We start from the raw sequence: 518645 nt of genomic DNA on the forward strand, positions 1-518645 counted from the left end.
ATAATTTTTGTTGATATCATAGAAATTTATTTGGTCTTTCACAAAGATAGCAGAGCCATCATGTTTGGTGAGCTCTCAGCTAAAATAAGTTGCTAATGTATGTTGTTAGACTGAGGCAAACTTTACTTCATCATTTTGTAGCCAATGTTGAGTAATCCATATTATGTTTACATTTAGTTTATAGTCGAGCAATGCAGTTTTATTCATGAGTGCCTGGACCTTATGGTGTACTACAGCAAAATCTGAGCATTCAGAAACTTTAGATGAGATGGTTTCTAGTTGCTTATCTAACGACATTTATAATATAGCACTTACAATAAAAAAATTTCTTTGTCTTTCTTGTGTGTGGCTTCTGCTTGCTGGTCACAATCAATAGGTGAGATGCCTTCTGGAGATTGTACAACTTGTTTCATTCACCTCTGTCCTCTTCAGTTCAAATCATTTCGTAATTTGCTTTTAACTGACGACTTGATTATTTCCTTCTGGCCCCTTCAGTTTAAATTGTTTGGTAATTTGTGTTTGGTCGATGACATTATTGTTTCCAACTCATCTAAAATACTTTGCAATCGCCATTTGTTTGCCACTTGTCCTTTTTCCTGCATTTTTCCTCGAAATGCGAATGCATATATTTTGGCTAGTAATTGCATTCCTGACACATACAAATGAAGTCTGTCAAGTAACCTTTCACAGAGCTCAAAGAAATTCTCGTTGTATGTAAAGGCTTTTAGTGGCACCAATGTTAGTGGCCAGTCCCTAATGAATGAGACAGGAACTAAAATTAAGGATAGCAAACAAAATCTGAAATGTTTAACTCCATTTTCAAATGTCTCTTTACAAAGGAAAACATGGAAGAATTACCACTGAAAAGCGAATGAAGTAAGTATTACTGCCAGTGGTGTTGAGAAACAGCTAAAATCGATAAAATTGAACAAAGCTCCAGATCCTGATGAAATCCCTATCAGATTCTAAACTGAATTTGTGGATGAGTTACACCGTCTTTAGTAATAATTTGTCATAGGTCCCTCAAACAAAAATCTGTGCCCAATTGTTGGAAAAAGGCACAGGTCGCTACCGTCTGCAAGATCGGTAGTAGAAATGATCCACAAAACTGCTGTCCAATATCTTTGACAACGATTTGTTGTAGAATCTTAGAACACATTCTGAGCTCAAACACAATGAGACATCTTGAAAAGAATGACCTCAATGTCAACCAGCATGGATTTCGAAAACGTCGATCATCTGACATCCAACTCGCACTTTTCTCACATGACATACTGAAAGCTTTGGATCATTGCAATCACGTAAATGATGTATTTCTTGATTTCCAAAAAGCATTTGACTCTATATGACATCTACCCTTATTGTCAATAGTACGATCATATGGAGTAACAAGTGAAATTTGTGGCTGGATTGAGGACTTTTTGGTAGGGAGAACACAGCATGTTATCTTCAATAGAGAGTCATCGTCAGAAGTAGAAGTAACTTTGGGTGTGCCCCAGGGAAGTGTCTTGGGATCTGCCCTGTCCATGTTGTATGTTAATGACCTTACAGACAATATTAATAATAAAATCAGGCTTTCTGAAGATGCTGCAGTTTTCTATAATGAAGTACTAACTGAAAGAAGCTGCATAAATATTCACTAAGATTTTGATAAGATTTCAATCTGGTGCAGAGGTTGGCAACTTCCTTTACGAATGTAAAATTTTTAAATTCACAAAACGAAACAATGTGATAGCCTTTGACTGTAACTTCAATTGGTCTCTGCTGGAATCGGTCAACTCATACAAATACCTGGGTGTAACACTTCGTAGCAATATGAAATGGAATGATCACATAGGTTCAATTTTGAGTAAACAAGGTACTAGACTGCTGTTTGTTGGTAGGCTTCTGGGGAAGTGCCATCTATCTACAAAGGAGATTGCTTATAAACCACTCTTGCGACCAGTTCTAGAATATTGCTCAAGTGTGTGGGACCCATACTAGATAGGACTAACAGGGATATTGAACATATACAGCGAAGGGCAGCCTGAATGGTCTCAGGTTTGTTTGGTCCAAGGAAGAGTGTCACAGAAATATTGAAGGAACTTAACTGGAAGACACTTGAAGATAGATGTAAACTATTCTGAGAAAGACGGTTAACAAAGTTTCAAAAGGCTTTAAATTAATACTCCAGGAATATACTACAGTCCCCTACATATCGCTCATATCGGTATCGTGAAGATCGATTAGAATAATTACTGTATGCACAGAGTCGTTCAGACATCTTCCCTCACTCCATGGTGAGAATGGAACAGGAAGAATCCCTAAGTAACTGGTACAATGGGACGTATCATCTGCCATGCTCCTCACGGTGGTTGGCAGACTGCAGATGCAGATGTAGACTGTATGGAACGTTCGCTCCAAGCTGCTTATGTATAAAATATCGACATTCAGTAATATATTTGTCTGCAGCACTTATTTCGCGGTTCACACATGATCACTATGTTAAATCATGACGATGTGGGATAGTCACAATGAGTAAGCTTACAAATACAAAATATGAATGTTTCATTCCACTGTTGAACATATTTACATGCAATTGATGTCGTCAGTCTTAACACAATAATAATAATGATAATAATAATATAAACTTCTACATGACAAATGTTATTAACTACAATATAATTATCCAAGATGGATACAATACATATTTGTCCAAATGTCAATAACAACAAGAAGTTCCCTAACAGATTAATTACAAGATAAATGAACTAAATGAAACAGTAATAAACTAGTTGCACAGTGTGGCATATGTATAGTTTGCGGTTAATTTATAGTTCATTCTCATAAGGAAAGTGGGTCATTTGTCACATACTCAAGGAAGTCTTGAGTAGAGTAAATTACTTTACTTTTCATCCATCTCGACAGACTAGTTTTAAATTTATTTACTAGCACTGTGTAGCCATTTTCAGGTCATTTGTTGATGTAGACAGGACCAAGATATTTGTAACTGTTATGTGTCTTTGCAAGCCTAGCATTTGGCATATTAATTGTGTGTCCACTTCTTACATTATGGTCATGAACTGCTCTTCTTAAGTCAAATTTACTCAGGTTCTCTTTAACAAAGACAAGGCGGTTGTAAATATACAGGCCAGGCACTGTCATTATATTTAGTTTCTTAAAATAATCTCGAAATGATTCATACGGGCTAACTCCTGCTATGCACCTTATGACTTTTTTTGCCATTTAAACATTAAATTTGGGCTTATGGAATTGCCACATAATAGTATTCCACAACTAAGGTGCAAATGGAAAGATGCAAAATATGCATACAACAGAAGTTCTTTACTGACACTGTTCCTCAGCCTGTAAAGCAGATATATGACACATTCTAATTTGCCACATGACTTCTCTGTCTGGGTATCCCAGCTGAGCTTTCGATCTATATGAAATCCTAATAATTTTACTGTTTTGGTATCATGATTGGGACATTCAGATTGAAAACAATAGCTTCAGTTTTAGTATCATTCGTCTGCAGTACATTTTCACCTCTCCATTGCCACTTCCATGCTGTGTTGCAAATTTTCAAGACTGGTATCACATGTGATGAGTGTTGTGTCATCAGCATATAGAACAGCATCACATGATACAACTGCAGGTATATCATTTATATAAATAATGGAAAGAAAAGGTCCAAGAACATATCCTTTACAACTGAGCGACATTCTGACATTTGATTATTTACCTTAACTAACTGTTTTCTATTGTCGAAGCTCGACTGCATTAGGTTTAGGGCATTCTCTCTCACTCCACAGTGGTAGAGCTTTTTATGAGAATATTGTGGGAGACCATATCAAAAGCTTTCCTGAGGTCCAGCAGTGTTGCACAGATAATATCTTTATCTTCAAAACAATTGTATATTTTTGCTACCATACTCTCACCTGCTTTGACTATAGAGAGGCTGGATCTGAAGCCATATTGTGAGGAGGTGAGTTTATCATAATGTTCAAAATATTGACTCATCTGTTTATGGATGCAGTATTCCATTATTTTTGATATTATAGTTCTAAGTGATATTGGTCGATAGTCATCTGGAGATGCTATATCTCCTTTCTTATGGGCTGGTTTAACTACAGATATTTTTAAGCACTCTGGGTAATTTCCTTCATTTAAAATATTGTTGATTATTTTAGTCAGTGGAGTTACTATTTGAGTTCTGATATATTTAATAACATAATTTGAGAGCCATAGTAATCCTCAGTTCTTGAATTACTGAGCTTAGCGATTGATTCATTGACCATCTTCTCAGTTACAAAAGTCCAGTGATAGCTGTCTGTCTACTTATTGTTCATTTCTGGCACCAGTGCCTCTGCCTTACTCACATTCTCCATTATTGCTGCCACCTGACTGAGGGCTGACAAAATGTGCATTTAGAATATCAGGTGGAATTGGTGTCTGATATACTTTATCATCTCAGCTAGTTTCTGTTTTAATAATTTCTCATGCAGCTTTGCATTTACTCGGCGAGTTCAGTATTATATATCATTTGCTTTCCACTTAGCTGCCTTGATTTTAGACCTGTAAATCTTTCTCACTTTCATGTACATTCGCTTGTCAGCATTATTGTTCTTGGACCTATCATGATAGAGTAGCATTATGATTCTTATTCTACTTAGATGTGGGGTGTGCCACTTTTTAGATTTTGTAGTTTCGTGTAACGATTTTGCTGTGATATTTTCTTGCAGCATTTAGGACAACATGCTTCAAAATTTTCAGTTAACAGTTATAGAAATTTGTTGGTAGATTCATTTGCACCTGCAGTGTTCTGTTATCTTTGTATTTAGTATCAGTTTCTCCAGAAGCTCCACAAACATGTCTTTATTGTGTTTTGGGGGGTGGGGGGGGGGGGCAGTATACTGAAGCTATTATAATTTCCTGTTTTGGCAACATTAGGGCTGCAGCTTTAAATTTTGTTTCTATGCACACCCTATTTACATCTATAACTTCATAGATTTGGTTCACAACTTTTATATCATATACAGATACACCACCATATTTAGTACTTGTTCTACAGTAGCTGATTGGCAATTCATATCCAAATGGTACACTTAATTTTATTTCCTCATTGCTAAGCCAGTGTTCAATTACTGATATCACAATGCAGTTATGTTTTCCAGCGAATATTGAAGTTCATTAAGTGTGTTCTTAAAAGACTGCACATTAATATGTAAGAACATTACACTTGTACTTATCTTACTCTGGTTTTCAGCAAAAAATCATTGAGATGGGATGGAATTGCTGCTTTCCTCTTCCTCAGTGTACGACTATTTGATGAGTTTTCCAATATTGACTGCTCCTTCAAATGGCATGTTGGTGAAGTTCTTGTCTTGTTAAGAAGATGAGTGCTCCTATCACTTCTGCCAGTGTTGACATTGCATTATCCATTATTGGTGTTAATTCTTTTCGTGTTGCCTGTGCTTCTGATGATAATTATTCTGGCGATGGTACTGTCACTGGTGACTGTGGCCCTGCTGCTGTTGCCAATGGTGGTTGTAGATCTGCTGTTGTCTGGTATGATGATGATGACGTTGCTTTTGTGGTTGTTGCTGCTGCTGCATCTGATAGCAGTTTTGATTTTGTTGATGCCGATTTAGCTGGTGGTGGTGTTGGTTCTGCTGAAGTAGCAGTAGCTGCTGTGCTATTTTTGAGGTTGGCATCCTAGTGTTGGTGCTATTACTTTAGACACACCATTTATTGTTTTGCTAGCTGTAGTCAACATTTCCAGAGTTTTAGAGTTGAGAAGTCTCTAAGCCTTTCCATTTATGTGCATTCCATGCTTTGTGAAACAGTCTCTCTGCAGGTAGTCAAGAGATAGCAACTGAGAGTTTTGATACATTTTGCAGATCTCCTCAAACGGTTTGTTGGCCTTAATAATTTCTCTATTTACAGGAGTCTTTTATCTGGTAGTATCTATGTGGTATTCCAATGACGATCATATTTTTGCTCTTATTAGAGTCCAGTACTACCTTCAGATTTTGGACAGAACTATAAATATCGTTGGCACCCCACACTATACATTCGTTTGCATTTGGTGGGGTCCCACCTATTATGTTTTTTGTGATTTCCTGGTTTCACATATCTATGAGCATTTATACCATAGTCCACACCCGTGACTATCAGTGTGTATGTTTACAAATGGTTTATGTCCTATCTTTCCTGTCATATATGTATATTTAGGACTACTTGTATTTGTAATTTCGTTTTCACACATTTCCTCTGCACTTGTGCCTATCTCTAGGACACTAAAACGGTTTTTTCATGGTATTTGGAACACATATTCGCTGCATTTTCCGCGGGTGACCTTTTTAGACCTAATAAACTCGCCGTAACTTATGTTTAGCGTAATTTGCGATGTATTTGCACTGTTATATGACTGTAGATGCTTCAAATCCTTTTGAAGCTTGATTATTTCTTCTCAAAGCATGTTAATAATTTTTTCTTCTGTTGCTATTTCACAAAATATTTCGTTTTATTTTGATGCAAAGATCTATGTTTTAGGAGCTGATCACTGTAGCTTGTACTTACATGTGGATCTACTCGTACTTTTCTTCCGATGTTTTTTATTACAATATGACATGCCGCGCACATATTATCATACACCGCATTGTATTTCTCGCAAAAGAACAGTTACACACACGTTTTCTTTCATTATATACGGAGTTCACAACTTGTAGATCTTCTACAGCCACCATCTTTTTCATGTATGAATTAATTTCTTTACGATTTCCTCATTTTTGTAGTAACTTTGTACGACTTGTATCCATCGCTGTTTGATCCTTTTAACACGATAAAATCTTTTTTATTCAAACTAGCTACATCCGGTAATTTACTTAGGTTCGTTATTTCACTCAGTGGAGCCCCGACTTTACGAAACCAGATGCCTTGAATTTACCTGTTCCCATAAACAATGCAGAGATTTCACTACCATGACTAGCTCCTAACACACAGTATGGGGATTCAAGGTTCTTCTTCTGCTCTGACCAATGTTGTTTTTTTGTTGCATGTGTACCAGATATACTTAAGTTTGCTAATTCGCAGTTTCCGTTACTGAATTCATATCTAAGTCATTATTGGTGTGCGCGCATGTTTTCAAATTTTTGAGCATCTTTCCTGGTGCAGTATTTTCACTGCCTGACTTAGATTCAACGAGCAACGGTTTGTTTACTTTGTGCGATTCATTTTCCAACTTCTCAGCTTTTTCCGACGTGTTCTCTGAACCCACGGCAGGAAGCACTCCAAAAGAGTTTTCATACACTAAAATTTCACTGTTTTTCTGTCTTTTGGTTTTAAAATTTAATACTGTTCTCATAGACCTGATCGCATAATCCTTTGTACATATAGATGAAAATTTAGACTGGAAATCCCATATCCTGTATCTCTCGCATAAGTTAAGCTCTGCTTGCTTTGCTTTGCGCGTTATTAGCTTTGTATGTAGTAGGGAATGTAGCAGAGCTGTTTACTTTGCTTATATACATTCTGCTATTACATATGGCCTCATCTTCTGGGGTCATAGTAAGAAAAATCTCAAAACCATCTTCACTCTACAAAAACGAGCTGTTAGTATAATTACAAACAGTTCATGTCTAACTCCTTCAAAGCAATTATTTAAACAGCTGAATATTCCACCCCTACCGTGCCTCTATATACATAAAAGCGTAATTAATGTAAAACGAAATATTAACAATTTCCAATCCAACTCGGATCTACATACTTACAACACAAGAAAGTGCAATGACATTCATATAAAAAGAGTTAACAAGGCTTTGGCGCAGAAACAAACAAACATACAAGGAAGCAGATTGTATAACAAACTACCGGTAGAGATAAAAGAAATAAAAAAATTGTCATCATTTAAAGAAGCAGTATTCAAATTTTTAATGACCAACTGCTATTATAGTGTAAAAGAATACCTGGAATAGCTTCATACTAAACAATTATATTTATGTACTCTGTGCCAATAGTAATTTTTATCTGACTGTTGCTATGATCTAAATAAATAATATGTACAAAAGTGCTAGAATTGTATGTGTTATATCTAAATATCAACTGTGTATTCCATGTAAAAAGTATTTCTCATACATCAATGTAAATAATCAAAGTTGTACATGCTATTTCAATGTGGTCTGATGTTATGTAGTCTACTATGCACATCTGTATTTTGTATAGTATTGTTCACCCTATATGAGTGTGTATATATATATATACACTATGTATTTTTTGACGAAATCCATGCAATGTAAATTGTCTCTGGATGAATAAACTACTACTACTACATAGGCGAATGGACCTGATTGTTGTCTACAGCAGCATGGTCTAGCAAACCGGACATCGTTATCCTCTTCTCTTCCGCCGAGCTTAACGCAACCTTCATTTCTTCCACGCTTCCTCCGCACGGAAATTTCTTCTTACATGGCACGGAGTACAGTCGAGAGGCCGGTGCCCATGCCGTGGTTGAAGATGCATGTGCAAGTTTCCTTTCCATGTGGAGAAGGACTTCAAGAAGTTCTAACAGCACTAGTAACTTCGCAATGTTGGACACCCTGTTCCCGCTGTGACAGAAGAAAGATATGTAGTCAGGAAGCGCAGTTGGAAAGGAAGTGCTATGTGATAATGACAAGCAACGAATCAGATATGATACGTGATACAGAGGAGTGCGAACCTAGAGTGACAGTCGACGCAGGGCATCCACGTTTTGTTACTCGAGCTCCGCAGGATTTTTCTAACTTTTGTCCGCAATGTAACGCAACATTAGGTCGGTCGGTTGATTCTGTACGTCAACACTTCAGAAATCAGCCACACTCAAAATTTGATTCTTGTGTATATTGTGGTACGGCAGTTTTCATGTACTTAAGTGATGGGAAACGTACTATTTTCCATGAATGTCGGTCATGTGCGAGCCCAAATTGTCAACAAATTCAGAACCAAAACTGCGATCAAAATCGTTAACCGGCAATCTGTTACAAGCGGCGGGAAGGGGGGTTGTACAATGATTCTAATCTATTAAAGACTGGACTGCAGTGGTATTAGCGCATTAATAATGTTGCGCTTCATTTGTCTGTAATGGATTTTTGTCAACGATTCCGGTGGGTACCATCACAGGTAAATTTCGAAATGATGCAGATGCCCAGAACTGAGTCAGTATCTTAAAAATAATTTTTATGTGAAGTTATATAGGTACCGTATGATTTAACTGCGTACATTTATAAAGTTTGGTTGACAGAAATTCATAGTCATTTGAAATGAAAGTACATCACTGTTTTTCGTCTTCTTCTATGAAAGTCAAAGTATTCTCTCTGTCTCGTTTTTTGTAACATGGTTTTAAATGCTGTGGTCCAGTTTAAATATATTGGAGCAATTAGCTGTGTGAAACCTGTGAAAGAACTATGTATGGAAGCCAACAAGAAAATTTTTTTTTTTTTTTTTTTTTTTTTTTTTTTTTTTTTAAAGAAATATTGTGGCATTGATTAATTTTTGTATCTTGTGCCAAATACAATTTGCGATTTTGGCCCAAAAGTTTGATTAATTATACCACCTGCTAGGATGAGGTGAACTACGTGCAGTACATATTAGCCCAGTTGCAGATGAAATCCAAACGAAATTTAGTTTGACATACATATACAATCTTCTTCAGCATGTAATCAAACATTATTCAGCATAGGCCTATACTTCATATTGTGAAGCTGAACATGAATCACATCATCCTACCATAGTGGCAAAGATAGGCAACACAGCTAGAAACAAAGGCCATAAAACAGTGAATGGAACGCCCGTATGCACTTGGCCCTGTTGCCATCCATTCTTTTGACTACACTCTGTTCCATACAGAGCAGTATACACAATACACCATGTAAGTACCAACATACAGGGACACTATATTCCTTCTTTATCTTTCTCCATGAATAACAGCAGTACTATGAAGTGCGACTTCACTCTGTTGTCAGGCATATACTCAAACATACTCCAATCTAGTGAGATATAATATTTTAAAGTACTGTAAAGTTTAGATTTTGTGTTGAGTATTACGATAACATGCATTTTCTTCCTAATATATATGCTTTTGTGGATAGGAAGATGACAATATTGTGTGGGGATATTTATAAATGTGAGAGTCACAGATACTTATTCATACAGTGGGAGATAGGAGCAGGGTCACCATACCAAAAGAAAGAAATCTATCAGTCTATGTGACCATTTTGAATAGAACAAACCAAATATACGCAACACCCAAATCCAGTATTGTGTCACTAGCATAAAGAGTAGAGGCATGGAAGCTTGCTAGGTAATACCAGCACTATTTCATAAAAATGTTGTTTGTACCAATGAGGTAGTCTCAATTTGTTTAAATTTATTATCTATTTGCTCATCTTACTTCTGTTCTGTATACCGCCTGCTTCCATCATTGATTTGCATTTTCACTTTTTCTGCCAGTACGTTTCTCCCAGTATTATTGTGATTTGCTCATTTGTCTCCATTATTGCTTCTCTCTTTTTCCATTTTATGTCTGTATTCTCGAATTTCTTAAAGTGTAACTCTCATATATGCTGATTGCCAATTATTAGCACCCAAGAACTGGAATCGTGGCTTTTGTAGCCCTTATTTACTTCTACCTCTGTCTTTGCAAATTCGGTTTTCTCCCCTGCAGTAACTGTTTGTTGTACTTTAAGTTTTTTCTAAATTTCTTTTCTGCCTACTCCTTCATGAGAAGAAAAATCTTAAAAGTTTCCGGAATCATATGTTCAATAGGCCTATCAGTTTTATTTATTTGGTTGTTTTCTAGTGCTGCTCCACAGGTTTCCATGCTCCCACTGCTGCGGTTTCGAAGTAGGTAATTCTCTTGTTAGGGAAAGACTTAATCTAGTACTTCCCCCTCTCCTTGCAATTTCATACGTTACTTAATGAACTGTAAATAATATGCAACAATACTCACCACAGACATGCACAACTATTATGAATTTACCCTACAGCTTATTTGTAACAAAAAGTGTTACAATATGGAATGAATGTAGACCTCAGACTATGCTACAGTTCGGTTTGTTACCACAAACATTTTTTTCTTCTTCAGCTTTGTTGTTTGGCATCTCAGAGCTTGTCACCTTCCGTCCTATCCTAGACTTCAGGCTATGCTACAGATTAGTCTGTCACTAAAACAAAGGATTAGGAGGAGGGACAAAATCACACTTGAACCTTATTTAGCATTTATTATTAATTTTTAGTTTAATATTTTGGTACTGGTGGTATTTATACTGTGATATTGTGGCACTGTCTAAATGTGCACATCTGAATTCCCACATTACTGTAATATTTTATGGTTTTTCATAATTCTGCTGTCTGTGATATTCTTTCTGATGTAATATCTTGAATTCATGGAACACTCCACCAAAATTTTATCTTTTGTGCTTTAAACAAACTTGATTGGACATAGATCATTATAAATGTTAAATGTTTGCCTATGTTATACTTGCATTTGCAATACTAGTTTGGATATTTTATGTGGCTGTTTAAATTTATAAACTATATGCTTATCTTTTGGGAATGAATTATCCCAGAAAGTGTGTTTTTACGTACGGTATCTAGAAAGAACATGTATTAATTAAAGCTGCTGAGTATGGTTATTGATAAGAAACATCAATTGTGGTTCTGTGAAACTACAGAATTTTTAAAATAGTTTTGTGATTGACAACAGGGAATGGGAAATCATGGTAACATGCAGTATTTCAATGCTGCTCCATGCCGATTATTGTGTACACATCTAAGAAGAGCACAAACTATGCGACAGAGTGATTCTATTTGCTCAACTGTCAGTTATTTTCTTGTTAAAGGACTGTAACTAGAGGAATGCTGACATAATATTGCTTTTCCAATTCTCATTTAATGTAAAGTACTCTTACCTCTTGTTCGTTTGTATCTGTGTAAATGTGTCTGTAATATACTCTGGAAAAGTGTCATTTCACACAGTAGGACTTATAAAAACTATGGTCTTCAGTATTATGTCAAGTTCTGCCTTTGATTATTATAAAGATTTGTGTACTTAAGTTCTGTGTTGTGCTGGCTCTGTTCAGTTGACAAATATGTGTGAACTGTGTATGATTTCTCTAATGGAAATACTTCATTGACTGACTACATCAGTATGAAATTTAAGATCTAATTTATGCATCTAAATTGAAACTTTTGTGAAATATTTTTCTCAAAAAATAATAATAAAATAAAATAATTAGGTTTCATGCAGTAAGAGTCAAGACCATTTAAAATTGAGAAGTAGACTATGTGAACTATGAAAATATTGTTGGACAGTAAAATGTTGTTGATGGATTTTTTTTCAATCTTACCACCCATTTCAGATCATTTTCATCATGTGGCTGTGTGACAGCTTCAGTTGCATCATGTGAGGGCAATTGAAAGTATGATATTATGTAATGAAAACTGTTGACCATGCAACCTTCCAACCAAACTTGACCCAGATAGTACTATAGATCAATCTGTCACAATAGTTTATACTCCAAAAAATTATTTGTAGAATTTGTAATTTCTCCCTTGTCTCAGTAATTATTTATTTACAGTACTGTGTACAGACTATTTTTGGATGTCTCTTCAGCATTTTTAAGACATGTTTTCTGAAAGTATGTATAAAACTGTAAATTAGCTTGTTTTACAGTAAGTGTGTATTTATATTGCCAAAAAACCATTGTATTTACATTTGGTATTAATGATAGACAAACTTGCAATTAAAAAAGAAAACATTCATTCGATAATCAAAAAGGTGCATGTTTATGCCAAGAAAACTGTCGAAGGAAGATACATGAACCGAGTTGTGGTTTTGTCTCCTGTATCAGAAGTTAGACTGGTTTGTTTGTACTCATGTTGTACTAATTTATTTTTGTATCTATTTATTTATTTATGTTAAGTTTCAAATCAAACACCAAATAGTTTCCTAGTCCTAACAACAGACAGAGCTTTCTACGTCTATGTGTTGTTTGACATTGTTTGTGTTTGATCTGTTAGTGCCAGCAGTCAGTTGGTGACATGGTCATTGTTAGAGAATCTATTTATTGTTGCTTTTTGTGTATAAAGAACTAAACTGTTTATAAATAGTTGTGATTTTTAGTTATGAATTTTGAATTCTATATATTGTAATAAATGTGCCAAGCTGAATAATGTGATATTGTTTCTAAAAGCATTCTTTTTTCTTACAACACGTTTTAAATCATTCCTTCTCCATGCCTTTATCCTGTTCTTAACAATTGGAAGTTAGTGTACTAAGTGCCTTAGTAATTAGCTTTATAATTTGTAGCTTTCATAGTTTCTCAGCCAACACCAAAGTTGATTGAGTTTTTCTTGCAAGAAATAATGTTTTTGATCCAGCAGATCATTTTACATATGTCACTCAGAAATCTTTAAAAAAAATTGATTACTTAATCTTTCCATAAACCTTGTACCCCAGCCAATAAACTATGCCTCACTGATAGTACTGTAGTCAGACTTTTTTCTTTATTCTATGGAAGAGAAAAAGAGTGGGAACAGATGTAATTAGTAAATTCATTCAATATGTTAGCTCTAGGGAGGGAAAACAAAAGAGGACAAGACAGAAATCAATGATCAGAAAATCTTCTCCCAATGTATTTCCAGTTGGCGTCCCCCCCCCCCTCCCCCCCTCCCCCTTTTGTGCACAGTTGCTTAGGCTATTGTCTGAAGAGATGGCATGAAATCATCTATCTTTTGATATATGAACGAACCTTTATTCTGAATGACAGTTATCCTTGTAGCTGACTGTATGTTCTAGTCTGTCTGCCTGGTACATTGAAAAATTTATTATCAGTATCTGATTTCCATCATTCAACAAGTTTTATACAGCTCAGGAAAGTGTGGTTTCTCTGTCGCTCATTCCACACTCTAAAGAATTTTCTCTCTAAAATATGGGAATATACCTCTTCGGGGTGGAAGTATGCATGAGAGTGAGTAAAATAGGGGTATATATACACAGACAGAGTAACTGTGAGTTCTTTATTTGTTAGTGCTTGATTAATATTTACAAACGTGTACTGTTAGTTAAAGAAAAACAGTTATACATTGCAAGAAGAGAGAGTGATTTACAGTGAACTTGGTACTTGATGTACGGTACTGTAAAAGTCTGTATGTGCGTGGTCTGATGAATTTTTACAAGTAGCGGCCTAGAGAAAAATTTTAAAAAAAAATTATGTATTATCCACTTCTTGTACAAATTACCCAGAATTAAGGATAATAAATGTGTGTTTGTAAAATAACGAAGAAAAATTTTAATTGTAAAAGCACTTCTTTCCTCGCAGCATGTAAGTACCTATTGTTCATAGTCTCTTATCAGTTTCACCAACTTTAATACTAATCAAGAAAGCAGTAGCTCATATTTTTGTAACAGAAAGTGGTAACTTTCCTTTGCAAGTGTAAGTAAAATATAGCTGTATAATGATTGATAATTATTAATGCTACCTACAAATTTCATTTCTGACAGTTATTTCCTTCTGTTTGTTTATTCATCATCATGTTCTGTAAATCCCCTCCAAAACAACCACTTTCAGCAGTGTGGAATGAGTAAGGTCTGTATTAATGAAAGAAAAGCAACACTCAGAAACTTAATGCACACTGCATTAAAACTAGGTAAACTATCAGTATACTGCATAATACTATTTCCACTTACCTCATATCAATTTAACTTAGTAAATTATAGGGAAAGCTGCTACTTCCTCACTTATTTTAAACAGCTGCTCTGTATCATCTGTTGGTAATGTAATATTTACTTGCATACATGATATTTTCTTAGAAAATAGTGATGTATATCCATAACAACAGAGGCAATTTGCAGAATTCTACATTTGATTTTACAGTGATTATATGATATTGGGCTATCTGTATGTATGTATGTATGTACTGTCTACAGTGTGTGTGCATGCAAAGAAACAAATACTCTAACACTAATTTTCTATCAGTGCCTGTTTATTTTATGCACATATGAATTGGCTGTGTGGTGTCAGCTAAAGGCCAGTGAATTAAATTTATTATTTTCTTAAAAACACTTTTCAATTCTTGAATCTAGATATTCATATAGCACTGTTCAACAAATTTTAAGTTTTTTAATGTTAAAATTAGTATACTTACTGACTTTTTTGTGCTGATTTCAAATCTTTTTACAGATTTTTTCCCTTCACCCACAGTTTGTGAGTCATCACAGTTTTAACATTTTTGGTAATTATACATTTGAGTAAATGTAAAATGTTAGCTAGAATACATTTTATTTACTTGAAATCTATGTGAAGTAGGTTTTTGATTATACTTAACTCCGATAAAAATCTTTGGAGTCCATTTTTGCTACTATTCTTCCATTTCAGCAATGTCCTGGTGGAAATATTTGCCATGTTCATTGCTGGCAACACCGAGGTTCTTAAAGAAGTAATCACCTGTAGTTTCCTAGAAGGTTTATGAAAATCCAAGTGATCCATTCAACCAATATTTGCCAACAAGTATTTGCTCTTATCGTTTTACTTTACTGATCCTCGGGAACTTGTTTTTTTAGGAAGAGAAGTGCACTTCTGTCATGATCTATTGAGTTCACAAAATTGTTAATGAACCATAGTTTGATATGTATTGGTGGCAATAAGATTTTGTCAGCACTTGCAATTGGTATATAACGACATTTGTGTGTCCTTGATTGAATGACTTCCTCTTTGGCCAGCTTTTATTAATATAATGATTATTTCTATCCCTGCAATTCCACATGCACAAGAAGCAGCAAAATCTTTTGATAGCTAATTGTAATTCAAATAGAATAACTATCACTTTAAAATCTGGCAAGGGTAGTCATCATATTGGATACAGAATAACAAGAAATGCATGTTCACATAACTTTCCTTCATACCAACTGTGCGAGCTATAGGAATTGATCGAAACTTATTTCTATTCTATAACAAGACCCCTTTCAAGCTGGTGTTTGAGGAGTCAGGTTTATGTCCAACATTTAATGACTCTATCAAATAATCAACATTATTAGAGAAAACTAGGTTCTCCCATTAAGAAAATAAATGTTCAAATTCATTTTGGCATTAGTGGATTTGGTTCCATCCTGTAAAACGTGCCAGCCTTTCAGTCTTGAAGCAAGTAACTCTGCTTTACTTTTAGGTAACCAGAGATTATGAACCAAGTCATTTAGATTCTGAGGTTCATTTGTAGTAACTAATTTCACAAAATCTGTATCACTATTGTAATTCACCAACACTTTCAAAATCTCTAGTCACTTTTATGTCATCTGGCCAATTTGGTATAGGAAGGTCTGGCCCATGAGGCAGTGGTTGAATGGCTGATTCTAAAGACAGATATTTAACAGTCTGTTTGGATCTTGAAGTAATTCCAGATATATTTGTAAAGCAGTAGTAGTCTTTTACATGATCTTTAGATAGGAACTGCAAAAGACAAATGACGGGCATTTAACATGACAGATTTATGGAGCTGGTCTATTTCATTGTTAAGCTGTTCTAATTTGAGGAATCAAATTTTATCTCTGTGCTTTTAAAGTGAATTTTCTACAAACATAACAAAATTTGTATTTATTTTTTATACAGCCGCTTACAAACTTCCAGTGGAAACATGCTTCCTGTGGTGTCTCACAACCTTTTCCAGATTTTACATCTTGCCTCTGTGTTCACACTGGTCACAAACATTTTTTTTTAGTGTATTTGCATCATCTGCAAGCCTTTTTGTCATATCGTTTTCTTATTGTCAGTTACACTATGTCGAGAGATGAGGAAACTGTAATATTTGACGCTGCATTACTAATATGTGAAGTTTCATGCAGATAAAATGAAAGGCATCGTCATCGGTGGTGAACGAAAACATACTATACAAGAACTGGCAGGAATAACTTGCTACAGTGCTGAATATGGAAGATGGCTCTGGTTTCCATAATTTCACTCAGATGTCATATACCAATTTTGAATCTCCAGCAAGACATAAATTGTAGAAAAGCGATTATAGTGAACCAAACACATGGTGTTACTTTTTTTTTTTGTCAGTGCCAGAAGTAGCAGGAATCCTCTGCAGAGAGTCTTGTTTTTTATTGCTGTTCTTGTACTGCTTGCTCTGTATATTCCACAAGCAGCCCTGAACAAGTTAGTCGTCTGCTTCTTCGTCCATTCTCCTGCCCCTCCTTAATACAGCTAGAAAAAACGCAATATTTAACAACTCTTTACAATAGACAACACAGCATGAAACATAAATATATCCTAGCATTGTGCATCTGTGGTTTCTGACCTGAAACATCATTTCCTTTGATCTGTATTGACACTGCTATGGATAGCTGTTTCCGTGTTTTGAAATGTGGTTCCAAACAGTATCCATACATAGTATCCAGAAATAGGTTCTGAGAACACATTTCAGTTTCAGTATGTACGCAGATTAAAACACAGTGCTTAACAAAACACACAGTTTGCTGACTCTACACTTGTCAGTTCACAGGTGGAGAACAGACAGGATTAGCTTATTTCAGTAAATAAAGCTTCTACTCCTCTGTCAACTCAGCAGAACACTCTATCTGTAACAGATGTTCTTCTGTACCTGCTGTTGGAGAAAACCTTGGCCTGGGGGAGAAGCCATTATTCTAAGGAAAAGTTCATTGTTAAACATGGTTGTAATTCTTGAAGTCGCAGACAACAGTCACCTAAAGCAAATGTCAATTCTTGACCCAATTAAATAAAATTATATTCTTTGAAATACATACACGAAAGCAGTTTTTTTTAAATATACAGTAATATAAAAGTTGGCGGGTAATGAAATAATTGTGACTTCATTTTTTGAGTTGACAGATGCAAATACTAAGAATCAGCATGAATTTTTTATTTAACATTTTCATTGTTGACCAGTGTAACATCTAGGTATGTGTTTCTTTTTGTTTTAAATTGGTAGGGATTCTCAATTTCTTCCTTTATACAGGGTGATTCAAAAAGAATACCACAACTTTAGGAATTTAAAACTCTGCAACGACAAAAGGCAGAGCTAAGCACTATCTGTCGGCGAATTATGGGAGCTATAAAGTTTCCTTTAGTTGTACATTTGTTCGCTTGAGGTGCTGTTGACTAGGCGTCAGCGTCAGTTGATTGCTAAGATGGCGACCGCTCAACAGAAAGCTTTTTGTGTTATTGAGTATGGCACAAATGAATCGACAACAGTTGTTCAGCGTGCATTTCGAACGAAGTATGGTGTTAAACCTCCTGATAGGTGGTGTATTAAACGTTGGTATAAACAGTTTACAGAGAATGGGTGTTTGTGCAAAGGGAAAAGTTCTGGACGGCCGAGAACGAGTGATGAAAATGTAGCACACATCCAGCAAGCATTTGTTCGCAGCCCAGGAAAATCGACTCGCAGAGCTAGCAGAGAGCTGCAAATTCCACAATCAACTGTATGGAGAGTCCTACGAAAAAGGTTAGTTATGAAACCTTATCGTCTGAAATTGGTTCGAGCACTGTCTGCAGCTGATAAGATTAAAAGAATCGATTTCTGTGATTTTTATCCTTGCTCAAATGGAAACAGATGAATCTTTCGTTTCAAAGATTGTGTTTATTGATGAAGCAACTTTCCACACAAACGGGAAAGTCAACCGTCACAATGTCTGTATATGGGGCACTGAGAATCCGCGGGAAACAACTCAGTATGAACGTGACTCGCCTAAGGTGAACGGTTTCTGTGCCATTTCAGCCAATAAAGTTTTTGGTCCCTTTTTCTTCGAAGGTGCTACTGTAACTGGACTACAGTATCTGGAGATGTTAGAGAATTGGCACTTATCTGTCCGTAACTACCTGAATGTCAACTACCCGAGGCGATGGATCGGCCGCCAGGCAGCCCGTGACAGAGCACTTCATCACTGGCCTCCAAGAAGCCCTGATCTTACCCCCTGTGATTTTTTCTTATGGGGGTATGTTAAGGATATGGTGTTTCGGCCACCTCTCCCAGCCACCATTGATGATTTGAAACGAGAAATAACAGCAGCTATCCAAACTGTTACGCCTGATATGCTACAGAGAGTGTGGAACGAGTTGGAGTATCGGGTTGATATTGCTCGTGTGTCTGGAGGGGGCCATATTGAACATCTCTGAACTTGTTTTTGAGTGAAAAAAAACCTTTTTAAATACTCTTTGTAATGATGTATAACAGAAGGTTATATTATGTTTCTTTCATTAAATACACATTTTTAAAGTTGAGGTATTCTTTTTGAATCACCCTGTATTACTTCGTGAATATCTCTGCACCAGAGATCTTAACTCCAGACGAGGTGGTAAAGTCTACATGAATATTATTTTGATTCTGTTTTGTGATTAGGCAAATCGTGAAACCGGTTTTTATTATCAGCAAGAAAAACCTCTATCAATTCATTCATTCACGTGTTTTGTTTTGTAATTTTCATCATAGAGGGCCTCCAGGCATATGGCAAGCTTCAACACTGTCTGATTTTTTTATATTGCCTGTTTGACTTTTGGCCAGGCAAATACAGGGTTATAAATACAAAATCAAATAGGGGTAATGCAGGAGTAGGTTTAATAATTAATAAAAAAATAGGAATGCCTTACTACAAACAGTATAGTTAACGCATTTTGTGGCCAAGATAGACACGAAACCCACGCCTACTACAGTAGTACAAGTTTATATGCCAACTAGCTCTGCAGATGATGAAGAAATTGAAGAAATGTATGATGAAATAAAAGAAATTATTCAGATAGTGAAGGGAGATGAAAAATTAATAGTCATGGGTGACTGGAATTCGGTAGTAGGAAAAGGGAGAGAAGGAAACGTAGTAGGTGAATATGGATTGGGGGAGAGAAATGAATGAGGAAGCCGCCTGGTAGAATTTTGCACAGAGCATAACTTAATCATAGCTAACACTTGGTTCAAGAATCATAAAAGAAGGTTGTATACAAGGAAGAAGCCTGGAGATACTGACAGGTTTCAGATAGATTATATAATGGCAAGACAGAGATTTAGGAACCAGGCTTTAAATTGTAAGACATTTCCAGGGGCAGATGTGGACTCTGACCACAATCTATTGGTTATGAACTGTAGATTAAAACTGAAGAAACTGCAAAAAGGTGGGAATTTAAGGAGATGGGACCTCGATAAACTGAAAGAACCAGAGGTTGTACAGAGTTTCAGGGAGAGCATAAGGGAACAATTGACAAGAATGGGGGAAAGAATTACAGTAGATGAAGAATGGGTAACTTTGAGGGATGAAGTAGTGAAGGCAGCAGAGAATCAAGTAGGTAAAAAGACGAGGGCTAGTAGAAATCCTTGGATAACAGAAGATATATTGAATTTAATTGATGAAATGAGAAAATATAAAAATGCAGTAAATGAAGCAGGCAAAAAGGAATACAAACGTCTCAAAAATGAGATCAACAGGAAGTGCAAAATGGATAAGCAGGGATGCCTAGAGGACAAATGTAAGGATGTAGAGGCTTATCTCACTAGGGGTAAGATAGATACTGCCTACAGGAAAATTAAAAGAGACCTTTGGAGAAAAGAGAACCACTTGCATGAATATCAAGAGCTCAGATGGAAACCCAGTTCTAAGCAAAGAAGGGAAAGCAGAAATATGGAAGGAGTATATAGAGGGTCTATACAAGGATGATGTTCTTGAGGACAATATTGTAGAAATGGAAGAGAATGTAGGTGAAGACGAAATGGGAGATACGGTACTACGTGAAGAGTTTGACAGAGCACTGAAAGACCTGAGTCGAAACAAGGCCCCAGGAGTAGACAACATTCCATTAGTACTACTGACAGCCTTGGGAGAGCCAGTCCTGACAAACATCTACCGCGTTACTTGAAACCCGTCTTGAGTGCAAATTTTTTTATTCATATGACCGGTTTTGGTTCATTCAGAACCATCTTCAGATCTGTAAAAATAATGATACTAATTTACTATTTCACAGAAGCAAATCTTTATCATCCTATCTAATCAACATCAAATGTACCAGAACGTACCTGATATTTCAGTTACAGGAGTAACCCGTCCAAATCCAGCAACTTTCACATGCTACGTCACATAAAATTGGTTGGCAGAGTGCACGTCATTTATATTAATTATAGCACTATTACCGACAGGTGGCGTCTGCTACATTTGTTACATTTCATTTGCACATACTGTATTCAGTAGATCTTTTTTTATATTAAAAATATTTAATTACTATATGTAGATGTCAAGGTTAAAATCTGTACTTGTCAAAATTAAAAAACAGTAAAATTATCATTTTTATATGATCTAAAAAGCATAGGGCGATTTATATATCTATGGTGATGGTGTGAACTTGTTTTCCTCTACGGTCTGCTTCCGTGGTTCCCGCCATTTTGGTGTTGTGCCGCGGTCCGCTCAGTCGTCTGATGTCCATCGCCGCGGGCAAGAGGGCCCCGTCAACGACGCCAGGCGCTGCACGCGTCTTCCGGCTTCTCCACCGCGCACCATCTCTCATCGCTCGGCTTGGAACTCCACACGCAACAGTTGTCATCTTAGTAGGTCGTCATATATAAGATCAAATGTAAGGACTGCTGTAAACAATATATAGGGCACTCTGGAAGGAACTTTGAAACCAGATTCAGGGAGCACACCTATTCTCAAAACAAAACAGCTTTTGGGGCGCATATGGCTGCGACAAAGCACTCAGTCATGAACATTGAACACAATTTAGACATCCTGCATAGAGCTCATAAGGGACGGTTTCTTAACATTTTGGAAGAGATTGAAATATACACCCACAAAAATAAAGATCCGGATTTAACCCTCAACGAGCAAAGCAAATTCAATCATAACGCCTATTTTAGCATTTATGACGACCTACTAAGATGACAACTGTTGTGTGTGGAGATCCAGGCTGAGCGATGAGAGATGGTGCACGGTGGAGAAGCCGAAGACACGTGCAGCGCCTGGCGTCGTTGACGGGGCCCTCCTGTGCGGCCCTCTTGCCCGCGGCGATGGACATCAGACGACTGAGCGGACCGCGGCACAACACCAAAATGGCGGGAACCACGGAAGCAGACCGTAGAGGAAAACAAGTTCACACCATCACCATAGATATATAAATCGCCCTATGCTTTTTAGATCGTATAAAAATGATAATTTTACTGTTTTTTAATTTTGACAAGTACAGATTTTAACCTTGACATCTACATATTTTAATTAAGTATTTTTAATATAAAAAAGGTCTACTGAATACAGTATGTGCAAATGGAATGTAACAAATGTACCAGACGCCACCTGTCGGTTATAGTGTTATAATTAATATAAATGACGTGCACTCTGCCAACCAATTTTATGTGACGTAGCATGTGAAAGTTGCTGGATTTGGATGGGTTACTCCTGTAACTGAAATATCAGGTACGTTTTGGTACATTTGATGTTGATTAGATAGGATGATAAAGGTTTGCTTCTGTGAAATAGTAAATTAGTATCATTATTTTTACAGATCTGAAGATGGTTTTGAATGAACCGAAACCGGTCATACGAATAAAAAAATTTGCAATCAAGACGGATTTCAAGTAACATTATAAAATCACTGATTGCTGTTATCCCATAAGACATTATGTCTGATTTTGCAGACCTCTAGCATCTGGTGAGCAAGATGTATGAGACGGGCAAAATACCCTCAGACTTCAAGAAGAATATAATAATTCCTATCCCAAAGAAAGCAGGTGTTGACAGATGTGAAAATTACCGAACCATCAGTTTAATAAGTCACGGCTGCAAAATACTAACGTGAATTCTTTACAGACGAATGGAAAAACTAGTAGAAGCTGACCTCGGGGAAGATCAGTTTGGATTCCGTAGAAATATTGGAACATGTGAGGCAATACTGACCCTACAACTTATCTTAGAATCTAGATTAAGCAAAGGCAAACCTACGTTTCTAGCATTTGTAGACTTAGAGAAAGCTTTTGACAATGTTGACTGGAATACTCTCGTCCAAATTCTGAAGGTGGCAGGGGTAAAATACAGGGAGCGAAAGGCTATTTACAATTTGTACAGAAACCAGATGGCAGTTATAAGAGTCGAGGGGCACGAAAGGGAAGCAGTGGTTGGGAAGGGAGTGAGACAGGGTTGTAGCGTCTCCCCGATGTTATTCAATCTGTATATTGAGCAAGCCGTGAAGGAAACAAAAGAAAAATTTGGAGTAGGTATTAAAATCCATGGACAAGAAATAAAAACTTTGAGGTTCACCGATGACATTGTAATTCTATCAGAGACAGCAAAGGACCTGGAAGAGCAGTTGAACGGAATGGAAAGTGTCTTGAAAGGAGGATGTAAGTTGAACATCAACAAAAGCAAAACGAGGATAATGGAATGTAGTCGAATTAAATCGGATGAAGCTGAGGGAATTAGATTAGGAAATGAGACACTTTGAGTAGTAAATGAGTATTGCTATTTGGGGAGCAAAATAACTGATGGTGGTCGAAGTAGAGAGGATATAAAATGTAGACTGGCAATGGCAAGGAAAGCGTTTCTGAAGAAGATAAATTTGTTAACATTGAGTATAGATTTAAGTATCAGGAAGTTGTTTCTGAAAGTATTTGTATGGAGTGTAGCCATGTATGGAAGTGAAACATGGACGATAAATAGTTTGGACAGGAAGAGAATAGAAGCTTTCGAAATGTGGTGCTACAGAAGAATGCTGAAGATTAGATGGGTAGATGACATAACTAATGAGGAAGTATTGAATAGGATTGGGGAGAAGAGAAGTTTGTGGCACAACTTGACTAGAAGAAGGGATCGGTTGGTAGGACATGTTCTGAGACATCAAGGGATCACCAATTTAGTATTGGAGGGCAGTGTGGAGTGTAAAAATTGTAGAGGGAGACCAAGAGATAAATACACTAAACAGATTCAGAAGGATGTAGGTTGCAGTAGGTACTGGGAGATGGAGAATCTTGTACAGGATAGAGTAGCATGGAGAGCTGCATCAAACCAGTCTCAGGACTGAAGACCATAACAACTACTATCCGACAGATAAAGAAATTTATTTGAGAAAAAAATAAATGCATGGCAGCTTATGGAGAATTTTTTCACCAATAATGGAAGGAATAAATGTAACAACTCGTTATATAATTTAGGCAGTGAGTGTTCTGTAGGCACAGTAACAAGACTGAAAATGTTGCTAAGATGTCCTTCATAACCAAGTGTTGCAGCTTGAGTGAGTGGGGTGTTCTGTTGGGCAGAGCTGTTAAGAGAAGAAAGAAGGGGTGGGGGGTAAGGTGGTTGATGGCTGCAATGAAGTGTGAACAGTGGGATGGGATAGGCATGGGCATAGATACTTGTGTATGGACTGTGTTGAAGTCTTGCAGAATTTTCAGTTTTATTTGTGTGTTTATCAACCACTTAGTGGCTCATCTGTATGGTGACTTATTACTTTTAGCTCCTGTAATTAATTGTATTTCACCCATACCTTTCTAGAACCATATTAAAACTTTTTAACCTGTGAGACATACTGTTTCTGATTCCAATATGTATGCTGCTTTTACAGAAAGATGAGAAAACTGACATCATTTCTCATTGACAATTAATCAGCTGGAGAATCTGTGACTAAATACAGTTATATGTGTATACAGGGTTATTCCATCATTTTAATGAAATTTAGAATATGAAAATGTTAGATGTTAGAGGGAGATTTTATACATGGAGATCCAAAATGTAGACCAAGACACTACCCTCACTTCTCCACTGCCTCAACACTTCCTTTCCAATCTGCTACCCCTGGTCCTCCTCCAGCCTCTTGGATGTTGATCTCCACCTCTGTGATGTCTCCATAAAATACTCTGTCCATATCAAGCTCACTAATCATGAAGCAGTCATATCATATAGCAACTCTGCTAAAACTTCTCCACCAACTTTTATGTAGACAAGACCACCAACCAGCTGTCCATCCAAATGAATGGCCACCACCAAACTATGGCAAAAAGCAAAACTGGTGACACAGTGATGGAAAACGCTGCTGAACACAATATACTCAACTTCAGTGGTCGCATCGGAAACTTGTGCCATCTGAATCCTCACCCTCACCTCAAATCAACTTCTCTGAATTACGTAGATGGGATATGTCATTTCAACACTCTTTGACCCCATAATCATGACCTTAACCTCGGCCAGTCCGTGCCCCACATGCACAAGTCCACCCTGCCCCAGGATGCTAACATAAGTCATCCTACACCCACACCCTCCTCTCCACAGTCCTCCTCTACCTCTGTTCCATCTCTTTCTCCCAATCCGGTCAAGTGCTTTATCAATTCCTGGTGCTCGTTTAACTGTTGTTGCCAAAGCTTGAGATCTATGGTAGCACTTGGTGAACAAAAACCATGAACTCCTCATCGCCAATGTTATAATCCTCAGTTAAGGCCAACAGTGTTTATAGATGACAATTAACTTTTGTAACAACAAATTAAAATTGTTTATTATTTCACGAACCTAGCAGTAATAGTTCTCGGTTGTACTCATATATTCATGTGAGTGACAACAGAAATTAATACAAGAGTGCATCTATTAAGTTGAATAAAGTCCACCCAGGAGCAGCATTGCAACTTAATTACCTTACCAAGGAATTTCCACCACAATGGGCAATAAAAAGTGAAAACTAAAGTTACCAACAATAAATGGGTATCTTCTACATCTGTGTTTACACTCTGCGAACCAGCTTGAGCTGCATGGCAGAAGGTATGTCCCACTGTACAAGTTATTAGGGTTTCTTCCGGTTCTACACATATGGAGCCCAGGTGGAATGATTATTTGAATGCCTCTGTGCATGAGGTAATTATTCTTATCTTATCCTAATGACCCCTATGTGATCGATACATAAAGGATTGTAGAATATTCCTAGAGTAATCATTTAAAGCCTGTTGTTAAAACTTTGTTGATAAACTTTCTTGGGATACTTTACGTCTGTCTTCAAGAGTCTTCCAGTTGAGTTCCTTCAGTATCTCTGTGACGCTCTGTCGTAGATCAAATAAACCTGTGACCATTCGTACTTCCCTTCAAGTTCCCTGTATACATTCAACATCCCCTATTAGTCATATCTGCTATGAGTTCCACACACCTGAGCAATATTGTAGAACCAATCACATGAGTGATTTGTGAGCAATCTCCTTTGTAGGCTGATTGCACCTCCCCGGTATTCTATCAATAAACCGAAGTCTACCATCTGCCTTACCCATGACTGAACCTATGTGATCATTCTATCTCATAGCCCTACAAAATACCCCAGTATTCTTATGAGCCGGCTGATTCCAACAGTGACTCATTGATATTATAGTCAGAGGATACTTACTACGTTGTTTCATTTTGGGAATTGTAAAATTTTACATTTCTGAACATTTAGAACAAATTGACAATTTCTGCACCAGTTAGAAGTCTTACCAAGATCTGACTGAATGTTTATGCAGCTTTCTTCTGGTAGTAGATAATTACAGATAACTGCAGCATCTGCAAAAAAACCTGAGTTTACTATTAATACTGTGTGCAATGTCATTAATACACAGGATGAACAGCAAGGGTCCCAACACACTTCTCTGGGTCACACCCAAAGTAACAGTCATCTGACAAGGACTCTCCACCCAAGATAACATGCTGTGTCCTCGCTACCAAAAAGCCCTCAGTCCAATCACAAATTTCACGTGATCCCCATATGATTGCACTTTTGACAATAAGCATAGAAATGGTACTGAATCAAATGCTTTTCGTAAATCAAGAAATACTGCATTTGCCTTATTGCCTTGATCCAAAGCTTTCAGTATGTCGTATGAGAGAAGTACACGTTGGGTTTCATGTGATAAATATTATTGAAATCTATGCTGGTTGGCACTGAGAAGGTCATTCTGTTCAACCTACTTCAATATGTTTGAGCTCAAAATATGTTCTAGGATTCTACAGCAAATTGATATCAAGGGTATTGGATGGTAGTTTTATGGATCACTTCTGTAACCTTATTGTAAATGGGAGTGACCTGTGCATTTTTCCAGTAACTGGGCATGGTTTTTTGCTTGAGGAATCTACTATACATTATAGTTAGAAGATGGGTTAACTCAACTGCAAATTTGGAATAGAATCTGATAGGGATTCCATCGGGGTCTGGAGCTTTGTTCAGTTTTAATAATTTAAGCTGCTTCTCAATACCAGTGCTACTAATATTTATTTCATTCATCTTTCCTGTGGTATGAGAATTAAACTGGGGCAATTCACTTGGGTTTTCCTTTGTATAGGAACATTTGGAAATGGAGTTAAGCATTTCAGCTTTTGCTTTGCTATCCTCAATTTCAGTATCTGTCTCATTCACTAGGGACTGGACACTAACTTTGGAGCCACTAGCAGCCTTTACATACAACTATGATTTCTTTGGGCTCTGTGAAAGGTCACTTGACAACATTTTGCTACAGTAGTCATTGAAGGCCTCAGGCATAGCTCTCTTGACAGCCAAACATGTTTCATTCAGCATATCTGTATCTGTAGCCCTATGCTTCATTTTACACCTATTATGTGGTAATATCTGTTTCTTTAGAAGTTTCTTTACAGTGACTGTATACCATGGAGGTTCCCTCCCATTATGAACTGTTCTACTGGGTACACATCTATCAAAAGTGCATGGTCAACTATCCTTTTAAGCTTGAGCCAGAGTTCCTCTGCGTGCTCCTGGCCTGTGCCGAAAGTTTCAAGTTCCTTCTTGAAATATGCCACTACTGATTTTTTTAATCTAGTTTACTGAACATATATATCTTTTTTCTTGTTATAGTTGTCCTTTTTACTTTTTTAATCATTGTTACCACAACCACACCATGGTCACTGATACCAGTTTCGATGTGGACATCCTCAGAGAGGTCACGTCTGTTTATTGCCATTACTTCCAATTTATTTCCATCATGAGTGAGGTTTCTAACAATCTGTTGTAGGTATTCTTCAGAGAAGGCATTTAGTTAAGTTTCACAGGGCGTCTTATAATACCCACCACTAACAAAAGTGCAATTTTCCCAATTAATTGTTGGATGATTTAAGTCTCCACTGATGATTAAAGTATTAGTGGGGAACTTATGTACAAGTAAACTCTGATTTTATCTGAAGTTTTTGGTTACATCTGGAGATGAGTCTGGTAGGTGATCGAAGGATCCAATTATCATTTTATGCTCACCCCTGATACTGAGTTTTACCTGAATAATCTGATATGCAGCTTCAATTTCTATCTCAGTGGATTTGAGTTTCTTGTCTACTGGGACAAACACACCACCTTCATTTCCCATTTGCCTATCCTTTTGATATACACTTAAATTTTCCCCAAAAATCTCACCACTGTCAGTTTCAGGTTTCAACCAGCTTTCTGTACCTAGTATTATGTGAGCTTTACTGCTTTTTATGTGAGCTTCAAACTCTTGCACTTCGTTGTGAATGCTTCTGCAGTTTACCATTAGGATTTTCGTACTCTTGCCTGTGGGAGGCAGTTCTTGTGATCTTACACTGATACTTCTGAGTTTCCTACAGCTATCATTACCTGGATTGAATGTGGAGTCACCTAATCTAATAAAGCCCTTGTGTGCACCCCACACACAGTTAGCTACCTGAGTAGCAGCCTCTGATGTAGTGCAGACCTGACCCACTTAGGAGGACCCTACAGTTCTCAACCCTGTGGTGCAAGTCCAGGAAGTCACAGCCTAGTTTGTCACAGAACCTTTGAAGTCTCTGGCTCAGTCCTTCCACTCAACTCAGAACCAAAGGGCCACAATCAGTTCTGGAGACAATGTTGCAAATTGTGAGCTTTTTTTTTTTTTTTAATTCCACAGGCAAGGCTGGTCCTCTCAATCTTTTCTGCCAGTTGCTGGAATGATCCAAGAAAGATATCAGAGCCCAGACAATAGGCATCATTTGATGCAACATGTGCCACACTCTGCAGTTGGAACCTGTTACCTGGTGTCCTTTCGTGTCCCTTGCTGCCATTTCCCTAAGGGGTACCATCATAAGTTTGAACTGCCGATGATTAATAGGCCCCTATCCTTTTGCTTTTGCCGCCTCCTGACTCTGGACAAAACAGTTTTCCCCAAAACAGCTGAAGTGAGTTCCACTAGTTCAGTTTCAGTGAAAGACGGTACCTCAAACTTGTTGGTTAGGGGACTCGGTACAAAATTCCAGTTCCTATCCATCCTGCACAGGACACCTAGATCTACCATTGACACACCAATTGCAGTCAAGTGGACAAATAATGACAGATCCAGTATTTTCTGCAGAGGAGAAGGGATCCTCAGGAGAGGATAGTATTTGGGGTACCTCTGGTACAGGTACACGACTCTCAGGAGCTCTTCCGACACAATGATTCGCAACAGCTGCCAATTGTTTGACAGTAGTCGGAACGATTTCCAGCTGCTTATAAATGCCAACCAACTCATCCCATGTTCGAGAACAATATTCGCAGTGGGGCTGCATTTTGGCTGGTACAATGTATTGCAAGGCAGTGAGCAAATAACTTTAAATTAAGCCCGCTGATTATCTTTTAATCTGTTGAGCTAAAAAATTGCTAATTCCTTATAAGAACTGAAGCAAATATACAAAACATGATTTTTATTAAGGCAACACAATAACCTGTGGTAAAAATTATTAGTTTCCTAAAATGCTTTGCCATTCATTACAGTTGTTAGCTAACTCAAAAATAGAGTTAATTTACAAGAAATGCATATAATATATAGGGCTACACCTCTTTAAAGGAAAACTGGATGTAACCAAATATGTCAGTTAGAAAATCTGCTACAGTAACTAAATCACAAATTGTTCATAGATTATGCAAAGGACAAATTCTCAAAAACGTTCATTTATTTGCGTTGATAAAAAATGAAATTCAGGGGTGATATACTCTGGCTGAACTGTGAACCACAAACGCTGATTTGATAAGAAATAAATTGTGTGTCCCAAACACTCCTACTGGCAACATGTGAAAATATAGTTTTGTAATTTTCAAAATAACTTATTTCTTATGTAATTGTACAATAAAATTAGAGAACAGCTGTTTTGAACAAGGATAGGCTTACTGTTATCAAAAACTTCAAACGAGCAATTGATAAAAGAGTATGAGGTTATTGTGGCACTTAAGAATATTCAAAATTTCACAGTATATCACAATACAAATGGGTATAGATACAGTCAATGAAAGATTATGTAGAAGCACCCATGAACAGTAAAATATGTGGACCTAGAACTTTAGATCGGCAGACTGTCATGTGCACTTGGTTTCTCACAAAGGAAAATTCTGAAGTCTTACATATAAATAAAAGTGTGTATTGCATGGATTTTTCATTTAGCTGATTCTGTCCACACTTCTACACTGGTGTGCCGAAGAAGAACACTGCAGCATGAGTTTATCTTGATCTAAATTGCAAAAATATTAACATGAACAGCTGTCTGATGATGAACCTGTCAGTTCAAAACAATTAATGGCATTATTAATGTGAATAAATAGCATTAATGAAAGTTGTTGGTTGCTCTTTTCTTCTCTGCAAGAGTCAACCTTGAATTTCAAACACTGATTTTTGTTTAGTGTGTGACCACTGGTCTGTACTTCTGGTATCTGTTTGTCATTTTCATTTGTTTTAAATTACAGTATATAACTTTAAGATTAAGATTTATCCTATATGCTGTGAATCAGTTGCAAGACTGTTCTGCTATTCTCCTCATTTGTCTGGTACCGGCATCAATGTGTTTGAGGCCTTTATTGTTTTGTCTTTTTTTATCACCTGCACATTTCTGAGTTTTTGAAGAGATCTGCAACATATTTGGTAAATCCTTTATGTAGGTCACAAGCATGAGGGGATGAAGCACCAAACCTTGTGAGACACAATTTTTAGTATGTACCTCAAAATTTAGTTATATTTATTTAGTAGCATTTGTTAATGTGATCCTTTGTTTGCTGTTGTTTATATGTGACTCTACCCATGTGAGGGTAATATAAACTTAATTTTCCTAGTATGAATTTATGATCTACACAGTCCAAAACCTGAGTTAGGTCACAAAAAATGCCAGCAAGATAATTTTTCATGTTTAGTTTTACAAAAATTATATTTGTTTGATCCCTTATTGTTTTCTCTGTAGAGAATTCCATATGTAAGCCAAACTGAGCTTTTGTTAAAAGGATCTTATCAGAAAAGTTGTTTAATATTCTATTATAAAACACTTTCTTAAACATTTTTAAGAACATAGGACATAGGGGAATATGTCTGTAATTAGAGGTTTGCTTATATGCACTTTTATAAATGATTTTGATCGATTGATTGTTTGAGGGTTAAGGGACTAAACAACGAAGTCATCAGTCCATTGATCCAGGGATGGTTTGCGATACTGCTGAGTTTTCTGCTGAGTAATACCTCTCTTATCAACATCCCATATTAGTAGGCCAGTTGAGACTTTACCTGATGATGCTCATACTTTAGGTACTGGGGCTGTGCATGAATCTGTTTAACAAGAATACCTCAATGTAGTCATAGGGTCAAGCCACATACATCTGCTTTCATGCCCCACAGCTAATTTGTTACAAATAATAACCTGTAGCTGTGCTCCCATGCATTGGGTAAAATTGCAAATTGATAAAATACATAGAAATAAAAGATAAATGAATCATTTAATAAAAAGGATTCCAATCTAATGTCTGTAATTGATGTGGACGGCAGAGAATTACGTTGAATAACATTTATTCAAGAAAGTGCACCTCAAGTAAATGGAAAGTGGCCATACAATTTCCAGTTAAAATATAGGCAGAAAAATAACCTTATCAAATGCAGTAAAGGTGTGTTGAGAGTGTGACGAGAATGGTAGCAAAATCCCGAAGCTAAATAGTTATCCAAGGTGCACTAAAACTAAGTCTATTTCATAATCATGAGACATGAAATATTCACCAGCTCAAAATAGTTCAGAGTTCAACATGATGATTCACAAATTAACACACATGAGCTAATGAGTAGAAATACACACTCTGTCTATTTTCAGTTCAATTCTGTAATGCAGTCAGAAAAAGTTTGAGTATTGTAGCAGCTGTTCACCACTCAGAATCAATCACCTACATGGTCAAATACCACACGATACCATAGGCAGGTTGGCCTTCTTCAGGAACTCAACACAAAACATCTAGAATCACATCCTTGAGTGCACCCCAGAAAAAAGTCTGTCCACTTCACTCCAGTAGTATTCCACCACTGCCTGCTTCTCCATTGGCCTTCAGCCCGTCTCCACAAAAAATACATCATTCTTAAGTTGTAAGGACATTATCTGACTCCGCTTGACAACTTCGCACACTAAACTAATATGTTACAGCCATATTTAAATAAGGAAATGTTGTAAACATTTGGTCACAATGTGATAGATCTTATTTTATTTTAAGATTGTATTATACTGCATTCTTTACCATGGAGATGAACAGTGCACCCTTTTCTTCAAGAAATAACAGGTAAATATCACTCCTTTCAAAGGAGAGTTAATATATTAATCAATTTAGATTTTTACAGTGGTAATTGTATCGAGGGATTGTGGAGATGCGACTTGGATGCCTGATGCTGGTGAATTGGATGCTGGTGAATGTATCCACCAGCCACATACCTCAAAATAATCAACATTACTCACACCTCCTTATGACGCCAGTACCTAAATACCGGTATAACAGCCAGACAATTCACAATAACTACTAATAAAGGTTTGTTCATAAATAAATAAGGTAGTATTCTTGTCAAGTGTGCTCATGTAAAATGACAACAAATTGTCATTAAATATTGTTTAAACAATTATTTACATCTACTTGATTGAAACATCTTTTAGTCTCTTTTCAATAGCTGTGTCAGCTAACACACATGACTGGTCACTTCTTAAATTACTGTGATTGTGTATTAGCAACTGTAATCAATAGTTAAATAAATACCTGGCAAAATAGTAACATATTCATCAAATAAATACACACACACTAACACAGCTCACACATACACACACACGACCACAGTCTCTGGCAGCTGAAGCCAGACTGTGTAAATACTGTGTATGACAAGATATGAGATACTGATACCACATTCATTTCCTGTGTTGTTATGGAGATTATGATGTAACAAACATTTACATAATGAAAAAACAAAACAAACGTAATAAATCAAGAACTAAAACAGATGCAGACAAGTAGCTTTCAGGGATGATAGCCATAGTGCAATGCTATCATCTGGGATATTGTTTGCTGAAACCACATGAATTTTTAAAAGTTGTTAATTCAGAGGTTCAGCATGAAAATGTTTAGTCACTTAACTTCTATAGTCACTTAACTTCTGTAGTTTAAAAGATATTGAAAGTATTATTGTCTCATTGGGTATGCCGCATTTTTTTGAGATTGCAGATATATTCAGATTTGTTTTGTTATTTGACTGTAATTTATCGTTAACATTTGTAAGTACTGTAAGAAGCCATCTTTCCACTTGTATCATATTGTGCCATTGCTGGCACATCATCTCTTCTTCTAGGCAACCAAAAGCTGCTCATTTCCTGTGAAGGTTTTGTACTCAGGCTCACCAGCAATGGTTGCCTCTGCTGGGATGACTGTGACACTCTCCTCAGCACTGGGGCTGTCTGCCAGTGCCCAGTCTCACAAACAAGTTCACTTCACCTCATACTAATTACAGGTGGCCAAATAACTCACTTATATGTGGATTATATTACGTGTCCATCTGGAATTAATGATGTCCTTGAAGTATCTCTTCTGATGATGAAAGTATCAGAGAGCAGTAACACCAAGACACTGAAGGCAGTACTGATGCCAGAATTGAGAAAGAATTTGTGGAGAAGTGTATGGATCAGGCAGGTATGTAGGTTAGAGCAGTTGAAGGGTCTCTCAGGGCTCATCCAGTGGTGAGGAAAGCACTGTAATATGGCGTCCGGCATTGAAGTGTGTATAAATAGTTCAGGGAAAACTAATTTCTTGGTGTCTGTAAAGTGTACATTATGTCATAAAATTGTTCATAAAGGAATCCAAATTTATTCTACATTACAAAAATGGTACCATACAGAGTGTTTTGGTGATATTAAATTAAATTACTGAAACTGTGAGTGTGACATGTTCTGATCATCAGTCCGCAGCTGAAATGTTCGCCAGTGGACAAACGGAAAGTATATTGACTTCTCTACAGTCTGATGTGGAAATGTGTGAACAGTATTCTAAAATGCTTAAAAAAATGATGCATAGCCTTTGTAGCAATCTAGACAGTATTACTAATGACAACAGTTGTGAACATGTTAGGCCAATGAAGCAAGTGCATCGCAGACAAAGTGAAAACATGTGCCTTCCATCAGAAAACAGTGAGACTATGACGCAAAGCCTTCTAGGGCATCGCAAACTGTGAGAAAACGTGTCATTCAGCAGTTAACGGTCATGGAACTGAGACAGAAATGGGTGTAGGGAAATATGAAGTACATACTAAACACAGCTGGCCTCCATACAGTCATGGTTAAAAATGCAGTGTTCAGTACAAATACAGAACTACCTCCAGGTACAGCAAACTTTACAAACAAACATGTGCAGATAAACACAAATTTTGATTTCCAGATTTAAAGTAATATTTTCTAATAGCCATGGATGTGGCCTTACTGGAATCTTACGTGTTGATTTTCATGTAAATTCATTGTAAAACCTGTGGCACCTTTGGATGAGATCAAAAGAAACATAAATGCTGAAAATCTCTCCAGTTTGTTAAAATGTACAATAATTATTTGGGGCACTAATGATGTGTACAAAAATGAATTATTCAAAGAAATAAATGCTGAACTCTACTAGGAGAACACCTGTAATGGTCATAGGGATTCCTCATAGACACAATGCTATAACCACTTCTATTGTGAATGATGAAATCATCAAGGCCAGAAGATTTGCAAAGCATTCCACAACTCACATTGCTTATCTGTAGAGTTCCTTGAGAGAAAGCACATTACACAACATGGTCTAGATCTAAATATTAAGGATAAGACACTACTATGATACATAGCTTCTTTATATATATGATCAAAGGCGTATAGATATAAGTCAGAGTAAAATTTAAAAATGTTTCATCATGTGTAAACTTATGTGAGTTGTTCTTTCACAGTGGTGTAGTTCATTTGCCGTGTCAGAATTTCTCCCATTTCCTCTGTATATCTTCACAAGTATAACAAAACTGTTGTATCCACACCTAAAGTACTTCACATTTCCTTAAATTGTTTGTCACTGGAATTAGTGAGGGTGGGCAAGAACTAATAAGGGGAAAACATTCACAATGTCCTGGATACATACAGATGTGATGATTACTCATCTGCAGAATGATATACTTCATTTCAAGATTGACATATAATGAGCTTAACAATCAGTAGTAACATAAGTATTTGTATGACTGTATGATAATATAGTCAGTTGTGTTTCTAGGTGATGTACTAGCAAGTGTATAAAGAAAATTCATATAGGTACTTGTTTTGACTTTCTAATGTGTATGACTTCACATTCCTCCTTCACTCAGTGTAAATACATCTCGTATAAATTGCAAACCAATAAGGTAGTATTGTATTTCCATAGTGAATCATTGGTATAGCAGTTTCAAAGTACATAATATTTATAACATGAGTAATAACTGTGATCACAATCAAAATATTCATGTAATGTGTTTCATGATTTCATATGAGCATATAAATTTCTGTGTTCCATCCATGTGCAACTTGTGTAGGTGTACGATTATAAGCATCAAACTGTTAACTGTTACTTACAAAATGAGATTGTAAGTTATAAAGACATTAATTGAATATGTGTCTAATTTATTTCTGAGATCTTTTCGTGTATGAACTGCACAAGGATAGTGTGTATGAAGCATTCCATTATGTTTGTCAATAACCGTATCAGTGTTCATTAATCCATCAGTATATATAAAATAAGCTGAAACCTGTTGATTGTAGACAGCTAAATATCACGCTTTGGTGCTAACTGGAATAAATCCTAAGATTCAAGGGTGCTTCATAATGAGCAAAAACTTCAAATCTATGCATGTATCTGATGTACGGTAAAGTGTATCTACAAGAGCATGACAAAAAGGTTAAACCTATACTTTGTTGAATTACCTTCTCAGACAAAGTTAACAAATCAAATTTCATCTGTTATTTACATGACTTATAACTAAGTCACAAAAACTTAAAGTATAATCCTATAACATGTTTCTTGTAGTGGCCATTCTCCTGTGGCCATAATCCTATAGCAGTTCCAAATTCTCATTATGGAAATGTTCTTCTAGACAGTAGTTTTTTATTGACCATAAAACATTTTCAGAAAATTACTACAGGGCAACAAAACTGTTTAGCATGCTATCAGATGGTGCAATGCCCCCACATCTTTTCTACATTGGTAATACTTTTCTGGTTATATTACAGATTGAACAACTCCCCAGTTCCTCCATAAGCTTTACAGGTAGTTTCATGTAACAGCAGCACACGATGACAACTGCCTAGCACCCTCAGATGAATGGTCTTATCGAACATTTTAATGAGAACTTGGCATATGTGCTCTCGATGTACATTGATGTCAACCAGAGATACAATACTGCCTGCTGTCATATTCTTGTGAAACAAGATACTACAAGTTTCACACTGTTCTTTCTGCTCCACAGTCATGAGGCCAAAATGACAATGAGAACACTGTTCCTACTTCAAACCAGATGACACTAAGAAGACTATGTGAAACACTTCATCACCATGACTGTGAAAGCAAAACAGCTGGACCCTAGGCAATGAGTAGAGAGCCCGAGAATGCTATAACACCAAGCACTGGCCAGTGAGATACTGTCAGGGAGATTTGGAGTGGATTTTTATACTCATAGGGAAAATCAGAAAAGTTACTAAAGTGCTACTTTTGGGCCTATTGTATCCTTTGTCGCTTGTTATACATCACATTCAAAGTCAATGATATTACCCCTCATCAAGAAGGCAGTACCACATAGTCATTGTCCATGTTCTCTGTGTGCAGCCCTACTACAGTCCTGAGGCACAGATCAACAAGAGGGCTTCTCATCAAGGAAATTAAGACCCACTCAACAATAGTGAAACTAAAGGTGGGAGAGGCTACATCCAATGCTCATCGTAGTGAAAAAAATGAAACAACATGAGCAGAACATCAGGATCCACCAGCAGCCTTGTGATACAGGAGATCACTGACAAGATCTAGACTCAGGGTGCTGTAGTGACTGATGTGAGAACTTCTGAAACAGCAATCTCTGTTTCTGCAGAAGAGGGCTGCAAGTTGTGGTGCATACACAGTGTGGCATACTGGTCAGCATCACTGGCTAGGATGCTGCAGGTCACCAGTTCAACCCAACCACCACCAATTAATCATTATCTAGTGTTTCTGGAAGTTTCTCAAAATTTTCCGTGTTTGTAATGTTTGTATATTACAGAATTTGATGTCTCTATAAACAGTAGCACTCTCCATCCAAGAGTACAGTTCTGTTGTGGCTGTATGTTGGTGTCCATAATAAACATGCTTTCATTGCTGAGTTTTGTACCAGTACTTCATTGGATGCCCTGCTTTTTGGATTTGGACTTGAATATTGTTACAATTTAGGATTTGGACTTGAGTGTGGTTACAGTGTGACAGTATTGTAGGATTATGTGGTGGTAGGGCTGGGGTAGGAGGTTGTAGTGTGTGCATGGGGAAGGTCTTATAGATAAAAGCATGGGTAGGAACCTCGTGGTAGGGTTAATACTTTGGGAGTATTCTAAGGTTTGGCTAGGATATTACAGAGCTTAGAAGGGCAATAGGAGGTGACAGCAGGTGGTGTGGGAATGATCTCTGGAAGAACAAAGTAAATACAGCAGTAAGAGAAGAATGTTGAGAATCTCAAAGAAGAGGCGTGATATTGCTACACGGTGATGCTAACCCCCTCACACTGCTCAGATGACTCAAGTAACTGCTGAAAAAATGAGCTGGGAGATACTACCTTATCCTCCCTACAATTCAGATTTAGTACCCTCAGATTTTCATTTTTTTAGTCCACTCATGGAGGCAATACAGGGAAAAAAAGTTCACAAACAATGAGGAGGTCAAAGAATTTGTAGTAACATGACTAAATCAACAACACAAAGTCTTCTTTGCATCAGGGATAAAGAAACTATTCCATCACTGAGAGAAGAGTATTAATATTGGTGGGGATTATATTGAGAAGTAGTAAAAGTCCCATTTTGAAAAAATACAGTTCCTTTTCTACATCTATTTGTCTCTCTAATTACTGAATGTCCTTCGCACATACATACACTGCAGTGACAAAAGTCGTGTGATACCTCTTAACATCATGTCTGACCTCCTTTTGTCCAGTGTAGTGCAGCAACTAGACATAACTAGTTGCTGGAAGTACTCTGCAGAAATATTGAGCCATGCTGCCTCTATAGCCACCCATAACTGCAAAAGTGTTGCCAGTGCAAGATTTTGGACATGAACTGATCTCTCAGGTAAGCTCTATAATTGTCCAATTGCAGCCATGTCTGGCAATCTGGGAGGCCAAATCACTCATCTGAATTGTCCTGAACGCTCTTCAAACCAGTCAAGAACAACTGTTGATCAGGTTGATCAGTGATGTGGCACATTGTCAGCCATAAAAATTCCATCATTGTTTGAGAACGTGAACTCCATGAATGGCTGCAAATGATCTCCTAGTTGCTGATTGTAATCATTTCCAGTCAATGATCGGTTCAGTTGGACCCGAGGACCTAGTCCATTCCACGTAAACACAGCCCATACCATTATGGAGCCACCGCAGCTTGCACAGTGCCTTGTTGATAACTTGGGTCCATGGCTTCGTGGGATCTATGCCACACTCAGATCCTACCATCAGCTCTTACCAACTGAAATTGGAACTCATCTGACCAAGTCAGTTTTCCAGTTGTCTATGGTCTAAATGATATTGTCACAAGCCCAGGGGAGGCACTGCAGGCAATGCAACGCAGTTAGCAAAGGCTTTTGTGTTGGTCATCTGCTGCCATAGCTCATTAACACCAAATTTCCCTGCACTGTCCTAACAGATGCATTCGTCACACATCCAACATTGATTTCTGTGTGTCATTCTGCAATGTTGCTGATCTGTTAGTACTGACAACTAAAAAAAAAATGCAAACACCATGGCTCTCGGTTGTTTTGCGAAGGCTGTCAGCCTCTGTGTTGTCCTTGTGAGACACAATGCCTCATATTTGGTATTCTCAGCACATTCTTGACACTGTGGATCACGGAATATTGAGTTCTGTAACAATTTCTGAAATGTGTCTAGCTCCGACTACCATTCCGCATTCAAACTCTTAATTTCCATCGTGTGACCATACATCAGAAACCTTTTACATGAATTACTGTATTACAAAAGACAGTTCCACCAAATGCATTACCCTTTTATACCTTGTGTCATGACACTACCACCATCTCTATGTGCAAATATCACTATCTCATGACTTTTGTCACATCAGTGTACATACACACATACATACATACAGACATACACATATACCTTCTTGGATACATTTGCTACATTATGCCAGTGGTGTGGTAGAGGGGGGGAAGGAGGTGAGCACGAGGGATAGTTGGCGAGAAGGCTGACAGCTAGAAGGGCATAGCAGCAAACACATGGGGATAAGAATTTGGCACCTGTGACCTCATTCGGGCACATAGTGACATGGAGGAGTGGATTGGGAGGAGATAGAATAGAGGGAGAGGAAGACTGTGGAGTGGGACATGTAAGATGAATGAAATTAGGAGTGGAGGTTAGTGTGGGACAGGAGCAGCAGAGATTGAGGCCAAGAGGATTGCAGAATGAAAGGTGTGTTGTAATGACAGTTTATTTATGTAACTCACCCATACATCTGACTACATATATAAAAATATATGAATGTACACATATGTTTAATTAGGAGAGAACAGACAGGACAGACGGTCAGCCATGGTCTTGTTGAACAAACCATCTCTGTGTCTTCCTGAAGTGATTTGTAAAAATCATGGAAAACCTGAATCAGGAAGGCTGGACAGTGCATGATGTTCCATCCTTCCTAAATCTGAGATACTTTTGTATAAAGCAAACAATGAAAAATCCACGATGGAATGTAACAATACCAGAAAAGGAAATTTGCTACTCACCATATAGCTGAGACGCTGAGTCACAATAGGCACAGCAAAAATATTTATACAATTATACTTTCGGCCATTAAAGCCTTTGTCAGCGCACACACACACACACACACACACACACACACACACACACACACACACACACACACAGGCAAACGCAACTAGCACACACGTCTGCAATCTCAGAGAGCTGGAAACACGCAGCGAGCAGCAGCACCAGTGCATGATGTGAATGGCAACTGGGTGGGGATAAGGAGGAGGCTGGGGCGGGGAGAGGAAGGGATAGTATGGTGGGAGTGGTGGACAGTGAAGTGTTGCAGTTTAGACGGTGGGCAGGAGAGAAGGTGCAGAGGGGGGAGGGGTTAAGTAGCGGAAAGGAGAGAAATAAAAGGAAGAGAAACAAAAAGAAGAAATTAAAAGACTGGGTGTGGCGGTGAAATGACGGCTGTGTAGTGCTGGAATGGGAACAGGGAGGGGGCTGGATGGATGAGGACAGTGACTAACGAAGGTTGAGGCCAGGAAGGAGGGTTACAGGAACGTAGGATGTATTGCAGCGTTCCCACCTGTGCAATTCAGAAAAGCTGGTGTTGGTGGGAAAGATCCATGTGGCACAGGCTGTGAAACAGTCATTGAGATAAGGGATATCACGTTCGGCAGCATGTTCAGCCACGGGGTGGTCCACGTGTTTTTTGGCCACAGTTTGTCGGTGGCCGTTCATGTGAGGAGATAGCTTGTTGGTTGACATGCCTACATAGAATGCAGCACAGTGGTTGCAGCTTATCTTGTAAATCACTTGACTGGTTTCACAGTTAGCCCTGCCTTTGATGGGATAGGTGATGTTAGTAGTTGGACTGGATTAGGTGGTGGCAGGAGGATGTACGGGACAGGTCTTGCATCTTGGTCTATTACAGGGGTATGAGCCATGAGGTAAGGGATTGGAAGCAGGGGTTGTGTGAGGATGGACAAATATATTGTGTAGGTTCAGTGGATGGCGGAATACCACAGTAGGAGGGGTGGAAAGGATAGTGGGTAGGACATTTCTCATTTCAGGGCACGACGAGAGGTAATTGAAACCCTGGCGGAGAAAGTAAATCAGTTGCCCCAGTCCCAGATGGTACTGAGTTATGAGGGGAATGCTCCTCTGTGGCCAGACTGTAGGACTTTGGGAGGTGGTGGGAGACTGGAAAGATAAGGTGTGGGATATTTGTTTTTGTACAAGCATAGGAGGATAATTATGGTCAGTGAAGGCTTCAGTGAGACTCTCAGTATATTTAGAGAGGGACTGCTTGTCACTGCATATGCGACGACCGTGGGTGGCTAGGCTGTATGGAAGGAACTTCTTGGTGTGGAATGGGTGGCAGCTGTCGAAGTGGAGGTATTGCTGGTGGTTAGTAGGTCTGATATGGATGGAGGTACTGATGTAGCCATCTCTGAGGTGGAGGTCAACATCTAGGAAGGTGGCTTGTTGGGTTGACTAGGACCAGGTGAAGCAAATGGGGGAGAAGTTGTTGAGGTTATGTTTTTTGTTATCTCTTTCATTTCCTTAAGTAAATGAAGGGCTCGGAGAGATATAGTCATAAGCCACAACTTTCACAAAATTGAGTTTTTCATGTTGCGGCCTTCTTAACAATGTCTTTTTCACAATGTGCTGAAAAAGTTCCATGTTACTGCAACAGATGGCAGGCTATGACGGAGTGCAGTTTTATGCTGTGCCATCTGGTGGTAGTTTCAGAAGATACATAGTCACAAGCCACGGCAAAATGACAGGTGGATCAGGAATGTCTGAAGCGTCTTCGGGTCTTCAACGCATATTTGACACAGACAGTAGTGGAAGTGAAGAGCCTTACCCTTTGGATCCTGACAGTGATGAATCATGGCATACATCAACCAGCAGTTCCAGCTCAGATGATGTTTTGGTAAGTGTATGAAATGATTTATTTCTGGTGATTAATTTGCTGTGGCTTGTGACTTCGTTTCTCTCAACATTGCCAGCGCATTTGACAGCCATCCTGTGTGTTAATGATGAAACTTGATGGGCACATTTATATTACTGCTTAATGGTGCAATCATGTAGTTGCAAAGGCAAAAGATGTGTAAAAAATATTTTCTCATTAATGTGATTTTAGCGAAATTTAATGTTTTGTGTGGCTTATGACTATATCTCACGCAAATTCTTATACTATTTTGCTCTTCATATTATAGTTTGAAATAAGTAGAATAAATGAAGAATCACCCAAAAAACCAAAGCCTTCATGGAAAAGAAAGCGAAATATTGATCAGTGGAAGAAAAATAAAGCAAAACGTCGACAAAATGTTGGTCAGCAGTATAAGTCTTTTAAAAACCCACAAGACTCTTCAGGCTGCTACTATAGGAAGTCCCTGTACTTGTTTAAATAAATGCTTCACAAAACTGCTTGGAGAGGAAGAAAACATTTTTCATTTATTTTGGGACATAGGAAACTTTAATGCCCAGAATGCTTACCTGATGAGCCGTATGAAAACGGAACCGAAAAAGCGGAGGTTTGTTCACTATTTAAATACAAATCGTTTAATATTTTGTATATTTATTTCATTTTGTTATATATTTCAAAGCTATCCAAAAAAGACTTCCAAGAAAATATCATCCAGGGATGTTACATTTTCTTATAATGTGAGGGTATGCGGAATAGAAGTTATGATCTGCAAGGAAGCTTTCCTAAGGGTTCATGGCTTCCAGATACATGCATGAAGAGTGAGGAATTTGCAACATCAAATGAAGCAGGGATTTGCAGTGCCAAAAGAAGATGGAAGAGGTTTGTATGTTGCTCTGTGCTATATGTTAGAGATGTACTCAAACTGAGTAATATACAAATATTTCTATTAGGAAGAGGATATAAGCTCATCTTTTTTTTATTTCAGGAAAAAGTGGAAACTACCCACATAAATTTCAAGGTGAAGCTGTACAAAGTGTTAGAGAATTTCTCAACGCCATACCAAAATATAACAATCATTACAGTAGGCAACAGAATCCCAATAAAGTGTATTTGGATTGTGATCTCACAATTGCTTCCTTATTTCGAGATAAATACTCAGAATACTGCAAGGAAAAACAGGTTCCTGCAGTATCTGAAAGTAAATTCAGAGAAATTTTCGTATCTGAATTTAACATAGGCTTCAAACTACCAAAAAGTGACACTTGTTCAAAATGTGATGGATTTCTAATTGCAATAAATAACCCAGAATTATGTGCAGAAGAAGGCACAGAAAAGAAACAACAATATGAACTGCATCTCAAAAAGGCTGACAGAGGACAAAATATGATTGTGTCTTTAACTGCTCTGGCTAAAGAAAATTCGAAAGAGCATCATGTGATAGCAATGGACATGCAGCAAACGTTCCCCACACCTAAACTAACAGTTGTTCCAGCATTTTACAAGAGGAAAATATGGACATACAACTATGGTATCCACGACTGTGGATCGAATAAGGGTTATATGTTTCTGTGGAGTGAGAAAGATGGAGGACAGGGTTCAGATGAGGTTGGGATCTGTTTATTGAAGTACTTGGAGATAACTAATCCTGAGATAAAACATCTCCACATAATCACAGACAACTGCAAGGGTCAGGCAAAGAATTGGACTATTATTTCTTTGGAAAGGTCCCTTGTTGCTACTAAAAGATTTGATTCTGTCCAGCATTACTTCCCTGTGGTAGGTCACACCATGCTACCTTGCGATCGTGATTATGGTCGCATTGAATGGTATACAAGAAACAGACGTCCAATAGTGTACACTCCAGATGAATGGGCAGAAGTAATAAAATCTACGAGTCCAAAACGTTTCATTGTAACTAAAATGGAAAGAGAAGATTCAGAAGTTTGGAAAGCCTGAAGACACTGATCTCAAAACCTACAGAATCCATGTCTGGAGATCCCCACCATTTCAGTGAAGCTACTCAATTTAAGTTAGAGTCTGAAGATCCCTTCAAGCTAAGTGTAAAGCACTCTTATTTAGACATAGGAGCTTTCATGTCAGTGGATATTTGTGTCAAAAAGAAAGGAAGGCTAGTTGAACCAAATCCGTATCAGCTGCCAATAAAGTACAGAAAGCCAATACCAATTAACCAGAAAAATATTGATGTTGTACTGTCTCTTATGCCATACATACCTGCAGTAAATCAAGATTTCTTTTGGTCATGTACTGGAAATGACGTGTACAATGATGAGGTAGAGGAACTTCCTTGATGTAACTGTATCAATGAAAAAGTAATTTATACATCTCAGATACCTGATATGTATATATTAATGTGTAAAAAAAAAATATTATTCTGCTTGCTGTGTAAGAGTAGTTAAAATAAATCCTTACAAATTCATACTTTATGTTTTAAACAATTTTTTGGGAGATATAGTCATAAGTCACCATTGACTAAATCTTAATTAGAATCATTCTAAAATTAATATTTTATAGCATGCAGAGGGTTGACTATTTAACAACGTGCTTCACAAGTATTAAACAAGTGTTTGCAGTAGAAATAAGGTTTCTATTTTGTATTAAACATTTTCAGACCTCCGTGGAACTTTAAACTTGCTGTATCTCAAAACTAGTTCGATGTGGCTTATGACTATATCTCTCCGACCCCTTCAAATGATTATACATTTTTAATCAATGACAGAAAATGCTGTTTAGAGTTTTATGTCCCCCCCCCCCCCCCCTCCTTGATGAATGAAGTACAAACCAATCATTCTAGTTAATACCATGTAAAGATTAATTTTCTGCAAGTTGCTTCTCTTTTAGTGAGGTATAACTTGACTTGTTCTACATTCTTGAATTCTTGAAGTTTCTCCTTTTAGACTAGATCAATAGCAGGGCTGGTTTAAGACCCAAGAAGCACAAGCAGCCACTTGGATTGCAAAGCTGAGAGGTATCGAAGTGCAAAATTTTTGTACAGTGTTTATCATAGTTAGTAGCAAAAACTGACACAGGTAGAAGTACATAACAGAAACAAAAAGTTTCTGTAAACTTGGATCCACAAAGAGACGTGTGGTTATGAGCTGCTACTGACTCCAGTATTGAATATTGTCCTCATTATTCTATTAAGAATTGTGCTCTCACGTGCAAAACAGCTTCAAACATCTGATTATTTTACAAATGAGTTACGTGTTAAATATTTGACATAAAGGATTTACGCAAGAAAAAGTTTAGAAAAGGATTGTAATTTTAAAGAAAGTTTGTTGGAAGTCACTAAGTGTTCTCAGTATGAAACATTGGATGAATATAATCAGGATAATTTGCACTTCATTTAAACAAAAGCTAGTTTTTCATGCATCTCAATGTTTATGACATCATATCTCCTGAACTATGTGTTGTAAAATCATACGGTTTTGCAGACACATTCAGAGATATATGTAGATACTGTCTGCAAACTGTACTGTGGATAGAGTTGGTAGTAAAGAAGTAATAAATTAACATGACATGCCTGATGTTAAAGTTTTCCTGCATGGCATTTTAAGCAAAAGCTAGTTTTTCATGCATTTAAATGTTTATGATGTAATACCCCCTGAACTACGTGTTGTATACTAATACAATTTTACAGGTACATGCAGTGATATATTTGGATACAGTTTGCTAACTATGTTGCAGATCGAGTTGGTAATAAAGAAGCAATAAATTAAAACCTCATGCCTAATGCTGAAGTCTGAGTGTGTAACACACAAGTTATGCAGTTAGAGTTTGTCATGTCTATCATTTCAGGTTTTTATTTTTATTTTTTTTTTATTTTTTTTTCTGTCTCCCTTTTTTCAGTAAAAACTGAAGTAATTTGTAAATTATACAATTAAAAACTTCCATTATTAAACTTAAAAACAACAGAAAGCTTACATTTTCATTCTTTCCACTCAGTTTGATAGGTAGCACATTTTTATTGGAGTCAGAACAAAACAATCAGTCTAGTTCTTTTTGCTTCCACTAAAAGCTTTTAAAGATCTCAGGAATGATCTTAAATGGAAACAAATTGTTTCTTCCTGTAGTACTGTTACAGAGGAATGTTCTATGTAACATTCATTTAAGAGAGAAAACAAACAATTTCCACATTTGGCACAATTAGAGTTACTTTTAAAGGTCTTAACAAGAGCCTAGGAAATACCTGTGGGAAGGAAGCAGGGGGGAAGACACACAAATGACATATTGCTTGTCAGGAAACTTTCTTAAAATGATGCTGATCAATAGATATGATGAACGAAAATCAGGTGCAGTGCCTCTTTAGAAAAGCCTGCTGAGTTACTGAACGAAATATTACTTGATCCATTAGAACATAGTTGTACAGCACTCATAACAGTAAATACAGTAAGGAAAATAATCCATTCTTTAGAAAGTACAATATCAATATGTATAGTCATTATTTATTAGAGTACTATGCTAAAAGCATATTAGACAGACAGAGAGAGAGAGAGAGAGAAAGAGAGAGAGAGCTGCTGCGGATGTTACAAATTATTGTTCTATCTCCATTTTGGCAGCATTGTCTACACTTGTTGAAAAATTGGTATATTTCAGGACTGTAAAACATCTTGTCAAATCCAACATTATTAATAAAAACTAATTTGGATTTCGAAAATATATTTCTACAATCAAAGCCATATTTTCATTCACAGCTGATGTTTTGGAAAGGGTAGACAAGAAGACATCAATGGTTAGTAAATTTTGTGAACTTTCAAAAGCTTCCAAGTGAATTCCCTATAAGGTATTAAATTGTTCAGTTTTCTGAGCTTCTGCTTGAAAATGGCTTTTCATTTTCTTGATGTATTTTCTACCAGAGATATAGACTAATTCACACATATTTTTGTTTGCTGTTCCTGTGATAATTGTATGTGCTCTATATCAGACATGTTGTTTATGTTGTACAATACATATTACAAGGTGAATCTTTATATGATCTCGTAACAACATTTTATTATTCATTATTAGGTCCCTTTTATAGCATTTTATGTAATTATAAATGATATACATGTAAATTAATGTAATATAAATGATATATATGTAAATTAATGTACATAAATGACATTCATCTAGCAAAATACATGTTTTGAATTGTTATGTATCATTGAATCTACACATACCAATTAATCTATGAAATTTCTCTCTGAAATAAAAATAAATCCATGTTTCATTCTTTGGTGCTGCTTAGTGTGAGTCATTTGTGTCAGTGGGTACTTTGCCTACTTCTGAGTTGCCCTACTGCTTTAACAATGTCCCTTCATACAGTGAGTGACTTTTCTTCTTTCAAAAGGTTTAAATGTTATCCCTGCAGCCACAACTTTGTCTCTTCAGCAGTTTTATTCTATCCATCTATGAACACCACACTGTCTCTCCGATCATGTTTTTTAAATAGGATTTTCTCAGTCATCCCCTCATTTTCTTCCTTATGGTCTTGCCTTTGAAAGTGTTTTATAAAAGAATATCATGTCCGATTTTGTGTTCGGTGAGTTTTACCTTCCACTGATCTCTAACTCTCATCAATTCTTTCTTCTTTCCTATTTCTTATAGAGCTATCTCACTTGTTTTTCTGTCAGTCCAGCTGTTGATTGTAATTCTCCTCCAGAACCACATTTTCACAGTTTCAAGATGAGCTTTCTCCTGCTTTATTAATAGCCAAGTTTCACATCTAACTGTCAGGAGATGCCATACAAAGGTCTTTATAAATCTTTTCTTTAGTCTAGAATTGATATTTTTCTCAGCAGAAGGTTCTTCTCATTGTGAAAGGCACTCTTGGCCAGTGTTATTCTTCTCTTGACTTTCTTGAGACACCTACTGTTTTCTTCCTTGTTGCTACTGAGGTAGTGAAATTCTATTACTTCATCAATTTGCTCACTGCCTATTCTTATGTCAGTCTTACCTCCACCTCATTCCTTGGCTATAACGATGACTTTTGTTTTCTTGGTATTTATTTTTGGTTTTGTTATCTCCTGATTAAAGCCCATAAGCATTTTATTCAGTTCCTTCTCTGAGTCAGTCACTGCTGCAATGTCATTGGGAAATCTTATGCAGTGAATATGAATACCATCTGGTCACTAAGATGGTGACTCATATAGATGTGGTAGTAAATCGGTCCATAAATTGCGAGTATTTAGCGTCAATAAGGTGCAAGTTATGCGACAAAATCATATCAAGTGGCATTAGAATTTGTTCAGTGTTGCATATTTGGTATCATTCGCAGTGCTTCGCGAAAATAAATCAAGAAAACATTTCGTGTACGTGTGGAACAAAGTGTAACGGACGTCTGTTAGCGAGTGAAATGTGCTGCGCAAATCGTGAAATCATAGTACTCGAATCACTGCAGAAAGAACTGAAACCCACAAGAGAACATGCTCTGTTGTTGGAAAACATTATTAAAAGTCTATCTGACCCATCACTTAAAGAACTCAGTCAACTTCAGGAGTACAGTGAACCAAAGAAATGTGCAAAACCTAAATTTGTTTCCAGTGAGTTAAAATTTCCATTAAGAAATCGATTTCAACGTCTTATTACGGATTGTAAAATTAAAAATGTTGAAACAAGCAACTCGCACCAAGACTACGAATCGGAATCGGTGCACAGGAAATTTACAAAGCATAATAAGCCAGTAAAACGTAACTGTCTCAATGTTGCAAACAAAGTCACTCCTAAAAACTTTAGTAGGCCTACAGTTTTGCTTGCTGACAGCCAAGGAAAAGGAATTGCAGGAATTCTTCATTTCCAGCAGGATCTCAATGTTACAAGTTACAAGCTGTAAGTCACCGTACAGATGAGCCACTAAGTGGTTGATAAACACACAAATAAAACTGAAAATTCTGCAAAACTTCAACACAGTCCATACACAAGTATCTATGCCCATGCCTATCCCATCCCACTGTTCACACTTCATTGCAGCCATCAACCACCTTACCCCCCACCCCTTCTTTCTTCTCTTAACAGCTCTGCCCAACAGAACACCCCACTCACTCAAGCTGCAACACTTGGTTATGAAGGACATCTTAACAACATTTTCAGTCTTGTTACTGTGCCTACAGAACACTCACTGCCTAAATTATATACCGAGTTGTTACATTTATTCCTTCCATTATTGGTGAAAAAATTCTCCATAAGCTGCCATGCATTTATTTTTTTCTCAAATAAATTTCATTATCTGTCGGATAGTAGTTGTTATGGTCTTCAGTCCTGAGACTGGTTTGATGCAGCTCTCCATGCTACTCTATCCTGTACAAGATTCTTCATCTCCCAGTACCTACTGCAACCTACATCCTTCTGAATCTGCTTAGTGTATTCATCTCTTGGTCTCCCTCTACAATTTTTACGCTCCACGCTGCCCTCCAATACTAAATTGGTGATCCCTCGATGCCTCAGAACTTGTCCTACCAACTGATCCCTTCTTCTAGTCAAGTTGTGCCACAAACTTCTCTTCTCCCCAATCCTATTCAATACTTCCTCATTAGTTATGTCATCTACCCATCTAATCTTCAGCATTCTTCTGTAGCACCACATTTCAAAAACTTCTATTCTCTTCTTGTCCAAACTATTTATCGTCTATGTTTCACTTCCATACATGGCTACACTCCATACAAATACTTTCAAAAAGGACTTCCTGACACTTAAATCTATACTCGATGTTAACAAATCTCTCTTCTTCAGAAATGCTTTCCTTGCCATTGCCAGTCTACATTTTATATCCACTCTACTCCGACCATCATCAGTTATTTTGCTCTCCAAATAGCAAAACTCCTTTACTACTTTAAGTGTCTCATTTCCTAATCTAATTCCCTCAGCATCACCCGACTTAATTCGACTACATTCCATTATCATCGTTTTGCTTTTGTTGATGTTCATCTTATATCCTCCTTTCAAGACACTATACATTCCGTTCAACTGCTCTTCCAAGTCCTTTGCTGTCTCTGACAGAATTACAATGTCATCAGCAAACCTCAAAGTTTTTATTTCTTCTCCATGGATTTTAATACCTACTCCAAATTTTTCTTTTGTTTCCTTCACTGCTTGCTCAATATACAGATTGAATAATATCGGGGAGAGACTACAACCCTGTCTCACTCCCTTCCCAACCACTGCTTCCCTTTCATGTCCCTCGACTCTCATAACTGCCATCTGGTTTCTGTACAAATTGTAAATAGCCTTTCACTCTCTGTATTTTACCCCTGCCCCACCTTCAGAATTTGAAAGAGACTATTCCAGTCAACATTCTCAAAAGCTTTCTCTAAGTCTACAAATGCTAGAAACGTAGGTTTGCCCTTCCTTAATCTAGCTTCTAAGATAAGTCGTAGGGTCAGTATTGCCTCACGTGTTCCAACATTTCTACGGAATCCAAACTGATCTTCCCTGAGGTCGGATTCTACTAGTTTTTCCATTCGTCTGTAAAGAATTCGTGTTAGTATTTTGCAGCTGTGACCTATTAAACTGATAGTTCGGTAATTTTCACATCTGTCAACACCTGCTTTCTTTGGGATTGGAATTATTATATTCTTCTTGAAGTCTGAAGGTATTTCGCCTGTTTCATACATCTTGCTCACCAGATGGTAGAGTTTTGTCAGGACTGGCTCTCCCAAGGCCGTCAGTAGTTCTAATGTTGTCTACTCCGGGGGCCTTGTTTCGACTCAGGTCTTTCAATGCTCTGTCAAACTCTTCATGCAGTATCGTATCTCCCATTTCATCTTCATCCTCTTCCATTTCCATAATATTGTCCTCAAGTACATCGCCCTTGTATAGACCCTCTATATACTCCTTCCACCTTTCTGCCTTCCCTTCTTTGCTTAGAACTGGGTTTCCATCTGAGCTCTTGATGTTCATGCAAGTGGTTCTCTTGTCTCCAAAGGTCTCTTTAATTTTCCTGTAGGCAGTATCTATCTTACCCCTAGTGATACTCGCTTCTACATCCTTACATTTGTCCTCTAGCCATCCCTGCTTAGCAATTTTGCACTTCCTGTCGATCTCATTTTTGAGACATTTGTATTCCTTTTTGCCTGCTTCACTTACTGCATTTTTATATTTTCTCCTTTCATCAATTAAATTAAATATTTCTTCTGTTACCCAAGGATTTCTACTAGCCCTCGTCTTTTTACCTACTTGATCCTCTGCTGCCTTCACTACTTCATCCCTCAGAGCTACCCATTCTTCTTCTACTGTATTTCTTTCCCCCAGTCCTGTCAATTGTTCCCTTATGCTCTCCCTGAAACTCTGTACAACCTCTGGTTTAGTCAGTTTATCCAGGTCCCATCTCCTTAAATTCCCACCTTTTTGCAGTTTCTTCAGTTTTAATCTACAGATCATAACCAATAGATTGTGGTCAGAGTCCACATCTGCTCCTGGAAATGTCTTACAATTTAAAACCTGGTTCCTAAATCTCTGTCTTACCATTATATAATCTATCTGATACCTTTTAGTATCTCCAGGATTCTTCCATGAATACAACCTTCTTTTATGATTCTTGAACCAAGTGTTAGCTATGATTAAGTTATGCTCTGTGCAAAATTCTACCAGGCGGCTTCCTCTTTCATTTCTTAGCCCCAATCCATATTCACCTACTACATTTCCTTCTCTTCCTTTTCCTACTACTGAATTCTAGTCATCCGTGACTATTAAATTTTCGTCACCCTTCACTATCTGAATAATTTCTTTTATTTCATCATACATTTCTTCAATTTCTTCATCATCTGCAGAGCTAGTTGGCATATAAACTTGTACTACTGTAGTAGGCGTGGGCTTCGTATCTATCTTTGCCACAATAATGCGTTCACTATGCTGTTTGTAGTAGCTTATTTTCCTATTCATTATTAAACCTACTCCTGCATTACCCCTATTTGATTTTGTGTTTATAACCCTGTAGTCACCTGACCAGAAGTCTCGTTCCTCCTGCCACCGAACTTCACTAATTCCCACTATATCTAACTTTAACCTATCCATTTCCCTTTTTAAATTTTCTAACCTACCTGCCTGATTAAGGGATCTGACATTCCACAATCCGATCCGTAGAATGCCAGTTTTCTTTCTCCTGATAACGACATCCTCTTGAGTTGTCACCGCCCGGAGATCCGAATGGGGGACTATTTTACCTCCGGAATATTTTACCCAAGAGGACGCCATCATCATTTAACCATACAGTAAAGCTGCATGCCCTCGGGAAAAATTACGGCTGTAGTTTCCCCTTGCTTTCAGCCGTTCACAGTACCAGCACAGCAAGGCCGTTTTTGTTAGTGTTACTAGGCCAGATCAGTCAATCATCCAGACTGTTGCCCTTGCAACTACTGAAAAGGCTGCTGCCCCTCTTCAGGAACCACACGTTTGTCTGGCCTCTCAACAGATACCCCTCTGTTGTGGTTGCACCTACGGTATGGCTATCTGTATCGCTGAGGCACACAAGCCTCCCCACCAATGGCAAGGTCCATGGTTCATGGGGGGGTTTGAAATTTGAAAGACTATAAAAACAATAATCACGTGACACAAAGTGAATGCATTGTAATATTGGGCGGCGCAAACGATGTATATAAGAATGAACTAATAGTAGCAAACAGAGTGCTAAGAGATGCGCTATGTGCAACAGAGGATCAAAAAGTTATTGTTGTAGGCATACGACACAGACATGACCTTACTGAATCTTCTTGTGTGAACAGAGAAATCCAAAAAGCAAACAGGGTGTATAAAAAGATCTGTAAGACCACTCCAAATGCTTTTTTCCTCAGTATTGACGATCTTGAAAGACAGCACTTCACAACACATGGTATGCATTTAAATAAATGGGGCAAATCGCTGCTCAGTCAAAAGATCAAAATGGTAGTGGATAGTGTTTCTCCTAGATGTAAGAAAAGTGATCCTATTCCACTACCACTGGTAAAGGACACCTGCAAAGTATCTTCCCTACCATGTACTCCAGTTGCAGCAGTAACACAACATCAGGTATCACTGATTACAAAAGAATGTACTGGGAGAGAAGAAGCTGTAACTACAGTTACAACAGGTAGAACACCTCATTCAGGAACTAAGATAACAGAAACAGCAAAAGTTGCAGCATATTCAGCAACAAGTGTACCAACAGGTGATCCAGCTGTCCATTCTGCAGCAACATTTGAACTACCTACAGTGGGAACCCAGCCACTTAGATCATGCCATGAACAAGAAGAAGCAAAGAGACCTCCAAGAGTAGAAGCAGTATCAAGTGTAGCTGGCAAATGGAAAACTGTACCTCCATTACGTCTAAATGATTTTTTAGTAGAAGGTAGCAAGGGGAAGAAGCCCATAAGATAAATAGTGCCAGAGATTTAATAGCCTCTCAGCAAAATAGTGCATCTGTAAAGAAAGACAGGTTTGATTTTATAATCTGTTATCTTAACATTGAAGGAGTAAGGGATAAAGAATTTATTGTCAATGACTTTGGATTAGAAGATAAGTTTGATATCTTTTGTTTAAGTGAACACTGGGCTAGTGACAGTGAACTTACATTTATTAAATTTGATAATTATAATCTAGCCAGTAGCTACTGCAGAAAATTGCATTTAAGAGGTGGTGTGACAATATATGTTAACAAGTCACTTAGTGGTACAGTCAATAGATTAGATCTAGATTTTCTGTGTGATGAACAGAACTTTGAAGCTGCTGGTATAGTAATAGACAGTTTTAAGTTAGTTGTAATTTCCCTGTACAGGTCACCTAAGGGTATAACCAGTGTATTTTTAGAAAAACTGGACCTGCTGTTACATGTACTTACAGATACTAGATGGATACATTATGATATTGTGATAGGTGGAGATGTGAATGCTGAATTTGATGTCACAACACAAAAACGTACTGTCACTGAACTCCAAAACCTACTAAGACAGTGCAACTTACATTCAGTCAATAACAAGCCTACAAGAGAACATGCATGTCTTGACAATATTTTTGTAAATTTTAAAACAACAGAAGAATCATGTTTTGTGACAGTATTTCCATATTCTGATCATGATTCAGTATCTTTAAATTATACAAGCAGGTTCCCTCTTGATAAGAGTAATGTAAATAAACTTGTCCCAGAAGTTGTGGTCACTAGACCAGTCACAGATGAGAAAATTGACAGATTTTGTACGTCCCTTTCTAGCAGAGATTGGTTTGGCCTGTGTGATGATGAGACACATTATACTCTAAGCAATTATCTGCCAGCAAAGGTACTATTTGATAGGTTTCTCAAAGCATTTTTGGGACACTTTAATGACTGCATACCAATAAAGAAATGCAAAGTAACTGACAAAGTCCTAAAAGCAAAAGTTCCAAATAGACAAAATACATGGTATACAAAACAGCTGTCTACTATGAAAAATCAAGTTATGTTGTTGTACAATATTTATAAAAATCTGAAAACCAACCAAGCTAAATTAGCCTATGTTAGATCTAGGAATGAGTACAAAAAAGCAATTGTGGAAGCCAAACAATCACACAATCTCAGAAGTATTGAGAGATCCACCAATAAGTGCAAAGCAGCATGGACTCTAATAAATAGTGTCGCCAAAGATAAAAGAAGTGAGAAAATTAGTATCTCTCCCCAGGAATTTAATGACTTTTTTATTAAATCAGTTGAGAAGTAGAAAGTGCTATAATTAAACCTGAAATCAGCTCATCACAGTTACTGTCAAAAAATATTGCTAGGTCATCAACAAACACAAGTACCTTCAATTTTTCTGAGGTCTCACCTGGTTTTGTGTTAAGAATAGTGAAGCAGTTAAAATCATCAGACAGTGTAGACATATATGACCTGTCTTGTAACATGCTGAAGAAAGTAAGAGACTGTATAGTGTACCCCCTAACATATTGTATAAACGAGTGTATACTGGAGGGTTTTTTCCCTGATGAGCTTAAACTGTCTAGGGTAGTTCCAGTACATAAAAAAGGAAATAAAAATTCTGTCTCAAGTTACAGGCCAATATCCATAGTCCCAGTTTTTTCAAAAGTTCTTGAATGCATAATTTACCAACAATTATCTGTTTACTTTGATAACATAGGATTAATAAGTGGATCACAGTATGGCTTTAGGAAAAACCTGTCAACCACTGATGCCATAGACAATGCTGTTAAATACATCCACCAAGTATTTGAAGATAAATGCTTTGCTCAAGTGACTTTTTGTGACCTAAGCAAAGCCTTTGACTGTGTTGAACATACACTAATACTCGAAAAAATGGACTTTTATGGTGTTAAAGGTAACAGCCTTAAGCTATTAAGATCATATTTACAAAACCGTAAGCAACCCGTCCGTGTTGGGAAAGAAATGTCCAGTATAGAACAAGTTAAGGTAGGTGTTCCACAGGGATCCGTGCTGGGCCCTTTCCTTTTTCTAATAATGATAAATGACCTGCCATCATTTATTAAATCCAGAACAGTACTCTATGCTGATGATACAACGTTTCTGAACAGCAGTAATGATCTTAATATCCTTAAAACATGTGTTACAGAGACAATTCAGCAAGCTTCACTCTGGTTTAAAGCAAATGGGTTCTTGCTTAATGAAAGCAAAACCCAGCAGATGGTATTTAGTTTAAAAGACAAGTTTCCATCAGATGATCCTAGTTGTGTTAAATTTTTGGGGGTAGGGTCGTGGCCCCAGTTATGGCCACATTAAGGGCAATTCGAGATACATCACATTTTTAGTATAGTAAGAAAGTATACAAATTACTTCAAAAAATCGTATCTATTGCTTCAAAGTCTACACATTACAACCATGTAAAAAGAAATATTCTAAGTTGTATAACAAAAGCAGAAAAAAATATTGAAAAATAAATGGCGCATTTCCCCAGTTTTGGCCATGTTAACCCTACCTACGGCCAGTTGTTTCCCCACTTATGGCCACTTCATATTATAATAAAACTATGGCTAAAATAATTGTCGGTCCATGTGCCAGAAAGTAATTTGTGCTTTCTACAAGTATATAAGACAACAAACATACATCAAGTAGGTAAAAGGTACAGAAATTGAATGAACAGAGAAAAAAAAATCATTAGGTAAAGTATTGTCCCAGTAATTATTAAATCAACTTCCAGACAAGTTTATTTCTCACAAGTATCAACGGAACCAGGGAACTTTGTTTTTAATGAATGTCCTTCTTGCATCAAGACTGGCCCTGGCAGTTTCCCTATAATATCTTCACCCGTTATAGTCGAAACATCATTTTCAATGTATTCGAAACAAGTTTTCTGAACATTAGAACTTTTTAGGCACTGAATTTCATATTCAGAGTCAGAAAGCACTTTCAAAATTACAGATACATACTTAAAAATTGCAGGTCCTGTTCTTCTATTTCCTGTTAAACTAAATTTTACCAAAATAAAGTCCCCTACTTTCAAATTCTCACTCGAAGATAGTTTCTCCTTCTGCGTAGTCATCTAAACTGCTTCCACTGTCCGTCCATTCTTCTTCCTCGGAAGAACTTGTTGGCCTATAACTTAACTCTTGCCTGTTTCTTGTTTTCCCCTTTTTTTACATTGGAATGCCAAGTGCTGCTCTTTGGACTTTAACTCCTTCATAGCTTTTCTCTTCCTTTTTTCCTGCTCCTTCTCCTGCTTCTCTTTTTCCTTCAGTTCATGATATTCCACCCACTTGTCACTAGTCACAGCAGTGGGTGTATGTTCTTTCTTTCTCTTTGTGCCTCGTTGTTTGGGTTCTGGCCAAGTGATGACACTTTCAAAAACTGTCCTCTAATGATTTTGGTGGTGTCACTTGGATACGCACTGAAGATGGACTGTGGTTGGATGTTGGAGTACCTGAACTATGTGAAATACTGTTGGGGGTTGTTGATATATCTGCAGGAATAAGACTGTTGGTGGGTGTTGAAGGAATATCTGAATTCTGTAAAATGCTGCTACATGTTGAAGATATGTCAATATTATAAACATTTTGAATGGATGAAGGATTAAGTCTGTCTGTGTTTTGTGAAACATTCTCTGTTTGATTATCTTCAGAGGGAGGCGCTATGCTATCTGTCAGAATGTCATCAGTGTTACCACTAGCACCATGCATTTCAACCTCATCAGCTATTTTTCTCCAGAACTTGAAAAGTAATAATGCTTCTTGATTTCCTTCCCACTCATTATTCCTTCTCTTGGTTGCTCTGAACTCATCTAGAAGGACGGGATCAATCTGCTTTTCTATATATGAGAAATGTCTCTGAAGTTCCTCACTTGTCTGAACTGTGGTTGATGCTGGTGTACTACGAACAACTATCTTGCTGTAATCTACATTGTTCACATTAAATGGAAACAGACCAGTTGCCCTGAAACCAGCACGAATATTTGCCACCATTTTAGGTTCTGTAATAATAATTTGTGACAGAACAGAAGGTACATCAGATTTTGAAATTTCAGTGCCATTATTTTCAAAACTCCATTTCTGAACAATCTTCTTCCACATTTTTTTCATAGGTCCAAAGACAGCTACATCTATTGGTTGCAAGATGTGTGTAGAATTGGGATGGAGAGCAACTAGAATGATCTGATTTTCCCTACAATATCTGCTCAAATGAAGTGTCAAATGAGAGCAGTGCCCATCTAAAAATATTACTACAGGTTGGGGAATTTCAGCTTCTTTCAAGAACGGATCAAATACATTTGTTATATACTCAAAAAAACTTTCACCTGTCATCCACCCATTTTCTGTTTTTCCAATGCCCCAGTTTGGAGGAGCTGCTTTCACCAATGATGCTGGAATCCTTGCATATTTGAACAGTGTTAAGGGAGGAGCAAATTTTCCAGCAGCATTCACTGCAAACAATGTAGTAACATTATCTTTGTCAGAGTTACATGACTCATCATAAACATGATGGCCCTTTAGGAACCAGAAAAAAGAAGTTTATCCACATTAAAAATTCTGTTTGGGTCATTTAACACATCCATATCATTTAAAGTGATGGATACTTCGTGAAACCAGTTTCTTATTTTCTCTTCTGTAACAGAACCTCTAGCCCTATTGACATATTCTGCATGTTTTTGTGACAGAACCTTGTGTCTCTTAAGAAATCCATAATACCACTTTTTTCCAGGTCGATTGTTAGTAAATGTAGCCTTACGACTTTCCATATCTGCACTCTCAATAAGTTTTTGCACAAATGCACAGAGATTTTCTTTAGTAACTGGAAATCCCATGCTAGAACAGTCCAAAACCCAGTCGACCAATTTTTTTTCCATTTGTTCACCTAAGACAGAATGTGGACCACAGTGCCCTGTAGATTCTTTTGGAGGTACACCAGAAATTTTGTTTCTTAATGTTGTCCTTTGAACTTTGTACAACTTGCTTGCAGTAGCAACCTTCATTCCCTCATCAATAGCCTTTAGAGCATCTTTAACTTTGCTGGGAGAATACTGAAACTTCTTATTCTTTGGTTGATTCATTTTTCCTATAAATAATGCACAAAGTTGGAGTTAAAGAATGTTGCATATTTGAATAGTGCCTATTGCATATTTTGTATCTTACAAGCATAGGTAACTTAGTATGATATGCCAAGACAATACTAACAATGAGGTATATATTGATATAAAAATACCAAAAATATTTTAATGAGCCTATTTAAATAAAATTAGCCTAGTGTAATGTAGGACAGAACACTAATATTGATGTTTCTGTATCAGTTTTTAGAAGTGGCCAAAACAGAATACATATATGTCTCCACTTACGGCCACATGCATGGCCATAACACGGAACCAGGGCTAAATACGGATCTGTTAATGGCCACATACTTTTGATAGCATGTTTTTAGGCTGAGTGATATAAAACTTAAAAGAAATGAAAATATAATGTCTTATCTTACCTCTGAACAGATTAAGTTTCTTATGATGTTTTATTTAAACATGTAAAATAAAAAATAAAAAAAAAAACATGTGTGGCTTAAAGAAAACTTCTGCAAAACCCAGCTTTTGCAACACTGGTCATTTCACAAAATAGTGTCTCCAAACAAAAACAGACAAAAGATTGATTATGTAGACAAATGAATAGAGCCTTTCACAAAGTTTATAATAATCTATAGTAGAACTGTCTGGTATTCCAGAGAAGCTTAAAAATTAACCTTTGACATCAAGGTGGCCGTAAGTGGGGTAGTGGGCAAAACTAGAGCCTTCACCTTATATTTGGATGATAAACTTTCTTGGAATCCACATATTAAGTATATTAGTGGTAAATTGTCTAGGGTAATCTATTTTTTAAGGCGATTAATGCACTGTGTACCTAAAAATTATGTTATCTTACTACTCATTTTTCCAAAGCATCATATCCTATGGCATTATTTTACGGGGAAACTCCACTTGCGTGCATGATATACTATTGCTGCAAAAGAAAGCTATTAGGATAATTACAGGCTCACCATACAAGGCTCATTGTAAACCTTTGTTTACTCAACAAAAAATCATGACAGTAATAAACCTATATATTTATTATGTTTTAATCTGCACAAAAAAGAACTTACCTAAAGTAAAACGCAGGGCAAATATACATTGTTACAGCACTAGGTCAAACAGCTCTATCTATACGCCCTACCACAGACTCTCAAAATCAGTTAACAGTTATGAACTTATGGGCCACAAATTATTTAACAAACTTCCACAAGCTATACAAAATTTACCAGAGCAACAATACAAACAAACACTTTATGACTGGTTAGTTGTAAACCCATTCTACAATATAAAGGATTTCATGACCTATCATATTAAACTGTAAAGTTCTTAACAATTCTGTTATTCTATAGCATGTACTGTACTGTATTGTATTATGTGTATGACTTTGTCTATTGCTGTAATGGCTTAAAGACAATAAAATTATTATTATTATCACCACATTTGATTCCAGCTATGCTATTTTTATTGTGGCTATTACCTCCACAGTCCTTTCTTGCGACCAACAATATTTAGTTCCATAGTTTGGCTTTTTGTGTAGACTCAAAATTAGTCACCTATCCTTCCAGTCAAGTCCTACTTTGGCACATTGCTTTAAATAGAAGTTTCCAATCAACCATACCAAATGTCTGCTCTAGGTCAATAAATGCTATACTATATGTTTTTCTATTTGCTTCTAATCTTCTTTCCAAAATTTAATGTAGTGCCCATATTGCTTTTCTCATTGCTGTCCCTGATCTGAAATGAAATTGATCATAGGCTGAGTTCCAAAGAATTTACTTTTTAGTTCTCTCTTTGACAATTGACAGTAACATTTTTGACGCTTGCGATAGAAAGGCTAATGTTCTATAATTTCTTCAGTCCTTTGCATTTGCCCTCTTGGGTAATGCAATAGTTCTAGTTTTTGTGAAGTCAGGTTGTATGATACACTCTTCATAACATTTAGATACCACAGTAGTCAGTTTACTCTGGATGTTGTCATCACTGTTTTGTAGAAACTCTCCAGAGACATCATCTATACTCAGTGCTTTATTTGATTTTAACCTGCTGTCTTGCAGGAGGTACACAGCAGAAAAAATTCTTATTTTGTTATCAATGGTCCCTTATTGTTTTCAACAATTAGTTTTCTTCTTCAATATAGTCATCTGAACTCTCAGTTTCAACACCATTCAGGATACTCTTTCTATTTGTCACCTACATCTGTGCCGAACAGCAGCTTCCTATTTTTGTCTGTCACTAAAGTACTCTTGTTTGTCTGTCTGTACTGCAATAGTTTAATCATGGAGTAAGCTTTGTCCTGTTTCCCATATTTAAATTCATTTTCTGTTTCTTTGCTAATGTTTCCCATCCACTTTTCTTGTTCTAAGTGGCACTTCATTATTATCTTGTTTTCCATTGATTTGCATTAATCAAAGATCTCTGTTCATTTTGTCAACGAGTCACAATAGTTCTATGGTCATCCAAGGTTTCCTACACTCCAGTTCTCTTATTCCTAATACTCGTACATCTGTGGCTGCATTGGTGGCATCTCAACTGCTTGCTTCCCTGTCTGATTCCATTGCTGTATGCTTTAATTCTTGCAAACCCTATGCATCCTTCAGTTTACATATTGCCTATTTCTTTGGATATTTCAGCTGGTGCTTCTTAAATCTGACATTTCTCTTTGCCACAACAAGTGTGTGGTTACTATAGAGGGAGAATCACCTGAAACTTGCATTGCAAATGTTGCGGAAATGGAAAGTGCTATTGGTGTGTGGTTTTCACAGGATGGGTTGGTAGTCATGGGCTCTTATTGTTTGCCAATCAACAGACTGTAATAATACTTGGAAAGTGTATTTTTTGTGCAAACATAAACTTTTTTAGTGAAACAATGCCTATTGACATTAACAAACTAGAAGTAGGGCAAGTCAGAATGTCAGTGGTGTTTGTTACAGGATTCTAGTGCAAGTCATTTATAAGATATTGTATTTTGAAAAGCTCCCACACCAACACTTGTATTATACCTGTGGTAGCACACATTATGAACAACACAACTGCACATGCTGGTTATGTGAATTCTGACCGGTAACAAGACAATGACCATAACAAATTGTGTTAAAAATGAGCACCAGCAGCAGCAAAAATACACCCTTCCAGTCTGATATGGAAAAACTGCTGCACATGTGCAAGCATTTCAGTGTAGATGTATGAGCATGCTGCAGTAATATGTGATTGTATATCATCTGGCGTAGTCTATACGTCCCTGTGGACAGCGTCTTTCAGCTTTCCCCACAGAAAAAAGTCTACAGACATCAAATACGAGGCAGGCCCAGCCAAGGTACAGGTCCTCTGCTTCCACTCCAATGATTTGGAAACAATATGTGAAGACATGCTGTAGTACTTAGTGCACTATGGGCTGGACACCCATCATGTTGGTACCAGAGGTTCCTCCTAGTCTGCAGGGGAATTTCTTCTAGCATCTATGGAAGATAGTCTGTTAGAAGGCTGGGATACTTGTGCACATTCATTGTTTCATCTAAAAAAAAATGGGCCTACGAGCTGATGGTTCACTATCCCACACCACTAGTTTAGACTCCATGTACACAGGTGTTCAACCTGACAAAGCCAACGGGGATTGTCAACTGACCAATAGTGCATGTTTCAACAGTTTACCTGGCCATAATTGGTAAATGTGGCTTCACCACTAAACAAGATACATGATACACCTGGAGTTTCTGATCTTAATGCCCATGTAAAGAGGTTAGTACAATACTCATAATTGTTTTCATACAGTTCTTGATAGAGGGAGATGTGATAGGGACAGAACCTGTGTCGATGGAGAATGTGTAGGACTTGCCAGTCTCAAGACACTTCCTCGTGTGATTGCACTGGAACTAACATTTGGATCAACTGCAACAGCAGCAAGAATAATAAGTCCCCCTCTTCTGTTATCATTTGTTTCCTTCTTTTACATTGTCTAGGTGCTACACTACCACTTTCACATAACTGTTTGAAGCAGTTGATAAATAACTGTCAAGATGGTTGACATCTATTGGAATATCTTGCCACATACACCATACAAGAATGAATAGCCTTCTTCCTACACTCTCCATATACCAAGAGCATGTCGACTTTTTCTGCATAGGTAACTCACATCATCAGCTCTCAACCTACTGTGCTTGGACTGCCGCACTCTAACTGTCTCGCAAGTCGCAATGTACTCAAGTAATACACAAGCACACTTTAAGAAAACATAACAACATTGTACCTAGCAATTATGCAGGTTGAATTGCACAAACAAGTGTTGGTGTGGAAACCTTACACAGTACCACATCTTGTAAATGGCTCACACTAGATTCCTGCAACAGACACTAATGACACTCTAATTTAGCCTACTTTTAGTCTGTTAATGTCAACAGGCATGTTCCATTTAAAAAAGTGTATGTTTGCACAAAAAATACACTTTTTAAGTATTATTACAATCTGGTTACTGGTTTACAATATATGCCTCTGACTACCAACGAGTTCTGTGAAAACCGCACATCAACAGCATTTTCCATTTCCACAAAATTTGCAGTGCAAATTTTAGGTGATTCATCTTGTACATATTAGCACCAGGGTAACTGTGATTAGGTTTTACTTGGTTCTCATACATCTAATTTACTATTATATTAACAACCATATACCTCCCACTATCACCAGGTGTCTTGCAAGTGTAGTATCTTATCTTTGGAGCTTTATAATGTATTTGCTGTAACCACGTTATGTGGTTTGTGGAATTCTATTAATTTCTCACCTCTTGAATTCACCTGTCCTAATCTGAACTTACCAGTACACTTATTGTTCTCCTGTATGTCTACCGACACATTTGTCTCCCATGAGAATAACATTGTCATTGGTGTTTACCATTTCCCTTAACTCTTGAGTGAAGTTGTAAATGTTTTCTATTTTTTCATTGTTACTATTCGTCACTAGTAAATATGCTTAAATTATTAGTAAGTCAATTGCGCTAGCTTTTAACTGTATCATTAATATCTTACCTTTCACTTGATAACTGTTCATTACATTATGCAACCATTACTTTGTTCATATACTAGCTACTCCATTCTTCCATAATGAATTATGCTGAAATCTTCTGATTTAAATTAACTATTTCCAATCCATATTGTCTCACATAGTTCTACAATATACAACTGACACTTTGTCATATTATTTTTGACTTCATCCAATTAGCCAAGATTTAACATGCGGCAATGTTACATTTATCTCTTCCTTCTTTTTTTGGTCTTTCTGCTCCTCGTGAGGATTTCACAAAACAATAACCTGAGAAATCTCGCACTCCCCATGCCAAACCTTGGGATCCAAAACCCATGATCAGTAAGTATACACACAGTTTTAGCTTCTGCCATGGTTGCTACACATGGGATATCCAAATGGATACTTAATGTGATATTTTCCCATTGCATTCGATGTCTCCATACCATCCCTTTGGTCTTGGTGGCTCACTCCTATTGAGTGACAACAATTATAGAGTACCTGTATCAATACGATGCAGTACATTGAAAGAACATCCTTCAACATATTTTATAAAAGCTTATCATTATGCAAGGTAAGGTAGAGTTATGAGACTGACTTTTTTATGATACTATCTGCTTTTCGTATGGTACTGAAAAGAGCATTTCAAGAAGACTTCAATGACATAACATGTGTGGAACATTGTCTAATGGTAACAACTTAACAGCACTGTAAATCAGTGTCCCACCATCAGGTGAAAAGGTACCATAAACATCTGCCCCACATTACCGAATCAACAAAATATGGAAAAGGATAGACTGTTACACACAATAAAGATGGCATGTCGAGCTGCAGATAGGCGTAATGAAAAGACTGTTGCACATTAAGCTTTTAGCCAAAGCAATCTTCAGAAAAGGAAACACACACAAACACACATTCATTCGCACAAGCAAGCACACTTCACATGACATGACTGCCATCTCCAGCAGCTCAGACCGGAATTCCAAATATTAGCAAACACACCAGTCAGGTTTGTTTCATATCTATATTATTATGACCGTCATACCGAGTCCTCAGAATGTTCATGCTGAACAGTGTCACATGCTATAAAGTGATTATGGACGGCCAATACCACATGTTTCATCTGGATTTATTGCAGCATGTGCCAACTACAACCCCCTAGCTATACATTCTTCCCACACTCCAAATGTGAATGGAATGGAAAGAAGCTATAATAACTGATACAATGGGATGTATTCTCTACTAGTCTTCACATGGGTTTGCAGAACATGTGGATATATTTGGGATAGCCTGTCTAAGCTGCCTCACCCTGTATAATGTATGCTTTACATCTGTTTTCTTAAGTGATTATTATACTATCTGATCAAATTTTCTGGACACTCCTCCCATATGTAATGTGGAATTGACCATGAATGTCCTGAGAAGCAGACCTGCAAGTATAAAAGAAGGTGGATAGTAATGTGTTGTCAGTAGAAAAGCAGTCAGGAGTGCTCAGTGTCTTCAAATGTGGACTAGTCATCTGAAGTCACCTGAGTAACAAATCCATCAGGGAAGTTTCAGCCATTGTAAAGCTGCATAAGTCAATTATTAGTAATCTGACTGTGAAGTGGATCTGCAAAACAACAACCACAGCTGAATCGAGACCAGGAAGAGTGACGGACAGAGACCGTCAGGCACTTTGGATGATGGTTGTAAAAAGTCACATTAAATCAGCAGAAGGAATGATTCGTGAGTTCCAAAGTGCTACTAGCAGACCAGCTAGCACAATGCCTGCTTATAGTGAGTCATGAAGAATAGATTACAATGGCCGAGCAGCTCCTCATATGCTGCACCTTTCTGTAGAGAATGCTAAATTAGGCTTGAAGCTGTGTAAAGGACACCGTGTGGATGCTGAATGACTGGAAATAAGTGATGTGTGGTCCTCTTAATGTGTGTAAGAAATTGTAAATTGTGGAAGGATATGGACACATTTTACAGCATTATGCACTGTGTATGTTAGAGAATCAGTTCAGAAACAATTATACGGGTTTGTGTCAGCATGACAATGCATCCTGTCATAAAGCCAGCCCCAATCTATGACATTTCCGAACTGAGGCAAAAACTTGATAGTGGAATTCAAACATGTATATTTTGTAATGGAAGCCATCAAACCTATATTCCGGACAGTGGAAATCAAGATGTCTTGTGATGCCTCTCCTTCTCCCAGTCAGCCTGTTTAATATACTACCTCCCACCCCCATTTAAAATAACACAATTAATTCTGAGTGAGATTATTTGTGAAGAATAAGAACTCTTCAGAAAATTTGTGCTCTTTAGTGCCTATTAACTAGTAACTTTCTTTTTTGTATGACATAAAACATAAAACCAGTGAAGACAAGAGACAAGTAAGACAGTGCATACTTCTCGAGACCTTAGGGCTCAGCATTTTTTCTCTCTAATCTTGCTACCACTTTAAATGGCATGCTTTCCTTTCTGCAAAAGAGTCTGTTAACTTATCAGGTAGTCAAACATTTTGCTACATGAAAAATTAAAATGTTGTTATCTAATATTTAAAATGGTGTTAATACGAATAGTACCCAAGACTTGTGTGGTTTCTTGATTTGATTACATCTATTTTTTCACTGTCTGCTAAATAAAATGAAATAGCCCTGTGGGGACACGAGCTCTATGGACCTCCGTCCCCAAGAATATCGCTGCAAAAACAGTATCTCTGGATCTTGGACAGTGTGTTTTGAGACACCAAATGTTTAAGTTGTATCATCCATACAATATGTATAAATAAATATTGTGTATGTGAATTGATAATGTTGACAGTCATTACACATCATGAACATTGTGTTCATTACCCAATTCCTATATTCGTGACCGTGAGTTTTCTTGACAACTGCACTGCGATATGTTAGTGTGACACGTTGCTCAACCTCCACCTGATGTGAGAATCCAACACCTTGCCAATGTGGATCCTGCACACACTGACAGTCAGCTAGCTACAGTCAATGACAGCAAGTGTTGCAAGTGTTTATCTAATGACTTTTCACCACTACAAGATGGAAATTGTAATACTTTTGTGTTTAATATTCGCACAACAATGCAACCATTGTCACATCAGTGCACACATAAGGACTAGGATATTGGACTTCCATCGACCACATCACCTTTAATGAACACTGAAAAGAGTGCTATGAGTGCTTATGTGGACACTAACCTTATCAGACTACATAATGAAGGGACAACAACAAACGGTGGTAATGAGCAATGGTGCTATCCTGCCACCCCCACCATTCTCAAGTGCAATATTCCAATGGATATACATTCAGCTAGTGATAATGCTGCTTGCAAGTCTCCCTATCAACTAAATGACTCAACCATTATTGAGATGTCAGGCATTGATAGGCTAATTACGGACACCAACCACAATGACGTAACAAACACTGAATAATCATTGACAACAAACCGGTCAATGTATTTGGTGGTCTCCAGGTCAGATAGTGCCAGTCAACAGTGATTTTGAACAGAATGGCATATTTTCACAAACAGCTTTCATTCTAAAAGTCACGTGGATGACGTCACGGCAGCTGCACTGCATACTACTGTACAACTCAGGTGTGATGCATCACTCAACAGCTACCAGGATGCCACAACAGATGCATCAACAGCACTATGACCACAAGATGGATATCAGAATTGCAACGTGACCGCTACACCACCCGCACTTAAATGAAGAGCATAAGATTCGAGCCAGACATCTCTGCCATGCCTACAGTGAACCCCATACCACGTGGGCAGACAATTTACCACAAATTTATCCAGCTGACAATGATTACACGACACGATGCCAATCCTATGGGCTCTCCTCACGGATGCTCACTGCACAGACCCCCCACAGCGCGATGGCCTCTGACCAACTGTGACTTCACCCCACCAACCACGACACACATTACGACTGAGGGGTGTGATGCCATTAACACAGACTTACATGCTACACCACCTGCACTGTGTGCTACATCTCATTACACTGAAGCCACCACAGCAACCGCGATGGCTGCAACGTGACTAACGGAACAGTCTGCACAGTGGACACACGGACAGCCTTGCTCCTGTTCGTCGGCCACCTAGTTGATGCAACAGGCATACACTCCACACAGGATAAAATTGAGCAGATTACTAATTGATCCCCTCCCACAAATTACCAAGAACTATATAAATTTCTCAGCGTCGTCAATTTCTATCAATGACACCTAACCCATGCAGCTGAAACTCTACTTCCCATCACAGAAGCTCTACAGGGGAAAAATACATTGGGGAAGAGGAAGCTAACATGGACAGCCAAGATGCAAACTGCATTCGACAACATTAAAGCTCAACTACCCCACACCGTCACACTCTCACTACCTTCACAGGATGCTCATCTTATTAATACATCAGACACGAGTGACCGAGCGATAGGCACTGTATTATAGCAGTTAGTGCCAGGTATACAACCTCTCCACTTTTTCTCAAGGAAACTGGCAGACTCTCAAAGGAAGTGGTCGACCTTTGACCGTGAACTACTGGCCATGCACGAAGCGGTGCATTACTTTCATAACAATATTGAAGGGAGACCACTTACTATCTATACCAACCATCGACCATTAGCTGATGCAGTAAAGAATCCGTCTGCAAGCACCACACCACGCAAGTTTAGGCACTTGGCCCACATCTCACAGTTCACAACAGATGGTCGCCATGTGTGCAGAGCAGACAATATAGTTGCGAACTACCTGTCCCGCTTAGTGGCTGTGACCACTCAACTGGATTTTGATAACCTCATGGACGCACAGGCAACAGATACAGACCTGGAATGTTTCTTGTCAGGTGGTTACATGGGATTATAACTACAAGAATGCCAGGCCCCGGAACCAACAAGCTAGTTTGGTGTGACGCATCAGCAGGGAGGCAATGACCTTTCGTCCCTGCCAACTATTGCCAAACAATATTTGACTTGTTCCATAACTTAGCTCACCCCAGAGAGTGGCCCAAGACAAAACTACTGTTGGAATATTATGTGTGGCCAAATATGAAGAGGGATGTGCCACTTGGATACAAGTGTGCATTCCTTGCCAGAGGGCAATGACGGGATGACACAACCAGTTGCCATTAAGGAGGTTCCCTGTCCTGAAGGGCCGTTTTGGCCATCTACATATAGTTTTAGAGAGGCCACTACCTGAATCTAATGGATTTCCTTATATCTTATAGGTCATCGACCGACCGACACAGTGGATGGAGGCCACTCCGCTCAGGGACATACCAGTGGAGATGAGCAAGATCTTTCATCAACCTATGGATAGCAAGATTTGGCTGCCCTGAGTCGCTAACAACTTATCAAGGCAGACAATTCAAATCAATCCTGTTAATGGAACTGTGCCACCTCTGTGGCTGCCACTGATTTCATACCACAGCTTACCATCCAGAGTCAAATGGTTTAGTGCAATTGTGGCACCGCATGCTGACAACAGCACTGGTGTTCCCTGATAACGAATGGTCAGAGGCCCTGCCCTGGGTGCTGCTGGGTATCAGAATGGCCCACAAAGAGGACCTCGAAGCCTTTCTAATGGAGATCCTCTACAATGAAGCGATTAGCCTTCTGGTGGAATTTGTCACACAGACAATGCATGAAGGCAATGATGACCTCCCAGACCTCATACAATGGGTCAGAGAAAGGATACACAGCGTCAAAATCCCACTGCCGTTGCACCACACAATACCCACTCTATTTGTGCACAGAATCCTACAGACTTGCAGACGTCATCAAGCCAGCACTGCACCCAGCATACAGTGGAACATATGAAATACTGAGATGGGGATCCAACATATTTGGAATCACCCTAGCAGGCAAACCCACCACTGTGTCTATCAGTAGACTGAAGCCAGCATGGACTTTGGCAGAGACGTCGGGGAACAATACTGCCCCTTTGACCTCATGCCATGACACAACCCCCTTTTCCGTCACAGTCGATTTCAAGCACTACTTTCTCTACATGACACAACGATTGTGGTATTTGCTGCATATGAAAACAGACAGTTCAGCAACAGCATGGCGTCGCAATCATTGTGCTACTCCTCACCGATACCACAGTCAATCGATACAGCTACACTGTAGTAGTAGTAATATAGTAGTAGTAGTAGTAGTAGTAGCTTTATTCATCTGTAGATCACATTTTACAAGGATATAGGACATGTCAGTATTTACAAATTTAGATCAATTTAAAATAAGCGAATTCGTATACACATATATTTACAGACTTCTAGTTAGAGACAATCATTAGATTTATTCCTGGTATACAATACTTTTTTTACAAATAACTTATTAAATAATGTAATGCCACATTGTTCACTCATATCTCACTATCAGTCACTGCACACACTATATACACATTGTTTCATAACACTTCACTCACTACTCTCTCTCTCTCTCTCTCTCTCTCACTCTCTCTCTGTCTCTGTCTCTGTCTCTGTCTCTCTCTCTCTCTCTCGCTCTCTCTCTCTCTCTCTCTCTCTCTCTCTCTCTCTCTCTCTCTCTCACACACACACACACACACACACACACACACACACTGGTGATCTCTGGGCCATTTTCTGTACCGCAACTTCCCATTTGCTATCCTGAAAAACTGAGTCAGCATCCCTCCATAATGAGTGAGATGTTGAGCTCAGAAAGAGGAAGAGGTGTTAGTATTGTGCTATGCATAGCTTCGGGGTAATATTTCTAGAAGGGAAAAAAAGAAGGAAAAAAACATAAAGTGAAGGTGTTATGTGGAATGTTGGATATTTTATAATCATAATTATTATTATTTATTTGTATAACATTTTTTATCAAACCTGTACTCTGTTATAGCTAAGTAATCCTTTGTGGCGCTGATGAAATCGACACCAACATTGATATGAATTCATCTTTGGTCTCTAAGCATTATCTTTGGCTGTTCCACCATGTTCAGTTCAGTTCTTTATGATCCTTGTATGTGTTAAGGTTGACAAACGAAATATTGCTAAATGGGTGTGATTATTGGTGCAACAAACCCGGTAATCCTCCTCACTGGTGACCCAGAGTTGTAACGTCTTCCGTTTTCGCTGTTTTACTGTGTCCGTGACCTCCGTGTCGGTTATTTTCACATGTATTACATCAACACAGCATTCGAACAATGACTTCAGCCCAGCGCCTAACGCCGGATTTTGTGATCGACATGCATCGTGTTGTGGTCGATGTACACCCGCCAGGACTGCAACACGATGCCTCTCACTTAATGATTCCACCGATTTCGCCGGATGTTTTTGAGCCTGCAACAGTAAGTGAGGTTAGGAGTGCAGATGACTCTGGCTATCAAACGCCTTTGTTCCCGCCACATGTGCCCTCCCTCATCGACTGTGCAGTTACCTCTTACGAATCTCCGTGCAGTGCAGGACCAATGCCGATTTCTGCTAATGCTTCGTTGGACAACCTACTACCGCCAGGACAACGATTTCCCATGCTTGCAATCCATGCAGTACCACGCGGATACCTGCTACGTGGCCAGAACTGCTTCATTCACAGGTCTACCTCCTCAGCTTCCGTCCACACCTGCGCCTGCCTCGGTTCAGCATCAGCACATGCCTTCCTACTTCAATACCTTGGCCTGCAACACGACCAATAACTTGTTATCTGTGCCTGACCTCCACCTCCGTCCCACCGCTACACCTCAGTGTTTTGTGCCATGACATTCACCTTATCCACACACCGTTTTGAGTGGAGTGACTATGAACAGTGAACATTCACACATTCCGTCCCATGTTCGACATCATTTCCCACACTGTGCTTCTGGACAGACCACACCTCCGCAGCCTCCCTGCAACACAGGTGACCCCGGCTCTGATCATACATCGAGCTTTCTGTGGACTAACACGTGTTCTCAAACTTTGAACTTTTTCTCACCTGTCGCCCCTGCGCCGGCTCCAGCCGAGCTTCTGCTACTGTTCTCGGCACATCTCGGTACCTCATCTGCGTCGGTCTTCCGCAACGCATCAATCCGAACACACCCGCAACGTGTTGAGCTTCCGCAATCACAATCGACACATTATGGTGTCTCACCCACATCGGCCTTCCACGCCGCGACGGATTGCGCTCAACCACATCATGTCACCTTCACGCTGCCACCCGAACAGTCGTCGTTGCCACATCCCCTGGAGGCACACTCTCCTGGAATACTACAGCAACAACAGCTCGATTCAAGCAGTGCCCCAACGAACTCAACTCAACCTGTTCTTCCGAACAGTCTACAATACTTACCAACGCTGCCGCCGTTTAATCCCGACAGAGCATCAACCTGGTTCAAAATTGTGGACGAAGTGTTCGACCATTACAAACTCGACGAGTCAACCAGGTTTCTGTGCCTCATCACCCACCTGCACGACCAGGAGGACTTGATTGCTGACCTGGTCGACGCCCGAACTCATCTACCAGGTACACTCTAGCCAAAAAGACAGTTCTACGTCGACTTGCACACTCAACTGAGGCAGCGATATGGCAAGTGCTCCACGTCGAGCAACTTGGCAACGACAAACATTCCCAGCTCTGGAGACGGCTATGTGCCCTGGTCAGTGCTGATCTATTCTCTGACACAGCTCTCCTTGTCATCTGGTCAGATAAACTATCTCCTCACATACGCTGTGCTCTGGGACGGTTAATTATTATCACCAACATCTACCTCGGGCTGCGGAGATTCAGGCTCCACTGACGGCCGCCTTGGCAGGCACCAACACTTCTGGATCTCGGCCCGTTCCATGGACCCCTGCTATGACTGACTCTCTCTCTGCCCTCAAAAATCATCTTGCCGAGGCTTGCACCATCGCGCATCCTCATCCCAATGCAAAGCTTTTCATCACCACAGACATGAGCGATACTGCCATCGGCGCTGTCCTTAGCCAGACAATTGACGGCCAAACTTCGCCTCTGCAGTTCTTCTCGCGCAAGCTCACCAATGCACAATGGAAATATTCCATGTTTGACAGGGAGTTTCTCGCGGTCTACGAAGCGATTAAGCATTTTAAGACTGATGTTGAGGGACGCCCTTTCTATGTTTTAACAGACCACAAACCCCTGGCTGCGGTCATTACAAACCCGCCAGCTGACCCGCCTCCTCGCCGCTTCAGATACATGGACTTCATATCTCAGCTCACCACCGATGTCAGACACATAAAGGGTGCTGACAATATAGTTGCTGATTTCCTTTCACGAGTCGACGCCATCCATTCGCTGTTAGACCTCTCTGAACTGCCTAATCTCCAACCCGCCGATGAGGAAACACAAAACCTGATTTCAGACTCTACTTCTTCACTACACTTTGTCCGCACCACCTTCTCTGACATTTCTGGTTGGATCTGGTGCGATGACAGTACGGGCACCTTATGCCCCCTCATCCCAACCACGCTCTGTCGAGCTGTCTTCAACGCATTGCATAATTTAGCCCATCCCAGTGTTTGTGCGTCCACCCGCCTTGTAGCTTTGTGTAGAGAAATGTCAACAAGGACTTCTAGCAATGGGCACGCTGCTGCATTGCGTGCCAACGCTGCAAAGTACACAAGCACACTTCACCCCCTCCCCCACCTCGGTGCCTATTCGATCCCTCCAGGGTGTTTTCAGTATATTCATATTAACATTGTCGGCCCTCTCTCCCCCTCTAATGGCTTTCGTTATGTTCTCTTGTCTATCATGCTTCAGATGTCCAGCTATCATCATGACTGACCAGGGCAGGCAAGGCAACTTGAGTCGTCCCTGTTCAACGGGATTTGTAACATTTGCGGCATCCAGCACATCCCTACCACATTATATCACCCGTAAAGTAACGGGCTAGTCGAGCGCTGGCACCGCACTTTCAAGGTGGCTCTTCAATGCCACGACTCTCTATGGACGGGGGCCCTTCCCCTTGTGCTACTCGGCATTCGTGTGATCTATAAGGAAGACCTCAAAGGCACAATAGCCGAGTTCATATACGGCCAGAACATTGTTCTCCCTGGTGAACTTGTGAGCCCTTCCACTTCTCCCCCTCAGTGTGACTTACCTTCCTTCGTGGACCACATCAGACGCCACTTCATCAACCTCCATATCCCTCTGCCCACCAGCCCTAAGGTTCACGTCCTGAAATCACTGGACAATTGCAAGTATGTCATGCTCCGAGATGACACTGTCCGTGCTCCCCTCCAACCTCCATATACCAGCCCGTACTGAGTTCTCCGGTGTTCAGCCAACACCTATGACATCCAGATGAAAGATTCAGCTGTTACAGTATCTCTCAACAGACTTAAGCCTGCTCATGTCGAGTCTTCTTCTACCCCCCTTCAGGCCACGACCACGCCACTCACTGTAGTGGTTCACGACATTCCGACCACTTCCTCCGCGTTGGACTTACACACTCGGTCGAGTGACTTCCAGCTCCAATTGTCGAGCTCTCCTCCGACCTTGCCCTCTACTCCGGTCTCAAGCACTTCGTCATCTTGAACGTGCCCTCGCTCAAGGTGTTTGTGCCTGTCCCACCGGATATAATCCATGACTTCTCAATAATACTGCACGATTATCCTCTGTTCACCGTGTGTTGTTCATGACACAACCTCCGCCATTCCCTGCCACCTGGTGAAATGTGTTCCCTCCCGCCCGACGTCGACCTGGACATACTTCGTGTGTGTTCGCCACGCCCACCGGAGATATCATTGTCGTTGCTCCGTTCCACCCGCATACCACCGGCCTACATGTCACCGCACGACCAGCACGCCCAGTATGACGCTCGGCTTGCTTCAACAACTTCCAGATTTGGTGGCCGAAACTTCCTTCACGACATCTACCCACACAGCTTCCCGACGACACTGTAGAGCTGACCATGGTCCGGCTCCCGCAGACCACCCCTGCCAACGCCGTAGTTACCCCCCCCCCCCCCCTCCGGCCACTCAAGAGTACTTCGTACTGCAGGGGGGGAGGGGGGTCTATGTGGCATCGATGAAATCAACACCGACATCGATATGCATTCATCTTTGGACTCTAAGCATTATCTTTGGCTGTTCCACCATGTTCAGTTCAGTCCTTTGTGATCCTTGTATGTGTTAAGGTTAATAAATGGACTATTCCTAAATGGGTGTGATTATTGGTGTAACCAGCCTGGTAATCCTCCTCGCCTTAAATGTATAAAATTTATTTCATATTAGGTACTTTTAGCTGCCTTTTTAATTAAGTTTATTTTGGCAATTTCTTTAATCTCTTTCGGCAATTTATTGTACAGTTTTCTTCCTTGGTAGAAAATGCTGTTTTGAGTTTTATGTTTATTTTTTCTTCTTAAATGTAAGTTGACTCTATCTCTTGTTGCATGGTCATGGACAGAGCTGTTTGTACAGTAATTACCAATGCTATTTTTGATGTGTTCAACTGATTGGTAAATGTATTCACATGGAGCAGTTCAAATTCCCAGTGTTTTGAACAGATCTTGACAATGTGCTCGACTAGTATTTTTGGTTATTATTCTTATGGCTCTTTTCTGTAGTTTGAAAATTGTGTTCATATTTTGTGCATTTGTTCCCCAAAAAAGAATTCCATAGCTAAGAATTGAGTGTACATATGAATAATATGTAACTAAAAGACACTGCATGTTACACACTGATGATAGGATTCTAAGGGCATAACATGCTGATGACATTCTGTTTGCAAGTACCTTTGTGTGTTCACACCACTTCAACTGAGAATCAATATTCATTTCTAGAAATTTTGCATTTGTTACACAGTCTATAGATGTACCATCTACATTTAATTTAACATTGTCATTTTTCCTCTTCGAACTGGCATTAGTTTTCTTTATGTTCAAATTCAAGGAGTTCTTTTGTTTTCTCAGTGACTATAATATTGCTGTCATCAGCAAAGAGGATTTTTTCACCATGAGGAACACTACTGAGAAACTCATTGATATATATCAGGAACAGTATTGGTCCTAATATGCTACCTTGCGGAACCCCTATATTAATGTATTTTGGTTCTGATAAGTGTTTTACTAAATGTTTAGATCTACTCGAAGTATGTGTTATCTCTACTCTTTGTACCCTATCTGTTAGGTATGATCGAAACCAGTTGTTAGCTACCCCTCTTATTCCTAATGCTTCTAATTTATCTGATAGAATCTTGTGGTCAACTGTATCAGACGCCTTAGAAAGATCCAAAAATATGCCTGTGACACACTCATCTTTATCAAGATCATCAAGTACAACTTTTGTGAACTCTACTATGGCTGACTCCATATTTTTGACACTTCGGAAACCAAACTGTGATTCGCTTAAATGACTGTATTTATTCAGGTAATTCATTATCTGTCTTTCATAATTGCTTCTATTATTTTTGAGAATGCTGACAGCTGGGAAATGGGCCGGTATTTTTCTGTCTTCTGCATTGCCTTTCTTAAGCAAAGGTACAACTCTTGCCTGTTTTAACTGCTTTGGAAATGTCCTTGATGTGAAGGATTCATTTATTATATTTGTTAAGGGGCCTTGTATAATCCCTATGCATTGTTTCAGTACACAAATTGGTGCTTCATCTAAACCTACTGACTTTTTATTTTTTAGTTTTTGAATTGTTTTACTGACTTCATTCTCTGTAGTTGGCAGTAACACCATTGTATTTAGTGCAACATTATTTACAGGTGTTATATTTGTTTGGGGGAATTTTGCTGTAACTTCTCTGCAATACTTGAAAAATGCTCGTTTACATAGTTTGCTAAGTGCTGTGGATCATTTATTACTTTATCCCCCTCCCTTAGCAGTATGTTATTCTGCATTTGTTTGCCTCTCCCCATTTCCTCTGCTTTTATTCTCTGCATCATATATTACTTTCTCATTAAATGACTTTTTTGCAGCAGTCAGCACCTTCCTACAAATCTTTTTGTATCTGTAATAGAAATTTAAGAATTCTGGATCATTGCAAATCTTTTTCATGGAACTGAGGTGTTTAAGTGTTTGGGAGGACTTCTTGATGCCTGCTGTTATCCATCTGTTTTTGTGAGATGTTGATATAGGCATGCATACTTTTGGAAATGGCTTTTCAAAGTTCAATTTAAACAATGTGGAGAATTTAGAGAATTTTATATTCACATTGGTTTTCGTATACACTCCATCCCAGCTTCGTTTTTCTAGTTCTTTTGAAAAATCTTTTATTTTGATTTCTGATAGATTTCATTTGTAGTCTCGTAGTTTAGCGAATGATTCGATGCCTGACTTTACTGTTGTTATTTGACAGAGATGGTCTGATAGTCTGAGATCTTTTATAGCTACATCACATTTTTCCATGTTCATATTTGTGGACACATGGTCAATTACTGATGAAGTCATTGTGGTAACCCTTGTTGCGCTATTGACCAATAGGGACAAGCCAAAACTTTTAAGGATGTTTATGAAGGTGCTGCTGGATTCATTTATGATGTTAGTGTTGATGTTAATGTCCCCACACAGAATTATATCGACCTTTGTACTTGAGACATTATCTAGAACTTTTGTTAACTTATTGAAAAAATTGTCCACACTACCACTGGGGGAGCTATACTCACACAAAATGATTAATTTCTTGGTGATATCAAGCCCTGTTAATTCAATAGCTGATATTTCAAAGTGTTTCTCTTCACTTACGGTACTGAGGTCATGTCTTGATTTGAACTGTGTTCCTTTTCTGATATGAATGCATGATCCTCCACCCCTTGAAGTAGTTCTGCAGTAAGAGTTTGCCTTTTCATACAATGATAATACTACATGTTGGATTTCTGTGTCTCTACACCAGTGCTCAGTAATACAAACTACTGTGCAGTTCAAAGATTGGAGCTCAACTTCTAATAGTTGTATTTTATTTTTTATTGGTTGCATGTTTTGATGGAGGATTGTTAAGTCTGTGAAATGCCCCATGTTACTCTTTCCGATGGTTTGTTTTTCTTTGTGACATCTGGTATATCTGATGTTTGAGATGTTAAAATCTGTCTTGTAAGTGATTGTTTCAGTATTTTTTAAAGTGCTGGAAATACTCTTTAGGCAGGGGAACCTGTTGTCTGGATTTATCCTAAAAAATACCTACTTTTCCTACCTATGACAACTGGTATTTGACCATGTTTGATGTTTGTTTGTATTTGTTTGACTATTCAAGGTTTATTTTTGGAGAGTTGGTTGTCGTAGTTACCATGCTTCAAAGTTCATGGAAAGACGTTTGTACAATTTTCTACGTTTGTAACAATTTTCTTTGTAGGACAGGAAAGAAAAGTATCTTGCTGTTTTCTGCATCTGGTATATTTGATGTTTGAGGGGTTAAAATCTGTCTTGTGAGTGAGTGTTTTTTAAAATGCTGGAAATACTCTTTAGGCAGGGCAACCTGTTGTCTGGATTTATCCTAAAAAAGACCTACTTTTCCTACCTATGACAACAGGTATTTGACGATGTATGGCCCAAGATCCACCCCCTATACTTTCATGAAACAGTTGTACCAATCTTCCCTTCCCAGTCCTGTTTAGATGTAGGCCATGCCTAGTGAAACCCCATCTGTTGATAGTCCTGACGGGCACCAATGAAACATGAGCAAAGTTGGTTGTCCTCAGAGCCATCCCTAACCCCACTGTTATCTACGCTATCCAGGGACGGCATCCTACATGTGTCAGCCCCAGACCACAGCACAGAAAACCAGACAAAGGATCAGCCTACACCCCCACCACAGGTTCATGTACAGCCACCAGCGGATGACCTAATGGTGGCACTCCCAGAACCACCTACTCAGCCAGTACCGACGTCATGAACAGGCAGACCGCTGCGCCGAGCAAGACACCTAGACGAGTATGAGCTAGACAGCATCTCCAGAGACGACCTGCATCACTCTGCAACAAAACGTCAGCACTCCGTGCCTCTGGGGGGGAGGGGAGGGGGCAGCCCTGTGTGGACACCAGCTCTATGGACTTCCATCCCCAAGGATATCGCTGCAAAACAGTGTCTCTGGACCTTGGGCAGTGTGCTCTGAGACACCAAGTGTTTAAGTTGTATCTGTCTGTATAAATAAATATTGTGTGTGTGAATTGATAATGTTCAGTCATTACACATTATGAACATCATGCTTGTTACCCATTTCCAACAGGCCTTTCTAATTTTGCAGCAGTTGTAACGTATGCCAAATAAGTGATGCTGTTTTGGCACAAATGGTCATTTTTATGTACCTCATTTTCATGAATAACATGACAGAATATAATTCATGAAGTCCAATATCAAATGCCTACTTGGCCTACTACAAACAACAAGTTTTACGTAAGGAAATAGTTTCACATTTCATTCATATGCTCCAGTTTCTCAACCATGAGATCGAAAACTATAAGTACGAAATTTTTTTACCAATTTGGAATCGTTATATTCTTCCATATAATTAGTATGATGTCACCGTTTCTTCCCCTTCCTCATTCTAACAAACAATCTTGTCATCACTAATTCTGTAACTATTCCTGTCATTGTCGAAACTTATTCTCACTTCACTAACCCTGCCAGAATAACTGGTTCAGTTATCCTGCGTTTATTCTCCGGTTAGGTGTTATTACGTGTTCGTACAACGCGTTTTCCACGTTATTCGGAGAATAGGACTTCAATCGGCTGCTAACCGGGAACTGTACTACTGGTTCTTAGTAGTGTAGCGATCTGGCGAAAATTTTCTGTCAAAATTTCGTTTTCTTGGGTACACCAAGAAGTTAATATGTAATCTTTCTTATCTTTTATTGCTATTAGCCGTTTATTTCCACTTTGGTAGTCTGAATCTATGTATTTCACTAATAATTATAACAACGCTGATCATTCGTACACCCGATCAACCATATAAACAAACAGCGATTAACACTCACCCCCTCGGGCTTACTCTGCTCAGCACTTAGCCCCGTTTCCTGCTAGTCTACGGGAAAGTTTTTTTATATCTAGATGCGACGGGGATTCCCCTGGCAGAGACATCACGTACACTATGCGCAACTTTAGAGTGTATTCAAAAAGCAACTGGGGTGCATCTCAAGATCATATGAATAATCGATAGACCAACGTGCGCTGGATGCTAGGCACTTTGTGAAACAAGGTTTTTTACTTAAAAAATATGAATTTTCCGCCCCCTGAATTTGCCGTCCGGGGCAGATACCCCGGCCTCCCCCCCTCCCTAGATCCTGGCCTGCATAAAACATTGTCTATGAGGGTATGGTTTTTGGACAAAAGCGTTCCTGAAATGTACTGGCCTGCTCAGATTCTCTACTTGAACCCAACCGAACAGCTTCGGGGACAGTTAGAATTTCAAATTTGCTCCATGCCCCAGAGTCCAGCATCACTGCGTTCTTCAGTTTCGGCACTTGGGGAAGAATGGGCTACCATTCCTCCACATACATTCAGACGCCTCACTGAAAGTGTCTCCAGTAGAGTTCAAGTCGCCATAAAGACGAAGGGTGAACTCTCCCCATATTAATATCATCAGACAGATGACCAGATACTTCCCAGACAGCACAGTAAGCCGGTTTCAAACTTGTTTCCAGCTGTAAAGTTCAAGTATATAAGCTTGATCAAAGCTGGAATATTCAGGCCTGTTAGCTGGATTCAAGCTTGAAACAAACATCAAAGTTGGCAGAGTTCAAGCTATATTTCAAGCTTGACTTATCAAGCTTGGCTCCAGCTGTATCTACACATATGGAATACAGCCTGGTATTTACAGCTTGTTTTAAGCTATATAAATATTAATCTGAATTTATTGAACCTAATTAATTAAATAAATATCAGAATGGAAATGGTGTGAAAAAATTATGAAGAAGTTTTAATTTATTTGTGCCACGTATTAGAGAGTTAGTTTAAAATTACCTCTATTTGCACAACAACTTGTAATATGTATTCTTAGCTGGTAATCCATTTCACTTTTATCCAGGCTCAATTTTTCTACGTAAAAGAATATGGTATTCCTTTACGTTACGTAATATTTAACATTTGTAACATTAACGTACCGAACTGTTTTCTAGTATAAAACAAACTTGTCAACAAACCACAACCATTAACGCGCGTGACAAAGGTAAAATGGCCGTAAACGTAACTTTACGTTACGTAATATTTAACATTTTTAACATTAACGTACCGAACTGTTTTCTAGTATAAAACAAACTTGTCAACAAACCACAACCATTAACGCGCGTCACAAAGGTAAAATGGCCGTAAACATAGCAAGGCTCAGAAAAGTAAATAAAATAAGTTAAAACAGAACTGGAGACAGCCACCCTAAAACCAAACTCTGCGCCGTCATGACGTCATAACATTTGTAACATTAACGTACCGAACTGTTTTCTAGTATAAAACAAACTTGTCAACAAACCACAACCATTAACGCGCGTCACAAAGGTAAAATGGCCGTAAACGTAACTTTACGTTACGTAATATTTAACATTTTTAACATTAACGTACCGAACTGTTTTCTAGTATAAAACAAACTTGTCAACAAACCACAACCATTAAAGCGCGTCACAAAGGTAAAATGGCCGTAAACATAGCAAGGCTCAGAAAAGTAAATAAAATAAGATAAAACAGAACTGGAGACAGCCACCCTAAAACCAAACTCCGCGCCGTCATGACGTCACACACGACAACACCCTTACGTCACGGCTTATAAACGCTTGTGGCGCTTCCCGTGGACGTCTATGGAAGCTATGCTGCGCGCGCATCTGCTGTACAGCCTTCCAGGGAAATTACAGTTTATTTCAAGCTTGGGAAAATTATTTTAATTCAAGCTAAATTTTTACAGCTTGATGTAAACTGTGTAACAGGTTGATTTTTCAATCTTGAATTTTCAACTGAACCTAAACTCAATACCCACCTTGAAACAAGCTGTGTAACAGGTTGATTTTTCAATCTTGAATTTTCAACTGAACCTAAACTCAATATCCACCTTGAAATAAGCTTGAGTGCTAGCTGGGTTTCGATCAGGTAGTGTATCAGTATGTTGTATTTTGGATGTGGTGTCCATATTAATTACGCCCTGATGCGAGAGTTTTCTGTTTACTTCATCAGCTGTTTTCGAATCTGCATAGGATTAATGTCATATCCAAATCTTTAGAGGGAACGAAATGCTCTATTTGTGCTGTAATTTTGTTCCATTGCGCGCCTTAACAGACCTCGACTGTTCCCCTTGCTAGTCCATTAAGGCTGTAGTAAATCGCAGAGCCTTCCATTACATACACTGGGTTCCACTACATAAAGGGATAAACTAAAGGGCAGCCTCCTGCTCTTCCCTCGCACTTTGCGCTGGCTCCCATTACAACGGAAGCCTTCAACAGAGCATCACTGTTCACATTTCCGCACGCCCGTCACGGCCACAGAAAGGCGCCACTGTGCCTTGCGGAATGTGATGACGTCAGGTTTGTGCAGCACGCATGCGCAACGCGAGTTCTGTCTGCGAACTCGTTGGCGGGCCGCGCACTGCCGCAGTTCCAGTGCGACATTCTGCAGAAGTGTACAGTACGTGCATCTAACCCCACACAGCAAAATGTTTGGCGGATTCGGTGGTGAGTACCGAATACTGCGCAGTTAACAGTTTCATCTGTATGCATGTATATACTACACCTGCCAGCAGTTTCACTTCTCGATCGAATCAATGTTACTACTGCTGCAACAAACGTTTTAAAATATCCGTTGTTTGTCACGTTAGATGAAATATGAAAACCATGACAAAAATAGCAGTTACAGTTATTGTGAATTAACTGATGAACTTTTAGAAAATTATTTGCACCGAGATCGATAGTACATTTAGCTCAATATCAACAATGTCTCTGCGTACTACCAAAAAAGCGGCAACAAAATCGAGAGTAGTTTTTCGCTGTTGTCAGGGCAACAGCGAATAAAAAACAAAATGTGATGGCAATATGAAATAGGTATACCCAAACGCCATCCACAAAAGGAACATCTAGCTCAAAAAGTGCGTGCAGAGTGGAGAGGGAGAATGAATCTTATGGAGAAACAAAAGTACGTTGTTACTAGGGAAACAAAATATTTATTCCTAGATAGCCCTACTACCTCTATTTGCTGAGTGTGGTGTGTGTCACTGTTAAGTTTCGTAAAATGTTAGTTACCGATTAGATGCAAACAAGACTGCAGTCTTTCGAATTTGTAACGACGTACAAAAGCTCACAAATTGTTTTGTTTAACGTCTTGCAATTTTCAGCAGTGCACCTAACGCAAATTTAGGATGCTATACGGATCGTATCATTGTCAGTTTACTGATCTATCTTTTTATTTGGGTACCATTCCGAGGAGACTAATAGCTGATAACAAGAGCAGCAGAAAGCGTTCTCAGTATATGTGCCACTTCATTAGAATGTGATGGTAACTGTAGAAAAGATCACAGAGAAAGAATGCAGGTATGAAGCGAAATCTACAATTCCAGAGCGTTTGTCATTGCCACATTGATGCTGATTTATGAGATGTGAACTGTTGTATTCTGTTGTCTGCAGGGAAGCACGATCGCTGGTTGACCATAACGTTATCCACGATGATTTAAACAATGCGTACAAATCGAATAACAAACTGGAACTCGTTTTAAAAGAGGAAAAAACGAAAAATGACTTAATTTTCGATTACAGTATTAGCACTTCGGGGGCTCGTTCGATCAAGGCGAAACTGCCTTTCGAAGTTGTCAGTTGCAGAGTCCATACACGAAAATTTAATCTGACAAACGTAAGAGAAGTGCTCCAGTCTTTGAAATCTAATAACGTTTGCCTGAAGATGAAGAATCCAATTGAACTAGAAACATGTAAGGGTTACATCCGATCGGTTTACCCACGATGTTTGACAGACACATGATGAATTGCGCAACTGAATTAAATTCTCAGAGATGAAACGTATAGAATCGGTGTGTAACGATTTGTCAGGCACAACATTATGACATTATTGCGAAGACAGCTATGACATTTTTTTTCTATTTTTGTGTTTACTCAACCAACGAAATTACACCATAATTGCGGTGCATTAGCGGTCTTGGTCGTCATACTATATTCAGATCATATTACTGCCGTGGCAGTATACGTATTAGCAAACTATTTGTGCACATTTGTCTTTGAAAAGGCAATAATTTGTTAGTATACGGTTATTGCAGTAATAAGATCTGATGCTGAAAACGAAACCAGTAATGTATTTTAACAATGGTGTGATTTATTGGCTGAATACATTTAGAAAAATGCAGTCACATGAAACTGTGTCGGTGAAATCCTTTCAGAACTGCCGAATCTGCATTGTAATGAATGTATCAGACTGGGACCCAAACATAGACCTTGTGCTTTTGGCGATTTGTCGCCTAACAGTGTGGCACATTTTCAAGATTTAACTCAAAATTTCAGTTTTACTACCTGTTTCCGCTCCTTTTGTTGCCTGTTCGGAAAAAATGGAGGAAAACGTAAGGGACACTGAATGTTGGGTCGATTATAAAGCAGCGCTCAAATTGTCTACATGGTTGAAATTCGCAATTAGTCGGAAATTCGGTTTCATGTCCGTTTCTGACACCTAATTTTCATTTTTCACGACGTATTCACTATATTACGAATTACATTTAGGTCGAATCCTCGTTCAATTCTAGGATTTTTATCTCTCACTTATCGCTTCTTTCATCTCTGGAAAAGTTTATTAATGTGACAAATGCCGAGTTGCACCGCGGTTCGGAGTCCACATTAAACTGTACATGTCCCTATAACTAGACATTTCAAAGCTCGGAGGAAGGGAAGGGATGGACATACAACCTCTAAAAGGACGATGCCTAGCAAAGCACGAAATGTCCGAACTAACCTTGTGGTTTGATAACAGCTTTATTTATTATCGGTACTTTACTGGACTACTTTGCTTGTTTTTTTTAATGTTATTTATAGTACATATTGTAACTATAAACTATGTTTTTAAAAATGAGTATTGAGAAAACTGATGCTTTCATATATCTACGTGTTAATGGAACAAAGATTAAAAGTTTTCCATCGGGAAGTTTAATAGATTTCAACCAGATCGAGAACAGACTACACAGTCAGATTCCTCTTGTCACAGTACTTGTTCTCGGCACCAAAAAGTCATGCATTATTTGAACAGTTGAGATATGATGTTAGGGTACTGTACTAGTAAGAGAAAACTGTAAAATTTGGACTACATGAAAAAGATTGAGACTAAATGCCATGGCATGCAATTGGGCGATATTGATTGCACTCAACTATAAAACGAGCTTCGGCTTCGATACTATGGAAGCAAAATGTGGTGGAAGCGATAGTTGGTATCAAAGTCGTGACCTAAATTATGGAACACAACAATGAAAATGAAGTACCGTACCACTTTGTCTGTGATTCATAGATTTTGTGGAAGCTTTGCCTCAGTTTGAACAAAATCTCTGCTAACAGCCCTTGAGAAACAAGGCGATCATTTCAAACTATATAACTGTAGTGCATATCACATGACGATACGTCAAGAAATTAAAAATTGCAAGAGGAGCCAGGCAAGGACATTCCATGGCACTAGAACTACTCACTAGTGCAAACGAATTTCGACAACGAGTGGAATTACTTAATAAATAAAGCTTTAGTGCGAATCAGTTATAATAAGACTAAAATAATAACCGAACTAGAATAAAAAAAGAGTAAAAACGGCTTGCGTGCCTTCCATAAACTAATAGAGTTTGTAAATCATGCTACCGACGTGTCACAGCGGTAAGTATAAATACACTGCGTATGACAAGTTTTGGCTTATGGGAGTGAAACATGGAATTTTTGATGCGATAAACATTCAAAAACTGAAGATTGCTCCCTAAAGGAAAAGATGGACGTTGAGAGGGGAGGCTGGAAAACAAACGGGCGACGGAAGACGTAAATCTTTACTGTAATGGAAACAGATGTGGCCGGCGATTCCGCGAGATACGAGAAGACTCAACGACGTCCTTCCTAAGCTCAATTAGGATGAATGAGACCGAACATATCGCGTCACTTTCACACGCTTTGTTTTCATCGTCTATTTCCTTGTCTCGGTGCCCTCATGAACCCACCTCTCATATCATCATCCCATGTCCGCCCCAATAGTTGAGTGATGCCGGCACGGTAGCTCAGCGTGTTCGGTCAGAGGGTTTAGCTACCCTCTGTAATAAAAAAAACTGAGTAAACGGATCAACGAGCAACCTGAACGAGTGTCATCTGACATCCGCCACGAACAAATTCAACGAACAATGTAGAACAAAATGAGATAAAAACAAGTGGTCAGCGTGATGGACTGCCGCCCTAAGGGGCCTGGGTTCGATTCCCGGCTGGGTCGAGGATTTTCTCCGCTCAGGGACTTGGTGTTGTGTTGTCTTCATCATCATTTCATCCCCATGCGGCGCGTAGGTCGCCCAATGTGGCGTCGAATGTAATAAGACCTGCACCAAGGCGGCCGGACCTGCCCCGTAAGGGGCCTCCCGGCCAATGGCGCCAAACGCTCATTTCATTTCCATCTGCAGTGCAAGATCTTCTACGTCCAGCACCTTGGATGTACTTACGAATAGCGCTAAATATTTCTCCATCTCCTCCATTTTAGTCGTACAGCTCTGGGGCAATAACTTGCGTCTTGTCCAAAAGCAATCTGCATTCAAGAAAAGATTAAAGCCTTTCCTGTTATCGTGGGTGTATCTGTATTATTTCCATTCAACAACTAACCGTCATCTCGGGCACAATGTCGGCACTAACAAAGTTTTCCACACCCATGTCTATTTCTATTTTTTGTTGTGTCTTCCATTTCATCTGCTAATCTTACCCTATTATTTCTCGTTCTCCACTATCACTAGTTAACTTCTCCAGATATGATTCCTTCTTGGTGCCATAATACATTTCTGTTGGTAAAAGTCATTATTGGCATTCGATAAAACGTTATGAGAAAATTGCAAACTCAGTGTCAGAAACACTGACATTACTGTAGTGCAATTAACCAGTTACTATCTCTATTATTATTATTTATAGCTCGTGTGCTCCTCACTAGGGATTTCTGGTTAGATGTAAAAGAGAGGGCCTGAAGGCCCACATCTTGTTAGATGAAATAAATAATGGAAGGTTGTCCGATGATATTAGAAAATATCCAAATGAAGAACGAAATGCGTGGAAAAATATAGAGCAGCAGTGGATGTCAACTGGTTAGAATTAACCGTCAATATTTGTGTGCGTTACATCTGCAACATCCATGTGATTCATACGCCAGTTAGGATGGTTGCGTGGTCACCATGCGTTACGTCTGCTTCATGGGCTCCTCAGTGGATGTAGAACTTAGTACCTCGCATCAGAGATCAAGTACTTGTCATCTCATCATAATTGAAACGCAAGATCTCACCTAGTATCCTAGCTATGCCCAAACACAAAACATTGGCGAACTCCTGCTGTGCCACCTACGGAACAAGCTGCCGTGCACTTAGCGCACAATCCAATACCCTGCTGCGTTTGAAGTGAAGCATTTTCATCTGTCAACCTTATAACTATTCTGTCGATCGGTAGCGGAAATGCTCCTATATTCTCGAAGTTACGCTTCTCTCTCTGTTCATTCCTCAGAGCATCACTCCACTTCCTTTTCCCTCTTCTTCTTTACTTGTAATTTATCACGTTCCTCGCTCTATCTATCTCTCTCTCTTCCACCCATTCTCTTGTGTCTATGTAGTAGTAGTGACAAACGAACATGAACCGTTTTATTCTGCCCTGCTTATGTCGTAGTAATTTTTAAATGTCGGATTAGATGTAACTTACATGTTCATAGTACTGAATTTGCATAAATATGTTGAACACCTGCTGTTATATAAGAGAGGGCATGATGGCCATAATCTTCCCAGGTTAAGTAATAAAATAGAAATGGCAGCTGGTGCTGATGATGATGATCAATAGTGATGCCTTATTTGCCGAGGCGACATATGGGCGGTAGGTATGTAACATCGGGAAGAAAATTCGTGACAGCATCGGGAGAACGGGGAAGTGACATCTGATGCGGACTTTCGGCTATGAGTGCCAAACGTGTGCTGGTGCGATGGTTGTATCATACCCAGCCCGAGATTTGCTGGCCACAGCATCCGAGAACAGCGATACGTGAATCACGGGAGGTTGGGACACTGTTGTGGCTGGGGAAGTGTTAGTCGCCACTTCCTACACAGCGGAGAACGGCAGAGGAGCTCGGCCTATTTCTGGTAAGCCGGCCGCACCCGCTCTCTCAGCGTCTGACGTCACCGCAACTGCCGCAGGTTCCGGCGAAAAGCCCCAGACTCAACGCGCCAGCCTTTGCGCCTCTAGCTCCTTCCAAGTGGGCGTCTATTTTTGTCTGGATCGACTGCTTGCGTACTCTGTTCATCGTAAGTTTAATAAGGAAGTAAACTTTACGCTGTGTTTTCCTCCACGGCTGTTGTTAACCTCACTGGAGCCTTCCCACGGAATATAAATCACTCTCTGTCGTATACAGTAGGTTATCGTTATGGTAGGCTTGTTTTGCAGCCTCGTAGTTTGCACATTGCCTTCTGGCGCATTTAACCAGCATCTGCGCCGCCCTGGGATCCGCAGCATGCTCCAGCGCTAAGCTAACCTAACAACCCAACAACAAAACGTCAGATTCCTTACATATGCAATTCTCAAAAACAGCGAACACCGAGCGGGCAGTATAACTTCAAATTAATGTAGTGCAATTTGTAAAGACAATGAAGACAGTCGGTAAAAGTAAGTTATACACTACTCAAGGGTCAAGAGGAAAGCGACAGATACGAGAAGGAACGAGCAGAAGAGCAACCTATCGGAAACATAGGATATTCCCTGCGTCAAGTACGTGTAACGTAAAAGCGTGTAGTCGAGATCTCAAGAGGAGACAGATGTCTTTATTTCTTTTTTTCAGGACTCCTTACACAGATAGAACAGAAACTCCGGAAAACTCAGGTATTAGCTCTGAAATCCGTCTTACTTGTGTGGATAGCGAATGGTTTTTCTCCAAAATCATCTCGAAGACATCAAGCACAATCTATTTCTCGCTGCTTCTCTGCACCTGTGTTTTCACTCAAACAACACGAAATAACTTCCGTTCTATGACATTTGAAACAAAAACTACACGAGTTAAAAATTGTACGTCAGATAGACGAATGGGCAGGAAAGGGATAGGGTGTGTGGTAGACTAATGACTTCCAGTCGCACAGGGCGTTGTGGGTTGCAATGGCGAAAGTTGAAAATTTGTGCCGGTTCGAGAATAGAGCCCGAATTTATCGCTTACCTTGAGCGGTTGCCTTAAACGCTTCGGCCATCCGGACACGGTCTCTCACCGATTCAATTTTCCAACTTATCGCACGCTGCAATGCAGCGTCCCTCGTTCGTTGGCCCTCTACTCACAAATTATTGATTCCTGTCGGAGTTCAGACGATGTTAGTGCATCCGCACTAAAGCAAATGCCATGGGGGCGTCATTCTGTACAAAAATGTATACGAGTAAAACATTTACCGCGATGACTGAAAAAAACAGTTAGACATTCGGTACTGTAGCATACCAGCGTGTCTCATTGTGTCATTCACGCCCAAGCGTGATTCAAGTTTCTGGTTGGTGTGGTCACAGTTTGTGCCTCTCTCTTCTTCTTCTTCTCCTCCTCTCTCTCTCTCTCTCTCTCTCTCTCTCTCTCTCTCTCTCTCTCTCTCTCTGTCTGTCTCTCTCCCCCCCCTCCCTCCCTCCCCCTCCCACTATTACTTGTATTTACGATCACCCATACTTTTAACGCACCACAGATGAAAATGATTTTAATTCTTGTGATTCTGGTAAAGGAGAGAAACACATTTGGGGGGAGGGAAGGGGAAATCAGGACCTACTTGACGCCCCCTTCGATCCGTGGCGTAAATAGGACAGATTTCCAGTGGCGCCAAAACATCTGTCGTTGTAGCACTTCGCTCTAAGGCAAATCGCTGAACGGGCGTTTGTTTACATTAAGGTTGAACGACGAGCAATGTACATCCGGACATATTTTTTCCACTCAGATTTAGCACCTTAAATGCATGGTACTGGAAAGATCCATCACCTTCTTGAGCCGATAAAAATAGCTCTAAACGCATTTTTATTTGGCAAGGAAAGAAAAAGAAGTGATTCGGCATTTTTGAATTTTCCATCGCAAAGTAATCAATTGTTTGATGCGCTGTGTGACAACTGACATTGTCATGATGAAGATGATTCGATTTCTGTATTTCCTCATTCGTCGATGGCTTGTGTAACATTCAGCATTAACTGTCTTCGATCTTCTGAAGCAGAAGCAGTGGTCTCGACAAGTCCACTGAAACCAAATAAATAAGCGATCTTTTTTTTAATGTTTCTCCAATGACTCACTTTTGATTTAGAGTCATTGTGGAATACCTAAACGTTTGATCCTGCGTAGTTTCCGACTCGTACGAATACACTACCCGATCTAATGCGGAATTGGCCAGTAGATGTCACAAGAACCGCCCCAGCTGTGTAAAAGGAGGCAGGGAGTACTGTGTTTGTATCCGAACACAGATATCTAATGCGGAATTGGCCAGTAGATGTCACAAGAACTGCCCCCCCGCCTGTATAAAAGGAGGCGGAGAGTATTGTGTTGTTGTCAATAGATATTCGAACGATGACCAGTCATTGGATGTAACCTTACTAACAAATCGTATCAGGATATAAAAACCGTTCTAAAGGTGCTCAAGTGGACTGTTCGTAATCTAACTGTATAGTGGAAACGCAGAGCAACAATCACAGCAAAACTAAGATCTGACAGACATCATGTATTGACGGAGAGGGTCCGTTAAGCATTGTGGGGAGTGGTTATAAAACACCGCATGAAATCAGAGGAAGAGGTAGAGCAATGATTATGTGTAGGAAGTTAAAAAGAATGGGATACGATGGCCAAGCAGCTCCTCATACCCACATATACTGAAGAGCCAGAGAAACTGGTATGCCTGCCTAATATCGTGTAGGGCCCTGGCGAGCGTGCAGAAGTGCCGCAACACGACGTGACATGGACTCGACTAATTTCTGAAGTAGTGCTGGAGGGAAATGACACCATGAATCCGTCAGGGCCGTCCATAAATCTGTAAGAGTACAATGTGATGAAGATCTCTTCTGAACAGCACGTTGCAAGGAATCTCAGATATGCTCAATAATTTTTATGTCTGGGGAATTTGATGGCCATCGCAAGTGTTTAAACGCAGAAAAGTGTTCCTGGAGCCACTCTGTAGCAATTCTGGACATGTGGGGTGTCGCGCTGCCCTGCTGGAATTGCCCAAGTCCGTCGGAATGCACATTGGACATGAATGGATGCAAGTGATCAGACAAGATGCTTACGTACGTGTCACCTGTCAGAGTCGTATCTAGACATATCAGGGCTTCCATATCACTCCAACTGCACACACCACACACCATTACAGAGCCTCCACCAGCCTGAACAGTCCCCTGCGTACATGCAGGGTCCATGGCTTCATGAGGCTGTCTCCGAAACGTACACGTCCAGCCGCTCGATACTATTTACAACGAGACTCGTCCGAGGCAACATGTTTCCAGTCATCAATAGACCGATGTCGGTGCTGACGGGCCCAGGCGAGGCGTAAAGCTTTGTGTCGTGCTGTCATCAAGGGTACAAGGGTGGGCCTTTGGCTCCGAAAGCCATATCGATGATGTTTCGTTGAATGCTTCGCACGCTGACACTTGTTGATGACCAAACACTGAAATCAGCAGCAATTTGCGCAAGGGTTGCACTTCTGTTACGTTGAAGGGTTCTCTTCAGCCGTCGTTGGTCCTGTTCTCGCAGGATCATTTTCCGCCCGCTGCGCTATCGGAGATTTGATATTTTACAGGATTCCTGATTTTCACGGTACACTCGTGAAATGGTCGTACGGGAAGACCTGCACTTCGTAGCTACCTCGGGATGCTGTGTCCCATCGTTTGTGCGCCGACTATAATACCGCGTTCAAACTCCCTTAAATCTTGATAACCTGCCGTTGTAGCAGCATTAACCGATCCAACAACTGCGCCAGACACTTGTTGTCGTATATAGGCGTTGCCGACCACAGCGCCGTATTCTGCCTGTTTACATATCTTTGTATTTGAAATCGCATGCCTGTCTATACCAGTTTCTCTGGCGCTTCAGTGTGTTTGTGTAGTCAGTGCTAAGCGATGCTTGCGATTGTACAAAGAGGGACGCCACTAAACGGTGAATGACTGGAAGCAAGTGATTTGGAGTGATGAAGCACGCTGAACCCTGTGGCAATCCGATGGAAGACTTTGGGTTTGGTGAATTCTAGAGAATGTTATCTGTCATTATTTGTAGTGCCAACAGTGAGTACAGAGGAGATTGTGCTACTGACGGGGTTTCTTTCGTGTTAAGAAACGTCTAAATGCGGAAGGCTATGAACACATATTACAGGATTGTGGACTGGTTACAGTAGAGAAAAAGTGAAAAAGTCCCGGGACGATGATTGATTGTATCAACGTGACAGTGCACCCTGTCATAAAGCAGCATGTGGGAGGCAATGGGTTTTGGACAAATACGTTCCTGAAATGGTCTGGCGAGCTAAGATGCCCGACTTGAACCCAATAGAGTAACTTTGGGAAGAGTTAGAATGTCGACTTCCTTTCAGAGCCCAGCGTCAAACATCTCGATGTTCTCTGGTTTCAGCTCTTGAGGAAGAATGGGCTACCATTCCTGCACAGACATCCTCATTGAAAATGTCCTTAGGAGAGTTCAAACCGCCATAAAAGCACACACCCCATATTAAAGTCTACGAGTAGTTGCCTGGATACTTTTGATTACATAATATACATGTGGACCTGCATGTTCTCTTTATATTAAAGAATGCGTAACCCCTCCCCCCCCCCCTGTCAGCCCACCCTCTTTTTTTCACTGCGAGAACATACGAAAGTCCCATGCGTTCCGGAATATAGGTGATTCAGTTATATCGATGACGAGCTGCTGCAGAAATCTCAGCTTTCCGCGGCGCTGAGACTGTGAGCCAAGTGGCACACGTGCCCATGGCGGTCACTGCCAAGAATAGGGGATTATGAACCCGGCCTCACGTGCGGCGTGACCATTTCTGTGAAGTCATGATGTGGAATAGCTTATTGGTTACGGACCATTTCACAGCGCGAACAGCAGATCGGAGCAAAACGGTTTTTCTTAACGTGCTGCTGCGCACCGTAAACTATTGCGACGCAACATCGCTTTATACGTCATGGGCCGAACCACTCAGGCACCAATTGGAATACAGGTTTCTGAAACGTAAGTGCCGCATTTGGTGGTTTTCGTATTAGAACTTTGTGTGGTACGGATCTACCCAGTATCAACCGGTACCTGTAAGACATATGAAAAACGCACAGTCTTTACAAGCGCCTATGGTGAGCAGTGCGGTCGCAGATCGCGTTTGTATCTAAGGGTTGGCCCACGTATTTAAGGCACCCCCTCGCCCTTTTCTTCTCTCATTTAAAGGGTCACTCATTCGTATCTCTTACTCCCAAAAAGAAAGTAAAAATATGTTATTTTCATGGATAACACAATACACTACTGGCCATTAAAATTGCTACACCAAGAAGAAATGCAGATGATAAACGGGTATTCATTGGACAAATATATTATAATAAAACTGACATGTGATTACATTTTCACTCAATTTCGGTGCATAGATCCTGAGAAATCAATACCCAGAACAACCACCTCTGGCCGTAATAACGGCCTTGATGCGCCTGGGCATTGAGTCAAACAGAGCTTGGATGGCGTGTACAGGTACAGCTGCCCACCCAGCTTCAACTCGATACCACAGTTCATCAAGAGTAGTGACTGGCGTATTGTGACGAGCCAGTTGCTCGGCCACCATTGACCAGACCTTTTCGGTTGGTGAGAGATCTGGAGAATGTGCTGGCCAGAGCAGCAGTCGAACATTTTCAGTATCCAGAAAGGCCTGTACAGGACCTGCAACATGCGGTCGTGCATTATCCTGCTGAAATGTAGGGTTTCGCAGGGATCGAATGAAGGGTAGAGCCACGGGTCGTAACACGTCTGAAATGTAACGTCCACTGTTCAAAGTGTCGTCAATGCGAACAAGAGGTGACCGAGACGTGTAACCAATGGCACCCCATACCATCACGCCGGATGATACGCCAGTATGGCGATGACGAATACACGCTTCCAATGTGCTTTCACCACGATGTTGCCAAACACGGATGCGACCATCATGATGCTGTAAACAGAACCTGGATTCATCCGAAAAAATGACGTTTTGTCATTCATGCACCCGGGTTCGTCGTTGAGTACACCATCGCAGGCGCTCCTGTCTGTGATGCAGCGTCAAGGGTAACAGCAGCCGTGGTCTCCGAGCTGATAGTCTATGCTGCTGCAAACGTCGTCAAACTGTTCGTGCAGATGGTTGTTGTCTTGCACACGTCCCCATCTGTTGACTCAGGGATCGAAACGTGGCTGCACGATCCGTTACAGCCATGCGAATAAGATGCCTGTCATCTCGACTGGTAGTGATACGAGGCCGTTGGGATCCAGCACGGCGTTCCGTATTACCCTCCTGAACCCACCGATTCCATATTCTGCTAACAGTCATTGGATCTCGACCAACGCGAGCAGCAGTGTCTCGATACGATAAACCGCAATCGCGATAGGCTACAATCTGACCTTTATCAAAGTCGGAGACGTGATGGTAGGCATTTCTCCTCCTTACACGAGGCATCACAACTACGTTTCACCAGGCAACGCCGGTCAACTTCTGTCTGTGTACGAGAAATCGGTTGGAAGTTTCCTCATGTCAGCACGTTGTAGGTGTCGCCACCGGCGCCAACCTTGTGTGAATGCTCTGAAAAGCTAATCATTTGCTTATCACAGCATCTTCTTCCTGTCGGTTAAATTTCGCATCTGTAGCACGTCATCTTCGTGGTGTAGCAATTTTAAGGGCCAGTACTGTAATTACAATGCACCAGAAGTTAATAAAATAACGATTGGAGATTTTATTTTAACAGAGGTGTTACATCACAGGAGCAAATTAACAAAGTGTCGTAATTTTGAGGGGTCAAGCAATAATAATAATATATTTATATTTTATATAATAATTATTATTTTTATTTTTATTATATTGTCTGTTTAACATGAAAAGTAGTTCTCGATGTTGTGTGGCTCTTAGACTGGAAATAAGAGTCGAAGGATAAATGAAAGAGGCATTATATACTACCTTCTAAATAATGATTGACGTGTTTGTAAGTATATATTTTCTCGAGCAGATAAATTTAGATGTTTTGAAATGTTTGGACCACGTTCTTCCTATCCTTTCATTTCTCAGCAGTGTGGAGAACATACCGTACTAATTTTGTCAAAAATATTCACTGTCAGTTTTGTTGGTCGTTAATAAACTCATTTTACAATTGGTTGTCTCTGCATTCTGTTGCCGGCCGGAGTGGCCGAGCGGTTCTAGGCGCTACAGTCTGGAACCGCGCGACCGCTACGGTCGCAGGTTCGAATCCTGCCTCGGGCATAGATGTGTGTGATGTCCTTAGGTTAGTTAGGTTTAAGTAGTTCTAAGTTCTAGGGGACTGATGACCTCAGACGTTAAGTCCCATAGTACTTAGAGCCATTTGAACCTTTTTTTGCATTCTGTTATTATATTTCACTCCTTTCGTGAAAAGGATAGCCTCTCAAACCTCAATTTCACCATTCATGTGCAGAATCGCGTACCAGACTGTTCTCCTAATACACGCAGTTTTGGCACCGACGTGAAAACCAAAAAGACCATTCGTAAGTCCCAGAACAGGAGTAAAACAACAGGGGCGCTAAAGTAACTTGCAACTATTAGTCGATTGAGATAAAAGAGTGGCTCGCGTGAAAGGGCTTTATAATGGAAGGTGATTTTACACTGCCTTCCACCGCCCTGTGATAGTGAAAGGTGATTTCACTTCCTTCCACCGTCATGTCATGAAAAGTGAAGTGTGAATCTGCGATGTGTGCATGATTGTCATGTGAGCTTGTACAGGATGATGTTAGTTTTTTGTTATGGATGAAAACAAGTGAGAAGGTGAAACTTGGAGCCAGCACACACGAAACCGCATTAAGAGGGCAGTGGGCTCAACATCCCCGTTCAACGGGCGGATCCTCATCAACACGTGTCACACGCCCTCATTACATGAAACACTGCGCAGAGGTTTGAAATTTAAGTGAGGGCTTTTAAAGCCTTTTACCCATCAACTTCATGCCTCTATATCTACGTCTACAACATCTACAACAATACTCCATAAGCGACCTGTCGGTGTGAGGCGGTGAGTACTTCTGGTACCACTAACTGATCCCCCTTTCCTTGTTCCACTCGCGAATGGCGCGTGGGAAGAATTTCTCGAACTTTTTTCGTCGTGGTTATCCCTTGACGAAACACACCGCTCTTCGTCGGATCTTCTCTATCTCTTCTATCAGTCTTACCTTGTAAGGATCCCATATTGATTAAGAATACTCAAAAATCGCCTTGTAAGCCACTTCTTTCGTGGATGAGTTACATTTCCTTAGACCTGCTCCACGGCAGACCCGCCAGGGTAGCCGAGAGTGCTAACGCGCTGCTCCCTGGACTCGGGTAGGCGCATCGGCCCCGGATCGAATCCGCCCGGAGGATTAACGACGAGGGCCGGTGTGCCGGTCAGCCTGGATGTGGTTTTTAGGCGGTTTTCCACATCCCGCTAGGTGAATACCGGGCTGGTCCCCACGTTCTGCCTCTGTTACACGCGTCGCAGACATTTGAAACACGTCCGCACTATTCCACGCCCTACACTAGACGCAAACAGTTGGGGTACACTGATTCCGTCCAGGAGCGTATGGGGTGGCGGTAGGAAGGGCATCCGGTCATCCCTAAAACTAACATTGCCAAATCCGTTGTAACCACGCCGATCCTGCGATCGCTGCGGGACTATGGCGATAGCGAAAGAAAGAAAGACCTGCTCCATGGCAGTCACAGTTTGTGCTTGTGTGGGCTACACAGGAGCACGTGCTACGGCTAGGAGCTGCGGACCACGTGTTGCGGTGGCGTCGAAGAAGTGTGTCAGTGGCGCAGCCGTCTATTGATCCATCCGCAGCTGCGGCGCGAGGGGGCGTGGCCGACAGCCTGGCGTCGCCTTAGTGACCGGGAAGGTCGAGGGTCTTCCAAGGGGCTCGAGCCGGTCGATGGAGCCCGTTGCCGACATAAGATGGGACGGGGTGCGGGCTTTTTCGGATATTTTACTGTAAAGTATACGAGTGCAGGCTATATCACAAAGGGTTTTACAACGTTTGGGGGCGTATTCCATAATCGAAGATCAGTAAAAGCATACAAGGTGCAGAAAAAAGTGCTGATAAGGTCGTAGGGTCTCTTAAATCACGCCAGATAACGACACGTCGGAAATGCACCGCTGCGGAGCTACTGTTGCACTCGAAATTCATGGGATATCTTACTAATATCGTGTCGGACCTCCTTTTGCCATGGGTAGTGCAGCAACTCGACGTGGCATGGACTCGAAAAGACATAGAAATCCCCTACAGAAATACTGAGCCATGCTGCGTCTATACCCGTCCATAATTGCGAAAGCGTTGGCGATGCGGGAGTTCGTGCACGAACTGGCCCTTCGATTATGTCCCATAAATGTTCGATGGGTGGCCACATCATTCGCTCATATTGTCCTGAATGTTAGTCAAACCAATTGGTCCGGTGACATGGCGTATTGTCATACATAAAAATTCCATCGTTGTTTGCGAACATGAAATCCTAGAATGACTGCAAATGATCTGCATGTAGGCGAATATAACCATTTCCAGTCAGTGAGGGTTTAGTTGGACCATGGGATCTAGTCCATTCCATGCAGACACAGCCCACACCATTATTGAGCCACCATCAGCTTGCACAACGCCTTGTTCACAACTTGGGTCCAGGACTTCGTCTGCGCCGTACTCGACCCCTACCATCAGCTCTTACCAACTGAAATGGCAACTCATAACGCCACGGTTTTTCAGGCGCCTGAGGTCCAACCGACGTGATCACGACCCTAGGAAAGGCACTGCAGGTGATGTGCTGTTAACAAAGGCACTCGCGTCGGTCGTCTGTTGCCACAGCCGATTAACAGCAAATTTCGTCGCACTGTCCTAAAGGATACGTTCGTCGTACGTCCCACATTGATTTCTGCGGTTATTTCACACATTGTTGTTTGACTGTTAGCACTGACAACCATCCCAAACGCCGCTGCTCTCGCTCGTTTTCAGTGATTGTAGGTAACACCTGATATTTCGCATTCTCGGTACACTCTTGACACTGTGAATCTCAGAAGTTTTAAGTCCCTAACGATTTACGAAATAGAATGTCCCATGCATCTAGCTCCAACTACCACTACGCGTTCAGAGTCTGTTCATTCCCCTCGTGCGGCCTTAATCACGTCGGAAACCTTTTCAGATGAATCACCTGAGTACAAATGATGGCTCCACTAACACATTGCTCTTCTATATATGTGTTCGCGATAATACCACCATCTGTATATATGCACATTGCTATCCCAAGACTTTTGTCATCTCAGTGTATAAGATGGTGGCCTATCAGTAAGGAGCGAGCCGAGTTCAGCGCCCGTCAAGAGCAGCCCACCGCATACATTCTACATCTACATTTACATATATACTCCGCTAGCAACCAAGCGGTGTGTGGCGGAGGACACAATTCGCGCCAGTCATGTTCCCTCCCCCCCCCCCCCCCCCCCTGTTCCACTCGCGGGTCGCGCGAGGGAAAAATGACTGTCTGAACGCCTCAGTACGATCTCTAATTTCCCTTATCTTTGAATGATGATCATTGCGCGATTTGAAAGTTGGTGGTAATAATATATGCTCTACATTCTCGGCGAAGATCGGATTTCGGAATTTAGTGAGCAGCCCCTTCCGCCTAGCGCGCCGTCTATCTGCAAGTGTGTCCCACTTCAAACTTTCTATGAGATTTGTAACGCTCTCGCGATGGCTAAATGTACCAGTCACGAATCTTGCCGCTCTTCTTTGGACGTTCTTATTGTAAGCTATTTCCTTTGTTGAAGGACTGCATCGCTTTAGGATTCTACCAATGAACCGCAATCTAGAGTTCGCCTTACCCTTTACTTATGTAACCTGATCATTCCATTTGAGATCATTTCGAATAGTCACACCCATATACTTGACGGACACTACCGCTTCCAAAGACTGGACATTTATTTTGTACTTGTACATTAATGGGGATTTTCGCCTTGTTATGCGCAGTAGGTTACACTTACTAATGGTGAGAGATAACTGCCAGTCATTACACTACGCATTTATTTTCTGCAAATCCACATTGATTTGTTCACAGCTTTCGTGTGATACTACTTTCCTGTAGACTACAGCATCATCGGCAAACAGTCTAAGGCCGCTGTCAATACCATCAACCAGATCGTGTATGTAAATTGTAAAAAGCAAAGGACCTATTACGCTGCCCTGGGGAACACCTGAAGTTACGCTTGTTTCTGTTGAAGTCACCCCGTTCTGCACTAGGTGCTCCAGTCATTTCGTAAACGATGTCAACTTTTTAGCAATGTTGGAGGCAGAAAGTTGAAGCGTTTACTCTAAATAAAATGATCAGGGAATGAATGTGCTTAAATATGTTTCAGTGATGACTATCTCTTTTAGTCCAGAATATGCTGTAGCGACAGACGCCTTTTGGGATTGTAGGAAGCCTTTGCTATTGTTCTAAACATTGCCTCACAACCCTGGGCTGTCACCGTCATATCAGTTTTACAACTGCGACTTAACGAGATTTTTACTGCACATCGGCATGGTGCTCTGATAAGGACGTGGAGCTGCCGCCAAGGCGGGCGGCTGCTATCTTGAGAGGGCAACCACGAATGCCTTGCGACTGGCGGGCTACTTAGCGAATAATTAGCTGTACATAGCTGTTTGACGCCTCCGTTCTAAAATCAAGAGCAACACGAGGCATGTCATGTTGGGTCCAACAAATGCCGGCGGCCTTATGACGGATAGCTGCTGGACAAATAATACCGTCACCTGCGTGATGACAGCACTCACAGGAAATCTGTTGTATCTGCTGCGGGCTAGACTGTACAAACTTATTCAGTAGCTCTACAGCCCTTGGTCAGCCTTGGCTTCTTCAACAATCTTCCTCCACACTTCTCGGTTATTTGCTGCTCTTTTCCACCCCCGGACTCCCACATTGCTGATATCCATTATTACCTCATCGATCCATCTTCTTCTAGGTCTCCTTTTTCGCCGAACTGAATGGATCATACCTTTCATCATTTTCTTTGGATTTCTGTCCTCTGCCATTCTCTCCAAGTGTCCTAGCCATCGTATTCGCTGTGATTTCACAAATGTTACTACGTCCCTGCCTAGTATTAACTCTTGTAATTTGGCATTGTAGCGTATTCTCCAGCCTTCTTCGTCCTTTATTGGCCCATAGATTTTGCGTAGTATTTTCCGCTCAATGCTTCTTAGAGCATTTTTATCGTGTCCTGTCAACGTCCATACCTCTGAGCCGTATGTGATAACTGGGCGGACTAGGGAATTATGTATTGGCAGTTTAGTTTTTCTTGTAACAAGGGCCGGCCGCTGTGTCTGAGCGGTTCTAGGCGCTTCAGTCCGGAACCGCGCGACCTCTACGGTCGCAGGTTCGAATCCTGCCTCGGGCATGGATGTGTGTGGTGTCCTTAGGTTAGTTAGGTTTAAGTAGTTCTAAGTTCTAGGGGACTGATGACCTCAGATGTTAAGTCTCATAGTGCTCAGAGCCATTTGAACCATTTTCTTTTGTAACAAGGCTATTTTTGAAAAGCTGCATATTTGCAAATTAAGCTCTGTTTCCTGCTTGCATTCTTTCCCTTATAGCCTTTCCAATACTGTTTTCATTTGTTATTAGGGCTCCCAAGTAGTTAAAAGAGGACACTCCATTGAATCATTTCCCATTGATGTTTAGGTTTTTAGGGGTCCTTCTGGCCTCAGATTGTGACATTACCATATATTTTGTTTTGTTTTCATTTACTATGAGGCCAATTTTTAAGGCTTCTGTTTCCATTGCCCGGTATGTTTCTAGGAGTGTATTGGTATTTCTTCCTACCATAGCAATGTCATCAGCATATGCACATATCTGGCTAGTTTTCATAAATATGGTGCCTCTTTTGTTGATTTTATTTACTGCACTATGTTGAATAGGACAGTGGAGAGACTATCCCCTTGCTTCACACCTTTATTAAAGTCAAAGATTTCACTTGTTCTGCTAAGGACCTTTACTTTTGCTCTTGTCTCTGTCATTGTCATTCTGATTAGTCTTATTAATTTAGCACATATACCAACTTCTTTCAGTACTCTGTATAGTTCTTGCCGATTTATGCCGACAAAGGCTTGTTTGAAATCGACGAATGGACTGTACAAACATCAGTGTACTAGAAGCTGTGATAGTGGCTGGTCGAATGTGACACATTTCCAGGGTAGTATTTTTTCCATCGATTTGACAGTCATCCAGCCATCTCAGATATTATTCAGTTATCACTGCTCTATACAGCGTATTTTTGTTGTTTTTTGTGGATGCAACTCTGCATGTTAGTCTCTCCTCTACAACGCTCTTCATCACTTCATAATTGGGCTTGATGATCTAGTGGGTTAAGCGCGTGACTGTAAACTGAAAGGTGGGACCGAATCCTGATCGGACTACGGAATATTTCAGTCTCTTTGCAGCGAGGTGACAAGTCGTGCGATAGCGATATGCAGATATACAGATGGCGATGCTATCGCGTACACAGGGTATAAAAGGGCAGTGCATTGGCGGAGCTGACATTTGTACTCGAGTGATTCATGTAAAAAGGTTACCTACGTGATTATGGCCGTACGACGGCAATTAAGACTTTGAACGCGGAACGGTAGTTGGAGTTAGACGCATGGGACATTCCATTTCGAAAGTCTTTAGGGAATTCAATATTCTGAGATCCACAGTGTCAAGAGTGTACCGAGAATACCAAATTTCAGTATTACCTCACCACGGACAACGCACTGGTCGATGGCCTTCACTTAACGAACGAGAGCAGCGGCGTTTGCGTAGAGTTGTCAGTGCCGACAGACAAGTAACACTTGGTGAAACAACGACAGAAATCAATCTGAGATGTATGACAACCGTATCTGTCAGGACAGTGCGGTGAAATTTGGCTTTAACATATATGAAGATGGTATTTGTTCTTTCGAACATGTCCGTTTTGAAATGTTTGTACGACACTCGTTGTCAAAAATATTAACTATGAATTTTGCTGTTGTTGTTAACGAACTCGACTGTCTTTGTTTCTTTGTTACTCCATTCAGAGATTTTGGAAGAACCCCACTGCACGGCGCAGCCAGCTCTCACTACAGACGCAGTTTTGACGCTGGCGTGTAAACGAATACGAGCACTCGTGAGCTCTCAGTATGGTAATAATGCAGTTAATTTTCTACGAGTAGCCGATCGAGACGAGAAGGTCTCTAGTGCAGCCCTTCGAGTGTACAGCGAAGCGCCTTGCGTGTGAGATCAGTCATAAAACTTATGGAAGAAAATATTATCGTTCTGTACAACTTTATTTCCAATATGTATCACTGGATTCTTAAATTGCGATTATCTGTGATTCCACTCATAAAGAATGCAGTGTCTTTCATTCCGTCAACAAATTATGCTTTCTTGTGACATTTGGAAATTAAGAATCTGTCCAGAGAAGATATTCTGAAATCGTTATTGCCTTCACAACACTCTTCTAATCATTGCACAATACTCATCTGCGGTCTGTAGTAGGATTGCTGATATTTTTATAATTATCGGGAATCCGATATATCAGTGGTTAAAAAAAATATCATTATCAGTTCGCTATATATCGAAAAAAGTATCGATATATGGATGGAAAAACTATCAACGTACCTGTCTATAAAAATATCGGCTGGACGCTGTAAATATACTGCAGGGGTTAGAGCTGTATATTTAAGTATTGATGAATCATTAGATATTCTGTACATCAAGCTAACACTCTGTCTCACAATGTAAGGAAAATTATGTCCTAATATAGTTTCAAAAGAACTACCTCAAATATTTACCGAAAATTGTGAAAAAATATAATATAAAATAAAAATATCAGCACTCGATTGCCTTTTGACATCGATATATAGGAGGAGAAATATCGCCGATATATATCGATATCTTTTTATCAACAGCCGTAGTTCAGAGTAGATACTCTGAAATCGTTATTGTCTTCACAACACTTCTGAAAAACTCTTCTAATCATTACACAGTATCCATCTGTGGTCTGTAACTGCCTGGAGTATGAACTAGCACTGCGAGGAGTAGTCACAAAATTTTAATGCATGAGCGTGTCTTCTGTTACCGATCTGTAACAAAAGCAATCCAGTATTAGCATGCTGTAGGGATGGCCATCAAGTGAACTGGGCAACTAAATGTTGTGCCAAGGCACTGTTAACACTGAGACTATACGATATGTGCTAAGACAAGTTGCGATAAAGTTCACTATACCCGACGCTTAGCGGTGCGAACTCGTGTTCCCGTTGGGATAATACGATTTGCGATACGATACTCGATGCGACTCGCCATCCGGCAAGCAACGAGACAGCCCGAATCAGGTTTCTGTTTCAGTTGCAATCGTGAGCTCTTCTGAAAAGGACGTTATTGTGGCTTATCATTATTTAAAACTCAAGAAACTGAAAAAGGAAAGAAAGTACTGCGTGCACACGTACAATGCTATTGATACATAGTTGAGTTGTTTCTCGTGAGCTCTCTCAAAACGAACACAAATTCCACGGAATAAACCCAGACAGTTTTCACTACTCTGACAAAGCAGGACACAAATTTTCGACTTGCTTTTTCTCCTCCTGAGAAGCTACTCATTACAAAAGGTAAGTTGACGCAAGCGTTTGAGCGATGTTAAAAATTATTTTTAGTAAGACCACAAAGTACTGTACTTTATTCAGTGAGGTACATATATGGATAATGGTTACAACTTAATGAAATGAAATGTCGTATGGCTAGGGCCTCCCGTCGGGTAGACCGTTCGCCTGGTGCAGGTCTTTCAAGTTGACTGGGATAGTATTTCTACGACTGTTCGATTTCGCAAAGCAGTATATGATTCAGCTTGGAGAATATTAAGAAAAAACGTTGCAGAATCTGAAGAGAGATCAGTCACCATCGATTGTGTAGCAGTGAATGGTGAAACCTTGGTGTAGGCAATGCCGTTGAAGAAATTGAAGAAGTCCATAATGATAAGGAGAATCCCGACGTGTCCTTTTCGGCTTAGTTCAGCCGCTCAGTTAGAAGGAACAAGAGTTTGGCTTTCAGATCTCTTTTACGCCTGTCACAAAATTTCCTGCAGTCAGACAGCATGGACTGTAGAAATATTCAGTCAGCGTTATCAGCTGGTGAGTTCCGGTGTCTTTTCATTTCAATAAGTTTTTTTATTTTATTTTATTTTTTTCATTTCGAGCTTCGGCTTGTACCGGCAGCATACGTAAAAGAGAAACAAGGTGCAGCAAGCTAAAGCAGGCGGAAGAGCCTCGCTTGTTTCGCCTAGCTGCCTCGTCGCAATCACCGATGTATTTCACGTATTTTCTCGAGAATGGAAAGAGGTATCGCTCTCCGTCCACCGTTAAAAACAATTCCGACGTGCTAGCTATATTTTGTTGCAGCAATGTACGTCATAAAATACACAATACATGAACTGCCCTACGACTACATTTTTCACTGAATAATCATACATACATTTTCACTGAAAACTTTTCAACATAAGCTCCGTGTTTAACTTTACTTCGCAGAATCACAACGAAATGAAAACCAGTTCACCATCAGGCTGTGATGTCGGACTATAAAATGCGGAAAAATTAATTTTTTGCCGAAAAATTTCCCAACACCGAATGAGAAAATCTGCATAGCAGAGAACACATGAGACTCCCAAAACAGTGGTTATCAATTTTTTAAGCGAAAAGTAAAAATTTTGCTGAGAAACTAACTGCAGAAATGGATGTAGCTTTTCTTCATCTGCATAAAACAGATATTTTTTGGCACATCGGATGGCCTATAATTTCCTTCCATGTGTATCGTACGACACAAGTTGCGCGGAGCAATCAGCACTCCGTGTTGTGTTGGGTGATACGACAGAGATACGTATGGGTATATTTCGTCCCAGTGACAACTAGTTTAGTCGCTTCCACTGTGTTTCTATGCGCTCCGCCGATGCTGGTTGCTTCTCCGACGTGTCGCGAGTCGCACCATCGTATCTTCTCAGTGTCAACCGCGTAGCAGACTCCCTGTAACGAGCCTCCACCGTTTAGTCCGGAGACTGTTTTGGTATCCTGAGAGCAGCGGCGGTTCAGGCGAAACCTTGCCCTCGGGCGACCGCAGTGCCACCTCTGAGCGGCTGCCAAAAGTTCCGGGTCGGCACTCGCCCTGCCAACTTTGTAGCCGGATTCCTTCGACTTGTGCCAAGCTGCGGGGGACTTTAAGGGGAGCGTTGCCAGCCGAAAGAGAATCTTGTTTTCATCGTTCCGCCCAACACTGGCACGACGTCTGCTCTCACAACCTCTATACGAGGTATGATTAGAAAAAAATAAAAATAAAAAAAAATAAAAATAAAAAAAGGAAATTTTTTAATTTCGCGGCTTTATTCATCCGATTTTCAATTTTTTTTCTCTTGTTGGTGCACATGTTCTTGATGTATGTTTGCATTTTTGAGCTGTTTTGAATTTTTAGTTTATTGTTAACAGACAAAAAGCTTGTACGTGTTTTACAGTGCTCGGCGAATTTTTACTTTCGAAAAAGATGGATCGAAGAATCTGCATTAAATTTTGCTTTTTACATGTTCACTATGGCTTTTGGCGAATCTACTATGCGCAAAACAAGAGTTTACGAGTGGCGTAAACGTTTCAAAAAGAATCGAGAAGACGTTGAAGACGACGTCCGCCATGGATCCCTAGCTGACTGATGACAATGTGGAAGAAGTGAAGCAAATAGTTCTGGAAAATCACCGAATCACCATCAAAGGGATTGCTGATGATGTCGCCATATCCCTAGCCTCATGCCAAGCAATTTTTTCGGGTGCTTAGGGCCTGAAAGTGTAGCAGTAAAATTAATTCCGAAATTTCTACCAAAAACGACGTCGCGTATCAGGTACTTCTGAATGAAGTCGACAGAGAAAGAAGGTTATAACTTCTAAAGAAGGTTATAACAGATGACGAAACATGAGTATACGGATACGAGTCAAAACCAAAGCCCAATCGCCCCAATGGAAACTGCTTGAAGAGCGAAGACCGAAAAAAATTCGACAAGTTCGATCACACGTGAAAGTTCTCACTGCTTTCTTTGAGTACAATGGGAGAGTTCGCCAGGAGTTCCTGTCTTATGGTCTTACGGTCTGTTAGGAATATTGCCCGGATTTTATGCGCCGTTTGCGTTAAGCAATCCGAAGAAAACCACCAGACTTGCGGCAAAACCACTCAAAATTTCATCACGGTTATGCTCCCGTTGACACCTCAACGCTTGTTCGTGATGTTTTGACAAAATGCAAAACTTTTATGTTGACTCACCCACCATATCCGCTAGATAAGGCCCCCTGCGACTTCTTTCTATTCCCGAGGCTGAACAGAACCATGAAAGGACGTCGTTTTGCCACCATTGATAAGGTAAGAACAGAATCGCAAAGAAGCTGAACACCTTAACGAAAAGTGAGTTCCAGAAATGCTTCCAAGATTGGAAAAAGCTCCGGCATAAATGTGTTATAGCTGAAGGGGATTGCTTTGAAGAGGACAAATTTGACGCTGATGAATAAATATAGATTCTTTAAGAAAAAAAAAATTCTTGACGTTTTGATCACACATCGCATAGGGAGAGGAAAAAGTAATAACCATTCACAACGCATGGTTTCCATCTTTGTACTAGGGTTGGAACATTAATAGTGACAACTAAATACTCAACACTGATAGAAAGTAGTTACACATTCTAAAGTATTACTGTCCCAGAAAGTAATCACTAGCGCTGGGTACAATCTGTTGCCAGTGATGTGGAAGTCGAACACCTTTAACAGCGCCAGTTCTGTTGATATTTCGACTAGAGCGCTCTGTTGGCCTGCGAAGACCTGTAATAGTTCTGAAGCGAATCCTACAAAGTGTCAAGTCGAAGCCACAAGGCCTTAAGTCCGGGGACTATGATGGATCGTACAACACTTCCTAGCCCCTTTGATCGAACAATTCAGCCACCCCTTGTGCTGTATGTGTGTAGCTTCTTCTTTCTCAAAACTAGTAGCTGTTTGTGTTCAAAAAAGGCATGAGTGATTCAGCTCATTGATTGCCGCCTTTGGGGTAAGGGATGCATTGGCTTAAGGGCATCACAGCCGTACACGAGGATCACAATAACATCCACACTGCTAGGACCCTGACGAAGTTTCTATAGTTCTAGTAATGGAAATGAGCGTTTGGCGTCATTGGCCGGGAGGCCCCTTGCGATGCAGGTCTCACTACATTCGACGCCACGACACCATTCATTTGAATGGCATTCTAGGTGTGGCTCGTACGTTTTTTCTCAGTCTCACTCAGCAAGGCGTAAGGAAACCTCTACAGGGGCTGTCCAGAAAGTAAGTTCCGATTGATCGCGAAATGAAAACCAAAGTGAAAGTCACCAATGTCTTATTTGTAACAGTTAGCTACACCTTCCAGCTACTTCTCTACGTAGTCGCCGTTTGACTTAGACATTTGTCGTAACGTTGTACCAACTTTCCAATACCCTCATCATAGAAGACAGCCGCCAGTGCTTTCCGCCAATTTCTCTACTGTGGCCTACAGCTCGTTTTCTGTGCCAAAATGTCTTCATAGACAGCGGTTCATGTGAGCGGAGATGAAACTCAGAGGGAGTCAATTACGGGCCGTATTGTGGGTAATCAAACATTTCCAATTGTAAACGATGCAGGAGCATCTTCATTGCCCCTGCGGAATTCGGCTGAGAATTGTCTGACGAAGAAACTGCATGACAGTATCGTAATGTTTGCTGCATAGCTTCAGGCGAAATTTCTCACCAGGTCCTCGTACTTGGCGGGAGACACTATTTTCTAGACATCTTTACGCGCTCACTGTGAGCTCAGAAATGAGAAGAGCGACGTGATGCCATCTAGGTTCGTACTAGAGACACTCCCGAACACATCTGTGCAAAGCTTTATCGGATTATCATAGTCGTTTCCATTTCGCGACCGATCGGAACTTTCTTTCTGGACACGCCTCGTAGAATTCGAACTAGGTACGAGCAATGTCTACTGAAGCCATCGACACACAGTTCTGCTCTTTCCGCGTCAGTGCCTACGACTTCAGAATGTGAAGCACAATCGTATTAATTAACCCAGTCCGTCTAGCGAGCTCACGAATCGTTTGACGTTGATCACTGTCCAATACTCAGTAAGAGCAGACACTTTTTCACGACACGGGAACGACCTGACCGACGTATGTCTGCCATGTTTTGGCATCCCTCGTTGAGAATATTTGCTCGCCTTGCAGGTTCCCCACAAGCCTCGTGAAGACGCTGACGACACTGTAACGCTATTCGTCCTCTGGTACATTCAGTTTTTATCCAGCTGCATCGTTCTTGTTTCGAAAACATCATGACAGCGGTATATGAGTGTGCGTTGCATGAATCTCTGTTCTTGTAACTGCGAATGCGTGTGATTTGGGACGGGAGAGGCCATTTGTGCTGAGGTAAGGTGTATAAAGCCGGGTTCGCACAGGCAACAAAAATATCGCCGCTGCTAATGGCGAACTGCAGTTGCTTTGTAGTTCCATGTGTGAACTCCTAGTTTTCGGTGGGGCCATTTAAGAAGCGCAACTTTTGTCACGCCACAAAAAGTTGAACTTGGTTCTACTTTGTTGCGCCATTTTGCCTTCTCCACAATCGAATAACGTCATTCGATTGCTACCTCGCGGCTGGATTCAAACCTTTCTAGTGCGTATTCGTTCGCAAATATTGCTTTTGTTTGTGCGTTTGCTATTATGTCGAAAAAGTGGTCAACAGCGACAATTATGAGATTCTTGGATGGCTCTGAGCACTATGGGACTTAACATCGATGGTCATCAGTCCCCTAGAACTTAGAACTACTTAAACCTAACTAACCTAAGGACATCACACAACACCCAGCCATCACGAGGCAGAGAAAATCCCTGACCCCGCCGGGAATCGAACGAGATTCTTGGAGGTGTATCAAGAACGAGAATGCCTTTGGAACCACAAAAGCGAATCATACAAAGACAGAAATTTGAGAGATGCTGCATTAATTGAAATAGTAAACAGTATGCGTGAATATGTACCTGGAATAGATGTAGCTACAACAAAATTAAAAATTCGAAGCATTCGAAATGCTTACATGAATGAACATAAAAAAGTACTGAAATCACTTAAGAGTGGTGCGTCTACAGACGCTATTTATAAACCCAGCCTTGCTTGGTTTGAAGCTGCAGACCGGTTCTTAAAACATTTAGTCGAGACAAGAGAGACGAGGAACACTTTGGTAAGTAAAATTTTACATTTATTATGTTTCCAAAACATCTTATTTAGTAAGTACAGCCGTTTAATCAGCTGAGACAGGTGACGCCATTTTGCAAACTGCGCAATTACGAAGAATTTGTGGCGTCCTGTGTGAACGGTAGCTCACAGCGCCACTTCAGAATGACTTGACTTGTGGCGATACTTTCGTTGCGTGTGTGAACCCGGCTTAAGGTACGGTGCAAGCGACACTATTTAATCTGTTGCGTTGCTTCTATACGGCAGTGTTCCTACTATTAATGTACCAACCCTCGTAGCTAGAGCAATGAGTCGTCGACCTGTGTTACACTGCAGAGTTCTCTGACAAATTTTTAATGAAAGCCAGATCCAAGCTTTGACTTTTATAAAAGGTGTAATAAAAATACCCGCGCTTACCATGGAATATTTTATAAAACGTCTTTTATAAAATATATTTGACAAAGACATTTAACAAATACAGGCCTTACTGCCAGAGCCTGGCCATACAGAGGGGGTAGCTAGATTGCCCTCGCGGGGAGGGGGGGGGGGCTGACACATAAAAGGCGCAAAAACTTAACAGAAAACAGGAAATAAAGAAAGAAAAACGGTTTAAGCCCCGTGTTTCCATCTTCTGCCTACGGGAAGTGATTCCCTCTGCCTACTACTGTAAATGCACATTGTTGTCATAGTGTCACTTTTACAGTCTCATTTTGTCCAGGCAGTATCTTAGAAACGACCGTACCACGACCAGAATAATGTACTGACTGGCAGCTAGTTGTTTCCGGAACAGCTCCCATGGCAACAACCAATCATAGCACTAGTTTGTTCGCATCTTAACGTGCTGTGCGCAGCTGTGAAATTGCTCTCCGGTTTTGGCAGTTCTGCCCTCGACACGGCTCAGTCGGCAGGGCCCGATTTCCGTCCCTAGGATTGCCAAAGGGTTAACTTTTATGAGCTGCCTCTTGCTACGTATAAATTCTCATCTCTAGATGATGTGCTCACTGCGGAACAGACTGGCGTAATCACGGTATGGCAGCTGGGGAGCAGTTTCCATGGGGGCGCATTTTCGTGAGATGTGGAAAGAGGGAAGGCAAGAGAAAATGTGACGGGTAATGTAAGAGGCGAAGAAGAAGAAGCCACTTGACTGAAACTAGTTGTACGGAAATAAATAATCATTACATCAACTCTTTGTGATTCCATGAACAAAGTTGTCCCATACTCAGGAATGAGCATAGGAGGGGAGCAGATGCAGGAATCCTGCATTGCCGTTCTGGGTAGGGTCCTAGTGAAGGGGATTTGCCGTTGCCTTCCTTCGACCTGTTGAAGTGTCATGTGTGTATCTGAGTCGTGTGCGTAACTGATGAGTGCTTCTACAGTGTAGCGTTGGATTTGTGTTGTTGTGGATGAAGAGGAGGGAGAGGGTGTTACCCGGAGCCGGCTTATAGCCTGCTGTTCTCGAACACCATCAGGTGGGCCGCCCAGCTTAACATCATCTTCCAATGGACCCATCACCTTCACTTCATTACACTCTATTGGTGAGGTTTTCGAATTTAATCCAGGACTCTGACGCAAAGACTCATGATCAGGAACATAACGTCACCATTGCTCCTCTCCTTGCTAATAAATATTGGAAGTGAATATTTACCATCACCAGGAATCGAACCGGCGTACCTCCGAGTCGAGCGCCATCGCACAGGAGTGCATTAACACCTTCGACTACAGAGACGGGTGATTCCATGATGTCGTCCTTTAATTATATCCAACATTGTAGCCGGCCGGAGTGGCCGAGCGGTTCTAGGCGCTACAGTCTGGAACCGCACGACCGCTACGGTCGCAGGTTCGAATCCTGCCTCGGGCATGGATGTGTGTGATGTCCTTAGGTTGGTTAGGTTTAAGTAGTTCTAAGTTCTAGGGGACTGATGACCTCAGCTGTTAAGTCCCATAGTGCTCAGAGCCATTTGAACCAACATTGTAGCCAAATATACAGTCAAATTAAATGTAGGAAAAAAGCTATACGGGGTGGTGAGAAAGAACTTTACAAGTTTAGAATAATACAGAAATTTATTGAGATAAGATACAGAATCGGGAGACGTGTCATTTTGCAGCAAACAACCTAAGATTTCACGTAAAAGTGTCAAATGTCATTTTGGTCCGTTGTGAATATCATTTGTGATGCGGCAAACAGCCCACCGGTAATCAGTTCCTTCCCACGCTGGTTGCAGCAGATTGGACGTAACGTGTGCAACGGCAGCGTAGGTTCAATTTTTCAGAACGCCTAAATTGTTTGGTAGGGGAGGAACGTGCACACGGCCTTTAATGAAACCCCAGAGATAGAAATCCAGTGGTGTCTAGTCTGGATAGCGAAGTGGCTATGCGATTGGTCTCTTACGGCTAATCCACCGACCTGGAAATCGATTATCGATGAATCCTCGAGCTTCGGCGAGGAAATGAAATGGTGCAATGTCTTGTTGTAGTAAATCATCTCATCTCGGTCATCTTCATCGATCTGTGGAATTAAAAACGTTTCCAAGCATATCCAGATACACAATAACAAAACACACGGCGAGCACGCTCCGCATTAGTGAAAGTAGCCATTTTAACTGTGCAATTTGCCAGCACTCCTGGCGGCGTAAGGGGTGTTGATGCACTATATGAATCAGACTTGAAATTATTTGCTTCAAAATGACACGTCATCCTTTTCTGCTACAAAATGACACATCTACCGATTCTGTAAGTTATCTCAATACATTACCATATCATTCCAAAGTTGTAAAGTCCTTTTTGACTCGTCCTGTAATTTTAATCCACTACACACGGCAAAGGAACCTATCATTACATATCTACAACATTTTAAAGGGAAAAACCAGAAAGGTCCAACCATTTAACTATAAATTGTTTAAATGAGATCCGACTAATCGTAAATTGAGTATTGAAGCTGTAAACGGAATACATGTTAACTCTAAGGCAGAAATTGGTCAATTATTGTGCCCCAGAGCTAATTAATATACTGCTGTTTAGGTACGCGTGTCCAGGGAAATGTAACATTCGGACAGGTTTCGAGTCCTTGAGCTTCCTTGTGATAAAATTACTTTCCGATCAGTCTCCAGTTTGAGCAGGCTTGATAATGGTCCAGACATTACGGGAGAACAGTGTATAACTGATTAGTATTTTTGTGCTTTCTTCCTGCCCCACTATGATAGCTGTAGCCTTCGTCTCTATGACATCACAATTATTCGTGAGAAATAACCTTGTGCTCAGGGCCTTACAGTTTTATGTATGTGGACCGTAGCGGCGTTGTCGGAAGAGCCGTGGCAAGTGCAGGAGGCCACGTGACGTCACCGCGATGACGCCATCCCAGCGTCGTTACGGCGATGCTGGCGCCACGATGGCGTAGTGGCCGCCTTGACCTGCCGCCTCTTCCGGCATAATTTGCGTGTGTGGAACCGCCATTTTAGGGACCGTGCTTCATACGTTACGCGATTTCCGCAGTTTCAGGGTTACTAATTACGTCTTATCATTTCGGTGACAGTAACGACGAACTAGGCTTTGCGTTAGAGAACACGGAAAGACGTTCCCATTTACATTCTCTGACGCTCACTAATATGTTCTTTGAAACTTTTAGTTACGGTGAAGAAAAAAAACTTCCATTATCTCCATTTCTGTGTTTTTATATCCCCCTTTTCTCGCCCTTTTATGGATGAGTTCCCCCTTTTTATATCTTTGTAAAACCACTTGGCTGAAGAGCGGCGGTCTGTGCCGCTGCCTGCCCTCCCCTGGCCACATGAGGCAGGAGCATGAAATTACAATAAAGGAGAAAAAAGTAGCTATGGTACAATCGAATATGTCTTCAAGAAAAGAAATAGCGAAATTAATATAAAATAGATGGGACACAATTATACAGCATTCATCTATTAAGAAAAGGGAGGTATAAAAACGGTCTAAGAACCATAATAAGCAATCACAATTTCGCTCGGTTGTAATGTAAAGGCATTTCAAGGTTCAGTTCCACGAAGCGATATAATCGATCCAAACGAAGAAAAATGTCGGATGTAAACGTAAGTTCGAGAGTACACCAAGGGAGTGTTACACAAGTCACGGGTTAGCGGTGTGCACATATACAGATGGCGGTCGTATCGCTTACATAAGGTATAAAAATGCTGTACATTGACGGAGTTGGCATTTGCACTGAGGTGGCCATTGGAGCTAGATGCATGGGACATTTCACTTCGGAAGTCGTTAGGGAATTCAATATTCTGAGGTCCACAGTGTCAAGAGTGTGCCGAGAATATAAATTTCAGCTCTCACCACAGACAACGCAGGGGCCGACGGCCTTCATTTAACGATCGAGAGCAGTGGTGTTTGCGTAGGTTTGTCATCGCCAACAGATAAACAGCACTGCGTGAAATAACCGCTTAAATCAGTGTGGGACGTAATGACGAACATATCCGTTAGGACAGTGCAGCAGAGTTTGGCGTTAATGTGCTATGGCAGCAGATGAATGACACGAGTGCTTTTGCTAACAGCACGACGTCGCCTGCAGCGCCTCTCCTGTGTTGGCGAAGGTATCGTTTGGAATGGAGACGAACAGAAAACTGTGGCCTGGTCAGACGAGTGCCGATTTCATTTGTTAAGGGCTGATGTTAGGTCTCGAGTGCGGCGCAAACCCCACGAAACCACGGATCCAATGTGCCATGTCACTGAGCCACAATTGTTCTCTGAGTGGTTTGAAGAACATTCTGGAGCGTTCAAGCGAACGATTTGGCCACCTATATCGCTTGGCATGAATCCCATCGAATATTTATAGGGCACAGTCGGGAGATCAGTTCATGCTCAACATCCTGCAGCGGCAGTACTTTCGCAATTATGGACGGCTGTAGAGCAGCATGGCTCAGTATTTCAGCAGGGGATTTCCAACGACTTGTTGACTCCGTGCCACGTCGAGTTGCTGCACTGCGCCGGGAGAGAAAGGAGGTTCGATGCGATATTAGAAGGTTTTTATCACCTCAGTGAATGGCTGTAACTGTTCACTTTACGTATAAATAAAGCTTTATGAGTGTTCTCGCGGACGATGTTGTGTGTATATAGGAAAACTGCAAAGCCAAAAAGGATGATCTGCTGAGGATAAATGCTTGTTGCAAAAACTGCCACTTTATCTTTAACGAAAATAAAAGTAACTTATTGCGCATAAATATTATTCGTTAATACTATTACCGACAAATGTTTTGAAACAGTCACTGGAAATAGGAACAGTCTTAAAATACAGGGCGATTCAGTTGCCCTACAGATGTCATTTTATGCACGCCGCAACGTTGTACACAGAGGTGAAAAAGTCATGGGATACCTCCTAATATCGTGTCGGCCCTCCTTTTGGGCAGCAAAGTGCAGCAACTCGATGTGACGTTGATTTAACATGTCGTTGGAAGTCCCCTGCAGAAATATTGAGTCTTGTTGTCTCTATAGCCGTCCACAAGTGCGGAAGTGTTGGCCGTGCGGGATTTTGCGCACGAACTGACCTGTCGATTATGCCCTCTAAACGTTCGGTGGGATTCATGTCGGGCGATCTGCGTGGCCAAATCATTCGCTCGAATTGTCCAGAACGTTCTCAAACGAATCGCGAGCAATTGTTGCCAGGTGACATGGCGCATTGTCATCCATAAAAATTCCATCGTTTTTTGTGGACATGAAAAATGGCCTCCAAGTATCCGAACATAGCCATGTACAGTCAATGATTGTTTCGGTTGGACCAGAGAACCCAGTCCAATTCATGTAAACACAGTCACACGATTATGGAACCACCGCCATCTTGCACAGTGCCTTGTTGACAACTTACGTCCATGGCTTCGTGGGGTCTGCGCCATACTCGAACCCTTCCGTCAGCTCTTACCAACTGAAATCTGGACTAATCTGACCACGCCACCGTTTTCCAGTCGTCTAGGGTCTATCCAATATGATCACGATCCCAGGAAAGGCGCTGTAGGCGATATCCTGCTGTTAGCAAACGCACTCGCGTCAGTCGTTTGCTGCCATCGCCCATTAACGCCAGATTTCACCACACTGCCTTAGCGGATACGGTCGTCGTACGTCGCACATTGACGTCAGCGGTTATTATTCGCTCTGTTGCTTGTCTGTTAGCACAGGCATCTGTACGAAAACGTCACTGCTTTCGTCGGCCACTGCGTTGTCTGTGGTGAGAGGTAATCCCTGTACATCTCGGAATTGTGAATTCCATAACGATTTTCAAAACGCAATGTGCCATGCGCCTAGCTCCAACTACCATTCCGGGTTCAAAGTCTGTTGATTCCCGTCGTGCGTCTATAGTGACGTCCGAAACCTTTTCACACTAAACAACCTGAGTAAAAATTACAGCTGCGCCAATGCATTGCCCTTTCCTACCTTGTGTGCGCGCTACTACCGCCACCTGTATATTAGCATGTCGCTATTCAATGACTTTTGTCACTTCAGTGTATCTTACTTTCAAAAACAACGCGCGAGATTTTCGTATTCTGTCGCTTGCTACTCGTAAACTATTAGTCCTGGAAATAAATGAACATGACCTTTTTTAGGAAATTTAATGTGGTTTTGTACGAGATATACTTTCGCTTGGGGCCACGTTTTTCGAGCTATTCGAGAAAAACGCACAAATGTGACCTTCAAACGCAGTCATTATGTCTAGTATGTTGCTCGTGTCACACCCTCCTTCCACTGTACAAAAACTTCCGACTACGTGAACTATTCCCGATATTCTACCTTTTTTGGTGTCTAGTGGCTGGTTTATTACGCCTCCAGCATAGTCGGCTATTTTGTTAATATGATTAATTTGAAGATGCCAGTAAGGATAATGAAAGAAAAACGTGTGTAAACGTTGCACTAAGAAAAATTACGTTGACTGTTCGATCCAAACTTAAGAAATCCTGACCGGTAAGGCTGAGTATGGAGCATACCCATGCAAATTATTTCGCCTCTAAGACTGTGCACACTACACGTAGGTTGTACAGTGGTTAGTTTGAAGGTCATACGTACACATGAATGATGCGATACACACAAACGAATAGAAAATTAACGTTTGTTATTCATCGTTGTTCTTGTTATCGTCTCCACCGTTTACATTAAGGAATGAATCTACTTCCTGACAAGTAAATAGAAGAACTTTTCCCAGACATTATGGATGCGCAAGACGAATGTGGCGTAACGTGTGCATGGGAAAATGTATAACTATACGTTGCTAACTGCATGAACTGATGACAAAACAAGTTGTGCAGGTCTACTCGCAGCACAATAAACCGCAGCTGAAGCCCTATAAACCTGTTCGCCTCTTGTAACCTGATCACAGCAGCTTTAGCCGTCGTGCAACCCTTAAGTCAGGTCAGTGAACGAAACGTGTACACTAGACGCCCCGGCGATGCGTGCAGTCTCCTGCGCAAGTTCGGTTCAGGTGTCCGGAAAGACAAAGGGTGTATTGTTACGTAACACACCTAGCGAGACGGCAGGTGTGTCGCGCGGGCTGCCGACCTTCCAAGCTGCAGGCGTGGCGTACACAGCAAGCGACCAGCGCCTGCAGCCAAAAGCGTTTTGTATACGCTCATCCAATTGGACGCTGAACTTACCTCACTTAATTTCCGAAAGGTCCTTTCTCGATTTTAAATCGTTTACCATAGGCTGCGACATGGTCGCGAATGGAACAGTGACCCGAAAATGTAGATTTTTGTTTTGTTTTTTGTTTATTTCACGTTTATGGTCACAAACTAGTAGGTCCTCAAGACTACCTGTTTCGGTCAGCAATGACCATCTTCAGATCTGCAGCAAAATGTGGGAGAAAACCAGAAATACAGGTAGTGGATTGTCTACAGCGTAAAACAATAAAATAAGCCAGGACGAAAAGTATTACGATTACAGTAGCGACATCTGACGATCTCGCCATTTTGTGTTCTGTATGGCAGTTTGTTTTAAACAGTAGCGCTGCTGACAAGGTGAATAATATTTATATAATATAATTTATATATGTTTGACGATGCTGGCGCTGATTTTGTGTTTACCATTTGACGTTGCCACTATGGCTACATTATATTAGAACACCCCCCTTTTTTTTTTTAATAGATATGAGGGGCAGATGTGGACTCTGACCACAATATATTGGTTATGACCTGTAGATTAAAACTGAAGAAACTGCAAAAAGGTGGGAATTTAAGGAGATGGGACCTGGATAAACTAAAAGAACCAGAGGTTGTACAGAGATTCAGGGAGAGCATAAGGGAGCAATTGACAGGAATGGGGGAAAGAAATACAGTAGAAGAAGAATGGGTAGCTTTGAGGGATGAAGTAGTGAAGGCAGCAGAGGATAAAGTAGGTAAAAAGACGAGGGCTAGTAGAAATCCTTGTGTAACAGAAGAAATATTGAATTTAATTGATGAAAGGAGAAAATATAAAAATGCAGTAAGTGAAGCAGGCAAAAAGGAATACAAACGTCTCAAAAATGAGATCGACAGGAAGTGCAAAATGGCTAAGCAGGGATGGCTAGAGGACAAATGTAAGGATGTAGAGGCCTATCTCACTAGGGGTAAGATAGATACCGCCTACAGGAAAATTAAAGAGACCTTTGGAGATAAGAGAACGACTTGTATGAATATCAAGAGCTCAGATGGAAACCCAGTTCTAAGCAAAGAAGGGAAAGCAGAAAGGTGGAAGGAGTATATAGAGGGTCTATACAAGGGCGATGTACTTGAGGACAATATTATGGAAATGGAAGAGGATGTAGGTGAAGATGAAATGGGAGATATGATACTGCGTGAAGAGTTTGACAGAGCACTGAAAGACCTGAGTCGAAACAAGGCCCCCGGAGTAGACAATATTCCATTGGAACTACTGACGGCCGTGGGAGAGCCAGTCCTGACAAAACTCTACCATCTGCTGAGCAAGATGTATGAAACAGGCGAAATACCCTCAGACTTCAAGAAGAATATAATAATTCCAATCCCAAAGAAAGCAGGTGTTGACAGATGTGAAAATTACCGAACTATCAGCTTAATAAGTCACAGCTGCAAAATACTAACACGAATTCTTTACAGACGAATGGAAAAACTAGTAGAAGCCAACCTCGGGGAAGATCAGTTTGGATTCCGTAGAAACACTGGAACACGTGAGGCAATACTGACCTTACGACTTATCTTAGAAGAAAGATTAAGGAAAGGCAAACCTACGTTTCTAGCATTTGTAGACTTAGAGAAAGCTTTTGACACTGTTGACTGGAATACTCTCTTTCAAATTCTAAAGGTGGCAGGGATAAAATACAGGGAGCGAAAGGCTATTTACAATTTGTACAGAAGCCAGATGGCAGTTATAAGAGTCGAGGGACATGAAAGGGAAGCAGTGGTTGGGAAGGGAGTAAGACAGGGTTGTAGCCTCTCCCCGATGTTGTTCAATCTGTATATTGAGCAAGCAGTAAAGGAAACAAAAGAAAAATTCGGAGTAGGTATTAAAATTCATGGAGAAGAAATAAAAACTTTGAGGTTCGCCGATGACATTGTAATTCTGTCAGAGACAGCAAAGGACTTGGAAGAGCAGTTGAATGGAATGGACAGTGTCTTGAAAGGAGGATATAAGATGAACATCAACAAAAGCAAAACAAGGATAATGGAATGTAGTCTAATTAAGTCGAGTGATCCTGAGGGAATTAGATTAGGAAATGAGGCACTTAAAGTAGTAAAGGAGTTTTGCTATTTGGGGAGCAAAATAACTGATGATGGTCGAAGTAGAGAGGATATAAAATGTAGGCTGGCAATGGCAAGGAAAGCGTTTCTGAAGAAGAGAAATTTGTTAACATCCAGTATTGATTTAAGTGTCAGGAAGTCATTTCTGAAAGTATTCGTATGGAGTGTAGCCATGTATGGAAGTGAAACATGGACGATAAATAGTTTGGACAAGAAGAGAATAGAAGCTTTCGAAATGTGGTGCTACAGAAGAATGCTGAAGATTAGATGGGTAGATCACATAACTAATGAGGAAGTATTGAATAGAATTGGGGAGAAGAGAAGTTTGTGGCACAACTTGACCAGAAGAAGGGATCGGTTGGTAGGACATGTTCTGAGGCATCAAGGGATCACCAATTTAGTATTGGAGGGCAGCGCGGAGGGTAAAAATCGTAGGGGGAGACCAAGAGATGAATACACTAAGCAGATTCAGAAGGATGTAGGTTGCAGTAGGTACTGGGAGATGAAAAAGCTTGCACAGGATAGAGTAGCATGGAGAGCTGCATCAAACCAGTCTCAGGACTGAAGACCACAACAACAACAACAACATGCCTCATCATATTTTAAGCGCACAATTTTCACATTTATGTCAGTAACTCTTTTCATCATGGTCTATTTTATTTTTTTAAGCTGTAGGCAATCCTCTAGTCGTATTTTTGTTTTTTTCCCATATTTTGTTGCAGATCTGAAGATGGTCATTGCTGACCGAAACCGGTAGGCCGAGGACCAACAAGTTAGCGACCATAGACGTGAAATACAAGAAATTTATTAAATCTATTACGTCCAAAATTGTCTCCAAGCGTTACACAACATCGTAATTTGGAATCATGGTGTATGCCACTTTCGTTCAAATCTACACATGGACATCAAATATTTCGAGAAGAAAGAGACAAAACCGTTGCCAATAAATGATGTGATATTTTGATCTTGATATAGCCTTCAGTCGATTCCTTGATACTTCAGTGTTCTAACAATCTGCCGCTCATTTTAGTCACGTTGTGCCACGAATTTGTGTTCTCCTCGATTCGATTCGATACCTCCTCATTACTAGCCGATAAACCCATGTAGTCTTCACCATTCTTTTGTAGCGCGAAATTTCAAAAGGTGTCCGACTTCACGGAAGATGTGGCGTTCAGTCCCTGATCACCAGTCTTTTCGCCATTAAATTTCAGTGTCTCCAGAAGTGAGGACATGCGACACTCTTGGTGGTGATCCGTCCGTCCGATATGGACATTAAACTCGGCGACCCCCTTTGTGCTATTCGAGTGGAGTAAGCCATGTGTCAGCAACGGGTTTCACCCTGCCCCTTCTCTCATCATCCTCTAACTCATACCTTACGACACACTACCTACACACCCATTACTGTCACCTACGCTTTACACTTACACTTCAGTAACACACAACGCTCACACTTAGCGAAGGTGCCTGAAGCTGCCCTTCCGGGGTCTCCAGGTGTTCTTATCTGAATTGTTTATCCTCCACTTTTATCTTCTGTAGATTACTGCACTTACTACAAATACCCTCAGAAAATACTTTCTAATAGTTTAATTTACATTCTATGTTTAAAAAAATTTCTTTTTTAGAAAAGCTTTTAATGCTGTAACAAGTCTGCATTTTATATAGCCTTTACTTTTACTGTTGTCAGTTTTACTTTGCTGCCAAAATAGCATACTCAGCGACTACTTTCACTGTCTTATTTCCAAATCTAATTCCTTCAGCATCACCTGGTTTAATACCACTACATTTCATTATCGTTGTTTTACTTTTGTTAATTTTATCTTATTGTCGTGTATATCAGTTTAAATGCACAAGTAACTGTTACCAGTCACTTTTATGGGCCTTTTTACACTGCATTTTGGAAAATCATACCTATGTCATCAAGTTTGCACATAAGATTTTGTGGGCACCTTTCTATAAATTAAAAAAAAACGGAAGTACAAATTGTTTATCTTACGAAGATTTAAATTAATTCACTTGATGATCGGTATTTGATCCTCTTAAACGCAAAGCTGAAACAGCAATAAAAGTGGCTCCTTACAGTTATTTGTATTTCAGTTATGCAGATAATTTTTTTAAAGTTCTGATCGTGTCTGAATACGGTAGACGAGTCATGCTATTGGACCAGTAAAGCAAGTGACGATAGCAGAAGTAATGCGGACATAGAATGTAGACTGGCAACCGCAAACAGCACTTTCGTAAATACGAGAAATAAGTGAACTTCGAATACAAATTTCTTAAACGTTTGGAATTCTTATCCTAAGGTGTTTGTCTGGAGTCTAGCCTTTTACGCAAGTGAAATATGGATGACAAACATTTCAGACAAGAAGTGAACAGAAACTCTTGAAATATGGTATTACAGAAGAATGCCGAAGGTTGGATAGGTATATCGGTGGCCTACTGAAGAGAAGCTAGTTCGAATTGGGGAAAAAAATGTGCTTAGGCCCAACTTGACTGAACAAAGGCATCAAGCTATCATCAATATGGAAACAAAGGGAAGTTTGGAGGGGGGGGGGGGGGTAAAAATTGTAGAGGGATACTAAGGGATGATTGCAGTAAACTGTTTCAAATGGATATTGATTGCTGTAGTTATGCTGAGATGAACATGGTTGTACAAAATAGACTATCGTGGAGAGCTGTCTTTGGACCGAAAACAAAAACAACAAAACAACATTTATTCCATTCGGTCAGTCGCCGTGTGGAGCTGCGTGAATCGGACGCCTAGGATATATGCAACCTTCAGTGTTGTTGGCCTTCCTTCCTGTAGGTGTAGGCAGAAAGCGCACAATGGGTTCAACTTGCAGGCGGGTCAGGTCCCCCTCCCCCCCCCCCCCCCCCACCCAATCCACCCCGTCAGGTCCCACCACCCCGGCCATAATTGGTAGTCCCAGCACCGAGATCCGAGGCCGCGCCGCCATGTTGGCGTATATCGGCGGTAACTGCGCAGATTCGCCACAGCGGAAAATACTCGCAGACCGTGGTCGACTGCAGAAATTAAGCCAACACAGGGCAAGTTTCTAAAACTGCCTTTATCCGTGTAGCGGACTGGATCAGTTTGAAGAAGCGCCGTGCTCCAAGAACTATTATTGAAGATAAACGAAACTTATTATTATCTCAAAAGAGTGATAACTGTCCACTCAGTATTGTTTTGAAGGGACATTACTTTGATGATGCGCAGGTAAGCGTATTATTTTAGTGCATACAAAGTACATCTTTCTGTGTTGGCAATACAGTTACAGATACCATCTTCGTTAAATTAAAGGTTCTGAATTACAAATGTGTATAGTGATAATATGGTCATACAATGCGAGCTTTCGTGGGCGATGTTTGCGTCCTCGGGCGAACGGAGACTTACAGACTCACGAGGGGACGCCACGACGTTGGAATCACATAGATTTACTTCAAACTTTTAAACATGTTGTAGGCCATTAAAACAACATAACGTCCAAGTAGTAAGGTGCACTAATCTGGCAATTCCGAGTAAATCGCGAGAGAAGTTTTATGCGACTATTATGTGGCAATATACCTGTGAGTAGGTACCGGACGTTAGAGTTCATGGTCGAGCTTCGTAAGGCGAACGTGTATGAGACGACGGTTCGACTCCGGCTCAAACTTAATTCGTAATATAAACTATCGGTTAGAGAGAGAAAATTTTTTTAAAATATCAACGAGATATGTTTTCTCGTAGAAACTCTCAGCATTCCGTGTAAATGCGGGAAAACTGCTTCAATTTATGTTTCCCATGCCTGTATGGCAAATATATTACTGAATAACGGAATAACGTCATTCGCATAAGTATATATCGAGGTTTGACTTGGGCTTTTCAGACCTGTCCCTCGTCCTTCAAAATATAAATAAAATAGTAAATAAATAACATATGAAATTCACTACAAATGTATGCCTTTTTTTTTCATTGGCATATAAATTAAATAATGTGACCAGTGATGAAAAAAAGCAGGATTTTAACCGTCGCCTCATCCATGAATCTCTTTCCATTGCGCATTCGCTAACCATAATAACTTCCTAAAAAAAAAAAAAAAAAAAAAAAAAAAAAAAAAAAAAAAAAAAAAGTGTGTGAAATCCTGTGGGACTTAACTGCTAGGGTCACAATCCCTAAGCTTTCACACTACTTACCCTAAATTATCCTAAGGACAAACACACACACCCATGCCCGAGGGAGGACTCGAACCTCCGCCGGGACCAGCCGCACAGTCCGTGACTGCAGCGCCTCAGACCGCTCGGCTAATCCCGCGCGGCCTAACTTCCTACAGCTCGCACCTTCGCACAGATATATCAGTTACATAATAGGCGCGTAAAATTTATCTTGCAATATTCTCGGAATTGCCAGAGCAGTGACCCTTTCTAATTGGACATATGTTGTTTTAATGGCCGGCCGGTGTGGCCGTGCGGTTCTAAGCGCTTCAGTTTGGAACCGCGTGACCGCTACGGTCGCAGGTTCGAATCTTGCCTCGGGCATGGATGTGTGTGATGTCCTGAGGTTAGTTAGGTTTAAGTAGTTCTAAGTTATAGGGGACTGATGACCTCAGACGTTAAGTCCCATAGTGCTCAGAGCCATTTGAACCATTTTTTTGTTTTTTTTTTTTTGTTTTAATGGCGTACTAAAGGTATACAAAGTTTGAAGTAAATCCGTGATCTCAACGTCGTGTCCTTCCCTTGTCAGGTAGCAGTAGCAAACTTGAACAAGCTGAGCATTAGTAGGCCAAACGTTATTCACAGAAATATGCCCGGAACCACGATCTAATGTATTTTTTACATACAGGGCTTGGACAAGACTATGGAAACGACACGAGAAAAGCATGCTTGAACATTAACGCATATGCTAAGCCTGCAGGTGGTGTTATTGTATTCGACCACGAACGACATCCGTGCAATGCCCTCAATATGTTGCAATCGTCAGTCGTGGTCTGAACAGTGTTCTGTGTAGTTGTGATTGCATTATTTTGGAGTAAAATGAATTTTGACGTTGGTACTCATATGCTTGGTGCTTCCCTAACCAAGGTAGCCAAAGTGTTGATGTTTCAAGAGGTACTGTATCGAAGATTTATACCGCAAACAAGGAAACCCGAAGAACATCATCCGCTAAGTCACAACTTGGATGAAAGTGAGTGATCATGACAGACGGTCTGTGAAGAGGATCGTGACGAAAAACAAGGGGATGACAGCTGCAAAGCCGCTGCAGAGTTGAATGTCACACTCTCGAACCTTGTCAGCACCAAAACAACACAGAGGGAGCTCCATAACTTGAGAATTGCAGGGCGCGTTGAAATTTCAAAACAACACATCAGTGCTGCAAACGCCCATTAGCAGGAAAACGTGGTGCCGAAGCCACAAAACCTAGACTATGGAGCAATAGAAGATAGTCATTTTGTCGAGTTGTCTTGTTTGACACTGTTTCCATCTCCTGTCCGTGTTTGCATCTGGTGTACGACTTCCCAAGACTATGACGCCAAGAGTGAAACATAGGGTGGTTTGGTAATGGTTTGGAGCCCTATCGTGGTATTCTATGAGCTCCATGGTTAGAAGTTCGAATTACTGGCAAGGATTATTTGAGCACTTTGGCTGATGAGGTCCATCCCATGGCACGATATTTTTTTCCCAATTGTGATGCTGTTTTATCGTCGAGGACTGGTATTGTGAGCTCGAGGATGAACTGTTGTATCTCCCCTGGACACCAAAGTACCCAGATATCAATGTTACTGAGCCACTGTTGTCTATTTTGGAGAGAAGGATGTGTGATCACAATACATTTGCATCATCCTTACCTGAACTTGCCACTATTTTTCCGGAAGAATGGTATAAAATTCGCTTGAAAACGATATAGGACCTGTATTTATCTACTCCCAGATAAATGGAGGTTGTTTTGGCCTGCGGTCTCCGGTGGTTCCTTATAGAATAATATTGTACACTGGCTGACAAAAAAGTGAAGCACCCAGAAGACACAGCTGGATTTCAGTGTAACTTCGCACACATACAGACGGTCTGTGAAGAGGATTGTGACGAAAAACAAGGGGACGACAGCTGCAAAGACGCTGCAGACTTGAATGTCACACCCTCGAACCCTGTCAGCATCGAAACAACACAGAGGGAGTTCCGTAAGCTGGGAATTGCAGGGCGGGCTGGAATTCCAAAACAAAAGCATCAGTGATGCAAATGCCCATTAGCAGGAAAATGTGGTGCCGAAGCCACAAAACCTGGAGTCAACAGAATTTACATTGGTGCTGTTTGCCTTTAGTGTTGTTACCAGGCCTACTAGGATATACAAGGGCGTGGACAATGTCAGATGTTGAGTTGTCACTGGAGGATGCAGAGATGCCAGGTACTCGTGTGAGACAGTGTTATCAGCACGTAACAGAGTGGGTCTCCATTGGGCGAGTTGGTCAAATCGTGCAATATCCAGATTTATGGAGCGTTCACATGTGACAGTGACCTGATGCTGGACTGCATGGGAACATCAAGATTCCAGCCTACCACATCTGACCACCACCTTTTGCATCTACGTCTGCCATCCGAGAACGGGTAATGGACTTCCTGCAACATTCTATGTTGTCCCGCACTGTTTGTCAGTGACTTAACAACAGGCTGACTGGGAATTAGTGTCCCATGCATAGGCTGATGCTAACACCACAATACAAATGGGTGGGTCTGGAGTGTTGCCAAAACTATGAGGTGTGGACTGCTGATGAATTGCGTCGCGTTGTGTTTAGCGATGAATTGCAGTTCTGCTCTACCCTTGATTACCAGCATCTGCTACCATTCTAATGTTTTGGAGAGGCACATTGGCGTTATTCCTGGTGTGGTTGTCTAGGGAGCTACTGACTTTGGTTTGAGGTCACAGTTGGTAATGGTTGAGGGAAGTCTGTTGGCACAATGGTACATTCCTCGTGCGTTACCTCTCATATGTCATTGTGGTGCCATTTTTCAACAGGACAAAGCTCTTCCATACCTGCAATGTGTGTCTATGAACAGTGTGCTGTGTTGAGGTACTGCTATAGCCAGCGAGATCTCCAGATCTGTCTGCAATAGAACTTTTGTGGTACCACGTCGGATGCAAACTCCGTCCCGGTGCGATTATCCAGGATATTAAGGTCCAGTTACAACAGCTGTGTATCAACTTGGGTCAGTAGAGGATGCAATGGCTTTATGATATCCTTCCCAGACGAATCAGTGCATACGTCCAGGCCAGAGAGGATGCAATGTCAGACTGATAAGTGGGTCATACTGCCAAGTTCTTTATTTATTTATTTATTTATTTATTTATTGTTCCGTGGGACCACATTTAGGAGAAGTCTCCATGGTCATGGAACGAGTCAATACATGAAATTATAACACGATTGTAGAAACACATAAAATGAAACAAGTCGTTAGTTTAAATAAAGAAAATCAAGAATGTAACACTGGAATTTGCTTAATTTTTTATCTCTTCCAGGAGCTCCTCGACAGAATAGAAGGAGTGAGCCATGAGGAAACTCTTCAGTTTGGACTTAAAAGTGTTTGGGCTACTGCTAAGATTTTTGAGTTCTTGTGGTAGCTTATTGAAAATGGATGCAGCAGAATACTGCACTCCTTTCTGCACAAGAGTCAAGGAAGTGCATTCCACATGCAGATTTGATTTCTGCCTAGTATTAACTGAGTGAAAGCTGCTAACTCTTGGGAATAAGCTAATATTGCTAACAACAAACGACATTAAAGAAAATACATACTGTGAGGGCAATGTCAAAATTCCCAGACTATTGAATAGGGGTCGACAAGAGGTTTTCGAACTTACACCATACATAGCTCGAACAGCCCGTTTTTGAGCCAAAAATACCCTTTTTGGACGATATTGTAACCACTGATATCACATCCCATATCCTCTCAACCAGTGAAGTTTTATTTCGTTTCCTTCTCTCTTAATAGGTGCTTCACTTTAGTTTTATTTCGTTTCCTTCTCTCTTAATAGGTGCTTCACTTTATTTTTCAGGCAATATAATTATGAATTACTGGGTGAGTTAACCCAATTACCATATTTTCTGTGAAGATTCCTTCACAACAGTGAAACAATCTGCAATATGCAATCACCAAAATGCACAACACAAAACCCAGAGCAATGCAACAATCCTCAGACGTGTGTTATACCATTAAGAGAAATGGATTTCAGAGTAAGGAAATGTTTCAACTGCATAAGAAACGGCTGTAACGTGGGAACAGTAAAGCCGATCTCAACCCAATTATAGGTTTCAGCGCGGCAGTGCTTTGTACTAGAAGTGGTTTATAGTTAGTAAGTAATTGAAAATTCGGCCTCCTTTTGTAACACTCGGCTCCATATTCCGTCATTACAAAAACCGACTCTCATGTACAACGTAGAAGACGGACGTCCTTGATTCTGACACCTTGTGCAGTCCAGTAGGCAATTCTATGGAGACGGGTCGTGTTGCATAAGCAGCAATTTGATGGTAGGCAGCGGTCGGGTGGCCACGGCCATTACGAACCGCCGGCTGTTGATGGTCTGAATGTCCGCTGATGACAGCCATCAGGGCGCGAGATGGTGTCGGGTTGGCGGCCTTCAGTTTTATTGCTTGACGAAAGCCTCGGCGGTGTGGGAGCCATTCGATCCAAGCCGAGAGTGCGCTGCGATACGCTAATGCAAATGTACAGGGTGGCGCACGAAATGTGTGACCATTTGTTTAACACATAATTTGTGAATCTCTCTAGATACCACGTTGAGCACATCAACAGCAGTAGCAGTAGAGCTTGGAGAAACAAGTGAGCCACTAAATGACGCGTAATTCAGAATACCGTCGCTAGGAGACTGTTTACGACATGGCCGACAGTGGACGACAAACAACGCAGCAGCGATCGGCAGTTGCATTACTTTTTCACGAAACGAATTATCCTGTTTCGACTCAGATATGCTTTTAACAATTGCTTACACACGGTGGGCTCCTTGCAAGAAAACCATTCTCAGGCTGAATAATCAATTTGTAAAGGAAGGGTCAATATTGGAAGTGAAGTGATATCGGTAGAAGTCCGTTTGTTCGGCGGAGAATACTGAAGCGGTACAGAGAAGACCCGGCTAATAGTGCAGAAGTCAGTAATGCAACTGGGCATATCCAGACGCTCCTTTCAACGGATTCTTAAATCTGACCTCTGGATGTAGCCATACAAGATGGCCTCTGCTCAGAAGCTCACTGCAGAACACAAGCGGCAGAGTCTACTGTTTGTCGAATGGTCGGAGTACATGGAACAAACATTTAGCAACGTTTGGTTATCAGACGAGGCTCATTTCCATTTGGACGAAGTAGTTAACTAACAAAATGTACGCTTTTGGAGTACTGAAAATCCGCAAGTGCTTCATGGACGACATCATTATTCTCTTGCGATTATAGTGTGGGTCGCAATTTCCAGTCACAGACTTACTGGACCTTTTTTATGAAGAAACTTTGAACAGTGCGCGTTATTTGAGCATGCTCCGAATAACTTCGTTCCACAGCTTCTTACTAGAGCGTTGCCCAACACGCAGTGGTTCATGCAAGATGGAGCAAAGCCATGTGCAGCAAACACTGTGCTCGATTTCTTACACGAGCGTTTCGACGTAAGAGGCATTTCACTCAGATTTCGGTAATTTCCAAGAATGATTGCCTATCGGAGTCGTGGCGTCCAAACGATCCATATCGAACGTGCGATCCAAAATCTATCATGCGGCTCTGGTGACGAGCGTTATGATCAATTACTTGTGATCGTCATTTTTATCTGTATTCAGTCGTTTCCTTAGTTGCTCTAAGTTGCATACCTCTGCGAATTATTTGTGAGTCCCTAGGGAAACCCAGACGATTAATGTCGGTAGTGAGTGGGATGTCTGGTGTTCTTGACGTTTCTTCGGCGGATTCTCTCACATGGAAAAATCTAATTCCATGCTTATCCAGCGTAGAAAATTATTTGAATTTTTGTCGCAAATGTGGAGTACTACCGGAGGAGGAAAGGAGGGACTGTGTAGACTGTGGTAGTGCGAAGTGTGTAAAACGTCGTAAGAAGAGTTTCGATGCTGAAATACCGTTACAATTTCATTGCCGACAGTGCGGAAAACAAACGAGTATCAGGAAGAATACATGGTTCCACTCTTCCAAATTATCCATCCAGACCAACGTAATTTTCTATCTTGCTGGATTCGAGACTACACCTGAAGCAATAGCATCGGAAACTGACTTACCTGCTAATGCCGCGTGCGACTATTTCGGGTTTTGCAGACAAGTGTGTTATGTGGTAGTGGTGAACTACAGTGTACCGATTGGTGGAGCGAGTAAAGTTGTTGAAGTGGACGAATCTCACATAGCAAGAAGGAAGAACCAGAGCGAGGACGACCTTCAAAGAGTGAAATCGATCACATTTGGGTATTCGGTGGAATAGAACGAGAGTCCCGAAAGTGTTCCGTTGTCAGAGTATTGTCCATAGACAAGATCACTTTAGTGCGACTGATAAAGCACTTGCCGGCCGGTGTGGCCGAGCGGTTCTAGGCGCTTCAGTCTAGAACCGCGCGACCGCTACGGTCGCAGGTTCGAATCTTACCTCGGGCATGGATGTGTGTGATGTCTTTAGGTTAGTTAGGTTTAACTAGTTCTAAGTTCTAGGGGACTGATGACCTCAGATTTTAAGCCCCATAGTGCTCAGAGCCATTTGAACCATTTTTTTTTAAAACCAGTCACTGTGCGATGCATTATCCTCAGTCACCAGTGTACTTGTTTACTGGAATGTCACTGTGTGTTTGGGAGGCCAAGTGGAAGAATATCGCGTCAGGTGGTAAAGTTTACCTAGCCGTATTCCGCAGACTTGTGTTGATACTCGTAGTGCTAACAAGGAGAAGGCCAACCGATTCGGCCCGTGTTTGGCAGTTCGCTTGTGTGCAACGTAACACGAAGGACTCTACGACATTTTGGCTCAACACCTCCCTGTTTTTGAGAAAGCCTTACCTAAAGTTCAGTACGCGCAATCGACTCGTAATTGACGGGAACGATAGATAATTGAAAACTGAGCATTTTTCATCATCATGATATAAACTGTTCCAACTTTATATTGTGTAAATTATGACTTTGTTAGAGATGTGTGTTGGATGATGTTAGAAATTATAAACTACATACAAAACGCATGCACTTTTCAAATTTTCGTACAACTGCTTTTCAAACGCTATACTTTGTCTGAATTGACATTTCTTAGACGCCATGCTAAAATGATGTTCTACGCACAGATGTAAACAAATTATTATTATACATGAAATGTTCTTGCAAGTGCGAATGTGGACAATCGTCAGCTGTATAATAGAATGACGACAATGAAAATTTGTACTTGACTGGGACTTGAATCCGGATTTCGTGCCTTACTTGAGCAGTTGCTTTATCTGCTGTGGGTAACCGTGCCGAATCACGGCCAGACCCAAACTTCCATATGTCGTCGTTTCTGCATCACTATCTGTATTCTTGTACAGGGGAGGGCATTTTAATTAAAAGTCGCTGTCTAATGTCGGCTGTTAAATACAATATTGCAGTGCCTGTATTGTTATGAAGCTCGGTACAGTGTTCCTTTGGACTATGCATGCTGGCATATGTTTGTAGTCCTGGTACAGTTTCAATCACCACACCACAGTACTGTCTCACACCACTATTGGAGCTAAGAGAAAATGGAAGAGGTGGGCTGCATTGTTTTGCTCTGCATCATCTACGATGGCACTGTGGCACGGAATTTGAGTGTGTACCAGGAGTGCAGATGTATAGAGTGTGTGCAGAATAACGTGGCCGGTAGATGGCACGCGAAGGGAGAGCCGTAGTGTTCAAATGGGTTCAAATGGCTCTGAGCACTATGGGACTTAACTTCTGAGGTCATCAGTCCCCTAGAACTTAGAACTACTTAAACCTAACTAACCTAAGGACATCACACACATCCATGCCCGAGGCAGGATTCGAACCTGCGACCGTAGCGGTCACGCGGTTCCAAACTGAAGCGCTTAGAACCGCAAAGCCACACCGGCCGGCTAGCCGTAACGGGAGGGGTTGCAGGCAAGTGCTGTAGAGGAAATGGCGAGTGGTTGAGGGGAAGTGCCGTTCGAAACTGAAGCCTATGATCACATTTTTTGTTAGTAGAAGTGGAGCCCCATCACACCCACAATTGCATGATGACCATTCTAAAAGATCTACTGTCACCTCTGCTTTGTTTAATATCTAAAAAGAATTCTGCTGAAAATGCAATAAAAGCAGTGATTTACTGCCTGGCATTTTAACCATTTATAACTTTGAGAAAAGCATCATGAATGGCAAATTTTGAGTAAAACCTTGTCGCCATGTTCAAATTTGCTTCCTTTGCCAAAAGACTACAGAGTTCACACAATGTCGTCTCACTGACATGTCGTGCAGATGCAGCACAGAATTCTGAAACAGTGGTGCATTAAATTTATTAAATGAAGAACTGAGTAAAAGTAAAGTCAATAGATTATGAAAAAGCACATCCTCGCTACAAAATGAAGAACTGAGTAAAAGTAAAGTCAATAGATTATGAAAAAGAACATCCTCAATACAAAAATAAACATGTAACATCTTCACAAAAACCGTTCAAATCGCTCTGAGCACTATGGGACTTAACATCTGAGGTCATCAGTCCTCTACACTTAGAACTACTTAAATCTAACTAACCTAGTGACATCACACACATCCATGCCCGAGGTCGGATAAGAACCTGCGACCGTAGCAGTAACGTCTTCACATATGTTGTTCCAAAACCCCCCAGAATTTCTCGTTTCACCAACTGTCGATGGCCCATAAAAATTAAGTTATTTAAACGAAAACGTCTGTAGATAGCGGAATAACTCGGTGGATAATGAAGGATTGCATAATAACCATATGACAAAATACTCTCCTCTTTATATGCATCATTCGCCAAAATATCATTTCGATAACTAAAACCGTGTGTGAAATATGAGGAATGTTGTGGATCATTCTGACTTTATCGCTGGCGTGTGCAATCGCAAGTGAGTGTGCTACGTCAGCTCAGTTTTCTCGAGATTGTGACAGATAGAGACCTCCATCCAAGTCTAAAGAAAATTTCAATATTTAGATAAATTTCATATTATGTAATATGCACCAAACGCAAAATCATAGCGACCCCTATTTTTCATTGCAATCTTTATCGAATTTCGCCCAGTGTCTTACTTAAATGCATATATCACAATAACTATGACCATTAACAAAATGACAGGCACATCATTATGAAGCTGACTTGTAAAGCTATAAGTAACGCAAAAATGAAATAGTTTCTGTAAAATCGTTTGAGAAAGATTGCAGGACGTATGCATCGGTTCTGTCCTCGCAGCGTGTCGCTGACCTGCCGAAAGCGGGCAAACAGTGTCGGCCTCCCCTTCAGCTCAAACGAGTGAACTCACCCAGTCCTTTCGACGAAAGTTGGTCACTACGTAGCAGCCACCGTATCCTGCGCGGATTCTTGTCTGCATACAGACAAAAAGATAATAGGCTATGGTTAAAATTTTGACTATTCCCTTACTATAGAGATCTTTCAACACATCGGCCGCTCCGACTGTCCAGAAATTACAAAAATGGTTCAAATGGCTCTAAGCACTATGGGACTTAACATCTGAGGCCATCAGTCCCCTAGACTTAGAACTACTTAAACCTAACTAACCTAAGGACATCACACACATCCATGCCCGAGGCAGGATTCGAACCTGCGACCGTAGCAGCAGCGCGGTTCCGGACTGAAGCGCCTAGAGCCGCTCGGTCACAGAGGCCGGCGGAAATTACAGAGACAGTATTGTGTTAGCATGAACCGGGAAAGCGTGACGCAGTGAGGCGTCTTGACATGATGTCACATCCAGACCTAATCGAAATGACGTCACACAACCACGTGTGAGTCATAATGAGTGTTGTGACAGCAGCAGAATTCTTGTCGCTGGCTCATAGCATGCAATTTTGCTGCCCACCTCGAAGTTAATAAATATAATAACACGTTCATTTTCTGCGAACATGAATACACGTCGTATCAGATTTTCACTGCTGGCAGAGCTAATACTACGCGTAATACCTCATTATCTGCGGGTCGTCTTAGACCTCGCGTCATCATCTGACACAACAAAATATTGGTCAACAGCTTAGAAGTTGTTTCTGGAGTATGCAAATATGTGAACGTCTGTTGTTGAAACTTTACAAATCATGGTTTAAAACTATCAATACAAATGATATGACAAAATGACCGTATAGATTTGTTTGATTGATGTAGGATTGAAGATAATTTAAAGAAGTAAAAACAAAGTTGAAATTTCGAATAGAATTTTGCCAAGCCACGGGTCAGTAAAGGGGGTAGTTAATGCGCGTGTTCCTACATTTCTCTGCAACCCAAACTTATCTTCCCCGAGTTTACCTTCCACCAGTTTGTTTCCATTATTCCGTAAATAAGTCGTGTCATTATTTTGCAACCATCACTTATTAAACTGAGGGTTCCGTGATATTCACACCTATTTTATTTAGAAGTGGAATTATTACATTCTTGTTAGAGTGCGTGAAATCAAGAGCCACGTAAAACAGTAATGGCAATATATGTGGAATGAGTCCCGACAAAGGAAAGGTGGATTACAATTTCTAATTGTTACAAGCCCGTGTTTTACGATTACGCATTTTGACCGATCTATGATTTCCACCATCATTCAACTGCATTGTAAACTTTCCTCGTTTTCTGTAGTATATCCGCGTAGAATCAAAATTTACCTTTCCCCTGCAAGTGAGTGTGAATCTGAGTCAGAAACTTATGTAAACCACATATTGTTTTCGTGTTCCAAATTTGAGCGTGAGCACTCGGAACTCTCGAAGACTGGTGAGTACGGGTTACCTTTTCCCTCAATCAGCCTCTTCTTTTTTGCTTTCTAAAGACGTTCGCCTTTATAAACTAATTGTTAATTTCCTTCATAGTATAGGGAAAAATCTGTAGTTTTTAATAGGACTCCTATTTTCATTTATCTGTAACGCTTATTACTTATTTTAGGAAGTAGTGTGATTAATAACATAATACGTCTAGTGTATTTATCATTCTATTTGTTAAACATTTTTTGTGGAAAAAAATTAACGGCATGAGCTTTCAATGCCGTAAATATGCGTTAGTGTATTTTCTCTGTACAATTACGTATGCTATGTAAACACGTGTTCCCGATGGCTAAATAGAGTACGAACTCTGGAGTCCAAACAAACAAACAAAAAAAGTAGTAGGGCAGCTTTGGTCGAGTGAACATCTATTGAAAGAGTCGAGAGACAGGAATACGCGAAAGTAAGATGCACAGTGTTTAATAGTGTATCGAGAGGAGCACTTAATTGAAATAGGAATGTCGAATCGCCCGTGGCATTTTCGAAGCGAAAGATTTTTTGAATTTGTCAGTTTTATCAAAGTGAGTCAAGATGATACAGTCAGGCGTGTTTCCATTGTTGGAAGGTGAACAAACTATGTTACATGACGTCATCGTTTACTCTAGAAGAACCTTACTATCTCCATGATTAATTTTGTAGTAAATGATAACATACATCAAGCAATAAGGGGCGTGACAGGCACAATTAGGCTTCAGTTTAATTTGCTTTGCGAACATGGCTGTTATAAGTCCGCCCCTCAGAGGTCCGACTACAACTCCTTAGGAACACTATTATTCAGTTAAAATTGGAGAGGGGGCAGGGTGGGAAGTTGTTTCGACAGAGGATCTTTCATTGCTGTGTCAAATTCTCCTCGCAGTATCATATCTCCCATCTTATCTTCATATACTTCCTCTTCACTTTCTACGATATTGCGTTCAAGTTAGTTTACATTGTATGATTCTATCTATCCCTGCCACGTTTCCGTCTTCAGTTGTTTGCGTAGTACTGGCTTGTATATGAATTCTTGATATTCATAAAGCTGCTCCTCTTTTTCTGCAAAGCTCTCTATTTTCCTATGGATGGCATCTTCCTTTTCCCAAGTCACACTTCCTGTCACGAATTTACATTTCTCCTAATTTGCCGCATTTTTATACATTTTCCTTTCGTTAATTAAATTCAGCCTTGCCTTTTTGCCTGTTTGACTCCCTGCTGCCTTTACTATTCCATCTCTCAAAGTTACTCATTCGTCTTTTGTACCGTATGCCTTTTTTTTGCCAATCTTCGCCTAATACGCCCAGTGAAATTTTCAGTAACCTCTGTGTTTTTTTTTCCCCAATTCATTCAAGTCCCATCTTCATAAGCGGGCATATGGAATCGGAAACGCTAGACAGTTCTACGAAACATATTGGAAGTGACACTGTTCCGGACTGCGTTAGACCTGTGGCTCCGTGGTTTACTGTCAGTCAAAGTCTAATTTAACTCTTAAATACAACAGATACCGACAGATCCGAATACACTTATTGACCACGTCTTCCTTGCCAGACTTGCCCGTTTCCTCCTCGTGTGTCGTTTTGCGCTGGCTGCCTGCCACATACAGGGTGTCCCCGGAGGAGTGATCAGTATTCAGTGAAATGACAGAAACGATCGCCGGCCGCGGTGGCCGAGCGGTTCTAGTCGCTTCAGTCCGGAACCGCGCGATTGCTACGGTCGCAGGTTCAAATCCTGCCTCGGGCATGGATGTGTGTGATGTCCTTATGTTAGTTAGGTTTTAGTAGTTCTAAGTTCTAGGGGACCGATGACCTGAGATGTTAAGTCCCATAGTGCTCAGAGCCATTTGAGCCAGAAACGATTACTCGAAGCCAAAAAGTCTAGTAAACACGGGCGCTAAAATGCGTACCTGAAAAGCTATAAGCACTTGTTCAGAATGAGAGATGTGTTTCACTGTAGCGAAGATGAAGAAAAGCTCGTAGCTCATAAAAAGTGCATTTTAGAGCCCACGTTACTAGACTTTGTTTGCTCTGAATGATGGTTGCTGTCCTATCCCTAAATATTGACTATTACTCCTGGGAAACCCCGTATAACCATACAGTAACGCTACTGTGTCGCTTTCATGAGTACTATCGTTACTGTTTTACTGCCCCTTTTGACTCATATCGTTAAACCGAATATCGTAGGTGACTAATTTGGAACCGCTCTATCGAATGGGAACATAAAAGTCCACTTAAACGTATTTTGTTTGTTCCGACGAACAACCTGACGTTTTCCATTGATGCTTGGAATCGCATGCAACACTAATGAGGGTCCTGTCGTAGTATTTGACAATTTAAGTACCCGGCGCTTAAAATCTGGTGTGAGAAAGACATCCCGTGTAATCTTGTTTGTAACATTGGAATTATCGTGTGTTAAACGCGTTATAAGGTAGTGAAAGAACGTGATGCTGCTCAAGCTTACAGCAAAATTATGTACGGTGTGATGTAAGTCACAGATGAACATCAATAAGCAAGCGCAAGTGCCTTTCTATATCCGCAGGCACGCTTGGTACTAGATCGTCTGTACTGTTTGATAAATGTCTTGAGTGTAACGAGGTGGACAGTGCTCTCCCATGACCCGGAAGCACAATCTCCTGGCACGCGGAAGTGCCGTAGCCGCTCCAACAGCTCTGTATGCAGACCGAATGAAGACATTTGGACGCGCCATGCGGCAGTGCACACGTACCGGACGCCGACCCGTGCGACGCGCGCTACGAAAACCGAATAAGGGCAGAAGAGATCGGTTTGCGATGCCCTTTGGTCGGTGGCGGCGTCTGCGACGTGCCGGCATCCGGCGTCCGGCAGTGACGCCATCGTCAGCACTCAACCGCATGCCGATTACTCGCTGCTGGCCAACTTGCCGCGACCGCCACTACAAGGCTACACACACGCTGGCTTTCCGAGAACCGTCTCCCAGACCGGTCTGCGCAAACAGGTTCCCAGACAGCCCATTCGTGGGCATTGGTAGGGAAGCGAGACAATGTGTTTCTCACGGAACTGCAGCCCTTTACGTTGGAAACCTTACGTCCGTAACTCGAATTGTTATGAAGTATTATATTACACTGCGTAGTACTCCAGTAGCTGTTTCGACTGAGCTCGACCACTGAAAGCACCCTTGTTCTCTCTCTGTACTTAACCCTCATCTACATCTACATCCACATCTACATCTACATCCATACTCCGCAAGCCACCTGACGGCGTTTGGCGGAGGGTACCTTGAGTACCTCTATCGGTTCTCCCTTCTATTCCAGTCTCGTATTGTTCGTGGAACGAAGTATTGTCGGTATGCCTGTGTGTGGGCTCTAATCTCTCTGATTTTATCTTCGTGGTCTCTACGCGAGATATACGTAGGAGGGAGCAATATACTGCTTGACTCCTCGGTGAAGGTATGTTCTCGAAACTTCAACAAATGCCCGTACCGAGCTACTGAGCGTCTCTGCTGCAGAGGCTTCCCCTGGAGTTTATCTATCATCTCCGTAACGCTTTCGCGATTACTAAATGATCCTGTAACTAAGCGCGCTGCTCTCCGCTGGATCTTCTCTATCTCTTCTATCAACCCTATCTGGTACGAATCCCACAATGATGAACAGTATTCAAGCAGTGGGCGAACAAGTGTACTGTATGTAACCTACTTCCTTTGTTTTCGGATTGCATTTCCTTAGGATTCTTCCAATGAATCTCAGTCTAGCCTCTGCTTTACCGACGATCAACTTTATATGATCATTCCATTTTAAATCACTCCTAATGCGTACTCCCAGATAATTTATGGAATTAACTGCTTCCAGTTGCTGACCTGCTATATTGTAGCTAAATGATAAGGGATCTTTCTTTCAATGTATCCGCAGCACATTACACTTGTCTACATTGAGATTCAATTGCCATTCCCTGCACCATGCGCCAATTCGCTGCAGATCCTCCTGCATTTCAGTACAATTTACCATTGTTACAACCTCTCGATATACCACAGCATCATCCGCAAAAAAACCTCAGTGAACTTCAGATGTTATCCACAGGGTCATTTATGTATATTGTGAATAGCAACGGTCCTACGACACTCCCCTGCGGCACACCTGAAATCACTCTTACTTCGGAAGACTTCTCTCCATTGAGAATGACATGCTGCATTCTGTTATCTAGGAACTCTTCAATCCACCACACAATTGGTCTGATAGTCCATATGCTCTTACTTTGTTCATTAAACGACTGCGGAGAACTGTATCGAATGCCTAGCGAAAGTCAAGAAACACGGCATCTACCTGTGAACCCGTGTCTATGGCCCTCTGAGTCTCGTGGACGAATAGCGCGAGCTGGGTTTCACACGATCGTCTTTTTCGAAACCCATGCTGATTCCTACAGAGTAGATTTCTAGTCTCCAGAAAAGTCATTATACTCGAACATAATACGTGTTCCAAAATTCATCCTTGGGAACAAGGTTTAAAAGCAGAGGAGTGACACTTTTATCACTCTGTGATGATTCAAAATGTTGCGCACATATTCAAGGATCTGATAGAAGAGAGAAAATACAGTAACTTTTGAACAGGAGCTTATGGTCTTCGAAGTAATCCTGCGCCAGTGAACGTTTTGGAATGCCGGGAACAACAAGGGGAATCCTGCATGCACGCCTTAAATTCAGTTAAGGTAATGCACTCCTTACTTAACGATGTTATTCGTTGCAGAAGATGTTCAAAATGGCAACTACTACATTCAGTACAGGCATAACATCCACGCTGAAAATCCTGGCGCGCTCTACCAAGTATAACAAGCATCGCACGAACCCCATGACGCTGGAAGTATCTTGTCGAAGTATTTCTTTTTAGGCAACTGCTGTCACGTGTACGAAGCTTTTTATATGCCCCACTAAAAAAATCAAAAGACGTCAGATCAGGAGACCGAGATGACCATGTATTTGGGCCTTGCTTTCCGATCCAATGCTTAAGATGTTTGGCATTGACTACGTCACGCACTTTCACGGAAAAGTGTGCAGGTGCTCCGTCTAGTTGCACCCACATCTGATGATGCATGTTAAGTGGTACATACTCTAATTGTTCTGGAAGATATTGTTCGATGAGGACCTAGTACCTTACTCCATTCAAATGCCCTGGCAAGAGGTTGAAAACAAATAAGTTTTCAGATCCGGACTAAATCAGTTCGGTTTTACAGAAGGTAGTCTACGGCATTGACCCCTTACTTAGCCTGCATTTGTCGTGAATCTCTCGCCCAACTCAAAGTCCCAAGAGACTGGAAAAAGCGCAGGTGACTTCTGTAGATAAGAAGGGTAAAAGAACGGGCCCGCAAAATTACAGACCAATATCCTTAACATTGTTATACTACAGAATTCTTGAACATATTCTAAATTCGAATGTAACAAATTTCCTTGAGTCCACAAATCAGCACGAATTCAGAAAGCATCGATCGTGCGTAACTCAGCTTGCCCTTTTCTCGCACGATATACTACGAACCACGGACAGACAGGTTCCATATTTCTAGATTTCTGAAAAGAGCTTGACACGGTGCCCCATTGCACTCTATTAACGAAGTCCGAGCGTTAGGAATAGGTTCTCAGATATGCGAGTGGCTCGAAGGCTTCTTAAGTAATAGAACGGGGCACGTTGTCATCGACGGCGTGTTCATATCGTCACGAGTGCCCCAGATAAATGTAATAGGATCGCTCTTATTTTAGATATATATGTAAATGATCTAAGGTATAGGATGAGCAAAACTATTCTGTAATGTTCGAATAGAATATTAGTGGTGTTTGGCTTCACAAAGTCGTGTCTATTAAATGTCTAGGCGTAACGTTGCAAAGCAATACAAATGGAACGAGCACGTATTAGCAGGTAAGGCGAATGGTAGACTTCGGTTTGTTGGGAGAGTTTTAGGAAAGTGTAGCTCATCTACAAGGAAGACCGCGTACAGAACACTAGTGCGACCCATTCCTGAGTAGTGCTCGAATGTTTGGGATCCCACAAAGTTGGATTAAAGTAAGACATCGAAGCAGTTTATAGTGTACTGCTACCATTATTCTTCGTAAACTCAAAGGGAGAACCCTGGACGGAAGAATATGTTCTTTTCGCGAAACACTATTGAGAAAATTTAGAGAAAAGGCACTTACAGTTGACTGCAGAACGGTTCTACAGTCGCCGAAGTACATTTTGCGTAAGGATTGCGAGTAAAAGATAAAGAGAAATTAGGACTCGTACGGAGGAATAGGGGCAGTCGTTTTTCCCTCGCGTTATTTGCGAGTGGAATAGAAAAGGAAATTACTAGTAGTGGTACATGGTACTCTGCGCCGTAGACCATACGTTGGCTTGCGGAATATGTATGTAGATGTACATGCAGGTATGATCCAGTCACGTAATCGCCGATCATGCCAGTCCATACATTCACTGCAAACCGCTGTTGGTGATGATGGCCGAGAGATGCAAGAATTCTTCCGCGCCCAGATGTGGCTGTTACGACAGTTAAAAGAACCAATCTCTGGTGAACTGTGCCTCATCTGCGAACAACACTTTTCGTAGAAAACTGGACTCATTCTCACAACGCAGAACAATCCATTCACAAAACCAAACTACCGCGAGTGTGTACATTTGGGTGTCTGTGGTGGTTGTATGTGTGAATGTGAGTACTCGTACTAGAAAAAGAGCAAGAGCTCGAAAGCTAGTGTTAAATGTTTTCTATTCCATGTTACCGTACGCCACGCAACAGGCTTATTCTCTTTCCCTTATTTTACATATTTTTCCATCTAGGAATTTCCATTCTGGTTATAAAATATAAAGTGTAACACTTTTAATAAGTCATTCTAATAATGTAATTCAAAAGACGATTACGTACACTACTTCCCTTCATGAGCGTGCAACATAAATTTGTACATAGAAGAAACGTGACGAGCTCCAATCTACTTCAAATTAGTCAACAGACTGTCCCTGTGATGTAGTGATAGTAATCGATAACGCAAGTCTCGCCAAGAATTATTGTGTTAAAAATGAGAATCTTGGAATGGAGTGGTAACCGTGAGATAAAGACAGACTCTCTCCTTCCCCCATTCTTCCTAACCCTACCATGCCTCTAGGAGTGAAAGGTCATTGGGACATTACATTTGCAACACCCAAATCCGTAGACTCGGCAGAAAATCGATGTTTCCGATAATTATTATGCCTGATTATCGCCCCCTCCCTTCTTCCCACCCGAACATTAGCATTGCTATGTGTGTTTTATCTCAACAGTATTTTATCAGCAGGTAATAAGTCTTTCATATGCCGTATTTGCTTGGAATTGCTCCAGGCGAAAAGCACCATCAACTGACATAACACATTCATATCTTCGTCAATATGACGTATTTGAATGCAGCAACTGCCTTTTGTTCTAAAATTTACAGCTCCTTGTTACGCCTTTATGCGCGTATCACAAACATCTTTAAGTTCACAGGTATAATTTCTAATATAAAGAAACGCATCAGTCGGTCACGCGGCGAATATCTTATCAGTGAGCCAAAATAATGATTCTGCTGAGCATGTAAAGGCGGAAAAAGAGATACAGCTGCAGCGTTCAAAACGCCATCGATGAAAACGTTATACTGAGTAAGATATACGGCAATTAAATATGAGTGAAAGCCTGATACGAGTCTCGGCTGAAATATACATGCAAAGAAATTGTCTGGTTACTGTATATCTTCAACTAAATAAATGCACAACCACCATGCTCAGCCACCATTAACATGTGTAAATTAACGACGAACTCATCGGTGAAATGTTGACCATAGGGGTAGACAGTATGTTGTTGAAATTTTGTTCCATACTGCATAGCCTTCAAACGAACTTCAACGCCTGTGAGAGGCACCGAAGTCTGTACATGATACTGACCCAAAATGTGACTGGCTCACTCCCTGCTGAACCCGTGGGACAGTATGCTTGAGTTTGCATCGTTACTCTCCTCACTCTTCTACGGCGATCACGAAGTATCAGACAAATCATGCATTTGCCGATGAAGGAACTGGTCGGCAATGAACCAGTTTCCATTCCAGGTGTTCCCTTGACCGCCTACTTAGCATACAATGTGCTTGGTGGTTTGTTCTGTTGTTCTTTATGGACGTATAGAGGCCAAATTGATCGCAAGGAGTCGACCGCGTACTGTCTGGGACGACAGAGCGCTCCTACTTGCTTCCGGAAAGGTATCCCGTAGTTCTGCAGCGTGTAAACGATAATAATTATTTAGAACGTACTACAGTGGTGAAGAGGAAGTTGGGTCGAACAATTTGATACAGCCCAAATGTGGTTTATAAAATGGAGAAACTGCCTCAAATTTACCTACAAAAACCACCTAAGCTATAGCGCAAGCTCGTCGCGTGAGATTTCGAATATTCTGTCGATCTCTTCGCTCAAACTATTAAAAAAACTTAATAGAAAGTTTTTTGTAGTAAATTTAATGTACTGCAATATATTTTCGCTTGAGGCAGCGGTTTTCGAGTTATTCAAGAAAACCGTACAAACGTGGCATTCAAATACACCCCCACCGCCAACTCGCGTCCTACCGGTCAGAACTATTAGAATGTTGTTCGTGGTGCTACTCCTTAACCACTGTACCAAAATTTGAGGCTACAAGAGTTACTTCCCATACTCGAACTTGTTTGTCTTCATTTTCTAGGCTATTATTACGTCACCGTCTTAGTCGTACACTTACAAATTGTAAAACTGACTTTTGTGTAAATTTTATCTCGCAGTTTTGTAATTTTAGCAGAATAAAATTCACAGTGGAATCTTTTTGTCTGTCTTTTGTACTAAAAAAGTGCTGTGCCTATAAGGGTCAAGCTGACATCGAATTGTGAATGTAATTAGTTTTTGCGTAACTTTACAAAGGTCTTCATTCTTTCATTACCATCACAGGGAAATTTAAATTAGCAATGTTAAGGAAATAGCCGACTAAGCCCGTGATGTAAATGCCTAGTCAATGAAGGCCAAAGAAGGTCGAATATGGGAACACTGATCAAAATGGTTCAAATGGCTCTGAGCACTATGGGACTTAACATCTATAGTCATCAGTCTCCCTAGAACTTAGAACTACTTAAACCTAACTAACCTAAGGACATCACACAACACCCAGTCATCTCGAGGCAGAGAAAATCCCTGACCCCGCCGGTAATCGAACCCGGGAAGCCGGGCGCGGGAAGCGAGAACGCTACCGCACGACCACGAGCTGCGGACAACACTGATCAGCCAGAACATTGTGACCATCTACCTAATAGCCAGTATGTCCACCTTTGTCATGGATTACAGTGGCGACGAGTCATGGCTTTCATAGGTCGCTGGATGGGGTTGGCACCACATCTGCACACACAAATCACCTGGTTCCCGCAAATTCCAGGAGGGGGCGATCAGCTCTGACACCACATCCAGTCACATCCCCGATGTGTTCGATTGGGATTAGATCTGGCGAGTTGGAGGGCCAGCGCATCAATTGGAACTCGCCACTTTGTTCCTCGAATCACTCCACCACACTCCTGGCCTTGTGACATGGCACATTTTGTCGATGAAACATGCCACTGCTGTTGGGAAACATGATAGTCATGAAGGGGTGTGCATCGTACAAGCAAAATACAATACTCCATGGCCGTCATGGTGCCTTGCACGAGCTACACTGGACCCATGGATGCACACGTGAATGTTCTCCAGAGCGTAATGGAGCCGCCGACAGTTTGTCTCCGTCCAGTAGTACAGGTGTCAAGGAGCTGTTCTCCTGGAAGATGACGGATTCGTGCCCTCCCATCAGATGAAGAAGGTATCGGGATTCATCAGACCATGCAACACTCTGATACTGCGCCAACGTCCAGTGCCGATGGTCACGTGCCCATTTCAGTCGTAGTTGCCGATGTCGTAGTATTAACATTGGCGCCGGCAAGGGTCGTCGGTTGTGGAGGCCCATCGTCAGGAGTGTTCGGTGCACTGTGTGTTCAGAAACATTTTTACTCTGCCCAGCATTAAGGTCTGATGTCAGTTCCGCCACAGTCCGTCGCCTGTCCTGTTTTCCCAGCCTGCCCGTCTATGACATCCGACATCTAATGAGGGGTGGCTGCTCAACTCTACGACGTCTGGGTGTAGTCTCTCCTTGGTTTCGCCACGTGTTGAAGACACTCACCACAGCACTCCTAAAACACCTGACAAATCGTGCAGTTTTCGAAATGTTTGTACCGTGCCTTCAGGCCGTCACAATCTGCCCACAGTCAGACTCAGATAGATCACTCGCCTTCCCCATTCTACACGCGAACCGCACACTCACTGATACTACATGTACCGTGCGTGTGTCTGACTAGCAGCCATTCCTCGCCAGGGGACGCTGCTATCGCCTAGACAGGCTTATATCGATAGTAGGTCGGTGGTCAGAATGTTCTGGTTGATTGGTGTTCAGTGGCTAGTCCACATTCGAAGTCACTGAGCTCCTGAACGACCCATTCTGCTCTTATTGCTTCTATACTGACGACTCGTAACTCCCCGCCTCCTTCTATACTGACGGTTCCGTTTTCATGACATCCGTTGGAGAATTCCGCATTTCTTAGGGGTGCCCAATAAACACTACTGGCCATTAAAATTACTACACCACGTAGAAGACGTGCTACAGACGAGAAATTTAACCGACAGGAAGAAGATGCTGTGACATGCAAATGATTAGCTTTTCAGGGCATTCACACAAGGCTGGCGCCGGTGGCGACACCTACAACGTGCTGACATGAAGAAAGTTTCCATCCGATTTCTCATACACAAACAGCGGTTGACCGGCGTTGCCTGGCGAAACGTTGTTGTGATGCCTCGTGTAAGGAGGAGAAATGCCTACCATCACGTCTCTCGACTTTGATAAAGGTCAGATTGTAGCCTATCGCGATTGCGGTTTATCGTATCGAGACACTGCTGCTCGCGTTGATCGAGATCCAATGACTGTTAGCAGAATATGGTATCAGTGGGTTCAGGATGGTAATACGGAACGACGTGCTGGATCCCAACGGCCTCGTATCACTAGCAGTCGAGATGACAGGCATCTTATCCGCATGGCTGTAACGGATCGTGCAGCCACGTCTCGATCCCTGAGTCAACAGATGGGGACGTGTGCAAGGCAACAACCATCTGCACGAACAGTCTGTCGACGTTTGCAGCAGCATGGACTATCAGCTCGGAGACCGTGGCTGCGGTTACCTTCACGCAGCATCACAAACAGGAGCGCCTGCGTTGGTGTACTCAACAAAGAACCTGGGTGCACGAATGGCAAAACGTCATTTTTTCGGATGAATCCAGGTTCTGTTTACAGCATCATGATGGTCGCATCCGTGTTTGGCAACATCGTGGTGAACGCACATTGGAAGCGTGTATTCGTCATCGCCATACTGGCGTATCACCCGGCGTGATGGTATGGGGTGCCATTGGTTACACGTCTCGGTCACCTCTTGTTCGTATTGACGGGACTTTGAACAGTGGACGTTACATTTCAGATGTGTTACGACCCGTGGCTCTACCCTTCATTCGTCCCTGCGAAACCCTACATTTCAGCAGGATAATGCACGACGGCACGTTGCAGGTGGTGTACGGGATACAGAAAATGTTCGACTGCTGCCCTGGCTAGCACAATCTCCAGATCTCTCATCAATTGAAAACGTCTGGTCAATGGTGGCCGAGCATCTGGCTCGTCACAATACGCCAGTCACTACTCTTCATGAACTGTGGTATCGTGTTGAAGCTGCATGAGCAGTTGTACCTGTACACGCCATCCAAGCTCTGTTTGACTCAATGCCGAGGCGTATCAAGGCCGTTATTACGGCCAGAGGTGTTTGTTCTGGGTACTGATTTCTCAGGATCTATGCACCGAAATTGCGTGAAAATGTAATCACATGTCAGTTCTAGTATAATATATTTGTTCAATGAATACCCGTTTATCATCTGCTTTTCTTCTTGGTGTAGCAATTTTAATGGCCAGTAGTGTATTTGATCAAAAATGCTCGTAGTGATTTCCTGTCGTCGGGTATTGACAAAGAATTTTCCAATATTAAAAAAATTCAGACCGTGCAAGTCGTGGAGATGGTACAAAAGTTTTGTGAACATTTTATATATGCCATTTAGATCCTCGTGATACATCACTACACTTTTTCCCAGACTTGGAAATGGTTACTAGACCACTCAGAGGGAACGAGCGTGTGATACCTCATGGGAAAGCACAGCTGTCTATTCTTTCGTCCTGGATTAGAGAAGTTAGTGGACTGGTGTAATTTAAAGAACGTCGCTACACGGTGATTGTAGTGCCTGAGTACACGTGCGGCTAATTGCGGCCAGAGACTCGCTTTGACGTGGCCGCGACTGGACGCCGACATTTTTTTGCCCTCCTGTCCTGCTTTATCTCCGGCATTCCTGTCTGGCGACCCGCGGAGGAATGCTCTGCCGGCAAATTACCGAGGTCGTTCGTCTGTGTGACTTCTCTGAAGCGATGTGGAAATCCAGTAGCTACTGCGCAATAGCTGTGTATTCCGACAGCGGCGTAGTTCTACGGCTACTGTCGTGGCATTTGTAGGACCAGTCGGTACTCGAAACCTCTTTGTGCGTCTACAGTACCCCCTATCTTTCTCTATAACTTGCGGCTTTCTACTCCCATTTTATATCCCCCGTTGTCGTCGATGCTGGTATAATGGCTGGAGAATGTGTATTTTTCCAGTTCTACCTGTTTCTTATTTTGGTTCTCCATCCTTACCACTCTAACGTGAAAACCACTCACTCCTTGACGATTTGTAACGCGACAGTTAAATATTTAAATTTGCTTGTGTAGTTTTGAGTAATCGTTGATAGTCTTTTCCATTGAAAGGAATATCGGTTTACGGCCTCGTCAACAACAAGTGCATTATAAACGAATTCTTCATACTGTACGGGAATCGGCTGTATCCTTTCCTAAAGAATCATCATGGCATTTAGCAGTTGTAAAGAGGGACAGGTGACACGGGAAAAATAAATCTGGATGATTCCAGAAGACGATGATTCCAGGAGACGAGGTACTGGCGGAGTTGAAGCTGTGAGGACGGGTCATGAGTCGTGCTTGGGTAGCTCAGATGGTAGAGCACTTGCCCGCGAAAGGCAAAGGTCCCGAGTTCGAGTCTCGGTCCGGCACACAGTTTTAATCTGCCAGGAAGTTTCTAAATCTGGATGATCTGGAGCACATTTGAACCGTATCCTCCCCAGTGCGAGTGCAGTCTTTTAGCCACTACTCTTTTCTGACTGGAGTTGTACTTTGAATTGTTTTAACCAAGAAGTAAGTAATAACCCACTTCTGTATTCATTGTTGCGTGTAAATAGGTATCTTTGGTTAAGTGGCAGACTATACATCCAGGGGCGCGCTGGTTCAATCTCTGCTGGATGCTAAGATTCTATTTTTTATGTCACTTACCGCAGCTTTCACCAATGGTAATGGTTTGTATGTGTGAAAATGCCAAGTTGTAATGCGTATCCGAGTTCACCCAGAGGTCCTTATATAACTGGCTATGTAAAGTCCGATGTACATTGGATTTAACGATGAAAATGAGATTGAGGGACAGTGTTCAAATGGCTCTGAGCTCTATGGGTCTTAACTTCTGAGGTCACCAGTTCCCTAGAACTTAGAACTACTTAAACCTAACTAACCTAAGGACATCACACACATCCATGCCCGAGACAGGATTCGAACCTGCGTCCGTAGCTGTCGCGCAGTTCCAGACTGTAGCTCCTAGAACCGCTTGGCCACCCCGCCTGGCAGGGACAGTGTGCCGTACAGTAAGCCGAAATATACTACCAGTGTTAAGGTGTTAGTACCGTTAATTAATGACGAAATCAAAATACGTAATTTCTATTCTTGTGAAAGAATGCTGTTGCGAAACTGAAATAGTAGGAAAAGTATCATACAAACATTTCAGACATCATTACTTATTTGCTCTCTAGAAAATATATACATACAAACACAACAAACGATATGTAGAAGGCAGTAGATATGGTTTTTTGTTCTATCCTTTGCGTCTTGTTTTATTTCCAAATGCCAAAAATTACAAAAACTGTGTTAACTGATTCTTTCGCCCCCTTGATAGAACATCACAATATTATTATAAATGAAAACACATTAGGTTCTAGAAAATTACCTTCTTTTGTTAATCGGTTTTCGGCTTACTAGGTCATCATCAGTCGTTAACCACTATCGTCATCAAAGAAGATACCATAATTGTGAACAACATTGAAAAAGAGTGAGACCTATCAACGAGTCATATGTCGTATTTGACAGTGCGATAGTAATCCAAATAAAAAGCTAGAAGTTAAACAGTAAAAAAATACAATTTAACTTTTTAATTGCATTATCCTTGCACTATTAATTCTGTAGAACATCCACGATATTGTACTTTTCACTTGTTAAAAAAAACTATTTTTCTCCTTCATTCGAGCAGGTGTTTTCACAGTAGATGCTGTTATCATCTAACATTTTCTGTCTATTCATGTTCTTATTTGTGGATATTGTAGGTTACTTTCTTTGTCCAGGTATTCTTAAATAATTTTTCGTTTTCGAATATTGGGTATCGCTTGCGATAGAACCGTCGAAGAAAAAATAAAGTCCTCACGCAACCTTCGCAGAACCTCACGAAGACAAAACAAGCAGTAAAATAAAGATTAAGAGGATAGAAATACACTACTATAAAACAATTTACGATGCTCACAGAATTTCCCGTTAATCTCAAACGGCGATATACCGTCCCATTGACGGACTTTGTGAATGCCTCCATTAGAACCGCAATGGAAATGTTTTGATGTTCCGTTCCGTGACGTCCAGTATGAATCGAACTTAAAGAAACCTAAGTCAGTTCAGTGGTCTAAGGAGACCAAGGGCGTATCTCCGCCAATACCATCACACTATGTAAAGTGCTGCGTTGTTCAAACCAATGTTCATTCTTCGGGGTGTCCGCCCCCGGTAGCTGAGTGGTCTGCGCGACGGAATGTCAATCCTAAGGGCGCGGGTTCTATTTCCTGCTGGGTCATAGATTTTATCCGCTCACGGCCTGGGTGTTGTGTTGTCCTAATCATCATCATCTCATCCCCATAGACGCGCAAGTCGCCGAAGGGGCATCAAATCGAAAGACTTGCACCCGGCGAACTGTCTACCCGACAGGAGGCCCTAATCACACGACATTTACATTTATTATTCTTCAGGGTAAGGAAAGCTTAACGTATTTTAAGGATAAATTTAAATTCTGATTCAGTTCTCAAAAAGTATCTTCAGTTCATATAAATGTACATAAAGGATTCTTAAAAAAACGATGTACTTCATATGTTCCACCCATCTTCAGTGAAGCTTGCGCTCAATCCGCAATGAGTTCGACGTCGACAGAAGGTGATTCACAACCTTCCCTTTCCTCTCTGTATCCCGTTTCTCCGTCTGGCAATCGCTTTCTCCCGTTGTGTGTGTGTGTGTGTGTGTGTGTGTGTGTGTGTGTGTACGTACGGGAACTGCGAAGGCCACAAGTAAAGGTAGGAATAGAAATAAACAACAAGGTAGTTACTGAGCATTAATAAAGCGTTACGAGTGCTGGAAATGTCCTTGCTCGTTAATGTAGAGGTAAATTTTAATGAACCCCAGTGAGTAATCAGACCTTTTTGGGACTAGATTTTTTTTGGCGAGAGTTATCATGGCATTAGCAAAGTGGCAGCCACGAATTAGGACGAGAACAAAGCGCTGGCCGCCGGGGACGTTCCGTGCCAGCAGAGGACGCGTGCGTGGTTGTTTTATCAGACTTGCCTCGTATTAGGTGATGGCGCTGGCAGCCTGTAATTTGCGGACATTTCCTGGGAGCGCCGCGCGTGACGTCACTCGGCCTTGACCCGAGCAATGGCGGCCCCAGGAAAGGTAGCGACGCCCTGCGCTGTTCCGTCCTTCGTTATAGCAGCAGACGTGTCGTCAGGGGCAGAAGTATGCCGCCGGAAACTGTCACTGATTGTAATATGAGAAGTACCTGCCTCTTCATGATGTATGTGCACACTAGGAAATACACAGCCAAATATTTGTGACAAGCCGGCCGGAGTGGCTGAGCGGTTCTAGGCGCTACAGTCTGGAACCGCGCGACCGCTGCGGTCGCAGGTTCGAATCCTGCCTCGGGCATGGATGTGTGTGGTGTCCTTAGGTTAGTTAGGTGTAAGTAGTTCTAAGTTCTGAGGGATTGATGACCTCAGCAGTTAAGTCCCATAGTGCTCAGAGCCATTTGAACCATTTGTGACAAGTAAGAATATGAATTGTATTGTTCATCGTTCCACTAGCAGTAATAAAGTAAAGTATAAAAAGATAGAAATCCGCAAAATTCATTAGCACAAAATACACTGAAGCGGCAAAGAAAATCGTGTAGGCATGTGTATTCAAATACAGAGATATAACAGGCAGAATACGGCGCTGCGGTCAGCAACGGCTATACAAGACAAGTGTAAGGCGCAGTTGTTAGATCGGTTACTGCTGCTACAATGGCAGATTATCAATATTTAAGTGAGTTTGAACGTGGTGTTATAGTCGACGCACGAGCGATGGGACACAGCAACTCCACGGGAGCGATGAAGTGGGGATTTTCACGTACGACAATTTCACGAATGTACCGTGAATATCAAATCTCTGACATCGCTGCGGCCGGAAAAAGATCCTGCAAGAACGGGACCAACGACGACTGAAAAGAATCGTTCAACGTGACAAAGTGCAACCTTTCCGCAAATTGCTGCAGATTTCACCGCTAGGCTATCAACAAGTGTCAGCGTGCGAATCGTGAACGAAACATCATCGATACGGGTTTTCGGAGTCGAAGGCACACTCGTGTGCCCTTAATGACCGCACGACACAAAGCTTTACGCCTCGCCTGGGCCCGTCAACACCGAGATTGGACTGTTGATGTCTGGAAACATGTTGCCTGGTCGGGCGAGTCTCGCTTCAAATTGTGTCGAGTGGCTGGACGTGTACGGGCGTGGAGACAACCTAATGAATCCATGGGCCCTGAATGTTAGCAGGAGACTGTTCAAGCTGGTAGATGCTCTGTAATTTTGTGGGGCGTGTGCAGTTGGAGTGATATTGGGACCCCTGATACATCTAAATACGACTCTGACAGGTGAGACGTACGTAAGCATCCTGTCTGATCACCTGCATCTATTCATGTCCACTGTGCATTCAGACGGACTTGGACAATTCTAGCAGGACAATGCGACACCCCAAACGTCCAGAATTGCTACAGAGTCGCTCCAGGGACACTCTTCTGGGTTTAAACGTTTCCGCCAGCCACAAAACTCCCCAGTCATGCACATTATTGAGCATATCTGGGCTGCCTTGCAACGTACTGTCAGAAGAGATCTCCACCCCATCATAGTCTTACGGATTTGTGGACAGTCCTGCAGTATTCATGGTGTCAGTTCCCTCGAGCACTACTTCAGAGGCACTTCTGCGTGTTCGCGGGGGCCCTGCACATTACTAGGTAGGTGTACCAGTTTCTTTGGCTCTTCAGTGTAATTTACGATGTTATCCGAGCTTCCTGTTAATACTTAACGGTGACATACCGTAGGCGCCTACTTAACCATGGTGTCGATACATAGAAGTCCAGTCACAATAATGTGACTACCGCTTATGTTCGACGTCAACGCGCAATAACCACTCACAGATGGCAGGTAGCAGCAGTACATGTGGGGGGATATATAAGTAGTGTCGTTGTTGTAATGCGGAAAAAGAGCGATTTGTCTGACGTGCAAAGGGCACGATCATTGGCTTTTGGACCAAGGTAGGAAACAATTCCGAAATGGCTAAGTTTGTAAACTGTTTGCGGGCCGCCGTGATTAAAGTATACTCCGCATGACAAAATAGCGCTCTCGAAAACTAGCGCCGAGGCAACAGTGGCGCACAACGGGCCATAGATGACGTGAGTCGTTCCACAACGAAACATTGTCTCGAAATTTGGTAGAAAATCCGAAGAAATTCTGGTCGTATGTAAAGTACACAAGCGGCAAGAAGCAGTCAATACCTTCGCTGCGCAGTGCCGATGGTACTGTTACCGACGACTGTGCCGCTAAAGCGGAGTTATTGAACGCAGTTTTCCGAAATTCCTTCACCAGGGAAGACGAATGGAATATTCCAGAATTTGAAACACGAACAGCTGCTAGCATGAGTTTCTTAGAAGTAGATACCTTAGGGGTTGCGAAGCAACTCAAATCACTTGATACGGGCAAGTCTTCAGGTCCAGATTGTATACCGATTAGGTTCCATTCAGATTACGCTGATACAATAGCTCCCTACTTATCAATCATATACAACCGCTCGCTCACAGATAGATCTGTACCTACAGATTGGAAAATTGCGCAGGTCGCACCAGTGTTTAAGAAGGGTAGTAGGAGTAATCCATCGAACTACAGACCTATATCATTGACGTCGGTTTGCAGTAGGGTTTTGGATCATATACTGTATTCAAACATTATGAATCACCTCGAAGGGAACGATCTATTTATACGTAATCAGCATGGTTTCAGAAAACACCGTTCTTGTGCAACGCAGCTAGCTCTTTATTCGCACGAAGTAATGGCCGCTATCGACAGGGGATCTCAAGCTGATTCCGTATTTCTAGATTTCCAGAAAGCTTTTGACACCGTTCCTCACAAGCGACTTCTAATCGAGTTGCCGGCCTACGGGGTATCGTCTCAGTTGTGCGACTGGATTCGTGATTTCCTGTCAGGAAGGTCGCAATTCGTAGTAATAGACGGCAAATCATCGAGTAAAACTGAAATGATATCAGGTGTTCCCCAGGGAAGCGTCCTGGGACCTCTGCTGTTCCTGATCTATATAAATGACCTGGGTGACAATATGAGCAGTTCTCTTAGGTTGTTCACAGATGATGCTGTAATTTACCGTCTAGTAAGGTCAACCGAAGACCAGTATCAGTTGCAAAGCGATTTAGAAAAGATTGCTGTATGGTGTGGCGGGTGGCATTTGACGCTAAATAACGAAAAGTGTGACGTGATCCACATGAGTTCCAAAAGAAATCCGTTGGAATTCGATTACTCGATAAATAGTACAATTCTCAAGGCTGTCAATTCAACTAAGTACCTGGGTGTTAAAATTACGAACAACTTCAGTTGGAAAGACCACATAGATAATATTGTGGGGAAGGCGAGCCAAAGGTTGCGTTTCATTTGCAGGACACTTAGAAGATGCAACAAGTCCACTGAAAAGCCAGCTTACACTACACTCGTTCGTCCTCTGTTAGAATATTGCTGCGCGGTGTGGGATCCTTACCAGGTGGGATTGACGGAGGACATCGAAAGGGTGCAAAAAAGTGCAGCTCGTTTTGTATTATCACGTAATAGGGGAGAGAGTGTGGCAGATATGATATGCGAGTTGGGATGGAAGTCATTAAAGCAAAGACGTTTTTCGTCGCGGCGGGATCTATTTGCGAAATTTCAGTCACCAGCTTTCTCTTCCGAATGCGAAACTATTTTGTTGAGCCCAACCTACATAGGTAGGAAAGGTTTAGGTGTCCGTTTTTCCCGCGCGCTGTTCGGGAGTGGAATGGTAGAGAGATAGTATGATTGTGGTTCGATGAACCCTCTGCCAAGCACTTAAATGTGAATTGCAGAGTAATCATGTAGATGTAGATAAGTCAACGACGACTGCAGAGATGTGTACGTGTGAATAGACGCGCAGTTGTTGAGCAACTGATCGCCCAGATCACCCAAGGAGCTACCAAAAGTGTCTCCACAATGACCGTTTCTGCGTATGGGCCTCGACAGCGGGCACCTGATTCATGTATCCATGTCGATTGCTGTTCATCAGGGATGAAGGCTTGAATTTGCACGCCAGTACGGCAACTGGACGTGCACTGAATGGCGACAAATGGCCTTTTCGGATGAACCACGTTTTGTGCTCCATCGGACAGATGGCCGTTGGTGTATACTGCAGGAAACGTCTGAAAGCCATCACCCTGCGACAGCCGTCGGAAGGGTGTACGCTGTGAGCATTGTGGTATGGGGATCGCCACATTCTGGAAGCCACAAAGCATCAAAACAAGTATGCTTCTTTCCTTGTGGACCATTTCCACCACTACACGCAGTTTTACCTTCTCGGCATGATGACATCTACCAACAGGACAATGTCAAGTGTCACACGTCGTGGTTCAACAAGCGCCGTACTTCTCTGGCCACCAAATTCCTCAGAGTTGAACCCAATCGAGAATCTGTGAGACCACCGCGATCGGCTGTTCGCGCCATGGATCCTTGACCGAGATGACGATGCCACTGGAGTCGGCATGGCTCCACATCCCTGTTGGACCGCCCAGAACCTCATCGACCCTCATCCTGCACGTTCGCAGCAGTGTCTACATCTACATCTACATTTATACTCCGCAAGCCACCCAACGGTGTGTGGCGGAGGGCACTTTACGTGCCACTGTCATTACCTCCCTTTCCTGTTCCAGTCGCGTATGGTTCGCGGGAGGACCGACAGCCGGAAAGCTCCGTGCTCGCTCGAATCTCTCTAATTTTACATTCGTGATCTCCTCGGGAGGTATGAGTAGGGGGAAGCAATATATTCGATACCTCATCCAGAAACGCACCCTCTCGAAACCTGGACAGCAAGCCACACCGCGATGCAGAGCACCTCTCTTGCAGACTCTGCCACATATCTCCGTAACGCTCTCACTCTTACCAAATAATCCTGTGACGAAGCGCGCCGCTCTTCTTTGGATCTTCTCTATCTCCTCCGTCAACCCGACCTGGTACGGATCCCACACTGATGAACAATACTCGAGTATAGGTCGAACGAGTGTTTTGTAAGCCACCTCCTTTGTTGATGGACTACATTTTCTAAGGACTCTCCCAATGAATCTCAACCTGGTACCCGCCTTACCAAAAATTAATTTTATATGATCATTCCACTTCAAATCGTTCCGCACGCATACTTCCAGATATTTTACAGAAGTAACTGCTACCAGTGTTTGTTCCGCTATTATATAATCATACAATAAAGGATCCTTCATTCTATGTATTCGCAATACATTACATTTGTCTATTTTAAGGGTCAGTTGCCACTCCCTGCACCAAGTGCCTATCCGCTGCAGATCTTCCTGCATTTCGCTGCAATTTTCTAATGCTGCAACTTCTCTGTATACTACAGCATCATCCGCGAAAAGCCGCGTGGAACTTCCGACACTGTATACTAGGTCATTTATATATATTGTGAAAAGCAATGGTCCCATAACACTCCCCTGTGGCACGCCAGAGGTTACTTTAACGTCTGTAGACGTCTCTCCGTTGAGAACAACCTGCTGTGTTCTGTTTGCTAAAAACTCTTCAATCCAGCCACACAGGTGGTCTGATATTCCGTAGGCTCTTACTTTGTTTATCAGGCGACAGTGTGGAACTGTATCGAACGCCTTCCAGAAGTCAAGGAAAATGGCATCTACCTGGGAACCTGTATCTAATATTTTCTGGGTCTGATGAACAAATAAAGCGAGTTGGGTCTCACACGATCGCCGCTTACGGAATCCATGTTGATTCCTACAGAGTAGATTCTGGGTTTCCAGAAACGACATGATACGCGAGCAAAAAACATGTTCTAAAATTCTACAAACGGCGCTTATTCAGGCTGGTGGCAGGTGGTCACATTAATGTCACTGGACAGTGTAATATATAGCGGGACGCGTACCTACTTTCTTCGACACTGTAATTTAGAACATTACCCATTACATTAAGCCGATGTCATGCTATTTTCTCTTGTCACGGTTCGCGCGGCTCCCCTTGTCGGAGGCTCGAGTTCTCCCTCGGGCATGGGTGTGTGTGTTCTCCTTAGCGTAAGTTAGTTTAAGTTAGATTAAGTAGTGCGTATGCGTAGGGACCGATGACCTCTGCAGTTTGGTTCCATAGTCCTTACCTCAAATTTCCAAATTTCTCATGCTATTTTGGTCTGTTGTCTCGGTTATGATAGTATCTCTTTACGGCTTATTTCGTTGATATGCCATTAACTGACATTTAACGATAATGGTGACGTGTTTGTGATAAATCTTTAATGCGCTGTTGCCTTGAAACGGCCTACTACAATTTATAATACAAAACAGCTAAATACGCCAAAATGAATATAGCGTCTGCCGCATCGAGACAAAGATAGTACCGGTACGGTGTAATACTCTGGCCCTAAACGGAAGTGGTATACTTCTGCCGCTAACTTCGCAGCAGTTGCAGCGACTGCCATTGTCAGCTGGAGAAGCCTTATATCGGGTGCGTTTCAAAAAACCGAGCACGCTCTTGTTATGTCGGAAATAAATTTACTCCAATCCTGCATGTTATCTGTTTCCTGCAAAATATTAGGCACGGAGATGTCCAGAAGATACATCTACCTATATACTCCGCAAGTCACAGTAAATGCATAGCAGAGAGCACTACCCAGCAATACTAGCGATTCTCTGACCTGCCCATTCACGTATTGGGCCAGCGAAAAAAACTGCCTATAAAGCTTTGTATGGCCCCAGATCTCCGTTACGTTCTCTTGATAACAAGGCCCCTGCGTGAGTTGTGCGGTGGTGGCACAGAATGGTCGCATTGTCTTCCTCGAATACCGGTTCTCTAAATTTACCCAGCAGGGTTTCAAGAGAACTACGTCGCCCCTATTCCAAAGATCCTCATTTTACACGTTCACAGTGGCGTGTACCACCGGTGGTTCACGCTAGATCTATCCATTGTGGAGCGAGTACCGCCAGTGGCCCACGTTCTACTTTACCAGTTATGTTACCAGCAATACTAAAACGTATGACGTGTTGCCTATCAGTCAGGCGCATCGAAAGACCTTTCTGAACAAATTATATATCTATAACCTGGTTTCTGATTAACGTAATGTGAAATTATTTTATGTGGTTTCTCGTTTTGAGGGCGGTTCAGAAAGTAACCTCCGATTGGTCACAGTGCGGGTTGTGGGGGGAGTAGCGACGCCATCTGTGCGTTCACGCACTCAACAGGTCAGTCGGCATCAAGCCGTGGTCGAGTGAACGTCGTACCTGCGCTAGTTTAGTTTTTGTGGCAGTTTGAAATGTGTGCTGCAATAGAAAACCCCGCCAAATGTGAAGTGCGTGCTGTCATAAGGTTTTTTACAGCCAAAGGATATTCTGCAGCAGCAATTCATCGTGAGCTTTGTGCCGTGTACGGACCAAGAGTTATGAGTGAAGGAGTTGTCCGTGAATGGGTACGTTTATTTAAAAGTGGACGAGAAAACGTTCATGATGAAGAGAGGAGTGGTAGACCATCATTGGTGACTGACGAACTCGTTCAGACAGTTGATGCAAAAGTTCGTGAAAATCGACGTTTCTCAATGTCGGAGCTGTCTACTGGTTTTCCACAGATTTGTAAGACTCTCTTGTACGAGATAGTGACAGCAAGATTGGGTTTCCGTAAGTTCTGTGCACGATGGGTGCCCAAAATTCTTACCGACCACCACAAAACTCAAAGAATGGCCTCTGCATTAGACTTTCTGTCACGTTATGAGGACGAAGGAGAACCATTGTTAAACAGACCGGTGACGAAACCTGGATTAAGTACGTGAACCCTGAGACAAAAGAACAATCAAAGATGTGGGCACATTCAAATTCGCCTACCAAACCAAGAAAAGCCTCGCAAGATTTTTCTGCCAGAAAACTGATGGCAACGGTGTTTTGGGATGCCAAAGGGGTGTTGTTGGTTGAATTCATGGAACGTGGAACGACCATTAATCAAGACGTGTACTGTGAAACAATAAAAAAGTTACGACGGGCTATACAGAACAAACGCCGTGGTATGCTGACTTCCGGTATCGTTTTTTTGCACGATAACGCCCGTCCTCACTCTGCTCGCAGAACAACGGCCCTTCTTGAGTCCTTCAAGTGGGACGTTATCAACCATCTACCTTACAGCCCAGACCTGGCGCCAAGTGATTATCACCTCTTCATGCATTTGAAGAAATGGCTCGGGTCACAGCGGTTTGATGACGACGAAGAGCTCAAAGATGCGGTCACAGGCTGACTCCAGGCACAAGCGGGTGATTTTTATGCAGAAGGAATTTCAAAGCTTGTGAAGAGATACGATAAGTGCCTCAATCGCTATGGAGACTATGTAGAAAAATAGTGCAAAGATGTAGTTGTAAGATGTATATATTAAAATATTTTTATTTAACTTCGTGTATTTTTTTAAATCAACCGGAGGTTACTTTCTGAATGGCCCTCGTAAAAGAATGGACGTACGCCACTTTCGAATAAAAGCTAAATCTATTGAAATAGAAACCTAGCGCAATTGAATACGACCGCCGCGTCACAGCGAGAAACGGGAAACGAAAGGCCACCAGGTGAATGAAAGCATGAATACGCGCGCTGTAGATGTTACTTTCTCATTCTGGCAAATGTAAACATTGTTCTTTATACACCGAGGTGACAAAAATCTTGGGGTAGCGATATGCGCATATGCAGATGGCGTTAGTATCTCGTGCACAAGGTATAAAATGGCAGAGCATTGGCGGAGCTGTCATTTGTTCTCAGATGATTCATATGGGAAGTTTCCGACGTGATTATGGCCACACGACGAGAATTAACAGACTTTGAATACGGAATAGTAGTGGGAGCCAGACGCATTGGACATTCCATTTTGGAAATCGTTACGGAATTCAATATTCTGGCCTCTTATCACGGACAATGCAATGTCCGATGGCCTTCGCTTAACGACTGAGAACAGCGGCGTTTGCGTACTTGTCTGTGCTAACACACAAACACCACTGTGGGAAATAACCGTAGAAATTAATTTGGAACGCACGACGAACATACCCATTAGGACTGTGCGGCGAAATTTGACGGTAGCAGACGACCGACGCGCTAACAGCATGACAACGCCTGCAGCGCCTCTCCAGGGTTCGTGAGCATATCGGTTGCTTCCTGGACTACTGGAAAACGGTAGCCTGGTCAGATGAGTCCCGATTTCAGTTGGTAAGACCTGATGGTAGCGTTCGAGTGTGGCGCAGACCCCACGAAGCCGTGGACCCAAGTTGTCAACGAGTCACTGTGCAAGCTGGTTCTCGCTCCAGAATCGTGTCGACTGTTTTTATATGGTATGGTCTGGGTCCTCTGGTTATGTTCGGCTACTTGGAGACCATTCGCACCCGTTCGTGGACTTCATGTATCCAAACAACGCTGGAATTTCTGTGTATGACAATGCGCCACGTTTGCTGGCCGCAATTGTTCGAGATTGATTTGAAGAACGTTCTAGACAATTCGAACGAATCTCTCGACATGAATCCCATCGAACATTTACGGGACATAATAGAGAGGTCAGTTCGTGCCAAAAATCCTGCACCGGCAACACTTCCCCAATTATGGACGGCTGTAGAGGCAGCATGGCTCAATATTTCTGCCGGCGACTTCATATGGTTCAAATGACTCTAAGCACTATGGGACTTAACATCTGAGGTCATCAGTCCCCTAGACTTAGAACTACTTAAACCTAACTAACCTAAGGACATCACACACATCCAAACCTAAGGACATCACACACATCCATGCCCGAGGCAGTATTCGAACCTGCGACCGTTGCAACACCGCGGTTCCTGACTGAAGCGCCTAGAACCGCTCGGTCACAACGGTCGGCTTGCCGGGGACTTCCAGCGACTTGTTGAGTATATACCACGTCGAGTTGCTGCAGTACGCCGGACAAAACGAGGTCCAACACGATATTGGGAAGAGTCACATCAGTATACAAGAATTGCGTAGTTAGTGTTTCCAAACACTATTGCAAAAATATTTGATTTCATTTGAGAACATTACCGAAACACCTGAGGAAATTCAGATTCTGTCGCGGTTTTTGTTGTTTACCCTTAGGACCGTACGAGTTTGCGCTGTAACAAGGCTCCGACTCTAATTCGCGAAGAGGGGGTTCTAACTCTCGACCGCCCATCTACATTATTATTTTTTGTTGTTTTCCTAAATCGATCTTGCCGAATGTTGCTACGATAAGTATGAAAAGGACGCAACAGATATCCTTCTCCATGCTTGACCGGTACGGCTTCAATTCTAATGATCTTCTCGTTGACCGGATGTTAAACCCCAATGTCTTTTCATTGTCTGCCGAAAGACAGCTGACTGGCTATTGTAAACTAGGAAGCCCAAAGCTATAAAAAATGGGTCAAATGGCTCTGAGCACTATGGGACTTAACATCTGAGGTCATCAGTCCCCTAGAACTTAGAACTACTTAAACCTAACTAACCTAAGGACATCACACTCGTCCATGCCCGAGGCAGGATTCGAACCTGCGACCGTAGCAGTCTCGCGGTTCCGGACTGAAGCGCCTAGAACCGCACGGCCACCGCGGCCGGCCCCAAAGCTATAGATAAAGTGAACAAACAGTACGTAATTCACATGCCAGAATATTTTTTGCGCGTTTAATTGCTTCAACTCGCTAATGAAAAGATCCAGATAGTAAGAGCTGGCCACTGTTTTACGCTTTTACTGCAGCTACATTGATATCCACTCCTCCCCCCCTCCTTTTCCTGCCCCAAAAAAGTCATCACTTTGTCGACAAAACACTTTTCGATTTAGTCCTTCTACTTTTTACTCCGCCAGTCCACAGTTTTGACTGCAATTTTACACTACTGGCCATTAAAATTGCTACACCACGAAGGTGACGTGCTACAGACGCGAAATTTAACCGACAGGAAGAAGATGCTGTGATATCCAAATGATATGATTAGCTTTTCAGAGCATTCACACAAGGTTGGCTCCGGTGGCGACACGTACAACGTTCTGGCATGAGGAAAGTTTCCAACCGATTTCTCATACACAAACAGCAGTTGACCGGCGTTGCCTGGTGAAATGTTGTAATGCCTCGTGTAAGGAGGAGAAATGCGTACCATCAGGTTTCCGACTTTGATAAAGGTCGGGTTGTAGCCTATCGCGATTGTGGTTTATCGTATCGCGACATTGCTGCTCGCGTTGGTCGAGATCCAATGACTGTTATCAGAATATGGAATCGGTGGGTTCAGGGGGATAATACGAAACGCCGTGCTGGATCCCAACGGCCTCGTATCACTAGCAGTCGAGATGACAGGCATCTTATCCGCATGGCTGTAACGGATCGTGCAGACTCGTCTCGATCCCTGAGTCAACACATGGGGACGTGTGCAAGGCAAGACAACAACCATCTGCACGAACAGTTCGACGACGTTTGCAGCAGCATGGACTATCAGCTCGGAGACCATGGCTGCGGTTACCTTGACGCAGCATCACAAACAGTAGCGCCTGCGATGGTGTACTCAGCGACGAACCTGGATGCACGAATGGCAAAACGTCATTTTTTCGGATGAATCCAGGTTCTGTTTACAGCATCATGATGGTCGCATCCGTGTTTGGCGACATCGCGGTGAACGCACATTGGAATCGTCTATTCGTCATCGCCATACTGGCGTATCACCCGGCGTGATGGTATGGGGTGCCATTGGTTACACGTCTCGGTCACCTCTTGTTCGCATTGACGGCACTTTGAATAGTGGACGTTACATTTCAGATGTGTTACGACCCGTGGCTCTACCCTTCATTCGTCCCTGCGAAACCCTACATTTCAGCAGGATAATGCACGACCGCATGTTGCAGGTCCTGTACGGGCCTTTCTGGATACAGAAAATGTTCTACTGCTGCCCTGGCCAGCACATTCTCCAGATCTTTCACCAATTGAAAACGTCTGGTCAATGGTGGCCGAGCAACTGGCTCGTCACAATACGCCAGTCACTACTCTTGATGAACTGTGGTATCGTGTTGAAGCAGCATGGGCAGCTCTACCTGTACACGCCATCAAAGCTCTGTTTGACTCAATACCCAGGCGTATCAAGGCCGTTATTACGGCCAGAGGTGGTTGTTCTGGGTACTGATTTCTCAGGATTTATGCACCCAAGTTGCGTGAAAATGTAATCACATGTCAATTCTAGCATAATAGTTTGTCCAATGAATACCCGTTTATCATCTGCATTTCTTCTTGGTGTAGCAATTTTAATGGCCAGTAGTGCATTTGGTATGTGCAATAGTTAATCCACATTTCGAATATAGTCATTAGGAGATACGAGAAGTCTTTCCAATAAAGCTTCAACTTTTTCGAATGTATTTTTGAATGGTTCCTAACTTCGAGCCGTAATATAGGTTTTCCCCAATAACCACTTGGGTTTTCAAATCCATTTGCTGGTTTGGGAAGAAAGCTTACCTGCAGATTTAATCCACACAAAACACGTATGAATCTCTAGTTTTCACAATCAATACAGACATCCTATTCCTGTCAGTGTGGCCATAGAAATAGTGGAAGAACGTATCGTAAACAATCTTAGTGCGCCTCATATGATAGAAACAGTGTTTGTAATGCATTTTTCTGCGATTTCCGTAGCCACATTTGTGAGAACGTGGGTATTGAGAGAAAATATTCCTACAGCAAACAGCAGAGCTCAAGCAGACGCTCCTTTGCTCAGGCCAAGGAGAGGCTTTGCCGCCAAACGGAGGACAAAAACAAGAAACTGTAGGCTACAAAAGGAGTTGCGGCGAACGCTGACGCGCCTAATGGGGGAGATCTCCTTGAAACAACTTTCGTCGTATTTTTACCATCGTGCCGCTTCGAACAGAAACACTGGCTCACCCAAGGCTTCCTTAACTGGGCGCTTCCTCGCGGTGGTGTGTGTAAATATCGCTACCACAACCATTTCGAGTGTTCCACTTGTTTAGCACAATTGCTGCTCGATGATAACCTGAGTGGAACAGTTATCGCAAGGCTCCTGATAGTTTATATGGCTCGTTTCTCCTCTATAACAGTCATTGAAAAAGCAACTTATTTTTCTTTTATTTAAGTTGTTGACAAGGACGGAAGAAGAATGTAATAAAAAAGTAGTTTTGAGATAATTGAACTGAAACATTAGTGAGTTAAAAAATTGTCCTCTACAAATAGTTTGTGCTGTATTACACTATTTGACAAACTTGATCACTCAGTGAAAATCAGTTAAAATATGTTTTTAATGTGGAAGTTATGGACTGTCTCCAATATTTAAGCTATACCCTTGTGTCGTATTAGAGATTTTCTGTTTTAAATATTGATCTTATTGTCATAATTCGAAACATATACAATACTTTTACAAGTGAAAGTGTTCGTACAATAGTTCTATTTTTAGAATGAATCAGTAGTGTACTTTGAGCTGCCTGAAAAATTATGACTAACTGTAGCAGCCACTGGAAAAACTTAATAGAACAGATTGAGAGTAGACATCGAAAAGAAAGGGAACTACGTTTAAAACATGAAACATATTGAGAAAGTACAAGTGATCTTCGCTGTAGTCGACTAGATGTACAGGTTGGCCAGAAACAGTCTTAAGTGCTTGTTAGGGTGTTGCAGGGTAGGTCGTGCGGACAAATAATTGTTAGAAAAAATTCGATACGTTGCGCGGCTCCTGATGTAATTAGCATTGAAGTTAGCCAATCAGGCTGTTGCGCGCGTAAATTCCTCCACCCCGCCAGAGACAGTGCCGCCAAACTTCGCCTTTTTGTTTCCTAAAACCGAACAAGAGAGCGACACAAAAATTTGGCATGGGGCGGCAGTAACGACTGAATCCGAGCCAAATGCTGAGCAGTCTCGTGCGGTATAAACCGCGCTATGAGAACTTCTAACTATAATTGTATTTAGCGGAACGCTTTAATTTGCGCGCGCAATGTTCTGAACCTACCATTCGCATCGTTTCAATTTTTCCAGACTGTTTCTGACCACCCATATGACATTAAACAAGCTGAAAAAAATCAAATGAGTAACCCGTCATGAAAAGGCTGTTTTCAATTTGATACTAAACGATTGAAGGTGCGAAAAAACACTTTCTTCTTAAAAAGGCATAAATTTGATATTATAAGGGCTATAACAAAGACCTGTAAATTTGCATATAAAAAGGGTTTGACTCTGTGTGACATATACTAGTATAAGTATTAACACATGACACATTACTCAGCCACATATAAATGCTACTTGCACACGATACAAAATAAGAGACAGACTTATATATTCGCGTCAGTTGGCCGGGGAACTTGATTTGTTCAAATTGACAGACGCAGGACGTTGGACGTTTCGCAAGAATGGTGTAGTGCCTTCACACGTTTTTTCGACTGTGGCGCCTTCGGACGATATGGTATCGACCTTCTGTAGAGGTCAGTTGGTCGATAAGAGCCAAGCGAATTAATGTCCGCACAGTCCGGCGAGGCTGCCATGGAAACTCTAATGGGATGGCTTTTACGGGATTAGCCGCAATACGGCACACGACTCCTTTTTATTGGATTCAGAACTTCGAAAGTTTGATACCTGGGCTCCTGCAGGGTAAAGTAAAGCTGTCTTTATCCCGAAGGTTGGTTTGAACACAGCACTGCTTCGCTAGGAATTGTACTGTACTATTTGAGGTGGTATGTCCGAGCTTTCCTCCGACCTTTCAGCTGACTTACAGAATCAGTTGTAGAGGCATCTACAATCCAAAGCACAGAGCAATTTATAGTATAAAAATCGTTGTCAGAAATAAAAGATACGATTTACGGCAGAAAAAAAATTCAAGGACCTACTGCGAATTGAACCCTAAACATCTGACACTTGTGACACATTATTAGATCAAAATGCTCTGGTCTTAAATGTATGGCTATAAAATTGTAACGTTCTACGAGCATCTCAAAAAACATTTACATCCCGCAAACTGGCGGAGGGTACTTTGTCTGCCACTGCCACTTCGTCCACTTACTGTTCCAGTCGAGAATGATGCGCAGAAAGAACAGTTCTTATTTTTTCCTTGCGTATTTATTTAACCTGAACCGGTTAAAGCCGTCAGGCCTTCTTACATCGGACCAGGTGTTACACATACAGTACCTTTTTCACATCATAGTTACCTAAGAAGTAACACGATACGATATTGCAGTACCTGTGTTGCTCAGAAGTACTATGCACTGTTCCTTCGGACGTGATGACGACATGTGGAAGTTTGGGTGTAGCCGCGAAGAGTGCTCGGATAGCCTAATGCAGCCGGCACGGAAGCTCAGCGTGTTCGGTCAGAGGGCTGCTTGCTCTCTGTAATAAAAAAAAACTGAGTAAAGGAATTAACGATCAACTTAAACGGATGTCTTGTGACGTCCGCCCAGACCAAACGCAACGAACTGTATGAAACAAAACGGAAAAAAAGAAAAAAAGTAAGGCGAAGTACTGGCTTCGGCGGTACATGTACTAACATTGGAACGATAGAGAGAAGATTAGCAGCCCGCCCGGCTAGCCGCACGGTCTAACGCGCTGTTTCCCGAGCGGGAAGGCGTGCCGGTCAGGTGGATTAGTGTCGAGGTCCGATGTGCCGGCCAGCCTGTGGATGGTTGGCCAGCACGGTAGCTCACGTGTTCGGTCAGAGGATTAGCTGCCCTCTGTAATAAGAAAACTAAGTTAATGTATCAACGATGAATTTCAACAAGTTAAGGCGACCTCGCGATAAACGGAAAATGTGGGTTCGAGTCCCGGCCCGGCACAAATTTTCACTGCCGTTATTCCATTATTCAGCTGATGGTTGTCCATATTCGCAAATGTAAATACACTACTGCTGCTGCTGCTGCCAATAATAATAATAATAATAATAATAAGTGACTGATATAAGAAAGAATTTGTAAATGTACCAATAAACATGTTTCTGATATAGCGTGTTCTGGGGAACGTTAATTTAATGAGGCTGCACCAGCTGACAGTAGGGGAAATGAGAGAGATCTCCTTGGAAATAAAGATGTACAGGAGCAACGAGTGCGTGCAATGGCAATGGTAATTATCATTGTTTGTGTTGTAGTTATGTCTTCTGAAGCTGGAGATGTTATTCAGTTCCCTAATATTATGCGAGAGGATATTCCTGAGTCGGATTCCTGCTGCTGAAAAGGACTTCGAGGTAGTGATTGACGATTAAGTGAGAGAGAAAGGATTTTACTCTGATGGGAACGAGTGTTTCTACCATGTTGTTCAGACAAGAGCGGAAAAGGTCGTTGGTAAGCCTCCGTGTGAAATCATATCTCTCTGTTGGCTGAGCAACTGCGTGAAACTTTCATGCTCCTTATTTTGGATTTTCTCTGTTCTCTCTGCCAACCGTATCTGATAACGGGTCTCCGACTGACAGCTAATATTCAAGTGTTGGTCGAACGAGGGTTTTATAAGCTATCACCTTTGAGGGTGAACTGCACGTTCTGAGGATTCTTCTACTGAATCGGTCGAACGAGGGTTTTATAAGCTATCACCTTTTAGGGTGAACTGCACGTTCTGAGGATTCTTCTACTGAATCTGTCTGCTGTCTGCCTTACTACGATAAGTTTTATGCGATCGTTCCAATTTAAATCGTCCCGTACGCATAATCCCATATGTTTAATGGATGTGACTGCATCCAGTAACTGTTTTGCAATCGTGTATTCATACAGTAACGGGTCTTTCAGTCTGTTTATGCGCAATACATTTCATTTGTTTATGTTTACGATCAACGCCATCCCTTGCTACAAGCGTCGGTTGTCTGCAGATTTTCCCGTATTTCGCTACTAGTTTCTAGCGTTGCGAGTGCATCATGCATCCTTGGATTCCTTGATTTTCCTTAAAGGGAAAGGAAGATTTGGGCTTAACGTCCCGTCGACGACGAGGTCATTAGATACGGAGAGCAAGCTGGGATTGAATTTGGATGGGGAAGGGAAACGGCAGTTTCGTTTTCTACTGAACCGTTTTCGCATTTGCTTAATCTATAGGGAAACCTCGAATACTTAAATGTGTACGACTAGTCGTGGATTTGAACCCCAATCCTCCCGTAATACGAGTCTAGTATCTAAATCTCACCGCTACCTGGTTCACTACACAGAGAAAGGTGATTAGGCGCGTAATAGACGTAAGTCTAAAATGCTGATCAATTGGATGGTCCTCCGATTTTCACTTTTTGTATTTTTATAAAGATACTTAGTTTTTTTCGGGTCTTATTCTGTGAGAAGATAAAGATTATTCCTCACAAGTGCCCACAGTACAACCGATCCTCGATTTTTACTACCTCCGTAAAGAAATCGCTGTGAATATACCTTCAAAGTCGAGTCAAATCTAAAATCAGTTGGCTTATCCCATGTGAGGTTATCTGGAAAATAATTTAAAAGTCCCCAGACAGGAATACATATTTCAGATAAGGTGACACGAAGGGTCGGGGTTTAAATGCCAACATATTTTGCAGCAAATAATAATACTGATAACTCCGGTAGTACCGCGCGTAATAATGAGTCATGTGCAACACTGGCGCCTAGACTAATACCCTCCATGTTAAGCTGTGATTCTGTTGGACAGATAAGTGTCGGATTCGGTTTTTACAATTGTCGAAATAAATGTTGCATATTGCTTTATTATCAATATTGGACGTAATAGGAAACAAAACTGATTTTGATCTGTTACATACAGACATAAGGAAGCAAGAATAAAAAAGATAAGCACATTTCCACATGATAAACAGAAACAGAAAAACAAAAACAATACTTCACAAAAGATTTCACTGCAAACATCACAGTTTCTTGTCACTTCTTTATGAACAAGTTGGCTCTCCGCGTAACTGGAGAGACGTTTGAATACGGTTAGGCATACTCCTTACCAAACTGTCCAGATGAGCCTGTGGAATTTTGCCCCATTCCTCCATAGGGGCATTTGTGATGTTCTGTAAGATCTTTGCCGGGAAGGGTCGATCGCAAACTGCTCGTTTTAGCATGGCTCATGGCTACTCAATACAGCAGAGATCTGAAGAATATGGAGGGCATTTCATCCGATTGATTCTGTGCTCCTCTAAGAAGGTGTTTACAAGATTGTGACGATGGGGGCGTGCATTGTCGTCCATCAGCCGGAATCCTACACCTTAACAGTCACGAAAATGGAGTCACAACGCGTGCAAGGATATCCTCCGAATACCTCAGACGTCTGAACCGTCTTGATAAACGTGGCGGTCCACGATACCGTTAGGGTGTAATTGTTGTCCACGTTGCTTCCACACACGAATATCAGTATTGTCTGGGTGGAAACTGAGAAAGAGCGTTGTGGCCCACTGCAGCCTACTCCAGAAGGAATGGTTTCGTTCCCGTGCGACATGAAGCCCTCTCCGAACCAGATTTAGAGGTGGAGCCTTGAGAGATAGTAATCCGTGTTCATGGGACCTATTTCGTATCGTTTGTGTTGACACCTTTACTCTAGAGCTGTTTGGAAGTGGTGCCCTTAGACATGAAGCATTGTGTTAAGGATTTCTACTTGCTGTTACACGCAGATATCGGTCCTACAAACTTGGTTTTCTTTCCGTGGCCACGTTTGTGACGATCCTCAAACTTAGGCTGTCGCTAGAAACTTGCTCCAGATTTTAGAAAAAAATGGTTCAAATGGCTCTGAGCACTATGGGACTTAACATCTGAGGTCATCAGTCCCCTAGAACTTAGAACTACTTAAACCTAACTAACCTAAGGACATCACACACATCCATGCCCGAGGCAGGATTCGAACCTGCGACCGTAGCGGTCGCGCGGCTCCAGACTGTAGCGCCTAGAACCGCTCGGCCACCCATAATTTAGAGCCATCACTTTCACTCACAGCGACATCCGCTGCGATGTCCACCAGTCTCATTCCCTGCTCCATGACAGTGACTATACGGAGCATCTGATCGTACGTTACTGTTATCAGAACCATCCTGAAGCAACACAACTCTCGTAATGACACACAGCAAAAGTACTGCCCTGTTTACAGGTGGCACGGTTGCCATAGACTGCACATACTGCCCCCTCTCGGTAAAAACACGGACCGTTTCAACTAGAATTAAAATACAAACAAACAATTACATTGATGTCATAACGTATTTCTGGATCGCAACGTACAGCATTGAAGTTTCGGCAGTATGCAACATTTATTTTGATCACTGTATTATTATCCTAAACTGACGTTTCTCGTTGAAGAATTCTGCAGTCCTGTGTTTGTGGCACCCAACGTTCGTGGATGAATCCAGCTTAAAACTGATGGGCTGTAATAGATTTTGTTGCGCAACTGTAGCTTTACAATTGTTTTTTTACTTTGTTTAAGCGTTTTTGTGTAGTTTTACTATCGTGGCTAGCACATTATCTATAAAAAATAATTACACACGATGAAGTGCCTGTGGCGTGATACTAGCGTCTCATAAAAAGTCATTGGTTCGATTATATATAGAACTTTCCATTTTTGCCTCTTCGATTTTGTCCAATTTAGGCTAAAAGATCTATTTTATTTGATCTTAGTAACGTTCTTCCGCTGTCATCCAGGCGAATGGCTGCTCAAAACATGCTCCGCGCCACAGACGCAGGCCAGCAGGGACGGTACTGTACGAGGTCTAGTCAAAAAATTCCGCAACATTCGTAATTTCGCGCCAATGGTGTGTTGGAGCACGCCAAAGGTGTGTTGGAGCGACATGCGGTTGACATCCCTGCACCTACCTGTGTTTAATATGTAACTGTCGGAAATTCATTGTTATGTGTCCGTTAGTCATTTTCAGTACTATGTTGAATAGAGCGTTGTGTCGCACAGTTTTCGAATTTCGTGATGGCAGAGTTAGAGGAGCAACGCGTCTGCATTAAATTTTGCTTGAAACTCAAGAAAACCAAATGATGCAGGGAGCCTACGGTGATGAGTGCTTAAGCCGTACTCGGTGTTACGAAAGGTTCACACGATTTAATAATTGCCGGACGGAAGTTAAAGATGACCCTCTTTCAGGACACCCTTCGACGTCTACCGACGACGCTCATGTCAGGAAAGTCAACAAAATTGTGCGTGCCCATCGAAGACTGATTGTCCGAGGGATCGCAGGAGAATGTAACATTTCAGGTGGATCATGTCGTGAAATTCTGACGCAGCATCTTGGAGTGGAACGTTTTTTTTAATTTTTTTTTTATTAATCTTATGGGGCTCAACTGCTAAGGTCATCAGTCCCTAAGCTTACACACTACTTAACCTAAATTATCCTAAGGACAAACACACACACCCATGCCCGGGGGAGGACTCGAACCTCCGCCGGGATCAGCCGCACAGTCTATGACTGCAGCGCCTGAGACCGCTCGGCTAATTCCGCGCGGCGGAGTGCAACGTGTTGCCGCCAAGTCCGTCCCACGGTTCAAGAGTCAAGACCAAAATGACCTTCGCTTCGCAATCTGCGAAAGGCTTTTGGGTCGCGCAAATGAGAACGAGATGTTCCTTAAGAGAATCAGAACTGGTGATGAGACATGAGTCTACGGTTATGATGTTGAAACCAAGGTTTAATCTTCACAATAGTTCGGGAAAGGTTCTCCAAGACCAAAAAATGCTTATCAGGTCAGGTCTAATGTTGCGAGGCAATTAATGGCTCTTGCATCACGAACGCAACGGCACATTCGTCCCTGTTGGTGCGTGACTATTGCACAGGACCCTGTGGACTTCTTTTTATTTCCAAAGTTGAAAAGCCCGATGAACGGACGAAGATTTGAAACAATAGACGAGATAAAAGAAAATTCGCAGACGGCGCCCGGTAAGAGGCGTACAAAGACTGCTTCCGAAAGTGGAAACGGCCTTGGTAGCGGTTATTATTTCTCGTTCGATCTGCCAGATACATTTTACAAAGAACAGATAAGATTAATATATATCACAATAAACGCTTGGAACTTACAGTTTGGAAGCAAATTATATCAGTCAGGGTTGGTCCTCGTCCTGCCCCTGGATTACTATTCAAGGTGTGATTAGTAAACTGAACGCCAGCACCTAGCGATGGCCGAACGCCTCTGTGTCTCCCGGCCTAGCCAGATACGCAAGAAGAAGCTTGGTAGCAGTGTTATCAGTTGTGGAGGAGAGATTTCGAAGGAGACTATGCACAAAAAGTAAAAGGTAAACGTAGAAAAGTTTTGTGGACAAAGTTTCGGAATTTTTTGAACAGACCTCGTACTGTGGGGGAAATTTCACCAGGGCTTCCAGGAAATGTGTGACAGTAATCGAAGGCACCTTGACAGCTGTCGACTACGTGAAAATTACAGAGAACCACATGCATTCCTTCATGCTTTATTTTTCCCCAGACTATGGGGGCATCTTCCAACAGGATAACTGACCGTTCCACAAGGTGAGGATGATGATATAGTGATTTGAAAAGAATGATAATGAACTCACACTGACGTCTTGGCCGCTATCTTCGTTACAGCTTAATTTAGTAATTGCGAAAGCGTCACGGAGATGCTCGCTCAACTGCTGTGCTCGACACTACAGGAGTGTCATTATGGATCAAACAAACCAAGCTTAACATCTATATCAAATTTATTCATGGTAATAGTGAGTACATGGCAGATTACGTTACAACGTAGTGCCCACCAAAAACTGAGCAAGGTGGCGCAGTGGTTAGCACATTGGACTCGCATTCGGGAGGACGATGGTTCAAACGCGCGTCCGGCCATCCTGATTTAGGTTCAGGCAAATACCGGGATGGTCCCTTAAAAGGTCACGGCCGATTTCCTTCCCCACCCTTCCCTCATCCGAGGGGACCGATGACCTCGCTGTTTGGTCCCTTTCCCCAAATCAACCAACCAATCCAACAAAAGTTGTATCCACAACACTGCCGCAATTCCTAAGAGTAAAAAACTGACTTATGTAAGTTGACATTTTACTTTTTGCTTATAACGGTCGCTCATATCGTTCCATATAAGTTGCTGTATGCCAAAAAACGGCAACAAACATACAAATTATGCAGTGACTCAAAAGTGAAAAGTTATTGTGAAACTATTCACGCAATACGGTATCCGGAACCAAACAGTAAACACGTAATAATAGTTTTTTAATATTTTGTTGCTGTACTAATTTCTAGAAATAATTCAAAAGCCAAGATCGCTTAAATACTGTTTACTGGATGACCAGTTTCAACACACTAAAGGTGCCATCATCGGACCTGAATGCAGCTTAACATTTATAATCCATTTGGATACAACGTTACATGAGACAGACCAGCTGATATAAAGTCATTGTCACAGAAATAAAAATTAAAAACAACTGCCCTCATGGTCATTCTACTGCATCAGATATATAAAACATAAGTCACAAGATATTATTTCTGTGACAACGGTTTTATATCAGCTGGTCTGCCTCATGTATCATTGTATCCAAATGGATTATAAATGTTAAGCTACATTCAGATCTGATGATGGCACCTTTAGTGTGTTGAAACCGGCCATTCAGTAAACAGTATTTAAGCGATCTTGGCTTTTAAATTATTTCTACAATAGAGTGATCGCCCCACAATACACTATGTGTTCACTGCAAAATGTACTAATTTCGTGCGTTTTAGAATAAAGAATACCCACTGACGACGGCGATATTTTCGATGAAATTAGTTTGGCGGGAGAAATTAAAAATAAGCGTTTTGCATTCAGGCAACCCACAATCCCATATTTTACTAAACGAAATGGTAATAATAGAGGTTAGATCTTTATTATAGAGTCGTGATTAATCCATAATCGAACCCTTAATGTCCTAACCCTCAGAAAATTTCGTTATACTCCAGGCTGGGAAAACTTTTCTACGGCGTAACGTTCGTTGCCTCTTTACCGTGGCTACTCCACGACGATACAAACGACCTCTGGTTAGGGTTGCCATACGTCGCGGATTTCGCCGACAGTCCGCGATTTTATGCTCGAAGACGTGTGTCCTGGACGAAGAGGAAAATTCCCCGAAAAAAGTGGCTAGTAAGTAAAAAAAAAATAAATTATGCAGGTTTTGCCACTGGCCACCGATCAAGTGTTTCATAACTCCTGCAAACTTGACGACAGCCGTTGAAACCTGTGCTGATATTCCGTGTCACTACAGAATCGCTCGGCTATTTTCAGAACAGACTGTGGAAGCAATGCAGTTATCGATTCTTTGCGATTGTTTCAGTTTTCCGCTGTTGGCTTACAACGTCTCTGCTGTCGGTATCTTTGGTCGTATAAAGTTAACATCCAGCTGTGCGAAGTGTACTTCTGGTGTTGTTATTGCACAGAATTTGAAATTTAAAACGTCGAAAAGAAAAGAATATTTTCGAGAAGAATATATTGATGCGTTTCCAAGTACTAAACGTGGAAGAAACGAACACGAGGCTATTTGCAAAGTGTGTGGGTAATTACAATGCATTGTAGGTACGTAACAGTAAACAATGCCTATCATTTGTTCAAAATGGTTCAAATGGCTCTGAGCACTATGGGACTTAACATCTGAGGTCATCAGTCCCCTAGAACTTAGAACAACTTAAACCTAACTAACCTAAGGACATCACACACATCCATGCCCGAGGCAGGATTCGAACCTGCAACCGTAGCGGTCGCGCGGTTCCAGACTGAAGCGCCTAGAGCCGCTCGGCCACACTGGCCGGCTTATCATACTGGCCGGCTTATTATTTGTAGAAAGCATACAGATGAGTATTATAATTGATCAGATTACTCAACTGTACGTGTTTAAAAACCAAGTCTCCCACAATTTTATTTTCTGGCGATAGTTTTCAGTTATTGAAAAATGTATTTTCACCGTGCCATCAAATTTAGTTTTCAGGGCGACCATAGAATGAAAGAGCTGTCAAAAACGTGTGTTTTGAGGCGTAAAAATTTAATAGTTGTGACACTTCGAAACATAGCGCAATAGATTGTGCACGTTTACGCAATACCGTGCATAAACTAAAATGTTAATTGCGTGCTTTTGGTTAAATGACAACTAATCCTAAATTATTTCATTACAGTTGCTACATTTCAATCGCCAATGGAGGGAAACGAGCTCTCAATGACCATGTAACAAGCAAGAAACACACAAGAGCTGTGAATTCTGCTTCAACTTCCAAACAGTTGACCAGTTTTTTAGTGCTAATCAGACAGAATTTAAAAAGGTTGCTGCAGCAGAAGTAACATTCGCGTTTCAAGTTGTGAAACACAATCATTCATACAATTCTTCGTCTTGTACATCAAAAATAATTAGTGAAATTTTTAGTGATTCAAAGGTAGCAGTTCAGTTTTCAAGTGCAAAAACGAAAACTGAAGCAATTGTTAACAATTTATAGCACCTTTCTTAAAAGACAATGTTAAAAATAGTCTATCAAAAGTTAATTATGTTGGGATTAGTACAGATGCTAGTAATCACAAGCATGTAAAAATGTTTCCTGTTCTGGTCCAATACTTTGACATTACACAAGGTGTTCAAAGTAAATTATTACATTTGAATGAGCGTGACAATGAAACCTCCAGTACAGCGTCTGGGTGTGTGTATAAAATAATTTTAGAATTCAATCTTAGTGGTAATTATGAAGATTTGGCTGACGTGCGAAAAGTGAAAGGACATTGTGTGATTCAAGGTTTCAACCACGTACTGAAATGCAAACCAGTGGCCCTTGCACAACATATCGGTCCGTGTTTCAACTACATCTTTATAATCACCGAATTTTGTCCTTGATTTTCGTCGTTGGCTTATGGCAACCCTACCTCTGGTAGTTTTTTTTTGCCTCACTGTCGCTGAGCTTCGTTTGCTCTCAGTAGTGATTACTTGGCCTGCTGCAGTTCGCTTCCGCCTGGCAGCGGGTCATAAGCAGTAGTTGCCAGTACCCGCTGTGTGTAAACAATCCAGCTGCTCTCGTTTTAGCTTTATGCATGGCGAGCACTACTGCTTCGTGCTCGCGGCCTTTTCAGTCGACAGAAGCGGTGACTCACCTTCCGGTTATACTCGGCCAATTAAGCTGCACGTCTTCAACCGTGTCAGTGTGCCAACGGGCCGCAGCGACAACACAGCGATCACTTTCGCACGAGTTGGCGCTGCCATCGGTGTAAGACGTAGACAACAGTCGCTGGCAAGGAACGACAGTGACACGCCGATGACCGGCGAATTGTGCAAGGGAGGGCAAGAACGCTGCTTGGTCACGGAGATTGTAAATAAACCGTGACGCAGAAACAGGAATAGAACCTAATATTTCATAATAGAACAGACCCTTGCGCTACTGTCGTAGTATTCACTCAGTAAACTTAAAGATTAGGGTGCAAGGTTCGGTTGGCGAGGTCATTAGAGACGGGCCCCAACTCGGACTGAGGAAGGACGGGGTGTCTAATCGGCCGTGCCCAAGCAAAGGAACCAACTCGGCGGTGTTGACAGATGTGAAAATTACCGAACTATCAGTTTAATAAGTCACAGCTGCAAAATACTAACGCGAATTCTTTACAGACGAATGGAAAAACTGGTAGAAGCCGACCTCGAGGAAGATCAGTTTGGATTCCGTAGAAATGTTGGAACACGTGAGGCAATACTGACCCTACGACTTATCTTAGAAGAAAGATTAAGGAAAGGCAAACCTACGTTTCTAGCATTTGTAGACTTAGAGAAAGCTTTTGACAATGTTGACTGGAACACTCTCTTTCAAATTCTAAAGGTGGCAGGGGTAAAATACAGGGAGCGAAAGGATATTTACAATTTGTACAGAAACCAGATAGCAGTTATAAATTCAGTATCTCTTCTGTTACCCAAGGATTTCTACTAGCCCTCGTCTTTTTACCTACTTGATCCTCGGCTGCCTTCACTATTTCATCCCTCAGAGCTACCCATTCTTCTTCTACTGTATTTCTTTCCCCCATTCCTGTCAATTGTTTCCTTATGCTCTCCCTGAAACTTTGTACAACCTCTGGTTCTTTCAGTTTATCCAGGTCCCATCTCCTTAAATTCCCTTTTCGCAGTTTCTTCAGTTTTAATCTACAGTTCATAACCAATAGATTGCAGTTAGAGTCCGCATCTGCTCCTGGAAATGTCTTACAATTTAAAACCTGGTTCCTAAATCTCTGTCTTACCCTTATATAATCTGTCTGAAACCTTCTAGTATCTCCAGCGTTCTTCCATGAATACAGCCTTCTTTCATGATTCTTGAACCAAGTGTTAGCTATGATGAAGTTATGCTTTGTGCAAAATTCTACCAGGCGGCTTCCTCTTTCATTTCTTAGCCCCAATCCATATTCACCTACTACGTTTCCTTCTCTTCCTTTTCCTACTGTCGAATTCCAGTCACCCTTCACTACCTGAATAATTTCTTTTATCTCATCATACATTTCATCAATTTCTTCATCATCTGCAGAGCTAGTTGGCATATAAACTTGTACTACTGTGGTAGGCGTGGGTTTCGTGTGTATCTTGGCCACAATAAGGCGTTCACTATGCTGTTTGTAGTAATTTACCCGCACCGTCATTTTCCTATTCATTATTAAAGCTACTCCTGCATTACCCCTATTTGATTTTGTATTTATAACCCTGTATTCACCTTACCAGAAGTCTTGTTCCTCCTGCCACCGAACTTCACTAATTCCCACTACATCTAACTTTAACCTATCCATTTTCCTTTTTAAATTTTCTAACCTACCTGCCCGATTAAGGGATCTGACATTACACGCTCCGATCCGTAGAACGCCAGTTTTCTTTCTATGGAGTATTAGGCATAGTAATGTGTTGCGTTTTTTGTGTTTTCATGTTTTTGCCCACTCCCTGTTTGTGTGGCATTTGTTAAGGCAGGTTTTTTGTTTGTATTTGAGATATTTGTCCTGGTTTACTTATGTTTCTTCGTGATCTTAAGTTGGTTCATGCAATCAAGAAATTTCCTTATCTTGCGTTATATTTGAAGTGAACGCATTTATCTTAGGCAATAGTTTAGCATATTATACCTTGCGATACCATTGTTCCGATGTTATATGGATGTTCATACAAAATATTGTGTCGTATCTGGCCTCGGGAAATCCCTGGCTGTGCTGTAGTATACGGCTAACGATAGAGAATACACCAGTATATTTTTTTACCAGAACAGTTGCATCCAGGGCTTTTGTTAGGACCACTTGCCGACTTCGAAAGGAGAGAATAATGCAGATAAAGATAAAACAAATGTGCCCGAGTGGCTTGTACGAGTGAAGTTCTGTGGTATGATAGGTCAGAGGTCAGAGGGGCGACGGGCAGACGTATCATTAACACGCGCGCCTGCTTCCTGCGAATACCTCGCGTGTTGTGTCGGTCAGTTTATTTCCATCAGTGACGCTATCCCAAAGGATTTCAGCTGGCGCCAGATCGCTTCCGGAACCACGGTTAATAACGTCCCGTGGCCATGACGTCACAGAACGGCTGCAACGTTTGAACTCGCCGTCCTTGGAGTTATTTGATCGCGGCTACTTTCAAATCGCTTGTGATAGTTACCGAAGGCCGAAAGGGTTATTTTGGCAGCCTATAAGCGATTAATAAAATGCGCGCCTCCTCTTTCCACTCCTAAGGTCATGGTATCACTTAGCCTTGCTTCTAAAAATTGATATTTTCACTTAGCCTTGCCTTGTAAAAATTTACATTACATAATGCGAGGATTAAGGAAAGGCAAACCTACGTTTATATCATTTGTAGACGTGGAGAAAGCTTTTGACAATGTTGACTGGAATACTCATTCAAATTCTGAAGGTGGCAGGGGTAAAGTACAGGGAGCGAAGGGCTATTTACAATCTGTACAGAAACCAGGTGACAGTTATAAGAGTCGAGGGGCATGAAAGAGAAGCAGTGGTTGGGAAGGGAGTGAGATAGGGTTGTAGCCTATCCCCGATGTTATTCAATCTGTATATTGAGCATGCAGTAAAGGAAACAAAAGAAAAATTCGGAGTAGGTATTAAAATCCATGGAGGAGAAATAAAAACTTTTGAGGTTCGTGGATGACATCAGAGACAGCAAAGGACTTGGAAGAGCAGTTGAACGGAATGGACAGTGTCTTGAAAGGAGGATATAAGATGAACATCAACAAAAGCAAAACGAGGATAATGGAATGTAGTCGAATTAAATCGGATGATGCTGAGGGAATTAAATTAGGAAATGAGACACTTCGAGTAGTAAAGGAGTTTTGCTATTTGGGAAGCAAAATAACTAATGATGGTCGAAGTAGAGACGATATAAAATGTAGACTGGCAATGGCAAGGAAAACGTTTCTGAAGAAGAGAAATTTGTTAACATCGAGTATAGATTTAAGTGTCAGGAAGTCGTTTCTGAAAGTATTTGTATGGAAGTGAAACGTGGACGATAAATAGTTTGGACAAGAAGAGAATAGAAGCTTTCGAAATGTGGTGCTACAGAAGAATGCTGAAGATTAGATGGGTAGATCACATAACTAATGAGGAGGTGTTGAATAGAATTGGGGAGGAGTGCGTGGCACAACTTGACTAGAAGGGATCAGTTGGTAGGACATGTTCTGAGGCATCAAGGGATCACCAATTTAGTCTTGGAGGACAGCCTGGAGGGTAAAAATCGTAGAGGGAGACCAAGAGGTGAATACACTTAGCAGATTAAGAAGGATGTAGGTTGCAGTAGGTACTGGGAGATGAAGAAGCTTGCACAGGATAGAGTAGCATGGTTAGCTGCATCAAACCAGTCTCAGGACTGAAGAGCACAACAACAACAACAGTAATGCGGTGCAATAAAATCGGATGTAATGCAGCATCTGTTCTCGTTTATCCCGCGACGTTTCGGTAGGCATGTACTCGTCTTTTATCTTCAGAGCATGTATGCAGCGTAACACTCGGCCTGGAAGGAAAATCGACACTGGCCGGGCACACATCAACTCAGGACACACATCTGGAAGGCCGGTATTACACTATCAAATTTCTTTGTCAAAGATTTGATCAAAGATGTGATCCAATATTCCGTCCAATATATTTGACAAAGATCTTTGACGTAGCGCTAGAAGGGGTATTACACTGTCGTCAAATTTTTCGTCAAAGTTCAAGATGGCTGACAACAACTTGTTATTAACCGCAGCAGTTCTACGTACTCCAATTGCATTGTGTGCACATGCGGAAAAGAAGTGGGGGAAAAAAATGGAACCATACATACGAAGTTGACAGTCTTAAAAGTCCTGGGATTACAACTTGATAATAAATTCCGTTGGGAGCACACCACAGAACTGCAAAAAGGCCTTAACAAATCTGTATTTGCAATTCGAGTGTTAGCAGACATAGGCAACATAAAAATGAAAAAGCTTGCATACTTTCATTCCATAATGTCAGATGGGATAATATTTTGGGGTAAATCTTGAAGTCAAACAAAAGTTTTCAAGGTCCAAAAGCGTGTAATACGTATTATTTGTGGAGTAAATTCACGGAACTCCTGCAGAAACCTCTTCAAAGAACTGGGTATACTAACTACTGCCTCACAGTATATTTACTCCTTAATGAAATTTGTCGTAAATAATATATCTCTTTTTCCAACAAAAAACTCAGTTCATACATACAATACCAGGAACAAAAATGATCTGCACAAGGACTTAAAAGCACTTACTTTAGTTCAAAAAGGGGTCCACTACTCAGGAACACTCATCTTCAATAATTTGCCAGGAAACATAAAAAATTTAGTTGGAAATAAAGATCAGTTTCAAAGGAGCCTGAAAGGCTTACTACTGGCCAACTCCTCCTACTCCATTGGCGAAATTTTTAGTAGAAACAAATGATGTATTGTATTTATTCATACTATTAGTATTGTTATTTCAGCTTAAAAAAAATCGACATGTTCCACATCCACGAGGATCTCCTCAGCACGGATCTATGGAACGAAAAACTAATCTAATCTGGGTGAAGCCGTGGGTTTTACGACGACACGATAAAAGCATTCAACAAAACTTCTTACGTGAGCTTACAGTGGAAGACGTCAAGTCGTACATCAATTACTTAAGAATGGATGAGCATACATTTCTGTATGTGCTCAATGAAGTGTATCCTCATATCACAAAGCACAATATTCACTTAAGAACTGCTACATCTTCAGAAGACAGGCTCACTATAACACTCCGATTCCTTGCTACAGGAGAGGGTTATGTTAGGTCTCCAATCTTCTTAATCTATTTTTGTATTCAGGGTGCCTCACGTTGTAAAGCGCCTCAACAGCTTCAGACATCTCTATTAATTTTGTAGTTGTCGGCACAGACCAATTGTATTTACCGGCAGTGGTTATAAAAGCACTACATACGACAGAACCCTGCAGCGATGCTAGCGCTCCATGTGCCATGTGGTAACATGTCACATCGCAGTGAACAGAAGACAAGCGGTTTCTTTGATCAAATATACAGCGAGGCCCTAGATTTGATCAAATATTGGACGACATTTGACAAAGTCCCTATTACACTATCAAATATCTTTGACAAAGATATTTGACAAAGAAATTTGATAGTGTAATACCGGCCGAAGGAAGGAGATGGGAACGTCAGGACAGCATGCATTTCTTGAGCGAGCGACCGGGCACATGAATATAGAGCCAAGCGGCGGTTAAATGGATATGGACTGTCCGTTGCGGTGATTTAGTTATTTTTTATGGAGAGTGTGACGAATTTTCTGACGTACGCAGAAAAATTTATCTTATGGTTACCGAATTACGACACTTACTTTACTGCCACAAACCAATGGTCCCAGGTCAGGAGAAGATGTCACACTAACGTCTGCTGTATTATACCAAATGTAAGCAAATACGTGACTCTGGTGCCGTCCCTCTGTTTATCAGAGCGCTTGAAGCCCATCTGCCTGTGCTCTGCTGTCGCAGCGACCAAATAACTTGTACGTGAAGCTATTCAGACTTGCATTATATTCACGACAGGCGTAAAACGTCGGTACAATACTCTATTACGATGATGGGCGGCAAATTGTTGGGCAGCGGTACGGCTTTATGCTGAAAGGTGTCCTGACCGTGCCTCTCGATTTGTCTTTGCCAATATTATTAAAAGAATCAAAAAACTGGAAGTATGAAAAATAAAATACGCCAACAAAAAAAGAACAGTGACTGACGAGAAAATGCAACTAACATTTTCGCAGTGGTACCACACAATCTACGTGTCACTACGAGGCAGCTTGAATTTTCGAGTGGGATTAGACACAGTGTACTGCGAATACTACATTCCAACGCTTTTCGTCCTTACTAAATTTCGCTCCGCCGACAGTTTCATGACAATGGTTTTAAAAAATAGTTTATATTTCTCCGACTGGTGTTCACGAAAACTTCACAGTGATGGGGTGTTTCTAGCATTAATTTTATCTGCAGATGAACCATCGTTTGCAAACCACGGGCATATCAGTTTTCGCAAAATGCACTGCTGGTTAGTGAAAATTTCACGCTGACTGTAGGAAGTGGATAAAACAACGATGGAACTCTTTAAGCAGCCACTGTCTAGGATTCCTTACACATTTGTTGCTGCAGATACTGGAACACATCCCAGTGAACACAAGGAAGCCTGTTTGGTGTCAACATGATAGCTGTGGCCGGACGGTGTGGCCGAGCGGTTCTAGGCGCTTCAGTCTGGAACTGCGCGACCGCTACGGTCGCAGGTTCGAATCCTGCCTCGAGCATGGATGTGTGTGATGTGCTTAGGTTAGTTAGGTTTAAGTAGTTCTAAGTTCTATGGGACTGATGACCTCAGATGTTAAGTCCCATAGTGCTCAGAGCCATTTTTTGATAGCTCTGGCGCCCATTCCGTAGAAATTACAGACCACGTGAACAGAATATCTGTTTCGCTGTAGGTATTTTTTGATACAGTAAAGACACTGATAATCTATTTTCAATTTGAGAAAACGTGGGCATATAAAATAGCGAACAGCATGTATCGTAATCTTGTACAGGTATAAAATTAGTTTTCTTTTTGTATATGTATATGCTGTTTTCTGGATTCGGAAAAATGGCGGCGGAAACAGTTGCAGGGCATACGGCCAAAACCGATGACTTCTTTAGCTGAATTGGCTGGTCTGACACAGCTGCAACATTTCCGCTGCCGCCGAAAACGATTTACTGACAGGTACTCCATCGTTGCTATAATTTTTGTGCAGGGCCGGATCGGGGTGGGGGGGGGGGGGGGGGGCAACGCAGTGTATCCGCCCCCGGGGGCAAATTCAGGAGGCACCTAATTCAAATACGGGGGCAATTTCAGGAGGCGCCAAATCCAAATTCTTGAAGAAAACACCCTTGTTTCACAAAGCGCCTACCATCCAGTCTATCGATTATTCATGTGTTTTTGAAACGCATCCCTGCTGACTTTTGTACATTTTTGAACACATTCTAAGTTGATTTCTGAACGAAACATAAGTTGGTTTTTGAATGCTTGCATTGTGTACGTGATGTCTCTGCCAGAATAAAGAACTTACCCGCACACAAAAGGGTACAGGGCTATACGAGCTGAGCCGAAATAACCAAGAATACCAATAGCTGTTTTTTTTTTATATATGGTTGATTGGGTGTGCGAATGACAAGCGTTGTTATAATTATTAGCGAAATTCACAGATTCAGGCCAACAGAGTGGAAATAAATGATTAAGACGAATAACAGGTAAGAAAGATTACATATTGTCTTCCCATTGTATCCAAGAAAATAAAATTTTGACAGAAAATTTTTGCCAGATCGCTACATTACTAAGGCCGGTTGTACAATCCCCAATTAGCAGCCGCTTAAGTTCTATTCTCGGAACAGCGAAAAACGCATTGTACGAAAGTGTAATAATGCCTAACAGGAGAGTAAACGCAGGATAAACCGGTGATTCTGGCAGGGTTAGTGAGCAGAGAAAAGGGGACATCATACAGGTTATATGGAAGAACATGACGATTCCAAATTTATAGAAAAATCTCGTACTACTGCTTTTCGATCTCATGCTTGAGAAACTGGAGCATATGAATGAAAAGAGAAACTGTTACCAAACGTAAAACTTTTTACTTGTAACAGGCCTAATGGGCATTTGATATTGGTACTTCGTGAATTATTTTCTGTCGTGTTATTCGTGTAAATGAGGTACATAAAAATGACCATTTGTGTCAAAACAGTCTCGCTTATTTGGTGTGTGTTACAATTGCTCCAATATTAGAAAGGCCTAATTCATTACCGTATGGTGTTTTTTTAGCCCTTTTTCCACGTGCCTGTTTTTAGCTGTCTCCTATTCTGTCCATTGGGACTGACGCATAGTCGTTTAACTCCACTCTGTGTTCGTGTTCTCTGTTTCTGACTTGGGCGCATATGACCCCAGCTGTTTTTTGCACCCTAAAGCAAAACAAAATAAACAAACTGTGACAAAATAGACGTGTAATCAAATCGAGAAACCACATCAGTCTTGGTTAATATTCGTATTAATAGCTTTTTCAGTATTAGTCAACACCATTTTGATTTTTCATTTAACAAAGCGTTTGACGAACTTTGATTATAGATTCTTTCGCTGAAAGGAAGGCACGCAGTGTCTAGCCGTGGCAAGATTAGAGAGAAAAATGCTGGAACCTAAAGATTGAACAAATGTGTAATGTCTTGATTGTCTCTTGTCTTTACTGGTTTTATGTTTCATATATTTATGTCACGCAAAAGAGAACGTTGTTAACTAATAGGCAATAAAGAATGCAGATTTTCTGAGGAGTTCTTATTCTCTCGGTCACAAATAATCCCACCCAGTATTAATTTGAGTTTTCTGTAAGGGGGGTAGGATGTGAGACCGGCCGACTGGGAGAAGGAGAGGCACAGGACACTTTTAATTTTAGGCCTGGCTCGCCCCATCTCAAACGCTCGAGTGTGGGGGGGAAGGAGGGCACCATAAAGCCTGTGCGCGGGTTCGAAATTATCGTAGATCCGGGGCTGCCCCTGTGGCATCACTAAATGATTCTGGAGATCAGACGTTCCTCTGTCCGTGGCACAAGGCCGCCCACACCACCAACCTATGGCTTGAAACTTCCTGGGAGATTGAAACCTTGTGACAGATAGGACAGTTTTTTCAGCTCCCACCATAGTTTCAAATCGGCGCACACTCTTCCTACCTACGATTTGTTTTTAATATTCCACTCTTTCAAAAAACCTCCCATACGCCAAGTTTCAGTTGCGACATACCTAATAAATAAATATAAATATTTTCCAATTGCAAATGTAATAATGTTTTCAGATGCACAATTTTGAAAGAAAAATTCATGAATCCATCTAAGCTCCAACGTACCTGTTTCTTTGTATGACACCCTCCTTCCATAGAAATTTCGTCGTCCAGACCTGTTCTTGACACTTGTAACAGGCCTAATGGGCATTTGATATTGGTACTTGGTGAATTATTTTCTGCCGTGTTATTCATGTAAATGAGGTAGATAAAAATGACCATTTGTGTAAAAACAGTCTCGCTTATTTGGCATGTGTTGCAATTGCTCCAAAATTAGAAAGGCCTATTTCATTAATGTATGTTTTTTTTTTTTTGCCCTTTTTCCACGTACCTGATTTTAACTGTCTCCTATTCTGTCCATTGGCACTGACGTATAGTCGTTTCACTCCACTCTTTGTTCGTGTTCTCTGGCTTTGACTTGGGCGCGTATGACCCCAGCTGTTTTTCGCGCCCTAAAGTAAAACAAAACAAACAAACTGTGACAAAATAGACGTGTAATCAAATAGGGAAACCACATCAGTCTTTTTTACTATTCGTATTATTAGCTTTTTCAGTACTAGCCAACACCATTTTGACTTTTCATTTAGCAAAGCTTTTGACGAACCTTGACGATGTAATAGACTCTTTCGCAGAAAAGAAGGCACGCAGTGTCTAGCTGTGGCAAGATTAGAGAGAAAAGTGATGGAACCTAAAGATTGAAGAAATGTGTACTGTTTTGATTGTCTCTTGTCTTTACTGGTTTTATGTTTCCTATATTTAAATTTATGTCACGCAAAAGTGAACGTTGTTAAGTAATAGGCAATGAAGAATGCAGATTTTCTGAGGAGTTCTTATTCTCTCGGTCACAAATAATCCCACCCAGTATTAATTTGAGTTTTCTGTAAGGGGGGTGGGATGTGAGACCGGCCGACTGGGAGCAGGAAAGGCACCATAGGACACTTTAATTTTAGGCCTGGCTCGCTCCATCTTAAACGCTCGAGTGAGGGGTGGGGGAGGGAGGGTAGACCGGCCGACTGGGAGCAGGAAAGGCACCATAGGACACTTTAATTTTAGGCCTGGCTCGCCCCATCTTAAAACGCTCGAGTGAGGGTGGGGGAGGGAGGGTAGATCCGTGGCTGCCCCTGTGGCATCACTAAATGATTCTGGAGATCAGACGTTCCTCCATCCGCCATCCGTGGCACAAGATCGCCCACACCACCAACCTATGGCTTGAAACTTCCTGGGAGGTTGAAACCTTGTGACAGATGGGACAGTTTTTTCAGCTCCCACCATAGTTTCAAATCGGCGCACACTCTTCCTACCTATGATTTGTTTTTAATATACCACTCTTTCAAAAAAACCTCCCACACGCCAAGTTTCAGTTGCGACATACCTAATATATATACAGGGTGTTTCAAAAATGACCGGTATATTTGAAACGGCAATAAAAACTAAACGAGCAGCGATAGAAATACACCGTTTGTTGCAATATGCTTGGGACAACAGTACATTTTCAGGCAGACTGACTTTCGAAATTACAGTAGTTACAATTTTCAACAACAGATGGCGCTGCGGTCTGGGAAACTCTATAGTACGATATTTTCCACATATCCACCATGCGTAGCAATAATATGGCGTAATCTCTGAATGAAATTACCCGAAACCTTTGACAACGTGTCTGGCGGAATGGCTTCACATGCAGATGAGATGTACTGCTTCAGCTGTTCAATTGTTTCTGGATTTTGGCGGTACACCTGGTCTTTCAAGTGTCCCCACAGAAAGAAGTCACAGGGGTTCATGTCTGGCGAATAGGGAGGCCAATCCACGCCGCCTCCTGTATGTTTCGGATAGCCCAAAGCAATCACACGATCATCGAAATATTCATTCAGGAAATTAAAGACGTCGGCCGTGCGATGTGGCCGGGCACCATCTTGCATAAACCACGAGGTGTTCGCAATGTCGTCTAAGGCAGTTTGTACCGCCACAAATTCACGAAGAATGTCCAGATAGCGTGATGCAGTAATCGTTTCGGATCTGAAAAATGGGCCAATGATTCCTTTGGAAGAAATGGCGGCCCAGACCAGTACCTTTTGAGGATGCAGGGACGATGGGACTGCAACATGGGGCTTTTCGGTTCCCCATATGCGCCAGTTCTGTTTATTGACGAAGCCGTCCAGGTAAAAATAAGCTTCGTCAGTAAACCAAATGCTGCCCACATGCCTATCGCCGTCATCAATCTGGTGCACTATATCGTTAGCGAATGTCTCTCGTGCAGCAATGGTAGCGGTGCTGAGGGGTTGCCGCGTTTGAATTTTGTATGGATAGAGGTGTGAACTCTGGCGCATGAGACGATACGTGGATGTTGGCGTCATTTGGACCGCAGCTGCAACACGGCGAACGGAAACCCGAGGCCGCTGTTGGATCACCTGCTGCACTAGCTGCGCGTTGCCCTCTGTGGTTGCCGTACGCGGTCGCCCTACCTTTCCAGCACATTCATCCGTCACGTTCCCAGTCCGTTGAAATTTTTCAAACAGATCCTTTATTGTATCGCTTTTCGGTCCTTTGGTTACATTAAACCTCCGTTGAAAACTTCGTCTTGTTGCAACAACACTGTGTTCTAGGCGGTGGAATTCCAACACCAGAAAAATCCTCTGTTCTAAGGAATAAACCATGTTGTCTACAGCACACTTGCACGTTGTGAACAGCACACGCTTACAGCAGAAGACGACGTACAGAATGGCGCACCCACAGACTGTGTTGTCTTCTATATCTTTCACATCACTTGCAGCGCCATCTGTTGTTGAAAATTGTAACTACTGTAATTTCGAAAGTCTGTCCGCCTGAAAATGTACTGTTGTCCCAAGCATATTGCAACAAATGGTGTATTTCTATCGCTGCTCGTTTGGTTTTTATTGCCGTTTCAAATATACCGGTCATTTTTGAAACACCCTGTATATATATATATATATATATATATATATATATATATATATATATATATATATATATATATATATATATATATATATATATATTTCAATTGCAAATGTAATAATGTTATCAGATGCACCATTTTGGAAGAAAACTTCATGAATCCATCTAAGCTCCAACACACCTGCTTCTTTGTAAGACACCCTCCTTCCACAGAAACTTCGTCGTCCAGTCCTGTTCTTGACGCTCATACTCCATGCTGCGCGCTCACATAGTGACAATAGTCGCGAAAATGGGCTGTTGTCTGCAGGGATTACACTTCTAGTGATTGTCGTGCCACCTACCGTTAGACCAAGGTTCAGGGTGACCTGAAAATCTGCTAGCATTTGAAAATTCAATACTTCACGAAATAATCTAGGTAGGGAGTTAAAAATTGCCACACGCGCTTGAAATGACATGGGGGTTATGTTGAAACCAAAAACAAGTGCACAAAATGACCAACAGATGACGCGTCATATGACACAAAAGCAATAATTTGCATAACAATTGATTTTGAGCAAAGACAAGGCTCTTTATAACGAGTGTCCAACCTGTCGGCTGTCATTCATCATGAGTACCTGTAGTATATCAGTAGGTGTGGTGAGAAGTCGCTGTCGGATGTTGTCTTTTGCCATCCATAATGAGGACAGATTATTGCAGTAGGCTTGAGACTTCAAGTAACCCCACAACCAGTAGTCATACTGTTTGAGGTCTGGAGACCTGGGAGGCCAAGAATGACAGAAGTGGCAGATCAGCACACGATTCTAGCCAAATGATGTGCGCAGGAGATTTTTCACATGTGTAGCAATATGGGGTGGAACCTCATCTTGCATAAAAGTCGTACCTTCCAACAGGTGTTTTTCAGGCAGGCAAGGGATGATGCGATTCCTGTAATGTATCAGCGGACCTCGCACCTGTCACGCAGACAGTGTCAAAAGCAGCACCCTGCTTTTCCATGAAGAGATTCTATCACGACTGATGTGGTAAATCCACACCACACCTAGACTGCCTCCTCAAGCAGTAGGGTTTCCACAACAGTTGTAGGACATATGGTAGCCCAATTCTGCATTTGTGGGTGATGGCAGACCCTCAGAGTGTGAAATGGACTTCATTGGTCCACAACATGTTTGACGACCAATCGTCATCTTTCCCCATTTTTCTTTTTAAGTGCCCACACCACAAATGCTACATGTGTCACAAAGTCGATGGCCAACAGTTCATGATGATGGTGAATTTTGTACAGATCTCTTTGGAGGGTGTGCCTTAGTGCTCTCCAAACAGTGGTACACGGAATGGCAGTAAGATGTGTGACTTCCCGAGAGCTTACTTCACCATGCAGAAACGAAGTTTTCATTTTGTCCTGAACTGTCCGAGCAGCAGTAGTACGTGTGCTTGGTTGCCCACTACGGGGTTGATCGTCTAGACATCCCCTGGCTTCACAGGACCTTTACCCATTCAGATACCCTCCTTATGGTGACAGGATCAAAAACTATAGTAGCTGATTCTCCATTCTGATAGTAAAGCTTCACTAAAAGTGCTGGCGCTTATGACTCCCTCTCTCACTACAGCTCATTTTATACCCAAGTCTCATGCTGCGTCACTGACGTGTTGTTGTCCAGTGCCATCTGTTTGCCGGTTTATGCATTCATTTTTTGTTCCAGTAAAACCCCTTGTCAATTCAGGCATGTGTGTAAAGTTTTACCTCTCTGCCTACATTATTCTGTGAATTAGTGCATTTTCAAGTGTTAACTGACTTTTGGATCACTCTGTACTACATATTGGCAACTGTGATGACCAGTCAAATGGCGCACAATGAATGACGGGAAAAAATAAAGCATAAATCAATATGGAACACCTCTCGTATATCAGAACATGAAATGTCAATGTGTGTTCATTGTCTCTCGCCAAACAACCACCCCGTACGTTTCCTGCAGATACCTATGAGAGTTCTGCAGATAACTGGAGGGAGAGCATTATTTGGAATTGAGACTAACTTGCCAGTTAAGCTGATCCATTGACCTGCTCTACCATCCATTCACAAAGAGACTGTGCATGGCATACATGGAAAAGTGTCGGTTGGTGAATTGAGATGTATCATTATGTGTTGCAGGACTGAAGGACATCGGCTCAAAGCTGACCTCCACAGTAGAGCAGACTGTGGAATCGAAGAAGTCAGAGTTGGAGCGCATCGGTGTGGAAAAGAAGCAGGCAGCAGCGGCACTTCTTGAGGAGCAGAGCAAGAAGACGGGTGATCTGCTTTGGCAGACCAAGAGTGAGCTGGAGAGCGCAGTCATCGGCACCGCCACCTCCGCTGCCACAGCTGCCGCAACCTCTGCTGCCACCGCCACCAAGACTGCCAAGCAGCAGGCCGTCGACGCTTTTGATGCCACCATGGCTGACGCCGAAAAGGCGGTCGACAGCACCATCAAAACCGCCTCCACTACCATCGACTCAAAGATTGACGAGGCTGACAAGGTACTCGCGTTGCTCCTTTTATTCGAATAGCTGGACTAACGGTGTCTTTGTGGAGTCTTCGATATTGCTTAGCAACTAGCGACCGAATGTTCAGCTTTCAACGTAAGCTAGACCTTGAGTTACACTATAGATCAGTTTGTCAGCACAAGTTTTGTGTTAAACATTTGGAATTATCCAACTCACAATTAAATTTCCACATTTCAACTACAGTGCACCTCGTGCTATGCTACAGATCATCAGTCAGTCACAATTTAACAATTAAAAAAAATTATAGGCGCTAAAATATAGTCAGTGATCTGTTATCTTTCTGTTTGTGCATGTATGTTGTCACACACCATAGTATCATTACAACATATTGAGAGACCAACATCCAGTATTGGTAGGTCCAATTGACCTGTGTTTTTAATATTCTCTAGAGATTTTCTCTTAAAGTGTCTCAAATATTATGATGTTAATGGATGAAACTGAGCATCTCTCAAAGAATCAGCACCAATTCAAGAAAAACCTTTTATGTGAAATACAGCTTCATTTGAAACTTCTGGCAGATTAAAACTGTGTGTCAAACTGCATTGCTCTTCGCCAGTAGTGCTCTTATTGATGTACCTATCCGAGTATGACTTGAGAGGGACAGTCACAGCTTTACTTCTGTCAGTAGCTGTCTTCTGCTTCCCAAACTTCACAGAAGCTCCACTGCCATTTGTTGCTGGACTAACAAACATGTGAAGCTTGAAAAGTATCAGAGAGGTACCAGCAGAAATGAAGCTGTGAGGCAGGTTGTGAAACGTACCTGTCTAACCCAGTCAGCAAGAGCATTGCCCAATAAAGGCAAGGTATTGGGCTCGAGACACCATATGGCACACAGTTCTAATCTACCAGGAAGTTTCAAAACAGCACAAACTCTGCAACGAGTGAAGGATTTATTCTGTGCAGCTTGCTATATTCTTAAACGATTTCTTGTAGACATCAGGTGCAGGTAAACAGGTAGATTCCATCTTCTTAGATTTCCTAAAAGTGTATGACACTACACCACACAGCCAACTACTAACCAAAATACGGTCAGGCACAGTGTCTTTGGACATGTGACCGAGTCAGTGAATATTTGAATAACAGAACCTAGTACTTTATAAAAGATGGCGAGTGTTCTACAGAAACTAAAGTAACAGAAGATGTGTCCCAAGGTATCATAATAGGACCTCTAATGATCTCTGAACACATAATTTATCGGAGAGGGTTAGCAGCAATATAAGACCGTTCACTGGCAGTGCTGTTTTATACAGGAAATTAACATTGATGGATGATCATGAGGAAATGCAGAAATATTTGTACAAAACTTCCACTTGGTGCAATAAATGGTGGCTCTCTTTAAAAGTGGATAAATTTAAGATAATGCCTACAGCAAAGAGAAATGGCCCAATAGATGCAGTTAAAGATCTTGAGCATGTGACATTGTGTACCTATGCTGGAGTAATATTAAAAAACAATATCAAATGGTACGATCATGTGAAATGAATGTAAGTGAAGGCAAATAGAAACCTTAGATTTTTTAAAAGGGGGGGCAACCAGTTCTAAAAGTATTATTCCAGAGTTTAATATCCTAGTAGTCATGAGAAGAGACATCTAATAAATTCAGCAACTTGCTGCTATGATTTTAACAGGTCTGTATATAGCCCTTATAAAAGTGTAATAGAGATGCTTGTGAAGGTTGGTGGAGTATAGTAGGTAGCTGTACTCACTCAAAAAATTCAGAATGAATTAAATACCCACACTGGATTTGAGGGAATATACAAAGAGGTGATAAAAAATTTTCTGTTCGAAGGCTGTACCATCCTGAATCATTATGCCAGTCATGCAAAATCGCCATGAGCATTGTGGCAATCATCCCAACGATGCACCAAGTTGAAGATACTCATATAGTAAAACACCATGTCGTGCTGCATGAAGCAATCTGTAACTGGCTGTTACACATCTTAGTCTGACAGGAATTGTTTTGACCCTTTAAGCCCTTTTATAAGGGACCGAAAGCATGATAATCGCATAGGGAGAGATCGGAACTATAGGTCAGGTGCTTGACAGTTTCCCACTTGACTGTAATAACTTCTGTGTTCTGACATTTTCAGTATGAGAATATGTGTTGTCATGAAGCATCAGCACCCTTTGTTGCAGTTTTCCCAGACGTTTCATGTTGCCCTAGACACATTCTCGATTTTCTGATGGACGTCTACCAGTGTTTGTTCGTCAGCAACCGAGAAAAGAATAACAGAACACTGGTCCTGTTCAGACACATTTGGCAATAATGTCACCATTGTCCTCATTTCTGCATTTACCTCACACACATTGCAAAGACACGAATGCCACCTAATACCTTGCCCACACATTGGTGCTTATATATCCAATCAGAGTTGTGCTATGTTGCATATAACCTGCAGCAGTGCCCTCAAATGGAAACTTTTTGATTGCCCCTTATATGTACACCGAGAGAACATCTGTGCTAACTTCAATCACAATGACATACTTACACTTAAAAAAGGAAGGAGGAGAATGGGCACAGAGGTGTGCTATATTTTGTTTTTTATCAGTTTATTTATTTTGCAGAAATCGGATGCTTATTCTGAGCATGTTCCATAAACAAGCAGTAAAAGCAATTTTTCAGACTAATAAGCACTTATTGGATGACACATAGACTTTGTGAAATTATTCTCTGTTGGACAGTGTTTGTCTTTAGCCACAGCTAGTCAATAGTCCAGTGCACTTATAGCATAAGAATATCAGTGAACATGTGTCTTTTCTTCAATACTTGTATTGTGCTATTACCAAACTGTCCCAGTGAGTCAAGAATCATAAGAAAGTAAGTGTCTGTCTATAATAGGGGAACAGTGCTGTATCTCAACTTTCCTTTTCATTGTGAAATGTATCACTGTAGAAACACTCAAAATGGTCCTGGATAGATTGGTACTGAGAGGCAGTTAGGCACAGAATACAGAAGAGACTTCTGCACCATCTTTGAAACCAGTGTGCCTTGGCAGCTTTAATGGTGAATCTGTTGAGGCAGCAGACGGTGAAAGTCATAAGTATAATATAAAAATTACAGTTTTGTAATTTCTAATAATTATGAATACTGTATATTATTTGTATTTACACAAAATTGAGAAGAACACTATAAATCCATGTGCCCGGTATTTTACACTACAAAGTATGTAGTTTAAATTTCTGTGGTATATAGAAAGCATTTAAGTGATATTAATAAGTAATTTATCTATCACAAACTTGACTCTTAACTTCCGAAATATATTACACACCCGAAATATAAATGAAAAATGTATAGTATGCAGAACATCTGTGTAATTCATATTGTTTTTATATTTTTGTTAATTTTTTTACATTTTTGTGTCATATAAAAGTATATTTCGGTCTTTAGGATCAGGAGCAAGGAACTTTTCAGTGCCTTCAGTTTTCAAAAATTAGACAAAACTTAATCCAAGGCTTCAATCAACCAACAATAACAGGAATTTGTCAAATCTGTGTAAGTGAAAGTTATCACTTTTGACAAGCAGCCCATAAAATCGAAAAATGTTGGGGTAGATGGTGGATTTTCAAACTGGAAACATGGAGCAGTGTGGATAAGGACCCATGCAATAAATTCTTTTCATACTAATTGCATTAAAAATGTTGAAGTTCCCTCAATATCATCAGCTGAAACACATGATGGCTAATGGACCTGCATTATTGAAATAAACAGCACATTGAAGGACTGTCAACATAGAGTCTCCTCATAAAAGGATGCAAAAATGTTCAAAATCCCAACTTCATGACATTTGTAAAGCCTTGAGCAGAAGATGGGGCAGAATCAAAACCTTAGTTACAAATAGATCATTACAAATAGCCTCACCACAATAATCAAAATGAAATTCTTGATTGGATGGCGACTGCAGTTTCGTAAGGAATTATGGGCAAGAAAACTACAGAATATTTTTCAATTTTATTGGATGAAATTTGTGACATGTACCAAATGGAGCAAGTCTATGTTCATTTCAGAGTTGTTTCTGAAAATTTGACAGCAAATGAGTATTTTATCAGGTTTTATTCTATGAGTAGTACTTCAGCAGGAATCTTGTTTGATCTCATTCAAGGTGTATACGGACAAGGAAAGAAAAATTTCCGGATTTCCCAGTTGAAAATACACTTTTAGTGTGTTGAGTGACAGAATTCCTTCGCTCGGAACTGTAAAAGTTATCAACCCTTTTGAATGATTAAGGTTTTATACACCAACATAAAACTTTCTAGCACTTTATAAAAAAAAACCATTTTTGAAAGGTCTTTGATGTGCAACAACATGTATGCTGCATATTTTCGTATTAAGAAAGAATGATCTCGAATTCCATCACAAACAGCATGTTAGTTTCCGAAACATTGAAATCAAAATTGCGATGCCTTCTTATAAGCCAATCATAGCTCATGTCACGTGATCTTGCCAGCCGATGATAGCACATATTCAAAGCGTAGGACACGTGATTTAGTCAGCCAATAGCAACATCACTTTTAAGTAGCATAAACACACAGATAGGAAAAGTTAATGATTTAAATTAATATACATGGTGTATCTACAAGAAAAGCTAGGCTTCCTCATATGATATTGGTCGAAGATTAATAAGTTACAAGAACAGGTAAGCCTCCACTTACAATATTGGTCTTTTCCTGAGTGTCATACTAACAGATACCTCACACAAATGGCCAGTAAAACATTAATAATGACATACATGTCTGGTTTTCTGGGCTAGAAATTCTTCCGAGTGGCTGGTCCTCAAAGTGTTCAGTTTTAAATGAGAGTCAAACTCTCTGTGATTTAAGAAATTCGTCGCACATTCTCACACGTAACATAATTCATCTTGCTTAAAAGGAAATTTACTTTAAAAGTAATGCCTTTCAAACTACCATTCGCAATGTTTTCCTGCTACCAGTTGGAAATAGGTTCGTTTCAGCAGTTGCCAGAAAACTGGCGTTACGACGTGTGCGCAATTAAGACGACGTAGGAAGCCCGTTTGTTCATATGTCTGTTCTGCCAATGCTATTTTACCCTTTGAATAGGTACACTTTTCAAAAGAACTCTAAGTGATAAAACAATGAAATTTTTATTGCATTTATATAACATGTATGCTTCAATTTACAAGTAAAATGAACATAATACCTCTTATGGATCGAAGAAAAAAAAATTATTTTTTCACTAGTAAAATTTAACTTTTTTTGTACATTAATTATTATAAAACAGTTTCTGATTGTTTGGTGGTTCTCAGTTTACTTATAACAACTAATTACCATTGGTTCTCAGTTTACTTATAACAACTAATTACCATCTGCAGTGCAAACCAAATTTCATGTTTCTAACCTCATTAGTTTATCAAAGAATGGTTCCTGAAAGTAAAAAAATGCAGTTTTTAGAAAAATCCATTTAAAGTTTAATATTGCAATTCTAGTAGAGTTACTGATGAGAATTACCACTAATATTTTCCTGCACCATACTGAGCATCATCTTAATATATTGATCTTCTTTTCTTGTCTAGGTCCCTCTTCTTTTCTGTCTGGCTTCTTTTGTGCATTTTAAATTAGCAATATCTGCTTTACAGATTCTCTCTTTATCTATTTGCCCCAAGGACTTTGCAGTATTTCCACTAGATTTTATGCCCAATAATTCCAAAACGTCCCATAATTACAACATCATTGAAGCATAAAATAGCATCATAAACACCAAATATGAAGGTTGTAAGCTGAACAAATACAGTTTTCAGTAACCGGTTCCAAATGACAGAATTCACACATTCATTTAAATTTTGGGTTTTCCCATGAAGACATTTCTTCAACAAGGTATGTTTACAAAGGTCTCTAAATATGGATTTAATTTCATTCATTACTGATGCAGGTAGAGAATGTTTGTGGTCATATCTGGCACTTCTCCTGTACTTGCACCAAGTTTCAGGATCATTCGGGCAAAGACCGTGCACTGGATTTTCCTTTGTGGAAAGCTTATGTAAAAAGATAGCCCATGAAGCATTTTTCATGTTTTCTAACATTTCTTCTTATGGCCAAGCCATAATAATTCTGTGATCTACCTATTTCAACATTTGTCAGGCGACCTTTACCACCTTTCTTCCAATAGTATTTTTGACTTTTCCTTCAATAATCTTCTCAACCTGGACCCCATTCCCTTCTGGGCATGCCCAATGCACTCTAATTTATAAATTGTGACATTATGACCATAGGCTTGTTCTGCACATACCCGGTCATTCACCATCTCCAGATTGCACAGAGCATCTGGAAAACCATCATATCTCACGAAAAAATTGTCATATTTATACAAAACAAAAACTGTTTCACGCCGGAAAGACCAGGCATTTCAAATATCCTAAAGTCTAAAAATCGGATTTTTGAAGCCCACTTGCCATCCATCTCCCCTTAAGAGATCTCACATTACGCCATAAAAGAAACAAGACATCAGAGGATACTCTAAGAGCATCGGAATTTCGTAAACCACACTAAAATGCATAATTTGGCTTCAAGTGCTCATTCATATGTCGAGATTCTCGATGAAGTAGGTCCCCATCTGTAAATGAAGAGGAAACAGCAACAGGTACATACTGGACTAGTGGGGATCACCTGCTCCCCTCCACCATTCAGACTGATCAGCGCATGCGTGAATCTGACAGCTTGGGCGCGCGAGAAAAATTTTTCTTGGTAGCATGTGGCTGCTTGTTGCTACGGCCGATATAGCTAACAGCCACACTTTAAGCCAGAAGCAGGAGAAGGTACTGCCCATAAGCAACTGAACCACGCATGAGCTCGCTGGCAACTGCTCAAGCGAACGTAATGTAAACAATTGTGACATAACGCTCATGATTTTTTTTGTTGTGAATTTTTGCATAGTCTTCTGTCCTAAAGCCTTTGACACATTTTGCTGGTGGCAGAACCACACCATCCATGAATAGCATTGTGAAGCTTCTAACACACCAGTTATGCTGCATTTCTTTCTTTTGTTATGTGGAAAGTACAACTTTTTCCCTTGTTTAACTTATGCAATATTCTTTCAGCTTCATCTTTATTGTAAAGAATAAAAAACTGGTCATTTCCATGATAACAGCAGATGTGCTGAGTCAAGTATGTCAACTGAACAAAATCTGGAAAACCAGAAAAGTCAGTTACTTGGTAATGTTTCTCCAGCAACTTTGACTAGAAATTCTTTGATCAAATCTCAACACTGCTCCAATATCTTGAAGCTGATCCACAAGAAGGGTAACACGAAACTGTATGAACAGGCAAAAACAAAGAAATAACTACTTCCATAGGAATATCAGAAGAAAGAGTATGGTCCATTGTACATCATGAATTAATTAGTGAAGTGGTGGCCCACATCTTGTCCATGGTAACTAACTGATGCACAAAATTACTTGAATTCCTTGTACAATGGTTCAAAATTTTTGGAGAAATACTTTTTCACATTTTGTTTTATTAGCACTCATAACTGCAGTAGTGACCTTCAACAAAGCCTTTGTGATCATCAATACGATACTTGAATATCATCTCCGCATGAACAATTCCCTAAATGTGAAATTTAAAACTTCAGCATTCCTTTTATTATCTTCTATTGGCACACCTAGACTGGTCAGTGATTCTCTGGACAGAAGCCTTTGACCTGCTTACTGATTTGACATAGTACCAAAATTTTCTCTGGTTCTTGGCTTCTACTAGAGTACGATGGTCGCAGTTGCTTTCTCAGGACTTTCCATAGTCTCTTGTTAAATAATGGAGGGTCCTTTCCATCCTTAGTCCACTTACTTGGCACATACTTCTCCAAAGTGTGATTTACAATTTGTTTAAACTTTGTACATGATTCCTCTTTGTCCACCATACCAGAACTAAATGATGTCCATTCATTGTTTAAGTGGGATAGTAGCAATTGCTTATTTGCTATTTCTGGCCTAAACACTCTCCTGGCTTTCTTGAGGGATTTATTAACTTAAATAACCATTGTTGCTATCCACACCATCAATAAGGTCAGGCCTATTTGTAGTTACAAGATCTAAAATATTTCCATTGCATGTAGTCCCTCAAACCAGTTTTCAGAAAATGTATTCAAAAGTGCTTCACATGACAGCCTGTGCGTACCACTGCAGTGAATCTGTGGACATCACAGCCTATACTCAATAGGTTAAAATTGTCTCCAACTAATATTTCATGATCTGGGCGTTTTCATGCTACTCAGTGTAGGGAATCGGGTGGCCAATAAAAACATCCAACAATTAACTTGAATTCACCTAGACCTGTTATATGCATCCAGATAACTTCAGTCACACTCAAATTTGCCCTCAATAGAGAAACTGTTTTTGTCAACTTCTATGGCATCTATTCTGTCTTTCCAATACACATTCCATGGTTCGTCAAATATTTCAGAGCTTTGTACTTTGGGTTTCAGTCAGCCCTTAGTCCTGAGAAAAATTACAGAAACAATGAAGCCTTTGGTCGAGACCTTCCACTCAGCTCCAAACCAATCAACTCGGAGAACAGTGCTTCAAAACTGTGAGCTCTGCTTGGGATCGCACATGCAAGGCCAGCAGTCTTCACCACTTCCACTAGCTGTCCACATGAACTGAGACTGGAGCTCCTGATAACTAGCAAACCTCTCTCCCCAAGTGCTTGCTCAGACCCTGCTGAAAGAGCAGGCACCTATCCACTCACAGGGTGAATGGGTGAGACTAGACGGCCAGCCTCCACGTTGAACCTCCACCTCTAGTGGCACGGATGCATTACTTGCGACGAGTTCAGATCCACGGCATTGGGTATACTGGAAGGTGCCATGGCAGCTGGGCTCGTGGGTGAAACAAGCGATGCCTGACGTGGCCCATGTGATGCAGCAGATTCTCTGATCCGAGACAGCAGCCTGAAGACAGCTGACTGTAGCTGCAAGAACCTTTAGCTGTTTGCCAACTGCAGCCAGTCCATCTCAGCACGACTAACTTAAGAAGTACACTGTAAAATGACATTCAAAAGAAATGACAACTGTGCTACAGACTACATGAATCTGCACTTTACTGCTACTAAAATATGAGATTACACCTTATAAATACAAAAACATACACAGAATTTAAGAATTAAACTATGAAGAAGACACAAAAAGCTAAAAATGTAACTTGCTGCTCTGCTGGTACATGACAGGTGACAGCCAGAACCTGACTGACTGACTAGGCAGAAACAAACGGTTGCAATACCAGCAGACAAGGTCATGTCAACTGTATGAAAAGACCAGATTAGTCAACCATACAGATTGTTGCTCCTGCAACTACTAACAAATCTACTGCCCCTCTTCAGGAACCAAACATTTGTATGACCTCTTATCATATACCCCTCCATTGCAGTTGTACCAATGGTATTGGCCATCAGTAACATTGAGGCACTCAAGTGACGCCACCATGGCAAAGCCCATGGTTCATTGGGGGTGGAGAATTCACATTTAGAAACATATTTTAACTTAGTAGTGTGCTCTTCTTTCTCATTACCATTATTAACTTGATTCAAATAGAATTGCTAGCTTTTGTCATTGGATCTTTAACTGTAGCACTCGTTAAAGAAGTGCATTCAAAACATTATTATAATAGTATAACTAGTTACCAAAGCAGTTCTAAAATTTGAAACTTGCCTGTCTAATTAATGCTGCAAATATTATACTTGTCATGTCTTGTGTTTATGAAGGCACTGGATGAGACACGACAAGGTGTTCAGAAGGCCGTTCAAGACACTACAAAGGTGGCCTCAGAAAAAGTGTCAGAGACCACAGGTGCTGCAAGCAAGAAAGCCAGTGGACTATTCAATTGTAAGTAGCTCGTAAGTTAAAACTGTATGTCTGTATTTTACAGACAGACTCAGAGCTTCAACTTCACATCCCATTATTATTATTATTATTAATTATTATTATTATCATTCTGAAGAAAGACAAATATCTAAGTTTGAGTTCTGGTCTGGCACACTATTTTAACTTGTCACATATTGTTCAGACTACTATAATATTATTTTAAAGAGCAGAAGAATTTAAATTGATTATACACGTAATTTATTTTGAACGACAGTTACAAATGTGTAATTTATGACGAAAGAAGAGAGTAACTTTGTGTTCACCATAACAGGCCACGCGCACATGTGCAACCCCCCCCCCCCTCCCCCAAACACACACACACACACCATCTACATTCATTGTTCCAATGATGCAGCCCAACTGCAGTGAGGTGTCATATGGAGTGGGTGAGAGGAGCACAGAGGGGAGAAGGGGAAGGGAGGGTGGAGGGAAGAGGTGCTGAAGGCTGGGAGGGAGAGGCCCTAAGGGAACAGGTTGGGAATATGGCACTGGTGAGCCCACTCTAGTGTAGAGAAAAGAAGTTGGTGAGGTACACATTCAAGTGGAGTGGGTTGGGAGGAGGTGTGGAAGGGCTGGAACAAAGGAAGAGGGATGCAGTGGAAAGGAAAGTGTGGGTGAAGTTGGAGACTTGTAGACAGGGGTGAAAACTGGTGTGGGTCAAGGGCCAGGGAGGATACTGGGATTGGTATTGAATGAAGCGTTATAAGGACAGTTTCCATCTACATAGTTCTGAAAAGCTGATACTGGTGAAGGATATTTGTAGTCAGCATTATGTTGCATCACTTCATGGTTAGTTTTGCTCTTGGCTGCTTTTTGAATGGCCATTCATTTGGTGGACAGCTGGTTCGTAGTGATGCTACGATAAAAGATTGTATATGAGCTACAGCAGAGTTGGAATGTTACATAATGGCTTTCACAGATGTCTGTGTGGCCTTGCCTCTCACAGCATAGGGTATTCCTGTGTTGCCACTGGAATAAGATGTCCTCAGTTGGTGCTTAGAACAAATCTTGCACCAGGGTCCTGGGGTCTTGTGGCTAGAGGTTGGCCTAAGGGTATTTCATAAATTGGGAAAAGTGAGAAGCATTGTCACAAGGATGCACCTTATTTCAGAGTACAATGATGAGTAGTTGAAGCCTGGGCAGAAGAGGTGATAAAGTTGTTCCAGTCCAGGGCGATACTGCATAATGAGGGAGGGGGAGGGGAGGGCGGTGCTTTTGCAGTGGATTCATCAGGGTGGTTCTAGGATTAGGGACATGTGCAACTATGTCACCACATGTGTACCATCCACAGGTGGCTGGACTGTATAGGAGAGATTTATTAGTATGGAAGGGATGGCAGCTTTCTGAATAGTGGTAGTGTTAAAGGTCAGTGATCTTGGTACGGATGGAGGCTTTTATGGGGGCATTGGATAGCTGCAGATTAATTTTGTTAGAACATATGCAGACAATTCACATATGACACAATACCTCAGGTTGTATGAGGCTTGTAGTGAGACAAAGTTAGACTGTTATAGTGTACATGTCCATGTCTGCATTGACAAAATTTGTTATGACCTTGCAGGTATGTCATAATGGTGTACCACATACCACTCATTTGTGAAAACAGTGTCATAACTCAAAATCTGCGATTTTTCAGGAAAGCCTTTGAAAGGTTTTGAAGTCTTATAGTTTTAGTAGACAGACATTCTGAAATACTTTCATAGTGTAATTTGATAGAAGGAAGTTTCCAAAATATAATTGTTTACAATAATCACTCAATAAATAGCCTGTCTTACCTATGAGTTTGTTCTATTGCCCTCTGTGTGCTTTATGACACTCTTACTACAAATTCTGAACAAAAGTTATGTTTTATTTTGAAATAGGACATCTTTGTTGCCACACATAATTGGTTTACTTCAAGTTGTGAATATATTAAAATAGAAATATAATAATTATCATTATGAAATTCCTTCAATTCTTTGAAAAGTTAAATTATACAAAATGGTTTTCGATTCATCTCTCCAAACAAGCAATTAACAAACTTATCAACAAAATGTTGATTGTACTTCCCCACACAAAACATTCCTTTAGTCTTGTGTCTCTTTACTAACAGATGGTGTTCATAGAACTTCGGGATCAAATTCTTGCACACCAAATCAATTGCTGAGCGAGGTGGTGCAGGGTTTAGCACTGGACTCACATTCGAGAGGATGATGTTTCAAACTTGCGTTCAGCTATCCAAATTTATGTTTTTTGCGATTTCCATAAATCGCTCTAAGCAAATGCCAGGATGGTTCCTTTGAAAGAGCATGGCCGACTCCCTTCCCTGTCCTTGACACAAATCCGAGCTGGAGCTTCATCTCTAATGACCTCTATGTCAATGGAACGCTAAACCTAGTCATTCTTCCTTCCTTTACCAATTCTACCAAATCAGCTTTCTTTCTCTCAGAGATTCCTGGCTATGCGGTGAATGCAGGGGTCAGCATTACATGATTGTTAGATGATCTCATCTTCCTTTTGATGTCAGTAGCTTCCTGAAAATTTGCATCTGAATAAGACAGCTTGTGGAAAATTAAACAGGTTGATTGCTTCAAAACTTTGAAAGACTCTTACTTAAGAAGCTGTTATGGCTCCCATGTTAACAGATGCTATGTCCATCTGCACATGCTTCATATCATAGAATGAATGGTTCTCAAATCTTTCTTGCAGTTCTAACACCAGAGGTGTATTTTTCAGGTGTGTAGATAGGGCTGCCCTTCAGCAAATGTTTTACATTCCTCTCTATCAAGAGATGGGCAGAATCACCTTCATTTTGTGTGATATGAGGTATTTGTGCATTATACTTCTTACATTCAGGAACTGGACTGCATGGAGGTACACAGCAAGTAAATTAATTCTTTTGTTGCCTGGTGCAATTGTCAGAATAAAATATAAAGGACTTTTGTCTTTGTCAGCTTTCTCTGTCAAGTACTACAATATACAGGTTGCCAGTTCATTCACATTTCTGTGTTTGTGGCTTTCATCCCAACATAACACTTACAGAAATTATATTTCAAGTTGTAGACTGTAAAATTTAGTATATTTAGTTCTGATTTACAGTAGAATAGTGATATGTCCCCCTTTGGTAGTTGCATCACTGCTGGCAAATCATAGACTGCAACAACTGTTCCTTCTGATGCTGTTTCTTTATCACCTGTCTTTTCAATTCGACATAATTCTTTTTCAGACAAATGTTCAATGTAATTTTCTTCCAGTGTTTCTTTCTTTCATCCTTGGCATTGTTATATGCAGTGCAGAGACCCCATTGATCTTTTTTCGGTATGAAAAATGAAATGTTGAATTCAGTAGTAAATAAACAGTCGAACAATGTGTAATTCCCATGTTCAACATTATTAACTTGGCAATGTGACACGGTAATCTTTATGAATTCCTGAAATGGTCTTACCCTCTTTGATAAAATATTTGGATGTATTTGCTCTAGTGCAGTGGCTTTCAGATCCAGTAAATTTTCTGATTCCTTCTTTTACACTTTCATTAATCTTTGGTCGTTTTCCATGCTTCCCTCATTTATCTTCTTCCATAAAGACATTGGCAACCTTGTTTTGTTTCTCCACCACTGTATATATAGGGAAACTGTTTATGTTTAATGTACTCATGAAGAACAGATTACAAACATGGAGAAGTTTGTCCTACACAACAATAAAATGCCATATTTCTTTGTTGACGTGTCTTGCTACCATCTCGCACGTAGTGATATGGGGCTTTCATTTCATTCATACTGTTTTTTATGAAATATGTCTGCTTTTCAAAGTAGCCCAATGCCAATATCCCAAAAACAGTTTCAGTCTTTCTTCTGCACTGAAAGTTTTAAGTCTACATTTATCTGAAGGTGCTGGTGTAATTTTTCTTTCCTCCCTTATTCACTTATCCTTTATTCACATTTTGTATTCCATTCCAGAATTTCTAGCATCTTTAAGAATATTCCTGCACCATTTTTCTACATCACATTTGTGTTTCACACCTTGCTCTAGTGGGCTCATTAATATTATTTCCATCCCTATCAAAGTGGAAGCATTTTTATTGAAAAATAGTGTGCGAGATGTAGAATTAGCTCCACTTGCCAAAACTACTCTAGCATCAACGGTATTAACACAAAGATGTTTATCTCACCAACTTTCATCAATGTCTGACACACTATCCTCCTATGGTATGTAGGTGGTTATCACCAACTATACAATCACAGTCTTCAGGTGATGACTCAAAGCTACTGCAACTACTGCATGAGGATGAAGAACTGGATGAAAACGACACTAGTGTGGTAATGGCATTAGTGGATGCCAACAACAAGTTACTACTCCCAGAAAATAAACTTTCTTTGTCTCCATCATGAATTGTGTTATCATTAACTTTGTGGCTAAACTTGAAGCATTTCCTAAAAAGGAGTTTAACTGTAGTATTATTTGTCAAATACCATTGTCTCATATTATTTAACTGTGCATACCAACATCTTGCAAAGGAGTTTCATTCAAAATAGACTCCAAGGCTGCCCTTGACCTATCATGATTATACGTGAATCCTGAAATTATGAAAACTGATAAGTTTAAACTCCACATCTTATGTGGAAATGATGTTAACTAAGACAGGAATAATAGTATCATACAACAAAATATTACAAACTACATTTGAAGGTCTATCACTTGTTTTCAGCAGAAGTGTCACATTTGTGTTTTGTTCAAAGTTCAGTTATCAGCTTTACTACCAGATTTGTTGGAGTAATGCCATAAGTAAAGGTAGTACAGGAAGAGTTGAAAACAACATTTCTGCAAGAACATCACATTTTGAAATGTGACTATCATGTATTCCAAATACACCAATGAACATCAGTCATATGTTAAAATAATACATTATTGATACAACACCAGTGACCTTACCTGTCACAATCCTGAAGCAGTAACGTTTTAATACAGACTACGACACCCTTCGCACAAATTATGTGGCAATACCAGGACAACTGCCAGAGCACAACTGAGATGTGCAAGTGTTGCTAGTAACTGAAGTGCGGGATTCCAAGTATGTGACAGCACCACAAACACCCTTTATCAGCGAATTTTGCAATTAGAGTTATGATGATGTAGCATTCAGAGGAACTCCCCCAAGTGGTTTTTTTCATGTCAACAACTCAAGTATGACAAATTATGAGTTATGACACTGTTGTTGGAAATGAGTGGTACCTTTATTAGAATTGTCTGCAGCATGGTTTGCGTGTTTTTTTTTTAAGGCCCCCCCCCCCCCCCCCCGCCCCCCAAAATGGAAGTCACTGGGTGCCTGAGGTTCTGAAACAATTCACTTTTTTTAAAAAAAAAAAAAACACCACACTGAGAGAGCTAAAATACAAGACTTGTAATTGTAGGGTGCATGTTAAAGCTTTCTGAAACCTGAGGTTCAACAGTCTTGGTAAAACTGTATGATTCAGCTCTGTTATTGTTTTCATGGCTGATAAGCAGATGCTCCTCTTCTGTCACAAATATACATGTTTGTATGTTATGTATACCATTCTCATTTACAGCCACATTGCTATGGATTTGCAGGACTTTTTAAAATGTACTAGCATAATTTCATACTGCTTGAGTCAATGCTGTGTAAAATATTGGTTACATTTCCATATCAAACTAAATTAGAAAGAACAGTCAAAGTAACATTATGCCATTCAATTTCACAGTGAATGAAATTGGAAGCACTTCAGACTACTAGCTACAGGGAAAAGAAAGGGTCAGGTTTTGGGTGTCATCAGTGGAAAGCAGTATTTCTTAAACTAAGTAAAAATATTATTTCTGATATTTTCACTTCTTCCTGTACATGCCTAATAAACTTTGCAAATGCTTATACATAACTTGAGAAATATTATAACTCTGTTAGCAATTTCTTTTTTGTTTATCAATAACTTTCCTAAATGATAGCTTTAACTGAACAAGATTCATTATGGCATACTTTGTAGCAATATTTCACACCACACAGTCATAAACTAAATTTTATGCTTTTTAACAAAGCACTAAATAGTGTTTTCTTATTTTTCATATATACTCTGTCTTCAACTACAAATAGCTCCACTGTTAATAATGCACAGGGAGAGTGCTTGTCTGTTACTAATGATTTCTTGTCAGCACTTCTTACAAGTGTGAGCTGCAAATCACTTTGCATATTATGTGAAATAAATGATTTTTCTGTAGGTGCCTCATGCACTGTCTCATAAATAGTGCAGAATTGAATAATTAAATAAATGGAGGAGAAGAATGCACAGGTTATTGCAGAACTCTTATCAGTGAGTTACTTTGCTGTGTTACAGTTAATGAGAATGCAGTTCCTAGTGTTTTACAAGTTCCAAATATAAACTAATTTGCAACTGCCTTAACACAGTCCCTTGTCACAGTGTCACTTTGCTGTTACTGAGGAACTAACAAGTATTACATAGTACATATATCTTGTACATCAAGATGCCTTTTATGTTGTTGTTAAGTTTGTGTAGTGTGTGTTTGTTCTGACAAAAATAAAGATAGGAAGAAAAAGAATAACAAGAAATTAAGAATGTCTTCACCATGCAAAATGCCTAGCTCAACCCATCAAAATGATGTTAAACATTCAAACAATGGAAACTCCAGGTAGGACTATCAACACTGTAGGAAAAGACAGATTGCTACTTACCTTAAAGAAGACATGTCAAGTTGCAGGCAGACACAATTAAGTCACTCACATATATCTTTTCGCCACAGCCTTCACACACATACACGAAAGCAAGCACACCTCACACATACACGCACAACCACCAACTCCAGCATCTCGGGCCGGAATGCAACATCATGTGGGATGCTAGCAGCCACCTGGAGAGGGTGAGGAGGGTAAAGGGGAAGGGATAGGAGTGTATGGGTGGGGAGAGAGAGAGAGAAACGAATGCTGTATGGTGGAGAGTGCTGGGACTACACTGCCAACAGGTGTGGCATTAGGAGATTGTGGAGCAGGACAGTGGGGGGAAAAAGAAGAGGAGCTGGGAAAGATGAGTGGATGCATTGCAGAGGGCTGTGGATAAACAGGATGGGAGGTGAGAATGGAGAGTAGATGATAGGACAGATGGAATGGAAATTGTGGACAGTGTGGGGACAGTATGTTACGGTAGGTTGGGGCCAGGATTATTACGGAAGTGGAGAATGTTTGTTGTAAGGATAACTCCCATCCGCGCAGTTTAGAAAAGCTGGTGGTGGACAGAAGGATCCAGATGGCTCGGGTAGTGAAGTCGCTATTGACATCAAGTGTGTTATGTTCAGCTGCATGCAGTGCCACATGGTGGTCTACTTTTCTCTTGGCCACAGTTTGGCAGTGGCCATTCATCCTGGTGGACAGCTGGTTGGTAGTCTACCAGTACAAAAAACTGTAAATGATTTCAGCAGAGCTGGTAAATGACAGGGCTGCTTTCACAGGTGGCCTGGCCCCTGATGGGTTAGGATAAACCTGTGACAGGACTGGAATAGGAAGTGCTGGGTGGGTGGATGGGGCAGGATTTGCACCTGGTTCTTCCACAGGGTTGACATCCTTGTGGCAAGGGGTTGGGATTGGGTGTGGCATAAGGATTGACTAGGATGATGTGGCACTTGGCTGGGCAACGGAACACCACTTTAGGAAGGGAGGGATGTATCTCGAGTAAGATGTCCCTCATATTAGGGCACAATGATAGGTAATCAAAGCCCTGGCAAAGGACATGATTCAGTCGTTCCTGTCTGGGGTGGTACTGGATGATAAAGGAGACACTTTTTGGGGATGGTGGAAGGATTGGGGGTGTGAGGGTAAATGGCACAGGAGATCTGTTTGAAGACTAATACTGGGGGATAGAGCCTGTCTCTGAAGGCCATGGTGAGACCCTCAGCATACTGAGCTAGGGAGTTTTTGTCATTGCAGATACCATCCCCTGGTAGCCAGGCTATATGGGAGGGATTTTTTGGTGTGAAAGGGATGACAGCTGTCAAAATGCAAGTACAGTTAGTGATTGGTGGGTTTAATGTGATCAGAGGTGTGGATGGGAGTGGAGGTGTTGAGGTTATGAAGGAACGAAGATAGTGTGTCTTGGTCCTGAGTCCAGATCATGAAGATATCACCACTGAACCTGAACTAGACTGGGGGTTTGATGTTTTGGGAGGTTAGGAAGGTCTCTTCTATATGGCCCATAACATAAGAAGGTAGTCAAGTGAGGGTGGCATGCGAGTACCTATGGCTGTGCCACAGATTTATTTATATACATTCCCCTCAAATGAGAAGTAGTTGTGGGTTAGGATGAAGTTAAAAGGACAATGAGAAAGGTATTGTTCAATAGCAGTAAGACCATAGGCATGAGGGATGTTGGTGTATAGGGAGGTGGTTTCAACAGTGATGAGTAAGGATCCAGGAGGGAAAGGGGTGAGGACGACGGAGAGTCAGTAAAGGAAGCGGTTAGTGTCTTTGACGTGGAAGGCTGGCTTACGGGCAATTGATTGGAGGTGTTGGTCAATTAGGGCCAAAATTCTTTCATTGGGGGCACAATAACCAGCCACAATGGGGCGTCCAGGATTGTTGAGCTTATAGATTTTGGGGAGCATGTAGAAGATGGGTGTGCATGGTGTCATAGGAGTGAGCAAGGAAATGGATTCAGGAGAGATGTTCTGGGAAGGGCATAAGGTTTTAAGCAGGGGTTGGAGTTTGTGTTGGATTTGCAGGTTTATAGGTGGAGGAGTCAGATAATTGGTGGAGGCCTTCTGCCAGGTAGTCATTGTCATTGTTACACATTCTGTATTCATTTACATTAACTTATCTTTGTGTGTGAGAGGCGGCTCTCTCTCTCTCTCTCGCCCCCCCCCCCCTCCCGTACGTGTGTGTGTGTGTGTGTGTGTGTGTGCGTGCGTGCGTGTGTGAGCGCGCGTTCACACGTGTGTTTACTGTTCAGTGCCTCCTATTCAGTTATTTCATACCAGATTTTCCACTTTTGTGTTCATTCATTTACTTACATACTGTGTTTTGTAAATCCCATACGAAGGAGAGCCTTGGGGACATGGAGTGAATCAGCTTATACATGAAGAGACAGAAGCAGCCTCTGCAGGCAACTTCTCTGAAGTATACTAACAATGTATACTAGTGCTATTTTGGTTAACAAATGGTTGTTTCATATGATTTATTCATTGTGTGACTAAATGTGTTGTAAACTTTCTTCAGCATGTACATTTAAGAATTACATTTGTAATTTGGATATGTGTGTGCAAGTATAAGCATGCTCCCTAGCAGATTGTTCTTCCCTTTGGTGTTTTCTTTAAATTTGTACAAATACAAACTTAAGAATTTTACTATACAATATTGGACGCCAGAGCTTTGGTTGGATGTGTCTGTGTAGCTGTGTATGCACTTACACTAGAAAAAAAAAGCAGTAAATCAAAGCCCAGTTATGTCTCTGTGATGTCACACATTTCCATGTGCCATATATCAATCAGCTACAGAAGTATTAGGTTTGTTTGACCCATGGGAGAGTTTCACAGAAATGCTGAAAAACCTGAACTGGGAGATGCCTGAAGATAAGATGTTAACTACATACAAAAGCCTAGTTCCAAAGTTTCAAGAAACAGTATTAAGTAATGAATCTACAAACATATGTCAGGTCAAAGGAACTGTGGAGACAGGATTGGACTAATTACAGTGCATGCAAAGGCATTTACATTATCATTTTTCCTACACTTCATACCCAAATGGAACAGAAAAAAAACTCTTTACTATGTGGTTCTGTGTGAATTACCCTGTCACTGATTTCATACTGTTTTTTCAGAGAGGAGGTGTAGATCCCCACATCTCACCCACAGTAACAAATTAGTTCACAAAGTCAATTTGACTTCTTTAAAATGTAGTATGTTCTTTCATATGACACATGTATGTATCAGCTATTTCATACACATTTAATTACTGATTCTCTGACATCATATTGTGCACTCTCTCAGTAACTTCATCTGTGGTTGCATTTTTGTGATGTTCTTTCTGTGTCTCAAACAGATTTTTAATAAAACTTCAATAGCTTTCTATGAGTTCACACTGGCAACAAACCTAACTTTTATGATGACATGATATTCCAGTTTATCCATCTCAAAGAAATTTTCACAAACCAATTAAACATGTTGTCTCCCAAGGATCTGCATTGTGACCATTCCTGTTTTTGCTGCATGTAAATGATTTATAAACTTAAACAACAACAGTGAAATATACAAATTAGCAAATGAAGCAAGCATCTTAATTACAGAAAATACAAAATAAATATTTACAAAAAATTTTGAAGCTTTCACAAAGACTAGAGTAGATAACATGACAACAACTTTACTTAAAAACCTAGAAAAAACAGTCGCATTGGACACAATTACCACACAGAGTGTGGTACCAACTAATCTACAGATTGGTCTAAATGAACAAGAACCAAAACAGAGGGTGCAGGCTTCCCAGGCATTTGGCGACAACATAAGCTGAAATGTTATATACAGAGAAATTATATAAACAGACCAGCCCGGATAGCCCTGCGTGTTTGTGTGCCACTTCTGGGATTTGGGGTGGTGCGACAACCTTGGATCAAATCCATCTGGCACATTAACAACAATGGTAGGTTTGCTGGCAGGTCTGGATGTGGACTTTAGGTGGCTTCCCACATCTGACTACATGCCCCACCTCAGTTTCATAATTCCAACATTTAGAAAACGTTCACATGCTTTCACAGGAGATAGTGCTAGATGCAGACAGTCACAGGTATACGAATTCTGTCCTGAGAGAAAAAGGAGTGTCAAATATTGCCAAATCCAATAATAAACATGCTGACCTCATGAAGATATGTGATAAAGGCCAGGAGAAAGATAGACATTATATAAACAAAAAACTGAACAAGACAAGTTTCATCGTAATACAAAGTAACCGTATCTCATATAATAATCATAGAACTGTGTGATTTTGAACTGCTCTGACAGTATCAAAATATGATATAGTATTTCATGGAAACTATGAAGATATCCTTCAGACTACAGGAAAATATCTTTAAATTAATTTTGGGTAAACCAGAGAAAATCAAAGAAAATCTTTGGCAGCTGTTACGAGAAACGGAAATTCTACAGCATATTAGAAAATGTAATTATTATACAAGAAAAACTGAAAAGTTGTGATCCTTGTACTTCTGGCAGTGAATCTATGCACAACTACTGTTCAAGGCACACACATAACATGCATATGCAGCAGACACACACAGCACTATTTCAAAAAGGCATACTTGAGCCTAGCATTAAACTGTATAATGCACTACTGAGATACACACAAATAATAATGAACAAATTCAAGTAATCTGTATAAGATTAATTGATTGAGATATGTTTCCATGCTGCATTTGGGTATTTCCAGTAACGAAACTGTACCACTATTTGATGTTATATGCATTCGATGGTATATCTGTAAATGGTTCTCAACAGTACAGAGCTATTTAACATTGTTTCTTGTTGGAAAAAATGTTCAGTGTAAGAAATGTAGGTGTACTGAAGACACAACAAACACAATTATGTTGACAAAAATGACATTAGACTTACTTCAGTATTTTCTTTTATGAATAAAACAGTTTAGGTCACATTGTTATTCAACTGTTTCTGGCCAAATAAGGCCACCTTCAAATGGAAAGCAACAATAAATTTGAATGGTTTGAAAGTTACCACCCGTTTGCTTATCTACCTAAATAAAGATAACCAATCTTAACTGCTTCTTTCAGCCCTCCATCAAGTCCTCTAATTTAAAACAATTGCATCATACCATCCTCAAGACAAGAATAATTATTTTAAATAGAAATCACAGGTCCTTCTAACAGCTGTAAAGACCCAGCATTCATTCACAAGGTTGTTGAACTGTAGGGAAACCAATAGCAGAAGATAGGCAACTTTATATAAACTTAGAAAATTATGGCAGACTAACTGTTAAAAGGGCTTTGTGATATATATTAAAAGCAACAGGGTTTTATGAATCTTCCTTAACACTCTGAGGACTGGGCAGCTATGGTGTGGCTCAACTGGTTTATACTGCACATTTTTGCAGTTATTCTGAATTTTATTTATATGGTGCTACTGGCACTTAGATCAATTTACTGCATTTCAAAGATGGGTCCTTCATCTATACATAGCTGCCAAGGAACATAGATGCCCATTAGTGAAAACTGAAGCTGGAGTCAATTTAGGGAAAAGTCTTCCACTGGCTGTATTTACCACCTTTATTTTGAAAGCCTCTGCCAATTCATAATGAATTCAACTAGATATTTGTTAGTAGGCTTCAACTTTTTGTATAATACATACGAATTTCTCACCACCACTTTATTTGCATCCTCTCAAAAGGGTATAGCCATTAGCTGGTCACTGTGGTCTACACCAACCTTGTTTTTATTGTACTCCAAAATACAACTAGGTTTCATTTTCTCGGTAATTCCTAAGTTTGTTCTAACACTGACATTAGATGCTGTCATTTTGTGTTTTGTTGTCAAAATAAATACATACCTACTGTCTTTCCATACATACCTACTGTCTTTCCATCTTCCAAACAGCATATGGTCTCATCTACAAAATGGAAGTCCCCCCCCCCCCCTTCCCCCCGTCTCTGGGCTATTAGATCTTTAGCTAGTCCTTTTTTCACTGTTGTACCCACTGCCTTAGTTTTGTTTTTCCACAAATGATCAAGTAGATCAGGGCTAGTGTAAAATCAATCCATGGCCTTTACCATAGTAACTTTCATACAGTCTGTTTACTACATGCAAAATGACATCATTAGCATTTACCTGACTACCATAACATATTTCACAATTCAAATTGCATCAACTTTCACTTAACATAAAAAATTATGCCATACATGTTAGGCCTATTTTTCAAGTAGACCCTGAAACTAAATCTCTGCAAAAAGGGCAAATTCCTTTATTTATAGTGAGATTTTCTCCTGGTTTGTATGCTCATTCACTTTTTGCCACATATATATCAAACATGGGTCTCACCATATGAACAGGATTGTGCCCTTCTTGACCTTTTGAAATAAACATTCCACTATCTACGTGATGTAGCATTTACAGAACTTATAGAAAATGATCTCTTGATAAACTCCTACCTGCAAAGTAGGTTTGTAATATGGGATTCGTAGACCTATAGTTTGTTAACTTCGGTTTTGTAGCAGGGCACATACACTATGTGATCAAAAGTATCTCGACAACAGGATGAAAATGGCTTACAAGTTTGTGGTGCCCTCCATTGGTAATACTGGAATTCGATATGGTGTTGGCCCACCCTTAGCCTTGATGACAGCTTCCACTCTCACAGGCCTACATTCAGTCAGGTCCTGGAAGGTTTCTTGCGGAATGGCAGCTCATTCTTCATGGAGTGCTGCACTGAGGAGAGGTATCGATGTCGGTCAGTGAGGCCTGGCACGAAGTCAGCGTTCCAGAACATCCCAAGGGTATTCTATAGGATTCATTTCAGGACTCTGTGCAGGCCAGTCCATTATAGGGATGTTATCATCGTGTAACTACTCTGCCACAGGCAGTGCATTATGAACAGGTGCTTGATTGTGTTGAAGGATGCAATTGCCATCTCCGAATTGCTCTTCAACAAGGGAAGCAAGAAGGTGCTTAAAACATCAATGAAGGCCTGTGCTGTGATAGTGCCACGCAAAACAACAAGGGGTGCAAGCCCCCTCCATTGAAAAACACGACCACACCATAACACCACCACCTCCGAATTTTACTGTTGGCACTACACATGCTGGCATTCACTGGGCATTTGCCATACCCACCCTGCCATCGGATCATCACATTGTGTACTGCGATTCATCACTCCACATAACATTTTTCCACTGTTCAATCATTCAATGTTTATGCTCCTTACACCGAGCGAGGTGTCATTTGGCATTTACCGGCATGATGTGTGGCTTATGAGCAGCCGCTCGATTGTGAAATCCAAGTTTTCTCACCTCCCGCCTAACTGTCATAGTACTTGCAGTGGATCCTGATGCAGTTTGGATTTCCTGTGTGATGGTCTGGATAGATGTCTGCCTATTACACATTATATAACTGTCTTCAACTGTTGGCGGTCTCTGTCAGTCAACAGACGTGGTCGGCCTGTACGCTTTTGTGCTGTATGTGTTCCTTCACGTTTCCACTTCACTATCACATCAGAAACAGTGGACATAGGGATGTTTAGGAGTGTGGAAATCTCGCGTACAGACTTATGACACAAGTGACACCCAATCACCTGACCACGTTCGAAGTCTGTGAGTTCTACTGAGCGCCCCATTCTGCTCTCTCAGCACCCCATTCTGCTCTCTCACAATGTCTATTGACTACTGAAGTTGCTGATATGGAGTACCTGGCAGTAGGTAGCAGCACAATGCACCTAATATGAAAAATGTAAGTTTTTGGGGGTGTCCAAATACTTTTGATCACGTAGTGTATGTAAAATCGCACCAAAAAACTTATACAGTTGACTAAGTTTCACAGTACTCCACTAATGCCAAACTGGGTATGGAATCAGGTTCCCTGTTGCAGTTAGCTTGTCAATAGTGGTTCTAGCTTAGTGGTTTGTCTCTCTTTTATCATCTCCAGCAGTTCTTCATCAAAGAAGTAGCCAAAAAATTAAACACAGAAAAGATTTTGTCAATTTGAAATTGAATTGCATGCAGTTCTTCAAAAACTGGAAGCTGCAGAATGATAGTGTCATCATCTGTCCACTGCCCAGTCGAAAGAGGCTGAGTGATAGGTTGAGACAGAGGGACCTAGAAAACATCATTCTTGTGAAACATAACTAGTTCTTTACTCACACAAAGTGTTGAGTGCTATTGCCAAGGGATTTCAAATTCATTACATATTTCTAGATTTCCAGATGGCTTTTGACACTGCACCTCCCAAGCGTTTAGTAGTCAAATTGCATGTTTATGGAATATCATTTCAGTTTTGTGATTGGATTCGTGATTTCCTGTTAGAGCGGTCACAGTTTGTGGTAACTGATGGAAAATCATTGAGTAAAACAGAAGTCCCCAAGGTAACGTTATAGGCCCTCTGCTGTACCTTAAACAACTTAGAAGACAATCTGAGCAGCTGTCTTAGGTTTTTGCAGATGAACTGTCGTTTATCATATATTAAAATCATTATAAGGTCAATACAAATTGCAAAATGATTTAGAGAAAATATCAGTACAGTGCAAAAATTGGCAATTGACCCTAAATAATGAAAAGTGTGAGGTCATCCACAAGAGTGCTAAAGGTAATCCATTAAACTTTGGTTACATGATAAATCAGTCACATCTATGGCCGTAAATTCAAAAATACCTAGGAATTACAATTGTAAACAACTTAAATTGAAAAAAAACACATAGGAAATGTTGTGGGGAAGGTGAAACTAAAGACTGTGTTTTATTGGCAGAACTCTTAGATGCCTACACTAGGTTTGTTTGTCCTCTTTTGGAGTACTGCTGCACGGTGTGGGATACTTACCAGATAGGATTAATAGAGTATATCGAGAAAGTTCAAAGAAGAACAGAACGTTTTGTATTATAGAGAGGTAGGGGAGAGTGTCACCGACATGATACAAGATTTGGGGTGGACATCATTGAACAAAGGCATTTTTCATTGCGGTGGAATCTTCTCATGAAATTTCAATCCTCAGCTATCTCCTCCAAATGGGAAAATATTTTATTGACGCCGACCTACACAGGGACAAATGGTCATCATAATAAAATAAGGGAAATCAGAGCTCCTACGGAAAGATATAGGTGTTTGATTTTTCTGTGCACTGTTCAGGGTTGGAATATTAGAGAATTATTGTAAAGGGGGTTTGATGAACCTTTTGCCAGGCACTTAAGTGTGATTTATAGAGTATTCATGTAGATGAAAATAATGTAGCTGTAGAACCCTGATACAGCATCAACATCAGCAGTTTCATCTTGAGGGCTCACTGACACTTCATCATCAGAAATTCCTTCTTCTTCTAAAACATAAATCATAAAAAATTAGCTTTGTTTAGTTCAACTGACAGTACATACAGTTACAGAAAAAATATAGTGAAACACATAGCTTCCATCACTGCCTTCAAAACCAGAAATTTGTTCATCGAGCTCTGAACCACTATAGTCCAACAAAAACTCTATCTCATCATCATGTACGGCCGCCTTGACAAAGTGTGAAGCTGACAACGGAGGCAACAATTGAGGCATTATGCTCTGCTTGTGACCTTGTGAATCGCTGTGTGTGGCAACAAGATGAATCGGCATGCCACGAAACAAGAAACTTTCCTTTCTCACCAAAATGAGGGGCAGGTGCTGACAACTGTATTTTTTCATGATAGTGTAAATGTAGTATAATACCTTTACACAGACAACAGACATAAAACAAATGTTGGAATATATTTACAAAGCTGAGAAATGGTTGATGTAGGTCCTGTGTTGCTCAACTTTTGGAGTAAATTCATGTGACATAGGGGGTACATTGCTCGTCTCCAAAGTGTTAATAAACATTTTATCTTGCAAATACACTTCTCAGGTTTTCTGCTGGATTGTATTGTGTAAATCACACAATATTTCATCAATGCAACTGCTCGACATCTTCAGGTGGTAATAGTTGCTGCTGCCATTGCTGCGAGGTGCCTTGCAGCAGTGGCAACAGCAACTACTGCCACCTGAAGATGTCAAGCGGTTGTATCGATGAACTATTGTGTGATTTACACAGTAACATTTGGCAGCAAACCTGAGAAGTGTATTTGCAACTGATCCACTGGGAAAGCATGAAAACTCACAATATTTTGTCTGGTTTACACTTGGACAAGTAGGGGCTAAGCTAGCCTCAGTAACACCCTTAGACATTCCTAGCCCTTCCAGACAGCTGGTAAGACAGTCTTTTAGCAAATAGTGTTACTGGCTTCCATGTTTAAATAAACTATACAGTGTTTCCTTCAATGCTGTACCTTCGACAGTGAGCACTGGGGTCTCTCTGCACTCCAGCAGCCCAGGCGGAACTGTCACCTGTTTCTTTCTGGCTAATTCCAACTCATCGAGCTACAATCCGCATTGCCTGACTCCAGCTCAAAACCAACTTACCTCATTGCCTTCACAGCTCTTGTACCACAACATATATTTTTGTCCTCTTCCCTCTTTTGATTGGTTGTCATAGTTACACCCGTCCCTCCTATCCCACTGCTTTGCATGCTCCTCCCGGATGGATTTCCCAGTATAACTGTGGTCCGGAACCACAGCTATCACTGTTAACAGGAAGTTGCCGACACACATCCGTCATGTGTCTGAGAAATAGCCTCACAGTTCCCAGAGCTGCTATGGTTCCATAACTACCCCAGCTGTCACATAGGTACGGTGACAAATACATGTGAGAATAAGCTAAATCTGCTGTGTTGAGCATTCCCAGAGTACTTGCCCCTGAGCATGAGGATGTCTGGCCTCCCTGCTTCCCAAGGATGCAGTACTACATTTCTCTTACTTGCTATTTTGCCAGAACCTGTTATCCAGGGGGAGATTCCTTTTGCGTCCAAGGTAGCTGGCTTCTCACTTTCCAGTGTGACCAGCATGGAACTTAATTATATTTCTAGACCAAAGACTAGAGTAGACTAGATGAGTGGTCACAGATTACAAGGACACCACCTGATAACACCAGAGGTAGCAGCCGTCCTCTTTTTAGATCTGAAGATAACACGATTTGACAGAAATCGGTGATAACAGTTAAATAAAAAAAAGGATGTAGAACGTGATTCAGCAGAAATCGGTGCTAACTGTTAAATAAAAACAAGATGTAGACTGTGTTCTACATAAAATAAAATGAAATCATTAATTTCTCCTGTGACACAATGCCAACTTCATTTATTGCCTAACATGTACTGACACAACTAAAACAATATTTCATTGATATCAGTGCCATCTCTGTGCCAGTTTGATATATTCTCACCGTAATATTGTACATATATTTTTACATGTTTGTGATACAGCAATTTAAAGTTCTTTGAATTGTAAAATTCAGGAATTAAAAGTACTTCCTAACTTCCAGTTATACTACTATTTGTTACTAAAATTGTTTTCTTCTATTGCAGTTTAAGATGGGACACCCGGCAGCTGCTTCATGCTTCGGGGGATAGACGCACTTCATTTTCTGCATCATTCTTTCATAGCTCTTGCATTAATGTTCTTGTCAGTAGTGTTCTTACAAGGCCTGTGTTACGCTCCTGAACAAGAAAAGCTTATGTCATTCCTAAAGAAGAAGTAGTAATTTGGACTGGAATTTTGATACTTTACTCATTGAATTAATCTTTTTACTTTTCATATTAGTGCAAACAGAATTGACATTATACACTCGTGTAAGAATTTCCTCAGAAATAAAGTATTTTTTGAGCATGAGCCCAAGGTATACAGAATTACACCATGATCAGATTGAATAAAGGTGCATTAGTTTTGACCTTTAACATATTTAGAGAGGAGTGAAATGTAATATAATGTTACACCTCTTTCTTTCCCCCATCAAGTTCAGCATTTTTTGTCTCAATAACCCACACATTGTAAATTTTATAACTTTTAACAGGCACTAAAGTATTTTTTAAATGCCATACACAGCAAAACATAAATGTAAACTTGCAAAATATTTTTGAGAAGTTTTTCCTACTTATTTTTGCATCTCATAATCATACAATTATTTCTTCCACTGCAAAAAAATATCACTGTTAAAATGTTAGGGATATGGCTGCTTTTGTATCCAATCAGAAAAAAGCGCAGCTGACAAAATGTAATAATTATACAATGCAGCTACTTTAATTGATGGTACCAAAAAAGGAAAAAAATTTGATGAAGTATGAAATAAGTACTCAAAATTTTTGCTTCTCAATAACACCAGAAACAACAAAGAAAAAGTAGCCAGTCCTGCTCTATATGTGAATGTATAGTTCATGTGCTTGCTAACATTTTAATTAGTGTTGTTCAACAAACTGTGTTAAAACTGGTAATTGTAAAGCAGTAGAATAATTGGCTAACTATGGCATGTATAAATTGGAGAAATAAATAAACTGAGATGTAGATTGATTTATACTTTATCATCATATAAAAATGAAATATAAACCTGTGAAAGTAGACTACTTGCCTAATACACAAACACTAGCTGATAGCAATACTGAAAATTAAATGTGGGTTGTAAGTTTTGAGCTTTACACACCTTCAAGAAGTAAAAGGCTCATAGAGAATGAAAGAGAAATATAATTAGTTTTTACAAAAACAATCAGATAAAACATTTTTGGTACAAATCACTTATTGGTACTGGTTTTCAAAATATCCATCTCATAAGTTAATAGACATTTTGCATGTCTCTGAACCAATTCCATGACATGCGTACCACAAAACTAACTGTGTGGGAATGTTATTACATATTTCTTCCCCCGCACATGTCACATGTAAACAACACTTATCATCAGGATCCTGCAATAATGTTGCTTGAATTCCACATAATATACACTGAAGCACGAAAGAAACTGGCATAGTCATGCGTATTCAAATACAGAGATATGTAAACAGGTAGAATATGGCAGTGTGGTCGGCAATGCCTATATAAGATAACAAGTTTCAAATAACTTCCGGGAATTCAGCCAGGTAACACTTTCAGCGACCGCCGATATTTCGGCGGGAGAACACCCCGCCATTTTCAAGGCAAACTGCAACGGACAGGCGGCGTACATGCAAATTTAATACCTCGGTTCTCGGACCCAAGCAGGAAAGATAACACACACACACTGAACACTAGTGCCACCAAAGATGGCCAAAGTCAGAGCTATCGATAGTGAGACTATGAATTATTTGAAAGTTGTATACGCCAGGAGAAACTCAGGTCTCACAAGATAACAAGTGTCTGTTATATCAGTTACTGCTGCTACAGTAGCAGGTTATCAAGATTTAAGTGAGTTTGAATGCGGTGTTATAGTTGGCGCATGAGCGATGGGACATAGGAATCCCAGAGATAGCAATGAAGTGGGGATTTTCCATAGAAGCATTTCATGAGTGTACTGTGAATATCAGGAATCCAGTAAAACATCAAATCACTGACATTGTTGCGGCCAGAAAAAGATCCTGCAAGAACGGGACCAATGACGACCGAAGAGAATCGTTCAACATGCGCCATAAACAAGTGTCAGCGTGCGAACCATTCAACGAAACATCATCAATATGGGCTTTTGGAGCCGAAAGCCCACTCGTGTACCCTTGATGACTGCACGACAAAACGCTTTATGCCTCGCCTGGGGATGTTAACACCAACATTGGACTGCTGATGACTGGAAACATGTTGCCTAGTCAGACAAGTCTTGTTCCAAATTTTATCGCGTGGATGGTGGTGGAGACTCTTTAATGGTGCAGGGCATGTGCGTTGGAGTGATATGGGACCCCTGATACGTCTAGAAACGAATCTGGCAGGTGACGCGTACATAAGCATCCTATCTGATACCTGCATCCATTCATGTCCATTGTGCATTCCGGTGGACTTGGGCAATTCCAGAAGGACAATGCAGCACCTCACATGACCAGAATTGCTACATAATGGCTCTAGGAATCTCTTGTGAGTTTAAACACTTCTGCTAGCCAACAAACTCCCCAGACACAAACATTATTGAGCATATCTGGGATGTCTTGCAACATGTTGTTCAGAAGAATCTCCACCCCCTTGTACTCTTGAGGATTTATGGATGGCCCTGCAGGATTCATGGCATCAATTCCCTCCAGGACTACTTCAGACATTAGTTGAGTCCATGTCATGTCGTGCTGCAGCACTTCTATGTGCTCACAGGGGCCGTACAAGATATTATGCAGGTGTACCAGTTTCTTCGGCCCTTCAGTGTATTATCCCTCATATGCCAAAACCAGAACTATGCAAAAATGATATTCTGTCTTATGTGCACAGGCAAGTTTCATTTTTCATAATCTTTGTTATGGCAAAGCCTCACGTGTTGCTGTGAGAGAATAAGAAAAAATGTAAGGTCCAATATCACAAAAGTTTAAAAGAAGCAGATTTTCTTATGTCATAACACATGTGGCACAGTCATGATTTTGGTATATTGCTGACTCCTACTGTATAAACCCAGAACAGCTAATATGTTAGATTCATGCTTTTGCCCCGCCATTGAATGCCTTTAAATTGTTGTGCAAGCATATATGTGTTACATATATCATGACTAATTTTCTTATGAGCAATAACAATAGTTTATTTTTTCATTACTTACATCTCTTTATGTGTATCAATGCGCATGAGAGCACTTCAGCTGTTCACTTGTGTGTTCAGCTCATTACAAATGAAAATACAGACAGTAGATCGGATTCATATAACAGAACAGTGAGCGCAGGCCATGCTACTTGCTGTGTATCAGAATAAAGGCACACTTGTGAGTGTTACTTCAGATGATGCAGACCACTGTATCAAGATATAAAATGCTTTCAAGACTGCTGAAAGTTCATACCAATTATGTCAATTTATTGCAAATCCTATCAAAAAGAGAACAAAAGCTCGCTCAACAACGAATACACAAAACACCCTATGGCTTTTCTCTAAGAAAAGGAAAGTGTTTGCCTTGATTTTATTATGTCTGCGTTAGCTGAGACAAGAGATATTGTGAGAAGTATTACTTCAAAATGCTATGATATAATGATAAACAGAGATGTGCAGGCAGTGGTAACATTAAACACTGGCAGTGTGTGGTGATGATAGTATAGGGAAGCATAGGTTAAGTTATCCATTCACTGAATCATGCTTCTGTTGACAGAAGTCATCAAAAAGGTATCTTCATTCAAACTTGTACATTTTGGTACTGTATGACAACTATAAAGCAAAATATAAAAAGGAAAATTTCTAACCAGCATCTTTTCAAAAGATAAGCTAATATGGTAGCACCTTGATAATTCAGCATGCTCGGGGATCTGTTAGTGCTGGATTATCAAATATCTTGTATTACCAAGGTCATTTTTAAAAATCTGGTTTAGTTTTAATGAACAAAAACAAGTAATTCTTAATTTTTGGTGGACGTCGCACATTTGCCATCTGCCATTTTAAGCACACTTTCGTTCCGTTTGGAGCACATATTCACTGTGCATACAAACTCTTTAGTAAGCTGTAGTCTGACAGTCATGCCAGTAGCTGAATAGTAACTGTAGCAGTAGACGACATGCTGCAGACCAGAAACCAGCCCTCCAACTCCCTCATTGGTCACTTCCGTCAAAGGGAGAACTTAGATGGCCACGCTTTCCAGATGCTAGGCATGCTGAGCATTTGTTTGAGCAGTTTCTTTTTCCACTCCTAAGAGGCAACATCCCTGGCCATGCTTTTGGGAGCTAGCCTGCATTTTTTCTATGCTCCCTTCCCGATTTGCTTCTCCTTGAGGTGCTTCTACTGACTAAGATGTACAAAGCCTGATACTGGACACCCAGTTCGTCCTCGTGGTATCAGCAATTGGAATATAGCATGCAATGTAGTGCAGTGTGTGCCAGGGCTACCAGGCTGAATTATTACCATTCTATTCCCAGCCGTTTTGGCACCCTTCGCTGCCAAGCGCACCATTGAAGCGGGTTCCCCACACTGCCAGACAATGTTGAACAAAGGTTGTAAGCCGCCACAGTGCGCCCAGTCCAGACCCTCCTTGATTAAGAGAGATTAGTTTGTTTCGAATGTTACTGTAGTCATTAGCTTTTGGGTTACTATGTTAGAACCAGCCCATGCAGCTCTTCCAGCACGCCCTGTTGTGTATTGCCATTTTTAACTAGCACACCACTTAGGCATGTGCACTCTTTAGGTGTATAGAAGGAAACATAAATCGTTCCTTCAAGCTTATCTTGGTGAAAGAAATATGAGTGTCATAAATATTTCACATTTAATTTTCTGACAGGAGAAGAGGCTGGTGAAGCAAGAAGATTACGACAAACATTTACAGACAAGAGATGTGGCTCAAAAGAAACGCAAAGAAGGCAAAATGCAACCACATAGCTCACTGAGGCAGACAATTGTTACTAATGAGGCATTGTGCCAAAAGGTTCCGATGTTTCTCAAAGGGCATCCAACCTGTGTTGCCAGTTCCCCTGAGACAACTTCTGATGTGTGCCAGAGGTACAACTTAAGATTGTTTAAATCAAAGAAATATGAGTGTCATAAATATTTCACATTTAATTTTCTGACAGGAGAAGAGGCTGGTGAAGCAAGAAAATTACGACAAACATTTACAGACAAGAGATGTGGCTCAAAAGAAACGCAAAGAAGGCAAAATGCAACCACATAGCAATTTAATGTACTGACTATAAGCTTACATCTGTGTTGAACACTTCAAAAGGTTCTTGTGGCCTACCCGAGACTATCAGCAGTATATAATTTAACCATATATTACTTGGGACATCAAGATAGCACTTGTTACTAGCAGAATCACTCACAAACAGAAAAGAGAGCCAGTGGCAATCGCTACATGTGTGAAAATAATGTAGATCAACAGGAAACTGTTACCTTTGCTTCAGTGTGTATCACTTTGTGCAAGTGTACCATGTGCCAGCATACCACCCTGGAGGATGAACACCAACTTCTTGAAGTTAATGGAGGAATCCTGCTCCTTTCATTGTCTGGAATATGTTGTACCATAGTTTCCTCCACTTAAAAAGTGAGTTGAAGAGCGTGCAAAAAATTCCAGTGCACATTTCACTTTAACTGAAATAAAGCTGTTTCAGTGTTTTATAAAACAGATTTTGAAGGAGTAACCTTGTAAAAAGGGGTGACCTTTGCCACATCTGTCTGCTTCAAGGCAGTCCTGATACCAACAGAAAATTCTGCTGACAATGCAGAGATGATTCCAAGCGAGTATGATGAATATGACAGCACTTTGTTGAGTGATGAAAATGGGTGGAATGAGTTGATTGGAGTGTACTTTCATTGAGGTTAAAAGAATTATGAGAATTCAATTTTTGGTTGTTGGCTGAATCTTTTGCTTGTAGTCACTCTCGATTTTTCGAACTACAAAGAAATTGAAACTAGCACTCAGGACACGTTAATGTTTGGTATGTATGTGAAAATCCAACAAGTCTTTCTCATGCAAGTTTACAAGACACCCAAAGGGGAGAGTATGGTTATATCCCCTATCCTAAAATTTTTAAGTGCCCAAACAATAAATCAAATGTAAAACAATTCCTTAAACTGCCACCATTGGTTTTTAAAATGCTGTCAAATATTCAGTCTGTATCTCAAAGCAACTAAAACACATATTCCATCATTTTGGCACAAATTGGACAATTATATATACGTTGTGGTAAGGCCTGTATGTCTGACTGTATGTATGAAGTGAATTACTTTAGTGGAAGGCATAGCGTATAGCAGAGAGAATGCGCAGTCAACAAGCACTTGAACAAGCCTGAATCTGTTTCTGAACTTTCAGACAATGATCTCCTTTGGAGCTGACTAATATAAAACATGCACGGATACAGTGTGCTGGATGACTACATTTCCTGGCACTGCAGCCTGATTCCATTAAGTTGTAGAGCTAGCACAATGCTGTTATTCACAATGTGCAGCCATTCCAGTTATTAATTACAGTTACTAGTTTTTACACTATGAACAATCATTAGCACAAGTCTACAGGCCAGCATGCACAGTTACAGTGGCAAATAACTTGTTCTATTGTGGCACAAAACAATGTTCTTATTTATACAAAAATATCACAGGTCTCTATTTTCATGACATAGCTCAAATTCACCAAAGTCCTTTGGTAATCTGTTAAAGATGATTATAATTTGGTGGTTCATTTACTTCAGTTAACCGTAACTTTTAATACAATACCAGAATGAAAACTAGTCACATATACAGAATCAGAACACTTAAAATGGTAATATGAATAATAAATTTAAGTAAAATTTGGTCTAAACAAGAACCTCAAATTTCCTAGTGCTACATGTCACCTGGTAAACTTACTGAAAATAAGATGAAATTAAGTGAAAAAAATGGTTACTTTTGGGTATAGAAAAACATAACAGATGGAAAGAAGCTCCCTACTTTATCACAGCTTCTCTTTAATTATTTTTCTTATCACCTCATTCCTTAGTTCATCCATTTTAGTTAGCTCTGTTCTGCTCATTTTATTTTTCAACTCACAACGTGTATCCTGGCTTTTCTTCATTACCCATTTCGTATGTGTTTGGGTCAGAGCATAATATACTTGGAACAATGCTCATTTATGGTTTTGGAAGTACACTGTTGCTCCAGACCAAGCTTCTTACACTGCTTGACTTCCCCTTCCACTACTCTCCTTATCATTCCTCCCACTGTCTTCTTTTACACTCCCCAGTTACTTGAAGCTTTCCTTTCTTTAGTACTTGCTCTTCAATACTTAAGCTGCTACTCTTATCTTATTCTTCATTCACACTATCACTTAACCCTTCTTTGCGGGAAATCTCAATCTGTAATTTTTCCCCCAATATGCTTAGCCTTTCTTGTAAGTTTTTGTCTCCATTTCCCCACAATCATCAGCAAACCCCATTGTTTTATTTTCATCGCTTATTCACACTGCCACTCCTGCCATTATCTCATGTGTAACACAGATGAAAAGTAAAGGGAATAGTGCACTCTTTTGCTGCAGCCTATGTTTTCTGATCTAACTGGTTATGTCTTCTCTTCTCCCACTTTTACACAATTCACACGCCATTCATGCATTTCCTTTATTCTTCTCAGCCTGTTTTCCAATTCCCTTTGGCCGAAGGGTTTCCCAAATCTTGCTTCTCTTCACATTATCATAAGCCTTCTCAGTATCTAGGAACCCCATTATTACATCCTTACCATATTTGTAGTCTCTCTCTTGGAGCTGCCAAATACTAAAAGTTAGACCCACTATGGACCTTGCTGGCCTAAACCCATACTGCTCGTCTTAGTCATCCTAGTATATTCTGTAACCTCTTTTTCCAGACTCTTCCCAAAATACCTTTGAAGCATGACACAGCAAAGAATTTGCCTATAATTTTGGTACAGTTTCCTGCATTCCTCCTCAAATTTTGGCACTATGATTCACTTTATCAGGTCCTCACATGCCCTTTCTTCCCATACTGTTCTCACAACTTGATCGAGCCATTGCACTCCAACAATGTCAGATGCTCTCACCACCATCACACTTACATCATCCAGTCGAAGGACTTTTTCTCCATTCATGGATTTTATCACTCCCTCTACTTCTGTGCAAGTTAACTCCATCTTGGCACTGCCTGCAAGAACCCAGAAATATTTTTAAACACGAAAACTTCTCAGAACACATGGAATGCAATTAAAACACAATTTTCTTTGTAATGTAAAAATGTTTGTTTGTAGACCTCATTCGACTGTTTTCGTGGCAATCTGTGGTTCATTCAGACCTAGTAGGGAGACAGATGTAGAGCAGTTTGTAGGCTTTTTCAGGAAGTGGTTAGGAGAACACAAGCACTCACTCGCTACCTGGGAAGTGAGCACTCATGGTAAAAGAGGGCAATCAGACATCATTATGTAGTGCAGACAAAGTGCAAACCGTGCACTGTCTTCAGAGGAATGGCCATTTGTTATGTTTGCTGTAGGCTTAGATGCGGTACATACTTACAGCACAGTGCTTAAGATAAATCTCTTTGTGGAGTAGACAGCTAGGAAATGGGAACACTGCTCATATCTCTTGGCCGTCACCTTTAACGAGGAGAACAGAGCAGAATTTTGTATAATATTAAAATATACCATACAAATTTGAGATAGGTCAAGGACTTTCTGAAGTTAAATGAAGAGTATGATCAGGACCAGTTTAAGGCCCAAGCGACACAAACGACCACTTGGGGCACCAAGCTGAGAAGCACGATTTGTAGACACTGTAAAAGGGGTAAAAGGGTAAAAGGGGAGGGGGGCAAATGACAGACTGCTTGTGTAGAAAAATGTTCTCAAACCGGCACTGAGCATAATGTCTTTTTACTTCCCTTATCAGCAGATCCAATCCCAAAGAAAGCAGGTGTTGACAGATGTGAAAATTACCGAACTATCAGTTTAATAAGTCACAGCTGCAACATACTAACACGAACTCTTTACAGACAGATGGAAAAACTGGTAGAAGAAAAACTGGGAAGATCAGTTTGGATTCCGTAAACCTACATTTCTAGCATTTGTAGATTTATAGAAAGCTTTTGACAATGTCACTGGAATACTCTCTTTCAAATTCTGAAGGTGGCAGGGGTAAAATACAGGGAGCGAAAGGCTATTTACAATTTGTACAGAAACCAGATGGCAGTTATGAGAGTCGAGGGACATGAAAGGGAAGCAGTTGTTGGGAAGGGAGTAAGACAGGGTTGTAGCCTCTCCCCGATGTTACTCAATCTGTATATTGAGCAAGCAGTAAGGAAACAAAAGAAAAATTCGGAATAGTTATTGAAATCCATGGAGAAGAAATAAAAACTTTGAGGTTCGCCGATGATATTGTAATTCTGTCAGAGGCAGCAAAGGACTTGGAAGAGCAGTTGAACGGAATGGACAGTCTCTTGAAAGGAGGATATAAGATTAACATCAACAGCAGCAAAACAAGGATAATGGAATGTAGTCGAATTAAGTCGGGTGATTCTGAAGGAATTAAATTAGGAAATGAGACACTTAAAGTAGTAAAGGGGTTTTGCTGTTTGGGAAGTAAAATAACTGATGATGGTCAAAGTACATTGGATATAAAATGTAGACTGGCAATGGCAAGGAAAGCGTTTCTGAAGAAGAGTATTGATTTAAGTGTCAGGAAGTCGTTTCTGAAAGTATTTGTATGGAGTGTAGCCATGTATGGAAGTGAAACATGGACGATAAACAGTTTAGACAAGAAGAGAATAGAAGCTTTTGAAATGTGGTGCTACAGAAGAATGCTGAAGATTAGATGGGTAGATCACATAACTAATGAGGAGGTATTGAATAGAATTGGGGAGGAGTTTGTGGCACAACTTGACTAGAAGAAGGGATCGGTTGGTAGGACATGTTCTGAGGCATCAAGGGATCACCAATTTAGTACTGGCGGGTAGCATGGAGGGTAAAAATCGTAGAGGGAGACCAAGAGATGAATACACTAAGCAGATTCAGAAGGATGTAGGCTGCAGTAGGTACTGGGAGATGAAGAAGCTTGCACAGGATAGAGTAGTATGGAGAGCTGCATCAAACCAGTCTCAGGATTGAAGACCACAACAACAACAACAACAACAACAACAACAACATCAGCAGATGCTGACAATGTGGAAACTGAGCTGCTATTAGAACTTGTAGACAAGCAGTATGATAGGCGTTGCATGATAAGTTTCATGACAAATTAGTTTTGTATATTTTTATAAAATTCTCCTCAACATAAATTTCCACAACTTTACAAGTTTGCAGCTACAATGTCAAAGTTTGGGTCAACATACTTGTGTGTCAGCAACTTTTTTCCACACTGAAGAAAATGAAATGTATCCACAGAAGCTCGCCGATAGACTTCCACCCGAAAGCTTGCCTTTGAATTAGCAGCGCATAGAAAATTGTACCAGATATTGATGATTTAGTTAAACGTAAAATGTGTGATATCCATTCTGTATGTTTAATGCATAAATAAAGTGTCCATGAAGTACAAGTTGATGTCAATTAAATTTCGTCTGAAAATAGCATTCACTATAAGGCTACATCAATCGTAAGAAATATCGTGTTTCATACTTCACTGCCCCATGTTCTTTGCTTCATCAGAATATCAAAAGAAATACAAGTTTAATTTCATAGTCATTTCTCATCAATGCAACTGTCTTAGAAAATTAATTTGCCACTAAATGGATTAATGAGCCACCATGATGCGATACATCTCTGTAGAACATAACATTAGCAGCTGCAGAATTAGACTTGTTGACAGCACATTCCCTTTGGGGTTACCTTTTTCCATTTCATCCTTCCCCTACCCTTCCCTTCCCTTCGCCCTCACTTCTTGCCATTAGCCAACTGGTTTCTCATTGCAGCAGTGTGAGTGCGAGCCAGTTCATAGATGTACCATACACTGGAGAACACACCTGATTTGTACCATGGTCTTAGTCATGCAGTCATTACAACAAATCTAGAAATTTTAGGTCCCACTAACTGTGATGCATGATTCAGGTTTTTCAGCCACAAAACAGACTGACAATCATGCAAGCAGTGTTGCAATATGCAGTAAAGATATTAATAATATTGTGATCTCTGGAAATGTTGCTTAATATTTAAGATATTGCCCATTCATTATCACACGGTAACAAATACAAGTCAATCAATTTTGCACTTTCACTTTTATCCAAAGATGCAGATGCATATCTCCATGGCACTCTTGTGAACTTGTTGTGTTATCAAGTTATTACGTCTAAAGGATAGATGAAGCACAATATAATACTGTTATTAATTATCTTTGGGTGATAAAAAATCTTTACTTTTTTGAAAATTAATAGTAAAAATGTCTTGTGTATGTATAATACACCAGGGGACTCTTACAACCAGAGAAGATTTTACCACACAGTAAGTCATACATGCATCAAGATCAAGCATGCTTGAAATTACTCCACGCACACACACACACACACACACACACACACACACACACACACACACACACACACACTTTCATGTACTTAGACAAGTGTTTGTTTCTTAAACCACATTTTATTTATAAATGGTACAACAATGGTGGAAGTAGGCATTTTCAATACTGTGAACTTATTTCAAGCCATACTTTTGTTCGAATGACACACTTTACAACAATTACAAACTACAATTTGGAACAAGGAATAAAAATTGAGAAAAAATGGTATTTCTCAAGCAACATTAATACTCAGGGTACATATGTGAAAATTTCAGAGTATTAAACCTCTTACAACAAATCTAAAATGTGTATGAACAATCAACATTTAACACAAATGGCATATAATCTCATTTATAACATAAACGTGCACAGTGCAATACTTATACACCTATTTTGAACCAGTCTGTATACAACAGTAATGAGAATTGGATGGAATTCCTGTTTCAATTAGAGGCCAGAGAATATAAAAATTAAAATGCAACTTCTTCATTTTATTTACAACATTTTAAGTGCACTTATTAGAAGTTACTGCACCACTACTTTTTAACAATTTCTTTTATGTCATCTGTGCCTCTTACGATTTACAGTAGTAAAAAGTCCGCAGAAAAATTACACAGTGGTTTCTGGAATAAAATATGCTGAGTATTACCGTTTCTTGAGACTTTTCACAATCATTCATCAGTTTGCTCAAGAAAAAATGAGTCTCACTGCAATGCAGTGAGTATAATGAAGGCACAATTCCATTATAAACAAAATTCATTGTAATCTTGAAAAACATGGTTCTGACAGATTGCAACTGCGAAAACATTATGTACACTATAAATTTAACATACGGCTATACAGAAATATTTTTTTAAAAAAGTATGGATATCTCCAACAAGAGATAATAAAACAAGGAAACAAATACACAGAAGATGTTAATCAACAGGCAATGGATCACTATTCGTTTATTCAGTTCTCTATCACTATGCAACAGGAACTAACAACAATTAGTTTTCTAACAACTAAGACACATTTTTAAAGTCTGGTAGTCCAGACCAACAGTCTTGCTTCCATTTCACAAATTAAAATATTTCTCGGACTAGTGCAAATGATTCAGCAGGAACTGCAAGGTGAGAAGTATTTGTAATTTGGAAAACAATAAACTATTTGACAATGAAATTTTCAAACTGAGAGTCTAATGAATTATTTGCTCAAAGTTGAGGAAAAGAGTGATGTCAATGTAACACTCACATCATTAACTTTAATAATTTTTCTCATATAACATAAACAACAATTCCAAAAATGAATGGCAGTAAGTGGCATATAAGTATCACATAAGTTAATTGTTCCATATATGCTTTGTTTCGTTGTTTTGAATATTTGACATTGAATATATCTACAATTTAATTTTTATCATCAGGTTACAACTTCCCACTACAAAATGTAATATCTGACTTCAGCAATTAAAATATGACTTAATCATAGATCCAGGATAATTTTCTTTCTCCAAATACAAACATCAGGAATTTTAGCCCAGGTGTGTAAATATAAGTTTCTGAAAATGTTAAACACTTGGCACAATATGAATAAGAAGAAAACATTTCCAGTTGCTAGTGCTTAATATAATATCAGTGTGCTTTGTATGCCACATCATTTGTGCTTCCTCTCTGGGGTCATTAAACAGTAGTTTATGAGTGTTAATCTAAAAAATAGAGGGCTGTAGGCCAATAGCACACTAATCACTACTTTTCTTTTCCACACTTCACACATATTGTCACAAACACCTCTTTTGCATCTCCTGTTCACATCAAATGGAACGACACATAGTTGTTGGCATATAAAACAAGTCTTCTAAAAAGAAAAAGCACAGAAATGATAAGGGTATAAAATGATACAAGATTATCTAAATGGTTCACACAGAACCAGACAAACATGACAAAGCAAGCAACAGATAGAGTAAACCTGTCATAACAAATCAAAATACCAAGAATGGCAAGATGCAAAATACTGTGTGCAATAAAAACAAAGCTAACATATCAATTTTCTATTCAGCTTTTATGCTAGCTCTGAGTGTTACCCTGAAGTACTGATGTAATACTGCACTTACAGCACATAATGTTCTTGGGAAACCTGAACTTGTTTCATGCTGCAGATTCATTCATGCAAAAACTATCATGCTATCATTACAAGGTAACATTGCATAAGATTACAAAGAACAATAACAGCATAATATAAAAATAAATAAATAAATAAATATTTGAATAAATAATATTCGCAGAGAAGGTTGAAAAGAAGAAATGCTCAAATGAATGTAAGACAAAACATCATGAATTCGTGAAGATATTTTGGGAGGATAAAATGCAGAAACTCTCAATCGAATACTAAGTTTAAACACAGTCCTTTAAAGGGCAAAATGAAGAAAGAAAGAACACACAAATAAGATATCAATAAAATCAACAATTCAGTGTTTCTCTACTGTTTGGTGTGTCTCCTGCCACCCACAGTCTAGGATGGATTTCATATTAAATTTCCAGTCAGTCCTAGTCTTCTGCTAGAAAAGGTGGAAACACATGGCTCTGTAATCTAGCACCAGCCATCTTTTGTTTGCTCTGGTATCTGCTGTTGCCTGGTATGTATATATTTCTGTTATTGTATTTGCGAGAGGTTAACAATTACATTGCATGATTTGTCATTTGCTTGTTTGATTACCATAAGTGTTACACAAACTTTTACACAAGATTATTTAAACAACTATTCAAAGTCAAGTATATATTACTTTCTTACAAGGCAACAGAGTTAGAGGTATTACATATATAAAAATGAACTGACATTTGTCTAATTGAGGGCCAATCTATGGAAAAATTGTAATGGTACTCAGTGTACTCTCTGCCACAAACTGAGAACTAGATTTAAAAAATAATCCCACATCTCTTCAGAAGGGGTAAATAATGAATGCAGAAATAAAGAACAATTTCTGTCTGTCTGAAGAATAATGAGCTGTGTCTGTTATTTTTCATGGTCAAACAAATAGGAATAAGGTGCCATTACGTGATAAGTACCACATAAGCACCTTGAGAGGCAAGAGTTGGATGTAAGCATTAAAAACACACACATGCATACTAAGGCAAAGAAAGAAAGAAGACATCACAAATGTGACACAAATGGAGAACTGACTTTTCATAGAATGCGTGTTTGATTGTGCAGTAAAATATTCTGGCTCTCATTCTGCATGCAAGCAAATTTTCCACAACTCACAATCTGAGTTAAAGACGGCATTTTGTCGTGCATGTAACACAGTTGTTTGAAGTTTCATTCAACACACACATTATACAGAGGCTGACAATTTAAAAAAAAATAGTCTGAAGATTGTTCGATGAACCCGTTGCCAAGCACTTACATGTGAATTATAGAGAACTCACACAGATGTCGATAGTTCTCATGTCTCATGGATACTTTTCACATAACTACTTGTCTCTTGTGCAGAATGCCACATCAGTTTATGAACAATGAATTTAAAAAACTTTTCTTCTTGATAGCACAATAATATATAGCAGACTGAGGGAAATACATACAACTATGTTTTCATCTGTACAAATTACTACTGGAAATGAAACTGAAATGAGCATGTGGTAATAGTGGCAGAGAGATCCTGCCTGAGGTTGTTCGTCTGCCTGGTGTAGGTCTTTCTATGTGACATCACTTTGGCAATTTGCATGTCTTTGTTAAAAAGATGAGATGAGATGAAATGATTAGGATAACAGGAACACCCAGGCCTCGAGTGAAGAAAATCTCTCACCTAGACAGGAATCAAACCCAGGACACTCACAACAGAGCATGAGCTGTGGACACAAATTACTTATGAACACAATAAAGTAATTGTCTGAATTTTTTTTCAAGTGATTAACTGTTGCTGACAATGATTCAAAATTAAAACCTGTAATATATTAGAACTATGTGCTGATCTAGAGAACTTCAATTAAGTCTTCCCATTATTACACACTGACTGGCTCACAACTTCAACTGCCATCCATTCCTGTCTACAATGTCCAAAAGACATAACTGGTCCCAAATATTATAAGAATGTCAAAAAACTCAGACACGAGATGGTAGGGCATTCAAGTAGATAAAAATGTCATATGATAAAAAAAAATTACGTAAGAAAGTAAAACTGAAGAAGTGCAACATATTGAAAATGTTATTTGACTGCAAAGTTAATGTAATGAAAATTAATGAAACTCCATAACATTATAACGAGTCAAGTGATGAATATGGCCAGAAAGTGAGGAGCAAATTCCAGATGATAGAGGCTACAGGATCATATTCTTAAAAGAGAATAATGGTGGAGCAAGACAAATAAATTATGCAAATCATTCAGTACAGAGCAAAGCTGCTGTGTTAAGCACCTGGCAAGAGGTGTGAGTAACAAAATATGTCACCACATAAACATGGCTATTACAGAATACACTAGTGCAGGGGCATGCAAAAATTTGCCCACAAACACCTGCACTTACATTGATACAACTGCAAATACATAATTGGAATTGTAGCCTAGCTGATTACAATTAAACACTACATTACTTTAAAAAAAAACAAAAGTCTGAAAGATATATAAATTTAGAATATTTCAGAATCTGATTAGTGAAATTAGATATCGCAAAATGTAAAATAACTCCTGTTGAAAGGTGTTCACTGCTATAAACTTGTTTTATTTGTGTAATAACGTCAGTAAGAATGGAAATATGTGCTTTTACAAAATCACTTTTCATTGTATAAAGGAATTGCGGTACTTCTGATATCTGGGCCACTGTATCAAGAAACTTTGTTCACACTCCACATTGTTGTTTATCTACAGGAAAGAGGAAAAAGTAATACTGCTGGCATATGTGGCTATCCTGTAAGCATCAACACTGTCTTGTCATCATCATTATTATTATTATTACTACTACTTACTAACGTTTGTGGATAAATTAAATTCCCACATGTGCAGAACTATTTGAAGGAGTACATAAAATCAAAAGTGTGTTCTGAAAGTGGTTGAACTTTTACGTTACTGCAGTGAACACCAATGGAAACAGAATTTGCAAAAATGTGCTGTCAGTTTCCAGAATGAATTGTTCAATCTGCAGCAGTGTATGCACCATTTTGAAACTTCCACACATACGGTTGGACGGATCAGTAAGGTAACATCATTGCCCGCTAAAAATGAGGTTGCGGGTTAAAGTACCGATCTGGCACACTGCTTTAATCTGCCTATCAGTTGCCACAAATGCAACACAGTGAAAAAGTTCATTCATATGAATTGTCAACAGGATGCCATCCAGAGAGGAAAGACACCAAAAATATATGAAATACATAAAATATCACACAATTAGCAGAATCATAGCATAATTCAAAAAAGAAAACATAATCCTGGATTTAAAAGCCAACACTGATCACAGTAATAATTCAAACTAAAGGCAACAGTTCAGTAAAATACACATCTTTCATTACTTCCATATTGTGAGTTTGCAGTCTTCTTTTAATAGTTATGACCCATTCAGAAATTTAATGAATTTTTGTAAAACTACTGTGGAAGCAAAATAAAAACTTGACATGTTTTTAGAAAGGCTGACACATTATCTGTTCCTTAATACTACTTGAGTCAGTTTTTTGCCCAAATTACTGTTTGATATTGAATCGGAACACCATACAAATAATAGTAATAAACAGCCTTCCTGTGGGCAAACAGAAAATATTTCTACTTGTGTGTGTGTGTGTGTGTGTGTGTGTGTGTGTGTGTGTGTGTGTATTGTAAAACTGTTCCTGCATAGCTAGTGTAACAGTAGAACCTCTCCAATATATTACTATCCATAATCATTTCAATAGGTACCACAGTGAAAAAACTTTGTTTCATGACTGTCACAGACAGAGACTTAATCTGATCACAATCATTTTAACAATTACTATCTAGCAGACACTTATGACACAGTAGAACATGGAACATACACAATAGGATGTAACAGAGTAAACCATCAAATACACTTAACAGGATCAAAACACAACAGTTTTATATACACTCAAGTAGCAATATTGCCAAAATGGTCACAGCATTATTTTCTTCTGTCTTCCTCCTGCATTTTACTACCTATGAATAAGTTCTGTGAGGGACAGGTAACAACTAAATGTTCAAGACTTTATTTCACACTTCCATATGTCACATGATTCACAGATGCTAATCTCCTTTTGCCTAATCATAAATATCTCTGTTTATCAGGTCACCGACACCAACTAGTATTTACTTTAAAAAAACTTGTGGAAATATTACTCCATGCACATAGTTTCTATCTAAGAAAATGATTTCTTCATGTCTTTCTTGCAGTCAATGCAACCCACAGTCTCCCCCTCCCACCTCCCTCTCTCTCCAGCAACCTTTCAATGAATTTACAAGCACTAATCAGAAAGTAACCCCCAGTTTTTAAGTAGCCTGGCAGGAAGTACTGATACAAACTGAATAGACACTACAAGGACATGTAGCTTAGAGCAAATGCCACATTGCTTTATGTTCAACTATAGTAGACATTCAAAATGAGAACTGTAATTGAAAATCTCACACGTGTTGACATTCAATTCACAAATTGTGCTGTACAGAGACTGATTGCGATAAATGACGGTGCTGTACATAAATGGCGAATGTTCATTACAATGGCAGAAGTGGCCGGTGGTCATCTATCTGCAGTCAGCAATGAACTAGAATAGAAAATTGATGTAAAAATCTGGGAAAACTGGCATTTCATTTTTTGCATGAAACAGTGACTAAATATTTAGAGTATCTCAAGGCCTGTGCTGTTTGGATTCTAAAAGTTGTCCGAGAACAACATAACTCAATGATTGATTACTTCTGTGGCCTTCATTTGATATAATGTTGAAGGAGAAGGCCTACTGCACAGAACTGTGATTGCTGACAAGACATGGGTTTCCTATGTTAACAAAAACAAAACAACAATCAAACCAGTGACATCATACTGTCTCACTCAACAAACCAAAATAGTCAGGAAGTTTAGAGCTACGATTATTTTCTGGACTGTGAAAGGCATCTTCTTTTCAGATTTTGTAGAATATGGAAAAATAATCAATTCTGAAGCATGCTGTGATACATTAAGGAAACTGAGAAGAGCCGTCAGATGGTGCGGTCCCTAGACTACCTGACATTTACTGGGCAATTCTTGGCCACGCTGGTATATACAGTAACAAATGGGGAATTTTTCAGATCTGTCCTACAGCTCAGACTTTGCTTCAAGTGATTTCCACTTCTTCATGCAGATGAAAAAGTGGCTTGACTCTCAATGTTCTGACAAGAACGAACAGCTTTCAAAGTACAAGCAAGGTATTGCTGGAAACTCAGGTGGCCAAGCTTTATGAACAGCAAATTTGTCAACTCATTAAGAAATCTGAAAAATCTGAAACATTCTTAAATATGAATGGTGGTGTGTAATGAAGTAATAAAAGGTTATAGTTTTAGTATTTTTCTAATAAAGTTCCTTTAATTATTCTAGTAATTTTTTAACAGTCTACCAGAGGTTAATTTCCAGATAGCTCTCATATCTCACATAAAAGATGGTCTCCTTCCCCCTCCTTTCCCAAAATCCATCATAACTAATATGACAAAAAAGTATTCATGAGAAACATGTAGAGGGGTCTCCATAGAGAGAGAAATGGAGGGAAAGGTTACAAATTACATTTGTAAGGAAATGGTTTTTACAAATCCATACCATTTTGAAACTTTTTTGTGTATTATACCTAATGCAGTAGAAAAATTTTTGAGACTGATCACTTATTTATTTTTTAACAGTCTACCAGAGGTTAATTTCCAGATAGCTCTCATATCTCACATAAAAGATGGCCTCCTTCCCCCTCCATTCCCAAAATCCATCATAACTAATATGACAAAAAAGTATTCGTGAGAAACATGTAGAGGGGTCTCCATAGAGAGAGAAATGGAGGGAGAGGTTACAAATTACACTTGTAAGGAAATGGTTTTTACAAATCCATACCATTTTGCAACTTTTTTGTGTATTATACCTAACGCAGTAGAAAAATTTTTGAGACTGATCACTTATTACAGAGACAGTTTGATAGTTTCAATGGAAATATCATGCTGTATGATTTTTTCTTATTCTAAGAAAATAGTACATGTGCTTTTATGTATCATGACAATGGAGTTCCCAAGTGAAAGCTTTTCATTTTTTTTTTCCTTCAAAAAGATTTTGTTTTACATCCATGGCACTTCACATGTCAAAAATTGTTTTTTGTAATGGAAACCACTCTGATTTCAACAGTTCGCACGTAACGTTTAAAAACATTGATTTTCTCCTGTAGTCTACATACTTCACATGAAAATTCCCACAATTTTACAAAATTATAAATGCTTCACTCAATCAAACCTCATTTTTCTTTTAAAGTCTTTAGCACTTTCTTATGAATTTGTGATTCTATTTTTATTTACTTCTCACAGCCTTCTCGATATTAAGCCCCTACCGGACTAAGGCATCTACTATAATGCCTTTTTGTCTGGGAGAAGTTAAGCATTTCTTTTCAGTCCTGTTACACAGGATGTATGATTATACTTTATGCTACTCATTCCTTAGCAGAGTTTTCAACCAAGAAACTTATGAATCCTTTGTTACCAGCCTATTCTAACCCTCCTTGTGAACTGTCGCCACCAACATGGCCTGCGAGCAAGGCAGAGAGAGTGCTGCTGTAGCCAGCAATCTGCTGCTGAAGGGGCAGTGACGGGCTCGAATCCAGAGTGCGGACGGGGCCAGGAGAGCTGTCTGAGCCTTGGGATGCAAGTGTTGGGCAGTCCAGGAGATCCAGCGCATCTGATGGAGTAGGAGGCCCTATAATAAAGAGATTAATATATTATGAAAGGAATTCTCTAGAATGTGGTGGCACTGTTACATGTCAAATATAAGCAACAATGAAGAGGCCTTTTCTTATTATTCTAGTTAGATGCAATTGATCTCAAATTAAGAGAAGAAAGAGATTTTAAGTTATGGAAACAGAACAGAAAAGAACACTTAAGAGTTCATGCAAATAAAAAAAGGGCACATAAATATGTACGAAACAGAACAGATTAAGAGGAAAATTTAACCCAGGAGTGGCTGACATCAACTGTGCTAGGAGCTGCTGACTTACAGTCCTCGAGGCTATACTGGGTGGCTATCAGGGTAGGAATACATATGTCGGGTTGTCTGGTCACCACAGTTACACTGGTTAGACAGTCTGGTTTTAAGAGATTTGCTTTGGGTCTTGCTTCAGTCCACTGCCTGTTAAGGGATTACAAAACTCTTAAGTTTTTGAGGTTGCTGAGGACTAGTTGTTCTGGCAGTTCCATCCTAATGGTTTCTTGATGTTGACAAAACCTTCACTTTAAGCTGAGTTTGGTATTCATAGTCCTTGGCTGTTATGAGGCAGTTATTTCTTGATTTCAGCCTTTGGGTAACCAACCGAATACTGTTGTTCAGACATGGAGGGCTTCATTTTCTCTTTGTGGGTTGTTGCCTCTCCTCAAATTGTAACAGATTAATTCAAGCCAAGTAGTAGAACTTACCTATAGGAATAGATTTCAGATAGCTAGTGATTAATCTGCACATTTCACTGAATGAGGCATCAACATGCTTTGTATTAGATGAGAGAGACACATCTTCTTTCTTTTTGGCACAATAACAAATTTCCAGTACTGTTGTTTCTACCACTTGTGGCTTAGCATCTAAATTTGAGCCTACACTTCTCTGGATGACATTGTTTCTATGACCAATTTTCTTTCGGTTGTGCTGGTCTACCTCGGAGCTCTATTCAGGTTTGCACCCAAGTATCTGGGGCAGGAGCAGTGCTCCAATAGCATTCCTCTCCATGTAGCCTGGGATTTTGTCAGGTTAGCCTTCAGTTAGTCCTGCACATACTCTAGTATGGGCTTCTCCAGGATGTTAGTGTTTGGACAACACAGCTCTTTCATTAGTGTACACTGGTACGAATATTGAAGTGTTGGGGCTAGTACGCTGCCTGGAGGTAGGTCATTTCTCTGCCACCTTCTTCATCGCTTCTGAAATTCCACAAGAACATGCAATTTTCGAGAAGACACGCAACATGAATGGAGTATGATTGAACAGCAAAGCATTAACACAGTAATAAATTTTTTATTTTTATTTTAACACAGTAAAATTCAATATTTAATATGCCTATTCTCTTCATTTGAAACTACATCTGTAATTTCCAAATAACTGTGAGGACAGTAGTGGAGGTACTTACTGTTTTATTCAGTTTCATTTGCAGATAGATTATGGGAAGAATAAATACTATGGTATCTGTTGTCCATAAAAATGTACGTTCATAATTTTTACAAGAGCACTAAGGGTCTGCAGTATACTTCTGATTTCCCCCTTAAAATCATTTCTTGAAAATTTTCCACTACATTTTCTTAAAGAGAGATTTTTTTTTAAAAAATCTGCCAATTCAAATACTTCAAAATGGCTGTCATCCTCTTCCATCATTCTAATAAATTTGTGACCATTTTCACTGTAAATTGTGAATACCAGATGTTTCCTTTAGTCAACCTGATGTATATATTAGTTATGTAGAAATGCCAACAAATTGCTTGCACAAGATAGACTAGTTGCCTCAGTTTGGTATTTGGACTGAAGATCACAACAACAAACAGCATGGCCACCAAATGCCATTGCCTTAAACATAATATTATTTATTTTAGCAATTAGTCTCAGTCTACAGGTTCATGATTTGGCAGAACACATAATATAATTGCAAGGCTGCAGAATTACAGACCATTTCTTACCTTCAGAAGGTGAAATTTTGAGTACTGCCAATAAACACATAAAGATACAAACAAATACCATGACTTTTGAAAGTGTTACATACTTCATCACGAAAGAAAATGGGATAGCTTGAGGAAGGTTACAAATGAAGACCAGGTTACTCAGACACCAGGCTGAGATAAAGATGAACTGAGAGACATCATCAGAAAGATAAGGTCAAAAATAGTACACTGGTATGCACTGTGCTGGCTTCAGGCCAGAGATGATAGAATGGAGGACTGAGTGGTAAAGGTGGAGTAAGAGAAACATACATGAGAACAACAGAAGGAAATACTGAGTGGTGAAGATAGAGCAATAGGAAGGTAAATGAGAAATGAAATGAATAATGCATTTGAGAACTATGCAAAAAATGGAAAATGTGATGGGGAAACTACTAGCAGCAGTGACAGAGCAAAATACAAAAACAAAAAAAAACAAAAAAATAAGAAGTAGCAAAGTAAGTTATTGAGTAAATACACCAAGAAATACTACCAAAAGGTAAAAGAAAAAATGTGGGAAAAAAGATTACATTTGTGATGATGATGACTGTGTCTTTAAGGCTGACATAGGGCAAAATTGCAAATCAATATTCGATTTTTTTTACTGCGTAATTTATTAGATTGATTTTTTAAGAATAACATCAGAAAGTTTTATATTCAAATTATGGCTAGAAATACATTTTAAGAAAGTTAGTCGGCACCTGCCACGCCCTCTCTTTCTATGCTGTGGTCCATGGCTTCTTTATGCTAGAAATTTGTGTGTTAATTTTTCATTCACACAATCAATTTTTTTTTTTTATTTTATTTTTTTTTTTTTTATTTTTTTTTTTTTTAAAAAAAAGTACATGTTACAAACTTATTTCAGTTTTTAGTTTTGCATATATCAACCTGTTATGCCCGAAATGGGTTGTAACAGTAGACGAATATTTTTAAAAAAAGTGAGGAAATATTGAATTTCTTGTGTACAAGGTCCAGGAAATTTAAATAACAATGTTACAGATGCTGCTCCTGAGTATGAAGAACACCGAGTTCATTAAAGAAGAAAATCAGTGAAGAAATTGATGATGCTGTGTACAGGGCCAACGACGAGTTTTTTAGTGGATTTAGGTCAACTGAATTAGAATTGCTGGCCCTTAGGTTTAATGTTTCATATGCATATGGCTATTGTGGGTCAAAGGACCTTAGACTTTATGGTGACAGTAACTGAACTGGCTTTGTAAGTAACATACATAATTTGTGTAAAATTTGTAAACATGAAAAGATAGCTGCATGTGATACCTGTCTAGTCTTCAATAGTGGAAATGTAGGTAGGAGTAAGTGCCTGCAGAAACTAGGCTTCCATTCCGGTGCTTTCACACTGAAGATACTCAGAAGCATCGATCAAGTGCGACTGGACAAAGCAGCAGAAGAAAAAATGCAAAAGTTGGCTAAGTAAAGGAGGCACGGGAAGAGGAAGACGAGGATGAGAATAAAGATTACGGATACTGACAGCATTAGTCCCTAGAGGTATAGCAATATTTTCAAAAACTGAAATAAAAACTTTAAGTCTAATTGCCGTAAAATTACTTTTTTGAGCTAGGATGTAATTTTCTCAGTAACTTTAAAAGCTAATGCCCTGAAGTTTGGCACAGTTCTTTAGAATTACTTACTGAATAATCCTGTGCAGCACTTTTCCAATACCTTTTCTCTGCGAAAAGTTCTCCTTTAAAATTTGAGAAAATAGAGCAGTCCCGGGTAACACGTAAATGAAGGATCACCCTTTGACTAAACATGCCCTGGTGCACGGCCAGCACATCTTGGCACAGTGTTGCACCATCCGGGTTATCTGGATACTTCCCACTAACACCAACCTGTCAGAACTCCGGAGATGGGAACTTGCTCTTCAGTAAATCCTCTCTTCTCGTTATCCGCCAGGCCTCAACCTCCGCTAATTTCAAGTTGCCGCCGCTATTACCTCACCTGTCTTTCAACAACATCTTTGCCACTGTACTTCTGCTTCGACTGACATCTCTGCCGAAACTCTTTGCCTTTACAAATGTCTGCTTGTGTCTGTGTATGCACGGTTGGATATGGGTGTGTGTGCGCGAGTGTATACCTGTCCTTTTTTCCCCCTAAGGTAAGTCTTTCCACTCCCGGGATTGGAATGACTCCTAACCCTCTCCCTTAAAACACACATCCTTTCATCTTTCCCTCTCCTTCCCCCTTTCCTGACGAAGCAACCATGGGTTGCGAAAGCTTGAATTTTGTGTGTATGTTTGTGTTTGTTTGTGTGTCTATCAACCTGCCAGCGCTTTCATTTGGTAAGTCACATCATCTTTGTTTTTAGATATATTTTTCCCTTGTGGAATGTTTCCCTCTATTATATCCATATCATTAATTTGAACCCAACAATTACGTTTGTTATTGTCACTGTTGCAATTCGAAATCTTTTCTGTTGTCTTATTTTCTCTCTCTGTTTTTGCCACTAGTTTCACTTTGTATTCACCTTCTCCTTTTTACCGTAATCTACTATACAATTTTATCCCGCCTATATATACTCAATAATACGTAACCCACTTCCAAACCATAACAAAAAAAAAATTTTTTTTCCGCTTTCAACACTACCGCTGCTATAAAATCCACCGTTTCTAGTTCACAAACAGTTCCTTTCACCTATTAAACAACCATTTCGGCTATTTCGAATAACAAACAGTTCCTTTCACTTATTAAACAACCATTTCGGCTAGTTCTAATAACTTTCGCTTTATTTCCAATTCCGTTTTTCCCACATCACTGATCATTTTTAGCCGCTTCCCACAGGTTTTAACGTCATTATTTCTTCGTCAGACAATTGTTAGCCTCATTTTCATAATCTTCCACCACAAAACCACTCCTTTTAATACATTTATACACAGTTTTTTCGAAATTTTTCCGAATTTCTCCACCCTTTAACGTGTTTTAGCGGCAACAAAACCACCTAACCTTTGTGCACATCGTTGTCTACCAACCCAAGTTCACCACAGGATCAACACAGCCCAGCTTTAACCAACACTTTTTCGCCTTTTTTCACACCAGATCTCCAGTTGCTTTCTAGTTCACCTTTATCTCTCCCCATATATTTTTATTTTCATTTTCATTTCAGCCTCATGTTACACTTCCCACCTTCTAATACCATGTCACCTCACAACACCTCCACAACGACCCCATTAAGTTTCATTTACATTCCCTCCGCAAACTGTCTGACATTTGGCATTACCCCCAAAGACCTCACACTTAAAGTTCCCATCTCTGGCTGCAACCCTTCTTTCCATCAGTCCCTATACCAATTCCAAACTGAACAATCCATTGCCCTCACCCACCTAATCGTTCACCTACACATCAACTCAGCCAACAAACACACCCGTCAACTCCTATCCTTAATAAAAGTCCTCAGTCTTTCCTCTCCCACATCCACACCAGCTGTTCAGAGCATCCTCCTACAGGACAATTGCAAATTAGAACAGCATGCCACCCTCCACCTCAAAAAACTATCCAATCTCCTGGTTTCTCACCTCCGGAAAGGCAACTCACTCACCTTTCACAATCTTTCCAACAAACCTCAAACTCCTCTCATTGCACACAAACCCAGTCTCTCCCATCTACTCAATCTCCCACTTCCAGCTCTACTCCCTCCAAAACCTCAAAATTCCAATCAACACAATCTGGAACCACAACATCCTAATTCAATAGTTAACCTTTCCTCCAAACCTCTCTCCCAATCCGAAACCTCTGTCCTATCCAAAGGCCTCACACCTTCAGCCCCACTCCCAGATTCAACCAAACAGCCCTTGTCAAAGATTTACTGTCCTACACTCGTACTCTCTGCTGGAAATATCACTTTACCACGAAGAAAAATGATCCTAATCCTACTCCTAATGATTCAAATCCCCAAGACACTATCCAAATTGAACCCTACCTGGAACAGTTCCGTCCTCCGTCACAGCGGGACCCACCTCCTCTTCCTCAAAATCACCCTCTCCAAACCTTCCAGGAATTTCTGACTTCCAGCCTTGCCTCTCAATCCTTCTTAAAAAACCTTAATCCTACTCCCAACATCACCACTGCTGAAGTCCAGGCTATCCGTGATCTGAAGGCTGACCGATCCATCGTCATTCTTCCAGCGGACAAGGGTTCCACGACCGTGGTACTTGATCGTCGGGAGTATGTGGCTGAGGGACTGCGTCAGCTTTCAGACAACACCAAATATAAAGTTTGCCAAGGTAATCCCATTCCTGAGGTCCAGGCGGAGCTTCAAGGAATCCTCAGAACCTTAGGCCCCCTACAATACCTTTCACCTGACTCCATCAACCTCCTGACCCCACCGACACCCCGCACCCCTACCTTCTACCTTCTTCCTAAAATTCACAAACCCAATCATCCCGGCCGCCCCATTGTAGCTGGTTACCAAGCCCCCACAGAACGTATCTCTGCCTACGTAGATCAACACCTTCAACCTATTACATGCAGTCTCCCATCCTTCATCAAAGACACCAACCACTTTCTCGAACGCTTGGAATCCTTACCCAATCTGTTACCCCCGGAAACCATCCTTGTAAACCATTGATGCCACTTCCTTATACACAAATATTCCACACGTCCAGGGCCTCGCTGCGATGGAGCACTTCCTTTCATGCCGATCACCTGCCACCCTACCTAAAACCTCTTTCCTCATTATCTTAGCCAGCTTCATCCTGACCCACAACTTCTTCACTTTTGAAGGCCAGACATACCAACAATTAAAGGGAACAGCCATGGGTGCCAGGATGGCCCCCTCGTATGCCAACCTATTCATGGGTCGCTTAGAGGAAGCTTTCTTGGTTACCCAGGCCTGCCAACCCAAAGTTTGGTACAGATTTATTGATGACATCTTCATGATCTGGACTCACAGTGAAGAACTACTCCAGAATTTCCTCTCCAACCTCAACTCCTTTGGTTCCATCAGATTCACCTGGTCCTACTCCAAATCCCATGCCACTTTCCTTGACGTTGACCTCCATCTGTCCAATGGCCAGCTTCACACGTCCGTCCACATCAAACCCACCAACAAGCAACAGTACCTCCATTATGACAGCTGCCACCCATGTCTGCTTGTGTCTGTATGTGTGTGGATGGATATGTGTGTGTGTGTGCGAGTGTATACCCGTCCTTTTTTCCCCCTAAGGTAAGTCTTTCCGCTCCCGGATTGGAATGACTCCTTACCCTCTCCTTTAAAACCCACATCCTTTCGTCTTTCCCTCTCCTTCCCTCTTTCCTGACGAAGCAACCGTTGGTTGCGAAAGCTAGAATTTTGTGTGTATATTTGTGTTTGTTTGTGTGTCTATCGACGTGCCAGCGCTTACACACAAAATTCGAGCTTTCGCAACAAACTGTTGCCTCATCAGGAAAGAGGGAGGCAACAGTTTGTTGCGAAAGCTTGAATTTTGTGTGTATGTTTGTGTGTCTATCGACGTGCCAGTGCTTTCGTTATATATATATAATGTTGGGTTATGATAAGTAATACAATCGTAAGAGTATGGAAGAAAGTAAATTGGTGTCCTGGTTAAAGAATTTCTGTCAAAGAGGTAAGGTAAACAGAAAATGAAAAGTGTCAGCATGTGTGGAGGAGAATGTGCGGATTATCTGAAAACTATAATTAACATCTGAATTAATCAGCTCATATGTGAAATTTGTGTAATTTAGTGCAACAGCAGAGGCAACATGTGGTAAAAATCATCTTGAGTACAAGATCTTAACACTTTGCCGTCTGCACGTCTCGTACAAATGTATTCGCTTGGTGCCAGCAGCACTAATTCGCATTACTTGGCTTGTCACCGGCCATTCTTGACATTATTGGGAGATTATAAACCGTGGTTTAACTAATCTCACCGCCAGTTCACAACCCTCTTCCCCTACTTTCATGAAATGTCAAAGACATACATACGTAAATAAATACAAAATTTGTTTGTTTCATATATTTGTTTATTTGCATTTTCTTTGGTACTTAGTATTTCTCTTTCATGCAATATGCAGCAAAACAGTCTCCAAGATGTAACGCAACTCCACAAGACTTAAACATTAAGTTTGTTGTTGTTCTTTTTTGTTTTTGGAAAATACATGGCAGTGTCTCCATTTTCATTTATTTGTTTCAGAAATAAGTACTAGCTGGTATTGATTTATGTGACCAGAAAGTCTGTCAATCGGAATATGATTAGACGTACTTGATGTAGTGGCAACCTCCAAGTTTTGCTCAGAAGCAAGTACATGGTCTTTTATCCACGAATCAGACACTTGCAATAAAAAATCGTGAAATCAGAGACTTTATGTTCTGTATTGAAATACTGCCATGTATGGAAAGCACTAAATAATGCACAATGATATAGGTACATGCAAATCTTTTTTGACCATTTTATTGTTTTTTCTGTATATAGGGTAATAACTCAAAAATTGGTTTGCCTGATCCAATCTGTTCATGTATTTGTTGTAGTCTATTAATACACTTTCAGGTTTTTTTTTTAATTGTGTATTTGGTTTTCTACATTTTCTGTGAGTGCCAGTCAAAGTCGCACTATGTACTTAGAGATCATTCATATCATTTTAGTTTTCGAAGCTCCTGTGTGAATACTTCACCTTTCTGTTGATGACAAGCTTCAAACACATTGACTCTTGCGCACTTTAATTTTTCCGGAAATCCTCTATTTTGCCATATCAGTCCACAATCTCAAATTTTATTTTCAAGTAACTTCTTACAAGTTCTGCACTGTTATAATAATTATCCACGTAGAGGTGATGCCACTTTACATAAAAAGGCGTCAATAGTTCCATCACTGTTTTTGCTAAAGGCTGTCCAGCACTGGAATATATCTTGAATGAGGAAACCTATCTCGTACTCAAATCCCACAGCATCTGAAAGAGTATGCTATATTTCGTAATTTTTGATGGATTGTAAACTTTAAAATTTAACCATCCATGCCAGAGTATCATTCTTTTGTCAGTTGAGATGTTTTGACTCAGATTAAAAGTTTCTTTAAACTTTTTGGAAAAATAATCAATTACGAATAGCACTTTGTAAAGCCGGTCGGCATTATCCAGTTTATTGTTGTTGTTGAAAAAATGTAAAAATGATAATGTTTGCCTGAACCAGTTGCGGGACATCATTTTGCGAAATATCGGTGTGCCTATCAACGGATTCGTTGACCAATAATCATCGATCCTTGCTTTTTTTACAAATCCCGTAAGGATAGCAAGCTGAAACCATTCCCTAAGTTTGGGTCCTCTAAGGTCAACAAACCTGGCATTATTTTTATCCTGTTTCTTTCCATTGCAATTTTGACTGTAGTACTCATTGGTTTCGTTGTTAATATATTCAAATAGATCGTTCCCAATATATAATTCTACGATATCCTCAACACTCTGTGTATCTTTGGGAAATATGTTTGGACTCGGAGATCCTTCAAATTTATTATTGGTCCTCAGTAAATCAAAGTCTGACCACTGTGCACTGTCTTCTTCGTCTGTTTCATCCAAATCAGTTGGCAACAGTAGTGTTTGCTGAATTCTTCTTAGACAAATTTCACAATCTTCTGACGATTCTGCTTCACTTTCATTTTTTTTAATATCCAATGTCTTCTTCCCAATCAGTCCAATGTCTTCTTCCCATTCGGCCAAGTCATCCAGAATGTCAGACAAGACATCTGCGTATTCATCATAAATAAGCATATCATCTCTTTCGCCTGCTACGATGAAAGGGCACAAGTACTTATAAAAACAAAAAAACATGTTGACGTGTGTAACTTATTGTTACTTAAACAAAACACCAACAGAATTCAAAAGATACTAAAGTGTTGTCGCCAGCTACTGCACGATACTATGCTCACGAAACCACTGTGGTGTCGCCAGCCACTGAGTGATACTATGCACGTGACACCCCTGCGGTGTCGCCGGTCATTGACCGCTATTTCGTGCATGACACCACTGTGGTGTTACTGGACGGCATAGTGTTAATATTAATTGTGGTGTAATAGAAGTGTGTGTGTTCAGTGCAGTCAGGATATTGAGATAACTATCTACCTATAGAAGTGTCATGGTACAGCCCCTTCTAAAATTAAGGAATTACAACTTTAAAACATGGCTGCCTGGAGTAATGTGTGGAAAGAATAAGCAAGAAGTGTATGTACATCACCCTTCAGGCTAGAATCTCAAGCAATTTGATGGAATACAGTGAAATAATGGTTTTTCTAAGTGATAATTTTGTCTGATCAGTAATGAGTTAAGTTTGCCTTAGCATAAGGATGTGTTACTGTGGAGTGTTTTTCAGTAAAATCAATGTTGCATTGGATTAGGAGAGCAGGTGTTAATTTATTAGATAATCAAGTAATAAAAAATAATGAATAATGTTAAGGTCTTAATGGTTAGGGAGCCTGTCTCTGCAGTAGGGATATTTTTTGAGACTGCACTCCACTAGCTATCGAGGTAAGAAATGTAAGTAAAATAATGGAGCTGACAGACATGATTGAATAATGAGAAAGATAACTATATACAAACAAATGTGGTTTAACTGCATTATCTAAATTTTGAACTAGGCAACATTGGGTACTGCAATTCATGACACAGCAGCTGGGAATGAGAGCTTAACAGAACGAGCAAATATTTTGGTGAGGTACAAGTCATATAATGCTGCATTATCAGATCTATAGGTTATCTCAAGACTTCTCTTTCTGTTCTGAGTAATTATGAGCTTAAAGTGGTAATACTGGGATGAAGAACAGTAATTTTGTTGATTAACTGATAACTATGGTGCTAGACTGATGTGAACATTCTGACAGGTCAACTATTTGGTAACATTTTGTGATAATTTAATTTTCTGGGTGAATGACAGTAGTGCTCAGAGTGGAGTAGAGAAGTGGGGCAATGATTTGGTACAACTTCCATCCCCTTAATTTTGATTTTAGTAGTAATTAAACTATGTAACAGTGACTCTATTCTTTTTTCATAATGTAATGATTAGTAAATTTATGCCATTGCACATCTTGAGTATTTTCAAGAGGTAATGTACATATTTTACACACTAAGGTGAGAGTTTGCAAATGGGAAAGAGACCAAAATCTTTCGAGTTTAACCAGTTTCAGACAGTTATGACTTAGAGTAATGTTTTGTAGTGTAATGTGAACTTCATTTTCACAATTTTTACTTGTCCCCACCTTTTGTACTGTAGTCAATTTTAATAATAATTATTGTGATGTTATGAGAACTGTGTAATGTATCTATTTATGAAGTAACGACTATTATTTTTAGTGTGAAACATTTTTTTATACTTAGATGTAATAGAAAGTGTACTAAATAAAGTAGGGTATTTTGTCTAATTTTTTCATATACTGTGGCAGAGGAGAACCACTTTCCAGGGAACGGACAGCAGTGCATTTCCTTACTAACTGCTACTTGGACCTGTTGAAGGTGTGGACAACTTGGTGAGAAAATGTGTCAAAGCTCATTAAAAGTGTAGAAGTGCTTGTGAAAAATAAAAAACATTGAGTAAGTGAAGTGCAATGCGCAGTGTAATTTATCTTTTTTGCAACCCATGACGATTTACTTTTTTTTCTAAGCAAGATAGCATTTGCATAAAATGATATGTATCTTTGAATGTAATCCTTGTTTACACAAAAAGTACATCACTTTTCATGAAGATGAATAATTTTTGTTAAAAGTGTAACTTGTGGATATTGTGCAATTGTACAATACATTGTATGTAAATATTTTGTATGGAGATATTCATATGGCCAGTTCATATAAGTATAAATCTGAAAAAACATATGTACTAAGTTTTAATAAGATTTTGTACATAATATGTTTTTGTGTGTAGATTTTTAACCCACTGTCTGTGGTCACTGAACTGCCCAGTTAGCGATTTGCAATATCTATCTGGTCAATCCAATGAGGGGGTGATGTGATTGAAGCACAGTGGAATGTTTTTACTTCCCCTCTTGTTTAGCCATTTGCCTCCTTAAAATTCATTTTTTCATTTTTGAACTAATTACCATTAACATACCTGAGTATAATCTGCATTTTCATAGAAGAGAAAGATTGGCCCTCAGTTTTAAAGAATATAACACCATATCTAATTTTGTGCTTAGTTTTATTTGTGTGATTGTTTTTCTAATTTATTGTGACTATTCCTAGTTAGTACCTTTTGGTATAGGGTGAAATCAGTTATTGTATCATAACTTAAATTCTATTGTTGACCTATAAACAAATATAAATTCTGTACTAATTGTAAACATTTGGAGGAACAACTAATAGTATTCTTAAAGGATCTATTTGGCTCTATTCAAAAACATGTTAGCAAAGCCAGCCCTTCATTAATACCAAAATAATTATCAGGCTTGTCCAAAGTATTGTTTGCATAACTATGTCTGTTAATTTCATGATTTAAACAAATAATACGGCTTAACCCATGTAGTAGAAGAAACTGTTTAAAAAGATACAATTTTTCAATCTATGCAGTCAATTGATGGAGTTAAGTTTTAATTGTAATTTCAGTAAATTAAACATCGAACAATGTGTAGTTTCAGTGCCTATTATTGTGAATATATATAAGGCCTCGATTTTTGGTGCCGGCCGAGTTTTAGATGCGGAACCCGTAGTGGTTAGATCAACAACAATGCATCAACTTAACTGTGAAATAAGTGTTACACCAATAGGCTGTGTGTTAAAGCAATGACACATATGTTCAGTTTATTTCAAAGACTGAGAAATGTGTGGTTAGGCTTTTACTGCTCGTAGATGTTCAACAGTAAACTACTGTAGCAGTATGTGGATGTTTGCCTGCAACCTGTTAATGAGGCTTATTGAAAATTAAACAAAGGTTAACTGGCCATATTAAATGTGTATATTGGGGGGTTGTGAACAGTGAAAGTAAAGAACTGTGAAATGCAAATGTGCACCTGTTGGCTACATCATTTAAAGTAGTCAGTGCTGAACTTCCAACAACATTATTCAGCCAGTATAGCAACGCAGTACATCAACACCGAGGACAATCAACGAGGAAATAAAGCAGGCAAACAACACATCATCAAACAAATCTTTGGGCTGAGCACAGCTTTACTTAGGTTACACCGTAATAATTTGAACATATAATTACTTCAGAGGCAGTTGCCCTTATCCATTACACACTATGCAAATGCCCAACTCAGCTGCCTTTGCACTTGTCATTACTTCCCACCCTCCCTCTGCTAAAATGCAGAAATACTCTATGCAAATAGCTAATGATGAGAAGGCAGTCAACAAAAACTCTCAATCTGCAACACCAGCCTCAATAGTACCATGATTGCCAACACTGTCAGATATGGGTGTCTCTTGATATATTTACGCAGTTTCTTTATATTTGTGGTGCTACAAAATGAGCATACAAAGTAAGAATTCAGTGTTTGCTAAGACTAACATAAATAGAAAGTCTCTGAAAACATTTATGGAATGCTGCTGGATGTTCAAAGTTGTCCAAAGGTGTTTTAGGATTAACTTTGAGTAAGCTGCTTGTTAGAAGATGGAGGACATGTTTCTATCATTATGTAGAGCTTCCAGATTGAAAAATTCCAGAGGAGCCACTGGATTTGAGTAAACACAGTACACACCACAGTTCTTAATACTGAAGCTAACTGGCAACTTTTTTACTGAGAAAGTGTCGAGACAATTGGAAGACATTTTTCATCTTTCTGCACCATCTGAAACTATTTCAAAAATGTATTACCCACAATTTAAAAACAAAAAGTTTACCACTGCTGCCAAAGAGAAAGGAAGGATTTCAAGAACCTACAGGAATGTAATAGCCAAAGAAACGCTGCAGAAATCATGTCACAAGTTTCAAATGATGTTATGATGTAAAAAGTAAATTTTATTTTAAACATGATTTGGGAGGGAAAGGTAATGTGGAATCACAATGAACTGTTTGCAAAAAATCTACAGTGGAATTAATTATTTCTCTATTTTTGCTGAAGAAGACTGATTTTAAAGTCTTATATCATTACCCTGAAATAAAGACAATTTAAGGAGATATAAAGCACCAATATCCTCTCTGTATGCATTGAATGTATTTTCTTTAATGTCAAACAGTGGCAAATCTTAAAAAATCAAACTTTCTAATGGACTTTTTTTTTCTTTTTCTTTTTTTTAAAAGTTGGCCTGAAAACTAATTTTAAAAGCAAAAGTATATTTGCTTGATAAATGACTGTGTATTTGTGCATTAAATGCCAATGGATTTCAAATTTATCTATTATTAGCAATGCTTGTTATTCACAGGTGAATAATAGATGTTTTCATTCATGTGTTGTTGCTGTGGTCTTCAGTCCAGAGACTGGTTTGATGCAGCTCTCCAAGCTACTCTATCCTGTGCAAGCTTCTTCATCTCCCAGTACCTACTGCAACCTACATCCTTCTGAATCTGCTTACTGTATTCATCTCTTCGTCTCCCTCTACGACTTTTACCCTCCACGCTGCCCTCCAATGCTAAATTTGTGATCCCTTGATGGCTCAGAACATGTCCTAGCAACTAATCCCTTCTTCTAGTCACGTTGTGCAACAAACTTCTCTTCTCCCCAATCCTATTCAATACTTCCTCATTAGTTATGTGATTTACCCATCTAATTTTCAGCATTCTTCTGTAGCACCACATTTCGAAAGCTTCTATTCTCTTCTTGTCCAAACTAGTTATTGTCCATGTTTCACTCCCATACATGGCTACACTCAATACAAATACTTTCTCAAACGACTTCCTGACACTTAAATCTATACTCGACGTTAACAAATTTCTCTTCTTCAGAAACGCTTTCCTTGCCATTGCCAGACTACATTTTATATCCTCTCTACTTCGACCATCATCAGTTATTTTGCTCCCCAAATAGCAAGACTCCTTTACTACTTTAAGTGTCTCATTTCCGAATCTAATTCCCTCAGCATCACCCGACTTAATTCGACTACATTCCATAATCCACGTTTTGCTTTTGTTGATGTTCATCTTATATCCTCCTTTCAAGACACTATCCATTCCATTCAACTGCTCTTCCAAGTCCTTTGCTGTCTCTGACAGAATTACAATGTCATCGGCGAACCTCAAAGTTTTTATTTCTTCTCCATAGATTTTAATACCTACTCCAAATTTTTCTTTTGATTCCTTTACTGCTTGCTCAATATACAGATTGAATAACATTGGGGAGAGGCTACAACCCTGTCTCACTCCCTTCCCAACCACTGCTTCCCTTTCATGTCCCTCAACTCTTATTAACTGCCATCTGGTTTCTGTACAAATTGTAAATAGCGTTTCGCTCCCTGTATTTTACCCCTGCCACCTTCAGAATTTGAAAGAGAGTATTCCAGTCGACTGGAATACTCTCTTTCAAATTCTAAAGGTGGCAGGGGTAAAATACAGGGAGCGAAAGGCTATTTACAATTTGTACAGAAACCAGATGGCAGTTATAAGAGTCGAGGGACATGAAAGGGAAGCAGTGGTTGGGAAGGGAGTAAGACAGGGTTGTAGCCTCTCCCCGATGTTGTTCAATCTGTATATTGAGCAAGCAGTAAAGGAAGCAAAAGAAAAATTCGGAGTAGGTATTAAAATTCATGGAGAAGAAATAAAAACTTTGAGGTTCGCCGATGACATTGTAATTCTGTCAGAGACAGCAAAGGACTTGGAAGAGCAGTTGAATGGAATGGACAGTGTCTTGAAAGGGGGATATAAGATGAACATCAACAAAAGCAAAACAAGGATAATGGAATGTAGTCTAATTAAGTCGGGTGATGCTGAGGGAATTAGATTAGGAAATGAGGCACTTAAAGTAGTAAAGGAGTTTTGCTATTTGGGGAGCAAAATAACTGATGATGGTCGAAGTAGAGAGGATATAAAATGTAGGCTGGCAATGGCAAGGAAAGCGTTTCTGAAGAAGAGAAATTTGTTAACATCCAGTATAGATTTAAGTGTCAGGAAGTCATTTCTGAAAGTATTCGTATGGAGTGTAGCCATGTATGGAAGTGAAACATGGACGATAAATAGTTTGGACAAGAAGAGAATAGAAGCTTTCGAAATATGGTGCTACAGAAGAATGCTGAAGATTAGATGGGTAGATCACATAACTAATGAGGAAGTATTGAATAGGATTGGGGAGAAGAGAAGTTTGTGGCACAACTTGACCAGAAGAAGGGATCGGTTGGTAGGACATGTTCTGAGGCATCAAGGGATCACCAATTTAGTATTGGAGGGCAGCGTGGAGGGTAAAAATCGTAGAGGGAGACCAAGAGATGAATACACTAAGCAGATTCAGAAGGATGTAGGTTGCAGTAGGTACTGGGAGATGAAAAAGCTTGCACAGGATAGAGTAGCATGGAGAGCTGCATCAAACCAGTCTCAGGACTGAAGACCACAACAACAACAACAAATGCTAGAAACGTAGGTTTGCCTTACCTTAATCCTCACGTGTTCCGATATTTCTACGGAATCCAAACTGATCTTCCCCGAGGTCGGCTTCTACTAGTTTTTCCATTTGTCTGTAAAGAATTAGCGTCAGTCTTTTGCAGCTGTGACTTATTAAACTGATAGTTTGGTAATTTTCACATCTGTCAACACCTGCTTTCTTTGGGATTGGAATTATTATATTCTTCTTGAAGTCTGAGGGTATTTCGCCTGTCTCATACATTTTGCTCACCAGATGGTAGAGTTTTGTCAGGACTGGCTCTCCCAAGGCTGTCAGTAGTTCTAATGGAATGTTGTCTACTCCCGGGGCTTTGTTTCAACTCAGGTCTTTCAGTGCTCTGTCAAACTCTTCACGCGGTATCATATCTCCCATTTCATCTTCATCTACATCCTCTTCCATTACCAAAATATTGTCCTCAAGTACATCGCCCTAGTATAGACCCTCTATATACTCCTTCAACCTTTCTGCTTTCCCTTCTTTGCTTAGAACTGGGTTTCCGTCTGAGCTCTTGTTATTCATACAAGTGGTTCTCTTATCTCCAAAGGTCTCTTTAATTTTCCTGTAGGCAGTATCTATCTTACCCCTAGAGAGCTAAGCCTCTACATCCTTACATTTGTCCTCTAGCCATCCCTGCTTAGCCATTTTGCACTTCCTGTCGATCTTATTTTTGAGACATTTGTATTCCTTTTTGCCTGCTTCATTTAGTGCATTTTTATATTTTCTCCTTTCATCAATTAAATTCAATATTTCTTCTGTTACTCAAGGATTTCTACTAGCCCTCGTCTTTTTACCTACTTGATCCTCCGCTGCCTTCACTACTTCATCCCACAAAGCTACCCATTCTTCTTCTACTGTATTTCTTTCCCCCATTCCTGTCAATTGTTCCCTTATGCTCTCCCTGAAACTCTGTACAACCTCTGGTTCTTTCAGTTTATCCTGGTCCCATCTCCTTAAATTCCCACCTTTTTGCAGTTTCTTCAGTTTTAATCTACAGTTCATAACCAATACATTGTGGTCAGAGTCCACATCTGCCCCTGGAAATGTCTTACAATTTAAAACCTGGTTCCTAAATCTCTGTCTTACCATTATATAATCTATCTGAAACCTGTCAGTATCTCCAGGATTCTTCCATGTATACAACCTTCTTTTATGATTTTTGAACCAAGTGTTAGCTATGATTAAGTTGTGCTCTGTGCAAAATTCTACCAGGCGGCTTCCTCTTTCGTTTCTTACCCCCAATCGATATTCACCTACTACGTTTCCTTCTCTCCGTTTTCCTACTGATGAATTCCAGTCACCCATGATTATTAAATTTTCATCTCCCTTCACTACCTGAATAATTTCTTTTATTTCATCATACATTTCTTCAATTTCTTTGTCATCTGCAGCGATAGTTTGGCATATAAACTTGTACTACTGTAGTAGGCGTGGGCTTCGTATCTATCTTGGCCACAATAATGTGTTCACTATGCTGTTTGTAGTAGCTTACCCGTACACCTATTTTCCTATTCATTATTAAACCTACTCCTGGGTTACCCCTATTTGATTTTGTGTTTATGACCCTGTAGTCACCTGACCAGAAGTCTTGTTCATCCTGCCACCGAACTTCACTAATTCCCATTATATCTAACTTTAACCTATCTATTTCCCTTTTTAAATTTTCTAACCTACCTTCCCGATTAAGGGATCTGACATTCCATGCTCCGATCCGTAGAATGCCAGTTTTCTTTCTCCTGATAATGATATCCTCTTGAGTAGTCCCCGCCCGGAGATCCGAATGGGGGACTATTTTACCTCCGGAATATTTTACCCAAGAGGACGCCATCATCATTTAACCATACAGTAAAGCTGCATGCCCTCGGGAAAAATTACGGCTGTAGTTTCCCCTTGCCTTCAGCCGTTCGCAGTACCAGCACAGCAAGGCCGTTTTGGTTTTTGTTACAAGGCCAGATCAGTCAATCATCCAGACTGTTGCCCCTGCAACTACTGAAAAGGCTGCTGCCCCTCTTCAGGAACCACACGTCTGACAGATACCCCCTCCGTTGTGGTTGCACCTACAGTACGGCTATCTGTATCGCTGAGGCACGTAAGCCTCCCCACCAACGGCAAGATCCATGGTTCATATAAATGAATAATATTTTGAATCAATATTTCTATTTGTTATTCACAAAAAAATGAACAGTAAAAATTATCGTTATTCCTTATTCGTCATTCAGTTAAATTTTGCCCAACTCTTTCTGTTAAGGGAAGCGCAATGCACATGTGCAGGCTGCAAATTCACAGCCTCTGTGCCAGTGAATGCAAGCACGTCATATGTGTGGCCATGGACAAGCATTCACTCAGCTGTGCCAACTGTGTGGTAGAGGACATGCATTCACTCAGCTGTCATTTGGTGAGATAGCATTCAGCAACTTCTACCAGATTATGCGAAGTGTATACATCTCTCCCTAGCACACCACAGCCGTCTGCAGACTACTCAAGATGGGACACTTACCTGCAGGGCTCTACTAGAGGGATTATTAGCTTAAACAGTTAAAAAATAATAAAAAATGTTTGCAGTGTATGTTTGCTGAAGTGTCAGTATGTAGCCAGACACCCTTCTGAAGTGGGTAATGTAAATAGTGGTGAAGTACAGAAGTATGGATTGAAGACAAGGATTTCTGATCACATGAGTGTCGGGTAAAATCAACAGCAGCAGAAAATGGTGCAACAGGAGTAAGATTCGTTACAAATAGGAGGGTAGGGCAGAGAGAGTGTTACTGCAAACAACTCAGTGATGAGGTTGTTCTTATCAGAATCGACAGCAAACCAATACCGACAATGATAGTTCATGTGTACATGCCAACATCGCAAGCTGAAGATGAAAAGACAGTGAGAGATATGAGGATATTGAAAGGGTAATACAGTACATAAAGCGAGATGAAAATCTAATGGTCATGTGAGACTGACGTGCAGTTGTAGGGGAAGGAGTAGAAGAAAAGGTTACAGGAGAATATGGGTTTGGAACAAGGAATGAGAGAGAAGAAAGACTAATTGAGTTCTGTAATAAATTTCAACCAGTAAAACTCTGTTCAAGAATCACAAAAGGAGGAGGCATACTTGGAAATGATTGTGTGATACAAGAAGACTTCCATTAGATTATGTCATGGTCAGACAGAGATTCTGAAATCAGATTCATGATTGTAAGGCTTACCCCGGAGTAGATACAGACTTAGATTACAATGTAGTAGTGATGAAGAGTAGGCTGAAGTTTAAGAGATTAGTCAGAAAGAATCAGTAAGCAAAGAAGTGGGACACAAAAGAATAAAGGAATGACAAGACACAACTGAAGTTCTCGAAAGCTATAGATATAGCAATAAGGAATAGCTCAGTAGGCAGTACAGTCGAAGAGGAATGGAATTCTCTAAAAAGGGCAATCACAGAAGTTGAAAGTAAAACATAGGTACAAAGAAGGTAACTGCAAAGAAACCATGAGTAAAAGAAGAAATACTTCAGTTGATTGATGAAACAAGGAAGTACAAAAATGTCCAGGGAAATTCAGGAATACAGAAATACAAGTCGCTGAATAATGAAATAAATACGAAGTGCAAGGAAACTAAGAAAAAATAGCTGCATGAAAAGTGAAGAAATCGAAAAAGCGATGATTGTTGGAAGGACTGACTCAGCATACAGGAAAGTCGAAACAACCTTCAGTGAAATTAAAAGCAAGGGTGGTAACATTAAGAGTGCAATGGTAATTACCCTGTTAAATGCAGAGGAGAGTGTGGACAGGAAGAAAGACCACAGTGAAGGCCTTTATGAGGGGGAAGATCTGTCTGATGTGATATAAAAAGAAACATGAGTCGATTTAGAAGAGATCGGGGATCCAGTATTACAACCAGAATTTAAAAGATCTTTGGATGACTCAAGATCAACTACGGCAGAAGAGATAAATAACATTCCATCAGAATTTTCAAAATCATTGGGGGAAGTGGCAACAAAATGATTACTCACGTTGGTGTGTAAAATGTATGAGTCTGGAGATGTACCATCTGCCTTCCAGGAAAATATCATCCACATAATTCCAAAGACTGCATGAGTTGCCAAGTGCCAGAATCATCGCACAATCAGCTTAACAGCTGATTCATCCAAGTTGCTGTCAAGAATAATATGCAGAAGAATGGAAAAGAAAATTGAGGATTTGTTAGATGATAATCAGTTTGGCTGTAGGAAAGGTAAAGGCACCAGAGAGGCAGTTCTGATGTTGCAGTTGATAACAGAAGCAAGACTAAAGAAAAATCAAGACGTGTTCAAAGGATTTGTTGACCTGCAAATAGTTTTCCACAATGTAAAATGGTGCAAGATTTTGAAATTCTGAGAAAAATAGGGGTACGCTGTGGGGAGAGACTGGTAATATACAATATATGCAACAGGCAAGAGGGGATAACGAGAGTGGAAGCCCAAGAATGAATTGCTCGGATAAAAAAGGATGTAAGCCAGAGATGTAGTCTTTCGCCCCTGCTGTTCAATTTGTACATCGGAGGATCAATGATGGAAATAAAAGAAAGGTTCAGGAGTGGAATTAAAAGCCAGGCGAAAGGATATCAATTATATGATTCGATGAACGGAATGAACAATCTAATGAATACAGAATATGGACTGAGTGTGAATCAAAGAAAGATAAAAGTAATGAGAAGTAGCAGAAATGAGAACAGCAAGAGACTTATCATCAAGACTGATGGTCACGAAGTAGGCAAAGTTAAGGAACTCTGCTACCTAGGTAGCAAAATAACCAATAATGGATTGAGCAAGAGGAACGTCAAAAGCAGACTAGCACTGACCAAGAGAGTCTACTAGTATCAAACATAGGCCGTAATTTTAGGAAGAAATTATTGAGAATGTAAGTTTGGAGCACAACATTGTATGGCAGTGAAACACGGACTGTGGGAAAACCAGAACAGAAAAGAATTTAAGCATTTGAGATGTGATGCTACAGATGAAATGTTGAAAATTAGTTGGACTGGTAAGGTAAGGAACGAGGAGCTCCTGCACAGAATTAGAGAGGAAAGGACTATGTGGAAATCACTGATAAGGAGAAGGGATAGGATGATAGGACATCTGTTAAGACATCAGGGAATGACTTCCATTGCACTAGAGGGAGCTGGAGAGGGCAAAAACTGTAGAGGAAGACAGAGATAGGAATACAAGTCAGAATACTGATGGCTCAAAAAGAGAAATGTGGGATACCTAGATATGTTGGAGAGATCCAAACAGCTCATGTGGAGTATCAGACAGACATGTCCCTTGAGTCATGGCATGGGAAATACTCAGCAACTGAGCACTAACTATCCCCGAGGTGGAGAGTTCTTCAATGCCCATCCAAGCACTCAGCCAGTTTGGTGATAGTCATTCCTGTATAAAAGGCTGTGCACTGAACACATATTACCTGGTAAATAAAATATATTGTTTCCCTTGTTGCTCTGTCTCTTATACTGGATTCACCACTGTTGTGCTGGAATAAGTGGTAATGGCCACATGCATGGGGCTGGTTCTACAGCAAGAATTACTGCAAGGGTAGGAATCTTGAAGTAGGGATATAAGGAGTATGATCTGAGAATGTCATATATGATAAGGTTTGGTAAGGGAGAGATGATCTCATTTCAGGACTTGAATTGGTGGTGGATGAGGGGCACTCTGAATTTTTTTTAGAATTGAATCTATATTTGTCATATTGTGGATGGAGGAGACTGCCTGTGAAATTTGTTTGTGGACACTATCTGTCTAACAGTTGTAACCACCGTGCACCAAGCTGTTGACATGACATGGACCATGTGATCTAGTCACATTTTTAATGACACTTTTTACTTAACTTGTGAATTGATTATTACTTACTACAAACAAGTACCGTATATCGTGATTTATTTAACAAAACACTGCATCAGTTACTGAATTAATGTGCACACACCTGAAAGCTGCACACTTTAACAGTGTGTTTCTTCTCGCGAGATTGTGCCGTGATAGAGCAATACTGTGATGGTTCAAATGGCTCTGAGCACTATGGGACTTAACATCAGTGGTCATCAGTCCCCTAGAACTTAGAACTACTTAAACCTAAATAACCTAACACACATATTCACGCCCAAGGAAGGATTTAAACCTGCAAACATAGTGGTCGCGTGGTTCCAGACTGAAGCGCCTAGAACCGCTTGGCCACACCGGCCGGCCGAGCAATACAGTGAACTTCAGATAGAGCCCACCATGGGCAAGTGCTTATTTAAACCCTGGTGCACTACATTCATGCTCAGTTATGTTATTACTGCTTGTATCTATATTTGCCTTACCTTATTGTGTTCTTGCCTTACCTTATTGTGTTCAGTGTATGTTATGGTGATTGGTGTACATGCCACAGTTTAATAAAGTTGTACTAATATTCTTGGTTGTGTTGTGTGTCCATGTTAAGACACAAGTGACGACGAGTGTGGGATTGATCTCTGCATGGATTTTCAGCCTCTGGTTCGTCCTCCGTTGTGTCTATGATGTCTGACGGTGCCACTGATGAGTTTTTACACTGGCTGGTTGATCAGCAAGGGTTTCTTACTGTGGTATTGCAGCATTTTTCTGTGGGTTTGGGTTGCGCCAATAATTTCAAAGCCCACATCAAGCATGAAACCTTCGGCTAGTCCCTCTCTCTTTCTGATTCACCCGGTGTCAATGGCACTGTGTGACTAAGTCAAGGCGGAGCTTGACTGCCTCACAGCCTCCAGGATTGTCCAACCGATCACATCCAGTGAATGGGCTCACCCCCTTAATCACTGTTGGGACAGTTACGCCTTTGCTGCAATTTCAAAGTTTCTGTTAATGCCCTATCATTGACACGTATCCCTTGCTGCACACTGATGAACTTTTTTCTCAGCTCGCTGGTGGTCAGTATTTTTCCCAAGATCGACCTCTCCAATGGATATTTGCAGTTTCCCATTGTTGCCGACTCTAAATGGCTCTTCGTTGTTAATGCAACTTTTGGCTTGTATCAATATTTGAGGTTACCATTTGGCATGGCCTGGTGACTTTTCAACTGTTTCTTGAACAACTCATGAGATTTGTGCCTGACTGTGCCAAGTACCTTGATGATATTGTGGTCTCCAGCTCCTCTACTGCTGAATATCTCAACAACTTACATACACCCTTTTCATTGTTACGGGCCACTGGGTTAAAATGCAATTAGGAAAAGTGCCACTTTTTTCAGCCTTCTATCGTTTATCTTGTGTTCGAGGTCTCTAGCGCTGGTATCAAACACCTTCGTCAGAATGCCTCTGCCATTGTGGCTCTTCCGCATCCTATGCAGGTCAAGGAACTCCAGTTTTTTTAAATGTAAGACTGCTTATTATCATCAGTTTTTGCCGGGGCGGCGCCTGTTGCACAACTGTTACATGGCTTGCCGCGTAAGGGGATGTCTTTCCACTGTTTGCAGGAGTGTGAAATGGCATTTTGCAAACTGAAGTCTATGTTACAATCTGCACCTTGCCTTATAACCCACTAACTGGGTCAATATTTAGTGTTAGCAACAGATGCGTCCTAGCAACAGATGCGTCCCAGCATGGGCTGGGAGCAGTGTAAGCTCCTAAATATTCTGAGGGCTGTGAGTGGCATGTTGTGTACGCGTCAAAGATGCTCATTTCGTCTCGGTCTAGATATGCACAAATAGAGTTTCTTATTTTCCTGTGTGGTGTAAAATTCCATCACATCATGGATCACAAGCCATTAGTTTCACTTTTTAACCCCTCAGAATTGTTGCCAGACAAAGCAACGGATCACCTGCAATGTTGGGTACTGTTCCTCTATTGGTACAACGAGATTCACTTCAGCTCAACATGTGAATGCAGACGCACTGTCCCATCTTCCGCCCATTTTGGACCCAGTTTTTCATTCGGAGGAGTTACTGTTTCCACACTGACATATGCACTCAAACTGTCGACTTTTTTCCAATCACTAGCGCTCGGGTCGTGCAGGCTAGTCCTATCAATCCGATTTTACGAAAAGTGCCACTGTGGCAGCCCTGTCGAAGTTTTTCCCATCCAAGGACTTCCGGAATGTTGCTCTCTAATAATGAACCTCAACTTGTGTGCAGGAGTTTGCCTCCTCCTGTAGTGACCACAGGATTCACCACGTTTTCGTCCTGTCCTTCCATACGCAATCCAAAGATGAGGCCAAAAGGTTAGTTCGAGCATTCAAAATGCAAATGAAAAAGTTCATGACTCAGTACCCATCCGACATTGTCTTGGATCAATTTTTGTCTTCCTGTTAGTTCATGCAATTCAGCAACAGCAGCCCCACCAAATTACTCCACAGACATCAACCCTGGATGCTCCTGCAGCCCAGCCAGGGACATCAACCTGTGCAGCTGTCATCCAGTTTCCGGCCTGGGGTGGCTGTCTGGGCAAGCAGGTTTGATTGTTCCCCAAAATGGATCTCCACAATCACCTCGCAATGCCACAGCCACCATGTCTATGGAGTTCTTATGGAGGAGGGCCTCTGTGCACATCATTAGGAACAGATGCGACTGCGTGTGGACAACCAGACAACCATGGCTGGGACACCGACGTTGCCACACCAGTCTGCATCGCTCGATGGATCAACTGATGTGGCTAGATCCCTGCCACGAAACACGAGGGGCCCCCCGTCACTGGTGGATGAACCTGGTACAGCTTCTCCAATATCGCTACTAGTACTAATGCAGTTGCCGGCCACGGCCACACTGGAGCCGACTCCTCCATCTCAGTCGGCAACAGCTTGGGGGGGGGGGGGGGGGGGCACCATCACTACCACCACCACCACCACCACCACCACCACCACCTCCTCCTCCTCCTCCTCCTCCAGACCCTGGACCTGATGTGGATTTGGAGCTCTCGCTGACATCATCCATCCTATGGTATGGGTTGACACGAGAAGGTATACTGTGGAGCCACCTGCGCCCCGAGTACTTCTGACATACGTTCCAGTATCAGTACATCATCTCAGTCACAGCCTCACGGAGGAAGACACCACGGGCAACTTGTGAATCCGAGCTGTTCCTCAAGGGAAGAGGAATGAAGTAATATATGCACACAGTAATAAATGCACACTTGAAAGCTGCGCTTATTAGCAGTGTGTTGTCATCCATGACAGTGCACAATGATGGAGAAATACTGTGAACTTTCAATAGAGCCCGCCACAGACAAGTGCCTATTTAAACACTGCCGCGCAATGCTCAAGCTGTTATCTTGTTGTTTCTGCTTGCGTACATTTGCCTTATCTTACTGCGTTCAGTGTATGTATGGTGATTGGCATATATGCCACAGTTTAATAAATTTACACTAACATGTTTGGTTTTTGGTGTGTCCAAGTTACAACAGTTACATTTTTTCCATACACATTACGATGTACTTCTAAAATTTATCCTCATTATCAAGTGCAAATACAGTAAAAACTTGCTCAAAATGGAATCGTATATGACTAAAATAATCATCCAACTTTGACAAATTTCCAAGCTACACAAAATTCAGTAGTATACATAAAATCTATCATGTATCATGCACAGAAGTATAAATTTGTAATTATGCACATATTTACGTACCTTCACTCCTGTAGAGTAGATGTTCATTTACTATATGTCTTAGAATAGAACACTACACTAGCTGATGAATAATACAGCATTTCTGAATTTTTACTCTAACTTTAAACTAATTTATTGTTGTATTTACAAACATATTATTCTCAGGGTTATCTGCTTTGAATTTCACTTTTTGCCACATACAAAGGAGCGAAAAAAAATTTCTACCCATTCTTGCACTTTACAGTAGTTCCAACAGCTTGGGAGAATGTATGTACTGCAAATTACATAACATAGTTTATGCATGCAATAATTTCTTCGTGTTTATTAATTTTTCTAGGGACATCATTTTGCTCTCTTTTTATTCTTCTTCCTCTGTTTCTTCCTGATCATCATCTTTATTGGGAATTTCTACTAAATATGTAGCTGAAGTAAAATTGGAGCAAGCTGACAGAAAGTCATCATTTCAAATTCAATCATCTGCACTACATGAAATGTTTCACATTTTAGGTCATTCAGAAATTGCTGCTGCATTTTCTTGAGCTTTGATGGCAACAGAAGCATTTTGTTCTTGATCTCTAAATTCCGCTTTGTTGAAAAGCTTGGTAATAGTTTTGGGTTTTATTCCCCTTACTGCCAAGTCAACACAATTTACTGCATCCAGGACAGAAACTGACCATGCGAGGGCAAATGCACTTTCACCTTCTTCAACACCACGAATCAGAGATTGGACCAGTAACTGCCTATAAAGAGACTTGAATGTTTAAATAACCTCCTAGTCTATGGGCTGTGTGAGGCTGGTTGAACCTGGTGGAGTCGAAGCCAATTTCAAATTTGATAACTCGACTGATGGGTGTCAGGTTGCATAGTCTAGGAAAACGAGAACATGATAATTTCCTTTTTTCATTCTGGCAGTGAAATCTTTCATATGAGCACTCTTCTCATTCTACACCTATTTATTGCTTTGCCATGTGACTGGAAGCTTCTAGCATCTATGTTTGTTATTTCAAAAAGTTTTGCTGCCTTTCCACTCACCTATGGCTTCTCCATTTCACGTAACATGTTTCCACACAGCAGTAGAATGAGTATTTCCTTGACCATTTTTATGTGATAAGAACAGTCCCATTTCATCAGCATTGAATACGTTTTTCGGTTCGTAATTCACAATAAGATAGGATAGTATTGTCTTCCATTCTGTTGCTCCATTTTCCTGAACATCCTTAGCTTCCCCACACACTTCAATCCACATAATGGTGTGTCTAACTTTGAAACATTCCAGCCATCCTTAGATGACTTATCTCTATATTTCCAAACTCTTAAATTACTTTCACAGCCTCACTCTGCAACATGGTGAGAGGATCTTTGACTATCTTGCATCTTCAGTGGAGCAAATGCTGACTAACTCTCGACAAGATCCTTTTTTGTTTTGCATCACACTACTCTACTATAGGAGTAGCAACATTCCTCAAATACAGAATAAAAATTTATTATTTCTTCAGAAACACAGACGAATACAGGCATGCAGGACTGACCAGTCTTGTTCTCACAGCAGAAGACAATTGAATTTTCTGTTGACATTCTTGTCAGCTCTACATTCCGGTCTTCAGTACTCCTTGGGAACTGCGCATGGCCTGGGGTCTCTTTGCTGCTACTTGGGACGACATCACGGGCAGCTCGACTGCTCTTGGCATCATATGTAGCTCGAAAGGAATACCTCTGACAAGAATACAACAACAACAGACTGCGAAATCAAAATAAAAATAATTATCTCCATAAGAAGAAACACTCTAATTCTCAGCTCTTTCTGCCTGTTCATTTATTTGAAGGCACAGAACATGGATATGAAACTAACATATGTAAGGGATACTTTGAACCCTTAGAGTGAGTCCAGAGAAAGGAAAGTTTTTTGCCGATGCATGTATAAACCATTCCCACACTATCTCATTAATTTCTTCATTTCCAATCTTCTTTGCCGTTTTTTTCATTTGCTTGTTCCCATCATCCATTCATCAAGTATATTATCCTTTTTCTTGAAGTACCATAAATTTTTGTTTACCAAATTTGAAAAATATAATTATTTCGCACACATAGAGTGTCTTTCTCACTCGCCTTGGTTACCTTAATCATTTTATCAAATGCTAGTGACACATATGCATTTAAGGTGCTACTAGTCAACTTGTAGAAAATAGTACAGGTAGGGTATTTCTTTGGAATGCTTGACCTTGCAGGGTAAAACTATAGTTTATGGCAATAACACCTACCTCTTTCACTGCACAGGTTATGTTCATAGGTAAGCAACAGTGCTCCAATTCACGCCCATGTGCATCAATAATAATGGAAAACAACAAATGCCGACAAACAGAGGACTCTCAAACGAAATGCACCAACACAGCACTAGCATGTTCATTGTTGCACAAAACAGTGTAGTTTGATGCCCACAGCTGCAGCATCACACTTTGCCAAACCTCTTTTTTTGGTTTTCACTGCTTAACAGCATTGTCAGGGCCATACAGTCTGTGTTAAAAGTAGCGTCTTTGTAGAGTTATGAATAAGTAATATATAGCAAAATGCAATTGTACTGTATAAGCTGTATAAGAATTGTTGTTGTTGTGGTCTTCAGTCCTGAGGCTGGTTTGATGCAGCTCTCCATGCTACTCTATCCTGTGCAAGCTTCTTCATCTCCCAGTACCTACTGCCGCCTACATCCTTCTGAATCTGCTTACTGTATTCATCTCTTGGTCTCCCTCTACAACTTTTACCCTCCATGCTGTCCTCCAATACTAAATTGGTGATCCCTCGATGTCTCAGAACATGTCCTACCAACCAATCCCTTCTTCTATTCAAGTTGTGCCACAAACTCCTCTTCTCCCCCATTCTATTCAATACCTCCTCATTAGTTATGTGATCTACCCATCTAATCTTCAGCATTCTTCTATAGCACCACATTTCAAAAGCTTCTATTCTCTTCTTGTCTAAACTATTTATTGTCCACGTTTCACTTTCATACATGGCTACACTCCATACAAACAATTTATAAAAGACTTCCTGACATTTAAATCTATACTCAATGTTAACAAATTTTTCCTTCTTCAGAAATGCTTTCCTTGCCATTGCCAGTCTACATTTTATATCCTCTCTACTTCGGCCATCATCAGTTATTTTGCTCCCCAAATAGCAAAACTCCTTTACTACTTTAAGTGTCTCATTTCCTAATCTAATTCCCTCAGCATCACCCGACTTAATTCGACTACATTCCATTATCCTAGTTTCGCTTTTGTTGATGTTCATCTTATACCCTCCTTTCAAGACACTATCCATTCCGTCCAACTGCTCTTCCAAGTCCCTTGCTGTCTCTGACAGAATTACAATGTCATCAGCGAACCTCAAAGTTTTTATTTCTTCTCCATGGATTTTAATACCTACTCCAAATTTTTCTTTTGTTTCCTTTATTGCTTGCTCAATATACAGATTGAATAACATTGGGGAGAGGCTACAACCCTGTCTCACTCCCTTCCCAACCACTGCTTCCCTTTCATGTTCCTCGACTCTTATAACTGCCATCTGGTTTCTGTACAAACTGTAAATAGCCTTTCGCTCCCTGTATTTTACCCCTGCCACCTTCAGAATTTGAAAGAGAGTATTCCAGTCAACATTGTCAAAAGCTTTCTCTAAGTCTACAAATGCTATAAACATAGGTTTGCCTTTCCTTAATCTTTCTTCTAAGATAAGTCGTAGGGTCAGTATTGCCTCACGTGTTCCAACATTTCTACGGAATCCAAACTGATCTTCCCCGAGGTCGGCTTCTACCAGTTTTTCCATTCGTCTGTAAAGAATTCGCATTAGTATTTTGCAGCTATGACTTATTAAACTGATAGTTCAGTAATTTTCGCATCTTTCAACACCTGTTTTCTTTGGGATTAGAATTATTATATTCTTCTTGAAGTTTGAGGGTATTTCGCCTGTCTCATACATCTTGCTGACCAGACGGTAGAGTTTTGTTAGGCCTGGCTCTCCCAAGGCTGTCATTAGTTCTAATGGGATGTTGTCTACTCCCGGGGCCTTGTTTCGACTTAGGTCTTTCAGTGCTCTGTCAAACTCTTCACGCAGTATCATATCTCCCATTTCATCTTCATCTACATCCTCTTCCATTTCCATAATATTGTCCTCAAGTACATTGCCCTTGTATAGACCCTCTATATACTCCTTCCACCTTTCTGCCTTCCCTTCTTTGCTTAGAACTGGGTTTCCATCTGAGCTCTTGATGTTCATGCAAGTGGTTCTCTTGTCTCCAAAGGTCTCTTTAATTTTCCTGTAGGCAGTATCTATCTTACCCCTAGAGAGATAAGCCTCTGCATCCTTACATTTGTCCTCTAGCCATCCCCGCTTAGCCATTTTACACTTCCTGTCAATCTCATTTTTGAGACGTTTGTATTCCTTTTTGCCTGTTTCATTTAGTTCATTTTTATATTTTCTCCTTTCATCAATTAAATTCGACATTTCTTCTGTTACCCAAGGGTTTCTACTAGCCCTCGTCTTTTTACCTATTTGATCGTCTGCTGCCTTCACTATTTCATCCCTCAAAGCTACCCATTCTTCTTCTACTGTATTTCTTTCCCCCATTCCTGTCAATTGCTCCCTTATGCTCTCCCTGAAACTCTGTACAACCTCTGGTTCTTTCAGTTTATCCTGGTCCCATCTCCTTAAATTCCCACCTTTTTGCAGTTTCTTCAGTTTTAATCTACAGTTCATAACCAATAGATTGTGGTCAGAGTCCAGATCTGCACCTGGAAATGTCTTACAATTTAAAACCTGGTTCCTAAATCTCTGTCTTACAATTATATAATCTATCTGAAACCTGTCAGTATATCCAGGATTCTTCCATGTATACAACCTTCTTTTATGATTCTTGAACCAAGTGTTAGCTATGATTAAGTTGTGCTCTGTGCAAAATTCTACGAGGCGGCTTCCTCTTTCGTTTCTTACCCCCAATCGATATTCACCTACTACGTTTCCTTCTCTCCGTTTTCCTACTGACGAATTCCAGTCACCCATGATTATTAAATTTTCGTCTCCCTTCACTACCTGAATAATTTCTTTTATTTCATCATACATTTCTTCAATTTCTTTGTCATCTGCAGCGATAGTTTGGCATATAAACTTGTACTACTGTAGTAGGCGTGGGCTTCGTATCTATCTTGGCCACAATAATGTGTTCACTATGCTGTTTGTAGTAGCTTACCCGTACACCTATTTTCCTATTCATTATTAAACCTACTCCTGCATTACCCCATTTTCATTTTGTATTTATAACCCTGTATTCACCTGACCAAAAGTCTTGTACCTCCTGCCAACGAACTTCACTAATTCCCACTATATCTAACTTTAACCTATCCATTTCCCTTTTTAAATTTTCTCACCTATCTTCCCGATTAAGGGATCTGACATTCCACGCTCCGATCCGTAGAACGCAAGTTTTCTTTCTCCTGATAACGACGTCGTCCTTAGTAGTCCCCGCCCGGAGATCCGAATGGGGGACTATTTTACCTCCGGAATATTTTACCCAAGAGGACACCATCATCATTTAATCATACAGTAAAGCTGCATGCCATCAGGTAAAATTACGGCTGTAGTTTCCCCTTGCCTTCAGCCGTTCGCAGTACCAGCACACCAAGGCCGTTTTGGTTAGTGTTACAAGGCCAGATCAGTCAATCATCCAGACTGTTGCCCCTGCAACTACTGAAAAGGCTGCTGCCCCTCTTCAGGAACCACACGTTTGTCTGGCCTCTCAACAGATACCCCTCCATTGTGGTTGCACCTACGGTACGGCTATCTGTACCGCTGAGGCACGCAAGCCTCCCCACCAACGGCAAGGTCCATGGTTCATTAGGGGAGGGGGGGGGGGGGGGGGAGGTCCATTATACAATGAAATATTAATTACGTCTTAAAATTCACATTCTGTTTCTGTGTTAGCACATTCCGCTTTACACAAAAACAATTAGCATATAAATTTTTATTGAATGCATTAGGACTGAAATATTTGCACAATTTGGGCCAATTTGCTAATTATGTATGCTCCACTTTGATCAAGTTTTACTGTATTTCATTTATGCTTTATGTCATGTTTGTGTTATTGTTGTTCTCCCCCTTTTGCACTGCTGAACGCCACATATGCAAACATCACATAAAACATCAATGTAAATATTTCTAACTGATAAGGAGAATAAATTCTCGAAACGTGTTGTGCTGTGCATGAGAAAATGTAATTAGTGCATTGTTATACTGGCTAACTCATGAAAGACAGTGTTCAAAAAACATCAATTATGATGGATGAAATTAAGGTATCACATATTACTCAACCAACAATGTAACTAATTACTTTAAAATATTAAAAGTTTTAGTAAGTAAGCACACATTCTTGCACTTCACCAGTTTCTCTTTTGATTGAAAAAGTAAAACTTTAAAAAATATATAAATCTCCACAAAGAGCAGGTATACAGCAATCAGTTACACTGTTTTTGATGAAATGAGCTATGGGTTAGTATCTTACCGGAGTCCAGTACAGTAGCTGGCGGTGTCATAGCAGATGACACACAGTCATTCCCAAGAGAAAATCGCCCATGTATCTGAAATTCCAATACGTTCTATGTAAAATATGACTCAAAGCTCTACCCTTTTTGTCATCTCATCAATACATTACAAAACTCTGGCTATCAAAGAACACGATACTCGTATTACCTTGTAACCTACAATATTTTAAGGCTGGCAATACTATTCTGGTGATAGTACAATTGTTTATTTACATCTAGTCCACAAAATATAATCAGAAATTAAACTTAGCTGAAACAAAAGTCAGACATATCAGTGGTATCCAAAATTATGTATTTGATGGAAGTAACTTTTTTCCTTATTTTTTATTCTATCAAACCAAAAATTCAATTGAGTAAACTAATAGTACTTACTTTCAGGTGGTAAAATTACAAGCACTTTAATAATAATAATAATAATAATAAGAAGAAGAAGAAGAAGAAGAAGAAGGAGGAGGAGGTTAAATTTTTAAGTGTTTGTGTCTCCTATGTGTCCTGGTAATTTTACAGATTTTTTCCTTTTTTATTATCTGCTGCACCAGCTTTTCAAATTACGCTAAAATGCAAATGGGGTTATGTTACTATTTCATCTTTTACAAACATGACAATTCCATTGTCTTTTGTTCTCTTTAAGTATCAAATACTTGCTACATCTCACAGTGAAATAATGACAAGGATACATTGAGTTATTACGCATTGTTAAGCTTAACATCTTGAAAGCTAATCACTGGATATGAAATCCTGAGAAACAAGTTGTTACAATGTAAACTACATGTGCTACAACAGTGTTATATTAAGCGTATTGGTAACTCTCATAATCTTATTGCAACACTTCGATCATGAATATACAAACATTACTGCCTTATAAATTCATATCTGAAAGACACTTACCATAGCAAAGTTTGTCTGTGAATTATCACAGAAATCTACAGGCATTAATTTCTTTGAATCTAACGTGTCTGTCTGCATATGGTTGAGAAATGCACGTATCTTTCTCAGCATGAACTCAGGTGCCTCAAAGCCTTTCAGTTCGTGCAGCAATAAGTTTGGGCTGTTTCTGAGATCAAAGAAATAAATTTTGAGTAATTAAACTCATTACATAATTATTATGAAGAATGGGTTATAATTACATATCAAAAACAATAATACAATGTTATGTTATATTAAATAAATAAATAAATCTACTAACCGTATACACACAGACAATGGTGATTTGAATCCTTATGGAAACCATTATATATCTCAGTCATTATAAGATTAAATGAAAGCAACTTTATGACTCTTACACACTGAAAGTAATATCAAAGGACTCAAACAAACTGCAAAAACTGAGACAACTGAAAACCACAGTCTTGCAGTTTTCTAACACAACTACATTTCAATAGGCAGCTTAATGGCATTTATGTGTTTCCAAATATTATTTACAGGACAAGTAAAGCACATGTCTAACAGGCACCGCAGGGCTGAGATATATAGATATATACAAATTTATGTTGAAAACAATACCTTGGGAAAAGGCTGACAACCATAGTGAGACTGTGGACAGTCTGGTTAGTGGTTTCTCAAAGACTTGGGGGATATTGGTGTTGGTGGCAGGATGTTTGTAACATTATAGCACAGAAGTTACTTTTTTTAAAATATTTCAAACAATGGAAATGCCAGGTAACATTTTCCTCAAATATCATATAATTTTGCACTAGCAAAAACATTTATTTATTTATTTATTTATTTTTTTGTAACTCTGAAATTTATACCTATGAGTGATACAAAATATGTTTTGTAATTTGTAATTGATATGTATCTTGTAAATTTAATTTTAATAATTTTTTGTAATTTCACATGAATTATTATTACACTGGGTCACAGTATAGGAAGTTGATGTTTTATACTTTTGCAGAAAGCAAACTTAACAGTGCCTCTGGGCATTGCTTTTTACATCAGAGTGCACAAACTGGGCATTCCAGTAGTAGTCACAATACAGCATGGATGGATGTATCTCAGGCAAGACAAGAAATTGGTCCATGTGAGGGCAAATCACTTTTCACAAGACACAATGGAAGAGACGTAAATGGATAGATAAATTGAGCAACAAATAACCTCAAGATCCTGGCTCAAACTTGTATGCAATTAACAACTGGAGCTACTGATACACTGTCATAGACATCAATATTGTCGTCTCAGTAGTATTAAAGACCTGGATGACTGTTCACATTAGATTAGCTTAGAACTTTTCTAAAGCAAATCCAGTGAATTTTAGTGAAAACTAAATAATAATCCTAGTTATGTAAAATTCTGATTCCCAGATCTTGTCACTAATCCCAGTAATTGTTAACAAGACAGGATCCTGCACCGTTCCTATTGTAATATAAAAAGAGTGTCAATAATCTTTTAAAAAATAAATACATTACAGAATTTATGCCACATTATCTTGTTGGAAAATAGTCTATATTTTTCAGTAACAGATCCTAAACAAGTCAGCCAATCTGTTCAATATATCAATCATGGGCAGTATAAATAATTACAGTTAGAATGAAAGTAACAGTAAAATAATTTAAGTGAAATTAATAACAGCAAACTGTAACAATATTTTTTGCACTTTTCATATATTAAGATTTAATTTGTGGAAGTGCTTTCTGTTTTCTGCTTGGTGGATTGTATTTTGTCATTGCAACTCAATTAATTTACATTACTTTTACTTCTGGCAAACACTTCCAAATTATTTTAAATACTGGAATTCTACAATCTTTATGTGGGAAGTTAATGAGTTTTACCAGTGTAGATAAATGTTACTGTAACACAATTTTGTTTGCAACAGGGAGCTCACCATTTAACCATTTCCATAATTACTATTTGCATCTTTGTGGAGTTTATTACATTTCATTTTCTGTAGCAATTTAAAAGTGCCACTAACATTTCTCTTTGTTATTCTGCAATGTGATTCTGTTAATTCTGTGTGCAAAATAATTTCTTTAGCACACATTTGCTAAGACAAGTCATGCGATATTTACTGTTCTGGCAAACAACTGGTTAACGAACACAGTTTGTCCAACTTGAGTGGTGACCAAATGTTGAAGTAATTTCATTGATTTGTTGTGGTTTACTCAAAATGTCATATGTTTCGTTTTCTTTGTTATGTGATTTGCATACTTTAAAATCATCATCCAAAATTTACTTAACAAAGAAAGTATAGTAAGTTATTTGTAAAGGTAACTTCTTGTACACTTCCCCAGCTATTGTGTTAGTAATTCAGCAAATAATTACCTTAATTTTCTGTACCGATTAGGTTCAAGTGATCATGACCATTTGCATAGACAATTAGAGGGGGAGAGGTTACAAGCCGAGTAGATAGACTGGTTTAACTTCTGCACAGGAAGTTGAAGAGTTAGAGCGGAGAAAAATTAGGAAGATTACAAGGAGAAAAGGGGAGGAGGGAATGGTGCAATGTACATGTCCTGTGAGGAAAGTTGACAGGTTTGTTTGTGTGGGTTCCTTCTCCCCCCCCCCCCTCCCCCCCGAATGGTGCAGTGTCAGCTTCTATAGTCACTTGCAACTGAGGATAGTTTTTGGGCCATTGATTACAACCACACATTTATAGTTTGGCAAACTATTTTCTCGCTATGTGTGATTCCCAAGACATGCAGCTACAGCAAAAAATCTTTCTACACTGTAGTGTTCCCATACACCAAAATATTATTCAGAACATCAACAGCAGACTCAAGTAACAAGTTTCATATTCCATGAAAATGCTACTCAATTTTCTTATCAGATAGTTTCAGTGTAGTGTTCATCTCTCTTTTCTTACAGTAGTCCTGAGCCTGCTTACAAATCCAGAGAAGCAAGCTAGTCAATTGCCCAAAGACCTGCAACTCTACAGTATGGTTTAATGATGACAGCTTCCTCTTGGGTAAAATATTCTAGAGGTAAAATAGTACCCCAGTAAGATCTCAACTCTTGTAACATGGTGTTACAGAAGAGTGTTTAACATTTAAAGTTGATGAGACAACTAATGCAGAGGCATTGAATCGAACTGGGGAAGAGAAAGTTGATGAAAAGAAGGATTGGCTGATAGGAACCACCCTGAGGCATCAAGGGATTGTCAGTTTGGTAATAGAAGAAAGTGTAGGGGATAACAATTGTAAAGGGAGACCAAGGGTTGGATACAGTAAGCAGACCCAAATAGACGTACAGCGCAGTAGTGAAACAGTTTTGTAGAGACTTGTAAAGACTGACTAGCTAGCCACAAGACTGGTCTGATACAGTTCTCCATGTTAATCTATCTCATGCAGCTCTTTTTATGCCTGCTTAACTAATGTACTTTGAATCCATTTGAATGTGCTTACTGTATTCAAAACTCTCTCCCCCTCTACACAGTATAAGCCTTCCTTTAGTCAAGTTGCACAGCAGATTTCTTTTTCCCTCAATTTGACTCAGTATGTCTCCATTAGTTATTTTATCTACCAGCAAATTACATTACAAGAGCTGCTATTCTCTCCTAGTTTCTACAGTTTACAACCCACATTTGATATGATAATAAACAGTTTCGTAAAAGACTTCCAAACACTTAAATTTACATTCATTGCCAAAATATTTCTCTTTTATAGAATGCTAATCTTGTTGTAGACAATCTATAACCAACATCCTCTTTACTTCTACCTTCACCAGTTATACTGCTGCACCAATAGTAAAACAAATACACTTATTTTAGCCTCTCATTTCCCAAACAAATTCCTTCAAGCACAATTGACTTAACCTGACTAAATTCCAGTATCTTCTTTGGTACTCTCTTCGAGGCCATCCTCCCTTTTCTTGCCTTTGTCTCTCAACAACTTCACTGTAGGTGAGTCCCTTTCCTCTTGGGGTCTGAATGACCTGTCCTTCCTTTGTAACATACCCCAATCAATCCCTCACTCCTACACAAAGAAGGAATTATTAAGACTGAAAGCTAGTATCATGTTGTGTATTTTTTACCAGTGGTGCCATAATTTCACCTTCTGCAGGTAACTTCTGCCCTAGCTCTTTTCAAAATACTCTCCGCTCCATTCAACCAATCCTGCAGTTCTTTACTGCCTCTGACAGAATTACACTATGACTGGGAAACATTAAAGTATTTGCTTTTTCTTCCTGAACTTTTATTCATTTACTAAATTCCACCTTGGTATCCTTTGTTGCTTGCTATATATACAAACTGAACAACAATGGGAATACACTACAATTCTGTACCACTACCTTCTCAATTACTGCCTTCCTTTGCCCTTTGATAACTGCAGGCTGGTTTCTGTACAAGTTTTATATACGTTAAATACATGTCAACAACAATATGGAAAGTCCAGCAATTGTGTGAATGTATGTAGGTTTTCTGTTTTTGAAGAAGGTTTTTTGGCCGAAAGCTTAAAATGTGCAGCAGTATTTCCACTGTGCCTGTCTGCGATTCAGATATCCTGTATATGACGAGCAGCAACCTATGCTTTCCTTAATATTGTTGTCATTCCATTCTGGACTTTATATTGTTTGACTTAACAACATGGAAAGGATAAATTATCACCACCTAGGGGCAGCCTTAGCACCTGGAGACAGTGGCTGTGTGTGTGTGTGTGTGTGTGTGTGTGTGTGTGTGTGTGTGTGTGTGTGTGTGTGTGTGTGTGCGCGCGCGCGCTCTACTTCTGAAATAAGACTTTGACCAAAAGGTTGACTATTTCTAGTAATGTTTTTCACTGTGCCCATCTGCAACTCAACACCCCTGCTATGTTGTGAATAGCAATCTATCCTTTCTATACATTTTTTTAATTCCATCCTTGACTTCCCCTGGTTAAGTACATGTACATAAAAATGGTTGTACATCAAATACCTGAACAAAAAAGTTTCACTTTCGATGTTCTGCCTTTGGCTAACAAATTGGGGGGTGAAAGAAACCTGTGTAGACAACTTCATGAAATGAATCACATGAGCATAGGATGAACTGGCATTTTTCAATGCTGTATTGCAACAAAAATACTAATTTGCTGGAGGAGGAGGAGGAGGAGGAGGAGAAAATAAAATCTCCTGAATGAGCAGCATCAACTTACCTATATTCTTCAGTTTCTGCAAGTTCTCGTATGTCATCCAGGATCATTATGTAGGCCTTCCCTCCTGTAGGAGACATAAGGTTGTGCCTGAGCAGCCACTCCTTGTCTTCCTGGTCTCCTGTGTATCTCAACAGCCCAGGATGCTTCATATAAAGCCGGCCTCTTGTTTGTCCAAACCCTAGTACTTTATTTGCTCTGCGCAAACAAGTGAAGGGTTTCATGTAATAATTACAATCATAACAAAAATGTAATAACACAAAGAAAAAATCAAAGAAATGTGAAGGACTTCCCTATTAAAAGACTGAAACACAATAACATATGTAGCCATGATGTAATTGACAATCACAATCATTCCATCCATGGCCAGAAAAACAAAGGAGCCCATAAAAAATAAAAAGGGAACTGATGGTAACAACACACAGTGAAGTACAGATGCAATTATTCTTTATATATTCTCCACAGAGATGAATGTCACACATATCAAACCCTCCTAACAAGGCAGATTTTAAGAACGGATTATGTGTGTGTGTGTGTGTGTGTGTGTGTGTGTGTGTGTGTGTGTGTGTGTGTGTGTGTGTGTGGTTTGAGGTTTTCGGGCGCTAAACAACGGATTATGAGTAGGTGTCTTATAACAATAGCAAGCAATGAGGACTCTAATGACAGCATCACGTGCCTTCTATGTAAGAAACATAAATCATCATCGAGGGGGGGGGGGGGGGGAGGAGGAGGAGGGATGCCAAAAGAGTGAGGAATTTCGGGCACAAAATGAACAGTACGTAAAATGGAACAGAGCATGCAACACAGACTGAAGTAGAGCATCAAGCACCTACGAAAAAGCAGGAAAGAAGTTTTTGGTGAAACTTCAGAATTATGTAGTGTAACAGAGAAGCAAGAGAAGAGACAGAAGTAGGAGTGACATATGATATAGGTGATCAGGATTTGGTGACACAAGCTGGTCAGTTGTACATAGAATGCTACAGCACACATCCTGAGGAATACACTGCACTGCCTATGGAAGCAAAAGAAGATTCACAAATGCAGGATGTGAATCTGCAAAAAAACAGTATGAGGCTCAGAGCCAGTTCGTACAGGAAACAAACACCCACTCCAAAGAAGTAAACATTAAAATACAGACCGGAACAGATCTCCGACAGATTTATGAAAGCCCTGAAAATGTTATACAACTTACTAGACTGGAAGTGCCGACGACGCTTACTACAGTGTTAAGACAGCTAGTAATGTATAAGCATCCAGAGGGGGAGCAAATTACTTTTCCTGTACCTGATTTCGTGATAGAATCCATCCATCTCAGAGTGAACAATCTGCCAACAGAAGTGGAAAAACTGTATAAGTTATTCAAGCAGAATCATTCGCCTTAGATACATTGTACAAGCACTTTGTGATGACACTTGGTCTTATAGCATTTGATTGCAAGAAAGTAGGGTAAGACTGTTGAATTCACACCTGTCGCCCCTAATGGAGATGAAGATAGGACAGCTTAATACCATAAGAAGTGTCTGTGTATTGCATGAGACTAAAAGAGTGGCAGTAGAGTTGAGTTGGATGTACTGTGCCTCCGAGAACCTTCTACGAAGGCAGGGAAGATCCCCAGTATGTCAACAACTGCACAGGTAGTCACACAAGGGCACAGTCCCACGGCACAATAATAGTACTTTACTTGGCCATAAGAGGATGATATCATCACAATACAGTTCAGAACATGTAATCTGTGTGGAAATGTTAACAGGAAGAGACAGTTGCATCCTGGTTTCCATTTATTTCCAATTTAGTGATGAGATCGACAAGTATCTTGTAAGACTAAAGGACATTAGTCACCTAGGATGAACTAAGCCTCTTGTGTACTCCAGTGATGCAAATGCGAAGTCAGTATTGTGGCATAGACACCTGACTGACGACCATGGAAGACAACTAGAAGAAGCCATTATGGAACTCAACCTATAGGTATTGAATGCACCTCACAATCCACCAACCTACAAAAAGAGGGTCAGAGCAACGTTAAATACTGATGTCACTTTAGCAAATATGGCAGTGCCACACCATATGAAAGGCTGGAAAGTTGCAAGTGGAATGACATTGAGTGACCACAATATTATACTCTCTACCATCACTGGAAGGGCAAATCAAAGACAGCGCAGAAAACATGCCAATAAGGCCCAAATATAAGATCAAGAACGCAAACTGGGCAGAACTAAGAATAGTGTTTCAGTGTCCACAAGTCCATCGCTGGGTTATAATGTAGATGTTAAAATACAAGAACTGCCAGTGACTGTACATAGAGCAATGGAGGCATTGATATCAGTCAGTAGGGGTCATTCTAAAGGAGTAGCTTGCATCTGGATCAAGACACTGCAGAAATTAAGGTGCAAAACAAGAACAGCCAGGAAGCTATAACAGAGCAATATGATCCTAGAAGAAAGAGTCTGAAGGTTGCATAGATATAGGTATCTTAAACAATGTTTTAAGGAATAGTTCCGGAAAACAAAAATGGAAGATGGAAGCAATTTGTGAAGGCTAACTCAGAAACCAATCCCTGGGGTGCACCATATAAAATAGAATGTGAGGAAATATGATCACCAACAGTCTTACCCAAGCTGAAAAGGAATGATGGGATGGTAACAGAAAGTTGGGAACAGTCAGCAGCCCTGCTGATGGAGAAGAAAGTAAGTCAGGTGATCAGCATAGGTTATGGTAAATGTTATGGGAAGAGTAGAGAAACAACAATCTTGTGTACCCCTTCGCACAAGAAAAAATTTGGAAGATGATTTTAAGACTGAAAAAGAAAAAATCTCCACAACTGGATGGGATCCTTGCCGAAGTAATACAAGCCTTATGTTACCAATTAGATTGTTTCTTGTGTGACCTGTGCAATGAGTATCTCTTGCAAGGAAGGGTTCCTGGACCGTGGAAAAATGCTGAAGTGGTAATAATTAGTAAAGTGCAAGAAAAGGATCCAATGATACCCAAATCCCACAGACCAGTTTGACTTTTGAAGATTATCAGTAGGATATTTGAAAAGCTATTATGTAAGGTCACAGACTGCTACATGGGGTGAGCCCTCACTAATACGGGTTTAGAAAAGGCAAGTCAACTAAGGACACAATTAATAAGGTGAACTCGCTAGCAAAAGATACTCATTCTACATAAGCTCTAGCAATGATGACTGATATTGCTGGCACTTTCAATAACCTATGGTAGCCGTCTTTCTACGATCACCTTAGGGATCTGGAGTGTTCAGTAGCATTGTGTAATTGCCTGAGAGGTTACCACGAGTGACATGCTTCTTTAACATGCCCAGGAAAGAAAATACTGAAGACAATGACAAAAGGCTGTCTGCAGGGGCCAGTGTCGTCCGGAGTTTGAGATGTAGTGCTGGAGCCCACACTAGAAAAGTCACGTGACAGCATGTAACGTGGCATTTGCAGATGACGTGCTGTTCCATGTAAGTGTTGATTCCAGAAGAATCACAGAAGACAGATGTAATGCAGACCTCCACGACCTTGAGGGCTGGTGTTGAAGTGTTAAATTGTCACTTGCACCTCACAAAATGATGTACCTCCTGCTGAAAGTAATTCTAATAAGAGACTCTAAAATAAAATTAAATGATGCAACAATTAGGAGAAACACAGAAATGAGATATCTAGGGGTATATTTGCAGAAATTGTACACAGCTAGCAGCTGCACAGTTGCACCAAATATTTTTCATCTCACACTCTCACCATAAATCCCCCCTTCCCTCCCTTACCGTCTCTTTATGCGAAATTGCATAAGCTTTTGTTACTGCTTCACCAACTCTCAACAAAACCATCACCACTCAACTTAACCTAGGTCTCAGCCTACACTACAGATCAATATGTCACCACAACTTAGGTCTTGCACCGCAGAGCAAACTCACTCATGTCGCATATTGCCTTGAGCTTGTGAATGGTGGCAGCAGATGTGTGTGTCATGAGTTTGTGAAGGAAAGGTATATTTAAGGAGAACGGGTGACTTTTGTGCCTGTTGTCCAAGCTAGTGTGTGATATTTCTGCCCACAGCTCATGGTCTATTGATAGCATAGCTGCATCCAGATTGTTATGTCCTGGGTTCAGTTCTTAACCAGGTCTGAGATTTTCTTCAGTGAGGGATAGTGTGTGTGTGTGTGTGTGTGTGTGTGTGTGTGTGTGTGTGTGTGTGGGGAGGGGGGAAGGGTTCTAAATAATTTCATCTCATCTTTTTTTGACATGCAAGTCACCGAAATTTCAGTGATATTTCTTAGTGGAAGACTGGCAGAACTGAGAGGGTGCTTTTTTTTCCCCCTCAATGTGACGTTCTAAATTAATGTTTTGTCCATTTAGACACACAGCAGTTTGCATCTAAGAGTGACAGAAAATATCTATTTTTGTGACCTTTAAGTCATTGTTATTACTATAGAATTCATTATTGTAAGATTAATAATTGAATTGTTTGCCACAAACCAGTTACAACCTTGTTCAATTATTCTTGTCGTCGTATTAAAGTCTGTTAAGGGAGCACTAGCCACACCATAGAACATTAGTTTTTGAAAAGCCTTTAAATCTGTTATAGACAATTAACTTTGATCTGAAGCAGATGCACAGCAAGTATCAAATCATCTTGAAAGCTGTACTTGATTTTCTCCTACTCTTGGCGTAGTTTCACTCTAGTGTTGCAGCCAATTAATGCGCATTCTGTTCCCTGTTATGGAGCTAAGACATCATGCACCAAAATGTTGTAAAGTGTAAGTGAAGAGAAAAATCACAGTGGAAGTTGAGGATATCATACTTTTGTAAATACTTCTACATTGAAGGATTGAGGGGCTTCTGTTTAAAAAAAATTTGTAATGCATTGTGTTTAGAAACCATGTTTGGGTCCTCAGTTGTGTACAGCATTTCTTGCGGCTTCACACCTGACACACAGTGTTGCTGCTAAAAACTAAAAATGAGGAAGAAACAATTTCTTTATTGTACAGATATTATTGTTTATTTTCCAATTACGCTTGTAAATGCACTGTGTTACAGTGGGTAATAGAGACATGAATCGCTGCACCCAGGTGAACATCACACACTCCTCTATGTGTGTAATGTTTACTAGATAAGGCTCGTCAGCGTCACTTGAACACGAGACAAAATTAAGATGTGACAGCTCCTACTCAACTGTTCTGAGTCCTGTAGCATTCTAGCCACTAATCAGATAACTCTACAGATATGACCACAGAACCAGAATATGAAACACAGTGTACTGTCTTCTGTCTCACTTACTAGTATTCTATAAATTTCACATTGGTGGCAGGAAAAGTCTAAAAAAAAAAAAAAAAAAAAAAAAAAAAAAAAAAAAAAAAAAAAAAAAAAAAAGGTTAATACTCATCATAATAAAACCATTATATCAAATGAAATACTTCGGTTCTTTGGAACACAGTTTACTTGTTTAATTTAACTTCGGCAAGTCTAATCTTTACAATCCAACAGCAGCTCTTGTCCTCCTTGTCAACCAAATGTTCCATCTCAAGCGACAACTGTCTTTCATGTCAATCTTAAGTTGTGCTTGCTAACTCAAGACTTGTAAATAATACATTATATACTATATTCCTCTGACAGTCATCGTCACTACAGATATGACAGCAAACATCTGGACAGTTTCCGCATGAAGCACCTCAATGCTGTCCTTGAATCAAATTTTCAAGATTGTCTACTAAGAACTAAAATTCTGCAAAGATGCAATATGTGTTCCACTGAGCCCCTTCTGATGAAAGGTCAGTTATGATGTTACGGACACATGATGCATGTAAGTTGTGGGTTATTAAATAAATTTAATACTCTCACATTAAATGAAGATGATGATTACACATATTGTGCAAAGAACCAAAAAATGTTGGTGAAGGATACTGATTGTCAGTTGAGTGGAATGACCACACAGAGGTATTAGCAAAGAGAATGGCATCATGAATTTAAAGTCCTATCATTAGAATGCAACAATCAGTACCTCATAGTTACGTACTATTTCTCAAACCTCAACTACAGTATTGAGATCGAGTGAACAACATACGCCCACAATATTCAGACTTCAAGAAAGGGTCATAACAATAACAAATACAATAACTGGATGCATTTTCAAAATTTATTTAAAGAATGGGAATTGTTACTGCAGCATTTGAGTAAATCTCTTATACATTAATAACATTAAGAAACATGTCAACAATTTTTACACTAACAGCAATCTTCACATTCATGGAATAAGTGCCTGATGTAACTTATACATACTGAGAAAAAAACTGCACAAAAACCTCAAAACAATATTTTCTACAAGTGAATCAAATGTTACAGAGAATTTTGCAGGGAAATGAAAAAGGCAACAAAAACCCAACTTGTTTTAAATAGCAGTTAAGCCTATCTCTTAATACTTAATGTACAGTAAAATATTACTTAAATAATGCAAAAATAGGGGTTGGTAAAAAATTGTTTGTATTGTTAAAAATTAATTAACACTTGTCTGTCATTTTATTGCATAATGCAAAAATAGGGGTTGGTAAAAAATTGTTTGTATTGTTAAAAATTAATTAACACTTGTCTGTCATTTTATTGCATACTTTCAGAGCAAAATGTACATTACTGGAAAACTGTATGCCCAAGATCTGTGATGGAAAATGTTAACCTCCTTTCCTCTTCATGAACTTCACCTTTTGCTGGTTCCGATTTTCTTCCCTCCTCCAGAAGGCAAATACAAAAGTACAAGATATAAGGAAGAGGCAGAAGTATTATCACGGTCCTGTGAGGGCACTGAGGGTTAAGACAAGTTTTGGAATTATTTGGACCAGTAAGTAACTACACGACAGGAAAAGTCACAACACCAAAAACTAATTATTGTAGAGGAATGAAATTTTGGGAATACATTTCTCTATGTAACATATTTAAGTGATTAACATTCCAAGATCACAGGTTAAATGTGAAATGCTGTTACATTAGTAACTGGTGTAACCACCAGAATGTTGAATACAAGCATGCAAACATGCTTGCATTGTGTTGTACAGGTGCCAGATGTCAGTTCTTGCGATGGAGTTCCATTCCTGTTGCACTTGTTCAGTCAATACAGGGACAGATAAAGCCGTTTGTGGATGACGCCGGATTTGTCGTCCGACAATGTCCCACATGTGCTCAAATCAAGACAGATCTGGTGATCAAGCAGGCCAAGGCAACATATTTGACACTTTTAGAGCATCTTGGGTTACAACAGCAGCATGTGGGCAAGAGATATCCAGTTGGAAAACAACCCCTGGAATGCTGTTCATGAATGGCAGCACAACAGGTTGAATAACCAGGTGTACAAATTTACAGTCAGGGTGTGTGGGATAATCATAAAAGAGTGCTCCTGCTGTCATACAAAATCACACTCCAGAGAGTCTGGCACACACACAGGTTGGTTGCTGACCCTCAACCAGCCTCCTCCTAATCAACACTTGGCCATCACTGACACTCAGGCAGAACCAGCTTTAATCTGGAAATATTTCATACTTCACATCATTGAGATCGCAAATGGCAGTGGTTTGGGATCAGTGGAATGCATGCTACAGGGTACCTGGCTCAGACCTGTCCTTGAAGCAAGTGATTTATAATAGTTTTTTGTCTCTCTGTGGTGCTAACTGATGCTCGAATTGCTGCTGCAAATGCAGTATTATGTGCCAGAGTCATACGCTGAACACGATGGTCTTCCCTCTTGAGAGTGCTACACGGACAACCAGAGCCTGGTTTCTTGTGACAGTACATTCTCATAACAACTGTTGCAGCGATCATGTACAGTGGCTATATTCCCTCAAGTTTTTCTGCAATATCACAGAAGGAACATCCAATTTCTCATAGGCCTAATAATGATCCCACTCAAAGTCTGGAGTGTAGCTATTGCATCTTTGTCACCTTGAAGGTATCTTGACTAACATCAATTCATCACACTCTATCTCAAACGTAATTAACGCTCACAACCATTAGAGTGTGTATTTAATGCAAACCCAATTTGCATCCTCATAGTTTCAGTACTAATGCCACTCTTATGTGACTGGCACGAAATCTGAATAGACATTATTTTTCATATGTACAAAACACACCTACAACTCCTTCTTGATGTTCTTTTTTTTGGGAAGGGGGGGGGGGGCATGTTTGTTAAATAAGAATTATGTTTAACTGTGGTAACGGAAAGTCCTGGCATCCTACAGAAGTTTCTGTCCTATCCAAAGGTTTCATATTCTGTCATACTTGACTCGCCAAAGATTTAGAGTCCTCCCAAACTATACTGTGGAAACACTTTTTTGCCAACACTACTCTCACCAATGCTAACCAAATCTCAAAACAGAATCCTGCTTCTCCCAGTTCACACCACTATCCAACTGTGGCCCTCCCTCACTCCCACACCCTGATTACTTTCCAGGAATTCATTGCTTGCAACTTGGACTCACCCTCCTTTCCACAGTACTTTCCCAGGAACACAAAAATCTCAATGACGAACCGTGATTTAAGTATCCTCCCTGCAGAAAAATGCTACACCACTGTGATGGTAAACTGCAGTGATTACCTGACAGAAGGCATCTGGCAACTAACTGACTAGGCATCTGGCAACTAACTGACTCCTCCACCTACAAGCCCTGCCATAGCGATCCCATTCCATAAGTCCATCATAACCTCCAATCCCTTCTCAAATACTTAGGCCCAGCCCAGAATGTATCCCGTGAATCTATCTCCCTGCTCATCCCACCATCACATGCTCCCCAAAATCCATCTGGACACCCCACCGTAGCTGGATACTGCAGTCCTACTAAGAAATTTTTGCTCTTGTTGACCAGCAGCTCCAACCAGCTGCCCCCCAGCCTGGCCTCCCATATTAACCCATTCAGACGTTCTGGCTACAACTGTGTACATTAATTTTAGAGTGTATTAGTTGCAACCGAAATATTTTTTCTCAGTGGAAACCTCAGGTAAACATTTGTGAATATTCAATCTTTATGTCACGCACAAGTGTTCCGTTCTGTTTGGCATCACTGTAATAATATCAACTGCATTTGATCAAAAGGTATGAGTGAGAAGTAAGTTGCAACAGAGCCAGCCGCAGGCAGGCAAGTGTGTTATGCAAAGTGATGCAGAAAACAGCTGATAGGCATTGTGAAGCAGAGCCAGATGGACATGGTTTAGCAACAGCCGGTGCTGCAATATGTTAGAGGGAGCTCACTTGTAGCCACTGAAGTATTTAGAGTATGTGCCTTAAGCCCTAAGCAAACGGTCTGGAGCATATAAGTAGTCAGCAATTCGTGTACTAAACTATTCTTGTCTCAGTATAACAGCCTACATCATGAGCCTGGGACACCTGGAGCAACATCCTGGATTGCAGTACAGGGTCCACTGATTGACCACAGGACAGGCAGCCTGCCCTGAGTCTCGAGAGAGCCACCACTGGTTCAAAGAGCTGCCCACTCACTGGAAGTAGGTTATGGCAGCCCCTGCGGTATTGTCAGCTACACCGCCATGCTGTCATCACGGTAGCAGCCAGATACATCACTGACTGCAGCATTCGAATGACTCCACACTTGGCCTCACTCCTTGTGCTGTCAGTAATGACAGACATATATTGTTTCATATAAGATGCAACTGGACACTTCCACCCAGCTGTTCTTGATGTACTATGGCTGAGGGCCGGAATAAAGAAGTTATTAATCATACTGACGTCTCATTTCACTTTCCATGGATGACAATACAAGGGTCATCTAACATTAGTGTCAGATCACTGACATCGTCTTCTTAGAGCAGTGTCTGAACCTACAGCCTACAGTACAAATTCAGACCAAAAATTCAGATTGAATTTCGGTCATGGAGAAAAGGTTTGACTGCCATGCATTTTGTGAAGTAGGTTTTATTGTGAGTAGAGAACCCATGATTTGTCTAGTTTTACAGGTAATGGAAGTCACGATTAGTTAGTGCATGTTAGATGTGCATGGTGTAACCTTCAGGGCTTCTCAGTGCCATGTACAGAATCAGTTCCAGTAAAATGTTATACATGTAATCATTTGGGGCATATGGCTAGGCAATGTCAGGAGTTAAGATAGCTCATGATTAGATGTAAGAACTGAGTTAATGTATTTTGTTTTCTTGTCTTGTGAGTGTTAGTTCTCAAAATAGGTGTTGCCAAGGACAAAGCTTTGATAGAACCAGCCAGAGAAACAAGGTGCGTCAGAGCCAGAAGCAGTACGCATACTGTTAGAAAAGGTAGCACAATTAACTGCGGGTAGTACAGTACTTTGTGGGTAGGTAGAATTGTAATAGTTGAAACAGGGTGTAGATTTGTCACTCATAAGTTTAACTGCTGGTTTTTCTGTTATGGTAACTGAGGATGTGCAGGTCTTTGTGGGTGACCTTGGAATTCAGGCTGGGATGGAACTTTGCTCTGATAAAGAATTATTGAATGTCGCAAAACTGAGATTAACAGGGGAAGTTAAAACTTATGTGGGATGTACAGCAGATCTTAAGGGAGCCACTGCATTCGAAGTATTTAAAGAAGGGTTAATTCAGAGATATACAAAACAAAATAGTGCCACACACTATAGGGAACAATTGGACAGTTTTAAGCATCAATTGACTGAGCGCCAAAACTTGATTTCGAGATATTAACAAAAATGCAAAGTGTTAATATAATTTCAGTCTCTCACCAAATCTAATTTTTAAGCAGTAAAATAATGAAACTGAATTAAATTTATGCGCTCATATCTTAAAATCATACAAAATGTATCAAAACTCTGAATTTATATAGAAATGGCACTTGGTCATGTGAGGCTTTTATATATGACTTTCATTTATACATTTGGCATTAACTGGCTCCAAGCCAAAACATGTCTTGTAATCAAGTGATGAAAATTAGAGAAGTGTACTGGCATTTATTTCACAAAATACAATATGGTTGTATCAGTTCAGGCTACATTTAATGATATTTAACTGACACATGAGGAGAAAGGCATTACTACTCAAAGTTTATGTGCCAACTTTTTGAAGTAATACCTGAATACATAACTTGAAGATAAGTGCTCCTTGTATATTCAGAAAATAACTTATTTTTCTAATGCAATTAAAAAAATATTTCTAAAAGTAAAATATTATGATAATCTATAATATATTTTAATGAATTTGAAGCCATATATGTATTTTACTGACATATGAACATAGGTACTAACATTGGTTCTAAACATTATTTCAATGTATCAATACCCAACACCTATTACAGTATTATGAAATTCCTGTGTACACCTAATTTATATAAAATTAAGCTACTTCTTAAGATGTTTTCATTATAAAGTGTTTAGAAATGAAATAATAATAAAAGCTCTTACATACTACAAAGATTCAAGAAATTAAAACTTAAGATTTGCATAACTGAACAAAAGAAATTTCTTATTTTGACAATTCACTATCAACAACAATAAAAGTCAAATTGCAGGCAATCGAATTTATTAGTGTCATTCTCGAAGGCAGCTGAAGAGTTTGTGGTAAAAAATTTTGTGCATCATTTGGAATTAGGTCGCTTAGAGATTGGATGTCTTTTAGCTTGGTTTCAAAAACTGGCTTTCCATTTGGCCGTAGAGGTATTAAGAGGGAATGAAAATTAATTTTGTTCTGCATCTGAGCTGATTTCTTCCTAATGTCAACTTCAAATGGTTCACCATTAAATTTGGTTTTGAACAATATATTGATGGTTTGTCTTTAAACAGTTCTCTCTCTCTCTCTCATCTTTAATCAGTCTATTTTCTCATTTCCCGACTTGGTTTTGCAATTTACTATGTTGTTTTCTATATCTGACGTATTCTTGAAATCTTCAACTTTCATCCTATGAACTGTAAGAGGATTTCTTTTACAGTACATTGTGTCCGCCTGCTTAGCTAAATAGTCACGTGCTTACCTCCCATGTAACAGGCCCGGGTTCGATTCCCAGCCAGGTTGGCTATTTTCTCCACTCATGGACTGGGTGTTGTGTTGTCCTAAAGTCACCCAATGTGACGTCACATGAAATAAGACTTTCAACCCAGCAGCAAAACTTCCCTGCAAAGGGCATCTCGGCCAACAATGCCCCAAGATCATTTCATTTCATTTTTTTTTACAACACATTGTCATTGTTCTTGTTGTTGTTGTTGTTGTTGTGGTCTTCAGTCCAGAGACTGATTTGATGCAGCTCTCCACGCTACTCTATCCTGTGCAAGCTTCATCATCTCCCAGTACCTACTGCAACCTACATCCTTCTGAATCTGTTTAGTGTATTCATCTCTTCGTCTCCCTCTACGATTTTTACCCTCCACGCTGCCCTCCAATACTAAATTGATGATCCCTTGATGCCTCAGAATATGCCCTACCAACCGATCCCTTCTTCTAGTCAACTTGTGCCACAAATTTCTCTTCTCTCCAATTCTATTCAATATCTCCTCATTAGTTATGTTATGACAATGTATGGAGAAAGACAGTTTTACGTACAGGAATCCTGCATATTTTGTATACCTTTGTTTTCATCCTTTTCTGTGTCCTTAACTCTCTTCTTTTTTACTTCATTTTCTGCATCTACATAGATACACCACAAGCCACTGTAAGGTGCATGGTGGAGCATACTCTGTACCACTACTTGTCATTTGCCCTGCTGTTCCACTCGCGAACAGAGCGAGGGAAAAACGATAGGCTGTACGTCTCTGTATGAGCCTTAATTTCTCACATCTTATCTTCGTGTTCCTTATGTGGGATGTATGTTGGCGGGAGCAGAATCGTTTGGCAGTCAGCTTCAAATGCTGGTTCTCTAAATTTTCTCAATGGATTTTCCCGAAAAGAACACCGCCTTCCCCCCTTGGGATTCCCATCTGAGTTCCAGAAGCATCTTCGTACCACTTAAGTTTTGTTCGAACCTTCCAATAATAAATCTAGCATCCCTCCTCTGAATTGCTTTGATGTCTTCCTTCAATCTGACCTGGTAGGGATCCAAAACACTTGAGCAGCACTCAACAATAGATCGCACAAGCATCCTATATGCGGTCTCCTTTACATGTGAACCACTCTTTCCCACAATTCTCCCAATAAACCATTTGCCTTCCCTACCACAGTTTTCACTTGCTCGTTCGAGCTCTTATCACTTTGCAATGTTCCACCGAGATATTTAAGACCTGACTGTGTCAAACAGGACACTAGCAATACTGTATCCAAACATAACAGGTTTGTTCTTCCTACTCATCTGCATTAACTTAGATTTTTCCACATTTATGGCTACCTGACATTCATCATTCAAACTGGAAATTTTGTCTAAGTAAGTCTTCGGGCCACACACATATTTGTGAACTTATTCCATATGCTCGTACCTTCGTTAAGAGCCCGCAATGGGGCACCATGTCTGGAAATATGTGGAATCTGCCTGTTGCCCTTCATCCATAGTTCTCAGTATATCATGTGAGAAAAGGGCAGGCTGAGTTTTACATGAGCAATGCTTTCTAAAACCGTGCTGATTTAAAGACATAAGCTGCTTAGCCTCAAGAAAGTTTATTATATTCCAACTGAGAGTATGTTCAAGCATTCTGCAGCAAACAGATGCTAGGGATATTAATCAGTAATTTTGTGGGGCTGTTCTTTTACCTTTCTTATATACTGGAGTCTTGGGACTTCGTGCTGGGCAAGAGATTCACAATAAATGCAAGCTAGTTAAGAGGTTAATGCCGTAGAGTACCCTTTGTAAAATCGAAATGGAATTCCATCCAGACATGGTGATTTATTTGTTTTCAAATGTTTACATTGCCTCTCTACACCAGGTATGCTTATTTCCAATACCACAGCCCGAATAAGTGCTGTTTGAGCATCATGTGAATCAGAATTGTAGAATTTTCCGAAGTCGTCTTTTCAAGATCCCTTCCTAACTTATAAAAACACCTGCAGGGGCAGAAAAATTCTTTGAAGTCTTTTTCTTCTCTTACTTTGCCTCTCTGAGTAATGTAAGTCTCATTTCTAATACATTTTGTCTGCCTTATTTGCCAGTTTTGTGATGGTACTTTCTTTTATGCCCTCACTTGGTCTCCATCTGAAGACTCTCCCATATCTTCAGAATTTGACATTTCATGATCTAGTAGTTCTTCTGTCCTCAGAAATTTTAGCTGGGGTCACAGCACGTAAATTAGTATCATCATTTCTTTAATAATATGACTGTACAATAGTTATGGAGCTTAAATTAGACTTTTCTGGATTCAGGTGTGTGAGATAAACAGCTGATTTATGTGACTGAATAATTACTGACTCGTGTTGCAAAGGTAGGTGACTGGGAGCCTACTGCATCTTCATTTTCCTGCGTATGGAAAACCGGATGCTTTGATAAACATAGTAATTTAGAACATCACTTAAATGGTTCATAAAAACAATCTACAAATAATTTGCAATTACTGTGCCATGAACCACCAACATTATATTAAAGAAACTAATCTGCATTTCAAGTTAATTATTCTTTTTCTTCATGACGTCTGTTATACGTTCTGCTCATGTTTTATACATTTCCACTATCCAGACAACACTTACGAACAATGAAGACAATAATATATTAATTAGAGGTGGGTTCCTGTAGTCATGTCCTAGTTCATGAACCACGGGCAACGTATGAGTGGCCAAGTAAGTGGTCCCGACAGTCGGGATACCAGTTACTTTGGAATAAGGCTGGGCATCTCGGACATATTCTGAGTCGTGGTCACCTTTGTGCTCATACGGCAAAGACTATCAAATCCACCGGTTAGTCCCTCAGCCGTTAGGGGTAAAACCCAATGGGACTCGGGGCAAGTAAGGCTAGCAACCTGCTTCCCTGGTACTTTAAATATGATGCTGGCAACAATCAGAGCAAAATGCCTCGGACCTTTGGAGGTGATGGAGTCCCACATCTAGCTGACAAACCAGGGACTCCTAAGATACGACTTGGCAAACAAATGGTAATGAGATGGGGAGCTATTAATATCAATGGGGGCTACTCTGGGAAGAAGGTAGAGCTGGCAGAGGCTGCAAGTAAGATGGGGCTGGACGTTTTAGCTGTTAGTGACATCCGGATAAGGGGTGAGAAAGAAGAGGAAGTGGGAGAATACAAGGTCTACCTGTCAGGAGTCAAAGCAGGAATAGCACAATGGGGTGTAGGGCTTTACATCAGGAAAGAAATGGAACCCAGCATAGTTGCAATAAGGTATGTAAACGAATGACTGATGTGGATAGATTTGACAGTGTCTAGCAAGAAAATTAGGATTGTGTCAGTATATTCGCATTGTGAAGGGACAGATCAAGATAAGATGGATAGTTTTTATGAGGCACTCAGTGATGTAGTTGTTAGAGTAAAGGACAAGGACAGTGTTCTGCTCGTGGGTGATTTTAACGCCAGGATTGGAAGTTGAACAGAAGGGTATGAAAAGGTTATGGGTAAATTTGGAGAGGATATGGAGGCCAACAGGAACGGGAAACAACTCTTGGATTTCTGTGCCAGTATGGGCTTAGTAATCACAAACTCCCTTTTTAAACATAAGAACATTCACCGGTATACTTGGGAAGGCAGGGGAACCAGATCTGTCATTGACTATATAATAACAGATCAGGAATTCAGGAAGGCTGTGAGGGACACACGTGTATTCAGGGGATTCTTTGATGACACTGATCATTATTTAATCTGCAGTGAAATTGGGATTGTGAGGCCAAAAGTGCAAGAGGTCAGGTCCATATGTAGGAGGATAAGAGTGGAGAAACTTCAGGATAAGAAAATCAGGCACAAGTACATAACAGCGATCTCAGAAAGGTACCAGTTAGTTGAATGTAGTCAATTACAGTCATTGGAAAAGGAATGGACAAGGTACAGGGACACAGTACTAGAAGTGGCTAAAGAATGTCTTGGAACAGTAATATGTAAAAGTAGGATGAAGAAAACAGCTTGGTGGAATGATACAGTCAAGGCAGCCTGTAAAAGGAAAAAGAAGGCGTATCAAAAATGGATTGGAGACTATGGGTCAAGCTGCTGGAAAACCATTGTGGAGTGTAATTAGCAGTCTTAGAAAGGGAGGTAAGAAGGAAATGACAAGCATTTTGGGCAGGTCAGGAAAACTGCTGGTGAATCCTGTGTATGCCTTGGGCAGATGGAGGGAATATTTTGAAGAGTTGCTCAATGTAGGCGAAAATACGATCAGTAATGTTTCAGATTTCGAGGTAGAATGGGATAGGAATGATGATGGAAATAGGATCACATTTGAGGAAGTGGAAAAAATGGTCAATTGATTGCAGTGCAATAAAGCGGCTGGGGTGGATGAAATTAAGTCGGAACTCATCAAATACAGTGGAAAGTCAGGTCTTAAATGGCTACACAGGATAATTGAAATGGCCTGGGAGTCGGGACAGGTTCCATCAGACTGGACAAAAGCAGTAATCACACCAATCTTTAAACATGGAAACAGAAAACTTCCTGGCAGATTAAAACTGTGTGCCCGACCGAGACTCGAACTCGGGACCTTTGCCTTTCGCGGGCAAGTGCTCTACCAACTGAGCTACCGAAGCACGACTCATGGCCGGTACCCACAGCTTTACTTCTGCCAGTACCTCGTCTCCTACCTTCCAAACTTTACAGAAGCTCTCCTGCGAACCATGCAGAACTAGCACTCCTGAAAGAAAGGATATTGCGGAGACATGGCTTAGCCACAGCCTGGGGGATGTTTCCAGAATGAGATTTTCACTCTGCAGCGGAGTGTGCGCTGATATGCAACTTCCTGGCAGATTAAAACTGTGTGCCCGACCGAGACTCGAACTCGGGACCTTTGCCTTTCGCGGGCAAGTGCTCTACCAACTGAGCTACCGAAGCACGACTCACGGCCGGTACCCACAGCTTTACTTCTGCCAGTACCTCGTCTCCGTGAGTCGTGCTTCGGTAGCTCAGTTGGTAGAGCACTTGCCCGCGAAAGGCACACAGTTTTAATCTGCCGGAAGTTTCATATCAGCGCACACTCCGCTGCAGAGTGAAAATCTCATTCTGGAAACATCCCCCAGGCTGTGGCTAAGCCATGTCTCCGCAACATCCTTTCTTTCAGGAGTGCTAGTTCTGCATGGTTCGCAGGAGAGCTTCTGTAAAGTTTGGAAGGTAGGAGACGAGGTACTGGCAGAAGTAAAGCTGTGGGTACCGGCCGTGAGTCGTGCTTCGGTAGCTCAGTTGGTAGAGCACTTGCCCGCGAAAGGCAAAGGTCCCGAGTTCGAGTCTCGGTCGGGCACACAGTTTTAATCTGCCAGGAAGTTTCATATCAGCGCACACTCCGCTGCAGAGTGAAAATCTCATTCTGGATGGAAACAGAAAAGATTGTAACAACTACAGAGGTATCTCTTTAATCAGCGTTGTGGGTAAAATCTTCTCAGGTATTGTTGAAAGGAAAGTGCGAGTATTAGTTGAGGACCAATTGGATGAAAATCAGTGTGGGTTTAGGCCTCTTAGAGGTTGTCAGGACCAGATCTTTAGCTTACAGCAAATAATGGAGAAGTCTTATGAGTGGAACAGGGAATTGTATCTATGCTTTATAGATCTAGAAAAGGCATATGACCGGGTTCCTAGGAGGAAGTTATTGTCTGTTCTACAAGATTATGGAATAGGAGGCAAACTTTTGCAAGCAATTAAAGGTCTTTACATGGATAGTCAGGCAGCAGTTAGAGTTGACGGTAAATTGAGTTCATGGTTCAGAGTAGTTTCAGGGGTAAGACAACGCTGCAACCTGTCTCCACTGTTGTTCATATTATTTATGGATCATATGTTGAAAACAATATACTGGCTGGGTGAGATTAAGATATGTGAACACAAAATAAGCAGTCTTGCATATGCGGATGACTTAGTTGTGATGGCAGATTCGATTGAAAGTTTGCAAAGTAATATTTCGGAGCTAGATCAGAAATGTAAGGACTATGGTATGAAGATTAGCATCTCCAAAACGAAAGTAATGTCAGTGGGAAAGAAATATAAACGGATTGAGTGCCAAATAGGAGGAACAAAGTTAGAACAGGTGGACGGTTTCAAGTACTTAGGATGCATATTCTCACAGGATGGCAACATAGTGAAAGAACTGGAAGCGAGGTGTAGCAAAGCTAATGCAGTGAGCACTCGGCTACGATCTACTCTCTTCTGCAAGAAGGAAGTCAGTACCAAGACTAAGTTATCTGCGCACCATTCAATCTTCCGACCAACTTTGTTGTATGGGAGCGAAAGCTGGGTGGATTCAGGTTACCTTATCAACAAGGTTGAGGTTACGGATATGAAAGTAGCTAGGATGATTGCAGGTACTAGTAGATGGGAACAATGGCAGGAGGGTGTCCACAATGAGGAAATCAGAGAAAAACTGGGAATGAACTCTACAGATGTAGCAGTCAGGGCTAACAGGCTTAGATGGTGGGGTCATGTTACACGCATGGGAGAAGCAAGGTTACCCAAGAGACTCATGGATTCAGCAGTAGAGGGTAGAAGGAGTCGGGGCAGGCCGAGGAGAAGGTACCTGGATTCGGTTAAGAATGATTTTGAAGTAATAGGTTTAACATCAGAAGAGGCACCAATGTTAGCACTGAATAGGGGATCATGGAGGAACTGTATAAGGGGGGCTATGCTCCAGACTGAACGCTCAAAAGGCATAATCAGTCTTAAATGATGATGATGATGATGATAGAGGATTGTCTCACAATCAGAAACATACCACGCATGGGGTGGAGAACTACAGTGTGTGTGTGTGTGTGTGTGTGTGTGTGTGTGTGTGTGTGTGTGTGTGTGTGAGAGAGAGAGAGAGAGAGAGAGAGAGAGAGAGAGAGGGCGCACAGACAAAGCATCAATGCACACGTGACCAAGCAATGCTCATTTGCTGCATAGCCAACTGATGCAAAATAAAACCATAAGATTGTGCAGTTAGCCAACTGATGCAGAATGTAATGACTGAGACAGAATGTTTGGTGCTTCATTCAAATTAACCTCCTGTAAAAAAATCGACCATATTGGTGTCAAACAATTTTTTCATGGATAGTTTCTCTCTCCACACAAGACCAGGTGCAAAAATCTAAAAATGGCAGTTGGTCAATTGATGTATAACCATCCAGTTAGGTGTAATAAATGAGAGATGTATGGAAACTGTGGAACAAATTGTGGATACGATAATGACAATTAATGGATGTACACCTATGAATTAGGACAGGGTTCTGCAATCAATGAAATTATTTTGTAAGAATCTGAACAGAGGGCACTCGATGCTTTTTTAAGAGGGTTGCACACAGAAATGTTAAGATGTGTACAGACAGAGGGTCCGACGGATTTGAGCACAGCAGTGTGGTTAGCTATAGAGTGTGAGGAGATCGATTTGTTGACTGGAATGTAAGGTAGACAGTATTTGCAGCTAGTATAAAATGCTTCAGGTGTGGACAAATGGGGCATGTAAGAAGGCAGTGTCACTAGCCTCAGGGTGATGCAGATAAAGTAAGAGGAGTGGTAGTTTTAAACATAGATGACTGAAGTATTATATCAGGTGGGTTACTTAGTTAAATGAGGTATATAAGAAATAAAGGGTGAAAAGAAGGTACCAGTTTTTATAGGTAATTTTAGCATAGATTACATAGGATTAACAAAGGGGTTGTTGATTTGCTAATATGGCTCTCCTGGAGAAAGAAGAATGGGACACGAGGTTTTTTATTTATTTATTTTTTTTTTTTTTTTTAGGGTGCAAAACTGCTATGGTCATTAGCGCCCAGTCCGGGACTTAGGAAACAGTAAAAACCGAAAATGGAAACCAGCAGCAATGGGAACGAAACTCAAAAAATTGGAGAAACTAAAAGCAGAAGGAAGGCTTAAAAATCCACTACAGAAAGGGGATGGTTGTCCCCAAAAAAAGCTTCAAATGACTGACGTCATTTCACTGGCACTAATAAACTCGAGAACGCGATCGGCCGAGCGCGTGTCATCTGCTAAAATTGGTTTTAGGGCGCAAAACTGCTATGGTCATTAGCGCCCGGTCCGTGACTTAGGAAACAGTAAAAACCGAAAATGGAAACCAGCAGCAATGGGAACGAAACTCAAAAAATTGGAGAAACTAAAAGCAGAAGGAAGGCTTAAAAATCCACTACAGAAAGGGGATGGTTGTCCCCAAAAAAAGCTTCAAATGACTGATGTCATTTCACTGGCACTAATAAACTCGAGAATGCGATCGGCCGAGCGCGTGTCATCTGCTAAAATTGACGATATATCAGGCGACAGCTGTAGACGGGCGCGTAACGGAGTAAAATAGGGGCACTCAATTAAAAGGTGTCTTACCATCCACAGCTGAGAGCAGTGGGGACAGAGTGGGGGAGGATCGCCGCTTAAAAGATGTCGATGGCTAAAAAGACAGTGCCCTATCCGGAGTCTAGTTAAAATTACCTCCACCCGACGACACGTTCGGGAGGAAGAGGTCCAAGCACAAGGAAGAGCTTTCACGTCCCGCAATTTATTATGGGGAAGTGTCGACCAATGTGCGTGCCATAAAAGAACAACACGACGACACAAAATGCTCCGTAGATCGGTGAAGGGAATCAATTGAATAGCTGGCCGAAGAAGAGAGACTGCAGCCTTGGCCGCAATATCGGCCGCCTCATTTCCACAGATACCAACGTGTCCCGGGAGCCAGAGGAACGTCACCGAGACGCCCCCCCCAGTGGAGCAAGCGCAGACAGTCCTGAATCCGGTGGACCAGACGGTGGACAGGGTAAAGAGCTTGGAGACTGAGGAGAGAGATGAGAGAATCTGAGCAGATAACATACTGTATCCGCTGATGGCGGCGGATGTAGTGGACAGCCTGGAGAACAGCATAAAGCTCCGCAGTATAAACCGAACACTGGTCGGGAAGCCGAAATTGATTTGGGGTGTCGCCAACAATATAAGCACACCCTACACCTAATGATGTTTTCGAGCCATCAGTGTAAATAAAAGTGGCTTCCTTCATTTGTGCACATAGAGCAGCAAATGCCCAACGATAAACAAGTGAAGGGGTACCATTCTTGCGAAATTGGCAAAGGTCACGGAGCAGGCAGATCCGGGGATGGAGCCAAAGCGGTGCTGTACCCCAAGTTGTCAAGAAGGTTTTAGGAAAGCGGAAGGAAAGAGAATGGAGCAGTTGACGGAAGCGGACTCCTGGTGGTAGTAGGGAGGAGGGGCGGCCTGCATACCCTACATCAAAGGAGGCGTTGAAAAAAATGTCATGGGCTGGATTAGCAGGCATGGAAGACAGATGGCTAGCATAACAACTCAGAAGGACTGCTCGCCGATTGGACAGTGGAGGTTCAGCAGTTTCAGCATAAAGGCTTTCCACAGGGCTGGTGTAAAAAGCTCCAGACACTAAACGTAATCCACGGTGGTGGATAGAGTCGAGACGACGAAGAATAGACGGCCGAGCAGAGGAGTAAACTATGCTTCCATAGTCCAATTTCGAGCGCACTAAGGCGCGATAGAGGCGGAGAAGGACCACTCGGCCCGCTCCCCAGGAGGTACCATTCAGGACACGGAGGGTGTTGAGCGATCGCAGACAGCGAGCCGAAAGATAGGAAACGTGGGAGGACCAGCACAGTTTTCTGTCAAACATAAGACCCAAGAATTTTGCGACGTCCGAAAACGGAAGGTTGACAGGTCCTAGATGTAAGGAGGGTGGAAGAAACTCCTTACGTCGCCAAAAATTAACACAAACGGTCTTACTGGGAGAAAAACAGAAGCCGGTTTTGGTGCTCCAAGAGTAGAGGTGATCGAGACATCCTTGACGACGTCGTTCAAGAAGGCTGGTCTGTTGAGAGCTGTAGTAGATCGCAAAATCGTCCACAAAGAGGGAGCCCGAGACATCAGGAAGGAGACAATCCATAATTGGATTTATGGCAATAGCAAACAGTACAACACTTAGCACGGAGCCCTGGGGTACCCCGTTTTCTTGGGAGAAAGTACGGGAGAGAGTAGTGTTCACCCGCACTCTAAATGTGCGCTCTGCCATAAATTCGCAAAGAAAAAGGGGCAGCCAACCTCGAAAGCCCCAAGAGAACAGTGTGCGGAGGATGCCTGTCCTCCAACAGGTATCGTATGCTCTCTTCAGATAAAAAATATTGCTACTGTTTGGCGTTTCCGGAGAAAATTGTTCATGATATAAGTGGAGAGAGCAACAAGATGGTCAACTGCAGAGCGATGCTTTCGGAAACTGCATTGGGCAGGTGTTAAAAGACTGCGGGACTCCAGCCACCAAGCTAAACGGCAATTCACCATATGCTCCAAAACCTTACATACACTACTCGTGAGAGAAATGGGGCGATAGCTAGAGGGGAGATGTTTGTCCTTTCCAGGTTTCGGAACAGGAACGACGATAGCTTCCCGCCATCGTCTGGGAAAAGTACTGTCGGTCCAAATTCAATTATAAATGCGAAGGAGGTAACGCAGACTATGGGTTGATAAATGCAGCAACATTTGGATGTGGATACCATCCGGTCCTGGGGCGGAGGAGCAAGAAGAATAGAGTGCATGTTGGAGTTCCCGCATGGAGAAAACAGTATTATAGCTTTCGCGATTTTGAGAGAAGAAAGCAAGAGGTTGCACTTCCGCTGCACGTTTCTTCGGGAGAAACGCTGGTGGGTAATTTGAAGAGCTCGAAATCACAGCAAAATGTTTACCCAAGGAGTTAGAAATTGCGACGAGGTCCACTAACGTATCACATGCGACAGTGAGCTCAGAGACTGGGGAGAAACTAGGCGCACCTGATAACTGTCAAAGCCGAGTCCAAACTTCCGAGGAGGGAGTGAAGGTGTTAAATGAGCTAATAAAGAATTTCCAGCTTGCCTTCTTGCTATCGCGGATGACGCGACGGCATCGTGCACGGAACTGCTTATAGCGAATACAGTTGGCCAAAGTAGGATGGTGGCAGAAAACGCTAAGATCACGTCGCCGCTCAAGTACTGCGTCACGGCATGCCTCGTTCCACCAAGGAACTGGGGGGCGCCGGGGCAATTCAGAGGTGCATGGTATTGAACGTTCCGCAGCTGTAAGAATAACGTCGGTAATATGTGTGACCTCATCATCGACACTAGGAAAGTGACGGTCATCGAATGTCGCTAGAGACGAAAAAAGTGTCCAATCGGCTTGGGCAAACTTCCAGCATCGCGGACGCATATAGGGCAGTTGAGGCTGCAGTCTAAGGACACATGGAAAGTGGTGACTCGAGTGTGTATAGTCAAGGGCGAACCATTCAAAGTGCCGAGCTAGCGGAACAGTACCGACCGAAAGGTCGAAATGAGAGAAATTTGTTGTGGAGGCAAACAAAAATGTAGGGACCCCAGTGTTGAGGCAAACTAGATCCGCTTGGTGGAAGACGTCTAGCAATAGTGAGCCATGTGGACAAGGATGTGGAGATCCCCAAAGCGGGTGGTGGGCACTGAAGTCCCCAACCAGCAAATAGGGGGATGGAAGCTGACCAAGAAGATGAAGGAGATCAGCTCATGCCACTGGTGTGGACGATGGAATGTATACAGTACAAAGAGAAAAGGTATATCCAGAAAGGGAAAGACACACAGCAACAGCTTGGAAGGAAGTGTTTAAGTGGATTGGGTGATAATGGAGAGTATCATGGAGAAGAATCATGAGTCCTCCATGGGCTGGAGTGCCTTCAACAGAGGGGAGATCCAATTGGACGGACTGAAAATGGGGGAGAACAAAGCGGTCATGGGGACGCAGCTTTGTTTCCTGAAGACAGAAGACGACCGGCGAGTAGGATCGTAAGAGGATCGACAATTCATCCCGATTGGCTCTAATGCCGCGGATATTCCAGTGGATAGTGGACACAGGGTGAACAGAAAATAGAGGAATGTGACCAAGGTTGCAGTCAACTCAACGACTGCTCAGAGCTTGCGACCGACAGCATGGAATGGCATTCAGCCGAAGGCAGAAGATCCTGATCCATAGGTTGTTCAGGAGCAGCTCCTGCCACCAGCGATCGGCCGGTTGATCGGCCGCCAGCAGTGTGCCTCGGCGACACAGAAGACGGCCGAGGGCGATTTCCGCCAGGTGGTGCTGTAGATGAGACACGCCTTCGCAGAGAAGGAGATGAACTGGGTTTCTTATTAGCCTTCTTGGAAATATGATGTTTAGATGAAGGAGGAACCGATGGTTGTGAAGTTGGGGTACGTAAAAAATCTTCACGAGTATGCTCTTTTTTCGAAGTCTTGGTGTCTGACTTTTGGGCTCGAGATTCAGCAGAACCCGATGAAGGGTGAGCCGTAGAGTGGGCAGGCGAAAGTGGTGAGGTTGAAAGGGCGATTTCTGCGCTGGCCGATCTGACGACCGTGGCACTAAAGGTGAGGTCGCAAGTCTGCGTGGCCGCCTCCTTTGTTGGCCAAGGAGAAGCAAGGACAGTGCTGTATTTTCCTGTCTGAGGCACGGTGGGCTGTCGACTGGCGAGTAATTTTCGAGCAGCAAAGGTCGTCACCTTTTCCTTCACTCTGATTTCCTGGATGAGCTTTCCGTCTTTAAAAATTGGGCAATCTCGAGAGGAAGCAGCGTGGTCACCCATACAGTTGATGCAGCGAGGGGATGGAGGTGGACAAGCACCCTCATGGGCATCCTTGCCACACGTAACACATTTGGCCGGATTGGAACAGGACTGGCTGGTGTGATTGAACCGCTGACACCGATAGCAACGCGTAGGGTTTGGGACGTAAGGGCGAACGGAAATTATCTCATAGCCTGCTTTGATTTTGGATGGGAGTTGAACTTTGTCAAATGTCAAGAAGACAGTGCGGGTTGGAATGATGTTCATGTCAACCCTTTTCATAACTCTACGAACAGTCGTTACACTTTGGTCAGACAGGTAGTGCTGAATTTCGTCGTCAGACAATCCATCGAGGGAGCGTGTATAAACGACTCCACGCGAGGAATTTAAAGTACGGTGCGGTTCCGCCCGGACAGGGAAGGTGTGGAGAAGTGAAGTACGCAGCATTTTTGTGCCTGGAGGGCACTGACTGTTTCTAACAACAAGGTGCCATTCCGTAATCTGGAACAAGACTTTACAGGACCTGCAATTGCGTCGACATCTTTCTGAATAATGAAAGGGTTGACCGTGGAGAAGTCGTGACCTTCATCAGACCGAGAAACAACAAGGAACTGTGGCAATGATGGAAGAGCTGTCTGTGGCTGAGACTCAGTGAACTTACGCTTGTGAGCAGACATAGTGGAAGGTGAGGACACCATTGCGGAAGAATCCCCCATGATTACTGGCGTCTCCGATGGCGCGCTCCTCCCTTGTGGGGGCCCCTCTCTGAAGGCACTCCTGCCTTAGGTGATTGTTCACACCTCAGGTCACTCCTCCCGACAAACGGACGGAGGGACCAATCGGCACTTTCGGAAGGTATCAGATTGGGTAATCACCCCTCCCTGGGCCTGGCCGTTACCAGGGGGTACGTACGTGTCCTACCTGTCTACCCGGGGCAGGGAATTACGCGTTACCCCGTTACCGGCTACGCACGAAAATGCGTGGGTCGGCCTTCAGACACGCACAGGGAGGAAGAAAGACAAAGGGAAAAACAAAGAAAGGGAAAGGAAAGAAGAGAGGTCTCAAATGCCGCAGCGGAGAAAAGGGTAAAGAGAAGAGGTAAGGAAAAGAGAAGGACAAAGGAAGGATGAAGACATACAAGCAGAGAAGGCGAAGAATGCGTTACATTTACGAGCGTCCGTCTCCGGACGTAGGCACAAACCATACTCCCAGAGGGGGAGAAAGGGAAGGAAAGAGCTAGAGGTGAGGGGAGGGGGGCGAAGATGGGGGAGAGGGAAGGATGCGGAAAAGGAAGGGCAGCCCGGAAAGGAAGGAGGGCCCCATTAGCTCGGGGTCCCGTGCTCGCTACGCACGTATCCACAAAAGAGTTGTGGACCCCCTGGGGGGAGGACACGAGGGGTGTCAGCCAGGGACAATCATATTACACTGGATAAAATTACTTCAGAAATCAGTGAATATATTACTTCAACACATTCAATCCTTTTTTAAAATAATTATGTAGCAATATAGGTTGCAATGTATTTCTAACACATTTTAACAAAAGAATAACAGCGGCAAATCGCTACTATCTAAACCAATAAATATCATTTTACTTACAATGGGTGTCTTTTTATTTATTAACATACATTGGATGTATATTAATGTACGAGTACCACTTACAATAATCAAGAAAGCTTAATATGCCAGGTATACCTACCAACAATTAAATTGCTGACCTCAGACAAAAACTTCAAAATTGCTGGACATCTGGGTCAAATCATATTAATTTCCCGGGCACACACATTTTGTCGACATGTTTTTACCCTGAACTCCAAAACAGTTACCAAAAACTACTTTAAGCAACACCACATTTTACCAATTTGTTGGCGGAGGATCCCAACTCTCCTTTTGTTAAGCAATATTCCATTCCTCCCCCTTCCCCCCCCCCCTCCCACCCCCGTTGACTGACTTCTAGAATCGACCCTGGTATCAGCTACGGACAGCCATCGGACATCACTGAAACTGCATTACGAGGAAAACTGTAGCACCTAAAGGGAAACAACAGAGGACAGATGGAAAAGTTACTTTTGCAATTTAAGCATTGTTTTTTTCAAAAGAGCCATTACCAGCACACATATTACACACTACCATATACCAACGGGGAATGAATCACTAGTCTACTGCAAACCATATAGAATACTGAGGTATTTGCAGCCAATTTTGGAGGAATTTATCAGTCAACAGCTAAAAGTTGGAATAACTGAGGAAAGTAAGAGTGCATGGTGGTGCAGGAGTAGTCATCATGCCCAAAAAAATCAACAGATGGAACACGAAAATATAGCTTTTGTTGTGATTACAAACTGGCCCAAAGAGAAGCAGCGGAGAATTTTGAGTTAATTTTGGGGAGGAGAGAGATTTGGCTCTAGGAAGGGTACTGTGAAAGGTTTCTGCCAGTTTTGAATAAGCAAACTGAAATATCTGGACAAAGAGCTAGGTAATTAATCAATAATTATGGGTTTAAAAACCGAGTTGTCTCAGAAAGTTAGAGAATTGCTTGTACCTGCCCCTAGGGATAATGTTAGTGATTTTTTGAATTATGCTGATAAAGTGGAGGGGGTGAAGCCCTCAATGGAAGATCGTAGGAGGAATTTTCATGATAATAATCACTCAGAGAGAGAGTTTCAGGTAAAAAGGATGAACACAAATAATTCTAGTAGAAATTCAAGGGATGATTGGGTGGAGGATAGCCAGAATGGGCGTGGAATTGACAGGAGAAATTCAAGGAACAGAAATGGAATTGACATTGAACCAGGAGTAAGACCTACAAGGGAGTAGGGCCTTCAACATTCTGTGTTGAATTCAATTATGTGGCGATAATGCTTACCCCAGCTGTTTGTCTCATTTTTCATGTTTCCTGAGGCAGTCAAACTCTTCTCCTACTCTATGTCTAGTTTATAAGTGAATCAGAAACATTCTATCTTCGACTTTCATATGATTTTGTACAGCAGGATAGTTTAGTATAGGAATATTTTAGAAAAGGTTTCTCCAGTGTTATCTATATATATTATGTTGTGTTAATGATAAGTAATGGAATCATAAGAGGATAGAAGAAAAGGCAATAAATAAAAAATAAAAACAGCCGTGGTATTTGGTAAAAATCTATGAGATACTATGTTTATTCTGGTTTTATGAAATATGATGAAAGTAAATTGGCGACATGGTTAAAGAATTTCTGTCGAATAAAGAGGTAAGGAAAACAGAAAATGAAAGCTGTCAGCATATGTGGAGGAGAAGGTGCAGATTATCTGAAAACTATAACTTATATCTGAAGTAATCAGCTCATATGTGAAATTACTATAATTTGGTGCAGCAGCAGAGGCAATGTGCAGTAAAAACCATCTTGAATTCTAGGTGTTAATATGAACTGTGGTATAATAGAAGTGAGAAGTGTTTGTGTTCAGTGTAATCAGTATATGGAGATAACTATCTACCTAGAGAAGTGTGTCATGGTACAGCCTCTTCTAACATTAAAACTTAAACGTAGTTGCCTGGAGTAATTTGTGTGGGAAGAATAAGCAATATTTGTATGTAAATCACTCTTCAGGCTAGAATCTCAAGAAATTTGATAGAATACAGTTAAATAATAGTTTTTCTAAGTGATAATTTTGTCTGATCAGCAATGAGAGTTAAGTTTGCCTTAGCATAAAGATCTATTAATGTGGAGCGTTTTTTCAGTAGAATCAATTTTCCATTGGGTAAGCAGAGCAGCTGTTTATTTATTACATAATGAAGCAATAATGAAATAATAAAATAATGAATAATGTTAGGGCCTTAATGGTTAGGTAGTCTGTCTGCGGTAGGGACATTTTTTTAGAATGCACTCCACTACATAACGAGGTAAGAAATGTAAGTAAAATAATGGAGCTGACAGACATGACTGAGTAATGAAAAAGATAACTGTATACAAACAAATGTGGTTTAACTATATTGATGATCAATTTTTGAACTAGTCAACATTGGGTACTGTGTATAGTGTGCAATTCATGATACTGCAAATTAGAGCTTAACAGAAAGAGCAATACTTTAGTGAGGTACAAGTTGTATAATGCTGCATTATCGGATCTATTTCTGAAAGCTTCTATTTGTGTTCTGAGGAATTATGAGCTTAAAGTGGTAATACTGAAACGAAGAACAATAAATCTGCTGATTAACTGACAACTGTGGTGCTAGAGTGATGTGAATATCCTGACAGGTCAACTATTTCCTAACATTTTGTGATTTTGTGAGGATTTAATTTTCTGTTTGAATGAGAGCAGTACTCAGAGTTGAGTGGAGAAGTGGGGAAATGATTTGGTACAACTTTCATCTCCTTAATTTTAATTTGAATAGTAATTAAGTTCTGTGATGATGGCTCTATTCTGTTTTCATAATGTAATGATTAATAAATCTATGCTACTGCACATCTTGAGTTTTTGCTAGAGGTAATCTACATATTTTGGACATTAAGGTGATATGAGTCCATGAATGGTGTGAATTTCAAACCTGGACTTGGCATTTTAGTGATTTTGCAAATGGAAAAGAAACCCAAATCTTTCAAGTTTAACCAGTTTGAGACAGAGTTATGACCTAGAGTAATGTTTTGTAGTGTAATATGCACCTGATTTTAAATTTTTACTAGTCCTCACCTTTCGTACTTTAGTCAATTTTAGTGCTAATTATTGTAATGTTATGAGGATTGTGTAATGTACTTATTTATAAAGTAATGACTACTATTTGCCAGTAGTGTGAAACATTTTTTCTTATACTTAGTTAGAGGCAAAAGTGAGAGTACTAAAGTAGGGTATTTTGTCTAATTTTTTCACGTACTGTGGTGGAGGAGAACCGCCTCCAAGGGAACAGACAGCAGTGCATTCCCTTTATAACTGCCACTTAGACCTATTGAAGGTGCAGATGACTTGGCAAGAAAATGTGTTAAGGCTCATTAAAAGAGTGCAAGTGCTTGTGCAAAATACTAAACATTGAAAAAGTGAAATTTTCTGTCTGAAAATGAACTGCAAGGCGCAGTGCAATTTAACTTTCCACATCCTATGGTCATTTATTCTTTGAAGCAAGACAGGACTTTTATAAAGTGATACATATCTTAGAATATAATCTTTGTTCATCCAAAAAGGACATCACTCATGATGAAGATGCCTATTTTTATTAAAAATATAATTTGTGGATTTTTGTGCCACTGTACAATACACTATATGTAAATAGTTTGTTTGGAGATTTTTCATATGGCCAGTTCTTACAAGTAGAAATTTGAAAAAGATATGTACCGTAATTTTTGATAAGGAGATTTCTTATGTAATATTCTTTTGTGTGCAGAATGTTAAACCCACTTTCTGGGGTCACTTCTGGTCATTGAATTGTCCAGTTAGCTAATTGCGATATCTATCTGATCAATTCAATGTGGGGGTAATGTGACGAAGCAAGCTGGGGTCTCTCTACGTCCTTTCTTCTTTTGCCATCTGCTTCCTTAAATTCATTGTATTTTCAGTTTTGCCTAATTACCATTAACACGTATGAGTATAATCTGCATTTCCATAAAAGAGAAAGGTTGGTCCTCGGTCTTAAGGAATGTAGCACCAGGTCTCATTTTGTGCTTAGTTTTATGTATGTAATTAATTTCCTAATTTATTTTGACCATTCCTAGTTAATATCTTTTGCCACAGATCATTAGAGGGTGAAATCAATAATTGTTTCAGGACTTAGATTCTATTGTTGACTTATAAATATAAATTCTGTGCTAATTAGAAACATTTGGAAGAAGAACTATTAGGATTCTTAAAGCATTTATTTGGCTTTATTTGAAAACATATTAGCAAAGCCAGCCCTTAATTAATTCCAAAATAATAAACCACGTTTGTCAAAAGTATTATTTGTATAACTATATCTATTAATTTACCAAACGAAAGCACTGGCAGGTTGATAGACCCACAAACATACACACAAAATTCAAGCTTTCGCAACCAATGGTTGCTTCATCAGGAAAGAGGGAAGGAGAGGGAAAGATGAAAGGATGTGGGTTTTAAGGGAGAGGGTAAGGAGTCATTCCAATCCCGGGAGCGGAAAGACTTACCTTAGGGGGAAAAAAGAATAGGTATACACTCGCATACACACACATATCCATCCGCACATAAACAGACACAAGCAGACATTTGTAAAGGTAGATAATTCGGCCTAATCCTTGTGGTAGAAGGAATTTTTTTATGTATTCAGTTAATTGAATGAGTTACGTTTTAATTGTAATTTCTGTAACTTAAACACTGAACAATGTATATTTTCAGTGCCTATTATTGTGAGCATATATAAACGAGCGATTTTTGGTCCCGATACAGTCAGTCCATGGCTGATTTTCAGACGTGAAACATGTATTGGTTAGATTAACAACAATGCATTAACTTAACAGTGGAATAAGTGTACCACAAATAAGCCATGTGTTAGAACAATTATTAACAATGTCTGGATAATTTAGTTTGAAAAATAGTGTCAAAGGTATCGTATTATTCTGCAAGAACTGCAAACTCTGTGGTTATATTTTTATGGCTCAAAGATGTTCAACAGCAAACTATTGTAGCAGTATGCTGATGTTGCCTGCAACTTATTAATGAGGCTTATCAACATCTACCAATAGTGAACTGGCCATATAATTGTGTGATATTGTGGGGTTGTGAACAATGAAAGTAAAGAACTGTGAAACGCAATCGTGCAACTGGCAGCTACATCATTTACACAGTAGTTAGTGTTTAATTTCCACCTCCCCATTTTTCAGCCATTATAACAATGCAGTACATGAACGCCAAGGACTATCAACAAAGAAATAAAGCAGTCGAATGTCACACAAACTGTATTCAGTCAAAAGATATGCCAGGGTGGAAGTGAGTTGCAATAGAGCCAGCCACAGGCAGGCAAGAGTTATGTACTTCAAAGCAAAATACGGCTGACAGGCATTGCAACGCGGAGGGAGCCAGATGGGTCGGTATAGCAACAGCCGACGCTGTAATGTGCTGGCTGAAGGACAGAAGCCTTTCCTCACTTACGACCACAGAAATGTCTAGTATACATGCTTTAAGCCCTAAATAAATGCAGTCTGGAGTTTGAATGAACTCAGCCACTCGTGTACTAAAATATTCTTGTCTTAGTATCACTGACTACACCGTAAGCGTGCGACAACCACAGTGACGTCCTGAAATGCAGTACGGGGTCCGCTGTTCAATCACGGGACAGGGCAGCCTGCCCTGAGCCACGAGATAGCCACTGTCAAAGCAGAGAGCTGCCCGCTCGATTAAGGGGAAGTCACGGCTGCCCACACAGTACTGTCAGTTGCACTGCTGTGCTGTCATCATGGTTGCACAGTGAACATTATTATTGTTATTTTGCATGGTAATTATTGAATTATCAGTATATTTATTATAACAGTGAATATTTCAAAATTATTTATTTTATTCCATGAAAAGGAGCCAAGTGTAAGGTATATATTTGTACAAATCTTGCATCTACCATCATTAAAAAAATCACCTAAGAGCATCATAGCATAAAGAAAAAATTTCCTAAAAAAAAGAAAAAGGGTCAGAACTAGTTAAAAGACCACTGTTGATGCCACTTCCCTACATTCTACATGCAAATGACCTTGCCACTATCAAACACTACCTCTCCCAACATCTGTCCAATTCCAAATTCATGACCTCATTCCTCTTACGTCTAACTAACTACATCCTCACACACAGCTACAGCTCCAATGAGGAGCATCAAGCTAACAAATCTGTAGTTCAGACATGTGCATCCATATGGCACTTTCCTATGCTGTACTCTTAATGTATCATCTAATGAGGGAAACTCCCCATCATACCCACCTCAGCTTTAGATGAAAGATGGCCCAGTGGTTGTTGTTGTTGTTGTTGTGGTGGTGGTCTTCAGTCCAGAGACTGGTCTGATGCAGCTCTCCATGCTACTCTATCCTGTGCAAGCTTCTTCATCTCCCAGTACCTACTGCAACCTACATCCTTCTGAATCTGTTTAGTGTATTCATCTCTTGGTCTCCCTCTATGAATTTTACCCTTCACGCTGCCCTCCAATACTAAATTGGTGATCCCTTGATGCCTCAGAACATGTCCCACCAACCAATCCCTTCTTCTGGTCAAGCTGTGCCACAAACTTCTCTTCTCCCCAATCATATTCAATACTTCCTCATTAGTTATGTGATCTACCCACCTTATCTTCAGCATTCTTCTGTAGCACCACATTTCAAAAGCTTCTATTCTCTTCTTGTCCAAACTGTTTATCGTCCATGGTTCACTTGCATACATGGCTACACTCCATACAAATACTTTCAGAAATGACTTCCGGACACTTAAATCTATACTCGATGTTAACAAATTTCTCTTCTTCAGAAACACTTTCCTTGCCATTGCCAGTCTACATTTTATATCCTCTCTACTTCGAGCATCATCAGTTATTTTGCTCCCCAAATAGCAAAACTCCTTTACTACTTTAAGTGTCTCATTTCCTAATCTAATTCCCTCAGCATCACCCGACTTAAGTCGACTACATTCCATTATCCTCGTTTTGCTTTTGTTGATGTTCATCTTATATCCTCCTTTCAAGACGCTATCCATTCCATTCAACTGCTCTTCCAAGTCCTTTGCTGTCTCTGACAGAATTACAATGTCATCGGCAAACCTTAAAGTATTTATTTCTTCTCCATGGATTTTAATACCTACTCCGAATTGTTCTTTTGTTTCCTTTACTGCTTGCTCAATATACAGATTGAGTAACATCGGGGAGAGGCTACAACCCTGTCTTACTCCCTTCCCAACAACTGCTTCCCTTTCATGTCCCTCGACTCTCATAACTGCCATCTGGTTTCTGTACAAATTGTAAATAGCCTATCGCTCCCTGTATTTTACCCCTGCCACCTTTAGAATTTGAAAGAGAGTATTCCAGTCAACATTGTCAAAAGCTTTCTCTAAGTCTACAAATGCTAGAAACGTAGGTTTACCTTTCCTTAGTCTTTCTTCTAAGATAAGTCGTAAGGTCAGTATTGCCTCAAGTGTTCCAGTATTTCTACGGAATCCAAACTGATCTTCCCCGAGGTTGGCTTCTACCAGTTTTTCCATTCGTCTGTAAAGAATTCGTGTTAGTATTTTGCACCTGTGGCTTATTAAACTGATAGTTCGGTAATTTTCACATCTGTCAACACCTGCTTTCTTTGGGATTGGAATTATTATATTCTTCTTGAAGTTAGACCGTCAGTGAGAGAGCACTTCGATTTCCTGCTGCTAATAAGGCGAGTACACCGTTCGCTTGTTACACATTTTTACGAGCTTCAAACAGGTACAACTTATTTTCAGTTATCTGGGTAGTTACTATTTTATTTTTGTAATTTCTTGCGTGTTTGAGTGCCTACTAGACACAACCTTTTATTTTAATAACAGTGTAGTGTACAGTATCGCCGTTGCTATCGACCCTCGTATCGTACAGGCTTTTGTTTGTTTGGTTAGAACAGCTCAGTGTCGGTTAGACCGTCAGTGAGAGAGCACTTCGATTTCCTGCTGCTAATAAGGCGAGTACACCGTTCGCTTGTAGGGTAAACATAGTCATGTGTAGGGACTGTGGTTGTTGTGAGTGGACGCAAGGAGAATTGGCCACTCTTCGGGGGCAGGTGGAGGCTTTGTCTGTTAGGCTCATCGAGCTCGAGGCGCAGGCGTCGGCTCGTAGTGGCGTTGGGGCAACTGTGGTGAGACCTATGCCTACTTCGGTGGCCTGGGAATCGCATGGAACCCCTGATGTCGCTGCGTCTTCCGGCAGTGAGCATCTTACCGGTCAGCCATCACTCCAGGGTGAATGGCGGACAGTGGTGGGCTCGCGCGTGCCTGGCCGAAAGGCGAAGGTGGGATCTGGCCATGTGGCAGCTGCCTTACACCTTTCCAACAGGTACGGGGTGCTTCCTAGTGGTGATGACATCGTTTCCGAGCCACCACAGGATGCCTCGCCTGTTGGGCCAGTGGCCGATTCTCCGGCAAGGTCCCGACAGTCACAGAGGGCGGGCCTATTAGTTATAGGGAGCTCCAACGTTAGGTGGGTTATGGAGCCCCTTAGGAAAATAGCGGGTAGGTCGGGGAAGAATTCCAGTGTGCACTCGGTGTGCTTGCCGGGGGGTCTCGTCCGTAATGTGGAGGAGGCCCTTCCGGCAGCTATTGAACGCACTGGGTGTGACCGGCTGCAGATAGTAGCACATGTCGGAACGAATGACGCCTGCCGCTTGGGTTCTGAGGCCATCCTTGGTTCCTTCCGGCGGCTGGCTGATTTGGTGAAGACAACCAGCATCGCACGCGGAGTGCAAGCTGAGCTTAATATCTGCAGCATAGTGCCCAGAGTCGATCGCGGTCCTCTGGTTTGGAGCCGTGTGGAGGGTCTAAACCAGAGGCTCAGACGACTCTGCGACTATAATGGTTGCAAATTCATCGACCTCCGTTATTGGGTGGAGAACTGTAGGGCCCCCCTAGACAGGTCAGGCGTGCACTACACACCGGAAGCAGCTACTAGGGTAGCAGAGTACGTGTGGCGTGCACACGGGGGTTTTTTAGGTTAGAGGGACCCGCCCTTGGGCGAAACGATAAAATACCTGACGGCTTACCAGAGAGGACATTATCATCGTTGATAAAGAACGTCCGTCCTCAGAGACCAAAAACAGGAAAAGTCAACGTAATATTGGTAAACTGCAGGAGTATCCAGGGCAAGGTTCCTGAATTAGTATCTCTTATTGAAGGAAATAGTGCGCATATAGTATTAGGAACGGAAAGTTGGTTAAAACCGGAAGTGAACAGTAACGAAATCCTAGACACAGAATGGAATATATACCGCAAGGATAGGATAAACGCCAATGGTGGAGGAGTATTTATAGCAGTAAAGAATTCAATAATATCCAGTGAAGTTATTAGCGAATGCGAATGTGAAATAATCTGGGTTAAGTTAAGTATCAAAGGTGGGTCAGATATGATAGTCGGATGCTTCTATAGACCACCTGCATCAGCAACCGTAGTAGTTGAGCGCCTCAGAGAGAACCTGCAGAACGTCGTGAAGAAGTTTCGTGATCATACTATTGTAATAGGGGGAGACTTCAATCTACCAGGTATAGAATGGGATAGTCACACAATCAGAACTGGAGCCAGGGACAGAGACTCTTGTGACATTATCCTGACTGCCTTGTCCGAGAATTACTTCGAGCAGATAGTTAGAGAACCAACTCGTGAAGCTAACGTTTTAGACCTCATAGCAACAAATAGACCGGAACTTTTCGACTCCGTGAATGTAGAAGAGGGTATCAGTGATCATAAGTCAGTGGTTGCATCAATGACTACAAGTGTAATAAGAAATGCCAAGAAAGGAAGGAAAATATATTTGCTTAACAAGAGTGATAGGGCACAAATCGCAGAATATCTGAGTGACCACCATCAAACGTTCATTTCTGAGGAAGAGGATGTGGAACAAAAATGGAAAAAATTCAGAAACATCGTCCAGTACGCCTTAGATAAGTTCGTACCGACTAAGGTCCAAAGCGAGGGGAAAGATCCACCGTGGTATAACAATCATGTACGAAAGGTACTACGGAAACAAAGAAAGCTTCATCATAGGTTTAAGAGTAGTCGAATCATAGCTGATAAGGAAAAGCTGAACGAAGCGAAAAAGAGCGTAAAGAGAGCAATGAGAGAAGCATTCAACGAACTCGAACATAAAACATTGGCAAACAATCTAAACAAGAACCCTAAAAAGTTTTGGTCATATGTAAAATCGGTAAGCGGATCTAAATCCCCTATTCAGTCACTCGTTGACCACGATGGCACCGAAACAGAGAACGACCGAAGAAAGGCAGAAATACTGAATTCAGTGTTCCGAAACTGTTTCACTGCGGAAAATCGTAACACGGTCCCTGACTTCAGCCGTCGCACGGACGCCAAAATGGAAAATATTGAAATAAACGATATCGGAATTGAAAAACAACTGCTATCACTTAGTAGCGGAAAAGCATCCGGACCAGACGAGATACCCTTAAGATTCTACAGTGATTATGCTAAAGAACTTGCCCCCTTTCTATCAGCAATTTATCGTAGATCGCTGGAAGAACGTAAAGTACCTAGCGACTGGAAGAAAGCACAGGTCGTTCCCATTTTCAAGAAGGGTCATAAATCAGATGCGAATAATTATAGGCCTATTTCGCTTACGTCAATCTGTTGTAGAATAATGGAACATGTTTTGTGTTCTCGTATTATGACGTTCTTAGATAATACAAATCTCCTTCATCATAACCAACATGGATTCCGCAAACAGAGATCATGTGAAACTCAGCTCGCCCTATTTGCCCAAGAAATTCACAGTGCCGTAGACACTGGCGAGCAGATTGATGCCGTATTCCTGGACTTCAGGAAGGCATTTGATACGGTTCCGCACTTACGTTTAGTGAAAAAAATACGAGCTTACGGAATATCGGACCAGGTTTGTGATTGGATTCAGGATTTCCTAGAAGAAAGAACACAACATGTCATTCTTAACGGTTCAAAATCTGCAGATGTAGAGGTAATTTCGGGAGTACCGCAGGGAAGCGTGATAGGACCTTTATTGTTTACAATATACATAAATGACTTAGTTGACAACATCGGTAGCTCCGTGAGGCTATTTGCAGATGACACGGTTGTCTACAAGAAAGTAGCAACATCAGAAGACTCGTACGTACTCCAGGAGGACCTGCAGAGGATTAATGCATGGTGCGACAGCTGGCAGCTTTCCCTAAACGTAGATAAATGTAATATAATGCGCATACATAGGGGCAGAAATCCATTCCAGTACGATTATGCCATAGGTGGTAAATCATTGGAAGCGGTAACGACCGTAAAATACTTAGGAGTTACTATCCGGAGCGATCTGAAGTGGAATGATCACATAAAACAAATAGTGGGAAAAGCAGGCGCCAGGTTGAGATTCATAGGAAGAATTCTAAGAAAATGTGACTCATCGACGAAAGAAGTAGCTTACAAAACGCTTGTTCGTCCGATTCTTGAGTATTGCTCATCGGTATGGGACCCTTACCAGGTTGGATTAATAGAAGAGATAGACATGATCCAGCGAAAAGCAGCGCGATTCGTCATGGGGACATTTAGTCAGCGCGAGAGCGTTACGGAGATGCTGAACAAGCTCCAGTGGCGGACACTTCAAGAAAGGCGTTACGCAATACGGAGAGGTTTATTATCGAAATTACGAGAGAGCACATTCCGGGAAGAGATGGGCAACATATTACTACCGCCCACATATATCTCGCGTAATGATCACAATGAAAAGATCCGAGAAATTAGAGCAAATACGGAGACTTACAAGCAGTCGTTCTTCCCACGCACAATTCGTGAATGGAACAGGGAAGGGGGGATCAGATAGTGGTACAATAAGTACCCTCCGCCACACACCGTAAGGTGGCTCGCGGAGTATAGATGTAGATGTAGATGTTTGAGGGTATTTCGCCTGTCTCAAACATCTTGCTCACCAGATGGTAGAGTTTTGTCAGGACTGGCTCTCCCAAGGCTGTCAGTAGTTCCAATGGAATGTTGTCTACTCCGGGGGCCTTGTTTCGACTCAGGTCTTTCAGTGCTCTGTCAAACTCTTCATGCAATATCATATCTCCCATTTCATCTTCATCTACATCCTCTTCCATTTCCATAATATTGTCCTCAAGTACATCGCCGCTGTATAGACCCTCCATATACTCCTTCCACCCTTCTGCTTTCCCTTCTTTGCTTAGAACTGGGTTTCCATCTGAGCTCTTGATGTTCATACAAGTGGTTCTCTTTTCTCCAAAGGTCTCTTTAATTTTCCTGTAGGCAATATCTATCTTACCCCTAGTGAGATAAGCCTCTACATCTTTACATTTGTCCTCTAGCCATCCCTGCTTAGCCATTTTGCACTTCCTGTCGATCTCATTTTTGAGACGTTTGTATTCCTTTTTGCCTGCTTCATTTACTGCATTTTTATATTTTCTCCTTTCATCAATTAAATTCAATATTTCTTCTGTTACCCAAGGATTTCTACTAGCCCTCGTCTTTTTACCTACTTGATCCTCTGCTGCCTTCACTACTTCATCCCTCAAAGCTACCCATTCTTCTTCTACTGTATTTCTTTCCCCCATTCCTGTCAATTGCTCCCTTATGCTCTCCCTGAAACTCCGTACAACCTCTGGTTCTTTCAGTTTATCCAGGTCCCATCTCCTTAAGTTCCCACCTTTTTGCAGTTTCTTCAGTTTTAATCTACAGGTCATAACCAATAGATTGTGGTCAGAGTCCACATCTGCCCCTGGAAATGTCTTACAATTTAAAACCTGGTTCCTAAATCTCTGTCTTACCATTATATAATCTATCTGATACCTTTTAGTTTCTCCAGGGTTCTTCCATGTATACAACCTTCTTTCATGATTCTTAAACCAAGTGCTAGCTATGATTATGTTGTGCTCTGTGCAAAATTCTACCAGGCGGCTTCCTCTTTCATTTCTTAGCCCCAATCCATATTCACCTACTACGTTTCCCAGTGGTTAGCCCGTCAAAAACTGAACATATATCAAGAATGGAAACAGGAAGAAGGTGTACTGAACTGTGAAAAAAAAAACAGTAAAATAGAAACAGTGAACGGTCCACAAGTTAAACAAGTGCAGTATCAAGAGAAATCAAACAGCTGTGGCATCGTGGTTAAGTGATTGCAGTGTTGGGCTATAAACCGGATGAGCCGTGTTCTAAACTACGTCGTGCCATTTATTTTTATTTTCTTTTCTTTTTTCACAACATTACGAATTGTCTGCCTGATCATTGAAATGTTTGTTCTCTTTCTGTGGTCTTGGCACTTGTCATACTATACACTGGCACTGCTCACTCAGCCTGCTCTATATTGCACTCATTATCCTTGAACGATTCACTGTTTCTATTTTGATTGTTTTTCATAGTTCAGTACACTTCTACCGGCTTTCATGCTTGATCTGTGTTCAGTTTTTGACGGGTTGTCACTGGATCTTCTTACCACTAGATCTGAGGGGTAGGGGGCGGGGGCAGGGGCGGGTGGGGGGGGGGGGGCAGGGAGGGTGCAATGGGGAGTTTTCTTTGTAAGAAAACATTAATGGCCACCCCAGATCCCAAACCCTTTATCTGACTCAGGTTTATTGATGATATATGTCCATGATGACTCAGGACCAAGATAACCTGTCCTCATTCCTCCACAGCCAAAACGCCTCTTCTTCCCTCCACTCCACTTGACCACCTCACCAATGGTTCCACCAATATCTCTGTGCACATATCAAACCCAACATCAATCCCTTGAACCTCCATTTCGATAATTGTCACCCTTTCCACAGCGAAATATCACTCACATTTAGATTGGCCACCCATGGTGAAGGTCTCTATAACGGGTCCACAGACAGGCCTATCTACCACACATAATCCACAGACAATTCCATACACCATATCTGCACCTACCCCCCGATCCTCTGAGTACCCCAAAAAACTGGCTGCAGAGGAACACTTCAACTATTTATCATTGCAATCCTACCATCCTTCCTGAAGCAGTATTCCACCATCCACACAATCTATGCAATATTCTAGTCTATTCCAGTGCCACTTCAATTCCCTGAACATTTCCACAGGTTATACCCCTTTGGAAGACAGACCTGTCCACTTCACCCATGCAGCACATCCTACTCCAGCCTTACCATAGGCTTATCCTATCCTATCAGAGCTGGGGAACCTGTGAAAGTAGTCTTGTTATATACCAGCTCTACTGCAATTTTTGTCCAGCATTTTATGTGAACATAACCCCCAACCAGTTGTTCACTACCAAACTATGATTGATCAACCAGTGGTGGAACACACTGCTGTGCACAACATGCTTCATTACAATGGCTGCTTCATACTCCACCCTCCAACACCAGCTTCTTTCAACCTGTAGATAGGAGTTATTGCAACAGATCCTTCGATCCCTTAATTGTCTTGGCCCCAATCTCTGTTAGCTCCCGGCCTGACACCTACCTCCACCCCTGTCCCAGGACCATAACTTCAATCAGTCTTTACCTGTACCCACACCCATATGCCCACAGTCTCCCATTTCCTTTATTCTTGCCCCCCCCCCCCCCCCCCCCCCTCAAATCCACATCTTCAAGTCACTGTGTCCCACACTACATAGTCAGATTGAATGCATTCTTTATTAAGGTGACATTTCCAACATAATTATAAAATAATTTGTGGATGAGTACACAAATAAGTAACTAGCTAGTTAACTATTCATGATAAACTCAAAGATGAAAGTTGGCAAGCAATTCCAGCACTTCAACGGTACCTTAAAATGAAACCTAGCATCCTGTGACATCTCTTCTGTCAATTGGAAGTAACCTGTCATGTAAAGGAAGGAGTGGTGACACAAAACAGACATGTTGAAGCATTTGAAAAGATGCACACGGATAATTTTCATATCAAAAACCACAATGATAAAAATACCTACACTGTAAATCACAACAATCAGCAATTCTGTCTGATCTGAAATTGTATCTTCCTGAGTAAGCTTGGCTGTGCTAGGCATATCTGCACACACTTCAGAAGAAACCCAAAGTATTGCAATCAGGAGACACATCAAAGACGACATAATACCAATAATGTGTGAGCAAATATGAACATTTACAAGGATACGCTAGATGCTTCTCAAAGATGTGAAGATGATCTCCAGTGAAAATATAGAATAATTTTATTATATCACAGCTGCAATCATATTATCATTCCATTACTTCACATGGCTAGTCTGGTTTTGGCACGTGTGCCATTCAATGACGCCTCAAAATAATAAAGTAGTAAAACATAAGTATGACACACTTTTCATGCCTATTATTGCAGTTTACTCAAGGCTGTTGACATGACTCTACCACTGACACTGTCCGTATCATGATGGCAATGCAGCATACTGACACAAAGGGTAGCAAACCAATGTTGCTGTATCTTCTGATATGACACACCAGTAACAGCAGCAGCAGCTGCTGCAAAACAATCACTAAGATGCTATTTATATGTGTCCATCATCTGGCCAGTATTTGCTGGGTAGTTATAACTCTTTTGTCAGCTGGCATTTGTACATGGAAGTTCACAGTTCGATACCACCCATGCTGTCCTGACTCACCACTGCTCCCAGCACTACAGTCCAAGACTGTGCTGCCACTACTTCAGTCTGTATGAAGCAGAGGTTAATGACAGAATGCACTAGCAGGATGCGGGTACATACTCATCTCTGATAGTGTATTGAAAGTCCTCTTGTTAATAACAGAGTCCAATTCAGCTACTGTCAACTTGTTGACAGGACTCTGATCTCTATGATCACCCAAAATGCCAGGGTGGGGAGAGGTGTGCCATCCTGGTTAAAAGAACAGCTTCCCATCCCTCTAGTAAATGCCATACAAACCCTTACCTGCTACATTTTGGATGTTAGTATATTCTTTAATATGAAAATAACAAAACTTTCATTTCAATATTTAAAATATATTGGTAACACCAACTAGTTACAGAAAAATGTAAACCGGTGAAAATGCATAAAATATAACAGCATAAACAGGAATGAATGGCATTATTCTATATAGATGAGCATTCATAAACAGTGTTGCCTATTGTCACATTGCTAGGCTTCCAAGTAACGATGACAGTGACAAAGTATTGAAGCCAGTGATGTTAGTTGTTGACCAAATGGAAGTATATGGCTCTAGAGACCTTTTCAAGTCTCAAACATCTACGTACAGTGAGGCCCGTTACCGAATGGATTTAATAGTACAAAAATTTGATTTTATTTTTCACTTTATGTTCTCAGTGTCTTCTAGCTGGCAGCTAGTTGCAGCACATCAGTCACATTGCACAAAACTGGACAGAACCACATTGAAACTCACATGTTGAACCATCAGCAGCTAAACTCCCATGTTGCTGACGAGGTAACGCTACCAAACTGCACGTCTACAACTTGGCTGTCCAATACGGAGGGTTGGAGGCGGTCACGTGGGGGTGGAACAGCGGCCAGCTACCGGGAGCAGACACGCCGTCTGCCCTCTTCTGCTGGCAGCTTCTGACCAGACTAGACACTCTCCTCTCCTGCTCTCTAGGGCAGCAGCCCATTCAGTTTTGGCAGCTTCTCTAGGCCTGCTTTTTTTTTACTGCATTAAATCACCATGCCCTTATAAAATGTTTAACTTCCTCACCTCAGCATGTGCCCACTGCTTTCCCTTCCTCTCCAATCCTGACACTTTAACATCTATGATTTATCTACGCAGACTGAAGCAACAAATGAAAATTTGTATCAAGGCCAGGATTTGAAGCCATGTCTCCTGCTCATTAGGCAAATGAGCTAACCACTATGCTACCCTGGCACAGTGGCTTTTCACAACTGCACGGACTACCCTCCACAATCCAAATTCCCATTCACATCTCAGCGCACTTGGCATTCCCACTCAACTCAAACAGCATTGCTGAGGTTCTGCAGCTGTATTGGAATAGCGCCTCAGTATCGAACAAAACAGGGAATCTGCCTGAAGCTCAGGCATAGGTGCAGTTAATGAAATGAAACTATACAGTTCCAGAGACCTTTTCAAGTCTCAAAAATCTATGCTGTATATATGCAGACTGAAATAGCAAATTAAAATTGCAACAAGGCTGGGATTTGAACCTGCATCTCCTGCTGACTAGGCAAATGCGCTAACCACTAAGCCACGCTAGCACAGAGGCTTTGCACAACTGAACGGACTGCCCTAGCAAGTCTCTCTCTCCTCAATCCAAGTTGTCTGAAACCATATAGTTCCATCTGATTAAAAGCATCTGTGCCCGAGTTTCAGGCAAAATACCCCTTTTCATTCGATGCTGAGCTGCTATTCGCATACAACTGGAGTGCCTCTGCAATGCTGTTCGAGTTTAGGAGGAAGATCAAGTGGCCTGAAGCATGAATGGGATTTTGGATTAAGGAGGGAGATGTGCTGGAATAGTCTGTGCAGTTGTGTAGAGCCATTGTGCCAGGGTGGCATAGGGGTTAGTGTATTTGCCTAATGAGCAGGAGACACAGGTTCAAATCCTGGCCTTGGTACAAATTTTCATTCATGGCTTCAGTCTACATATATACATCTTAGTTGTTGACATTGCACTGGTAGGCAGTAAGACAACGGCATAAAGGTATCAAAACCAGTCTAGACTAACAGCATTAGATGCGACTGAGACTGTGATACAATAAAATTTTTCAGACATAAGCAATTGTTGTTGCTTTCCCACTCTGGTTACTGTAAAGAATAAAGAGCAACAAATATGAATGTATAAAACTGCCAATATGGACCTCTCTATCTGAGAAACAGGCCAAACACATTCTGTAAAAGACACCAATGTTTACCAGAACTCTCTGTAGTATATTACTTGCACTTTTTTAAATTTATTTTTCCATCTTTAGCACGCATCACAATTATGTATTGATGTCTCCAAAGTAAGTGGATTAGAAATTTAAGTATGACTTACCTAGCACCCATCACAAACAATGTTTCTTTAAGTATTCGAGATGGGTCTAGTTTTGAGCCCTCAGAGCGACTAGAATCACTTTTTGGTATTTTTATAGGTATAGTCCGGTCACAGAGCCCACTTGGAAGCCTTGTCTTACTCCTCTTTCTACGGGCAGACTGACTCGTCTCTGAATCTGTATCGGATTCCTTTCTTCTTCTCAACAGTGGACTCTGCAAAACAAAAACAATGACAAATTTAAGATTTCAAACATCTCAAAAGATGGAGATCACAACAAGCATTCTTATGACTAAGCAACATTGTTACTCTGACATTAAGGATATTGAATTTATACAGCCCTGTCAAATTCAGCTACCTCCCCCCCCCCCCCCCCCCCCAAATAAAAAAAAATAAAAAAAAAATAAAAAAAAAAAAAAAATGCTACTACTACTCAAATGGTTCAAAGGGCTCTCAGCACTATGGGACTTCACATCTGAGGTCATCAGTCCCCTAGACTTAGAACTACCTAAACCTAAGTAACCTAAGGACATCACACATGTCCATGCCTGAGGTAGGATTCGAACCTGCGACTGTAGCAGCAGCGTGGTTCCGGACTGAAGCACCTAGAACCGCTTGGCCATAGTGGCCGCGCTGCTACTACTACTACTACTACTACTAGTACTAGTACTAGTACTACTACTACTACTACTACTACTACTACTACTACTAATAATAATAATAATAATAATAGTAATAATAATGCCACTAAAGCACTGACTGCTCTTATTATCATCTTCATCAACGTCACACTCTTAGGAACCAAAATAATGACAAAAGAGTGTTTCAGATTTAGCAAGTTCAACATAAGAAGACATTTCACTCATTCTATCACATCATGTCAGGCTGCACATTGTATGTCAGAAGATGTTACACTGCCAATCAAGTCTAGCCAGCTATAGTACGGCATCTTTAAACCAATTGCATACAGTCTTTTTTTGTGATTTGCCAAAACCTTTTTCTGTTAAACCACAAAAAGCTACAACATAAACTAAAATGGATGGCACTTAAGTTTGCATCTGAAGACAGAAAGGTAACATAGCATGTAACAGGCACATGTGCAGTAAAAGTGCATTTGCAACGTTGGTAGCTTTTCTGTTGTGTGCTGCTGTTGGTAACAGTTTGCTCAGTAAATGACGACAAGTGAACACAATAAATCATTATTCAGAGGTAGAGCCAGAGATTATCATTTCTGATTTCATTCACTTGGTAAATGAAGTTGGTTGATAATTTGTTTCACTCACACCAACTGACACTGAGTTGACTGGTTGCAACTGAATCACCATTTCGGAAATAACAATATATTAAAAAGTGATCCATTTATGATAATGCTGAATCTAGAGTTCTTTTTACTATTGCTATTAGATCCACCTTAGCCACTGCCTGGGAATTCATCACATACTCACAAGTTACAATCAAATACAAACATCAAAAAAATATTTTGCATCACCTCGGTTCTGGAACCTGTACAGAAAATTGGAATAGAGATCAACATAAACATCATTTCCACCCTTTTTTTATTCCTCATTAAAACCACACACTGCATGTTGTACCACCACACAGCGAGATCTTCAGAGGTGGTGGTCCAGATTGCTGTACACACTGGTACCTCTTAACCCCCAATAGCACATCCTCTTGCATTGATGCATGCTTGTATTCATCATGGCATACTATCCACAAGTTCATCAAGGCACTGTTGGTGCAGATTGTCCCACTCTTCAACAGTGATTTGGAGTAGATCCCTCGGAGTGGTTGGTGGGTCACATCGTCCATAAACAGCCCTTTTCATTCTATCCCAGGCATGTTCGACAGGGTTCATATCTGGAGAACATGCTGGCCACTGGAGTCGAGCGATGTTGTCATCCTGAAGGAAGTTATTTACAATATGTGCACGATGGGGGCGCAAATTGCAAAGGTGAACCTCGCTATGGACTTCGGGAGTGAAGTTGCGCATCATGCAGCCTATTGCGCACAGTTTGATTCGTAATACGACGTCCTGTGGCTGCATGAAAAGGATTATTCAACATGGTAGTGTTGCTGCCAGGGTTCCTCCGAGCTATAACCCGTAGGTAGCAGTCATCCACTGGAGTAGTAACCCTTGGGCAGCCTGAGGGAGGCATGTCATCGACAATTCCTGTCTCTCTATATATCCTCCATGTCCGAACAACATCGCTTCAGTTCACTCCAAGATACCTGGACACTTCCCTTGTTGAGAGCCCTTCCTGGCACAAAGTAACAATGCAGACGCGATCGAACCGCAGTACTGACCATTGACCATCTAGGCATGGTTGAACTACAGACAACACAAGCCATGTACTTCCTTCCTTCCTTGGGGAATGACTGGAACTGATCAGCTGTCGGACCCCCTCCGTCTAATAGGCGTTGCTCTTGCATGGTTGTTTACATCTTTGGGCGGGTTTAGTGACACCTCTGAACAGTCAAAGGGACTGTGTGTGTGATACAATATCCACAGTCAACATCTATCTTCCGGAGTTCTGGGAACCGGTGTGATGCAAAACTTTTTTTGATGTGTGTATTGGAGGCAACCAAGAAACTGAATACGACAAGTCAGGAGTCAGTTGTCAGAAGCCAGTCAGAATGCTCGTCATAAATAAAGTTATGCTTGTATTTTGTTTCACAAGACAGAATTTAACCAAATCGTCAGGCTTTTTGGCAAAACTGGTAATAAAAGATACAAGTAGGTTATTGCAATGGAGTATGTGTATCCCAGGTTATGCTACTCGTCATTCTATTGCAGCAATCATATTTTTGTGTTGAGATTCACTGGCTTTGTTAACTCTCCAACAAACTGTCACATTCCACCACATCCTATTTTTTCCATCCATATTCGTTGGATTCACCAACTCTAAACCAAGTGGCACATTTCAACTTAACCTAGAGCTCAAGCTACACTACAGGTCAGTCAGTCAGCAAATTTAGTTTTCTTACACTCACATTTGTTGGTTTCACCAACTTGAAACCAGAGCACTTGCCCGCAAAAGGCAAAAATCCCGGGTTTGAGTCCCGAGGCGGCACACAGTTTTGATTTGCCAGGAAGTTTCATATCGGTTGGTTGGTTTAAAAGAGGGGGCAAGGGACCAAACTATGAGGTCATCAGTCCCTTGTTCCTAATAAAACAATGCCACAAGTGTGAGAATAAAACAGACAAGACATGTAACACAAAACAGAAAGAAAGAAAAATCCACAAGAACAAAGGAAAGGCAACAAACACTAGAAAGAACAAAAGAGGATAATAAAACAACAGAAAGATGCTAGAAACAGAAGAAGGTAAAACAAGAAAGCAGATTACAGTGGTTGGCCGACCACAGGAATAAAAAGGAAAAACCAGCCACTCTGCAACACATTAAAACCTCCACCCTAAAAGCAATAGGGTGGAGGGCACAGAGGGACAAAGGACATGCACTAAAACTTAGAGCAAATGATAAAACCCACCCTCATGAATAAAACGTAAAACTAAATCAGCCAATGAGACGTTGTCAAATAAAATGAGCGGCAAGGAGTCTGGTAACCCAAGATTTCATCGCTGGGCGGTCAAAGTGGGACAGTGCACCAGAATATGGGCCACTGTCAACCGGGCGCCACACCGACACTGAGGCCCAAGTGTGGCCAATGTAGAGCCAGCAGAGGACAACTGATTCCCTGCGAAAGACCCATGTGGAAGACTTCCACACATTCCTAGTCTCCGTAACGACATGCAGTTTGTTGTACATACTGTTAAGCCATTCTGTCTCCCAAAGCTGAAAAACCCTGTGGCGTAAGTCAGAATGCAGGTCAGGTTCAGAGATGCCCATCTCCAGAAGCGATTTCCGCATAGCCTGTTTGGCCAGCCTGACAGCAAGTTCGTTGCCTGGGATGCCGACGTGTCCTGGGATCCACACAAACACCACCGAACGAGAGGACTGGTCCAGGGCATAGATGGACTCCTGGATAGACGCCACCAAAGGATGGCGAGGGTAACACTGGCTGATAGCTTGTAGGCTGCTCAAGGAATCAGTACACAGAAGAAACGATTCCTCAGGGCATGAACGGATATGACGAAGCACACGACATATGGCCGCCAGCTCTGCAGTGAATATACTGCAGCCATCGGGCAAGGAATTCTGTGGACAAATGCGAAGCCAACATCATCATCCATTACCATCAACCATTGAGCCATTGGTGTGAACCACTTCAGAATCGAGAGGAAGTGACAGCGGAGAACCACAGGGTTAACGGAGTCCTTAGGGCCATGAGAAAGGTCCAGGCTAAGATTCGGCCTACAGCTACACCATGGAGGTGAACATGAATGGAATTCAAAGAGGTGGTGAAGGGAAGGAATCCAGTTCAGACAGAAGCGATCGCACGTGAACCACAATCGTTAGCCCTGACCTGGGTCGCCTATGCGAGAGGTGAACTGCCGTGGTTGGGAAAAGAAGACGATAATTAGGATGTTCAGGAGAACTTCGAATGTGTGCAACGTAACCGGCGAGCAGTTGTGCATATCGGATCTGCAATGGAAGGTTTCCGGCCTCCACCAGGACACTGGTCACTGGACTTGTTCTAAAAGCTCTCGTCGTTAGGTGAACGCCACAGTGTTGCACTGGGTCTAGTACACTCAACGCTGAGGGCGACACCGAACCATAAACCAGACTTCCATAGTGAAGGCGTGATTGAACAAGGGCTCTGTAGAGCTGCAGCAGCATGGAGCGATCTGCACCCCAGTTCGTGTTGCTCAATCAGCAGAGGGCATTGAGGTGCTGCCAACACTTCCATTTAAGCTGCCGAAGATGAGGAAGCCAAGTCAAACGAGCGTCGAAAACCAAACCTAAGAATCGATATGTCTCCACTACAGTGAGTGGATCGTCATTAAGCTAAAGTGCTGGTTCCAGACGAACGGTACGACACTGACAGAAATGCATTGCACATGTCTCCATGGCGGAAAACTGGAAGCCATGGGCTAGAGTCCATGACTGTACCTTGTGGATGGCTCCCTGTAGGCGACACTCAGCAACACCAGTACTGGAGCAGCAGTATGAAATACAGATGTCGTCTGCATACAGGGAAGGTGAGAAGGAGGGCCCAACAGCTGATGCTAGACCGTTAATGGACACTAAAAATAGAGAGAGACACTCAATACTGAGCCCTGCGGGACTCCATTCTTCTGGATATGGATGGAACTATGGGAGGCACCAACTTGGACACGAAAAGTACAGAGCGACAGGAAGTTTTGGATAAAAATTGGGAGCAGGCCCAGAAGACCCCACTCATACAATGTGGCAAGGATACAATGTCGCCAGGTCGTGTGGTATGCTTTACATAAGTAAAAAAAGACGGCAACCAGGTGTTGGCCTCTGAAAAACGCTGTTCGGATGGCAGACTCGAGGGACACAAGATTATCAGTGGTAAAGCGACTCTGGTGGAAGCCGCCCTGACATGGAGCCAGTAGGCCACGTGATTCCAGGACCCAACTCAACTGCCGACACACCATATGTTCCAGCAGCTTACAGAGAACGTTGGTGAGGGTGATGGACCAATAGCTATCCACATCAAGCGGCTTTTTACCGGGTTTGAGCACCGGAATGATGGTGCTCTCCCGCCATTGCAATGGAAAGACGCCATCGCACCAGATCTGGTTGAAGATGACGAGGATATGTCGCCTGTAGTCAGATGAGAGATGTTTAATCGTCTGGCTGTGGATCCGATCAGGGGCCCTATTCTGTATTGTTCATATCGATCGGTGTAGTAGGTTTGTCTTGGTAGTGACATCATTTTTGGTTCTTTACTGAGATATCCTATTCAGTAAACTTCTGAGACCTGTTACCGAACGGTCGTCCCATGGATTTTATGACAATTGTACCGAGAGGATTTGGATTTCGGTGTGGCCCTGTTGATCGGTGAGCTGTGGTTTATGTACACCTATAATTTGTTATTTTAAACATATTTAGCGGTTTTAGCTTTGGATTTAGTGATTGTGTTACTAAAGAATCACCAGAGGACGCATCCAGTTGGAAAGTGAGTTCATAATAGACTACTATGCTTTGTTAGAAATATGGTTGTTACTGTGAATGATTACATTAAAAAAAAAAGTTTTTGATCAATATTCTCTCAAAATACATGTTATTTTTATGCAAATAAGAGTTTAAAGATCATTAAATATCAAGACATCAGTTGTGCTTACGTATATTACATGAGTGTGAACTGATGTTACTAGTGACTTTGTGTACTTTTTCCCACAAATGGTTTAGTTAGTAATTATCGAAATGTGTTTATAACTTTCAAGTAACAAAGGAAAGCAATCCTGTGAAGCCTGATATTGGAAATCTTCCAAACAATCAGGCATTTATGACTTACGCAGCACCGTTTGACAATGAAGTCAGCCTACGTTCCACTAGTAGAAAAATTTAGCCCTTTGTTTACGTTGTTTAGAGTGGCCAAGTGGTTAGCACGCAGGAATGCGAAATGAAAGGACACCGGTTCGTGCACGGGTGGTTGCAAAAATTTTTTTTCCTCTTCATACATGCAACACGTTCTGAGACATTGTTATTCGTGTAAGTTAAGATTTTTCTGCAGTATTCGTTATTACATGTAAGAGCGCACTTCCTCAGTAACGATTTTGTGATTTCTGTGTGTTTAAAAAACGAAATATGAAATTGCTGGAGATGAAATTGCTGTGACTGAAATAATAGACAGTGATCTTTATCTTTTTTCTTGTCAGGAATAATTCACCTTTTTTTCAGAATATGTAGCGACTTCTGAGTATGTGGTTAGACAGGAATCTAAGAGCACAACATAAATTACTGGGAATGTAACTAGCAGCAGTCATCTTCATAATCTTGCTTGTCACAAGTATTTATCTGTGATTGAATCCTCAACAACAGTAGACAGAGATGAAAGATCTCCGTTATAATATTTTTAGATTGTAGCACCATATACGAAACATTTTCATTCATGAGCTGCATGTTATACACTTCAACGAACTGCAGGAGCTCTCGAAAACGCGTTTCATCAATTTTGTTTTTAAGACCCAAATCATTGACATATCATATAGAGAAGTGGCTTACTTAATCATTTGGATCTGAAGGAGTGAGTTATAACCACATTCTGTTTATCTTCTTATTCTTTGAAACTCTCAGAATCAATTGTTTTGGTGTTTTTATAGGTTTATTAGTACAATAAGGTACTGCACACTATTCCTAACTCATTTTCCGAAACGTTAAATCCAAAACACGATGTCAGTGTGAATGAGAATAAGATGACATAATGCGGCAAAATACAGTCAAATACGCTATCGTTATTATGCATGCATGGAAATATGCAGTCAGGGAAACTGTAAAAATTTCTCTGCATTTCAACTGAGAATCACGGAAAAGGATATACTGCGCCTGATACAGTTAAGGAGGAGGCAAGAGCGATGAAGGCGGGCACTTCGGCTCAATGGAATGTGACATCATGCGTTATGGAAACCTAAACCCAATTTTCAGTACTTCGAAGAATAGCGCGCCTTTGTCGTCTGCTAGCCGCTTTGTGTTCATGGCGCTGTGCGCACTGCAGTGCACATGTGCGGATCTGCGGCCGCTTGCTTTTGATTGGCTTGCACGACGCGAATGGACAACAGTGCTTTGTTTCTCTAGATCCGAACAGTATCACTTCCGAAATGCATACTGAATAACGCAAGGGCTCTAATTCGAGTACTAGACCGTTCGGTGCTCTTGAGTACCGAAACGATCGGCACAATTGCAGATAGATACAGAATAGGCACCCAGGACCAGGAGCTGTGTTGGGGCAATGTGCAAGGGCACTGAGGAGCTCCCACTCTGTAAATGGGGCGTTATAGGATTCACTGTGGCATGTAGTGAATGAGAGGGCATTCCCTTCCAGCCGCTGTTTGAGAGTGCGGAAGGTTGGGGGGTAATTCTCCGACACAGAGGCTCGAGCAAAGTGCTCAGCAACCTCGTTTGCGTCGGTAAACAACATGCCACTTATGGTAACACCAGGTACACCTGTTGGGCTCTGGTACCCGAAAATTCGTTTGATCTTTGCCCACACTTGGGAAGGTAACATATGGCACCCAATGGTCAAGACTTCTCTCTCCCAACACTCCTGCTTCTGTTGTTTGATATGTTGGTGAACGCGGGCACGGAGCCGTTTAAATGCTATGAGGTGCTCCAGGGAAGAGTGCCGCTTATGCCGCTGTAGAGCTCGCCGATGTTCTTTAGTTGCTTCAGCAACTTCCGGTGACCACCAAGGGACTGTCTTATGCCTCGGGCACCCTAAAGAGCAAGGGATCATGTTTTCTGCCGCAGAAACAATTGTTGTAGTCACCTGCTCAACCATGACATCGATGTTACCATGTGGGAGAAACTCAACAGTGACAGCGCAGAGATGAAAGTTTCCCAGTCCACCTTGTTTAAAGCCCATCTGAGCAGGCGTCCGTGGGCCTGACGTTGGGGCAGTGACAGGAAGATGGGAAAGTGGTCACTACCACACAGGTCGTCATGTGCTCTCCAGTGGATAGATGGGAGAAGTCCTGGGCTGCAAATCGATAAATTAATGGCCGAGTAACTACCATGGGCCACACTGAAATGTGTGGCGGCCCCAGAACTTAAAGAGGCGCAGGTCGAACTGAAGCAGTAAAGTTTCGACATCTCTGCCTTGGCCAGTCTGCATTGCCAGGAAACAGGTTTCCTGGAGGGCAATGCAGCCAGGTGGTGGAAGAAACTGCCACAATCCCACTGGAGGATGACGTCATCGTGAGACTGGGAAGGCATGGAACATTCAGTGAGGCAGTTTACGCCTAGAGTCATCTGCTGCCACTGACGTTTTGCTTGAGCAGTCTGTATCCATTGTGTCTGAGGGTTTGGTGAGATCCAGGTCCTCAACGGACACCAGAATCTCTACCCCATCCTCAGATGCAGAGCTTGTAGGTAGTGGTGGTGTGGGTGCCATTGCAATTTCCTAGGTCTTAGGGGTCTTCTTTTTGGATGTCTCTCGCTGCTCCTTGGTTTTCCCCGGCTAGGAGGACTTCGCTGGCTCAGTCTCCTGGACTGAGGATGAGCGTGAAGCCCTACGACCAGCTGGTTTTGAGCTCTTCAGCCACTGGTGGGTGTCATCTTTCCCACTAGCAGAAACCTGGGAAGAGAGTGACGAAGACTTATGCTTCTCCAGCTTACCTGATTATCCATCGGACTCCGGTGGACATGCCGGACAAAATGTACACCTCACCGCTCTAAATTGGTGCGCAGCTCACTGTAAGACTGCAAAAGAAGGTCTCTGTGAAATAGGATACCCTGGTCCATATTTAAGCTCTTATGGGGCGTGATGGTTACAGGAACATCCCCCAGCTTGTCACAAGCGAGTAACTCCCGAGACTGGGGAGAGGAAGCTGTTTTGATCAAGACTGACCCAGATCTCATTTTGGACAAGCCCTCCACCTTCCTGAAGTTGTCCTCTAAATGCTCAACAAAAAACTGAGGCTTCATTGTCATGAAAGATTCCCCATCAGCTGTCGAACATACAAGGTAACGGGGCGAATAAGATCCGCTGCCATCCTCAGCTTGACGTTTCTCCCATGGTGTGGCCAGGGAGGGGAACGATTTGGGGTCGTACTTCTGTGCATTGAATTGAGCTTGTGATCGCTTGGAGACTGCCGGTGTTTCACCACCAGCAAGAGATGATGGACTATGCTTCATCGCGTGTCATCCACCCTGATGCCACCCACTCCGACCAGGGGTCCTCCCCACGGGTGCCACCCAGCTGCAGCAAAGGCCACCTGGCAGGATAGCTGTTGCCAGGAGTCCCGATGCCCCAGGGGGATGGGCATCTACCCCTTAGCAGAGCGATCCCTGTGTGGTCGAGGGGGCTACAACCAACAGGGTACATGGCAGCCACACCACAACGGACTGGCTACCGTGCTGGATATCAGGTGCAGAGAAGTCCATGGTCATCATCGACGCAGAAATCGACACTGCATAGTGCATGGTGGAAAATGCACCCAGAAGGTGTCGTCGCCCAAGAGATGGAGAATGGGCAGGACTGCAATGTGACGACTAGAAAGTGGGCTAAAGATCTCAATGCACGATGGACACGATGCACCATGTAAGGCGCCCTTCTCCAATTGGCTCCCTCTTTGGGAAAATTTTGAAGAATGGAGGTCAAACCCTACAGGGGACCATCACATAAAGGCCTAAACATGTGAAACTCCCTTTAGTCGCCTCGTACGACAGGCAGGAATATCTCGGGCCTATTCTAACCCCCGGACCTGCAGGGGTCTACTGCACAGTGAAAAAATACCTTCTGGAACTAAAAGCCAAGTTGTCAAATTTCATCATAACCTAGGCCTTGAGCTACGCTACAAGTCAGTCTGTAAGCATGTCTAGTTTTCTTCAATTCACAGGTTAACCAACAAACAACCGAACTGTCACATACCAACCTAATCTAGGCTTCGGGTTACAATATAGGTCAGTATGTCCATACATTTATGAACTGTCACTTTCCAACCTAATGCCACACTAGTGATAATCATGACTAAGCTGCGCTATTAAGTCCCAAAGTAATCACTACATATCAGAAAAGGTGACATACATTATTGTTAATATCAACAAATTGACATAAAAAGGTACTACTGTAATTGAAGTTGTACTTAAAAACAACGAAATTATTCTGGATTATAAATTCCGATCACTACTTCCAAATAATTAATAAGTAAGTTGTTCCCATTGAATCACCTCTTCTTGCTCACGTACTTAAAAAATAAGAATAAAAAAAGTCCTTTTAATAAAAGAACTTCATTGTTTGAAAAGATGTGGACCATGTCCCCTCTATATTGTTTGTGTGCGTGCCTGTAATTGGATCTTCGAAGTGCATTTTGTTGTTCACAGACAAATAGATGTAGTCTTCATCTGATAAGGAAATAATCAGATATCACAGTTGTTCCTCATACCACATATTTCTTAAGTATATTTAAAAGCACATAATTGATTCTTTGCTGAACAACTTCTAAGAAATATTGCTCTCTCTTTCGTCCCCGCCAAACACTCTTCTGTTACCACATTTACCCCTCATCCCCCAAGTAAGTCACCATTAGTTATACAAGACATAACACATTTCACAACAAAAACTGCACCAGCTGAAGAATGTGCTTCAACATATTTAACTCTTCAGAAATGAAGGAGCTACTACACTTCTTCAGCCACAAGTGCGTTATTTTTAAAACATAATTCAGCCTGCTTCTGACAACCCAATTCATCTGTTGTGAGCTGTAGTGGCAACCATAGAACCATTTTCTGCAATAGCATGAAACACCATCACTTTGGACTTTTCTCAGAACTAATTCAATAGGCAGAGAATACTTATTGCAGAATCTTTCTCTAGCATTAAAACTTTGTTGTAAATACCATTCTACAACTTCACCCTGCAAATTAAAGCAACTGCGTTGGAGAGCATGAAACAATATCACAAAACCTCCTGATTTTTCCGAGAAATGTACAAAAAACTAAACACAGTAAAAATCAAATACAGTAACCAATCTTAAAATTCACAGTAACCAGAACAGCTAAATTATTCTTATACCCTCTTTACCGAAAACAAATGTAACCAATTCCTGTCTTCCACCAAAAGAAAACATTAAATTAGTGATTCGCATTGCCTATTATGTATTATCAGTCAACTGGCTATGAAAAACCTCAAGAAATTGCCAGCATCAGTATGCCATGTAAGAGCTGCTGACACTGTAAGTGCACTTTGTCCACACACACTTACCCTTGTTGCAGGCCTACCAAACCTATGATCACTGATGCTGCCAGTTTCTGAATCACTAAGTTCATTCGATGGCGAACTACCCCTAGATTGTGGACCACTACAATACATTTGCTTCGCATCTTCCAAAATCTGACGGCATACTTCACGGATGTGATCTTCTGTTACAGAGCCTGCACCCAGGTTGTTGCGAATATTGTCCACAGCAGGCTGGAAGAACTTCTGTGAATATTAACAAGGACATTAATGATATGCACAATGTCTTGCAAAGATAAAATGAAAATAGTGTTAAACATCAAAACCATATGGACAAGAAAATAAATTACATCAGTTACAAAAGGTGAGTAAATCACTTTAAAAAAAGTATTAGTAATAATGCCCCCCCCCCCCCCCCCCCCGAGTCCAAGTTATACTGTTGTCTACCTTCAGCCCCTTGTGTACACACAAGGAAATAAGATTTTATGCTTTAACAGATTCATTTTATTCCAGTTATTCTAAGGACCTAGAATTCTCATTAACAATACTGTCAAAGTTTACTTCAGCACTGTAATATCAAAGTATTGGTAACAGTGAACAGCAATACTAATTAATGTTAAAAGAACCAGTAATTTTCAAACAGAGTGGGGAAAGACAGTTGATGGAAAAGAGCAAGATGTGGGGGAGACACAAAGGGAGAGAGGGAAGGACAGGTATAAGAGGGAAGGATAAAGAGAGAGAAGAGGAAGTTAGGGAGAGGTGGAGGAGGTGGAGTGGGACAGTACAGGAGGACAGAAAAGGAGGAGAAAGAGATTGTAATTACTTAACTGCTCACCTCCAAGTACTTCTTTATTACAAGATCAAGCTCTTTGTTGACAGCTGCCTGAATGTTCAGTCGGAGTATATCCAGTGATTTGGCAGCACTTGTGATGCATCGCCCGCGTATTCTATTCATTGGTAGATGCGTATGTGGTCGAAATGTTAAACGTGACCCCATCTGGCTGTTTGACAAGTTTGACAGTATCACCTGGCGCATATTGAAGGTGTTTCTCTAGTAAACAGAAATAAATAAATTATAAATAAACCAATATGTTTCAATCAACGGTGCACATTTGCTTTACAGATATGAAAGTACTTAGCGATATGAGCATGACCATATTATCAACCTTATATAATACAGCACAAATGAAGAAGTTCAATACTGCGCTGTTTGGAAATAATGCTTTCCAATTAATAAACAATTATGTTAAAAATAGTAATATACATGAAATGTTCAGTAATTACGAAAGAAATCTCTTACTATGAAGGAAGGAGGAACAATAAAAAACAACAACGCCAGTTTCTGTTGAATATAAGACTGTGAGCATGTGCGTGCGTGAGTGTGTGTGAGAGAGAGAGAGAGAGAGAGAGAGAGAGAGAGAGATATTGAATGATGATTAATGGTTTAACCAGCTGTCAGCAATGAGGTCATTAGAGAAGGAGCAATCACTTGGTTTGGGGAAAGACTGGATAATGTCTGACCCCTGTGCCACCCCTGGTGGTGTGGGTTTTGCAAGGAAGGGAGGGGGGGGGGGGGGGGGGGGACATTGTCTTAAAATACTTTGCGCATTCCCACTCATTAATGTCTACATCTACATGACCACACTGCAACTCACACTTAAGTGCCTAGCATAATTTTCTGAGATAAATCATAATTTAGAAAAAATGTGCAGATTGTGTAGAAGTGACAGATGTGAAAATCACCGAACTATCAGTTTAATAAGTCACGGCTGCAAAATACTAACGCCAATTCTTTTCAGACGAATGGAAAAACTGGTAGAAACCGATCTCGGGGAAGATCAGTTTGGATTCCGTAGAAATATTGGAACACGTGAGGCAATATTGACCCGATGACTTATCTTGATGATAGATTAAGGAAAGGCATACATATGTTTCTAGCATTTCTACACTTAGAGAAAGCTTTTGACAATGTTGACTCGAACACTCTCTTTCAAATTCTGAAAGTGGCAGGGGCAAAACAGGGAGTGAAAGGCTATTTACAATTTGTACAGAAACCAGATGGCAGTTATAAGAGTCGAGGGACATGAAAGGAAAGCAGTGGTTGAGAAGGGAGTGAGACAGGGTTGTAGCCTCTCCACAATGTTATTCAATCTATACATCGAGCAAGCAGGAAAAAAAAAGAAAATTCGGAGTAGGTATTAAAATCCAGGGAAAAGAAATAAAAACTTCGAGGTTCGCCGATGACATTGTAATTCTGTCATAGACAAGCAAAGGACTTGGAACAGCAGTTGAACGGAATGGACAGTGTCTTGAAAGGAGGATATAAGATGAACATCAACAAAAGCAAAACTAGGATAATGGAATGTAGTCGAATTAAGTCGGGTGATGCTGAGGGAATTAGAGCAGGAAATGAGACACTTAAAGCAGTAAAGGAGTTTTGCTTTTTGGCGAGCAAAATAACTGATGATGGTCGAAGTAGAGGATATAAAATGTAGACTGGCAATGGCAAAGAAAGCATTTCTGAAGAAGAGAAATTTGTTAACATCGAGTATAGATTTAAGTGTCAGGAAGTTGTTTCTGAAAGTATTTGTATGGAGTGTAGCCATATATGGAAGTGAAACATGGACAATGAATAGTTTGGACAAGAAGAGAATAGAAGCTTTTGAAATGTGGTGCTACAGAAGAATGCTGAAGATTAAATGGGTAGATCACATAACTAATGAGGAGGTATTGAATAGAATTGAAGAGAATAGGAGTTTGTGGCACAATTCGACAAGAAGAAGGGACTGTTTGGTAGGACATGTTCTGAAGCATCAAGGGATCACAAATTTAGTATTGGAGGGCAGCATGGAGAGTAAAAATCGTAGAGGGAGACGAAGAGATGAATACACTAAACAGATTCAGAAGGATGTAGGTTGCAGTAGGTACTGGGAGATGAAGAAGCTTGCACAGGATAGAGTAGCATGGAGAGCTGCATCAACCAGTCTCAGGACTGAAGACCACAACAACAACAATGTGTAAAAGTGAGGAATGAGAATAATATGTGACGTTCACCAACCAAGGAGTTAGGCATTATAACAACTCCTTCACAACATATATGTTCAGTAATGAAATAATCCAACACAATTTGAGAAGTATACCAGGTGTACCGGTATGAAATGAGCGTTAAGGTACAAATGTGTCAATAGGGACCATTTGTTGTGAATGAGTCTTAATTTTTTTTTTGTTTGGTTGGTATGATATCTGTCAAAGATATTTAGTATACATCAAGTCATGGAACAAACAACATCATATGTTATCATCGTGTTAACAATATCGAATTTTGTACCAGAAAGTGATGATTTGCGGAAAGCATTAATTTTTTGTTTTCATTTGAAAAAAGAGCTGCAGAGTCACATCGAATGCTTGTTGAGGCATATGGTGATCATGCTCTATCAGAAACAAGATGCAAAAGATGGTTTCAATGGTTCAGAAATAATGATTTTGGCGTAAGAAATGAAGAACGTGGAAGACCACCAAAAAAAGTTCAAAGATGCCGAATTGCAAGCAATATTGGATGAAGATGATACTTTGAGTCAGAAGCAAATGGCAGCAATGCTAAATGTTGCACAACAAACAATTTCTGACCGTTTGAAAGCTATGGGAAAGATCCAAAAGTGTGGAAAATGGGTGCCACATGAATTGAATGAAAGACAAATGGAAAACCGAAAAATCATTTGTCAAATTTTGCTTCAAAGACATGAAAGAAAATCAGTTTTGCATCGAATTGTTACTGGCAATGAAAAATGGATTTATTTTAAGAATCCTAAACGGGAAAAATTATGGGTTAATCCAGGACAACCATCAACATCGACTGCAAAAACCAGATCGATTTGGCAAGTGCTCTGTGTTTGGTGGGATCAGAAAGGTTTGGTGTATCAAGAGCTTCTAAAACCTGGTGAAACTGAATACTAATCGCTACAGACAACAAATGATCGATTTGAACCATGCATTGATTGAAAAAAGACCAGAATGGGCCAGAAGACATGGCAAAGTAATTTTTTTACATGACAATGCACCTGCACACAAAGCAAAAGTGGTTCAGGATACAATCAAAACACTTGGCTGGGAGCTGCTACCCCACCTGCCTTATTCACCAGACTTGGCCCCTTCTGACTACCATTTGTTTTCATCAAAGGGACACGCATTGGCTGAGGAACACTTTGATTCCTACAAAGAGGTTGAAAATTGAGTGTCTGACTGGTTTGCTTCAAAAGACGAACATTTCTATTGGTGTGGTGTCCACAAATTGCCAGAGAGGTGGTCAAAAAGTATAGAAAGCAATGGTCAGTACTTTGACTAAAATGTTTTTACTTTTCAATTCAAAATTAGTGTTTCATTCTCACAAAAAAAATGCTCATTTCATACTGGTACACCTGGTAGTGATGCCCCCAGCTATACATAGAAGAAAATATGATCTTAATTCATTACTGAATCTGTCAGTGGTTCAGAAATGAGAGTAATATGCAGCCATAAACATCTTTGATAATTTACACAATAACATAAAATGTCTGACAAACAGCAAACCAGATTTCAAATTTGACCTACAATCTTTTCTTCTGGACAACTTCTCCTATTCTAGAGACAACATTTTAACTAAAACCTTTTAGCATTTGAAGCTATAAATGAACTAAATTTAAGGTTGTCAGCAGTTACACAAGTAGTATTAAAGACTTATATGTTCATCCTTACATCATCAATGTGCTATCTATTTTAATGTGTACATATCCAGGGTGTAACACCATAAACTGACTCAATTCCCATCATTTTGATAAAAATGAAACAAATGACATATGCAACATGTAATCAAGCTACTAACACATACACACACAATGACAGCAGTCTTTGCAAATATAATGCGACAAGCTCACGGCAATCGGTGGTTACAAGAGTCCCCCTGTAAATGGACAGTCCGCTTGACCTTAGACATTTATTACACTCCCCTCCAACCATCACATCTAGTTTCCACTAATTACATTATTTCTCACAGTGAGGCACAGTCCAGTCTAACAATATACAGTCAAGCTAGATTATGCTGCAGGCTGTTGTGTAACCTCCATTTCTTCTGATACTTATACAAAGAGATATCAAATTATGAACACAAACAACTTCACACTAACTGCAGTATTGCAGCAGTGAATCAATACTGTGGATACAGTTGTATGGCCATGTGGACAAGATTTTGTGTTTCTCATTCATCATCAACATGTCAAGACCTCTTCTATAGACTGGTTCCACAAATGCACACAATTTATGAGTATGAATCTCACATAACTTGTAATCAGTCTCTTGTTTATACAAGTTGGCTTTAGAAGCACATGTAGTACAATGAACCATCGCGAGGCTCAGTAAAAGTATAGGACAAAGCAGTGAGTATTGCTTACCACTTTCTTTGGGATTCATAGATTATGAGGAACCTTTCGACTAAGTTTCAGCTAAATTTGTACTGACAACTAGTGAGAAACAATACACTGCAGAATATCTACATTAGTGTCATGGCCACTGTTGGATACTCCAACTACCATGCCACATACATCACTTTTCATATTGTTGTGTTCCGGGTAGCCAGCCACACCTGTAACGTACCCCGCAATGCCAGTCCATCTGCTGCTCAACAGATGTCGCCTTTGGCAGATGAACTCATTTTGCTGCAGACCCACTGGCACATGCATCTGAGACGACAACATTATTTGGTCAGGAAAGCCATCTACATCTATTTTCTGTAAACCACCATGAGGTGCATGGCAGAGGGTATGTCCCATTGCACTATTTATTACACTTCCTTCCTGTTCAGTCCACGTATGGAGCTTGGGAAGAATGATTGTTTCAATGCCTCTATGCATGCAGTAATTATTCTAATCTTATCCTCACGATCTCTGGATGAGCAATACATAAAGAACTGTAGTATATTCCTAGAGTAATCATTTAAAGTCGGTTCTTAAAACTTTGTTAATAGACTTTGTTGGGATACTTTACTTCTATCTTGAGTCTTCCAAGCAGTTCCTTCAGTACCTCTGTAACTATCCCATGGATTAAACAAACCTGTGACCATTTGCGCTGTCCTTCTCTGTATATGTTCAATATCCCCTATTAGTCAAATCTGGTACAGGTCCCACCCACTTTAGCAGTATTCTAGAACCAGTCACATGAGTGACTTGTAAGAAATCTCCTTTGTAGACAGATTGAACTTCCCTAGTATTCTACGAACAAACTGAAGTCTACCACTTGCTTTACCCACAACTGAACCGATGTGATCATTCCATTCATATCCCTGCAATGTTACACCCAGATATTTGTGTGAGTTCGCTCAGTCCAATAGTGACTCATTGATATTATAGTCACAGGATACTACTTTTTCTCGTTTTGTGAAGTGCACAATTTTACATTTCTGAACATAAAAGCAAGCTACTGATCTTTGCACCACTTCAGAATCCTATCAAGATCTGACTGTACATTTATGCACCTTCTCTCAGATAGTGCTTTATTATAGCTAACTGCACCTTCTGCAAAAAGCCTGATGTTACTATTAATACTGTTTGCCATTGCAGTGCCATCCAGTGATAAGCTCACTATCTCCGATAGCTGTGGCCAATCGTGCAACTCCACTATATTAATCCACATGGTATTCTAACTCACAACCAAAGGCTGCACAGGCAGTCTCATATTGGAATCAAATACTGAAGTTGTATCACGAAGTTTCGACTGGCAGTTTTTCAATGAATGCGGATTAATTGAGCCACTATCCTCCTACCCTCGAATATGCTGTAATAGTGATGATTGTCAGTACTGTCAAATACTTTATCGATATTTGGACTTAGCCTCAGACAGAGATTGTACTGCTAGATGTACTGTATAAGGTGTGTTCAAAAAGTAAGGTGACTTTATATTTTTATGAAAAAATAGTTATTTATTCATCAATATTCATGATGTCCTCCTTCAAAGTAATCCCCCTCAGATACAATGCACTTGTTCCAACACTTCTTCTAGTCCTCGAAGCACTTTTTGAAGTGGCCTTGAGTACCTCCAGCAATGCAGTTTTTATTTCCTCAATCATTTTAAATGTTCGTCCTCTCACAGGTCTCTTCATGTATGGGAACAGGAAAAAGTCACAGGGGGCCAAGTTTGGTGAATATGGTGGCTGAGGCATGATTGTCGTGTTGTTTATGGCCAAACAATCTCTCAGAAGCAACAAGGAATGAGCAGGTGCATAGTTGTGATGCAAAAGACCTGAATTGTTCTTCCACAATTCCAGACGTTTTTATGCTTACTGCTTCTTGCAAACGGCACATAACGTCAAGGTAATACTTTATATTGTCCTTACGACCTGGTGGCAAAAATTCATGATGCACTACACCACCACAATTGGAAAAAAAAAAAAAAAACAACCCACAGTGAGCGAAACTTTGACATCTGATTGAACTGAGCGTGCTTTTTTTGGTCTTGGCTTTACGGAATGTTTCCATTGGGATGATTGGGCTTTGGTTTTGACATCATAACCGTAAATCCATGTTTCATCACCAGTTATGACCGAATTGAGCAAATCAGGATCGTCACTGACGTCATTCAAGAGCTCCTGAGCGATATTCAAAATTGAGAAGTTTTGGAACAGACTTCGCTGACACACAACTCATGCCCAAAACATCCGAAAAAATTGCACCACAAGAGTCGACTGATACGTAAACATCCTCAGCAACTTCTCTTACCGTAACTCGATAATTTTCCAAAACAATTTTCTTCACAGCTTTGACGTTATCATCTGTTGTTGAAATGCTGGGGCATTCAGAGTGAGGTTCATCATTGGCATCTTCTCTGTCATCTTGGAAGAGCTTGTACCACTTGTAAACTTTTTTTTTCTTCTTCTTCTTCTTCTTCTTCTTAGAGCAGACTCACTGTATGCCACTGTCAACATTTCAAGTGTTTTAGAGCACTGGATTCCATTTTTCACACAAAATTTGGTGCAAATTCTTTGCTCCATTTTTCATAATAATGAAAAATCGCCAAGCCCACTAAAACATGTCTAACCTTTCTATCTGTCAAAAACAAATGCAGTACGCGGTAAACTCAGAAACTGTGAACACATGTTCATGATGTGGGGGGGGGGGGGGGCAAAAAAAGAGGAGGAGGAGGAGGAGAAGGAGGAGGAGGAGGAGAAGAAGAATAAAGAAAGAAAGACTGATAATCGAATGTACATTGCCTACCCAATTTGAAAAGTCACCTTACTTTTTGAACAGCCCTCGGTATGCTTTTGTTAAAAGTCCTCATCAAGGTATTTGTGAGTTATATTAAAACAGTGTTTCTGGACTTCGACTAATTAATTGTGCAGTGATTTCAAAATACTACAGTGGCATAGTCATTCAGAATGACTTACCTCACCAGTACTGAGAACATGTTTCAATGGTGGTGCAGTCAGTATTGTGATCTGATGCCCAAGCATCCACTGCATTTCTTCACGTATTTGGTGATATATGGACTGCCATTACAGTGGTTCTGCTTCACGAGCATCTGCTGGACCTCACAGGTAAGACATTTTCTACAGCACAGTGTCTTCCTATGATTTTTCTGCCTATTAATGTTGATCTCGGCATGTTGATTGGATAGTGGACAGCATGATCGACATTTTCTCTGCCCTTTGGTCGCTCTTCTTGAATGTTCCTTGCATTTTCGCCTCACTAGTGTACACTGTGCACTTGAGTCTTGCATCTGATAGACTCATGCAATGTCTTGAAATTCTCATTGGTCGTGTTCTGTTCTAGACAGTGTAACAAATTGAACTGGCGGTTCTAGCATTTACTCCCCTCTAGATTTCATTGGAAAAATTGGCTGTTGCAGAGGACCTGCTGTGCCACCGACTGGCTATTGCAGAGGACCTGCTGTGCCACCGACTGGAGGACCAGACAAATTTGCCATGTCGGTGTTCAGTGAATGCCACCTGCATTTCCCATTTGATATGAAGTGGGAGCAATGGGCCAGCTATGTGGGCCAACTGTAACAACATTTCATCGCCCTTGGAACTTTCCATAATGCAACAAAGTGAGCTTTTCTCTTACCTAATGTGTGTGCTTCCATATTTGTCAAAAATTTTTCCCTGATAAGGACTTGGGTGATTTGAGTTATTCTGACATTAAGGACAAGCTAGGTACCTATTTTTGGAGATCATTGCTCATTGCAGTGACATAACATAAATTCTATCATACATGCAAGGCACCTGGCCAATCGTACACTAACTGGACTACTGCTTTGAGAGCCTCATTTGTGATTGTCATTTTAGATGTGAGAACAAAGACTGTGCTCTTTCTTATGCAGACATTGCAGTGAGGCATCTGTTAATTATTTGCACATCAGATGCTGGTGCCACAACGACCTCATCCTACACTACAGGAGTGCTTATTACTTCCGCAAGTCTTTGACCAATCCAGACTCTCAGATCAGATGCTTCACTGTATGCAACCGAAAATTTTTCAAATGAATTTTCAGTGTACTGTGCTCCCTCTGATATATTGAATGGTAACTAATGCTGAGCACTTAGACTCCGGGGGGACAAGTCCCTCGCCACCTGTCAAACCTTGCCCTCAATGTTTTGTCACCCATGACAGAAAATCTTGCTATTACATAAGAACGAAAAGTTTATTTTGCCAAAAACAGGGTCATAAGGCTGAAGTTTGTCTCAAGAAATTCCGTCACATCACCAAGTGCTCTACTTCCCCCAGTACCACAGACAATTCCGTACATTTGATTAATCTTAAATATTTTGTACATACAGTACATAATGTTATTTTGCATGCTGTTTCTACTACTGAAAAATCTGATGTTAATGCATACAATGATTTTTCATCAAATAAGGTTAGCTCCGATGTTACCTTTGACAATGTTAACTCTGATACTGGGGACCAGGTTTTTTCACATACTGAAATGTTTGTGGATATCAATATTAATGGTCAAATGATTCACTTTCAAATAGACACTGGTGCACCTAATTCTCTTATCAATGCTTCTGCTTATGCTTTGATTGGATCTCCCAAGTTATTCAAATTTACCAGCACTCAATATCTTGGGCCTTGACCTCTTCTCGGATTTGATTTCAGGATCTACAATTCTAACACCTGCATTCTTCTCATGGATGTGGCTGTTGGTGTGCACAGGTGTTCAATGTGGACCTGCCAGTCTGGGTCAGTGCTCCATCACCAGAACACCACAGGTGTTACCGGCTTCCCACACGGAAAACGACAGCTCACCATCGGAGCTGCAGCCTTCAAGAGGGGGACTAGGCTGGGACAGCACAACAAGACATACCAACATCCCATCATCGTACTATGACTGTGCTCTCCGGCACATCTGCCTGCCACCCCTTCTAATCCTTTTCTAACTGCAGGTCCTCCTGATGCCTCTTTCTGCATGGAGGAAGGGCGAGTTTCAATGTGGCTGCGATATACCGTAACTGATGCCTGGCCGTCACCACCAGTGAGATGAAGGGTTTGCAGTGTCAGCATGGATCCCAGGATGCATACGGACATCATCCATATTCATGGTAGTGGCCGACAATGGTTGGGTACTAGGACAACACCGCATACATACCTTCCAACAATGCTGTGTTCTGCGTTGCCGGCCTTGCTTGCAATGCAGTGAGCAGCACCAAATAGATGGCTGTTAAACAGGTGGTAACCCGTAGATCTAGTACACGAACAGATCTCCAGTGCTTTTTCCCCCCGAACCCCCATGAACCAGATACAATAGGAGTGCCCCTTCGTCACCCAATATCACCCCAGACTGTAACAACTGAACCACATCTTTTGTCAGAGGTTTGATTATGTATCATCATGCCCTGAAATGAGGGACATCCTATCAAAGATTGTTCCCACCTCTCCTGAAGTGGTGTTCCATAGCCCTCCCAACCCCCACAGTATCTTAGTCCATCCCTATGCCAATCCCACTCCCAACCCCCTGCCGCAGGGATCATGTCGCTGTGGTGGACCCAGATGCAAGACCTGCTCAATCCACCCACCCAGCACTTGCTGTTCCAATGCTGTCACAGGCCGGGCCATGTGTGAAGGTAGCCATGTCATATATCAGCTCTGCGGATTGCACAGCTTTTTATATTAGTAAATACTGTGTGTATGGTGTGTGTGTGTGTGTGTGTGTGTGTGTCTATATATATATAAATAAACAAAGATCATGAGACTTACCAAATGAAAGTGCTGGCAGGTCGACAGACACACAAACAAACACAAACATACACACAAAATTCAAGCTTTCGCAACAAACTGTTGCCTCATCAGGAAAGAGGGAAGGAGAGGGAAAGACGGAAGGATGTGGGTTTTAAGGGAGAGGGTAAGGAGTCATTCCAATCCCGGGAGTGGAAAGACTTACCTTGGGGAAAAAAGGACGGGTATACACTCGCAAGCACACACACACACATATCCATCCACACATATACAGACACAAGCAGACAATATGTCATTTGACTCCGTGCAACATCTAAGCTTATTGTCAAATGTATGATTGTGTATTTGTATCAAGTCAAGCACTGGCATGGCAGTCAGGAATGGTAAAGCAGAGAGGGCTGTGAAGAGGATGTCAGCCAATAATACATGGACCGACCTCTTTCTATGATGACAATGAGACAGCAGCGGCCTCTAGGCAAAGAGAACAACGCCGCTTTGCCTAGTCACAGCCCAGTTGAAGACTAACTGTTCTACGAGCTCTACAGCAGTGGCTTAGGAACTATATAATTTCACTCGTATTAGGCATTGTTTATACTGAAGAGACTTCTTATTTGTCTGTCGCCATTTGCTTGCGACACACAATTTTAAATTCTCAAAGTTAAGTATTGTCATTTATCTTACTGTAATAAAAGTTTGTTAATATGATCTGCTTGTATTGTTGTCTAGTGATCCGAGAAAGCAGTTTCCTAGGCACCCCATACTCAATGAGTAGGCAGGACACAACAGATATTGTAAATTGATAGATAAAAAAAATCTACTCATCAAGCAGTGGCAGGGGAACACACACACAAAAGGATTCAACTTTTACAAGCTTTCGAAGCCAGCGGCTCCTTCTTCTGGCAGAAGAGTTGAAGGGGAAGGAAGACTGGTGAAGGAAAAGGATTGGAGAATTCCTTCTCATCCCATCTGGGACCCAAGGTTCTGGGTGACTTTTCTGAAAAGAACCCTAAACCTCTCCAGTCCTTCTCCTTCACCCCTCTTTCTTCCCCTTCAACTCTTGTGCCAGAAAAAGGAGCCACTGGTTCCGAAAGCTTGTAAAAGTACAATCCTTTCGTGTGTGTGTTCCCCTGCTGCCGCTTGGTGAGTAGATTTTTTACCTATCCATTAACATTAAACAATATTAATAGTTGCTTTAGTAACTTCAGACTCTTATGCACATGATGCAATTCTCTATAATGATATACTGTCTGAAAGAAGTTGCATAAATATTCAGTCAGATCTTGACAAGATTTCAAAGTGGTGCAAAGACGGCAACTTGCTCTAAATGTGAAATGTAAAATTGTACACTTAATATCAATGAGTCACTTTTGGAATAGGCCAACTCATACACATACATGGCTGTAACACTTTGTAGGGATATGAAATGGAATGATCACGTAGGCTCAGTAACGGGTAGAGCAGGTGGTACACTTCGGTTTATTGGTAGAATACTGGGGAAGTGCAATCAGTTTACAAAGGACATTCCTTACAAATAACTTGTGCAACTGGTTCTAGAATACTGCTTAAGTGTTTGCACCCATACCAAATAGGACTAACAGGGGATGTTGAACATATACAGAGAAGGGCAGTATGAATGGCCACAAGTATATTTGATCTATGGGAGAGTGTCACAAAGATACTGAACTGGCAGATTCCTGAAGATGGCACAAACTATCCTGAGAATTTCTACTAACAAAGTTTCAAAAACCAGTTTTAAATGACGACACTTGCAATATACTACAATCCCCTATGTATCATCCACATAGGGATCACAAGGATAAGATTACAATAATTACAGCACAAACAGAGGCATTCAAACAATTATTTTTCCTGTTCTTCATATGTGAATGTAATGGGAAGAAACCCTTAAAAAAGTGGTACAATGGGATGTACTCTCTGCCATTCAATTTACAGTGTTTTGCAGAGTACAGATGTAGATTTAGAACAGTTTGAATCACCTGACTGACATACAAATTTTCACAACAGTGGGAGTGCTCCTGCTGTCATACGAAATCGCATTCCAGACCATAACTCTAGGTGTAGGTCCAGCATGTCTAGCACACATACACAGTTTGGTTGCAGGCTCTCAACTGGCTACCTTATAACCAACCGTCAGCCATCCTGGCACAGGGGCAAAACCAGCTTTCATCAGAAAACACAACAGACATCCACCCTCCCCTCCACTCAGCTCTCGCTTGGCATCACTGAAGTCGCAAATGACGGTGGTTTGGTATCAGTGGAAGGCACACTACAGGGCGTTTGGTTCGGGGATGTCCTTGAGGTGACAAGTTTTAACAGTCTGTTGTTTCACTGTGGCACCAGCTGCTGCTCAAATTGCTGCTGCAGGTGGAGTACAATGCACCAGAGCCATATACTGAACACAATGGTCTTCCCTTTTAGTAGTGCCAAGTGGCATATTAGATGATCTCATTCAAACTCAGTGAGGTGCTGATAATGGTGTCTTTTGTCACCTTAAAGGCATTCTTGACTAACCAACTCACCACGTCCAATCTCATTGGTACCGTAAAGTTGATGACCATTACAACATGTATTTTAAGCAAACCCAATTTGGATTCTCATAGTGGCGCTACTAGCATCACTCTTATGCAACTGGCACGACATTTGAATAGACATCAACTTTCAGATGTAGAAACATGCCTGCCAACTCTTTCTTAGTGTTGCAATTTTTTCCCCATCAGTTTATATCTTTCTACTTGTTTTACGTGTTCTTTGTACTTTGGTAATCATTGCTGACACAACCGGGTTGTGATTACCAATACCACTTTTGATGCAGACTTCTTCGTAGAGGTCAGATCTTTTAGTTGCCATTAGAACTATCTGTTCTAGGTAGTTTCAGAGAAGGAATTAGTAATGCTTCACAGGATGTCTTGTCATGCCTACCACTAACAATATTGTAATTTTTCCAGTTGACTGTTGGATGACTAAAGTTTCCAGCTACCATTACAGTATGATTAGGGAACTTACATACAAGTGAACTGAGGTTTTCTCTTACGTTTTCTGTTACATCAGGAGATGAAACTGGTGGGCGACAGAAGGATCCAACAACTAGGTTGTCCATCCCTGATACCGAGTTGTGCCCAAAAAATCTCACGTACAGCTTCAATTTCTATCTCAGTGGATTTTAGTTTCTTTTCTACTGGGACAAACACTCTACCTCCATTTTCTGTTAGCCAATCCTTTCAATATACACTAATTTTTCCTGAAAATCTCACAGCTATCTATTTCAGGTTTCAACTCCTCTCAACTCTTCTCCAAAGTAACTGAGAGATTAGTGAAACAATGAATCACCAAGTACTTAGATGACCATATCCTATTGAATAATAATCAGCATGACACCAACAGGTACAAGGACATTAATAGTGATAAATGGTTACACCCAAGAAATAGTTGAAAACTTGGATGACAATAATAGTGTTGTAGGAGTTAATTGGGATCTTTCTTAAGCTTTTGATACAATTATTCATGATATTCTGTTAGATTATTTGAAAGCAATGGGGATAATAGGTATAGAAAACAAGTAGTTTCAATCATCTTTCCAAAACAGATCACAGATGGAACTTCTCCCACCTCATGCTAATCATAAAATCAGATTAATATCTGATGCAAGGAAAGTAGAAAAATCCCAGGGTAGTACGCTAGCCTCCCTTCGGTTCCTTACTTATATAAATGACATACGCACCTCAGAAACAGCAGACAAGGTCATGTTGTTTGCAGGTGACACTAGTGTAATAGTGGGTGGTACTAAGGAATCTCTGCCCACTACAACTGATCAAGTCTGCATGTCCTTGCATTCATGGTTCAATGCCAACAAACTTGATACTTAATGTGAAGAAAACAAACTATTTACAATTTTGGTAGATGAATCAAAATCAAGATTCCATCTGGTACTTGGGGGGGGGGGGGGGTTGAGTTACAAAGGGTGTGATGCACCAAACTTTTAGAAATGTATGTTGACTAACACTTAAACTGGAAAGACCATGTAACTGAACTCTTCGCACAGATTCTGTTCTGAATGTTTTGCTCTGAGAATTTTTTGTATGGTTTAGGTCACAGATAGTGCTACAATGGCTTATTTTGGTTTCTTCTGGTCCCTTAGAGTTTATGGAATAGTTTTCTGGGGTAAAATTAACAACCAATTAAATTAAATTTTTACATAAATGAAATGTATTCACAGTTGAAAATATGACCAACCATCACCTGTATAAAGTAATGAAAATCTTTGCAGGACCGGGACTCGAGCCCAAATTTCCCACTTTATGCGAGTGGCTGGCTTAACTGCTTTGGCTTTCAACACACGAGCAGGACCAAACTTCCATGCCATCATTTCTGCATTACAACCTGTACTCGTACACACATTATAACATTACTATACAGGGGAGGGCATTTTAATTGAAAGTCGCAACCTACTATCAGCAGATAAATAAGATACTGTACTGCCTATACTGTTAAGAAGAAAGATCCAATATCGAAATTTTTACATTCAGGAATGGGATATTCACATCTTGTCACATAGCTCTCCTAGGGTTCACCACAAGCACCTATTTAAAAAGTTGTGTTTGCTTACTCTACCCTGCAAATGTGTGTTGATGACAAGAGCTAGACTCTATGACCTGCATAGCAACTCCAATTGCGACAGTTGTAATACTCACAACTCTTGGCCCTCCATATGGAACAAGTTGGAACAACTTGTGTTCAAAAAACACATGAGCTACTTTGGTGTCATTTTTTATAATGCACTACCAACAAACATAAAGAGGTTGGAGACAGAAATGACTTTTAGAGCAGAGTTAAAGTCATTTCTTGTTGAGAAATGGTTACACAATGAAAATGAAAACGTAAGCTTACAGGACAACTAAGCCCATTTATTGTTGAATTCTTTTGCTTCTGTTAACTGATGTACAAACTATGCTGTGTGTGTCTTTGCACAGAATGTTTCTGCTGTCGGTTTTCTGTTTCCTCTGGTCTAGATGCAGTGCCATACTCCACCTCTGAAAAGGGATCTGGTGCAAGCCTAGATGTGATGGACATAGAGTTTGCAGCTTTCTGTGTGTTCATACGATGAACTTTTCAGCAGTGCTACATAACATGCTCATGAGTTTTTACTTTTTCATGGATGTTCTGTATCAAAGTTTCATGATTTACTACATCACTGATTTACTTTTTGTGTATGTTGTACTTTTTGGCAGTGCTATGTAATGTGTTAATGTTTTCACTTTGTCAGTAGTGTTTTTATTTTCAGTATTTCTTGTGCATGTTGCACTTACAATGTGCACTGTGTATTTCTGATTCCCCTTCTAACCACATACCGAGCAAGGAGACTACTCCAGTCTTAAAGTACTGGAATCGCGTTTGGGAGGTACGCTACAATGTTTATTCCCCATCCAACCATCCTAACTTGAATTTTCCATGGTTTCCCCGAGTTTTTAATGTGAATGCTGAGATGGTTCCTTTCATTAAACCATGGCGGACTTCCTGCCCTATCCTCACCTTACTAACTTTGTTAGTATTTTATCTGTATTATTTCTGTGCTGTATCTGATATATTTGGCACCATTTTAATAGATGGTGTAGAGACGAATAAATAAATAAACATGCAAAAAATGCGCATTTTGCAATTACTATGGCTTCAAATTATGTTTACAATAGCTCTTAATAATGTCTGACTGTAAAATGTATACGAATCAAAGACAAAAACTAGAAAATATCGAGGAAGAAAGCAATGTACGTCTAGAAACTAAAACCAAATGCTAGAAAATATCAATATCGAAAGCTACGTATGTGTTTGTGATCTTTAAAACTTACCCATTCCACGAAATTCTCGTCATTTGGGATCTCTTGGACAGGAACTTCTGGTAACACACAGTTGTGAGCTGGTAATGTGGTCTGTTCCAACTGAACTGAGGTGCCAAGTGCAGTCGTTGAATCGTAATGTAACTCATGGTTAGAGTGTATCATTTCTCGTTGGACTTCTGTTAGCTCTGATGGCCAAGAAGCTAATCCTCTCTGTACAACCATTTTTGGCATGTGTTACTAACCAGCAACACTTGTTTATCTTAGTGTTAAAATAAATCTGGTAATGTCACTGAGAGTAATAATTATTCACAGTTTTAAAACAAGAAGCTGTTAAATTCTTTGAAGGAGACTAGTTTGGCAGGATATAAACAGAAAGCACCCATTTAACGCACAAGATAATTGTTTCCGTCACAGTACGGAAATGATATCAGCTGGATTCCGAATGCAGTTGGTAGAAAGCAGTTAATCTGACATTCAAAATACTCAGTGGACTATGCACAAAAATCATTTCCATGAATATTTAACAGAAACTTTAAACTTAAGCTTGTTTCTCTCTCACGTTGTGTATTTTGAAACAACTACAGTTCTGCCAACAGTTAACCACGCGTCCCGTAATAGATGAAATATGTCTGTCAAACCTGAATATGCCAGAACAATCATTTACTCAGAAAAAAATAAATGGAGAAATATATTACATTTATGTTGTAGTAAGAAGTTATTTTAATTTCTCCACTTTATTTTCGCAATAATACGTTTAATTTTACGGTTGAATTGTCTCCGAAACGGCGTTTATTTTCTTTGCCTAAGCAGTCCCGTATGGTGTATACTGTACAGTGTATACCAACAATAGCTAACTAAAAAAACAGCTGTTCGTTGTGAGGAAGTGGTCTTCGCGAAAACATTACAATGTTTATATGTCGCATTTATTCAGTTTTCCTGTACAGAATATGACATACGTAGAATACATTGAGTTTATTTGGTCTGGATGTCCTATATGCAATTAATACAGTGACTGACAGTTCTTAGCATGAGATTTTCACATTACAAGTTAATAGTACTCAAGCATAACATAAACTTAGTTACAGAATCTTGCAGGGTTGTTATATAGGTCATATATAAATTGAAGAACCGAGTTACTGAGAAAATGTGGAGAATACAGAGAGTTAGTACCTATTGAATATCAAACTTTCAAAATATATTTTCTAATGTTATACTCCAGGAATATTTATATTTCTTTACAGATAAAAGTCACCTCTTCGGCTATGGTCAGTTTTCAGCAGTATTCAACGGCGAAAAGACGTCGTGTTGTCGTAACGGGTATAGGAGTCGTTTCTCCATTGGGGTGCGGGGCCCAGCATGCATGGAACAGAATATTATCAGGTGACTGTGGTATTGTTCGTCTCCCCGACGACAGATATGGAACCCTTCCATGCAAAATAGCAGCTCTGGTGAAAAAAGGAAGCAGTGATGGTGAATTAAATATAAATCTTCATTTCGCTGACAGGGAGCTAAGGACAATGGCGCCAGCGACAGTGTATGCAATGGTAGCAGCAAAAGAAGCGCTAGAGGATGCAAATTGGTTCCCACAGGAAGAGGAAATGAAACAGCTGACGGGTGTTGCAATAGGAATGGGAATGGTTGATATGGAAGATATTTGTAGCACAAATGAATCACTAAAGAGGGGATATAATCGTGTATCCCCATATTTTGTTCCTAGAATTCTTGTAAATATGGCAGCTGGTCTGATAAGCATTAGATATGGCTTTAAAGGACCTAACCATGCTGTTTCTACAGCTTGTGCAACTGGTGCTCATGCAATTGGCGATGCATATAGGTTTATACAGCATGGTGATGCCAAAGTTATGGTTTGTGGGGCCACTGAAGCAAGTGTCAATCCACTCTCAATTGCAGGATTTTGTAGGTTGAGAGCTCTTAGTACAAAATTTAATGATGAGCCTTTGAAAGCGTCAAGACCATTTGACAAGAACCGTGACGGTTTTGTGATGGGAGAAGGATCAGCCGTAATTATTTTAGAGGAACTAGACCATGCTATTCAAAGAGGTGCTCAAATATATGCAGAAGTGTTAGGGTATGGTTTATCTGGAGATGCATCTCATCTAACAGCACCCAATGAAGATGGACTGGGAGCGACATTAGCAATGTCAAGAGCAATATGTGATGCTAGGCTACAGCCAGAGGAAATAAGTTATGTCAATGCTCATGCTACATCTACTCCACTTGGTGATGAGATAGAGGCAAAGGCTATCAGCAGACTGCTTGGTAAACACGGTGGTGTTGCTGTTTCTTCAACCAAAGGAGCTCACGGACATTTGCTTGGTGCTGCAGGTAATCTAGAATCTGTGTTCACCATTATGGCTATTAAGACCGGCTTCTTACCTCCAAGCATAAATATTGAAAATGCAATTGATGCCAAAAATGTACATTTTGTTTCAAACATTAAGAGAGAGTGGAATCATCAGAAGAGGATTGCTTTAAAAAATGCATTTGGTTTTGGTGGAACTAATGTATCATTATGTTTTTCACAATATGTGAGCTAGGTTTTCTTGTTTCGGTCTAATAAAACATGCCATACTTTTTGTATTTTTCTTTTTAGTAAATGCAATTTGTACAATTTTCAGTAAAAATTTTCATTCCATGTGAAGACAACTGCTAACAAGCCTGTGAAGGAAGTTGAAGACTGATCTCAATTTGAATATCAGATGTTTGTGACATATTGCCATAAAATAGTCCTACATCTGCCACAAACTCCTTTATCTGAGCACTGTGTAGATCCAACACTCCCAGCAAAAGATAATACTGCTGAATCATTTAGTTGTAGCATGTTATCCACCTATAAATAAGGTAGTCTGGGGAAAAAAGAACTAGTTATTTATTTGTCCCTTGATCATTCTGAATGATAGTTGGTTGATTCAGTGAGGGGAGCAAACAGTAAGGTCATCGGTTGGATGCAGGGTCATCACCAAATGTAGAAGAAACTTCAGGGTGTGCCCCAGGGAAGTGAGTTGGAACCCTTGCAGACAGTATTAATAGTAAAAATCAGGCTTTTTGCAGATGGTGCAGTTATGTATAAGGAAGTACTATATGAGAGAAGCTGCATAAATATTCAGTCAGATTCTCATAAGATTTCAATGTGGCGCAGAAGTTGGCAACTCCTACAAATACCTGGGTGTAATACTTTGTAAGGATATGAAAATGTAATGATCACATAGGTACAGTCGTGAGTAAAGCAGGTGGTAGACTTTGGTTTATTGGTAGAATACTGGGGAAGTGCAATCAGTCTACAAAAAGAGATTGCTTACAAATCACTTGTGCAACAGGTTCTCGAATATTGGTGAAGTGTGTGGAATCTGTACCAGATAGGTTTAACAGGGTATATTGAACGTATACGGAGAAGGGTAGCACAAATGGTCGCATGTTTGTTTGATCCATGGGTGAGTGTCACAGAGATACTGAAGGAACTAAACTGGCAGACTCTTGAAGACAGATGTAAAGTATTTTGAGAAAGTGTATTAAGAAAGTTACAAGAACCGGCTTTAAATGACTACTCTAGCGATATACTACAAACCCCTTATGTATCGCTCATGTAGGGATCTTCAGGAAAAGATGAGAATAATTACTGCATGCACAGAGGCATTCAAACAATCATTCTTCTTCCGATCCATATGTGGATGGGACAGGAAGAAACCCTAATGAATGGTACAAGGGAACGTATCCTGTGCCATGCACCTCGCGTTGGTTTGCTGAGTGTAGATGTAGATGCAAGGCTACATTTTTCTGGCCAAGTAATTTGTACCAGTGATGCAGCTAGACCAGGATGAAGAGTTGTATTTTGTGGAGTTGGTGAGGGCAGAAAGAAGGTGAGGCAATGCAGAGGAAGGGTTTGACAGTGAAGTGACTGACTACCTGCGAGGGAGAGGCAACAAAGGGACTGGATAGCCTGGATACGAATGTAGGCACCTATAAGTTCACCACTGGATACAGATAGGTGGACAATTTGAATGTGGCACACGTTGAAAGGGAAGAGTGGATTTGGAGGAGAGATGAATAGTACAGAGGAAGACGGAGATTGTGTAGAGGAGGGTGTTAGTGAAGGGTGAATGTAGTGGCAGAAGGGAATGGGTGTGCACATGTGGGACAGGAACGAATAGAAATTGTGGCCAGGATGTTAGCAGAACTGAAGGATGTTTTGCAAGGATAATTCCCATTTATATAGTTCAGAGAAGTTGATGTTGGGGTAGAAGGTCCAGATGGCATGAATTGTAAAGAAGTGTGTTCTGCCACTGAGTGGTCAGCTCTACTCTTGGGGTCTGATGGACACTCATTCTGGTGGACAGGTGGTTGGTAGTCATCCCCCACATAAAAGGCTGTGCTGAAGTTACAGCAGAGGTTGTGTGTGGTATGACTGTTATTACAGATGGGTATGCATGTGACAGGACTGGAATAGGAATTGCTGGGAGGATACATATAGTCTTGTGCATGGGTCTTCTATAGCGATATCACATGTGACGAGGGGTTGTGACTGGTTGTAGCATTAATACAGACCAGATTATTTTCTATATAGGATCCCCCCCCCATGAACCATGGACCTTGCCGTTGGTGGGGAGGCTGCGTGCCTCAGCGATACAGATAGCCGTACTGTAGGTGCAACCACAACGGAGGGGTATCTGTTGAGAGGCCAGACAAACGTGTGGTTGCTGAAGAGGGCAGCAGCCTTTTCAGTAGTTGCAGGGGCAACAGTCTGGATGATTGACTGATCTGGCCTTGTAACACTAACCAAAACAGCCTTGCTGTGCTGGTACTGCGAACGGCAGAAAGCAACGGGAAACTACGGCTGTAATTTTTCCCCGAGAGCATGCAGCTTTACTGTATGGTTGAATGATGATGGCGTCCTCTTGGGTAAAATATTCCGGAGGTAAAATAGTCCCCCCATTCGGATCTCCGGGCGGGGACTACTCAGGAGGACGTCGTTATCAGGAGAAAGAAAACTGGCGTTCTACGGACTGGAGCGTGGAATGTCAGATCTCTTAATCGGGCAGGTAGGTTAGAAAATTTAAAAAGGGAAATGGATAGGTTAAAGTTCGATATAGTGGAATTAGTGAAGTTCGGAGGCAGGAGGAACAAGACTTTGGTCAGGCGAATACAGGGTTATAAATACAAAATCAAACGGGGGGAATGCAGGAGTAGGTTTAATAATGAATAAAAAAAATAGGAGTGCGGGCAAGCTACTACAAAACAGCATAGTGCACGCATTATTGTGGCCAAGATAGACACGAAGCCCACGCCTACCACAGTAGGACAAGTTTATATGCCAACTAGCTCTGCAGATGACGAAGAAATGTATGATGAAATAAAAGAAATTATTCAGATAGTGAAGGGAGACGAAAATTTAACAGTCATGGTGACTGGAATTCGGTAGTAGGAAAAGGAAGAGAAGGAAACGTAGTAGGTGAATATGGATTGGTGGGGGGGGGGGGGGGGGGGGGGGGGGGGGAAGAAATGAAGGAGGATGCCGTCTGGTAGAATTTTGCACAGAGCACAACTTAATGATAGCTAACACTTGGTTCAAGAATCATAAAAGAAGGTTGTATACATGGAAGAAGCCTGGAGATACTGACAGGTTTCAGATAGATTATATAATGGTAAGACAGAGATTTAGGAACCAGGTTTTAAATTGTAAGACATTTCTAGGGGCAGATGTGGACTCTGACCACAATCTACTGGTTATGAACTGTAGATTAAAACTGAAGAAACTGCAAAAAAGGTGGGAATTTAAGGAGATGGGACCTGGATAAACTGAAAGAACCAGAGGTTGTACAGAGTTTCAAGGAGAGCATAAGGGAACAATTGACAGGAATGGGGGAAAGAAATACAATAGAAGAAGAATGGGTAGCTTGAGGGATGAAGTAGTGAAGGCAGCAGAGGATCAAGTAGGTAAAAAGACAAGGGCTAGTAGAAATCCTTGGGTAACAGAAGAAATACTGAATTTAATTGATGAAAGGAGAAAATATAAAAATGCAGTAAATGAAGCAGGCAAAAAGGAATACAAACGTCCTCAAAAATGAGATCGACAGGAAGTGCAAAATGGCTAACCAGGGATGGCTAGAGGACAAATGTAAGGATGTAGAGGCTTATCTCACCAGGGGTAAGATAGATACAGCCTACAGGAAAATTAAAGAGACCTTTGGAGAAAAGAGAACCACTTGTATGAATATCAAGAGCTCAGATGGAAACCCAGTTCTAAGCAAAGAAGGGAAAGCAGAAAGTGGAAGGAGTATATGGAGGGTCTATACAACGGCGATGTACTTGAGGAAAATATTATGGAAATGGAAGCGGATGTAGATGAAGATGAAATGGGAGATATGATACTGCGTGAAGAGTTTGACAGAGCACTGAGAGACCTGAGTCGAAACAAGGCCCCGGGAGTAGACAAACATTCCATTAGAACTACTGACAGCCTCGGGAGAGCCAGTCCTGACAAAACTCTACCATCTGGTGAGCAAGATATATGAGACAGGCGAAATACCCTCAGACTTAAAGAAGAATATAATAATTCCAATCCCAAAGAAAGCAGGTGTTGACAGATGTGGAAATTACCGAACTATCAGTTTAATAAGTCACAGCTGCAAAATACTAACACAAATTCCTTTACAGAGGAATGGAAAAACTAGTAGAAGCCGACCTTGGGGAAGATCAGTTTGGATTCTGTAGAAATATAGGAACACGTGAGGCAATATTGACCCCTACGACTTATCTTAGAAGCTAGATTAAGGAAAGGCAAACTTACGTTTCTAGCATTTGTAGACTTAGAGAAAGCTTTTGACAATGTTGACTGGAATACTCTCTTTCAAATTCTGAAGGTGGCAGGGGTAAAATACAGGGAGCGAAAGGCTATTTACAATTTGTACAGAAACCAGATGGCAGTTATAAGAGTCAAGGAACATGAAAGGAAGCAGTGGTTGGGAAGGGAGTGAGACAGGGTTGTAGCCTCTCCCCAATGTTATTCAATCTGTATATTGAGCAAGGAGTGAAGGAAACAAAAGAAAAATTCGGAGTAGGTATTAAAATCCATGGAGAAGAAATAAAAACTTTGAGGTTTGCCTATGACATTGTAATTCTGTCAGAGACAGCAAGGGACTTGGAAGAGCAGTTGAACGGAATGGATAGTGTCTTGAAAGGATGATATAAGATGAACATCAACAAAAGTTAAAACGAGGATAATGGAATGTAGTCGAATTAAATCGGGTGGTGCTGAGGGAATTAGATTAGGAAATGAGACACTTAAAGTAGTAAAGGAGTTTTGCTATTTGGGGAGCAAAATAACTGATGATGGGTGAAGTAGAGAGGATATAAAATGTAGACTGGCAATGGGAAGGAAAGCGTTTGTGAAGAAGAGAAATTTGTTAATGTCAAGTATAGATTTAAATGTCAGGAAGTCGTTTCTGAAAGTATTTGTATGGAGTGTAGCCATGTATGGAAGTGAAACATGGACGATAAATAGTTTGGACAAGAAGAGAATAGAAGCTTTTAAAATGTGGTGCTACAGAAGAATGCTGAAGATTAGATGGTGTAGATCACATAACTAATGAGGAGGTATTGAATAGGATTGGGGAGGAAGAGAAATTTGTGGCACAACTTGACTAGTAGAAGGGATCAGTTGGTAGGACATGTTCTGAGGCATCAAGGGATCACCAATTTAGTATTGGAGGGCAGCGTGGAGGGTAAAAATCATAGAGGGAGACCAAGAGATGAATACACTAAGCAGATTCAGAAGGATGTAGGGTTGCAGTAGTTACTGGAGAGATGAAGCAGCTTACTCAGGATAGAGTAGCAAGGAGAGCTGCATCAAACCAGTCTCAGGACTGAAGACCACAACAACAACATAGGATTGGCAATGGAATACCACTGGTGAAATGGTGGGAAAAAGTTGTGTGTAGATAATTGTCATTTCCAGGCATGATAGAAGGTAGTCAAAACCCTAGCAAAGAATGGGTGGTTGTTGTCCTAGTCTGAGTGATATGGAGTAATTGGAGGCAGAGGGAGGGGATGGTGCTGCTTTGTGAATGGTTTATTGTGGTAGCTGGAGGGATCTGTTTACAGACTAGCTTTGGAGGGCTGTGGCTATCTGTGACAGCCTTATTGAGACATTCTGCATACTGAGCAAGTGATTGCTTGGTAATGGAGATGCAGTGTCTGAGGCAAGCAAGTCCATTACCATCTGAATCCCTACTTGCACTGTTCACACCACCTCCCTACACAAATCAACATCTCACACTCCCATAGCCTTGCTACCTTCACACAAAACAACTTGTAATGTCCTACAGACTCCAAACCCACCACATCATTCCCCAGAAATACGACCAATCATATTCTTCTTTGAGAGGAAGACAGACAAACCGATATCCTATTTCATATCCTCATGTGTCTATCCTCCAACCACATCCACAAACCAGCTAAAAAAGAACATCATCTTTTCCCAAAATCTCTCAGGATTGGAACAACTCAACCTAATTCTTCACCAGGTCTTCAACTACGTATCATCATATCTGGAAATGTCCGCCTCCTTAGCTGGATGGTCAGCGCGTCTGGCTGCCATCCAGCAGGCTGGGGTTTGATTCCATACCAGGTCAGAGATTTTATCCACTCGGAACTGTGCACTGTGTTGTCATCATCAACACGCAAGTCGCCTAGTGTGGCATCAACTGAAAAAACTTGCAACTCAGGCCGAAATCGCCCAGGTGCAGACTCCCAGCCACCAGTGCCATACAACCATTTCATATTCGTATACGGAAATAAACATTCTACCTTCAATCCTTCACAGTGCTCCAAAAGTTGTATTCTGCTGCCCAATTAATAGAGGACACATCCTGGTCCTTACTTACCCCATACCTAGTTCCCAGTCCTTGCCAGATGGGTTATATTCCTGTGGAAGATCCATGTTCAAGACCTGTACCCAACCAACAGACCCTATTCTAGTACTATGATGGGGTTGAATACGCCTATAACACAGGCAGGGTCACATGTGCAAGCAGTCTTGAGATATACCAGCTCTGCCTGTAACTTCTGCACACCCTTTTATGTGGGCATAGCTACCAACCAGCTGTCTGCTCAGATGAATGGCCACTGCCAAAGGGTGGCCAAGCGCAGAGTTGACCACCCCAGTAGAAAATCATGCCTCCAGGCACAACATGATACCCAGCTACTCTTCCTCTAAAATGAGCTTCTCAGAAGTACTTAAATGGGAACCGTCCTTACAACATATCTTCTATCCTGCACTCCTTCTGGCAGCAATTCCAGCCTGTCCAATATCCGCATTGACTTTGCAGTTTCTACACTGATACCCTCCTTTCCACAGTATACCCCTGTTCTACCCCCCCCCCCCCCCCCCTCTTTTCGTCCACTTCATTGTGTGACACCCACAACTCCTCCTGCCAGTGCCACGGTTAACTTACCATCATAACTTACCCTCACCACACTGCTATGCTCCCTTTGCCTCCTAGCTGTCAGCAACCCTTCACTCCCTCTCCCTGACACATTCCTCCTTTCAAAGCCAACAATCCATCAACCCAGTCAAGCTGCCAGTGCTGGTATAATGTAATTGGCTCTGACAGTGTATCCTATGTTGTGTATCAGTTAGTACTAAAGAGTGGCATCATCCAAAAGCTTAGCAAAATTTTGAACAATGTTTCCGTGCTATCAGCTGCCAATGCCTCACGAGTTGTTACATTTACTCACTTAAATAATCTGAAAAGTTTGTCATGTCTTGATTGTTATAATCCATCAGGTTGTAGAGGTTCCCCCCCCCCCGGCATTATAAGCTTCTTCAAAGTAAACATTAATACAGCACTAATACCTGGAGGTGTAGTCTGGTTATTTTATTTGATTTTTCTTTCAAGACACCCTTTTGTGTACAGTAATTCCAATTTTTTTTAGAACTTTTAAAAAATTTGTTTTGCTATCTTGCTTTTACTTGTCTTAAGTTACTGCTAAAATCTGTTGCACAATCTTTTTTTATGTCCCTGACTAAGTTTCTTTCAAACATACATAGCTAAACAGCTAATTCACCAAATCTTTTGGCAGTGTCTTTAGTTAATAACAGCCAGGTAGTTTGAAGTCTCAGATAAGCTTGGTAATGTACCTAAAAATTTTACCAGCATAAAAAAAGCTGCCAAAGAATATTTATTCCTAGCTACAGGTTCATTATGTAACTCATTACACAGAAAGGCTCTGAGCACTATGGGACTTAACATCTGAGGTCATCAGTCCCCCATTACACAGACTTTTCAGCCTTGCTATGAGAGGCGATAAACTCATCTATTGTCCAAAAGGTGAAGAAATCAGTGAAAATCTGTAGCAACCGCTCTATTTAGTTGGCTTCAAATTCCTGCTTTAAATAATTCCATGCATCATATCCATCATTCTTTGTTAGCAGCATCATTAATAGCTCTTGTTATAACAGACTTTGTGGTAAAAATGATAATATTACCTGCAGAGAAGGAAAAATCTTTTCTTAGTTATGGTTATGGCCTAACTATCATATAAAACACTGAGTTTACAAGACATTTAATTTACTAAAAAGAAAACAATTAACACAAATCTTACAACTTTATTAACTGTAGTGCACAATAATGTTATAATAATTAACATTTTGTAGTATCATTTACATAATTTCAATTTTTAAATATTTTACATTGATATCATTGGAATGGGAAGTTTGTTTGTGAATATATACTACCAGTATTAAAATCAGGATGCATTTTCATGTTAATTAGAATACATACGAGATGCAAACAGAACATAATGAAATAACTGTTCTTACAGAAAAATCTGCTTGCCAAGGGAATTAACTGTCTTTCCTTTGACAAACTATTTATTCTGTTTTATTAATGATATATGAAGACAGCTGGTATTAGAATATGGCTCTGGAATGCAATCAGTACCATGCCACAAAACAGCACAAATCACTTCACCATTCAATATAAATATCCCAAAATAACAACAGATTAGCATAATAAATATTTCAAAGGAGTAACTCTTCATAATATTTGGTCTTTTGCCATAGCTATATATAAACACAGCTCTTGCACCTCTGAGAACTCTGAAGAAAACAAAAGAATAATGGTTAATCAGAACTGTATACCCAAATATCAAAATATTTCCATTCGGAACATGCATATGAGAGCAGATGTTCACCTGAGAAAGGTTTTATGCACAGACCTTAAAAAAATTCTTCAGCAGTCTCCCTAGGGCAATATACAGCATATTTATAAAATACTGACATCACATAATGCTTGTGGTCTTTAATGGTCTCAATACAAAACAAAGTATTCTTTAAAATACATGAAAAAGGAATGATTACTTAAAAGCAGAAAATACATGGCAGTAACTGGACATCTGATGCCAAAACTGCCATCAGAATTACCATGTAAATCAGTAAAAATGTGATTTAACAGCAAAACTGGTATAATATAAGATACAACACCGGAGGAATGTGAAATAGGTCACTGAGAAGGACAGGTAAATAACAGTCTCAGGTTCACAGGAAACCACTTGTATACTGGCACTTCAGTACAAATTGACATGCCCGACAATTTTTTTTGAACCTCAGTATATAAACAAAGATTGCAAAAAAAAGATATATAAACAATCCCAATACACAGTATTCAAAACCACAAAAAAGTTGTACGTTTCCCAAATGCAAGCTGCCAATCATTTTCAAAAACTAGTTTGATGCACAATAGTGGGCCGTAATCCAAATGGTCTCGGCACCGGTGGCTTCACACAGAGCAGGTCAAACCGCTTCTTCAGCACCTGCCTTAGTTGCTGCCTCTTCTCTGTCAAATGGAGCATCCTTGCTTTGAACTCTTGTATTTCTTCTGGTGGAATATAACTTTCTTCTCCATCATCGTCATCATCGGAAGAACGCAATTCCTGTAATAAAAAAATTACTCATTAATTTTACTAGTTTCCATAAAGTATCAGCAAAGCTGCTGGAGTGGGATGTACAAAAGCTTAAATTGAAAACAAAATTAATTTCTTCAATTGAACTTCAGTCATGCAGTGCGTATAAAATCTATGAATAGGGTGAATAACACAGTAACAGTGAAATCCAAGAAAAATTATACATAAAATAAAAGCCCCTTCATGAGGACTCTCGAACAGAGAAAGAAATACATGCAGGTCTAACAACTGCTAACAGAGCACTTTACAATTTTACTAAAATTTTAAGAAAAAGTGCACTTTGCACCAATTTCAAAATTTGTTTATATCAATCCACTATAACTAGTATCATTACATGGACCTAAAGCTTAAATTTTAGGAAATAATATAGCAAAAAAAACTATCAACATTCATAAGAAAATAGCAAGAAATATTTTTGAGTTGTGACAGATGAAGATAGCAGAGAATGAAAGATTAGTAAAAATAAGAACTATTGGTGTTATACAAACACTGTGATGATATCACAATGCCAAAGACAATATAATGGCAAAGATACAAACATAGAAACACTGTGAGTGTGGTGGCCATCAGTTTCACATTCTCGTCATAGAAGTTAACTGTTCTGTCTCTTTCTCGTAGTGCAGGAGTGTAGTATCGTTCCCTGATGAAGTATCTTGTCCAGCAAGTCTCTGATCCCAAAGTGTGTTTCTAGCTTTCCCATTATGATGCCTTTAGCATTGTGGCATTACATTGTTTGTACAACTCCCACAGTTCTTATTTTTGGTAATCCTCCATTTTCTGGTATCTTCATCACCTTTACCGGCCTGTGATGAAACTCAGCAGAGAACTTCTAAAGATGCCAACAACACTGTCACACAAATAGACCCTACACACCTAATACAATGAGAAGGAAGTTTTATCAGGCACTCTAATGTAAACTGGTTCATAACAGGAGCCGTTAGTCTGCAGGGGCAAGCCCATGAGATTTTGCAGGTGCTGATGATCACAATAACATACTGACCAACTAACTGTTAACATATTGCAATACCAATTATGAGGTGTTGTGAATAGCGTATAACTTACTTTCTGCTGTTTGCCCTACTGCCCGAACAAAGTCTCAGATGCGTTTTGCCTCACTGCAGCATCTTTTCCCATCTGCCATTATGCTTTTACAGTCACTTAGTCCATTATCTTCAGGTGGGAGCATGTTAATGGGAGACTGTTACAGGCATATAGATAACAGCATATACATGCATCCTGTGATCCTATCAAATTCCAGCCTGAATTTAACATTCAAAAACTTAAATTCTGTCGGAATATTGCCATTCTCTTCTGGCAACAGAGCAGAAAAAGAAAGACTACTAGCTGTGGAAACAGTTGGTGTCAATCTGTGTATGTAGTGCAAAATGGTACCTATGCAGCAAGCCTATCAGCTTTTCATCTACTTTAGTTTCAGTGCAGGCTGTTACAGCTACTTCCCACACTACACAACACATTTTGTTAAAATTCAACATATTTTCAAGGTACCAAAGTTTCTCCTAACAAAAGGACAAGTTCTAAAAACAGAGCCATTTTCTTGGTCGTTGGGTGGCTACAGTTGCTGGCTATTCTTCATCAGAAAGTGGCACCTACTCTCCACTCTTTTCTTAATGATAGCTTGAAGTTAAGTAATAGTGTCAACTAAAGTACGTGGAGGAAAGGGCAGTGCACAGTAATGACTGAGGTGGAACTAAAGGGAATCAAAACAGCAACATGGAGAGAAATGGCTCCAAACAAAGGGCTAATCAAGGGTAATAAGTTCTTGAACTAGTACAATGAGGAAGGTGGTTGCTTTACTCAAAAGATATAAAACTCAACCTCTGTGATGCAAAACTGTGTCCATACTAAACCCTACAATAACCACCAACAGCACCTCCACTGCACATTCTCCAATTCATAACACAAAAAAAGTGTTTACAGCCTTGGTATCCATATATATTGATGTGTTAAGCAAACTGCCTTATCCAATATGCAAAATTTCATGTTCAGGGAATCACAAAAAGGCACTGTTTTCCCCACTTAGTCCACAAATGGATCTCAAGAGCTATATTGTTTCAGGCTGATGGTACACCTTTCACAAACAGTGACTCGCCACAAAAACCCTATTATCCTCGTGCTATCTTTTGTTGTACCCTGAAATATTAAATTCAATCTTTCGGAACAGCTTCACACCAAATCACAACGCAATTCCTAATTTCAAATGTTGCACAGATGCGAAAATGGCAGTTACAAAAAGAAATGAGTGTAGAATAGAAAAACAGTTAACATTGTTCAATATAGGAAATACAAGGTCTGATGGGTGCCCTTTATGACTCTATACTGACTATGCAGGGTCATATGCCTCATCTTTTAGCTTCAGTTTACTGTAGGTTCCTGTAATGACAGAGTGTACCATGTGACTGGAAAAAGATGCAGGTAATTGCAGTGTTGTACAGAACACTGAAATTGTTAGACCTGTTGGTCTAGTGGCAAAGCATGTGCCTGGAACCTGAAAGGTTAAGATGTCAATTTCCTATCAGACATTGGAATATTTCAATCTACCTCCAACTCATCTTTCATTTCTTAATGACGTGAAGATTTCACAGGAATGACACGGCCGCTGGACTGAGCACTACTTGTAATAGTGGCTTGTACTGAGGTGTCATGGTGAGATGCTCCCTGTGTTTGGATCACTGGTGTTTACTTCGTCAACCATGCGCCTTTGCCTACCAAATATTTTTGAGTCCTTACTAAATCTGCGATGTGATTGAGGCCACATGCTGCAGTTCATTTTGGCATGTTCTCTGCTACTTTGGTTGGTCTGTGTAGCAAACCTACATAATCCTGATAGACTTCAGTGTAATGTAGGAACCTTGGTGAGCTCAACATTTAGCAGGTGTTAACATGTAGTGACTGTTCGCGAGAAACTTCCACACTGTTACTATTAAGTGTAGTTTGTTGTTCTTGCTACACCATTCTATTGTCCACAGTTACACCAATGCATTAACGATACATCAGCATCCTGAACTTGTTAAACCTAATGGTCATTTGATAGTAATTCTCACTTTGCATTATTCGTGCATGCACTTTTAAATTTAGGTATTTCATATTTCTGAAGTTAAACACTTCCACTCAAGTGAACACTTGTGCTCTACTTCTGTGGTGTTTTGGGGGAGGCTTGTGCGGTCTTTCACTTGCTACCTTGTTTGTGTTCTGATTGTATGTTTTAGAATAAATACTGGTTATGTACTGTGTTCACAAATGCAGACAGTAATGCCTTTTCATAATTTCCCAGTTAGTAGCCTAGTGCAATGGTATCTTCTGTCTATTTACAGCAAGTCAAAATTTTATTTTTCATTTCGCTATTGGTGAATACTCAATCTCAAAATCATCCACACTGGATTTAAATATTTTCTTTGCTTTAGTATTTGTGGCTTAAAAATGATTTCTGTTGCATGTTCGCGCGCGCGCGCGCGGGTGTGTGTGTGTGTGTGTGTGTGTGTGTGTGTGTGTGTGTGTGTGTGTGTGTGTTGTTTAGGGGACTGTGTACAATGTCATCCACTTGCTATGTAAATCTAATTTGTATTCCGTACGTTCCACAACCTGTTCTTAATTGATCTCTCACCTGGGCACCTAAAAGTAAAGCTCTTGTTGATAACAAAGGTTTATGTTCTATTAAAGAATTCTGCTCTGTCCAATTCATAGATACGCATAATAATTTTTCTTTAAAATATTTTTATTAACATGCTCCTCTGTCCGCTTCACAGACGTGTATAGTTTGTTTCTTTTTTTAAACATGTGGTTGTTTCACCCGTGTTTTAGTACTGGTCATAAAACATTTTACTTTGTCTGCTTCATATATGTGTACATTCTTTTTTTTAAAAAAACTTTGGATTAATGGTTTCCACATCTGCTTCACAGATGTGTGTAATCTGTGGTTTCACTCATGTTTTGATAAGTTTGGAACATATTGTTGAGTCTGCTCGTTTATAGATTAAGTGCTAGGAAGTCTTTTCTGAAGGTTTTTGTCTCAAGTTTAGCCATGTATACAAGTGAAATGGTTGTCATTCCCTCTGACAACCATGCCTCCATCCTTGCTACCCTCCCTGTTTTCCTTTCCCTGTTGCTTCATAACCTGGGTTGTGAGTAACTGAATCCACTTTCCCTTCTCCCCTTTCTTTCCCCTCTCTCCTGCTTGATGAAGGAACATTTGTTCCGAAAGCTAGGAATGTAAATTTTCGGTTCTGTTTTTTGTGTATCTATCGGCTGTACTGAGCTGAGGTAAGTACTGGCCAGCCCCTCTATCTCTTTGTTAGAAGATAAAATAGATAGCTCATGTAACTAATGAGGAGGTACAGAATAGCATTGGTGAGAAAAGAAATTTTTGCACATCTTGACTAAACGAAGGGATCTGTTGATAGGACATGTCCCGAACGTAAAGGATCACCAATTTAGTATTGTAAGGAAATGTGGAAGGTAAAAATTGTATAGGGAGACCAAGACAAGAATACAGTAAGCAAGGCTCAAAAGAATGTGGGTTGCATTAGTTATTTGGAAATGAAGAAGCTTGCACAGGATAGGGTAGTACGGAGAGCTGCATCAAAAGTCTTCAGACTAAAGACCATAACAACAGGTGGCATCTTTCCTGAAGTGACACAAGCTTCTAGAGATTTGCTTTGCTTCTATAGCCATTCCTGCTTTGCAATTTTGCATTTCTTACGAACTTCCTTTTTTTAGACCTCTGTATTCTCTTTTACTGGCATTTTCAAATTTGTCATTCCGTCAGTTAAATTCATTTTATGTCAACCAAATATTTTTACTGGCCTTGCCTTTTTGCCTATTTGATCCTCTGATGCCTTCTCTACTTCAACTCTCAAAGCTACCTGATGGTCTCCATTGTCAATTGCTCCCTTTGAAACTCCTGTCAACCAATTGTTGTGGTCTCCATTGTCTATTGCTCCCTTTGAAACTCCTGTCAACCAATTGTTGTTTCAATGTATCCAGATCCTATCTCCTTAAATCATAAGAATCAAATTTAATTGTAATTCATACCCAAAATAAGTCACTTACAAGTTCCTAGTCTAAGCAATTCTCAAGTACTGTTTGTTTGTCTGGCACCCTTACCAAATTGGACTAATGAAGGAGAAATTCAAAGACCAACTGTACAATTCTTCATGGGTTGATTTTATTTAATTAATTCAGGAAGACAAAAACAACAATAGTCTTAGTTCACTGTTGCCCACACTGAAACTGAGTTTATTTAGTGGTTTTGTTCCCTGTGATTCTACTAAACCCAATCAGTACCCTTAAGTAGTAGTAAGAGACCATTTAATAGTTCCTTATTAGACACGATTTCTTCAAACTCTGTGTAAATGCAATGTTCAAAATTTCATGTAGACTAATTCTACACATTTTGTAACACCACATCCTCAAGGCATTCAATGATTAAATACAGAATTCACTTAAAACTTACACAATTCATGGAATATTTAATAACAATTTGACAAGCCATTCTACTTACTCATTAGGCCTACATGAATGAAGCAGATAGTTACTTATCTGTAGGAGAATGAAAAATTCAAACAGTGCAGTGTGATTAGCTTGACCTACCTCAAGCATCTGCTGCAGGGATAGTAACTGCACACCATTGTGGTAGCTCCCATTCTTCACAGTGTTGTGACTAAGGGTGCAAGTGTGAGAGTCACTGAGCTGATCCGAAAGGTTGTCTCCTGTTGACAAAAGTTTCTTTAGATTAGCCAGTCATTCAATACTACAACATAGCTACTTTTATATCAACAACTCTCAGTCACAGGTGTCATTCAGAACCCAGATTAAGGAAAGCATAAACGACTGTTTGGAACAAGCAACACTGGTATCTTTAGAAAAAAGAAAAAAAAACTGGTGACATATTAGCCAGAAGATTATTCAAGAAATTAATTTATTCTGTACATTTCATTTTAAGCATATGGCAAAACTACAGAAAAATATTAAACACAAACAACAAAAAATAAGCTAGAAAAAATAAAATAATGAGATAGTATAGAACCAGTACTGGCCAAAAAAATCAAACTCCCATCCATAAAACAGCTACAAATTTCTGATTACTTTACATATAAGTTAACACGTTATATGTTTGATGTTAGGTGTGTGGGTGAGAAAAAGTTTAAAAAAGGTTTGAATTATGTTTAAATGTTTGTAGGAAACTGCTAAGTGCTCTCATTGTCTACACTGTAGGAGTATACTACGGATTGGGGGGGGGGGGGGGGGGGGATTTGCACTCTGTTTGCTAGTTTTTTTCCATTCATCTCAATGTTTATGGAGTAACATTTCCTGAACTGCTTGTCTTACAATGATGATTCTGCAGATACATACAGTAGTATATATGTGGATACTGTTTGCAAAACATGTTGTGAATACAGTTAGTAGCACCAGCATCATGTCTGATGCTGAAGTTTTACTGCATGAACAGCACGGAAACTTTAAGTTAAGATTATACCTCTTAATGTGTAGATTATGACAGTACTTCAAATTTTTAAACTCAGTCAATAATTCTATAAAATGCTGGAACTGCTCCTAGAAGCATTACATAGGCAACGTGCAACTAGAACTGAGCACAATGAAGCACAATCCGGGTTAGCCATTTAGTAATGGCAGATTACAGCAAGTGATACACAGAGATGTAAAGGGTAATTCCTTAATGGAACATATTTTCGCATTTAGAGGAGAAAGTTGGTGATTGGAATATCATGAGAAGATTACATTGCAACGGAAAACGGCTTTCTTTTAATGACGTCCAGCCCTAATCCTGTATCATTTCACTGACACTCTCACCCCTATTTCGCGATAATACAAAACGTACAGCCCTTCTTTGAACTTTTTCAATGTACTCCATCAGTCCTATCTGGGAAGGATCCCTACTGCACAACAGTATTCTAAAAGAGGACAGAGAAGCATAGTGTCAGCAGTCTCCTTAATAGATCTGTTACATTTCCTAAGTGTCCTGCCAATAATACACAGTCTTTTGTTAGCCTTCCCCACATTTTCTAAGTGTTCCTTCCAATTTAAGTTGTTCATAATAGTAATTCCTAGGTATTTAGTTGAATTTACGGCCTTTAGATTTGACTGATTTATCGTGTAACCGAAGTTTAATGAATTCCTTTTACCACTCATGTGGATGACCTCACAATTTGATTTTCTGATGACTTTATTAGTCAATAAACCACAGCGTCATCTGCAAACAACCTAAGATGGCTGCTCAGTTTGTCTCCCAAATTGTTTATACAGATGTTGTTGTGGTCTTCAGTCCCGAGACTGGTTTGATGCAGCTCTCCGTGCTACTCTATCCTGTGCAAGCTTCTTCATCTCCCAGTACCTACTGCAACCTACAACCTTTTGAATCTGCTTAGTGTATTCATCTCTTAGGCTCCCTCTACGATTTTTACCCTCCGCGCTGCCCTCCAATACTAAATCCAATACTAAATTGGTGATCCCTTGATGCCTTAGACATGTCCTACCAACCGATCCCTTCTTCTAGTCAAGTTGTGCCACAAACTTCTCTTCTCCCCAATCCTATTCAATACCTCCTCATTAGTTATGTGATCTACCCATCTAATCTTCAGCATTCTTCTGTAGCACCACATTTCAAAAGCTTCTATTCTCTTCTTGTCCAAACTATTTATCGTCCACGTTTCACTTCCATACATGGCTACACTCCACTATACTCTATGTTAACAAATTTCTCTTCTTCAGAAACACTTTCCTTGCCATTACCAGTCTACATTTTATATCCTCTCTACTTCGACCATCATCAGTTATTTTGCTCCCCAAATAGCAAAACTCGTTTACTACTTTAAGTGTCTCATTTCCTAATCTAATACCCTCCGCATCACCCGACTTAATTCGACTACATTCCATTATCCTTGTTTTGCTTTTGTTGATGTTCATCTTATATTCTCCTTTCAAGACTCTGTCCATTTCGTTGAACTCCTCTTCCAAGTCCTTTGCTGTCTCTGACAGAATTACAATGTCATCGGCAAACCTCAAAGTTTTTATTTCTTCTCCATGGATTTTAATACCTACTCCGAATTTTTTCTTTTGTTTCCTTCACTGCTTGTTCAATATACAGATTGAATAACATTGGCGAGAGGCTACAACCCTGTCTCACTTCCTTCCCAACCACTGCTTCCCTTTCATGCTCCTCGACTCTTATAACTGCCATCTGTTTTCTGTACAAATTGTGAATAGCCTTTCGCTCCCTATATTTTACCCCTGCCACCTTCAGAATTTGAAAGAGAGTATTCCACTCAACATTGTCAAAAGCTTTCTCTAAGTCTACAAATGCTAGAAACGTAGGTTTGCCTTTCCTTAATCTAGCTTCTAACAAGGGTACCTCCCCATCGCACCCCCCTCCGATTTAGTTATAAGTTGGCACAGTCGATAGGCCTTGAAAAACTGAACACAAATCAATCGAGAAAACAGGAAGAAGTTGTGTGGAACTATGAAAAAATAAGCCAAATATACAAACTAAGTAGTCCATGTGCAACATATGCAACATCAAGGACACTGTGCGCTCTAGAGCGCTGTGGTCCTGTGGTTAGCGTGAAGAGCTGCAGAACGAGTGGTCCTTGGTTTAAGTCTTCCCTCCAGTGAAATGTTTACTTTCTCTATTTTTGCAAAGTTATGATCTGTCCGTTCGTTGTTTGACGTCTCTGTTCACTGTAATAAGTTTAGTATCCTTGTTTTGCGACCACACCGCAAAACCGTGCCATTAGTAGACGAAAGGACGTGCCATTCCAATGGGAACCGGAAACATTTGATCCCAAGGTCATAGGTCAACTGATTCCTCCACAGGAAAACACGTCTGATATATTCTATACGACACTGGTGATGGCATGTGCGTCACATGACAGGAATATGTTGTCGACCCACATAACTTGTACACTTGGTGAATGGGTAAAAAGATTCTTCTACCTTACCCGATTTAGGTTTTCTTGTGGATGTGATAACCACTCCCAAAAATGTAATGAAAACATAAGAGTTTGTCACATAAACTGAAAATAAAAAGTTAAAATTTTCACTTGAAAAGCAACTGGAATCACTCAACAGAGGAAAGTCCACTGGACCTGGCGGGATATCAATTCGATTCTACACAGAGTACGCGAAAGAACTTGCCCCCCTTCTAACAGCCGTGTACCGCAAGTCTCTAGAGGAACGGAAGGTTCCAAATGATTGGAAAAGAGCACAGGTAGTCCCAGTCTTCAAGAAGGGTCGTCGAGCAGATGCGCAAAACTATAGACCTATATCTATGACGTCGATCTGTTGTAGAATTTTAGAACATGTTTTTTGCTCGCGTATCATGTCATTTCTGGAAACCCAGAATCTACTATGTAGGAATCAACATGGATTCCGGAAACAGCGATCGTGTGAGACCCAACTCGCCTTATTTGTTCATGAGACCCAGAAAATATTAGATACAGGCTCCCAGGTAGATGCTATTTTTCTTGACTTCCGGAAGGCGTTCAATACAGTTCCACACTGTCGCCTGATAAACAAAGTAAGAGCCTACGGAACATCAGACCAGCTGTGTGGCTGGATTGAAGAGTTTTTAGCAAACAGAACACAGCATGTTGTTATCAATGGAGAGACGTCTACAGACGTTAAAGTAACCTCTGGCGTGCCACAGGGGAGTGTTATGGGACCATTGCTTTTCACAATATATATAAATGACCTAGTAGATGGTGTCTGAAGTCCCATGCGGCTTTTCGCGGATGATGCTGTAGTATACAGAGACGTTGCAGCATTAGAAAATTGTAGCGAAATGCAGGAAAATCTGCAGCGGATAGGCACTTGGTGCAGGGAGTGGCAACTGACCCTTAACATAGACAAATGTAATGTATTGTGAATACATAGAAAGAAGGATCCTTTATTATATGATTATATTGTAGCGGAACAAACACTGGTAGCAGTTACTTCTGTAAAATATCTGGGAGTATGCGTGCAGAACGATTTGAAGTGGAATGATCATATAAAATTAATTGTTGGTAAGGCGGGGTACCAGGTTGAGATTCATTGGGAGAGTCCTTAGAAAATGTAGTCCATCAACAAAGGAGGTGGCTTACAAAACACTCGTTCGACCTATACTTGAGTATTGCTCATCAGTGTGGGATCTGTACCAGATCGGGTTGACGGAGGAGATAGAGAAGATCCAAAGAAGAGCGGCGTGTTTCGTCACAGGGTTATTTGGTGACTGTGATAGCGTTACAGAGATGTTTAACAAACTCAAGTGGCAGACTCTGCAAGAGAGGCGCTCTGCATCGCGGTGTAGCTTGCTCGCCAGGTTTCGAGAGGGTGCGTTTCTGGATGAGGTATTGAATATATTGCTTCCCCCTACTTATACCTCCCGAGGAGATCACAAATGTAAAATTAGAGAGATTAGAGCGTGCACGGAGGCTTTCAGACAGTTGTTCTTCCCGCGAACCATACGCGACTGGAACAGGAAAGGGAGGTAATGACAGTGCCCTACGCCACACACCGTTGGGTGGCTTGCGGAGTATAAATGTAGATGTAGATGTAGATTTTAACCAAGGACCTCCCGTTCCGCAGCTGCTGACGCTAACCACGGGACCACAACGCCCTTGAGCTGTTTTCGTCCTTGATGTTGCCTATGTTGCACATGGACTACGTAGTTTGTATATTTTACTTATTTTTTCATAGTTTCACACAGCTTCTTCCTGTTTTCTCAACTGATTTGTGTTCAGTTTTTCAAGGCCTATCCACTGTGCCAACTTATAACAAAATCTGAGGGGGGTGCTATGGGGAGGTTCCCTTGTAAGATAAGTCGTAGGGTCAGTATTGCCTCACATGTTCCAATATTTCTACAGAATCCAAACTGATCTTCCCCGAGGTCGGCTTCTACTAGTTTTTCCATTCGTCTGTACAGAATTCGCGTTAGTATTTTGCAGCTGTGGCTTATTAAACAGATTGTTCGGTAATTTTCACATCTGTCAACACCTGCTTTCTTTGGGATTGGAATTATTATATTCTTCTTGAAGTCTGATGGTATTTCGCTTGTCTCATACATCTTGCTCATCAGATGGTAGAGTTTTGTCAGGACTGGCTCTCCCAAGGCTGTCAGTAGTTCTAATGGAATGTTGTCTACTCCCGGCGCCTCGTTTCGACTCAGGTCTTGTACAGATAAGAAACAGCAAAGGGCCTATAACACTACCTTGGGGAATGCCACAAAACGCTTCTGTTGTACTCTGGACTTCCCGTCAATTACTACTAACTGTGACACCTCTGACATGAAATCGCAAATCCAGTCTGAAATCGCGAATCCAGTCACATAACTGAGACGATGTTCCATCAGCACATAATTTCACTACAAGCCACTTCTGTGGTACAGTATCAAAAGCCTTCTGGAAATCCAGAAATACGGAATCGATCTGAAATCCCTCGTCAATAGCATTCAACACTTCATGCGAGTAAAGAGCTAGCTGTGTTTCACAAGAATGATGTTTTCTAAATCCGTGTTCACTGTGTGTCAACAGACTGTTTTCTTCGAGGTAATTCATAATGTCCGGACACATTATATGTTCCAAAATCCTGCTGCATATCAACATTAATGATACGGGCCTGTAATTTAGTGGATTACTCCTACTACCCTTCTTGAATAGTGGTGTGAACTGTGCAACTTTCCAGTCTTTAGGTATGGATCTTTCACAGGGTGAATGGTTGTATATGATTGTTAAGTACGGACCAGAAGGCTTGCTTTTATTAAGTGATTTAAGTTGCTTCACTACTCCGAGGATATCTACTTCTACATTACTCATGCTGGCAGCTGTTCTTGATTCGAATTCTGTAATATTCACTTCGTCTTCTTTTGTGAAGGCATTTTGGAAGACTGTGTCTAGTAACTCTGCTTTGGCAGCACTGTCGTCTATAGTATCTCCAATGCTATCACGGAGAGAAGGCATTGATTGTCTCTTGCCACTAACATACTTTACATGCAACCAGAATCTCTTTGGATTTTCTGCCAGGTTTCGAGACAAAGTTTCCTTGTGGAAACTATTACAAGCATCTCACACTGAAGTCCGTGCTAAATTTCGAGCTTCTGTAAAACATCACCAATCTTGGAGATTTACATCACTTTAAATTTGGCATGTGTTTTTCGTTGTTTCTGCAAAATGTTCTGACAAGTTTTGTGTACCAAGGAAAATCAGCTGCGTCGTTTGTTAATTTATCTGGTACAAATGAACAATAAGCTACTCAAATCACTTTTAGGATATAAACAAATTTGCTATGACTAAAAGAATATACAAATAAGAAGCTTTATAATTAGAGAGACATAACAGTGACATTGCTGTGTGTCCTCTTTTTGTTGATGGAGCACAAATACATTCTCATGGTGAAGGTTGAATAAACAAGAAAGCAACCTGCGGAAGATTGCTGCTTTGCTGTTACCGCCTCACCCTCCTCCTCTGCCGCCTCACCCTCCTCCTCTGAAGGACTCCTTTCCACAAGCTCCTACTGTGAAACACACTACAATTCCATAAACTCTTTGATGGTCATTTCTTGGCTGTGGTCTTCTCATCAATATCATTGTTATTCACTTCTCGTCCCATGCTCTTGGCTGAAGACACAATCTCATTGACTGCAGGCTCCACAGTTACTAACTCAAATGCTTCAGTGTCAAATTCGTGAATGCACTCTGGCCAAAACTTCTTCCAAGCAGAATTAAGAGTTCTTTGAGTAACCCCTTCCCATGCCATATCAGACATCCTGACACAGGCAGCAATGTTGAAGTGAAATTTCCAATATTCTCTGAAAGTGAGCTTGGTAGCTTCGGTCAACTCAAAGCAATGCTCAAAGAGTGCTTTAGCGTAGAGCTCCTTAAAAATTAGGTTAGAAATAATCTACTGGTCCATAGGCTGGAGTAATGGAGCGGTGTTGGAGGCAGAAATTTGATCTTGATGAACTGAAATTCTTCAAGGAGGTGTTCTTATAGGCCTGGAGAATGGACAGGAGCACTGCCCATTACAAGCAAGGATTGAAATGGCAGATTCATCTCATTCAAATATTTCACCAAAGGACCAATCACTTCATTGATGCAATCACAAAAAAGATTGTGTGTCACCCAAGTCTTTTTGTTTAACCTCCACATTGCATTTTATCTGCTCTTCTGGACATTACACTTCTTGAAGGTTCATGGAGCTTCTGAATGTAAACAAGCAGCAGTGTAATTTTCAAATTGCTGCTTGCATTGGCACAGAATATCAGTGTGACATGGTCTTTCATTGGCTTGTGTTGTAAAGGTATGCTTCAACATCTTTTTCCACAACAGACACCTCTCGTTGCAATTAAAAACCTGTTGCGGCAGATAACCCTAAGAACACACGAGCACCTTGAAGATGCTGATGAAGTTCTCTACGGCCTATGTGTCAGAAGTGGCTGCTTTGCCTCACCGTGCTGTAGATGCCAGTTCTTCTCTTAAACTTCTCGAACCACCTACGGCTTTCCTTAAACACTTCTTCGGACGCTGATGATCCTGGCATCTTCTTGACGAGGTCGGCAAAAATCACTCTCACCTTCTCACAAGGTGATGTTCTCATTAATAGTGTCACCTTGCAATTGCTTTTCATGTATCCATATAAGGAGCAACCTTTTGAAATCACCCAGAATACAAAGCCGTTGTTTAGATACCCTAGTCACTCCCTTTGAAGCATTTATCTTCTTAATCTTGTCCTTGTTCTTGAGGATAGTGCAAATAGTTGATGTAGACCGATAGTATGTGTGCTAAATCAGCAATGCTCACACCACATTTGCATTTTTCAATGAATTTACGTTTCATTTATAAGGTCAATTTCTTTCTCTTATGGTCATCATCTTGAGGCTTTATCTCTGGGAATATTTCTACAAAGGTTATTAAAATTTGCCAAAAAAATACAACATTGTGTGTGAACACAAGTTTAGAAAAATGTGCGATCACAAGCTGCAATCAGATGGTAGCAGAAATAGCACTAGAACCATACCCCACAGTACGTACTAAAGACACTGTTCATATGCTGCTTCTGACAATGAAGGGTGTTCAATTAGTTGATCATTTCCCTGGCCATGTGTGAGTGGTTGGTGACGTCATACTAAATCATCGTCACTCGTTATGGGAAACATCACGCGTTAAGTGAGTAATTTTTGAAAAATATGTTTTGCTCATTATGTGCAAAGCATGTTATGGGAGGTGCTCGTTAAGCGAGGTTCCACTGTACTGCTTATTCTTCACATAGCATGTCCAATTTTGAAGTCCCAGTGCCAACTGCATTCACGTTAAAATGACTTGTTTATACATTCTCTGGGAGTGGTATGAGTAGGACTTTTGCTATGAGATGAGGAAACATGCAGGGATACAAAGTACTGTTCAGTGCTGGCAGCTCTGTGGGTCCTACAAATAATTTGCTACGGTAGAAATGATGTGCATAAATTGTTCATATAGTTTGGCGGTAACTCCAACTTCTGTAGCAACCAAACAATAAATTGTATGTTTCTTAGCATGTAACAAAGTCGCTGGTATTCTTCATTAATGTTTAATGTTTGACCGTCCCTCAGTGCGGGATTTTTTTGTGTCGAATGGCGTACCTATGTGTCATGGACAAAAAGACTGTGAGATAGTTAACAAATGAACCAAAGCAGAAAATTATTAAGGAAGTTGACAAAAAATCACATATGAAACAAGCTGATATTGCATAAAAACTGAACACTCCTTCGTCAACATTAAATACGTAGTGAACAAATGAAAAGCAGTTGAAGTAGAAAGTTTGGAAAGACTAAATGGCAGATGAAAATAAGTGCATAACAGTCAGTTTTCAGAACTGGGTAACAAGCTACTGATGTGGATGAAATAGGCTTGTGCTTTGAATCTTACAATTGATGGTACTGTGCTTCATGCTGAAGCAATATATTTGGCATGAAATTTGGGACTCACAGATTTCAAAGTGTCCATTGGTACTGTAAAGTTCAAAAACTGATATAATTTAGCTTAAAAATGTGTTCTGGGTGAGGCTGGAAGTGTTAACACTGACACTATTCAGTCATGGAAAAATATTTTTCCATCTATCATAGAAAGGTACAGTCCCAAAGATGTTTTTAATGCAGATGAAACAGATTTTTTTTCTTCACTTTCTGCCTGATAACTCTCTGGAGTTGAGGGAACAGAAACACCATGGCAGAAAATTTAGTAAAGATAGGCTAACTGTATTATTACATTATAATGAAATTGGAAAAGAAAAGTTGGTGCCATTAATAATTCAAAAAGGTGAAGAGCCTGTGGCACTTTAAAAATATGTGGACATTTCCAAGTAAATATATGTCATTTGTGAAATTCTTGCATGCCTGGGACACCAAGATGCATGTTACAAATAAGAAACTCGTTCTGTTTATAGACCAATGTGCAGTGCATCATCAAGATACGTTGTACCTATGTAATATAAATGTAATGCCACTCACCCAAGGTGCTATAAAATGCCTAAAACAAAAATACCGAAGATTATTGTACAGAAGAGTGTGGCCTGTCTTCATACTACAATGAGAAAGGTAAAGAGCTCAGATGCTACACATTTTGGAAAAAGCACCTGGGTTTCCATGCAAGAAGCATAATCTCAAACTGCTTCAAGAAGGCTAGCTCTCATAGGATACTTACAGAAGGCATCATATCGCAAATAAAGGAATTGCAGCTGAGCATTGGCAGCATATGATGGGGTAAGAAGAGACAACTGACTGCCTTAGCTTTGATGCATACGTCGATGCAACAAAGGTGTTTCCAACTGTCAGTCCATGACAGCTGATGGAGTCTTGCAGGAGGAGATGGCAGTAAAACAAGAAGAGACTGAAGAAGACTATGAACCAGAAACTTTGCCAGTTCCTACATTATCTAAAGTTATTGAAGCAATGGACACTGTTAAGTGTTACGTGATGAGTTTTGAAGTCGGCGAAGAAGTGATGAATGTATTATGAAGATGGACAGTACAGTAGAGTCTCGATTATCCGATCTTCGGTTATCCGACCTTCTATGTTATCTGACCCTTTCACTGCACCGGCCGTGCGCCAGCTGACGACAGGTCAGTGACTAACATGTTGTTTGTTGATACTCAGTTCATTGTCACCATCTGCTACTCATCACTCCTCAGTGCTAACTTAGATCTGCAGTGGAGTGGACGTGTTGCACTTTGTTTATTGTAAAAATTTGTGTGGTGGCCTCAAAACAGAAAAAGGTGGTCGTTTGAATGGAAGAAAAACTTAAAGCTTGAAAAAGAATAGACAATGGTGAAACTTTATTAAAAGTGGTGCAAGATTATAACGTCGGGAAAACAACAGTTGGAGATTGGAAAAGGAACCGCAATAAAATTGAGAAGTGGTGTTCTCAGAGAGCAACCTCGGCTGTTTTGGAAGATCGGAAAACCATGAAAAAATGTGATTATGAAAAAGTAAGTGAAGCTTTGTTCCTAAGGTTTACTCAACATAGAGGTAAAGATATACCCATGTCGAGAACTATTTTGCAGGAAAAAGCCTTAAAGTTTCGTAACGAACTAAACGAAGGTGAACCTGATTTTACAGCTAATGTAGGCTGGCTCGACAGATGGAAGAAAAGATACGGAATTCGGCAACTTAATGTCTGTGGTGAAAAGCTTTCAGCAAATTTTGAAGCTGTTCAATTGTTTAGGAATAAACTTCACAAGGTATTGGACAAGGAAAACGTAACAGGTGATCAAATTTTTAACTGCGACGAGACTGGTCTTAATTACAAAATGTTACCGGAAAAAACATTAGCGTCAAAGGCCAAAAAGGCAGTGCCAGGCTACAAACATAGCAAAGAGAGAGTGACAATTCTTGCATGCAGTAACACCACAGCAAATTTTAAATGAAACTGTCTATGATAGGTAAAAATAATAATAATAATAATAATAGAGCATTTTAAAATGTATTTAAAAATGCTTTACCGGTGAAATATTACAACCAAAAAATGCTTGGATGAGCTCAGACATTTTTAAAGAATGATTTTTTAACGAGTTCGTGCCACAAACTGAGACGTTTTTGAAAGCCAACACCTTGCCCCGCAAAGCACTGTTGCTTCTAGACAATGCCACTCGTCATCCTAATGAAGGTGAACTTCAAGATCAAGATATAAAGGCCATGTTTTTGCCTCCAAATGTCACATCCTTATGTCAGCATATGGGCCGAGGGAACTTACAGACACTGAAGAGAAACTACTGCAGCAACTTTCTTTCCTCTTTAATTAATGCTATGGACAAGGGAGAAGATATGCCGTATTAATTTGAAAGACGTAGCTTATGACGTGGCCCAATCTTGGGAGAGTGTTGGAGCAAATACAATTGCAAAATCCTGGAAAATTTTGCTACAGGAAAATCAAGAAAATTCTCCAGATGATGAAAATCTACAGCAGCAGACCGAACCAGAAAATACTACCCTGCTTTCATTGTTACGAAAAGCTCCGGGATATGCTGATGCCACAGAAGATGACATAAATGAATGTATTGTCCAAGATGAAGAATTTGAAGTGACAGATGAAGAAATAGTCAATGTGGTAAACAAAAAAAGAAGAAGACGAAGAAGCGGATGTAGTGGAGGAAAGTGCGCCCAAGATTTCTCACAACGAAGGGCACAAGGCCTTAGAAGCTGCTTTAAAATATGTAGAGCAACTGGAGGAAACATCGTCTACCAAGGTTTTACTTCTTAAGAGACTATGTGATTTAGCGGCAAAAAAATGGCAAACAGCAGGCAAACAAAAGACAATTTCTTCACATAGTGTGCTCCCTGCCGCCGTTGGATAAGCGGCTGCCAGCAGCAAGTTGTATACTCTTAGCTCACTTATTTGTTACATAGTTTAATTCTTAATTTCTTTGCTGTTTCTGGGTACTTGCATTGTTTAATTCAGAAATTTTGAGCATATTATAGTATTTGAAAGTTGTAGCATGGCGTTTTAGTACCTGAATAGTGTAAAATCGCATAGTCTCCTTCTGCCGCTGACCAGTGTGTCAGCAGTGTGCAAGTAGCAACAAGTGGCTTATTTAGCGTTCATATAAGTGTAGTAGTCAAGCTGAAAATTTGTTTGAGTGTTCTTAGTGCACTTGTTTAGTTCAATCCATCAAATCATTGTGTAGCTTTGTAATTAGCTGGGGCAGATTCGCATTTTATTATCTGTGACGTGTTAAGTCGCATAGTCGTCTGTGGTGTGCGTACTGTAAGACCTTCGGTACACACACCATCAGATTATTTGACTTGTCGCTCTAACGAAGTAGGCGAGTGTCAGCAATATGTCTCATGGTCTTATCGTGGCGTGTTTATCTTCTGCCGTTAGGTCAGATGATAGAAATGCCACTTGCACGCTTAGAGTGGCAGACGGACGGTGACCAACTTTAAACAGAACTTGATTAATTTTCACACTCATTTATTAAAATAATAACAAGCATAGAAATTACTTAACTTGATTCTGGATGCTGTTTACAATTGACAATCTGAAGTTCCTTTGGTCTTGGTACGTTAATCTTATTCTCACATATCTCTGATGCTTGACAAAGTGTCTATACATTTCTCTTCATGGCTATGTACAGGAATATGATAATCTTATTAGGCGCAGACTGAAACTTGTCCATAGACTGGTACAGACTAAAGCAGACTGATGCAGACTGACGAAACTGAGGTCTATACACTAGTTATAATACCTCGCGCGTTCAGGTATCACTGCGCGAGTGTGATCCGCGAGGAGAAAAGGTTCTACGTTAGCAGCAATCTCATGGGAAAGTTGTGTACGCGCTGACTACGCGGAACTATGTACACAACATCGTCTGTCATTTGTTTATTTCTTTCAAATAGTCTTTGTACGTTACTGACAGTACAGTTAGCCTTCTGCCGCCGAGCAGTGTGTCACAAATGTGCAAGTAGCAGCATTACTGCATTTACTAGGCAATCTTGTATTTTAATAACCGTTTAAATTTTGTGTCGAATTGTTTGTGCTCTCTGTAAATTAGTTCAGACGTTCTTTGCACAACAGTATTTAGCGTGGATAGGGACTGCGACTGCTGTCCGCTCCCAGCTTCAGGCAGTGTTGGCTTCGGTCACACAGCTTGAGGCTGTTGCCAATGGGCATCACTGTGGGGGTCCGGATGGGGGTTTGTCGGGGACAGCCAGCTCGTCCCACACATCCCCCGATCGACTCCGGCTGTGGCTGTCCGGGATACTGCCCACATTGAGGCTGACCCCTCACCCGTGGTAGAGTGGGAGGTCATCTCGAGGTGTGGCAGGGGGCCAAAGACATTCCAGAGGGCTGAACGAAAGGCCTCTCCAGTTTTTCTGATGTACCGGTTTCAGTCTCTGTCTCCAGCTGATACTGATCTTCGGCTGGACATGGCTGCTTCTCCTGTTCAAGAGGTTGCCCCTCAGTCTGCAAGATCCGGGCGGTCGCAGAGGGTGGGCTTACTGGTAGCTCCAATGTCAGGCTCGTAATGGGGCCCCTTAGGGATATGGCTGCAAGGGAGGGGAAGGAAACCAATGTGCACTCCTTGTGCATACCGCGGGGAGTCATTCCAGATGTGGAAAGGATCCTTCCGGATGCCATGAAGGGAACAGGGTGCACGCATCTGCAGGTGGTCGCTCAAGTCGGCACCAATGATGTGTTTCACTATGGATCGGAGGAAATCCTCTCTGGCTTCCGGCGGCTATCTGATTTGGTGAAGACTGCCAGTCTCGCTAGCGGGATGAAAGCAGAGCTCACCATCTGCAGCATCGTCGACAGGACTGACTGCGGACTTTTGGTACAGAGCCGAGTGGAGGGTCTGAATCAGAGGCTCAGACGGTTCTGCGACCGTGTGGGCTGCAGATTCCTCAACTTGCACCATAGGGTGGTGGGGTTTTGGGTTCCGCTGGATAGGTCAGGAGTCCACTACACTGAACAGGCGGCTACACGGTTAGCAGGGGTTGTGTGGCGTGGACTGGGCGGTTTTTTAGGTTAGATGGCCTTGGGCAAGTACCGAAAGGGCAACTGCCTCAAAGGGTGCGGGGCAAAGTCAGGATATGCGGGGACCAAGCAGCGGTCGGTATTGTAATTGTAAACTGTTGAAGCTGCATTGGTAAAGTACTGGAACTTCAAGCGCTGACAGAAAGCACCGAAGCTGAAATCGTTATAGGTACGGAAAGCTGGCTGAAGCCAGAGATAAATTCTGCCGAAATTTTTACAAAGGCACAGACGGTGTTTAGAAAGGATAGATTGCATGCAACCGGTGGTGGCCTGTTTGTCGCTGTTAGTAGTAGTTTATCCTGTAGTGAAATAGAAGTGGATAGTTTCTGTGAATTATTATGGGTGGAGGTTAAACTCAACAACCGAGCTAGGTTAATAATTGGCTCCTTTTACCGACCTCCCGACTCAGCAACATTAGTGGCAGAGCAACTGAGAGAAAATCTGGAATACATTTCACATAAATTTCCTCAGCATGTTATAGTCTTAGGTGGAGATTTCAATTTACCAGATATAGACTGGGACACCCAGATGTTTAGGACGGGTGATAGGGACAGAGCATCGAGTGACATTATACTGAGTGCACTATCCGAAAATTACCTCGAGCAATTAAACAGAGAACCGACTCGTGGAGATAACATCTTGGACCTACTGATAACAAACAGACCCGAACTTTTCGACTCTGTAAGTGCAGAACAGGGAATCAGTGATCATAAGGCCGTTGCAGCATCCCTGAATATGGAAGTAAATAGGATTATAAAAAAAAGGGAGGAAGGTTTATCTGTTTCGCAAGAGTAATAGGAGGCAGATTTCAGAATACCTAACAGATCAAAACGAAAATTTCTGTTCGGACACTGACAATGTTGAGTGTTTATGGAAAAAGTTCAAGGTAATCGTAAAATGCGTTTTAGACAGGTACATGCCGAGTAAAACTGTGAGGGACGGGAAAAACCCACCGTGGTTCAACAACAAAGTTAGGAAACTAATGCGAAAGCAAAGAGAGCTTCACTGTAAATTTAAAAGCAGCCAAAACATCTCAAACAAACAGAAGCTAAACGATGTCAAAGTTAGCTTAAGGAGGGCTATGCGTGAGGTGTTCAGTGAATTCGAAAGTGAAATTCTAGGTACCAACTTGACAGAAAATCCTAGGAAGATCTGGTCTTACGTTAAATCAGTAAGTGGATCAAAATAGCATATCCAGACACTCTGCGATGATGATGGCACTGAAACAGAGGATGACACGTGTAAAGCTGAAATACTAAACACCTTTTTCCAAAGCTGTTTCACAGAGGAAGACCGCACTGCAGTTCCTTCTCTAAATCCTTGCACAAACGAAAAAATGGCTGAAATTGAAATAAGTGTTCAAGGAATAGAAACACAACTGAAATCACTCAACAGAGGAAAGTTCACAGGACCTGATTGGATACCAATTCGATTCTACACAGAGTACACGAAAGAACTTGCCCCCCCTTCTAATAGCCATTTACCGCAAGTCTCTAGAGGAACGGAAGGTTCCAAACGATTGGAAAAGAGCACAGGTAGTACCAGTTTTCAAGAAGGGTCATCGAGCAGATGCGCAAAACTATAGGCCTATACCTCCGACATCGATCTCTTGTAGAATTTTAGAACATGTTTTTTGCTCACATATCATGTCATTTTTGGAAACCCAGAATCTACTCTGTAGGAATCAACATGGATTCCAGAAACAGCAATCGTATGAGACCCAACTCGATTTATTTGTTCATGAGACACAGAAAAGTTCCATGCGGCTTTTCGCGGATGATGCTGTAGTATACAGAGAAGTTACAGCATTAGAAAATTGCAGCGAACTGCACGAAGATCTGCAGCGGATAGGCACTTGGTGCAGGGAGTGGCAACTGACCCTTAACATAGACAAATGTAATGTATTGCGAATACATAGAAAGAAGGATACTTTATTGTATGATTATATGATAGCGGAACACATACTGGTAGCAGTTACTTCTGTCAAATATCTGGGAGTATGCATGCAGAATGATTTGAAGTGGAATGATCACATAAAATTAATTGTTAGTAAGGCAGGTGCCAAGTTGAGATTCATTGGGAGAGTCCTTAGAAAATGTAGTCCATCAACAAAGGAGGTGGCTTACGAAACACTCGTTCGACCTATACTTGAGTATTGCTCATCAGTGTGGGATCCGTACCAGGTTGGGTTGACAGAGGAGATAGAGAAGGTCCAAAGAAGAGCAGTGCGTTTCGTCACAGGGTTATTTGGTAAGTGTGATAGCGTTATGGAGGTGTTTAGCAAACTCAAGTGGCAGACTCTGCAAGAGAGGCACTCTGCATTGCGGTGTAGCTTGTTGTCCAGGTTTTGAGAGGGTGCGTTTCTGGATGAGGTATCGAATATATTGCTTCCCCCAACTTATACCTCCCGAGGAGATCGCGAATGTAAAATTAGAGAGATTCGAGCGCGCACGGAGGCTTTCCAGCAGTCGTTCTTCCCGCGAACCATACGCGACTGGAACAGGAAAGGGAGTTAATGACAGTGGCATGTAAAGTGCCCTCCGCCATACACTGTTGGGTGGCTTGCGGAGTATAAATGTAGATAAACATGTAAATATCTAGTCAGTCTAATTTGATTTGTATTGTATTAAATGTTTAGCTCATTTGGCCTACTTTTAGTTCAATTTTTGTGTTTTTTTTGTATTATTTTCCGTGTTACCTGACCTTCCCGATTATCCGACCTTGCTGCGGCCGGTTTAGGTCCGATAATCTAGACTCTACTGTACTATATTAAAATTAGGACAAAAGAAACAGTCAACTATTGATATGATTTTCAGACCTCTGTGGAGAGAGAACTACACATTGTATCTTAATCTATTACAGTGCAGTTAGGCAGTGTGTGTGTTTGTTTGGAGCTTGTGGGTGCTCAATGGTGAGGTTATCAGTGCTATAACACTCATTAAAGCAAATGAGTGTGGCTAAAATCACAAAAATTGTTCCACACTCATGCACTCGAACCGACCACACAGTCACTACCTAATATGTGCTGAACTGACTGAGAAAGAGTAAAAGTAGTTTTACATGAAATGAAAACACAAGTAAAATTACGAAGGATTGTGGTACAAGAAAGGCACAGACAAATGTGACTGGCTGACTACCTACAAAAATACCCGTGAGCCAGTCACCCTGTTAACACATTACAACTATTGCCCTAAAATCTTGGGAAAAGTAGTGGACAATTCACAGAACTTTACAATTTGAACCACATTCATTTGAACGTTACTTAAAACAGAAGGTAGACACATTGTCAGAAAATAAAACACAATTCAATAAAATGTGAAGCACAGTGATCTGTGCGCTACAAGCACCACACATTGGAGGGTCCTCTCAGCAGAGCAAAATGCCATGTCTCATAGGTCTGTGATGAGGGCTGTGGCCTGTGCAAAGACAAATAAGGGGGACCTAGTCCCGTCGACATGGTAATAAGGACGTATGTCACGGTGGCATTGTGGGCTTTACTGAACTGAACTTATTGTCAGTCACTTACAGCCACTCATCCTCCACCAACACAAAACTCTGGAGTACAACAGAGAGGCTTTAGGGTGTGCGGGGATGGCACACTGAAACAGCTGAGGATCATGACATGCTTCCTTGGCTGCTAGATTTGCCTTTCCCTTTCCACGTAATACCCATATGCCCAAGTATCCAGCAGAAAGGCACCTACTTCCTCAGTCGTCACAGCTGGAAGAGGGCATTCTGGATTACTTTATCTGCTGGGTACAAATGATGTAGAGACTGAAGGGAACTCAAGGAATCTGAACAAACAAGATTTTAGCACTGGAAGGACATTTTATCTGTCCCAGTGCCCACAAGACCACATATAATTATGCGACGAAGACAGTGAAGTCTTGAAGCAGTCGGACCTTGAGGACAACACAATCCAGGAGGACGACAGAGGAACCAACAGATGCCCGTGTTTAGACCCATCCATAAAGACAGCTATATAGTTATGGTGCTCAGACAAAATGTCAGAAAACATCACATTAAAAACAGACACAGGAGTGCAATCTCTCCTGTACTGGACCAAATCTAAAACTACTCTCGCTCTCTGAAGTAACCAGACGTTTTAAAACCCTGGATTGTAAGCTGTACTTGTCTCACATCAACTCCACCACACGCTGCAAGCAAATCGCAAATGTCATTGTGGCTCATGGCCGGTTGGAGAAAAGGCGTTCCGGAGGTGGAGAAGCAACAGTATGGTATGTTGGTGACGTCAGAGATGTGAGGAACATTCTTGCCTGATGCACCATGAGGAGCTGCCACCTGACAGTGAGTGGCAGTTCCCTGGGCACAGCACTGAAACTGGTTATGGCAATGGCTCTATAAGCACCTGTGGCCGGCCCAATCCCTTCATGGTAGATAGCGTCAATGATCTTCAAATAACAAGGCCTTGCCAATCTATACACTGTGCACCCATAGTTCAGCCACAGATACGCAAAAGCCATATAAAACTGGATCAGATGTGCCCTGTCCGCTCCCCAAGACCTGTGGCTATGACACTTTATGATGGACAACGTCTTCGCGGTTCTCGCTTTCAGGTCTCTCAGGCGTGGCAACAATTACAATCTGTCGGACTGGAGGAGGGCATCCTGGACTACTTTATCTGCTGGGTACAAACGACGTAGAGACTGACTCAATGGGACTCTAAAGTGTAGAATGGTGTCCCTAATATGCAAGTCAGGTAAATTAAAAATACCGCACGAATGATTATGGCAAAGAGGGTAACACCTAATACACTGCCCAGAAAGATACCATTCTTCTGCTCAAAATGATTGAACAGCATGTCACAGACTTGGGTTCTAAAAGATCGCCGAGGCAGGAAAGGCCGTAGGAAGATGTGGAGGCAACCACAAAAGCGCTCTTGATGCAGCTGTGTGAGAATACTTTGTCTCCAAGTAGTATTGTATGCCTTTCTGATATCAAAGAATATGCTGATACAATGAAATACTTAGAAAAGCCTGCTGAGTAGCCGCCTCCAGCTGGTGTCAGGTTGTCGACTGAGGACCGAAATCTCCGAAGTACACAGTGAGAGTGGTTAAGCAGTTGCCTGGTCTCTAACAACAAGAGCAGACGACCGTTAACCATTCACTCCAGGGTCTTTCCTACACAGCTCATTAAGGCGATACTCCTGTAATTGCTGGGACATGGGCGGTCCCTTACTGGTTTGAGGCAGGTATCAGAACTGCCTCCCTCCACAAATTGAGGAAACTGCCTGTCTGGCATATAAGATAAAAACATTCGAGGAGGATTTCCTTCAACGCCACTGACAAATGTCAAAGCATGCAGTACCGTATATGGATGTGATAGGGTGCAGTGTCACGAGTCTCAGACAGCGCAGATTCCAGCTCCCACATGGAGAAAGAGGAGTTGTAGGACTCAGAACTGTTGGATCTTAAGTAGTCCAGCTTGTTCCTCTCAACAGTTGCACAGTAGTGACGAAACACTGGATCAAGATTTTGCAATATGCTCTGCAGTGTCTGAGTGATGTCTCTAGGTGTTGATTGGAGATACCCATTTCAGTATTGCTGCTATTGATAAATGACCATGTTTATTGGAAATCTTCCAGATGACTTCCCAAACTTTAGTAGGACAAGTGGAACAGGCGATAGATTCCATGAACACTTGCCATGATCATTTCTTGCTCACCTTAATGACACATCAAGCCTTGGCTCTTGCAACTCTAAAGGCTGTAAGGTTGTCCGCTGTTGGGTGGCATTTAACCGGTGAAGAGTCGCAAACCTGTCCCGGATCGCTGAACGACACTTGTCAGTCCACCACAGCACAGGTCGCCTCCTAAGATGACCTGACAACTTTGGGACAGGTAAGTCAGTGGCATGACAGATCACTCTTATGATGCAGTCTGCCTATTCCTGGACTCTGTCGCGGTGTTTGAACACAGCCAGCTGTCTGGACAGCATCCAGTTAGCCCTGCTGACAATTCATTTCGGTGCCATCAGTTCAAGCAACCCTCCATCCAGTAGGTGAAAGCAGAGTGGGATGTGGTCACTGAGATGAAGGTCATCAATAACTTCCCACTGAACAGGCTTCAAAATGACTGCAGTAGGACAATTGCATGGACAAACACAGGTACTACTGCTGACACTAGCAACCTCCATTTGTGTAGCAGCATCAACTTTCTGCACAGTTAGGATAAGATGTAGGATATACTGGTAGTCTGTTGAAATGACAACCCCATTAAATTACTGTTTCATAGTGTGAGACACAAAGACAGCACAGCTACAACAAACTGAAGTTTATTCTTCTCCCACATAAAAGCAAACAACAGTTGAGAACATAGACAACAACACAGAAACAATCTAGGTACTGATACAAGCAGCGACTGACAATAAGTATGAACACAATATGCCAGCAATCGCCACTTGCACTGCACTTATAAAGTGGACAGCTCTGGCAGATGGCACAGTGGCTGCTGTGTCATGCGTGCAAGTCATGTGGCCCACTGCAGGCTGTCTCTGGTAGCCGTTGGTAGAATATTCGAAGTGCAGTGCGCCGGCAGCCTGGTTCCACAATGTGTATCCAAGTTGTACGAGGTGCATCCAATGACTGATTAAGAACATAAAAACTTCACTAAGTAAGAAATATTTATTGGAATATTTACAATGATTCAATGGTTACTTTTCAATATAGTCACCACCATTGTCGAGGTATTAACTTTTTGCACCCAAAAATGCTTCACGAGATGGAAGAGATGAAAGTCGCTTGGTGGCATGTTCGGGGCTGTAGGTTAGATGGTCAGAGATCTCCTATCCACACAGATTCAACACATTCCGTGTCACCATGGCTGTGTGGGGTTTTGCACTGTCACGCCAAGAGTAATGCCTCTTGTCAACATCCCCCCACCGTACCTCTCATTCTAGATCCCCTGCCCACAGATTTTTCAAAGTCTGACAATGCCAATCAGTGTTTATGGTCTCCTCTCACAGCAAAAACTAGCACAAGTGGACACCATATTATTTTTTTGATAGAGACAGTCTGCTTGATTTGGTTTTTACTAGGACTGTGTTTGAACATGACTCGAACTGTTCGAAGAGTTTCTGTCACAGTCTGGGAAATCTCAGGTTCTTTTGATCGGGCTGAGATCTAATGACTTTTGTTGGTACTATCGCAACGACCTGTCTTAGCATTTTTAAAGGACTATGGATTTTAACAAAAAACTGTGAAACACGCAGTGCAATATATTCTAGGGTGCAGATCACATGTAACAACGAAAACTAATAAACAAATAAAAGATTGTAATCATAATTCTGTGAAATTCTCGAGCTTCTGACCATCTTACTATCTGGTGACACCTGATGGCACATTACTTCCAAGGTGATTCATTCCACTGTAATTCATTCTCATGACAAAATTTACAACCACTTTATTATGATACACTTTGTCTGTTAGACATTTAAGTCTTGATTAGCTGTCTTGATCATTTTATCTGAATGTTGCTGTCTTGTTTTCAAACTGATTAAAATCTGGTAAAGCTTTTATCTGTTTTTCAAATTAGTGAATAGGGCTTGAACTGCTTATTTGCAATCTACTGGCTAAATAATTACTACCTCTCATAATCATATACAATATTATACTGGGTTAAGTCAAGCAATATTTTTTGGCAGACAACATTTTCGTCTTTATCTGTTAGTTTTACTTACATCTACATCTACATGGATACTCTGCAAATTACATTTAAGTGCCTGGCAGAGGGTTCATCGAACCACCTTCACAATTCACTATTATTCCAATCTCGTATAGCGCGCGGAAAGAATGAACACCTTTATCTTTCCATATGAGCTCTGATTTCCATTATTTTATCATGGTGATCGTTCCGCCCTATGTAGGTTGGTGTCAACAAAATATTTTCACATTCGGAGGAGAAAGTTGGTGATTGGAATTTAGTGAGAAGATTCCGTCGCAATGAAAAAAGTCTTTCTTTTAATGATTTCCAGCCCAAATCCTGTATCATTTCTGTGACACTCTCTCCCATATTTCGCGATAATACAAAACGTGCTGCCTTTCTCTGAACTTTTTCGATGTACTCACACCGCGCAGCAGTATTCTAAAAGAGGACGGACAAGCGTAGGTCTGTTATGTTTTCTAAGTGTCCTGCCAATAAAACGCAGCCTTTGGTTAGCCATCCCAACAACATGTTCTATGTGCTCTTTCCAATTTTAAGTTGTTCGTAATTGTAATACCTAGGTATTTAGTTGAATTTACGGCTTTTAAATAAGACTGATATATTGTGTAACCGAAGTTTAACGAGTTCCTTTTAGTACTCATGTGGATGACCTCACACTTTTCGTTATTTAGGGTCAACTGCCACTTTTTGCACCATTCAGATATTTTTTCTAAATGGTTTGCAGTTTGTTTTCATCTTCTGATGACTTTATTAGTCGATAAACAACAGCATCATCTGCAAACAACCTAAGACGTTTGCTCAGATTATCTCCCAAATCGTTTATATAGTTAAGGAACAGAAAGGGCGTCTAAAACTACCTTGGGGAACACCTGAAATCACTTCAGTTTTACTTGATGACTTTCCGTCAATTACTACGAACTGTGACCTCTCTGACAGGAAATCACAAATCCAGTCATATAACTGAGACGATATTCCATAAGCACGCAATTTTACTATGAGCTGCTTGTATGGTACAGTGTCAAAAGCCTTCCGGAAATCCAGGAATATGGAATCAATCTGAAATCCCTTGTCAATAGCACTCAGCACTTCATGTGAATAAAGAGCTAGTTGTGTGATTCTTCAGTTTCTCCTGGCGTATTTGTTGCTCGAACAGTCCACGGGTATACTGCCAGTTCATAGTGTCCAACGGGCACAATATTTCGGCGATCAGACATGTCGCCATCGTCAGGTGCGCTGACGAACTGAGCTCCTGAGGACGGGCGGTAGATTTAAATCCCATCCCCCCGTGGGCTGCTCTCTTCGCCGTCCGCACCCGCTCGCCGGCGGTTGCGAAGACATGGGCATCGGAATCTGTCGTAGTGTCGATGTACTTGCTACGTCCGCCCTGGTCGCCAGTTCGTACTTCTTGCTGAGAGTCTTCTTAATTACATTCAATGCCGGGTCCCAAGCCTTGCTGAGATTGTAGCCGCAATCTCGGTTGATAAGATCTTCCCTGGTGCGAATTTCTATAGCCTCCCTTATAACACTGTCCCAATATTTAGAGGTCTGAGCCAGGATCTTGGTACGCTCATAATCCATCTCGTGTTTCTCGGACAAACAATGCTCTGCTACCGCTGACTTATTTGGATATTTCAGTCGAGTGTGCCTTTGATGTTCTCGGCAACGATCTTCGATGGTGCGTACTGTCTGTCCGATATAAGTCTTCCCACACTCACAGGAAATTTGGTATATGCCGGCCTTCCTCAAACCGAGGTCATTTTTCGCACTTCCCAGTAATGCCCGTGTTTTATTGGGCGGGCAAAAGACGGTTTTAACTCAATGTTTCTTTAATATACAGCCGATTTTCCCCGATAGTGCGCCATTGTACAGAATAAAAGCAGTTGCTGCCTCTTCTTCCGTGACTTCATCCATCTCCACAGGTGGGACGGAGAGAGCGTCTAATCTGCCATTCTGAGTACCCATTTTTTCGGAACACCTTTTTGAGGCAGATTCTCTCAGTCTGAGATGCTGCACGCCCTGTGTACTAGTGTTTTTAGTATTCCATTCCTCTGAGAAGGGTGGTGGTAGCTGTCTGCATGCAGGTACAGGTCAGTGTGAGTTTTCTTCCTGTACACACGGTGGCTCAGGGTACCATCAGCTCTTCTCTTGACCATGACCTTCCTTCTGCTTCAGTCTCCATAGTGAATTTGATGTTTGGATGTATGGAGTTTGGGTGTGTAACGAAATCCAGGAGCTTGTCCCTACCATGGGGCCAGATGACGAACATGTCATTGACATAACGGAAGTACTCCATGCACAATTTCGTGACCACCAGCGAGAGTGGGCTGACCATTGCGACTCCATCGGTTTGCTCACAGTATTCCCCATTGAACAGAAAATACGATGAGGTCAAGACATGCCTAAAGAGTTCGGTGGTCTTCTCGTCAAATTTCTGTCCAATAAGCTCGACTGACTCTCGCAGAGGCACCCTGGTGAATAGTGAAACCACGTCGAAGCTCACTAGGATATCAGTGTCTTTCAGTCTGAAGTTGTCGTCAAACACCTAGTTAAAACTGTCTTTTGCCCGCCCAATAAAACACGGGCATTACTGGGAAATGTGAAAGATGACATCGGTTTGAGGAAGGCCGGCATATACCAAATTCCCTGGGAGTGTGGGAAGACATATCGGACAGACAGTACGCACCAACGAAGATTGTTGCCGAGAACATCAAAGGCACACTCAACTGAAATATCCAAATAAGTCAGTGGTAGCAGAGCACTGTTTGTCTGAGAAACACGAGATGGATTATGAGCGTACCAATATCCTGGCTCAGACCTATAAATATTGGGACAGCGTTATAAGGGAGGCTATCAAAATTCACACCAGAAAAGATCTATCAACCGAGATTGCGGATACAATCTCAGCAACGCTTGGGACCCGGCGTTGAATGTAATTAAGATGACTTTCAGCAAGAAGTACGAACTGGTGACCAGGGCGGACGTAGCAAGCTCATCGATGCTACGACAGATTCCGACGCCCACGTCTTTGCGACCGCCAGTGCGCGGGCGGCGAAGAAAGCGGCCCGCGGGGGGAGGGGATTTAAATAGGCCGCTCGCCCTCAGGAGCTCAGTCCGTCAGAGCACCTGACGATGGCGACATGTCTGACCGCCGAAATATTGTGCCCGTTGGACACTATGAACCGGCAGTATACCTGTGCACTGTTTGAGCAAGAGCTAGTTGTGTTTCACAGGAACGATGTTTTCTGAACCCATGTTGCCTGAGTGTCAATAGACCGTTTCCTTCGAGGTAATTCATAATGTTCGAACACAATATATGTTCTAAAATCCTGCTGCATATCGACATTAATGATATGGGCCTGTAATTAAGTGTACTACTCCTACTACCTATTTTTTCTTGAATAATGGTATGAACTGTGCAACTTTGGGTATGGATCTTTCATGAAGCTATATGATTTTAAGTATGGAGCTAATGCATCAGAATACTCCGAAAGGAACCTAACTGGTATACAGTCTGCACCAGAAGACTTGCTTTTATTAAGTAATTTAAGTTGCTTCACTACTCCGAGGATATTTACTTCTACGTTACTCATGCTGGCAGCTGTTCTTGATTCGAATTCTGTATTATTTATTTCGTCTTCTTTTGTGAAGGCACTTCGCAAGGCTGTGTCTAGTAACTCTACTTAGGCAACACTGTCTTCGATAGTATATCCATTGTTATCACACAGAGAAGGCACTGATTATTTCTTGCCGCTAACATACTTCTCATTCGACCAGAATCTTTTTGGATTTTCTGCCAGGTTTCAAGAAAAAGTTTCCTTGTGGAAACTGTTATAGGCGATTCGCATTGAACTCCGGACTAAGTTTTGAACTTCTGTAAAGGATTTCCAATCTTGGGGATTTTGCGTCTGTTTAAATTTGGCATGTTTGTTTCATTGTTTCTACAACAGTGTTCTAACCCGTTTTGTGTACCAAGGAGGATCAGCTCTGTCGTTTGTTAGTTTATTTGGTATAAACCTATCAATTGCTGCCGATACTATTTCTTTGAATTTAAGCCACATCTGGTCTACACTTATATTATTAATTTGGAATGAGTGGAGATTGTCTCTCAGGAAGGCATCAAATGATTTTTTTATCTGCTTTTTTGAATAGGTATATTTTCCGTTTATTTTTCGAGGATTTGGGGATTACAATATTCAATCTCGCACGACAATCCTGTGTTCACTAATCCCTATATCGATTTAGATGCTGGTTATTAAATTAGGATTATTTTTTGCTATGAGGTCAAGTGTGTTTTCACAACTGTTTACTATTCGCGTGGGCTCATGAACTAACTGCTCGAAATAATTTTCTGAGAATGCGTTTAGCACAATTTTGAATGATATTTTATGCATACCTCCAGAATTAAACATGTATTTTCGCTTACATGTCGAGGGTAAATTAAAGTAACCACCAACTATTGTCGTATGAGTTGCGTACGTGTTTGGAATCAAACTCAAGTTTTCTTTGAACCTTTCAGCAACTGTATCATCTGAACTGGGAGGTCGGTAAAAGGATCCAATTATTATTTTATTCCAGTTGCCAACGATGACCTCTGCCCATACTAACTCACAGGAAGTATCTACTTCAATTTTGCGCCAAGTTAAACTACTTCTAACAGCAACAAACACGCCACCACCAACTGCGTTTAGCCTATCTTTTCGGAACACCGTTAGGTTCTTCGCAAAAATTTCGGCTGAGCTTATATCCGGCTTTAGCCAGCTTTCAGTGCCTATAACGATTTGAAAATAAGCTTTCTATTAGCGCTTGGAGCTCTGCTACTTTCCCAACACAGCTACGACAATTTATAACTGTGATACTAATGGAATGTAGTCGAATTAAGTCTGGAGATGCTGAGGGTATTAGATTAGGAAATAAGAAACTTATAGTAGTAAAGGAGTTTTGCTATTTGGGGAGCAAAATAACTGATGATGGGCGAAGTAGAGAGGATATAAAATGTAGACTGGCAATGGCAAGAAAAGCGTTTCTGAAGAAGAGAAATTTGTTAACATCGAGTATAGATTTAAGTGTCAGGAAGTCATTTCTGAAAGTATTTTTATGGAGTGTAGCCATGTATGGAAGTGAAACGTGGACGATAAATAGTTTGGACAAGAAGAGAATAGAAGCTTTCGAAATGTGGTGCTACAGAAGAATGCTGAAGATTAGATGGGTAGATCACATAACTAATGAGGAGGTATTGAATAGGATTGGGGAGAAGAGAAGTTTGTGGCACAACTTGACTAGAAGAAGGGATCGATTGGTAGGACATGTTCTGAGGCATAAAGGGATCACCAATTTAGCATAGGAGGGCAGCGTGGAGGGTAAAAATCATAGAGGGAGACGAAGAGATGAATACACTAAACAGATTCAGAAGGATGTAGGTTGCAGTAGGTACTGGGAGATGAAGAAGCTTGCACAGGATAGAGTAGCACGGAGAGCTGCATCAAACCAGTCTCAGTCCTGAAGACCACAACAACAACACCATACCAATGGTTCCTGTATCTATGTTCTTCCTGTGTTCAGCCTGCACCCTTTGTGACTGAAGCCCATCTTGTGTTTTCCGAGACCCTCTAACCTAAAAAACCGCCCACTCCACACCACACAGCCCCTGCTACCCATGTAGCTGCCTCCTGTGTATAGTAGACACCTGACCTATTCAGCGGAACCCGAAACCCAATCACCCTTTGGTGGAAGTCGAGAAATCTGCAGCCTACACGGTTGCAGAACCGTCTGAGCCTCTGATTCAGACCCTTCACTTGGCTCTGTACCAGAGGTCCGCAATCGGTCCTGTCGACTATGCTGCAAATAGTCAGCTCAGCTTTCATCTTGCAACCAAGACTGGCAGCCTTTAGCAATTCTGTTAGCCGCTCGAAACCAGAGCGAATCTCTTCTGATCCAAAGCGACACACATCATTGGTACCGACGTGAGCAACCACCTGCAGTTCGCTGCACCCTGTGCTCCTCATGGCATCTGGGAGGACCCTTTCCACATCTGGAATGACTCCACCCAGTATTCACACGGAGTGCACATTGGTTTTCTTACCCTCCTTGTCAGCCAAGTCCCTAAGGGCCCAATAAAGTGCCTAATGTTGGAGCTCCCAACTACCAATAGTCCCACCCTCTGCGATTGCCCAGATCTTGCAGGCTGAGTGGTTTCCTCTCAAACAGGACAGGCGAAAGCATCCGGCTCAGCGACAGTGTCAGCCACAGATAGCACCTAGAATCTGTTTGTCAGACAAACCGGGGAGGCCTTACGTGCGGCTACCTGGGAAGTTTTTCGCTGCCTGCTTCGCCCTGGGGCGACCTCCCACTCAACCACAGGTGAGGTGTCAGCCTCAGTGTGAGCAGTAACGGGGTTGGACGTCCGTTGGATCCCCACGGCCGGCCCACAACAGTGGTGCCCATCCACTGCAGCTTCAAGCTGTGTAACCGAAGCCATGACAGCATGAAGGTGAGAGCAAAGTGTCACCAACTTGGCTCGCATCTGCGCACAACAATCACAGTCCCTGTCCACACCAAAGACCGTGGAAAACTAAACTATGCAGATAAATGGACTATCAGCACGTGCTGCGCAACTCTAATGTAGACCCTGACGAAAACGCACGAACTGTGTCTAGTAAAACGCAGATATTCAAGAATCTAACTACCGAAGCACTCAGGTGAAACTAAATAATTTGCCCCTGATAAGGAACTTGTAATATGTCACAAAATTGGTTTACTTTGTTATGCAAATGAAAATGCTAGAACTGTGGCTATTAGATTTTAAATTTACACACAGAAACTCAAGAAACTGAACTATTAAAGCACACAGATGATATAATAAAATTCGCTCCCGGTTAGGAACTCATAAAAGTAACAAAAGCGGTTTACTTATCTGTTGCTGCGTCTGTCGCGGTCGGCTACTACTGCCTGACTAATTGACATATATGTTTCTTATATTCATATATATTGTATGAGAATGCATATTGCAAATATGTTCAAACCTAGTATGAGGTTGTTCAGTGGTAGGATTTAATGCAAGGGTTTCTGGTCAGCAATAAGGTGGAACTTAGACCTGTACAAGAAAACATGAAACTCCTCATACCGACGTGCAAGAACTGCCCCGAGTCCATACTTAGAGGAGTCCATAGCGGAACGAGGTGGTGGCACAACTGGAATGTAGCAAAACATGGAGTACAAAGTAATTTTGATTTCAAAAGTGTAAATGTACGCTCACAAGCTGGCGTCCAGTGCAAAAGAACATTCTTGTGGAGCAACTCATAAGGGGGATGGGCCAACATAGTTGCATCCAGAAAAAATTTGTAAGGTAAGCAACTTTACCTAAAATGACTTGGAGTTCTTCGACATTTGTAGAGCAAGGCAGAGCTGTGGCTGCAGTGACATGAGGATGTAAAGGGTACCATCCCAAGAAACCACTAACCCCAAATACTCCAATGAATGGCTGAAAAACATGTGACTTGGCCAAGTTGGATTTCAATACTGCCGAATGTAAGACTGCAAACAAGGTGTGTATGTTATGTAAAAGCTCTTCTGTGGACGTAACTGTTATGACGATGTTATCAAGGTAGTTGATACGCCCTGGAATGAACATCAATCAATCTCCCCAAAAAAAGCTGAGAGTTTTGGAGAAAAACTGATCCCCAAGGAGTTTAGCGTATAACACGTCCAGACGGGGAAAGAGTAAGTGCCAATAGCAGATTGAATGTTAACTAAAACTTTGAAGTCGCAGCAGAGGCAAAGCTGACCAGTCAGTTTTTTAATGACTGCAAGGGGATAGACCACTCACTCGATATAATAGGTTGTGTGATCCTCCAACGACATCAGCCTGTCCAATTCTATTTTCACTTGAACACAGAAAGCCACGGGAATAGGAAGGCATGGAAAAAGTGTGGCCACTTCATGGCTTTCAGGATAATGTGGCCCACTAAAGCAGCTGCACAATCTAACCCACTCAAGTAAAAAAGGCGAGAACTCTGAGCACAGAGAATCTAACTGCTGGTAAGGGACCTGGCCAGGAAAGAGGTGCACCATATCCAAAATCAAAAAACTAAAAGCACTGAAAGCATCCAGACCAAATAAACTTGCAGTGCCAGCAATATCCTCTACCAAAACAGTAAAGGAAAGACACCACAGATTTACACATAGTGGGAGATGTAAATTACCCCAAAATTGGAATAAGCTGCTTGTTGTAACTCACCAAACGACTAACTGGAAGCAACACTGGAGACCCCAGAGCCAAGTAAAATTGCGAATTCTGTTAAATCAGAGCTGCACCCATGTCCACTTGTAGGCTGAGCGCTTTTTCCATCACTAGCACTTTGATAAAAGGTTTCTTATGATTCATAAACACTGAGGACACATATTAAACATCCATGTCCATATCTGCAGGAAGGGGCTGGGAATGACACACAAGACACTATAGGTCCTTTTCTCCTACAGTTCTTGCAAGTCGCTCAACGAGCGCGGAGCACTGCCACTGTTGTTGTTTACTACATCGCTGTAAGGTTGCCATGTTATCCTGCACCCAAGAAATTACTCATGCCTGACATCAAGGAACAGGAGCCACCATGGCAATGTCACACCAATCCGATCACCAGCAGCACAAGATATCTCAAAAGAATGAGCAATATTTAATGGTATGGAATGACTGTTCTGTCAGTTCTTGGTAGAATATTTTATACATTATGAATGGAAACACACACAACACTGGGGTAACATTCTACAAATTTACTATTTATTTCACAAATTGTTTTTTGGCTGTTACGTCGCCATCAGGTATGAAGATTGGCGTCAAAGACCATACAATCAGCATAAGAAACATGATGAGCATTGACAGCAAACTGACATTTGTGATTGAGGCCAGGAAGTTTGGCTTTCCAAGCCCAGTAGGATGGTGGGGCTGAATATGGCAACAATATGTGCATTTACAGTGACAGTTTGACAACAACGACTGACTGGAAGCAACACTGGAGACCCCAGAGCCAAGTAAAATTGCGAATTCTGTTAAGCGGGGCACGTTCCTGGAGTGGGGATAACTGGCACAACAGGTGGATCTGAGGAGAAATCCAAGAAAGAAACAAAGCCTTACAAATGATTCCCTTAGTGACAAGTGAAGAAGTGCTGCCAAAGCCACTTCTTCTAAGCCTCCCAGTCTTTGGCCACATTGTTTTAACTGGAAAAGGGTAACAGGTACACTGATGTTGTGGAAGCCTGCATACTCAATGTGTCCAACAAATTCGTAACAGTAAGTGTAAATGCCCGGTGCTGCTTGAAGAGAGATTGGAGCACTGTCTCCATGGGCAGAAAAACCATAGGAACAACCAAATAGACTGAGCACATGAAATGAAACACCACACTTGTCGCCAGATGTACCGTACTGCAAGACACATACAGCAGCACGGCTACAATGAACCAAAGTTTGTTCTTCAAAGGAATTTGAAAGCAGTGATGTGTCATGCTTCAAACCAAAGTCTTTTTACACCACAGGCAGTGTTGACAGTAAGTATGAAAATACAAGAAAGTCAGCCAAATACTACTTTGCCAACCAACCACTAAAGCCTGGTTATTCAAAGGTGATTTATGAAATGAGTATTCAAGTATACATCTGTTTTTTTTTTTTCTTTTTAATTAACTGAAATGTGGCATATCCTCATGCACTCATTACTGTCTGACGTACTCACAATTGCGCAATGGGAAACAGACCAGGAGACTAGGCACCCAAGGAAAATAATTAAGGTTGCTGCCACTTTAATGACCTTTTTCATCTTTCCTTATGCAACGCTCAACCAATATTTTCCAACGCAAAATGTAAAGAGTGATTTGTATCAAAGTAATTCAGAACATTTCTTTCCGTTAACGAACAGTTCAACTCCCCCTACAGTCTCTCAGAATTCCCCAACTTTTCCTGGGAATTAAATTTCTCCGATAGTTCCAGAGAAATAGCCACCCTGCATGGCAGAAATCCATACAATCTCTGGCAGCATAAGATGGAGGTGCTTTGAAAGCACAAGGTTTTATCCTAATTTAAGGCATTAAGCAAACTGAGAATATTTTCTACAACCACACACATAGTGCAGGCACCCTGCACCTCTGCGCGCACCCACGCGCCCTCACACACACACACACACACACACACACACACACACACACACACACACAGAAAGAAAGAGAGAGAGAGAGACAGGCTTTCATATTTCATAGCTGAAAAAAAAAAAAAAAATGTTGACTCACCATCATGACTGCAGAAGCCTTCAGAACATGCCACATCTGATCCTTCTGGAGAACTGTGCCAGCTACTTGAGACCGATGTCCCATCACTGCAGCCATTCAAATCCGGAGGGCTACAGTGGCCCACTTCCACCCGACTGTCACTTTCTCTTATGAGAACCACTGTTTCCTGCACATCTTTACAAGACTGGCAAGGTGACAAAGAGAAGGTGGCTTCTCTCTCCACAGAATCTGGCTTCCCAACCTCACTGTCGAGAACGTCACTTGCAGGCTGTGGAGCTGCACTATGGGGTGAGGCACTGGAACTCACTGAACTCTCTTGCGGAAAACACCGTCGCCCCTTCCGCCCTCTTCTCGCCCTGCGTCCAGCTGTAATGGACCCCGACTCGCTCGACACAGGACTCTGCCTGCTCATGTCCCCGTTCACTCTGTTTTCTTCTGGAACTACTTCACTCGTCTCTGAATCCGTACCGTTCTCTAAGTGATTCAAACTGTTTGGGGCTCCGTTTGAGGTGCCATCTACACAACTCACTTCATCATGGCCCCCACCACCATCCTCTTCCATAGAACTTCGATTTAACGCTTTTCTTTCCTGACAGTCTTTACAGCAGCAAGTTGGAGAACCATCATTCTTACAGTCCAGCACCTGGAGCTGAAAATATTGATTAATGTTAAGATATTTTGTCAGTATTCACTCACAACAGTTCATAAAAGAAAATGAAAAATAACATGGTAATGACATAAAAATCAAAATGCTTAGCTTTTGCAGATTATCTTTTTTTGGTTTGTTCAGCACAACCACTAAACTGATCAGTGAACCCAAAACCCAAGTTGCTAAGCCTGACCTTCACATCTTCTTTGATAAAACTGAGTTTGTAACTAAACTCTAGTCAGCTATCTTTAGAGAGACAAATAATGATTAAGGCATAAAGTTACCATGTTCAAGCACAGTGGGCAGAACCAAACAGTGTTTAGAACGAAGCCTTCAAATTGAGGATCAAAACGATAAAAACAGAACACCAGCTGACTAGAGATTTTCACTGCAAACAATTCCTTTCTTTTAACATTAGGCTGGGGTGCAGTTACGCAGCCATTCAACCAAAGGTTCTATACATAACAGACTGCCTGCCTTGCAAAAAATAGGAAAGGTGTGAACGAGAAATTAAACATTAGGAAAGAAAGATCTTACAGAAGATCTCAGACCTAATAAGAAGAAAAGAGTGTACAGAAGATGGCATAACAATAAACCATACTTGCACGTAAAAAGATAATAAGACACTACATGGAAGAAGAAAAGCCAAAGTTCAAACCTGACGACTGACAAACACAAAGTAAATGTGACAATACTGGGTGTAAGTTACACAGCTCGAGGAAAGACATGTTTGAAATAATGTGGTCCACTGTTGACTGAAATGGAAGAATGACAAAGTATATGTTGACTGCCTCACACAAAAAGCAAAATGTATTAAATGTGAAGCCTAACATTGTTTTGTGACACTATAACAAAATAGTTAATCACATTCTCTGAGCTCACTATACTCAGAATGTACCTACAGTTAAAGGTTCAGAGTTCACAGCAGGGACCCACACACTCATCTGTGCGTCTACTTCATATTACTCAAGAGGACCAAAACTCTAAGTTGCCCTACATCTCAAATGCAGCCAACATGTCAAACACAATGTTTTCCATTACTTCATGTTAACTGTGTTCAGAAATTAGTCACTGTTATTTGATTTATATTTGTTCAGCTCCTCCCATTAGCCACCTGACAGTCTTCTTAATGTGCACTTACAAGTATTACATGCTTTCTCAAAAATGTAAGCCCAGCATGATAATATGGAAGCCCCAGCAGGATTTACCTCCCTGTGTGTGGCTTGGACTCTGCCCGACACTAACTTCAGTATCACATTTGTTGTGTGTATCTGAGGGTCTTATGTTCTACCAAGTTCGTAAATGTTATCTCGATAGCGCTAATAAAGTAATTGAGAAACAATTATGTGGGAAAAGACAGAGGGAAAGGGGACTGGGGGAGTGGGAGGTGTGTGTGTGTGTGTGTGTGTGTGTGTGTGTGTGTGTGTGTGTGTGTGTGTGTGTGTGTGTGTGTGTGCGTGTGTGTGTGTGTCACAGCTGGGCACAAAACATAAAACTGAGTTTTTCAAGATAAATCTTACTTCTATGACACTTTTTTTTCTTTGTAGCAAATACATATTTTCACTGAAAAAACGGGGATTTGGAAACCTGACACTGCATGCTGTTTCATGTGCTGAATGTATGATGAAGCACAAAAAGATCTATGTGAACACACATGCCTGAAAGGCTACGAGAGCCAGGAGCAAACCTAACAAAAGTCATATATCAGACTATTCCAAACAATTCATTGGATGTATGATGGCTATGTAACAGCTAATGCACTTGAGTTCATACCAACAAATGGCCTGCTGCTAAGTAAAAATGTTCACAAACACACAAGTCGCCAGAAGTATTCCTAAATTCGTACAGTTTGACCTCTGGTTATGCTAGCTCCAAGTGCATGCAAGTCCGGACACTGCATGCCAAGATCATAGTTTTTTTGTCAGAATGGGCTGACAGAAATAACAAAAGAGTACAAGATAGTGTCCCAGCGGGCCCATAAGTACAGAGTTTCATCGGGAAACATTGAGGAAGCACTAAACCTCATCTTCACTTTAGTACACCCAACAAATTAAGGGCAACCAGCAAATTCTAGAAAAGGGATGCACAGACCACGGCCCGCAACCAACCCGCCATTGAACTGATGTTGACTTGCCCCGCAGCATTCATTCTTGTTTCCCCCCTTTTTTTATCCCTTCCAGAAAAAGAGAGAGTAAGCCATTGTAGAGCTTGGTTGTTTTATGCCCAGTCTAGCTAGCATTAGCGCAGGGGAATACCAGTCAAAATAATAAGATGTTTCAAGCCAAATTATTTTTTAACTTGTGATTTGTATTCAAAGTGAGGGATTTGCAACCATGCAGCTGACAGTACTAGCAAGTCTGTACAGACCCATTCTAGACCGTACTATGCAAGAAAATTATCAGACATTTTTCTCAAATGCTTAAGCTCGATTTGTTTAAGCTGACAAAAACACAACAATTAAAAACATAATGAGTAATGTTACTTGGAATTATGTAAATATTAGTCTCTGAAGCAGTAAATAAGATTTTACTGAGTAATGGCTTACAGTACGTGATGTAGCATTTGTATGGTTACAAGGGGGGCAGTCAAGTTCTTGAAGTGATATTTCCTTGTGGGTGGTGAACAATGTACAATTGTTTGGGATAATTTTTTTGGTAGTGGTTCAGACCATTGGTTTTGGTCAAAATGAGCCTGAAAATGGTGTTATAAAGCCAACGTGGTGTTCATAAAGCCATTTTAATGTAACATGCTTCTCAAAACATAGCAACAGTTTGGAATTCCAGCTGTTCTGCACTATCACAGTAATACAGCCAATAACTGTGCTTCAACTAACAATCATGTCATAGGAAGGAAGGAAACACATCCCACCTTAGTATATAAGAACACGGTAGAAATACTTCTTCCAAAGTAGTATTCAGTTGTACTCAGTTCCACTTGTAAGTCTTTTAGCAAATCATAAAAGGCAGAGTGCATGCTCTCTGCTTTGGTAATCACTCGACATTAACAACACAGAATGCCTTTACTTTGACAGCCTTGTCATTCATACAAGAACTGCCTTAGTTATTAAATATGAGGTGTATGAAAGATGGAGTGACTAGAAGAAAATGAATTGTTGCTAACAGAAGACTACAGATGACATAGGATCCACAAGATCCACAGCACAGAATGTGTGGAGGAGGGGGCTTTTTGGACAATTTGCAGCAAATTACCAAAGCACTCAAATTTTCAACCACGGACATGAGGAAGAAAACAAAGTCGGTTTAGACAGGACCACAGTAAAAATGGTATAAGCTGAGAAATGGCTGAAATGTGAACAAGTACTTAATGCTAGTACAAGCATCTTCAGTTGCCACAAATATAAAGATAAATACAAGCCTTTCTCCACCTGATATTGCTTGCCAGTACCTAGTGATGTGCTCTGCAATTTTCCCTTCAACTGCAATGAGCTATCTCCAAAACTCATCTACTTAAAGATGTAAGGAGTTTCAGAATAATACCCCTGTTACTCATATTTGGTACATGTTCCACAGACGTGAGAAACATTCTAGAATGGGTCGCACATGTCATTTGTAAGCAACATCCTTTGTAGGCTGACTGCACATCCCCAGTATTCTACCAATAACCCAAAGTCTACCACCAGTTATACCCTTGACAGAACCTAAGTGATCATTCCATTTCATATCCCTACAAATGGTTACATCCAGGTGTTTGTGTGTGCTGGCTGATTCCAACTGAGACTCACTGGTATTATAGTCACAGGATACCAAGTTTTTTTGTTTTTTGAACTGCACAATTTTACATTTCTGAACATTTCAAACATCAACATCTACACCTACATGGATACTCTGCAAATCACATTTAAGTGCCTGGCAGAGGGTTCATCGAACCACCTTCACAATTCTCTATTATTCCAATCTCGTATAGCGTGCGGAAAGAATGAACACATATATCGTCCCGTATGAGCTCCAATTTCCCTTATTTTATCGTGGTGATCGTTCCGCCCTATGTAGGTCGGTGTCAACAAAATATTTTCGCATTCAAAGAAGAAAGTTGGTGATTGGAATTTCGGAAGATTCCGTCGCAACGAAAAACGCCACTCTTTTAATGATTTCCAGCCCAAATGCTGTATCATTTGTGACACTCTCTCCCATGTTTCGCAATAATACAAAACATGCTGCATTTCTTTGAACTTTTTTGATGTACTCCATCAGTCCTACCTGGTAAGGATCCCACACCGTGCAGCAGTATTCTAAAAGAGGACGGACAAGTGTAATGTAGGCAGTCTCCTTAGTAGGTCTGTTACATTTTCTAAGTGTCCTGCCAATAAAACGCAGCCTTTGGTTAGCCATCCCAACAACGTATTCTATGTGCCCTTTCCAATTTAAGTTGTTCATAATTGTAATACCTAGGTATTTAGTTGAATTTACAGCTTTTAGATTAGACTGATTTACCATGTAACCGAAGTTTAAAAAAGTTCCTTTCAGCACTCATGTGGATGACATCACACTTTTCGTTCTTTAGTGTCAACTACCACTTTTTGCGCCATTCAGATATTTTTTCTAAATCAGTTTGCAGTTTGTTTTCATCTTCTGATGACTTTATTAATCAATAAACAACAGCACCATCTGCAAACAACCTAAGACGGCTGCTCAGATTGTCTCCCAAATCGTTTATATAGATAAGAAACAGCAAAGGGCCTATAACACTACCTTGGGGAACACCTGAAATCACTTCTGTTTTACTCGATGACTTTCCATCAATTACTACTCCGAAAGGAACCTAATTAGTATACAGTCTGAACCAGAAAACTTGCTTTTATTAATTGATGTAAGTTGCTTCACTACTCCAAGGATATTTACTTCGACTTTACTCATGATGGCAGCTGTTCTCAATTCGAATTCTGGACCTCTCTGACGGGAAATAGCAAATCCAATCACGTAACTGAGACGATATTCCATACGCATGCAATTTTACTATGAGCCGCTTGTGCGGTACAGTGTCAAAAACCTTCTGGAAATCCAGGAATATGGAATTGATCTGAAATCCCTTGTCAATAGCACTTCATGTGAATAAAGAGCTAGTTGTGTTTCACAGGAACGATGTTTACTAAACCCATGTTGACTGTGTGTCAATAGACCGTTTCGTTCGAGGTAATTCATAATGATCGAACACAATTTATGTTCTAAATTCCTGCTGCATATCGACGTTAACGATATGGGCCTGTAATTTAGTGGATTAGTCCTACTACCTTCCTTGAATATTGGTGTGACCTGTCCAACTTTCCAGTCTTTGGGTACGGATCTTTCGTCGAGTGAACGGTTGTATACGAATGTTAAGTATGGAGCTAATGCATCAGCATACTCCGAAAGGAACCTAATTAGTATACAGTTTGAACCAGAAAACTTGCTTTTATTAATTGATGTGAGTTGCTTCACTACTCCAAGGATATTTACTTCTACTTTACTCATGATGGCAGCTGTTCTCAATTCGAATTCTGGAATATTTACTTCGTCTTCGTTAGTGAAGGGATTTCGGAAGGTTGTGTTTAGTATATCTACTCTGGCAGCACTGTCTTTGATAGTATCTCCATTGTTATCACACAGAGAAGGTATTGATTGTTTCTTGCTGCTAACATACGACCAGAATCTCTTTGGATTTTCTGCCAGGTTTCGAGACAAAGTTTCCTTGTGGAAACCGTTATTGGTGTCTCGCATTGAACTCCGCGCTAAGTTTTGAGCTTCTGTAAAGGATTTCCAATCTTGGGATTATGCACCTGTTTAAATTTGGCATGTTTGTTTCATTGTTTCTGCAACATTGTTCTAACCGGTTTTGTGTACCAAGGAGGATCAGCTCCATCGTTTGTTAGTTTATTTGGTATAACCCTCTAAATTGCTGCTGATAATATTTCTTTGAATTTAGGCCACATCTGGTCTACACTTATATTATTAATTTGGAATGAGTGGAGATTGTCTCTCAGGAAGGCATCAACTGATTTTTTTATCTGCTTTTTTGAATAAGTATATTTTTCGCTTTTTTTTTCGAGGATTTGGGGATTACAATATTCAGTCTCGCTACGACACTCCTGTGTTCACTAATCCCTACATTGGTTTAGATGCTGATTACTAACTCAGGATTATTTGTTGCTAAGAGGACAAGTGTGTTTTCACAACTGTTTACTATTCGCGTGGGCTCATGAACTAACTGCTCGAAATAATTCGGAGAACGCGTTTAGCACAATTTAGGATGATATTTTATGCGTACCTCCAGAATTAAACATGTATTTTCGCCAACATATAGAGGGTAAATTAAAGTCACCACCACCTATTATCGTATGAGTCGAGTGAACAGGGAGGTCGGTAAAAGGACTCAATTATCATTTTATTTCAGTTGCCAACAACAACCTCTGCCCATACTAACTCACAGGAAGTATCTACTTCAATTTCGCGACAAGTTAAACTACTTCTAACAGCGAGGCGGGGTGGGGGAGAGCGAGGCGGGGTGGGGGAGAGCGAGGCGGGGTGGGGAGAGAGCGAGGCGGGGGGGGGGGGGGGGGGGGGGGAGAGCGAGGTGGGGGGGGGAGAGCGAGGTGGGGGGGGAGAGCGAGGTGGGGGGGGAGAGCGAGGCGGGGGGGGAGAGCGAGGTGGGGGGGGGGAGAGCGAGGTGGGGGGGGGGGAGAGCGAGGCGGGGGGAGAGGGATGCGGGGGGGAGAGGGAGGCGGGGGGGAGAGGGAGGCGGGGGGGAGAGGGAGGCGGGGGGGAGAGGGAGGCGGGGGGGAGAGGGAGGCGGGGGGGGGGGGTAGGGCGAGGCGGGGCGGGGCGGGGTAGGGCGAGGCGGGGCGGGGCGGGGGAGGGCGAGGCGGGGCGGGACGGGGTAGGGCGAGGCGGGGTGGGGTAAGAGTGATCCACCCTTCCTTTTTAACCTGACATATGTTTCTCTCCTCCCCAATGAAAGAAGTATTAGTTCCCAAAGCTAGATAGCGTACCTTATTTCTTTTATGTATCAGCAGCACACAAATTTTTCTTGCTGAAGATAACCAAGGAACAGTATTTCTGTCTCATATTTATTAGCTTCCTTCACTGAATTTTACCTTTGATATAATTCATTTACTTAGTATGTTGTGTTCACTGTGGTAAGGGACTTCTAACTCACTTTATATAGATTTTTGTATTGCAAGTGTTAGCAAAAGTAACAGCTGACCAGTCACAACACATTTTCTGACATGTTGGTTGGCTGGTTGATTGATTGGGTAGTAAGGAACTAAACAGCGAGGCCATCAGTCTCTCAGTCAAGATTTTGTTCATCAGGAAGTAATGTAATCTACCACAACTGCCCCAGGATGAGGAAAGTATGTATGAGAGGTAAAAGTGAGGCACTGAAGGCTATACTGATGCCAGAGAAGTTAAAGTGTACAGATTGGACTGATAACATAGTTCAGAGCAAACAAGCGGTCTCCCAGACCAAGAGAAACTCTAGCCGGATCCAACTCCTGAATATCTTCTAATCATGAGATGCAGAACAATAATAGGGAAAATGCTAAAAATATAATTGACATCATGTGGACTGCCAATAATAAAAGAAGATGAGAGAAATTGTTAAGGCTAAACACAAGCAGCCCCCGGGAGTCTACATGCGAAGGGGGCAGACCTTCCCACAGCTGTCCCACCCTGAGTCGTCATAAGCAAAATGTTAAAGACTAATCAACAGAGCACTGCTACATAAACGGGAAACAGGACGTGGCAGAGGCAGCAGGCAAAGGGGGCAGGGCTTAAAATCCGCCTGACGCAGCATTTGGCAGGAGATACCCGACCCCAACCACCCAGCCCCCCCCCCCCCCCCCCAAAGGTAGTGTGAAACATTATATCTGAGAATAAAAACAACTGTCATGAAAAAAACGGAGTATCAGTTCAATTGTCCATGAGTCATTCACCAGCATGAGAGGCAAAGAATTCGGAAGACCATGAATAGCATGGGTAGCCAAATGGAGGGCGTCATTCTACCAGGATATGGGCAGCTATTAGTAAGGCTCCACAAACTACAACATGGGGGGGGGGGGGGGTGGCTCGTTACATAAAATAAAACTATGGGTCAGTCTGGTACGACTGGTGTAGAGGAGACACTAAAAATGAACAAAAGAAGACAAGAAAACAACAGAGAAACACTAGAAACAGAAGAGAGCAAAACAAGAAAGCAGATTACAGATGCTGGCCGACCACAAGAATAAAAAGGAAAAGCCAGCCACTCTGCAACACATTAGAACCTCCACCCTAAAAGCACTAGGGTGGAGGGCACAGAGGGACATAGGACATGCACTAAAACTTAGACCAAATGATAAAACCCACCCTCACAAATAAAATGTAAAAATACTTCAGCAAATGGGGCGTTGTCAGATAAAATTAGCGGAAATGAGCCTGGTAACCCAAGATTTCGTCGCTGGGCAGTCAAAGTGTGACAGTGCACCACAATATGGACCAATGTCAACTACGCGCCACACCGACAGTGAGGCGGGTCTTCACGGCACAAGAGGTAACCGTGGGTCGCTCAAGTGTGGCCAATGAAGAGCCGACAGAGGAAAAAATGTAGTCTCCTTAATGACACAATTTGTTGTGCATACTGTTATACCATTCTACCTCCCAAAGTCGAAAAACCCTGCGGCACAAGTCAGAACGCAGGTCAGGTTCAGAGGTGGCCCATCTCCAGAAATGGATTCCGCATAGTCAGTCTGGCCAGCCTGTCAGCAAGTTCGTTGCCTGGGATGCTGACGTGTCCTGGTGTCCACACGAACACCACCGAATGACGGGACCAGTCCAGGGCATAGATGGACTCCTGAATGGACGCCACCAAAGGATGGCGAGGGTAGCACTGGTCGATAGCTTGTAGGCTGCTCAAGGAGTCAGTACACAGAAGAAACAATTCCTCGGGGCATGAATGGATATACTGAAGTGCACAAGATATGGCCACCAGCTCTGCAGTGAATACATTGCAGCCATCGGGCAAGGAATGCTGTTCAATATGGTCTCTGTGGACGAAGGCGAAGCCAACATTACCATCAGCCATCGAGCCGTCGGTGTAAACTACTTCAGAGCCCCGGAACACTTCAAGAATCGAGAGGAAGTGACATTGGAGAGCCGCAGGGTTAACGGAATCCTTAGGGCCACATGAAAGGTCCAGGCTAAGCTTCGACCTACAGCTACACCACGGAGGTGTACGTGAATGGACCTCGAGGAGAGGTGGTGAAGGGAAGGACTCTAGTTAAACAGAAGCGATTGAATGCGAACCACAATCGTTAGCCCTGACCTGGGCCGCCCATGCAGGAAATGAACCACCTTGGTTGGGAAAAGAAGACGGTGATTAGGATGTTCAGGAGAGCTATGAATGTGTGCAACATAACTGGCAAGCAGTTGTGCACATGTGATCTTCAATGGAGGGACTCCAGTTTCCACCAGCACGCTTGTCACTGGACTCGTTCTAAGAGTTCCTGTTGCTAGTCGAACTCCGTAATGGTGCAATGGGTCCAGCAAACGCAATGCTGAGGGCACCGTCGAACCATAAATCACATTCCCATAGTCAATGTGGGATTGAACAAGGGTTCTGTAGACCTGCAGCATCGTGGAGCGATCTGCGCCCCAGTCTGTGTTGCTCAGGCAGCGGACGGCATTGAGGTGCTGCCAACACTTCCGTTTAAGCTGACGAAGATGAGGAAGCCAAGTCAAATGAGCATTGAAAACCAGACCTATGAATCAATATGTCTACACTATAGTGAGTGGATCGTCATTAAGGTGAAGTGTTGGTTCCAGATGAACAGTACAACGCCGACAGAAATGCATGACACACGTCTTCATGGCGGAAAACTTGAAGCCATGGGCTACAGCCCATGACTGCGCCTTGTGGATGGCTCCCTGTAGGTGATGCTCAGCAACAACAGTACTGGAGCAGCAGTACGAAATGCAGAAGTCGTCTGCGTACAGAGAAGGTGAGACGGAGGGACCGACAGCTGCTGCTAGACCGTTAATGGCCACTAAAAGTATAAAGACACTCAATACTGGGCCCTGGGGGACTCCATTCTCCTGGATGGCACCAACTTGGACAAAGAAAGTATGGAGTGACAGGAAGTTTCGGATAAAAATCGGGAGCAGGTCCTGGAGACGCCACTCATACAATGTGGCAAGGATATGATGTCGTCAGGTCATGTCATAGGCTTTACATAAGGCAAAAGAGACTGCAACCAGGTGGTGGCGTCTGGAAAAGGCTGTTCGGATGGCAGACTCCAGAGACACAAGATATAAGTGGTAGAGCGACCCTGGCAGAACCCATTCTGACGTGGAGCCAGTAGGCCACATGACTCCAAGACCCAAACCAACCGCTGATACACCATACATTCCAGCGGCTTATCCCTCCACCTCTCCAAACTTGTCCTCTAAATGCTCAACAAAAAACTGAGGCTTCATCGTCATGAAAGATTCCCCATCAGCTCTCAAACATACAAGGTGTTGAATTGAACTCCTGAACGCTTAGAGACTGCTGGTGTTTCACCACTAGCAAGAGATGATGGACTAAGCTTCATTGCGTGTCATCCGCCCTGATGCCACCCACTCTGACCAGGGGCCCTCCCCACAGGCGCCACCCAGCCGCAGCACAGGCCACCTGGCATGATGGCCTTTGCCAGGAGTCCCGATGCCCCAGGGGGATGGGCATCTACCCCTTGGCAATAGTGGGGAGTTAACGGCACAGGCATCAGCAGAGCGATCCCGGTGTGGTTAGGGGGCTACAACCCACAGGGTACATGGCGGCCCCACCACAATGGACTGGCTACTGTGCTGGTTATCAGGTGCAAAGAAGTCCACGGTCTTAGTCAATGCAGAAAGCGATACTGCATAGTGCAAGGTGGAAAACTCACCCAGAAAGGTGTCCTTGCCCAAGAGATTGAGAATGAGTGAGACTGAAATGTGACGACGAGAAAGTGGGCTAAAGATCTCAATGCACAATGGACACGATGCACCATGTAAGGCGCCCTTCCCCAATTGGCTCACTCTTCAGGAAAATTTTGAAGAATGGAGGTCAAACCCTACAGGGGACCATCACATAAAGACCGAAACGTGTGAAACTCCTTTTAGTCGTCTCTTACGACAGGCAGGAAGACCTCAGGCCTATTCTAAGCCCCGGACCTGCAGGGAGAGAGGGGGGGGGGGGGGGGGGGGGGGGGGATGGAAGGGTAAGTAATTGTTTCTCTAGTGAAATGGACAGCCAGTTCATTCCCTGGGATACCAAAATGACTAGGGGACCCAGAGGAAGACAACTGATTAAGTTCAGAGAGGAAATGAATAGCAGATATCACAGGAAGATGAGAATAACACTTGTCAATGGCCTGGAGACTATTCATTTAGTCATCTGTGCCAGACACTTAAGCGTGATTTGCAGAGTATCCCTGTAGATCAAAATGCGGCCAACAGGCACGTGTTTAATGAAATGGAGTGCTCTGTTAATGGCGATCAGCTCAACTGTAAAAATAAATACTTTTTTACAGCAATGAGTGGTGTTCCTGACCAGTATGTGATGCAAAAGTTTGACCTGTCCTACCATGGCTTTAGAGCTGTCAGTGTAAAAGACAATAACACCCCAATAGTACTGAAGAACTAAAAGGAACAGACACCGAAAAATCATGGTATGACTGAGACTATAGATCCTGGAAGTAAGTAGGTCCTCATTCAAGGCCTGGGTACTAACCAAATGTGTGTGTGTGTGTGTGTGTGTGTGTGTGTGTGAGAGAGAGAGAGAGAGAGAGCGAGCGGGGGGGGGGGGGGGGGGGGGGGGGCATATGGAGTACATTCCAAGGATGTGTAAGTGAGCAAGGTGGTGTACTGTTAGAACTGAAGAGGGAAGAACATGCTTCTGCAAGGAGAGTGTGTATGGAGCTGGTCTAGTAGGAGTCGGTGGAAACCTGGCAACCATTCTACAAGCAGGATGGATCTAGAGCCCGGTAGATACCAAGGAGAGTAGCATGATCTGTGTCCCAAGAGGTGTGGGCAAGAAAGCAGAGCACATTAACCTTTCACATGCAGCTAGTCTTTAGTTGATGAGTATGGGGCAGCTGAATTGGTTTCTTGTCAAACAAGAGTCGCAAAAATCAGGACTGTGTGACAAAATCCAAGTGCTGTGTCAAGTGTCAAGATGGAAAGTGGAGCGATGACAAAAATGAACAATCCAGTTTTTGCTGGAGACAATTGGAAACTATGGAAAAGGGTCCAAGCAGAGGCCCATCAGATGGGTCCCAGGAGCTGGTGTTCAGCCAAAGCTAGAGCAGAAGCTGTACCCAATGTACAAGCCGTCGTCATACAGTGCCTGTGTCACTAGCCCATTAATGGTGATGAGGAAGAGTGTCACTCTCAGCATGGAGCTACGCAAGATGCTCTTCTCTTGGACTTTCAGAGAGCTGGGTGAAGTACCAACTTGAACCCATAACGACTGGAAGGATAAGAAGTGACAAAATTTGACAGGGTGTCTCAAAAGCCCCAGTCACAGGAGGTAAGAAAGATGTGATCGTGGCAGGTGGCATCGTATGCCTTATGCAGGTCAAAACAGACTGCTATGAGGTGTTGACGTTTCCCATTTCCGCCTAACCAGATGGTAAGTTCTGAATCGCCCCTCCTGGAAAACACACTGATAGGAGGGCAGCGATGAACATGGGGACAGATGAAGAGTGGGCAGCCCTTGGACCCACAGTCTGACATTCATTCAGCCACTGGCTGGCATCAAGTCTATGATCCATGGGTTTCCAGAGAGAGGGTTCAAAGATATAGCCCTGTCATTGGTGGACACTGGAGGAGGAAGCTGTTTGTCATATCAGCAGGATATATGCGTTCATATTTTTTATGTGCCTCAGTATACAATAGGCAGGCAATAGATTTACATTCCTGTTTTTTTTATTTTCTTTCTTGAAGACTGGGCAAACTAGTGAATGTAGAGGATGGTGTTCCATGCAACAGAAACACAGAGGTGGTTGTTCCAAAGGGCTGCCTTCATGGAGTGATTGTCCAGTTAGCATATTTTGGGTCCACCATGCTGCAGGATGACATATGACTAAAGTGCTAGCATCAGAAGCATCTCATGGATGATGAGATGTAAGGTTTCATGCCGTAGCTGTAAATACTGACTTAACTTTTTCTGGGAGGATATTTCCTTCAAAGTCTAAGATACACATTCCTGGATCTGTTCAGTTATCCTCAGGACATTTTTGGACGTGTCAGACAATATATACACCTCACTGCACAAGATTAGCCCATAACTCCCTGTCAGTTTGGAGTGTAAGGTCTCTGCGACGGACAATTCCTTGGATCATACTCAAAGTTTTATGTGAGGCAATGGCCACAGGTTTGTCGCTCAGGCATTTACAAGCTGGAAGAGCTGTAGGTTGTGCAGCATAGGAGGATTTAATCAATAGCGATCCAGTGAGCATTTATCCCAATGAATCAACACCTCCAAATTTATCTTCGGTATGTTCCACACAAAATAATGGCTTTGTCACAGTAAAAGTATTTCTATCAATTATAAGCATTGGAGCATATTTTGCTCACATACATCTAGCTTGTCCCTCTTCTTATGCCCAGAAACACCTTAAATTGGAGATGCATTCAAGTTCACCAGTGGGAAAATGCTACTGCTCTTCGATAGAACATTCATTTTTGAAAGCTTAAATACAGCCAAACAAAGAAAAGATAGGCCATTTCCAAAGAAAAGGGCATTGAAATTTTTGCAAAGGCAAATACTGTTGTCAGAAATTTACCAGTCGGCTCTTTTTTAACAGCTAATTTGTTTGTTTTTCACTCACGTAGAGTGACAACCTTTTAATTTGTGTGTCTACTCATTTACAAAGAAAAAAAAATACCTGTGAATTTAGACAAAAAGACGCTAACTATGAAAAAACAAGTGAATTTTTGCCAAAAAATAGATGCTAAATTTTCCGGTCCCTAGTCATGAGTCTCCTGAGGGATCTGATGTATTGGTACAAGATACTAAGTTTATGTTTTTAAGAACATGTTAATTAGGATGTTAACAAAGTACAATTGTCAAACGGTCAAGGGCGGCCTAATGTACAGGCCACAAATCTGCAAGTTAGAGAAATTATAAGCTCTGAATATTACTCAACTAGCTTTGTATCATTTAACAAAATTGGTTAGTTTGATAGATAAAAAAAACCTACTCACCAAGCGGTGGCAGAACTCACAGATAAAAGATTATAATTAGGCAAGCTTTCAGAGCCAGTGGCTCATTCTTCAGGTAGAAGGGAAAGGAAGAGGTGTTTCCCCTTCAACCCTTCTGACTGAAGAAGAAGCCACTGGCTCCGAGAGCTTGCCTAATTGTAATCTTTTATGTGTGTGTTCTGCCACTGCATAGCGAGTAGATTTTTTTTTTTTTATCTATCCAATTACCTTATTTTGTCAAGAATTTGTGTCATTTAAGCATCTTACGTTACACAGAAAATTGGAACAGCACAGTTTACAATAACAGTTTTTCTTCTCTTACCTTACGGCGGTCATTACTCTGACTAGTTCGTTTGCTATCTGAACATGTACAGGAACATGGAGATTCATCATTCACACTGTCACCATTATCCTCCGAATCACACTAAAAAGAATCACAAGCACTGTTTCATTTAAAACAAATACAAATCTATGTTAGAAATTTTTTAAAAATATTTGAAAAATACTCATTCAAGAAGTTTGGATATTATGGTTCCTTACCTCACATGTATCCTTCCCTTCTAGTCCTGCTCTTCTTTCTTTCTTCTTCTTCCTTTTCAACTTTTTATGCTCTCGCCTCTGCTGTTTCGCAATCTCTTCTTTTGTTATTTGTTCGTACAGCAGTTCTAGTTGCGACATGCCCCGTTTGACATCAACAGCCATCTAGAATTAAATAGGGAAGCATAAGACACTGTTATAGCATAGACAAAACAAGAATTTTAAGTATCTTTTTGGCAATGATGAGCATATAGCAATTTTGAGAAAGTATTAACCACAGGAATTGACATCAGCATTACAGCAAACACTGTAACTGACCGAATTTCATTATGGGTTGTGGACTTCAGTTGTCATTCAATAACACAAAGAAACATTTAAGATATATGCAAGAAAGGACAATATAACTCTCAAAGATGTGGAACAATAAACAAGGCAGATTAAGTCTTAAGTTTCACTTCCGATTTTTGGACTGTAATTCACAGTAGACTAGATAACTTGGCGCATGGTAGTGGGGTTTTTCCAGGGGGTTAATGAATCCAGTATTGGAAATAATTTTCTAATTCTTGATCTACCTGCAAGCTTTGAACAAATTTTGTGAGAAGTTTCAAATCTTCAAAAGCAAATTTGTTTCACCCTTAAAAAATAATGATTAATAGAAGATTTACAACATAAATTACACATTTAATTTTCATTCTCTGCCACTTTCACAACAAAGTTATGCCCATTTTGATGTACCAGTATACCTAACAGAAATAATAATAAAAAAAAAAAACAAATATAAGACATTGACACCATTCAAAATAGACTGTTTCTTTCTCATTGGAGAAGGGGATAGCAGGAAGATGAAGAAGACTGGGTACAGATATCTAAGCATAGAAGTCAATCAAATCCTTACGTTAAAAAAAAAAACACATAAATTACACAAAACACATCTGCAGTAAGAATGGAACATATAGACGCAACTATAACATTATAGTGCGTTTAAAATTAGTTGCAACTTTTGACAGTTCAGTGCAGAAAGAGTGGATGGAAGCGCCGTTGCCAGCTTGAGCTGGGCGCGTCAGCAGCTGTCTGCGTGAACAGCAAGCCGCACTAACTGGCCGATCTGCGATCTTTATCGAAATGACTGCAAGGAAACTATCAACTAAGAAATCTGATTCTCGCATATCTTGTAGGTTAATTCGTTAGCTTCATGATGAACTGCATACCACTTCACTGATGCTCATAGTGATTGTGATATTTCGATATTACTGCAAGAAATTCTTAAAGTTTGCAGTGAAAAATAAGGGTCGCTATAAATTTCCGTTTTGTACGTGTTAGGTCATATGTTGCCTATATGAAATGTAGAAACATACTGAACTGTTATTTAAACTTGGAGGGATCTGCCTGCAGTCTCAAGAAAATGGAATGTATGTAAACCAATCCATCATGAAAGCACGCGCCAACGAAAAAGCCAGAAAGAAATAGTCATAAATTCCACATATCAAATAAATGTCTGAGGTATCAAAATAAGATTCTGGCAAATTATAGCACACAAAGGGCAGAGTATTTTGCCATATGATTAATATGCGAAACTTTCATATCTGCCATGATAATCAAGCAATTACAGATTTTTTCGGTGAAAGAATGTAATTTTTAAGGACCATCAATAGCTGCTGAAACAAGAACTGCTGTGGGTTTTGTGACACTATAAGTGAAGTTACACGTTTATTTTATTCTGAGAATGGTCTGTTTCATAAACTATTGACCTGACTTGCCCTCAGTTACTAGTTTATTAGCACACTATTTCATGATTCTGTCACAATTTCAACTGTGTCAGAATGTTAGTGAGATGAATATTTGTAAACTATGCTCTGTTTTGAGAAAAGCAGCCGATTTTAACATGGCAACAAGAGAAGTTACGTATTACTCAAAACACATCATAGTCATTCGTGAATCCATTGCTCCTCAACTACCTTCTTGGTATGGCTGACAACTCGAGACCCGTCCTGTGGTGCAACGTTTCAAATGGCTTCTTTTTTCAGCATTTGGCATCACTGGGAATATTCTCAGTTGGTTTTAAATTAATGTGTAATGGACGAAGCTTGATTAAACTATCTCAGCCAGTTTGTCGACCTGGTACTGTTGGGCTTCTGGCTTGTACAGCACTTCAAGTACCATTAACTTCGCCTTATACACGCTACGTTTGACTTTATCCAGTGGCTTGTACAGCACTTTAAGTTTCATTAACTTCGCCTTATACACGCAATGTTCGACTTTATCCAGTGTAACATTTCTTTGTACCCTGAGCCAAACATCCGCTTTCATCCACTGCATTGTTTATCCATCACAACAGAGTGGTATGGCGCAATGTCCGTTATTATTGCTGAATTCGGAGGAGCATTTTGCAGCCATTCAATGTATTCCTGAACGTCCACTTTCATTGTGAATCTTGTGTTTACACAAAACACTTGTTCGCAATACCTGATGATGGCATAACAATTCAGCACCAGAGTATACTACGATCCAGTGAGAGATGATGAATGTAGATGCATCTATTGTGTGACAGTAATGTTTATCCATGGTGTGGCAACAGACGTGCTTTACCAACTGAAGTGCTGGCATCATGGTAGGAATAGCCTGCTTGCCACTGGTGCTACCTGGGCATCAGCGTCACGTTCCATCCCCTGAGAAAAACGTCAAAAGTCGCAACTAGTTTTAAACGCACTATAGTAAAACTAACACGTGTCGTCAAATGAGAAAGGAAGAAACTGTGCAATGGAAAAGCTCTTCTTCTTTTTTTTTTATATATATAAAATTCTTGTTACATGGCTATTGACATCGAATGTGCCCTTCCTTCCTCAGACTTTGGTGGTCACTTGCTTTATTACCTGGAGGCAATTTATCAAATTCTTCAACCAACTGTTGTTTGACTGACAATCTGACATTTCATCTGCACAAGTAGCTGACATTCTTAAAGACTTATCTTCTACCACTTTTTTTGTGGCTTGAGTTGGACAAAAGATGAGTTTGCTGGTGAGGGTTTCGTGCAGTCATGTTAGTATTCTGCAAGGGCTTTTCTCTGATGAATACCAGTGTGCTTCCCCACTTTCTGCTGGGAGGCTGAAGGTTGAGCAAAGTGGAACATTGTGTAAATTTTTTAGAAACTGAAGTTCTTTATGTAGAAAGGAATTATGGTACCTGATTTGTTCCATGAAGCCATCAAGATCTACAAGCAAAACAACAAAATCAATAAGAAGAATGAAAGCCTCAAGCTAAGTGACTGATTGCAGGCAGCATGTGGGAAGGCAAACACTGACAATGAGAATGGAAAGGCCCTCAAACAATGCCACTGCAATTACATACTAGGTCCTCACCCGAATTTGACTTCGGTCCTACAGAGGCAATGGAGTATAATTCTTTGAGAACTTCAGCCAGTCAAGCTAGCGAACTAGCAGATTCTCTATCGAACGGCTGTTGGTACACAAAACCAAAACAGATACCTCCTGGTAATATGCCAGTTTTTGTTGTCTTCTCATGTTTCTTTAACTGCTGATTAGTCATTCCTGTTTCAGGACTTTTTTTTAAATACCCTGAAACTTAATTTCCATCTGTCAATCTCTGGACACTTCTTTCCTCGTATTTGCATTTTGACAACTACACCCTAATCAGAGTCTATTGACAGAATTTTAGCGACAGTTGTGGATGTCTTGCGAAGAGTATATCGACAGAATATCTCCATAGCCAATTGAATGCATTATTGCCTCATTAAAGAGAAGAAATTGATGTGGTGTAACCACTGGCTTTTGTTTTCTCACGATAGGTATCTAGTTTATCGAATGCTATACAACTCTTGTTCTTAATTACACTACTATAAGCCGAAAAAGAAATCAGTTTACTTTTATAAATTAATCTCAATGCCCATAAAAGTCTGCATGTAATCCTGATACTGTTAAGACTACTGAGGATGAAGCATTAATATATCTTGTACAAGACATCTGCCAATACTCGTGACATTATTTCACAATTTTAATGCTTGAAATATTTTTAATAGTAATATTAATCTGCATGAAATATTTTTAATAGTAATATTAATCTAGATCCTTTACAATATTTTATTATTGTCCTTGTAGTTTAGGATATTCATTTTTCTTGCCATGAAAGAATATTCTTCAGTTACCAGTAGTGAACATGTTTTGCCACAGTGATTTTCTACCTACCAATTCATTTGCTCTTCCTCTTGCTTTATAACTACTTTAAAATTTTCTTCCATAATGATTTAATTTATTTTTCTGGATTTCATCTGGTGCAACAAACCATGTTTAACATTTATATGATGATACCAATTTAACTCACAAGCAGCATTACCAATTAAAACTGATCGTACGCTCAGGACCAAATTAATTAGAGAGACTGTATATTGGGGAGCATGAGATTCCATCCGAGAGACAAATTAAATAAGTTAATGTTACTGGATGTGGGATGTAACAATATCATGAGAAGGAAAGCTGCTACTCACCATATAGCGGAGATGCTGAGTTGCAGATAAGCACAACAAAACGATTTTCACACTTAGAGCTTTAGGCCAATGGCTTTTGTCAACAATAGACACACAAACACATACTCACACAAACGCAACTCACACACAACTGCATTGTGCTACTCAGGCAACTGAAACCACACCGCGAGCAGCAAAACCAGTGCATGATGGGCGTGGCAACTGGGGAAAGGGGGAGGCTGGGGTGGGGAGGAGAAGGGATAGTATGGTGGGGATGGCAGACAGTGAAGTGCTGCAGGTTGGGCGGCGGGCAGGGGAGAGATGGGGAGGAGGGAGGAAGTTTTTTTGTTGTGCCTATCTGTGACTCAGCATTACCACTGTATGGTGAGCAGCAACTTTCCTTCTCATAATATTGTTACATTCTTTCCTGGATTTTCCATTATTTCCATTGTTTGATTTTTGCATGTGGGATGTCTTAGACCATATACTTGTCATTCATGTAACAGATCAGTGCAAGATGGGCATTTCACTGCAGACTGCTCACATGCATTCTGCAAGATCTTGTAGTCACATCGTTCTTCACAGTGTCAAGGTTATAGTGTGACTGTTATTCTGGGGAAAAGCTTTGCTGTCACTCAACTGCCAGGCAACAATATATGCATCACTGAAGTTGCCAATGACTATTATGATTTGTAACAGCAGGTAGCACAATGCAGCAAATCACTTGCGAAGTCAATGTTGAACAAATACAGCCGGTGAGCTGCCATACAATCCCAAATCACCAGCTCACTGTAGGGACTGCCTCCACATGTGTAACATTACTTTCCACACATCAGAAGGCATACAGGGTAGCAAGGCAGAAGAGCACAATCAATGGACATTTTAAAGAGTTGAAAAAGGTGGGTTGAACTCACAAGTCATAGAATGCATTGGTACATACCAATGACAGAGTATGAAAATCACACTCGGTAATGACTCTCACATCCCAACAGGAAACTATTCAGGCAGGTGATGAAATTAATCTCTTATGGGAGATGTTTACATAGGTTGAAAAGAAGGCCCCGATGTCAGCCAGAGTATCTCACTGGTGAACAACACGCAACCTTACCATCATGAACAAAGTAAGAGCATATGGACTATCAGACCAAGTGTGTGATTGGATTGAGGAGTTCCTAGATAACAGGACGCAGCATGTTATTCTCAATGGAGAGAAGTCTTCCGAAGTAAGAGTGATTTCAGGTGTGCCGCAGGGGAGTGTCATAGGACCGTTGCTATTCACAATATACATAAATGACCTGGTGGATGACATCGGAAGTTCACTGAGGCTTTTTGCGGATGATGCTGTGGTGTACCGAGAGGTTGTAACAATGGAAAATTGTATTGAAATGCAGGAGGATCTGCAGCGAATTGACGCATGGTGCAGGGAATGGCAATTGAATCTCAATGTAGACAAGTGTAATGTGCTGCGAATATACAGAAAGATAGATCCTTTATCATTTAGCTACAAAATAGCAGGTCAGCAACTGGAAGCAGTTAATACCATAAATTATCTGGGAGTACGCATTAGGAGTGATTTAAAATGGAATGATCATATAATGTTGATCGTCGGTAAAGCAGATGCCAGACTGAGATTCATTGGAAGAATCCTAAGGAAATGCAATCCGAAAACAAAGGAAGTAGGTTACAGTACGCTTGTTCGCCCACTGCTTGAATACTGCTCAGCAGTGTGGGATCCGTACCAGATAGGGTTGATAGAAGAGATAGAGAAGATCCAACGGAGAGCAGCGCGCTTCGTTACAGGATCATTTAGTAATCGCGAAAGCGTTACGGAAATGATAGATAAACTCCAGTGGAAGACTCTGCAGGAGAGACGCTCAGTAGCTCGGTACGGGCTTTTATTGAAGTTTCGAGAACATACCTTCACCGAAGAGTCAAGCAGTATATTGCTCCCTCCTACGTATATCTCGCGAAGAGACCATGAGGATAAAACCAGAGAGATTAGAGCCCACACAGAGGCATACCGACAGTCCTTCTTTCCACGAACAATACGAGACTGGAATAGAAGGGAGAACCGATAGAGGTACTGAAGGTACCCTCCGCCACACACCGTCGGGTGGCTTGCGGAGTATGGACGTAGATGTAGATGTAGATGTAGATGTGCATCTCCTTTTTTAAACTACAGAACCCCTGCAGGCAAACTCTACAACTAGTTACCATATTGCTCCTGAATTTTGTCAGAATATGTGAGGAACTCTCCTGGGATGTGGAGATACTCATGTGCCCTCATGGCCATTTGGTATCAATGTTAATAACAAATCTATTACAGCACTGAGAGAAATAAGATTTTTGAAATTTTTGAAAACATAGCAGTTAAAATTACAATTTAAAACAGTCTTGATCGTCATCTTGTTAAAACATTTTTTTTATTGGAGTGAGTGACCAGTTCCGAATCTATGAAAGAGTCAGCTTCAGACTCCAGAGCGGTTGATGGACACTGCTGGATGAGTTCCGCCGACCCTTGACGCTCGTGTAACTGCTCAACACACGAGCGTCGAGGGTCGGCGGAACTCATCCAGCAGTGTCCATCAACCGCTCAGGAGTCTGAAGCTGACTCTCTCACAGAGTCGAAACCGGTCACTCACTCCAATAAAAAAAATATTTTAACAAGATTACGATCAAGACTTTTTTAAATTTCAATTTTAACTGAGAAAAATGTGCTTGTGTTTTTACTCAATGTCCACAAGTTTCAGGTGGTAGCTGTGTGGTCAGCTCAGGATGATCTGGAACGTTAACAGTGTCCTATGGAGTCCATTCCAGCTGCAGTCAATGTGACATGGGGCATTACAAACTACTATGTAAAATGAAACAATGGAAAGTCCAGGATGGGATAACAACAGTATTATGAAAAGGGTAGATTGCTACTCGCTATATAGAGGAGATTCTGAGTAACAATCTAGCCTTTTCAAATTACTATGTAAGTGTCTATTTCAGTTTCTTGCACATATATTGCCCCTGTATTCTTTGCACGAACAGATTCTCAGAATTTTAAAAGCAGTCCTTATGATGATGTCCAATGCTCCTGTAAGTGTCTTATAATGGTTTGTTTTAAAAGAATGGTTTGTTTTAAAATTCTGACAACAAACAATGCTTCTGTAAGAGTTTTATACTCAGTTGGTCGATTGTCTTTATAACTGTCCCATGACAACCAGGCAGATCAGACTAACTTCAGATACAGTCATTCTTATTTGTACCATCTTTACCTGGCTCAGTTATTACCATTTGATATGGATCCTAAACAGAATAGGAAATAATCAAGGAAGGGCTGTTTAGCTTCTCTTTTTTAGATTATATACGCCACCTCACAGTAAGAGGTATGTTAGAAAACTGAAAATTCCTGCCAGTTTAAAATGGTGTGCTGGACTGGAACTCAAACCCAGAACCTTGCTTTTCATGGGCAATGCACTACATCTCATACCACCATACATTATGCTAACAGGAAATACAAGTTCAAAAATGACAAACCATCTACTGTCCTATCTGCCACACAATGGATTCACTGCACTGACTCTTTCTACATTCCTATGATCTAATCCAAAGCAACCATACAGAAACTGAGCCAGTGTACGTGGACATTCCAAGTTTTTCTGAGGACCTCTTGCTAAGAAAAGAAAACAATATAGCTAATTGTAATTGTCATTTGCAGAAACATAAATAGCAACAAGAACTCACAAGAATAAAGACAGAACAAGAGGTGAGTGAACACTCATTTGTCCTTTCCTGCAGATGACAGGTTAATGAATGAGGTTCCGCCTACTTTGTTCAACAAAATCGCTCTGTGGTGAGTGAAATTTGAGATTTAAATACAAGTAAACACAGGCAAGGTGGACAAACCTCAAAACTCCTGTAGAGAGCTTCGACAGCCACACCAGCGAGCACCTGGCAGGTGCACTCCTCTTCCCTCATGCGCAGGTGGATTCGGTACAGCCTCTCATATACACACAGGCCGAGACACGTCAGTACCTCCTCCTGAGCTATTTCTAATGTCTTTGCATGCCTCTCCCTTCGACTAAAAGCACAAATTAGAAAGAAATTCTCTGGTAAATATCACAGTCAAATGCACAAATATTTGAAAATATAGAACATAAATTTGCAATAACTGACAAGGATAGTAAGCCGAATTATACACATTCAATTTGGAAGTTCAAATCACATTGCAGTTTCTCCTATCTTTTTATTATTAGAGCAACATATGACAATCAACAGAAGAAAAGGTGTTGTTAGTGAATAATGTACCATCAATCAGCTACATCAAGAAAACGTCAGAAATAATGCTACACAGACACAAGAAATTGGCATGGCATGGCATGGCATGGCATGGCATCTACAATGTTCCTTTCACCAGCAAATACCCATATCTTCACTGAATGTTTAAAAAAATGCTTTTTAGATATTAGTGTAAAATTTCTCCTTAGTAACAAGGCACATGAAATTCGTAAGGATTAAAAAATAAACCAGAAAAATATGACTAGACAAACAAGTTTGATTGCACGTCCACTTCCATAGCTAAGTGGTCAGAGTAGACGGCTGCCATGTGAAGGACCCGGGTTTGATTCGTTGATGGGAAGACTAGTATGGAGTGCACGATACCAACCGAGGGGCTACTTGAATGAGAAGAAGCACCTCCAAGGTTCAGAAAGTTGGCAAAACAGTTGGGAAAGTGGTGTGCTGACTGCACACCCCTCCACATCGCATCTGCATGACACCGCAAAGCAGAGTACACGGCATCCAGTCGATATCCATTATGCATTCATGGTGTGTGTGTGTGTGTGTGTGTGTGTGTGTGTGTGTGTGTGTGTATACTAATTCTGATAAACACATCTTTGGCCAAAATCTTACTTGTTTGACAGTCTTTTTGTTGTGCCTATCTGCACCTCGACATCACCACTATATGAGGTGTTTTCAAAAAGTAAGGTGACTATAGTTTTATTAAAAAAAATATTTATTTATTCATCAATATTCATGTTTTTCCCTACAAAGTAATCCCCCTCAGATACAATACACTTGTGCCAACGCTTCTTCCAATCCTTGAAGCACTTTTCAAAAGCAATTTCTGGTACAGCCTTGAGTACTTCCAGCGATGCAGTTTTTATTTCCTCAATCATTTAAAATCTTCGTCCTTTCATAGGTCTCTTCAGTTTGGGAACAGGAAAAAGTCACAGAGGGCCAAATCTGGTGAATGGTGGTTGAGGCATGATTTTCGTGTTGTTTTTGGCAAAAAAAATCTCTCACAAGAAACAATTAATGAGCAGGTGCATTGTCGTGATCGAACTTGGCGTGCTTTTTTCAGTCTCGGCTCTCCAGGATGCTTCCATTAGGATGACTGGGCTTTGGTTTCAACATCATAACTGTAAACCAATGTTTCGTCATCAGTTATGACCCTTTTGAGCAAATCAGGATCATCATTGGCGTCATTCAAGAGCTCTTGAGTGATGCTCATGCAACGGTTCTTCTGATCAAAGTTGAGAAGTTTTGGAACAAACTTTGATGACACGTCTTAGACCAAAAACGTCAAAAAATCTCATGACACGAGCTGACCGATATGCCAACATCCCCAGCAACTCCTCTTATGGTAATTCGACGATTTTCAAAAACAGTTTTCTTCACAGCTTCGACATTGTATCATCTGTTGCTGATTTGCTGAGGTGTCTTGAGCAAGGTTCCTAACTGATCTTGGAAGAGCCTGTACCACTTGTAAACTTAGAATAGGCTCACTGTGTGCCACTGTCAACATTTCAACTGTTTTAGAGCACTTGTTTCCATTTTTCACACAAAATTTGATGCAAATTCTTTGCTCCAATTTTTATAATGATCGAAAATTGCCGAGCACACTAAAACACGTCTAACCTTTCTATCTGTCAAAAACAAACCAAGTATGCTGTACACTTGAAACTCTGCAAACATATGTTCAGGACATTTGTACCAACATAACAAACAAACAAAAAATAAATAAATAAATCAATAATCTCTTATACATTGCCCGTGCAATTTGAAAAGTCACCTTACTTTCTGAACAGCCCTCTTACAGTGAGTAGCAACTGTCCTTTTCATACTACTGTCATTAGTGAACATGGCATATATTGCAATGAGAGTTCCCTCCTGCACAGTTCCTTCACAGGCAGAAATTATCCTCTACACCTTGCACAGAGATCTCCTGTGCCTTATCCCTCCAGTCACCATACCATCTTCCAAAGCCTCACCGTCTGGTCATAGAGAAGCATTCCCCTCACGACTCAGTACCACCCAGGATTGGAGCAACTCAATCACATATTGCGCTAGAGTTTCCATTACCTGTCGTAGAGCCTGCCTACTGTCCTTCCCACTGGTATAGAGCCACCCGTAATATCCTCGTCCGCTTCTGCTCAAACACTGGTCCCAACCCTTTGCCTCGTGGCTCTTATCCCTATAACAGACCTAGATGCATACATCATCCTCCTCCCACCACCATCACCACCACCTACTCCGGCCCGGTCACAAGCATCACCTATCCCATCAAAGACATGGCTACCTGTGAAACCAGTCATGTGGTCTACAAGCTAAGCTGCAACCACTGTGCTGTGTTCTATGTGGGCATGACAACCAACAAGCTGCTTGTCCGCATGACTGGCCACCAACAGACTGTGACTAAGGGACAGCTGAACCATACAATTGCTGAACACACTGCCCAACAAAACATTCTTCACTCCAATGACAGCTTCACAGTCTGTGCCATCTGTATCCTTCTCACCAACATCAGCTTTTCTGAGCTGCAAGGTGGGAACTCTCTCTGCAATCTGCAATATATCCTAAACTCCTCAATAATCCTGTGCAACCTGTGTGTACTTTCACTTTATTATGATGATTATTTGTCCCTACATAGGTGGGAGTAAACAAAATATCTTAGAATTTGATGGGGAAAGTTGGTGATTGAAATTCTGTGAAAACATTATGTCGCAACAATAAATGATTTTATTTTAACTAATGCCACCAAAACATGCTTGCATATTCATGAGCCTCTCTTCTCTGTTTCATGATATTACAAAACAAGCTACCCATTCCTTCAACTTTCTCAAAGTTTTCCATCTATCCAATTAGATAAGGATACCATACTGCACGACAATACTCCAGAACAGGAGGAGCAAGCGTAGTAGATTTGTTGCGTCATGTAAGTGTTCTATCAATAAAATGCTGTCTTTGATCTGCGTTTCCTACAAGTTTCATTTTCTCTATTGTTTTCAATTTAAAGTATTACCAATTTCATGCCTTCTGGAAACCTGGAATCAACTTTACATCCTCTGTCAATAGCATCTTTACTTTGTGCAAATAAAGAGCCAGTTGTGTTTCACAAAAGTATTTGCTGAGACCGTGATGGTTGTGTGTCAACAGATCATTTTCTACGAGATATTTCATAATGTTGGAACACTGAATACGTTCCAAATTCCTGCTACAAATCCCATCTATAATATGGATCTATAATTCAGATGATTACTTCTATTTCCTGTCTTAGTGTTTATACAAACTATGCAATTTTCCAGCCTTCAGATATGGATATTTTTTCAAGTAAGCAGCTGTATATGATTGCTAAAAATAGAGTTATTTCACCAGGATACTCCAACTGGGACCTAAGTGGTATACAGTCTGCACCAGAAGGCTCACCAGCTTTGGACTCTATCTAGATCTACATCGATACTCTGCAAGTCACCGTACGTTGCGTGGTGGAGGGTACCCAGTACCACTACTTGTCATTTCCTTTCCTATTCCTCTCACAAATAGAGTGAGGGAAAAACAACTGTCAATATCTCTCTGTAGCAGCCCTAACTACTCGTAACTTATCTTCATGGTCCTTATGCACAATGTGTGTTGGTGGCAGTAGAATCATTCAGCAGTCAGCTTCAAATGCTCATTCTCTAAATTTTCTCAATAGTGTTTCTTTGAAAAGAATGTCGCCTTCCTCCACGAATTCCCATTTGAGTTCCCGGAGCATCTCCATAACATTTATGTGTTGTTCGAACCTACCAATAACAAATCTAGCTGCCTACCTCTGAATTGCTTCGATGTCTTCCTTTAATCCGACCTGGTACCAACCCCAAAAACTCAACCAGTACTCAATAATAGGTTGCACCAGTGTCCTACATGTGGTCTCGTTTATAGGTGAACCACTCTTTCCTAAAATTCTCCCAATAAACTGAAGTCTACCACTTGCCTTATCTTCCACAGTTCTCACATGCTTGTTCCACCTCATATCGCTTTGCGATGTTATGCCCAGATATTTAAACGATTTGACTGTGTCAAGCAGGACACTAGCAATACTGTATCCAAACATTACAGGTCTGATATTCTTACTCATCCGCATTAACTTACATTTTTCCATGTTTAGGGCTAGCTGCAATTCATCACACCAACTAGAAATTTTGTCTTAAGTCGTCTCTTATCTTCCTACAGATACTCAACTTCAACATCTTACCATAGACCCCAGCATCATTCGCAAACAACCACAGATTACTGCCCACCCTGTCAGCCAAATCATTTATATACATATTGAACAGCAGCAGTCCTATCACAGCTCCTTGGAGCACTCTGGATGATACCCTTGACTCTGATGAACACTCGCCATCAAGGACAACATTCTGGGTTCCATTATGTAAGAAGCCTTTGAGCCACACACATATCTTTGAACTTATTCCACATGCTCATATCTTCGTTAACAGCCTGCAATGCTTTCCGGAAATCTTGAAATATGGAATCTGCCTGTTACCCTTCATCCATGGTTCTCAGCATATTGTGAAAAAAGGGCAAGCTGGGTTTTGCACGAGCGATGCTTTCTAAAACCACACTGATTCATGCACGTAAACTTCTCAGTGTCAAGGAAGTTTATTATATTCAAACTGAGAATATGTTCCAAGATTCTGCAAGAAACAGAAGTTAGGGATACTGGTCTGTAACTTCGTGGGTCTGTTCTTTTACCTTTCTTATTGGAGTCACCTGCACTCTTTTCCAGTCGCTTGGGACTTTGCACTGGGTGAGAGATTCACTATAAATGCAAGAAAGGTAAGAGGCCAATGCTCATGCCTTTGTTAACCGTGTGAAGTGGGGCACCATGTAAAACGCTTTCTGGAAATCTGGAAATATGGAATCTGCCTGTTGCCCTTCACCCATAGTTCTAATCCTGTTGTTACATGTATTTTTGCCGAAACAGGTATGAGTAGTGTGTTATCAGCCTAATTCAGAATCTTGATGACTTCTCTATTAAGTAAACTGACTCAAACTGAGAAGTTGCCCCAGCAAGGAGTTTAGAGTTTATTTGTTTCCCATTTTGGAATTTGGGAATGTGTACAAGGGTAAAGTCAATGGGATGTAAGTCTAATTGCAGTATCTCTCTCTCTCTCTCTCTCTCTCTCTCTCAAAAACAAGTGATGCAGTTTTTTTGCATTCATGGAACCAATATCCCTTGGAGAAAAAACGCGAGGCTCAGACTGAACAATAAGCCTTTGCCTTTTACCACAAACAGCAGAATAGGCTTCATCATTAAATAGGTTACCTTTTTTGTTTTACAATAGGATTCTTACAGAAAAATCAGACTACTTTTACACGCGTATTCTTAAAAACTGAATGACAAGGATGATAATGGAAATTATCTGTGAACCCGAACAGCAAGTGCCTTAATCAGTTTATGGAAATCACAGAAATGAAGATGACCAGAAAGCGTTTTGAGACCCAGTCGTCTTGAATGCGAGACCGATGCCTTACCAACTGCAACTGTTCACAAGATAACAGATAAACACCATAAGTCTAGAACAGTTATATTAGATCATCCTCTGTCAGTACTGGAATGTGACTATACCACTTAGTGCTGATAATAACAATAACAATAATAACAACAACAACAATAATAATAATAACTATATAACTATGCCAATGACACCTTAAAGCAGTCTCACACCTGTATGCACATACCTGCCCATAAGCTCGAGATCCGCCCGTGTGATTAGATTGCCTATATAATCAGTCTTCGTCTGTAGGTGAATATGCTTTTCCGGCAAGCAGCGTTTGATACCAGCATACAATGCAGGGCAGTAGCCCTTCTCTCTACCAGGATCTGGCTCCTCAATCAACAGGGAATATGCCCGCAGAACCTTTGTGCGGCATTCTGTACAGAACCTGAGAAAACAATTGATGAGTATTAGTAACTGCATTAGTTTATTAAACACTAGTCCCTGACAAAGTGCTGCTTAACATTTGATTACTTCAGCTGTTTACAAAATTTTGAAAGTGATAGGCATTGCCCACATCAATTCAGGCAGGCTAGGAAAAAAATTTACCTTCATAGTCTCAGATGTTAGTGAATTTAGCATGTATTAAAATGAAAGATTAAATAAGGAACACTTTTTTTTTCTCCAAAGAAATTCTGCTCCAAGATACAGCCCTCCACAGATGATACTGCGCATACCATTTTAAAGATGTGAATTTTGGAAAAAATTTTAAAATTTTTTGGAGCAGTTTTGGATATTTTGTTGGTTTCTTTTCTATTTGAAAGATAATTGGTTTATGAGTACAAAGAAGTCATCCATTAGGACTTATCTGTCAAAGTTCATTTACTATAGTGTTCTGAATTTTTTCTTAATTTATGGAAAAAAACTTTTTTAAAAAATGCAGTCCATAAAATTGATTTTTTTTTGTATAGTTATCATCATCATCGGTTTTCTGCTACATTAGCAGGTTGTTTGCCTCTCCATTTTCTCCGATCCATTGTGTAGCGGTGCAAGGGGTACCAAATTTGTTATAAAAACGGTAAATTACTCAACGGACATTATTTTTCAGTACAGGTATTTCGTTCATTCCAAGCAGGTGTCGATTTGTGACGTCATTGTCCAGACATGAGTTGACTGTAATCTGAATCCGTTTTAGTGAACTAATAATTTCACTCAGGCAATAAAATTTTATTGACTATAAAATACAAGTTCTTGAAGTTTATTCAGAATCGGAAATGCTTAATTAGTAATTTTGTGCCATAATTTATTTGCTTAATACAAAGGTGTTCTGAATTTTGTATGCATAAAAAAAGTGTGAATTTGTATGCGGCTATTACTCTGAGACGAGTTATCACTTAAGAGTGCTAAAAGTGCGTGTGTACAGTTCACTGACCTATGTGGTGACTTATTTTGTGATCTTGACCCAAATGAAGCGTACATCCAGTTTCATTTAAACTTTACGTGAAATAGAAGCATCATGTTATTACAAAAGAGTCGTTTAGCCCAATGGGGAAAACTGAAACCTATGCACTCAATTTGAAATACGTTACACATCAGTGCGTGATCGATCAGTCCAGTAAATCGCGTACAACAGCTGCAAATGCATTTGGACTTAATGCACAAAGTTGGAAATTAATTTTGAGACAAATGCTGATTTTTACAAAAAAATGAACGCACGTTTATTCAAAATATCGAGGTCCAGTTTTATTGAGACATGTATCACCTTGTTGATTACGTTGCCTAGCAACACTGTAAAGCAGCTTGATTAATTCATTAGAACGATTGGCGATGTAGTAAGGCCCATTACACACACAAAATGTTACGCGAAGTTTGCTGACCACATGAGAGTATGAGTGTGTTTTTCTTTCCATAAATGCCAATAAACCAACAGTTTCAAAAGTCAAATTATTAACTGTTGTGTAACTTCATTGATTGTCCTACACCACTACGGAACTTGTCGTATCGTGTCTCTTCACAAGAGATCTCAAGAACCCGGGATAAACAAGAAGAAGAAAAAGACTAAAGAAGAGGCATTGGTATATTTGGCACCGCAACTTGGGGCCTGAAAAGGATATTCTGGTACTAACAACTTCAGGCCCAAGGCATGAACTTCGACCCACTGGAAAGGATAAGTACTCACAGCTGCACTATTTGAACTTGAGCTGCTTCTACAGGATGACCATAATAGGGATCTCGTCTTCCAAAGAGTCCTTTTACAGACCTCACATTTCTTGATTTGTCTACCATGTACTTTGTTACTGATGGAACATGGTTCAAAAATATTTTCTTAGAAAATATCTCTGGAATAATAGTTAAAACTTGCACCTTTTCACTGTGGGATGCACAATATTCAACAGCTGAATTGATTTTTGTGAAAAATTCCTGGCAAGAGGTGCAAGAGTGCTTTGGCTCATTTTCTTCTGAAGATGGAATTTATACTTTGAACAGTGTTGTCAGTTTTGCCGTAGCGTATTCATCCATAGCTTTAGTAATTTCTCTGCAATTCCTTGATGCATAGAGCTTATGACTAGACTTCAATGACCACGGTTTCTTAACAGGACGAACACCTACTGATTCAGGTTATTTAATTCTTCCTCTTATTGATGCAAAATCTGCATATCTGCACCATGGGAGGCTTCACCTTGTTCAGATACTATCATTGTTGTTGTTCTGTGAAAACATTTTGAACACAAAAAGTCGTCACTGGAAACATCTCCATTTTGAAACAGAGTCTTCAAATGAGAACACTTATTCCCACCCTGAACAAGGTATGTTTTTGTTTTTGTCTTATGTATCACTCTTTTATGGACATGCAAATAGGCAGCGCACTTCACTCTCCTGTGGCCCCAGTCAGAAGACATTTCAAACAGTCCTTTTCACAAAACACACTGCAGCTGTGTCAACTGGAAAATTCCTCACAAAAACACAGGACTCACTGAATGGTCTCAGATTTCTTACAAGCCTCTTCAGTAAACAATTAGCACTGAACAACTACAATGCAGAAACCCGCATTGAACAACCACGACAAAGAAACTGACAAGAAACTACAACAGAGTGTAAGACATATATGCAGCAATGAAAGTGAAAAGAAATAACTGCAACAAAGACAATAAAAATAAACTTTGTAAGAAGTTAGTAAGAAACAACTTCAGTGAAGACAACATTATCCTTGGAAAAAAAAAAAAAAAAAAAAAAGATTTTTTAAAATAAAACATGTCCAACTTAAAAGTGGAAGCTCTCCTTTACAGAGAATATAGTACTACATGGTACTAATCAACAACAAAAAATCAAACTTTTCTGGATTGGCATAAAAAATAAAAATATCTTTTCTGTAAACTGCAAAAAAATTCAAAAGGTGTCCGTAAAAGAACTGAATGATATGTCCAAATGGAGGATACCATTGTAGTCAGAAAGCAACTATCTTTCAAATAAAAAAAAAATTCTAACAAAGTATATACAACTGTTACAAAGATAAGAGCATTTTTAAAAAATTTCCAAAATTTAAATCTTCAAAATCTTTGGAAGCCTGTATCTCAGGACAGGAAGTTTTTTGGAGATAACAAAAAAATATGTTTCTTACTAACCCCTTTATTTTAACATATGCTAAATTTAAGAACATCTCCTGCCTGAAGTGATACAGACCATGCCAATAACTAATGTGTATGAGGACCGAACCTGTGACGCTGTACACATTGTTCGCCTCTCTGGGTCCAACATTGTTTTGGAGTTCAACCTTAATGTTAATCTGAAGCAGTTCTCCATTTCCATTGTTCTTCATTTCAGCATAGATTTGGAGCATACTTAATTAATTCTTTTCTTATATCACTCTCTTCAGCTAAATTTTCAGTAGCAATTCATGCCATAAAGGGTGCCAAACCATTCTCACTATTCATTTCTTTATTCCCTTTAGTAAACATTTTATACCACTGGCTATTTGCTGGACATCTTTATTCCCCACTCTATCAATATATCAGGCCAAAAGTCTCCTGTAACTTCACATTACAAAGATTTCTCATTGTCTACAATTCCAACCAACACAGAGCTGTGCTCCAAACACAGCTTCTCAACAATCTTTTTCTGGTCTCGGCAACTACAGTCTGGGACGTTAGCAACTGTTTCTTGTGATTCTTCAGTTTCTCCAGGCATATTTTATGACGAAATAAATCTCGGGTGAACAGCCTGGTATGAGTGTGCATAGGACACAATATTTCAGCAATTGACCATGTTGCCATCATCAGGTCCGCTGATGTACTGTACCTGATGATAGCAACATGGTTGATTGCCGAAATATTGTGTCCTATGCACACTCATACCAGGCTGTTCACCCAAGATTTATTTCGTCAACTGTTTTTTGGCGCCACTGGCAGTTTAACATCACTGAATTGGATCATAATTAAAAGATAAATCTACAAAGATCCTGGTTTGAGGCTCTGTTTACAACACAATTTTAGCTTTTTTAGCCTCTTGACACTTTTTTTCCTTGAATTCTAAGCTTCACAGGGCAGTTAAAATAATTAATTTTCTCAGTCATCATAGCGTGAACATTTTAATAATTGGAAGCCTGTTCATGTAGATTTTGCAATTATAGGCAAGTCTGCAGCAGATTTGACACTTCCTGCACCTCATTGCCCTTGTTTAGGTTGTAGCTGTTTTTATTAAGAGGACAATGTGCATCTTCTGTACATTTGACAATGAACAACCAATACAAAGGGCTGATAGGTTACCATTTCCCTTAACTGATTTGATTCACTATGAAGCAACAACCCCCCCCCCCCCCCCACACACACACACACATTCTCAGTCACCTTAGAGTAGATAAGGATAGGATTTATGTATCACAAAATCAACTGAAAAAATAAATCAGTGAAAATAATCAATTTTTGTAACTATAATGTAATTGGATAGATTAAAAAAATCTACTCACCAAAACCACTCTCCCTTCCTTTTCAACTCTTCTGCCACAAGGTGGAGCCAGTGGTTCCTAAAGCTTACAAACTTTAATAATTTTTATATTCGTGTTCTCCTGCTGCTGCCTGGCGAGGGGGGGAGGCTGAATGTGACTTGAGAAATTTTCAAAAATCACAGTTAAATCTAATTAACACAAATCAAGTCCTTGGTTCTCACCACCCACCTAACCTTAATTTACATTAATTTATTTGCTCTTATCATCTCTTCACAGTAACTATTCATTTCTCCGCTCCCTTTTAGTTTCCCACCTTCTCATTTTCTGACCTGTCTCAGTTGCTTCCTTTAAATTTGCTATGGAATCAACAACACTTTCATTAAACTGCAGTTTACAACAACAAAATTGCTACTGTTTGGAAAATAACTTGCAACTAATCACTATGGTAGTTAACTACGGTAACAATTTGGTCATCATTCATGTATTTTATTTCAGAAAGATTCACATCATCTGAATCATTGTGATGATAAGCATTTATCAAAAACGCAATGAGGTAATGGTCATTTTTCCTAGTTTTTGGTTGTATTTGGCATATTCAGTGTGATAAAACTCTCCTGTCAATTCTTGGGAAGGCATGGTTTGTGTCTACATATCAGAACCCTGAGGAACAATGTTTATGGTTCTAAGGCACTGTATGCAAACAATTTACATTTAACTTCTAAGAAGGAAATTATGCGGCAACAAAGAACCAAAACTCTGACTGCAGCAACACGCAACACATGGATCAGATTTCAGTATGAGGGTTTGGTTAAAAAAGGATACTCTTCAAGTTCATTAGATTCATTTATCTAACATAATATCCATGCACTCTTTTCTTTACATCACTGCTCCCTAGTGGTAGAAACAGTCAAGTTCGAGTTAACAATCAACGTTCTTCAGCTTTTAATAACTTTTGTCACCAAACAATACTGCAGTGCAGCAGCAGCCACGATGACATGAGTGGTGAAACAGTAAAAGTGGAAAATAACCATACATATGACCCATGAGTCCTCCTCATACAAGCATTTTCCAATTACAGCCAACATTTAATCTAGCGGTAGAACTACAATGCAATAAAAGCTCAGCATGAAGTGCACCACTTCATCCTTCCTTTTCTGGGATGGGCTAGATAAAAATGCTTGAGCTCACTTTTTTGTTCCCCTTGCCCCTCCTACTGTGAGATGGAAATTATTCCATTAGCCCGTACTACCCCATCCCCTTACACCTCCCTCTTCAAACAGAAAGGAAGACACACATGCGAAATATTTCTATGATACTGAAAGGCAATCAAGCATTCTTCTTTTTCATCACTTACTTTTGCAGTAACCTTCACTGACTTAATTCTCGCCTAGAACAAATTAGTTGGCTTGTAGAGCAATGGAATACAAATTATTTGTGGAATTATTTTCAGGACAATAACACAAACTATAATAAGCCTACAAATCACACCATAAAAAGTCATCAGTCTCACAAAACTTGTACATACCTATGCTTACGTAGATAGCTTTCCAGGGTAACAAGTAATGTCGATGATTCAATAAGCACCACTTCATCCTTGCACTGCGGCTCCATGCAGTCCCACACTTCACGCCATATGCCAGTCATTGTTCGTGGTGTCCTGTGGGATTCCAAAGAATGAAAATTGCACCGATGGCTCTTCTTTGACCGTGTCTGACTCTCCACCAGATTGCTTAGACGAGCCCTGTCAAACATCAAGTGTACTGCTGAAAGTTTCTTATCACTACTTTTCTTCTCTGTTGAGTACGAGGGTCATGGTGAAATTATGGAAATGATAAAGCCAGCAAATATAACATCTCAAAATGAAACGGAAATGATAATGCCAGCAAATATACCATCTCAAAATGAAACCACAATCAAATAATTGTTGCACTTTTAAATTAGTTGAGTCTTGAATGCTGTCTTCCATTCCTCTCCTGACTGGCTGTATATGCTGGGGTCCTTAATAAGATCCGTGCCTAAACCTGCTTCTCCCCCCCCCCCCCCCCCCAACATATCCTTATCTCATTCCAGATAATGGAAGTATGCATTCTAAAAGATTGTTTGTACATATGTAGCAGTCTACTGCTGTCCAACATATATTTACTTACATTTTCATCCCCCCCCCCCCCCCCAAAAAGAAACCTTTGTTTGTAAATCACAAAAAAGATAATCTGCAGAACAAGTTAAATACATGACTTCTTGCAGGTATTTTCCCATTTATACAAAACAATAGTGGCAACATTTGATGTTCTCTACTTAAAATTCGTCATTATATAATCCCACTTTTCTGAAGTTAAATTATTGCTAGAGTATTTCCTTTCCTCAAAAACAGACTATCATAATGAAATGCAAGCAAAAAGAGACTACATTACCAATGACTGGCTTTACAAGAAACTTAGGTATCCACATACCAGCCTAAGTGCTTCTTTCAACTACATTTAAAAGCATCTTTGAGCTGTAAAGATTTAACTATGCAAAAATTAACCACAGTAAAGATAGTTTTCATTGTGGAGCACAGTCCAACATTTGTGACATATAGAAAAAAAAAATAAAAAATAAAAGAAACTCCAAATAATCAGGCACCAGAAATCATAAGGCTAAATAACCAAGAAAGGCAGCACAAATGCTTGCTTTTTCATCAGACAGAGGGCCATTAAATTGGAGGAAACTATATATTCTATACAAGAATTAAACAAAAAAGTCAATCAAGACCACTGGTAAGCTTCTCTCTCTCTCTCTCTCTCTCTCTCTCTCTCTCTTTTTACATGACTGTTCTTGTTCTCTTATACATTAACCAGAGGTTCCCAAACTTATACTCTGATGAAACACTTTGAGACTCCTGGTACTATGATGGAAAACCTGAGTCATGTTATTATAGTTTTTCACAGAGCACTCATTAAGTTTCGTGGAACACAGCCGGGGAACCCTGACAAACAATTTGACGGACAAGGTGAGCAGCTAACTGCGACTTTTTGCTGACGACACTGTAGTACACGGTAAGGCATTGTCATTGAGTGACTAGGGATGTACAAAGTGACATAGGCAGAATTTCTATTTAATGCCACCTTCTCTAAATGTAGAAAAACATAAGCTAACACAGATGAGTATGGAAAACAATCCGTACTAATCATTAGTTTCTCCAAGTTCCGAGAGCAGCAGCGGTGTTATCCCATGACTGTATATTCAATTAATGAAAGGGGGCTCCAGTTTCTAGTATGTACTTTATTTAATTCCGTAGTCAGTTTCGACCATCACATCCACAGCAAGGTGGATCTGGAAAATGTTCTGTTTTGAAGCAATGTCAATTTATCCTGCAATGTTCAATTACAGTATTAGTGGTGTGTTGATTGACACAGAAATTTCTATTAAATATCTAAGTGTAACACTGTAACATGATATGATGTGCAACGAGCACATCAGGGAGGCTGTAGTGAAGAGAAGTGTAGCTCGTCTATAAACCACATACAGAATACTTGTCCAAGCCATTCTTAAACACTGCTCAAGTGAGGATACCCACCACGTTGGATTAAAGGAAGACATCAAAGTAATTCAGAGGTGTGCTATAATTTTTCCTAGCAGTTGGTTTCAACAACACACAAGTACACTGTAAATTCTTTGTGAATTCAAATGGGACTCCTGGGGGAGAAGATGAAATTTTTCTTTTCATGAAACATTTTTGAGAAAGCTTAGAGAACTGGCATTTGTACTGGCTGTAGAATGATTCTACTAGCACCAACACACATATACTATATGACCCATGAAGACAAGATAAGAGGAATCAGGACTTGTACAGAAGCATATAGACAAGTTACTCCATTTGCTAGTGGGACATGAAATGGGATGGAATGACTAGCAGTAGTACAAAGGTACCTTCCATTATGCGCCATATGGTAGCTTCGAGAGTACGTACACAGATGCTGAGTTTTAGTTCACTATACCAACCAATCTATCAATCTAGAGCTCCTGATCTGCTGGTACAGTTATTTTAGACGAACGACACGGAATACAATCAGAAATATTTATGCAGTAGCTGTTACCTGCGGCTGCTCTCCCCTCTCCCAAGCTATTCCAATGCTCGCTGCATCAGCATGTGCAGTGTTGCTGCTGTGTACTATATCTAGAGGGGCAGGAGCGCACATGCTACCAAAGTAGCTATACATTATACAACGTGTACATTATACAACAAGTAGTGTGAAAGGATAGAATGAGCCCACTGAAGATTGTAAAAAGCATCATATTCATTACTTTTAATGGTATGGTGCAGCACATATCAATTAATATGAAAAAGATCAAAAGTCAAAGAGTAAATAGCTTTGTCCAACGAGTAAATATTTTCCTGTAATTCAACTAATATTCTTCGAATCATTAAGTATCTTCTACTACGCACCTTCTAAAGCAGCATATGTTCTTCCTCAAGGTTCAAGCTATCTCCACACCAAATTTCATCAAAATGGGTTCAGTAGGTTAGTTGTGAAAATGTAACATAGTTACTTTCACATTTATAATATTAGCATGGATAAAACTTTCAACTATATCTTTCTTTACCTGATCCAATTTTGATGAAATAAAGCCTATATGGTGCCCCAGGCTATACTCAAGTCACCTGCAAAAATGCCAACAAAATTCATCTAGTATTTTCCAAGAAGTCTGTTCAAACATGGCAGTTTTACACATTAGTACTACAGATGTACGTGGGGAGAGGGTCCTGTGTAATTTGATGAAAATCATGAAACCAATCCAAATTCATGTCTTTAAATATGCCCAAAATCTATAAATAAATTAAGACTCATTGGTGCAGCAATTTGTAAATAAATAAACTGTCTAGCATGTAGCAGACTCTAAACCAGCGTATCCATGTAAAGAAGGAAGATTAGGGTTTGACAGCCCATCGTCAATGAGGTTATTACTGTTGGAGCACAAGCTCGGTTTGTTTCGGAAGAATCACCCCAGCATTTGCCTGGAATGATTTAGGGAAATCATGATAAACAAAAATCAGGATGTTCAAATGCAGATTTCAACCATCGCCTCCCAAATCTAAATCTAGTGTGCTAACGACTTCACAACCTTGCTCAGTGCCTATCCATGTAGATTATACCTCGGAGTGTATCATCCTCTCCTTAAATTTCTGCTACAATTTCTTCATAAACACTAATGTTTCTTTTTGCCAATTTTCTTTTGAACTATGTTTTGAATTTCATCTATAGCTAGATCAAGAGAAGACCATGGTTTAATTTAAGAACACATTTTAGCTAAATCCCACTTATAATCTTCTCCGTATTTAGTTATTAATGGATTAGAAATGGAAAATTTCAGAGAAGCAAACAATAATTAAATCACTGAAGATTAAGGACTCTCATAGAGTGCCTAGCAGAATATAAAAGTGCTGTGCTGAACATGTTAGTCCTATATTTAGCCATATTTGTAATTTTTTCCTTTAGGAATAGTCAGTTTCCTGAACGATTAAAGTACTCAGTAGTAAAGCCGCTTTATAAAAGGCAAGAAAGGGATAATGTAGGCAATTTTAGACCTATTTCTATGCCATCAGTGTTTGCTAAAGTTATTGAAAAGGCTCCGTATGTAAGGATAATTGATCATTTTATACCACATGATTTGCTATCAAATGTACAATTTGGCTTAAGAAGTCATTTAACAACTGAAAATGCTACATTCTCTTTTCCCTGTGAGGTACTGGATGGGTTAAACAAAAGGTTTTGAATTCTAGGCATACTTTGTGATTTAACTAAGGCGTTTGGTGGTGTTGATCACAAAATATTTCTCCACAAGTTGGACCATTACAGAATACGGGGAGTACCTCGCAATTGGTTCATCTCCTACTTCAGCAACAGACAGCAGAAGGTCATTATTCACAGTGTTGAGAATGGCTGTGATGTGGGGTCTGAGTGGGGGTGTCTCAGGGATCAGTGTTGGGGCCACTCCTGTTCCTTATTTATATAAATGATATGCCCTCTAGTATTACAGGTAATTCTAAAATATTTATGTTTGCTTGGCAGTAAAGGATGATGTGGGCAACATTGGCTCTGTTTCAAATAATGCAGTTCATGACATAAGTTCACTGCCTGTAGAAAATAAAGTAAAGCTAAATCACAGTAAGACCCAGTTTTTACAGTTTCTAACACACAATTCAACAAAACCTGAAGTTTTAGTTTCACAGAATGGGCATATGGTTAGTGAAACTGAACACTTGAAATTTCTAGGTGTTCAGATAGATAGTAAACTGTTGTGGAAAGCCCACGTTCAGGATCTTGTTCAAAGACTTCATGCTGCCATTTTTACTATTCAAATGATATCTGAAGTGAATGATCGTTTGACAAGAAAATTAGTCTACTTCGCTTATTTTCATTTGCTTAAGTCATATGCCCCCCTCCCCCATGAACCATGGACCTTGCCATTGGTGGGGAGGCTTGCGTGCCTCAGTGATACAGATAGCCGTACCGTAGGTGCAAACACAACAGAGGGGTATCTGTTGAGAGGCCAGACAAACGTGGTTCCTGAAGAGGGGCAGCAGCCTTTTCGGTAGTTGCAGGGGCAACAGTCTGGATGATTGACTGATCTGGCCTTGTAACACTAACCAAAACGGCCTTGCTGTGCTGGTACTGCGAACGGCTGAAAGCAAGGGGAAACTACAGCCGTAATTTTTACCGAGAGCATGCAGCTTTACTGTATGGTTAAATGATGATGGTGTCCTCTTGGGTAAAATATTCCAGAGGTAAAATAGTCCCCCATTCAGATCTCCGGGCGGGGACTACTCAAGAGGACGTTGTTATCAGGAGAAAGAAAACTGGCGTTCTATGGATCGGAGGATGGAATGTCAGATCCCTTAATCAGGCAGGTAGGTTAGAAAAAATAAAAAGAGAAATGGATAGGTTAACATTAGATATAGTGTGAATTAGTGAAGTTTGGTGGCAGAAGGAACAAGACTTCTGATCAGGTGAATACAGGGTTATAAATACAAAATCAAATAGGGGTAATGCAGGAGTAGGTTTAATAATGAATAAAAAAATAGGAGTGTGGGTAAGCTACTACAAACAACATAGTGAACGCCTTACTGTGGCCAAGATAGACACGAAGCCCACGCCTACTACAGTAGTACAAGTTTGTATGCCAACTAGCTCTGCAGATGACGAAGAAATTGAAGAAACGTATGATGAGATAAAAGAAATTATGCAGATAGTGAAGGGAGACGCAGGGTGTATACGTGGACAAGGAAAAAAAATACCCAGGTTTTTCCTGGATTTCCCGGTTAAAAATACACTTTCTCCCGGGTGAAAATACACTTTTTCTGTGTGAAGTGACAGTATACTCTTCCTCAGCACTGTAAATCTCATCAATCCTTTGAATGTTTATGGTTTTATATACCGACATAGAATTTCCCAGAACTTTAGAAAATGAAACTCAGAGGGGAGAAACACGTTTTGAAAGATCTTTGATGAGCAGCAACATGTACGCTGCATATTTTCGTATTACGAAGGCATAAATCTGAATTCCAACATACACCGCATGTCACTTTCTGAAGCACTGAAATCAAGATTGCGATGCGCTTCTGTAAGCCAGTCAGCTCATGTCAAGTGATCTCACCAGCTGATGACAGCATAAGACACGTGATGCAGTCAGTCAATAGCAAGATCACTCTTAAGTAGCAAAAACACACAAATAAGGAAAGTTAATGGTTTAAATTAACATACATAGCATTCACATAAGAAGATTAATAAGCTGGAAGAGAAGCTCAGCTTCCACATATAATGTTGATCTTTTTTGCGCATGTTACACTTTAAGATACATCACACAAATGTGCCAGGAGATTTTAAATACTGATGTAAATGTCCGATCTTCTGGGCTCGAAATTCTTCTAAATGGCTGTCCTCAAAGAGTTGATTTTTAAATGAGAGTCAAATGCTTCGTGATTTACGAAATTCATCGTACATTTTCACACATAGTTCATCCTGCGTAAACAGAAATTTACTTTGAATGTAATGCTTTTCAAACCACCAATCGCAACTTTTCCCCGCGACCTGTTAGAAATAGGTTCGTTTCAGCAGTTGCCAGAGAGTGCCAGATAACGGGCGTCACCGCACTTATGCAGCTACGATGATGCAGGAAACCCGATGTTCCTACATGTAGAACATTAAAAGATCTTACATTATGACATGAAAGAAACAAGACATCAGAGGATACTTCAAGAGCATCGGAATTTCGTGAACCATACCAAAATGCATAATTCGGCTTAAAGGGCACATCAGTATGTCCAGATTAGGATGCAAATTTTCTTGGAGTACCAGTACTGTATTATCTCATGTTTGGTTCTTTATTATGGCATAATGCCATATGTGCACTTGAAATGCAGTGAAGAGTTGAAACTAGCCAACAGTGTGAAATTAAACATTTCGTTTCAAATAAATCGACTGCCTAAGCAGAAAAGATTTAATAAAAGCCAAATCTCTTTCGCAAACCGACAAAAATAACTTCATTGTTTTGCAAGGCGATTAATGCTTGACTGTCAGAAAGGTGGACATAAAATCTGAAAACAACAACATATTTTAACCTTCCATAATTATGCGAATGTATTTTAATTCATTTGCTAGCTCCCGGCCACAAATATCCGTTTTGTTTTCATTTAATGTGAGAGCAAAAAACGAGGAGAAAACAACAAAACCACTGAACATAAACACAAGTCATATGGAGACAACCCACCTCAAGTCAGACTGCTCTGTGCATCAGCCCCAGATTTACCATATTTCCAAACTGGGACAATACTAGATAGTGGCACCCAGCCACACTTCTGTAGCAAGAGGCAACTGCACATGCCCAAGAGCCCACCCGCAACTGCTCAAACGAATGTAATTTAAACAGTTGTCACGTCACGCTCATCGGAGGAAATTTGTTGTTATGAAGCATTGCACAGTCTTTCTAAAGCCTTTGACACACTTTGCTGTTTGACAGACGCTCGTCTGAGCACTGTGTTTTGTTGTTGTATATGGCGGATTTCCTTTGCAACATAGGTTTCATTTCAGTTTTCTTTTTTTCTCTCGTTCATGTTTTGTTGCTGCAGAATTATTCTGCAGTAACGGGATACAGTAATATCATTTGTTAGAGTATCAGTGCTTATCAACCAAAATCACAAAAATTTAACTGAAAACTACAACAATGAAAAATTCCCAGAATTCTAAACAATTCCTGGGTTTTTCCAGATTTTCTCCAGGGTGAAAAAATTCCCAGGTTTTTGCCCGATCTGCCGGATGTCCCAGGTCGTATACAACCTGAAGACAAAAATTTAATAGTCATGGATAACGGGAATTACATAGTAGGAAAAGGAAGAGAAGGAAACGTAGTAGGTGAATATGGATTGGGGGTAAGAAATGAAAGAGGAAGCCGTCTGGTAGAATTTGGCACAGAGCATAACTTAATCATAGCTAACACTTGGTTCAAGAATCATGAAAGAAGGTTGTATACATGAAAGAAGCCTGGAGATACTAGAAGGTATCAAATAGATTATATAATCGTAAGACAGATATTTAGGAACCAGGTTTTAAATTGTAAGACATTTCCAGGGGCATATGTGGACACTGACCACAATCTATTGGTTATGAACTGTAGATTAAAACTGAAGAAACTGCAAAAAGGTGGGAATTTAAGGAGATGGGACTTGGATAAACTGAAAGAACCAGAGGTTGTACAGAGTTTCAAGGAGAGCATAAGGGAACAATTGACAGGAATGGGGGAAAGAAATACTGTAGAAGAAGAATGGGTAGCTTTGAGGGATGAAGTAGTGAAGGCAGCAGAGGATCAAGTAGGTAAAAAGACGAGGGCTAGTAGAAATCCTTGGGTAACGGAAGAAATATTGAATTTAATTGATGAAAGGAGAAAATATAAAAATGCAGTAAATGAAACAGGCAAAAAGGAATACAAACATCTCAAAAATGAGATTGACAGGAAGTGCAAAATGGCTAACCAGGGATGGCTAGAGGACAAATGTAAGGACATAGAGGCTTACCTCACTAGGGGTAAGATAGCTACTGCCTACAGGAAAATTAAAAGAGACCTTTGGAGAAAAGAGAACCACTTGTATGAATATCAAGAGCTCAGATGGAAACCCAAGCAAAGAAGGGAAAGCAGAAAGGTGGAAGGAGTGTACAGAGGGTCTATACAAGGGCGATGTACTTGAGGATAATCTTATGCAAATGGAAGAGGATGTAGATGAAGATGAAATGGGAGATATGATACTGCGTGAAGAGTTTGACAGAGCATTGAAAGATCCGAGTTGAAACAAGGCCCCGGGAGTAGAAAACATTCCATTAGAACTACTGAAAACATTGGGAGAGCCAGTTCTGACAAAACTCTACCATCTGGTGAGCGAGATGTACGAGACAGGCGAAATACCCTCAGACTTCAAGAAGAATATAATAATTCCAATCCCAAATAAAGCAGGTGTTGACAGATGCGAAAATTACCGAACCATCAATTTAATAAGTCATGGCCACAAAATACTAATGCGAATTCTTTACACAGGAATGGAAAAACTGGTAGAAGCCGACCTTAGGGAAGATCAGTTTGGATTCCATAGAAATATTGGAACACGATAGGCAATACTGACCCTACGACTTATCTTACAAGGTAGATATTTGTAGACTTAGAGAACGCTTTTGACAATGTTGATTGGAATACTCTCTTTCAAATTCTGAATGTGTCAGGGGTCAAATACAGGGAGAGAAAGGCTATTTACAATTTGTACAGAAACCAGATGACATGTTGTTGTTGTTGTGGTCTTCAGTCCTGAGACTGGTTTGATGCAGCTCTCCATGCTACTCTATCCTGTGTAAGCTTCTTCATCTCCCAGTACCTACTGCAACCTACATCCTTCTGAATCTGCTTAGTGTATTCATCTCTTGTTGGTCTCCCTCTATGATTTTTACCCTTCACGCTGCCCTCCATTACTAAATTGGTGATCCCTCGATGTCTCAGAACATGCCCTACCAACCGATCCCTTCTTCTAGTCAAGTTGTGCCACAAACTCCTCTTCTCCCCAAGTCTATTCAATACCTCCTCATTAGTTATGTCATCTACCCATCTAATCTTCAGCATTCTTCTGTAGCACCACATTTCAAAAGCTTCTATTATCTTCTTGTCCAAACTGTTTATCGTCCATGTTTCACTTCCATGCATGGCTACACTCCATACAAATACTTTCAGAAATGACTTCCTGACACTTAAATCTATACTCAATGGTAACAAATTTCTCTTCTTAAGAAACGCTTTCCTTGCCATTGCCAGTCTACATTTTATATCCTCTCTACTTCGACCATCATCAGTTATTTTGCTCCCCAATTAGCAAAACCCCTTCACTACTTTAAGTGTCTCATTTCCTAATCTAATTCCCTCAGCATCTCCGGACTTAATTCGACTACATTCCATTATCCTCATTATGCTTTTGTTGATGTTCATCTTATACCCTCCTTTCAAGACACTGTCCATTCCGTTCAACTGCTCTTCCAAGTCCTTTGCTGTCTCTGACAGAATTACAATGTCATCGGCGAACCTCAATGTTTTTATTTCTTCTCCATGGATTTTAATACCTACTCCGAACTTTTCTTTTGTTTCCTTTATTGCTTGCTCAATATACAGATTGAAAAATATTGGGGATAGGCTACAACCCTGTCTCACTCCCTTCCTAACCACTGCTTCCCTTTCATACCCCTCGACTCTCGTAACTGCCATCTGCTTTCTGTATAAATTGTAAATAGCCTTTCTCTCTATATATTTTATCCCTGCCACCTTCAGAATTTGAAAGAGAGTATTCCAATCAACATTGTCAAAAGCTTTATCTAAGTCTACAAATGCTAGAAATGTAGGTTTGCCTTTCCTTAATCTTTCTTCTAAGATAAGCCGTAGGGTCATTATTGCCTCACGTGTTCCAACATTTCTACGGAATCCAAACTGATCTTCCCCGAGGTCGGCTTCAATCAGTTTTTCCATTCATCTGTAAATAATTCGCGTTAATATTTTGCAGCTGTCACTTATTAAACTGATAGTTCGGTAATTTTCACATCTGTCAACACCAACTTTCTTTGGGATTGGAATTATTATATTCTTTTGAAGTATGAAGGAATGTCGCCTGTCTCATAAATCTTGCTTACCAGATGGTAGAGTTTTGTCAGGACTGGCTCTTCCAAGGCTGTCAGTAGTTCTAATGGAATGTAGTCTACTCCGGGGCCCTTGTTTCAACTCAGGTCTTTCAGTGCTCTGTCAAACTCTTCACGCAATATCATATCTCCCATTTCATCTTCATCTACATCCTCTTCCATTTCCATAATATTATCCTCAAGTACATTGCCCTTGTATAGGCCCTCTATATACTCCTTCCACCTTTCTGCTTTCCCTTCTTTGCTTAGAACTGCGCGGATGGGGGGCTATTTTACCTCCGGAATATTTTACCCAAGAGGACACCATCATCATTTGATCACACAGTAAAGCTGCATGCCATCGGGAAAAATTACGGCTGTAGTTTCCCCTTGCTTTCAGCCATTCGCAGTACCAGCACAGCAAGGTCATTTTGGTTAGTGTTACAAGGCCAGATCAGTCAATCATCCAGACTGTTGCCCCTACAACTGCTGAAAAGGCTGCTGCCCCTCTTCAGGAACCACACGTTTGTCTGGCCTCTCAACAGATACCCCTCCACTTTGGTTGCACCTACAGTACAGCTATCTGTATTGTTGAGGCACGCAAGCCTCCCCACCAACGGCAAGGCCCATGGTTCATGTCATATGGTATTATATTTTGGGGTAACTCTTCCCATTCTAAAAGGATATTTTCTCTCTATCTCTCTCATATATATAGAGGGAAACATTCCACGTAGGAAAAATACATCTAAAAACAAAGATGATGTGACTTACCAAATGAAAGTGCTGGCAGGTCGACAGACACACAAACAAACACAAACATACACACAAAATTCAAGCTTTCGCAACAAACTGTTGCCTCATCAGGAAAGAGGGAAGGAGAGGGAAAGACGAAAGGATGTGAGTTTTAAGGGAGAGGGTAAGGAGTCATTCCAATCCCGGGAGCAGAAAGACTTACCTTAGGGGGAAAAAAGGACGGGTATACACTCGCGCGCACACACACACACACACACACACATATCCATCCACACATATACAGACACAAGCAGACATATTTAAAGACCAATATGTCTGCTTGTGTCTGTATATGTGTGGATGGATATGTGTGTGTGTGTGTGCGCGAGTGTATACCCGTCCTTTTTTCCCCCTAAGGTAAGTCTTTCTGCTCCCGGGATTGGAATGACTCCTTACCCTCTCCCTTAAAACTCACATCCTTTCGTCTTTCCCTCTCCTTCCCTCTTTCCTGATGAGGCAACAGTTTGTTGCGAAAGCTTGAATTTTGTGTGTATGTTTGTGTTTGTTTGTGTGTCTGTCGACCTGCCAGCACTTTCATTTGGTAAGTCACATCATCTTTGTCACACACACACACACACACACACACACACACACACACACACACACACACACACACACACACACCCTTACTGTCATTTCTTGTTAACAATATTAGCTTATTCCACAAAATAAGCAGCTTTCACTCAGTTAATACTTGGCAGAAATCAAACCTGCATTTGGATCGGACTTCCTTGACTCTTGTGCAGAAAGGTGTGCAGTATACAGCTGCATCCATTTTCAATAACGTCCAGTAGAATTCAAAAATCTTAGCAGTAATTCATATGCTTTCAAATCGAAACCGAAGAGTTTCCTCTTGGGTCCCCCCTCCTATTCTGTCAAGGAGTTCCTTGAATAATTAAGCTGATTCTTGTTGTATTGTTGATTGTGTTTACTTAAACTTATGGCTTGACTTTTTTTGGGTTTATAAACATTTTATTTTTATCTGTTATTACTTATATGTTGTAATTTCATGTACTGACACGTTCCATGACCTTGAGGATTTGCTCCTCAATTTGGTCGTATGAAACTTGACATGTAAATAAATAAATACATAAATCTTCAGTTATACATCAGACGAATTGAAATAGCTTGTTGGGAAAAGAAAGAAATGGACGAAGTTGTTTGTCTTAAGATCTCCTGGCAGTCTTGTTGGCAACAATTCCTAACTTGACCATATAGTATGTTCCATCATTATTTAGGATTTCTATTGTGTTTGTGTGTTTATTTTTACCTACATACTTATCTGTAGCTCTTACTAGGATTCTTGAGGTGTCTTATGTCAGAAGATGGAAACTTGCTCTTCCAAAATATCTGTTTTGATGTGATAAAAATTTAAGTTTATTAACATTATTAGTGTTTTTGAGTTGCAGTATTATCTTAAATTTGTAACACCCCTTTTCTGTTTAGTCTGAATATTTTTAATAGTGTGTGTGTGCACGAAAGTATTTCCAGTTAAGATGCAGCACAAAGTTTGAGTGGGCGGCTGTTCAAGTTTTGCTGGTGCCAGAAAGCTTGCTGAAGAAGATTGTGCAAGAGTTCAGCTATTAATCTCCCTCTTTTACATACCCTTCTGCTGTTCAATGCCTTTTCTGTTAGGTGAATAGTGACTTATTTTCGTACAGATATTTACACAACAAACAATAAGTTATGTGATGTAGAATGAAGCTGATTGACTGCTAAATACTGCTACCCTTGAGATGGATTACCTATGTCCATGTAACATTGAACACAATAGTTGAGGGGATGCAAGGCGCTCCTTCTTGATTGTCAGAACACCACCTTTTGTAAAAACAAGAGGATCCAAAGCCTCATGTCCTGTTTCCATCAGCTGGCAGAACAACCTCTCGACACTGTAACAGAATGTTCAAAGAGTTTCAGGGATGTATCAAGAAAATGACACCTAATGGCTACTGCTGCTGATGAAGACACTGTACAACAACAACATTATACCATAAAATGAACATCACAGCAAAAAATTAAGCAAAGCTTACCTTCTGCGACATCCTACACATGGTACAATCTGATTTATGATATGTAACAAATCCTTGCAGTGGACTGTAAATGCACCTGGTATGTCTTTAGGCGAAAGAAAATGGTACTTTGCAACAAATTCTTCCAATGCCTTTCCTCTAACAGGACTGTTATCAAAAATCAGTCCTATGCCATTCAAATCCATCACCATCTGAAATAAGCACAATAGCAAAACATTAAGTATGTTTACAGTGAAGGGTTTCAAAGGGCAACATTCTGATGCAAGTATGGCACCCATGAAAATGTCTGGAATGAAAAATTATTTCCCCAGAAACTATCTGAACATATTAAAGAACAAGATGTCTCATAAAAATACTGAAATAGATGTCAACCAAGAGGAGATAACCAAGGCGGAAACTCATGGCAGTTCTGAGGCGGATGACGAAATAGTTGTGAGATTTCTCAAAAATCATTCTGAGTACACTTGCTACTAGTCAGTATCCATTATATGTTTTGCTTTGCTTCAAACTGGTACTGGACTGATACATCTATCTGTTTGAATGTGAGTTCTGTTTGCATCTTCCTTTGTCTTGAGAAGTGTTGGGAAGGGGGACGCAGAGGAAAAAAGCTGTCCTTACACCATATGCATTTGACATTTGCTATTATAGGCATAATCCGTATAACTTCAAGCAGTGGGGTTACCTCCATAGTCTTGGATGTTATTGAATTTAGCGTAAATAAGAAACACATATTTTTTTGTTTTCTCCGAAAAAATTCCTGCCCCGAGATACAGGCCCCCAAAGATGACTCTGCGAACACCATTTTGAATATGCAAATTTCAGAAATTTTTTTTTTAAATGTATCTTTCTAACAGTTCTACATACTTTGTTAGAGTTTTTTTATTTATTTGAAAGATAATTGCTTTCTGATTACAACGGTATCCTCCATTTGGACATATCTGGCAAAGTTCTCTTACTATCACATTTTGAATTTATTTATTTATTTATTTATTTATTTATTTTTTTTTTTTTTTTGGTAGTTTACAGAAGAAAAAAATTTTTTTCCAAAAATGCCAATGAAGAAAAGTTAGATTTTTTTCTGTTGATAGTACCATGTAATACTATATCCTCTGTAAAGGAGAGCTTCCACATTTAAGTTGGACATGTTTTATTTTAAAAAATCTTTTTTTTTAACTTTCAAGTATAATGTATGTCTTCACTGAACTTGTTTCTTACTAACTTCTTTGTTACAAAGTTTATTTCTATTGTCTTTGTTGCAGTTATTTCTTAGCAATGTTACAAAGTTTATTTCTATTGTCTTTGTTGCAGTTATTTCTTATCAATTTCTTTGATGCAGTTATTTCTTTTCACTTTCATTGCTGCATACATATCTTACACTCTGTTGTAGTTTCTTGTCAGTTTCTTTGTCGGGGTTGTTCATTGCAGGTGTCTGTACTGTAGTTGTTAATTGCTAATTGTTTACTGAAGAGGCTTGTAAGAAATCTGAGACCATTCAGTTAGTTCTGTGTTTTTGTGAGGAATTTTCCAGTTGACACAACTGCAGTGTGTTTTGTGAAAAGGACTGTTTGAAATGTCTTCTGACTCGGGTCACAGTAGAGTGAAGTGCGCTGCCTATTTGCATGTCCATAAAAGAGTGATACATAAGACAAAAACAAAAACAGACCCCGTTCAGTGTGGGAATAACTGTTCTCATTTGAAGACTCTGTTTCAAAATGGAGATGTTTCCAGTGACGACTTTTTGTGTTCAAAATGTTTTCACAGGACAACAACAATTATATTATCTGAACAAGGTGAAGCCTCCCATGGTGCAAATGATGCAGATTTTGCATCAATAGAGGAAGAATTAAATAACCTGAATCAGTCAATTATAGAAGTAGGTGTTAGTCCCGTTAAGAAACCGTGGTCAGTGAAGTCCAGTCATAAGCTCTATGCATCAAGTAAGTGCAGAGAAATTACTAAAGCTATGGATGAATACGCTACAGCAAAACTGACCACACTCTTCATCAAAGTAGAAATTCCATCATCAGATGAAAATGCGCCATTCATTTACTTCCGGTACAATGGACGTGGAAGAATTATGGGCAAATTTTAAACACATTGTAAATCGCGCATTGGAGAAGCATGTGCCGAAAAAGTGGGTTACGGACGGAAGAGACCCACCGTGGTTTAACAGCACAATTCGGAGAATGCTCAGGAAGCAAAGATGATTGCACTCGCGGTACAAGAAAGATCGGGAGAATGAGGACAGGCAAAAGTTAGTAGAGATTCGTGCTCCTGTAAAAAGAGTAATGCGCGAAGCATACAACCACTACCACTGTCATACCTTAGCAAAATATCTTGCTGAAAACCCAAGGAAATTCTGGTCTTACATAAAATCGGTAAGCGGGTCAAAGGCATCCATCCAGTCACTCACTGATCAGTCTGGCCTGGCAATGGAAGACAGCAAAACGAAAGCTGAAATTTTAAATTTAGCATTTGAGAAATCTTTCACGCAGGAGGATCGTACAAACATACCGCCGTTTGAGTCGGATTGAGGGAGGACATAGAAGCAATTCAGAGGTGGGCTGCTAGATTTGTTACTGGTAGGTTTGATCATCGTGCGAGTGTTACGGAAATGCTTCAGGAACTCGGGTGGGAGTCTCTGGAGGAAAGGAGGTGTTCTTTTCATGAATCACTACTGAGGAAATTTAGAGGATCAGCATTTGAGGCTGACTGCAGTACAATTTTACTGCCACCAACTTATATTTCACGGAAAGACCACAAAGATAAGATAAGAGAGATTAGGCATATAGGCAGTCATTTTTCCCTCGTTCTGTTTGGGAGTGGAACAGGGAGAGAAGATGCTAGTTGTGGTACGAGGTACCCTCTGCCACGCACCATATGGTGGAATGCAGAGTATGTATGTACATGTAGACCAGATCCCTATTATGGTCATTCTGTAGAAGCAGCTCTAGTTGAAATAGTGCAGTCATTTTATCTGGAAGATAAATGGGACTGTTCTCACCAGAGTGCCAACAAAAAAGACACTGCAACTGTAACAGTTGAAGGTCAAAAAGTTGTGAAAGTGAAGAGGTACATGATTCACAGTATTAAAGAAACTTTTGCAAAAAGAGCAACAAGAGAAGTTCAGATATTGGAAGATCAAAATTTTATGCACTGCGACCTAAGTGGGTAGTTCCTCACCCACCTAGAGACGTCTGTTTATGTGTGTACTGCGCAAATTAAGAATTTTGTGTGGTAACTTTGAAGAACTTACTGGAGCATGTGACATATGACACCTTAGTTGGGTGTGTAAAGTCATTAGTAGTCTGTGATGTAAAGCGAGAGACTAGTTTGTTTCAAGAATGTGGTGACTGTTATGGAAAGGGAGGACTGTCTTTACAGACACTTGGCCTGGAAGTCATAGCAGATAACTCTGCAGAAATTACATATGCAACATGGGAGGAAAATAAACTAATTAAGAAAACTGTTGCAGCAGTGAAAAGTTGTGTACAGGCTGAAGAACTATGTTTAGTGCTTCACTGTGATTTTGCTGAGAACTGGTCCATAGTTCTCCCACAAGAAGTACAAGGGTATCATTTTGGAACCATTTAAAATGCTTGAAAAATGAGTCTCTTACTCATCTTTCAAAACTAAAATTATGTTAAATAAGGCTAGGTTTTGATGTTTATGAGCCTGTTATGTAAAAATGTGGCAATAAAACAGATTTTAAGTATGGCAAAAATTTCAATTGTTTACAAAACCTGTTCAACCTAAAAGTGGAAGCTCCACTTTTCAGCGAATGTAAATCTACAGGGTGTTACAAAAAGGTACAGCCAAACCTTCAGGAAACAGCATTGTAACATCCCGTATATGGTACTAATCAACAGGAAAAAAAAATCAAAATTTCATGGGTAGGCATTTTTGAAAGAAAAAAAAAAAAAAGAAAAAAAAATCCATGAATTATTAAAAATTACAGATGCTGTAGTTGGTTGGTTGGTTGTTTCGGGGAAGGAGACCAGACAGCGAGGTCATCGGTCTCATCGGATTAGGGAAGGACGGGGAAGGAAGTCGGCCGTGCCCTTTGAAAGGAATCATCCCGGCATTTGCCTGGAGCGATTTAGGGAAATCACAGAAAACCTAAATCAGGATGGCCGGACGCGGGATTGAACCGTCGTCCTCCCGAATGCGAGTCCAGTGTCTAACCACTGCGCCACCTCGCTCGGTGATGCTGTAGTAAAAGAACTTTAACAGGTAAGTCCAAATGGAGGATTTCTTTGTAATCATAAAGCAATAAATTTAAAAAAAATCTAGAACTGTTCCAGAGATACAGCATTTTAAAAATTTTCCAAAATTCACATCTTCAAAACGGCATGTACAGTGTCATATGTGGAGGGCTGTATCTCGGAATAGTTTTTTTTTTTTTTTTTTTTTTTTTTGAGAGAACAAAAAAAAATACCTGGTCCTTACTTAGTCCTTCATTTTAACATATGAGACTACGAATGTAAAATTTTTTCCTAGCCTGGCTGAATTGATAGGGACTATGCCGATAGGAATGTACATAAGAGTGCAGGAATTCTCTGCAATGAATGAGAAGTAAAAGAATGCAGCTGCGTGAAAATTCCTGCATTGCCAGATCATATATTAAACAATTCACACCATGGCCACAGGCACATGTATTTGGGAGACTTCGTGGCTGTTCATGGGGGGGGGGGGGGGGGGGGGGGTACTTCCAGTAGAGAAAGAGCTAATGCTTGAAAGCTAGTATAAATAGTTTTCTGTTGCTCGTTTCTATGTGTCACAAATCAGTCAGCTATAGAGTGGTTGCCTTTCCTTTATCTACATCTACATCACTGCTCTGCAATTCACACTGAAGAGCCTGTCCGATTTACTGTCAAACTACCTTCCACCATTTTTCCACCAATACACACTTTAATAGTGCATGGGCAAAATGAACACTTAAATCTTTCTGCACAAGCTCTGATTTATCTTATTTTATTATGATGATCATTTCTTCCTATGTAGGTTGGCGACAGTAAAATATTTCTGCATTCGGATGACGAAGTTGGTGAATGAAACTTCATGAAAAGATCTTGCCATACTTATATCTGTCACGCAGACTTCTTTATGTCGTCACGCAGACTTCTTTATGTCCTCTATCAATCCCATATGGTAAGGAACCCATAATGTACAGCAATACTCTATCAGAGGACAGACAAGCGTATCATACACAGATTCTTTAGTGGACCGGTTGTTCCTCTTATGTGTTCCGCCAATAAAATACAGTCTTTGGTTTGCTTACCACAACATTCCACCTTCACCCCACAACATTATCAATGTGATGATTCCAATTTAAATTTGTTAGCAACTATAATTCCAAGGTACTCAGTCGACGTGACAGCATTTAGATCTGTGTGATTTATTAAGCAACTGAAATTTAGTGGATGTCCTTTAACACAGAAGTGGATGACCACAAACTTTTCCTCACTTCTAGTCAACTGCCACTTTTCCCACAATAAAGATATCATGTCCAAGTCATTTTGCAACTGGTTCTTCTAATGCCTTTACTAGACAGTAAGTGATAGCATCACTGGCAAACAATCTAAATGAGCTGTTCGGATTGTCTCCTTAATCGTTTAGATAGATCAGGAACAGTAAAGCACCTACAACACATCCTTGTGAACACTAGATATCACTTCTGTTTTACTCTATGGCTTTCTGTCAGTTATTATGAACTGTGACCTTTCTGACAGGAAATCACGAATCCAGTCACACAACTGAGACAACATTCCACAGGCATGCAATTATATTAGAAATTGGTTGTGGGAAGCTGTGTCAAAAGCCTTCCCCAGATCTATGGAATTAATTTGAAAGCCGCTGTCAACATCATTCATTATTTTGTGCAAATAAAGAGCTGTTAGTGTTTCGTAATAACAATATTTTCTGAATCCATGCTAACTGTGTGTCAACAGACCATTTTCTTGAAGGTGATTCATAATGTTCAAACACGGTATATGTTCCAAAACCCCAATGCAAATTGATGTCAGTAATCCAATGGTTGACTCCTCTTTTCTTTCCTAAGTATTAGTGTGACCTGTACAACTTTCCAGTCTTTAGATAAGGAGAGAGCAGCTGTATATGACTGCTAAGTATTGAGCTATTGTGTCAGCAGACTCGGAAATAAACCTAAACCTATCTGGTACACAGTCTGGACCACACAACTTGCCTTATCTCTCTGGAATTTCTGTCAGATTTTACAATTAATTTTTTAAAATGTTTCTTTAAAGGTACTGTTATGCAAAAGCTGCTGACATAGGCGCTACAGGGGCGGGAGTGCTAAGGCTGAAGAATGGCAGGATGAAGCAGGGGGAAATACACTGAGTGCCAAAAAAACTAGTATAGGCATGCATATTCAAATACAGAGATATGTCAACAGGCAGAATACGGCACTGTGGTCGGCAATGCTTACATGCGTATTCAAATACAGAGATATGTCAACAGGCAGAATACGGCGCTGTGGTCGGCAATGCTTACATAAGACAACAAGTGTCTGGCGCTATAATGGCAAGTTATCAAGATTTAAGCGAGTTTGAATGTGGTGTTACAGTTGGCGCATGAGCGATGGGACACAGCATCTCCAAGGTAGCCTCGCCTAGGTCCGTCAACACCAACATTGGACTGTCGATGAGTGGAGACATGTTGCCTGGTCCTACGAGTCTATCAAATTGTATCGAGTGGAGGAACGTGTACAGGAATGGAGACAACCTCAAGAATCCATGGACCCTGCATGTCAGCAGGGGACTGTTCAAGCTGGTGGAGGCTGTGTAATGGTGTAGGGTGTGTGCAGTTGGTGTTATATGGGACCCCTGATACGTCTAGATACGACTCTGACAGGTGACACGTACGTAAGCATCCTGTCTGATCACCTGCATCCATTCATGTCCATTGTGCATTCCGACGGACTTGGACAATTCCAGCAGGACAATGCGACACCCCACATGTCCAGAATTGCTACAGAGTGGCTCCAGGAACACTCTTCTGAGTTTAAACACTTCCGCTGGCCACTCAACTCCTCAGACACGTGTTGTAAATGTACTGTACAAAGAGATCTCAAATTTATGGACATCCCTACAGGATTCATCGTGTCAGTTCCCTCCAATACTACTTCAGACATTGTACCAGTTTTTTTGTCTCTTCACTGTGTTATGAGATGTTGGAGATACAAAGCAAGTAGGAAGCTAATCAGTCACACTCAGCCACTGCATTGGACTGTGCCCTAAATATGGCCATGTAGCAATTATATGTACACTGGAAACAATGTAATTACAAAATTAGATGCAAAAAATGCTAGACAGGGAAGGGAAAACTTCAACAAAGAATTGAACTGGCAGCATTAATAGTACAGTCAGCATAATTAAGGACAGTGTAAACTTATTATTGCCCATGGATAATAGATTGATGTGAATATGTCAAACTGAAACAGGAATAAAATCCAATTAAAATCAGATTCACTAAATTTTTTACTCAATTTCACTTGCACAAGATACGATTTCAAAAGTGTCATCTATTGCCTTTTTTCTGCTCATTTTTCTGTTGCAAACCAAGGATATAAGATAGTGAACTGCTAAAAAGTAAGTAAGTGAAATTTGAATTAGATCAGGTCAAACAAAATGGCAAAAATTGTGACTTCCTCACAGATAAAAGTAAGTGTAACAAGCCATCTTCTTAAACATAATATGGAGATGTAAAGCAAACTTGGATTATCTAAAACCTTCGATACAGCTTCCCCAACTAACAGTCAAACTTTCAACTTTCAACATTACCCAAGCGTTGGGTTACACTACAGATCAGATCAGATTAAGAGTTCATCACAACTAAGACTTTGTACGGACATTCATTCAGTTTGCCCACTCTCAATCATATTGTCACCTTTCAACCTAATCTATACACCAGGCTATACTGTTCCTGTTTGTGCATGAAAGAGGGCACATGTCGCAACATCATTATGTCATGGGATGAACCAACATCTGGTGTCGGTAGGTCCAATTGACCTACTAAAGATTGTACAAAAGTGCTGAATATGTCATGGGGATTGGTGGAAGAAACATTTGATTTTTTGCATAAGGTGGTTCAAAGTAAAAATAATGTTCATTCTTCTTTTAATTATTTAATGTCAACTAACATTCTATCACAATCTGTTATCACACCTTCACAGTAACGCCAAGTATTGTGGTTTTTGGATTTTATGGAGTGTTAGGGTCGACTGAAGCGTCCGATCCCACCCATCGGCTATGACCCGTGACATAAGGCTGTTGTGGTGTGTGACGTCACGATGGCGTAGAATTTAGTTTGAGAGAGTGGCGTGTTTGTAGGTGTCGTTTTGATGTGATCGGTGGTGCTCTCTGGTGGTGTGTTTATGTGTTGTGTGTTAGGTGATGTTTATGGTTTAGTTTGCGTGTGTGGCGTGTTTATAGGTGGCGTATTGTTGCAGTCATGGTTCTCTCTGGTCTTGTGTTTATGGGTAGCATATTACGTGGTATATGGGGTTCATTTGCATGGTAGCATTGCACGTGTGTGGTATCGGTAGTGACTGTGCTTTCAGCGGGATATTTTTCAGTGAGTTAACGATTTTGGCTTTGTTATGTCAACGTTATTGTGTTTTTTTTTCTGTTTGTCGTGTGTGAATTTTGGTAAATTGCTTTCTTTATGTCTTTGGTATGTATGGATATGACTGGCAAGGTCAACAGTTTTCGGTTGTGGGCAATGATGGGGGACAGTGCATTGTCTCTAATAACATTTCTTCAACTATTCGGATTTTTGGATGAAGTCGTGAAGTGTTCAGTGTGTCGTAAGAAATGAGGCTTACTAAAGTTCCGGCATCTCGGATCAGGGACGGCTATATGTGGAGATTTCGTAAGGATAACAGGTCAAGGGAAGTGTTAGATTCCAATTTTGTTGGTTTGTTGTGTTTTTTGAGGTAGTGATGATTGTGGACGTGGTTGTAATTTTGGGTTTTATGATTTGGTATTGGTAGTTTCTGTTGACCTATATAGGTCAAAGGAAGTGTTCGATTCCAATTTGTGGGATCAGTAGCTCATGTTGAGCTATACACGTCAAGGGAAGTGTCCGATTCCAGAGGATGATGTGTTTAGTGGAATTTGGGTAGTTTTGTGTCATCATCTCTTTTCGTTGTTTTGTGTGGGTTGGTATGGTGGTGTGTATCTAAATTTCCCATGCTTGTCCTGTTAGTTTCATTAGATTTTTTGTGGAACATGTGTGTGTTGGTTTTTCAATGTATTTTCAGGTTTGTGGTCATGTTTACATAATGATGTCATAGACACCATATTGGAGTTTTAGTGTATGGTCATCTCTGCCATATTTGTGATGTCATGGGTCAAAGCAGACGGGTAGAATCGGACGCTTCTGTATTCCCGAGTATTATACAGACACTATTAGTATTTTGTCATGCTTCTCACTCTGTTGCAGGTTTTATGAGAAGAGTACCATTTCACTGCATTTACACAAATGTTGGTGTTCCAGTTACCTGTTCAAGGACTTCTTGAATGTAGTATAGAGCTTTTCTTTTCTTTTTTTTGGGAGGGGGGGGGGGAAGTAGGGGGAGGGGGTCAAGAGGAGATACTAGCCATTGGCTTAGACAAGTGAGGTAATGTTAATGGCTGCTTTGGTATGTACTTTCAAAGTTTGATTGTTAGCTGCCAAAACCAATAAATGAGAAAGCAAAAAACCTGGTTTTGGTGACAGATTGATCTGTAGCACAGCTAATTTGGAAAAAAAAACACCATCACCGGCATTGACATTACTTTATAATCACCATGGTCTTTACAATTTTTATCGTATGTTTCCTCATCAAAGACAAAGAGAAGTATCAGATAATCCTCATTCCCCATTTTTTAAGCTACCACTGTACAGCACTACGAGATCCATAAATGTCAAGGTAAAACTCTTGTTTTCTCAAGACAGAAGGTTGATCTTCTTATGGGGAGCACACACTTAAATATTGTTCAAAACTTAAAGCAGTGCTGTACACCATAAATTTTCAATGGCTTCCACAAGAAATGAAAGTTAAAGTAGTGAAGAATATGATGTCTGATCTTTGATCAGTGGTGTTGTCAACAATGAAAATATGCATCACAATTGTGTAACCAATAAGGCAACCATGACATGATGCAGTACTAGACATTTCAGTAAGACAATGGAAAATACTGGATGGAATGTAACACTATTACGAAAAGACATAGCAGAGATGCTGAGTCGCAACTCTCACAACACAACTGCAGCCTCTAGCTGCCAGAGGCTTTAGTCGTGTGTGTGTGTGTGTGTGTGTGTCATCTGTTTTTGACAAAAGCCTTGTTGGCTGAAAGCTTATTTTGTGACAGTCTTTCTGCTGGGCCTATTTGCGACTCAGTATCTCTGCTATATGGTGAGTAGCAACTACCCTATTCATAATAATGTTACGTTTCAATCAGAATATCACAGCCCCCCTGGAGGAATATGATGGACTTTTGAGCAGGGAAACTGCTATTAACCCATTAAGTACCAGTGTCCTATTTTGAGGACAGAGCGCATATTTATTTATAACTACACAATAAATTATTGATTTGCAACTATTACTGTTCTACGTCATTTGCTGATGCTTTTTATAACAAATGTATGCTTAAATGGAATTAAAAGCAATAAATTCTACTATTAATTGATTATTGAATGCTAAGGTACACTTTTCGTATTACAGGTATTTACTTTATGGACAATTTTGAAATATTTGAAATATGTAGCAAAGATCTTTTTGTGATTATTTATAGTCAACAATGTGTCTTTTAAACTACTTGCATTGTTCGCTCAATTAGAGTTATATTCATTGTTTTCCTTTGTTATAAAATTTGGTGTACTCGAAATAGGACACTGGGACTTGGTGTTATCATTTCAATTATTTGTATTGCTGCACGTTCGAATATGAAACTCTGCTACTGCTGATGTTTGAAGCCACTTTGAAATTTACAGCGTATTATGTAAGTATATTTATGAATATGTTACCATTAGTAAACAATACAGTTGAAAATGACAAATGAATCTTTTCAAAAATTTGGAATATTTGAGGAAAATTTGTCAATTGACGAAATGATAGTCAAATACTATGGACGAAGTGGGCTGCAACAGTTTATAAGAGGCAAGTCTATTAGATTTGGCTGTAAGTTGTGGTCTCTTTGTGGAGCAAGTGGCTACTGTTTCAAATTTGATTTATACTGTGGAAAGGATCCAGAAGATACTGCAAGGGATGACCTACTATTGGGATCAAGAGTGGTCCTAAACATGCTGGACTGCATTGAAACACCCGAGAATCATTGTGTGTACTTTGACAATTTCTTCACTAGTAGAGATCTTCTGATTCATCTGAGAAATTTGCGTTTTCAAGCAACTGGGACTGTCAGAGAGACTCAAGTTGGTGACTGTCCACTACTGAGCAGCAACGAACTGAAAAAGACAGTTCGAGGAAACTACGACTACCAGTTCGACAGGAACGGTGAAGTCTTATTTGTTCAATGGCCACAACAACAGATGTGTTACAATTGGTACAAATTTTGACAAAGTTTGACCTTTGGGAGCAGCTACGCGGTACAGTAGACAAGCAAGTAAGAAGACACAAGTGCAACAACCTGCTGTTTTGAAGTCGTATAATGCGTACATGGGAGGTGTTCACCACCATGACTGGTTAGTTGGAAAATATGCGACGGATATTAGAGGGAAAAAATGGTACTGGGTCCTACTTACACGTATGCTGGAAATGGGCCTCATAAATGCCTGGCTCTTCTACAGACGTAAAACATGGGAAAAATGCACCGGATTTACTGGATTTCAGACGTGCTGTTACAGTTATATACCTAAAATTGGTCACTGGAAGGCCGAATATTGGACGTCCAATGGAATACCCATCAAGTCAGTTGAGAGTGATACCAGACATCAGGTTTGATGAAATTGGTCGTATGATTGACAAAAGAAGCACGCAAAGAAGATGTGTAAGAGCTAAATGCAACGGGAAACCAAAAACATATTGTGTTAAATGCCGTGTAACACTGTGTGTGAAGTGTTTTGTACCATTTCACAAGAAATAAATAGTTAAGACTTGAATACAGTTTAGTATGCTATACGATACTGTTATATCAGCATGTATAAATATTCTTTGACTATTTTTGTACTTATTGTGGTTCATACACTATGTACATTATATTTAAGGTATAAAAAATTCAATTTTTTAAAAAATTAATTTGGGACTTTTTTAATGGGTTAAGGACTTCAAATATCAGACTCAAATGGGAAAATATGAGTTTCACATGTGATTATGCATATTAGCACAAAATGAGAACACCAAACTGGATACACGGCTACTCACCTCAGAGAGGTGCTGAACAGTTGACAGACACACTAAAAGTAGACCATTAGTTATTATGTGCTATCAAATAGAAACCACCTCCCACATCTGAAGGACTGTTATTGACAGCTTCCACTTTACTTTCATTCTATGTGCCTGTCTGCTGCACAATGTGGTGGATTGTAATCTGTCCTATTTTTTATTGTTGTTATTTCTTACTGGATTTTCCACTATTTTTACTACAGAATCAGCAATATATAAGAATACTTTACTTCCACAACACATTAATTTGTCTCACTACTTGCAACCATCACTATCACCTAGCGTACATTTCAAGTTCCACTACAGATCAGTCTATCACAATAACTGCGACTGTAAAAATAAATAAATAAAATGCAGTCAATGATGATATCACTGTTCAAAGCACAAAAAGAAATTCTGTAAACTTGAGAACATCCACTGAAAAACTGCTCATGACGAAGTAGATGGCCACCTCCTGGAAAACTGCTTTGATTCTCTACCGGTGTACTTCAGGTATATTTAATTGCCTAGAACAATTTTATGTAATAGGCCTATATACTTAGCTATTATTTTAATTGTTGATCTTCATATTTTAATGTTGACATTTTCAAGTTTTTCTTTGCAAACATGTTTCCCTGTACTGAGACATGATCAAAGAAAGTGGTCATTGACACACACTGAATCTAATAAAAATAAATGTTTCGCATTGGACCCCCTTCAAGTTGTCATATTTATGTGCAATACAAGTAAATAAAATGTATCAAAACACTTGCCAAAGATTTGTCTGTAATCTAGGCCTAATATAGATGTCTTTTGAATGGCTTCACCAACTCACAACAAAATTATGCTCTCCTTTGGCTATACTTTATATCAGTCTGCCTTCAGAGGGGCAGGAGCCCAATACTATAGTCTAGACAAAGTAAATGACAAATGTTCAGAGACAATTTTTGTGTGTGTGTGTGTGTGTGTGTGTGTGTGTGTGTGTGTGTGTGTGGTGTGTGTGTGCCAGCCATTTATTCTACAACTGCTTGTTAAATATTAAATCTCATGACATGGCGTATCAAACACAGCACTTCCCCAGTATCACAGATTACAATCCAGTCATAACGCCAGCCATCTATGAAGAGATGCTGCCACATCAGGTCACTTGTTACACTACTGCAGATTTTCCATGAATTGTTAATACTGTGGTGTATGTAAATGTGAAACAAATAAAGATAAAAATACGTGTGAAGAGAATGTTCTGAAACTGGGGTGGGGCAAGCCTGTTGTCGATTTCACTCTACACGCACATGCAATTATCATAACTGCACATATGGAGTGCAAAACAGAACAGCCTACATTAAAGCAAATGAAATGAAATCTCTACAACGTAGTAGTGGTTTGGGTACCACAGGAAAAAAAATTTCGGCTACATGTCAGTGCTTTTGCAAACGCTGTGGCTCATAAGTAAACCACCCACTTAGTAATGAGATTGTGCTTTACATTATTAGACCACTTTCCACACAATAAATCCACATAACCCACATAAGGATCAAACAATATTTATCTTTATGCTGAGAAATAGCGTTTGTCTTCAACTGCGGTAGTAGCATTTAACACCATCTGTGTATGCAAACTAGTAAAAAAATTGATATACAGCAACAACACAATATCTCACTCCCACATTATTGATGAACTTTTTTAAAAAATTATAAACACACTCAGCAATGACAAACTATGTGCTATGGTTTGATCTACTCCTTCCTCGTATACAAATACAAACTATATTTACTGGTAACTTGACCATGTAGACATAGGCTACATCAAGTGGTGTTCGTTATGCTTTACAGTAACAACCAGCAGTAGTTCCAGTACCCTGACATGTTACGAACAAACTAGTAGTAAAACGTTACCGCAACTTTTTTGACATTTTTTCCCTGGCACAAAACCATCAGTGCTATACCTGGCTGAACAGCAATCACTGTCCTGATTACATTACTATTCATACTCTACTTTTTCAAATCTGTTTGGCCCGACGAGACGATCAGTTCTCAATTTGCACTTACAACGCTTGCATTTGATGGCTCGGAAGTATGTATATCAATCGAAGTCTTCTTATTAACTTGGCATGTAACGTACGACGAAAAAAAAAATATTGTTGAAAATGGAACGTCACTAACATCTGCCCTACAATTAGAAACTAAGAAAAACACAACGTTGACGTAACTGAATATATAGTCCTAGATGTCCACCCTTACATTAATCAGGCAAAAAAATAAACAATAATACCGTCAAACTTTCGTCGACCATCAGGGGAAGCTGTCTTCTTCGCAAAGGGCTTTTACTATATCTAAACACATCAATCAGCTTTGCCATTTTTACAGCAAGTGCACTTCTTCTAACTACACAATCTAGCACTCACAACTCTGCGCACCTGCAACACTATATACAACAAAAGTACCAAACATCAACTGTTAACACCAATAACACTTCGACGTGTTCCTTTGCCTTCCCACCACCAAGAATCATAGAAGTTACATTTCAAAATTCTAACACCTTTGGTAAATATTCGAATTTTGAAAACAAAACGAATCATCGCTGGTGCCTGTTGCCTTCTTACCAAGTTATACTTTATTTGATTTTTGTGGTGAGACGAATGCAGTTAAAACGATAGTGATGATAAGTGTAATATGCATCCTGATGCAGTAGATGGAAAGGTCCCTGAGGTGAAGGAAGGAAATTAGACTGAGAATATTTTAGTTGCTGTCAACAGAAACAGTGACACTTTCAGATAAGATTGTTGCGAGCGATGTCCTTTATGTCATTCGCATAAATACTTCCAACGAAAGATGAAATAAGATGTTGAATGATATATGAGACAACAATTGCAAAGTAGCTTTGTAGATCACAGTTTATGTGGAAGTCCTCTCTACGTTTCACACAGAAATGAAAAGTGTGAGTGAAATAGCTAAATTCCTTTTCTGATTCCAACCATTAGCCATACTCGTAAGTGTAGAACAGGCAAAAATTTCGCTCCTCCTATACCGGTTCACAGTTCATGTAAAACTGTAAGGTAAGTCTTCATAGAATTGGCTAGGTACACCAGTTACAATGCTGGAGGGAAACAAGTGCATACAACTTTCAATAAGACTAAGTAGTAAAACATAGTTATATAAAATCAAACCTTCAACTTAACCTACGATCATCTGCACTAGAGAAAAAAATAGAACATTCGTGATTTTACTAAAATATTTCAATATATTTGAAAGACACTGAAGTGTTGATCTAACAAACCTTTCTTAACATCTCTGTCGGCAGTCCACCCGTCTTTAGTCGGTCAACTTTAAGGTAAAACCTCCCAGAATCTGACTTTTTTGAAGAAGTGCATGTTGTTAGATTTTTCTCGGGTGAGAGTTATTTACAAAGTATTGTGCATTCCTGCAACACGCCGTGCTTCTCTGTGTGATAGTAATGTGTAATTGGGTTAGTTTTTGTACTGGACATATTATGCGTAAATTACGTCTTTTGTGAGCACAGTAAGTTTTCTTATTGTCTTTTGCTTACCGAATAATGCAGTTACGTGCTTCGAGAATGTGACAAGTGCTAGCAGATGCGGAAATAATAAAATTTTATAAGAAACGGGTCGTGTCAGATGAGCAGCTATTGATGTGGCTACAGGAACCTCTAAAAGAGAATTTCCATACTGAGGGCTTGTCTTCAGATACCGAGGCACAGTTCGAATATGAAGAGATCTACATGCGAACAGAGCTGTCTGACAGCGATTCTGAAACTGCATCTATACTCGCCATAAATTCTGCAAATCTGATATGTTCTCGATCCCGGGATAAGTTGGTTGACGTTAGAAAGCAGCTAGAAAAAGACTTGAGTACTGTCAAACGACTGGCAGCTCCTGCGAATCGGTATGTCGGAAGAGTTCCTGACAAATGTGTACCAGTGATACTGGTACGAGAGGTACCTCAAGTACTATCGTCTCCTGCGGATCCTGTCTCCTCTGTAGAAAGTACGGGATCTGTCGTTACTCATCTACTTGACTGTAAGTGGCGTGTCAGTGGTGGAACCAGGCGTTCTCTAGAGTGTGGACAGGACCCAAGGAGTGTTGTACCGATCTTCCTAACCAACAAGCTTGAGGTACTGTCTTTCACTGGAACTGAAACAGTGGGACACACTTCAACTGCCCGCATCTCGTGGTCGTGCGGTAGCGTTCTCGCTTCCCACGCCCGGGTTCCCGGATTCGATTCCCGGCGGGGTCAGGGATTTTCTCTGCCTCGTGATGGCTGGGTGTTGTGTGCTGTCCTTAGGTTAGTTAGGTTTAAGTAGTTCTAAGTTCTAGGGGACTGATGACCATAGATGTCAAGTCCCATAGTGCTCAGAGCCATTTTGAACACTTCAACTATTTTGGGGAAACCTATTTTGTGTCTGGCTTCAAGAGGAGGCAAATGCAAAAGGTAAAGTCCTATTAATTGTTGACAGATCAACCCTATAGCGTATGATGGTGCCCCTTGCGAAAATGGCAGCAAGGGACAGGAAAGGACACCAGGTGTATGCTTATGCGTGGGGGCCTCATTCAATGAATTGAAGAGCCTGTTCCAGCTGCTGTTGAGGGGACAGGGTGCAACCAATTGCGGACTCTGGCAAACGTTGGAGCAAATGATGCCTGCTGTCTGGGCTCAAAGGTCATACTTGGGTCATCCCAGCGACTGGCAGAGAAGGTTGAGAAGACTAGATGTCTATTTGGAGTTTCAGCAAAGCAGCACCATTGTCCCCAGTATTGATCGCGGCCTTTGGTTCTGAGTTGAGAATAAGGACTGAGCCAGAGACTTTGAAGGTTCTGTGACAAGCTAGGCAGCGACTTCCTGGACTTGCGCCATAGTTTTGAGAATCGTAGGATCACTCTAAACGAGTCGGGTGAGCACTACACTTCAAAGGCTGCTAATCAGGTAGCTGACTGTGTGTGGGATGCACAAAATGTTATGTTTTCGGATTAGGCGACTCTCCATACAAACCAGATAATGATAGCTGTAGGAACCCCAGAAGAATCAGTGTAAGATCGAAAGAAATGCCCTCCACAGGTGGAAGTATTAAAATCCTAATGGTTAACTGCCAAAACATTCACAGTAAAGCAACAGAGATTGAAATGATCCTGGAAAGCAGCGAAGTTCACATAATACTAGGCACACAAAGCTGATTGAACCTGAAATTGATAAAAGTAAGATTTTTGGGGAAAATTTGAGTGCATATCGAAAGGATGGGCAAATGGGTAATAGAGATGGAATAGCAGTAGACAAGAAACTCAAATCCACCAAGACAGGAATTGAAGCTGCAAGTGAGACTGGTTGGGCAAGGCTCTGTATCAGGGGTGGACATAAAATGAGAATTGAATCCTTATTTCCCACCAGACTCATCTCCTGATGTAACTCAAAACTTTAGAGAAAATCCCGGTTCATTTGTACATAAGTTCCCCATTCATACTGTAATTGTCAGTGGAGAATTTAATCATCCAACAATTAATTGGGAAAATTACTGTTTTGTTAGGGGTGGGCGTGATAAGATATCCTGTGAAACATTATTAAATACCTTCTCTGAAAATTACCTAGAAGAGGTATTTAGGAACCCCACTCATGCCTAAAATGTATTGGATCGAATGGCAAATAACAGAAACAGACATGACCTCTTGGAGGGGGTCCACATCGAAACTAGCATCAGTGACCATGACTACCAAAGTACAAATGACAACTAAAACAAGTATAAAGATATGTTTGTTCATTAAATTAGATAAAAAGTCAGTAGTGTCATATCTCATTGTTTAACTTGAAACTTGCTCACAAGGCAGAAGCATGTACAGAAAAAGTTGACCATGTGCTGGCCAGATATGTAACCACTGTAGCAGTTAAGAATAGGAGGGATCCTCCTTGGTGTACAGTCACTGTAAAGAAACGTCTAAAGAAACACAGAATATTGCCTTACAGATGCAAAACAAACTGCAGCACTATAGATAAATAGGTGCCAAAAGAAATGCGTTTGTCTGTCAAGAGAGGAATGTGAGAAACCTTCAGTGACACCGTTGCAGAATATTGTCAGAAGGTCTTTCACAAAACCCAAAGAAATTCTGGTAGTTTCTAAAGACTGTTAGTGGCACCATAGTTAATGTCCAGTCCTTAGCGACAGAGACAAGAATTGAAATTGAGAGCAGCAAAGCAAAAGCTGAAATGCAGAACTCCATTTTCAAATGCTCCTTTACAAAGGAAAACCCAGGAGAATAGCCCCAGTTTAACACTCAATCCACTGGCAAGAAGACTGAAGTCATTATTAGTATCAGTGGTATTGAGAAACAGAAGAAATTGTTAAAATCGAACAAAGTTGTAGGGCCTGATATAGCCCCTATCAGAATCTGTACTGATTTTGCAATTGAGTTGGCCCCTTCCCTATCGTAGATCCCTCAAAGAAAAAATCATGCCCAGTTCTTGGAAAAAAGCATGGTCACCCATATCAACACGAATAGTAGAAGTAATCTACGAATCTACTGTCCAATATACTTGACATCGATTTGTTATAGAATCTTAGAACATATTCAAACTTCAAAGATAAAAAGGCATATTGAACAGTGTGACCTCTTCAACGCCAACCAATGGATTCCGAAAATGTCGATCATGTGAAACCCAACTCTCACTTTTCTCACCCAAATTACTGAATGCTTTGGATCAAGGCAGTCAGGTATATGCCATATTTCTTGACTTCCGAAAAGCATTTGACTCAATACCACATCTACACTTAATTTCAAAAGCACAGTCATGTGGGATACGAAGTGAAATTTGTGTCTGAACGGAGGATTTTTTGGAAGGGAGGACACAGCATGTTATCTCGAGTGGAGAGTCATCGTAAGGTGTAGAAGTAACTTCAGATGCACCCCAGAGATGTCTGTTGTAATCTCGCTTTGCATGTTGTATAATAATGACCTATATCAAAAGAACCTCAGGCTTTTTGCAAATGTGCAGTTATCTATCATGAAATATTGTCTGAAAGAAACAGCATAAATACTCAGTTAGTCCTCAATAAGATTACAAAGTGGTGCAAAGATTGTCAACTTGGTTTAAATGTTCAGAAATGTAAAACTGTGCACTTCACAAAACGAAAAACAGTATCCTATGACTATAATATCAACAAGTCATAGTTGGAATTGGCCAACTTGTACAAGTACCTTAGTGTAACCCTTTATAAGGAAACGAAATCGAATGGTCATATAGCCTCGGTTGTAGGTAAAGTAAGTGGCAGTATTCAGGTTTATTGGTAGAATACTGGGTAAGTGCAATATGTCTACGAAGGAGATTCCTTACAAATCACTCATGTGAGCGTTTCTAGAATATTGCTGAAGTGTGTGGGACGTGTACCACTTAGGACTAACATGGGATATTGAACGTACACTGAGAATCACAGGACCATTGGTCACATGTTTGTTTGATCCCTGGAGGAGTGTTACAGAGATACTGAAGAAACTGAACTGGAAGACTCTGCAAGATACTTGTAAATTATACGGAGAAAGGCTATTAATACAGTTCCAAGAACTACCTTTAAATGAGAGCTCTAGGAATATACTAGAACGCCCTGAGTATCGCTAGCATGGGGTTCGCGAAGATAAGATTAAAATAATTACTGCACACACAGGGGCATTCAAACAATCTTTCTTTCTGCACTCTGTACATGAATGGAACAGGAAGAAAGCCTGAGAACTGGTACAAGGGAACATATCCTCTCTCATGCACTGCACAGTGGTTTGCAGAGTACATGTGTAGATATATCAGGGATGGAAAAACAAAGTGGTTCAAACATGATGTCACTCAAGAAAACAAGAAACAAGACATTGATGAAGAAAAGAAGATGGAAGACACTGCACGTATTGCATAAGAATGTAACAAAGGAAAGATTTCACAAGAAGCCAATGAGAAAGAAGATATGGTCATGGTTGTTGATAGTGCATGTACAGGACATTTGTGTAATGAAGTGGACAAGTTAACAAATGCGAGACAGGATGATAGATTTGTAAAAGTTGCCAAACAAGGTGGATCAATGAAAATAGTTGCAACAGGAAACTTTGTAGGAGATAACTGTGTTCTAAATGACGTTATGTATGTTCCTCAACTGAGCAGAAATCTGATGTCTGTAAATGCAATCACTGAAAAAGATTGTCCAGTTGTATTTACCATACACTCTGTTCAAATCTACTAAGGTGAAATACCTGTTTTGAAATGACAAAAAGCAAGAAATCGGTTGTATGAAGTTAACATTAAATCAGGAATGCAATCACCACTGACACGAGAAGAAAAACAAGAATGGCATAAGAAACTAGGTCATCCAGGCATAAGCTGTACTTCAAACACCAAGAGAATGTGTGAAGGAGTTCCTAATAGTTTATGCTCAGCAGAACAATTGTGTGAAGATTGTGTGAGAGTTAAATTAACAAGAAAACCATTTTCTACTGTGAGCTAACGCTTGGTTCAAGAATCATAAAACAAGGTTGTACACACGGAAGAATCCTGGAGATACTAGAAGGTATCAGATAGATTATATAATGGTAAGACAGAGATTTAGGAACCAGGTATTAAACTGTAAGACATTTCCAGGGGCATATGTGGACTCTGACCACGATCTATTGCTTATGACCTGGTAGATTAAAACTGAAGAAACTGCAAAAAGGTGGGAATTTAAGGAAATGGGACCTGGATAAACTGACTAAACCAGAGGTTGTACAGACTTTCTGGGAGAGCATAAGGGAACAATTGTCACGAGTGGGGGAAAGAAATACAGTAGAAGAAGAATGGGTATCTCTGAGGGATGAAGATGTGAAGGCAGCATAGGACCAAGTAGGTAAAAAGACGAGGGCTAGTAGAAATTTTTGGGTAACAGAAGAAATATTGAATTTAATTGATGAAAGGAGAAAATATAAAAATGCAGTAACTGAAGCAGGCAGAAAGGAATACAAACGTCTCAAAAATGAGATCGACAGGAAGTGCAAAATGGCTAAGCAGGGATGGCTAGAGGACAAATGTAAGGATGTAGAGGCTTATCTCACTAGGGGTAAGATAGATACTGCCTACAGGAAAATCAGAGAGACCTTTGGAGAAAAGAGAACCACTTGTATGAATATCAAGAGCTCAGATGGAATCCCAAGCAAAGAAGGGAAAGTAGAAAGGTGGAAGGAGTATACAGGGTCTATACAAGGGCGATGTACTTGAGGACAATATTATGGAAATGGAAGAGAATGTAGATGAAGATGAAATGGGAGATACGATACTGCGTGAAGAGTTTGATAGAGCAGTGAAAGACCTGAGTCGAAACAAGGCCCCAGGAGTAGACAATATTCCATCAGAACTACTGATGGCCTTGGGAGAGCCAGTCCTGACAAAACTCTATCATCAGCTGAGCAAGATGTATGAGACAGGCGAAATACCCTCAAACTTCAAGAAGAATATAATAATTCCAATCCCAAAGAAAGCAGATGTTGACAGATCTGAAAATTACCGAACTGTCAGTTTAGTAAGTCACAGCTGCAAAATACCAACGCGAATTCTTTACAGACAAATGGAAAAACTGGTAGAAGCCGACCTCGGGGAAGATCAGTTTGGATTCCGTAGAAATGTTGGAACACGTGAGGCAATACTGACCGTACGACTTATCTTAGAAGCCAGATTAAGGAAAGGCAAACCTACGTTCCTAGCATTTGTAAACTTAGAGAAAGCTTTTGACAATGTTGACTGGAATACTCTCTTTCAAATTCTGAAGGTGGCAGGGGTAAAATACAGGGAGCGAAAAGCTATTTACAATTTGTACAGAAACCAGATGGCAGTTATAAGAGTCGAGGGACGTGGGAAGGGAGTGAGACAGGGTTGTAGCCTCCCCCCAATGTTATTCAATCTGTATATTGAGCAAGCAACAAAAGAAAAGTTCGGAGTAGGTATTAAAATCCATGGGAAAGAAATAAAAACTTTGAGGTTCGCCGATGACATTGTAATTCTGTCAGAGACAGCAAAGGACTTGGAAGATCAGTTGAACGGAATGGACAGTGTCTTGAAAGGAGAGTATAAGATGAACATCAACAAAAACAAAACGAGGATAATGGAATGTAGTCTAATTAAGTCGCGTGATGTTGAGGGAATTACATCAGGAAATGAGACACTTAAAGTAGTAAATGAGTTTTGCTATTTGGGGAGCAAAATAACTGATGATGGTCGAAGTAGAGAGGGTATAAAATTTATACTGGCAATGACAAGGAAAGCGATTCTGAAGAAAAGAAATTTGTTAACATCGAGTATAGATTTAAGTGTCAGGAAGTCGTTTGTGGAAGTATTTGTATGAGTGTAGCCATGTATGGAAGTGAAACATGGACCATAAATAGTTTGGACAAGAAGAGAATAGAAGCTTTCGCAATGTGGTATGTGGTACATAAGTATGACCTATTGTAAGCTACAGAAAAAAATTTGAGCAATGCTTTATAAACTTTAGGAAATATTTTTACCATAATTCTGAAAAATACAACTTGTGGGAAATTGCGAATGAAGATACGAGTCCAAATAAACTGAGCCTCAGAACATCCTTGAATCATAGTCTTCATCCTGCAGAATTACTTCACCTTCAAGCTTCCTCTTGGTATTCCTTGTAGCACGTCTTGCTTCTCTGATAACTTGAAGAGAGAATCTTTCAGCTTCATGCACCCATTGCCTGTCACAAGCCAGCAATTAATCTTCCATATTAGAGCCACATTTTATGCCCAAATTTCTCAGGGCTGCCAACCTTCCTATCACTCCACTATTGAAACATATCACTGCATCTATTACACCAAATTTTAATGTATTTAGTCCTACAAAAACATTCTTGGGTAATCTTTCCCATGTGCATTGGTTAAAATTTTCATTTGTATTCTGAGTGGCCCCTTGAAAACATTTACTAGGTAAAACAGATTTCTAAAAATTGGTTTTATTTCATTCATAACAGGCTCAGGAACAGAACGCTTATGATGGTATATTTGACCACTTCCTTTTCTTTTTGGTAACCACACCAAGAATCTGCTCCTTTAGGGCCGAGTCTGTGAACACGGTGGTCATTTGTGGACAATGTATGAAAGTAGGTAGCCCATACAGCTTTTCTCAATGCTGTAACATCATTCAGAGGTGCAGATCGTCTAATGGCCAGTCCATAATAACTCTGAAGAAGGTCTAAATTAGTTTCTGTCAATCTGCCTCAGCCAGACAGAGATTTCCCATCAGATAGCAACTTTCCTTTCATTTCTCTTCATAGCTTCCTCAATCTAGCACCCATCCTCTTTTACACATGTCCACAACACTCCAGTTTTGTTACCAAGGCATCACCATAAACATTAAACTTATTAATTTTATAGAAAGCTTTAGAGTCCCCATCACCAAGGTACTTCATACATCTAATGTTATAAACGGGCACCGACCTCTGAAATATTTTTAGAGCTCCATCACACTCTGTACCTCCACTCTGACCATTATAATTCTTAGAACATTGATGTTCAATAAGTCCTTCAGTGTTACCATAGCGGGTGTGGCAGTACTTAGATAAGCACTCAACATCAACAGTTTTTCCATTTTGCAGAGACGTAGCACTTACAACAACATTCTAGGAACGATGTCCTCGACGTTGCCATGTCCCATTAAGTGCAATATCAATGTTCCTGGTTCCACTAATATTTAGTTTCTTCTTCTGCATGTTTCATAGATGCTTTAGACACACCGTCAAGGCACCTAAAAGTATTTTTATGTACTTGATGAACCTACTGGGCGGTACTCCTATTGAAGACATTGCATACACTAACTTCAAATTCACATAATATGAATTATGCACAACGTTTGAAGTGATTTTCGAGGTAGGTTTATTGTAGAACAACTAATTTTACGCTAAATCCTTCAGTTATTTCCAGGCAGCCTACAACATCACATTGTTGACATTTCGCCACTTCCTTTATCAAAGAAGATAAGATGCCCAAATGAACAACAACAAATCCAGTACAAACAGCGCCATTGTTAACAAAAAAATTTGAATCACCAGGAGGCGTGCCTTGTGGAAGCTTCTTCCCTGAAGAACTGATACGTAGGTTACTTTCAACAGTATGGCTTGCTTTTTTTGTGAACTGATTATCACGAAATTTCTTTTTATTGAATTTCTTGATGTGTGGCATAGTTTGTATTTATTGCGCACTAAAGGATATGTACTTCCACAAATATATGTGGCAATTGGGCAACAAACATTCAGTAACATGTGAACAAACTGCTTCAGAGGAACAAAAGTAAATACTGCAGACACTAGAAACCTGCACTACTACCAACATTTACAACATATCATACGTATAATCGCTACAAACAGGAAGTTCACAGTTCTTTTCGAAATAATACTGGCTTCTGCAACAGAAATAAAGGGAGTGTGGCGGCATACACGACCGTAACTTTAAAATTTGGTATATATAGGTTATTTTTATCTGAAACCCTATAATGTATAAATAAATATAATCAGGATAGACTATATCAATTTAAAAGTCATAAAAAATTCCATTTTTCATCATTTGTAAGTACCCTGAATCCTTGATAACTAAAATGTGAAAAAATTCTTCTTTGGTGTTCACAGTGGCCTGGTGTTACATGAAATAATAGCTGATGTCAATAACAAATGTGACAGAAAACATGTTTGTGGTTCAAGGTGGACTAGTTTTACATAGAATAAACATCAAAGCTTGGAAAGCATCATAAAATATCCTTTACCTATAACTTTATACGGCACACAGAGGGCTATTCATAATTCATAATATGAATACGTAGATCGAGATGGCGTTTACAAGAACAAAGTTCGTAAATAGCAGTATAAAAGTGTGGCTCTGTATGGCCTGTATGAATACCTGTTAGACAAATAGAATCATAGAATCAGTGTATGGTACTATGAGAGTAAAGTCAATATTTATAGGCTGTGTAGCACCTACAGGGCTTCATAAAAAATTTATAAAATGACCTATATCTCTAACAATGTGCATATCTACAGGGAAGGATATGGGGATGCTTGATAAGGGCAGTGCACTTTATCTGTAAAGAAAATGATTAACAGTCTATCTTCATTCGTCTTGAATCAAGAACTGCTAGGGCCAAAGCAAAAACATGTGATTATGGTATATGTAAACATAAAGGCCAGAGTACTAATACCAATATACCTTAGTGACTAGATAAATTAAACATATTACAAAAAATGAAGAGTAAAAAATGTAAATATGTGGGTGAACTGCAGAAATATTGGAACCTGGAAAAAAAGGCAGTCATGCATATTAAAATAAGAAGGCAGTAGCATAACCAATCTATTAAGGAATGCTGAAAAAAATGTTTTTAGGTGTACAGATTCTGTGACAGTCTTCCACAAACACCTCTAATTATGTGGCACAAGGCAAGACAGATTTTCCTGGAAAGGACACAACTTACACAAATTATACTGTATATTAACATCATAGAAAATCATTAAGAAAATTCATCAATTTATCAATATAATCCTCATTATTGGAGTGCAGCTCATAGCATGAAAATTTATTAAACATCAATATTCCATCATTATTCCAAAAAAACTGGAGCAGCTCAGGGCATGAACACTTATTAAATATTCCAGTAATACTCTTATACCTAACACAAAATGCAGAGAGAAAAATACCCTTAATCCTAAACCTTTATAGGCTATCTGCCTAGTGTACACTAAGAGGAAAATGTTTTTAAAATGTGTGCCAGGAAACTGTGTGAGAAGTGTCAACAGTGTTTAGAATTCTATATAAGTTGCTCATGTCATGCTTTCTATGTGATTCTATTTATGAGCATGATGTCTCATTTGTATACAATGAGACTCTGCTACATTGGCTCTGCAAAATATGCAAAATGGATGAGTACATGTTATGGACATGTGTTACAGGGTACATTGATGTCATAAATCTACATAGGTGAAAGCAAGTAAACTAGTGACATCATCAAGTACAAGAGATATAACGCAAATTAAAGCACAAGACTGGGCATAAATAAAACATGGCAACATTATAGAATAAAAGAGTGACTAACCTAACAAAAAATGTAATGATAATTCATTAGACAACAGCATGAATGTCACTAGTAATAGTATCTTGCATAGTGTGTGCAATAGCAGCATAGTGGAGTAGCATAGCATCATAGAAATGACACATTACATTGTATCAGTAAAGTCAAAATAGCATCAGAAATTAATTATCATAAAATACATAGAGGCAATACAGAAAAGGATACAAATTATTTTTAGGAAGAAATAGTTTGAGGTGCAGTTTGCAGCAGTCAGACCATCCAAGGGATGTGATCCACTGGACACATGTCAAAATAAATGTTGTCTCTTTCAGTTGTTTTCATGTACACCCATATGAGAATAGAAACATGTGCAAGGTCTAAACTTACGTTAAGATATCCAATATGCAAGATTCTTCCTAATGGGCACACCGCCACCCAATGAAATGCTCAATAATCAAGGAATCGTGAAGACAAGGTACAAATAGAATTTGTATAAGCATGGGAAATGCATTAGGTAAAAAGATCTGTGTTGCATCATATTATTATGTACACTCATATGTAAATCAGAATAAGCATACATAAAAGCTATAAATATAAATATGCACATCTGTAAAAAATTTTGGCAGTTAGCAGAGTTCCTGGAAAATAGGAAAAAAGATATATATACAAAGCTAAAAGGCGAAAAAATAAATAGTTGTGGTATGTGATCATCAAAATTCTAACTGGCTACGTGAAATAAACCTAAGCAAAAGTTATTCTACAAAGTGGTTGACATTGCTGATGTGATGATTGCCTTGCGATTTTCTCGTTCGTAAAGTTTCAAAGTGAACCACATTGGGATTGGAAAGATTACGTATCCTAAAAGGTCTAGAATATAAAATTCCAATTTACTGCAACGATGCTTTCCGCTGTTGGATAGGTAGTGAGTCGGTACCAATCCTTTTTGTCCTATGTGAAATTACTGGAGGTTACTCACCTGTTTTTATTGACATTTGCGGCGTTGTGCTGCATGAGTTATATTGTTAAGGGCGATGTCTATAATTTCATGGTGACGTAATCTTCTTGTAGTAGAAAGAGAAACAATTACATGAATTTTATTATGTGGATCTATATTTTTCAACACAAGATGCGGCGAAAGCATGGTGTAGTCGTTTGGTATTGAATTGATGACATGCTGAAATTCTGAAATGTGCTTGTCCCAATCAGTATGTTTTTTGTCACAGTAGATGCGACAAAGGTTTCCAATCTCTTTCATGATGCGCTTTGATGGGTTGGAAGAAGCGTGGTATCTGGAAATAAAAATGGGCGTAATATTTCTAGGTTGCAATGTGCGTTTCCATATTACTGATCGAGATTACCGTCCATTGTCGGAGATTACCTTCTGAACATCTCCAAATGAGTTAGAAAGAATTGTAGCAGTGGCTTTTCGCAAGGGAGAGAAAGATACAAATTACGAAGTTAGTTCTACAGCAATGAAAATATAACAGAAACCTTTGTTAGTTCGTTGAATGGGTCCAAATAGATCAACGGCTGCCATATGTCTTAATTTCATGGGTACAATGTGGTACACGGGGGCAATGTGAGATATTGTAGAAAATTCAGCTTTTTGACAAATTTTGCAAGTCGCCAAGACTCGTCGAATACACTTTTCCTTGTTTGTGAAATAACAGTTCTGTTGTAGTATCAAAAGCGCCATAATGGGCGTAACTCAAGTGTGTACACCAGATTAACTCATTGACAAGTTCTTCAGGTATGCCGAGAGTCCAATTATCGCTGTCAGGCGAATGCGGCGAAACAGAGTATTATTGTGCATGGTGTAGTAATTTCTGATTGTTGCCTATCTGGTATCACGGCACAGAATTTTGATCTCTGCTCTATGGCGAAGTCTTTTAACTATGCTGAAATAAAAGCTACCTGTTTAATGTAGAGAAGACTGAAATTTGACAAAAATTAGCGGCGATTTCTTACTGGTTACTGCACAGTGAACGAGAAAGCGCATCTGCTACAGTATTCTGGGTTCCTGCTATGTGGACAATTGTAAAATCAAATTCTTGTGAATAAAGTTTCCAACGACTGAATCTGTCAGGTGTGAATTTAGCTGATAAAAGAAATTGAACAGCCCTGTGATCTGTGTATTCTGTTGTGTGTCTGCCTTAAAGAAAGTGACTAAATTTAGTGAAAGCCCAAACAACACATAATGTTTCGAGTTCGGTGATAGAATAATTTCTTTCAGCCGGTGTGAGGATGTGACTAGAAGACGCCTTTCAGCTGATGTGAGGATGTGACTAGCAAGCGCGATGTTCTTCTTAACTGTTGTACCATTTTCCTCTATTTCCCGAAATACATGGACACCAAGAGCAGTCTTCGAACTGTCTGTAGCAAACGAAAAGTTCTTTGTCGGGTCAGGATGTGATAGAAGGGGAGCGTTAAGTAAAGTATTTTTTTAAATTGATAAACTCGGACTGTGCTTGGTCGTCCCACGACCAGATAGTATTTATACCAGTAAGATTACACAATCTAGGCGTATCTAGTGCAGAGTGGTGTATGAAACGGCGAAAAAAATTGATCAAACGGAGGAAGCTGCGAAGCTGTTTTTTGGTAGACGAAATTGTAATGTCACGTATGGCTTGTAATTTGTCGGGGCCGGCCATAATGCCGTAAGCCGAAATTACGTGACCTAAAAATTTAAGTCTTGCCAAAATGACATTTACTGAGGTTCACAGTAACACCTGTTGTAAGAAAAGTTTGCAATAGCATGCAGAGAACTTACGTTCCGACCAAGAAAGCTCTGCAATTAGAATGTCGTCAATGTAAGTGGTGATTCTGTCTTTTAATTCATTGGAAGAATAGTATTCATCGCATGGATGAAAGCAGCGGAGCTAATGGTTAAACCAAAAGACAATTTACAAAATTCATAGCAGTTTCCGAAACAAAGGAAAGAGATGTATTTTCTGCAATTCGGATGCAGCTGAATTTGCCAGAATCCAGATTTTATGTCCAGAGTAGTATAGATTGATGTTCCGTGAAATTTTTGTAAGAGCTTCTTCTAGCGTTTGCGGTCGATAGGTTTCAGTAATGATGATTTCGTTGATCTGACGTGAATTCAACACAACACGAAGTGAGCCATCTTTCTTGTTAACAATGTGAAGAGGGTTAATATTTGACTAGTCACTGGTTCAATGATACCTTGATCTAACGTAGCCTGAAGTTGTTGTTTGACTTGATCTCTATAGATTTATCATGCAGTTTTACCTGAAATTCGTAAACAAGACTGGACATGGTTCCTGGTACATTGTTAAATACTTCAGAGTGCTGTAAAAGAATATCCTGCAACTGTTGGCGCTCTTCGTCGATCGAATCTTTTACGTTCATTCACCTTACTAGAGATGGGCAAACTGAAACACATAACTGTTTCGAAACAAATGATACAGTACAATGTAACGTTTCGATACGATCTTTCGAAACAGTGAAACAGTTTGTGTTTTGTAATCTAATAAACCTACACATTTTATCATCTTGAATGTCCACTGTATAAGGATGTCAATATAAACACAAATGAGGTGCGAGAGCGCTAATCATATCGCAGAAAGTATGAAACTATCACTTAGGGGCCTTGGCAGTTTCGTATTTCCTGCTTTCGTGTCATGTGACTTTCATACTTTTTAATTGGCTGAGGACAGCCATAGCTGAAGACAGAACCACCATGAACGGATGTGGAGATGGGAGCAAACTGCAGAAACAACAGATATGCTACTGGGATTCCCACATTCCGTTAGTATGGGTAATATACCCACCCTGCTAATTTCCATGCACACAAAGGGAATCATTGCGGATAATAGCCACAGTGACAATAGACTCACAAATAACGCCAAATAATTCGAATAAATAACAAAATATAACAGAAAAATATTTTGTCTTTCAAGACGTTTCGAACCGTTACTATAAATTCACCATGCTTCCCAGCCCTTCCCGTTCACTATTACACTATCAGTGATATCTCAAACAGATTGCTTGCAATTATACCTACATAAAATTTATGTATATGTCTAATAACTGTCACTCTACGCCTTTTGTTATTGAAAATGTTGTAGGCTTACTTGCGTTTCTTAATATGATTACTGTACATGAACAGAGAAGCGTATGTTATAAACAAAGTGTAATTTAACTGAATGATTTTCACATATTTATTACTTTGAATGTTAATAATATGCGTTGTTTTATTGTTTGGTAAGTGTTTATAAAGCAGATGTTACGCCATTTCGGAATAGGACAGTCAGCTAGAAACGAAGCTTTATTTTGGGATATCTTAGGCTTCATGCTATTGCTTGCCAAAAAGATTTCGACACTCTTGAAAGTGTTTCATGAAGTGGTATGTTGTATTTCAGTACCTGTGCCGAGCGAGAATCTCGTCCGACACAGCGGAATGAAACATCACTGTTTCGATATAATTAGTCCGTTCCAAGCACAGGTGGACTGAAACAGCCTTATTTTGAAACAACGATACAGTGTCTGTGTCTGGGTCAAGATTGAATCTGGTCTGGTTATCCGAGTCAGGGGCGGAATGAAACACCACTATTTCGAAACAATGAACCACAGCCGTTCCGAAACACTGAAACAGTTCCATGTATCGATACACTGTATCGACACATAGGAACAGTGGCCAAGTCTACACCTTACTGTTGATGGTCTGCACAATGCCATAAAAAATGTGTGTGAAATGTTATGGGGCTTAACTGCTAAGGTCATCAGTCCCTAAGCTTACACACTACTTAACCTAAATCATCCTAAGGACAAACATACACACCCATGCCGGGGCCAGCCGCAACAATGTCATAATCTACTTCCTCAGGGATATTGTTAATACGGAAATATGTGTCTGTAAAGAATGTAGTATGCCAATTAGTATATCTAGACGTTGAAATGACCTTTACTCTGTTAACGTCTTGCTCCTCAGCTGACAAAATATTCTGAAAAGTGACAGATAGTTGCTGTGTATCGAATTTCAGTATAAGCAATGATTTCTGAAAGTTGATAACAGTGTCATGTTCGACAAGGAAATCCATACCAAGGATGACGTCGGTTGTTAAGAGTGGAACGATACTGAAATTAGCATGAAATGTGTGATCAGCAAGTATAAAAGATAGGTGGGTTTGCAGTTTCACAGGCGCGGTTTGAGGCGCCATGTCACGGTCTGTGTGGCCCCTCCGGCCGGACGTTCGAGTCCTCCCTCGGGCATGGGTGTGTGAGTCGTTCTTAGCATAAGTTAGTTTAAGTAATGTGTAAGACTAGGGACCGATGACCTTAGCACTTTGGTCCCTTAGGAATTCACGCACATTTGCAGTTTCACATCTACTCCCTTGTTGGAGACTGCTCCTCGAACTTTCATTTTACCAAGTGGAAAAGTAGGACAGGTATTATCGGCGTTACATGTTTGAAATGTTTCGCTATCACCGTTCCATGTGAACCAGAGTCGATCACTGCAGAAAATAAATACAAGTCAATTTTAACTATGGGATGGGAAATATTCTTTTGAGTCCGGCGTCTCTCTTGTAATAGTGTTAAGGACGTATGGGACCAATCTGCTTAGGTAATCGATCTCTTGTAATAGTGTGTCCCTGATGTCGCCGAAAGTTATGACGATTTGTTGAACGGTATTATGAGTAGCAGAATAGCAATATGCGTTTTCGTATTGAACAGCGTCGGTTGTTTCTAGTCAGGCATTACTAGTGGACTGACTGGTGGCAGAAGATTGCTGTGATGGTTCCGTTATATGTACTGCATGCTTGTTTTGGTCTGCAGAATGCCGCAGTGGATGGAAACGAACATTAGGTTCATTAAGAATGGACTGAGACTGCTGGGGCTGATTGTGATGAAAGTTGCTGTTGCCAAACTTAAGCTTAAATTGCTGATTATTCGCTTAATGCTTGTTGCGAAAATATCTTTGCTATTGATCGTTTCGATGTGACTGTGACCATTGGTTTTGTGGAGAAGTTATTCCCCTGCGGCTGCGTTTAGTTACTGGAGTGGGCTCCACTGGCGAAGTTGGGCGGTGGCACATTGATATTCGGTTGTGCTTGTCGACCGTATTGTTGTTGGATATTTCCGGGCTACTGCAGCTGCCGGCAAGAATTGCGGCTGGACACTGTGATTGTTGGCGTCGAAATTCTGACATAGTTGTTGCTGAATGGTTATCAAAATGTTGTTTCTTGCTAGCATGTGCATAAAATTCGTTATCAGAATCAAATCTTTTATTTCTCTTGCTATGGAATGGGCAGGCTTGCTCGTTGTAATCGAATGAGTTGTTACCTTCATTGCTGTCATTAAAGTTCTTATTGACAAATGAGTAGTCCGATTGCTGAATTTCTAAAAATTGTAGTAAGTCCCTGAAAGCTGAAATGCTTTCCCTTTGCTGTCCAGTGAGAAAGAAAACTCGTAAGGAGTGTGGAAGTTTTGAGATGCATAATTGTGTGAGTGCAGATTGGCTGTACGTTTCGGTCAGGTACTGGTTTTGGAGTGTTCAAAATTGGGTAAACTGATTAGCTGACCTTTAATGCCTCGCTGAGTAGTTTCCGACCAATACGCAGATAAAAAAGCATTTTGCAACTCTTCGACGGAGTGATATGGGTCTCATACGCATCGATTGGTCTCCCTCTAAAACGTTACATATAAATTCGAGCTTGTGTGTCACTGGCCTGTTTGGTGGTAGCGAAAATGAAAACTGTTGCACCCTATCAAGAGGATGCAGATATTTGCGGTTATTTCTAAATACCTTGAATTTCTTTACAGATACGAAATGTTTATAGTCGAATCCTTCGCGTTGTAGATTTTGAGAGGGTTCGGCGGCGTAAAAGAAGTGATTGTGAGATGAGTGGCTTGTATCAAAGTCACGCACTCTTTGCAGTCTGCTCATATTATTGTGAGACTGAAAAGTATGTGACTTGCTGTTCCATGTTAGTTTGAAACTGAATACGTGGAGAAAATTGTCTGATGTCTACTCCGTGATGTAAACTATTAACTTTCCTATATAGTGAACTGTTATGTGCATCCAGCTGGTTTAATGTTTGCTGTATGTACTGATATTCATGAGATTCGGTGAATGGAATGGGAGCTGTGACGTCTGATATATTTTTGGTCTGATTTTCAAGTGTTTCTAATCTTGCCGATTGCTCATCACATCTTTCCGTGATCGTAAGAATGTGTGTGGAATTGTTTGCATCTAAAGCGTTGAGTTGCTTCTATAGTTTATGAGTAGTTTTGTTCACCTTTTTTAAATTCTGTTTTAATTGTGTCAGGGTCCTTCAACTTTTTGGATTCGTGTGTTAACAGTGGTTTTGAAATCAGTTACATCTGTCGGTATTTGGTTCTGTGATTGTTTTACTCTGATAACCTCGTCTGTAACGGAATTTATACTAGCGTCAACATAGATTGTAAGACTAGTGAGCAACTGCTGTTCTGCTTCCTATCTTTGTACTGCTAATGTCTGCAAAAACTGATTGTTTTTGTCAGTGTGTTTATGGAGAAAGTCTTGGTATCGCTTTTCTGAGGTCTCAATGTGAACTTTTAAGATGTACATCTAATCGAGTGTCTTGTTGATTTATTCTTTCATTAACTGATTGGTTTTGATCTGTAGCTTTTTATATGTTTCACTTCATTGATATAAAGCATTAATGTCATCTCTCAAAGGATCGGTGCTGTCAGTGCTTTGCCTGGCCATGACTTCAATTATACCGCAAAGACGATTCTCACTGTCCTATCTACCTGTTTGAAACGGTTATCATAAGTTTCTGTGTATGATTTAAGCTCACCATGTATGGTGGAGAATTGTTCATTGAAGTAACTGGTGGTGTTATCTTGTTTTTCTCGTATGCTGAAAAATTGTTCATTGAACTGTGTATTTTGCTTAACCATCATTTCATCAGTCTTATTAACCCTCTATGGACAGAATTAGGATGTAACACAAACAAAAAACTTTAATTGGTATATTTGTATTACTTAGGGGTCACTTTAAACATATTTTGATTAAAAATGCAAAATTCATGTTTAAACAATATATATTTTTAATATTACAAATTTGTTATGGTAGGCATTTAAGGATACAAGGTAATTAAATGTTGGAGAGTGAATACAAACATATATACTTTTCTTACAATTGAAAATATTTATGAATTTAAAACGTTTGACTTGCATACTTCTCATTCCCTATGAAAGTCCAGAAAACATTTTCTTTTTCTCTTGATACACAAATGAACACCACACTTCTGGCACACAATTGATGGACTTCCTTTGCAGTTTGGCTTTTTACATGTACCTTTCTCGTCAGACACAACTGGCCAATGTCCTACAGTGTCCTGACGAACAACCCTTTGGGGGATTGGCTTAGATGCATGTCCTAGGTTCTTCTTCATTACATATTCAACATCAATACTTGAAGAAGGTCTACCCCTCTTTCTCCCACTCAAGTCCTTGTTCATTTTGCACAACGCTTCAGCTATTTCAGCCTAGAACTGACAAAGTTGCCTTTGTTTATTTTTGTTTACACCAAAAGAACCACATTTCTTCTGTACAGCAACCATACATTCACTACCACCATATCAAGGAAGTGAAAAAATAAACGATGGTAGTACTTTTTTGATCTGATGTTTATCTGGTATATTGCGGTCAGTGAGTCTAAAAGATCTACTCCTCTCATAAATTGGTTGTAAAGAAGAATTATTGATGGGCAGTCGACTTCAACCTTTGCTTTGGCATTTTTATCCCACCACTTCACCTTATTTATTGGTTCGGCAGCAGATAAAGTAGAGGCAAGCACTACAGATCTGTTGTCAAAACCATTTGACAACTCTCACACACTGTCCATCAATATCTGCCTCTTGTTCATCGTATGCACCTCTACCCTTTTTTTTTTCAAATTTTTATCAGTTGTCATCACACATCGAGGTAATCTATCGGCTCTAACTGTGGCCAGATAAAAAATCTTCATGCATGCAAGCTCCGTAAGCAGTGGTATTGTCGTAAACCAATTGTCAAAATATAACAGATGGTTTCTTTGTTGTGGAATAACCTTACAAAGACGTATAACAACATTGACGTTAGCACCTAACTCTTCCATTCCTTCCAGTGGATCACGTTTCCCACAATACACTTCGAAATTGTACACAATTCCTTTGTTGTTACATAAAATATATGTTTTATAACCCCCAATTGTGAGGCTTTTTTGGCATATATTGTTTCAAACTAGACCTTTGAAGGGTACCATCTGCTCATCGACACATAGCATCCTATCAGTAGGTACTTTGCTGAATTTTTCAAGCAAATGGCTTATCAATGGCCTAATCTTGAAAAGTTTGTCTTTGCAAGTACCTTCTGAATCAGTCATTCTGGTGTTGTCAGTGAAATGGAAATTGGATTTTATGTCTTCCCACCGGTCTCGACTCATCAAGTATGATACACAAGAGACGCCAAATAAGCTGGACCAATACATTTGTGTACGTGGTACAGTGACAAGAGACATATGAAACACTGTTCCGATAAATTGTTCCAGTTCACTGACAGACAGTTGGAGAGCTTTACTTGGATTCTTCTGAACAGAATACAAGTTTGATTGTTGCGTTGTATGTTCCAGTAGCTGACTGTCAAAGAAGTGTTTGAAATAATCCACTGGTTCCTTGATTGCAGTAGATTCAGGGATGGAGCCTAGCCACTGTGCTATGTCACGAGTCTTTGCTAATGTTTCTCCAAACTGGTGTTCGCTTATTGGATGCACATGATGATGAAGGAGTCAAACTGTTGTCTGCATCAGGAACACTGGTATCATCCTCATCACTGATGCCTCGAAGTTACAAATATAGTACATAGTTTAGTGTCCTAAAGCTGTACACATTGCTACAGTGCAACCAAGTGATAAGAGCAAATTCCATACCATTTTCAGAACTGCTGGACACAGATTCCCTACTTGTTGGCACATAATCCTCATCATTATCGCTACAGGAGGCACTCAGGCAACTGTCCTCACTCTCTCCACCAGCTAAATGTGCCACAACACTCTTCTTCTTCCCATAAACTGCTGCAGGATTCATTTTCTAGAAAGAACAACAGATTCCGTGCAAGTGCCTGAGTTGACAAATTTGTAACATTTAAAACATAAGCTCTCAGATTCTGGCAGTAATTGTTATGGTAATTGTTTTTAGCTAGATATACCTCAAAGTAATCTCTATCACACAATATTAACATATAGTTGACAACTTATGTTTTTCAACACCAATTGTAATAAATATAGACAGCTGAAATGCACACGACCACACTTCACTCAACTCCCAAGATTAGGATGTCCATTCGTCCCGGTTTTCCCGGGACAGTCCCGTTTTTTACCAAAATGTCCCGCTGTCCCGAAAGTTTTTTTGGGGACGCTCAAATGTCCCGTTTTTTTATGATTCCGCTTGGCTTGAGTATTTTACACTACTGGTTGTTTGACTTGCTATTAACTGCGCAATTATTTACGCTAGGAAGCGTGTGATGACTTTCAGCATACCCCAAACATGTACCGAACTGTCAAAAACCACAAGTAATTTTAAATGCACTATAGATTACGAATAACAACGAACATTCTTCTCTTCTAAATCGATCCACTGAATCCGTCTTTTCGGTCCAGAGATACTCTACACCACTGATACTTGTTCTCTGGCTTTCGTCACCACACTGTTAATGTTTTGCACTGTGCAATCACTGTTTCATTATACCAAAACGAAAGTGTAATTTTAACAGCAATCTAAAAGGCGAGTTTCCTTTTATCACTGGTAATCGAGAAACTAGAATGTACGTTGTGCAGATCAGAATTTGCTATTGGTCATGGTGGAGGGTCTGACATTGTGAATCACATTAAGACGAAGAAACATGGCATGAGTGATCAAACGAAAAGAGCAAATAAATGCGTGAGTGACTACTATGTAAACTTAAAATCAGTAACAGAAATGGATAGGCAGTTGGCAGCACAAGAAGCTACGTTTGCATACCACAGTGCAATGCATAACCATAGCTTTAAGTCAATCGACTGTACTACCGCAGTTGTTTAAAAAACTTTTCAATCCTAAATTCACATGTGGACACACAAAATGTAATGCAATCATTTCAAATGTTATTGCAACGTATGCAGGTTTTAAATGAATTGAACAGTGCTCGATTCATTTCTGTAATGATTGATACATCGAATCATCTGGATTTGAAGTTAGCTCCTCTCCTTACTAGGTATTTTCACCCTGAAAATGGCATCATGGTGAAAGTGCTCGAACTGGTTAATTTAGCTGGAGAAACTTCAGATTTACTTCAGAATTATGTGGTGGAGGTTTTAAAGAAATACGATCTTGAGGGAAAGGTGATTGCAGTTTCTGCAGACAACACTAACACCAATTTTGGTGGTAAGCAGAAGAAAGGAAAAAACAATTTGTTCTATAAACTGCAACAGAACACAGTGAATAATATAGTAGGTGTTGGCTGTCCAGCACATGTGGTGCACAATTCCTTACAAACTGGCTGTGAAATATTTGCTTATTTCGAAAGTAAAAACATTAACATGAAAAACATGATTCATTTGTTGGAGTTTTGTCTGGCAATTCCTGGGTCAAATACTGTTGTGGAACGTGTGTTTTCGTTAGTGAACTCTTTGTGGTCAGATGAAAAAAACCGAATGAAAGTTGAAACAGTTAGGGCCTTGCTCATTGTCAAAACACACTTTAATTGTGTATCTTGTACTGACTTCCATGATACAACTTCAAACGAAAATGCACTTCTTGATAAAGTACATAAAAGTGATAAGTATGGTGATAGTGTGGCAGAATAATTGTAACAAGTAATTTGGGATCATCTGAGTGCACGTTGTAAATGTAAACTGGTATGTGTTTTAAATTTAGTCAATACAATATTTATGTCCCTTTTTTTTCTTCATTGTTCCAGGTTTTTCCCTAATTTATTGTAAATGTCCCCTTTTTCAATGAAAATGAAATGGACACCCTACCCAAGATGCAACTGTTGACGTAGTTGAAAAAATTTCCTGAGTGCGGCGCCATTTCAATACTTGTAGTCTGAAGCGCTACGAATCTGCTATACTAGTCATCTGAGAGAAAAAGCTTTGCACTGTGCAGATACAGCAATATATTTTAAGCATTACTAATTTGTTGAGGTCGTCCATAGAGGGTTAAGTCTTTCATTGAACTTGTACATGATATTTTGAAACATCGCTTCCATATTGCTTTGAATTGATGTGTCGTCTGTCACCTGTGTTGTCCTTTGTGAGGTGGAGACATCATCTACAACCATGGACGTTTCGTTTGTTGCATTATCTGCACGCATTACCTTTTATGAAATCTGACGGATTTTTTGAAACGGTCTGAGTACTTTGCACTATTGTTTCCTCTTACATACTATTGGCAAACTGAACAATTGTAGCATGTAAATCACTGACCTCTTTCGGTAAACAATCAAGTTTTGAATTGTGCACATCAGCCATGAGCAGATCAGCGGCCTCCAGAATCTGCCATCTGATAACTAGTCAAATTAGTGGGTGAAATTATAGTGTCAGGAATCTGTACATTACTTTTGGAAACGGAACTCACGTTTACTGTGATGCTTTGCAACTCTAGCGTCACAGAGTGATCACTATTATTCTCAATATCGTTGTCAATAATAGGAAAATCGTCTATTTCGGTATCTCTAATTGTAAGATTACGCTCTGGAACCTTGGCACTTTTGCGCAGCATCGTAAATCAAATACAGAGCAGAAATCCAAAGATAAAATATCACCACTCAACTCAATGAAAAAAAAAGGCAGAGCATAAGAATGCCGATGAACTGTGGAAAATTTTTGTATAAGTCAGTAAACTACATCGACCCAAAAAATCTAACTACCCTCTGCAACAATATATTTTAAGCCTTACAAATTTGTTGAGGTCATCCATTGAGGGTTAAATCGTTCATTGAACGTATATATATATATATATATTGCTACAGAGTGATTGATAGAACAGAATATAAAGCGAGCGACTGGAAGAGCTGTCACCAAGTGTAACATTCTTTAAAACTGACTGAAATAATGAACTTTACGATTATGTAGGATGAAGTCTGAAATGTGGAATGGATACAGAACTCGAATTGTCGTGTTGTGTGTTGTAAGTGCAAGTGGTGTGCTTACTCTGTCTTATTGTTAGGAAAATTTTACGAATTGATTGGGCAATGCAACTCCCAGTACCAACAAAGAAATGCAGTCATTGCAAAATTCATTCAGTTCCTTAAGCACTGAATCCTAAGGCCCTGTTCACATAACAAATTAAATTGCCTTACCTCTAAAGCAGCAATGGAGTACCGCGACATGTTCTGGTCTCTCATAAAGAAAGGAGAAAGAAAACTTGCGTTAGATTAGGGAATGAGACACTTAAAATAGTAAAGGAGTTTTGCTATTTGGGGAACAAAATAATTGATGATGGTCGAAGTAGAGAGGATATAAAATGTAGACTGAAAATGGCAAGAAAAGCGTTTCTGAAGAAGAGAAATTTGTTAACATCAAGTATAGATTTAAGTGTCAGGAAGTCGTTTGTGAAAGTATTTGTATCGAGTGTGGCCATGTATGGAAGTGTAACATGGACGATAAACAGTTTGGACAAGAAGATAAGAGAAGCTTTTGAAATGTGGTGCTACAGAAGAATGCTGAAGATTAGATGGGTAGATACATAACTAATGAGGAGGTATTGAATAGGATTGGGGAGAAGAGAAGTTTGTGGCACAACTTGACTAGAAGAAGGGATCGGTTGGTAGGACATGTTCTGAGGCATCAAGGAATCACCAATTTAGTAGTGGAGGGCAGCATGGAGGGTAAAAATCGTAGAGGGAGACCAAGAGATGAATACACTAAACAGATTCAGAAGGATGTAGGTTGCAGTAGGTAATGGGAGATGAAGAAGCTTGCACAGGATAGAGTAGCATGGATAGCTGCATCAAACCAGTCTCAGGACTGAAGACCACAACAACAACAACAACAACATAAAAAATATGAATATGCTCATTACGGACTAAGCAGAGTGCAATGCTGGCCATAATACTTGAAATGCACATGAGATTCATTTGAATGAGAAATGACTACATTTAAGAAATTTCAACTTCTTTAAGAAATATATGACCTGGACTGGGAGGCGCTACTGTTTGTGGTGAAGTACTAACAATCATTTTTTTAGAAAAGTTATATTGAAAGTTAAGTCTGTCTTTTCAAAAACATCTGAAAATTGAAGTTACATTATCGACAATTAATTCACAAACCATGAAATTCAAACAGCAAGTATTAATTCAACATAAGTCCAGATCATCAAGCTCTGTTAACAAATCTTAAAAGCATTACAAAAATGAAATATATAACTAGCATTTTTATCAAAACCGTTCATGTACATTCTGGGGTTTCTCAACAATTTCAAATTATCAGCCAACTCATCTATACTATAGTGCTGGCAAAAACAGAAATAATAATTATTTAAATCTTTACCTTGGTTACATGAAGACTTCTGTTTCCAAGTTCGGTAATATTGACATGCCTAAATTAATTTAACTCTTGGTGGCTTCACACAGCACACCCTCAAAACTGCCTACTCCATCGTTTTTCCCTCACAAGCAGTTACTTACAACGGTGCGCCAAGCGTTCTCTTACTCCAACAAAGCAGTACAGTATCTTTTGCTCTGCTGTCACACACAGTCAACAATGCACATTATCGAGCCTATCAGAGACATTCATTGCTTATAGTACACTAGTTTCAATTTAATTTATTAATATTCTTATCTTATTGTGGTGCCACATACAAGTATGTCCCAGTAGACGCCGTTCAACTACTTATCTTAAACTCCAACAGTTCCTTTTTAGTTTAACTTACAGTTGCAGTTTCCTCTGCTGCCTCTTAGCCTCTGGGAATCTAACCTACCATGATCTGAACAGTGGCTGAGTCCGAACTTCTAGTCACATTCCACCTCTTGTTCACGTAAACAATGTCTATTATTATCAGAGTAAGTGACGCTGTGGTGTTTGGCATGATGATGGTCAATGTTGTTTCTTTCTGGTACTGATTCTCCCAGTACTGGAACCCCATGCTGCATTGATGTGTCCATGGGGATCGGCCCTCCTGCTCGTTAACGAATTCGTCTATGGACAGAATGTTCTGGCGTAACCACAAGCGCCGGAACGAAGATGAAGAACGCAAGAGCAGAGAAGGCGGTGTAACGACGTCGGCTAATGGTGCGCTGATTAGGACCGCACCACGACAGGAGTGGCCTCTTCAAGAGGAGAATATAAGCACCGCTCCTGCCAGCCTCTGCCACTCAGTATTCGCTTAGTATCGGGACGCTATTCGCACAGTTGTAGATCATCACTCAAAGAACAATTATTGTTGATCGATATCCACTGCTGTTTTGGACTTTGTCTATAGCGAAGAAGATTATTGTTTGCAAGTCACCCATCACTTGCGACACTTGTTGTAAACACAAGTTAAGTATTGTCATTTGTCATTTTCTTGGATTTTTGTAAGGCATTCTGAGAAAGTATCATCCCTGAGGCACCCTATACATGGCGAGTGGGCAGGACCCGCATTTGGTGACGAGTATCCTCTGAATCCAGTGCCTGACGACCAAGGACTTTTTTGTATTTTGTTGCTGACGCCTAAATTCTCTCTTGTCTTTATTTTGCAGGGGCGATTATTTGCTTTAACAGTTACTCGTCGTTTTTGCTAATTCGTGTTTTCAGGTGGGCATTGCAGAAATTTTCTTTGCTTTTTTTGTCTGTTTGTTGCATTTGTGCCTTCCAACACGTCCGTGCCACCTGTCCCACCCCCTGCTCAGGCGCCACAGCCGCTAGCGTTAGATGCCACAAAGCTAATGCAGATGTTTCTGTTCCAGACACAGCAGATTTCTGCGTTACACAACACGGTGCAGCAGCTATTGCCCAGCGCTGCGCGCCGAATGGAACAAGCAACGCCTACTACAGCCGCAATAACACCTCTTCGATAGTTTTGTGGACAAGAAGAAGAATGGATCGCCGGCCGCGGTGGTCTAGCGGTTCTAGGCACTCAGTCAGGAACCGCGCAACTGCTACGGTCGCAGGTTCGAATCCTGCCTCGGGCGTGGATGTATGTGATGTCCTTAAGTTAGTTAGGTCTAAGTAGTCTAAGTTCTAGGGGACTTATGACCACAGATGTTGAGTCCCATAGTGCTCAGAGCCATTTTTTGAAGAATGGATCGAGTTCAATTCGAAGCCCACGTCATCGCCTACAATTTACCATGTAGTGTGAAACTTTACTATCTACTATCAACAGTAGAAAGTGCAGTGTTTAGGCTCCTATAAAAACTGTTCCCTAACGCCACTCCGAGTGAACTCGCTTATGACGAATTGGTAGCATCACTTCAAACTATTACCTCTCCAGGGGACACCACCTAGAAGAAGCACTGTCCATGCGGGTGGAGAGCCTTGCGTGTCCGCAGGAAGCTGAGGGCAATGCCGAAGGTAGAGGACGTCGCATCTTCCCTATCCACTCTTAGTCCTACCCTATTCCCTGACCCAGCCCAAGGTGTGATACGATCCGTGCCGAGGGGTGCATGGCACATGAGAAGATGTGTTGCAAACGGAACCTCTGGGATATCGGGTGACCTCCCTGAGTAATTAGCCTTACACCATGTGGGGTATTCATGGTGTGAACCTTCTAGATTCCCAAATCTCGTGTGACCAATATGGACACGATTATAGAAAATTAAAAAAAACTGAAGGGCAAATTGAGACCTCAGATACCCAAACACTGGGGACAGAACCGTTGGAAGGCATTTCCACTGGCTCTAGATCTGAACCAGAAGTGGGAACTGTAACCAAGAAGCTAGACCAGATCAAGATCAAAGGCTTGTCTGGGGCCCAGAGGAGCAAGCTACTCATGGAACAGAGAAAAAAGGAAGGGAAAGAATGGCTTCCTAAAGACAAGTGGAGGAAATTAAAGGCACTAGAATCTAAGACCCCCAGGAGGAAACTGTCTCAGGTTAAAGGGGACACGCAGACCCCACAGCATCAAAGACAAGTAGTAAGCGGATAAGGGAGGAATCAAAGACTCCCTCCTCCCTGGATAAGCGAGTCCAGAAAAAAACTGAGGTAAGAAATAGGGAAACAGACCTATAGTTATCCAGGAATGTTATCCACTGGTGGCCATCGCCTCGCAGCGGGAGGAACTGGTACAGATGGCCCTCTTTGAAAAGATTGGGGGTGGGGGTGATGCTGGCCCAGGATCCAACTTCAGGAGGGTTTATCTACATCGTGGTGCACTCATTTTTGTCTGTGACGGGGTGCACGTGGTAGAATGGCTCAAGGACAAGGTGCCCATGATATCCCCAGGGGAAGATGCGAAGCTGCTAGTTAAGACGGCAGTGGAGCTTCTTACGACCGCAAAGATATCATTAGGGGTACCTAAGAGCCTTAAGGAAGTCTCTCCCAAGACTCTGTTTGGGAAAATAGGGGCCCAGAACCCAAAAGTCTCGACAGAAGACTGGAGAGTGATTTACCAGAAGGTTGCTCCGGAAGGATGTACCCTGGTGGTGGAGGTCGATGAGAAGTCCCTGAAGCAGGACTTGAAACTATTTTTAGGGTTCTCGCAGGTCACCGTCAGGGTTCTCAAAGACCTCCAAGATGGCAGCAAGACGGAGCCTGGAGGTGCAGCAGGTTAATCTGCAACGCAGTAAAGGGGCCTCTGCCGCCCTGAGTCGCTGCCTGGGGAGACAGGAAGTGGATATGGCCCTCATACAAGAACCCTGTTTATACAAAGGGGGTGTACTGGGCCTCCGTGGCACTGGAGGTAAGCTGATCTATGCTAGGAATCTAAGAAACTCCAGAACATGCATCTATGTAAAAAATAGCATTTCTTTCATGACAATGATGAATTTCCGCTCTTGGGACTTAGTGACCATTAAAATGCAGCAATGTGAGGAAGGTATCACAAGGGAAGTTATTTTTGCCTCAGCATACCTTCCTTATGAAGACAGCTCTCCTCCTCCCTTGGAGGTGAGGAGACTGGTAGAGACTTGCCATTGGCAAGGTGATCAAGTGCTGATGGGATGCGACACCAGTGCCCACAACCTGGTGTGAGGCAGCAAGGACACCAACAGTAGAGGTGGGTACCATCTTGAATTTCTTTTAGCTAACAACTTAAAGGTCCTGAATAGGGGCAATGAAACTACATTCAGGAACATCAGAAGGGTGGACCACATGTACATCAAATTCAAGGTTGAAATGGGAATCAGGCAGACCATGAACTATAGGAATCCCAGGAAATCCCTCCTATAGGAGGGACCTTGACTTAGTCTTATCGGAGATTAAAACCTCGATAAGGAATCCAGTAGAATTTGAGGAAGTAGCAGAGGCACCTCTGCCATAGTGACCTCATATCAGGACAACTGCACAATCACCAGGAAGTGCACAAATAGAAGTGTTCCTTGGTGGAATAACAAACTGGAAATGCAAAGAAAACAGGTACAGAGACTGTTTAATATTGCGAGACGTAAAGGACAATGGGCCAAATATCATGAGGCCCTTGTCAATTACAATCTTGCAATAAGACAAGCAAAGGGGGCATCCTGGAAGGCATTCTGTGAGGAAGTGGAGGGCATGGCTGTACAAGCCAGACTTCACAAGATTCTCACTAGAGTACCAACCAATCCAGGAGGTACATTGAGGAAGGAGGACGGGGAATATCAAAGACAGCACATTAGATGCTGGAATTGCTCCTCAAAACTCACTTTCCTCAATATGCTCTGCAGACAACACAGACCAGTATGTGATCCCAGAGAGACAACGGTTCTCAGGCACTCAAAGAGAGGACTCGGAATCGGCCAAGGAGTGTGTGAACTTCAACAAAATCCAGTGGGCAGTGTGAACATTCCAACCATTCAAGTCACCTGTCCCTGATGGAATTTTTCCAGCTCTCCTGCAACAGGCAGGAGGAAAGCTCATAATAATCCTATGCAGGATATTCAGGGTTAGCCTAGCAGTAGGAATCATTCCCAATGCTTGGAGGGCAGTGAAAGTTGTCTTCATTCCAAAGCCAGGGAGAACTGATCATACCAAGGCCAAGGATATGAGACCAGTCAGTCTGTCCTCTTTCGTTCTCGAAACATTGGAAAAACTGGTTAATGTATATGTTGGGGAGAGGAGGCTAAGTAGAGTCCCTCTACACCCGAACGAACATGCATACCAACCGGCTAAATCATGTGAGGCCACTCTCCACCAACTCGTTGGGAAGGTTGGAAAAGCACTTCACTTCCAAGAAATAGCCCTCTGCATCTTCCTGGATATCGAAGGGGCCTACAGTAACACGACCTTCGATTCCATGGTAAGGGCAGCAGAAGTACATGACCTGGGGACCACTATTTGTAGGTGGACCAGGGTCATGTTTAGTGGAAGAAAGGTACAGACTACCATTATGAATGAAAAGATGGTAATTAAGACCACTAGAGGCTGCCCACAAGGAGGAGTTTTTCTCCTCTATTGTGGAATCTAGTGGTGAACGAACTCATGGAGGAACGAAGTTCTAGACAATGCTTCTGCCAAGGATATGCAGATGACCTTGTCGGAGTAATACTTGGCAAATTCACTGACACAGTCAGGAATATGGCAAAAGGAGCATTGTACATTGTGCTAAAATGGCGCATTAAACAGGATCTGAGAGTTAATCCTAAGAAGGCTGTTGTGGTGCCATTTATGAAGAGACATATTTAACATGCAAGTTGGAATCTAAAGCTCTTCGATGAAACTCTACCTGTGAAGGGGATAGTGAAATATCTAGGGGTAACCTTGGATGAGAAACTTACTTGGACCCTTCACATTAAGAGCATCTGCTCCAAGGCAAAAAGTACTCTAGTGAGTATTAGGAGGGCTTGTGGCAAAAACTGGGGCCTAATCCCCAGGGGTATGCACTCGATTTACACCACAGTGGTTGGACCTAGGAATTCCTACGGGGCTGTAGTGTGGTGGAAGAAGGTAGAACAGTGGGTTGCTGCTAATGAGCTTGCTAAGGTGCAGAGATTGGCCTGCTTAGCCATAACGGGCGGAATTAGCAGGACACCAACTGCTGGAATGGAAGCCATGCTGGATATGCCTCCTCTTCACCTTTGGGTCAAGATGGAGGCAGCAGCTGGGGCACACAGACTTAAAACTGGCAAAAACTGGGTCTCATTCGGATATCCAGAATCACACACTAACATAGTGAGTGGGGTAAATATAGGAATGGCTGGGAAAATGCCTGCTGATTATATAATAACTCCCAACTGCTTCGACAAGCCTTACAACATAATAATTGGAAGTAGGGAGCAGTGAGAAAAAAAAGTTCGACACCATACTGCGGACATGGCTTGGTTCACTGATGGGTCGAAAACAGACCAAGGTGTTGGGACAGGGGTGTACAGCGTTCATCCAAGACTGGAAAGCATCATCTCTTTGGGGAAACTGGCCTCTGTTTTCCAAGCTGAAATTACTGTAATCAAGTCTTGTGTGGAGGACAATATGCATAGGTGCTACAATAACCGTAGCATCTACATCTATAAAGACAGCCAGGCAGCCCTGAAATTATTGGCAGCTCCTGCAACAAGTTCTAAGATTGTTGCAGACTGCCACAGGACTCTGGTGGAACTAGGGGGAACCAATACAGTAAATCTAGTGTGGGTCCCTGGCCACTCAGGGATCTGTGGCAATGAACAAGCCAATAGATTGGCTAGGATTGGGGGAACAACTCCATTTATTGGACCAGAACCTGTCCTGATAATCACCAAGGCTATGATCAAATTAGAACTACAGAACTGTTTTAGGAAACAGCATGTAGGATATGGACCAAGGTCCATAAACAAAAATATGGTAAGGTAATTATGCCCAAGCCATGTTTTAAAAGAAGCTCTGTAATCCTGAGATTGAACGGGAAAGAGATCAAACTCATGACTGGACTGATGGCCGGCCATGGGAATTTCAAAAAACACCTCTACACAATGGGTATAACGGAAGAGGGCCCTAAATGTAGGCTCTGTGATGAGGGTGAATAAACTGCATCACACCTAATCTTCGAATGCTTGGGATTGGAGAGTAAAAGATACAGAATCTTCGGGACAACTAGACCTGAAGAAATTGTGTCTAACAAAAAACTGGTAGAGGGACTCCTTGCACTATTTAAGGGCACTGGTTGGCTTTACTGTATATACAACGAGTGATACCGCACAATAAACCTAGTTTCGGTGCGGGCAGTGGCGGGTCAGACCTAAGATGTTTTAGCTTCCCTGTCAAAATCAATCAATCAAATCAATCAACAAACTATTGTGACCAACAAGTGAATGTGGTAGGAGCTAGGTATCAATTCTTTAATTGCAAAAAACGGTCAGAACAAATTTATCGCAAGTAGGTAACAGATTTGCAGGGTATGACAAGGAAATGCAAATTCAAATGTGCTTGCGGTGCTTTATATTCAGACAGTATGCTGCGTCATGTGATCGCGTACAATGTCCCTAATGTTAAACTCGGAGAACAAATTTTGAAACAATCCGATCCATTATTTCAGCAGGTAGTGCAAATACTAGATCAGTAAGATTCAGGTGCCCTGTCAGCCGTTAAATTTGAGCAGCCGGCACTTTGTCGGACTGAGTCCCTTGCTTGCGATCGTCCTATTGCACACCGACGGCTTGCGCTAGCCAAGCCGAGTACAACAGTGCACGCCGCGTAAGCAGTTCGCTAAACAAGCGGCTACACAGGCGAACAGAATTGTCTTGTCCTAGGTGTTATTCACTCCACAAACGCCAAGACTGACCCTCATTGGCAAAAAAAAAAAAAAAAAAAAAAAAAAAATGTGTGTGAAATCTTATGGGACTTAACTGTTAAGGTCATCAGTCTCTGAGCTTACACACTACTTAACCTAAATTATCCTAAGGACAAACACACACACCCATGCCCGAGGGAGGATTAGAACCTCCGCCAGGACCAGCCGCACAGTCCATGACTGCAGCGCCCTGGACCGCTCGGCTAATCCCGCGCAGCCCTCCCTGGTCAGTGTTACGCTTGTGGCAGGGAAGACATGTGCAAACCGTAAGTTTGTAACCGAACAAACATTAGAATTCGGCCCATTCACACACATCTAGCCACAAGGCCCATGTCATTAATACTCTATAGTTCAAGGCTGCAACAAGCGTTAGCACACCTAGCAAACATGCAGTTTTATCAGTGATACGCCAGTCAAACAAACGTTTTGTTCATCTACTTCTTTCTGGGAAACGTCAAATTTCAGCTGGACACGGGTGCCTCTATCGCATTGCTCAACCGTCACATAGCCGCGCGGGATTAGCCGAGCGGTCTGAAGGCGCTGCAGTCACGGACTGTGCGGCTGGTTCCGGCGGAGGTTCGAGTCCTCCCTCGGGCATGGGTGTGTGTGTTTGTCCTTAGGGTAATTTAGGTTAAGTAGTGTGTAAGCTTAGGGACTGATGACCTTAGCAGTTAAGTCCCATAAGATTTCACACACATTTGAACATTTTTTTTCAATCGTCACACATATAACCTGTGGGCTCCCCACGCCTCTCTCAAAACTAGCATGCAACTGACGGCTTATAATTGACAAGACATTCCCGTTCTCAGAACATGTACTTTGTCTGCCATGTAACGCTCGCATACCCGAACAGTGTGTTTCACAGTGTTAGAATCACGCGAGTGTGAGAACATATTTGGTCTTGATTCTTTTGATTTGTTTGGCTTTAACATTAAAGACAATGTGTTGTCCGTGTCTGCATTCAATGCGAAAGATGGTGTAGCTAGCTTGTTCAAAGAATTGCCGGAACTCTTTGCTGAAGGTTTAGGTCAGGCTAACAACTTTGTTGCACATATTACGCTGAAAAACAATGCTCAGCTGAAATTTTGCCGCGTCAGAACTGTTCCCATCGCATTATGGGACAAAGTCGCTGCTGAACATAACGAATTCCACGATAACGGAGTTATTGCGCCCATATCAGCTAGTCAATGGGTAAGTCCACTGGTTTTGCTCCTCACACCTTCAGGTCGCATTCGCCTCTGTGTTGACTTTAAGTCTATAGTCAATCCACAAACTGTCATCGATATTTATCCATTGCCACGCCCAGAGGCTCTTATGGACAAATTAGGTGCTGGACGCCACTTTTCAAAAATTGATTTGCGCGACGCATATCTCCAAATATCGCTCGATGAAGGATCTCAAAAAGTGTGTGTAGCAAATACTCATTTGGGATTGTTTAAAAATTTGCGTTTGCCTTTTGGCAGTGCTTCCACACCCGCTATTTTTCAACGGATTTGGAACAGCTAAATGCGTCAGTCCAAACTGTTCAAACTATTTGGACGATATTGTAGTAGCAGGTCGTAAACCTGAAGCACAGGTTGAAAATTTATGCGATTTGTTTCGTGTGTTATCTGATGCAGGACTAAAGTGTAGACTGGACAAGGTGATTTTTTAAAACCTGAGTTGCAGTATCTTGGTGTACATCCTCTTCCGTCGCATTTGTTAGCCATAGGTGACTTGCCAGTTCCTCACAAAATCACAGAATTGCAATCAGTTTTAGGGAAAATTAAGTATTATATTCGGTTCATACCGAATGCTGCAAAAATCGCAGCTGCACTGCATCGCTTACGTCGCAATAATGTTCGATTTGTTTGGACAGATGAGGGCCAAGTATAAGGAGCGTTCAAAAAGAAACGAGCTGGAGGCATAACTACAGAAACCAGTACCTGTATGTTAAAAGTATTGACCCTGGCTGTTGAGACACTTGTCCCACTATGACGAAGGGCGGTGAATGGCTGTCTCATAAAATTCCTGGGGCTGTGACGTTAACCAGTTATGAACATGCAGCTGGATGTCGTCGTCCAAGGTGAATCATTTGCCCCTCAGGGCCTTTTTAAGGGATCAAAAATGGCGTAATCACAGGGAGAGAGGTCCGAACTGTATGGATGGTGACCGAGGACCTCCCATTTGAATTTCTGCAGGTGTGCCGCGACTGTGTTGGCCGTATAACGCTATACATTGTTGTAGAGCAGAATGACCCCCACGGGTGAGATTTCCTGCTCATTTTGATTTGATCTCTTTTGGAGAAGGGTGGTCAAGGTTTGCATGTAACTTTGGGCATTCACTGTTGTCCTGTGCTGCAGGGAATGAATCAGAAGGGGGCCATCTTGGTCAAAGAAGAATGTCAGCTTAACCTTTCCCGCATTCAGCCTTGGCTTTTTTTGGTGGTGATGGCCCTGGATTATTCCACTGGAGGCTTTGTCACTTTGACTCTTGATCGAAGTGATGACACCATGACTCACCTCCAGGCATCACTTGTGCCAGGATGCCAGGAACACATTCCCTTCCTGAGCATAGTGGCTTGTTCAAATGGCTCTGAGCACTATGGGACTTAACATCTATGGTCATCAGTCCCCTAGAACTTAGAACTACTTAAACCGTCGTTCCATCATGGTGGTGTGAACACTTCTGACGATCAATCCGACCATGGTGGCTATGGCTTTCAATGTCACTCGGCGGTCCTGGGTAATAAGTGCATCCACCAGCTCGACGATGTCAGTGGTAATGCAGTGTGGTGTTCCAGACCGAGCATCATCGGCTAACGACACCCGTCCCTCCCTGAAGCGCTTGTGCCACGCCTTGACCCTTGCAAGGGACATGCAGTATTAGCCATACACTAGTGGCATTCGTCGATGAATGTCCGTTCCTCCTACTTCTTCTGCTGTCAGAAAACGAACAACACCTCTTTGCTCTTCCTGATGACGCCTCCATGTCACTATTTGCAATGCGACTGGCAGCATTGGACGATTGATGCATGCTGCTGCTAGCTCTGTATAGTCACGCGACATGCATGCATGCCCTCTATCGACAGGCTGTGAACTTCCACATCCTGGTCGGAACCACACCTCTTTACACACGCCACGATATTACCCTCCTGTCACTGGTTTGCACATTCCAGACTCCGGTTCGTTTCTTTTTGAACGCTCCTTATAGTTTTTCAAAAATTTAAAGACGCATTGCTCAGTGAGTGATGCTTAGTTCACTTTGATCCTGAAAAACCATTTGTATTGCAAGTTGACGCTTGCTCTTACGGAATCAGTGCAGTGCTTTCGCACAGAATTGGTGACAAAGACACCTATTGCTTTCGCATCAAAAGTGTTGTCCAAAGCTTAGAGTAACTATTCACAAATTGAAATAGAGGGTATTGTGTATGGTGGTACCAAATTTTACCACTATTTGTATGGCAGAAAATTCTGCTTACTAACAGATCACAGGCCTTTGCAGTCCTTGTTTCATCCAACGAAACCGGTTCCTGTACGAACTGCCCAAAAATTGCAAAGATGGGCTTTGTTGTTGTCTCAATAACAGTACGAGATTGTGTATCGTCCGACAGCTAAACAGGGTAATGCGGACGCACTTCCACGTCTCCCGATTGGCCCTGACAGAGACATTGACCCTTCTGCTGCATCTTGTTGCCACATCAATACTCAGGATTCTGAGTTTCTTCAATCTTTTCCGCTGAACTTTAGGCAAATTGCACAGGCCACGGAAGCTGATTCAGATTTGAACATTTTGCTAACATAAATTTGCAGGTCTTGACCTCATTCCTTGCGTAGCATACAGTGCGCCAATACTTTGCACGTCAGCATAGCCTTTCTCTGCAGAAGGGTGTAATTCTTGTTCAGAATGACAGAGGACAGTCACGTGCTTTGATCCAGAAATCTTTGCAAAAAGAAGTGTTGCAGTTACTTCACCAAGGACACTGGGGGATTGTTCATATGAAACAATTAGAGCATCGACACTGTTGTTGGCAAGGTATGGACGCCCAAATAGAACAGATCAACTTAATTCTTATGTCTAATCGTCAGCCATTTTTATTTCCAGCTCTGTCTAGGCCTCGGCCCATAATCCTTACACATGAAACGCACTACTGTTACTGATTCTGTACCTCGTGCTGAATGGCCTTCCAAGTTACACAGCATCTATCTGACAGTACTAGCCAACTGTGTACATCATTACCTCCAAAGTGTGATGTATCCACCGCCTCCACATTCTTAATGAAATTCACCTTACAAAAAGGATAGGATTCAAGCTTGTTTTCCATGACAAAGATACACTGACTACAACAATGAAGTTTATTGAACTCCTGAAACCAGTCATAGGATCAATATTCCCTAGTGTATTCCTACGTTTATGCAAAATGAAAATTCATCTTCCCACAAGTCGAGCTCTGCCGATCATTCCTTCTCTCTAGAAATCATTTGAGTGTTTAGCAACCATGACCGATCAAACTAATTCAGGCGTTGCACTGAAAAGGTGGTGCCAGTTCAAAATGGTTCAAATGGCTCTGTGCTCTATGGGACTTAACATCTGTGGTCATCAGTCACCTAGAACTTAGAACTTCTTAAACCTAACTAACGTAAGGACATCACACACATCCACGCCCGAGGCAGGATTCGAACCTGCGATCGTAGTGGTCGTGCAGTTCCAGACTGAAGCGTCTAGAACCGATCGGCCACTCTGGCCGGCGGTGGTGCCGGTACTTTGACACCAGTTGCAAGTGGCTTGCAGAGATGGGTTGGGGGGGAAGCAGTAAATCGCCAATTAAACAGCTCGTAATTGCGAATGCTTTAGTACGGCACCCCATCGTAGCTCTGTACAGGAAGCAGCAGCTTCGCAGAGGCATTCAGCAGCCTCCTGCGGGTTATCACATCACAATGCTGGTGAACATAGCATCAGATGGTCAGTGGCCCGCAACGCAACTGATTCCGTCAGTGGCGACTCCAGCTCTGGGCAGTCTGAGCTAGGTGCGACAGCGGCTGCATGCATTGTTGTACTACTCATGCACCCACGCTGTCCAGAAGGTGGCAGGCTGACGGCGAAATAGCAGTGATGATGGCCAGCGAGCTGCTTCCCAGGATCAGTGCTGGACTGTTGTTGCAGTGGCTCCAAGTCCGTGGTCTAAGGGTAGACTGCCCTAATGCAGAGTCAAACTGTGGTCCATGAACAGCATTACAGACAGTGGCTGAGCAACACGATCCCACAGTGATAGGGCTGTGAACTAACGGAAGTGACTTTAGTATAAAACGGATAGGTATTTATATGCTTCTGAGCTGCACTTGTTTGAGAATTGTCATGCCTTGTGGCACGTATACTAAATGTTACGACGGCCGCCGATGAAGAAAGGCTCATGGCATCTACCACTTGGATACTGCTGCATCAGTTATTTAAACTCCCTGCTAGGCCGACTCGCTTTGTAACAGTGTGAAAATTGTGTTATGTTTTTTAGAGCACACACCTGCACTTGCATGCAGCTGGCACTGCTGCAATTCAATTCCAACTTTGCGGATTTATAACCAAGTATGGTTGCTGCACTTCACAAGATTTCTGGACATAATTGTTGCACTTGGTGTGTTGCTTGCATGAGAAAGCTGAAATAACCTCAAAATTCAAAATGAATGCAAGGAAAACAATTCAAAGAAAGTAAATGTTGATAGATTTGACAGATACTGAACTACTAAAACTTCCTAGCAGATTAAAACTGTGTGCCGGACCGAGACTCGAACTCGGGACCTTCGCCTTTCGAGAAAAAGTGCTCTACTTGCACTTGCCCGCAAAAGGCAAGGGTCCCGAGTTCGAGTCTCGGTCTGGCACACAGTTTTAATCTGCAAGGAAGTTTCACACCAGCGCACACTCCGCTGCAGAGTGAAAATCTCATTCTGGACTGAACTACTAGGTTAATTACTCATGGTTGCAAAAGACTAAAATGAATTCGAAAAAGAAGGAATGAGTGGCAGAGATCGACCTGTCGGAAGATGAATTTACATTCTGCATAAACATAGGAATACGCTGGGTAATACTGATTCTATGACTGGTTCCAGGAGATAGGCACTAGAAACAGAAACCTATCATAAAATCTGTAGATAAAAAAAGTATTTGAGAATGTTGAGCAGGATACAATCTTTGACATTCTGAAGTCATCTGGCACAAAATACAAATAGTGGAAGTAGACCTATTTTTGTTTTATGATGTTATGTATTCTTATTTTATTATATTTTATACATATTTGAGGATCCCCTCACTAGGGATCTATGAAAAAGGAGTGCATATCTACATCTACATCTACATCATACTCCGCAAACCACCTAATGGTGTGTGGCGGAGGGTACTTTCGGTACCACTACCTGATCCCTCTATCCCTGTTCCACTCGCGAATAGTGCGTGGGAAGAATGATTGTCGGGAAGCCTCTGTATTGGCTCTAATTTCTCGAATTTTCTCCTCGTGGGCAATATGCGACATATATGTGGGGTGGAAGTAATATGTTGTCTGACTCCTCCTGAAAAGTGCTGTCTCGAAATTTCAATAGTAAATATCTCCATGATGCACAATGCCTCTCTTGTAACGTCTGCCAGTGGAGTTTGCTTAGCACCTCTGTAATGCTCTCACGCCAGCTAGGCGATCCTGTGACGAAACGCGCCCCTCTTCTTTGGATCTTCTCTATCTCCTCTATCAGTCCTACCTGATAGGGATCCCAGATAGATGTACAATACTCAAGAATTGGGCGAACAAGCGCCTTATAAGTAACTTCTTTCGTGGATGAGTTACATTTCCTTAAGATTCTTCCGATGAATCTGAGTCTTGTGTCTGCTTTTCCCACAATCTGTTCTATATGGTCATTCCATTTAAGGTCGCTCTGGATAGTTACACCTAGATATTTTACGGCAGACGCTGTCTCCAGCTGTTTGTCATCAATACTATAGCTGTACAGTAGTGGATTTCTTTTCCTACGTATGCCCAATATGTTGCATTTATTTAGGTTCAGGGTCAACTGCCAGATTCTGTACTATTCATCAATTCTCTGCTGGTCGTTCTGCAAATTCTTATTATCTTCTGGCGTTGCTGCTTTTGTTATAGACAACTGCATCATCTGCGAATAGCCTTAAAGAGCATCCGATGCTTTCTACTAGATCATTTATATATATATTGTAAACAGCAATGGTCCTATCACATTTCCCTGTGGTACTCCGGGTATTACCGTCACATCTGTCGACTTAGTTCCCTTAAGAGCCATGTGTTAAGTTCTATCTGCAAGAAAGTCTTGAATCCAATCGCAGGTCTGCTCTGATACTCCATAAGCTCGTTTTTTTTCATTAAATGGCAATGTGGCAGGGTGTCAAATGCCTTACTGAAATCTAGAAACATGGCATCAACCTGAGCGCTGTTGTCCACTGCGCTGTGGGTCTCGTGGAGGAACAGAGTGAGCTGAGTTTCGCAGGATCTCTGTTTGCGGAATCCATGTTGATTTTTATAGAGGAGATATTCATTTTCCAAAAACGTCATAATTTTTGGGCATAAAACATGTTCCATAATTCTACAACAGATTGACGTCAACGATATGGGTCTGTAATTATCTGGATCTGCCTTACGGCCTTTCTTAAAAACGGGAATCACCTGCGCTTTTTTCCAGTCATTAGCTACCTTACGTTGCTCAAGCAATCTACGATAAATTACTGCTAGAAGGGGAGCAAGTTATTTCTCATAATCCTTATAGAATCTTATAGGTATCTGATCCGGTCCTGAAGCCTTTCCACTACTAAGTGACTGTAGCTGCTTTTCAGTTCCGCTATCAGTTATCTCAATATCTGCCATTTCGATGTTCGGATGACAATTGAAAGGAGGGACAGTGTTAGGATTATCCATGGTGAAACAACTTCAGAAGACCGAATTCAGTATTTCTAATCTAAAAATTTGTCTATAGCTCATTTAGAAAAATACATAATTGCATGAACAAAGTGTTCACCAAATGCCATCTGTGATATATAGAATAAAGGCGGCCTTATGATTCTCATCACATTGTGTGATTGTGTATAAAATAAAAAAGAAGCAGTTGACTTCGTAGCAGCTGAGGAGAGCTCCACCTGCCATCCTAAGGGAGCCATGGCTCTCATGATGTTTATGTAAATATAACCGAAACCGGTTACCTATGTCATTGAAACATAAAGCATTTGACTTCGTAGCAGCTGAGGAGAGCTCTGCCTACCATCCTAAGGGAGCCATGGGTCTGATGATGGTTATGTAAAAATAACCGAAACCGGTTACCTATGTCACTGAAACATAAATGGTGTGATCAAGACTGAACGTTAGTCAAAATATAAAAATAACTGTACTTTTAAAGGCATTGACAATTTTTCAGTACTGTCATCTTAAATACGTCCACAGAAATAATTTTTGAATGTGGTTGACTACTAAAAATAATATAATTGCTCGTATGTAACAAAATTGCTGCTCATTTGTAACAAAATCGCTGTCATCTTCAGTAAATCTACAGAAATAAATTGGAATATGGTACAGTAATGCAAATAATATAATTTTTCTGTAATAAAATTAGTTTCTAAAACCTCAAATAGATTATATTTACACTATTAAAAATCTTAGGCCATTTAGAAAACAGTTACTATTATTTCACATGTGTGGAACCTAAGGAGAGGTGAATATAAGGGAAACAGATTTTATTTTTAATTAGCCAAACATTTTTCTCACATGACATCCATTACAATTCCTCATTTTTTTCTCTTGTTGTTGAATTCGCTCCCCTGATTTCAATGAGTCGATCTTTCTGCTTTTAAGGGGAGATGTAAGGCAAATGGGCTAAAAAAAACAATTTTTGGATTATTTTAATATTTGAAAACCTGCGTAAAACTGTTTTGTTTTATATAGGTATGGCAGTTTTTTGTGAGTTACATTGATTCTCCTGACACACTGTATGAGGTGTCAGATACACACAGTATTTTTTGGGACAGTGACAACAAGGTTTATGACAGGATGTGTGCAGAACAACCCTGTGGTCCTAATGTCACAATTTCTAAATTAAAACATTGGATATGTTCAGAAGAGAATGGGGTACACTGAGCATGTTCAGAAGAGAGTGGGGTCCAGGTTGAGAAGATAACTAAAACAGCATTAAAAATAGTACTAGAAAATGGTAAGAAATTAGGTGCTAAATGTCGCCTAACAAATGTTGAAATAGGTAGATTATAGAACTATTATGGCTTGGCTATAAGAAGAAAGGTTTGGAATTTAGAAAATATGAAAAAGCTATATGGGCTATCTTTTTCCATAAGCTTTCCACAAATGAAAATCCATAGCACTGTCTTTGCTGGAATGATCCTGACACTTGCTGCAAGTACAGGAGAAGTGCAACATATGACCACAAATCTTCTTTACCTCCAGCAGTAGTGAATGAAATTAATCCTATATCCAAATTTGGTGTTTATGGGAAGTATTGGAAATACTGCAAAATGCTTGGTGCAAATAGATAAAGAGAGAATCTGCAAAGCAGAAATTGCTAATCCAAAATGCACAAATGAAGCTAGACAGAAAAGAATAGGGACAAAGAGAAGGAAGAATCAGTATGATTCAAATGATGCTCAGTATGGTACCAGAAAATATTAGTGGTAAGTAATTCAATCAATAATACACTAAATTGCAATAATAAACTTTAAATTGATTTTTCTCAGAAGTATGTTTTTTGAATTTCAGGTATCATTATTTTCTGAACTGATTTGTTTAGAAATATGAAATTTGGCCAATTTGCACTCTGGATGGTAATACGTTATTACAAGTAAATTGAGAACCACCAACCCAACAGCAACTATTTTACAATAAATAATATATATAGTACAAAGGAAAATATTACTAGTGAAAGAATAAAAAAATTTTTCTTCAAATTAATAAAAGATATTTTGTTCATTTTACATGTAAATCAAGCCATGTATATAATACACATCCAGTAAAAATTTCACTATTTTCAGACTTATATTTCTTTTGAAAGGTGTACCTTTTCACAGGGTGAAATAGCATTAGCAGAATGGAGATATAAATTACCTTCCGTCTCCACATAAATTACATAGGAGAATATTTGCAGGGGAAACATTGTGGTAGCTACTGAAGTGAATAAATAGTCGAAGGGAGAACTGTGCAAGTGCTCAACGAAAATAAAAACGAAAAAATTTACATTGTGACACTTATCGGCAACTGTGGATGACCTGAAGCGCTTTCGAGTAAAGGTGAATTCACATAGCCGTCACTGCACCTTCATGTCAGGGTGTGTTCTCACTGTGTGTCACATCAAGGCGATTCAAGTCACCTGATCCCAGCTCACATGGCTGTCCTCAAATTTTTTTTCAGAAACTGCAATATTCTCAAGAAAATTTTCAATTGTTCTTACACACAATTGTATATATACAACATAGTAGCTTATATACATGGATGCTGGAGTGCACATTAGTACTGTATGAAAATGACATTCATTGGACTCAAATGTTTGCAGCTTGCAGGGATAGCTTTGATATTAGAGTAGGATGGCACAAGTGCAAAACAATGTGAACAAAAGAGTGTGGTGCGAAAAATGTGATATAGAAGGGAATTTCACTCTCTATACAAGGAGCTTGAGGGAAAGGAATCTGCACTTTATATTTTAGAAAGTCGAAGCATCAGTTTTTTCACTTGTTACGCCAAATTGTAACCAGAATTATTAAAAGGATAAAAGAGATATGAGCTGCCATCACATCCCGTGGAAAATTGTTTTAAAGTTAAGCGTAATTGCTAGTCCAGTGCAGCTTTCTGTGCAATAGTCATATCTCATTCAATGCCTTTCCATTTAAGATTTATAGGTTTTCTTTACATCTTGTATTTGGCTTTTAATACTTCAGATACCTTATTTGTAGTGGGATTAGCTAATGAAACCACATAAATATTGATCAATGGTTCTTAGAAAACTGTTTCACACACAATCCAGAACGCTACTTAACAATAAATAAGACTACCACAAACACATATTTAAACAGACAACTTGCTGTGCCTCAAGATTTCATTCCATTTCTTTATGAAACACTACGAATGCCTGACGGCGTTAAAATACATTCTACCTACTAATCAGTCTGATTCTACCACCAGTACTTTTTACACTTCAGAAGTTGCAGCCATATTACAGCCCATTTCATCGTAAAATGTTCAATACAGTACCAATACGTATAAAAATCCACTTTCTAAATGTAGTAGAGGGTGAGTAGTATGCTCATGCTGTACAATTCAGACTGCTACCTCGCTGATTCAATTAATCTTTTGTCATTTATTATAAATTTTAAGCTAAATAAATAACGAACAACAAACAACTGATATCAACTGCAATGGAACATAATATGGACACCTGCACATGGCTGTGTATTGGCAGGACATGAGCTTGGGGTCACATGATCAACAACAGATGGATGACATCATCTGTCAAAACTTTCTTTCAAGCAATCTTAATGGTGCCATAACGTGACAAGTTGGCATGAGACAGCCAATGTGGATGCCACCATTTGAAATACATTGCAGAATGTTTTGACAGGACGTAATGTGATATCACTATCACATCACAGCACTGTCATGTCAGCGTGTATTAACATTGTCCCTCATGCCACAGCCCATCAACGCAATTGAAGTCACATGATCTCAACTTGAATGAATTTTCTCAAGTGTTTTTTTCGCGGAAATTGTGCCCTTCACAAGATGCTTTTCAACTGTTTTACATGCAAAGTGCACACACACAACATGGTAGCTTATATACCTTGATGACAGAGAGCATATTTGTACTAAAATGACATTTATTGTTCTCAAATGGTTTGCAGGTTGCATGGATAGCTTGTGTATTGGAGAAAGAAGACAGAAGTGCAAAACAACATAAAAAAGCGTGTGGGTCAGAAAAGTGTTATTATGTGTTACTCAAGGGGAATATCACACACTATACAAAGAGCTCGAGGAAGAGGAATATGCATTTTCTATTTTAGAAGGTGACACATCAGTTTTTTCACTTGTTACATTAAATTGCACCTATAATTACTAAAAGGAACGAAGTGTTATGAGCGGCCATCAATTTATTTAAGTTTAAGTTAAATAGCAAATTTTTGTACAATTGTCACATCTCTTCAATACCATTCCTTTCAAGATTTAGAGGTTTTCTATACAGCTTCTATATGGCTTTTAATAGTTCAAGTTCCTTGTTTATGCTGTGGCTGACTAGTGACACCACATAAACATTGAAAACTAATGCTTGTAAAACTGTTTCATACACAATCCAGAGAGCTACTTAACAACAAATAAACTTGCCACAAACATATTCAAATAGACAACTTGCAATGTCATATGGTTTCAGTCCATTTCTTCATGAAACACTACAGATGCAAGACAACATTAAAATAAATTCAATCTAATTTATACACAATAATTTTTTCACTTAAAGTTGCAGCCATATTGCTGCAGCCATATTGCAGTTCATTTAATTGTAAAATTTTAAATATGGTACCAGTATATACAAAAATCTACTTGGTAAATGTAGTTGAGGGCAAGTGATATAGCGTTCTTATGTGATACAATTCAGACTGCTACCTCAATGATTCAAACTATCTTTCGTCATTTCTGACAATTTTAACTGAAATAAATAACGAAACGAAACAATTCATAACGAATATTACATAACTGATACCAACAACAAAAACCATGATGAAATGAAATATGGAGATTTGTGTCTAGCAGTGCATTGTGAGGAAATGAGCTTGGAGTCATGTGACAAACAATGGACAGATGATGTCAACCATCAAAACTTTCTTCCTGAGAAACCTTGTTGGTGCATGGTGTTACGTGACTGGATAGGATGGCCAATGTGGATGCTGCCATTTGAAATGCATTGCAGAATGTTTTGACAAGATGGGATGTTATGTGACGTGATAGCCAGTGTGAATTCACCTTAACACGAAGCTAGAAAGTTAAACGGTTTTTGAAAGGCCAGTTCACACTGGTCGTCACAGCACCATCACGGCATGGCACTATCATGTCAAGGTGTATTCACACCGTCCGTCATGTGATGGTACATCAAGTCAATTCAAGTCATGTGATCTCTACTCATGTGGCTGTCCTCAACTGCTTTTTTCGCGGGAATCGCGATCTTCGCAAGATGATTTTCAACTGATTTTATGTGTGCAGTGTATACACACATGGTAGTAGCTTATATACGTAGATGCTGGAGTGCACATTTGTTCAGAAATTATATTTACTGGACTCAAAAGGTTTGCTGCTTGGAGGGACAGCTCGTATATTAAAGTAGGAAGACAGAAGTGAAAAACAGCACAAAAAAGAGTGTTGGTCCGAAAAATTTGGTACAGAAGAGGTTTTTCACACACTGCAAGAGGAGGTCGAGAATAAACAATCTGAATTTTATATTTTAGGAAGTAGAAGCATCAGTTTTTTCGTTTGTTAAGTCAAATTGCAACCAGAATTACTAAAAGTAACGCAGTGTTATGAGCTACCATAACATCCTGTGAAAAATTACTTTAAGGTTAAGTTTAGTTGCTAGTCTGGTGCTACTTTATGTGTAACAGTCACATCTCACTCCATAACGTTACCTTCAAGACTTATAGTTTTTTACATATCTTACATTTGGCTTTTAATAGACTTATCTACATGGGATTAGCTAATGAAATCACATACATAATGATCACTGATGCTTATAAAGCTGTTTCACACATAATCCAAAACGCTAATTGACAATGAATCTGCCTGTCACAAATACATATTTAAACAAATAACTTGTAGTGTCTGAAGGTTTCAGTCCATTTCTTTATGAAGCACTACAAATGCCTGGCAATGTTAAAATAAATTCTACCTAATAATCAATCTGATTCTACCCACAGTACTTTTTACACTTCACAAGCTGCAGCCATACTGCAGTCAATTTCATTGTAAAATATTAAATACGATACCAGTATGTATAAAAATTCACTTCCTAAATGTAGTAGAGGGCAAGTAACCTATTATGCTCATATCGTACAATTCAGGCTGCTACCTCACCACTTCAATTAATATTTCGTCATATATTATAAGTTTTAAGAGAAGGAAATAACGAAACAAAACTATCTATATCAAATAACTAATAACGAACAACTGATATCAACCACAATGAAAAGAATATGGACATCTGGGTATGGCCATGTACTGGGAGGGAATGAGCTTGGGGGTCACACAATCAACAACAGACGGATGACGTCACCTGTCAAAACTTTATTCCTGAGACATCTTGATGGTGCTATGATGTGATGTGACAGGACGGGACAGCCACTGTGGATGCTGCTATTTGAAATACATTGCAAAATGTTTTGACAGGATGGACATTACGTGACTTGACGGACAGTGTGTATTGGCCTTAATTTTCTTTGTGACAACTGGCTGCACATAGTGCTAGTACGACAAGTCAAGTTGCTGTCAATAAAATTCTTCTGGGCTGTTGACCACGTTGTCAATAAGTAAAATTGTCTGGTGTTTTTACTACTATTGCATGTGGCTTCCTCAAGGATTTGTGCTGACCTGAATTCTGAATGAAAGAGACTTTAGATCTTATATAGTAGAGGAGGAAACTGTTTGCAGAATTTAATAGAATATGATGTATAAAACTATGATGATAAAGGATAACGGCAATAGGGAAGAGCACAAGGAAGCATAGGACATAGCCCTATTACCATATGTACAAGGGGTTACTGAATATGTGGGGAAATTCTCTGCAAAGCCGACATCAAGCCAATCTTTTGTAGTAATAACAAAACAAATCACTTAGTGAAAGATGCGGTCGACAAGCTATAATCCACAGGAGTCTATGAAATTGGTTGCGAATGTGGACTGGAGTATGTAGGTGAGGTGAGGCAGCCAATCAGCACGTGAATTGCAGAGCATTCTAAACACTGCAGGAGTCTACGAAATTGGTTGAGAATGTGGACTGGTGTATGTTGGTGGAATGAGGCGGCCGATCAGCACATGAATTGCGGAGCATGAAAGCTATATCCATCTGGGACGACGCACCAGATCAGTAGTGGCGGAATGCGTGGATGAGTGCGATAAAGAGATAATATTTCGTGAAACCCGCATACTGGCGAAACGGCCGTTTATAGCGAGGAGAAAGATTAGAGAGGCGATAGAAATAGCTAACCGACCCACCAGCATGAAGAGAAAGGACGAGTATAGGCTCCTCGGGTCCTGGTTGCCAGCAGTGGCAACGCTATTTGAGGACAGCACGCACAAATCAACTCACATGGGCGCGTTGGAGAAAGCGACAGTCGTACATACCCAGAGCACAGGCACTCCGTAGCCTGCGCCTGGCAACAAGTAAACAGCACAACAGCACAGTTACCGCCTGTTTCTAATTCGCCTATTTCCACCAAAGGCAAGAAATAATGTAAAAACCAATCTCACTGGAAAGTGGTCTGCATGGTGCCACCTGGGGGAGGTGTGTTGCCTTCCATAACTGGGATAAAACCGCCAGGAGACCCTCTGATTCCTAGGAATCTTCAGATTGTTCTGAAGTACCCTTGAGGCTCATAGGAACCTGAGTGGGGCGGGGACCGTAATGTCCTATCTCGTGGCCTTGATGTGGCCCCGGCACTCAGTAACCCCTTTAGATGGGGTAAAGATAACACGGGAAGGGCCGTCCATGCATGATGTTAAAAGGCTAGCCCTAAACTGGGTGCAATCCTCACTGAACCACACTGGCCCACCGTGAATTATCAAAAGCGGTGAGTGAGACATGGTCGGCCATGATCCCCCAGTACGTGTGGAGCCCCTCCGGAGAACGTAACTTGGGTTTGAGTGCCGCACCGTCTCGATGATGTCAAACTCCACAACATAAGACCTGGGCCATAACGTCATAATCATCACATCATCACAATTTCATAACATCTCCAGGCTGTGGAATGGTGAGGGTTGACATTAAGCTCCTGTCAAGGTAGGACGTTAAACGCTCCCAACCCAAGGAGAAAGCGAAGGGCGCGTGGCACAGGGGGAGCTGTGTCTGAGGGACTGACCATCTGTCCCTCTCTCTATTCGCAGGCCACAGACCAGCAGGTGGTCCGCATTGCCAGCGACCTTGTTCGTCTGCGTGGGACCTAGGCACGAGTCAGCAAGTTTGCTTCACCATGCCCGTGGGTAACCGGGGCGTGTTCTGCCAAACCCAGGGGGTGGTGACATCGCCTTGGCCAGGTTAGCTGGGTCCAGACGGTCGAACGACTGGGTGACCGACCCGCCACCTGAGTAGGAGCGGGTCCTAGGCCTTTAGGTGGAAGCCCGGGCAAGTAGGTGGCGAAGGATGAGGAGTGCATCCACTTCTCCAGAGTACAGGGAGCACTTACCAGTGAACACTGGGAGAAATCGTCGATGACGGGGCCTCTGAAGGGGACCAGTATACTGGCAATGGTGTGCTGAACCCGGCAGCTCAGAGGTGCCCTTGACCTAGGGATGAGGTTGGTGGGTGATCTGCATTTTTAGTCCCCCCATGCCAGAGGAGCCGGTCCAGGTTTTAGAGACGGGCTCCACTTCAATCATGGCCGAACTAGAGACAAGCGATTTGTGTGCGTCTGTGAGAGCTTCAGTGCCTTCTGCTCCCGACCCATTAAGGGACGTGGAGCAGACCGACGAAAGGGTAAGTGATAGACACAACAGAATTACACAACTGTTGGAGTCCAACGTTAAAAACGGGAAAATCAGTCAAACAGCGATATTAACACTGAAAAATGGGCTCGCCTCTTGGGCGATTGCTCACGTGAGGCTTGAGGGGCGAGTTGTAGATTTACAAGGAGAGAACTTCAGGCTGCGAAGACAACCAGTTAAGACATGGGCAGGTGTAGTAGCTCAGGCTGTAACGAAGACGCAAACCACGAAAGAAACCATTGCGAAGGTGTCACAGAAACTGGACACAGTGGTCTTCTTAAGACTGCTGCCCGGCCAAGACACAAAAAAAGTGCAGGAAATCTTCACCGCAGTGGTCAATCCAATCAAGGTGAAAATCAAGGTTAATAAGATAAAAACAACTAGGAATGTAGTTATTGTAGATGTGGCTACAGAAGAGGACAGAAATAAAATCTTGAACAATCAAAACTTATGTAAGGAGTCAAGTGCCGAACCTCCCAAACAGAGGAACCCACTTGTGAACGTGTACGATGTACCTGTCACAATTGACAGCAGTGAACTTTGCGAAACGATTAAGAGCAAAAACGTTGACAATATGACAGACGAACAATTTAAAAACGAGTTCAAACTAAGATTCAGGACAGGCCCGAGAGACGGGGATGTAGTACACCATGTAGCAGAAGTATCAGGATCCATGTGTAAGAAGCTTACATCTATGGGCATGCCATTAACGTGTGGGACTACTTGGTGGTGCCTCGCTGTCACAATTGTGGAGACCTTGATCATATCCACAAATACTGTGATCCGAAGCCAGCTTGCCCCAGATGTGGAGCAGAAGATCATATAAAGAAGAACTACACAAGATCTGGAATTTGTATTCCATGTGTCAAAAGAGGGAAAATGACATGTAACGCCTCAGGGAGGAAATGCCCAACCTACAGGATGTTGGAGCAGAGATTGATTTCGAGGACCGATTATGGCTGAAAGCACACTAGTGCGCAGGATGCCAAAAAGAAAGTCCCCGGGGAAGAGGCGCAGGGATGCGGCTAGGGCTGTCAAATTCAAACAATTCCTGACCTTTGTCATGGAAAGCAAAACAGAACAGGAAGAGAAGGAACAGTGGACGTGTGCGTCCAGACAGATCCATAGGAACAGGTGGCTACCCCCTCCCCCCGGAACTTGAGATTGCCAGAATATCGGGCATTAAAAGCAAGGTGTCCTGCTATGATGGGCCAATTAACATCTGCAAAAACTAGCTCCACATCTGAAGAACCACTGCAAGTAAATGCAGTGAGCAGCACGAATGCCACAGCTACCTCAGATCAACCCTTGGTCAAACGCCTGGAGGTAGATCCTGTTAGGATTTATCCAAACTTAGAACTCGCTCTGCAATTATCCCGTCTGGAGGAGCCAGCTGTCCTGACCACAGCACTAAGGCACTTAGTGCTGGTGGGGAATCAGTACGGACGTAAAGTCACCTTCTCGGCCATGGAGGCTGTCGAAAGAATATAGTTAAAGACCATGAATTTCCCAACTGACTTTGGCGTCCTGCGTGACCTTGTCAAAAAGGTATTTCAAAGAAGGAATGAGAAATTTGACCTTGATGAGATCTACAATCAGGCTGTCTTAGCTAGTGGTAGGATAGCATATGACTGGAGAAAGACCTTCCCAGATTCATATGTTCACACATACTTTCCATGACTGCCATGATACAGCTAGGACAACAAAATACACACAACAGTAGACTGGTCATGCAGGAGCCCCGAAGAGTGGTGGAGGAGATGAGTCTTACTCTGTCTACAGGAGCCATCTCTCTTGCGGGAAATATAGCTTTCGCTGCCGTGAACTGGCAAATAATATGCTTTGGCAATGATCCTAAAGCCACCATCATACTAATAAATAAAGCTTTAAGAATCACAGTGCTTGCGCACCTCTCAGACTAACATTGTATTGTTGTCGAACTCCAGACGCCTGTGGGAGTCATACACCTAGTAAATATGTACTTCCAGTATGGTGACGAAATTGAAGTGTACCTCGACCAACTAGTACAGATAACCACGGCATTGAGAGGTCGAAGGATAGTGGTGGTGGCAGATGTCAATGTGAAGTCCCCCCTGTGGTACAGTGGCACTCGGGATGGAAGAGTGGAGAAGATGGAGGAAACAATCATGTCTTTGCAGTACTTGGTTGCTAACAGAGCAGGAAATACCCCCACCTATACTGGCGGTGTAGGAGAAGGAACAAACATTGACTTAACATTAGTATCATGTAATATTGCCGGTCACTTGCAAAACTGGACGGTAAGAAACCAAGTCACGACATGTAATCATAATCTAATCACCTTTGAAATTTCCTGGCAGATTAAAACTGTGTGCCGGACCGAGACTCGAACTCGGGAGGTTCGCAGGAGAGCTTCTGTAAAGTTTGGAAGGTAGGAGACGAGGTACTGGCAGAAGTGAAGCTGTGAGAACGGATCGTGAGTCGTGCTTGGGTAGCTCAGTTGGTGGAGCACTTGCCCACAAAAGGCAAAGGTTCCGAGTTCGAGTCTCGGTCTTGCACACAGTTTTAATCTGCCAGGAAATTTCATATCAGCGCACACTCCGCTGCAGAGTGAAAATCTCATTCTGTAATCACCTTTGAGTTTACTGATAGAGAGCGTCACTGAGACATAGGATGGGAATTTCAGTTCAATTATAACAAAACAGACTGGGAGCGCCTCGCAGGAGAGTTTGTCATCCCGACATGGCCAGACTGTGATGAAGATGTCGACAAGCACGCTGAAGACCTAGTAAGTGCCATTGCTAGAGCGGTGAAGGCAGCAATACCAACCAGGAGGAGGGCCGTGACGGTCTCCCCGTCACCATGTTCCGCTGAACTAGGGCATATGCGTCAGCCGGTCAGGAGGGCGAGGAGGTACTATCACCGAAGTGTTGTCTGGGAAGAGAAACAGCGACTGCTACAAATTTACAGGAATCCGAAGGAAGAGTTCCAAAGGGAACTCAAAAGGTTAGACTCCAGAGCTGGGAAAAATGCGTCTATATATTGGCTATAGACCCCTGGGGCACACCATACAAAATAGATAGAGAAAAGATTCGGTCGCCTAAGGTATTGTCAACTGTTAGAGATGGGAATCGGATGACAGGGTCATGGCAGGAAACTGCTGAGGTCCTTCTCCGGTCCCTGCTTCTGGATGACAAGGAAGAGGAGGACACTATAGAACAAGGCCTAATTAGGCAGGCTCTTCGAGAAGAGTACCAAAATAATACTGCAGTGTACCCATTCTCAGAGAGCGAGGTGGCGACACACATCAAATCACTTAAAAGAGGTAAAGCTGCAGGACCAGACGGTATCAAAGCGGAGGTGGTGCAATACCTCGCTCCTCAACTAGTAACACCTCTAGCAAGAATCTACAACGAGGCACTGAGCGTCAGGACGTTTCCAACCATCTGGAAACAGGCTAACTTTGTAATTATTAAAAAGGGACAGGATAAAGATCCTAAAGAAGTCAAATTTTACAGACCGATATGTCTGTTGGATCTGCTTGGATAATTGCTGGAGAAGTTGCTGGCTGACAGGCTGATGGCAAACCAGGTGCTCTGTGGGATGAGCAGTAGGCAATTCGGCTTCTGGCCAGGGCGTTCAGCATCTGATGCAATCGCCATGGCGGCTGAGGTCTGCAGGTCGCCCACACATAAGTACATATTTGGCATCATGGTAGACATCAGTGGCGCCTTCGACAACCTATCAACCTGTGGTGGCCTTCGCTCTTCTCCCACCTACGATAGAAGAAGTGTCCAGGGCCGCTATATGGATGTCTTAGGAGCTGTTGTATGGATAGGGAGGTCTTGCTATCATCCCCTAGCGGGAGAGTGGGAAGAAGATAACGAAGGGGTGTACACAGGGCTCTGTCCTGGGGCCACTCTTTTGGGATGTCAATATGGAGCCTCTCCTTGACACCTTGGAGAACAGTGCAGATGTGCTAGGGGTGATAGCCTACGCTGACGACCTCCTCCTGTTGGTTGGCGGCCATAGCTGAAAGGAATTTAACCCAAAATAGAAAGAACCATGACCATATTATCACAATGGTGCCACAGAACCAAACAAAAAGTGACACCAAATAAATCACCCTATTTGCTCTTAAAAGGCCAACTGGCCAGAAACCCCACAGTCAGAATAGATGGCACACCGGTAATACGTCGTCGAGAACCACGATACTTAGGAGTAATACTAGATGAGAAATGGAGCTTCGCCCCGTACATTGAAGATACAACTCATAGGTCATTAGAGGTCCTAAGTAACCTCATCACTATAGGGCATAGGCGATTCCATCTTCCCCCAAACCTCATCAAGTTGTATCACAATACAATCCTCACCTCCATCGTGGGCTACGGGTCCGGAGTCTGGGCTCACAGGCTCATGAGGGTCATTCCTGCTATGGCCGTGAAGAGAGTGCAGCGGAACGTGCTATTGCGCTCAGTCGGATCCTACCGTACATCCCTTGGGTGAGCATTGTTAATTCTCATGAGGTTGTGCCCCCTAGATGTAAAAATCAGGGAGCAGGCTGCATGATACTGGGTAAAAAAGGGGCAGATTGAAAAAACTGAAGACAACATGGAGATTCGAGTGGGGGATAAACGATCAGTCAAAAGAAGAGGAATGGAATTATGGCTAGAGATCTGGGATGGGGATGAGACAGGGAGAAGAACATACCAATTTTTACCAAACATCCACGAACGATTAAGAATGAAGCATTTCTAGCCTAGTAAGGGACTGCTGCACTTCCTCGTGGGGCATGGCCCATACCCAGCATATCTTTTCGGGAAAAGAGCGACTCCCTCGTGTGACTGTGGTGCCGGGATAGGTACACCGGACCACGTGGTCTAGGAGTGTCCCATTTTCTATGACGTTGCCACAGACTTAAGGAATTCACTCCCAAACACAGATATCTTCCATCTAATCAGGAACCCGGTTACCTTCACTATCATCGACAGACTAGCCAGGGAGGTATCCGCCAAGGTCCTGAGAGAATACTGTAGGGAGATAGAGTAACAGAAGAGCAAAAACGTGACATTACACACCTATCCCATTCCGCCAGGACGCATACTGGCCGACCGCCGTGACGATCGGGATCCGTCGCGTCCAGGACTAAGGGGAGGGTGCAAACTTACCGATTATAGACAT

General features: G+C 40.7%; 4 protein-coding genes across 5 annotated transcripts; 2 read left to right on the plus strand and 2 right to left on the minus strand.

Moving 5' to 3' along the window:
• The first annotated feature begins 81968 nt into the window (after positions 1 to 81968).
• LOC124775091 lies at positions 81969 to 218060 on the plus strand. Of its 2 annotated transcripts, XR_007015594.1 has the most exons (5): positions 81969 to 82106; positions 188725 to 189089; positions 198822 to 198942; positions 205188 to 205279; positions 217088 to 218060. XR_007015594.1 is itself a non-coding variant. In XM_047249910.1 (4 exons), the coding sequence occupies exons 1-4, from the start codon at positions 82088 to 82090 to the stop codon at positions 217090 to 217092; spliced, it is 510 nt and encodes a 169-aa protein (XP_047105866.1). In that variant the 5' UTR covers positions 81969 to 82087; the 3' UTR covers positions 217093 to 218060. The 2 variants fall into 2 exon arrangements, 1 of the variants encoding a protein (XP_047105866.1); XM_047249910.1 differs by lacking the exon at positions 205188 to 205279.
• Positions 218061 to 236982: 18922 nt separating this feature from the next.
• On the minus strand, positions 236983 to 349442 carry LOC124804806 (deoxynucleotidyltransferase terminal-interacting protein 1). Its single transcript, XM_047265147.1, has 8 exons — positions 349010 to 349442; positions 332786 to 333001; positions 331978 to 332196; positions 320185 to 320396; positions 276064 to 276258; positions 270893 to 271058; positions 269965 to 270040; positions 236983 to 237432 (listed from the first exon to the last, which is right to left on the minus strand). The coding sequence occupies exons 1-8, from the start codon at positions 349229 to 349231 to the stop codon at positions 237224 to 237226; spliced, it is 1515 nt and encodes a 504-aa protein (XP_047121103.1). The 5' UTR covers positions 349232 to 349442; the 3' UTR covers positions 236983 to 237223.
• Positions 349443 to 349815: 373 nt separating this feature from the next.
• LOC124798228 (3-oxoacyl-[acyl-carrier-protein] synthase, mitochondrial) lies at positions 349816 to 351604 on the plus strand. The gene is made up of 2 exons (XM_047261544.1): positions 349816 to 350162; positions 350242 to 351604. Exons 1-2 carry the CDS (start codon positions 350145 to 350147, stop codon positions 351556 to 351558), a joined length of 1335 nt encoding a protein of 444 aa, XP_047117500.1. The 5' UTR covers positions 349816 to 350144; the 3' UTR covers positions 351559 to 351604.
• Positions 351605 to 359688: 8084 nt separating this feature from the next.
• Positions 359689 to 463369, minus strand: LOC124798237 (gametogenetin-binding protein 2-like). The gene is made up of 11 exons (XM_047261555.1): positions 463141 to 463369; positions 448485 to 448675; positions 448200 to 448343; positions 435015 to 435230; positions 428792 to 428995; positions 422693 to 422867; positions 414328 to 414489; positions 414110 to 414211; positions 398944 to 399592; positions 366587 to 366705; positions 359689 to 360949 (listed from the first exon to the last, which is right to left on the minus strand). The coding sequence occupies exons 1-11, from the start codon at positions 463225 to 463227 to the stop codon at positions 360734 to 360736; spliced, it is 2265 nt and encodes a 754-aa protein (XP_047117511.1). The 5' UTR covers positions 463228 to 463369; the 3' UTR covers positions 359689 to 360733.
• Between the last annotated feature and the right edge of the window lie 55276 nt (positions 463370 to 518645).

This window comes from Schistocerca piceifrons, chromosome 1 (assembly GCF_021461385.2).
Source record: "Schistocerca piceifrons isolate TAMUIC-IGC-003096 chromosome 1, iqSchPice1.1, whole genome shotgun sequence".
Classification (NCBI taxonomy): Eukaryota; Metazoa; Arthropoda; class Insecta; order Orthoptera; family Acrididae; genus Schistocerca; species Schistocerca piceifrons.

Coding starts and splice junctions, on each gene's coding strand:
- LOC124798237 (XM_047261555.1), bottom strand. CDS start 463,227: ATGGCAAAGCTGATTGATGTGTTTAGATATAGTAAAAGCCCTTTGCGA. Junction 414,490..422,692: donor CTCTCTACAGGAGTTTTGAG/GTTTGTCCACCT, acceptor ATTTAATTCTAG/ATGGCTGTTGATGTCAAACG. Junction 360,950..366,586: donor CCCTGCAGCAGATGCTTGAG/GTAGGTCAAGCT, acceptor TTTTTATTACAG/GAATTGCGTTCTTCCGATGA.
- LOC124804806 (XM_047265147.1), bottom strand. CDS start 349,231: ATGCCAAAAATGGTTGTACAGAGAGGATTAGCTTCTTGGCCATCAGAG. Junction 333,002..349,009: donor ACGAGAATTTCGTGGAATGG/GTAAGTTTTAAA, acceptor TCTGTTTACTAG/AGAAACACCTTCAATATGCG. Junction 320,397..331,977: donor TTGGTAGGCCTGCAACAAGG/GTAAGTGTGTGT, acceptor TTTGTTTTGCAG/AGTCCACTGTTGAGAAGAAG.
- LOC124775091 (XM_047249910.1), top strand. Junction 189,090..198,821: donor AGATTGACGAGGCTGACAAG/GTACTCGCGTTG, acceptor GTGTTTATGAAG/GCACTGGATGAGACACGACA.